Raw genomic sequence first — 571,211 nt, 5'->3', positions numbered from 1 at the left:
CCTTTGTACGAGCACAAAGAGTTTAAAATGAATTTTTAAATCAATTTTGAAAAATTAACCTCGCGGTCCTTCTTGACAGAAAAGCTCCTACTTGACAGCTCGTTCCAAGGGGACCATAGTTGATCCATCGAAAAAATGTTGTCTCGTCAAAAAAAAAATTTGCATTAAAATGAAAAAAAGTGATCAGAAATGGTTTTAAATCGTGTTTTTTACCGTTGTAGGGGAACTATGCCCTTTCTCAGCCTATTTCTATTATCGGCCTATCAGCACTTTGATCATGAATTACAGCTTTTATAAAGTGTTTTTGACAATTCTAAAGTAATAAATAGCTCAAATAAAAGTGAGCAAGCAACTCTCCATTGTTGATACATCTGAAAATGTTGATTTAATAGCGGAAAATGGCAAAAGTGATGAGAATGGGTCGAACGGCTTAGTGTGATTAAAATGGGTATATTTCCCCTACATAAAAATTGACATAGGACTTTAGTACCCATTTGAAACATTCACGAAATTTCCTGATCTGTTCAGAAAAACTATTTTAAACATTTCTGGAGTTTTTTTTGAAAAGGTCCAATAAACCATTATTTTTAATGCAAAATTTGCAATCGAAAAGTACTTTACAGATTTTTTGATAAAAGGCTCCGTTTTCAAGATATAGCCACCGAAAGTTTGATTTAGCAAAATATTTGCAGTTTTTCGATTTTTAAAAATAGTGACCATAAGTGACCATTTCTAAAAATATTTTTTTTAGGTTCAGAAAATTTGCTATAAAATTGTCTAAGAGACATTGAAGATTGGACCTCGGGTTGCTACGATAGAACCGCTCAAAGAAAAAGAAACACGAAAATTGAAGTTTTCTAAATCTCACCAAAACAACACACCATTTTCTAATGACGATATCTCAGCAACTAATGGTCCGATTCGAGATTTTGCCTTAATTTGTTAATTTTGACCGTTAATTAATTAAATTATTTAATTTCTTACTATTGTCCCGCCCCTCGGGAGGGGGTCTAAAAATCCGATTTTTTTTGCGTTACGTAATAAAAGAATGCTCTCTTAGGGTCAATTTTATGTGTTTACAAAAATAAAGTAAATCAATTGAAGTTTGTGAATGTTATTGGGAAAAGTCACCTTTGGGCCATTTTGATCTAATATGAAGTTTACAAAATAAGGTTTAGATCAGTTTACAAAATAAGGTTTACAAAACTTCGGGCTTACGAAATCTTTGAAACCATTTAATTAGTGTTCAGCCTAGCCAATTACCTAGCTAAAGCTTAAAGAATTTTTGAAATTCATCTTCTTATTTTTAATCATCATTTTTCCTAAAGAGCAATTCCAGCTCAAATCAGGAATTTTTCTGGTACTTTTGTACCCGACCCTCTCCGATTCCAATGAAACTTTGTAGACATGTTATCCTAGGCCTATATAAGCCATTTTTGTGTATATGGAGCCAGTTGTGCTCGAAAAACATAATTGAGAAGGGCGTAAGGTATTTAAATATTTTTGTATTTTGTATTTTAAAAATTACTGTATCTCGAAGCCGTTGCGTCGTATCAAAAAGTGGTCAAAGAAAAACTTGTAGGAAATTGGACGGGCTTTCTGAAAAAAAATACACTAACACAGATATACACTCCATATCTATGCTAAATAAGCCTAAAATATAACCAAAAGACTGACGAAAAATGCAGGATGGTATGTCTCTCCTAAAAAAATACAAAAATCATTTACTAAAACTGTTTTTTTTTTAAAGTGGTCTAAACGTCAAAATTTTTGAAAACCGGTAGTGGGAATCGATTCTCCAGACAATTTTACATAAAAGTCTCCATATTGACCATTGTCCTATGTCCAATCCTTGGGAAGATACAGCGGTTTTAAAAATTAAAATGTTGAAAAAACGAGTTTTTGATGGTTTTTGGCAATTTCTATAAGACAGACATAGTTTTTCTGTCTCGTAAATATTGTTACCGGAAAGCTCGTACAATTTCCCACAAGTTTGACATTTTGACATTTTTGACAAAAAACAGTCTTAGTAAATGATTTTTGTATTTTTTTAGGAGAGACATACCATCCTGCATTTTTCGTCAGTCTTTTGGTTATATTTTAGGCTATTTCCTCAAAAATTTTGAACGAAAAAAATCGTGACATCACCTTTAAATTTAAGTTTTAGAATTAAAAGTCAAAAAATCTCTTAGATGTGGGGTGTATATTTGTTTCAGTGTATTTTTTTTCAGAATGTCCGCCCAATTTCCTACAAGTTTGTCTTTGACCACTTTTTGATACGACGCAACGGCTTCGAGATACAGTAATTTTTAAATTACAAAAAAGTACAACTGTCACGAGGTTCATGTAGTCTTTTGTTTGACAGGTTGACAGGGCTATATAAACAGGGACTGCTGATGGCAGAGATTTTGTTTATGTTACTTTATTTAAAATCATGATTAAACAGACTTTACTGAAGTAACTTTTGCTCATTTTTGGTGGAGAGGTAGCTTATTAGGAGTACTTTCAGAATATGCAATAACTCAGAAAGTGTCAAAATGTACATGATGCCTTTTGAAATGTTACCGTCGAATTAAGCCTCGACTAAAACCCTATGTCATTTTTTATGTACAACGGTAAAAAAACACGATTAAAAACCATTTTTGATTACTTTTTTTCATTTTAATGCAAAATATTTTTTTGACAAGACAACATTTTATCGATGGATCAACTATGGTCCCCTTGGAACGAGCTGTCAAGTAGGAGCTTATCTGTCAAGAAGGACCGCGAGGTAAATTTTTAAAAATTTGTTTAAAAATCCATTTTAAACTCTTTGTGGTCGTATAAAGGGTCATTGTACTCAGACAAATAAGCTTTATCGCTGTAAACAATAATATCAGCAATCTAAGCTTCATTTTAGGATCCAATTCCAACAAAATTATTAGAAAAACGTAGAAAAATGATTTTTTGAGAGGTCATTTTTGGCCACAAACGTACCTCAACTTTAGACAGCTGTCAAAATAACAGGATTTGTTCTAGGAACGAAATTTTTTCAGCAAAGTCACATTTAAATGTCCCCTACACAAACCTTTTAAGAGCCAGTTTTTCACCAATGTGTAACAGGTCGTATCGAGGTGCTCCGATTTGGATGAAACTTTCAGCGTTTGTTTGTCTATACATGAGATGAACTCATGCCAAATATGAGCCCTCTACGACAAAGGGAAGTGGGGTAAAACGGGCTTTGAAGTTTGAGGTCGAAAAAACATTAAAAATCTTAAAATTGCTCGCATTTCCGTAAAACTTCATCAAACCCAACTCTCGTAGATGCATTCGAAAGGTCTTTTGAAGCACTTCAAAATGTGCCATAGACATCCAGGATTGGTTTGATTTTTTCTCATAGCTTTTGCAAATTACTGTTAAAAATGGTTTTTTTTAAAACCTTAATATCTTTTTCCAACAGCCTCAAACACCCATACTCCCTTAGGTCAAAAGATAGGTAATTTCATGGACTATAAGCCTTCGGAAATAACTTTTTGGCCAATCGCAGTTTTTCTCATAGTTTTTCGATTTTTCTATAACAAACATTTTACAACGTTAGTTTTTGCAGTGTAGGCCGTCATAGCGGCACATATTGGTCTCAATTTTGTCATATTCGGAATCCTCGGACAATTTCACGTAAGTTAAAAGTATTGGAGTTGTAAATTTGATTGGAAAAAATGCCATTTAAAATGAATTAAAATATTTTTTACCTTTTTTCGGATTAGGGGTAGAACAGATATTCGCCTACTTAGTGCATCTCCAGCGCTGGGTGCAAACATCGAAGCAAAGCTAATTTGCACCCGACGTCAACCCCATCGCGGTACCTGTCGCGGTAGCAAATTTGCTCTCAGTTCTTCGGGATTTCACTTTGCTACCCGGTATTCAGTCTGTTTGCTACCGCTTCAAATGGAATTATGCACGGAAAAATCGAATCAAGCACGGAAAAAATAAAAAATTTAAAAATCAAAAATTTCAAAATTTCAAAATTCAAAAATTCAAAAATTCAAAAATTTCTAAAATTTCTAAAATTTCAAAATTTCTAAAATTTCAAAAATTTCAAAATTTCAAAATTTCAAAATTTCAAAATTTCAAAAATTTCAAAATTTCAAAATTTCAAAATTTCAAAATTTCAAAATTTCAAAATTTCAAAATTTCAAAAATTTCAAAAAATTCAAAATTTCAAAATTTCAAAAATTTCAAAATTTCAAAATTTCAAAATTTCAAGAAATTTCAAGAAATTTCAAAAATTTCAAAAATTTCAAAATTTCAAAAATTTCAAAAATTCAAAATTCAAAAATTTCAAAAATTTCAAAATCTCAAAATTTCAAAAATTTCCAAAATTTCAAAAATTTCCAAAAATTTCAAAAATTCAAAATTCAAAATTCAAAAATTCTTAAATTCTTGGGTTCAAATTCAAAATTCAAAATTCAAAATTCAAAATTCAAAATTCAAAAGTTAAAATTCAAAGATTCAAGGTTAAGGATTCAAGGTTCAAGGAATTCAAAGGGTTCAAGGGTTCAGGGATTCAAGGGATTCAAGGGATTCAAGGGTTCAAGGGTTCAAAGGGTTCAAGGGATTCAAGTTCAAGGATTCAGGGATTCAAGGTTCAAAGGATTCAAAGGTTCAAGGGTTCAGGAGTTCAAGGGTTCAAGGATTCAAAGGGATTCAAAGGAGTTCAGGGTTCAGGGTTCAAGTTCAAGGATTAAAGGGATTCAAGGGTTCAAGGATTCAAGGAGTTCAAGGTTCAAAAATTCAAAGGATTCAAAGGGTTCAAGGATTCAGGTTCAAGGGTTAAAGGATTCAAAGGATTCAAGAGTTCAAAGGGTTCAAGGGTTCAAAGGATTCAGGGTTCAAGGAGTTCAAGGTTCAAGGAGTTCAAAGGGTTCAGGGATTCAAGGGATTCAAGGGTTCAAAGGGATTCAAGGTTCAAGGATTCAGGAGTTAAAGGTTCAAAGGTTCAGGGTTCAGTTCAAGGGATTCAAGGATTCAAGGGATTCAAAGTTCAAGGGTTCAAGGAGTTCAAGGGTTCAAGGTTCAAGGATTTAAAGGGATTAAGGATTCAAAAATTCAAGGGATTCAAGGATTCAAAATAAAAAATCAAAGGTTCAAAGTTAAAGGGTTTAAAGGAGTTCAAGGGATTCAAGGGTTCAGGTTCAGGTTCAAGGGTTCAAAGTTCAGGTTCAGGGATTCAGGAGTTCAAGGAGTTGAGTTCAAGGTTCAAAGGAGTTCAAGGGTTCAAAGGTTCAAGAGTTCAAGGGTTCAAAGTTCAAGGGTTCAAGGATTCAAAAGTTCAAGGATTCAAGTTCAAAGGTTCAAAGGGTTCAAAGGAGTTCAGGGATTCAAGGATTCAAGGTTCAAGGAGTTCAAGGTTCAAGGGTTCAAGGGATTCAAGGGTTCAAATCAAGGGGTTTAAGTTTAAAAGTTTAAGATTTAAGGGTTTAGGGATTTAAGGAGTTCAGGGATTCAAGGTTCAAAGCTTCAAGGGTTCAGGGATTCAGGGTTCAGGAGTTCAAAAGTTCAAAGGGTTCAAAGATCAAAAGTTCAGGGTTCAAGGATTCAAGGGTTCAGGGTTCAGGGATTCAAAGGGTTGAAGGTTCAAAGGATTCAAAGGAATTCAAGGGTTCAAAGGATTCAAGGATTCAAAATTCAAGGATTCAAGGATTCAAGGATTCAAAGATTCAAAAATTCAAAATTCAAAAATTTAAAAATTCAAAATTTCAAATTTCAATTTTTTTGGATTTTAATTACAATTTTGAATTTTTGAATTACAGAACCACAGAATTTTTTGAATTTTTAATTTTGAATTTTGATTTTGAAGGCCTGATTTTTACAAATTTTAATTTGAATTTTTATTTTATTACGAACCATATTTTTAATTTATGAATTTATGAATTTATGAATTTATGAATTTTAAATTTTAGGCACAGAATTTTTAATTTTTTGAATTTTAATTTTAATTTTGAATTTTGAATTTTGGTACGAATTTTAATTTTTGTTTTAATTTTGGACATTTTTGAATTGGACCACTGAATTTTTAATTTACTTTTGAATTTTTGAATTTTTTTAATTTTTAATTTTAATTTTTAATTTTTAATTTTAGATTGCACGAATACGAATTTTGAATTTCAATTTTAATTTTGAATTTTAATTTTGAACCACAATTTTTAATTTTTGAATTTTGAATTTTTGAATTTTTAATTTTTGAACACTTTGAATTTTTGAATTTGAAATTTTGAATTTTTGACTTTTTGAATTTTTGAATTTGAATTTTGGGCCACAGACACGGACACAGGTTTAGGCCTTTAAATTTTGGTGAATTTTTGAATTTTGAATTTTGAATTTTTGAATTTTGATTTTGAATTTTAATTTTGAACCACGAATTTTGAGGCCACTGAATTTTAAATTTTTGAATTGCAGAATTTTTGAATTGAATTTGAGCCACGATTCCAATTTTTGAATTTTGTTTTGAATTTTGAACACAGAACACAGATTTGAACCTTTGAATTTTTTTGAATTTTTGAATTTTTAATTTTTAATTTTTGAATTTGTATTTTTAATTTTTGAATTTTCCCTGGGCACGATTTTGAATTTTTGAATTTTTAATTTTTGAATTTTGATTTTGAAGAATTTTTAATTTTTAATTTTGCACGAATTTTAATTTTTTTAGTGCAAATTTTTGAATTTTTGAATTTTGAGGCCACAATTTTGAAAATTTTGGGCCACCACGGAATTTTTAATTTTAATTTTAATTTTTAATTTTTAAATTTTTAAATTTTAAATTTTTAAATTTTTTTAGAACTAATTTGATTTTTGAATTTTAGAATTTTTAATTTTTGAATTTTGAATTTTGAATTTTGAATGTTTGAATTTTAAATTTTTAATTTTGAATTTTGAATTTTTTTGAATTTTTGAATTTTTGAATTTTTGAATTTTTGAATTTTTGAATTTTTGAATTTTTGAATTTTTGAATTTTTGAATTTTTGAATTTTTGAATTTTTGAATTTTTGAATTTTTGAATTTTTGAATTTTTGAATTTTTAAATTTTGAATTTTAAATTTTTGAATTTTTGAATTTTTGAATTTTTAAATTTTTGAATTTTTGAATTTTTGAATTTTTGAATTTTTGAATTTTTGAATTTTTGAATTTTTGAATTTTTGAATTTCTGAATTTTTGAATTTTTGAATTTTTGAATTTTTGAATTTTTGAATTTTTGAATTTTTGAATTTTTGAATTTTTAAATTTTTGAATTTTTGAATTTTTGAATTTTTGAATTTTTGAATTTTTTGAATTTTGAATTTTTGAATTTTTGAATTTTTGAATTTTTGAATTTTTGAATTTTTGAATTTTTGAATTTTTGAATTTTTGAATTTTTGAATTTTTGAATTTTTGAATTTTTGAATTTTTGAATTTTTGAATTTTTGAATTTTTGAATTTTTGAATTTTTGAATTTTTGAATTTTTGAATTTTTGAATTTTTGAATTTTTGAATTTTTGAATTTTTAAATTTTTAAATTTTTGAATTTTTGAATTTTTGAATTTTTGAATTTTTGAATTTTTGAATTTTTGAATTTTTGAATTTTTGAATTTTTGAATTTTTGAATTTTGAATTTTTTGAATTTTTGAATTTTTGAATTTTTGAATTTTTGAATTTTTGAATTTTTGAATTTTTGAATTTTTGAATTTTTGAATTTTTGAATTTTTGAATTTTTGAATTTTTAAATTTTTGAATTTTTGAATTTTTGAATTTTTGAATTTTTGAATTTTTGAATTTTTGAATTTTTGAATTTTTGAATTTTTGAATTTTTGAATTTTTGAATTTTTGAATTTTTGAATTTTTGAATTTTTGAATTTTTGAATTTTTGAATTTTTGAATTTTTGAATTTTAAATTTTTGAATTTTTGAATTTTTGAATTTTTGAATTTTTGAATTTTTGAATTTTTGAATTTTTGAATTTTTGAATTTTTGAATTTTTGAATTTTTGAATTTTTGAATTTTTGAATTTTTGAATTTTTGAATTTTTGAATTTTTGAATTTTTGAATTTATGAATTTATGAATTTATGAATTTTTGAATTTTTGAATTTTTGAATTTTTGAATTTTTGAATTTTTGAATTTTTGAATTTTTGAATTTTTGAATTTTTGAATTTTTGAATTTTTGAATTTTTGAATTTTTGAATTTTTGAATTTTTGAATTTTTGAATTTTTGAATTTTTAAATTTTTGAATTTTTGAATTTTTGAATTTTTGAATTTTTGAATTTTTGAATTTTTGAATTTTTGAATTTTTGAATTTTTGAATTTTTGAATTTTTGAATTTTTGAATTTTTGAATTTTTGAATTTTTGAATTTTTGAATTTTTGAATTTTTGATTTTTTGAATTTTTGAATTTTTGAATTTTTGAATTTTTGAATTTTTGAATTTTTGAATTTTTGAATTTTTGAATTTTTGAATTTTTAAATTTTTGAATTTTTGAATTTTTGAATTTTTGAATTTTTGAATTTTTGAATTTTTGAATTTTTGAATTTTTGAATTTTTGAATTTTTGAATTTTTGAATTTTTGAATTTTTAAATTTTTAAATTTTTAAATTTTTGAATTTTTGAATTTTTGAATTTTTGAATTTTTAAATTTTTTAATTTTTGAATTTTTGAATTTTTGAATTTTTGAATGTTTGAATTTTAAATTTTTGAATTTTTGAATTTTTGAATTTTTGAATTTTTGAATTTTTAAATTTTTGAATTTTTGAATTTTTGAATTTTTGAATTTTTGAATTTTTGAATTTTTGAATTTTTGAATTTTTTAATTTTTGAATTTTTGAATTTTTGAATTTTTGAATTTTTGAATTTTTGAATTTTTGAATTTTAAATTTTTGAATTTTTGAATTTTTGAATTTTTAAATTTTTGAATTTTTGAATTTTTGAATTTTTGAATTTTTGAATTTTTGAATTTTTGAATTTTTGAATTTTTGAATTTTTGAATTTTTGAATTTTTGAATTTTTGAATTTTTGAATTTTTTGAATTTTGAATTTTTGAATTTTTGAATTTTTGAATTTTTGAATTTTTGAATTTTTGAATTTTTGAATTTTGAATTTTTGAATTTTGAATTTTGAATTTTGAATTTTTGAATTTTTGAATTTTTGAATTTTTGAATTTTTGAATTTTTGAATTTTTGAATTTTTGAATTTTTGAATTTTTGAATTTTTGAATTTTTGAATTTTTGAATTTTTGAATTTTTGAATTTTTGAATTTTTGAATTTTGGAATTTTGAAATTTTTGAATTTTTGAATTTTTGATTTGTTTTGAATTTTTGAATTTTTGATTTTTTTTGAATTTTTGAATTTTTTTGAATTTTTTCGAATTTTTTTGAATTTTTGAATTTTTGAATCATACATCATACATATCATAAAGAGAGCAGACATATAAAAAGCATTCAAAACTTTGCCCCCCGGCTTGCCGGTACTTGTCGGGTATCAGAAAATGAGTACCCGACAGGTACCGACACATATTTTTCTTCTACAGATGAACTTGAGATCAAATTTGATACCTGCTTTGCTACGCGCGGTGGGAGACTCGGGGGCAAACTCGAGAGCAAATTTGGTGGGAATCAAATCGGGTAGCAAATAGTTAAACTTTCGACATTTTCGAAAAATGAAATTCTTTGAAATTTTCAATAGGATTAAAAGTTTAATAAACTTTTAGCATTTCTAGGCATGAATCAACACATAATTATTGATTTTGAAGGTAAACGAAGCAAAAAATGATAAAAACCCATATTTGCCCCCCGCGGTGGGCTTGTTTCGGTGTCAAATTTGCTACCCTAGCTGTGGGGATGACGGAGTTTTTTCAAGGTGGCAAATTTGATCTCGGTATTCATGAGCCGGGTGCAAATTTGATTTGCACCCCAGCGCTGGAGATGCCCTTAATACGGCATTTGACGTTTTGATCACAAGGTAAATAAGATCCATTTCTTTTTTCTAAAATGTTTTATTTATTTATTTTTTAAATCAAATTAACAACTTCAATACTTCTAACTAACGTGAAATTTTCCGAGGATTTCGAATATGACAAAATTGAGACTAAAAAGTGCCACTATGGAGGCCTACAGGGCAAAAACTAACGTTGTAAAATGTTTGTTATAGAAAAATCGAAAAACTATGAGAAAAACTGCGATTGGCCAAAAAGTTATTTCCGAAGGATTATAGTCCATGAAATTACCTATCTTTTGACCTATGGGAGTATGGGTGTTGGAGGCTGTTGGAAAAAATATTAGGGTTTAAAAAAATCAATTTTTACAGTAATTTGCAAAAGCTATGAGAAAAGTCAAGCCGGTCCTGGATGTCTATGGCCCATTTTGAAGTGCTTCAAAAGATCTTTCAAATGCATCTACGAGTTGGGTTTGATGAAGTTTTACGGAAATGCGAGCAATTTTAAGATTTTTTAGGTTTTGGACCTCAAACTTCGACCCGTTTTACCCCACTTCCCTTTGTCGTAGAGGGCTCATATTTGGCATGAGTTCATCTCATGTATAGACAAACAAACGCTGAAAGTTTCATCCAAATCGGAGCACCTCGATACGACCTCTAGAACAAACCGAGCAGAATTTACAAATACTGCCTCTTAACACAATTTAGTTTTATTGAAAAGAACCTGAGAAATGGTAAAATGTTATTGTTATTTCAATGTTATTTAAATTGTTTTTGTTATCAAGAAACTACGAAAGGTGTATCGTTGTTTGACCCATAGTCACCCCCACTGATGGATTATCGAAGCTTCGGATAATCGAGTCTGGGCTGTATTCTTGACTGGGTTCATGTGAGCAGGCTAGTATGGAGATCGGAAGGAATGGGGTCAAGAAACAGCTTTACGAACAGCAGAGCAAAGAAGAGGGAGCGTTTTCTTAGGGCTTATCTTCACCCTCTCTGGCTGGCTTCCGCTGCCACTGCTGCCCTTTGAAATTTTTCTTGACCGATTCCTTCCGCTTACCCTATAACATATCTCGCTTACTTTTTCGAAAAATCCTACACAGAAAAAAAAACAATTCCCGTAATCGTGAATAAGGTTCACGAATGTGAGAACCACGAAGGAATTTATTCATGAGTATTATGCATTTCTGGAGTTTTTTTTGAAAAGGTCCTATAAACCAAATTTTAAATTTTTGCTTTTTGGGTGTTTTTAGAACCGCCTTGAGTCAGGGGTATTCAAAAACACCTTAAAAGCAAAAAATGAAAATTTGGTTTATAGGACCATTCCAAAAAAAAAAAAAAAAAAACTCCAGATTTGCACTATAAACGTGAATATATTCCTTTGTGGTTCTCGCATTTGTGAATTTAATTCACGTTTTTGAGAATTGATTTTTTTTCGTGTATTAGGAAACCCATGGAGTTATCTACGTGCGCATGTATTGCGTGTACGTACACGAAAAAAAGGTGCAGGTGGTTATGTTACACATGACCAGTATGACAAAGAACTTTGCAAGATGATTGTTGAAATTTTCGATTAGAATGTCCGGTCCAAATTCCGAAACTGCCGAAATGTCAAATTTCATATCCAGTATCAAAAACCATAAAGTTTGATACCCATATTGCCCCAACTCTTACGGTTCGGCAAATGTCCCCCCATCGGAACATCCGCGGGGCCTCCGGCCACTCCGGATTGTGGCCACTACTGCCAAAATGTCAAATTTCATGTCCGGTATCAAAAACCATAAAGTTTGATACCCATATTTCCCCAACTCTTTCGGTCCGGCAAATGTCCCCTTATCGGAACATCCCCGGGGCCTCCGGCCACTCCAGGTGGTGGCCACTACTGCCAAAATGTCAAATTTCATGTCCAGTATCAAAAACCATAAAGTTTGATACCCATATTGCCCCAACTCTTACGGTTCGGCAAATGTCTCCCCATCGGAACATCCCCGGGGCCTCCGGCCACTCCGGATTGTGGTCACTACTGCCGAAACGTCAAATTTCATGTCCAGTATCAAAATCCCTAAAGTTTGATACCCATATTCCCCCAACTCTTATGGTTCCGCCAAATGTCCCCTTATCGGAAAATCCCCGGGGCCTCCGGCCACTTCAGGTGGTGGTGGCCACTACTGCCAAAATGTCAAATTTCATGTCCAGTATCAAAAACCATAAAGTTTGATACCCATATTGCCCCAACTCTTACGGTCCAGCAAGTGTCCCCCCATCGGAACATCCGCGGGGCCTCCAGCCGCTCCGGATTTTGGCCACTACTGCCGAAATGTCAAATTTCATATCAGTATCAAAAACCATAAAGTTTGATACCTATATTGCTAACTCTTACGGTTCCGCCAAATGTCCCTTATCGGAACATCCCCGGCCTCCGGCCACTCCAGGTGGTGGCCACTACTGCCAAAATGTCAAATTTCATGTCCAGTATCAAAATCCTAAAGTTTGATACCCATATTCCCCAACTCTTATGGTTCCGCCAAATGTCCCCTTATCGGAACATCCCGGGGCCTCGGCCACTCCATTGGTGGTGGCCACTACTGCCAAAATGTCAAATTTCATGTCCAGTATCAAAAACCATAAAGTTTGATACCCATATTGCCCCAACTCTTACGGTCCAGCAAGTGTCCCCCCATCGGAACATCCGCGGGGCCTCCGGCCGCTCCGGATTTTGGCCACTACTGCCGAAATGTCAAATTTCATATCCAGTATCAAAAACCATAAAGTTTGATACCTATATTGCCCCAACTCTTATGGTTCCGCCAAATGTCCCCTTATCGGAACATCCCCGGGGCCTCCGGCCACTCCAGGTGGTGGCCACTACTGCCAAAATGTCAAATTTCATGTCCAGTATCAAAATCCTAAAGTTTGATACCCATATTCCCCAACTCTTATGGTTCCGCAAATGTCCCCTTATCGGAACATCGGGGCCTCCGGCCACTCCAGGTGTGGTGGCCACTACTGCCAAAATGTCAAATTTCATGTCCAGTATCAAAAACCATAAAGTTTGATACCCATATTGCCCCAACTCTTACGGTCCAGCAAGTGTCCCCCCATCGGAACATCCGCGGGGCCTCCGGCCGCTCCGGATTTTGGCCACTACTGCCGAAATGTCAAATTTCATATCAGTATCAAAAACCATAAAGTTTGATACCTATATTGCCCCAACTCTTACGGTTCCGCCAAATGTCCCCTTATCGGAACATCCCGGGGCCTCCGGCCACTCCAGGTGGTGGCCACTACTGCCAAAATGTCAAATTTCATGTCCAGTATCAAAAACCATAAAGTTTGATACCCATATTGCCCCAACTCTTACGGTCCAGCAAGTGTCCCCCCATCGGAACATCCGCGGGGCCTCCGGCCGCTCCGGTTTGGCCACTACTGCCAAATGTCAAATTTCATGTCCAGTATCAAAAACCAAAGTTTGATACCCATATTGCCCCAACTCTTACGGTCAGCAAGTGTCCCCTTATCGGAACATCCGGGGCCTCCGGCCACTCAGGTGGTGGCCACTACTGCCGAAATGTCAAATTTCATATCCAGTATCAAAATCCCTAAAGTTTGATACCCATATTCCCCAACTCTTATGGTTCCGCCAAATGTCCCCTTATCGGAACATCCGCGGGGCCTCCGGCCACTCCAGGTGGTGGCCACTACTGCCAAAATGTCAAATTTCATGTCCAGTATCAAAATCCCTAAAGTTTGATACCCATATTGCCCCAACTCTTACGGTCCAGCAAATGTCCCCCCATCGGAACATCCGCGGGGCCTCCGGCCGCTCCGGATTGTGGCCACTACTGCCGAAATGTCAAATTTCATATCCAGTATCAAAAACCATAAAGTTTGATACCTATATTGCCCCAACTCTTACGGTTCCGCCAAATGTCCCCTTATCGGAACATCCCCGGGGCCTCCGGCCACTCCAGGTGGTGGTGGCCACTACTGCCAAAATGTCAAATTTCATGTCCAGTATCAAAAACCATAAAGTTTGATACCCATATTGCCCCAACTCTTACGGTCCAGCAAGTGTCCCCCCATCGGAACATCCGCGGGGCCTCCGGCCGCTCCGGATTTTGGCCACTACTGCCGAAATGTCAAATTTCATATCCAGTATCAAAAACCATAAAGTTTGATACCCATATTCCCCCAACTCTTATGGTTCCGCCAAATGTCCCCTTATCGGAACATCCCCGGGGCCTCCGGCCACTCCAGGTGGTGGTGGCCACTACTGCCAAAATGTCAAATTTCATGTCCAGTATCAAAAACCATAAAGTTTGATACCCATATTGCCCCAACTCTTACGGTCCAGCAAGTGTCCCCCCATCGGAACATCCGCGGGGCCTCCGGCCGCTCCGGATTTTGGCCACTACTGCCGAAATGTCAAATTTCATATCCAGTATCAAAAACCATAAAGTTTGATACCTATATTGCCCCAACTCTTACGGTTCCGCCAAATGTCCCCTTATCGGAACATCCCCGGGGCCTCCGGCCACTCAGGTGGTGGCCACTACTGCCAAAATGTCAAATTTCATGTCCAGTATCAAAAACCATAAAGTTTGATACCCATATTGCCCCAACTCTTACGGTCCAGCAAGTGTCCCCCCATCGGAACATCCGCGGGGCCTCCGGCCGCTCCGGATTTTGGCCACTACTGCCAAAATGTCAAATTTCATGTCCAGTATCAAAAACCATAAAGTTTGATACCCATATTGCCCCAACTCTTACGGTCCAGCAAGTGTCCCCTTATCGGAACATCCCCGGGGCCTCCGGCCACTCCAGGTGGTGGCCACTACTGCCGAAATGTCAAATTTCATATCCAGTATCAAAATCCCTAAAGTTTGATACCCATATTCCCCCAACTCTTATGGTTCCGCCAAATGTCCCCTTATCGGAACATCCGCGGGGCCTCCGGCCACTCCAGGTGGTGGCCACTACTGCCAAAATGTCAAATTTCATGTCCAGTATCAAAATCCCTAAAGTTTGATACCCATATTGCCCCAACTCTTACGGTTCGGCAAATGTCTCCCCATCGGAACATCCCCGGGGCCTCCGGCCACTCCAGGTGGTGGCCACTACTGCCAAAATGTCAAATTTCATGTCCAGTATCAAAATCCCTAAAGTTTGATACCCATATTCCCCCAACTCTTATGGTTCCGCCAAATGTCCCCTTATCGGAACATCCGCGGGGCCTCCGGCCACTCCAGGTGGTGGCCACTACTGCCAAAATGTCAAATTTCATGTCCAGTATCAAAATCCCTAAAGTTTGATACTCATATTGCCCCAACTCTTACGGTCCAGCAAATGTCCCCCCATCGGAACATCCGCGGGGCCTCCGGCCGCTCCGGATTGTGGCCACTACTGCCGAAATGTCAAATTTCATATCCAGTATCAAAAACCATAAAGTTTGATACCTATATTGCCCCAACTCTTACGGTTCCGCCAAATGTCCCCTTATCGGAACATCCCCGGGGCCTCCGGCCACTCCAGGTGGTGGCCACTACTGCCAAAATGTCAAATTTCATGTCCAGTATCAAAAACCATAAAGTTTGATACCCATATTGCCCCAACTCTTACGGTCCAGCAAGTGTCCCCCCATCGGAACATCCGCGGGGCCTCCGGCCGCTCCGGATTTTGGCCACTACTGCCAAAATGTCAAATTTCATGTCCAGTATCAAAAACCATAAAGTTTGATACCCATATTGCCCCAACTCTTACGGTCCAGCAAGTGTCCCCTTATCGGAACATCCCCGGGGCCTCCGCCACTCAGGTGGTGGCCACTACTGCCGAAATGTCAAATTTCATATCCAGTATCAAAATCCCTAAAGTTTGATACCCATATTCCCCCAACTCTTATGGTTCCGCCAAATGTCCCCTTATCGGAACATCCGCGGGGCCTCCGGCCACTCCAGGTGGTGGCCACTACTGCCAAAATGTCAAATTTCATGTCCAGTATCAAAATCCCTAAAGTTTGATACCCATATTGCCCCAACTCTTACGGTCCAGCAAATGTCCCCCCATCGGAACATCCGCGGGGCCTCCGGCCGCTCCGGATTGTGGCCACTACTGCCGAAATGTCAAATTTCATATCCAGTATCAAAAACCATAAAGTTTGATACCTATATTGCCCCAACTCTTACGGTTCCGCCAAATGTCCCCTTATCGGAACATCCCCGGGGCCTCCGGCCACTCCAGGTGGTGGCCACTACTGCCAAAATGTCAAATTTCATGTCCAGTATCAAAATCCCTAAAGTTTGATACCCATATTCCCCCAACTCTTATGGTTCCGCCAAATGTCCCCTTATCGGAACATCCCCGGGGCCTCCGGCCACTCCAGGTGGTGGTGGCCACTACTGCCAAAATGTCAAATTTCATGTCCAGTATCAAAAACCATAAAGTTTGATACCCATATTGCCCCAACTCTTACGGTCCAGCAAGTGTCCCCCCATCGGAACATCCGCGGGGCCTCCGGCCGCTCCGGATTTTGGCCACTACTGCCGAAATGTCAAATTTCATATCCAGTATCAAAAACCATAAAGTTTGATACCTATATTGCCCCAACTCTTACGGTTCCGCCAAATGTCCCCTTATCGGAACATCCCCGGGGCCTCCGGCCACTCCAGGTGGTGGCCACTACTGTCAAAATGTCAAATTTCATGTCCAGTATCAAAATCCCTAAAGTTTGATACCCATATTCCCCCAACTCTTATGGTTCCGCCAAATGTCCCCTTATCGGAACATCCGCGGGGCCTCCGGCCACTCCAGGTGGTGGCCACTACTGCCAAAATGTCAAATTTCATGTCCAGTATCAAAACCATAAAGTTTGATACCCATATTGCCACAACTCTTACGGTCCGGAAAATGTTCCCCCATCGGAACATCCGCGGGGCCTCCGGCCACTCCAGGTGGTGGCCAGTTCCAATGATCGACTCCCGCGACTGGCATGTCTTAGCTGGTCCTTGCCTCCAAGCCATCTGCTCCCGGACCTCCAGGCCGTCTGCTACCGGGCCACCAGGCCATCTGCTTCTGATGTGTTCTCGTCGACGTCCAGCAATAGAATGAATTTTCGGGACCGACCGAGCCGAGTTTTGTTGGCTCGTCGACGATCCGAAAATTATGAGGTCGAGTGGGGGAGATTTTAGATACATCAATCTCACGTCTCTCGATCGACTGATTGGGAAACGTTCGTTCATCCAACCAGCGTGCACCAAAAAGAGGGGAAATTTGCCGAGAGGGGAATTCGTCACGTAACGTTTTCGCTTCGCGAAAATTTTGGATTGACACCACGTATAGAAACCTTAGGACAAAGTTCTTTGTCAAAAATGTCTCAACCCACCCGTTGATTTCTTTGTAGCATACGGACATTTCTCCGTGAATCGGCTAAAACAATTTTGAAACTAATGTACAAGAGCTAATCGTTCTTAAACATAAAGGATAACTCTTTTTCCCTCCTTCGGAAGCAACCGTTTACAACCCGTTTGTGTGATCCGACATTCCTATCGGGAATCGTCTGCCGAGGTTAGTCGCTGCGCGGAGTGTGGGCTCACGTCCGATTGGTCCAACTGTCAGCCGAAGAAGGAGGAAGAGTCTGCCCGGAACTCTTGCCTGTGTGAGTGGCTCTCACCGATCAGGTTTGATCTGTCATTGCAGGGCTGGACAAAGGGGAACTCAGTGGAGTGCGCTCAATTACATCACAATAGGGTGATCTACACCACACATCTCTCCTCTTCTCCATTAAAAAAAAAACAGCTCTATTTTTCCTATAAAATGAGTTTGACAAGAATTAAGCAAGCTGTCTTTCGTCATTCAATTCAACAACATCTTTTAGTTCAACAACTGTTCACTTGCGTCTTTACTGAACAGCTCCGGCTAAATCCGTCACTAGCGTTTGGCTGGACTTGATCACAGAAATTATTTTTAATAGGACTGAAGATCTTCAAACAACGTCTTGTCGCACACCATGTGTTTTGTTGCATCAGGGTAGTGAAACTTCTCGATTTTTCCTCTTCCGTTATCTATAGAAATGACACGCGCTGTGTCACTATTATTGCTTTCAACAGCATCATCCACCCAACGATGGAAAGACTTTGTGGTTTTTTCCTGGTTCTTTCCGGTTCCGTTGCTCTGGCCGTCTCTTTTTCGACAATTGAAGAAAGACCAGAGTCGTCTATTAAACTCGGTTGTCTTTTTCCCTCCTCGTCAAGCAGGCGTTTTTTAACGTTCTCCAAAAGGGCTCGATCGGTAACGAATGCGTTGAACGATCCAGGATGCGCCAGCAGACGTTCTCCGTCAATTCTCCGTTCCATCTTAACGTCGGCCACACTTTACTCCCGTAGAACCTTCTAACTGGAGGAGGAGCGCATAAATGTTTCCCAAATATCTTTTACTATCCGCATCCGCTTGTCCTTTACGTGCTCCAGCTGGTCCTCTGCAATCCGGTCTATTAGTAGGTTCTTGCACCTACGGTTTCTGACGAGCCGTTCTACTAGAAACCGCAGTCTCGCGCACATCTCCATAATTTCCGTTCTCAGCGAATTCGGACATTCCCAGGGCAATCCAGCGGGCCCTTTTTCTCCATCAAGATGAGACTTTCAGTTGGAGATTTAGCACCATCGGACAGGCACCTCATACTCACACATCTTGAACAAGTTGAATGACATGTTCGTATGTTTCTGCTATCAAAAATAAATCGTAACTTTTCTATATATTCTATGTATTATTATCCGACGAGCTGCTCTCCTTTAACAGGAATTAATCAACTCAAAGCTTTTATATTCACCATTATGATCAATCGCGACCTTCCAGGCTATTTACCACGGCGGGTCCATTTGACCCACCGTGCCCAACGCGACTCTTTCCTTTTTTTGCAACTGATCGCGGCCTTCCAGGCTATTTACCACGGCGGGCCCATTAGACCCACGGTCCCCACCCGACTCCTTTCTTTTTTGCAACTGATCGCGGCCTTCCAGGCTATTTACCACGGCGGGTCCATTTGACCCACCGTGCCCAACGCGACTCTTTTCTTTTTTGTAACTGATCGCGGCTTTCCAGGCTATTTACCACGGCAGGTCCATTTGACCCACCGTGCCCAACGCGACTCTTTCCTTTTTGCAACTAATCGCGGCCTTCCAGGCTATTTACCACGGCGGGCCCATTTGACCCACCGTGCCCAACGTGACTCTTTTCTTTTTTGCAACTAATCGCGGCCTTCCAGGCTATTTACCACGGCGGGTCCATTTGACCCACCGTGCCCAACGCGACTCTTTTCTTTTTTGCAACTGATCGTGGCCTTCCAGGCTATTTACCACGGCGGGCCCATTTGACCCACCGTGCCCAACGCGACTCTTTTCTTTTTTGCAACTAATCGCGGCCTTCCAGGCTATTTACCACGGCGGGCCCATTTGACCCACCGTGCCCAACGCGACTCCTTTCTTTTTTGCAACTGATCGCGGCCTTCCAGGCTATTTACCACGGCGGGTCCATTTGACCCACCGTGCCCAACGCGACTCTTTTCTTTTTTGTAACTGATCGCAGCCTTCCAGGCTATTTACCACGGCGGGTCCATTTGACCCACCGTGCCCAACGCGACTCTTTCCTTTTTTTGCAACTGATCGCGGCCTTCCAGGCTATTTACCACGGCGGGCCCATTAGACCCACCGTGCCCAACGCGACTCCTTTCTTTTTTGCAACTGATCGCGGCCTTCCAGGCTATTTACCACGGCGGGTCCATTTGACCCACCGTGCCCAACGCGACTCTTTCCTTTTTTTGCAACTGATCGCGGCCTTCCAGGCTATTTACCACGGCGGGCCCATTAGACCCACCGTGCCCAACGCGACTCCTTTCTTTTTTGCAACTGATCGCGGCCTTCCAGGCTATTTACCACGGCAGGTCCATTTGACCCACCGTGCCCAACGCGACTCTTTCCTTTTTGCAACTAATCGCGGCCTTCCAGGCTATTTACCACGGCGGGCCCATTTGACCCACCGTGCCCAACGCGACTCTTTTCTTTTTTGCAACAAATCGCGGCCTTCCAGGCTATTTACCACGGCGGGTCCATTTGACCCACCGTGCCCAACGCGACTCTTTTCTTTTTTGCAACTGATCGCGGCCTTCCAGGCTATTTACCACGGCGGGCCCATTTGACCCACCGTGCCCAACGCGACTCTTTTCTTTTTTGCAACTAATCGCGGCCTTCCAGGCTATTTACCACGGCGGGCCCATTTGACCCACCGTGCCCAACGCGACTCTTTTCTTTTTTGCAACTAATCGCGGCCTTCCAGGCTATTTACCACGGCGGGCCCATTTGACCCACCGTGCCCAACGCGACTTTTTTTCTTTTTTGCAACTAATCGCGGCCTTCCAGGCTATTTACCACGGCGGGCCCATTTGACCCACCGTGCCCAACGCGACTCTTTTCTTTTTGCAACTAATCGCGGCCTTCCAGGCTATTTACCACGGCGGGCCCATTTGACCCACCGTGCCCAACGCGACTTTTTTCTTTTTTGCAACTAATCGCGGCCTTCCAGGCTATTTACCACGGCGGGCCCATTTGACCCACCGTGCCCAACGCGACTCTTTTCTTTTTGCAACTAATCGCGGCCTTCCAGGCTATTTACTACGGCGGGCCCATTTGACCCACCGTGCCCAACGCGACTTTTTTCTTTTTTGCAACTAATCGCGGCCTTCCAGGCTATTTACCACGGCGGGTCCATTTGACCCACCGTGCCCAACGCGACTCTTTTCTTTTTTTTGTAACTGATCGCGGCCTTCCAGGCTATTTACCACGGCGGGCCCTTTTGACCCACCGTGCCCCACGCGATTGTGTTGTCAAGGCTCGCAAACTCCACCGCACTTTGCAAACATTTTGACTGTCTGCCAAATCCACCTTCAAGCAACCACACACTCTCACTTGCTTCACACAAAAAAAACTCTCGCCACTCTCCGACAACTTCAACAGTTATCTCACTTTGCTTACCCATGAAAACCAAAATCGATGAAAATCCTCCTCAGCAGACGATTCCCCACAGGTTCTTGAAGTTGTAAATAAAATTACAACTCCGTCACGGTCGCCAATGTGTGATCCGACATTCCTATCGGGAATCGTCTGCCGAGGTTAGTCGCTGCGCGGAGTGTGGGCTCACGTCCGATTGGTCCAACTGTCAGCCGAAGAAGGAGGAAGAGTCTGCCCGGAACTCTTGCCTGTGTGAGTGGCTCTCACCGATCAGGTTTGATCTGTCATTGCAGGGCTGGACAAAGGGGAACTCAGTGGAGTGCGCTCAATTACATCACAATAGGGTGATCTACACCACACACCGTTGCGAAACAAACCACTTCATTCTGCACCCGATTCCCGTTCATTGAATTCGCTCAATCGACCATCATCGTAACCGCAGACGGAACTTGCCACACAATCGACCACGGGTTTGCAGAAGATAAAAAGCTTCCGCCTCTGCGGGGTGGTGGCACAGTCACAAAAGCTTCGTCGCATTCTCTTCTGCTTTTTTCTTGCGAGCTTTTGTTTGAAAGAACAAACGAAACGAAATGGAACCAGTATAGTTGCAACCTTCCGTGGGGGAAGGGGGGCTCTTCTGTCAGCATAATCACTCCACGGGCTAGCGAGCACATTCTGCATACATACATCACTTATGCTTTAAGAATGTGAAATTGTTTTTCCTGAAAGGAAAAGCGTCTACGGATTACACGAACAGACAAGTGGATATGAATTCTGTATTGTACCTTGTGGAAACTAAACTTTTTTTTTCAAATAGGTACAAACAAAAAAAAATAAATAAATTATCGAAAAAGTTAAGCTGTATAGAACTTGTTTTTTTCGTTTATAAAAAATTTTGAGACAAAAAAATAATAAACAAAAACGATATTTTTAACAATAAAAAATACTAATTGCAATTGTCTGTGACGAATGATATCGCCGGAAGGACAAACGCTGCGCGGGTGGCAGGGGCAGGACTAATACTCCTCCAAAGAGAATGATTGTGGCCTGGCCGGATGTCGAGCGTCCTCTCTTTCTCTTTTGATTTTTCCGTCTGCTGGTGTGGGAACGGGAGCGCAAAACAAATAAACAATCAACGAAGTCGTTAGCTCGGGTAAGATTTCGAAAGGTTGTAATCGCTATTGGGAAGCAAATATTTTCTATTGTTACTCATTTCATTCCATTTTATTTCATTTCACTTTTGTGTCTAGCATTATTTCGGATGGGATTAAGATTTAGAATAAATTGCAAGAAAGGTTCCTCAAAAAACTGCTACAATAAATAATATCTGAATTATCCCGCAAATTTTGTCATTAGCCAAAAAGCGTTAATTTTTTTTAAATTATGATGAGTATGACCCGTTGAAAGCTCACCCAACTTATGAATCACAGTGTTCTTGAAGCGCGCATGCAAGCAAAAATCTCTGAATGAAAAGCGTTTCCTGTCTGCGCTTTCCAGTCCCATTTCTTCCTCCCAGCTACCCCACCAGTCCAGCCACACGTTTGTGTTTGTGTATGGTAAGAGCGCGTGAGAGAGAAAGCTTCAACGGAGAAAGAGAGAAAGAGCTTTTGGTTTGCTTTGAAGGGGTAGTTTGTTTGCGTGTTTGTGTGTGGTTTTGGAAGATTGCGGTGAGAGTTTGCTGTTTCTCATTCTCAGAGCTTTCTCTCTCTCTAGTGGGTGGGATGTTTTTGAATGATAGAAAATTGCATCTCAAGGGGAATAGACGGACTAGACAGGTTTCTCAAAGGTTTTGCCTTCCTCACCTCACTGAGGCAAGGCTATAAAATCACTCAAAAATTGAACTTTTTAAATAAGCCTCCCAGATATACCTTTACGTATACATATCGACTCAGAATCAAATTCTGAGCAAATGTCTGTGCGTGTGGATGGACGTAGAATTTTTTTTCTCACTCACTTTTCTCGGAACTGGCTCGACCGATTTTGTCCGGATCTATGTTTTTGGATTTGCCTTCAGGTTCTTTAAGTCTTTTTTAAATTTCATCCGGCTTGGTGCAGTACTTTAAAAGATATGTTCGAAAAACTGTTTTGGTTGATACTAAAAAGGGTCATTATTTACATAATTTGAAAGCTCCGGCGGATAGCTGTCGGAACTTTACGCTCAGTGCACGCACACAAACACTGCAGTGCTTTCAAATGGTTCATTAAATTTATCATACCTAGATGGCAGCACTCAGATGTATAGTGTCTTTACTAAGTAAGCGTTAGCCAAAGCTTTCGTAGTGTGTGGTTGCAAGGCTTTTAGGAGGAAGGCAGCAACCACCTTCCGGTGGATTAAGTAACGTTTTTTTTTATTCAGCAGGTTTTTTTTTATTAGATTTTTATTGTCAGAATTGTCATATGGAGCAACATGGAAAAATGACTCACAAGTTAGAGAATACTGGTTTCTTAATGAATTAGGTGTTTATTTAGGTTTGAAACGTTATCTTATCAGATATCAAAAATGTTATTTAAGTATAAAGCTTTATAAAAAAAAGCATGAGATACCTAATACAACCTATTTTTTTTATTTTAGGTAATATTTAAATTTTCCTGATTATGCAAAGAAAAAATAAAATAAAATATGTTTTCCCCTAATTTGTTTGCTGTTTTTGCTGGCTAGGTTGGGATTTTTTTCTAATTTCAAGCACTGAGTTGCATTATTAAATTTACAATTTTGGTGAATTTTCTCTAAATATTTCATCGCACAAATTTAATGACAATTGCCGGGCTGACGTTTGGCGATGAAGTGTCAATCCTCGCCAAACTTTTTTTTTTACCGATATGGCATGAGAGACTTTACCGATGAAATGTTAAAAAAATCCACCAACATTGTAGGTTTCTGTTCTCAATTCTCATGTCTGTTTGAAATCTGAGATCCTAAATTTGAAAAATAATAATAATATTTGTTAGAGTCGTTTTTGCACAATTCAAATTTAATTTGCACAAATAGTCAAGATCAAAAATTTATTTCATTCAAAAAAACCTTGCTTCAAACTATTTTTAATATTTCATCAAATTAAGTGTTTTTTTTCAAATCAAGGTTAAAAATGATTTTATTAAATTTTTGTACTAGAAGAATTGTAGCCTCAAAAAGTCAGAAAAAAAAATATTTCTCGCCCTTGCGAAATTTTTAATTTTTAAGCGGACCGTTTTTTTGCCACACCAACCAATGAGCCCAATTGTACCAAAATCAAATTGAGTTAAAAACGCAGTTTTGTGCAGCTCTCAATGCCCTACCTTTACAGATTCTCAAAATTCAATTCTAAGATATTCTACAAAAACTGGGAAAACTTCAATCTGATCGTGCTATCTTGACGCACTCTGAACATTGTTGTAAGTGCGACAATTGACCAAAGGGAATTCAGTCAGTTCGCGTTTGACACACGTACATGCCCGACTACTGTAAACATTTTTTTGCAATTCCGTCGTGAAACTACTTACTTTTCCTGTCATTCTGGAACGACGAAATAGCCTACTTTTCTGTACCAAACATAACAGAATCGAATAGCAACACTTTTCAAAATAAATGCTGAAAAGTTCTACTTTTCAGTACTGAAATGGGTGCTGAAAAGTTGAACTTTTCAGCACTTGTTTCGAAAAGTAACTTTTTTAAACATTTTTTTGATTTAAACGATTTATTGACAAAATACATGAAGATTTGACCTAAAATTTCACTCAATGAGTGTTTTTTCGGAATTGCAAAAAATGTTGTATGGAACTCGTTGCAAAACTTGATTTTTTCAGCACTCTTCGTATTTATCCAACTCGGTAAACCTCGTTGGATAAATGTACGACTCGTTCTGAAAAAAATCCTCTTTTTGCAACTTGTTGCATAAACTACTATTATATTAACGTCATCAGGAGTTGGATTCTGGGGGGTGAGTTTGGGTCATACAATATGCCGAAATTTGTATGACCCAATGTCACCCCTGAAGACGTTTTACAGTGGACTCTCTCGTTGTCGATATTGAAGGGACCATCGAGAGCAAATTATAGAACGAAAAATCAAAGCAATCTATTTGAGGGGACTGAAAAATTTATTGACAGCTGGAGCAATATTGATATCGAGAAAATCGACAGACAGAGAGTCCACTGTATAAAACAAATTATAACTCGGGTTTCTGGCAACCAAATTCAACCAAAATTCGGGACAATGCTCAGAACGGTCAACAACACAAAACGTGTTTGTTATTGTATAATTTGCGTGCTCTAGTTTTTTGTTTATTCATGGTTAAACATACGTTTTTTCGGAATTCTGAGTACGAGCACTAGGTACAAAGGATGGCTTTGACACCAAATTTTCATATTTTCACCATTTCAGGCTGCAAATTATTGAAAAACGAGTCTTTTTCGCGTTGTATCGATTCGTGATCACGTAAAGGAGCTTTTACACTACGGCAAACAAACAAACAAACTCGCACTTTGTCGTGTTTGACAGTTTGCCAAACTTGCAAACTTGTTTACGGTAAACTGTCAAATGGGGCGAGTTTGTTTGTTTGTTTGTTTGACATGGTGTAATAGCTCCTTAAATCGAATAGGGGTCGGGACAACTGCTGAGTGAATTAGCAGAATTTGCAGAACAATAATTTGTTTGCCACCAGATTATTCGGAGTTTTTACCATTTCGTTTGAAATTTGTTTTTTTTTTGATAATAGAAAATAATAGAAATGGAGCCTAACATTTCAAAAGGGCACAAAACTTTTGTAAACAATATTGTATCCCTTTCATTCAAAAGACAGTTTGCATAAGTTTTGTGCCATAATGAAATGGAAAGCACGAAAAAATAACAATAAATTATATTTCTTCATGAAATATTGGTTTAATTTTTTTAAATCATTATCGATCATTAATTCAAATAATTTAATCAGTGATGTACATGTACGTAACTTTCGAACATAAAACATTTTCACACATTATGCCCCTTTTACATATTGGTCCCGAAAGAGAGAAAGCAATCAACAATCGCGTAAATTAGCGTTTTTTTTCTATTCAAAATTCCTACACAAACACCTTTCTCTCAATAGGAGAGTCGTAGAGAGCGCCACGATGACTGTCTAATTCGATCGAACCCTGTCGAACACACCACCATTCATCCGCTGTAGTCTCAACAGACAAACCCCGCTTGCGGGGGAGTCAAAAGCTCCTTTTCTCTCTTGCAGTTTTAACCTGCAAGTGTGTGTGTGTGCGTGCGTGAGCAATTGGGGAGCGGCCTCCCAAGGACTCTGAGCAGGGGCTTACGACGGCGAGCTCGTTGCGGGTGCAAAGAAAGAAACGGTTTTCTCGTCGCTTTCAGTCTGTCGTTGTGATTCCTGGCCCCAAGTTGGGTTTCCTGCGCGTTCCGCTCCGTACCGTGACGGTTTTTGGCCCAAGTGTCCGACCTTTTTTTTTTGTTGGTCTATGTAAACTTTAAGGATCAAGAAGAAGAACTTTGCGGAAGAACTGGGCAGTTCTGGGAAAAGATCTCGGAGTGTTTCGGGTTCGGGTGTAAACGGTGTCGCGAAGGACACGAAAAAGAAGAACCTCTGAAACTTTCAAGGATCGTGGGTTTTTCCTGCTCGGCGAAACGGACGGAAAGTGGTGTTCTCCACTTTGACGTGATTTGTTTAAGGTGAGGTTTCGTAAGCCAAGCACGGGACTTGTTAGAGCTGGTTGGATAATTGAGATTAAGAGACCTCTGGTGGTGGAGGGGGAGGACGGTGGTTGCTGTCTGCGCTCGGCTTACAAGCGGGGTAGCATACTTGCAGGCGAAATAAAATTGAATTTTGCCATTCTGGTGATGTATGATTGCAGACTTGCTGGCTGTGTGTCGTTTTTTCATCTTTTTGGGGGAAAACCCCAACGTGTGTGTGTGTGTGTGTGTGCGTGTTTGTATGTGCGAATGTAATTGGATTCCAGGAGTGTTCTGAGGTGAAGATCGGAAATCGAATTTAAGGAAGAGTTTGTGCGTTTGTGGGGTGTGTATGTGTGTGTTGAAGACGACAAGGTGACGATTTCGGTGGGGTCCTTCTTCTTTCCAAACACGACCAGAGGTGACAGCAATGGCTCCCCCAAGGGAACTCGCCTATGATTTGGGATACCGACCGGAAGGATGAATGGGTGGGTGGCGTTGGGTGGGATGTTGGGTCGTCCCAAGAGCGAAAAAGAGATGATTGTGTGTGTGGAGGAAAAAGAGCGAGAGCGAACGATTCAAGGGTGGTGAAAGGCTCGCCTTCGAATTTTCTCCAGACGAACGAGGAGGAGTGCTTTATGTTACACAATCATTTTTCCTCTGAATCAAACCCTGAGCCACTCTGTAGCTAAACTAAACCCAATCCTGGTTGTTACTCGTACCGGTTAAAACCACGAGAAATTAAATGTTTGGCCCACCACAAAAAAAAGCCTCGGTTTTGGCGTTTTTGCGGTTTACAGAACAGCCCAAGGTTGATGTATTTCAAACTCAAAATCCCAAGGATAAACCTGCAAGGACACCAGAGGCGACGCGCGGTGACCCCTCGTGAGGAGATTGATTGATGTTTTCCCACCGTCGAAAGCCTCCACCATTCAGGCCATCATTGATTGCCGTCGCCAGCAATCTAGCAGCAGCAGCAGCAGCGAATGTTTATCATGTCATCACGGGGCTATGTACTTGTGGGAGCGCGTACTCTCTACATATAGAGGGCTGCTTTTCCACCCCTGACGACATCGCGAAGTTTGACGCGGCTCGCGGTTCGCTGCTGATGCTTATTAGAGAGCCTATATGGAGAGGCGAAATGTCACTCTCAGGGTTCCAATCGAACTGTCAAATCGGGGTTCCAATCGAGCAACAAGATCATGCAAGAACAAGGTTGGAAACAATTTAAAATAATTTTGGCAGAAAAACGAGACTTATAACTATCACAAGTATTGTAAAACTGTAGTTGATAATAATCTGATAGTTTTTGTTATAATTGTGCTTGTTCGGTACAAGAAAAGTGCCAGCACCAAAGAAAAACTACAAGTTTTTCAACCTTAAATTTTAATGACTTTGGGTGTTTGAAATTTCTCCCACAACATTTCATTTCCCTATGTAGGTCCCTAATGCTTATGGCGTGATTTGGTACATGAACCAGTGCCAAATTTTTGTTGGGTTTTACCACCTTTGCGCGAGCAAGCTGACCTCATGCTATTTCTGGTCGTTTTTTTTTTGGGAAATTCGGGCCATTCGGCCACCGAACTGGTGTGTAATTCGCACGTGGGAGCAAGTCCGGAAAATCTATATTTTGAAGATGGATCTTTCGTTTGTAAAACATTTCGATTCTAATCCTAATTCAAGCAATTTGATGAAATAGGGGAAATATACCCATTTTAATCACCCTAAGCCGTTCTACCAATTCTAATCACTTTTGCCGTTTTCCACCTTTAATGAACATTTTCAAAGGTATCAACAATGGAGAGTTGCTTGCTCACTTTTATTTGAGCCATTTATTACTTTGGAACAGCCAAAATCACTTTATGAAAGCTGTAATTCATGATCAAAGTGCTGATAGGCTGATAATAGAAATAGGCTGAGAAAGGGTATAGTTCCCCTATGAGCCGTACTGTTAAACCGCTTTCGGTAGATCGTGATAGATTTTCATGAAATATTCGAACTGTCAAAAATCTACCATCTACCACATTGATCACACAAAAAACTGTGGTAGAGAAGTATTCATTGTGATCTACTGCGACCAATTTTTGACAGTTCGACGCCAATGAATTATTTCAAGAAATTCCACCGCCGTTAACCAAAATCAAACTAACAATCCAACTAGGTATTCTGTAATTTGCGTTTCTTTATGCAATTCCTAAGCTTCTCCACTGAAATATTGGTTTAAGTCAGGCCTGCCCAACGTCCGGCCCGCGGGCCGGATCCAGCCCGTGAGGCCATTTCATCCGGCCCGCGATGGCATTTTGAAAATAATTCTATGACTGGTCCTATTTATTTTATGTATTTTTGCTTTTTACATAAAATTTGGCTTATTCATCATTTTTTTTGTATTTTGGTTAATATTTTATTTCACATTTAAAAATTCATTATGTTTGAATTTATTTCTTATCATTTTGTTAAAATGTTAAAAAATGTGCAAAAAGACTGAAAGACACTTAATTAAAATTTCCTAAAGTTTTGGTTGTTTTTTTCATTCATTTTTTTTATTTTTCTTAAGCAAAAATAACGTTTTATTCACAACAACTTTTCAATGATAATGTTTTGCTGGAAAAAAGCTTTAAAAAATCAAATTAATCTTGTCGAAAATAAAGATCGCTAAAAAAATCAAAATACGTCATGAAATCCGATATTTTAAGAAAGACGAATAAAAACCTACCAGCAAAATATTTTTCTACACTGTTTTAAATTTCGTGTCATAAAAATCATTTTAAAATGTTTTGTAAAATATTTGAATAAAGATGCACAACAACGCAGCAATTGTTTTTTTTCGTAAAGAAGATTTGAATATTTTATCTTTTTTTTTGGCAAAAAATAAAAATATAAATAACATGCCATGGTCTCAACATTTGAATGAAAAAAGTATTTTAAAGTGCATTTTACACCTGCCCAGTTGTTTTGCAATCATTAGTTTTCAAAATATCCAAGTATTGAAGAGATTTTTATTTTCGCCGAAAAAAAAACTTACTGCGGTGAAGTACATTGGACTTCCACAAAAATTTAAAATATTGTTGATCAATCCCAAACATGCTAAATATGATTTTAAACGCTGGAAATTGTATTTCTAATTGTTTTCAGCTGGTTAGACTTCTATTCCCTTTGAAATTTTTAAGTTTTTTGAGAACAATTTTTTTTGCCCCCTGATTTTTCGAACCGATTTTGAAGGGGGGGAAGGGGGGCGACATAAACTTTTAAAAATATTTGCAACGGCCTTACTTGAAACAACCTAACAAAATAAACTTAATAAAAAAAAATGTTTACTTTTACCGACATTAGTTCCGGCCCGCCACTGCATCAGAAAAATCAGATCTGGCCCACAGGGTCAAAAGGTTGGGCACCCCTGGTTTAAGTTCAATTTGATGGAGGCACATGGTAATTAAACAGCTGATTTTCCACTTCGAAGGCAAACATAACTATAACATTAAAGGTTGTACTTATGCTGAAACCGTTTAATAAACTAAGAAAAATGTCAGTGATGACGTTAATTTTAGAGTCATACAAAAATTACATTTTTTCCAGAATGGTTATTTCGTCCTTCCAGATTTGTGACCTTTTTAATGTAATTTGTACCTATTTCTAAACCAAATATTCTCAAATAGATTAAATCTGTCATTAGGGGAGAGTGGGAAGTAGCGTGGTACACGGTTATATGAGAAATACAAAAGTGTTTAAGGCTCTAGAAGTCTAGAAGGTATCATTCCCGATCGGCCATTTGATGGCCATGTTTGTTTTAGAAAAAAACATTCAAATCTTGATTCGGAATATTTCAATCAAAAAAAGTTTTTTTTTGTTGTTTGTAGAAGCATTTTACATTTAGTGATTATTTTATTTTTTCATTTCAATTTACTATTTCTGTATCTCCATCGAAATGAGTACATTTTACTGGAGACGCGTGGTGGTGTTGAAAAATCCTGTTGATTCAAAATAGTTGCAGCTTTTATACCGAATTTCAAGCTCTCAAAACATTGTGTTAAAGCTGCTGCTGAAGCGATACAATTTATTACAAAAAAGGCTGCAGGTTTTAAATCCAAAAAATAAAGAACCATCATTGACAGTCATTGCCCTAAAAGTGAAAGACACCATCTACCACCTTAATTTCGAACGCAATCTAAAATTTGAGCTCATTTGGTTAAGGTTTATTGGTTCCACCGCTCCATTTTCCATAAAATGGAATTTTAATCAATTTACTACAAGGAATTTCTGGGAACCGGGTGATAATGAAAGGATTAGAATTTATTTATTTTCCAACTGGTAAGGTTTTTCTCATGATCATTATTTTATAACATGTGCTTGGGCGAGGCCACACAATGTCAATGAACTATTTTTGAAAAAAGTTTTCAATTGTGTTAAACTAAGTTGTTGCGTTGGAAATTCTTGTTTTGAATTCCTAGGTTGAGGTAAAATTGTTAAAAAGTCATATTTTTTCTTGAAATTCGTTAAAAATAGTTTGGTTCATAAAACCATCGATTCATATTGCATTTTGAACTGAATTTGAAGCACGAATCAAAAGTGATTCCGTATCATTCCGCACGCATTTTTACGAATTAAAATTTGTACTCTTCATTTTGCGGAAAAACTTCAAACCTATCAAAGTCGGCGTTTTTTGACGATTTTCACACAGACCTCATTTTTCAAAAAACGTATCTTCGGATCGGCTGAACCAATTTGAAGAAAGGTGCTTTGAATTTGAAGAAATTAAAAAAAAACACTGCTAAATACACATACAATTCAAATGAAAATATTGATTGCTGATTGGTGTTGCTTTTGCTCACAGCTGAAAATATGTTTCTATGCATTTTCAGAATCCACATATCCAAACACTGACATGATTTTTTGTAAAAATAAAATTTGGGTGTCAGTGTATCAATCAAAGTAATAGTATTGCTTATTGCGAGATAAAATCACGTTTCTCCATCGCTGTGAGTGACAGGAGATTATTGCCGCCTAACCACCGCAGTGTAAAAATCAGCAAGTTGAACTGAAATTCTGCGTTGATTTGGCTGTCAACTTGGTTTGTTTTGAATATTTTCCAAAAAGTCAGCTGAAAACTCAAGGCAGCCTTTGACAACAGCCAAAAATTTGTTCTGCGGCTGTCATGCGGCCATTATCCTGCGGTCGTATCACCGCGCGTGAACTCTAATTATTAACGCCCGCGATAATACCACGTATCTCCATCGAAATGAGTACATTTTACTGGAGACGCGTGGTGGTGTTGAAAAATCCTGTTGATTCAAAATAGTTGCAGCTTTTATACCGAATTTCAAGCTCTCAAAACATTGTGTTAAAGCTGCTGCTGAAGCGATACAATTTATTACCAAAAAAGGCTGCAGGTTTTAAATCCAAAAAAAAGTTTTTTAAAGTAAAATATGCTGACAAGACGATTGGTGATGGTCTGATCCGGCTCCGTAATTAATTTGATGGGATTAACAGCGGGTCAAGGGGCTGGAAACTCTAATATTACTTAGGAATACTGAGTATACTAATGATATTCCAGTATACTTGTTAGTATACTAACCGAAAAGCAATAAACTGTTAGCATATTAAGATACTCTCAGTATATTGGTAAGTATACTGGCAGTATGTAAAGGAAATAATTAGTATACTAACATATATTTTGATATACTGGTTAACATAATAAGTATAGCTCTAAGAGTTTCCAACCCCTTGCAGCGGGTTGGATTCCACTGTGCATTGCTGAATTAAGTATTTCTATTTCAAGAATAATAACTTTTTTCCAATCGTCAAAGTAAAAGAAACAAGAAACAGTGCTCTCCCTTCATCCTGGATATGAGCCAATTAGGTCATTTCATTGATGAGATGTCTTGGCTCATGGCTTTTAACCTGCCATCTTAAAATGTTCTTATCTCAGTCAGGTTTTTAAATATCTTTAATTTAAAATTTTAGACTAGGAAAAGTAATGTTTCGGTAACAAATTTTCTAGAGCTAAGCTCTTAAGATTTTTTGTGCAAATTTTGAAAGATAGGGAGGCATCCAGATTTGCTCCAAATGGCCAAGATCATGAAAAGACCAATTTCCCGTCCCCGTAAAAAAAATCTCGGGAAAATATTTTCCGTTTCCCGTGAAATTTGTAAATTTCCCGGGAATTCTCGAAATACAAGTGAAAGTATACATTTACCTACTTTTTTATCACCAAAGTTTGAAATTATACAAAAAAAATAATAATAATTAGATAACCTAATTTGATTTTATTTATTTCAATCTACTGTTCATATTGAACTAATCAACTTGCCCGTAAACATCATGTCAAGGTTTAATTCGATAATATGTATTTCTGAATCATTCTCAACTAGGAATATTGTTTGCTAATACATAACAAAAATTACGCTATTATGGAATGAATATTAACTCTTTTATTTTCGAGAACCTATTTTAACGGAATATTTTGTTATATCATTTGAAAATAAGATATTCACCTCTTCCGGCCAAGATCAAAATTGAGATTTGTTTAACATTTTTGTTTACCAAATTGGACGAAAATTAAATTGAAATAATTTAATTTGAAAAAAAGGTTGTTCGATAAGAATTTGATTAAAAGTATTTGAAATTACTGAAGTTATAATTTTTTTAAGGTCGTGAGCTACCAAGAGTGTAAGAGGGTTGTATATGAAAAAATATCGATTAATTTCAACCACTTTTACACTATGAAAATAATTTTAATCTAATTAAGGTATTAGGCCATATAACCATATAACTAAAATTTAATCATAAATGGAACCATGAAAAATCATTAAAAAATAACTTCGTATTATATGAAATTTACCTAACGGATGCAACCATATTTTAAAAACTCGCTTTAAATATTTTTAAACTTTGAGTTGTGATTTCATGAAATAGTGTTTCAAGATAAATAGTGCTAGAAATTAGATTTTTGAGACAAATTCTATTTATTTACAAGTTGAAATTACTTGTTCTGGAATAAGTTATTTGCCATGTAAAACATTATTTCTGCATGATTTTCTTCCATTTCACTTTCATGGTCACTAAGACAAATTTAAAACAATTTTACTGTTGAGGAGCATAGATTTTCGCTGTCCAATTTGATTAAATAAAATACTTCTCAACACAAAGTACTTATATATTTTTTTAATTGATACGATTTGAAATTAGATATTTTATAAATTTTCTCAAAGTTGCATGATCTTTACAAGCAGTCAAGCCATTAATTGATCCTTAAACTCATTTTGACCATTAAAGTTGCTGTTCTAAACAATTCTGTTGCAAGATATTAATCAGAAATAGGATCAAAAAATGTTTTATTACATTTGAAATTTCCTGGGAATTCCCGGGGTTTCCTGAGAAATTTGTTGAAAATTTTCCGTTTCCCGGGAATTTTGTAACCCCGGGAAATTGGACGCTCTAGTGCCTATGATTGTTGATTGTTTTAATATAAAATGTCTAAACTAATCAACAAAGCTTGAAGCATCCAATGAAATGTACTACATTACAAACTGCTTACGCCATCTTGAGGCTGCAGCAAGGATTCTTTAAGCTACGTTTTTGCTTGTTTTACTCCGTCATCTTTGCATCCTGGCCGTCGTCATCACTGTTGTCGTTGCCGTTGCACAGTTGTCAGGGATGAACACGCCCGATGCACCAGCACCGTTTCTAGGGCGAATGCGTGGGCGTATACTAAGGGTGCCTAAGTTGGAGGTCGTTACTGTTTGTAACTTTTGTTTAGTTTTTAGGAAAAAATACCGACATGGATTTTTGAAAACATTTCAAGGAAATCGTAATCCCACCAAGTTGTTTGCAGAAAAAGTGCATTTCATGGCAGTGCATGGTGTACCGCATTCGTTAGCGTGATTTATCCTTGCTGGCAGCTTGATTGTTGTATTTTTCTGCACATTATTTCGCTGTTCTGCACTTTGGGTGAGGAAAATAAAACCGTCCAACAACACTAGCAACAAACCGAACCATTGACGGGACCGACCGGGGGTGAGCATAACAGCCCGGCAACATAGCCATTATATTCTCGTTTCTCGCTTCATCCTCTCCGACATCGACATTAAAATCGATGGTTGCAGTCAAGAAACAGACTGCTGCTGCTGACCCGTTTCGCTGCTATCCCCACCCCATCCTTTGCGAATAACCAACCTCCACCTTGGTTGGTCACGTGGGCAGCGGCTGATGAGATATGGGTGCGGTATTAAGTTGGACATTCGGTGCAGCTGCAGCGATGGGGGAATACAGTCCAGGCTCGATTATCCGAAGGTTTGTATGGGACTTTGGATAATCGAACCACGAACAAATAAAATATTTTTCGTATTTTAATCATTTTATTGGTTTTAACATAAAATTTGAGTTCTGCAATCATTCCAGGTCAACTGAGTACACTTTTGGACTCGACCTTCACCGATTTGGACCAAACTTGGAGGAAATGTTCATATATCGATAGTTAGCAGAAATTCCAAGTTTGGTGCTGATTGAACCATCCCTCTATTTTTGGCACCGCCCTATTTTTTGACGATTTTCTTAAAAACTTTTTTTCTTGTAATCATAACTTTGCAACTATTTGAGCAAAAGACTTTCTACAGGTTACATTTTAGAGAAAATTGTCCAAGGAATTCGATAAAAATAAAATTTCAACCCTTAAATGCCCACTTATATTATATTTTAACGTTTTTAGTATTGAAATTCAGTTTTGACCAATTTTTTATATTTTTATTTATTTTATTTTACCACCATTGTGTTCCCCGAAAAATTTTACATAATAATCAATGCAGACCTCAAACTAAAATGAACTGTTGGCGAGATACAGCGATTTTAATAAGAAATAAGTTTCTCACATATAAAAACCGAACTATGCAAATCAAACTTTTTTCAGTAAAATTTCTGTATCTTGCCCATAGTTCATTTTAGTTTGATGTCTACATTGATAAATAGGGTAGAGGACCCAGTTTTCGCCCTGCTCCAGTTTTCGCCCACCTACTGGATTTAAGGCGTCATCCATAAAGTATGTCACGCTCTAGGGGGAGGGGGTCTGAGCAAGTGTGACATTGCATGTTATAAGTATAGGAAAAGCGTGACAAAGGGGGAGGGGGGTTAAATTTTGGCCGATTTTAGCGTGACGTACTTTATGGATGAAGCCTAATCTGTATTTAGCAAACTCATACCGTTTTTTGGTTGAATTTATAATGCAGGTTTACATATTCATTCATTTCTAGTACTAATTGAAACTTTCCTTATGAATATCTTTTGTTTATTAAGTTTTTATAAGCTTTTCAAAAAAGCCTTACTGCAGCCGCCATATTTTTGTCAATTTAGACTACAGCGGGTAATAATGTTAATGAGGGAAAACAATGTCTGCCTGTGTGGATCAATCGGACCGCGCACTGGACTCACAATCCAGAGGTCGCTGGTTCGAATCCCGAGGCGGACGCAAAAAATTCTAAGTGTAAAATATAGGTATTCGGTGCCCTCTCCCCGTGCCATACCTTCACACTTAGGAGACCCGGGAGGCGGAGTCTTGTCGCAAAAAGAACGATACACACCTGTGGATCCGTTGACGAAACCGCAAGGTTTAAGAGGGCCACATTATAAGGTGTTACGTCGATTCCGTTCCGAGGGAAAACAATGTAAATGAATAATTCATTAGTTCACTGTATGTCTGAATTTCATGAAAATCTAGTGATTTACCTGTTTTAAACGTTTACCAAAGGTTATTTCAATAAAATAAAGAGGGCGATTTCTGGGGTCTAATCTAATCTAATCTAATCAGACCCTAGCGCAGCCAATCTTTCGAAGGGATCCTGGAGAGTGCCTTAGGTTAGATGACGCCTAGCACTCTTCTTGTCATTTATTAACATTTGTAGTGCGCCATTGCATTTAAATGCATTGAGACATCACAAGCGTTAAAACACCCAAAAGGCCATGCTCTCTTAGAAACAACATTTTAAAATGTAAAAAATCATATCTCCGGTTGGTTTCAACCAATTTTGATGAAACTTTCCGAGCAGGTCCAGTTTTTAGTCTAGTTTCAAATGAACTTTGAGTTGGGTCAGAATTCCGGATTGTTCCGGATTTATCGCAGATTCCCTTGGGGTACCTTTGTTTTGGCCAGTGGGGTCACTTTATGTTTACTTAATATTTTTCTTCAACAGTATAAAGTTTTAGTGGAAAAAACTGAAGTATTATCAAAAACAAATACTCCTATGCGTATATGGCATATGATGAACCCTCCACATAGCCCTGGGACCACCGGAACCGGTTCCGTAGTACAACCATGGGGGACAAAATCTAGAAGTCACAGAAATATGTCATGCGACATGTCAAAAAATATCTACTGGCTCTGAAAAGATGATTGCTATCACTCAAAAGACTTTCTGAGACCATCCGGACAATTTGGCCACCTGGATCCGGTGAATCCGGAACATGGTTCATGGTAGAAAAATGTTATCTGTAATTCCCATAGTGCGACATGTCAAAAAACATCTACTGGCTCTGAAAAGTTGATTTCTACCCCTCAAAAGAGTGTCCAAGACCATCCGGACACTTTGGCCACCTGGAACCGGTGAACCCGGAACATGGCTCATGGTAGAAAAATGTGATCTGTAATTCCCATAGTGTGACATGTCAAAAAACATCTACTGGCTCTGAAAATTTGATTGCTACCCCTCAAATGAGTGTCCGAGGCCATCCGGACACTTTGGCCACCTGGAACCGGTGAATCTGGAACATGGTTCATGGTAGAAAAATGTGATCTGTAATTCCCATAGTGCGACATGTCAAAAAACATCTACTGGCTCTGAAAAGTTGATTGCTACCCCTCAAAAGAGTGTCCGAGGCCATCCGGACACTTTGGCCACCTGGAACCGGTGAATCCGGAACATGGTTCATGGTAGAAAAATGTGATCTGTAATTCCCATAGTGCGACATGTCAAAAAACATCTACTGGCTCTGAAAAGTTGATTTCTACCCCTCAAAAGAGTATCCGAGGCCATTCGGACACTTTGGCCACCTGGAACCGGTGAATCCGGAACATGGTTCATGGTAGAAAAATGTGATCTGTAATTCCCATAGTGCGACATGTCAAAAAACATCTACTGGCTCTGAAAAGTTGATTGCTACCCCTCAAAAGAGTGTCCGAGACCATCCGGACACTTTGGCCACCTGGAACCGGTAAACCCGGAACATGGTTCATGGTAGAAAAATGTTATCTGTAATTCCCATAGTTCGACATGTCAAAAAACATCTACGGGCTTTGAAAAGTTTATTGGTATCACTTAAAAAACTTTCCGAGACCATCCGGATACTTTGGCCACCTGGAACCGGTGAATTCGGAACATGGTCCATGGTAGAAAAGTGTTATCTGCAATTCCCATAGTTTGACATGTCAAAAAACATCTACTGGCTCTGAAAAGTTTATTGGTATCACTCCAGTAGATGTTTTTTGACATGTCGCACTATGGGAATTACAGATAACATTTTTATACCATGGACCATGTTCCGGGTTCACCTGTTCCAGGTAGTCATAGTGTCCGGATGGTCTCGGAAAGTTTTTTAAGTGATACCAATCAACTTTTCAGAGCCAGTAGATGTTTTTTGACAAGTCGAACTATGGGAATTACAGATAACATTTTTCTACCATGAACCATGTTCCGGATTCACCGGTTCCAGGTGGCCAAATTGTCCGGATGGTCTCGGACACTGTTTTGAGTGATAGCAATCAACTTTTTAGAGCCAGAAGATGTTTTTTGACATGTCGAACTATGGGAATTACAGATAACATTTTTCTACCATGAACCATGTTCCGGAGTCACCGGTTCCAGGTGGCCAAAGTGTCCGGATGACCTCGGACAATCTTTTGAGGGGTAGAAATCAACTTTTCAGAGCCAGTAGATGTTTTTTGACATGTCGCACTATGGGAATTACAGATAACATTTTTCTACCATGGACCATGTTCCGGGTTCACCGGTTCCAGGTGGCCAAAGTGTCCGGATGGCCTCGGACACTCTTTTGAGGGGTAGCAATCAACTTTTCAGAGCCAGTAGATGTTTTTTGACATGTCGCACTATGGGAATTACAGATCACATTTTTCTACCATGAACCATGTTCCGGGTTCATCGGTTCCAGGTGGCCAAATTGTCCGGATGGTCTTGGAAAGTTTTTTAAGTGATACCAATCAACTTTTCAGAGCCAGTAGATGTTTTTTGACATGTCGAACTATGGGAATTACAGATAACAATTTTCTACTATGAACCATGTTCCGGGTTCACCGGTTCCAGGTGGCCAAATTGTCCGGATGGTCTCGGACACTCTTTTGAGGGGTAGCAATCAAATTTTCAGAGCCAGTAGATGTTTTTTGACATGTCGCACTATGGGAATTACAGATAACATTTTTCTACCATGGACCATGTTCCGGGTTCACCGGTTCCAGGTGGCCAAAGTGTCCGGATGGCCTCGGACACTCTTTTGAGAGGTAGCAATCAAATTTTCAGAGCCAGTAGATGTTTTTTGACATGTCGCACTATGGGAATTACAGATAACATTTTTCTACCATGGACCATGTTCCGGGTTCACCGGTTCCAGGTGGCCAAAGTGTCCGGATGGCCTCGGACACTCTTTTGAGGGGTAGCAATCAACTTTTCAGAGCCAGTAGATGTTTTTTGACATGTCGCACTATGGGAATTACAGATCACATTTTTCTACCATGAACCATGTTCCGGGTTCATCGGTTCCAGGTGGCCAAATTGTCCGGATGGTCTTGGAAAGTTTTTTAAGTGATACCAATCAACTTTTCAGAGCCAGTAGATGTTTTTTGACATGTCGAACTATGGGAATTACAGATAACAATTTTCTACTATGAACCATGTTCCGGGTTCACCGGTTCCAGGTGGCCAAATTGTCCGGATGGTCTCGGACACTCTTTTGAGGGGTAGCAATCAAATTTTCAGAGCCAGTAGATGTTTTTTGACATGTCGCACTATGGGAATTACAGATCACATTTTTCTACCATGAGCCATGTTCCGGGTTCACCGGTTCCAGGTGGCCAAAGTGTCCGGATGGTCTTGGACACTCTTTTGAGGGGTAGAAATCAACTTTTCAGAGCCAGTAGATGTTTTTTGACATGTCGCACTATAGGAATTACAGATAACATTTTTCTACCATGAACCATGTTCCGGATTCACCGGTTCCAGGTGGCCAAATTGTCCGGATGGTCTCAGAAAGTCTTTTGAGTGATAGCAATCATCTTTTCAGAGCCAGTAGATATTTTTTGACATGTCGCATGACATATTTCTGTGACTTCTAGATTTTGTCCCCCATGGTTGTACTACGGAACCGGTTCCGGTGGTCCCAGGGCTATGTGGAGGGGTCATCATATGCCAGATACGCATAGGAGTATTTTTTTTTTTGATAATACTTCAGTTTTTTCCACTAAAACTTTATACTGTTGAAGAAAAATATTAAGTAAACATAAAGTGACCCCACTGGCCAAAACAAAGGTACCCCAAGGGAATCTGCAATAAATCCGGAACAATCCGGAATTCTGACCCAACTCAAAGTTCATTTGAAACTAGACTAAAAACTGGACCTGCTCGGAAAGTTTCATCAAAATTGGTTGAAACCAACCGGAGATATGATTTTTTACATTTTAAAATGTTGTTTCTAAGAGAGCATGGCCTTTTGGGTGTTAAAGCGGCCAGGCCTACTGCGTAAAGCCGTATCGCAGAGATTACTCGTAATTGGGTTGAGTTTGAGCACTGCGTGTTCGAACAACAACACAATTCTGAATCGTCAGGGGAGGAAGAAGCGTGGGGACACACCACCATACGCTCCGAGATTTGGTTGTATTCGTTGGGAGCACCATGCTAAGAAGGTTTGGTACTCCGGGACCCTCTGGGATGGGACATTGTATTTCCACGAATGCCCTGGACACTATTGTCGTGGTTATAGTGCCACAACTCGCTCTAAAGAGGGCGATTTCTGGGGTCATGAAAAAACATGAGTTCCAATTTTCGCGAAATCTAGTATGGTGTTTTCTGATTTTATCTAGAACCAGTTTTCGTTTACCATAAAAACGAATCTAATCGCAGTGAAATGTGCTTGAAAATATATTTGGAACATTCTAGATTATTTTTAAAGGTTAAATAATCATTTTAATTACTTTCATTCATAAGGGGTTTTGGTTCAAATGTTGTAAAAGTTTACTGGTACATAGGAGAACAAATTAAGCAGAGGATGGAGAAGTAGTTACACATGTGCTTTAATATTTTTATTAAGAGGTACTCGATGTTTTATATTGAGTCAATTCGAGAGCAAATGACCCATAAGGTTAAAGCTCCCCTAACAAAATCAATAACAACATGGAGCTAATTTTAACTGTGTGCCCTTATCTTGGGTGAACAGGGACATTTTCTATTTTCTAATTAATTTGAGCCACCCTAATCAGATATCATATCCTCAGGTGCTTTACTATTTAAAACAAGTTATGTGTTTGAATTTTGTTTAAATGTTTTTTTTTTCTTTCTATGCGAATTAAAAAAAAATCATATCTTATAAGAGTGAACGAATATGAACCACCCTAGGTCATCTAAGACCACCCTAGTTGCCATAAAAACCAGGTTCGACCACGTTTGTCCACAAACCAATTTTACCTGCATTTTAGCTCACTAAGAGCAGTTTTGATACTGATTAATGCGATATTCATGTAAATTTTCTCATAGAGCATGGTACAAAATCTCATAAAATGACCATTTTTAAATCGCTGTAACTTGGGTTTAAGAAAAACCCTTTTGAGATGTTATATTCATATTAAAGAAGAAGTTTTGAGCTTTCAGATGCACCGCGGAGCGTATTTTTTTGTGTCCCCCTCGAAAAGATACAAACATTTGAAAAAGGCCTATTAAAAACTTTAAAAACGCTGTAACTTTTTGCCAAAATGACCTAGCGACTTCGTTGACATTTCAAATGACGCGTATTTTAATGCTCTAAATATGTCCCGAAGACACCAAAATTGCCAAAAATAATACAAAAAAGATACGCAATAAAAACACTTTTTTGATGGGCCACCCTACTGCTTTTCATAAAAAATGCTGTAGAATGATCAGATTAAGAGATACAGATTTGGTGTCTTCGACAAAGTTGTTTGAAATGGCTAGTACTACAATACTGTCGAAGAAAGTATACCTCTATCTCATCTAGAAGCGAAGATAGTTTTTGAAAATATTAGAAATTGTTGGGCCACCCTAATATCGTTTTGACCAAAAGATGTAGAATTTCATTTTTAACAAATGCTTCTTAGACACCGAAGCTCGAAAATGCATCCCTGAAGCGGAAATAAATTATTCCTGCTAAATTTGCGTTTCCGACCACTGTGGGGCGAAAATAGGCTCTTCAGAGCACTTTATTAAAACGCAAAATTTTATAAAAAATGAACATGTAAGTGATAAAAACCTTGTGGAAACTTAAAATCAAATAGTTTATCAACGTTCTACAACAAATAGAACCAAAAACCATAAATTCATCAAATTCTCATCAAATTTCCTAGATTGCCACTATAAAGTGGGCAATTTCTGGGTCCTCTACCCTATGTAAAATTGACCGGGATGGTGATAAAATAAAACAAATGAAATAGGGGAACAGCATCTAATTCCAGCGTGCCTCTAATGTTGGCAGGTAAGAACTTTGACATTCAATTAAAGCTAATTAAAAGCGTTTTCAACTGAAATCGAGTGATAAATAGCTCAATAAGAAGTGAGCAAGCAAGTTTCTATCAAAAGTTTTGCAAATTTAGTTGTTTAAATAGTGAAAATCAGCAAATTGGATGGAATTAGGTGCGAGTGATTAACCTGCCAAAGATACGAGAATTTCCCCTATATGGAATTGGTCAAAACTTAATTTTAATACTTTTTAACGTTAAAATATAAAATAAGTGGGCATTTAAGCGTTGAAATTTTATTTTTATCGAATTCCTTGGACAATTTTCTATAAAATGCAATCTGTAGAAAGTATTTTGCTTAAGTATTTGCAATGTTATAATTAAAAGAAAAAAAAAGTTTTTTAGAAAATCGCCAAAAAAGAGAGCGGTGCCAAAAATAGCGGGATGGTCCAATCAGCACCAAACTTGGGATTTCTGTTAACTATCGATAGATGAACGTTCCCTCCAAGTTTGCTCCAAATCGGTGAAGGTCGATTCCAAAAGTGTACTCAGTTGACCCAGTTGTTGATTGCATATTAAAAAACAAAATGCATTTTTTCAATATTACATCACCGCCATCTTGGATTTAAAATTTCTTAATTATTATAGCGTAGTTTAGGGGTCATATATAAGCTCGACAATCCAAAATTAGACAAAGAAAAAAAATGTCGTGATTCGATTATCCGAAGTAAATTTTTTTCGGAGATGTGGTCCTAAAAAATCATTTTTTCGAAATGTTGAAAAAAATCAAAATAACGTATTTGTGGGAGCAAATTTGGGGGCTGTCCATCCATACAAAAAAGCTATTAAAATATTTGAGGAAGGAATTTCAGACTGTCGGTACAAATTGCGTTTTTTCCGAAAATATTTGTATTTTCATACCAGGCATCTCGCCTGGTACTAAATAAAAACATAAAATTTGATTGTGGTTTGGTTGAGCGTTTAAGCAGAATGCATTACTATGAATACAAAGAGACGAAAAAAAAGGAACAACTCGTCTTCTTGTATTCATGAAAATTTGAATTAAAAAATATTTTTAAAACGTTATACTGATTAAATGTAAAATAAATGCAAATCATTTTAAAATATTTGATATAATTAGATTTATTAACAAATTATACAAAATTACTTAAGCCACCATGCGATTCCTCCCATGGAACTGCCATACCGTGATTATGAACTAATTAGCGTAATTTGATGACTGACTTTATGTGAGACTTGAAATTTAAGGGACGTCGAACAAAAACGTTAAATAAAATTTGTATAAGCCTGAATTTCATCTGGAAAACAAGAATATTTGTGGGTTTAAGTGTGTTTACATTTATATTTTATAAATCAATACATCTAAAATTTTAAACATCCAACAGGATCACAATAAATATCTAGAGGCGGATTTTTTTTATGAAGATGTCTTATTTTATTTCTTACAGACAACAAAATTGTGTCCCTCTACTATATTTATAATATTATGAAAAGAACATAATTTTGGTTTAACAAGTTTTTAAGCAAATTTACCCTAGAAAATATTTAATTGCTATAAAAGAAATCATTTTGGTCTTAAGTTTCATTATTTTTGGGGAGCACACTGATTTACATGTAAAAAGTTTTGAAACCAGTAAAAAAAACTTTTTTAACACAGCGAAAGAAAAAAAAAACAATTTGCTATGTGATTAATTTTACGTTTTCTTAAAACGCAAATTTTCTTCGTTACCGTTCGTTTATGCCATTGCAAACTTTCTACTTTTACACTCTCATTAGAAAGTAGCAATTTCTTCACAATTTAATGCACAACATAGTCTCACGAGACTGTTGCAGCAGAACGAATGCCTCGCCATTCGAATGGTGACGTTTCGTGGGTATTAATGGCAGCTGGGGAATAAATCCTTTTTGATTGATTTTCTCCCACTTTATCTCGTACCTTTCAAGACCACCCACCGGCATCACTATCGCGTCTTTTATCCCATATCTCCCATCCCTTGGGGCATTCCTTTTTGCAATCGTAAGATATGGGGGAGGGTAATACAGGCAAGACCGCATGTCCTCAGGTGGCGAAGGCTCCGTGGGTTTGGACAAATTTTTAAAGACGAAAATGTGTAAAACGTCGCCATTGGCACGACGGTGTGTGCGGTTCCCGGAGACAAATGAGCACATCCCTGAAACGACAGGACAGAATGTGTGTGATTGCGTGTGTGTGTGTGTTAGTCGCCGGAGGGAGTCCTTTTTTCCCCTTTCGAATCTCGATTTCTTCGGTCCCGAAGCTCGTTTTTATTACGTAAATCCTCTTTGGAATGTTTTTGATTTTCTTTTTCGCCTTCCGCTCGTTCGGCGTCGTCCTTATCATTCAGCGTGTAACGACTTCGGGAAAGGTATCCTTTTCCTTGCCATGTGGTGTGGGTGCTGCTGTGCTGACAGAACTTCACCCCCCCATCTTCCGTTGGCCAAACAAGCATCGGATCATGGCACAGAAGCATATGGAGCTTTTCCTCATAATTACTCACCGGGCGCAAACGAAGCTGCTGCTGCCAGACAGAACCTTTGAACGAAATAGGTACCTAGGAGGCAAAATATTTTAGATTTGAATAATTTCGTTCCCCGACAGCAGGGTGGTGTCAGTTTCGATCGTATGACTTTCACATACGGTATAATCATTCAATTAGGTATATCATTTCACGAGTAGAGTTGTACAGTGCAAAGCTATTGCTGGTGGTGCTTTATTTTTGAGCAGACTCATACTTTTGCATAACAAACGTTTTGGAAATTTCTAATGCCGTTTATGGGAACGAAAATGTCTTTAGAGGTATCGGATGATTTATTTAGCTGATATTTATTTCGTTCTTTGTTTGTCCTTTTAACATAATTCTCTTAAAAATAGTACAAGCAAAAGAAATATTGCAGGTTGTCCAAATCCTGGACTACCCCCTAAAAGTTTGTATGAGAAGTATCATCAAAATGTATGAAGAATAGCAAATGTTTAAGTTTTTTTATTTGTGGAGAGCGCAATAGTTATACAATGCTTACCATTTCTAAGATGTAGAACCTTAATTAAGTTTGGATAAACTTTCCCGAAGACACCATATTTAAAAAAAAAAAAAAAGAAAAAAAGCGAGTATTTAATTCCACCGGAAGATCACAAAAAAGCTGGAATTCAACGTCAGACCGCCAAACTGTTTTTATTTGAAATTTCAAGAGAAACAAAATTCGGAATTAATTCGGAAAATTACATTTGATTTCTAATTATAAACTACCTGAGTAAAGAAGTTTAATTTCGGGAACTACTTGAAATTTGAAGTATTTGTTGACTTAGGAACCAAATATTGAAACATTCAAAATTCCGCAAATTCCGTGCAAGGATATAAACAAAATTGCAAAAAATAGCATGTTGTTTTGAATTAAAATTGGTTAATTCTACCATTTTATCCCTAGATTTTGACCTCCTTTATTATTATCGCTTGCTTAACCTTTTCAATGTGTCTTTTTTTCGGGTTTTTAAAATAACTCGTTTTTTGATGATTTAAGCTAATTTACTATCCAGCTTACTATACTACACTGAAAAAATATTATGTGTTCAGTTATGAGCAATATAATTAGCTTATATCTGTAAGCCCATACATCCAACTGAAATGTGGTCAAAGACAAAGTTATGGGAAATTAGACGAGCTTTCCGGTAAAAATATTTTCGAGACTCAAAAATCAAGTCTGTCATAAAGAAATTGCCAAAAATAATTAAAAAAAACTATTTTTTAGACATTTTTATTTTTAAAACCGCTGTAACTTCACAAGGATTGGACCTAGGACAATGCACAGTGGTCCGAAACCGAAATCTAGCGTGACAAAATTGATAGCGGCCACACGTTAAGATTTAGAGCTTTGGTGTTTTCGGGACAAATGATCAGGGTCAAAAGGGACATCTTTTGGTATGGTGGGCATTAGGGTGGTCCAAATTTTAGGGTGGTTCAGATTTTTTCTTTTGGCGGGATGACGAGATAGCGCTTTGGTGTCTTCAAAAAAGTTGTAGAGAACACCATTCTGAGCAACTTTGCTCAAGAGCACAAAGCTCTATCTTCAAACGGGAAGTTTCTAGAGCCATTTTTGTAGTTTAGGTTGAAGTGTTTATGAAAAAATTAGTTTTTTGAACTTATCAACTCAGGCTTGTGTCGTTGCGAGTTGGTGTCTTTTAGACATTTGTAGAGCTTATCAAAACACACATTTATCTTCCAAGAGAGCAAAAATCGGACCTTTAAAACGAAAGTTATAGCCAAAATACGACGAAAAAGACGTCATTTTGAAATGTGAATAACTCGAAAAGGTGGTGGAGTTTGACCTCACTCTTAGCAGCATCTGAAAGTACACATTTTAGAGTACATTTGCTGAAAATATCTCGGAGGTCTTTTTTGTTTAACTTATTTAATCTCAATTTGAAAATGAGCATTTTTTAATCGTTTTTTGCCCATAACTTTAGATTAAATTGACCAAAATTCATTTTTCAAGAATAAAAATGTTCATTTTGACAAGCTCTACAATTGTCTAGAAGGGCTCAAAAATGTACAAAATGAACTAGTGGTTGTAAAAGAAGAAACAAGTTTTGGCTGAAATATTTCAGGAATCAACTAAATAATTAAATTTATTCCTTTTTTTTTTAAATGTTATACAGTTACGTAACAAAAGTTTGTACACGCATTAGGCATTGAACACATTATTTACTTAAAAAATGCGAAAATGGAAACTTTAATAAACTCTTTTTTTTCTCACAAAAAAAACTAATGAAAAAAAATATTTCTTTAAAAGTGACGTAAAATACGTAGAAAAATGCTTAAAACGTGTGTGTGTGTGTGGTCCAATCCAATACCCGCTAACCGGTAGCGAAATTATGGGAAAGTATAATTTGTATCAGACTGTGTACATGCCGAATGCTGATACAGCTTATCTCAGTCCCGGGTATTAGGTGGTGATAGCCCTCGCGCTGCTTCCAACGACCCGTTTCAGAATGACAGAGCTCCTTGCGGTCCAATTCCGAGGTCGCTGGGCGTTGTTCGGCCCCGCCTAAACATAGAAGCAAGCATCTGAAGGAAACTCGATCTATATTTAGACTTCCAATCCCGTCAGGCAAATCAGGGATCAGCGCGTATTTAATAATATGAGAAGAAGAGATAACATATTTCAACACTACACGGAGAGACCGGCCAGGGCAAATCTAAGAAAATCTTGGTTAATTTAACTAAAAGTATGGGTTAATTTTTTACACAGCTTTTTTTCAACAATCGATTGTTGATTTTGTTAACCCAAAATTGCTGACCACCAGTAACTAAAATTAACTAAAAAAATAGTTGGAATTGCCATTTTCGTTGGTTAAATGGCCGAAAAATTCTAGCAGTCGACTGCTAGAATATTTTTTCAGAAAATTAACTATTTTTTTGTTTTAAGCTGAAATATTGTGGAATATTCTGTAAAAACAGGCTGGGCCATACTTTTCAACTATTTTTCAACAATTTTTTCGTTTTATTAACTGAAATATTTTTGCATGCTGCAAATTATTAGTGAATTATAACAAAACATTTCTTAATTAAACATAATTTATGTTAGTGTCGATATATATTTTCTTTAATTATCTAACGATACAGGCCGGGCTGAATTTCTAGCTATAATTTTAACTAATGTCTTACTTAAATACAGAAAAACATTCGTGCATGTAGTCAATAATTAGCTATTGTTAGCAATATTTTTATTGAATTTGCAGTAAATTAATGCTGGGTGTTTTTATATTCGCATTTATTCTGCCTAAAATTTTAACTTTTTGTACTAATTTGTTTTTTTTTGCATGAAGTTATTAAATTACTGTTAAAAAGCATCAAAACAAAACTTTTTATTATCTGTTATTGTAAAACATGTAAAGTTTGATTAAAGTTTGAAAAAAATACGTTGCATAAATCTAAAAAATAATAATAAAACATATTACAAATTTTGTTAAACATATTTATAAAAGATGTTTAATTTCTCGTGAATTCCTTGAAGATATTTCACCAAGTAAGTTATTATGTTGTATAAAATTAAGTGTTGTATTCACTTACCATCACTGTGCAATCATCCGATAAGTCATCATCATCTACAACGGTCTCAGGTTTAGTTATTTTTCACACAGAATTTACACCAAAACGAACCATTTGCTGCAAATAGACATATAAAATTTATTAGTAATTTGATACAAAATCCTTAATTTTGTCTATAAACTGAAAAAAGGATCGTAAATAAATGTAATTATAATGAGGAAAGAAGAAATATCAATAATGCTCCGTTTCCTGAAAACAATATTTTGAGTTTTACTTATCAGTTTATTTAGCAGTCTTCTATTAACAGCATTTTTAAAATATTTCTATCTTCTTTTGTATATCTTTTATAAATTTTATTTTTTAGACATTTCCCATCATCTCATTTTTATTTTGATATTATGTGTACTCATTTCCATATATTTTATGGTTGATGATTCTGAAAAAAAATGGTTCATTAAAATTGTATCCATCGTAAGCACGAAGGTTTTTGATTATTCAGTTTTCTAATTAAAATCACAACAGATAAATTGTTATGTAAAAATAAATCCATACTTACTTAGATTAACCAACCTTTTGTTAAATTTGCCCGTGCAAGTATTGTCGTGCAAGAGTTCGCCCGCCTCTTCCTTTCACTGCCCTTCCCTTTCCTTAAAACATTGTCATGAAGTCCCCTCGCATCAGAGGTCCTCATTGCGAATGTCCTCGTCTTGTTCTTCATAGTTTATCACCTGCAAAGAAATCATCAACAAACTTACTCACCAATTGCACCTCCACAGTTGCAACAGTGTTCACTTCGATTTGCACTTCAACATTAGCCAAATAGTGTGATTTTCACCTTTCACATTCTCTCACTTCACAATTAACAACACAAACTCAACAAATCGACCGCTCTTGTTCGAATCCTGACTTCAAATGACAAACGTAAACAAACCCAAGTTCATCTTTTAAATAATCAACCAATTGATATTTACATTTAACCAAAAAAAATCTTGATTTTTCTAAAACCAAAGCTAACAGTCGAGCACGTTCATTCGAGTTCGGGAAATCTGTTAGCTTTTTGCCTTTAGCATTTTCAACAAACAGGTTATTAAATTATTACTGAATTTTGGTTGATTCAACTGAAAATTGGCCGTAACAAGTACGTTTTTGTGAAATTTACGAAAGTAAAATCAACAATTTTAATTGTTAAAATTTCTGGGCACAGTCTCTCCGTGTACGGATCAATTCACTGCTAGAGTGCAAACCTTCTGATAGCCGACTGCTTAGCGTCCCATACCACCAATCCAAAGGTGTGAGTTCGAATCCCACCTGATCTCACTTTAGTTTTATTCATATTCAAATTCCTGATTCCAAATTTCTAAGGTACCGACCGGGATTTGATCCCTGAACCTTCTGCTTGGGAGACAGAAGCCGTAACCATTAAGCCACAGAGCCGGTTAGTAGAAAAATGCTTAAAACGTGCAATAAAAGTGATACATCATTCAAAATATCAAAATAAGTGAAGTTGAACTAATATTACCTATATGTAATGTTTGTTTTGTTGAAATTTTGTACCAACCGCGAGTTATGCTGTCTGAAAATCCACCGGCATCGAAACCAGTTCATAGTCGAAGAGCACAAAATACAAAAGAATTAAGGTTTTATTTAATATCAAGATCTAAAAATATGCTACGTCATTTAGGGACATCCCCTTGACAAATTTTTGATTTTTTTGGCTATAGAATCGGATAAAGACGCAACACGAGAAAACAAGAGAATTAATCGATGTGTACAGTGTATAAAGCATATTGTGATAAGTGGTTTTTGCGAAAATTTACCACCCTAGCATGATGTAGGTCACCCTAACGGACAAACAAAAAATATAGATCTGATTATTTTGGCCAAGGAACCCCCAGAAAAAAATAGCCCGATCGGAGAACTATTTTTCGGTTTATGCTTTTTTTCAAATGTAATTGCTGGATATTTGTTGAATCAAAATGTTGAAAAATAGCATTAAGTTTTGTTTTTGTTTTTTTTACAAGGTCCAATAAACAAAATTTCCAGTTTTTGCTTTTTGGGTGGTTTTGAAACCGCCTTGAGTCAGGGGCATTCAAAACACCCAAAAAGCAAAAACTAAAAATTTGGTTTATTGGAACTTTTTTTTTTAAAAAAAAAAAAGAACGGTTAATGTTTAGACAGTTTTCAATAAATTGAGAATATTTTTATCGCAAACCAGCCGCGTAAGTACGATTTTGGGTCCGGTTTCGCCCACTGTACATTGCCTAAAAATCAAAACCTCATCGTGTCACCTCCAAAGACAAAATCCTACGGCCATGAGTCCCCCCCCCTGCAGGGTTAATTAATAATCACTTGACCCAGTTTCGGACCCCGGCGGCGGTGTCCGCGCAAGTGGCGCAGCAAACGGATGATGGTTCCAAGTTGGAACTTCCTACCGACGACCTGTCCGTCCGGCCCAGTGTCCAGTCCAGGGTTCCTCCTAGTTGGAAGTGAAACTTTTTCTCACCCTCCCTCCTCCCGCTGACTTTGCTTGAACGCGCCAAGAATCAAGGAATTGAGCTTTATGATAATCGTATTTTGTGATTTTGCATAATCCAATTTTCGAATGCTGGCGGAGTGGTGGTCTCCTCGGGCTGCAGGAAGGAGTTTGGGGAAGGGTTCGGTGGTGGCAGAATAATAAACAGTTGGGTTTACCAATTTTAATTTGACTTCTCGTGGGGGGGCTCAATTTGGGTTGCGGCTGATGAGCCACCGAAACCAGAGCCAACGAAGCAGAAGCAGTTTATAAATCAATTATACTATGAAAATTGCCATATGTCAAGCCAATCATGGGGGGAAAAGGCAGGGGCGCTGGAGGTGGGGTCAAATTGATGTAGTTTTAATTGCCAACCAATCTGGTGTCACACTGACCATGGCTGGCAGCCCGCAGCAGAAAAAAAACTGCATTCTTGAAGCTGCTGCCACTCAATTTTCACTCGCTTTCCCAAATTGGGTCCGAGTGGAACACTTTTTTCATAATTCATTTCTCAATTAGCATATGACTTTGCTCTTGGCCGCGTCCGGGGGCTTTTGCCTTGGTCCCGCATGGGCAGCAGCATGCCGCACGAACGTTTTGGCCGTATTGACGTCGGAAAAAAATGTACGCTTCTAATTGATTATTTATAGGGCTTGCTGGTGAAGCCCATCAAATCACGATTTTTTCTTAGGCCTGTCCGATCTTTACCTTCAAATCATTTTTTTTTTAATCGAGATGATTTATTTTGCTGATAAAATTAAATTGAATCATGTATAATTTTGTGATAAAGCTTAGGATTAAAAACTTCACGAACACAATTGAAGCCGAAAAACAATAATATTTCACATAACATATCAAAAAATGGTGAACTTGTTTTAACGGGATTCATAGATACGATTTTTTGAAAATGAAAAACTGGGGTTTCTTGGCCAAAATATCCGATTTGGGTGGTCCAACAAATTGCGGTTTTCGTCGATTTTTGCTACATTTTTCAAAAAATCATATCACCGGAATGGCTGAACCAATTTGAGAGCGCCACATTTCAATAGAAAGGTTATTAGTTGGTTTGCTGATTCGAAGGTTTCGGGACCATAGAGCTAATATCTGAAATTATGTTACCCTTATTCCTTGTAGTATTTTATACAACCAACTCAAAATTGCGTATATTTATTAACAGGATTCGGAGATATGATTTTTTGCACATATAAACTAGGTTTTTCGACGCGTCGTGCGCAAAAACGGGTAAATAAAGAAAACGAGAAAAAAATCTACTTTTGAGCAATTCTCTACCAAAACCTGAAATGGATTTTATTTGTATTTTTTGATTTGGCTCAAACTTTGTGGGGGCCTTCCCTATGACCAAAGAAGCCATACAAGTCTTTATACAAGTTTGGCTGCTGTCCATACAAAAATGGTACGTAAATATTCAAACAGCTGTAACTTTTGAGTGAATTTTTTGATCAATTTGGCAAAGTTGTAGGTATTGTTGAGGATTATTGAGAAAAAATAGATACACGGAAAAAATTGCCGATTTTTTAATTAATTTTTTTTTCACTAGAACTCAATTTTCCAAAATACGTATTTTTTGATTTTTGAGATTTTTTCATATGTTTTAGGGGACAAATACCCGCAACTTTTGAGCCATAGAGAAGTATGGTCAAAAAAATCTGCCGCCAAATTGTTTTTTGAAAGAATAGTGATTTTTTGAAAAAATCGAAATTTTACACCAAAAAAAATTTGACCCTAATTTTTTATGTAAAATTGAATTTGCAATCGAAAAGTACTTAATAGATTTTTTGATAAAAGGATCCCGTTTTCAAAATATAGCCACCGAACGTTTGATTTTAAAAAAATATTTCCAGTTGTTGATTTTTAAAAAAAGTGACCATGAGTAACCATTTCCAAAAAAAAAAATTTTTTTGAAAGGTTCAGAAAATTTGCTATGCCCTGCAAAAAGATTTGAAAAAAGTTTAAATGAGTGCTCATACCACCTTCTGACATTTTTGACGATTTACATGTATGTAACCCCTTAAGTAGATCGGGGTTCAAATCCCGGCTCGGACCAACACAACTGGTGATCTTTTCCCTTCTGGAATCGATTGCTTAGTAAAGGGAAGGTAGTTTATCGTCACAAACTGGACCTTATCACGACACCTTAGGGAGGCGACCTATGGAATGTTAACATTAACCCTAACATGTTAACATTAAGTTGAGAATGAAACTGCCACTGAATCAGCTTAGTAAATGCCGGCCCCGATACTCTTCAAGGGTGTTCCCCTCAGGAACTGGGAAAGATTTACTTACTTATAACGAGTATTTCCTTAGCTTGTTACACTTGCCCCACTTTCCCCTAATCAACGCCGAAAGTAGCTTTGACGTTTAGAGTTGATTCAACAAAAATCTTGATTTTCGAATCAACAAAACGTTTTGTTGATTCAAATAAGCCTTATTTTTCTGCGTGTTTCTGGCAGCTTTAACCTTCTCGATTATTCGCTGCTCTTATTTTTAAGGTGGTCTTACTAAAAAGTAACGTAAATGTTTAAGGCTCTGGAAGGCATCATTCCAGATCGGCTATTTGGCGGCCATGTTTGTTTTAGAAAAAAACTATCACATCTTGATTCAGAATGTTTCTATCAAAAATGGTTTCTTTGTGTTGTTTGTAGAAGCATTTTGCATATAGCGATTATCTTTTCATAGCAATTTACTATTTCTGGACCTTGAATTCAGAACCATCATTGACAGTCATTGTCCCAAAAGTGAAGGACACCTTCTACGACCTTAATGATTTGTAGTTTTATAAATGATCAAATGACAAGTAGAGGAAAGACATCTTTTTCATCTAATATTTGCTTATGAGCTCTTTAGGGCTTTAGGACTAATAAAAATCAGAATTTTCATGCCATACATACATGTATTTCCCCTGCCTTCACGTTAATAAACACATAAACACGAACTTATACAGTGCAGTGTAGTGAAGCACAAATAACTTCCCGTTTCACACGATCGATCCATTCAACTGATGGTCAGTCAAATGTCCCTCGAGAGGGGGCGGGTTTGGTTTTATTGTTTTTCATAATTGATTCATTCATAATCAATTTAACCCACTGTGTGAGATGGACCAATCACTACGTGTGACAGCCGCGTTGAAATATTGGTGCCATGAAGTTGGAAATCCCCCGCGGGAGTGAATATTTTTCTTCACGTGTCATTTAGATAATTAAATCGTGTGGCTGTGTGCACACATTGTGTTTCTGAAAAAAATGGGGACTGTGCGTAGCCGTCGTCGATATTAATCAGCTTGATAGGGACTTTGAAAAGTAGCAAAATGAGGAAAGGTTGTTCTTATGGTCAAGGCTGGGATGTCAAGTCTTTTTGGAGAGCTGAAGTCGCAGTTGAAGTCGGTCAAACTCTGTGTTCTCACTCTAATATTTGTTCCATATTGCAACATTGCGTCACAAGTCCTGGCACACACACCCCCTCGAACACACGCGCCCTTCTCTAGCACCGTTCCTAATGAGAGCAAATCTTGTTATTTATTTACAGGATCGTTCATTTCCCTACCGTCGTCGGTGGGAGGCTGTGGTTACAACACCAAAGAAGCGCCACTGAGGAAAATTCTGTGCGTTGCACGGCGAAGACGACGTCAACACTCGTAGATCCGATTAGCAGGGTCCTGGTAGCAGCAATATGTGTGCCACGGTCAGCCCAGCAGAGGCTGGTTCGGTCCCACGGTGGTCTTGGCCACGGCAAGGTTCCACGGTGAAGAAGGCGCCACCTTGCGAATACTAGGAAGAGGGAAAACAGGAAGACGAAGAAACGCGGACGCACACACACACCCACAGAGCAATCTTGTTTTCCGAGCATCAAAAGTGTAGCTTTAAAGCAGCCCTAGAAGGGGATAAGAAGCGGAATAAAGGCTAGAGGAGGGAGCCTTTCAGTGTTTGTGATACGCGTTTGCTCTAGCGGAAGAAGCGCGCCGAAGAAAATCGTGAAAAACAACATTGTGCGGCTTCTCGACTTCCACTCATCTCTGTGAGTGTGGGCACGAGTGTGTGTGTGTTTGTGTGAATTAGTGTGTCAGCTGTAGTGGTGGCGAGAAAGTGTGCTAGAGGTTAGCCAGCGCGCCAAGAGAATATCATAAAATCAATAAAACAATCATAAAAGTGAGGCTACACATGGCGGTGTAGGTGGCGCTCCAAGGAACACTAGAAGGATTTCATGTTTTTTCGCCGTTCTCGCCGAGGTGACCGCAGAGCCCGACTACGACACAGCTCAGCCCAGCAACATTAGGGCCCTTAAGCAGACTAGAGAGGGTGGCTTTTGTTTTGATTGGCCACCTCCCCCCACTGCCCCCCCAAAATGAGGTGATTTGGTGGAGAAAGGCAAAAACAAATACGCACACACAGTCAGAAATACCCACACATCCCCATTAACCTATTGGGGCAAGTAATGGCCCGAGGGTGGTAGAATCGTGACGCCCTCCACCGGAAGTCAATCATACACTGCCGGGAGGAAACAAGGACTAACGCAATCACTCAATAAAAAAAAAAACAACAGCAACAATAACGAGTTCGATTAAGTTAGTCATCGCCTTCGAGGAGGGATCCCAACCCCCCCAGTTCGAACGTTTCACAATCGAATTAAAACACGGCTTGCCTGCTGCAAGGAATCGCGCTCTAAACCCCCGCTAAACGTTCAGGATGTAGACGAATCGAACGGCGGTTGAAGCGCTCAAGTGGCCCCCACAGCTTGCAGCTCACAAGAGGGGACCAGATAGTCGACCAGCCCAGCCCAGTCCCGCGTGGTGTGTTTTGTAATAAAATCAAACGTTAATTGCACACTAATTAGGTGAGAAAAAGGTAGAATTCAAGGCTTGTATGTCTGGGCGAACGAACGGACGGGGTTTTCCGTGTGACTGACGCGGAAGCTTTTGCCATGCAGATTCCTTTGAGCGCAAAGCATGTTTTTCACCCCATTAGATGGAAGCGGGTAACAAGGGTTAAGGCGTTGTAATTGAAGTTGGGTGGAATGAAGTTATGCCATTTCAAGTGGGGATAGTTAAACACTCTTTCAAAGTGGAAGATTTGAGAATTTGGCAGAGCTTTGTCTTATTTATAAGCTAATTTAGCTATGTTCTGTTTAATATTTTGATTTTAATCATTAGTTAGGCTTGGTTTGAACATAATGAAAACTAGCTGTGCCCACATTACAGTTTCTTTAAAACAATGAGAGAAAGCACAATATTTTTGATCCAACCTCTGAAGTTTTATCCAAAAAAGAATTTACAACAGTATTAGACGTTTCTTTAAATCCAAATGTTTGAGTATGGAACATTTTGTTTTTTGAAAAAAGAAGACAGCAACTTCCTCGGAAAATTTGTACTAGGGTTTCCAGTCCAGGAAGTTTTGTTCAAAATCTTGCTCCACAGCCTGAATATTGTTTTCTTGGCTATTTCAAGCTTCTAAGCAAACATTTGGAGCTTTTGCAACTTTTGCCCTTTTAGAGCTCGTTAACACAAAAAATTTCGTTAATTAAAAATAATGTTGGATTTTAGGGGTTACATACATGAAGAAAATCCCAAAATTTCGTATTAAAGAAATCTTATTTAATCCAATAAAAATGTGATATCCATTAAAAATGTAACTTATAATTTGAAAGAAATTATAAAGTTATTTTTTTTGTTCAAATGAAATGGCCTACAGCCCAGACTCGATTATCCGAAGGCTTCAGAAAAATTTCACATCCGATAATCGAATCACTTTTTTTTTCTTTGGCTTATTTTTTATTGATTGAGCTTAAATATTAACCCGTAACTACGCCACAGTGATTCAAATGTTAAATTCAAGATGGCGGCTAAAATTGCGTCGATGAAATATTGAAAAAAATACATTTTGCTATTTAATAGGCAATCAACTATTAAAATTTGACTAAAATGGGGTCACAGAACTCTAATTTAATCTAATTCTAATCTAATCTAATGGGGTCATAGAACTCGAATTTAATGTTGAAAACAAAAAAGAAATGCGATTTTTTCGTGATTCGATTATCCCAAGTTCTATACAAACCTTCAGATAATCGGAACTTCGGATAATAAAGGCTTCGGGAAATCGAGTCTGGACTGTATCTGGGTTGTTGCAGTTTTGAGAAATTTTGTAATTTTAATGGAAACATAAGTCTAATCAATTTAAAACATCTTGAAATGCATTTTTGGCAAGTTTGAGCTCCTTTAAAAATATTTTGATTTTGTGTAATTCCACTGTACAGTATCACAGAATGCTATATTTTGGCGAATTTGTTTTTGTCAATATTCACGGTGTCTTTTGTAGATCAAACTCAAGATAAAACACAAGTCTGATATTTTGCACTATGAAATAATGGCTCTTTCTCGTCATTTTGCGGGGTTATTTTTTTGTTCTGGTTTGATAGAAATTTTGTTGAAAAGCTGTGGCTTCATTTGCATATCTATAAAATTTCTTTTTAATATGTCTTGGAAGACTCTATCTTACATATTTGACAAATAATTTACCTACAATTAAATCATTTCTAGTTTTTTTTAGAAATTACCTCAAAATCAAACTCAGACTTGCCGATTTTTTGCCTTCCTCACCTTACTGAGGAAAGGCTATAAAATCACTCGAAAAATGAACTTTTTAATTAGACCTCCTAGACCTACCATCATTTGTACATAACGACTCAGAATCACCAGCTGAGCAAATGTCTTTTCGTTTGGCTGTATGTAGACATGTTTACCAAATCAATGTCACTGGAATATCTCGTCACTGACTGAGCCGATTTTGACCGTATTGGCGATTCGTAAAGCACATCAAAAGTTATGCTTAAAAAACTGCTGAATACAAATTTCACAATTTGCAACAAAGTATGGTTTTTGCATGGAAACCTGCCATCTTATATATTTTACCAAAAGTACTGAATTGACCTTTCTTGTGGATTTTCAAGATCTGACTTACCTATCAAAAATTACAAGCAGTTTTAAAAAAGGTCTGAATTTACATAACCTCAAATGGTCGGGTCTGATCGTCACGACAAAGCCGTGTAGAGGGATGCCATTTTCCTCAAAGGCGGTGTCTGTATAATCTTGACAAAATGTCTGTAGGTAGTCTGTTTTTTTTTCTCATCACTTATTTTTATTAGGACTTCTAAGGTGATGCGATCACGTTAGGGGCGATCCATAAATCATGTGGACTCTTTAGGGGGATTGGAATTACTCTATAAATGAGAGGAAGGCATAAACCACGTGTAGGTGGATTAAGTAACGTTTTTATCTTAATTTTCTCGGAAAAATACACCGTGGCATTTGAAACCACTTTTCATTCCAGTGTTTAAACCATTGTTTGTAATTTCCTTTTTATTTTGTTTTTTTTTTTCATTACTCCATGATTACTTTAAACAAGTACTTCAAAGTAAATCTCGTTTAAAATGACCGTTCACCCCCATTGGTACAAACTTTTGACTGATATTCGATGGAGACGCATGGTATGTTAAATTAAGAGGGGGTTTGATCAACCAGATTCAGTTTTTTCTTGTTTAATCTGTTTCTTATTTGTTGTAAACAAAGTAAAATAACACCAAAATAATCATAGAAACTGGTTTTTAGATTCTGCCCAAAGAAGAAAAATCCGCCAGTCCTTAATTTCCTTCGATAGATTCATCTCAAACGTGTCCCGTTTGCTCCATCTTTCTTGAACACCCAGTCATCTTTTCGCTTTGCAAGGACGCTGTCAGTCACGAACGGAAAACACCTTCTTCATTCGCGCTGGTCTCTCTCTCTCCTTCTCTCTCTCTCTACCCTATCGCTCTTTCCGCTTCCCGCCGTTCCACTTCCTTTTTCCCGTTTTCCAATCCGTTTGTCGGTCGAACGCAAACACACCCCCACAAACAACATTCTCTCTCTCTCTCTCTTGTTTTGGTGAGCTTTTCCGACGCGACGGCGAAAGCTTTCGATGACAACAACAATAGAGAGCGAGCGCGCATTGTGTGAGAGCGAGAGAATGATTTAACGCTCAATTTCATTCTCATTCTCTTCTACTTTCATTGTGTAGGTTTGCCGGAGGCAGTGTTACCACATGCTCGTCTGTATCAGAGGGTCCAAAAATCTGTCTTATCTGCACCAAGCATGGCGAATATCTGTACCATTATCTGTACGGTATATTTTTTGTAAATAACATTTTTTATTATGCATTTTGAACAATCTTATGACAACATTATGCAGCTCGGAAGGAACGCAAAACTGCATATAAAAAACACACAAGAAACGACCAAGGAAAGACGTTTCTTCGCGTGACGTTCCTTCGCGCGATGTTTGTTTGCAAAAGTTCTAGTGAAAAAACTTAAATATTCAGAATTTGTTTATTTTATTGCAACTGAAAGTCATAAATGTATCAATAATTTTGTAATCGATATTATAATATTGAAAATTCCGAATTGCCTTTTGATGCCGAATCTCAAAAGCAGAATCTTGAAATTAAAAGGAAGGATTTTGTATTTTGCTTGAAAAGAAGTTAACCAACACAGCAAAAATCCGATGGTAAAATCGCATGCAAAAGCATGCACATCACCTTCGTCAAAATAAACACTTAATATTACACACTGCATGTACAATTTTTCTACTCACAAAAAAAAAGTTGCAGCCAACGGGATTCAAACCCAGCACCAACAGTAAGGGCTGGCGCCTTAGCCCGCTCGGCCATCAGACCGATGAAGAATTGAAAGGATAAACGCATATATGAGCTTGACATTTCGGTCAAGTAGGTTTTCCATACTGATGGGCTACATATTTCAGGGTGTAATATTACATAGAATTTCATAAAATAATTCAACATTTATTTTACACCCAGGCCTTTTACACGCAGCTAGATTACTACTTTATTTGCTGTGAATCTAATCTAATCTAATCTAATCTAATCTAATCTAATCTAACACAAACGCAGCCAGTCCGATGAAAGCATGCTGGAAAGTCTTGCGATTAGATTACGCCCCAAGCACTCATTATTAATAATTGCAGTACATCCGAGAACACCCGAAAATGAATTGCAAAAATTAAAGCGGCCAGCCCTACTGCGTTGTGTTTACCGCAGAGAAGATTCTGTGAACGGATCACATTTCACAGAATCTACAGGGGAGGAAGGATGCGTGGACATACCGTACCAAACGCTCCGAATCAGTTGTGGTTGGGTGTGTAAGTGTAAATTTGGCAAATAATGGGGTTCGTGGAAATGGAGAAATGGGGATTGGGAAAATGGAAGATGGAGAAGGGGTAGGAAAGATATTTCATTTAATCAATAGAATATAATTTATATTGGTATGGCATGGAAAAAAAACATTGCAAAAAATTATGGAAAGATCTCACCAAAACCTGGATATCTTCAATAAGCAGCTTCAATCTTCATTTTCCTGCAACCGGAATTGGACATAGCCTGACGTCACCTTCTCTGGGTTCTTGATAGTTTTCAGTCGACGAACCGAATCAAATAGAATCTGCTTCCATTTAGGGGCTGTATAAGTGAAGGAACAGGCTCCGCAGGTTGCAAATAGCTTCTGGCTTTGCCGGAAAGGCTGGAACCATCAGGAAATCTTCACCGTTCCGCCATACTAAAAGGTTCACGGAGAGCTTCACTTTTGCCTTCAGCCACAGAAAGATTCTCTTACAGAATAAAGTCAACCGAAGAACAAATCCGAAACCGTCGTGGAATTTTCTAAAAATTGGCCAAAAGATGCCAACGAGAAATAACTTGAAAAAAACCCCGAAGAAAACATCAAATTTACGGCAGCGAAAAAAATACGTCCAAACACGCCCATGGCTACTTCGATCCTCTCTTTGCTTCAAAAGAAGTTAACCAAAGAGAAAATCTATAAACACAAATACAAATATTAAAACTAAAAAAAATCTAAGATTTAAAAAATAAAAAGAAATATATATACAAAACAAAATTTAAAAATAAAAAATTCAAAGCTTTAAAATTCTAATAATTAAAAATTAATAAAATTAAAATAATATAATTTAATAAATCATATATTCAAAATCCTTCAAATTCAAAATAATAATCCAAAAATTTCAAATTCTAAATAAAATCTAGAATTTCAAATCATACCCAGATTTAAAATTTAAAAATATCAAAGAATTTAAGAATTTAAGAATTTAAGAATTTAAGAATTTAAGAATTTAAGAATTTAAGAATTTAAGAATTTAAGAATTTAAGAATTTAAGAATTTAAGAATTTAAGAATTTAAGAATTTAAGAATTTAAGAATTTAAGAATTTAAGAATTTAAGAATTTAAGAATTTAAGAATTTAAGAATTTAAGAATTTAAGAATTTAAGAATTTAAGAATTTAAGAATTTAAGAATTTAAGAATTTAAGAATTTAAGAATTTAAGAATTTAAGAATTTAAGAATTTAAGAATTTAAGAATTTAAGAATTTAAGAATTTAAGAATTTAAGAATTTAAGAATTTAAGAATTTAAGAATTTAAGAATTTAAGAATTTAAGAATTTAAGAATTTAAGAATTTAAGAATTTAAGAATTTAAGAATTTAAGAATTTAAGAATTTAAGAATTTAAGAATTTAAGAATTTAAGAATTTAAGAATTTAAGAATTTAAGAATTTAAGAATTTAAGAATTTAAGAATTTAAGAATTTAAGAATTTAAGAATTTAAGAATTTAAGAATTTAAGAATTTAAGAATTTAAGAATTTAAGAATTTAAGAATTTAAGAATTTAAGAATTTAAGAATTTAAGAATTTAAGAATTTAAGAATTTAAGAATTTAAGAATTTAAGAATTTAAGAATTTAAGAATTTAAGAATTTAAGAATTTAAGAATTTAAGAATTTAAGAATTTAAGAATTTAAGAATTTAAGAATTTAAGAATTAAAGAATTAAAGAATTAAAGAATTTAAGAATTTAAGAATTTAAGAATTTAAGAATTTAAGAATTTAAGAATTTAAGAATTTAAGAATTTAAGAATTTAAGAATTTAAGAATTTAAGAATTTAAGAATTTAAGAATTTAAGAATTTAAGAATTTAAGAATTTAAGAATTTAAGAATTTAAGAATTTAAGAATTTAAGAATTTAAGAATTTAAGAATTTAAGAATTTAAGAATTTAAGAATTTAAGAATTTAAGAATTTAAGAATTTAAGAATTTAAGAATTTAAGAATTTAAGAATTTAAGAATTTAAGAATTTAAGAATTTAAGAATTTAAGAATTTAAGAATTTAAGAATTTAAGAATTTAAGAATTTAAGAATTTAAGAATTTAAGAATTTAAGAATTTAAGAATTTAAGAATTAAAGAATTAAAGAATTAAAGAATTTAAGAATTTAAGAATTTAAGAATTTTAGAATTTAAGAATTTAAGAATTTAAGAATTTAAGAATTTAAGAATTTAAGAATTTAAGAATTTAAGAATTTAAGAATTTAAGAATTTAAGAATTTAAGAATTTAAGAATTTAAGAATTTAAGAATTTAAGAATTTAAGAATTTAAGAATTTAAGAATTTAAGAATTTAAGAATTTAAGAATTTAAGAATTTAAGAATTTAAGAATTTAAGAATTTAAGAATTTAAGAATTTAAGAATTTAGGAATTCAGGAATTCAGGAATTTAAGAATTCAGGAATTCAAGAATTAAATAATTTAAGTTAGACTGTAATCCATATTCATACAGACTGCAGTCCTGATTGACCCAGTTGACGGTACAAAACATGATTTATCGAAAACTTTCAATAAAATATACTTTGACCAGATTCCACTTATTAAAAAGTTTAATGTGACATAATGGCGTTACCTTTCAAGAAAAAAATAAAAATATTTTGAAAAACGAGGAATAATTTTTTTAATATTCAGGCAACTACAAGGTGGTTGTAAATATTTTTTATATTTAGGGCATGTAATGTATGGAATGCTAAAAAGATATTTTTTATTATCAAACTTTTTTTTGCAAAAAATGCTTTAAATGCAATAAGCAAGATTATGAACATAAAAATCATGTTGTTTTCATATAATTTAAAAATATACTCAAATTAATAAAAAAATACAATAAACTTTATGACTCATTATTTTCTGTATGATTCAGTACAACTTTTATTAAATTTTTGAAGTAGGGAACAGCATCTAATTCCAGCGTGCCTCTAATGTTGGCAGGTCAGAACTTTGACATTCAATTAAAGCTAATTAAAAGCGTTTTCAACTGAAATCGAGTGATAGATAGCTCAATAAGAAGTGAGCAAGCAAGTTTCTATCAAAAGTTTTGCAAAATTAGTTGTTTAAATAGTGAAAATCAGTAAATTGGATGGAGTTAGGAGCGAGTGCTTAACCTGCCAAACATACGAGAATTTCCCTATTTAAGATTTTATTTTACCTGTGTTCTCCTTAATTTCAAAATCATTTTGGGAAATGCTGGAAATTATGTTATAACTTTATTAGAACGAAATGCTATAAATTATTTTTATTAGGTCCTTGTCGGTACTGAAACCTGGTTAGCAATGAGTCTGCTATTGTAAATGCAGTTTTCTTAAACCTAAGAAAACCTAAAACTACAGAGGATCTTGTGTGTAAATGTTAGTGGGAGGGAGCCAATTACCCGCGGCGTACTGGGGGTTAGTATTAAGAGAGACTCCTAGTTCAAAATATTCTAGCATAAATGGATCTAAGATCGTTCAAAAATATAAGCTTGATCCTAGGCTTGATCCATTTCTAAATGTTTCAAAAGTTAAACTAGATTTAATCAATGAAAAGTTCTTAAATGTTGAGATAATTGCAATAACTTAACTATTCAATAATATCATTTTGAGTAAGAATCTGTTTTATCTGAAAATCTGTACAAATCAGTACGGTGACCCAAATATCTGTCATCTGTACGTACAGATTCTGTACTCAGATCTTTGCTGAAAATCTGTACCATGACAGATAAATCTGTACATGTGGCAACGCTGGCCGGAGGGAGTATAGCGTTGGTTTGTGTATACAATATCACCCGCGGCGTTCTCTCTCGCTCTCTCGAGGGGTGGTTGTTTTGGAGCAACATAGAGAGCGTTGTGTGTGAAAATGTGGGTGGAAGAGTCCACCCAACCTAAAACAACAACAGTAAAAATAACAACAACAATAAAAGCAACTACAATAACAACAAGCCGCCGCCGCCGTCGTCGGTCGTCTCTGCTTTGCTGAACTGAACGAGTGGAAGAACACAAAGTCAAGTGCAAGAAGATAGAAAGGAAAAAGGAGTGAATACGCTAAAAAAAGTGCAGAATAAAGGAAAAGTACACACCGCTTTTTGGGGTTTTACATAAATACTTACGAAAAAGGAAAAGGCCCTGGAGGTGAGGGAAGAAGAAGTTGAAAAAGAAGAAAAGTGTGTCCCCTAGTGCTACGTAAATATTTCAGAACTTGAAGGGGTTTTGCTGGCCGTTTGTATTTTGGGGATTACGACGAGATCGAAATTATTCCTGCATAAAAGAAAGGGGTTGAGAGTTTTACATTTTTTAAATAGTGACACAACGAGAAAGGGCCGAAGGCCAAAGAGAGATGTGCTAAAGCGGGGTAGGGGTGAAACGCGGCTCGTTGGTGTTCCGAGGGTGGGGATGTGGTGGTCCACCGTACTGGCCGCCGTTGTCGTTGTTGCCTTTGACTGCGCTGCTGCTGTTGTCGTTCCTCGGCGCAACCCGCTGAGAGGTGGCCACCATGAGGAGTGATAGCTCGGAGCTTCTGCTCGAGCAACAAGAAGAACTTGCTCGCAAAAAGAAGCTACTAGAGCTTGCCGCGGCCAAAAAGGCGAAGAGTGGTCCCGCACCGAAGCGGACACTGCGCGAAAATGCCAGCTTCTACACAACGTCCAGCCTGGCGTTCCTCTCGGTGACCGCCGGGGCGTCGATACTGTTTCTCGTTCCTCTCTATGTCGACCCGGCGATCTCGACGCTGGTCGGCGACTTTGTCGAGCGACCGACGATGTGCGTCACGACGCGGCGCGAAGACATGACCGGCCTGTTCAACTGCTCGTGGAGCTCGTGCCGCGAGGGCTGCACCTCGGATGTGTTCAAGTGTACTCATATCTATGTGACGTTTATCGACGATCTGAACTTTACGTTCCCTTTCAACGCGACGCCCTCGGAGCTGTTCAATCTGACCGACATCGAGCGGTCCGACGAAGCGATCCTGTTGGTGAACATCAAGGGCTGCGGCTACCCGCCGACGGTCACGTGCAAAAACTTCACCGACATGTACGGCTTCGAGGGCGCGGTCTTTCCCTGCTACTACTCCAAGCTGAACAAGACGGTCGTGATGACGGCCTACAACCGGGAGGACCAGGTGCAGACGATCGTGCACTTTTTCGTCATCCCGTTCATCGTCACGGTGATATCGTCGGTGTTGCTCTGCATAATGCACTGTGATTGTAGGTGTAAGAAGGAACGGCGGAGGCGACACCGGCACCGCCGACCTAGGATAGAGAATCTCAGGTGAGTGGAGTTGAAACTATTTCTTCCTGTCAATTGTTTTCGAAACCATATTAGCTTAACTTGAATTCGAGTACATGGAGCTAATTGACATTAACTGATTCCCACCAATTATTTAGCTAATTTAGCCGAAAGTTCTGTTGAATTATCAATGTCAGACCACTTAAAATCTGATGCTCTGGTGTTTTTTTTTTTTTGCAGACTGAGGAATAGGTAGTATTTTAGAGTTTTAGCAGGATCTATTAAAATCTGGGAAAAAAATCCAATGATCAAATTAGCACCGTGCTCATATTTTTAACTGAATTGTTGTTTACTTAACTATTTCTCATAAACCTACCTACAATACCGTTATACGCATAATTGTCTAATTTCAGTTTCAAATGATTTTGACTTTAGTTATCCACCAAAGTTGTAACGATGAACTCTCGCTTAATTTTTCATATGGTCCTAAGATAATTTAGAAGCCCATGGCTCATTGGTTGTTTTGAAAAAGTAATCTAGAAATTATCGAAAGATAACTCATCTTTAATATACAGTCCAGACTCGATTATCCGAAGGTGTGTATGGGACTCGAACATTTTTTTCGTTTTTTCCCACATTTTCTTGTTTTTAACATGTTCTGGGACCCCATTTTAGTCTTACTTGAATAGTTGATTGCCTATAAAAATAAAATGAATTTCTTTAATTTTTTCATCACTGCCGTATTGGCCTTCATTTTGGATATAAAAATCCTAAATCTCTTTTAAAATATGGGTAGGGTAGAGTCATCAATGAGACACAGGGAACAATGATAAAATGGCTCTCACAAGTCGTACTTTCAACCAATCAGGCTCATATTTGGGAGAAAGGTGTATCTACTGGATACACGTCTGCTATAATAGTGGCTTTGGAGCAACTCTCTACGAAATCGGCCGATTTCGACCATTTTTATTTTTTGTATTTTTTTATTTGACTCAAACTTTGTGGGGGCCTTCCCTATGATCAAATAAGCTATTTTGCGTCATTGGTTCACCCATACAAGTCTCCATACAATTTTGGCAGCTTTCCATACAAAAATGGTTTGTAAATATTCAAACAGCTGTAACTTTTGAGTGAATTTTCTGATCAATTTGGTGTCTTCGGCAAAGTTGTAGGTATTGTTGAGGACTTTTGAGAAAAAAATAGGTACACGGAAAAAAAGATTTGCAGATTTTTTATCAACTTTTTTTTTCACTAAAACTCAATATCCCAAAATACGTATTTTTTGATTTTTTGATATGTTTTAGGGGACAAAAATCCGCAACTTTTGAGCCATAGAGAAACATGGTCAAAAAATCTTCCGCCGAGTTATGAATTTTTGACAAAATAGTGATTTTTGGAAAAAATTTAAGTTTCATGCAAAAACAAGTTTGACATTACTTTTTAATGCAAAATTGAATTTGCAATCGAAAAGTACTTTGCAGATTTTTTGATAAAGAGCTCCGTTTTCAAGATATAGCCACCGAAAGTTTGATTTTAGCGAAATATTTGCAGTTTTTCAATTTTTAAAAATAGTGCCCATGAGTGACCATTTCTAAAATTTTTTTTTTGAAAAGTTCAGAAAATTTGCTATAAAATTGTCTAAGAGACATTGAAGATTGGACCTCGGGTTGCTGAGATAGAGCCGCTTTATGAAAAAGAAACACGAAAATTGAAGTTTTCAAAATCTCACCAAAAAAACCCACCATTTTCTAATGACGATATCTCAGCAAATAATGGTCCGATTTTCAATGTTAATGCATGAAACATTCGTGAAATTTTCCGATCTTTTCGAAAAAAATATTTTGAATTTTTTTAAATCAAGACTAACATTTAAAAATGGCCAAATATTGAATATTACGCCCAGGGGTGAGACTTAGAAAACTTCAATTTTCGTGTTTCTTTTTCTATAAGCCGTTGTATTTCAGCAACCAGAGGTCCAATCTTCAATGTCTCTTAGACAATTTTATAGCAAATTTTCTGAACCTTAAAAAAAATATTTTCAAAAGTCCTCAACAATACCTACAACTTTGCCGAAGACACCAAATTGATCAGAAAATTCACTCAAAAGTTGCAGCTGTTTGAATATTTACAAACCATTTTTGTATGGAAAGCTGCCAAAATTGTATGTAGACTTGTATGGGTGAACCAATGACACAAAATAGCATATTTGGTCATAGGGAAGGCCCCCACAAAGTTTGAGCCAAATAAAAAAATACAAATAAAATCCATTTCCGGTTTTGGTAGAGAATTGCTCTTTGGTCATGGAGTTATTCATAAATATTTGATTCTGGGGTGTAAAAGTAAATTATGGACAAAAATACTTTTGTGCTCGTAGGCTGCCATTTACACCAAAACTAATATTTCTTCTTTCGACGTTCCATAGGGATTGAGTTGGGCTATAATGTCCTTTCATTAGGTTTGACCAAAATTTAGAATATACAATATACAAATCAAAGTTTCATGTTGGCAAAATTGCTCTAAAATATTCAAGGCAAGTCACCTGTAATGGAACAATACACAAACATGGTGTTTTACTAGAAAAGAATTGATTTTCGTAGAGTGTCTCATTGTTCCTGCCAAGTGCGTCTACAATGATACAGTTGAATAACTCTGGCTGTAGATGTCGGATCGATCTCATATTTTGGACAATGTTAGACCACACTAAACGAAAGAAAATACAGCAAAAAGCTCATTAAAACATGCTGAAGAAAAATTAGAAGGGGTTCGTATTGTTTTTGGGTTATTTTAAGAAACTGTGCAAATTTTGAGCGAAAATGGTTGAGATTAACCCATTGATACCCGAGCCTGAAGTTGGTGAAAAAAATGTTTTTCATACAAAAAAGACATTTTTAAATCGTGAATAACTTTTCAGGATCGAGTTTTACAGCTTAGGTGTGTTCTACAAAGTTGTAAAGCATTAAATTTTCAATAAGAATCTCTCGTTTAAGAATATTTGGATGGAAGTAGCGCCCCGTGCAGACCAAACTGTAAGAAAATTGAGTTTTCCATACATTTTTTCGATTTTTCCCATACAAACTTCACCTTCGAGTATCAATGGGTAAATTTTGACCAATTTTGCTTATATTTGGCCCATAGTCCTATAATAGCCTAAGGAACAATATTCAGCTTGTGGAGCGAGGTTTTGAGGAAAAGTCCCATATTCTGGACACCCTAATGACTACCCTACCCTAGTAAAGAAAGCAAAGTTTTGTATGAATTTTCACATTATTAGTTTTTTTTTGGTCCGGGACCGTAAAGTAGGGGTAAGCGTGGTTGCCTCTCACACAGTCGGCTTGGGTTCGATCCCTGACGGTCCCGGTGGCATTTTTCTAGACGAGATTTGTCTGACCACGCCTTCCGTTTGACGGGGAAGTCGCTGGAAGGCAGTTGGACTAACAATCCAAAGGTCGTCAGTTCGAATCACGGTGTGGATGCGAATAATTGGATTTGAGTTTTTATACTTTTTTCCCGTTTTTTTTTTAATTTACGAAATTTTTGAGAAAAAAAAAATGCGATTTACAGCCAAGACTTGATTATTTAACCTTTAATTTGTGAAATGTATTTTTTTATCAATTAATTACCGCCATTTTTTCTGCCATCTTGAATTTATGAATATAAATCACGTTACTGTAGTTCAGGGGTCATACCTAAGCTCGACAACCAGAAATAACACAACGAAAAATATTTTTTATTCGATTAGGCCGATGCAAATATTTAAAAGTTTTTGTCCCTCGGCCCTGGTCGAGGTCAAGGGGGAATTTTGAAGTTTATTGCAAAATTTTTTTGCCCCCTGATTTTTCGGGCCAATTTTGAAGGGGGGGGGGGGTGACAAAAACTTTTAAAAATATTTGTACCAGCCTTATCAGAAGTGAAATTTTTTCCAAGGCCTTCGAATTATCAATTTAAAACTGAATTTTGAAAATTGTAATAAAAGTGTAAAAGTGGAAAAGCACACTAAATTTTTTTTCAGTTGAAACTCATTTTACAATTTATTAAAATTAAAGTAATTTCAAAATATACTGCATTTTGTGAAAAATTTGAAGCAAAAAAAAACGAAATTTTGGTTTTCGAACGTTTTTTTTAAATGATCATAATTTTACGGAAAAGTATCCGTTTATGATACTTCAGAAAACATTTGAAAGTGATATATTTTGTATATTTCACGTTGTTTTAACAACCTTTCACTTATTTAGAAAAATGAATCATTTTTAGTAATACAAACCAAATTTCAACATAGCAAAAACACTCGCCAATGTCAACGTCAACGTTTTCACCAACAAATTTAACGTTTGTTAAGGTCAAATGAAACATCAACTCATTTTCATAGTTTATATTCATTTAATGTTTTGAATGTTTTTTCCATTTTGGATTAATATTTAAAAACATTCAAAATATAAAATGAATATAAACTAAGAAAATTAGTTGATGTTTCTCTTGATCTCGTTTAATTTCGGTGTGCATTAGTGCAATGAATGCATTTTTTTCTCGACATTCAAAACGTGCAGGGTTGGAAAATCGAACTTTAATGGGCTGAGTCTGCTCTATAAGGTCGCTCGCTTAGCAATACCAACCCTCACAGCCAGTGGGACAGAACAAGAAAAATAAACGAGGGGATAAAGCAACGTGGGTGGGTAGACAACCGCCCCATCTCCCGGTGAAAAGTGTAGGTGGAATATGTGTGTGGTGAATGGATGGCAAATGGCATACAATCGTATAAATTGTAGTGACCTGACCTACATCAACCTTCCAGCGCTGGAACAGGGCATACATGGCTAACATGTTTAGTTTTTTTTCTAATAATGAAACAATTTAAATCTTTTAATTTAATTGAAAAAAATCTTGGAAAACTTCGAGCTAGTAAATAGTTTGTAAGGTGAAAACCTATTATTTAAGTTTAGTTTAATAATTTCAATAAACTTGAATGACTTTTTTTCATTACTCAATTCATGTATAGTTTGAATGATCTCTTGCACTCTTCGTGTCCCGACGTGTAAATCAAGTGTCACTAATTGAGTTTACTTGCGTGAGCCGGCATGTGCACCCAACATCAATTAGGGTGGAAAACCTGGCAAACAGGGCCCTCTGCCTCTCTCTCTTTCACCAGGTTCGAGGTATATGTTGTTTAGTGCACCGAACGAACACTTGAGCACGGATCATCTCTTCACCATTTCCCTTTCAGCAGTCGAAGAAGGAAAACTCCTTTTCGTGGCTCCATCAACAGCGTCACTGACAACGCATAATTTCCATTCCACTTATTTATGGAAAGAGCAGCTCCAAAAAGGGAACATTTTCGGGATGTAGAAAAAAAACTTATGAAAATATTGGACATGAAAAAAACCAAACATTCGATTATATTGTCAATCAATTCACTTAGGTACTTAAAAAAATGCAAAATTTTTATGGCACCTAATCCATTTCACAATGTTAAACCCCAAGAGGAGCTAGTTAAAATAAAGTAGAATTATGCACTGCCACGCTATGGGGGCCACTTTCTTTGGGTCTTTTTTACAACAAGAGCTTGGAAGTCGAAAGGTCGTCTGTATTGGCAAAGGTGGTTGCGAGTCGGGTGAAACATACAGGCAACTGCTTTGGGAATAGCTGTCTGCACGCGAAATGCACTAACAAAATGATGATTCCTCGGAGGTAGTCTTGACCTGGAAACGATAAAGCAATTGAAAGCTGAAATGGGAATTAGTTATTTCATGTTTTTTTCGAGGATATATCAGTTAGAAAGCCCTAAGATAATTGATAAAAATATTCAAACTTGATTTCTTTTTTCATTTTTTCCCACTGAAAATAAGGATTTTTTTTAAACTGCATAAAAAGTCATCGTTTTAAAAACATAACTTAAAAATTCATTTTCCAGCAAATAATCATTTTAAGCTTGATTGTTCCAGTTTACAAATATTTTCAATTATAAAAAAAATTCTCGCGATTTTTTTTAAATGGTTGTAAAACTTTTTGTATCCATTTGCACAGCGGTCCGAAACCGAAATCTAGCGTGACAAAATTAATGGCGGCCACACGTTTAGATTTAGAGTTTTGGCGTCTTGGGGACAAATGATCAGGGTCAATCGGGTCATCTTTTGGTATGGTGGACATTAGAGTGGTCCAAAATTTAGGGTGGTTCAGAATTTTTATTTTGGCGGGATGACGAGATAGCGCTTTGGTGTCTTCAAAAAAGTTGTAGGGAACACTATTATGAGCAACTTTGCTGGAGAGCACAAAGCTTTACCTTCAAACGGGAAGGTTTTAGAGCCATTTTTGTGATTAAAGTTAAGGTGTTTATGAAAAAACAGGCTTATGTTGTAGCAAGTTTGTGTCTTCTAGACATTTGTAGAACTTATCAAAACACACTTTTATCTTCCTAGAGAACTACAATCGATCCTTTTAAACGAAGGTTATAGCAAAAATACGACGAAAAAGACGCCATTTTTTATCTCAAACTTGTTCTACGAAACACACCGTGCATTGTTTGTTATTGACATACATTAAATTTCCCATAAAATGACATGTTCCAAAATTTTTTACAGTCGAGTAACGGAAAATGGGAGAATTTTTAAAACTTTTTTAGTGTTTTTTTTTCGATGAAAAATACGTTTTTTCGGAATTCTGAGTACGCCATCAAATCGGGCGTCTAATTTTACATAAAAGTCTTTTGACACCAAATTTCTATCTCATCACCGTTTCAGGCTGCAAATTATTGAAAAACACCTCTTTTTTCGCATGTTCAAAAATGGAACGGGTCGTACCGCCCCTCTGTCACGAGATATCATAAAACGGACCTCGGATTCGTGATCAGGGACAAAAGTTACCCCTTAGGACAAAGTTTCACGCAAATCGAAGAGGGGTCGGGGCAACTGCTATGTGAGTTGGCGGAGAATTACCCAGCTGTAACTTTTGAGTGAATTTTCTGATCAATTTGGTGTCTTCGGCAAAGTTGCAGGTATTGATGAGGAATATTGAGAAAAAATGGGTACACGGAAAAAAATTGCAGTTTTTTAATCAACTTTTTTTTTCACAAAAACTCAATTTCCCAAAAAAAAATTTTTTATTCTTGAGATTTTTTGATATTTTTTTAGGGAACAAAAACCCGCAACTTTTGAGCCATAGAGAAACATGGTCAAAAATATGCCGCTGAAGATTGGACCTCTGGTTGCTGATATACAGCGGCAGAAAAAGAAACAGGAAAATTGAAGTTTTCTAAGTCTCACCCAAACAACCTATTATTTTCTAATGTCAATATCTCCGCAACTAATAGTCCGATTTCAATGTTAAAACATGAAAAATGTTTCAATCTTTTCGAAAAAAATATTTTCAAAGAAAAAATTTAAACCCGTTATTGAAAAGACTTTTCTAACGAGTCCAAAACATTGAAAATCTGACACACCTATCAAAGGTTATACGCACTTAAGTAGAGTATGACAATTCTCAAGATTTTCAATTTCCCGGGAATCGAGAGTTGAATTTGGCCATTTTCCGGGAATTCCCGGGACCTGGGAGTTTTTTTGACTATGCCAAAAGTGCTAAAATTTAATGAAATGAAAAGTAGGGGAACAGCATCTAATTCCAGCGTACCTCTAATGTTGGCAGGTCAGATCTTTGACATTCAATTAAAGCTAATTAAAAGCGTTTTCAACTCAACTCGAGTGATAAATAGCTCAATAAGAAGTGAGCAAGCAAGTTTCTATCAAAAGTTTAGCAAAATTAGCTGTTTAAATAGTGAAAATCAGCAAATTGGATGGAGTTAGGAGCGAGTGCTTAACCTGCCAAACATACGAGAGTTTCCCCTAATAAATTTGTTTCTGTTTTTTTTTAAAATAAATTCAGGTTCAATGGATTCATACTAATTCTATGAAACGTTAATTTAAGCAGCCTTATAATTTTAAGGTTACAATGGATAAGCTGCCTCGTGCAGCGCTGCTCTTCGGCGTCAACAGACAAAATCATTCTGTGATTTAGCTTTAAGTTTTCCTCTAACTATCTCCTTTCTATAGAAATTTTGAAGGTTTTTTTCTTGAACTTTTTCCTATTTTTATTAGCCTTAAGAATAACCAATTGTGTCGAAAGACAAATTTATTAACACATAGCTGAAAGGACCTCCAAATCTCTATTTGGTTTAATTGCTAAGCAAATTGTGAATTGATTATTTACTTAATCAAAACTGAATTTAATTGAATTGAATAATTTTAAGGAACTATATAAAACCTTTTGATTTTTTTCTGAATCTGCTAATACAAAATCGTTTCCCGAATTGTAGTTTAAAATATTTACGAATCTTAATTCGCGCTGAGTGATTTTTCAAAAGTTGCACAAAGTTGTTATCAGATTTTAAAAATAAATAACTAATATAACTAATATATAATTTTCCATAATCGGGAATTTTGCAATATGATAAACATCGACTCAAAACAACAAATTGAACTGTTTTTTTTGTAATTTTTAAGGTCAACTGTAAAAGATTGGAAGAAATAATTAGAGTTATCAAGAAAATTCATATGTTCACAAAAAAACTAGATTATGAGGATTGTCCGGGGTGTAATTACTAAATATTTTTAAAGGTAAAATTTGGGGTCCAAATTTTTCTCAATTCTAGTTTTTGGAATTTTTGACAAGTTAGAATTTAAACTTTCTGAATAAGAAGATTAGAGAAGCATTGGTTTATTCGAACTTGAACATCGAACATTGAACATGAAATGTTCAAAACAATTTTGAATTTTTCAAATGTTTTTCTCTTTTTAGTTTATCTCAGTTTGCTTCGATATTTATAAGTTAAAAATTTCCCGGAAGTCTCGACCGAATTTCTCGGGAATCGAGAGGTCCAAAAATTATCGATTTCCCGGGAATTCCAGCTCATCACCCTCTACACTTAAGTGTTATTTATACACTTTTCAGAGGCCGAATCTTAGGTATTCTGATGATAACGTTTTCCGGATCAGTCATGTGACTCATCGTTGGATGGGTAATCAAAAAAGACCTTTCTAATAGGTTGAAAATCTGACAACCCTATCAAGAGTATATAAACATGAGGAAGGCACCAACCACCTTGAGGTGGATTAAGCAAGGTTTTTCAATCAAACGTTATTACAATGGTTTGAAATTTCAATTGTTATATTATTTTAAACTTCACGTAGGTTTCTAGAAAAACCACACACATATGGAAAATTGCAAAAAATCAAATTATTCGCTCTACAGCATTGCCTAAACGTTCCCGAGCGCAAGATTCCTACTCGAAACTAGGTGTCCGAATACATGATTGTTGAGGCAATTTCAAACCTCTTTTTAAACCTATGCTTCCGTCCTCCCTGGGATCCAAACTGTCGACCTTTGGATTGTGAGTCCAACTGTCACCAGCGACTCCATCGAGGCAGGACTCAGGGAGACGACTCCTACCCCTGTATTGTGCTAACAACCTAACCCTCTAGGTAAGAGCGGGGCCAAAATTTACTTCCCCGTCCGACGGATCAGAAATATCTCGTCTCGAAAAATAGCACTGAGAACTTCTGGGATCCAACCCAGGCCGACTGGGTGAGAGGCAACCACGCTTCCTACTCCACGGGTCCCACGGCTGTGCCCACACCATAAAAATCTTGGAGCATGGACAATTTCGTGGAATCGCTGCATAGTGATGCAATATAAAATTATATGAAAACAATTGTTTCTCCAATTTGAGCATCCCTAATGTTCACAATAAATAGAATACATCAACTGACTGCACAATCTGTACATTATATTATGTTAGTTACATTACAGCGAGCATGTGTTGTGCGGTCAACCCAGATTTCTTTCGACCCTCTTCCAAGAATTATTAGATTGTAACAAGTTTCAAGCGCCTTTGCTGCAGACTATTCAGAAACCTTGCAAAAAAAAAAAATCTGTTTTGTTCTGTGTTTATGATGTCACACATTAGGCAATCTCAATTGCTGCAAAAAAAACAGCAAACTGCCATATACGTCCCCAAAGGTGTTCTTCCCAAACATAGATGCCGTCCCCCGTAATAACATAACCTCAAAAGCACACCGAATAAAGAGGCTCAAAATTGATTTTATTTAGTAACATGAACGCCGCCGCCCATACACGCCCAGTCAGGGTGAAAGATTTTACGTCACCTAGCCAAGGCAAGGCGAAAAAAAAAACGTTACGGAAATGTAGTCTACCAAGAAGTGGGGATTTTTTGTTGTTGTGTGTGCTGCCCCTAACCATCGACAAGTCCTTGTCATGAGGGAGGAGTTGGGGAACTCGTATGTGCGATGGCGCGCGCGGCACACATGGGTAATGTACCTTGAAAACGCGAAACGGGACCGGGCCAAACCGACACCATCACGTGGGCCAAAATACATCACAATCACAACATTAATCGTAATGAAATAACAAATATTCCGCCATTGTTCATTTGGGGTTGGCTTATTGGGGGAAGTCACGCGAAAGTACGACGCGTGACGGCGTGAGGAGGTTCGGAACCACCCCAGCACTCACCCTCCGGTCCGGCGAGCCTGATCGAATCGAATCTCGGGTGAAAGGTAAAACATACAAAGCTTTGCAGGACAGGACACCAGACGAGAGAGACAGAGAAAAAGACACACACGTGTTATGTCGAGGGGGTGGAAGTGTTGGTGATGGTGATGATGGTTTTACTAAATCAGAATTGAGTCGTTTCTCAGTATGGTCCCCCTAGATTTGTTTCGTTTCGAGTGGTGTGTCCTCTAAGCTACATGGATCGACTCTGTTTAGATTCTCATTTCTTTAAGAGACATAATTTGTGTTGGAGTTCTCAATATTAACTTCTGCATACCTGACCTAGCATTGTGGCATTTTCTGCATGAAATCTATCCTTAAAATTTGACTTTTCACACTCCATTACTGGATTAAATTGTATGAGTATACGTTAATTAAATTCCAGATATGAGCTCGGTTGGACAAAAACTCGAGCATCACATGTCAAATAGATTTTCCAAACAACATACACGAGCAATTCTCTGAGATTTCGGCAATTCATTTTATTTTTTGTATTTTTTAATCCGGCTGAAACTTTTTTGGTGCCTTCGGTATGCTCAAAGAAGCTATTTTGCATCATTAGTTTGTCCATATAATTTTCCATACAATTTTGACAGCTGTCCATACAAAAATGATTTATGAAAATTCAAAAATCTGTATCGTTTGAAGGAATTTGTTGATCGATTCGGAGTCTTCGGCAAAGTTGTAGGTATGGATGAGAACTACACTGAAAAAAATTATATAAGATAAAAATTGTGATTTTTAATTTAACTTTTTGTCACTAAAACTTGATTTGCGCAATATTTGATGTTTGGCCCTTTTGTAATGTTAGCCTTGATTTAAAACTTTTGAAAAGATCGGAAAATTTCACGAATGTTTCATATATTAACATTGTAAATCAGACCATTAGTTGCTGAGATATCGACATTACACAGTGGTCCGAAACCGAAATCTAGCGTGACAAAATTGATAGCGGCCACACGTTAAGATTTAGAGCTTTGGTGTCTTCGGGACAAATGATCAGGGTCAATAGGAGCATCTTTTGGTGTGGTGGGCATTAGGGTGGTCCAAATTTTAGGGTGGTTCAGAATTTTTATTTTGGCGGGATGACGAGATAGCGCTTTGGTGTCTTCAGAAAAGTTGTAGAGAACACCATTCTGAGCAACTTTGCTGAAGAGCACAAAGCTCTATCTTCAAACGGGAAGTTTCTAGAGCAATTTTTGTAATTTAGGTTGAAATGTTTATGAAAAAATGAGTTTTTTTAATTTATCAACTCAAGCTTGTGTCGTAGCGAGTTGGTGTCTTCTAGACATTTGTAGAGCTTATCAAAACACACATTTATCTTCCAAGAGAGCAAAAATCGGACCTTTAAAACGAAAGTTATAGCCAAAATACGACGAAAAAGACGCCATTTTGCAATGTGAATAACTCGAAAAGGTGGTAGAGTTTTACCTCGCTCTTAGAAGCATCTGAAAGTACACATTCTAGAGTACATTTGCTGAAAATATCTCGGGGGTCTTTTTTGTTTAACTTATTTAATCTCAATTTGAAAATGAGCATTTTTTAATCGTTTTTTGCCCATAACTTTTGATAGAATTGACCAAAGTCCATTTTTCAAGAATAAAAATGTTCATTTTGACAAGCTCTACAATTGTCTAGAAGGGCTCAAAAATGTACAAAATGATCTAGTGGTTGTAAAAGAAGAAACAAGTTTTGGCTGAAATATTTCAGGAATCAACAAAATAATTAAATTTATTCCTGAAATATTTCAGCCAAAACTTGTTTCTTCTTTTACGGGCAAAAAACGATTAAAAAATGCTCATTTTCAAATTGAGATTAAATAAGTTAAACAAAAAAGACCCCCGAGATATTTTCAGCAAATGTACTCTAGAATGTGTACTTTCAGATGCTTCTAAGAGCGAGGTAAAACTCTACCACCTTTTCGAGTTATTCACATTGCAAAATGGCGTCTTTTTCGTCGTATTTTGGCTATAACTTTCGTTTTAAAGGTCCGATTTTTGCTTTCTTGGAAGATAAATGTGTGTTTTGATAAGCTCTACAAATGTCTAGAAGACACCAACTCGCTACGACACAAGCCTGAGTTGATAAATTAAAAAAACTCATTTTTTCATAAACACTTCAACCTAAATTACAAAAATGGCTCTAGAAACTTCCCGTTTGAAGATAGAGCTTTGTGCTCTTCAGCAAAGTAGCTCAGAATGGTGTTCTCTACAACTTTTCTGAAGACACCAAAGCGCTATCTCGTCATCCCGCCAAAATAAAAATTCTGAACCACCCTAAAATTTGGACCACCCTAATGCCCACCATACCAAAAGATGCTCCTATTGACCCTGATCATTTGTCCCGAAGACACCAAAGCTCTAAATCTTAACGTGTGGCCGCTATCAATTTTGTCACGCTAGATTTCGGTTTCGGACCACTGTGCATTAGGAAATGGTGGGTTGTTTGGGTGAGACTTAGAAAACATAAATTTTCCTGATTTTAAACTTTTTTATGGCAATATCTCAGCAACTAAGGGTCGTATCAACAAAGTTCAAAAAAGCAATGTTTAGAGAATTATTTCAGCTTTTCAAAAATATGTTTTATTTTCAAAAGTGGCCGAATATATGCACTAATTTAAAAAAAAATGCTTAACTGCGAGTATTTTCTAAAAAGTTTCCTAAAAATGGCTTTAACTTAAAAACGGTGCACTTTATCAAAATTTCACTAAAGTACTTTTTGATTGAAAATTCGACTTTACATCGAAAAATGAAATTGAAAAGTTTTTGGCCACCAATATTTCGATTTAAAAAAAATCAGTATTGATTCAAAAATTCAAAACTTGGTTGAAGATTTTTTGCATGACCTTCTAATTTATGAAAAGTTGGCATTTGGGGACTTCAACATATCAAAAAATAAAAAATAAATAGTGTTTTTTTTTTCAAAACAAGTTTTGTCGACAAAAAGTTAAATTTAAAATCACCAATTTCTTTACCGTGTGTCTTTTTTTTTCAGTGTAGTCCTTATCAACATTTCCGAAGACACCAAATCGATCAAAACATTCCAAAAGAACCAAAAAGTTTCAGCCGGATTAAAAAATACAAAAATTAAAATTAAAAAAATACCGATTTAGTAGAGAATTGCTCACATACAAACTATTGGGGATATCACTTTTTACTGTTGTGGCCATTTTACAGCATTTGCGCAATTTTGGAGATTGATCTTCGCATGGAGCAAGTTTTATGACACAAAACCATGATTTTTTTTAAATGTGATAGGGGAAAGGGGATGGGTTTCGACTAGCGGCGTGCATTCCAGAGGTTGTGAGTTCGATTCTCGTACCGGGATGAAGAAGCTCTTTTTTTTCTCCCCTTTCTTAAAATTTTGATCTCAGTGTGTTCTCTCGTACTTGCTGCGATTCCTATCTAGTTAGTACAAGAGAGCACACGGGATTTCTTTTGAAATGTTGTTCGAAGTATATTTTTAGTATTTTTTTCTTAAATGTTAAGTTTGACAAACTTATCTTAAGAGATGCAAACTTTATTTCAGGTTTTTGTCCATGCCTTCTTAAAATAGGGGCGAACAAAATAATTATTGACGAAAACTGAATTTTTATTGAGAAAAAAAATCTATTTTGATTTTTTTAGAATATGTTGTGTACCCGAGCAGACGGTAATACTTTGGAATAACATTTTTTCATATTTGAAAAAAAAAAAACTAGGCCAATAACATTTTATGTTGTTTATAACATTCGCCGTTTTGATTTTTTTTATTATTGAATTGTTATTGTAATAACAGACTAATAACATTTTAAGTTATTCTTCGAACAAATCTTTGTTATTTTTTTTAACAACTAAGGCTGGTACAAATATTTTTAAAAGTTTTTGTCACCCCCCCCCCCCTTTCAAAATTGGTCCGAAAAATCAGGGGGTAAAAAAATATTTTTACAATAAACTTCAAAATTTCAATGAAAATTCAAGTGCAACCAACTGAAATCAAATTAAAATACATTCTCCTGCGTTTAAAATCATTTTTAGCATGTTTGGGTTTTTTTTTTAAAATCTTAAGATTTTTTGAAAAATTTTGATGCAAAATCTTTTTTTTCGATACAATTTTTGTTCTTGTCAGATCTAAGATTTTTTTTTTAAACTAATGATTGCAAAACAACTGAACTAGTGTAAAATGCATTTTTAAACACTTTTTTCATTTAAATGTGAAGACTATGGTTTGTTATTTAAATTTTTATATTTTTTTTATTTTTTTGCCCTCCCCCCCTTGACCTCGGCCTAATCCGGTCATCCCAATAACATTTGGAGTTATTTTTCCATAACAAAAAATGTTATTTCCAAGTTGTTGTGGCTTTCCACCAATATCAGACCAATAACAAATTGTGTTATGATAACACAAACTGTTATTAAAATCTTTTGCAAAAATAGATTTTTCTATGAGATTTCATAACATTTTCTGTTATTTTAACAGTATTTGTTATTGAAATAGTATGAATTTTGTTATACCGTCTGCCCGGGTAACGCTTATTTATATTAGATATATATTTTTACGCTAATCATACACATATAAACTGTTCAATCTTTTTAAAGATTTTGAATTTTGGGACCACAGATCGGTGCCAAAAGTAAAAGTAAGGGTAGTTTTTAAATCTCAAAAACATGCAACTATTTTTTTTACAAAATAGATCGTTTAGATTTATTTATTTCAAAATCCCTAAAAAAAAAAATCAAATCAAATCATATTATGCGCTCTACACAGCATTGCCTTGGCGTTCTCGATTGCGAGATTCCTACTCGAAACTAGGTGTGTCCAAAGACTTGATTGTTGAAGCAATTATTGCAAACCTCTTTTTACACCTTAGCTTCAATCCACCCCGGGATTCGAACTGACGACCTTTGGATTGTTAGTCCAACTGCCTACCAGCGACTCCACCGAGGCAGGGCCCCGGAAGACGACTCCTACACTTGGACTGAGCTATTGACCTAACCCTTTAGGTTAGACCGGGGCTAACATTTACTTCCCCGTCCGACGGAAGGCGTGGTCAGACAAATCTCGTCTCGAAAAATGCCACCGGGACCGTCTGAGATTGAACCCAAACCAACCGGGTGAGAGGCAACCACGCTTACCCCTACACCACGGTTCCCGGAAAATCCTGCAAAACGCATGGGCTTGTTTGGAGTGTCAATAAAATTTCATTCAAATCGTCACAGATACTAAATTGGACCTTGTGGTAGAATAAGTATCGATAGACTTTGCAATGTACTGCAATGTAGTAGAACATTTCACGTCAATCGTGTATGCTTTTTGGAACACCATGGCTCACAAAATGCAAAAAATTAATGAAGCATCAAAATACAATAAATGTTTCAGCAAGCCACTACGCCATCGCCATGAATGAATTGCATCATATTGAATAGACTAAAGAGAGAGAAAGGGAAATGGTCGGTGGAAGGTCGGAGCAGGTTGGGTTCTGACAAGGCTCGTCCCGAACAGGACGCCAGTAGATAACAATACAGCTCATCAAAATCCATGCACAAACATAGGCAGCTTGGAGCAGGCCTGCTGCCATCCGGTGGCACAAAAGTCCCCTCTCTTTCTTTCTCCCCGGTCGTCGTCTGCCGTCGTTCAATATATCTGTGGCATGGCCACGAGGGGGCGCCGTCGTGTTGCGAGAAGCCCGGAACAGACAGCAACAACAAGGACGTCGACGTCGATGCGATGATGGCGCTTGTCCTGCTTTTTGTGCAGTTGCAGTCTGGCTGAAACTGAAATTGCCTACGGCGCGGGGGCCTCAACCGACGGACGGCCTTTTGTTGGAAATTACACTGCAGTTTGCTGCAAAATGGGGAGCCACCATGGCCGGTTACTGTGCGGGGGCCGTAATTTGATGCAGTTTTCGAGAGAGGGCCTTAGGCGATGCTGGAATTTAATTCAAAAGTGTGTTGTGTTCGTGTAGGCGCTTTCGTCGTTCCCAGCACTGATACCGAAGCGTCGAAGGAATAAACAACCCTCAATGGTCTTTCGGTAGCTGGCCGGTACAAGTGGGTCAAGAGCTGTGGGTTAAACCTTCCAACATGAAGCGTTATTTTCCAATGTTAGTACTGATTTTAAATTTAGCATATTATAAAAATAGAGAATTTTGTGCTTGCGCAATACTTTGAAAATTTGAAAATATCTTAACATTTTTTTTATTAGGTCCTATAAACATATGACACACAATAGCTTTAAGGATCTTTTAAAAAACTGTAGATATATATTTTCTAACAAATAACTTTTTGTGTGGTGCCAAAAATTGCCATTTTGTCGATTTTCACAAAATAATATGGCCTATTCTACCACGTAATATAATTACATTTTGCCTATCTATTTTTTACGTTTTACAGTCACTTTTACAATTTTTTGCTTGTTTTTCACATTTTCTGCTATAGAATGGCACCATCATCATTTAAATTGTAAATTAAATTGAATGGCACCATCATCATTTAAAACTGGTTGAAAAATGGATTTTTGGCGATTTTTCAGATCGAAGTCCGTCTAAAGGCGGGGTATGTAGATATGTAAGGTAAGGCGGATTTTCAAGCTGTCAAAATAGTTAGTTAGCCCGAAACCCGGATTTTATATGGAGATTTTCAGAAAAGTGAAAATTTTACCATTTTCCGGGCAATTTTCACCGATTTTTTTTCTGTGGGATTGTTAAGCATGCCAAACTGAACCGAAACACACTTTTAAAACACGCATATTTGAAAAAAATAAATAAATTCAACTAAACACGTTTTTCGGGCAGCTGCCAAATTTGTATGGAAAATAATATAGACAATAGGATGTAACAAAAATGACTTTTTGGCGGGCATTGAGGGGTTGTTCCAAATCCCAAGTATGAGCTTGATTGGACGTAACAGGAGCTGGTGCTCCAACCTTCAATTTTAGATGGGATTTAACCCGTAAAAAGGTCGCAAATCACAACACATTCATTCAATTAATTCACTCTCGCTTTCATTCATAAAACAACATAGAACGTGCTCACCCGAGTTCAGAACAAAGAAGCTCATTGTTGTCCGGTGTCACCAAGCGCAGCATTGGTGTCGTCGAACCAAACTGAGTTCGACAGGTAAGCATCGACCAGTTCTCCTTCTTTCATGTTGGGGGAATCTAATGGCCTATCTACAATCACTTTACTTAGAATAGTTAAGTTGCGTAGAACAGATAAATTGCTTAGAAATAGTACGTAACTTACTGTCGTCATCTACAATCAACTTAGCAAACTTGCTGGGCTGTTATACGTTGCTATGCAGTTGTTTGTTTACCTTTGATATAGAAACGTCAACTTGCCGTAGGTTTTGAAATTTTCCAAACCATACGTCAAGTCACCAATTTGCTTACTTTATCATTGTGGAAGATCAGATTCCTTTGCATGGATTCAAATTCCTACGCTAAGTACAATTTTCTAAGTAAAGTGATTGTAGATAGGCCATAAGGCCGATTTTCTTCCGTACACACAAGCACCCGCGAAAAACTTTTTGCCATCGAAGTAGGCCGCAAGAATCGACGCGAAACTAATTCTTCAAAACTAAGCTCCTTGAACTGTCATAATCTTCTTGTTTCACCATTTCCAACAACCACGACACAGTGTTTAAATTTTACGTTAAAAATCCAATAAACTGGTCACACTGTCAATTTGAGCGAGATGTTCGCGATGCATCTCTCTTCCACACAAATTCTGACAAGCCCGTTTTAATGTTTTACCTAGAATAAACAAAAACGAAAGCACGCAATGTAAACAATAGCAAACACGTTTTGTTTGGCTGACCATCCTGTGCATTGTCCCGAAGTTTGGTTAAAGTTGATTGCTGGAGTCACGAGTTATAATTACAGATGTTTACGGTATTTTCGATTTCACTGAGTTCTTTTCAAACACGTTTCCAAGCAAAATGATCATCGTTCGGTCAAAACGTTCATCGTTTGTGCAAAACAAGAGAGAATTGAGACAAAAATTTCCATTTCCGGTGTCTTTTCGCTCAATTCTCTCCCGTTAGCGTCGAATTCCTTCATTTTCTTGACATTCGCGTCCCATTTTTTGCTCCCTTATTCCTGTTTGTGACTTTTTACATGCATTGGAGTTCATCGCTCATGAAAGTGAGTTCATTGTAAGTGCTCGTTTGAAACATGGGGGAAGGTGGGGCAAGACGACCATATGGGGCAAGAGGAACAATCGCTCGTACGGCCGTAATTTTTACAATTTTGATTATTTCCAGTATGAGGAATTGTTGCTAACAATGCAATTAGCTTATTCTACTACCACATAACCGCCAATACGACGTAAACGCCACGGAGCATAAGATTTAATGAAGTTTTTTTCAAACCCTTTGTTTTCTTATAATATTTGGAAAGTACAAAATAATGCTTAGGGTTCGTTTTAAGGCTCATTTTATCAAAATGCATTTTTTCCTAGATCAGTAGTGTCCCTACCAATGACTTGCACCTATTTTAAAGTATGATTTAACTTTTGGTTATTTTTGTTGAGAGTTTAAAAAAAATCTTGTTCAGGTGGGGCAAGTGTACCATATGAATTTTTAGTAGGGAAAAAAATACGAATTGCTGCAACAACATATTTTATTGGAAAATAAATACATAAACGTTCTTAAAAACTGGTAAACAATTGTTAAAAAATTGTCCATGCAAAATATAGTGATATTATGAAAATTTCCCTTTTTTCATCAAAGTAATATTTTTTTTCGTAAAAGCGATCAAATTTTTAGTAACATACTATTATTTAATCTAAAAATGAAAGAAATGTTTCAAATACATCCTAATCTGATGTACCTAAGTGATAACAGTTCAATTGTTAGCAAATTAACATGTTTTTTCATGCATTGTTCCTCTTGCCCCAACGGGTTGTTCGTCTTGCCCCACTTGTTGAGTAGAACGTACGGAAAATCATTTTTTTTTAATCATTTTTTTGCATTAAAAACAGGATTTTTTTAAAACTTGTTCTATCAAAGTCTTAGTCAAGACCTGAAATAAGATGATAATTAAAAAATCCGACAGATTTTTAACGTTTTTGATGGGTTACAACGATCATTTCCTTAGCTTGTTACACTTGCCCCACTTTCCCCTACCAATGAAATCGAGAATAGTCTAACTTGTACGTGCGTCAAACGCGTTCTGCCCTGAAATCCCTTTGTCCAGTTGTTGCACTTACATCAATTTTCAGGAAGTGACAAGATAGCACGACAAGATTTAAACTTCTTTCATATGAAGAGCGACAACATTGCACGGAGTTTTTTTTTGGATTTTATTGAATATCTCAGGATTGAAATCGAATTCTAGGGATCTGTGAAGGTCAAAAGGTGAGGCATTGTTAGCTGCACAAAATGGCGTTCTTAACTCAATTTGGCCCAAAATGCACGTGTGACAAGTTAGCACGACGTTGATGATATGAGAAGATGACATGTTTTATCTCTACGGATTAATTTACTCTTTGAGTGTTAATCTTAAGATGGCCGACTGCTTAGCGTTCCAGACCACCAATCCATTGGTTTGAGTTCAAAACCCACCTGATTTCCTTTCGTTTTTATTTGTATTCAAAATTCAAATAAATTATTCCAGATTTCTTAAGGCACCAACCGGGATTTGATTTGATGGGAAAATAAAAATTCTGGTTTTTGAGTAATTCTAGGGAATATACTATGTTTTATAAGTTGAAAACTCCTTGTACCCTTTAAAAAGTGTTTTTTAAATGAAAAAGCCAAATTGTATTAAAAAAAAACAACTGCAAATGCGTTTCATGTACCTATTTTCATTACATTTGAATACACAACCAACACGAGATAAGCGACATTGTTGCAATAGCATTGGAGCATTAATTCGCCGGATATCGCCAGAGCTGGAAAATGTTCCAATGAGTCCCATTTATCAGGCACCGATAACAGATGGGGAAACGAATTTAACTGGGAAATGCTGTTGGCATTGTTGTCACATTAGGTGCATCGGCATAAAAGTGTCACATTCACTGGAACCAGGTCAGCTGTGTTAAGTGCACAAAGGAGATTACGATAAAATCTACTTAATGTTCCATTTATTTCAAATTTCATGCCATTAAATTTGGTCCAGGGTGTGTTGTGTAATTTAATCAACTGTACCGAACAATAACTGAATGAATCGTTTGAATTTTAAATGTGCGAAACATGTTGGCAATATTTTCCACATTAAATTCGAAATCAATGCGGAATCGTTTTTCGATAAAGAAGCAGATGTGTCATACGGTCGCCATTACCGGTTTAATCGACGTTATAAATTCCCATCATTTAATCTTCATTAGGGACTCTTAAATTTTCCCAACCCCAGGTTCGTCTCAGAAATCGTGCCCCAAATGCAGATGTTTCCCTCGTTCCTCCCACCCCGTTGAGATCCCTTCTTATCGTGAGGGGGAGGGGATGTTTTTTGGGCGATTCACCCCTCAATACTCCCCTCCCCATCTGCCCCCTTAAACGACCGATCGCGTGTCGTCCCCGTTGCCACGTGCCGTTATCATATTTCTTGTGTCGGTCGTGCCACCAGCCAGCCAGCAGTCGCTTCTTCCTGGTTGCTTATCGGGTGGCAGCTTCTTTCCGCCGGACAACCACCCGACCGACCCACCCTGGAGGAGCGCGGCTCTAATCGGGACGCGAGGGTAAATGTTTTTCCCGCGCTTTTCCATAACTCTTCATCGTAAAATTGATGAGAAAACATTTGCCACTCTTCACAGCGCGCCCCAGCAGTGATGCCAGGATAATTATCGGATGGGTCGGGGGAAAAGTAATGAATTCATATTGAAGTGTAAAAAAACCTTCTTTTTAGTATAATTTTTGCTAAATTTATGTGTAAAAAGTGTAACTACTCATGAAGTGATGTAAATTTACTTTTTTTGTGTACATTGTCTAATAAAATCTTCAACAACATCATACTACAATGTCACATTCCGTATAACAGCCCGTAGTGTCAATATAAAAGCGATACATCTTCTTTTAGCAATTTGTGCGTCCTTCTGCTGGTCTGGCCTTCTTCACATTCAACACTTTTCCGAGCAATTCTCGGAAGCATACGTTCTTGATGCTCTCCAAAAGTGTCGTTCATCGTTGGACACCGTCAGCATATTGAAAAGTAACCAGCAGACGTGCACGACGCTCTCCCATAGAGCCCCTTTTCCCGTTATTTTCCACGAAAAGAAAACTGCTGCTGCCTCTGGTGGGGTGCTTGCAAACAATTTGGTGTTTATGGATGCGAATATTACACCATCCACACACCACCGCGCACCACCACCGGAATCACTAATGAACTTTGGCCCTTTCGAATTGAGCCATGGAAAGAGAGAAAAAAATAAAACAAAACAAACGGATGCTGGGATCCCACCGGAACCGGCATCCGAAGTAATTTGGTGGAGACCAGCTGGAGAACACTTGTCGCTGCTGACTTTAAATTATTCCAAACGCTTACACGAACGTTCTGTACGCGGAACTGTGAATTTCATGCCGAACCAAACGAAATCATTCGCTCTACAACCCTCAAGTCTGGGTTGTCTCTATTGCAAGATTTCTTTGAAAATCGAACGAAGTTGACTTTATAGCTGTCGGCCACCATTGCTAGTACCAACCACTAGTGTCTTCCTTTTTATCTACAAGGACTTCGCCGCCCTGGGCTCCTAAGTGTATGGAAGTATGGCACGGAGCGACGGCGTCGAATACCCATATTTACATAAAGAATTGATTCACACGGTCGAGACTAGATTTCTTGCAAGATTTCTACTCGAACCTATAGGCTTCCGAAGGTTTTGGAGAGGAGCATCCAAACCTCTTTTTACACCAAGTTCCCTTCCAGTCCGGGATTCGAACTGACAACCTTTGGATTGCGAGTCCAAATGCTGACCAGCGACTCCACCGAAACAAGTTTGGTCTAGTACTTTTTTTCTGCACCTTGGATGAAACTTAGAAAATGATGGTGTAGAAACTTACAATTTTTGTTTGTTTTTATTGCTAGTGGCTGCTCCAAATCTGTCACAATCAAGTTAATGGTTTTAATTACACGAAATAAGTTGGGCAAAGTTCATTGTTATTGAATCTTTAAAGCCATGCTTATCCCCTAAATCAGGCCTGCCCAACCTTTTTGGCTCAATTTTCACATTTTTTTTTCATTTTTGACCGTCAAAATTGCAAATGTCAAAAAAAAAATCATAGTTTATTTGATGGAATCGGTTCTCAGATGACCAGTGACATAATTTTCGTAAAAGTTTGAAAAAATATTGTTACAGGTCGTTTTTACCTACATTTTTCGTCAAAAATCAATACGGCCCCCGGGCCGGACCAGTTTTACACTTAAATCTTACATAAAAATGAATCACAAAAATATTTTTCCAAACTTTGGGCAAAATTATGTTCACTGGTCATCTGAAAACCCATTCAATCAAATAAACCGTGAGAAAAATGAGTCATTGTTTTTTTGACAATCAAAAATGTCTTTTTGTTATTTTCAAGCAAAAAAATAATTTACAAGACATTTTTTTTTCGATGGATCAACTATGGTCCCCTTGGAACAAGCTGTCAAGTAGGACCTTTTCTGTCAAGAAGGGCCGTGAAGTTAATTTTTAAAAATTGAATTAAAATCCATTTAAAACTCTTTGTGTTCATACAAAGGGTCATTGTACTCAGAAAAATAAGCTTTGTCACTGTAAACAATAATATCAGCAATCTAAGCTTCATTTCAGGACCCATTTGAGCCAAAAAGGTTGGGCAGGCCGTCCCTAAATGTTTGAGCTTTATGTTATATATTTTGCATTTCTCACTGAGGTAAGGCTATAGTCCTGCTCTAAAAATGTACTTTTCACATTAAGCTCGTAGAGCCACCTTTACGTATATCTATCGACTCAGAATCTAAAACTGAACTAATGTGTGTCACTCAGTTTACTCAGCACTGGCAGAATAGATTAAGGTCAAACTGATCGCATTTGACTCGGTTTAGGGTCCCATGGATCCAGTTATATCAAAATTTAAGTTTCGATGAGTAGTTTAAAAGTTATGTATTCGCATATATTATATTAGGTAAATGACCTGAAATCGTACTTAATAACATCATGTTATATATCGTTGGATAGGTAATTGAAACCTTCCAAACGAATCCAAAAAATCGGAAATCTGGCAACCCTGACTCAAGTTATGACCACTCATATACTTTTCCAAAGCCGGATCTTACTCATCCGTACGACAACTATGTCCAGATTCATGATCCGACCTATCGTTGGATATGTTATTAAAAGGTCTTCCAAACAAGTCCAAAATATCGAAGATCTGGCAACGCTTTATCAATTTATGACCACTTAAGTGTTATTTGTGTACTTTTCTGAAGTCACTTATCTGTGTACAAATTATGTCTGGATCCATAAACCGATCTATCTTTTGATAGGTAATCAAAAACCTTTCAAATGAGTCCAAAAGATCGAAAATCTGGCCACCCTGTTTCAAGTTATTAAAACTCAAGTGATAATAAGATACTATTCTGAAGCCGGATCTCAAATATCTGGACGAAAACTGTGCCCAGATCCATGATCCGAACTAGGGTTCGTGTCTGAAACACGTGGCCCTTAAATTTTTAGTTTTCACCCCCGCGTGGCTTTTTCTCTGATGATATTTCAAAAAAGCGTCCACATAGTATATGGATGGTCCTTTTCCCTGGTAGCCCATAAAAGCAATGGAAAAGGGCAACATTTTTCGTCAAACAAGCTCTGTACCTAGAAAAGGGATTTTATGATCGATTTGGAGTCTTCGACAAAGTTGTAGGTCATGCCTAGAACTTTTCGGGAAATGTTAGTACACGGACAAAAATATTTTTTTGTATAACTTTTATTTACTACCAATTAATACGTATTTTATAATTTAAAAAAATATATATGTTTTATGGGACCAAAGAGAGGAGATATTTATTTTTTGAGAAGGAAAACGTGGCTTTTGAAAAATATCGAAAATGGGGACAAAAAAATCAATTTAAAATAATTTTTGAAAGCAAAATTGAATTGGCAGTCGAAACACTTTGCATGTTTTTTTTATTAAAATTAACCGTTTTCAAATCCCCCTGAAAAAAAAATAATTTCAAAAACCTGAGGAAGTGTCCTACAATTTTCTCTCTGGCACTTTGAAAATCGGGCAATTAGTTTTTGAGATACAGCCTCACAAAAAATTGAATCGATGAAATTGATGTTTTCTAATTGTTTTAATTGAGCAGTTCACTCAGACCTTCGTTTTTTTGTATTTTTTAATCCGACTGAAACTTTTTTGGTGCCTTCGGTATGCCCAAAGAAGCCATTTTGCATCATTAGTTTGTCCATATAATTTTCCATACAAATTTGGCAGCTGTCCATACAAAAATTATGTATGGAAATTCAAAAATCTGTATCTTTTGAAAAAATTTTTTGATCGATTTGGTGTCTTCGGCAAAGTTGTAGGTATGGATAAGGAATACACGGAAAAAAATGATAAACGGTAAATAATTTTGGTGATTTTTTATTTATCTTTTTGTCACTAAAACTTGATTTGCAAAAAAAAAACACTGTTTTTTTCATTTTTTGATATGTTTAAGAGGACATCAAATGCCAACTTTTCAGAAATTTCTAGGTTGTGCAAAAAATCTTTGACCGAGTTATGAATTTTTGAATCAATACAGATTTTTTCAAAAAATCGAAATATCGGTCGCAAACATGATTCAACTTCATTTCTCGATGTAATATCGAATTTGCAATCAAAAATTACTGTAGTGAAATCATGATAATGTGCACCGTTTTCAAGTTAAAGCCATTTTTAGGTAACTTTTTTGATAATAGTCAAAGCTTTCATTTTTTAAATTAGTGCACGTGTTTGACCACTTTTGAAAAAAAAAATATTTTTGAAGAGCTGAGAAAATTCTCTATATTCTGCTTTTTTGAACTTTGTTGATACGACCCTAAGTTGCTGAGATATTGTCATGCAAAGGTTTATAAAAGGAAAATTGATGTTTTCCAAGTCTCACCGAAAAAACCCAGCGTTTTCTAATGTCGATATCTCAGCAATTAATGGTCCGTAAAATTTTTCGATCTTTTCGAAAAAATATTTTGAAATTTTTTAAACCAAGACTTACATTTTAAAAGGGCGTAGTATTGAATATTTGGCACTTTTGAAATGTCAGTCAAGATTTTTTTTCAGTGTAGTCCTTAACGTGAAGACTTTCATCATTGTCATGATTTTTCCTTCAAATTTATAAATTTTGCGTCGCTTTCAATATTTTGACAAAATATCTTCAACAAGTTGTTCAGAATAGTGCCCTACACATGCTGATTCCTTTTGGTAACGATTATCCCACTGCCCATATTTGAAAATTCGGCTATTATGCCAAATCAAGTATTCCGAGAAAAACGCGTTTTAGTGTTTGTCACAAAATCTCCGTCAAGGCAATTTCCCATAAGAGTGGCATATTAGCCGTTTGGTTTTTCGCATCGGCAGCTTAGTCTAAACATTATTTTAGTGAAATTCAAGATTCAGAAGATGCGTTGGAACATCCTCTACCACCCTGTACTAATATCTCGTTTTTGCCAAAAGTGGATATTAGCCGTTTTTTCAATGGTGGGCAGCCCATTCCTCGTTATGTTATTGAAATCGTCATTAATCAATGATTGCCAACTAGGATGTCAATGACTGTGCCACAAAAGTATATACATTTTGAAGCACCGTTGATTTAGATCAAAAATTCCTTCAGTCACTTCAAGAAGGCAACAACCGGCACATGCTGATTCCTTTTGGTGCTGAAATTCGTAAAATTGAATTTAATACACAATTTTTTATAGTGATGATTAATTTTCTTTAAAAATGATCACCTTAACCATACCTACAACTTTTCCGAAGACACCAAATCGATCAAAAAATTCCTTCAAAAGATACAGATTTTTGAGTTTTCATACATCGTTTTTGTATGGACAGCTGCCAAATTTGTATGGAAAACTATATGGACAAACTAATGATGCAAAAGGGCTTTTTTGGGCATACCGAAGGTACCAAAAAAGTTTCAGCCGGATAAAAAAATAAAAAAATTAAAATTCTAAAAAAAGACCGATTTTGTAGAGCTCAATTGTAACTGTCCACTGGTGATATCTCGGAAACGATTGGTCTGATTTGAAATTCTTGCGAGGTAATGTAGGAATGTAGGAAAATACGTATTTTGGGAATTTAACATTTGATGAATAATAGTTAAAAAAAATAACCTACAACTTTGCCGAAGACACCAAATTGATTAGAAAATCTTCTTTTGACATGGGGAATGCATAGTTTCATCCAAATTCAAAATTGTTTTTTTTTTGTAAATACTGCGAAATTGTAGAGAACTACAATTACTACTCCACAACTTTGTGCAAGATCGGAAATTTTGTTCTCAAGGCACAGAGTTTAAATTTAAGGTCGAAAGAAGTAGACAAATGGTCGAAAGTTAGAAAATGAGAAAAAATCTTCGTTCGAACATATTCAATTATAATATCAAAATATATTTCTACTCGGAATTTTCTACAAAAACAAAAATATTTTCCAACGGTGGAAAACACTCAAAAAAAAAAAGGTTAAATCAATCTTGAAGTCCATTTTAATTTGATCTCTTTCTTCTCCCCTCATTCCCAGCGATTCGTCGATATCGACCCGGGTGGACATGCTGACGCCCGCGATCGAAGTGTACAAGCCACCCCTCTGACACAAGGTAGGTCGTAAATCGATAAATTCTGACTAATGCCAAAGAACCAAAAGAAAATGTCAAAATTTCTTGCTTCTCCCCCCTCTGACCCAAGGACGACACCCTGGAGAGCAACCTCGGCAATCCGTCGACCAGTAGCGATCTATGACGAGGTGGCGGTTGCATTGCGCTGTTGCTACTGCTGCTGCGGAAGCTGGCGAGGGTGGCAGCTTGCACGTAAGTCTGTTTTTTTTTTCTAACGACGACGCCAAGGCCAGTGTCCATCGCAGGACGATGAAGCTGGACGGTCACGACGACGATGACGGATGAGTCTCGTGGTGGCGTTACAGAACGATAAAGTCCCGGTTTAATGTGACTAGCGTGGAACAGCTTTTTTTGCTGTTGTCGACGACGAGACGAAAAAAAAACCGTGCAAACAACTGCACCATCTAGACCACCCTCCAATAGTGCACATACCAAACGGTGGTGCAAATCAAAACACGCCGGAAGCAGTCGTTAAAACCGGAAGAGCGTCGTCATCGTCGTGTTGTGCAAGGCTGAACTGATAGCAAAGAGAGAAAGCAACAGTCGCGAACAACAGCCATAAAACAAACTGAAGAAACTGTCTCTTTTGGGTGTCAAATTAAGCAGCAAATCGATCTAATAGGATTAAAACCAATTACGTAGAGAAGAATAGAGGAAACAAAAAAGTACTATTAAAAAATCAAGAAAATTCTATATACACCGACAGAGCGGGTTGAGCGCGGACGAAGAACGTGGAGAAATAAATCCGTAGCAAATAACGGTAACACTAAGATAAAGAGGAAGAAGAAGAAAAAAACTGTAGCTTAAGTAGGATTAAACAAGGTAAACTTTTAGTGTGTAGCCAACGACGAGAGACAGAATCTGCGCTGACTACCAAATCTGTCACTAAATGGAATAACACAGCAAATGTATAAACCCCAGCGTTTTTTTTTTCTTTGCCTCGCTAAAAGATACAGGTAAAGAGGAAAAAAGTACCATTTTACACCAAAGCAAAAAAAAAGAAGAAAAGAAAAAAGTGTGTGCGTGTGTATCCTTAGGAAGGAGCAATCGAATTTTTCCAAAACGGTGTCCCCAAACGGACGTTGAAATTCAAGACAGCAATAATTACTCGAAATTCGAACCCCTCCCCGGACACGAGGGAACGGGGGGGTGCCACCCTAGTGTAATTTGGAGTGCATGTTTTTGGTTTTCTCGAAATTTTAGGTTCGTACCTTTTTTTTTGTTTTGCTGAACGTGAAGTTCCAACTATTCTTAGTTTGAAAAAAATAAAGCGAGGACGATGCAATTAAAAGCCTTTAACTAGTAAAACTGCCAAAAACCATCAACAAAAACGCGAAACGAAACACTCTTTCTCTCTCTAATACCATCAAACACACACACACGTAGGCACACCCCTCACCCATACTAACACACACACACAAGCAGAGCGAACAAACAAAAAACCCGTCAAACAATTTCCCACGTGTACGCGCGCGGCAGGACTAGGAATATCGGTAGCGGGCGGTGCCAAAGCAAGGTCACGTGTACAGCAGCAGGAATAGGAAGGGAGTATGGTTTTAGTGTTGTTATACCAATCAATACGTTTAATTTTGTTAGGTGTGCAGGGCTAGGAGTCATTCGTAGCGAGTTCTCAAAAGTTTAATTGTTACCTTTGTTACGGTCATTACCAATAGTTTATAGAAAAGAATGGGGAGTGGGCGCCACCACCAGAAAACCACATTGTTTCTTTTTTTTTTCGAAAGTTTTTTTTTTCAAAAATCATTGACCAATCTAACAATTTTGGACTCTGACTTTACTAACAGAACTGTTAAAATGATTACAATTTATTGAAACTATGAATTAATTTTCCAAATCTAAGCTACAATTTACACCTAGACTTCCAAGTTTGAGAAAAAGAGGGACTTTAAACTTGAGCTCTTTAAAAACATTGCATTTTTCTAGCAAAACTTAATTCTGCTGATCGTTATTTTCAATATCATCCCTGGTTTTGAACCTTGGGTAAATTAACGACTTTGGTTTCCATGAAATCTGACCATCAGCTAAAAACATTTCAACTCAATTGTATTTATACAAAAATAATTCATAATAGATTTTTATTTTTTACCGAATTCAAACTTGTTGGGGATATTGTAGAAGTTGTAGAATGTCATTTCAAGACTTACCCTTTCAGACCTGAATTTTGAAAAAAAAATTGTGTAACGACGGGTAAATTATTGTTAGGACCATATGAAAATTACAGGCTAGATTTGAAAATTTTGATTTTTATTGTCAATATGACCCATCAGGCCTTAAAGGGTTGAAGAATATTTAACGTTAAGTTAAATGACGCAATCTATTTTTTTACTTCGCACATTTTTTTTGCGGTTATCTAAACATATGCCAATTTTCTTCAAATTAAGCCTTGATTGTCCTAATACGATAGTCGCCGCTCATTTTCGTTCGCTATTTTTGAAAATTTAGATGAAAAGGGTTTTTTTCTAAAGAATCGTGTAAATTATTTAATAAAAAAAAAACCAAACGAGAAGATGCCCTTGAAAACCGTTGGTCTTGGTGGTTTCTATGTCAAGATTTTTACTCAAACCTAAACATTCGAGTAATTGAATGGCATCCAAACTTAATTCTAGGACGCTGTAAAAATTGCTATTAATTTTAAAATTGCGTTTATTTCTGCAAGAATTGAACTAATGCTGATATTTTTTTTGGAGAAAATATTCTGTAAAACTCTTATCTACATTCAGATTTAATCGATAAAGTCTATAAACGCTAAAGTTTAATCGGACAAAAGGATTTATTATTTCCAAAATCTCAAAACTATTCAAAAGTTTTTTTTTTATATTTTACAAATTATGCAATTTGAAATGCTCAAATTCGTATTTCGGTAATAATTTAATGTACAATCAGTTGTACAATTAAAGGTTTTTTCATTTTGTTTAGAAAATCATTTAGTTTTGGGATTATTTTTTATAAGCATTGAAATATTTTAAATTGCATGTTAAATTCTCAAAAACAAATGTAATACTACATTTTTTTTTTGAAATTCAATAAATTAAATTTATAACAAAAATCATGCCATCTTGAAACGGACCGGAATAAAAGAACCGCGGTTCTTTTTTTGTGAGCCACGGTTCGTTCGCTCTTTTCAGTGAACTGGCTCTTTGAGCGGCTCGCTCATTATTTGCCCACCTCTATTTCCAATTCTAACAGACCACAAAAAACAGCAGTTTTTGGCGTTGAAAAAGAGATTGATTTAATTGTTTTTTGATATTTCTTTTTTTGAAAAACCTTTGCACACATTTAAAAAAGTTTTTTTTGCAATCAACAGTTAAAATCAAGGGTCCTGATTTTCGGGTCAAAGATTTGCCAACAGAAGCTCGCCACCGTTCGCGAGCGAACACTACTCTCAGGCTGCCAGCGACTTGCTCAATCGCTTCACCCAGCGACACAAATGCTTTGTGAATTTCTTTGCCTACTCCGTCCGTCGACCCGAGTCACACACGAATACGTCTAGAGAGGAGAGAATCTAACAAAATACCAGCTCGGCGCTCTCTTGGCCTGGTATCGTGGAAAATGCTGTAAAATGTGTCTTTGATGTTTTGTTATCAATAAAAAAAATGCATTTTTTTGGAAAAGTGTGATGTTAAACCGTTTTTATTGAGCAAAACAAAGTCAACCGCAAACTATGCCGACTCAACAACCCGATTGGAGTGAGAGCGAGAGCAAAGAGAGAGTGTTCAGTAGCGATTGGTGTGGTAGTGACAAACGGAAAAAAAACATCAGAGCAGTTATACATGGCGCTCGATTTGTGCTCGCGATGATTGTCACATTTCTCAATTCTCTTATGTTTGGCAGGTTAAAGATTCGGTCCTAATTCCATCAAATTCGTTGATTTTCTATGCTCACTTCCAATTGAGGGCTTTATTACACGCCATCCGTCGAAAACGCATTTTAAGCAGTTATTTAAAGTCATTGTGCTGATGTGCCAACATAAGGTGCTCGGTGGAATTACGTGTTGTTCCAATGTTTGCGCTAAGTTTCATTCACATCAGTGAAAATTCAATAGGCTTCAAATAAAAAATAGCTCCTGGAGCTTCTGAAGATATATTTGATAACAGATTTAGAAAAAAACTAATCAGAATTTGTTAAATCATAAATGAATAATTTGCTAAAGTAATTTTTCTACATAATCATTTCCCTTAAAAAAATTCCACTTAGCTAGTAAACACTAACCGTAGTTGTATGTTTATCCTTCAAATGTCTTTTAAATTGATAACAGTTGAAAGGTTCTTCCAAATCGCTGAATTGTAGAACTGTTGAATTCTAATAAAACTTTAATTAAATGTCATAAACCGATTCGTTTTGGACGAAATTTGACCATAAAATGTCCTTATAATTTTGTGGCGAATCAATTGGGTATTTTATGTTGAGATATTTACGAAATATTATGCTTAAAAAAATAAAATTTATTTGATTTTTGGTTACGTGTACAAATTAATAAGAATCAATTTTCGAATTTTGTTGATTTTTAATTTTGTGTGCAGATAACTGACCTAATTTTATAGCAGGACAATTTTGTAAAAAAAAATCAATGCAGGCTTTTAATTTTTAAACCACGTTTTTAAATTTTGAAAGACAGATTTGGCAGTGATAAGTTTTATCTCTAAGGCTGTATGTAGATAGTATGAATTTCAAATTCATCATCAAAGGCCATGTTGAAGACTAAAGTCATCTACAAGTTTATTATAATTTGAACAGAATAAGTTATTAAAACCATTTATTTGATATCAATTGAGCAGTTCTCTACGGAATCGGTATTTTTCTTTAATTTTAATTTTTGTATTTTTTAATCCAGCTGAAACTTTTTTGGTGCCTTCGGTATGCCCAAAGAAGCCATTTTGCATCATTAGTTTGTCCATATAATTTTTCATACAAATTTGGCAGCTGTCCATACAAAAATGATATGTGAAAATTCAAAAATCTGTATCTTTTGAAGGAATTTTTTGATCGATATGGTGTCTTCGGCAAAGTTGTAGGTATGGATATGGACTACTCTGAAAAAATAGATACACGGTAAAATTTTTTTTAGTGATTTTTTATTTAATTTTTTGTCACTAAAACTTGATTTGCAAAAAAGACACCATTTTTTTTTTATTTTTGATATATGTTAGAGGACATCAAATGCCAACTTTTCAGAAATTTCCAGAATGGGCAAAAAATCTTTGACCAAGTTATGATTTTTTGAATCAATACAAAAAATGAAATATTGGTCACAAAAATTTTTCAGTTTCATTTTTCGATATAAAATTGAATTTGCAATAAAATAGTACTCTAGTGAAATTTTGATAAAGTGCACCGTTCTCAAGTTATTGCTATTTTTTGGTAACTTTTTTCAAAATAGTTGCAGTTATTGATTTTTTGCCCACTTTTGAAAAAAAATTTTTGAGAAGCTGAGAAAGTTCTCTATATTTTGCTTATTCGGACTTTGTTGATACAACCCTTAGTTGCTGAGATATTGCCATGCAAAGAGTTAAAAACAAGAAAATTGATGTTTTCTAAGTCTCACCCAAACAACCCACCATTTTCTAATGTCGATATCTCAGCAACTAATGGTCCGATTTACAATGTTAAAATATGAAACATTCGTGAAATCTTTTCGAAAAAAAATATTTTTATAAATTTTAAATCAAGACTAACATTTCAAAAAATCCAAATATTCAATGTAACGCCCTTTTGATATGTTAGTCTTGATTTAAAATTTTTGAAAATATTATTTGTTTCAATAATAATTTAACATTGCATTGTAAAAAAACAAACATCTGAGTCATCAAATGTCAAGTTTTAAATTTTTAGCGATAAACGACGAAATGCTGAGCCACAATTTAAAACCTTGGCTTAAAATCACAGCGGAGACTTTGCCTTTTTTACCACCTACAAAATCAGTTGTTCTGAATTCGGCAATATTCTTCTGAACTCAAAGTTCAAAATAAAGTGGGAATATTTTTTGAGAGTATTTTGGATACAATTTTAATCAAAATGATGAAACCAATTTCATAAGCTAACTCATACCATAGAACCCAAGTAACAAATGTAAGTCGCAATAAAAAAGCCCTTTCATCACAATTGTTTATGGTTCACTCCCGCGCTCGTTTTGTGCAAAGAACGAGATTTTTACAGGAGCACTCGCAGTGTAAAGTAGCGCGGAAATCCCCTCCAGGGAAATAAAAACAATTATTATACAACACACACCCAATTCTGACACTGGCAAAAGCCACCTCCCAACCGTCGTCGTGGTGGCAGAGCAGACTTTTGAGCTGCTGTGTGTCGGGTGATTTTTCGGTTATTACTTCAGGGACTGTGGTCTCACGCGAGGTTAGAGTCTACTCTGTGTACTAACATGCACATTGAAGGGTAATTCTAAGATACTGAGTTGAGGCACCAAGCGTCTCCATTGAAATGTTTAGTTTTTGATGAATTTATGGAGGTGCATGGTTCTTTTAGATTTGTTGAGCTTTTTTGACACATAAACGTTGTTTTAACTTGAAGAAATGTTATTTTTTATTGCAATTTGAAATAATTTTGATAGACTTCACCAAAAATTAAAAAAAAGCCTGCTCAAATTGTAAAGTGTTTCGTATGAACCGATTGTCTACAGCGAATACCGAAATCCCACTGAGCACCAATCAGGCCACATTTTCCGCGTCCAATTATTCACGTGGCCGCGAATGATTAGCTTGGTTGCGCCGCGTTCGCACCGAGCCTACCACAGCCGGAACCGGTGTGCCGAAATGATCCGTGATCGAATCAGGAAGCACCTGTCGACACGCTTTCCAAAATTCAACCCTACTCCAAGTGCCCACGCAACACCCTGGTGGAAACTGATATCAGAAAAGGGGTTTATTTAGTGGGTTGTATTAGCGCACTCGGCAAACATCACTCAATGGTGCATATGTTTGGCGGTACTTATGTGTGTTGTTTTTGAAAATGACGTAAACGAAATTTTTTTACCAAATATTTTAGTTGAAACTTATAACTCTTAAAAATTTATTTTCTGGCATTAAAATTCGTTCTGTTTTTTTAATATACAAGGATACACGAAACACAGACAAATAGAACAGGGCATGACTAGTGCAATACAATGGTGCGTTAGTGGTGGTGGTGGTGCACACTTTCCCGCGCGCGCGAATGAATTACGATTATCGGTTTTACGAGTGTGTAGTCGAAGAATACATAATTTGTGCATGACAATATCGAAATCAAATACTAACTGTAGGGTATATAAGTGTAAGTGTGAGCGAGCGTGCGACGAATGCAAACCAAACCAAACATGTAGAAAAACAAACTAAACTGTAAACAATTAAATAGTCATAAAGTGATTTATTGGAGCGCCAGCCGCGTGGTTGTAGTAGTTGAGCGAGATGGTGTGAGTTTCGTGCGACAGTGTGAGTGAAAGAGAAGCAGCGAAGAAGTGCCGGAAGTGCGAGGAACTATTAGTAAAAAGCTGTGGTTTCTGCGGTGGCAACGGCCACTATTTGGCCCGAAAGGGAAGATGTACGCACCGGAAACGAGATTGTATGAATTCACTGCATTTGGACGCAACATTTTTAGCGAAAAAAAAAACATTTTTTTAGCTCTACTTCAATGTTTAAAAATTCGAATTTTCTCCAAAACGCTACTCTTCACAAAAACAAAGTCATGTCAAAACGTCGTTTTTACCCTACCCAAAAAAAAAAAATCGACAAAAAGCCGCGGGACGTACATCCCTGGGGTTGCAAAAACCAAAACCAATTAAAATAGTTAAAAACAACGTTTGTGGTGGAGCCGTTTCAGCACACTAGTGCCGGATAGCTGGTTGGTTACGGACAGACAAACACATAAAACAAAAGCCTAACGACGCAGAACTTTCAACAGTAGGAGGTAGATACAGAGTGCCGGGCATGGCAGTTTGTTGCAAATGACGGGATCAGACAGTAGTTGAACAACATCAAACGAACACGGCTCGAATTAGTGGTTGTGGGAATGGTTCTGGCTCTGATTTGGGTGAATGGGGTTTGGTGTTTAGGTTTTTGGGGGTTAGGCACAAATGACGTTTTTTTTTCAAGAAATAGAGTACCATGATAGAGTTTTATTTGAAAAGATCCTATAAACATAGGAAATCCCATAGCATATAGGAAATTTGTTCTAATCTTCAGGAAATGTATTTTTCTTTTTCCTATATTCGAATTTTGAACTCAATCTAAAATTTGAAGTTATTTAGTATTTTTTTAACTCTCGCTCCGCATTGAATTAAAAAAAAAAAACGACGGGAAAAACCTTAATTAACGTTTGTAAATCGATTTGAATTAATTGTGTACTGCATTTTTTTTTCATTTTCAGTTAAATTCGACCATTTTTTGACAACCGTTAACTATAGGGTAACTTTGATTGGTTTAAGTTTCTTTTGTGAAAAATATACTAAACTTTGTCTGGAAAATGTTGACTTAGAAACGATGGAATGGGTTTATTAACCCTCTACCACCCAAATTTTTTTGCCAAATATTTGCGCGACATTAAGAGCAACTTTTGATTTGTGAAAAATATTATTTCGCTTGTTTAATTTTTATTTAAGGTTGTTATATTGTTTGTGCTCAAACTTGGTGGGGGCCTTCCCTATGACCAAAGAAGCTATTTTGTGTCATTGGTTCACCCATACAAGTCTCCATACAATTTTGGCAGCTGTCCGTACAAAAATGGTACGTAAATATTCAAACAGCTGAAACTTTTGAGTAAATTTTCTGATCAATTTGGTGTCTTCAGAAAAGTTGTTGGTATTGTTGAGGACTATTAATAAAAAATAGGTACACAGAAAAAAAATTGCCGATTTTTTTTAATTAAAATTTTTTTCACTAAAACTCAATTTCCCATAGTACGTATTTTTTTATTTTCGAAAAAAAATTATATGTTTTAGGGGACCAGGGATGGAATAATCGCGAAAAAATCAATTTCGCTTGCGAACCTTTTTCACCCGCGAAAGAGAGAGGAGGCAAATCACGCAAAAGAAAATCTCTCCCGAAATTCTTAAAGAAAATCAATCTGCTGATGATTTTTTGTGAATTTCCTTATCAGCACCACTCAAAAATATTTATTTCACTTTGTTTACACACATTGCCCATCTACAAAATGTGACAGGTCATTTTTCGACGTGTGACGTTACACTTGCAAGTGCAGTAGTGAAAAAGATGTTCTGCCGAATAATCAAGATGATGTTTTTTTAGATTCTTCTTACCGATCTTTCGTGCGCGAGAGAGGAGAGCCATGCTCCATTCTGATTTTTTCTCTTGATGGACATCCAAAGATTTTCTTTTGATGATGATTATTCCATCGCTGTAGGGGACCAAAACCCGCAACTTTTAAGCCATAGAGAAGTATGGTCAAAAAATCTGCCACCAAGTTAATGATTTTTTGAAAAAAATAGTGATTTTTGGAAAAAATGAAGTTTCGTACAAATACAAATTTTGACCAATTTTTCATGCAAAATTGAATTTGCAATCGAAAACTACTTTAACAGATTATTTAATAAAGTACTTCGTTTTCAAGATATAGCCACCGAAAATTTGATTTTAGCGAAATATTTGAAGTTTTTCGATTTTTTTAAATAGTGACCTTGAGTGACCATTCCTGTTTTTTTTTGAAAAGTTCTAAGTTTGAAATTTGCTATAAAATTGTCTAAGAGACTTTGAAGATTGGACCTCTGGTTGCTGAGACACAGCGGCTTAAGAAAAAGAAACAGGAAGATTGAAGTTTTCTAAGTCTAACGCAAACAAACCACCATTTTCTAATGTCGATATCTCAGCAACTAATGGTTCGATTTTTAATGTTAAAACATGAAACATTCGTGAAATTTTCCGATCTTTTCGAAAACAATATTTTTACAATTTTTGATTTAAGACAAACATTTCAAAAGGACCTAATATTGAATGTTTGGCCTTTTTTAAATGTTAGTCTTGATTCAATTTGGTATTAACGACATCAACTTTGAAAAACATTTGAAACGGCCTTATTAAACTTTTGAAAATTAGTGTGATTTTTTCAAAGATACATGAAAAATTGCATTAGGGAAGGTCCACTTTATATTACTTAACTAATTAGCAAGCTTCTAATGCACAATTTGCAACCATCAAAGTAACACCTGATTTGATTTTTCGAGGAAACTACATATATTTTTAAAGCACTTTTCAATAAAACTTTTTGCGAAAATATGTAATTTTTTGAAAATTTATAAGGCAAAGTTTTTGTCCCTCGGCTCTGGCCGGGGTCGAGGGGGCAAAAAAAATATAAATATTGACATAACAAGCCATTGTTTCAACATTTGCATGGATTTTTTTAATGCATTTTACACTAGTTCAGTTGTTTTGCAATCATTAGATTTCAAAAAATATAAAATTTGACGAAAACTAAAATTTTAGCAAAACAAAACTTTTTGCGATACTAAACATCGAAAACTTTCAAGAATTCAAAAGATTTTTAAATCAACCCAAACATGCTAAAAATGACTCTAAACTTAAGGGAATGCATTTTAAATTGATTTCAGCAAATTGCACTTAAATTTCCACTAAAATTTTTAAATATTTTGATAAAAAAAAATTGCCTCTCGACTTTTCGGTCCAATTTTGAAAAATATTTTTGAAACTAATTGAAATCCTATCAATATCACCTCAGTTGGCTTAAACCAAAAAAAAATTAGATCACGGTTTAGAAACAATAAACCCGTTGCAATAATGTTCTTGCCTTCTTGCCTTCTTGCCCTAATAAAAAAAAATCAAAATTTTGCGTTAATTTAACTTTAAAATAGCAGGAAAGGCAAAAAGAAACGGGCATTATTAGGCTTTAAATCTTGTGTATTGATTATCCGTAACATTAATCTGGAACTTGTTTATCTAATACATTTTGAATGATTGTATCACTCCCATATTTGTTTGGATTTCCTGAGAAATAGTTAGTTTAGTGAAAAACAGCCAAAGCTTTAAAAATAAGTCACTTAATTCAAGAATTTAATCAGATATATTTTCACAAAAGAAAAAAATATGATGAACATTCTGGAAGCTACAAAGCATTTCGAAAGGAGTAAATATTAAATTTCTGGCAACACTGACAAATGTTATGAGCATTTAAATGAAATTTTAAACTCATCAATGCTGAAAGTTCAACATATCCCATACTGGGAAAACAACGAACTTCAGTTACATCAAAGGACATTTTTAAAAAATATATTTTGAAAACCATTGGCAAGCATGTGAAATTCAAAAAAAAAATAATTCTCAAAATTAAACAGTCTTGTCATGGTTTCAAACAAAGCATGTTTTGCACTCTGAATTTGATTTTGTTTTTAAATTGGCAAAAACTAGTGAACACTACTTGTTACAAATTTTGACAAAATTATTGACGCTCATTAAACTTTTGAACTGCACAAACCCCCTCCCACCTCTTTGGTTTCTCACACGAACCCAGTTCGAACATTTGATCCGTTTCTGCTTGTTCACCCAAGGAACAAAAAAAGAAAGAGAGAATTGAAAGCTTTCCCAAGTTGACCCGATTTGACCGGTGAATAATTGATTGACGAATCGGTGTACTTGTTACCAGTAACAGGAGGGAGGGTTGAAGTGTGGAGGGGACGGGACGAAAACTTTCCTCAACACTTTGGCAGGTCGTTATGGGTAAACTTTCACCTCCCTGGATCGTTTTCACTTGAAGGGAGAAGGCACAAGAAAAAAAAAACAGTTGAAGGATAATTTAGTAGCCGAGTGATTGAGGGATAACGGGGAGGGGAGGGTGGTTGCCCTTGAAGTTCTTGTTTTAGATTTTTTCAAGCACGTGATGTAAAATCGAGTACTTGAAATGTATCAGTTGTTTACGATGATTAGATGGAGGATTTTTTTTATGGATGTAGTAGATATTACATGATGCAACGATGTTAATCAGACTAATTGGCTGAAGGTATTTTAAATTTATAAACAGATTATGGCAACAATTTATTTTAATATCAATTGGCATATTTTCCAATTCTTATATGGATTAGTTTATTTTAACTAAAATTTTCTCCACGGGGATCAATTACTTCAACAGTAGCATAGACGTTGCGTGATGTCTGCTACCAAAACAGCAGCTAGAGTAACCTTAAGTGCACCAAAGAAGTTCCTATTCCCTAAAGGAGGGAGGAGGTTGCTTCGCAATCATCGATCGATTGACGGTGGTCAGGATTTTTCCCCCCAACCATCGCATCGCCTGGGAAGTTGCCAGCAAAGTGCCGAGAACATCATAAATCGGGCCCCGCTAAAAATAGTCCCCACAACCGATCAAATTGAATGCGCCGTTATTTTTGGAACCATTTATGGCCACCGACTTAAATTAGCACCGCGGGAGTTATGACCGCGCGCTTGTGGGGCAGGAGAAATGCCAGCGGTGTAAGTAATTGTGGAGTTATATCGAAAATAGAAAGGCTTGCTGAATGAGTTTTGTTGTTGGTGTGCAGGTTAATGGAAATCTAACAAAAATAGAAGAATCGGTTTTACGTTTAAAATTATCAACAAATATTTGAAGAATATTAACAAATCGAGCAAGCAAGCAACAATTTCGTGCCATAAAATGAAACACCACTTTCACGCTCATTTTACTGTTTGTTCGGCAAATCGAAAAGCTCTGGAAAGCTCGTACTTGTTGATACTATCATCATCGTTTGTTTCCATCCCCCTCTCTCCCCCTGAAAGTCATTCAATCGAAAGTTCAATTAGAATTGGCTCTGGCAGGCAGGGCCCATGCGTTTTCCACCCAGAGCCAGCCTATTAACTGGTTACGTGTTCAAACAGATGTTAAATATAACCAAATAATTGGGAGCTTGCTATAGAGGGGTGAATCAATTGAACGACGGTAACTTTACTTGTGTTACGGCTAGAACAACGCAATTTTGACTAATTGCTAGCAAATACTTTACCTTGGTGGATAATGGAGAATACTGGTTAAAATAATTGGATCAAATAACAATAGAGGTAGCCACCAATTATTTTTTAGTACAAAAAGCAATCTGCTTTCTTCATAGGTGAACTTTTATTATATTGTCTTAGCAAGACGATGATAAGGATCTTGGTGAAATTAATGAACGAGAGTAGTGAATCGTGATTTTAAATTCTCAAAATATTTATTCCAAAATGATAACAAAATTGAATAACAGTGTTATTTTTGACAAAAGAGAGAGGAGGCGAAACACGCAAAAGAAAGTCGTTTTACCTTGTTGAAGGTGTATTCACATTATACCGCATCCGCAACCGCAGCCGCATCCGTATAAAATTTGACAGTACGGACGCACAGTGCGGAAGCGATTCCTCCAATGTATTTCAAATGTTCCCTTTCACACTGTTCCGCATCCGTATACGAATCCGTACTGCGGATACGGATGCGGAACAGTGTGAATGGCTGCATATGAAATGCATTGGAGAAATCGGGTCCGCACTGTGCGTCCGTACTGTCAAATTTTATACGGATGCGGCTGCGGCTGCGGATGCGGTATAATGTGAATACACCTTAACACCACTTAAACTTATTTATTTCGTTTTGTTTACAATCATTGTCCATTTACAAAAAGTGACAGGTAATTTTTCGACGTATGACGTTACATCTGCAAGTTTAGAAAACGATGTTTCGCCTCGTAATCAAGATTATGCTTTTTGAGATCCCTTTAACGGATCCTTGGTGCGCGAGAGAGGAGAGCCACGTTCCCTTCCGATTTTTTCTCTTGAGGAGCGTCAAAAGATTTTCTTTTTATGATGGTTCTTCCAGCGCTGATGAGGGCTAACTTGTATAACTGGAAACTTCAAAATTCATTTTTTCAAAAGGCTTTATTTCAGCAATCAATGGTCAGACCAACAATTAGAAAAATGAAGGAAATCTCCTCAGCAATTTGGAAAGGTTTATTTCAGAGATGGAAGAGGATGATTTTTTTTTATCGTGAAAAGACATTTATTTTTCCGAAAATCTGACTTAAACGGTACTTTTTGATTGCAAATTTAATGTTAGTTTTAAAAATATTTATTTGTTTTTTTTTCGAATTTTTAAAAATCACAATTTTTTACTTGTCCGAAATAAAAACTAAAATGTATTTTAAAAAAGTTAGTAAAGTTTGTCAATGTAGAGTTTTGCAATAAAAAAAAAATCAATAATGAAATGGGGATTTTTTGCCGTGTACTCATTATTTTCTGAAAAGTCTGGAACCTACAACTTATCTGAAGATAGATACCAAATGGATCAGAAAATCCTTACTCAAGATAAGGGTTTTCGAACATTTTGGTCTCAAGTTTATATTGAGACTTGCAAGAGGAACCTGAGATGCAAATTGCTTTTTTTGAACAAAAGAAATTGATAAAAAATAGTGCCATAAAAACTAAAAAAAACTAAATTATTTATTAATTTCGAAAAAATGCAGAAGGTGTTTACAGTTCAGTTTACAAATCGACCAATATTTAAAAAAAAAAAACATAGAAAATCGATAATTGAACATAACGATTCGCTTTTACCTTCATTTGAAAGCTTTTTTGTGATTTTGAACTTTTTTTCATGTTTTGAAAAAAAAAAACATTGACCCTTGAAAACCACAAATTCGGAACACTTTTCTTACAGATATAAACAATCTTTGAATCTGTCGAGAAGTGCATTTTTTTACTTTAAACTTGCTTTAATCGTTCGAGATTTGTAAAGCTTTTATGAATTGTATGAAAACATTTGTCATCTAAACTGAAGTGAAGTTTTTCTTGTCGCGTTTCCGTTTCTTGTAAAAAAGCTTTCAAATTTTCGTTATTGAAATCAAATCTTATTCCATTCTTCCATTTGTTTTTTTTTTTTTTTTTTAATAGAAAAATGAGTTACAACTTCCGTTGAGTTAGAATCTCTGCGGAATTTTTACTCTAAAAATTTCGGCAAAACTAGGTTCATTCTTACGTTTTTTAAAAGGTCCAAAAAACTTTTTTTTTTGCTTTTTGAGTGATTTCAATTTCCTCTAATTGAAATCGGATTCTAAAACATCAAAAAAACAAAAAAAAAATACTGGACTTTTCAAAAATCTTCTGAATTGAACCTTTTTTCGCTTTTTTAAGGCAAAAATTCCCTAAAAAATCAAAGTCAAAAGAAGTTATAACTTTTTTTTCAAATAAAAAAAAATAAAGCTTATTTACACGAAACGGATATGCGGCAATTTTTTTTTTTCAAAGTTATTTTTGAAGTAAAAATTATTGTTTGTTGATCAAAGGTTTTTATGAAACGATTTTTGTGTTTGTAATTCAATCTTAGAATTTGAAACATTACTTTATAACTGTGTCACAAGTATTCAAACTTGTGCAATGGAACGTTACCACTCACAATATGATTTTCATTGCTTGATTTTCTGTTCCACTTCAAACTTTCTGAAAAATTGGAAGATTTGTTTCTTAAATTGGAAACAGATATGAACATTTGCATAGATATTTTTCATACTTTTTTGAAATATTTCAAAAATAAGCTTCAAAAAAATTTAGAGAAATTTGTTTATATTTTTTCACAAAAAAAAACTAAATATTCTGATGAAACCAATTTTTTTTAATTTTTTTTTCTAGTTCCAAGGAATATATTTGCGTGAAAATTTAAATGCTTAAAAATACTCAGACTCAGACAAAACCAAGATTCACAAGTCGCGTGGATTTTCATGTCAAGAAAAATCTTTTCATAAACTCATAAATAAAATATATCACGATGCATTAAAGATTCAAGTTGAAATATGGGTCATTCCATCTGAAGCGGAACAGCATTTGAAAATTACCCTCTCCGATCCTGCTCAAATTTGGCAGAGCTGTTGATACTATCAAAACATGCAAGAATCCCGAATTTCATCCAAATCGGACCACCCCCTCCATTTTTGTACCTCCCCAAAAAATCGACTTTTTGGCGATTTTTGGCCAAACCTCCTAGTTTCAAACGGCGATAGCTCAGGAACCACAAATCTCAGAAGGTCGGTCTTGGACTCAATTTTGAAGGAAATTGGACGTAGAATCCATTTCCGTGATCAAAATGTTGATTAATTTATTTTTCTACCTGTATTGCGCAATTGAAAACTTTAAACGGCCGTATCTCAAAACACCCCAACTTATTTTTTTATTTGACCTCACCATCGTGTTCCCGGCCAATTTTACATAAGAATCACCTATCGACAGAAATGAATATGTTTCGTTCCAGAGATATCGAATTTTAAAGTTTTGTGTTTTCGAGATTACCTGCATCAGCTTCATTCGCCGCATCTGCTAGAAGCACACAGGCGGGCTGATCAATAACTGCTACCTGGCCATTTATTGAAATAATATTTCATCATAAATAATCTTCATCAAATTGAGCAAAAATTAACTGTATAATACTGTAGGAAACTGAAGTTTAATCGCAAATGTTTATCTGCTCAAAAAAATTAATGAAGTGAATTTCTGTGTTAACCCACTGGACAGAGTAATGACGACACACAGTAAAGGGCAGAATTGGATTCCGACGGAGCGAGAGGAAAATGCAATTCTCGGATTAGTTTTCAAAAAGCCGTAAGAGCCATTGTTAAACAAAGTCCTTTTTGCATCGGTATTCGACCTACTTACGAAAAACCAATATCAAAATGCTCGAGATTGTTCATCTACACGTCCTTCAAGTGCCCCAAACTTAAAATAAATGAAATTTTGTTTAATTTTCTAGAAAAACGAAAATTAGTGTCAGAGGTCACAATGGCTCTTACGGCTTTTTAAAAACTCACCCGAGAATTAATCTTGTTAGTAACACTGAAAAATAAGTGCACGATACATTATTGAGTAAAAATATGAATTAAAATGAATAAAATTTGTTGATACGTTGTACTCTAGTGAAGGACGATCACAAAGAGTAGGAAAAGGATTTCTGGAATATATAAAACTGAAAAATGTAAGAAAATCACAAAGTTTGATCTGCTACAAAGCGGCTAATTCCCCAAATTTAGTTGCGATGATTTCGACACCGTCCGAACAACAGTGTTTTTTTCATCTATCATTCTTGGATTCTTGGAACACAATACGGCTGCTGTCCTCACGTATAAGGATTTTTTAAATTAAATGTACCTTGACCAAAATCATATTTTAATGAAATGGAGCTGGCTCACTATATAAAAATTGATTTAATATGATCAATCTAAACCATAAATCAGAATTATGATAAAGTGTCAATAATAAACTATAATAATAATAATAAAAAAGCAGGTTTTGGGGTTTTTGCTGAATGGCACTATTTTGCTCTACTTCATTAATTTTTTTGAGCAGATAAACATTTGCGATTAAACTTCAGTTTCCTACAGTATTATACAGTTAATTTTTGCTCAATTTGATGAAGATTATTTATGATGAAATATTATTTCAATAAATGGCCAGGTAGCAGTTATTGATCAGCCCGCCTGTGTGCTTCTAGCAGATGCGGCGAATGAAGCTGATGCAGGTAATCTCGAAAACACAAAACTTTAAAATTCGATATCTCTGGAACGAAACATATTCATTTCTGTCGATAGGTGATTCTTATGTAAAATTGGCCGGAGAACACGATGGTGAGGTCAAATAAAAAAAATAAGTTGGGGTGTTTTGAGATACGGCCGTTTAAAGTTTTCAATTGCGCAATACAGGTAGAAAAAATAAATTAATCAACATTATGATCACGGAAATGGATTCTACGTCCGATTTCCTTCAAAATTGAGTCCAAGAACGACCTTCTGAGATTTGTGGTTCCTGAGCTATCGCCGTTTGAAACTAGGAGGTTTGGCCAAAAATCGCCAAAAAGTCAATTTTTTGGGGAGGTACAAAAATAGAGGGGGTGGTCCGATTTGGATGAAATTCGGGATTCTTGCATGTTTTGATAGTATCAACAGCTCAGCCAAATTTGAGCAGGATCGGAGAGGGTAATTTTCAAATTTGCACTTTTTCGTGCACAGTTGAGATGGAATGACCCATATACATTATTTAGATGTTAGATACTGTTTCTCTAATAATAACTCCGTAATATTGTGTTGTTCTATCAGAAATGTTGAAAATTAACACTGGTGGTGTTGTGATGATAAATTTTCAGCATATTTTGTAGAAACATTGTAAATTTAAAGTAGGTATCAACATGAAATTATGTTTGTCTTGTTGTTTTAAATCTTGACAAAATTTGCTAAATTAAAAACAAACTATGTTGTTTGAAACTCAAAAAAAAATTACATTATGGTACGCACGGCAAACATCACTTGATGGATCGCGTGGCGTCAGCTGCCTTCTTATAGGAGCTTCAGTGGACCAGAGCAGTGGAGTGTTCCATCTTGCTCCCGAACGAACCTGCCACATGCAGCTCAACGCGCTTCTTCGCCAAACGAGGATTAGTACGTCAAAAAATATTTATTTAAATTTCAAACCCCTCGGAGAGCACACACACAGAGTACTCACTCACACATCCGTGGCCTGGGCACGGGAACGAAACGGCGGCGTGGCCATCATCCTGTTCCGGAACATATTTAGTCTTCAAATTCAAATTATGCCGGGCCGAATGATGGAGCTCATGCGAGAGTCATGTTGGAAAGTAGGTATATTTGCGCTGCTAATGCACGACGGCGGCCCAAGAAGTTGCCGGTAAGATTTTGCATGGCAGCATGGAGTTCATCAAGTGCCTCCAAAAACTACACGGAAAACATTGGAATACGAAAATTTTGCACATCAACTAATAAAATCGATTTTTGTTTTTATTAGCAAAGTAGTGTTACCATTTTGAAAATTGTTGTAATTTTGCTGAAATTCTTTCCGTGTTCAAAGAAACGGGGGTGGATATTCATGGAAAAACATGAAAATGTACAACGTTCGCCGCACTTGAGTCATGGTGTATACTTTAGTTGGTCCCTCTCTGAAAAGCCACGACAAGTCCCTGAGATCTACAACATGGTCGCTTCCTGGGCCGTACATTACCATATAAATGTTGCAGGGTTGTTTAAAAGGCAATTTGCCTTCCGCCTTTGTCCACCAAACTAAACCGGCCGTGCTGTCCCGAAACCGCTTGCCTCTATGAATTTATATGAGTGGTGCTAAATTGTTGTTCCATGCGTCCCTCGAAGGTTTTGAAGCTTCGCTTCTCAGAAGTCAGTTGGTGGAGCAAAAGTCATGCTAGAATAATTTGTTTGTGCGAAATTGGACCGATCCAGAACCAATCGTGAAGGAGGACTACGACGACGACGACGACGACGGCGAAAAATTACTCCAATTAATTAATGTGATTATTTGCTGTCTAGTGAGCAATTACACAAAACGAGCACCAGGCACTAGTCGGGCCACCCACTCGAACAGTAATTTTTCCGAGCAAAAACATGCCCTTTACGGTGAACAAAAAAAAACTGTTTTTTCTCGTTGGCAAAAACAACCCTTTATATGTGGGTATTAGCGGTTTGCTACATTGAACTTTGTATTGAGTATTGTTTAACTAACTGAAAAAAGAGTAGAATCGCGATCGCGTTAATGTATTTGAGAACTACTGAATGATTGATTAAAGATTATGTTGCTATTAAATGTAAAAGTGCCCAAGATGGTGCAAAATAAATTACTTTATGGTTCTAAAATTCATGACCACTATTCACGATTATGGAGGTCGACTTTTTTCCGTGTATGAGCAGGGTTCGAAAAATTTGAAACCCTTTAAATGAACTTACATTTCAGCAATATGTAGGAAAAATTGATTAGAGACATGGTCATTTTTGATTTTCTCTTTCAATAGCAGTAAATACAATTTTTTTTAGTTGAAAAATTGGTAAAGATTAGATTGGTAAACCATCCGTCAAAATGAACAAAATTTTACCGAATTTCAGTTGTACGTAAAACAATAATGAACTACATTTCAAAATTTCAATAACTTTTTATTGAATTCATTGAATTCGGTAATTTTTAGTTCACCGATCTGTTCAGCAGTTGAAAATTCGGAAATTTTACCGAATTCGGTAAAAAAATCTAAGTGTGTATCATCTGCTTAAGAGCGAGTTTTTCGCCAATGTGAAACAGGTCGTATCGTTTGTTTGTGTATCCATGCGATGAACTCATTTCAATAATAATGAGAAAAAGTCATACATCAATATTTTTTAAAAGTTAAAAATGGGTTTGCTTCTGAAGAGTCATCAACCACTCATGTCGGGAAAGTCGGGAAAAACGTCTGGAATTCACCTAAATCCGCAAAAGATTGAGAAAAAGTCGGGAATTCGGAATATTTTGTTAAAAAATCTGAAGCTGGGAAAACTCCGGAATCCCAAGCATACTCGTTTGACCATCATTTTCTATTTTTTGAATAATTTTGTTTTATTTTGTTCAACAAATTAATTTGTTTTGAGCACTCAACAGCAAATTTGAGGTTCCTTTCAATATTGTTATTCTCCTAATTTGGCTTTTGTTGAATTCAAATTCTCGGGTGCGTTTTCAAAAAGCCGTAAGAGCCACCGTGACCTCCGGCACTAACTTTCGGCTTTCTCCAAATTGAAACAATATTTCATAAACACTTGATGGAGGTGTAGCAATTGTTTTTTCGTAAGTAGGTCGAACACCGATGCAAATAGAGCTTTTTTTTACCAATGACTCTTACGTCCTTTTGAAAACTAATCCAAGAATTTTAATGTTGATTGGAAGATTTATCAAACAAAACTGTTGGGAAAATATCATTATCTGTGCTTTAATATTTAAAGTGACGAAAATGTCCTAAAACCACCCGCTATTTAAAAAAATAGATATTTTATTTTGGTTAAGAGATTGAAAAAAACGTAACCTTGTTTTTTTCAATGTGCCATTTTTAATGTGAGCTTCACATTTGGCCAGCCATGCCAGCCAGATAAAGGTTGATTTTCATAGGGTTGATCGGTCGGGTGATATTAATTCATCGAAAAAAAAAACAATGCCAAGATGAATCCAAACCATTCAACAATTGATAAACTTTGCTGCTTTTTGAAAATATAAAAAAAATATTAATATTGTAAAAACGGAACTGGATATGAAATAAAACTGGAAACATTAAAATAATGACCAATTTAAAACTAAAAAATATATTTTTTATGTTTTTGCCTCTTTTCCTATTGAAACCAAGGCTGTACAGGGGAAATATACCCATTGTAAGCCTAATAAGCGGTCGTGGTTGAATGATGCTGGATAATCTGGAGTGTTCCTTGAAATTTACTAAAACCAAGTACACCAACGAGTAGAGCTACTTTTTGTGAACATTTCTGTTTATTTTCACATTTATTAAAAATTATGCTGTTTCTGTTCCAAGCATTTAAAAATAATATTTCCCAAATGCATTCTAATCAGTCGAGTGCATTGGGCCACGCCCATTTTCCTATTTTCAGCTTCTTAGTTCTTATTTTCTTCCAGCGCTCTTTTGGGTCTACTAAGTGCTGCTAAAATTGATGATATTTCAAGCGAACGCTCACGAATTGTAGCATTTATAAAGAAAATTTCCTGGCATCACTGGCTCACTCCAACAGGCGCTGCTGGTGGTGTTGGTGGCCACTCTTTGTTCTTTATTTGCCTTCGCTTCTCGCTCGGTTTTCTTCAGCCTTCGATTGGAATGAGTCAGTAAATTCAAACGTCAAAAGACTTGGCACGTTTGTTTTTTTTTATGGCGCTTGCTAATTATTTACATGTTTCGGGATTATTTTTCAATTGAGTGACTAACTAATGTGCAAAAGATCATGTTGCCGGTAGTTGGAAGCAATTTTATACCTTAAGCGCTTTGAAATCGTTAGCGCGAGTGAAAAGATATTGAAAGCGACTTTCGTTAAACAGTCTCATCTTGCGTGTGGATGTGTGTGCCACCAAAATGATAAGAAATGGTCTCGCAAAATAGAAATTATGATCAAAAATGCATTAAATTTGATCTTTTTGGCCAGCAAATGGCATAAATTTGCGTGCTTACATGAGGCGGTACTGTTGCTGGTAAGTTTATAGCCTAAAAAGTATTTTTGGAGCTTTAATCGAGCATCAAACTCTTCATATGACGAAGATAGTTTTTTGATTAGAAAGGGTATCTTTCCCCTACTTTAACTAAAAATGTTTTGTTTTCTTGAGTTTTTTTTTTAAATTTTGGATTGTTTTAGTTTTTTTTTCTTTTGTAGAAATTATGAGTGTTTCCATGCCTTTCTCCTTTGTATAAAGTTATTGACAAGTTTTGACAAGTTTCCTTTTTTTACTAAAGTTGTTAACAATGTTTTTAAATTTATTTAGAAATTATGTTCGGTGGCAGCTGTTCACCTTTTCATAAACAGTTTTAGCATTTTTGTTGTGAAAATTCCTGTTATTTGAGGTTCTGAAAAGTCGAGAAAAGTTTTTTTTCTCGATAATTTGAAAATGAAATTATGAAATGGCTTTATCTCCGACACATCGTAACCTTTTGTCGAAATTTGCTTATTTGGAATTAATACAAAATTATTTCATTAAAAATCAAAGGTAATCTGGATCCTAATATGTGAAACTTAAAACAATGTGCAGGGAAAAACGGTGGAGCTGCTTGTCAAACTGCTTGTTGCGACATGTGTAAACGGCTTTTTTTCGCCCCCCAAGTAATCAAACAAGTGGATCGTGTAATTACCCCAGGAGCATTAAATAGTGCAGCCAGCAATGCCCTTAATTTTGCAACCTGACGAAAGCGTCAACTTTTTGTGGCGTTTACGTCGCTTTTTCTCAAAGTTTCAACCGATGGTCAAAGCAGTCGTACACGTGGCACCACGTGATGATGGCGTGGAGGGGAGAGAACGAAGAGGGGGTGCGTTTCAGAGAATTGTTCTTTGACGGACGATGGCGACAGTGTAGTGGATGTGGCACTACTATCAACAATTGATGAGTTTTCTGGTCAGAGGTGTGCTGCAGTGAACTTGCTGACCTTTGGGAGAACGTGTTGAACTTGGTATGAAGGTGGTTTTATTGACGGTTTTATTGTTTTTATTTTCTGTGTGGATTAGACCCTAGGAATTCTGATTTTTTTTTCATCTGAAAGATACATTGCATGAAATTTCATTAGGTTTTCTGTAACTTCTCGGAAATTAATTTTAGCCATTGGGAAAGTTGTTCAAACTCATCCGAAACTTTAACACAACCCTGTCTATTTCTAATTATCAAAGTTGATCAAAGTTGCATCATGTAGCAATATGTATGTTTTCACTGTTGGAATCTTCTTGTCCAGCCTTCGAACTCAGAATAAAAGAAAACAGAACACCAGAATGATGTCTTTGGCCAACTTTTCACCAAAGAATCATCAGACATTTTGCGTGCAACTTCAAACACCCGAAAAGATAGATTGAGAAAAAAAAACCTCTCACCCGAAAGGTGGCGTGATGGCAATTTGGGGGGTAATTTTTATCAGAATCTCTAATAGGCCTAGGTGCGGGCGCCGCTAAATTAGAAAAATATCAACCTGCAACACCCGAAGCTCCCCAAGCCAAATTAGTGAACGTGATATTGTGGTGGCTATTTTTTTTTCTTCACCATAATCACGCTACTGCCGCTGTCTTGTGGTCCTAATTGATGTCGCCGCCACTTTTGGGGTTCGTGACGCGTATCATGAGGCGCCTTTTTGAAATAAGTTCGCTTATTGCAGGCGCTGCGTCAAATGATCACTACGCGGGTTGTAAATAAGAGTTTTGAAACAAAAATAATGTGTTCAATGCTTTTTTTGAAATTCAATAATTTTCAATTCAATAAAATGAGAACCAGGTTTATTTTTCAAAATCTTGTTATCAGAACATATTGAAAAATCTTGCAAACTTGATCCAAAAAAAAAAGTTTTTTTATTGATGATTGGTTTTCTACGCTTTACCAGTTTATTTTTCAAAATATATTTGAGTCATAAAAACTAGAAATGACAGAGTCATGTTTGTGTCTGTTTATCTGGAACAACAACGGGAGACAACGGGTGATTATTTAACAAAATCCGCAGTGATAGAAGTTAGCTGGGAAGGCCAGCAATGTTAACACTACGAGTTTTGTGATAAAGTTTCCTACTGTCGCAGAATTTGCGAAATAGTTTTAGCTGTTTTAGCCTTCGCGCTCTTTTCTCGTGTTGCTTCAGATTTGAGGACTGCTATAATTAATAATTGAAAAAAAATAATTGTTTTTATCTGTTATTTTCAATTTAAGTCATTCTCACTGAAAGTACACGGAAAAAAGACAAATTTCGTAATCGTGAATAGTGTTCATGAATTTGAGAACCACAACGGAATATATTCAAACTGATGAGAAACAATTCACGATAACGGAAATTGATTTTCAGGGATTGGCAGGGTTTATACTTTCTATAATTATATAATTTCATATTTTAACATTGAAAGTCGGGCCATTAGTTGCTGAGATATCGACATTAGATAATGATGGGTTAGAAAACATAAATTTTCCTGTTTTTAAATCTTTGCATGGCATTATCCAAGGGTTTCCAGTCTGCCAATTAATTACTCAAATTACTGGTCCAAATTAATTAATTACATTAATTACTTTATTTCTTTTCACTATGATGAATAAATATATAATTTAATATTAAGTATTTATTTCTACGGTTCTAATCTTGAATATTTATTAATAACTCATTCGATAGCTCTTTCAAAAATAAATTCAATGAAATAAAATAAAAACACTCAATATCAAGCAAAGTACAAACAGCATTGTTTTGTTCAAAGTCTTAAATTATGTTTTTTAATTAATTTTTTTGTACCAATCTGAATATTTTGTTTTTTAATGATATTTATTGAAAATAGCAGAATATTTCACAATAGTTTCATGTTTACACATTGAAAATTTTCTCCTACTAGAGGGTGCTGAAACTTGGCAAGTCGAATGCCATTGAAATATTGTTGTTTAAAGTAGTTTTAAAAAAGGCCCCTAGATTTTCGAGTCAAACATAAACTTTGAAAAATATTTGCAGCGGCTCTTTATGAAAACGTTATGAATGTTATGTTTTAAAATGTTTTTCGAACATTGGTTTGACATTATTTCGTTTGTTTTTTTTTTCTCAAGTTTATTAAAAAAATCTGTTACCTACGGATTAAGTGTTATTTGTCATTTACATTGGATTTAATTTCGCCATCTGATTGGTCAATTCTGATTTCACTGAGTTTGATTTTTAACAATGAAACATTTGCCTCAGAAATATTTGGAAATGTTTCAAGAAAATAGTTCAGCTCTTAAAAAAGAGGTATTACAGGACTGTCAACTCCTGCAGTTGACTGAAAAATATATAAAAAAAAGAACTTATTTTTATTTTAATTGATTTTTAAATGGCTTTCACTTGAAAACATTGCTTTTATCAATGATAATTAAGTAAATTTTTGTTTTAAATATTTGATCCACATAAACTTCAAATAATTTTGACTGTATTAGAAGGAAAAACATAGAAAAAAATAACCAACTCTAATGTAGCTCTTGCAAAAAAAAAATCATATTTTTCGACTTTTTTTATTGAGCCCTATAAACATATGAAAGACAATAACTTATAGGCCCTTCAAAGAAAAAACTCTGGATTTTTACAATTATTTATTAAAAATAAATAGATTTTGGAGCCGGTACCGTGGTGTAGGGGTAAGCGTGATTGCCTCTCACCCAGTCGGCCTGGGTTCGATCCCAGAAGGTCCCGGTGGCAAATTTTGAGACGAGATTCGTCTGATCACGCCTTCCGTCGGATGGGGAAGTAAATGTTGGCCCCGGTCTAACCTAGAGGTTAGGTCGATAGCTCAGTCCAGGTGTAGGAGTCGTCTCCCTGGGTCCTGTCCCGGTGGAGTCGCTGGTAGGCAGTTGGACTCTCAATCCAAAGGTCGTCAGTTCGAATCCCGGGGTGGATGGAAGCTTAGGTGTAAAAAGAGGTTTGCAATTGCCTCAACAATCAAGCCTTCGGACACCTAGTTTCGAGTAGGAATCCCGTAATCGGGAACGCCAAGGCAATGCTGTAGAGCGAATAATTTGATTTGATTTTTAGATTTTGGATTCATGAAACATTTTTCACTGGGTAATATATCATGGCGTTGCCTTTTGTTGTTAATCAGCTTCGCTAAACAACATGTTTAAAACGAATTTTAGGAGAGAACTATGGTGAATAAGGCCTTCTACAGACAGAACCAGTCTTTTTTCAATATTTGTGTGACACTCTGATTTGAAATGAAAAAGAAATACTGTTCTAATAGATTATATCAAACAAATCAAAAAGTTTCGTTGAAGAAGTACAATATAAAAAAGATTACTTTAATAACTCAAAATTACTTTAAATACCAAAAAATTACTTTAAATTACTCTTATAACCATGAAATACTAAGTAATAAATGAATTACCTAATTACCAGCTTAAAATCAAAGTAATTATTAATTACTTGCCAGTCTGAGGACTTGATGGAAACCTTTGGCATTATCTCAGCAACTAAAGGTCCTATCAACAAAGTTCAATAAAGTAAAATATAAAGAATTTTCTCAGCTTTTCAAAAATATTTTTTTCAGAACTGGGCAAACATCGGCACTTATTTAAAAAAAAAATAAATAACTGTGCCTATTTTCAAAATAATAACCTGAAAATGACAATAACTTGGAAACGGTTCAATTTATCAAAATTTCACTAGAGTACTTTTTGATTGCACATTCGAAAAATAATGTTGAACATTTTTTTGCTACCGATATTTCGATTTTTTTTTACAATCAGTGTTGATTCAAAAATTCATAATTCGGTCAAAGATTTTTGCCCGCTCTGGAGCATATATCATTTTTTTCAGTGTAGTCCTTATTCGTACCTACAACTTTGCCGAAGACACCAAATCGATCAAAAAATTCCTTCAAAAGATACAGATTTTTGAATTTTCATGTATCACTTTTGTCTGGACAGCTGGCAAATTTGTATGGAAAATTATATGGACAAACTAATGATGCAAAATAGCTTTTTTGGGCATATCGAAGTCACCAAAAAAGTTTCAGCCAGATTGAAAAATACAAAAAAAATACCGAAATCTCAGAGAATTGCTCTTTTGCTAGGTTTTCGACAGTAGGTAACTCTACCAACCAACTCACACAGCAGTTGCCCCGACCCCTCTTCGATTTGCGTGAAACTTTGTCCTAAGGGGTAACTTTTGTCCATGATCACGAATCCGAGGTCCGTTTTTTGATATCTCGCGACGGAGAGGCGGTACGACCCCTTCCATTTTTGAACATGCGAAAAAAGAGGTGTTTTTCAATAATTTGCAGCCTGAAACGGTGATGAGATAGAAATTTGGTGTCAAAGGGACTTTTATGTAAAATTAGACGCCCAATTTAATGGCATACTCAAAATTTCGAAAAAAAAAACTTTTTTTCATCGAAAAAATCACTAAAAAAGTTTTAAAAACTGTGCCATTTTCCGTTACTCCACTGTAAAAAAATTGGAACATGTCATTGTACATTGACCCAAAAGGACCATTTTTTTATTTAGAACAAAATTTTTCATTTTAAAATTTCGTATTTTTTTCTAACTTAACAGGGTTATTTTTTAGAGTGTAACAATGTTCTACAAAGTTGTAGAGCAGACAATTACAAAAAATTTGATATCTAAACATAAGGAGTTTGCTTATGAACATCATGAGTTATCGCGATTTTACGAAAAAAAAAGTTTTGAAAAAGTTGGTCGTCGTTGGTCATGGCCGTTGATGGTCACCCGTGGCAGACACGGACGACAAAACAAAGAGAAACGCAAAAAGTAACTTTTTAAAAACTTTTTTTCGCAAACCCCTTACATTTATATACCCCTTATATTTATATATCAACATTTTTGTAATTGTCTGCTCTACAACTTTGTAGAACATTTTCACACTCCAAAAAAACCCTTTGCAATGTTAGAAAAAACACAAAATTTGAAGAATACGTTTTTTTCGGAATTCTGAGTACCGTAAAACGGGGTGACTTTGATAGCCGGGGTGACTTTGATAGGTTTGCGATTTTTCCGCAAAATGAAGAGTACAATTAAAAAACGTAAGGAATGGTTCAGAAACATACTGACTGTGGTAGAGAAGTGTTCAAAGTACCTCAAGGAGAACTTTTCATAAAATTTTGAAGAGTTTAAAAAGTTAGTTAACTATAGTTAAGAAAATGTTAATGAAAGTCATTATTTTAAACTTCTCAAAGTGTCATGATTTTCTCAATGAACATGATTTTGAATCGGAAAACGGAATGCATTTTCGGATTCTTTGGACAATTTTCCACTAAGAGAAGATTAAATAGGTTTGTAAATAATAAATAATGTATGTTTTTGAAACACAGTTAAAAAAATCTTCAAATTTATAGGCATTTTCAGTTGAACAAATTTAATGTAAAATGTTTAAACTTGTGATTCGTGCATCGAATTCAGTATAAAGCGCAATATAAATCAATAATTTATAAACAAAACTAGTTTTAACAAATTTCAGGCAAAATTCCGACTTTTTAACAATTTTATCTAAAATTTATATGTATTTTGTTAAAAAGCTTATAAACTTAGTTAATTTAAAATAAACATTGATTTTTTTTCTTACAAACTATATCAGCTACTTAAGTGATGGTACATTTAACTTAAAAATAAAGTTGGAACATCTTAAATATGATTTTAGCAAGAAAAACTATGACTATCAAAGTCACCCCGGAATTAAAACTAAGAATTTTTAACGTAACTATTTTTCTAAACACTACTGAAAAAACTTTTTTTCCAAAATAGTGCATGGACTTTGTGTGGCCTACCCCAGTACATGTTTTAAAAATAATAATCATGAGAAAACCCTTACCTGTTGGAAAATATTCTATAAACAATTTGAAATCCTATCAAAGTCACCCCGGTTTACGGTACGCAATTAAATCGGGTGTCTAAATTTACATAAAAGTCCCTTTGACACCAAATTTCTATCTCATCACCGTTTCAGGCTGCAAATTATTGAAAAACACCTCTTTTGTCGCAAGTTCAAAAATGGAAGGGGTTGTAAAGCCCCTCCGACACGAGATATCAAAAAACGGTCCTCAGATTTGCGATCAGGGACAAAAGTTATCCCTTAGGGCAAAGTTTCACGCAAATCGAAGAGGGTTCGGGGCAACTTTTCCCGATTTCATGTGAATTACGTGTTACAATGATTTTTTTTTTGTGGCGGATAGCTAAAAAAACGCAAACTTTATTTAATTTTAACGTTGATTTTTACGTTAAATAGTTGTAACAGCTCACGATGACTTATAAAAAAGAACTTTTTATGTAGTTCAAACTTTGTAATTTGTTAAAGCTGGTCACAACACGCCAAAACGAGTGACAAAGTCTGCGTGCTCAAAAGCCAAAAAACGACCAACTAAAAAATAAACGCTTCACCCTGGCCCAGATGCACAGTTTACAGTCGGCGGCAGTGGCTACGGGGATGGCATGCAGCAATTTAATTAAATTCTAGCAAAATTATGTTGACATCGTGAAAAATGCACACAAAACGCGGACCTGCCTCTTTCAACGAGGATTGTGCATTTGCTGGCTGCAGCTCAAACACACACAAACACTCACTCAAGAAGTGCTGCAATCGGAAACAGTGAGGACGTACACATACAAACACACATGCCAACATTCGTGTGTGTGTGTGTGCCGCCCCGGTGCTTAAATGAAAAATATATTCTATTATGAAACGACTTCCGCTGCTGCGCTGGCTGCCATTTGAAGGCGGTTATTTCCAACGCTTTCACTCTGTCGAGAGGTTCGGGAAAAGTGCACCACACAGCTGAAAACGCTGCCATTGTTTGACGCGGGAAAATGGTAGAGGTTTGTTCGTTCTCGGGTCGTCTATAGGAATATGTGCATGTGTGACGGTGAAGGACACGATTTGTTGCATTTTAAGTCGGGGTTCGTTCGTTCTTGGGCCTGCCTGCACCCGGAAGTTGAAGTTTGTCTCAAAAGTTCAGACGTATGTAGATGGAGGTATTGGTAGTGAAGAGGTGGCCCAAATTCGTTTTCAAAGGGAAAGTAACACAATGGAAAGGTTAAGTTATGGTAGAGTGAATATCAGAACTTGGGGCATTGAATTTTATTTCTTGGATTATAAGCCTATTACTTGATTTTTTTAATCGTCGATCCAGAAAATATACTAAAACTTAATTAAAGATTAAATCAAGAACAATCCAAGGAAGGTTTCTCTTCTCAATTCGATTTTCTTTAACCTTATCTGGACCTCTTCAAATGACGACCTATGGAATGTTAAGCCATATGAAGTGATATGAAGTCATTCAATCCGCAATCAAGTATGATTTTTTTCACTTTTTTTAAAATAATTTAGAAAAATAAATACATTAAAAATACTGCTGATTGCCTGATTGGCTGCTAATTGCCTGATTGATTGACTGAAAAGGGAGTTTGAAATGGTTTTTCAATGTCACGCAGATTTAAACCAACTTGTTTTTCTTTAAAAAAAAAAATCATAGTTTCGTTTTGTCTAAATTTCTGGTGGCTGTCGGTTTTCAAAAAAAGCTATTATTTCAATAATGATAATACTTTCTTTGAAAAAAAGCCTTTGAGTGAATGAGGATAGCAATCGAGATAACGAGGATTACGAAAATATTAAAAGGTTCTCAAATGTACATGTATAACTTTAAATGTATAACTTTAAAAATAATTCAGAGTCAGTCATAACGTTTTTCATAATTCTTCATTCTTTTGAAAAATATTTGGAAGATTCTTATATATTCAGCAATTCCCCACGAAAACAGCATGAACTTTTTTCATGGAAGCTGCGTCTTTTAAATACGAAAATTTTGGTACCCAACCATGTATAGGTCATCGCTGAAATTTTAAAGTTATCGTAGTTTTAGTGGAAAAAGTTTATTTTTTGTCTCTTTTCGAAAAACATGAATTTTATTTTCAAAAAATCATATCTCGGTATCCTGTTGATAAAATCCTCCCATTTTTTAGTATGTTACGTAAAAATGTCCGGGGAATCCGATAAAAATATTTACAGAAATAGGCTCTTTGGTCCAGACACCGTCAAAACGGCATTTGAATGTTTCATATGCCCTTTTCATGTGTTAGGCTAGATTTTTGAAACTTTTTATTATTTTTCTTTGAAAGGCCAACTTATCACCTTTCATTTGCGTATAAGACAGTTGAAATCGGTTGGAATGGCGAGGAGTTATGATTTTTCGAAAAAAGTGTTTTTTTTTTGCGAAAATTGACGAAAATGGCAATTTTTCAGACCACCCTAACACGGCGTAGGTCACCCTAATGGCCAAACAAAAAATACTGGTCTAATTATATCGGCCAGGGAACCTCCAGAAAAATTTTGACCCCGATCCGAGCACTTATGTTTTTTTCCATGCTGTTTTCGTGGGGAATTGCTGAATTACTAAAGCATTATAACAAACAAGAATTTTGTTTTGTGATGTGAAGAGTCAGTTTTCAACAATTATGCGTTTGAAAATTCTCAGAGTATTCACCTCAATGAGAAAAACTGTGCTTTGAACTCTTTGAAAAAAATAATAACCGTGACAAACAAATTATGAACTGTTATCAAAATTATATTTAAGGGTGCACAGCAACGAAGGAAGTTGTTGTCTTATTATTCTAAAATTGTCAAACTTACGGACCCAATCCTGCAACAACAGGATTGTAAAATTAGTCAAACTTTGTTGTGAATTACTTTGTGGACAGCACTTTAGGGGATGAATAAAAAATATTTGCCTGGAGAATCGATTCCCACTGTCGGTTTTTGAAAATTTTGACGTTTAGACCACTTTTCAAATAAACAGTTTTCGTAAATGATTTGTGAATTTTTTTAGAGACAAAAATTATACATCAAAAAATCAAAAATTATACATATCAAAATCATTAGGGCTAGTGATTTTTCACGGCGAAAAAATTTAAATTACGCGGCATGCCAATTTCAAAACATTGGAATTTCACGGCAATTTCGCGGTACTCAAATATCTGCTTAAAATTCACATAAAATTATGCTATTCAAGAATAGTTGTGTACAGGAAAGTTACTGAAAAAGTAAGCAGTTGTTTAAGATACAAATATTATTCCCTGACAATTTTAGACAGTAAAAAAATTGTGAGCTCAATTTCGTGAAATTTTGCAAACTTTTTATTACAGGAATTTACGATTCAACCATCCCAATATTACTGATATTTTTCAAATTTAATTTGCTAAAATATCTTTAAAACAAAGTACATCCTTCAACATAAATAAAAAAAATCATAACTATAAATCCACCAAGTAGAATTAGTAGAATAAGAAATATTACATTTTGTTTTCAGGAATAGTGAAATTTGAGAATTTAGCCAAAATTTCATTTACAATAGGTTTGTTTTCCATTTCGTCGCTTGTGTTCTATATTGTGACGCGGCTGCCGTAAAAAGATAGGACGTGTCACAAGATAGCACACAAGCGACGATTTGTTATTGATAAGTCGAGATAATAAGAAAATGTTGCAAAGTGCTTAAAATAATTTCTAAAAACATAAACAACTTAATTTTTGTACAAAATTTTCTTTTTACAGAGATTTGCAGTTTTGAAAATCGCCCGTTCACATTTGTTTTATGAAATGTTAAACAAATCTAGAGTTTAAAAAAAAAGTTCCTATAAGAGGAGAAAATCGTGACGTCAGGAATGAACTCAAGTCACTCAATGTTCATTTTGTGAGTGACTTTTACAATTTGGCCTAGTTTGACAGCTACATTGTCCGCAGTTTTCTGTGGGAGAGAAAAAGAGGCGAATACTTTATGAAAATCATACCTGTCAAAATTCCTAGCCTCAAAATTTTGTCGCGAGTTGCTTTTCTCCTCTATAAAGTATTGTCTTTCATATGTTTATAGGACCTTCAAAAAAAACTGTATTTACCATGCTTTGAACGTCAAATTGTATTATCTAAGGCATGTTAAAACCAAAGCTTATTTCGCTGGAACTTTTCGTAAAACATTGTTATAAACAATATGATTGAAAATGAGATTCAAAATGCCTGTTAAATTTTTTTGTGGATTGCTTGAATAAAAAAAAACTCGCTGTTCAAATACACTTAGGGACAATTGGTTAATAATTAATAAGAATTTCGCAGCATTTCACGGTATTTACGAAGTTTCACGGATTACGCGGCTTCCGCGAAATCGCGAAAAATCACTAGCCTTAAAAATCATATTTACAGAAAATTTTATTTGGGTAAATAATCAAAATAATTTTGCACTACCATTTTTAAAAATAAGTGTTTTATTGTAAAATAAGATAGAAATACTTTTTTTAATTTTTTAATTTTCCAGTTTTATTTGTATTGAGCAAAGCAGCGAGAGATTAAAATTATGTTTATATTTGAAAGATTATTAGGAAAAAACTATGTGCGTTGAATTTTTGAGCAACAAAAATATTGTTATTTTTCATCTGACAACTAAATGAATCACAAATCAATCCGATTTTGATTTGTTTTGAAGCCAGTAATATATTTTAATATTTGTAATCAACGGGTATTCACGAACAGCACTGAGTTTAAATTGAATAATTTTTTTTTTCAATTGGCTTGTAAATGAATTTGAATTTACTGTATTGTTATTTTAATTTTAATTTGATTGAATCTAGTTCGAAGGTTATTTTGTAACTTTTTTCTTTCAATAGTTTTACTCGATTATTTAAGCATCCGCAAACTCTGTTCACATCTTTAAACAAATCAACTGTTGGAATGTTGAAAGGTAAGGTTTAAATGAAATGGAAATTGCTATTGAATTATAATTTTTTGTGGAATTTGAATTATTCATAATTGTCAATCAAATAACACCTGTTATACACATGTATAGATTTTTATTCAGTCCGTTTCTGAGACAAAATTAGTTATTTTGTTACGATTCTGCTCAATATTTGTGTAATTTATATTTCCTGTCTGATAGATAGTATTGATACCAGATAATGTTCTTTTTCACAGTACCAATAGGAAAAAATTTCAAAATCTCTTATTCTTCGGTTTATTTTTAGCTCGTATCATTTTTTATTTGTATTGAGATCCAGATTTGTAATGTTGTTTTTATTAAGATAGTTTTTCAGAATGAAGTACGTTAGTGATTTTCAAGAAGCTATGGAGCTGAAATTTGGCTTATATTTGATAAATTAATTGAAATTTGAATTTGAAATTTTGCAGGAGGAGGTTGTCCACAGAAACTAATTTGATGTTTAAAAGTGTTGGATACTTTGCTGGAATTAACGGCATGATTTTCACTAGCGTGCTCAGATCCTCAAGAAAGATGGGGCAACAATATGAGCGTTTTGAAAATTTCGTCGTTTATGGACACCCCCTTGGCAATTTTAGAACAAATTTCTGAGGATGGTGGGGCAACTGCACCATGTTGCCCCACCCTGTGCACGCTAGTGATGATTTTTATAACAAAGTGATTTCCAAAATAATAAAAAGTAATTTTTAAAAACACAACTATATTAAAAATCTAAGTTATTAACAAACGAAATGAAAATGTTTGTTATTTTTCAATTATTCATTCATTTATTTCCCATTGTGGATCAAAACATTTTTTTATTATTCAAATTTTAATTGATATTTTTTGGTTTTGATTTTAGTTTAAATTTGTTTTAATTATTTTCAACATTTGTATTGAGAAAATTTAAATAACAATATTTATAAATGTGTGGAACGCCTAATGGACACAAAAATTAGAAATGTCAAATAAGTATTCAGGGCTTTTTTCCGCATAGTTGCCAAACAAAGAAGAAATTCAACCGAATTTCTAGATTTGTTTGGCTTAAAAAAATAAAAAAATAAAATCACAGCAGTTTCCACTATAACATTTCAATGAAAACATGGGACACAATTTAGCGATTTGTATTCAATATTCAAACAACATATTACTGTGATTTCCTTCCAAAACCACAATGAAATTAAAATTCCGTCCAAATTTAAAATTCCGGCAATTCACGACAGCACGATACCGGTTTCATTATCAAATGACCTTCCCAGGGGGGAAGTTTTCCCCTACTCGCGTGAGCCACCTTAGAATTCCAACCTGCTGACGTTCATGATGACGGTTTACTATACCTATACCTATACCTTGACGGACTACGGTGTAAAGGTTAAACGGGGTTTGGTTACAGACGGGGGAGGGCGCCCCCTTGTGTGGTCAATCGTCGTGCCACACGGCACCCAGGGGTCCGACCACGTTGCGTGCAGACTGAACCACGCCACGCCAGCCCAGATCCCCGGAGTTTTGAGCGGCAAATTGATACCTAGTTTCAAGACAAAACATCGGCGTGTTTTTGATAATTTTGCAGTGGTTGTTGAAAGGGAGGTTAATTAATGAGGGGTTCAAGTATGGTGCGTATCCGCCGAATGTTGCGTCAAATGCTGTGAATTTTACTGTTTCGGTTTTTTTCTTCATCGAATTGATTCGAATATCCCACTCGATCCCACTGATTCATTCTTAGAAAACGAAAAGTTCCCTTTCCATCGAGCGACCCCATCACTAGTGTTTAGATCACCGCTGATTATAGGGTAAAACACTCCGTTGCACAACAATACGCACGAAAAAAGTAACACAATGTCCCACTGATTCCAAAGTAATACCTTTTAAAGACAACTGTTTGTACATTGGTTTGAAAATCTCATCCCCACAAAAGAAACCAACTCCATAATTAGTTTGCTGCTTTTGAGTGGATTCTTTAATGGAAATAAACTAATAAAAAACATACAAAATTGGCCTTAGATAATTGAATAAAACCAAATTTAACAATTGGAAACCAAAACGTGTATATTATTAGTACTTTAGAACAACAATTAACAAGTAAAAAAAAACATCCATTTGGCCGCCAAATTGCGTAGGCACGTCGTTTTTAGGGAGCATTGTTTTTCGTTCGTTTGGACATTTGTTGAATCTGATCGCGCATTTAGTTCGTCGAACGATGATAATAACGGTTAAAATATTAAATTCTAGTTCTTACCAAGCGAATACGGGGTGCAAAAGTGAGAATAATACGAGAAAACATGAGAAAAACAATTTGTATACACAAAAAAAAACACACAGTTTAGGGTTAGCGAGCATTGTTAGATGAAACTAAAGTAAAACACAAGCACAGCGAATTGAATTTGTATTAAACACATTTGGAAAGGATACTACAAAAAGAAAACTTCCCCCTCGACACTCTAATACACACAGGCACACAACCCCAATTCATGAACCTTTTTCTCAAACCAAACCAAAAGCGAACGGGTTGCGTAGGAGGTGCAAACGAAATTTTCCAAAAAAAAGTAAGAAAAATAAGGGGAAACAGCAAACGCCAATACTGCTGGCACAGACAAACAGACGTTAATTTTTGAACTCTTTATCAAAAAAACCCATCAATCACGCCCCACGAAATGTTTGGTAGTGTGCGAGCATTTCAAGTAACTGTCAAACGCGTGTAAATTTGATGTGGTGAGTTTCCGATAGTTCAAATTGACAGTTAAATTTCACATCTGTTTGTCTGTGCAGCTGTGTTGGAACACATTGACGCACAAAACTGGTCTGTGTTCATTTCGAAACACTCACAGAGAACCACAAGAGAGAAAACAGTCAGCCTAATTGATGAAATCCCAATTGTTACAACACACACAAAACAAAAACACACACAACTGTAAACGATGGCATTTTGAATTGAACGTTAAAGTTTTGACGAGCAAAATTTGCGCGCGGTTTTAGATGAATTGTGGTCCAAAAAAAGCGAGAAAGGGGCAGCGGCATTGTTGAAAGTAATAAATCAACAACAGAGAAAAAAAAAACACAATTTTATGTGTAGTTAAACTGAAAAGCGAACAAAAACACGCTTGAAGTGGTTGCAACTGCGTGTGTTAGTAATAATTTTGTTATCGAATGGTGATGGTTTGTTGACGAGAAAAAAAACACTCAAAACGGTACTCATTAAAACTAGGAAATTCCAACCGAAGCAAACAATTGTATAACACTAGTAGAAAGAAACAAAAAAAAGGGCGTCAAAAGAACAATACTCAGAAAACTGTTACGAATCTGTGTTACTCCTGGGAGAGTTAAAATCAAACACCGTTTGTAAATTTATCCACACACAAACAAAAAAAAACAGTAAAATCCAACCACTAGCTAACGACAAACAGAATACACACAAAAAAAAAACTACCAACCGAAAATCGAGCAAACTACCATAATGAAGTTAATGGCAGTTATGAACTCCCTCCTCCCAAAAAAAAACGCAAGTATGAATACCAAACGTTAATCCTCCCCACACGCAAACACACATACACACACCCACAAACAGAGAGGAAAACCATAATACCCCCCGCAGAAATATATATATAGAGAGAGAAATACAGCAAGAAGAAGAAACTTAGGGCATAAAAGTGGGGCAGAAGCAGTCGTTATTTTTCATAAGTTTATTTTTTGTAAAGGTAATAAAACAAAACAAAAAAGTATATATTAAATTGTAACTAATGCGAAAAAAAAAGAAAACAGAGAAACAAACAGTCAAACAGGCGAGAAAGAAAAAATAGAAAATAAATTAAATATGAAAATTTACACTTCTGCTGTGTTGGTTGAGGTTATAATTTTGCTGAAAGAAAGCCCCCATATTTTTAATCGATTTTGAAATAGCAGGTGAGTAGCCAATATTGTTGTTAAACTAGTAAGCATGAAATTTTAAAGTCCTCATTATATATTTGAACAGAAATGAGTAGCAAACATCAAGGGTTTTGATACTGTACATGAAAATTGACAATTTGACAGAGTTGGTCAATATTCTGATTTTGTAGATTTTTGTGAAGCGAATATATTTTTTTTACCTAATAATGTTCTTTATCATACTGGTCATGTCTGTAACATAACCACCTTGACGTGATATGTTGAAAGGTTTGGAAATTTCATCAAAGTTTCATTTTTAAGACACAAGAAATTGTACCGAAAGTTGCCCCATTCGGGTGTAATATAAAAATCAATTTTCCATCACAGCAATTTTCCAGTTTCTTTTAGAATCCTAAAAAACTCCCCAAAGTTTGAGAACGTTTGGTTTAGTCCCCACTTTGCGTGAAGTGATTCTTTTTTTATATTGAAATTTGAATGGGCAAACCCATTTTTGCATTTTGATTTTTTATAATTCACGTTTCACGCTGTATCAAATCCGGATTCATAATTGGTTTCTCTGAACGGTGCTTTACAATCTTTACGCTTGTGCTAGCTTGCTTCTTAAAAAAGATACAGCGTGTTAAAAACTTGTCTAAAACATGATTTTCGAGCAAAAAAACACCACCATTTGGATATTTTTGACTGCTTTCGGATAGAACAGATACAGATTAACAGGGATAGTGCATCGATTTCCATATTTCAAGCTTTTAGGTGTTCTAAAACCTGCTGTCCCTATTCAGACTGTAGTGCCGGTTGGCACCAGATGACGGTAGTAAAGTTTTCTGTAGAACTGAAAATGCTGAATATTGCTAAAAAAGACCTCCCAAAATCGAGAAAAATAAAAAAAAAATGAAGTAATTTGGGCAGTAAAGGATTAAAACAATCCCTGAGAAGACAGTTAAAAAACTAAAATCTTTTTTGTCTATTTTGGGGATATTGCTCCTAAGATACGGCCTTCTTTGTACCTATTTTCGACCTACCTCCTGATTGGTTGAAATCTTGAAGCACGTGGCGAACTTTTTTGACGTACGGTTCAACCCCAAGCTCGTACAGTAGTTGGTAGTATGTGTGAATTCCGTGAAAAAGAGGTGTCAAACTAAAAAGTGACCCCGTTCGTTTGACAACATTTGATGTCAAACCATCGCACAGTGGTTCAAAAGGCTGTTTTGACGAACTTATTTTCGTGCTTCGACATGTTCTACAACTTTGTTCAGCGTTGTCATGGCCTACTTTTGGAAAAATTTGTTTTTCAAAATACTCATCACAGGAGGCTATGGAATTTCTAACTATTGACAGTTAAGAGATAGAGCTTTAGTGTCTTCGGCATAGTTGTAGGGCTAAAAATTTCCACAAACTTTGTCGAAGACGCCAAAGCTCTATCTTTGCGTTGAATACCAGTTTTGGAACCATTTTCATAAATCCCTGCCAAAAAAAAACTGTTTTTTGACTAAAACTATGGTGAACTTTGATTTTAGACGATTACAATGTCCAGAAGAGTTGTCAGTAATATCAAAACAAACAACTTTGTCGAAGACGCCAAATTGATAGGAGCTATATGTGATGACATAAGCCATTTTTGCGATTTATTCGGACACACGAGGCGTGTAGGCCAGACTCTTGTGAAAATTTTGATGTATTGGAAGTCTATTTTTGAGACTATCCATTGTATTTTTGGAAATATCTTTGAAAAAAAAAATCCCTTCCAAAAGAGCTAATCGGCGAATCTAGACATTTAGTCAACGTCATAACTAGGCTTGGTGATTTTTCACGCTCGAAAATAGCAAATTTCACGGGGACCTCAATTTCAAATCACCAAATTTCACGCAAATTTCGCGAAACGTGAAAAATGTTAAAATTACTCTCAAAATCACAGAAATCACTTTTTTGCTTCATTATAAATTATTCTTCAATAAACAAAAAAAAAACAATCCTCACTAAATTTGAACGTGACCCAAAAACAAATCTTCTAATTATCAAAAAAGTTTCCACCTGGTTTATGGATGGGCTCTATTTATATTTTGAAATAAAATGTAGGGCATGCGTATTATCATTTAATGAACTGCTATTTTATATTCGACTAATAAAGCTAAAAAGTTTACATTTTATTAAATTTCAAATCAAAGCAAGATTCTACATCTTGTTCAGCCAAAATTAGTAAAATAATTTGAATTTTCTGCGACAATTAGCTATTCAAAATATTTTTGAAGGCTTCATCTATCATTTCGTAAACTAAATTTAAAATCAATGGGCAAAAATTATCAAACTTGCTATGCAATCGAAATTTGTATACCGTCAGTGGGGGTAACATTGGGTCTGGGGGGTGAGATTGAGTCAAAGTGATTTTTTACGGATTTTACCATTTCTCATGTTCTTCTCAATGAAAATGAATTCTGTTGAAAGGATTGTGTAGGGGACATCTTAAGATGGCTTCGCTGAAAAAATCTCGTTCCTAGAACAAATCCTGTTATTTTGACAGCTGTCTAAAGTTTGGGTACGTTTTTGGCCAAAAATGACCTCTCGAAAAATCATTTTTCTTATATTATTGTTAGAATTGCTCGAAAACTACCCAAATGTTTGAAAATCTCCACTTCAAACATTGTAGCGTGTCGATACGATTCCCTCGAACAAGAAACACTGTTGGATGACTTGTTTTTACCATGTCGTTATATTTGAGCATCATTTTAGTTTCATTTGACCCAATGTCACCCCCTCTAAGGGGTGAGATTGGGTCAATTTTCAAACAATAGGCATTTAAGGTAGTGTTCATCAAAATCCACCATATTTTGGGAAAATGTTAGTAAACTATCTAAGAACAAATCTACGTTGAAAGATTTTTGATGTTATTTAAATTGTTTTTGTTATTCAGAAAATACGAGAGGTGTATCGTTTTTTGACCCATAGTCACCCCCACTGACGGTACAAAAAAAGAACAGACTTAACCTTCACGGAAATCATCCATCCAAATAATCAAATATCGTTAAAATTAAACAGGACTAACAAAAAATATGAAATGTTTTTAAAAGGCGATTTCAAAGTTAAAAAATACTCTTTATTGTATTGTGAATAAAACAAAGCTGAATTCTTTCAATTTCCTTTCAAATAAAATAGTAGTAAATTTTTTACTACAGCCAATCAAAATATTACTAAATAAAGTTAGTTTCTCAAAAAAACTGAAAAATCCGAACAATTCTTCAAACTAATAAAAATTACCCAAATAGTCTTTATGATTGTAATATTTATTATGATGTTATTTAAAAAAAATGATAAATGTCAAGAATTTTAAACCGTCCACGAAATCGTAAAAATTCACTAACCCTATATTAGTAATTATTATATATAAGGGTATTCATTCACTTAATTCTACAGTAGTTCTTAAGATTATTTTTATTCTTATTTGAGTTTGATCAAATATTTTGAGAAAAATCGTTACAGTTACACAAACATAACATTTCACGGGATTTCGCGGAAAAAGACAAATTTCGCGTCACGCTGTCCGCGAAATCGTGAAATTTCACTAACCCTAGTCATAACGTTGGTGTTGCAAAGATGGTAAATTATTTCAAACATTCATATTATTGATTAGCCAATAGGTTCAAAAAACAGATATAGCCACCGAAAGTTTGATTTTAGTGAAATATTTGCAGTTTTTCGATTTTTAAAAATAGTTGCCATGAGTGACCATTTCAAAAAAATTTTTTTTTTGAAAAGTTCAGAAAATTTGTTATAAAATGGTCTAAGAGATATTGAAGATTGTTAAAACATGAAACACTCGTGAAATTTTACGATTTTTTCGAAAAAAATATTTTGAAATTTTTTAAATCAAGACTACCATTTAAAATGGGCGTAATATTCAATGTTAAAATGTTAGTCTTGATTTAAAAATCTTCAAAATATTTTTTTTGAAGAGATCGGAAAATTTCAAAATCGGACCATTAGTTGCTGAGATATCGTCATTAGAAAATGGTGAGTTGTTTTGGTGAGATTTAGAAAACTTCAATTTTTGTGTTTCTTTTTCTTAAAAAAAAAATCAAACTTTCGGTGGCTATATCTTGAAAACGGAGCACTTTATAAAAAAAATCTGTAAAGTACTTTTCGATTGCAAATTCAATTTTGCATTTAAAAATAATTTCAAACTTGTTTTTGCATAAAACTTCGACTTTTTCCAAAAAAAAAAAATCACTATTTTTTCAAAAAATCATAAGTCGGCGGCAGATTTTTTGACCATGTTTCTCTATGGCTCAAAAGTTGCGGATTTTTGTCCCCTAAAACATATCAAAAAATCTCGAAAATCAAAAAAATACGTATTTAGGGAAATTGAGTTTTAGTGAAAAAAAAGCTGAATAAAAAATCTGCAATTTTTTTCCGTGTACCTAATTTTTCTCAATAGTCCTTAACAAAACTTACAACTTTGCCGAAGACACCAAATTGATCAGAAAATTCACTCAAAAGTTTGAGCTGTTTGAATATTTACATACCATTTTTGTATGGACAGCTGCCAAAATTGTATGGAGACTTGTATGGGTGAACCAATGACGCAAAATAGCTTATTTGGTCATAGGGAAGGCCCCCCAAGTTTGAGTCAAATCAAAAAATACAAAAAAAAAATGGTCCGGAGTGTCACTAAATGGATTGAATATTCACGCTGACCCCATACCTAAAACATCACGCAATGGGACTTTGTTCCATCACATCTACTAATTAAATGAAAATTAAACTGCACTTTTCCAAGTTTCAACCCAAAATACCATCTGTCACCGTGAATTAAATTATCGTGTCTGAAAGCACAAAACCCCCGAAAAAAATCTGCTTCATAATAACTCAACAACCAAAAAGCTCTCCCAGCTACTGCCGCCGCTTCTAGCTTCTTGGTTCTGGCCGTGACACTCCGCGGCCGAAAAGTTACGTGCAACCGTTTACTTAATCCAAACACCCATTAAACCGAGTAACTTCCTACCTCTCACGCCACTGCTGCCTAGCACTATACAGGACTCCGCAGTTAATTAATGAGGCTAAAAGTTATTTGCCGTTGCCGTTCTTATGGCTCGTGACGTGACGTTCGTCCCCCAGGAGGTCAAGTTCTGCCGGCCACGAAACCATCAACCATCATACGGAACGCCAAACCACCCGCCGCCGGTGCTGGTCATTCTGGGTCGATGCAAGCCAAGCGCTGACTCACGACACGGTTTTCGACCACGTGTGGTGCGAAAGTCCGCAAGTCACTGCATCGCGGAAGCTTCCTGGGGCCGCTTTCAAAGCTCGCGCCGTGGGGACAGTCTGTGACGTGTGTCGGGGAAAACTCCAACCCGCATGGGATTACCACTTTGGCGTGGTTTTTCCCAACCATTCGTTTTGACTGCGATCTGGCTTGTTGTGTTTTTTTAAATACATGTTAATTTTCGAAAACTGTATTCAACCATTTGTCCAGTTAAAAAAAATGCATTGAAATAAAAAAAAGTTGCACATAAAAATTTACATAAAGCAAATTGGCGTGGCTTCTTTATGAGAATTGAATAAATAATTTTATCAAGCCTTTTTCTTCTATATTCAAGTACGCGTTTTTCTACACCGTCTTCAAAACAATTTTAATTGCAATTTGTGTCGACATGATTTTCGCAAATAATTGAAATAAAGCAATAATTGCCGCCAGCAAACCGCAACCAATTTGTAACTCATTATGAAATGTTCTTCATCGTAACAGGAGCAGCACACAGCGACTTCGAAGCCGGTATGCCGTGCTGAAGATTGGAAAATTTGTTGCGCTGAGCTGGGTATGGCTGGGTGCACGTCAAGAACTTAAAGCATGCATGTAAATTTACACATCCTCTTCCGTCTAAAGCTCCTGAACCGTGGTTACGTTATACGTGGCCTGTGCCTTCATTGAGTATGTACCAAACTTTTTAATTACATTTTAACTCGCGCAGCTCTCCGTCGACGAGTAATTTGCTTCATTTCTCTTGAAATATGTATAACTGGATGCTTTCGATTTCTAGGTTGTATAAACTTATTATAAGGATTTTGGAATTTAACAATTCATTAACTGTAAACTGTAACCAACTTACGCCACTGGATAAAATGCATCACAAAAAGGGATATGATTTGCATCATCTTCTCATGAGAGGCAATTCTCAAACCGAATTCTACCTTCTCATAAGTGTTTCCATAATCAAACAACCCTGTAAAACAGCACGACTTTCGGCGCCTTTATAAAAACATTACTTATTCAGATTTTTCGTGCCTCGTGTACTGCATCCCGAAAAAAAAAAACTGGCGGGAAGTCTGTCGCATGTTCGCATTTGCAAGAAACTACTTCCCGGCACGGAAGATTATAAATTATCCACTCGTGACTTAAAGAGCCTACTGTGTTGGTACGGATTTGAGGAGCTGTGAAGGAGGAGAGCAATGTGATGACCAAATTTGAATGAATCACTCATGACATTGACAGTGATGACGTCATCATTCAAAATTTGAAATTCTGGCTTAGTATTTTTTTTTGTTTCATTTTTAATCATAAATTCAGTTCCTTAATTAAGGTATATCACATCACTTACTGTTTAATAAAATTGGTCTTTTAAGGCTTAGCCCTCACCTTTTCGGAGAGTCGGAGATTTTTATTTAATAAAGTTCACCGTTTTCAAAATAAACCAACTTAAATTTTTATTATAGGTGAAAAAATTCAGTTTTCGATATTTGAAAATATCCTGAAGATATTTGTTTCGAAAAGTTGAGAAAATTTCCAATGAAGTTGGTTAAGAGACATTGCTTCAACATAAAAATAAAAGGCTATTTGGATGAACAAACTTCAATTTTATTGCTTTTTTCATTTTTTTTCAGCATTATCATCATAGACACTATATTTAAAAAAAAAACTGAAATTTTTCGTTGAGAATTAAACTTTAAGTAACTCTTGAAATCGATGCACTTTATCAAGAAATCTCGAAAATGTACTTCTCGATTACAATTTTGATTTTACACTAATCTAATCTAATCTAATCAAACACAAGCGCAGCCAGTCCGAAGAAAGCATCCTGGAAGTACTTGGGGTGAGATTACGCCCCAAGTTCTTTCTTGTCAATATTAATTATTGCAGTACACTTGAGTCCCGCCCGTGTGGATCAATCGGACCGCGCACTGGACTCACAATCCAAAGGTCGCCGGTTCGAATCCCGCGGCGGGCGCTCTAAAATTCTTTGTGTAAATATGGGTATTCGGCGCCGTCGCTCCGTGCCATACTTTCATACACTTAGGAGCCCAGGGCGGCGAAGTCCTTGTAGATAAAAGGAAGACACTAGTGGTTGGTACTAGCAATGGTGGCCGACAGCTATAAAGTCAACTTCGTTAGTACACTTGAGTAACCCCGAAGATGTATTGCATAAATTAAAGCGGCCAGGCCTACTGCGTTGCATTAACCGCAGAGACAGATTCTGTGAACGGAGCACATTTCACAGAATCTACAGGGGAGGAAGGATGCGTGGACATACCGTACCAAACGCTCCTGTTTACAGTTTCATATGTGTTTTGTATAATGTGTTAAGTGTAAAATATAGTGTGGTTATATTATCAATTAAATATAATAATGCAATATAATGATCATTTAATAAAATCCCTTCACCTATATATAATAACCACGCACCCAAGCACACAAACAGCGACACAAAAGAAATGAAAATGAGCATGCAAAAACAAGACAGCGCGTCCCCGCGGTCAGCGCACTAATCAATTACAATTTTGATTTTACACTAAAAACTAAAGTCAAACAATTTTTTCGAGTAGAATTTCAGCAACAAAATTCTAAAAATCCCCTAAAAAGTTTCATCCATTAAAAAAAATCCAATCTATTTCCGGTTTTAGTGGAGAATTGCTCACCCAAAAAAATATTTTTTTGGTAATTTGAATTCTTTGCTAAACTTTGATCATCAATATCCTAAAAAGAAAATATTAGAGATGTGAAAAAGAAAAAACACTATGATGAACTCTACTCGAAAAAAAAAATTATATAAATATTTATAATATATTTTTCTGATAATTTTAACTCAAAATGGCATTAAAAACTTAAAAAAAACACAAAAGTAATTTTGATTTAAAATTTTATTTTCATTCAAAACTCATGTTTGGATTTTTTCGGGGGAATTTTTTATACATTGCAAAAAGTAACTATTTTTGCCTTTTTTACAAAAAAAGGTTTAAGGTTTGCTTTTGAGCAATTCTCTGAGATTTCGTTCATTCGATTTTTTTTGTATTTTTTTATCCGACTGAAACTTTTTTGGTGCTTTCGGTATGCCCAAAAAAGCCATTTTGCATCATTAGTTCGTTCATATAATTTTCCATACAAATTTGGCATCTGTCCATACAAAAATGATGTGTGAAAATTTAAAAATCTGTATCTTTTGAAGGAATTTTTTGATCGATTTGGTGTCTTCGGAAAAGTTGTAGATATGGATACGGACTACACTGGAAAAAAAAATATGCACGGTAAAAAAATTGGTGATTTTTAATTTAACTTTTTGTCACTAAAACTTGATTTGCAAAAAAAAAAACAATTTTTAATTTTTTTATTTTTTGATATGTTTTAGAGGACATCAAATGCCAACTTTTCAGAAATTTCCAGGTTGTGTAAAAAATCTTTGACAGAGTTATGAATTTTTGAATCAATACTGTTTTTTTCAAAAAATCGAAATATTGGCCGCAAAAATTTTTCAACTGCATTTTTCGATGTAAAATCGAATTTGCAATCAAAAAGTACTTCAGTGAAATTTTGATAAAGTGCACCGATTTCAAGTTAAATCCATTTTCAAGTGATTTTTTTGAAAATATCGCAGTTTTTCTATTTTTTTTAATTAGTGCACATGTTTGCCCACCTTTGAAAAAAATATTTTTGAAAAGCTGAGAAAATTCTCTATATTTTGTTTTGAACTTTGTTGATACGACCCTTAGTTGCTGAGATATTGCCATGCAAAGGTTTAAAAACAGGAAAATTCATGTTTTCTAAGCCCCACCCAAACAACACACCATTTTCTAATGTCGATATCTCAGCAACTAATGGTCCGATTTTCAATGTTAAAATATGAAACATTCGTGAAATTTTCGCGATCTTTTCGAAAAAAATATTTTCAAAATTTTTAAACCAAGGCTAACAATTTAAAAGGGTGTAATATTGAATGTTTGGCAGCCGGATTTAGAAAATACGAAAAAAATCGAATGAACGAAATTTGAGATAATTGCTCACATCTTAAATAAAAAAAATACATTCGAGATTTAGCCTCAAAAGTTTCGTAGCTTTAGGTCAAATTATCACTGGGTGGTACACTGAAAACCCAACTATGGTAGTTGCTACCATGTTGTAGGGTTAATTTGAGAACACGCACCGACGTATTTTTGCTAAAAACATTCCGTGCTTGGATTGACTGATTAACGCAGTCAGTTTTATATGTCGAGAGCGGTATGGTAATTTTAACCCTCGATTATGGAGAGAATGATAATGATTTCGTATTTGCTACCATGCAATTTTCTGGAAGCATGGCACATTTTACCATATTTGCGTTTACTTTCACCAAAAAGCCACAGTTAATTTAATAAGCAGCATTTTTAGCAAATTTTCTTAAAACTACCATGGTCGGGCTTTCAGTGTATCATTGTGTTTGTGGAAAATAATTGGGTTCTAAAGCCCTATGTAAATTTTTATGTACAAAGATAAAAAACATGACTTTTTTTTCATTTTAATGCAAATTTTTTTTTGACAAGGCAACATTTTTTCGATGGATCAACTATGGCCCCCTTGGAACGAACTGCCAAGAAGGACCGCGAGGTTAATTTTTCAAAATTGATTTAAAGATCCATTTCAAACTCTTTGTGGTCGTACAAAGGGTCATTGTACCCAGAAAAATAAGCTTTATCGCTGTATCAGCAATCTAAGTTTCATTTTAGGACCCAATTGCACCAATATATTTGTCGGAGTTTCATCATGTTGTAAGAAATGCACTATTTCACCTCTGGTGATATTAAATCTTTTTTTTATATAAATCATAACTTGGCACTTTTGTCAAAGGGATAAAGTTTGTCAAGGTCGAGAGTTGAGGTTTTGTAAAAAACGAAACTATTGGCACTACGCCCCCCGGGGCATGGCCTTCCGCTAACGTGGGATTTCTGCTCCAGCGCCTCTGACGAGACAGGAGAAACCGGGACCGACGTTTTACTTCACCATACGATAGAAGCTCAGTGGATAAGGCGGGAATCGAACCCGCATCTCATAGCATCATCGGGATCGGCAGCCGAAGCCGCTAACCCTGCGCCACGAGACCCACCGAGGTTTTGTAATAAAACGTTATTTGAAAACGGCTTAAATTTTCTTCCCATGAGTCTATTCTTTTCGAATAGTCCTAATAATTAACTACAACTTTGCGTCAAAAAGGTTGTTTGGTTGTGCGCTTGGTTGAGACTTTGTTTGTATGCTTGGGTCTGCCTGTGTGGATCAATCGGACCGCGCACTGGACTCACAATCCAGAGGTCGCCGGTTCGAATCCCGAGGCGGACGCAAAAAATTCTAAGTGTAAATATAGGTATTCGGTGCCCTCTCTCCGTGCCATTACCTTCACACTTAGGAGACCCGGGAGGCGGAGTCTTGTCGCAAAAAGAACGATACACGCCTGTGGATCCGTTGACGAAACCGCAAGGTTTTAAGAGGGCCACATTATATTAAGGTGTTACATGTTTGTCGTAGTCTAATACATCCTTCAGGTGTTTGAGGATTTTGTGGGGACCGAAATATGCATTTTTCAGTCATAGAGAAAATATATATGAATAATTTGACCGTTAATTTTATTGCAGTATTTAAGTGTTTTTTTTTTTATTCAAATCGAATTTGCAATCGAAAATTACTTCAGAGTTTATTTGAAATAAGTTCCTGTTAGTGGCCGTTTCTAAAAATGTGATGTCTAAAAAAATAAGAAGCTGAGAAAATATCCAATAAATTTTGCTGAAAACATTATGCGTTAGGTATTTTTATTCCGGGACCGTGGTGTAGGGGTAAGCGTGATTGCCTCTCACCCAGTCGGCTTGGGTTCGATCCCAGACGGTCCCGGTGGCATTTTTCGAGACGAGATTTGTCTGATCACGCCTTCCGTCGGAAGGGAAGTAAATGTTGGTCCCGGACTAACCTACAAAGGTTAGGTCGTTAGCTCAGTCCAGGTGTAGGAGTCGTCTCCCTGGGTCCTGTCTCGGTGGAGTCGCTGGTAGGCAGTTGGACTAACAATCCAAAGGTCGTCAGTTCGAATCCCGGGGCAGATGGAAGCTAAGGTGTAAAAAGAGGTTTGCAATTGCCTCAACAATCAAGCCTTCGGACACCTAGTTTCGAGTAGGAATCTCGCAATCGAGAACGCCAAGGCAATGCTGTAGAGCGAATAATTTGATTTGATTTTGTATTTTTATTCCTGAGACACATCCACCCCATCCGCCCAATTATAAAGCATCAATGAAATAATATCTCAAAAACTAATGGTCTGATATTCAGGGTTAAAATAGAGGTGGGTAAAAAAAGAGCGATCCGCTCAAAGAGCCGGATCCCTAAAAAGAGCGATAGAACCATGGCTCACAAAAAAAGAGCCGCGGTTCTTTTTGAAACTCCAATCTTTTGAAAGAACCGTTCCAAGATGGAATGATTTTTAAACTTGTGTCTTTATTGATGTATATAAATATAATTCATTAAATTTTCAACAAATTGTAGTACATATAAACTATATTTTGAGAACTGAAAATGTTATTTGAACTAATGCCAAATTTATCAATTTTTTTCTATGTTGTATATCAGGATAAAAAAATGGAATACAAATTTGAGCATTTCATATTGCTTAACTTAAAAAAAATAATCAAAAATCTAAACTTCGCAGAGTATTTTTTTCGAAATAATTTTAGTTAAAAAATATTTTAGCAGAAATAAGCGCTATTTAGTAATATTACGATCAATTTTCTTCATAATCCTACATTTAAGTTTGAGTGCCATAAAATTATTCAAACGTTTAGGTTCAAATAAAAATCTTGACATAGGATCTTTAAAAAAAAATTCTTGAAATAAATCATAAAAGTCCAATAAAAAACATTTAAAATCACACAAATCTTAGAAAAAGCCTTTTCATAAAAAAAATTGGAAAAGAGCGAATGAGCCGTTCAAAAGAGCCGATCTTTTTAATGAGCGAGCGAAAATGAGCGGCTCCTAAAAAAGAGCGGTTTTGCCCACCTCTAGTTGAAAAAGAAACATTCGTAGAATTTTATGTTCTTTTTGAAAAGAATATTTCTCGATTACGTTTTCAAAAGATCCTTTCTACACAGAAAAAAAAATCATGGTAATATTACATCTGGGAAGGGGTACATCTTTTATGTCAGAAAAAGGTGTAATTTTACCTCTGGAAATGTGTAATTTTACCACTTTTCTGGTGTAATGTCACTTTTTCAGTCTACATTGAGGTAAAATTACATCATAAAAGAACTAATATTCAACCTTCCAAAATTACAGCTTCCAAATTTACATTATTTGTTTCTGTGTACATATGAAACCCATGGCGCATTGGATGTTTTGAGAAGGTACTGTAGATTTAAAATATCTATTTTTTTAAATGTCCAAAAAATCACTACTACGCAATTCTATTATTTATTGTTTCATGTTCCAAATAAGGTTGCTCATTGCTCTGCATTGGAACGGAGTTGATTTTTAAACAATTCAGTTTTTATTGCTTTCCAGGGACTGATCTGGTGCGTCGTCGCCGTCATCGTCCTTTGGCCAGATGGCATTTGTTCTACATTCCGACAGACCGTATGTCGTCTTTGTTGTAGAATCCAAAAACGGTTGTGGGGTGATGGGGGAATGAGGTGGAACTAATTGGAAACATATGATGCTTGTTCGAACGTTTTTCACTCACGTGTATCTTTCCTGACCCCAAGGTTCATCCCCACCATTCCTCTCGGAACTCCAATTCGGAGTCGCTGTGTGTTTAGTAATGCATGCCAAATGGTCATTATCAGATTCTGTGTGTGCATGTTTGTGTTCGATTTCGTTCGTAGACGACTCCCTGGAGCGATGGAGAACCGGCCAAGCTGGATCGACTAGCCGGACCGTGGCAAATTGACACAGGTAATGTATAGTGTCAGATTTGTGGTCAAAACACAAGAATAAAAATTATGCACAGCAATTTTGGTGGTAGCTCTGAACTAATTTTACTACGTTATACTAAAAATAAAAAAAGGTTAAAATAATAATTTGAAAAATTCCTAATTCCCACTGTTCAACCACTTCCAATCGTCCAACAAACGAGAAAACGATGACTTTGTCCGCCGCATAACAAACGGGTCGAGAGATGTACACCATCATTAGAGAAGTGGCTCCGTTCTCCCAAGTGAGGGGTCCCGACAACGTGCTTGAACAGATGTAGAACATTTTAATTGTCGAAATTATGATGGCTTTATTGGAGCCCCTCGGAGGACCGCCGGTTAAGGGTCGACTTGATGCGGTGATGACCCTCACAGCCCCGAATTACAATGTGACAGTCAGTCAGTGTGGTAGTGGACCTGATTCGCAATCCCCTCCCCTCCCCCCATTAATGACGGTCCCTTTGGGACTCAACTTTTGGCCTCGACCTGGAATTGTTTGGCAGCGTACCTGAAGGGCGAAAATGGACATGTGTTGCTCACTTCAATAATTGAGACGATCTCGTTATTGTCCGTTGGGAATGAAAAGGAATGTCCTTGGAACGAGTTTTTTTGTTGGTCAACTTCTAAAGAAGGGATTTGTACGAGCAATTGAGTCGCTGTTGTCACGATCATTAGTGTTGATTGAGAAATTTTGAAAATTTAGGCTTGGATGGTTTGTACGAGTTTCACAATTGGACTTGAAATAATTTTTATTTTTTTTTGTTGATAAGTTTTAAATATTATTTTTCCCAAAGACTTCTATTTTTTGAGGAATTTCAAGTTCAATTGCATTCAAAAGGACTTTTGAAGCCCTTCAAACTAACGTGGAATTTCCCGAGGATTTCATATATGTCTAAAATGAGACCAAAAGTGCCGTCTGGTTGGCAAAATTATGAAGAATAAATTTTCTAAATTGTAAAAATGTAAAATAAAAATATAAAAACCATAGAACAACCATTCACTACTAAAACAGCTAGACAGGAGCGAATATAAAAAAATACCAGACCATTGTTGGGCCCGATTGAACAACTTCTTCCCGAATTGAGCTGTTACACGGTGTATTTTGTAACATAAAAAAAATCGATATGTCTGATATTTAGCACCGTGATAGAAGGGCTCTTCCCGAGCAGACGGTAATAACTTTGGAATAACATTTTTTGATATTTGAAAATACTAGACCATTAACATTTTATGTTATTTTTAACAAGATTTGTTATTCGTCGTTATAATTTTTTTGTTATTCGATTGTTATTGTGATAACAGATTAATAACATTTATAGTTATTCTTCGAACAAATCTTTGTTATTATTTTTTGTTATTTTAACAACTACAGTGAGTCAAATATTTGTCCGTACCCCCCCGTACGGAAAATGTTTGTGATATAAAAGTACATAAAATTCGACTAAAGTGCCATGTTTTGTACATCAATCGACGCGGCAGAATGTCCTCTTTAAGACACTGTCATTGGATTTACAAAAACTTTTCTTAAAAATACAAAAATAGTTTACTGAAAAAGTCAAAAAAAGAGGTCAAATAATTGTCCGTACCCCTTGTAAAAGTACAAAATCTGATCGATTTAAGTGAATTTATCTATGAAATGTTGTTTCTGTGTCAAATACTAGTACCTTTAGCCAGTTTGTGACAACTTTGAACTTCTGATAACTTTGTTTAGTTAGTTTATATTAAGAATTGGTTTAAATTTAGTTTTTTAAAGTAAAACTTATCAAAACATAAGTTTATAAACAACTATTTTTATAAAATTGCTATTTTATGTTGTAAGAGTCTCTATTTAACAAGTTTTAACAATATTTGTTCGAAATATACATTGTTTTCATCTTTTTTATTGACATTTTTCGACCAAAAATACTGTTTCGGAACAATATGTTAGGATGGGATGTTTTGCTTGAGGAATTTGAAAATTTCAAATTTCAGACTAGGGACTCGTAATCGGGCTGTAGTGGACGAAATTGGATGCTTTAAATTGCAAGAGGTGGGTTTTTTTGTCCTCTATCTGACCACCACAAAATTTCCCTCCGAGGGGTTAAACCGGTTCCGGGACAATCCGGATTGTTTAACGGTATTGTTCCGAAACAGTATTTTTGGTCGAAAATGTCAATAAAAAGATGAAAACAATGTATATTTCGAACAAATATTGTTAAAACTTGTTAAATAGAGACTCTTACAACATAAAATAGCAATTTTATAAAAATAGTTGTTTATAAACTTATGTTTTGATAAGTTTTACTTTAAAAAACTAAATTTAAACCAATTCTTAATATAAACTAACTAAACAAAGTTATCAGAAGTTCAAAGTTGTCACAAACTGGCTAAAGGTACTAGTATTTGACACAGAAACAACATTTCATAGATAAATTCACTTAAATCGATCAGATTTTGTACTTTTACAAGGGGTACGGACAATTATTTGACCTCTTTTTTTGACTTTTTTCAGTAAACTATTTTTGTATTTTTTAAGAAAAAGTTTTTTGCAAATCCAATGACAGTGTCTTAAAGAGGACATTCTGCCGCGTCGATTGATGTATAAAACATGGCACTTTAGTCGAATTTTATGTACTTTTATATCACAAACATTTTCCGTACGGGGGGGTACGGACAAATATTTGACTCACTGTAATCCGATCATGCCAGTAACAGTTGGTGTTATTATTCCATAACAAAAAATGTTTTTCTCAAGTTGTTTTGGCTTTCAATCGAAATCATGAGCATGAGCATGAGCATGAGAGATCACCCATGGTTGCCCCTCCGTTGCTGAACAGAACCGTAATATCCTTTCAGCACTACTGATTATATGCTTCGACGATCTAGTGGTGTTTCCCTTATCAACAGCATGTATGAATGCGCTGAAAAGATAAAACACCATGATTGCTAAAGCTAGATCAGTTGCGAATAGGTAACAGTCATTGGCCACCAACGGCGCCCGCCATGTCAGTTTGTAGATCTCGATTTTAAGGGACGGGAATGTTAGTTAGCGCAGGTTGCTACTAGGGCAGCTGATTTACTCTGTGCTTACACCCCACAAGCGCCAGGAACCTGAAAATTTGTTAGTAGGATAGGGTGTTTGGTCAGGATTCATCATAGAAGATGATGATGCGACCCAAAATCATAGTGTTTGTTGAAAGGTATTATGTTTTATTCTCAAGGCAAGCAATCGGATGTTGCGGATGAGACATTTCCCGTTTATCGGCTGTTAACTTTTAATTGAAATGGATTAATCTTAGACAGCCGGCTGTGGAAAGATAGAACCAAAATTATTTGTAATTAAATGATGAAGAATTTAACAGTGTACTTTTTGATTGAGCTGTTTTTATGAGTTTTACATGATTGATATTTAGTGGAGTACTGATTAACGAAGCGAACGACGAGTTACGATGTTTATCGAGCTGAAATTGTATGATAAGGTTTTGTTGTTGTTGCACACCGACGACGAACGCGAAAAAAAAAAAAAAAAAAAGACTTGCGACCCGACGGAAGGGCATCGCAAATCAGACTGGCTCAATTGTCATCGATGACAACCAGAGCCAGCCGCACCTTAACACACATACACGCACGCGAAAAAAAACCGAAAAACACACCGACGACGGACAAGAAAAAACACTGCGAACCGACGAAAAGGCATCGCAAATCAGACTGCGGAAATGAAGAGAAAGAAAACGACATAAAAAAATAAATAAAACCTAATCACATCAAACCAATCACCCCATGCACACAAAGAGCGACACAAAAGAGACGAAAATTATCACGAAGAAACAGGACTGCGCGTCCCCAGAAGCACTGCACTTCTGATGGCATTATTCAATTATTATGCCCAATCACCTCATGCACACAAAGAGCGACACAAAAGAGACGAAAATTATCCCGAAAAAAACAGGACTGCGCGTCCACCGAAGCACTGCACTTCTGATGGCATTATTCAATTATTATGCCCAATCACCTCATGCACACAAAGAGCGACACAAAAGAGACGAAAATTATCCCGAAAAAACAGGACTGCGCGTCCACCGAAGCACTGCACTTCTGATGGCATTATTCAATTATTATGCCCAATCACCTCATGCACACAAAGAGCGACACAAAAGAGACGAAAATTATCCCGAAAAAACAGGACTGCACGTCCCCAGAAGCACTGCACTTCTGATGGCATTATTCAATTATTATGCCCAATCACCTCATGCACACAAAGAGCGACACAAAAAAGACAAAAATTATCACGAAGAAACAGGACTGCGCGTCCACCGAAGCACCGCACTTCTGATGGCATTATTCAATTATTATGCCCAATCACCTCATGCACACAAAGAGCGACACAAAAGAGACGAAAATTATCCCGAAAAAACAGGACTGCGCGTCCACCGAAGCACCGCACTTCTGATGGCATTATTCAATTATTATGCCCAATCACCTCATGCACACAAAGAGCGACACAAAAAAGACGAAAATTATCCCGAAGAAACAGGACTGCGCGTCCCCAGAAGCACTGCACTTCTGATGGCATTATTCAATTATTATGCCCAATCACCTCATGCACACAAAGAGCGACACAAAAAAGACAAAAATTATCACGAAGAAACAGGACTGCGCGTCCACCGAAGCACCGCACTTCTGATGGCATTATTCAATTATTATGCCCAATCACCTCATGCACACAAAGAGCGACACAAAAGAGACGAAAATTATCCCGAAAAAACAGGACTGCGCGTCCCCAGAAGCACTGCACTTCTGATGGCATTATTCAATTATTATGCCCAATCACCTCATGCACACAAAGAGCGACACAAAAAAGACAAAAATTATCCCGAAAAAACAGGACTGCGCGTCCCCAGAAGCACTGCACTTCTGATGGCATTATTCAATTATTATGCCCAATCACCTCATGCACACAAAGAGCGACACAAAAGAGACGAAAATTATCACGAAGAAACAGGACTGCGCGTCCACCGAAGCACCGCACTTCTGATGGCATTATTCAATTATTATGCCCAATCACCTCATGCACACAAAGAGCGACACAAAAAAGACGAAAATTATCCCGAAGAAACAGGACTGCGCGTCCCCAGAAGCACTGCACTTCTGATGGCATTATTCAATTATTATGCCCAATCACCTCATGCACACAAAGAGCGACACAAAAAAGACAAAAATTATCACGAAGAAACAGGACTGCGCGTCCACCGAAGCACCGCACTTCTGATGGCATTATTCAATTATTATGCCCAATCACCTCATGCACACAAAGAGCGACACAAAAGAGACGAAAATTATCCCGAAAAAACAGGACTGCGCGTCCCCAGAAGCACTGCACTTCTGATGGCATTATTCAATTATTATGCCCAATCACCTCATGCACACAAAGAGCGACACAAAAGAGACGAAAATTATCACGAAGAAACAGGACTGCGCGTCCCCAGAAGCACTGCACTTCTGATGGCATTATTCAATTATTATGCCCAATCACCTCATGCACACAAAGAGCGACACAAAAGAGACGAAAATTATCACGAAGAAACAGGACTGCGCGTCCCCAGAAGCACTGCACTTCTGATGGCATTATTCAATTATTATGCCCAATCACCTCATGCACACAAAGAGCGACACAAAAGAGACGAAAATTATCACGAAGAAACAGGACTGCGCGTCCACCGAAGCACCGCACTTCTGATGGCATTATTCAATTATTATGCCCAATCACCTCATGCACACAAAGAGCGACACAAAAGAGACGAAAATTATCCCGAAAAAACAGGACTGCGCGTCCACCGAAGCACTGCACTTCTGATGGCATTATTCAATTATTATGCCCAATCACCTCATGCACACAAAGAGCGACACAAAAGAGACGAAAATTATCCCGAAAAAACAGGACTGCGCGTCCCCAGAAGCACTGCACTTCTCTGTTTTGGCTTTCAATCGAAATCAGACCAATAACAAATTTTGTTATGGTAACATAAACCGTTATTCAACTCTTATGCAAAAATGGATTTTTCAAGAAGAATCCATAACACTTTTTGTTATTTTAACAGTATTTGTTATTGAAATAGCATGAATTTTGTTATTACCGTCTGCCCAGGTTTTCCGACATTTTGCGGGGTCTACCGAAATATTTCGTCGGGGGTCTAGAGCAACTTTTTTTTTTTATTTAATGGGTAATTGTGTAAAAAAAACACAGAAAATCGGTACAGTCATGTTGATATCACTCATATTTCTTATGAATATGTTTTGAGAACTCTAACCAATATTTGACCTCCACTTTAAAAAATCGAGCCAAATTTACCAAATTTCTAGCTTTCTCTGAAATTACTCTTAAATCCAAGCTGGAAACCCCGATACGACCGAAAGTAAATCTTTTCTTTTTCCATATACGAATTTGAGCATTAAACAATGCAAATCATGGATTATTTAATATATAAGCTGTTTATTACCCAACAGGTTCCGAAATAGTAGTTTTTCATCGAGTTGGATAAATACGAAGAGTGCTGAAAAAATCAAGTTTTGCAACGAGTTCCATACAACATTTTTTGCAATTCCAAAAAACACACTGAGTGAAATTTTAAAACAAATTTTCATGTATTTTGTCAATAAATCGTTTAAATCAAAAAAAATGTTGAAAAGTGTTACTTTTCAGCATTTATTTTGAAAAGTGTTGCTATTCGATTCTGTTATTTTTGGTACAGAAAAGTAGGCTATTTCGTCGTTCAAGAATGACAGGAAAAGTATGTAGTTTCACGACGGAATTGCAAAATATTTTTTTTTGCAATTCCGTTGTTTGAATAAATGTACGACTCGTGCTGAAAAAATCCTCTTTTTGCAACTTGTTGCATAAACTACTATTTCAATCCTCTGTCATATTACAATGTTGCATTTTAAAACATTTTAGAATCAATCACATTGTAGAGAACAGTTTGCTGAACAAGTTCCATAAAAAAAGTATCAGTTTTGGTTCAATATAAGCAGAGATATGCCAAATTTCCTGAAATAAATAGTGCCTTTCTCCAGAATTTCTTGATTTAATTACCTTTCACATGATGGGCACTAGTGGAATAGTGGTTCGCAAAGAGTCCTCAATGTCAAAGCGGAACCAATTTACTGTTCGCCAAAAGCTAGCAAAAGATAGCAAATATTGTAATCGACCAATTCTTTTTGGTCAACAATAAAAAGTCGGTGAATTGAGCTCGTGAGGAATTCAAAGTCAACAAATGTTAAGAAAAGGGTTGAAATCGAGATTGATTTTACATAAGAAGAAATTGTTTGAATAACAAAAAATTGAAGCCGTGAAGTGGAAGAATCTCAAGCGAATAAGAAACGATTCGAGATGGAGCTCACTCCGGAGGAAACCAGTTCAACGGTTCAACGGTGACGGAGGCAGTCGTGACTGCGGTGACCACATCCGGCAGTGCATGAGATGCCAAGGAAGCGGGGGTTTACATCGGAGTTTACGGAACAGGTTGGATGATCCCAGAATTTGGTGAGAGCGTTCTTGTTTTATCCTTATTAATGTACTGTATTTCAATTTTAATATTATTTGACAACCAATGCCCACAACTTCATTCGTCGGTGAAGTATCCCATCAACCCTTTTCCCCTTCCAAATCCGGATATCTTGGAGGTCGTCTAAGTTCTTAGGCATCTCTATAGGGTATCCAATCATCACATCCCTCCCCACTTCCCCAGTTGATCGTGAGGAGTCGACCAAAAGGACAAATGAGTGGTAATGTGTCATTCGGCACATTCCTGACGCATTTATTTTCCTTATCGGCGCCAACCTAGCTATTGCGAGCTTTATGCTCGGATAGAGTACGGTCAACTAAGCTAAGCTAAGCTAAAAGAGTTGAAATCGAGATTGACATGATTATCAACAAAATTGAATGAAAATTGTGGGCAAAAAAATAAAAAAGTAAGTTTAAAAATTGTCGCTAACCCATGGTTTCAACATTTGAATTAAAAAAGTGTTTAGAAATGCGTTATACGCCTGCCCAGATGTTTTGTAATCATTAGTTTCCAAAATATCTAAGTATTGACGATAATTTAATCTTGTACGAAAAAAAAGTTTTTGCGGTGCTGCGCATTGAAATTTCATAAAGATTCTAAACATTTTTAACATGTTAAATATGATTATCAATGCAGAAAAATGCATTTTAGATTGTTTTCAGTTGATTTAACTTCTAATTTCGTTAAAATTTTGAAGCTTAAAAAAATTGTTTTTGTCCCCTGATTGTTTATGTTTACAACCTGGATGTTGAATAGTGCTTTGTAAAACGGCCTCAATTTTGAACTGTCAAAGTGGAACCAATTTACTGTTCGCCAAAAGTAGAGAGTATTGTTATCGATCATTAATGTTTTTGAAAGAATGAATAATTTATGGTTTTGAAAATCTGAAGTTGAAGTCAAGAAAACTTAGGAAAGTTGAAGGTGAGATCGTCATTTTTTATAACTATGAATGGAAGTTGTGTATGGAGTCGATGCGGTTGTATCCATCCAGAAGCCACACAATTTCCAGTTAAAACTAGACAAAATAAAACACATACCGCTAATTATAAAACAGCTCAGTGTGAAAAATGTCATGCTTGTGCTTGAACTGCCTCCTCCTAAACAAAGTGGGATCATTCAAAAATCACGTTACGCATTCTCTCTATTTATCACCCAGTTTACAATTGTAGTGCAGCAATAGAGCGTTATGACGTTTCGCGTACACACACTAGCGCACCATTTGATTTTTCTGGCCGGACAAAATTTAACCTCATTTTTTTCGTGTACGTACACGCAATACATGCGCACTAGCGTGGTTCACGTTTCTATGAAAAAGACAAAAGTTGTTATTTTGTCTTGCATCAACCGGAATTTCGTTCTTTTATGTCCCCAGAAGCACTCCTGAAAATTTGAGCCCATTTGGTAAGGTCTAGGAGCTCCAGTTTTAATTTGAAATTTATATGGGATTTTGATTTCTTTTCCATGGAAACTATCTTTTTACATTGTATTAGGATTTTTTTATAAATCGATGAAATGACTTGATTCTTATAGTAGGAGATAGGTTTTGAACTGGGAACAACTTTGTAGAACAGACCAACATGCTAGGAAGTGACCCTTTAAAGATACAGATACTTTTAGATGGTGGCTTTTGAAGGACCAGCCACCATCTAAAAGTATCTGTAAAGGGTCACTTCCTAGCATGTTGGTATGTTCTACAAAGTTGTTCCCAGTTCAAAACCTATCTCCTACTATAAGAATCAAGTCATTTCATCGATTTATATAAAATCCTAATACAATGTAAAAGATAGTTTCCATGGAAAATAAATCAAAATCCCACATAAATTTCAAATTAAAACTGGAGCTCCTAGACCTTACCAAATGGGCTCAAATTTTCAGGAGTGCTTCTGGGGACATAAAAGAACGAAATTCCGGTTGATGCAAGACAAAATAACAACTTTTGTCTTTTTCATAGAAACGTGAACCACGCTAATGCGCACGTAGATAACTCTATAGTAGTGGGGAGCATTCGATAATCGAGCTACGCATTCTGTTTTTTTCAATCCCCAGGTTATAATGCTTATTTATAAAAACAGTGTCTTATTTCAACATATTAACATCACTTTTAATAATAATTGTTTTGTTAAGGACTATTTTTTAAAAGGTGATCAAACTACACGAAAACTATATTAGAATGGTCCCTTAATTCATTTCTAATCACCCTTCAAAATTATATCAGACAAAAAGGTGGGCCATTCTTCCCCGCACCCTGGAAAAGTAGTCGAAAATATACTGTTTACAAAATTGCATCAAACATAATAGTTTTAAGATATATTTTTCATCAAGCAAGCATACAACATTGAAGGGAACATCCCGTATCATAAGCCTACTACACTAAATTCATAATTTTTTATGCTATTTTTGGTGCATTGTGCATAGGGACCATCCATAAACCACGTGGACACTTTTTTGGTAATCTCTTTTGCTCAAATATCCTAAATAAGACCATGGAAAAAAATTAAGTCGATTACCCGAAGTAAAAATTTTGTTAGGACTTCGAATAATCGAGCCTGGATGGCAATTGAAAATATTAAAAAAACATTCTGATACTTCACAGCAGAACGTTAGATAAATTTGAGATTTTGTATGACACATTTCGAATATTGTAAAAAAGACAGTAAGGCATTCGCATTATCAGCCATCTTGTATTTATTTCATAAGGTACCTATTCCTACATTAGTTTCCATAATCATAATTAGTCGAATAACATAGCTCCGCGCCACTATCAATGCTACGTACGATCAAACGCGTCATAACTTTCGAGTATTGTCCTAATTGTTCCGGCAAACGCTTCAAATATTATTGTTTAATTGGATTTTACTAAACGTATCACTTTGCTTTGGAGCGAAACTCCACTCGAAACGAAAGAACCCCCGGCGCCAGCGCCCCCTTGTATCTCCCGGAACAACCTGTGCAGCGTACGTAAAAGTTTGACATTTGCGTTACCAATTAAAATCGTCTCCAACCTCCGCCTCCATCGGATGCTAACTGGGTGGTGGCAACCACATGTTGTGTGCGACCCACCGAATCGACAAGATAACAAAACCCATTTCGGATGCTAATCTTTTCCAGCTCAAGTACTTATTTCGTTTGCTGCCAAAAATGTATGTAATGTAAACCGGAGGCACGAGTACAGAGGACGCGCGCGCGAGAGGGCGTTCGCTACTAATTAATGCTATACTTCTTCATCCTGCTGCGTAAATGATGCGTGACGACGACGACGACGGAATACCTATTTGCATAACTCTACACGTTCGTCGGAGGCTAAATGGGCAATGTTGAAATTGAGAAGTCACTGATGAAGAGCTTAAAAGTTTGTGGGAAATTGAAAACAACTAGATTTCGGGAAACAGTCTTCCAGGAAGGTAAGAAGACCGTCCGAAAACTAGTCGCACCCAACTTACACGATGTTCAGCCTATATCTCTTCTGGATATAGTCCTCCAAACCCTAGGAAGATCCTTTCCGCCTATCGGCCTTGCGCTGCTCGTAAATCTGCCGCCTCAAAGCGTCAATCTGGGAGCGCTTTAACGTGCCCGGCACCTTAAACACACTCTCCACGAACCGGTGGCAGTCCATCAGGGTGGGGTTCTTCTCCAGCGCCCGGAACAGGCCAATCAGCTCCGATATGTCGTCGGTGGCGAGGATTTCCTGCCGCAGCCCCACCACGATGCTTATGCCGACCCGCAGCAAAATTTTGTTTCCCTCGAGAAAAACGCAGTCCCATATCCGGAGCGCCGTCTCGATCGGGACCACTTCCGCGTACAGACAGATGAGCCACTTGGTGGCTATCACAGGCCAGGGCAGTCCTATAGAGAAGATAATTAATAAAATAATGATTAGAAAAAAATAATAATCAAATAACACAGTTATCAGTTTGTGGAACTTTCACAAAATTAGATGCCAGAAAAAAATGTAATTCTACATCTAAAATGTTTCTAAATTTACGTCTTTTTTTGTTTGTTTAATTTTACTTATTATGAGTTAATTCATACGTTTTTGCAAATCGACTTAACTGTATTACTTTAAGACCGTTGGTTTTTCAAAGTTGGCCTGAATATTCGAGGAGCAAAAAAAAATATTTTTTCGAAAAACTTCAAAATTTTAATGCAAATTAAAGTTTGATCAAATGAAAACCAGTTATAATGCATTTTCCGGCGTTTATAATCATATTCAGCATGTTTGAACTCCTTTGGAAAATGCATTTTAAAACACTTTTTTCATCCAAATTGTGAAACCTATGCTTGCTATTTCAATTTTTATATTTTTTTTATTTTTATTTTTTTTTTTGTTAATGGGGGTTCAAAAATTATTATTTTGTGCGTTACGTAATAAAAGAACGCTCCCTTTGCGCTAGAGTTTAGGATGGTTCAAAATCTGGTACCGGGGAAATCTGGAGTTTAAAAAAAAAAGATGCTGTAAACCAAATTATCATTTTTTGCTTTTTGGGTGTTTTTAGAACCGCCTTGAGACAGGTGTATTCAAAAACACCCAAAAAGCAAAAAATAAAAAATTTGTTTATAGAACCTTTTAGCATAGCATTGGTGTCTACCCGTAGTTGCAACTCTGTTATTGACCAGGACCTCCATGAATTGCTCCATGGACTGATGAAGAGTAGGAACCAATCATCGCCACTTCGCAACTTTCAAATGTCCCCATCATGCTAGTCAATCACAGCGCCGGCCACGACCAGTTATAAGATCACGGGGAAGTGGATGGGAATATTAGTCCGATACTTGAGTGATGAAGACCGCTAAATCGGCTGCATCTTCGACAAAGTATTACGTGAGGTTTGAGGGGGGTTAGTAAGATGGGTGTGAAGCCAGGATTCGCCGTGGTAAGTGATGTGACCGGTTATAGTTATTTATAGTCCCTGATTCTTCGTATGTTCTTGGATTCATTCTGCTAGCTTTCCAATTCGGTTCAGCAAGCTTTTCGTGGTGAATTCTGGTCAGGGATGGTATTTTCTCGTTTCCTCGCCGAGGGCGAGGGCTTTTAGATATCGTCCCTCGCTCAAATCATCAAATTTTCGGCGTTCTCCCAAACTGCATCAAGAGAGCGAAGCGAAAACGACGCCGATAAAATAGCGAGCAACGAACAAACCGATGCGTAAGACGGAAAAAAATCTCTCACACGGCCAGTCCCCTCGCTCAAAAAGCAAGAGAAAGAGCAATCGTGAAATTCTCTCGCCCGTAAGCCCTGTAGAAATGAGTTTATTTGTGTGCGTGAGCTCCAGTGTATGTATACAGCAATTTCGTGTGCGTGTCTCTCCGGTTGGAGCCAGCGATACGGTATTTCTCGTCGATTCGTTGGGCTTTCGATATTCGCGATAGCAAGCCGACCATCACTCGGCTGCGAAAGAGAAGAGAAATTTTAAAAGACGAGGAACGCACCGAAATATGCATCAATGATAGTGCGATGGTGATGGTTTACCTACCCTGATTCTGGTCGTGTTGAAAGTTCAATATACGCCTAACGAGTATGCAACCGAGTAAGTTCTTGAATTCGACTTTGCATTCAATATTGCATAGTCTGCTCTTAGGTTCTCAGATTCCAATCAAATGTTTCTTGGAGTCTTATAGCATGTAGCAGTACCATCAGTACAACCCTCTGCCGTAAGAACGGCAGACAGAAAAGATGAATTCGCCAATATTTTATCGTGCCATAATTATGGTTGGCTTATCTTCGCGCGCTACGCCTCGACCTAATTATGTCATGGGTTGAGCGCCACCCCTTATGGGAGACTTTCAAAATACTTTGCCTTGACCTGTTATGAGATCCGCACAAGAAGGAAGAATCTTCAGATGCTAAAGTTTGCGACAAGAGCACTTTTTTGACTCAAACGGGAGGTCGATGCACTCCAGTTCGGCAGTCAGAGATTGCAAATTCTTAAGAGATGCTTCGGCTAAACTCGCGCAATGATTGCAATTGTAATGTTGCTCGAGTTCTAGAGAACCGAAGTTGTTCTAAGTGCACCTCTACTGAGGGTTCTAGGACTTCGACTCGGTCACTTTTACCCTGATCGTGGAGGAAGCAGGAGTGGTCGAAGGACCGTTTTGGAATCGTTTTTAGGAAGTTAGTTTAAAGTCGTGGAAGTGTTTCAGTGGCAGAGGTTAATTCTGCGATTTTATTTCTAGAGCTCGCGGCTAGGTAGAGTTAGGAGTAGGGTAGTGGCGGAACCGTTTGAAACCCTGATACTCCAGGTAACGTGGTTAAATTGTGGTTACCTAGTGCGTTGGCTCATTTGTGGGGAATTGGTGGGCGATCTTCTCGGCACAGGTGGCGACCGGCATCATCCGTAGCAGAGCGACCACTCCAACCGACAACCCAGCGCTTCTGGACTCCACCAAGGGGTCGAAGTTCCGGGGTGAACCCCCAAGCAGCTCGTCCGTCAACACACGAGCTGGGCGGCGTCCATCAACACACGCCGCGGTCGAACCCTCGACAACCAACCGACCGGAACGAGACGGCCTCGTGGAGGCCTAGGTACACCACCAAGTTCCCGCGCGCATCCGCGCCGTCGTCGCAACCGACGCTATCATCGCAGCATCCTAGCTGCACACCTGTGCGCCCCCGCATACCGGAAGTGATGCTGAACACCCGCCGATAGTGCCAACCCGTCTGCTGTTAGCCGCCGGCCGAACCATCTCGCCGTGGCCGAAGCGGTAAGCGCGCCACCACCTGATCGCCGGATCGCCAACCAACACACGTAAATCCATGGTCGTGTAAGTACAAACCCTTTTTCGACATGCGCATGATCGATCGTTTGCCAACACTCTTTCCGCCAACCCAGTGGGCAACATAAGCCACCCCCATGTTATGTTGCGTGATCGCAAGCCCCAGTGAGTTATAGCGATCCCCGAATGAATTTCGCCCCCCAAGCCAACGCACACTACTAGCCAGCCAGTGCACTGCCGTCAGGTAGAGAGACAGAAATTCTCTTGTGGTACCGAGGTACCGTGGTAGACTAGCATGCAGAAGATCTCTGGATCGAATCTCGTAGGGCCCGAAGTATTTTTTTGTAATTAAATAAAATTGTAGCTACGAAAATGCGAACCTGAATATACGTTTTTTTGAGTTTCTAGAGTAATTTTGTAGTTTTTTCTGATGTTTTCTGGGATATCTTTCCACGACTTTCGCGGTAGTTTTTATGTTTGGTTCCGCCATTCTGGCTTCTGAAGCGTTCTGGGGAAAGTTGATTGGGGAGATTTTCTACCTGTGATGATAAGAACGGGGCAAGTACAATCTTTTGTTTTCTAGATCTGAGGTATTTTTTTTCGAGTTTGCGATCTTTTTCTTCCGTTTGTAGCGCCTCGGCTAACCGCCGAGTTCTCGGATGAGTCGGATCGTTCTCAATCGCAAATTTTGGCATCAAGGATACACCCGCCCTGTGGCAGGGTCTCATAGCTGGGCAAAGCAGCACATGATGAATGGTCTCCCTTTGGGAGTGGCGCTTAAGCCATTCGTTTAATTACGCCAATGCGATCCGACCGACCGCCTCCGGTTACAAGCATTCTAGCCAACTAAGCCTCGATAGTCTGGTGGTTAACATTTGTGTATGCTGACCCAAAGGACGGGGATCAAACCCCGCCGCGAGCCAATGAATTTTTCGTTCATATTCAAGTTTTCGAACCCAGAACCTTCCGCTTACAAAGCGAACAGCGTAACCATTCAGCCACGCCTACCCCTTTAAAATTTTGTTTATGGGAGCGTTCTATTATTACGTAGTAAGGGGGAGGGGGTCTATAAATCCGATATTTGCGTTACGTAATAAAAACTATTTTCAGATGTCAAATCAAATTTTCAATCTAAAATGACTTAACAAAATTTTCCAAAAAAAAGTTAAGTTTTTTACAATTTAAAAATCTTTTAGGCCGTTGGAAATATTTTTCAAAGTTGATGTATGTGTTTATGTTTATGAATTTTCTAAAAATTAAAATAGGGTATGGAAAATAAGCCATGTTGTGAGGGGGGGGGGGTGCTTTTTAACTGGGCGCTCGATATCTGGACTGTAGCCCAGTTAAGGGGTTTCATACATGTAAATCGTCAAAAATGTCAGCGGTTGGTATGAGCACGCATTCAAACTTTTTTTTAAATCTTTTTGCTGGGCATTAAAAATACATTTTCATCTATTAAAAAAATAAATATGAAGACATTTGGATGTACCATTGCCGAGATATAGCTATTTTAAATTAGCAGTTTCAAAAAACGGGTGCCACGATATCTCAACACTGCTTTTACCAAATCGGCTCAAAATTTTGGTGAAGACTCGTTAAACCGGTCCTGTGTGCATGACGAAGGCCGATTTTCAAAAACTTAATTTAAAAAAAAGATAAAAATATTTTTATGTTTTTCATAAAAAAAATCGACAGTTTTTGATTTTTGTATTTTTTAAAAAAGTAAAATTTCAAAATCAGGCTTCGACATGCACACGGGATATGTCTTGGGAGTTTTCACCTCAAATTTCAGCCAATTCGGTCAATCCCATCTCGAGATATCGTGGCACCCGTAAATCAACTCGGTTTTTAGAGAAAAACGTTTACAAAGTTTGACAGTTCGCTTTACGCATTGCAAATTTGCGAACTTAAATCGTCTCTTACTCAGTTCAGTCACGAAGTATCATCATGAAACTTTTAGGATTGATTGAAAATCGTCTTTTTATTGAATCTAGTGAATTTTCTGTGAAATTTTGTGATTTTCTACATGTATGTAACCCATTAAAAACCATTCAAACGTCAAAAATCAATAACAAAGCAAGATGACCGGGGGGTCAACGGATGCATAAAAAAAGATATTCCTTTTAATGTTAAAATTAAATTTCATATCATATTCAAAGGAAATTTGTAGAGGAAGGTTTAGAAATTGTTGAGTTATTTTTTTCTATTTTTATTAAAATATATTTTGCATTGACGTTCTCCTCGCCATTTTTCGATCAGCAAGGTAACTGGACCATGCTCAGTCACAGAACAAGTTGTTTTTTTGGCAAAAAATAAAATTATCCAACGTACAAATTTGGAGTTTTTAATAAGACCCATGGGCCCAATAACAAAAATATTTTGATTACGCATTCAGGGATGGGTCGCATGATTGATTCGGACATTTTTTTGTCCAAATATCCGAAATCCGACTCAAAAAAAGTGTATAATTAAAACTTAAGTGATTATAAATTTTGAAAGGATTGTCAGATCGTCAATCTTCTGGGAAAGGTCTTTTTAATACCTTTCTAAAATTGTACAATAAGACGGGGTTTCTTACAAAAAAAACATTCTTTTTACAATCTTCCGGAACTCAGTCAAAATCGTTTTTAGCATAACGTTTGAAGTACTCAACTAAACTTTGTGATTTTGAATAGAGTTAGAGAATTATGCGAACCCAAGACGGATCGAATGAAACCAAAACGGTCATAATCTGTTCAGGCAGGCCAGAGATAATCGAGTGACAATTTCTGGAGTGTTTTTTTTTTTTTTTTTGAAAAGGTCCAATAAACCAAATTTCCAGTTTTTGCTTTTTGGGTGTTTTTGAAACCGCCTTGAGTCAGGGGTATTCAAAAACACCCAAAAAGCAAAAACTGAAAATTTGGTTTATTGGACCTTTTCAAAAAAAAACTCTGGATATGTATACGTGAGGGTGGGTCAAGGAGATCAAATCATGAAGTTCTTTTTTTGAGTGCTTTTTTAGCCTTTCCTCAGTAAGTAGAGTAGGAATAAATGTTTCAGACTATTTTTAAAAATTGCTCTGTTCAGTGACCACCTTGTCCAAAAACCATTGCAAACTCACCTAAATCGGAAATGTGTTTATGCACATCAGGTACGCGTATTCTAATGAGCTCGCTAAGCACATCGATATCCGTAATCAGATTATCCATCTTCTTGGTGTGGTACAGCGGAACGATGTCCTCCACGAGCACTTTGAGCAGCCAAAATGTGGACTCTTCATTCTTGGTCACCAACAGTATTAGGCCTGTGCACGGGGGAAAGCAGAAGCCAAGAAATCAAACAATCAATATCATTATAAACTTTTTGAACCGCGTGGTCAGTTTCCTCCCCCTTACCGGCAATGTAATTCAATCCCTGGCAGTAACCAACCGCCGTGTTGTGATGTGCATACGTTATGAGCACGTTGTACAGCCCGAGCTGGTACTGCTCAAAGTGGATGTTGTCCGGGAATGTTCGCGGCAGGTCGATTTTTATTTGATCCGCTGAAAAATAAAAAGCTTAAATTAATCAATTTCACCTTTTGTTTCAACTCTCTGCCTTACAAATCTCCTGATCGTACTCGTACCGCAGCAGCGTCTGGTACAGGGTGGGTTCTTTCTGTTGCATCGCGTAAGCTCCGGAAGATTTCATCCAGACTTCCTCCCGCAGCGGCCCTGGGACGCCTTTCCGAACAAAGCGTTTCAGCTTGCGTGGGTTGCCCAGGATGTCGGCGTTGTTTTTGGAGAACTTTTGCCACTTGATGCTGCGAGTCGTGAGGACCGTGTAGTAGCTGGACATGATGTTCTCGTACGACTGGTAGTCAAAGTCCGGTTCCCGTTTGAAGCCATACTCGTCGACGTCGCTGAAATGGGAGAGGAAGTAGATATATGAGGTTTGGATCATTCAAAAAAAAAATCTGCTGCAAAAAGATATTTTGTTGTGATTTCTAAAACATTCTTTTCTACAGTAATTCTCAAAAGCAATTACAAAAAGTGGAACTTTCTTTATGGCAAATTTTAAAGTTTTTCAAAAGACCATTAAAATGCAACAAAGAGATTTGAATTTTATTTATAAGTTTTACGAAAATGCGATTAATTTTAATATTTTTAATATTTTTCAGACCTCATATTTCAGTGTGTGTTTTACCCCTCTTCCTTTTGTCGTAGAAGGCTCAAAATTCATGACTATTTTTCTTCATTTTGAAACAAAAAGTATCACAAGATGCTACTATCAAAAGTTTACCAAATATCAATGAAATATTTTGTAAATAGTTTTTGTCCTAAGCTTTACGTTTTGTACCGATCTGTGGTTCCGAAATTTCAAATTTGAAAAAAAAAGATAAAAAAGTTTTTTTTTTATTGAAAAAAACTGCATATATGAACGTTATCCATTGTGTTCTGAAGAATAACAATCTATTTTAGAAGTTTTTTCAATGAAAATTTAAATTTGAGTCTATGATTTTTATCCTTTTAGATTTTTTGAGCAATTTTTGAGGGGTTGGTGGCATTTGACGTAAAATTTGCATTGGCCTATTTTAAAAAAAAGCATAAAATTAAAATTTCATGCATAAAATATGTTAATACTTATTAAAAAGAAAGGGAGGGATAGAATAATTAAAAATATAAATGCTTTGATAATAATGATTTTATGAAAATATCTTGTTTCCTAAAGTTTTACGTCTTTTTCCTATGGTCTCAAAACACATTTTTAAAAGATACTAAAAGTATTCTAAATAGCAATCAACTCTACCATTTCTCATTTTTTTCGCTATTTTTGTATTTTCATTTATTGATTTGAATAAAACTTTGACTTTTTTTGGTTCAAAATCGCGTAATCTCTCAGAAAAGCCCAAATAGGGGAAATACACCCTTTCTAATCAAACACCAATCTTCGTCATATGGAGAGTTTGATGCTCAATTTAAGCTCCAAAAATACTATTTTGGCTATAAACTTACCAGCAATAGCACCGCCTCGAGTAAGCACGCAAATTTATGCCATTTACTGGCCAAAAAGATCAAATTTAATGCACTTTTGATCATAATTTCTATTTTGCGAGACCATTTCTTATCATTTTGGTGGCACAGACATCCACACGCAAGATGAGACTGTTTAACGAAAGTCGCCATCAATATCTTTTCACTTGCGCTAACGATTTCAAAGCGCTTAAGATATAAAATTGCTTCCAACTACCGGCAACATGTTCTTTTGCACATTAGTTAGTCACTCTCTTGAAAAATAATCCCGAAACATGTAAATAATTAGCAAGCACCATCAAAAAAACAAACGCGCCTAGTCGTTTGACGTTTCAATTTTGAATACACATTCCAATCGAAGGCTGAAGAAAACCGAGCGAGGAGCGAAGGCAAATAAAGAACAAAGGGTGGCCATGGCCACCGACACCACCAACATGCTGGTACAGCGCCTGTTAGAGTGAGCAAGTGCTGCCAGGAAACTTTCGCTATGAATGCTACTTTTCGTGAGTGTTCGCTTAAAATTTCATCAATTTTGGCAGCATTAAGCAGACCCAAAAGAGCGCTGGAAGAAAAAAAGAACTAAGCTGAAAATAGAAAAATGAGCGTGGCCCAATGCACTCGACTGATTAGAATGCATTTTTGAAATATTTTTTTAAATGCTTGTAAAAGGTATAAGCATTAGGGTGTAATATGGTTGTATGGAAAAAAATAAAGTTGTCCAAATTTAGTGAGCACAGCACTTTTTAGTTCCTTCTGGGGTCCTAAACAACTCCTCAAAGTTTGGGACCGATTGGTTTAGTCCTCATTTTGCGCAAAGCGAATAAATTTTCCATATAAATTTGTATGGGAAAAACCATTTTTTTGGATTTTGATATTTATCAAATTCACGTTTCATGTTGTATCAAAACCGGACTCATATTCGGATGCTCTGGAATGTCCTCTACAATTTTCCCGAAGAGTATGGAAAATCGATTTTGATATTACACCCTAGTATAGCATAACTTTTAATAAAAGTGAAAATAAACAGAAATGTTCACAAAAAATTGCTCTACTCGTTGGTGTACTTGGTTTTAGTGAATTTCAAGGAACAATCCAGTAGAGGTGAGCAAAACCGCTCTTTTTTAGGAGCCGCTCATTTTCGTTCGCTCTTTAAAAAGAGCCGCTCTTTTGAACGGCTCTTTCGCTCTTTTTTCAAAATTTTAATGAATAGGGTTTTTTCAAGAATCATGTGATTTTATAAGTTATTCCACATTGGACTTTTATAAATATGGCCATACCAAATATTTTTTGAAGTTTATGTCCCTCAACTCTGGCCAAAGTCGGAAAAAAATAATAGCAAGACATTTCAATGAAAAAAGAGTTTTCAAATGCATTTTACACATCCCCAGTTGTTTTGCAATCATTTTTTTTTTTCAAAATATCGAAGTATCGATGAACTTTTTTTTAAATGGAAAAAAAAATTCACGTTAGGTAGGGGAAATTCTCGTATGTTTGGCAGGTTAAGCTCTCGCTCCTAACTCCACACAGAAAAAAAATGATGGTAATATTCATCAGGAAATGGTGATAGATTTTGTGGCAAAAAAATGATTAATTTTACCCCAGAAAATGATGAATTTTAATCAGTTTTTGATGAATATTCATAAGGTTCACATTTTTACACAATTTTTATGTAATATTACTCAAAAAAAGAGGTAATATTCAACCTACCAAATTTTCAACGTTACAAAACTCAACTTTTTTTCTGTGCATCCAATTAGCTGATTTTCACTATTTAAACAACATATTTTGCATAACTTTTGATAGAAATTTACTTGCTCACTTCTTATTAAACTATTTATCACCCGATTTCAGTTGAAAACGCTTTTAATTAGTTTTAATTGAATGTCAAAATTCTGACCTGCCAACTTTAGAGGCACGCTGGAATTAGATGCTGTTCCCCTACTGTACAACGGAATTTCACCAAAAATCCAAATATTTTTGATCGCCCCCAAATACTTTTTAATTTGTTTTTTTTTTTGTTCATTTCATTTTGTTTAGAAAATCATTTACTTTTGGGATTCATTTTAATAAGCATTGAAATTCTTGAAATTGCATTTTCATTTCTCAAAAACAAATTACCTAAATACCATATTTTTTTGAAAATTCAATAAATTATATTTATAACAAAAATCATGCCATATCGAAACGTTTCTTTCAAAAGATCGAAGTTTAAAAAAGAACCGCGGTTCTTTTTTTGTGAGCCACGGTTCGGTCGCTCTTTCCAGTGAATCGGCTCTTTGAGCGGTTCGCTCTTTTTTTGCCCACCTCTAATCCAGATTATCCAGCATCATTCAAACACGACCGCTTATTAGGCTAAAAATGGGCATATTTCCCCTATCCAGTACTTTGTTCTAGAAATCAGGAGAAAATCCAGTTTTTATCACGTAGCCTTATGTGTGAGACCAACTTCACTTGCGTTTCTCTGCATGCTGTTTTTGCATATATGGGACATTTATGCAAACATGGGTGTGCGTGATCATTTTTAAAAATTAAAAGTTATTCAAAAATCATTTTTTAAAGCAAACTAGAATTTTCAATCGAAAAGTACTTTACTTTTTTTTTAATTACCGATTTAAAGTTAGGCTGGCTCAAGGCGGTTTCAAAAACACCCAAAAAGCAAAAACTGAAAATTTGGTTTATAGGACCTTTCCAGAAAAAACTTCAGATATGTTCATTAAAAAACATCTAATTTCGTGTCTGAATTTTAAAGAAAAACAATGAAATAATGATGTTTTAAAACCATTATTTTATTTGCTCTTTGATTCATTTAAACATTAAAAAAAAACATAAAAAAAATTATAACGTTATTAACTTATACCCCAGGATACACCCCATGCAGTGTAGATAACACATTAATTTACCATTCAAACAAATAAAATTGCACCTGGTGAAGTCACCAGCAAATCAACAAAACTACATAAAAAAAAGTTTTACCTTCTCCACCTTGATTTCCACCCTATCTCAGAAAAAAAACATTCCTCTCCCGATGATGACTCTATGTCACACCATGCGCTCAGCCATGCGCAACGCGGAAACCTTTATTCTAATCACTTAAACCGCGCGCACAAACAAGGGTTTAAAGCCAACATTTTGCAATCCCCTTAATCCACAACTCACAGTGCGGTGCGCCAGCCTTCAATAACGATGGATGACTCACCTGAATTTCGAAACTGCCATCTCTGCTCCAACTCTACTCCGCGGTGCCGGGCGCCTCAACCGCCTGGGCCACCAGTTCCACCACTTGTTTGTTTCGCCAATGACGACGCCCTAGAGATGTGATTCTGCGGCGTCGCGACGCGGCACGTTTTACCCACGGTAATTCACTCAAGTGGTGATGATTTTCACACTGATGCAACTCTCGGTGATCTCCGCGCGGTGTGTCACCGTTTGTTTGTTCTTGTAACTTTGCCGTGACACACTTGGGTTTAATTTTAAATATCTGGAAAAAGGGCGATCGTTCGGGCGTGACACGATGCGAGGTAGACTAGACTAACTGTACCGTACTGTAGCTGCAGTGTGTGGTGCGTTGGTTCTGCCAACTTTTACTCTCACGTACAACACCTCTCCACACTCCCCTGCCGTGCAGTAGCTAATCGATCCACGTTCCATATGCCTATCTCTCCTCACACTCCTTCGCTCTATAGCTGAGCTGCCTATCTGCACTTCATTATAATTGTTATTGTTGCCGAGAGATTAGAATAGCTGTATCACAGATGGTTTCGTGCTGTTTCGCCGTCCGTCTTCACCTCGCCGAGTTCTTCAGGTATACCTACTGACCGACGAAACGTTTAGCTTTCTGCGGAAATTGAACTTCCTTCTTCAGCAGCTATCCATAATTGTAGGCACACCACACTCACCGATTTCTTTTTGCAACTTTTGCAAAACTCCACGATCAGCTTGGTGAAGCGTTGTGGGCGTTCTGTTCTTACGCTCTTACGCGAAACCCCTCTGTAGACGGACGGTCGTGCAGCTCAGCTCAGGTTGTAAACACATGATCGCTGAATGGTGGTTCGATGCAGAGAAAATGAGCAAGATAGCTGGTAAAGGGGACTTGGGCTTGTGCGAGAGTGGGACGCCGATTTGTTTTGGCTGCAGTTGGCTGTCAGTTGTGGTTCGTCGATACGCGCTAGAAATGGTCATGCGCGTGAAGTGGTTGTATACATTTCTGAAGGGTAACAAGTGGTATGAAGCTTTTGGTAGACAACGGGAATCTTATCTTTTAGCTGGTTAGATTTCTGTCGCGTCATGCCTTATTGAATCATTCAGTTTTGGAAATCCTCGCGAACAACTCTTGTCCCTTCGATACACGATATCAGCCCTTGGTTGAACTTCCTTCTTCAATAATTATTGTCATCAGCTTCTTGTTGCGCCAACAGCACTGATTGCTTGGCTGAAGCTTCTCTAACATGAACCTCTTAGTATTCCTTGCAAGTGGACGCACGAGTATGCTTGGCGTTTGCCGCATTTCGATGTTTCGAAACAAAAAACGGTGCCCGAGTTGAACATGAAGTTAAACCAGGGTGGCCACCAGATTCCACCAGATTCACCCGAAACCAAAAGAAAATTTTCCCGAATGCTTCTACGTCAAATAACAATGTTCTTATGTCTGACCTGAGTGTTGGAGTAAAATGCATGTCTACATTTATTACAGGTGTTTTCTATTATTCTAAATTCTCAGGATAGCTGAGCAGTTCTCTACGGAATCGGTCTTTTTTTCTTTAATTTTAATTTTGTATTTTTGAATCCAGCTGAAACATTTTTGGTACCTTCGGTATGCCCAAAGAAGCCATTTTGTATCGTTAGTTTGTCCATATAATTTTCCATACAAATTTGGCAGCTGGCCGTACAAAAATGATGCATGAAAATTCTAAAATCTGTATCTTTTGAAGGATTTTTTTGATCGATTTGGTGTCTTCGGCAAAGTTGTAGGCATGGATATGGACTACACTGGAAAAAAATGATACACGGTAAAAAAATTTTGGTGATTTTTTTTAAAACTTTTTGTCACTAAAACTTGATTTGCAAAAAAAACACTATTTTTTTATATGTTTTAGAGGACATCAAATGCCAAATTTTCAGAAATTTCCAGGTTGTGCAAAAATCTTTGAGCGAGTAATGAATTTTTGAATCAATACTGATTTTTTCAAAAAATCGAAAAATTGGTCGCAAAAATTTTTCAACTTCATTTTTCGATGTAAAATCAAATTTGCAACCAAAAAGTCCAAAGGTGAAATTTTGATAAAGTGCACCGTTTTCAAGTTAAATCCATTTTTAGGTGACTTTTTTGAAAATAGTCGCAGTTTTTCATTTTTTTAAATTAGTGCACATGTTTGCCCACCTTTGAAAAATATATTTTTGAAAAGCTTCTATATTTTGCATTTTTAAACTTTGTTGATACCACCCTTAGTTGCTGAGATATTGCCATACAAAGGTTTAAAAACAGGAAAATTGATGTTTTCTAAGTCCCACCCAAACAACACACCATTTTCTAATGTCGATATCTCAGCAACTAATGGTCCGATTTTCAATGTTAAAATATGAAACATTCGTGAAATTTTCCGATCTCTTCGAAAAAAATGTTTTCAAATTTTTTAAACCAAGACAAACATTTTAAAAGGGCGTAATATTGAATGTTTGGCCCTTTTGAACTGTTAGTCCTGGTTTAAAAAAAATGAAAATATTTTTTTCGAATGGATCGGAAAATTTCACAAATGTTTCATATTTGAACATTGTAAATCGGACCATTAGTTGCTGAGATATCGACATTGAAAAATGGTGGGCTGTTTGGGTGAGACTTAGAAAACATCAACTTTCCTGTTTTTAACCTTTGCATTGCAATATCTCAGCAACTAAGGGTCGTATCAACAAAGTTCAAAAGTGCAAAATATAGAGAATTTTCTCAGCTTTTCAAAAATATTTTTTTCAGAAGTGGGCAAACATGTGCACCAATTTAAAGCATAGCATAGCATAGCATTGGTGTCTACCCGTAGCTGCTACTTCGTTATTGACCAGGACCCCCAAACATTGCTCCGTGGACCACAGATGAAAAGTAGGAACCAATCATCACCCCTTCGCAATTTTCAAAGGTCCCTATCGTGCTGATCAATACCGACGCCGGCCACGACCAGTGGTAAGACACGGGAAGTGGATGGGAATGTTAGCCGATACTTGAGTGATGGGACCGCCAAATCGACTGCGTCTCCGACAAAGTATCACATGAGTTTTGAGGGTTAGTAAGATGGGTATGAGGTCAGGATTCACTGTGGTAGGTGATGCGACCATGAGCAATTTGTTTATCGGTTGAAATTTTAAAAATCTTAGGCAGCCGACTGCGGAAAGATACCTATCTAGGGATTTAAAAATAGTATTAATTCGACCGCGATTCTCCAGAAATTCTCCGTCGGCGTGCCTTCCGATCAACGTTGATGTAGGAAGGGCTTCATTCATTAAAATTATTTTATATCATAAGCCTTAAGACATATCCGTCGACGTGCCTTCCGATCCTCGATGATATGGAAAGGACTTAATCCAGCAATACGACTTGCTTGTCTCAAAAAACAAAAATCGGATCGTTTCTATCGAAGACTATATAAAGAGAAAAAAAATAAAATTCATCGGCCAACGAACGCGCGAACAAAAAATAAATGAAAAAAAAGAAGAAGAAGAAATCCAATCACCCCATGTACCCAAATAGCGACCCAAAAGAGACGGAAAATAGCACGAAAAAAAAAACAGGACTGCGCGTCCACACAGGCACCGCACTACTGATGCCATTATTTAATTATACTGACCAATCACCCCATGCACTCGAACAGCGACACAAAAGAGACGGAAAATAACACGAAAAACAGGACTGAGCGTCCACACAGGCACCGCACTACTGATGCAATTATTTAATTATAATGACCAATCGCCCCATGCACTCGAACAGCGACACAAAAGAGACGGAAAATAACACGAAAAACAGGACTGAGCGTCCACACAGGCACCGCACTACTGATGCAATTATTTAATTATAATGACCAATCGCCCCATGCACTCGAACAGCGACACAAAAGAGACGGAAAATAACACGAAAAACAGGACTGAGCGTCCACACATGCACCGCACTACTGATGCCATTATTTAATTATAATGACCAATCACCCCACGCACTCGAACAGCGACACAAAAAATACGGAAAATAACACGAAAAACAGGACTGAGCGTCCACACAGGCACCGCACTACTGATGCCATTATTTAATTATAATGACCAATCACCCCATGCACTCGAACAGCGACACAAAAGAGACGGAAAATAACACGAAAAACAGGACTGAGCGTCCACACAGGCACCGCACTACTGATGCCATTATTTAATTATAATGACCAATCACCCCACGCACTCGAACAGCGACACAAAAAATACGGAAAATAACACGAAAAAACAGGACTGAGCGTCCACACAGGCACCGCACTACTCACTGCGAGGTCCCGCTACTAACAATCGAAAAAAAAAAATCAAAAGCGAGCGCTAATGGTCTATCCTAAATGTTAGCGTATCTTTCGATAAACGATTTTCATCTACTTAATCGTGAAAATTTTTGCCTAGGAAGTAACAAGTTTGTGGTTTACTGCATTCACCCAATTACACACTCACACCCACACTCACACAAACACACACACACACAATACACATACATACTACACACACAACATAAAACGAGCTCACCAAATTCACAGGATCCTATGGCGTCGATGGTTGTTGGCTTTGATCACTAAAGCGATTAATTTGAAGAGTCTTCAGCCAGCATTCTGATCAGATTCTCAGGAGCGACAATTTTAAGTTTTTGCACTTTTCAATTTCACTCCCCTTTCGCCAAGAATTTCCTTTGATTCACTGTGATTGTCATTTTTTAAAGTTGATAAATATTATTTCCACTTGTCTGTGACAATCACTGCCACACACACTGTCACCCCTTGACCCAATCTAATTCTTATCATGAAAAGGTTTATAAACACGAAATTGACAACATACGAATCAAATTATGGTAATATGAACGCGATTCAAAATATCTTGATTGTGTTATCATGAACTCGGAAAATTGATTAAAGTAAGAAAAGATAAAAACAAATGTATTTATATAAATAGAACGCTCTCACCCAGATCCAGCATCCACCTTGGCATATAGCAGTTGATAAGCGCCTCCACAGCGCCTATTGGATGGTCGCTTAAAGCGATCGAAGATTACAGGTAGCTGCCATGTTCCCCCGGGATGGCACCACCCACTTTACGGCGACATACTTTTAGCATTCATATTTTTAGTTAACAAATCCGGACTGATTTTTCTAATTCCTTCTCACTTCACTCTAATTAAGTCTGCACCTTTCTTCTAAACTCTGTATAACCCGATTTCGCCCTTACGGAAAATTCCACTCTTTCTTAGTTGTCAAACATTCACCGCAGAATCCATCTCTTGTGATTCATCAACCACTACCAATACACTCACACTTCAGGTAAAGCCTGCTTCGACTGCTTTGATTCAGCCAAAAGCGACGCGTTCACACACTTACACATGCATTCAGACTTCCTAGCCCCTTGCTCCGTCCGTCGTTGATGCTCCCCTCTACCGCGACTACAAAGCCCCGGCCTAGACTGGGGGAACCTGGACTCCTTGTAAAGGGGACAGGATAATCACGTGGCAACCTCCCTGGAAACACTCCCTCAGCTCGTCGAGCCGTGTCGGGTTCTCGCAAAACTTTCTGCACGGAACACCACAACGCATCACCAATGTATTGGTGTGATATTCTTGCTGCGGTCTCCGCGTGGAGAAAATGGACGCAAATGGTTCACAAAAACAACACTTAAAAATACGTTATTTCCCTATAAAAACCGTAAATTCTAGAAAACCGCCACTGTCCGCTTCAACACCACAACTTTGGGCACCACGACAGACATTTTCCGGACAAAAAAAACTTCAAAAAACACATAAAAATCAAACTAAAAACAAGCGCGTCAAAAAGCCGAACCGTACCGGCAAACGTCACGTTGAACCAAACATGTGCACCAATTTAAAAAAAAAATGAAAAACTGCGATTATTTTCAAAAAAGTCACCTAAAATGGATTTAACTTGAAAACGGTGCACTTTATCAAAATTTCCCTAAAGTACTTTTTGATTGCAAATTTGATTTTACATCAAAAAATTGAAGTTAAAAAATTTTTGCGACCAATTTTTCGATTTTTTGAAAAAATCAGTATTGATTCAAAAGTTCATAACTCGCTCAAAGATTTTTTGCACAACCTAGAAATTTCTGAAAAGTTGGCATTTGATGTTAGAACACAGACAATTATTACTGAGATCCAAGAATTTTAATTTGCTAAAATATCTTTAAAACCAAGATCTTCCATGAATATCTTTTGAACAAATCGAGCCAAACATTTCATAAGGGCACAAAACCAATACGTAAACATTTGGGATTATTCCACTATTCCATTCATTAGTACACTCCCTACATGCCCTCCAAGAATCAGATTGATAACAAACAATTTCCTATTGAAAAAATCAAAAACACAAAAGCCATGTTCACTGCAAACCAAAAAAAAAAAACAAAGTTCAAATGTGCCGTTTTATTTTTCTTTAGGTTCTCGTACTTGAGGAACTTTGTGTGTTATAAAATGAACTTTTCATACATTCTAAAGGTGAAGCCGTTGATCATTTTCGAAAAAATTTGATCATCACTATAAAATATTCTGTATTAAATTCAATTTAACGAATTTCAGCACCAAAAGGAATCAGCATGTGCCGGTTGTTGCCATCTTGAAGCCACTGAAGGAATTTTTGATCTAAATCAATTGTGCTTCAAAATTTATATAATGTTATGGCACAGTCATTGACGTCCTAGTTGGCAATCATTGATTAATGACGATTTCCATAACTTTACAAGGAATGGTATAATCCAAAAGGAATCAGCATGTGTAGGGCACTATTATAAACAACTTGTTGAAGAAATTTTGTCAAAATATTGAAAGCGACGCAAAATTTATATCTTTGAACGAAAAATCATGACAATGATGGAAGTCTTCACGTTAAGAGGCAGTATTTGTAAATATTGCTCGGTGTGACCGGCTCCGTGGCTTAATGGTTACGGCTTCTGTCTCACAAGCAGAAGGTTCAGGGATCAAATCCCGGTCGGTACCTTTGAAATTTGGAATCATGAATTTGAACTTTGAATATGAACAAAAACGAAATTGAACCAGGTGGGATTCGAACTCACACCTTTGGATTGGTGGTCTGGGACGCTAAGCAGTCGGCCATCAAAGGTTTACACTCTAGCAGTGAATTGATCCGTAGTGTTGAAACATGCTATCTTCTCATATTAAATACGCGCTGATCCCTGATTTGCCTGAGGGGATTGGAAGTCTAAATATAGATCGAGTTTCCTTCAGATGCTTGCATCTATGTTTAGGCGGGGCCGAACAATGCCCAGCGACCTCGGAATTGGACCGCAAGGAGCTCTGTCATTCTGAAACGGGTCGTTGGAAGCAGCGCGAGGGCTATCACCACCTAATACCCGAGACTGAGATAAGTTGTATCAGCATTCGGCATATACAAAGTCTGATACAAACTATACATTCCCATAATTTCGCTACCGGTTAGCGGGTATTGGATTGGACCACACACACACACACACAGTATTTGTAAATATTGCTCGGTTTGTTCTAGAGGTCGTAGCGAGGTGCTCCGATTTGGATGAAACTTTCAGCGTTTGTTTGTCTATGTATGAGATGAACTCATGTCAAATATGAGCCCTCTATGACAAAGGGAAGTGGAGTAAAACGGGCTTCGAAGTTTGAGGTCCAAAAAACCTAAAAAATCTTAAAATTGCTCGCATTTCCGTAAAACTTCATCAATTCCAACTCTCTTAGATGCATTCGAAAGGTCTTTTGAAGCACTTCAAAATGTGCCATAGACATCCAGGATTGGTTTGACTTTTTCTCTTAGCTTTTGCAAATTACTGTCAAAAATGGATTTTTTTTAAAACCTTAATATCTTTTTCCAACAGCCTCCAACACCCATACTCCTATAGGTCAAAAGATAGGCAATTTCATGGACTATAAGCCTATGGTATTAACTTTTTGGCCAATCGCAGTTTTTCTCATAGTTTTTCGATTTTTCTATAACAAACATTTTACAACGTTAGTTTTTGCCCTGCTGGCCTCCATAGCGGCACTTTTTGGTTTCAATTTTGTCATATTCGGAATCCTCGGACAATTTCACGTAAGTTAGAAGTACTGCAGTACACTGCAGAGAAAAACTTCGTCAAAAAACAATATGTAATACGGTCCCGCGGCTGCTGTTCAGTACACTTTTGAAGAATTTTTATGTTTCACATACCTTATCTACACTATTCAATCACAAAACTTCACCAATAATAAAATATTCTACTGAATTCCTCATTATTTCTAACTAAACAAAAGGGCCCGTAAACATCATTCAAAACAACAATCCGGTGACAGCGCTTTAGTGCCCTTTCAGCTCTCTTCGAAAATGCATTTAGAAAGGGCCCATTATGAACAACAGTTGGAAAGTTAAAAGGGCCCAATAACGATTTTTTTTTAAATTATGTGTTTTATTGCGAAAATCAACAAAAATTAGGAAGCATTTAAGCAGAGTTGAGGATAATGATGTGTTTTATCATATCATCAGTTAAAATACCATCATCAGTTTTGAATAGGAATTGAAACAAGTTGTCCATTTTTTGCAAGCGATTTTCACGAATCGCGGTTTTTGGTTTTGTGCCCTAATGAAATGTTTGGCTCGATTTTATTTAAAGTTTTTGTCTCAAAATTGGTCCGAAAAATCAGGAGGCAAAAACAATTTCAAAAAACTTCAAAATTTCAATAAAAATTTAAGTGGAATCAGCTAAAATCAATTTTAAACGCAATCCCCTGCGTTGTGAACCATTTGTAGCATGTTTGGGTGGATTTAAAAATCATTTGATTTTTTGAAAAATTTCGATGTTTATTATGGAAGTTTTCTTTTTCGCAAACATTTTTGTTTTCGTCAAATCTTACATTTTTGAAAACTAATGGTTGCAAAACAACTCAACTAGTGTAAAATGCAATTTAAAACTATTTTTCCATGCAAATGTTGAAACTATGGCTTTTTATTTCAATATTATTTTTTTTTTGACAAGCCGGGAAATTTTAGTTAAAAATTGAAAACATAAGAAAAATGGAAATTGATAAATATTTAAAATTATGGGACTCCAAGATGGATCGAATGAGAGCAAAACGGTCTAAATCGGTTCAGCCAGTGCCGAGATAACCGAGTAATTTTTTTTTTTTTGATCAGCAAATCACCACACACACACACAGACATTTGAAAAGATGTTGGTCTTGAGGGGATGTCAAATTAAAAAGTTCATTTTTCAAATTGATTTTATAGCCTTTCGTCAGTAAGGTGCCTCACGTGAGGAAAGCAAAAAAGGTGTAAAATCAGAAAAAAAAATCCATCAAAAAAAAATCGTGCCATGGTTGTAAAATTATTTGTTTTGATTAAGGTGAAGCCGTTGATCTTTTTTGAAGAAAATTGATCATCACTCTGAAAACTTCTGCACCAAAATGAATCAGCATGTGCCGGTTGTTGCCTTCTTGAAGCCACTGAAGGAAATCAATTGTGTTTCAAAATTTATATAATTTTGTGGTACAATCATTGACGTCCTTGTTGGCAATCATTGATTAATGACGATTTCCATAACTTAACAAGGAATGGGTTAATCGTTACCAACAAGTATCAGCATGTGTAGTATTCTAAGCAACTTGTTGAAGAAATGTTGTCATAATATTGATAGCGACGCAAAATTTATACCATGAAAAATTATGGCAATGGTGGAAGTCTATTACCACTTCGGAAGAAACCGGTCAAGAAAAATGTCGAATGGGAAGCAGCGGTAGCGAAACCAAGCCAGAGAGGGTGAAGAAAAGCCTCAAGAAAACGTTCCCTCTCTTTTGTTCTGCCGTTCGTAAAACTGTTTCTTGACCCCTTTCTTTTGAAGAGCATACCGGCCCTAACACATTAAGAGCTATTTTTTCAATGAACTCTTATTTACAGAGATAAGATAGCATACCAGTTTTTGACGTAATCGGCAAGTTATTCTGTCGTCGAACTCTACCGTTGCCCTCCGTTGGGATGTCATCCATGACCGCCGTGTGAAGAAGTCCTGCAAAATATTGAATAGAATTGATTTATTAGATTGATGATTTCATGCCTAAGTTCAACAGTGCTTAATTCTACGTTGCTTGAACGGTGTGCCTAAATGCATTTGAAAACAGTTGGTAAATTTAACGGAATTTTCTGTTAAAACTTAATACTATTGATTAACCAAGTTTAAAACCTAAACAAAAATGCTAAGCTAACGTTTAAAAAAAGTCGTTCTTACTCGGATTGCTTGAGCGTCTCAGTAAATGCTTGATTTTCCCTACAGCTAGTAATGGTTAAAAAAGAAATAGTCCAATTTGAGCACATACACTTTGTGAATTCTATATAGTGAACAGTTTATTCGTAAGGCACGCGCATGCAAGGCGCTAAACACTTTCAACGTCATTATTCTTCCGATAACGATAAAACTTGAGCTAAAAAATAAAACGCATATCGCGAATACTACTCCTTCCGATACTTCTCCACGTTGAGCCGCAACGTCGGCACCGAAAGCCGATTCTCCCCACCTGAGGACGAGCTCTGATGGACGGACGAAATGCGCGATTCACCGGAAAACAAGCCTGCCGTCAGGTTAGCTAGACTGCCTTCGGCAGTTCCGTTATTTATTTCCCGTGGAGTCCCCGACGAGGATTTGCTCGCCGCGACGGGTGTCGACGTCCGCTGGACGTTCTTGTCGGTTGTCGTTTGCGTGAGCAGTTCCGGCGTCGAGGTGTTGATGTGGCTAATGTCGAGAAGGGATTTGAGCAGCAGACTGCACGGGCTGGACGAGTCCGAGAGCGAGTTGAGATCGGAGTGGGTGCGGATCATCAGTTCGCGCGCGATGAACTCTTTCAGGTTGAGGGGTTTTCCGGAGGCTGCTTCGTTTGAGGAGGGTTTCTTCCGGAGGAGATCTTCCGCTAGGGATAACGAGGAACTGCTCGAGTGATCGTTGAGCACTTCTTGGTTCTTTCGGAGCATCGACGAAGCCCACTTCATACCGAGCTGGTTGAGATCACGCCCAAGCGATTCGGTGGCTTCGTCTTGCTTTTTGGAATGCTTACGCTTCGACGGAGATTTCTCAACTTGTGGCACCGTTTGGACAATTTCCACAGCTTCAGAGTCATCCGAAGTCGATCGGTTTGAATCGTCCAGCGAATTGTTGAACGACTTATCGATGATGTTGCGTAGCTTCAGCTCCGCGACCACGTCCGGAAGGGACGCACTCGAGCTGGAGTTGCTTCCCCCAGGATCCGTCCCGGACTGCTTCTCACCACTCTTCAGCGTGTCTTCGGTGACGTTCATCTCGGGCGCCGACAAAGGGTACTTCTGATAGCGCAGCTGATCACTCTTCCCCGTAACCTCAAGCAGTTCGTTCAACCGCGACAAGCTGGTCCTTTCCGGATCGAACCGGGTTCCGTCCAAATTTTCCCGCCGCAGGTACTCCTCGTAATTCGGGAATCCTTCATAGCCGAGAGCGCGCGCATGTTCCAGTAGTTTGTCGCGAGCTTCCACGAGCAGCTGCTCGGCCGGATCCAGCCGGAGTTCGCTGGCCGGAATGGAAATGTTTGTCTTGGAGGCGAGTGGCGTCTCCACCTCCAGAATGGTGGACAACTCGTGGGCGGCGTTTGCCTCCTCCAGCTGGGGGCTGAAACGGCGGATGGCCACCGGAGGTTTGGCACGCTGCGTAGACTCACTGGTTGTCGGCTGAGGTTCGTTAGCCTCGGAGAGAACACGTGCAGCGACCTGTTAAAGCAGAGAAGAGAAAAATCAGCGTTTGAGTAATGGAATCCTCGGGTGGCACGCCGGCGTGATTTTAAGCTAGCAAGGCTCTAACAATAGCAACTGACTCTAGAAAAAAGTAAACTGACCTTTAAACTTCCTTGCTAAAGAGCAATTCCAACTCAAATCAGGATTTTTTCTGGTACTTTTGTACCCGACCCTCTCCGATTTTAATAAAACATTGTAGACATGTAATCCTAGGCTTATATCTAGAGTGTTTTTTTTTAAATAACCTATAGGACCTATTGAAGAAAAAAACTCTAGATATAAGCCATTTTTGTACATATGGAGCCAATTGCACTCGAAAATTACATTTGAAAAGGGCATAAGTTATTTTAGTATTTTTGTGTTTTGTAATTTACAAATAACTGTATTTATCTCGTAGCCGATACATCCTATCAAAAAGTGATCAAAGACAAACTTGTAGGAAATTGGACGGACTATCTGAAAACATACACTGAAAGAAAAATACACATCCCTTCTATGAGATTGAGATTGAGATGAGAAACGATTGAGAGATTCGATTTTTCAGACAATTTTATATAAAAGTCTCCATATTGACCAATGTCCTACGTCCAATCCTTGTAAAAATACAGCGGTTTTTAAATTTTTTGGTGATTTTTTACCATTTGTAAATGACCGACTTAATTTTTCAGTCTCGTAAATATTTTTACCGGGAAGCTCGTCCAATTTCCCATATGTTTATCTTTGACCACTTTTCAGTTTGACTCATTTTATTATTTTTGTAAGCTTATTTATTGTCCAGGCTGCTATTAGGTTTTACAGCGTGACGTCACGAGCGCACACGCACACACATTTTTACTGAGACACACGTGCAAAAAATGTAAACAGTGCAGCCAAGCTGTCAAATTTCTAACCTAAAAACCGAATCGGCGTAAAACCTAATTGTGAAAGCTGACAAAAATCAAAATTTGAGCGCAACCTGTACACGCTAACGACAAACCACTACCTTTTTTGTTCGGCCTGACAGATTTTTTCGTGCAATAAAAGTGATGCGCACTTCGGGTTGGTGCTCTGCCGTTTTACGCGTAATTGTCCCATGTCATTTTTTATCGATTCTGACTTTTTATCATTTTTAAGCATAGTTTTACGTATACTTTCAGACACATAAAAACTAGTACTTTGTTCAGAAAATCATTGAAAACAACACCAAGTCTGTTTGTCCCATCGTTGAACTTCTACGCATAATTGTCCCACCAAGTATTTTCTTACACGAAATCATGAGTTTTACAAAGCATTTTATCTTGTTTACCTGCAAGAGGATTACAAATAAGAGTGATAAAATGTTAATCGGGGTGATTCTGGACTTATAGGGTGAATAGGAACCCACGGGACAATTATGCGTAGAAACACAGATATCGATCGAAAAATTTCAATCGCGTTTTTCTCAGTTGCCATTTTTTTAACATGGGACAATTATGCGTAGAACGGCAGTGCTGTGCGGATAATACCATCCACTTGACTACACTGAAAAAATATCATATTTTCAGTTATGAGCTTTTAAGCTTATATCTGTGAGCCCATACATCCAATTGAAATTCCATCGGTTTGAAAAAAAATTGACGTTTAGATCACTATTCAAAAAAAACTGTTCAAGTGAATGATTTTTGTATATTTTTAGAAGAGACGTGCCATCCTGCATTTTTCGTGAGTCTTTTTGGAACATTTTAGGCTATTTCCTGAAGAAATTGAAGGAAAAAATCGTGACATCACCTTAAAATTTTACTTTTCAACCTAAAAAAATATCATACATGCGGCGTGTACTTTTGTTTCAGTGTATTTTTTTCGGAAAGCCCGTCCAATTTCCTTGTCTTTGACCGCTTTTTGTATTTTAAATTTTCAATGAGATTAAAAAAAAACGATTTTTGTTAAAAGGATTGATCTATTTTTTTATAATACAGTCTAGCCTGGATTATCCATCAGTTTTTGGTTAAAAATTGTCAGATAAAATTGAAATAATTACGAATTTGGTCTTCATTACACAAAATTTTAAAAAAAATCGTTTTTTCAACACTGAAAATTTTGTAATATGCTGCGACGCACAATTTTGAAAGATATTTTTCACTACAGGAAACTATATAAGAAAATTATTGTCAGCTGTATTTATTATTATTAAGGCTTTATTTTTATTTAAAATTTTATTTTAGTTGAAAATGTTATTTCTACTATACAGTACTTGTTTGTTAACTGGACTGAGAACGTGGCCCAGTCACCGAATGGTGCTAGCTAACGGGGCTGAAAAAATACGAGGGAATTATGGATTCAAAATAAATATTTTCGTGATCAAATATAAAAATAAAAGTTACTCTACTTTGCTTGCAATGTTTACTTTTCATGTTTCTTCAATTGAGACTTGAATTTTAATAAAATCTAGAAAAAGTTTGGCCAAGTTACCGAAAAAGTACTGTCATTAAAATATAAAATATAGTTTTATTTTTTTCTGAATTTTTACTTTCGTCTAAAATTTTCTAAAAAAAATCAGGGGTAATCAAAGCATTTTTCATCTCGAAATTTGAATAAAGTTATTTATTAAATTTTTCCACAAGAAACCGTTTATTTTATATTGAAATAAATGTTATTTGCAATGTGGATATTAAATGACCCAAGATTTTACATGGATTTTCAAAATAAAAGAGATTTTGGAATACAAAATTATTTTACTAAATAGATTTTTTTGGAAATACATTTTTATATATTTTGCAATATTTGAGATTTTAATGTTACATGCGATTTCCGCATTTTTTTAGAAAAACTTAAATATTTACAAAATATCATATAATTTTTCAAAAATATTAAATTTTATATTCAGCAATCATACGACGCTCTATTTTTTATAGGTTTTTTCGAAACATTAGAGAATTTCGTAAAAAAGATGGATTTTTTTGAAAATACCGTTTTTTTCTGAAAATGCTCAAATTGTTATATTTTTTAAAACGGATGTCAAACCAAGCCAAATTTTGAATTGATTTGCACAACATTAGAGTTAAAGCTCAAATTTCAAAAACTACAATAACTTTCTAGACAATCGTCGTTTATCGTCAACAAACTTGGCAAACGAAAATTTGGAGAGCAATCTCAAACTCACCTTCGGAATGTCCTTCAACAGCGGTTCAAATTGCTGCTGTTGCTGTTGCTGCTGCGGTGGCACCGCTGCCTCCCGCGAGCTCAAATCCTCCGACGACTCAAACTGGGGCGCACCGGCGTTCGGCGGTCGCACCACCTCCGGACTGTCCCGATAATCGGACGACGTCACCGGCCGTGACATCGCAATGCCGCTGTCCTTGCTGAGGCCAATGTGGCGCGTGGCGGCCGCTGCCGTCGCCGACGCCGACAGGATTCGGTTGATTTCCTCGCTGACGGGGTCGTCCTTGGAGCGGGTCGACTGGGGACTGGTTTCGACGCTGCTCTTTGAGGGGAGTTTCGGAGGGAGTGGGGGGAGGTCCATGTACTTGGTGGACGATTCCTGGTGCTCGGTTGAGGATAAACTGTTTTCGATGAGTTTCTTTTTTTCTTCTCGGACCTTTTGGATCATCTCGGACAGTTCGGAGATGCGCTTGCTGCAGCTTTCCGTTAGTTGGGAGTACTTTTGCAGGACTTCCTGTTCGTCGCGATCGCTCAGGTTGATCACCTCGACGTGGCCTTGTGGGGTGATTATTTTGGCCACCTTGGACGGTAGCTTCTTGGGTGATTTAAGAATCGACTTCAGCGGGCTCTCCTTAACCGGAGGCGATTGTCCAATTGGTGGAGCGACCTGTTTTGGCGCGTCCGGGGTTTTCGGCTTTTCGCGACGAATCTCCCGCTCCTTGCGGTTCAACGTCCGCATCCAGATGTCCTCGACGCGACTAATGTTCTCGTTAGCCGATCCCGTCAGGTCCTGCTCCTTCAGCGTTTCGTCAATTTCACTCAAAAAGTTGTAATTTTCGTCGATAAAGTGCCGAAGACGGTTCATTCTGGACGGATCTTCCTCGAGGACGACCGACTGGTTGCCGCTCACGTTTACGACCGATTCGTGCGGCGTGGACACGCTCGTGGAGGAACTGACGCCGAGTTGTTCGATCGACTGGCGGGACATGCCGAGCAGACGGACGATGTACTGCATGAGGTTTGGGTTGAGTTGGTTGGGGCCGTTGATTGCAGGCGGAGGATTCGGGATTGGGGCTGGTGGAGCTTTTTGAAGTTGATGTTTCGGCGGTAGAGGCTTTTTGGACTTTTGAGGTTGAATCGGTTCCGTGGTCGGGTTTTGGACGAGCTGTTTAACCAACTGACCAACGCGATTGTCTATCTTGGGCGGCAGTTGACGATAAATCGTTGACGTAGTAGAACTTATCGGAGACTGCTCGTGTTCTATAATTGGTGGTTCAGGAGCAACTTCCTTCACCGGTTTTGGTTTGGGAGTTTCCGGTTGAACAACGGCATCAACTACCTCCGTTGCCTTCTTCCGCTTTCGAACTTCCGAAGCGACTTTCTTGGGAGTCTTTTTAATCTTCTTCTGACTTTTATCGTTCAAAGTTATTACAATCTTAACCGGAATGTCCGACCCGGATTTCACACTGTCATTAGAGGAAGTCTCCTGCTCAACCCTGGCATTTCCAGGCGCCTCAATGGTAATCGGCACCTTCGGTGCTACCGGCCGCACTTTCTCCCTCTCAAACCGGTTCATCTTCTCCTTCAACTGCTTCTCCAACTCGCGAACCGCACGCTCTTTCTCGTGCAACTTTCGCTGCTGCTCCTCCAGCTCTTCCTGCCTTCTCTCCAACTTTTGAACTCCATTCTCCGTCTGAACCTTGGTAGACTTCATCTTCACCGGAGCCTTTGGCTCCTCAGGTTCCTCCTCCTTTTCCAACTCCTCCGTCAGCAGCTTCCTCTGCTCGTTAATCTGCTCCAGCAGTTCCTTCAACTTGACAATCTTATCACCCTCCCTGGGCAACGGAATCCCCGCACGACCACCACCTCCACTAGGATCCAACCCCAACAGAATCGTACTGCAACTGTCCGAACTGTCCATCATCGACTGTCCAACATCACACAGGGGCATCTTCCCTCGGGACGCCGTCGCTGCCGCCACATTGATCTGCGAAGGCCGCTGACGTGGGTCATCTTCCGGTGGTGCTTCCCGTACCCTCGGGCACGTAATCAGCACGCGCTGCTGGATCAAATCCTCGACGGCGTCGTTGGCGCGCTTTTGGCGCGTTGCCGAGCGCTGCCGCTGGCGGTGTTCCGAAGGGACGATTGGTTTGGTGGGCTAGAAAAGGATTTAATTTTGAGTTGCGGCTGGAGTTGACAAATATGTTTAGTTTTAAACTCACCGGATTCTGGCTTTTGACGACGCTCTCTGCCTTGACCAGTTTGTCCAGCTCGGCCTTAAGGTTTTCGTAATCTTTGCGCGTTTGCAGCTTCTCCAGCGCGAGCTTGGAGCGGTCTTCCTGGTTTTGGGGTTGTCTGTTGGAAAAATTCAATAAATATTTAGTATCCTTATCCTGATTTTTAAACTGCGAGTGTTGTTGAGATTTTTTTGTATTTGAGTTTTAGGTGAAACTTTGTGAGTATTTTCTCTTTTACCAAATAAAACATTTTTAATCATTGGTTGCATGTATGTTCGCAATTCGCAATTCGCAATTTTCAGTGTAAGAACGGGCCTTGACCGATCTTATGCACTAGGTTCCCGACGAACACGCACTGCCCTTACACCTACATCTCACCCTTGCTCTGAGTCAGTACGAGCAGCACGCTAGAACACGCTTTGAGTGTTCGTGCCAGGCATGCACACCTTCTTTTCCGGTTACGCATTTTAACTCGGCCGGGGGTGGTACATTACGTAGGGTTTGATGTAAGTATAAGCGCCTAACCATTTAAAGTGTGCCTATAAACTTTCATTAAAGCAAACACTGTTTTATATTTAGGTTGAATTCAAAAACTAGTTGTTATTTTACTGTGAATTGTTTTCTCCTGAAATCATTCCTAGTGTTGAGTCGTGTTTATATGTTGCTATTTCTTTTGTCGCGGTGTTTTGTTACAATTTTTGGTCCTAAGCATTTTATAAAAGTTTTTCAAAAGTACAATAGTAATATTTCTGTTGATTCTTTGATCATTCCAAAAATTGAGTAAGGGCTCAAACCTCACTTGTTTTCAAGAAAAGGGTGAAGATTGAAAACAATGGACAGTGAAAGAAATATATTATTGAAGAATCAATAGTAAAAGAAAGATAGTAATTAATGAAGTAGATAAAGAAATAAACAATAGTTAATAAATAGAGGCAACAACCAAGCTTAGATTGTATAAGGGCAATTTATAGGGCAGATGAAAAATTATTCAAATAGATAAATAAAGATAAACAAAATTCACATCGCTACCAAATTAAGGGAAAACAGACAGTTTGTTACAGCAGCATCAATTAGTAAATAGAGTGGAAAAGCGTTGAGAAATAAGAGAATCAAGAAAATAAAATCGAAAACAAATGGACGATAATAAACAGAAGGCGTGTTAGAGAATCAGTGAAACAAAATAAACAGAATATAGATGGTAGATAGAGAGCCTGGAGCCTATTAGAGGACGGACATCTCAAACTAAAAGCACCAATCGAAGCACGAGAACTTTCAAACGGAGGTACCAATCGAGCAAAGGATTTTGCTCGATAGGCACCTCCGCTTGACAGCCTCCGCGCCTCGATTGGCACTTCAGGCCTGAGATGTCCGTTCTCTAACAAGCTCCAGGCTCTCTAATGGTAGATAAAAACGGAAAGAAGAGAAACCCCGTTGTGCGATGTTTCAGGTACATCCACAGCAGTTGACTCAACATACTGCGAATCAAAACAATACCGTCTACAATCACAAATTACTTCCCTTTCCTACATTGTTGCGCCCCTTTCTTTTAGCCGTCTCGACTCTGACCCGCGGTGGTCAAAGGTTTACGATCCGTTTCCACAGGCCACCAGCTAGGTCATCATGAAAACCAAGCCAACGTGGAGGTAAGAAAATAGGACACTCGCAAGGAACCAGAGCTATACTGTTCTGATCAAGATAATTCGGATGATCTAACAGAACTACGGATGTAGTTAGTTACGCTCCTTCCAGGATGTTCCTTACGTGGACGTCAACCGAAGAGCATGCAACAAGGTCAGTACCATTGCATGCTCTTAGGTATCAATCCTTGGCCTGCTCATTGGTTGCATGTATGTTGAAGAAAAAATAAATATATTCTAAAACTGCTAGCTATTTCTTTTTTTTTCAATTCCATAAGAAATACGCATTATAAATAACATTTTTTTAAATATATAGAATTTCCAGAGTTATATAAACTTTTATACTAAGTAGTTAGTAAAATTAAATTCAATCCAAATAATTTTTTTCATCAGTCAGGGATGCCTATTTGGAGTTGGGAGACTGGATTTATGGTGATTTGTCAACAAATAACTTTAACTTTATTGTACTTTTTTGCACCTTTATTGATTTCTGTAATAGTATTTGTTGTATAACTTTTTATAAAAATCATCTTTTCATGAGCTTTTTATAGCAAAATGTTCGGCATGAGTTTCTGAACAAAACGTAGTACCAGGTTTCTGCCAAACTTTAAATTGTTTACATGTTTTATCACAAATTGTGCATAGTGCCCAGGGGTGTTAATACTTATTTTACATACTTTATGTTAAAAATAATAATTAAAAAATGTATTAATTATGTTGTTGCCACCTACATTTTTCAATATAGTTCCGGAGAAGATAAATAACAAATATTTAAAAAAAAAAAGTTTAAGGTAATTTTTTTTGGGGTGGTCCAGCCGCACATCGTTGATGTTGAAACCTCTAAACTGGGTCCTCGTCCTGTCACGTCCGTCAGTAGTCTTGTCGTACATTACAACTAGAATCAGATCTGCCAATGAATTAGTACACTTCGACCAAATAAACACTGACGCTGTATGGATCTGACTCTAGAATAAATGCACAGTTGTGTGTTATTCATAAGTCCAAAATGTTCAATTATTCATATAAGTCCAAATATTCATTTGCTAACTAACTTGAATTGAAAATCTATACTTTAATCTAAAATCCTCAAAATTTAATGCTCAAGCTAAACATTCCTTTAACTACTTCTATCAAAAACAATACAAATTTATGAACAGTAACTGATATACAAATTTAATAAACATCGCGATTTGAAAAAGAAATGACCATTTACGCCAAAAAAATCCGTAGTTCCTCGATTCGCAACAATGGTCGAAACAAAACTAATCCAAAAACTTGATGACTTTACAAGGCCCAGGAAAAAAAATCTTTCAGGTAAATTTCAACCATTTATAGATAAGTACAGTAGCTGTTCGGTAACTGGGCTGAGAACGTAACCCAGTCACCGAATGTTGCTCGTTAACTGGGCTGAACAAAAAATAACGAGGGGACCACCGATGCATAATATTTTCCAGATGAAATATAAAAATAAAAGTTACTCAAATTTATTTACAGTGCTAATATGAAAAGTATATTTCTGGAGTTTTTTTTTGAAAAGGACCAATAAACCAAATTTTCAGTTTTTGCTTATTGGGTGTTTTTTAATACCCCTGACTCAAGGCGGTTTCAAAAACACCCAAAAAGCAAAAATTGGAAATTTGGTTTATTGGACCTTTTCAAAAAAAACTCCAGATTTCTTTAAGAGCGAGTCCACGAACAGGGCATACCCCTTTGTATGGGACGTCGTTTGGACCTCACCAATCTGCCTGAAATTTTCAGGGGTTGTTTGTACATATAAAACTAGCATCTGGCCAAAATATGAGCACTCTAGGTCAACGGGAAGTGGGGCAAATCGGGACACAAAGTTTGGTGGTTCAAAAATGCAACAAAATGCAGGAAAAAGCATCCCAATTGGTTGAATCTAAAGGGAGTTATTGGTATTTTAGTGAAAAATAACATAATTTTCTAACTCAAATAAAAAAACTCGGTGAACCTCGTTGGATAAATGTACGACTCGTGCTGAAAAATCCTCTTTTTGCAACATGTTGCATAAACTACTAAATATTTTAAAATTTTTGAAATCAACTCATTTTAAAAAGGGCATAATATTGAAATTTTAAGAACAAAGAGAGAAAGCAAAGAAAAAGACAAAAAAATAAATTTTATTTGTTGTCTAGATAATTTTAAGATTTGGTGGATAGTTTAAAATGAGAGATTTGACAACCCTGCAATAAAAAATAAAACCTTAAGAAATCGATGCTCTCTTGCACCATCGAAATATTAAATTAAATTAAAAAAAAAGATAATTCGAGAGGAATATTCTTTATAAAAAGTTGTACAAATGACAGATTAACAAGAAAAGATCGAAAAATTTCACGAATGTTTCATGTATTAACATTGAAAATCGGACCATTAATTGCTGAGATATCGTCATTAGAAAATGGTGGGCTGTTTGGGTGAGACTTAGAAAACTTCAATTTTCGTGTTTCTTTTTCTTTAAGCCGCTGTATCTCAGCAACCCGAGGTCCAATCTTCAATGTCTCTTAGACAATTTTATAGCAAATTTTCTGAACTTTTCAAAAAAAATATTCTTAGAAATGGTCACTCATGGTCACTATTTTTAAAAAATGAAAAACTGCAAATATTTCGCTAAAATCAAACTTTCGGTGGCTATATCTTGAAAACGGAGCCCTTTATCAAAAAATCTGTAAAGTACTTTTCGATTGCAAATTCAATTTTGCATTAAACAATATTGTCAAACTTGTTTTTGCATGAAACTTCGATTTTTTCCAAAAATCACTATTTTTTCAAAAATTCATAACTCGGCGGCAGATTTTTTGACCATGTTTCTCTATGGCTCAAAAGTTGCGGATTTTTGTCCCCTAAAACTCGAAAATCAAAAAATACGTATTTTGGGAAATTGAGTTTTAGTGCTAAAAAAGTTGAGAAAAAAATCTGCAATTTTTTTTCCGTGTACCTATTTTTTTCTCAAAAGTCCTCAACAATACCTACAACTTTGCCGAAGACACCAAATTGATCAGAAAATTCACTCAAAAGTTACAGCTGTTTGAATATTTACATTTTTACATACCATTTTTGTATGGACAGCTGCCAAAAATTGTATGGAGACTTGTATGGGTGAACCAATGACACAAAATAGCTTATTTGGTCATAGGGAAGGCCCCCACAAAGTTTGAGTCAAATCCAAAAATACAAAAAATAAAAATGGTCGAAATCGGCCGATTTCGTAGAGAGTTGCTCAGATATTAAAACAAATAAAAAATAAAAAAAATAATGAATTTTAAAACAACAAAAAGATAAAATGTCAAATATCTTTCTAAAAATTGTATGTCCTTTACCAAAAAAAATGCATTATTTAAATCAGGGCTGTGGAGTCGGAGTCGGAGTCGGAGCCGGAGTCGGTGGAGTCGGGTCTTTTTGGAGACCTGGAGTCGGAGTCGTCAAAACTCGAACAGCTGGAGTCGGAGTCGGAGCCGGAGTCGGCTAAATTTTAAGAGCTGGAGTCGGAGTCAGAGTCGGAGTCGAAGATTTCTGATAACCTGGAGTCGGAGTCGGAGCCGGGGTTATCTTAAATTTAACAAAAAATATGTTTATTTTATTTTATTATAGAACAGCTTAATTTACAAAACATCTAATATTTTTTAATGATTTATCAGATGACATTATGTTTTTGAAACTTTTTATTGTGATTGAAAAGCTCTAATTGTGTTATTACACTATAATCACTAAATTATAACCTCTTACCCAAGTATGTAGTATCATAATTTAAAAAATAATAAAAAATATTGGTCTAATTGATTCTTGAATGCTTCCTTTTGCCTATATTTATGTGCCTTTTCAATTCAAATTTGACCAAATTTCATCCAGTTTCTGAAAAAAGTACACACACAGTCATCTTTTACCCGATAGCATATGTCTTGGAAGTTTTAAGTTAAATCATTTTCTAGGAAAAAATTACGAGATACATAAAAAGATTAAAAATAGTAATCACTGTTTTTGCAAATCGAAAAAAGTCACTGACAGTTTAACTTTTGTAACAAATAATCAACGACAATAACAATCTCTTACTTGGAACTCAACATGCGCATTTTGTTTATAACTGAGTACATGAAAATCAAAGTGTTGCATTTAAAATAATTGAAACTAACAAAAAATATCAAAACAAGTTGCTACAAATTTTTAAATAATCATTGATTGTTGATGTTGATGTTTTTTTTAGGTAAACTATTTTGATATCGTTGCAAATTATCGTTGAACAAATCTCAAGAATTCAGTACAAAAATGAACTAATAAAAAAATGTGTAGAACAAAATATAGGATTTGAATTTATTTTTCAAATATTATAAAAAAAAACGTTACTTAATCCACCCTTAGGTGGTTGGCGCCTTCCTCACATTTAAAGGGTGCTATCCAAAATGCAAAAAGTGCGCAAATAACACTTAAGTACTTATAACTTTTGATGGGGTTGTCAGATCTTCAATGTCTTGGACGCGTTGGAAAGGTCTTTTAAATACCTTTCTGAAAATGTATAGCATGACGGGTTTTCTTACAAAAAACACCCTTTTTACAATCTTCCGGACTTTTGTTAAAATCGTTTTTTTAGCATAACTTTTGAAGTACTTAACTAAACTGCATAATTTTTAATAGCGACTTATGGGACCCCAAGACGGATCGAATGACGCCAAAACGGACAAAATCGGTTCAGCCAATGTCGAGATAATCGAGTGACAATTTTTTGATCAACATCCCACCACACACACAGACATTTGCTCAGAATTTGATTCTGAGTCGACAGGTATACATGAAGGTGGGTCTAGGAGGTCTAATTGAGAAGTTCATTTTTCGAGTGATTTTATAGCCTTTCCTCAGTAAGGTGAGGAAGGCAAAACAAAATCAAAACATTATCAACTGGTACGAATTTTCTCATACTGTTTGTCCCACGCCAATATGACGGAAGGTGATAATCATTGGGGGATGGCGTCGCTATTTTTAGACCACATTTTCCACTTTTTCTCATCGAAACCGACTACTTTATCGACTTCATTTTGCTGGGCGAGATAGGACGCCGTCTATTTTTAGACGATGACTCAGCACTTTTTCTCTCCTTCGTTTCATTTGTAACGCCACGTCCCTATTGCAAATCAATGTACCTTAAAAAAATGAAATATTTGTGACCTAGAAAATATTTTACTTGTGGATACATATTTGTATTGCCTTCCTCACCTTACTGAGGAAAGGCTATAGAATCACTTGAAACTGAACTTTTCAATTAGACCTCCTAGACCCACCTTCATGTATACCTATCGACTCAGAATCAAATTCTGAGCAAATGTCTGTGTGTGTGGTGGGATGTTGATCAAAAAAAATTGCACTGGATTATCTCGGCACTGGCTGAACCGATTTGGGCCGTTTTGGTCTCACTCGATCCGTCTTGGGGTCCCATAAGTCACTATAAAAAATTATAAAGTTTAGTTAAGTACTTCAAAAGTTATGCTAAAAAAACGATTTTACACAAAAGTCCGGAAGATTGTAAAAAGGGTGGTTTTTGTAAGAAAACCTGGCATGTTCTACATTTTTAGGAAGGTATTTAAAAGACCTTTCTAACGCGACCAATACATTGAGGATCTGAACCTTATCAAAAGTTATTAGCACTTAAGTGTTATTTATGTACTTTTTGGAAGCCGGATCTCAGATATCATGATGAAAACGTTGTCCGGATCTATCATGCAACCTGTCGTTGAATGGGTAATCAAAAGACCTTTCCAACGCGTTGAAAACAATGAAAATCTGACAACCCTACCAAAAGTTATGAGCACTTAAAAAGTGTTATTTATACACTTTTTTAGGACAGATCTCAGATATTTTGATGAAAACGTTGTCCAAATATATCATGCAACCTATCTTTGGATAGGTAATTTAATGACCTTTCCAACGAATGTGAGGAAGGCACCAACCACCTAAGGGTGGATTAAGTAACGTTTTTTAATATATTTTAAGTATTTTCATATATTTTGATGGAGGCGCAAGATCATTCATAAAGCTTCGTTTTAGGTGAAGATTCACGAAGTATCGTGCGCCTCCTTTTTAAAGTATATAAAATTTTAAAATTAAAATAAATTAAAAATTTCCAGGGTAAAATATTTTCCATGTCACTTGAATTTTAATGTTCAATAGATCATTAAGGCCAGGTTTCTTTTAAGTTATTCTTTCAAAAATAACAATTCAATATTTAAATTTATTAGCTTTGAAAAAAATATTTTCAAACTTGAGGTTAAGCAAATAAATCCAAATTTACTTACAAAACTGTTCTTCTCAAAATGCCTCTAAAATTGAAGATATTTTTTGATTTCTGTTTCTATAACGTATAAAACTTGTAACCTAGAAAAAAAATTTTCGTTTATTTACTTTACTTTTACTTAACTTGTTTTTCTTGAGAAAAACATGACGCTTAGAGAGTATTTAAATAATCATTTTTATCAATGTTTTAAAACTAATTAACTAATAATAATTAACTAACTTTTGAAACATTTAAAAATATGTGGAGTCGGAGTCGGCTAGAGTTGGTAGGCCGGAGTCGGAGTCGGAGTCGGAGCCAACCATTTGTTGAAAGCCGGAGCCGGAGTCGGAGTCGGAGTCGGCTAATCTGAGAAAGCCGGAGTCGGAGTCGGAGTCGTTTGATATATGACCCGACTCCGCAGCCCTGATTTAAATTACAGGGTGGTTAAAAATCTTCGCGGATTTCGCGATTTTCGCGGCGCGGATTTCGCGGATTTCTGTTGAATGTTCCTGTGGGTCTATCTTCAAGAATACAACGTAGATTTCGATGGCTAGTGAAAATGTTTGTCTAAATCTAGTATTTCCAGAAGAAAGAACGCAAATTTATCTAAATCCTGCTCGGTGAGAGCAATTTAGATTTCCGCGAAATCCGCGAAAATCGCGAAGATTTAACCACCCTGAAATTATAAAGTTGTCTTGACTTTTTAACAGTTAATCAGTAATCAGTGGAGAGAGATGTTTAGATAAAGGTCTAAAATTTATTCTAAACTCACCTCCTCGCCTTCAGCATCTCCTCCTGCAATCGCTCGTGCCGCTCCGCTTCCTGCATCGCATTCATCTCACCCTCTTTCACACCCTTCGCGTTCCGATGGACCATTCCCACCGGCTGCTCGTACTCCTTCCGATACTTGGTTAGGTGGTCGTAGTACTGCACCTTGGTGGAAGCCCCCTCTCCGGTAGCAGATTGCTTCGACGAACTCACCGTCGTCGGTGGTGCCCTCGGCCGTTCCAGTAGCTTCCGGGCGGGTTTCCGCGGCGACTCCAGAATCGAGTGGTCCTGGTCCAGCGCTGTGCTCGTCGGAAAGGAGAGAGTGTTTTCGCTCAGGTCAGCGTCGAATTGGACCGCCTTTTGGGAGGAGTAGGTTGTGGTTTGGTACGGTGTTGGTTTGTGCGTGTTCCGGCGTCGCTTGATAAAGTCCGACACTTGGGTGAACGGTTTCAGCGGGGGAATCGACGCCGCCGGACGAGTGGCGATTTTTTGGGGTGGTTGACTGTGGTTGTAGTGCAGAGTGTCCGGTGAGGTAAACGAGTTGGCGTTGTAATACAGTGTGTCTGGACCGGTGCGGGCGGAGTTGTGCGACGGAATGTTTTCCTTGTTTTTACCTGAGCTGGGCAGGAGCAGTTCTTCGTCGGAGGAGGAAACGAACTCGGGCGAGAGACTTCGCAAATCTGGGACCGACTTCGTCTTGGGACCTTTGCGGAACTGCTCGAACGCACTGGGGGTGTTCACGGAGGAGGAACTATCATCCTGGGCGCGTCGGATCGGGGCAGCCGGCTGATCGACCAACGGTTTCTGTGGCGGAGAGTTGACCTGAATTCCAACGGACTTGCTAGGTTTGTACTCTTTTCGCTTGCGTGGCCGTTGGCTCTCCCTCTGCTGGATCTGTTCGGCCAGTTTGGTCTCGGCTTGCTTGCCCCGAACCAAGGCCGCAGCTTGCTGGGCTGCCTTCTTCTCTTGGAACCAAATTTCACACTGCTCGGCGGCTTCCGCCGCCTTGTGCGCCTCACCCACATCTTCCAGACAGAACTGATACTCGGACTGCAACTGGGAAATGTTCTTCTGCTTCCAGCGCTTCAACTCCTCCTGCTTGATCTTTTCCACATTGGCCAGTTCTTTCTGTTTTGCCGTTTTAAAGTTTCGGCGAACTTTCGCGGCCAACTCCTTGGATTGCTGGCGAACCTACAAACAAAAATTCCCTTTAAACTAACTGACTCCTTCAATTACATGATTCTACGAACCTGCTCCAACCGAGCCCGTCGCCGTTTGTCACTGTCCGCCTTGCGGACGCTTTCCAAGCTGGCGAACGGATCCGGATGCGCCTCCGGCGCAGCGGCGTGCACCGTAATGTTAACGGACATTCTTCACTTTACTGCATCATCGAATAGTTTAACAAAATATAATTCACTCCAACCGCCACTAATTTAAACGCGTAAATTTCTGAAATGCCCAAAAGATCCAGCTCAAAAATTCAACGCAATTTGAAGATCTTGACAGTTTCGTAACAACATCTCGCGGCTGCAGGCGTTTTTTTGGTTGTTCTCTTTTTGACCTTCGTTCGTCAGCAGCGGTGTGTTCCACTTTTTTTTGTGTTTGCAACGGCACCGTCGTCATGGCAAACTGTTGAATGAAAGAAGCGGGGTCCGAAGATGTGGTAAGAAGATGTCAGAAAGAGGAAGAGATCAGAATCGGTAAATTCGCCACAAGGGTTGATAATTAATCAACCCACATTTCCGCCAGAGTTCGCTGTGAAAATTTTACACGTTGATTTGGAGATTTCTAAATTTTACTTGAAATTTTAAAAGCTTTTCAAATTTAATAAAAAGTGAAAGTACGCAAAAATGGGTTATATTTATCCAGCAATCTAATTAGGCTAAAGAGAGATGCACTCAAGGATGCACTCAAATTCCAAGACGTTCCAGCAGGATTCTAGCATTATCACAGTGCACCAACATTAGAAAAAAATGTGGCGGTCATGCCATGTTACACTTTTTTTGGAATGTTGGTACCACTGCGAGATTTTGACATTTCGGGCGTTCACCATTCGAACGCCATTTTCGCTTAAAAATATGGATAGTTATTTTTTCTATGAAACCTTGTTTTACACTGGATTTAACACACTGAAAACCCAACCATGGTAATTGATACCATATGGTAGGGTTAAATTGAGAACACGCACCGACGTATTTTTGCTAAAAACAATCCGTGTTTAGATTGACTGATTAACGCAGTCAGTTTTACTATGTCGAGAGCGGAATGGTAATTTTAACCCTCCAATATCGAGAGAATGATAATGATTTTGTAATTGCTACCATGCAACTTTGTGGAAGTATGGTACATTTGACCATATTTGCGTATACTTTTACCAAAAAGCATAGACTAATAAAAGACTACACAGTGGACTCTGAACCATGACTCAACCTTTTTATGACCCCTCGGCAGGACCGGTTCACTGTCAAAAATGACGGATCGATATGTCATCAACTGGCAGCTCTGACTTTGACATGACATTTCGCGCAATGTTATTGTTTATGTTTTTGTTTTGATTCAAACGGAACAAGTTCCGGATGAGGACGATGATTACTAGAGTGAACCATCGCCCGGGGGGAATCTCGAGGGTGGTCGAATTTCTAGCGATTCACATTCCGCGTGTCTGCTGAAAGATGGACGCGCCTCGCTAGAAGGTCATTCCGGGATTTTGCAACAAGCAGCTCCCGATCGATTTCGGACTTTCAGTCGTATCCTCCCAGAAAACGATCACGTGAACACCGTCGGGTTTGCCAAGCAGGCCGCCTCCGGTTAATACCGCTGGGGCAAAACCGACTTCCTCCAACCCGGAATCTTCGCCCTGAGAGGCTAGAAAGTTCTTGGAGACGCTATCTAGACCTCGACGTACTGCACCTACTTTAAAAACCTCAACACGGCCAAGATCTTTGCCCCTAGCTTTTCCCTTAACTGCCAACTTGGCATTCCCAATCCCAGCGATAACGTCATCAAATAAAAATTTGTCCCCGAACCAATTTTACCGATAAAGAGTACGACCTCCCCTGGCACCGATATGGGCGAGCTGTACGCGGGGGCAACAACTGGAACTGGCAACGAGGAAGACGATCAACCTTCCGCTCAGATTGTCAGCAAGCAGGGACAGGGCATGCGCATCCTTGAAGTTACCAGCGGAGTTCAGCACAGTTTGTTCCATGTGTAGAAGGACTCTCACAAAAGAGGGCCCGGAACCAAAACCCGCCGAAACAAAAACGCGGATACTTTGTATCATGTACTTAAGGGTTTATTTATGAAAGTTATTAAAATAATTCACATAGTTCTTCTTGACAACTCCTCGTCCTTCTGGATGGTTTTCTTCAGCTCCAGAATGGCCTTTTTCAGCAGCTCCTTCTCGTAGGCGTTCACCTTGGGTTGACCAATTTTCTTCTCGAGATTGTGTTACCCAGCAGCAGCGGCATGGAGAAGTAAATGTCCTTGAAAATATCCGAGCGTACGTACGCACACTCGATCACGTTCTTTTCGTCATTCATGGCACGGTCCAGGGCGAGGGCAAAACGGGCCTGGCGTAGGCCATCGAGAACGTGGCCGAACCGGCATCGGCCTCCTGAATGTGTTCCGTCAGGGCGGCAATCTTATCCTGGGGAAGCTCTGGGATGCACTGGCATGATAGTGTCGCCGGAGTGACCACTAGTAAATCCCGCTCTTTCACCAAACAAATATTGCTGCACAGCTGATTGATTTCTTCGGAGGCTGCTACCTTGATTGCAAAGCAAAACAAAAATAAACAAGATGCGCGCGTAAATCAGCACAAAACGAAATCGAAAAAGTCAGCGCTGCCAGGTCGATCTGTCATACGAGGGGCTAGCCGATGCGGTTCACCGTGGTACCCGCGGTTCACAGCTTATGAGTCATACTTTTTTGAAAATTTTGTTCGGAGTGTTTAGTCTTTAATTAGTCTATGCCAAAAAGCCTCAGTTAATTTGATAAGCAGCATTTTTAGCAAATGTTCTTAAAATTACCATGGTCGGGCTTTCAGTGCAGGATTAACAACACAACACAATAATGTAGATTTCAGTAAATTTACAACTTAATTCTTAAAAAAAATTAAATCCTAAGTTGTAATAAATATTAAAACGAAAACTCTGAGAATCTTAAAATCCTGAAATACTGAACTCCAAAAATAAAAAAATATCAAAAAAATAAATATTTTTAAATCTTTAATCTAAAGATCAAATAATGTAACGATCTAAAAAATTTAATAACTAAAAATTTACAAACCTTAAACAAATCTTAAAATCCATCAAATCAAAATAAAAAAAATCATAAAATCCTAAATATGAAAATCAAAAATCTGAAAATACCCAAAATTTAAAAATTCTGAACACCACAAGGAACACCAGCAATTAAAAAAATATTAAAATTGAAATATCTAAGTATCTATAAACCTTCATATCAAAAGATCAAAAACCAAGTCAAAAACTCTAAAAAATATTTATATCTTGGAATCTAAAAGGTGAAAAACCTATACAAATCCATACATTTAAAATTCGCAAAATCCATAAATTCAAAATTTAAAAAATCTAAAATTTTCCAAATCCTTGTAAAACTTCTATCGAAAAATTAGAAAGAGAGATGTGAGCCGGTAACAGAGAGCGAAACTATCGCAAATTTCTTTTAAAAAAACTTAACAGCTGTTTGACAGAAAGTCTAACCCTATTTTGTACTTTAAATTGCATGATGAATCTCAAAATCTGCGAATCTTAAAATATAACAATCTTAAATAACGAAATTCTTAAAATATAAATATTTAACGATCTAAATATCAGAAACATATCAAAATCGAAAAATATAAATATCTAAAAATAAGAATATTAAAAATCTTGACAGTTTTTATCTAAAAATGTATCGAGAAATTAAAAGTGAGAGTGTGTGCGTGCAACATGGAGTTAAACTTTTTGAAATGCCATGGGAACCTTCACAGCAACTGCACAGAAAGTTTAACTCCATGTTGCACACACTCTCACTTTTAATTTCTCGATACATTTCTGGAGTTTTATTTGAAAAAGGTCCAACTAACTTTTTTTTGCTTTTTGTTTTTTGGATACCCTTGACTCAAAGCGGTTTTAAAAACACTCAAAAAGCAAAAAAAAGTTTATTGGACACTGAAAAAAAGAGGATCTAGATTTATAAATCAAAAAATCCATAATGGGTTCCCAAAAATCTAAATTTCATAACTAACCTATAATTTTCGTAAGATCATAAAGTCATTTTCCCTTCATTAACTCAAAAAATATATTAAAAAATCAGAGCTTAAAAATGAGAAAAAAACAAAAAATCACAAAAAATATAAATTTTAAAATCATAAAATCTAGGATCTTAAAATCCAAAAATCTCAATACAGTAGACTCGCTCTGTGTCGATGTTAAAGGAACCGTCGAGAGTGGGATGCAAGGTGAGAGGTTTAAAATTATTGAACGAAAAATCACAGCAAAAAAATCAAACTGCATGGAGGACTGAAAAAGTAATTGACAGATGGAGCAATATTGTTATCGAGAAGATCGACAGCCGAAGAGTTGAGTGTATCCAATATTATTATTTTTAAGCTCAAAATGCTCTGTAATTACTCTTAGCTTTTAAAAAATGTAATTACACAAGCCGACTCGATCCCAAACAGGTCCCAGCATCTCCGACCTAATAAAAATAATTGTAAGAAATTCATAGATCTTAAAATCTAAATATTCAATAATCCTAAAACAAAAATAAATAAATAAACAAATAATAACTTAAAAAAAAAACAATAATCTGAAAATTTAAAATTCCCTAAAAACCAACAATAAACAAATCTTAAATTAATCAATACAAAAATTATAAATCTTAAAACCGACTCAAAACTGTGAAATTCGCGAGTATTGTAAAAACTCACTGTTTAAATTTTAAAAAATCTAATTTCTTAAATTCTAAATTTTGAAATCTTAGTATCTTAAAAACTTAAAATCCGAAAAATTTTAAAGCTTAAAGTCTTAGACCTTAAAATCTGGAGCAACATTTGAAAGGGGCGGTACGACATTGCTCTTACGGCCTTTAGCGGTGTATGCACATCGGAAGGAACCGGTCAAGAAAAATTTCAAATGGGCAGCAGCGGCAGCGAAAACAAGCCAGAGAGGGTGAAGAAAGGCCCCAAGAAAACGTTCCCTCTCCTTTCTTCTGCTGTTCGTAAAGCTGTTTCTTGACCCCTTTCCTTGCGATTTCCATACTAGCCTTTTCATTACACGCATTTAAATGGGGCTAAAGGCCGTAAGAGCAATGTTGTAGGCAGACATGCATCGGCACTAAGAGCTCTTCTTAACGGCACTCAACTTGTTCTGGTTGGCATTTAAGTTTAAAGTAATGTTATGCTTGTTGCCAGTTAAAAACGTCTTGTTTTTAGCATGAATAATGTGTAGAAAACATTGGCTCATTGGGAAAACCGACTTCAGGTATATTTTCATGTGACTGTTTTCATAAGCTCTTAAGAAGAACGTCTTAATAGCTCTTTGAGTGCTTTTAACGGTTCTTAACCTATATCTCACTTGTTTTATTATATAGACTCTCAGGGTCTTCAGGAGCCTTAAAGATTAGCGTAATAAGTGTGCTCTAAACACTGGCACAACATGCTGGGAATCATCTACGCCAAATGCCAAACAAGTTCTTCTAAAAGAGGAGTTAGAGCGGATGCACGTCTGGTTGTAGGTACTACCCCTTTCGAATGTTGCTCCAGAAATGATAAAAACGAAATAAATTTTGACAACATGCGACATGTCGTTAAAAAACACCAAATAAATTTTGACAAATTTCGTTATAAAAAAACTTGTATTCCCTAGAACATGGCTCAATAAATAAAACAAAATTGGATACTAGATTGGATATATATAAGGATATCAGTTTTCAAAATACAATTTTTCGCTACATTTTTGTATGGACAACTCACAATTTTAAATGGATCAGGATGTGAACAAACTAATTAAAGAGCTGAATTCAAAATGGTATCTCTGATTATAAGGCTTTTCAAGGTTAAGCCTTATCCTCGGCTTTACGCAAAAATCAAAAATACCCTTGCTATCATTTCCGGTCGGCCATTTGGCGTTTGAATGTTTGATTTAGAAAATCATTTAAATCTCGATTCAGTTGGCATCAATTAAAAAATGGTTTTCTTTGTCAAATCGTGTTTAATTTTTCTAGAGAGAGAGCGAGGGAAAACACGACTGGTTGTGGGGAAAGTTAAATGTGGAATGAAGTTTTATTGAACGGAAAACTTAAAGTTAATGATCACCGATTGTCATTGATTACTTCGATCTTCATTACTCCTCCTCAATCAGTGATCTTGAAGTCCCATAGCAGCGCGATGTAACTCCAGTTTCTGCTTCTGTAAAGGCTTGGTCAATCCATCGGCTACCTGCACTTCGGTGTTGATATAGGTAATCTCGACATCGCCACGATCTAGTGTGTCCCGTATAAAGTGGTGACGAATGTCAATGTGTTTCGTTCTGGAGTGGAAACCACCGTTCTTCGAAACGGCTATGGCGCTCTGGTTGTCGCAGTAGATGACGATCTCCTCATTCTTCTCGATCCGGGCGCGTAGACGTTTCCACCACAAAGCTTCTTGTACTGTGGCAGACAAGGCCATGTACTCCGCCTCGCAGGTTGACAACGCCACGGTTTGTTGTCGTTTGCTGCACCACGAAATAGCTCCACCTTGCGCGATGAAAACGTATCCCGTTACAGACTTCCGGCCCTCGCAGTCTGCGGCCCAATCAGCATCCGTGTACCCCTTGATGTCTGCGTTACCGTCCTTCCGATACGTCAACTTGAACTTCGATGTCCCTCGCAGGTACCGCATCAGGTGTTTGACGGCGTTCCAGTGCTTGTCTCCGGGGTTGTCGTTGAAGCGGCACAGAACGTTCACGGCGTGGCATATATCTGGACGGGTGCACTGTCCCAGATACATCAGGCAGCCCACTGCCTCCTTGTAGGGTACGTTCGCCATCCGCTTGGCTTCTTCAGGATCGGTTGGTTCCATCGACTTGGTCAGATTTTCGGCGGCGTTCATCGGTGTGGCAACCGGCTTGCAGTTGGACATCTGGAAACGAGCCAACACAGACTCAACGTACGCCTCTTGGTCCAGTGAAACGGAGTCCTTGGTCCTTGAAACACGAATGCCCAAGACGTGCTTAGCTGGGCCAATATCCTTCATCCGAAATTCACCACAAAGCTGATCCTTGACCTCCTTCCTCCAGCGCTTGCAGTTGCTGAAGATCAGCAAGTCATCCACGTACAGCGCCAGAAACAGAACCTTCTCTCCGACGACCTTGTAGTATACGCACGGGTCGTAGTCGGCACAAGTGAGACCAAACTTCTTCAACGCAGCATCCAGCTTGAGGTTCCACACGCGGCTGGACTGCTTCAAGCCATAGAGTGCCTTCTTGAGTCGGCAAACCTTCGTCTTGTCTTGGTCGTCAAAACAGGGCGGCTGTTCCATATAGATTTCCTCGGTCAGCTCACCTTGGAGGAACGCGGTGATGGCATCCATCTGGTCGATCTGGAGATTCATCCTGGCAGCGAGCGCAAAGAGGTACCGCAGGGAACTATGACGAACCACAGGGGAATACGTTTCTTCATAATCCACCCCCTTTCGCTGAGAGTACCCTTTGATCACCAGCCTTGCCTTGTATCGATCCACCTTGCCGTCAGCGTCCACCTTCGTCTTGTAGACCCATTTGCATCGAATCGCCTTCCGATCAGCTGGTAGTTCAGTCATCTCCCAGGTCCCGTTGCTGATGAGAGCATCGTACTCCTCCTGCATCGCACGTCTCCAGCGGTCGGAATCGTCACGTGTCAACGCTTCTTGGTGCGTACACGGGTCATCGAGATTGCGCTGTGAACAATTGGAACCAGTATCGCCATCGTGGACATCAACATGGGAATACTTGCCGAGGGGTGGGCACCCCCTATCGTTGAGCATCAACCCATGTTGGAAAACGTCGTCAACTGGTCTTTGATTTGATGACGACGAGGGTGCAGTGCTGGCAGCATTCTCTCGTCGGGCAGCTGAAGTGGACGGTCCGTCCATCATCGGGGCATCTGAAACACGCGAAGAGCGCTTACCATTGCACTGGACATCGAAATCTTTATACTTGCCAGGGATTGCGCGCTCCCTACCGCTGCGCCTCAACGCCTGTGACTGGGGCGGATGTGAAGATTGTCGCGGCGGGAGCGCAGGAAGTGTCACGGAGTCATCAGCATCCTCGAACTCGTCCGAACTTGTATCGGATGCCTCTTCTTCCACTTGCTCGGGTTCTTGAGCAGGTTCCGGCTCTCGAACAGGTTCTGGTTCTTGAACAAGTTCTTCAAAATCCAACCTCACGTACGTCGACTGTGGCCCGTTGGTAGCTTTGAGAGTTGTCCTTCCGTCGCGATCCGCCAATCCTTCATCGAGGAAAGTCACGTCCCGGCTCATGAAGATCTGCTTCGATTTCACGTTGTAGAGACGATAGCCCTTCGTCTCCTCGTCGTACCCGATCAGGATACATTCAACCGCCTTCGGATCCCATTTGCGCCGCTTCTGTTTCGGTACATGGGCCATCGTTGTCGTCCCAAACACTCGCAAATTGGACAGATCCGGTTTACGACCAGTCCAGGCTTCTTCTGGTGTCGTCTGAATCCCCGTGCACGGAGATCGGTTGATCAAATACACGGCAACAGCCGAGGGGGACGTCACTTCCGCGCTAACCGAGCGATAAAGCTTCCTTTTCAAACCTTTGCAGCGTTCACTTTCTCCTTTCCGCTTTAACTTGCTTTAACGCGCGTTAACCGCGATAACTTGCTTTTTGGCTTACCTTTTCTTGCGTTCTCGCATCACACTGCTCGATTTTTTTGACAGCGAGAACTGTCAAGAGCAAATGACAGTTCTCGTTGTCAAATCAGTCGAGCAGTTTGTTTTGCTGAATTTTTCTCCGTCACCCGGACGGAAAAAAACGAAACGAAACTATTGGCACTACGCCCCCCGGGGCATGGCCTTCCTCTAACGTGGGATTTCTGCTCCAGCGCCTCTGACGAGACAGGAGAAACCGGACGGATGGGGGGTAAAAAACGGTTGCGCCCGGAGTGGAGGAAGCATTCTTGCCGCGTTGTGCTGGTCAAAAGGGGCACTAGTGGCCAGCTCTAGCGAGTTGGTAGCTTTCGGATGGACACTCATGAAAACGGGAGTGTTCCGGGTTGCACGATGAGACCGGCGTTGGGTGCAAAGGGTCTGCCAACGATGCTGTACGATTATGAATCTGCTCAGGGGAAAACTGGGGGGCGGCAAGGTCACACGAAAGGTGTTGAGGCCACTGATGGTGTGGGTTCTGGTCGATTCACACGGTGCCAAAAAATCCGTCTGAGCTGTATTAGTAGTAGCAATATCCGAGCACGGATCGGATGTCCTGTCAAAGCACCAACACAACCAAGCAGATACACCAGAAGATCTACGGTAGAGGAAGCGTCTGCATCGAGCTGCCGGAAGTGGTTTAACGTACGCTGGGATTGTCTTTACAGAGAAGAAAATTGTAACAAGCCGCGGCTTGGTTTTCGTTATCATTTTTTATTATTTCAAAATGGCTTTACATTCAATAAAGTATTCAAAACTATTCTAGTAGTCGTCCTCTTTGCCCCCCCAGCGGCGGGCAGAAGCGGCGGCTTTTAACCGCAGCATTTAGACCTGCAAAGCTAATAAGCGTTGAAATAAAAAGTCCTCCGAAACTTCACCTAGAACTTTATTACTCTTCTTCTCGCCAAATGTGTCATTCCATTTTCCTGAATTGACCTGTCCACTTCAACGGCACCGGTTTCCCTTATAGGTTACAGCAGAACTCGCCTATGTTGTGGTCCAGACAAGCCACACGCTAAGCCGCTCGTCGGTGTCATTTTTTGGGAGCTAGTTTGCTTAAACACCCGGAAAAAACACCAAACGGCACCGTCCACTGTGCCGTCGGTTTCGTTGGACACTTCTCCCTACAGCCGCCGCCTTAAACTCACGGTTCTTCTCTCGCAGCTCATTGTTGGAATTACACTTCCCGGGGAGTCGCACCAAAAAGCCCAGATGTGGTGCTTTCCATCGATTGATTGCTAAGATCTGAAAAAAAACATCAAATTAAAACTCAAACTCACCCGCTGAAAAGAAAACTTACACTTGAACTTTTTCTTCCCCAAGTTGCAGCTTGCGGGTCACTTTCGGGTCCAGTTGCTGCTTGTCTCGTTGAAGCAAAACCGGCGCCGGTCATCCCATCGGAGTTTAGTTTTCCGACCTTTGACCAAAAATCGTGACCTGCTTTGTTTTTGTTTTCTTTCTGCGGAAACTGCTTGAAAACTTATCAAAACAAATACCGAGTTGCCAAACTTGATCGAAAAACTGCTCGAGCTATGACAGCAGGGATGCAAGATCGTTTTCGCTTTGTTCAAAAGTCGAGCAGACGCTGACCGCTTTAACTCGCTTTAACGCGCGTTAACTTGCGATAACTTGCTTTTAGGTGGCGTTATGTGAAAACTCGGCACGATGAGTAGCGTTGATGCTTTTCGAGCTCGTTTTTGTGCGTTTTAGTGTGTTATCGCAGAGTGACGTCCCCCTCGGCAACAGCAGCTGCTTCCGCCCAAAACGTCTTCGGCAAGTTGGCCTCGAATAGCAAGCAACGTGCCTTCTCGACGATCGTCCGGTTGGCCCTCTCCGCTAGACCGTTTTGCTCTGGTGTGTACTCAACGGTGGTCTGGTGGCGAATCCCCAGCTGACTCAGGAGCTTCTCGAATCCCTTGTTCTTGTACTCCGTCCCGTTGTCCGTACGCAAAACCTTCAGCTTGTGTCCTGTCTGCCTCTCTGCCATGCTGTGAAAGTCCTTGAAGCAGCGAGTCACCTCTTCTTCGGATTTGTGACGCAGGAAGTAGATGAACATCTTCCTCGTCCGATCGTCGATGAAAGTGATGTAATATCGACTTCCACCGATGGATACCTGCTCCATTGGTCCGCAGATATCGGAATGCACCAACTCAAGCACCTCGGTCGCTCTGGTTCCACTCTTGTTGAACGGCAGCCTGGTCTGTCGCCCCATGGGACAGATTTTGCAGCCAGCAGCACTATCAGCCTCCAGGAATTGGACTCCAGTCACCATGCCGTTGCGCAATCTGGTCAAGTTCTTGATTGACAAATGACCGGTACGCTTGTGCCACAGCTCAACGGTTGTCGGCTGACACACCAGCACCTTGGGTACGTCCTGTTCCAGCTTGAATAGTCCGTTCGAGCGACTTCCGGTCGCGATGCATGTGCCCTCGAGATCGAGCACTTCACAGCCCTTCTGGTCGAAAACAACGGTGTGGCCACTATCGACAATTTTACCTACCGACAGTAGATTGACTACCAGTTCCGGAATCAGCTGCACTCCGTTGACGTCAATCTCTTCTCCACAGGTCGGATGTAGCACGGCAGTGCCCTCCGCGACGACCTGCATTTCGCCTTTGTTTGCGGCGAACATCTTCCCATCTGTTTGATGAGCGTCACGCAGCAACGACTTCGTCCGGGTGAGATGACAAGTGGCTCCGGAATCGAAGAACCAGTCCTCAGTCTTCATCTCGTCCATCGTCGTCAGCACGGCACCAAATGCACGACCTGGCTTGCTACCACCTTTTCTCTCCGGCGGTTTCGACGACGACTTGGCGGGACAATCCCGCGCGATGTGTCCAAACTTGTGACAGGAATGGCACTTTGGACCCTTGGACTGCGGCTTACCAATATTCTCCTGCTTGTAGCTCGGCTTGCCCTTCACCGCAAACGCTGGTTCGATGGTCTCCGTCGGCTCGTGATCCTCCTGCAGCAACTTTGTCTTGATCAGGTCGCCCGTAATCTTCGAGCCAGAGTTTTGTAGCGCCATCACCATCGGCTTGTAGCTTTGAGGCAGGCCAGCAAGCAGCAGCATTCCAACCCATTCTTCCGAAATCGGGAATCCGACACCACCGAGTTGGTTTGCGGTAGCAACCATTCTCGTCACGTACGCCTCCATGGATACGGAGTTGGCCAAGTTCGTTGTCATCAGCTTGTGCAGGAGACCCCAGCGACGCGTCAATCCGTTGTCTTCGTAGGTCTGCTCCAGCTTGTCCCAAGCGCCTTTGGCCGTTGTTGTCCCCTGGACATGGACGTACAACGAAGGGTCGAGGCCAAGAATAATCTTTCCTCGAGCTTTACGGTCCTTCGCCTTCGGAATTGCTTCAGGCGTACCGTCATCCTTCAGGTTCGGTTCCACAGCTTCCCACAGCTCCTCCGTTTCCAAGTAGGTCTGCATACCAAATTTCCACGTGCACCAATTCTCCCTGCCGAGCAATCGTTCGACGACCGGAGATGGTCCCGTAGCGTGCGCCATTCTTGAGGAAAACGGTTCTTGAGGGAAACTGCTTGCGTGAACTTCTTGTTTCAAATTCTTGCGGAAACTTCTTGCGAAAATTTGTAATCTTCTAGAAGCTTAGACACTTTCCACCCACACCTGGGCCCATAACCTCTAGAGAGAGAGCGAGGGAAAACACGACTGGTTGTGGGGAAAGTTAAATGTGGAATGAAGTTTTATTGAACGGAAAACTTAAAGTTAATGATCACCGATTGTCATTGATTACTTCGATCTTCATTAATTTTTCTTGACAATTCACTTTTTCTGGACCCTGAATTCAAAATCATCAAAGACAGTCATTGCTGCAAGAGTTAATGACACCATCGTGGACCTTTATCGTGGAATTTCAATTTAGCTTCAAGGCCGAGTAAAAGGTTGACATTTTGTAAACTTAACCTCGAAATTTTTCAGAAAGTTTACAAAAGTTACAGATTGAAATATCCTACAAAAATACTCATTCTCTAACAAGTTTTATTGCATTAAAAAATGTCAGAAATTAAATATTGTTATGCTTTCAGTAATCTCAATAAAAAAAAATCTCCTAATCCTTCCCTCAACGTGTACTTCCCACTGACGTTTCTCTCTCTTTTTGTTTACTCTCTCTCTCTCCTCGCGCTCTCTTGTTTTGCTTTTGCTAGTCTAGTTCCGCACGCAATCCGTCAGTCAGCAGATTAGCGCAAGAGGCAAAATTTAGTTCCTCAGTTCCGCGCTCCGGTGAGACGACCCGTGGCCAACAGCCTTGTGGACGGCAAGTAGGTTCCGGAAGAACTCGCGACGTCGCGTAAAAGGTGTTCAATTTGTGCTGACTGTTGATCGCAACACGCCTTGTGGAATCGAATCGCTCAGAGCTCGACGGGCACGGTTGTCCATTCATGACCTAACGGGAGTTTTTCGGGTTGTTCTTCGTCTTGGTCGTGCTGGTGCTGTTATTCACGAATCCCGTTTGACGTTCCGTTCCGCGAGTTTGGGGGGGCTGGTGCTGTGCTCGTTCCTGGAAGGTTTCGTGTGTGCAGTGATACTTCCGGCCTCACGCCTGGTTTGGGGGCCACATTTGCCACTGCAAAAAGGGTTGTGCAGTTTTCGCGTGCACCACGGCGAAGCAAAACGCGGAAGAGTTTTGCTTCCACCTTACCTCTTTTTTTTTTTTTTTTTTTTTTTGTTCAGAGAAAAAGTGTTGGTTGAAGGCGTAAGGCCTGCGAAGAATTCCAAGTGGCCGCGCGGCCGTGTCTCGATCGAACGCGTCCGAACGCAACCCGTGCTGCAGTGACATGACCCTGAAAAGGTGGTCCTGCTAAGAAAGTGTCTCGTGCAAAAATTGAGGTCAATCGACCGGAGCGAATCGTCCCAACAACGGCGGGTGGCGTGGAGAATCGGTCCGGAACCACCGGAACCCCGCCGGAGCCAAGCTGGATAACTCAATCGTGAACCGGTTCCTGAGCGCGGCCGATGACGAGTTCGTCTGGGCGGTAGACCAGGACATACGGGCGTTCCTCGAGAAGGCGAACCAAAAAAGGTATGCATCGCTTGCGAGAAATTATGGTCAAGGTGAACTCGCGGGAGAAAGGTTGTTGTGGGTGGGGGGAAGGGAAAGGAAGTCGGCAGGTCGATTCCGCTATGTGCGATGAATAACACGTTTCTGTCGGGATTTATGTGAGGGGGGGAGTGAACGATTGGGAGGGAGAGAAGGTTGTTAATTGCCGTTGCTGGATCTCGTCTTCGTCGTCGTCGCAACATGACTTGGATAGTGGTTTTCGACGATCTCAGCGGTGGCAGGTCTCGCGCAGTGGTCACGGGAGCATGGTGTGGAAAAAAAGAGGCTTGCTGGGGCAGTAGGGCATGCTGGAGAGAAAACTATGTAATATTGGTCTCATTTATAGAGCTGTGAAAATATATGTCGATCGCATTTTAATTTTAAATGAATTATGTTTTTGCCTTATTTCTAATTTTCTAAATAATAATTAAACTCGTGGTTTCTCAAAACTCCACTTATCAAGTTATGACGATTCCGGAAAATTTTACCACGTGAATCAGAGCTTGTAAAAGATCTTGACAAAAACAAATGAAAAGCTTATTAAAAAGGTTTTTTTTTCTTTAAATTTATATATTCCTTTAGAACGCGTCTTACTACACTGCCCATAATTGAAAAGTCGGCTATTATGCCAAATCAAGTATTCCGAGAAAAACGCGTTTTAGTGTTTGTCACAAAATCTCCGTCAAGGCTATTTCCCATAAGAGTGGCATATTAGCCGTTTGGTTTTTCGCATCGGCAGCCAAGTCTGAACACTATTTCAGTAAAATTCAAGTTCCAGAAGATGCGTTGGAACATCCTCTACCACCTGGTGCTAATATCTCGTTTTTGTCAAAAGTGGATATTAGCCGTTTTTTCAATGGTGGGCAGTACAGTATACCTCGACTATAAACTTTTTAGGATATATTCAATAACCGTTGATTTTGTTTTAACCAAATATTGCACTCTTATCATTATTTCGATTATGCTTTATTCTATCGGCGATAATCTTATCGACGATAACGAACGATAACTCATTTTTTATATATTTCTAATAATTTGACTTAATCCAACCCAATCATAAAAAAAATTGAAGCATTCACTAAGAATATATTTTTTGATACCTAATTTATTAAATTTTTAAATATTTTTAAGAGTATTACACAAAATAGGTTTTTTTTATTCTTCAATTTTCAAAATTTGCAAGATTGATAAATATTTCATAACATTTTTTTGTGCCTTCCTCACCTTACTGAGGAAAGTCTATAAAATCACTCGAAAAATGAACTTTCTAGTTAGGCCTCCTAGATCTACCTTCATTTCCCAAATAACATTTTAGACGTTATCAAAGCTGTCACAACCGCTATAAAACCTATCAGCCAAAACCAACATTAAAACCACTAAGTCGAAACAGCCTCCCCAGAACCCCGATAAAACTCTGTTAAAACCCAAAAGGACCTCCGCAAAAGGTTGTCACTGCCTTTTTATAAAACCTACATAGGAGTTCAAGGCTTTACAACTGAATCCTAACAACATCCTCAAAGCCTTGATAAAACCTTTGTTAAAACCTAGTCAGGAGTTGAGGAAAAATGACATTTCATACGTCTTCAAACGTCTTATGCCAAATAGGTTTCATTTTGGCCAAAAATAAAGTCTTTGTCTTGTCAAATGATAAAATGGAGATGGTTTGCAAAAATGGCGATGATAAATAATAGATATTGGAGGTAATTAAAATAATTTAAAAGCTTATTTCTCACAATTGGTGGCTCAAATTCAGCTGCGGTTGAAATTTTATTCATAAATGTAGGGGAGATAAAGCCAAAAAAATTAGCTTCTTAAAAAATCATTACTTTGTAAACATAGTTTTTAATGTTTAAAAATATTTTGTTGCAATTTTTTGAAAAAAAAAAATTATTTTTAAACGTCTATCGCAATATTAATTACATCAGAAATTCAGCATAAATTAGTGTTTTCGTCAAATTTTAATCAAATTTCTCATTTCTCTATTTTTTCCACAAAGACGGCGGTCAATCACATTCAATTATAACACGCATTTAGCGCCATATTTATGCACTGCAATAGGCCGCGTTAAAAGCTTTTTCATGAGCTTGTGGTTTCAAGTAAGCTTTTCGCATGCCTAATGGCACTTGACAGCTAAACCACCCTTGGTTTTAAAGAAGCATGCGATAAAACCATTTGGCATGACATTGCCATTGGGTTTTCAAGACTGTCTTGAATCTTTCATAAAACCTAATTGAAAGCCATTTAGCTTTTATTGTCACAAGGTTTTATGTCCGAGACATAAAACACTGTTAAAACCTATTAATTAGCTCTTGCTTATAGGTTGCAGTGAATGCCCAAATAAAACTATTAAGCAATCAAGATGCTACCATAAAACCTTAATAAAACTATGTAGTACTAGTTGGTTTAAAAATGTTACTTGGGCAGCCACCTAAATGTGTTTTAAGTAACTTTTTTTTTGTAATATTGAGTAGGTATTTCGTATTATCGATTTTTTTTGTTGAGAACATTCATATTTTCATAATTCACAATGTTGGTTTCAAACGAAGCAAAGTGTTGTATCCATTTTCACTTTATTAGAAGTTTTTTTTTGTTTGATAATTTCATATTTTTTCGAAAATACTCCAATTTTTATAATTTGAAATAACGTAGCAAAATTTTACTTTATTAGAGTTTTATTTGTAAAATTTAAAAAAAAATCACAAAATATCGCATTTTTTTCCGAAAACACATACGGGTCATTCCAGGTCAACTGGGTACACTTTTGGACTCGACCTTCACCGATTTGGACCAAACTTGGAGGGAACGTTCACCTAACGATAAATCCCAAGTTTGGTCCTAATTGGACCATCCCTCTATTTTTGACACCTTACTCTTTTTTGACGATTTTCTAAAAAAACTTTTTTATCTTTTAACGATAACTTTGCCACTATTTGAGCAAAAAACTTTCTACAGGTTGTATTTTATTGAAAATTGTCCAAGGAATTCGATAAAAATAAAATTTTAACCCTTAAATGCACCCTTATATTATATTTTAACGGTTTAAGTATTTAATTTCTCATATTTTTTAAATTTTGTCACCATCGTGTTCCCTGGACAATTTTACATAAAAATCAATGTAAACCACAAACTTAAATGAACTATTGGCGAGATACCGCGATTGTACTGAAAAGTTCTATTTGGCGCCAATTTCCCAACAAAAAAGGTAAAAAACTAGACAAAATGAAACACATACTACTGATTATAAAGCACCTCATTTATCAGTAAGAAAAAAGTCATGCTTGTGCTTGAACATCCTCCTACTTTTTAGATGTAAACGAAGTGGGTTGATTCGAAAATCACGTTACGCATTCTCTCTATTCATCACCCAGCTTAAAACGTTAAAATATAATATTAGGGGGTATTTAAGGGTTAAAATTTTATTTTTATCGAATTCCTTGGACAATTTTCTATAAAATGCAACCTGTAATTTTTTTTTTGCTCAAATAGTTGCAAAGTTATTATTTAAAAGAAAAAAAAAAGTTTTTAGAAATTCGGCAAAAATAAGAGGGATGGTCCAATCAGCACCTTGGGATTTCTGTATCGATAGATGAACGTTTTCTCCAAGTTTGGTCCAAATCGGTGAAGATCGAGTCCAAAGTCCCAGTTGACCTGGAATGACCCATACTCGAAATTTCATAATCTGCAATGCAATGCACATCAACCAAATGAAATTTAGTAGGAATTTTCACTTTATTAGAGCTTTGTTTGTTAAATACTAAAATTTCCGCAAAATATCGTTTTTTGAATGCACAAATTTTCATGAAAAATGTTGTGTTGTTGTTGTGTTTTCAAATTTGATATTTTGAGAACATTTGGGTATTTCACAAAAACATTTGAGCAAATTAGAAATGCATTAAAAAGAATCCCTTCGTTTGATACCTGTGTTGCAAAATTGAAATTGGGAATATTTGTGTATTTTCACAAAAATACGGTATTTTATGCAAATTTTAGAATGTTGTAAAAACATATTTACTATAGCGACAAAGCACACCAAATTTTGCTTCTTTTGATACCCATATTGCGAATTATGATAATTTAGTATTTTATGAATATTTGAGTATTTTAAATACATAAAAACGTTTTTTTTGTAATTTCAAAATAAACAGTATTTTGCGAAATTGTTTGAAAAAAAAGTTCAGAGAAATTTGCATTATTTGGGCTTTAACGAAGTATTTTGGATTGATTTTTGCCTTTCTGACTAAATAAAAGTATAGGCTTTGCTTTTGGATCTGGCTCAAATCAATCTTCGTTATTCTTATATTTACCGAGAATAATTTATTTAAAAAAATATATATATCACGGACGATTTTTTTGGATGCAGGATGGTCACTCAAGTCGGGAAATCGGAAAAATCGGGAAAAAGTCGGTAATTCGCTAAAATCCGCAAAAATTGGGAAAAAGTCGGGAATTTGTGATTTTTTGTCGGAAAGAAGGAAAAAGTCAGGAATTCCTTGAAAAAAAATCTAATTTTTGAATGATTTTGTAAAACGTTGTACAATTTTCAAATTAAATTCACTCAATTATTCTTTAGTATCTTAATTTAAATTAAGAGTTCCTTCCCTATTTGAGAAAGAAAATGTTTTTTGAAACATTAAAATTCCTAATAATCACTGGATGTATTTGACACAGATTTTTATAATATTTTTTTATGAATAAAAAGTTTTTTTTTATATTTTTTTGTTTATCGAACATTACCTTTATTCTTGCTCTAACTTAAAACAACCACAAAGTTAATGAGAAAGTGATATAAAAATTGAGCCTAATTTTAACGATTATGGCTAGCATAGAAATAGCATACACGTAGGATTCTGTTTCATTTTATCACATTGATTAAATACTTGAAAAAAAAATCCAACTTGAGTTTGGTAATGTTTTTTGTTGTAAATATTTGTAATTGTTGAACTAAATTCATTAAGTAATTTATGTCATTTTTTTAATATAAGCAGTTAAATAGGTACTAACAACTAGAAAAATCAACATTTGTACAAAAATTCAATAACAAAATTTAAAAGGAAACTTAGTAAAACCATGTTTTATGCGAATTCCTAGATATTTTCTAAATTCATTGAAAGAATAATAACAGCAATCATGTTTTAAAATAAAGTAGAAATTTTTAAATTCAGTCATCATTATCTTTAGAATTTGTTGTTTAATTTCATTTTACAAAAATTGTCAATATTTTTATTTTTAAAATTAATTTTGATTTTTTGATAGTTGGTGTTGACTTTTTACAAAGAGTTTTTTTGTTTCAAATATTTTTTTAGATAAGAAATGCTTATTATTTGAAGTCGCGAAAAAGTCGGGAATTTCATAACGGGATTTGAGTGGTCACCCTGTGTATGATTTCATTTATGGTATGTTGTCATATTATACACAAAACCCTAACAAAGCCCGATTCTTCTCTGGGCAAATGATGTAACACCAATGATTCTTTGAAATACTCATAAAAAATGTAATAGTTTTTTTCCATATATTTTCAAAATAAAAAAGGAAGGTTCAATATTACCTCTTTTATGATGTGATATTACCTAAATTTCGACTGAAAATGTGGCATCACAACAAAAATAGTAATTTTTCGTTAAGTTTAAATCCTTGAACTGGAGCACAGTTTATACTAACAGGCTATCGTAACTAATAAAACAACAAATTATAAATTAAATTACAAAAAGTGGAAAATTTTACCATATTTTTTTTTTACTTCTAGAGTTTTGTTTGAAAATGTCCTATTAGCTATTGTTTTTCATATTTTTATTGGATCTTTAAAAAAACTCTAGACTTTGTAAGGTATATGGCATATTTTTTGTCCTTCCTATTTGACATGGAATTGCTCATGTGATATGTATGTATGTACATTCTAAATCTAAAATGTCATTGTATTCAAATAATTCGCATTACATTTATTTTAGAGTATTTTGAATCTTCCTTATCTAAACTTAAATAAGCAATTAAGTAAGTACAGTGGACTCTCTCGATGTCGATATTTATGGGACCGTCAAGAGCGGGAGTTATCAAATTATCGAATAAAAAACAAAGCAATCTTTTTGGATGGACTGACAAATTTATTGACAGCTGGAGCAATACTAATATCGAGAAGATCGACAGCCAAAGAGTCCACTGTATTTAGATCAGCAATCCATATAACGGCTGCAATACTACGATCGATATCAACAATTAGGGTGAATGTTTGACTTCCACTTTGCATTGGTTTAACTCTGTAATTTTTTTTTTTTTCAAACTTTACTCTAAACATAATAAATCATCTTCTCACAATCCAATAACAATTTATGCAACCCCTCTTGCCATAAGCACTCTCCAACCTGTACTCCTCATAAAGTGATTGACCAGTCACGAAACTTTTCGGGTTGACCCAAACAACCCAGCCGCTCTCGTTGCGAGTAATGAAAATGTTTGTTTTATATTATACCCCATCAGCCAAATGTTGAACCCAAATGACGATTGCGGCATTTCATATGTTTTTGTTTATTTGGCCTTTAAAAGGGGATATCTGCAAAATCGATTTAGTCTCTCACTGTGGAAGTTGAAATCATTTTCAGATGTGAAATGAATAAAACGCATTATTTTGGTATGATTAAACCAGATTTTTATTCAAAAAAGGAAAATGTTCAATTTTCAACACAATTTCACCCCCGTTCGTAAAAAGTCTCTGACCGTCGGAGCAATTTCGACAGGTGTTGGGAAAGTTTTTTTTTTTTCATTTTCAACGTCTTCACTTTCAAAATCCGAACTGAACTGACTTGGTGGTTCGCGATGGCAGACGAGGGGCATAGGTATTTGGAGTTTAATTATAGCCCGATCTCGCACGCCGTGCTGCTTAATGACGAATGTGCAAGGAATTTGGGCGCGTGTCGAAAAAGTTGGTGCGTTTAATTTTGGCGATTGCGATTAGCAATTTCGTGCAGAGTGGCACTCAAAGTGCGGTGGCGATTTCGACCAGTCATTACATGCAATTAGAGGATTGGTGAATTCCATTAGATGTTTTTCAACAAAAGCAAGACTAACTAGCTGACTGAAAATAAATAATCTCAGTCCATTTATAGAGCTTATCAACAAATCAAGAGTGTTCCATAATCTTACAAGTGTAAACAGCTGCACCTGGGAAAGTCGTGTTTGACGGAACTGTTAACTTGATGGACTTTAGAGCCAAGAATGTACTACAGCTTTTTTTTTACAAAAAATCAAATCAACGGTTTACTATATAAAACAATTGTTAAGTCATTTTTACGAAAATCATTTTTTTTTCAAAAATTCTTCGGTACAAGATATAGCGACATCCTAAATTCTGATGCAAAAGATACCTTTTTAAGTACCCTGAAACATATTAAAAATCTCGAAAATCTTAAAATATATATATAGGAATTCAACTTTTAGTAATAAGACGACAAACAAAAAAAAAAACTCAGGCATTTTTTTCCGTGCAGAATCATCAGAAAACCTAATTACAGATTTTCTAATATTAATTTTTATATTATCAACCCGCAAAATTGTATGAAGCATTGCTTGGAAAAAAAAAACTAATGATTGCGTTGACAAAGTTTCTCCAAAATAAAAAAAAAACAAAAATAGAAGTCATGAAAAAATTTGCGAAGTTTCAGAGAATTACTCACTTGAGCAATTATCTGAAATTCCGGCCAATCGATTTTTTTTCATTTTTTTAATCTGGCAAAAACTTTTTGGGTGTCTTCCGTATGCCCAAAGAAGCTAGTTTTCATCATCAGTTTGTCCATGTAATTTTCCATACAAATTCGGCAGCTGTCTTTACAAAAAACTATGTGATAATTCAAAAACCTGCATCTTTTAGATGAAAAAACTACACAAAAAAAAAATATACGGAAAATATGCTCATTTTTTAAATAACTTTTTGTCACTTCAAATTAATTTTCAAAAAAACACTATGAGCAATTCCAGCTCAAATCAGGATTTTTTCTGGTACTTTTGTACCCGACCCTCTCCGATTTCAATGAAAGTTTTTAGACATGTTATCCTAGGCCTATATAAGCCATTTTTGTGTATATGGAGCCAATAGTACTCGAAAATAACATTTGAGAAGGGCGTAAGGTATTTAAATATTTTTGTATTTTGCAATTTAAAAATTACTGTGTCTCGAAGCCATTGCGTCGTATCAAAAAGTGGTCCAAGACAAACTTGTAGGAAATTGGATGAGCTTTCTGAAAAAAATACACTGAAACAAAAATACACGCCACTTCTATGAGATTTTTTGATTTTTAAGTCTAAAACTTAAATTTAAAGGTGTTGTCACGATTTTTTTTCGTTCAAAATTTTTGAGGAAATAGCCTAAGATGTTACCAAAAGACTGACGAAAAATGCAGGATGGTATGTCTCTCCTAAAAAAATACAAAAATCATTTACTAAAACTGTTTTTTTGAAAGTGGTCTAAACGTCAAAATTTAAAAAAACCCACAGTGAGAATCGATTCTCCAGACAATTTTACATAAAAGTCTCCATATTGACCATTGTCCTATGTCCAATCCTTGGGAAGATACAGCGGTTTTAAAAATAAAAATGATGAAAAAATGGGTTTTTTGGTGGTTTTTGGCAATTTCTATATGACAGACTTGGTTTTTCAGTCTCGTAAATATTTTTACCGGAAAGCTCGTCCAATTTCCCATAAGTTTGCCTTTGATAGCATTTCAATTGGATGTAAGGGCTTACAGTTATAAGCTTAATTACATTGTTAATAACTGAAAAGAGAATATTTTTTTTAGTGTGGTAGAAACCTGGATAATAAATTAGCTTACGTAAATATCAAAACGAGTCAAATCAAAAAGCTGTCAAAGGCAAACTTATGGGAAATTGGACGAGCTTTCAGGTAAAAATATTTAAGAGACTGAAAAACCAAGTCTGTCGTATAGAAATTGCCAAAAACCACAAAAAAACCCATTTTTTCATCATTTTTATTTTTAAAACCGCTGTATCTTCCCAAGGATTGGACATAGGACAATGGTCAATATGGAGACTTTTATGTAAAATTGTCTGGAGAATCGATTCTCACTGTGGGTTTTTTAAAATTTTGACGTTTAGACCACTTTTCAAAAAACAGTTTTAGTAAATGATTTTTGTATTTTTTTAGGAGAGACATACCATCCTGCATTTTTCGTCAGTCTTTTGGTAACATCTTAGGCTATTTCCTCAAAAATTTTGAACGAAAAAAAATCGTGACAACACCTTTAAATTTAAGTTTTAGACTTAAAAATCAAAAAATCTCATAGAAGTGGCGTGTATTTTTGTTTCAGTGTATTTTTTTCAGAAAGCTCATCCAATTTCCTACAAGTTTGTCTTGGACCACTTTTGATACGACGCAATGGCTTCGAGACACAGTAATTTTAAATTGCAAAATACAAAAATATTTAAATACCTTACGCCCTTCTCAAATGTTATTTTCGAGTACTATTGGCTCCATATACACAAAAATGGCTTATATAGGCCTAGGATAACATGTCTAAAAACTTTCATTGAAATCGGAGAGGGTCGGGTACAAAAGTACCAGAAAAATTCCTGATTTGAGCTGGAATTGCTCTATTATAACTTAAAAAAAAAACTTGAATACTAATGACATAAAATGCCATCTTTACTAAAAATTTGAGCAAGAAGAAATTTTTTACAAAAATATATATTGTTGTTAAAAAAATAATTGATTTTTTAAAAAATAAACTGAAAATGGCCAACGAACTTTTTGATTTAATTTTTTGATGATAAACAAACAGAAAAAACAGATTTTCTCAGTGTTGTAGTGTTAATTTTTATTTGTGTCTCTAGCTCAATATTTAAAAATTACAAAAATAATTGTGTTTTCTACACTAAAAACGTTACTTAATCCACCATTAGGTGGTTGGTGCCTTCCTCACATTTTGAGTGTAATGCTAGGTAATATCTGAGATCCGGCCTCCACAAAGTTCATAAATAACACTTAAGTGCTTATAACTTTTGATAGGGTCGTCAGATCTTCAATCTACTGAATTCGTTGGATAGTTTTTTGATTACCTAACCAACGATAAGTCGCATGATAGATCCGGACAACGTTTTCATCGAAATATATGAGATCCGGCCTCTAAAAAGTTCAAAAATAACACTTAAGCGCTTATAACTTTTGATAGGGTTGTCAGATCTTCAATCTTTTGAACTCGTTGAAAAGGTCTTTTAAATACCTTTCTAAAAATGTATAACATGACGAGGTTTCTTACAAAAACGTTACTTAATCCACCTTAAGGTGGTTGGTGCCTTCCTCGCATTCATGTTGTATTTTAGGTGGTATTTACAAATTAATTTAAGAGTTTGTTTAGTTTGTTTTAATTTTTTTATCATTTGTTTTTTTTTAATTATTGATTTTACTTGAACAGCAATTTTCAATTCTTTTGTTTACCAACTCTTCAAAATAAAGGTGAAAAGTCTCATGAGTTATATATTTCAGTAAAAAGTTCGTGTAAATTTTTGTCGAGACAAAATGATGCAGCAACATAATTATTACAGATTTTTTCCAGAAGAGGCGCAGACACTGCTTAAGCGATGTGGCAACCGGGCGATACGCATGCAAGGGGGTGTGGCTGCCAATCCCCCGCGTGGTCAAAAAGCCAAAAAAGCAAACAGACCCGGCTTTTGAGGTTATGCAAAAATCACCCTTTTTTGTAGCTACAAAAAAACTTTTTCTTGGCATAACTTTAAAAGTACTTCACTAAACAGAATAAAATTTAATAGGGTCTTAGGGGACCCCAAAACGAACAGAATAAGGCGGATCCGGCCAAAATCGGTACGGCCAGTTCTGAGATGATCGTGTGGAAAAAAAAAATCATGTCTACACACATCCCCACAGACATTTGTTCAGAATTTGATTCTGAGTCGATAAGTATACGTGAAGGTATATCTAGGAGTCGTATTGAAGAAGTTCATTTTTCGAGTGATTTTATAGCCTTGCCTCAGTGAGGTGAGGAAGGCAAAACCACCCTTTTTACAATCTTCCGGACTTTTGTTAAATTCGTTTTTTTAGCATAATTGTTGAAGTACTTAACTATACTTTATCATTTTCAATAGCGACTTATGGGACCCCAAGACGGATCAAATGAGACCAAAACGGTCCAAATCGGGTCAGCCAGTGCCGAGATAACTCAGTGCAATTTTTTTTGGATCAACATCCCACCACACACACAGACATTTGCTCAAAATTTGATTCTGAGTCGATATGTATACATGAAGGTGGGTCTAAGAGGTCAAATTAAGAATTTCGTTTTTCGAGTGATTTTATAGCCTTTCCTCAGTAAGGTGAGGAAGGCAAAAAAAACGCTGTTTTCAACAAATTTTTACGTGGTCAATGCTTTTTTGCCCTTTCTGGAATTTTCTGAATAGATGGCATTGTGTGCCATTGTAAGTGACAATTGTTTATAAAATCATTTAATCATTTAAATATTTTCGATTTATTATATTGTTTTATGTACTCCTTAGATATAACTACAGTTTTGTCAAAAAAAAATCCTTCAAAAGATATTTTTTTTTTTAATTATCACATATAATTTTTGCATGGACAACTGTCAAATTTCAAAAAAAGTTCCCGAGTTTTAGCCAGATTATAAAGTATAAAAATCAAAATTAACCCTCTACAACCTAACCCCGCTTCTAAACCGGGGTGACATTGATAGGATTTTAATTTGCTTTTGAAATATTTTCCAACAGGTAAGGATTTTCTCAAGATTATTCTTTTTAAAACATGTTCTGGGGAAGGCTACCCAAAGTCCATTCACTGTTTTGGAAAAAAAAGTTTTTTCAATAGTGTTTAGAAAAATAGTCACATTAAAAATTCATAGTTTAAATTCCGGGGTGACTATCAACAGAGTTTTTCTTGTTAAAATCATATTTAAGATGTTCAATCTTTATTTGTACGTTAAATGTACCATCACTAGAGTAGCTGATATAGTTTTTAAAGAAATAAATCAATTTTAATATTTAGTTAACTAAGTTTATAAGCTTTTTAACAAAATACATATAAGTTTTAGGTAAAATTAATAAAAAGTCGAAATTTTGCTTCAAATTTGTTAAAACTTGTTTTATTTATAAAATTATCGATTTATATTGCATTTTATTCTAAATTTGAAGCACGAATCACAAGTTTTTACATTTTGCATGAAATTTGTTCCTCGGAAAATGCCTATAAATTTGGAGTTTTTTTTATTGTGTTTCGAAAACACATATTATTGATTATTTACAAACTTATCCTTCGGGAAGTCGCGTGTTTTGGCATTTCTTACAAGTGTCGTTACAAAGTGTGTGCAAAGTACACGTACGCGACTGCCGGTGGGTTATTTAACCTTTTCCTAGTGGAAAATTGTCCAAAGAATCCGAAAATGCTTTCCGTTTTCCGATTCAAAATCATGTTCATTGAGAAAATCATGACACTTTGAGAAGTTTAAAATAATTACTTTCATCAACATTTTCTAAACTATAGTCAACTTACATTTTAAACTTTTCAAAATTTTATGAAAAGTTCATTTTTACTTTGAACACTTCTCTATCACGGTCAGTATAATATTAAACAATTCCGTACGACTTTTAATTGTACTCTTCATTTTGCGGAAAAATCGCAAACCTATCAAAGTCACCCCGTTTTACGGTACTACAATTTCGTATGTCTTAAGAAAAATGAAGTGTGCATTAATTTTTGTAGTGTCCCAAACTATGCCTCTACGCATTTTTTTACAATTTATATGATAAGGGCACCATTTTATAGCACGAAATATGAAAAACAAGCAAAAAATTGAAAAAGTTACTGTAAAAACAACAAAAAATTAGATAGGCAAATTGTAATGATAGGGGGTGGTAGAATAGACCAAATACTACCAAAAACAAGCATGAACTAAACAAGATAAATGCAAATTAAAATACTAAAAATAAAACAAGAAAAACATAAAACAAGAGAAGTAAAGTTTTTCGTAGAACAAAAGTTGCTCAATATGACCTTCTAAACACGGGAAAAAATCGAAAAAATGGGGATGTAGAGAACATATAATGTGATTGAAATAGGCATTGTTCCCCTAAATCTTTAACGGTACACTTATTTGGGACCTCACGTTGACATAAAGTCTTGTACGCAAGGGGTTTGAAATGAATGTGGCGATGATTTAAACAGATTGTGTCACGTTCCCCAGAAAACCGTTCCCCAGAAAACCATTCCCCAGAATGTACCATTTCCCAGAAAACCATTCCCCAGGAAAGTTTCTTTCTCGAAAAATCAAAGTAGTTTCAAATATTAGTTTGTTTGAAATTTCTTTGAAAATTTAAAAATTAGACAAGGTTATTTTATCCGTGCCAAGAAATTTTCCTTTTTTTGACAACAATTCTTGAGAAAATAACAGAAAATGTTAATTCGGCTTATGACTCGTTCTATTATTCTAAGAAATTTTCCCTTCTTTTTCAGTCATGTTAAATTTGTTATACAAATGCCGAATAAATTGCAGTTTCTTTTTATTTCTTGTTTTCCGTGAATGCTATTTTTATTTTGCAAAGAAGAAAAATGTTTGTTAAAATTAAAATATGATTATGGGTGTCATTGGTATAATTCCATTTGACATATTGGACCTTTGGCATATTGCTCATTTTGCATGATGATTTAAATTTTCTAAATTTGATTTAAGGTGACAAAATTTAATTTATCATTTTTGGAAAAAAAAACTCTCTTGATTTACAATAACTGACTAATTTTTACTTCTTTTAAGGTCTCCTGACACAAGTTGAATTTCACCTTCTTTAAAGAAGGGAAAACTGCCTTGACTTGTGATATGTGCTAACAGAAGTTGAATTTTCGCTTTAAAGTTTTTTTTTCTTGTATTCTTTCTTGTTTCCATAAGGAAAAACTCTCTTGACTAGTGATAACAAATTTAAAAAGTTGTGTAAGTGGTCAATTTTTTTCCCTTACTTAAAGAAGGGAAAATTAAACCCGTGTTAGCAGTTATAATAACAAGGCTATAAATTTTTCCCTTCCTTAAAGAAGGGAAAACTCTCCTCCTCCCTTTTAAAGGTAAAATTCAACTTGTATCAGTCAGTAAAGTTTTCCTTTCTTTAAAGAAGGGAAAACTTTCTAGCCTTGTAATAACTGCTGACACAAGTTAACGTGGTGATTATTGCACTCGAGCGTAATATTTCAATCTTTATTTCTCGCATCATGTTCGAGATTTTTCGATCTAAATATTATGATCATAATTTGTCAATGGTAAGTCAAAAAGTCAAATTAAAAACATTTTCAAAATTCTAAAAAAAAAAATCAAAAAGTTTGGAATTCAAAAATCAAATTTAAAGAGAAAAGAAATTTTAAAATTTAAAAAAATCAAAGATTACGAATTTTATTATTTTTTGTTTTTTGAAAATTTGAAACTATGGAATTTTTGGAAATTTTGGAAAAAAAGAAAATTTTGGAAATTTTGGAAATTTTGGATTTTTTTTTTAATTTTGGAAATAATTATAATCACCACGATAAATATTTCTGGGGAACGGTACATTCTGGGGAATGGTTTTCTGGGGAATAATACATTCTGGGGAATGGTTTTCTGGGAACGGTTCATTCTGGGGAATGGTATTCGGGGGAATGGTTTTCTGGGGACACAATCATTTAAACAGGAAATAATTTGGCAAGATATTCAGAACTTTTTCATTATTACATCATCCTTCACAATCAGTTCTGGTTAAAATAGACTCCATTTCAACACCAGATTTAGTCGCGTTTGTGTATATATAAGTCTCACCTGAGGACTTGGTCTTTACACAGTTGAAAAGATACATTTTAAAATTATTTTCTCTTTAAAAATCTCATTAAAAACTCACAAAACTCTTAATAAATATTTGAATATAATTTCAAAATATCAATATAATTGAAAAAAAAAAACATTAACTGTGCAAATCAATTTATATGTTAGTACAAACCTCGCGAGGCAATTGCAGACCGCTTTCTGGTGGGTGGTCACATAAGACAAAAGCGCAGTTGCAGTTGCAGTTCGTCAGCTGGTTTGCCACACCTCCCAAACCCCCTCTTGTGCGGGACCGACGACGATCCAGATTATGTGCATGTAAATACGTTGTTGCTGTACCTCTTTTCAGCAGTCAGCAGTACAGCTCGCTTTTAATTACCATTTCAATAAAAGCTCTGTGTGTGTGATTATTGCATCGTTAGATATGCTTCGCTGGATCTTCCTAGGTTTTGTGTCTTGAAAAGTGATGGTTTGTTCGTTCTAATGGAATTTTGAAAACGTTGACGCGAACAACGGGCTTGAATTTTATTAAGGAATGAACATAAATAATTGCTTCAAATCAAAGTGTACAACAAAAAACGTTTAATTTAGAGTGTTCCTACATTGCATAATTTCTGCAACATCAACATCTCTCTAATCTCTAACGGTGACACTCTGCAGCGATAACAATCATGCAAAACAACTTTATTGCGTAGGCTCTCGGAGGATAGCTGCAGCACAGGAAAGTCTCAATTTTACGAACAAATATCGCTTAATCACAGTGGCACAAAACGTTAAATATCTATCACAAGCCTGCATATTGATCACGCGTGGCAAATGCACATTAAGGCTCTGTGCGTTCCAAGCATTTCCTCAAAGTTACGTTACCACATACCGGCCGGCTGCCAGGTCGCTTAAGTTGATTAAAGCAGGGGTGCTCAAAGTTTCTGGAAGCCGGGCCAAATTTTAAGCTCAAAAGAGCTTGCGGGCCGTACAACGTACAACGTACAAAGAGATTATTTAAAAAATTAAATTACATTATTTTTATTTAAAATATACTAAAAAAGTATTAAGTATTTGGAAATTTCTGTTATTTTTTGAACATTTTCATTATTTAAAAAAATGTCAATCAAAAATTTACATTTTTCCATCAGATTTGTTGATTTTATTGTTTATGTGTATTTAAAAAAAATGTATTGAGTTGAAATTCATAGAAATTTTGAAGTTTGTTTTAAATTTCAAATTGGTGACATGAAATATGAACAATTTATGTAACGGCGTAATTTTATCTTTAGTGTAACTAATGAAAAATCGTTGCAAAAATATTTTCCCACAATTAGGCCGATGCTAATATTTAAAAAAGTTTTTGTCTCTCCACTCTAGCCATGATTGAGTGAAGGCAGAAAAATAAAAATATGAAATTACAAGCCAGAATATCCACATGTCAATAAAAAAATTGAAAATGTATTATACACCCAGCACAGTTGATTACCAATAATTATTTTCCAAAAATGAGGATTCGACAAAAAAAGCATTTCAATGTAAAAACACTTCATCGAAAATTCTATAATTCAAATTAGTTTTGAATATATTCAAACATGCTCAAAATTGTTCTTAAATTTTCATTGAAATTTTGAAGTTTTTTTTTTTAATATTATTTGTCTCTTATTTTTCGAGCCGATTTTGAAGGGTGAGGGAGGGTTGGACAGAAAAAGCTTTGTAAAATTTTAGAACGGCCTTATTTCTCCAATTTCAACATTTTGTCTGCCTGAATCAGATGGTAATCAATCAGATTCGTTATCAAACCGTAATGAATTTGAATCCCGAATGAAAAGATTTTTGAACAAAATATTTGTGTCGTAAAATGGGGATCAAAATATGGATAAATCATTTGATTTATACCAGCAAAAAATAGAATAAAAAAGTTTTGAATAAAATTTCAATTATAACTCACTACAAATGGTCAACGGGCCATTTTACATGATCATTCAAAATGGGTCCGCGGGCCACAAAAAATCACCTCGCGGGCCACGTTTGGCCCGCGGGCCATACTTTGGTCACCCCTGGATTAAAGTAATGCAAAAAAGTAAAACCTGTCCCATAGCATCGAACGTTTATGTGTTTCTGCCGAGGCATTGGCTTTTAAAAATAGACCACTCTGCATACACAGTGTTAAGTCGATCGGATTTGTGTAAACAACGCTAATCTGCCTCAAATTGGCTTAGCGCGGAAATCCGTCCCCTTCCGACGCCGTACCTCCTCTTCTTACGCTGATGATCGTTCACGATTTGTGATGCAAATTCCACTTTTTTACCTTTGTTTTTTTCCCACTTTCAGCGTCCTCATCTTTCCGCCGGTCAACAACTACCGCCGCTTTCTGATCCACAAGGTTTCGGAGAGCCTCGTCGGCGAGCTTGGCCACCGGCATGAGCTGGTGACGTTCTCGATCGGAACTGGGAGCGAGCGGCGAACCGTGGTCTGCCACCGTCACCAGCTGCTGCGAGACGTCAAGGCGACGTCCAGCAAGAGGTAAGTCGAGAGTTTTATGCATCTTAAGGGTCCACTCCACGCAAACAGTTAGAGTTCCACTTTTTGTATTAGGTCCTGTAGAAATGTTATGCAATGTTAACAAGACCTAACCTGATCTGCTTGTTTCAATAGTTTCTTCAAAAAGCCAAAAAAAAACTTGAAAAAAGATCTGGCAACCCTGTCACAAGTTATGATCAGTTAAATGATATGTATGTACTTTTTAAAAGATTGATCTCACTTATTTTTATATTACTATTTCCGGATCCGTCATCCGACCAATCGTTGGTTAGGTAATCGAAAGTCTTTTCCAACGAGTCCATAATATTGAAGATCTGGCAACCCTGTCTCGAATTAGGACCACTTAAGTGATATTAATGGACTTTTTGAAGACGGATCTCACTTCAATTTATGTACCTAAACAATGACTGGATTTTGATAGGAGTATCAGGTGAGCAACACTGCCCGGAAGATGGATATTTGTGGAGTTCTTTTTGTGCTGTATTCGTGATCGTGTTCATATCGAGTTCTGTGGAAGGTGCGAAGCCGCGTGGTTGGATACTTGTGTCTCTGTTGTTTTATTTGTTCCATCTGGAGTATTAGTTTTTAAATTGTTGTTATTTTTTACAGCTTCCTGGAATTATTTTAATTTAACTGTCTACATGTAATTTTATCTACTCACTATATAATTTATTTAAATGTTCATATTATTCCTTATCCTATTCCTTTCTTGAAACATACCATCTTCTCATACAATATATGATCAAATTGCTTAAATTAACGAAACTTTCTAAAACAGCACGGGAACCATCTGGAGTATTTATATTTTATATTACTGCTATTTTTTTACAGCTTCCTGGAATCATCTTGATTATATTTATAATATTTATTATATTTATTCTTTTAACTATATTTATTATACTTATTATCTATTATTACTACAAAACTATATGCTTATTAGATAATACACTACAGACTCACATTTACACTTACAAACATCCAAATCATTTAATACATTACGCAATCAACCATTTTCATCGGCCCGATGAAATTCCCCTAACCCCATTCCAAACCTCCCAAAATATTCCGTTCACTTTTAAAAGTCGCATGGGTTCCCTGCACTTTTGCCACTAGTGAACAACAAAACATCCCTCCCAAATCCCCACGGGACTGTATGGGCGTAGCCTTGGAGCACAGTGTGGAAATTTACGTTCTCAGATATTTTTGGTTGTACCGGGCAGCAATCAAATTGTCTAAGAATATTGAATTGACCATTGTGGCACCCCCTACAGCGTGGTGCAGACCCGTAATGCTATGCTATGCTATGCTATGCTAAACAATGACTGGATCCATAATCCGACACATCGTAATCGAAAGACCTTTCCAACGAGTTCAAAACATTGAAGATTTGGCAACCCTGTCTCGAGTTATGTCCACTGAAGATCAATTTTCTACGAAATCGGTCTTTTTTTAGAATTTTAATTATTGTATTTTTTAATCCGACAGAAACTTTTTGGTGCCTTCGGTATGCCCAAAGAAGCCATTTTGCATCATTAGTTTGTCCATATAATTTTCCATACAAATTTGGTAGCTGTCCATATCATATCGTTTTTATATATGAAAATTCAAAATTCTGTATCTTTGAAGGAATTTTCTGATCGATTTGGTGTCTTCGGCAAAGTTGTAGTTATGGATATGGACTACACTGAAAAAAAATGATACACGGTAAAGGTGGGCAAAATCGCTCTTTTTTAGGAGCCGCTCATTTTCGTTCGCTCTTTAAAAAGAGCCGCTCTTTTGAACGGCTCTTTCGCTCTTTTTCAAAATTTGGATGACAAGGGTTTTTTTTCAAGAATCGTGTGATTTTATTAGTTCACATTGGACTTTTATAAATTAGGCCGTACCAAATATTTTTGGAAGTTTATGTCCCTCAACTTTGGCCAAAGTTGCAAAAAACAGGCCATGGTTTAAACATTTTAATGAAAAAAGAGTTTTAAAATGCTTTTTACACATCCCCAGTTGTATTGCAATCATTAGTTTTCAAAATATCGAAGTATTAATAAACTTTTTTTTAATCCGAAAAAAATGGTATTGGAAAATTTGCTATTAATTTTAAAATTGCGTTTATTTCTGCAAGAATTGAACTTTTTAATACTACATTTTTTGGAAATTCAATAAATTATATTTATAACATAAATCATGCCATATTGAAACGGTTCTTTCAAAAGACCGAAGTTTGAAAAGGACCGCGATTATTTTTTCGTGAGCCACGGTTCGTTCGCTCATAACAGTGAACCGGCTCTTTGAGCGGTTCGCTTTTTTGCCCAATACTTTTTTTTTCTAATACACGGTAAAATTTTTTTTGGTGATTTTTTATTTAACTTTTTGTCACTAAAACTTGATCTGCAAAAAAAATACTATTTTTTTCATTTTTTGATATGTTTTAGAGGACAGCAAATGCCAACTTTTCAGAAATTTCCAGGTTGTGCAAAAAATCTTTGACCGAGTTATGAATTTTTTAATCAATACTGTTTTTTTTTAAATCGAAATATTGGTCGCAAAAAATTTTCTTCATTTTTTGATGTAAAATCAAATTTGCAATCAAAAAGTAGTTTAGTGAAATTTTGATAAAGTGCACCGTTTTCAAGTTAAGGCCATTTTTAGGTAACTTTTTTTTAAATAGTCGCAGTTTATCATTTTTTAAAATAAGTGCACATGTTTGCCCACTTTTGAAAAAATATTTTTGAAAAGCTGAGAAAATTCTCTATATTTAGCTGTTTTATTTTGTTCATACGACCCTTAGTTGCTGAAATATTGCCATGCAAAGGTTTAAAAACATGAAATTTGATGTTTTCCAAGTCGTACCAAACAACCCACCATTTTCTATCGTCGATATCTCAGAAACTAATGGTTCTAAATAAGTATACCGCAATAGACATGGTCGCAGTGGTCTCAAGCCAAAAAAATGGTTCGATTTACAATGTTACAATGTCGTGAAATTTTCCGATCTTTTCGAAAATAATATTTAAAGGTATAAAGGTTTTTTTGCAATTCCGTCGTGAAACTACTCACTTTTCCTGTCATTCTTGAACGACGAAATAGCCTACTTTTCTGTACCAAAAATAACAGAATCGAATAGCAACACTTTTCAAAATAAATGCTGAAAAGTTCTACTTTTCAGCACTCAAATGGGTGCTGAAAAGTTGAACTTTTTAGCACTTGTTTTGAAAAGTAACACTTTTCAACATTTTTTGATTAAAACGATTTATTGACAAAATACATGAAAATTTTACTTAAAATTTCACTCAGTGTGTGTTTTTTGGAATTTCAAAAAATGTTGTATGGAACTCGTTGCAAAACTTGATTTTTTTAGCACTCTTCATATTTATCCAACTCGGTGAACCTCGTTGGATAAATGTACGACTCGTGCTGAAAAAATCCTCTTTTTGCAACTTGTTGCATAAACTACTATTAAACCTTTGCATGGCAATATCTCAGCAACTATGGGTCGTATCAACAAAGTTCAAAACAGAAAAATATAGAGAATTTTCTCAGCTTTTCAAAAATATTTTTTTCAAAAGTGGGCAAACATGTAAACTTATTTAAAAAAAAAATGAATCACTGCGACTATTTAAAAAAAAGTTACCTAAAAATGGCCTTAACTTAAAAACGGTGCACTTTATCAAAATTTCACTATAGTAGTTTATGCAACAAGTTGCAAAAAGAGGATTTTTTCAGCACGAGTCGTACATTTATCCAACGAGGTTCACCGATTTGGATAAATACGAAGAGTGCTGAAAAAATCAAGTTTTGCAACGAGTTCCATACAACATTTTTTGCAATTCCAAAAAAACACACACTGAGTGAAATTTTATGTAAAATTTTCATGTATTTTGTCAATAAATCGTTTAAATCAAAAAAATGTTGAAAAGTGTTTCTTTTCGAAACAAGTGCTGAAAAGTTCAACTTTTCAGCACCCATTTGAGTGCTGAAAAGTAGAACTTTTCAGCATTTATTTTGAAAAGTGTGGCTATTCGATTCTGTTATTTTTGGTACAGAAAAGTAGGCTATTTCGTCGTTCAAGAATGACAGGAAAAGTAAATAGTTTCACGACGGAATTGCAAAAAAGTACTTTTTGATTGCAAATTTGATTTTACATTGAAAAATGAAGTTGAAAAGTTTTTGCGACCAATTTTTCGATTTTTTGAAAAAAAAAACAGTACTGATTCAAAAATTCATAACTCGCTCAATGATTATTTGCACAACCTAGAAATTTCTGAAAAGTTGGCATTTGCTGTCCTCTAGAACACATAAAAAATTTAAAAAAAATTAAAATAAAAATAGTGTTTTTTTTTGCAAATCAAGTTTTAGTGACAAAAAGTTATGTAAAAACTCACCAAAATTTGTAGCATTTTTTACAGTGTAGTCCGAATTCATCCTACTACTTTGTCCAAGACACCAAGTCGATCAAAAAATTCCTTCAAAAGATACAGATTTTTGAATTTTCGTGCATCATTTTTGTATGCACAGCTGCCAAATTTGTATGGAAAATTATATGGACAAACTAATGATGCAGAATGGCCCTACTTATGATTGTTTTACAACTATTCCAATGTATAATGCGTATTGCTTCACCTTTTCATTAAATTATTCAATTGTAAATTTACACATTTTATATGTAGAACAAAATACACGTTTTCGATTCTCCCTGGGCTTTGTCATAATGAGTGTCATAGGTTTGATGCTTGTTTGGCAAAGAGTATGATTTGATTCGATGTGGAATTAAAATCGAAGTGTTCAGTATATTGCTGAAGCTTCCATTTTTACACATGGACACCACTTCATGCTGCGAGAACCCACTTTGGCGTAGTCTCAGGGCTTAATCGATGGCCGGTAAGCTGTCATCGAGACAAGGAGGTTCTCTGATAGTGGAAATATCACATTTGTACAATGAACCGCTACATATGTGATTTTTCCCTATCTTAATGTGGGTGTCAGGTTAGGATGCGGGTTTAAAAAAATAGTGATTGTAGAATTTAGGATTTTAACTATAAATATCAACTTTTTATACTTTGCCTTTAGTTATTTAGGGACAAAATTAGTAACAGGGAATTTAGTAATTCTATCAGAATCGGTGATTTTCATTCAAGTAGCATAAAAACCATTCTGATTTGTCAAAATTTCCATAGAGTCTCGATCAATCAATAGTGAAATGATATCGGACTAAATTCGTTGATCTGTTGAACTAACGGTTGTCGGATTATGATTGTATCGACCATTGTTGCGAATCGAGGATCTACTGGAATTCTGACGAACAAATGGTCGTCTCTTTTTCATTTCACGACTTGTAAAATATCAACTGTTATTTTTTTTTAAGAAGCCAGACAGGTTTTAAAAGAAACGTTTTTTGGTTAATAATTAAAATGTCGGGGATTTGAGATAAGAGTAGCTTTCGGATAGGTTGCTTTAAATCTTGTATTCAATTCAAGTTAGGTAGTTATCCGCAAATGAATATTTGGACTTATATGAATAATTGAACATTTTGGACTTATGAATAACACACAACTGTGCATTTATTCTAGAGTCAGTTCCATACAGCGTCAGTGTTTATTTGGTCGAAGTGTACTAATTCATTGGCAGATCTGATTCTAGTTGTAATGTACGACAAGACTACTGACGGACGTGACAGGACGAGGGCCCAGTTTAGAGGTTTCGACATCAACGATGTGCGGCTGGATCACCCTCCCAAAAAAAAAAAAAAAAAAAAACACGTTTTCGATTCTGTTTATAGTTTTTAATTGAATATAATTTGCAGTTGATTTTTTTAAAATAACAATTTATGGGTTTAAGGTTGGAAAAAGTTTAAATAAATATATGCAATGATTTTATTGAATTAATTTTACTTTAAATCATAACTAAGAAACCCCACCGTGCTTCTTTTTATCCTCGCGAAATGTCAATAGAGCGGTGGCAGCCTTCTGAAGGACGCAAGTAAATTGCGTGAATCAACCGACTGACGTTCGCTCTTTCGCTTGCCAAAAAAAGAGTGATGAATGTGTACAGTGACCGCGTGACGTGACCGGTTTGAACGGCATTTAACCTCCACCTCACGAGCGAAAGGTAATTTTTGAAACCTTGAAAAGTTCCAAAAGTGGACAGGTAAATCAATAGTTTTAAAACAAAAGTTTAACCAATTTGTTGCAGGGTTAAACAACTGTTGAGCACAGAACACGAACTTGAAGAAGAAAAAAATCGGCAACACTTTGGTCAAACCGAAGCGAATCAAAATTAGACAGAGCGGCTAGAGCCGGCTAGCGAGTCGCAAAATGAACCCAAACCAACAACAACAAAAAAATCTAAACTGACCTACATTGTGTGTGTTCGGTGGCGTTCAGAAATTTCCACTTGAGTTCAGTTCGAGCTCAAAGTTTCAGCAGCAGCCACGGAAAAAGGCCATCGTCGTGGGAGTCCAAGTCGGAGCAGCGCACAGATGTGGATCAAAGTTATGAAATACGCTGATAGCGCACCCAAAAGATCATAAAAAACGCTCTGGCGAAATCCGATAAAGTTTAGACAGCACAAAAAGTGATCCTTCTTGGATCAGCGTGCAGCGAAAACGTGTTCAGAGCGGGTGACGATGGACAGACGCGATCTCGTGGTTTGGCCGACACCTTTAAAAATAAATTGTTGGGAGTTATTTTTAACATGAAATTCTTGAATGGCACAAAGGACAACCTGCGGCTAGATTGGGCGTGGCGGTGATAATTTTAAGCACCGAAATGACTCTAATATATCGTGAAGTATGGAACAAAAATGCGTGGGAAATGGCAGAAATGAGAGTAAACTAATTCTTCAATGATTTCAATAGTCACCCCGGAACTTAAAATAAACAATTTCAAGGCAACATTTTTTTCAAACACCATTGTAAAAAACTTTTTTTTCCAAATAAAGTGCACGAACTTGTGAGGGTTACCTAAGTGCATGTTGGAAAATATTCCAGAAATAAATTGAAACTCTATCAATGTCACCCCGGTTTACGGCACCCGAGAAGTTTTATTTTAATGAAAAGGTCGAATAAAATCTGTACAGTCATCCCACATATTCGGAACAGTTTCCAGATCGGCCAATGTTCAAAAAATCATAGCAAATCGATAATTGAACTTAATGATTAGCTTTTACCTTCATTTGAAAGCTTTTCTTGCGATCTTTCGAATGCTGTATCGAACATCTGCAAATTTTAACTTTTATATGAAGTTTTTGAATAATTACTTTGACCCTTGAATCCACAAATTCGGAACACTTTTTTCTTAAGAATGTAAACAAACTTTGGATCTCTCCAGGAGTACATATTTATTATCAAATAATGACTTCACACACTGAAACCAATGAAACTCAAGCTTAGTGATGTTTTATACGTGGTTTGATAACTTTTTTTTGTGAAAATATCAGTTAAATTCAGGTGTTCCACAATTGTGGGAGGCACAATAACATCCCACAATTATGAAACAGGCCATTTGGAGGCAGTGTTTTGCTGCTCTGGACAAAATAGTCTTGGAATGAAGTTTTTTGTTCAAAAAGTACTACTTTTACTAGTGAAATAGCAAGATAATGTCCAAATGAAAGTTCTAAAAATAGTAGGGTCGACAAAAAAGCTACTATTGGCATGCTATTGACAACTTATCATAAAAGTGTTCCGAATTTGTGGGTGTTCCGAATATGTGGGATGACTATATCATCAAGTTTGATTTTCTGATCGATTTGAAAAAAAAAAAAAACAAAATGTTACGATCTAAAAAACGATATCAAAGTTTTTTGATGCATTACAATATTTTAAAGATTTTTTTTTTTTGTTTCCACAAACGGAAGAGGCAAATTGAGTAGTTTTCTGGAATTTCGCAATTTTTAATGATTTTTCATGTTGCATTTACTATTTGGGTGGGACTTGAACCAAACATCCCTCATGTGCAACGGGCTATAATTCATTATTGAGTAATTCTCTACGAAATCGGCTGATTTCGACCATTTTTATTTTTTGTATTTTTTGATTTGGCTCAAACGGCCTTCTTTATGACCAAAAAAGTTATTTTGTGTCGTTGGTTCATATAGCTGTAACTTTTGAGTGAATTTTTTGATCCATTTGATGTCTTCGGCAAAGTTGTAGGTATTGTTGAGGACTTTTGAGAAAAAAATACGTACACGGAAAAAAAAATTGCAGATTTTTTTTATCTACTTTTTTTCACTAAAACTCAATTTCCCAAAATACGTATTTTTTGATTTTCGAGATTTTTTTATATGTGTTAAGGGACAAACATCCGCAACTTTTGAGCCATAGAGAAACATGGCCAAAACATCTGCCGCCGAGTTATGAATTTAAAAAAAAAAACAGTGATTTTTGGTAAAAATCGAAATTTTATGCAAAAACGAGTTTGACATTATTTTTTAATGCAAAATTTAATTTGCAATCGAAAAGTACTTTACAGATTTTTTGATAAAGGGCTCCGTTTTCAAGATATAGCCACCGAAAGTTTGATTTTAGCGAAATATTTGCAGTTTTTCAATTTTTAAAAACAGTGACCATTTCTGAAAATATTTTTTTTTGAAAAGTTCAGAAAATTTGCTATAAAATTGTCTTAGAGACATTGAAGATTGGATCTCGGGTTGCTGAGATAGAGCCGCTTTAAGAAAAAGAAACACGAAAATTGAAGTTTTCTTAATCTCACCAAAATAACCCAACATATTCTAATGACGATATCTCAGCAACTAATGGTCCGATTATCAGTGTTAAAACATGAAACATTCGTGAAATTTTCCGATCTTTTCGAAAAAAATATATTAATTTTTTTAAATCAAGACTAACATTTAAAAAAGGGCCAAACATTAAATATTACGCCTATTTAAAATGCTAGTCTTGATTTAAAAAATTTCAAAATATTTTTTTCGAAGAGATCGGAAAATTTCACGAATTTTTTATGTGTTAACATTGAAAATCGGACCATTATTTGCTGAGATATGGCACGGGATTGAAACTCGTCTGAAAAACCTGTATCATTTTCTCATTCGAAACAGTGGCGCCACGTGGTGGTAGCCGTCCTGTTTATTACACTGTGAAATTATCCATGGCCAATCCAAGGAACCAGAAGGTGACAACAGAAATGTCCGTCCAAAAGGGGTGCTGCAAAAAAACTTATTATTTTTAACAAATTTTCGAACAAATCAGCAACGAATTACAAGTTTGACAGTTGAACTACACTTAAATGTTGGTTTTGTTATTTGTTTTTGCAAAACCGCATATTTTTAACGAAAGTGCCAAAAATATTCGTAACTACCTTTTGCCTCTTGGTGGCGCTTTGTGTTAGTATGTGTGTGGTCGATGTTTGCAGACGTGCACGCAGAACACAAAACAGTGAGAAATAGCGAAAATGCCTCACTTCCTTCTGCTACAAGTCGCCATATTGAAATAGCTTGAAGATTCATACCCGTGGATATGGTCATTAGAAAATGTTGAGTTGTTTTGGTGAGATTAAGAAAACTTCAATTTTCGTGTTTCTTTTTCTTAAAGCGGCTCTATCTCAGCAACCCGAGGTTCAATCTTCAATGTCTTTTAGACAATTTTATAGCAAATTTTCTGAACTTTAAAAAAAAAATTAGAAATGGTCACTATTTTTAAAAATCGAAAAACTGCAAATATTTCGCTAAAATCAAACTTTCGGTGGCTATATCTTAAAAACAGAGCCTTTAATCAAAATTTTTAAAGTAGTTTTCGATTTCAAATTCAATTTTGCATTAAAAATAACGTCAAATTTGTTTTTGCATGAAACTTAATTTTTTTTCAAAAATCACTATTTTTTCAAAAAATCATAACTTGGCGGCAGATTTTTTGACCATGTTTCTCTATGGCTCAAAAGTTGCGGATTTTTGTCCCCTAAAACATATAAAAAAATCTCGAAAATCAAAAAATACGTATTTTGGGAAATTAAGTTTCAGTGAAAAAAAAGTTGATGAAAAAATCTGCAATTTTTTTTCCGTGTACCTATTTGTTTCTCAAAAGTCCTCAACAATACCTACAACTTTGCTGAAGACACCAAATTGATCAGAAATTTCACTCAAAAATTACAGTTGTTTGAATATTTACATACCATTTTTATATGGACAGCAGCCAAAATTGTATGGAGACTTGTATGGATGAACCAATCACACAAAATAGCTTATTTGGTCATAGGGAAGGCCCCCACAAAGTTTGAGCCAAATAAAAAAATACAAATAAAATCCATTTCCGGTTTTGGTAGAGCATTGCTCAACTAGAATTAATATAGCAAATATAAGATTTGATTCAAACAACATAGATAACATTCGTGCAGGCCAAGGCAAGGATTGATACCTAAGAGCATGCAATGGCACTTATCTTGTTGCGTGCTCTTCGGTTGACGTCCAGGTAAGGAACATCCTGGAAAACGCGCAACTAACTACATCCGTAGTGTTCTAGCGTGTTGCTCGTACTGACTCAGAGCAAGGGCGAGATGTAGGTGTCAGGGCAGTGCGTGTTCGTCGGGAACCTGGTGCATAAGATCGGTCAAGGCCCGTTCTTACACTGAAAATTGCGAATTGCGAACAAGATAGATAACATACGTGATTACTAATCCAGTGTTGACATCTCTTCTTCTTCCTTATCATTCCAGTTTCGAAGATTCGACCGACAGTGCGTCTTCCCAGCCTCAACCCCAACTCAGCTGGCGCAGCTCGATCGCTGGTCCATCGAGCGGAGGGGCATCCGCGACAACAGGCTCAACGACCTCCGCCAGTGCTGCCAGCCACACCAACTGTAGTGCTGTAGCCTCAAACAACAACAACAACAACTGTGCTAGCGGTGGTGCTAGTGCTTCTACCAGTGGCTCCAAGAGCAAGAAACGCACGAAACGTGATCCCACAGGGTTAGTGGCCAGTGGAGGCGGTGGCACCAGTGTTGCCAGTGATAACAGCAAAATGGGTGTCGAAACTCAACACCAGCACGAGCACTTCTTTTCGGCGAGCAGTGACTGCGGTTCGTTTAGAGGTGAGTGAGAGTTGTTAAAATCCTCAACCAAATTTGCAAGGCTCGTCCACAAATTACGTCATGACGAGATGCCACACGCTATGGCTATATCGTCGAATTAAAAGGGGCTGCACTGCAACTGCACACATGGTGCAACAACAGCCGGCCAGTTGCAACGAATAAACAACGCCACGCCACCTAAACATTCAACTTTGGGGGGGATCGATTCGAGCCAGACTGGGTCTGGTCTGGTGTTTCTGTCTTGAATATCCAAGGCACTGTGTCACGATGATCACGAGAGCCCGCAAGAAGGTACGGTGGGCAATACCAGGACCAGACCAGACCGGCTTCAACTATCGGGCCGTAGTTGTAGTAGTAGTAGCAGCACCACTTAAAGAACCGGCTCCTCCGGCAAGTTTCGCTCTTTCTGTGGCTGCGTTTTTAGGGTTTGGAAACCCGCTCGCACTGGTCGACTGCCTCGAACTAGCCAGCAACAGCAACTCGTGAAGTAAGTGTTACTGCAGTAATAAATGATGCAATTGCGAAAGATCTGCAGGCAAATTTTTCTTTCGCTGGACAACGGGGACTATTTGGATAAGCGAAGGCAAAGTTCTGTTATGAATATTTATATAAATATCAAAATAATCCTAATTCAAACGAATTGATGACAAAAGGTCAAAAACGTGTTTTTTTTTTTTCAAATTAAGCATAACGGTTTTTTTCACAAGTTTCAAATGAACAGCAAGCTACAAAAGCTAGCTGCTGAAACAAGAACAAATTATGTAAAAAGAATTATAATATCCAGAGAAAGATTGCAGAAATAATCTTTGAAGAATGTACGAATTAAGACTTGTTCTCATAAAACTTTTTAAAGATCTGCTCATTATTGGAAGACTGGATCACTCCACAAAAAAACTGAGACTCAACTAATTTGTTTCGATTGAATATAAAAATATGTTTGAAACCAAAAAGTCTTTTAAACTATTTAAAGATCTGTTCTCGGATTAGCTTTCAAAAAGACGGAAGAGCCAATGGTAAACAATGCTTTTTTTGCATCGGTATTCGGACTACTTACGAAAAACCAATTTCAAAAATGCTTAAGATTGTTTCTCTACACGTTTTTCAAGTACCCTAAACTAAAAATAAATAAAGAATGGGAAAACTAGCAAAAATATTAATCAAACAGGAATTCTAACTTACTTTCCAAAAGGTCATATATACATAGGACCCATGGTGCATTTGTTGTTTTGAAAAAGAACTGCTCATTTTTTTAAATTCTTCAATTATAATATTTTAATATGTTTGAACTAGGATGTTTTCTCACTTTCTCGCTTTCTACCTTCTCTCCACTTTTTACTTTTCAATCTTTAGTCCAGGGTGGCCACTCAAGTCGGGAAAAGTCGGGAATTTGCCAAAATCCGCAAAAAATTGGGAAAAATACGGAAATTTCTAGTTTTTTGTCAAAAAGTCGAGAAATGTCGGGAATTCCATATTCTTTTGAAAATTATTTTCTAAATTTTGAAAAATATTTTAATTTTTTGTATAATTATGAATTTAAATTCACTCTATTTTTTCATTAAATTTAAGGTTCTTTAATATTTCAATCTATTTGAGGATGAAGCGGTTATTTAAGACATTCAAATACCTACACAGCAAAAAAATCCGATGGTAAAATCGCATGCAAAAGCATGCACATTACCTTCGTCAAAAAAGACACTTAATATTACACACTGCATGTACAATTTTTGTGAGCACGAAAAAAAAGCTGCACCCGACGGGAATTAAACCCAGCACCAACAGTAAGGACTGGTGCTTTAGCCCGCTCGTCCAACAGACCGATGAAGAATGGAAAGGATAAACGCATACATCAGCTTGACATTTCGGTCAAGTATGTTTCCCATACTGGTGAGCTACACATTTCAGGATGTAAAATTACATAGAATTTCATAAAATAATGCATCCCTAATTTTACACCAGGACATCTTACATGCAGCTGAATTACTAAATTCTTTGCTGTGTTATAAATATTGGGTGCAAAATAAAAGGGAAAAAAACAAAAGATTTTTATTATTATTGTTAATCAAACATGAGGTAACATCTATTCTAAAACAACAACAAAGTTAATGAAAAACTCATGTAAAAATAAAGCCTAATTTTAACAGCTTAAATTTATGATTCTGCTTCATTTTATCACATTGATTGAATGTTTGAAAGAATAGGGGAAATCTACCCATTTTAATCCTAATAAGCGGTCGTGTTTGAATGATGCTGGATAATCTAGAGTCTCCCTTGAATTTTACTAAAACCAAGTACACCAACGAGTAGAGCAAGTTTTTGTGAACATTTCTGTTTATTTTCACTTTCACTAAAAGTTATTCTATTTCTTTACCAAGCATTTAACAAAAAAATCCCAAGGGTATTCTAATCGAGGCGAATGCATTGGGCCACGCCCATTTTTCTAATATCGGCTTAGTTCGTTTTTCTTCCAACACTCTGTCGAGTGTTGCCATTTGCGCTGACAGTTCAAACGAACACTCACGAAAAGTGGCATTTATAGGGAAAGTTTCCTGGCATCGCTGGCTGTGCTGCTGGTGGTGTTGACGGCCAGCCTTTGTTCTTTTTTGCCTTCGTCTCTCGCTCGGTTTTCTTCAGCCTTCGATTGGAATGCAAAGTGAAAATTGAAACGTCAAACGACTTGGCGCGTTTGTTTTTGATGGCGCTTGCTAATTTATTACATTTTTCGGGATTATTCTTCAAGTGAGTGCCTTACTAATGATCAAAAGAACATGTTGCCGGTAGTTGGAAGCAATTTCATATCTTAAGCGCCGTGAAAAAGTAAGCGAAAGTGAAAAGTTAATTTTGGCGATATTCATTAAGCGTTTGAGGGATTCTCGTGTGTGTCACTGTGTGTGCCATAAAAAAAAAAGAGAAGTGGTCTCGCAAAATACAAATTATGATCAAAAGTGCATTAAATGTGATCTTTTTGGCCAGTAAGTGGCATACATTTGCGTGCTTACCCGAGGCGGTGCTGTTGCTGGTAAGTTTATAGCCCAAATAGTATTTTTGGAGCTTTAATCGAGCATCAAACTCTCCATATGACGAAGATAGGTGTTTGATTGGAAAAGGTAGATTTCCCCTACTTTAACTTGAGTTTGGAATTTGGTTTTTTTGTGGGTAAATGTTTTTTTTTTATTAATTAACTAAATTCATTCAGTCATTTCCAATATTTTTTTTTTATTTATTAATTCTGTGAGTATGGGTAAATTACTATAAATAAAGCTGGATTCTAGTTATCGGAAAACTTAAATATCGAATAAAATCCAATCGTTGTTCGTTCTGAATGAAAAAAATGGAGTTATTTTCGTTTTGAAAACAAGAAAAAAACATTGAAATTGCAAAGAAAATATTCAAGTAATTTTGATTTAAGTTGTTGCAAATATAAGTGGTGAAACATGGAAACTTATCAAACTGAATTTTTCATTGAAAAAAAAACTGTCTAATACGGACAACAATTTTTAATCAACATTGATTAAAAAATTCAATATAAAAATTTATAAAATTAGAAACTTTGAATAAAATCGTTGCTAACCAACTGAACAAAAATAATTAAGTTTCTGATTTTTCGAAAATAGTCAATAGTTTGATTTGTTATAATTCATTCAAATATTTTTTCGATGGTTGATATTGCCTTTCTTAAAAGAGGTTTTTGATTCAAATCATTTTTTAGATAAGACAGACCTATTAGGGGAAATATACCTATTTTAATCACTCTAGGCCGTTCGACCAATTCTCATCACTTTTGCAGTTTTTCGCTACTAAATCAACATTTTAGATACATCAACAATGGAGAGTTGCTTGCTCACTTCTATTTGAGCTATTCGTTACTTTGGAACAGTCAAAAACACTTTATGAAAGCTGTATTTGAGTTTCTGCAAAAGTCGGGAATTTGAAAATGGGATTTGAGTGGTCACCCTGCCTCGTGTCTTACATGTTTATCATCTAAAACATGGATGTGAGACACGAGGCAGGGTGACCACTCAAATCCCATTTTCAAATTCCCGACTTTTTCAGAAACTCAAATAGGGGAAATATACCTTTTCTCAGCATTTTGATCATGAATTACAGCTATGCCATATAATAAATCATTGAATGTGATACCTTTGTAGTTCAGTTTTTTTTCGAAATTTATCGAAACCCAACCCCACCTCTAGACGGCCTTCGATCTAGAAATTCGCCAAAAAATAATTTTTCAACCATTTTTTGATCTTGAAAAAATGCTAACATTTCCTATATTTTAAGTAAAATGAAGTATGCAGTAATATTTGTAGTGTCCCAGACTAAGCCTCTACGCATTTGTTTTTTTTTTGCAATTTAGCTATTCTAGAGCAAAAATGTGAAAACAAGCAAAAGAATATTGAGAAAGTGACTGTAAAAACATGAAATAATTAGAAAGGCAAAATGTAATGAAAGGAGGTAGTAGAATAGGCCAAGTACTATCAAAAACAGAGATAAACTAAACAAGATAAATGCGAATTTCATAACCTGAGTCATCCAAGGTCAAATAGAAAACATTCATCATCATTTACTGAGACTTGTTTCTTCTTCAAAAGCAAGCAAATTTCAAAGGTGGCTGGCGCTTATAAATATTGATACATCAAACGCCAAGAACTGATGAAATATATGCTGGCCAATTTGCAGTTCTTCACCACGATGGAACGCTGCCGTGTGAAAGCGGTGGCATTTGATTGATCGCCATGAATTGCATGTTGCCAACGGTAAAAATTTTAAGAACTGGGTCATCTTGAAAGGTTTTTTTTTTGTAAGTGAATATCGAGTCAGTGCTTAGTTTGCAGCAATTTCGTTTGTTTGACACATTGTTGTTACCTTTTTCAAAATATTTTGTAAAACTGTCAAACTTACGGTACTCGAATTATGAATGGTACTGCTGTTAAGAATATCTTAGTTTCAATGTACTTTCCAACTACCAGCATTGCTCGCTGTCGCTATTTTCAAACAAAGTTGCATCGCTAATCGCCTTCTAACTCAACTCAGTGCATTTTGATTTGTTACGCCACTGCGGCGAAGCAGATCCACACATTAGGCTACCTACCTACGGTGTGGGAACCTGGCCGGGTGCCCATCTGGCTAAGTGAATTGGCCATTTAAGATATGGATCCAGGTGCGTGTTTTTGCGGGCGCCTACGAGCTGAAAGTGAGTGGATTTCTTTCCCATGATTAAGCTGTCAAGAGAGCATAATTTCGCCATATGCAATTACGTTGTCAAAGGGGGGCTAAACGGGTACAGAGTTACTCTCTACAGTATTTACCCCCCGAGGGGTGTCGGTAAACGACACTTGAGTCTTTGGTGACATCTAATACCTTTCGAAGTTGCATTTGAAAAAGGGGCAAAAAAGGTTGATTTGCTTATTCTTCACCCTCAAGATCTGCATTGTGACATGGCGGGCGCCGTTAATAACCAGGATTATGGTTCTAATCCGTAAAAATCTGTATTACTCCTTTTAACTAAATTCAATTGAGTTCTGATCTTGCATGTTTACCATGAGTTTAACAAAATTCAAAGAAATACGTTTGGATGCATCATTGCAACAATGATCTTGCAACAATTCAAATAACCACTCCCAATGCACTCATTGCAGACATATGTGTGGTGTAACTCAATCAGGGTTCCAAACCTATCGTCGTCGTCATGGGGTGGTCGTTTGGCCGTTATTTTTTATTCGATTACTTCGCGTAAAAAAAATCGCCCATTTCGCTTTCCTTCAAGTTCTGGACCGTCCGGCTTCGGTCGCCTTTAACAAATATCTATTACTGTTTCGGGCACCAATTGCCCAATTATGAACCAATAACCGAACCTCGTTTGCCCGCACATAATCCATATTGATGGTGGTGGTCGTGTGTTTCTAAGCTTTTTCGCCGAAAGAACAAACACAAACAATGCCAAAGAAAAAAAAACCCCAAAACACTAGAGCCTAACAGTCTGATGGGCAAAAAAAAAACGACTGCGTTTCTGCTAATAAATGATATAATGAATGCCGCAAAACGGCCTCTGGCGGCGGCAGCGATTGGGCCGAGGCCACTGAACCGAACGCGACCGAAAGGCCTTGCCACACCGCCGACTGACGGAGAGCAAACGATGTGAATCGGGGCCAGTAGTACCAAGACCCAGATGAATAAGATGTGATCGTGTAGGAACGGCGCAAAACACTGGGCGCGATTGGAGTTTGAGATACTGTGAGGCCTAAACTAATGCGTTTTGTTTTAAGTCTTGATTAAGATAAGGAGGGGGAGGTGGAAGGTTGATTAAGATTGGTTTTGGTTTTGCATTAGACCAGTTCTCTCAGATTTCGGTCATTCGATTGTTTTATTTTGTATTTTTTAATCCGACTGAAACTTTTTTGGTGCCTTCGGTATGCTCAAAGAAGCCATTTTGCATCATTAGTTTGTCCTAGAGCGTCCAATTTCCCGTCCCGGGAAAAAAATTCCCGGGATTTCCCGGAAAAAAATATTTCCCGTTTCCCGGGAAATTTGTAAATTTCCCGGGAATTTCCGAAATACAAGCGGAAGTATACATTTTCCTACGTTTTTGGCACAAATGTTTTGAAATCATACAAAAAATAATAATTAGAGAACCTTGTTTGAGTTTATTCATTTCAATCTATTGTTCATATTGAAATAATCAGCTTGACTATAAATTTCATGTCAAGGTTTATTTCAGATTATATTTTTTTTTTTTGAAGCATTCACAACTAGGAATATTGTTTGCTTATATGTTGGACAACAAACATTACGCTATTATGGAATGAAGATTGCCGATTTTATTTTTGACAACCTATTCAAACTATTTTTTTTGTTATAACATTTGAAAATAAGATATTCAAAATTTTTGTTTCTATTAAAAAAATGGATGAAACATTGAATTGATATAATTATATTAAAAAAAGGGTTGTTCGAGAAGAATTTGTTTAAAAGTATTCGAGAAATAACTGTTTGAAGTTATAAATTCTAAATATGAAAAAATATCGTTTAATTTCAACCACTTTTACACCATGAATATTATTTTTATCTAATTAATTAAAATATTAGGTCATCTAACCATATAACTATAATCATACCATAAAAGGAACCATGAAAAATTATTAAAAACAACTTCGTATCATATGAAATTCACCCAAAGAATGCGACCATTTTTCAAAAACTCACTTCAAATATTGTAAAACTTTGAGTTGTGAATAGTGTTTCAAGTTAAATAACGCTAGAAATAAGATTTTTAACGCAAATTCAACGATTATTAATTTATTCACATGTTGAAAATACTAATTTGCCATGAAAAACATAATTTGTGCATGATATTTTTTTTTCATTTCAACTTTATGGTCACTAAGACAAATTTAAAAGCAATTTCATTGTTGTGGAGCATAGATTTTCACTGTCCAAATTGATGTAGGTATGGATATGGACTACACTGAAAAAAAAATTATACACGGTAAAAAAAAATGATGATTTTTATTTGACTTTTTGTCACTAAAACATGATTTGCAAAAAAACACTATTTTTATTTTTTTTTCTATTTTTTGATATGTTTTAGAGGACATCAAATGCCAACTTTTCTGAAATTTCCAGGTTGTGAAAAAATCTTTGAGCGAGTTATGAATTTTTGAACCAATACTGATTTTTCAAAAAATCGAAAAATTGGTCGCAAAAATTTTTCAACTTCATTTTTCGATGTAAAATCAAATTTGCAATCAAAAAGTACTTAAGTGAAATTTTGATATAGTACACCGTTTTCAAGTTGAATCCATTTTTAGGTGACTTTTTTGAAAATAGTCACAGTTTTTAATTTTTTAAAATTAGTGCACATGTTTGCTCACTTTTGAAAAAAATATTCTTGGAAAGCTGAGAAAATTCTCTATATTTTGCACTTTTGAACTTTGTTGATACGACCCTTAGTTGCTGAGATATTGCCATGCAAAGGTTTAAAAATAGGAAAATTGATGTTTTCCAAGTCCCACCCAAACAACACACCATTTTTTAATGTCGATATCGCAGCAACTAATGATTCGATTTACAATATTAAAAAATATTTTCAAAAAATCTAAATCAAGACTATCATTTCAAAAGGGCGTAATATTGAATGTTTAACTCTTTTGAAATGTTAGTAATGTGCACTTATTTAAAAAAATTTAAAACTGCTACTATTTTCAAAAAAGTTACCTAAAAATGGCTTTAACTTCAACATGGTCAACTTGATCAAAATTTCACTAAAGTACTTTTTGATTGCAAATTCGATATTACGTCAAAAAATGAATTGAAATTTTTTTGAGACCCCAATATTTCGATTTTTTGAAAAAAATCAGTATTGATTCAAAAATTCATAACTCGGTCAAAGATTTTTTGCACAACCTGGAAATTTCTGAAAAGTTGGCATTTTATGCCCACTAAAACATATCAAAAAATAAAAAAATAAAAATAGTGTTATTTTGCAAGGCAATTTTAGTGACATAAAGTTGATTAAAAAATCACCATTTTTTTACCGCGTATCATTTTTTATTCAGTGTATTCCTTGTCCATACCTACAACTTTGCCGAAGACACCAAATCGACCAAAAAATCCTTAAAGAGATACAGATTTTCGAATTTTCATACCTCATTTTTGCAGCTGCCAAATTTGTATGGAAAATTATATGGACAAACTAATAATGTAAAATCGCTTCTTTGGCCACCCGAACGCACCAAAAAAGTTTATACCAGATTAAAAAATACAAAAATTAAAATTAAAAAAGACCGATTTCGTCGAGAAATGCCCTTATGATTTCGAGCGACAATGGAGTAAAAAATAAAACTATTTTCAGATTATTGACAATAGATATAACATTTGAAAATGTTTTACATTTAAAAAAAAAGAAAATCTCTAGGAAGAAAATGTTTTCATGAACTCTTAAATGTTTTGCTAATTTTAAGCAGCAGAATAACTGTAACGTTGCCTTTTGATACTTTCGGCTTCCAACCTGTTAAAGTATTTATTTTGTTTTATTAATTTACTCTCCTCGTGCCTTGTAATTGCCTCAAAACAATATTACGTCAATGTTACTGTGAAGGGTTAGCAGATAACCAAATAAAAAATGTGTTTTTATTAAGTCTATTGAAAATTGTTAATCGTGAGCATACTTTCCTGTTAAAAGCAAAAACCATGATTTTTTCGACCATCGATTTTGTGTCTTCATTGAAGTTGAAAGTTTTGGTAATGACAACTCATGGAAAAATAGTTCCACGGATTTTTTTTTTACACATCGCCGATGAATTTTTTTACTTGATTTTAAATAAATATAATTGATTTTTTATATACTTTCACATTAGGCACAATGTTTACACTAGTGGCACTGAGAAAACCAAAATTTTCACAAATTCTAACTTTTAGAGGCTATATTTCAGCAACAAGCAGTCTAAGATCCAAATTCCAGGGGAGCAACTCTCTACTTTTCAACGCTTCAAAAAAAAATATTTTCAGAAATGGTCACTAATGGTCACTATTTTCAAAAATCGAAAAACTGCAAATATTTCGCTAAAATCAAACTTTCGGTGGCTATATCTTGAAAACGGAGCCCTTTATCAATAAATCTGTAAAATACTTTTCGATTGCGAATTCAATTTTGCATTAAAAAATAATGTCAAACTCGTTTTTGCATGAAATCGGTATTTTTTCTTCAATTTTAATTTTTGTATTTTTTTAATCCGACTGAAACTTTTTTGGTGCCTTCGGTCTGCCCAAAGAAGCCATTTTGCATCATTAGTTTGTCCATATAATTTTCCATACAAATTGCAGGCCAAGGATTGATACCTAAGAGCATGCAATGGCACTGACCTTGTTGCGTGCTCTTCGGTTGACGTCCACGTAAGGAACATCCTGGAAGGAGCGTAACTAACTACATCCGTAGTTCTGTTAGATCATCCGAATTATCTTGATCAGAACAGTATAGCTCTGGTTCCTTGCGAATGTCCTATTTTCTTACCTCCACGTTGGCTTGGTTTTCATGATGACCTAGCTGGTGGCCTGTGGAAACGGATCGTAAACCTTTGACCTCCGCGGGTCAAAGTCGAGACGGCTAAAAGAAAGGGGCGCGACAATGTGGGAAAGGGAAGTAATTTGTGATTGTAGACGGTATTGTTTTGATTCGCAGTATGTTGAGTCAACTGCTGTGGATGTACCTGAAACATCGCACAACGGGGTTTCTCTTCTTTCCGTTTTTATCTACCATTAGAGAGCCTGGAGCTTGTTAGAGAATGGACATCTCAGGCCTGAAGTGCCAATCGAGGCGCGGAGGCTGTCAAGCGGAGGTGCCTATCGAGCAAAATCCTTTGTCTTTTGCTCGATTGGTACCTCCGTTTGAAAGTTCTCGTGCTTCGATTGGTGCTTTAGTTTGAGATGTCCGTCCTCTAATAGGCTCCAGGCTCTCTATCTACCATCTATATTCTGTTTATTTTGTTTCACTGATTCTCTAACACGCCTTCTGTTTATTATCGTCCATTTGTTTTCGATTTTATTTTCTTGATTCTCTTATTTCTCAACGCTTTTCCACTCTATTTACTAATTGATGCTGCTGTAACAAACTGTCTGTTTTCCCTTAATTTGGTAGCGATGTGAATTTTGTTTATCTTTATTTATCTATTTGAATAATTTTTCATCTGCCCTATAAATTGCCCTTATACAATCTAAGCTTGTTTGTTGCCTCTATTTATTAACTATTGTTTATTTCTTTATCTACTTCATTAATTACTATCTTTCTTTTACTATTGATTCTTCAATAATATATTTCTTTCACTGTCCATTGTTTTCAATCTTCACCCATTTCTTTAAAACAAGTGAGGTTTGAGCCCTTACTCAATTTTTGGAATGATCAAAGAATCAACAGAAATATTACTATTGTACTTTTGAAAAACTTTTATAAAATGCTTAGGACCAAAAATTGTAACAAAACACCGCGACAAAAGAAATAGCAACATATAAACACGACTCAACACTACGAATGATTTCAGGAGAAAACAATACACAGTAAAATAACAACTAGTTTTTGAATTCAAACTAAATATAAAACAGTGTTTGCTTTAATGAAAGTTGATAGGCACACTTTAAATGGTTAGGCGCTTATACTTACATCAAACCCTACGTAATGTACCACCCCCGGCCGAGTTAAAATGCGTAACCGGAAAAGAAGGTGTGCATGCCTGGCACGAACACTCAAAGCGTGTTCTAGCGTGCTGCTCGTACTGACTCAGAGCAAGGGTGAGATGTAGGTGTAAGGGCAGTGCGTGTTCGTCGGGAACCTAGTGCATAAGATCGGTCAAGGCCCGTTCTTACACTGAAAATTGCGAATTGCGAATTGCGAATAATTTTCCATACAAATTTGGCAGCTGTCCACACAAAAATGATGTATGAAAATTCAAAAATCTGTATCTTTTGAAGGAATTTTTTGATCGATTTCGTGTCTTCGGCAAAGTTGTAGGTATGGATACGGACTACACTGGAAAAAAAATGATACACGGTAAAAAAAATTGGTGATTTTTTATTTAACTTTTTATCACTAAAATTTGATTTGCAAAAAAACACTATTTTTATTTATTTTTTATTTTTTGATATGTTTTAGAGGACATAAAATGCCAACTTTTCAGAAATTTCCAGGTTGTGCAAAAAATCATTGACCGAGTTATGAATTTTTTAATCAATACTGATTTTTTTTCAAAAAATCGAAATTTTGGTCGCAAAATTTTTTCAACTTCATTTTTCGATGTAAAATCAAATTTGCAATCAAAAAGTAATTGAGTAAAATTTTGATAAAGTGCACCGTTTTCAAGTTAAATCCATATTTAGGTGACTTTTTTGTAAATAGTCGCAGTTTTTTATTTTTTAAAATTAGTGCACATGTTTGCACACTTTTGGAAAAAATATTTTTGAAAAGCTGAGAAAATCCTCTATATTTTGCTTCTTCGGACTTTGTTGATACGACCTTTAGTTGCTGAGATATTGCAATGCAAAGGTTTAAAAACAGGAAAATTGTTGTTTTCTAAGTCTCACCCAAACAGCCCACCATTTTTTAATGTCGATATCTCAGCAACTAATGGTCCGATTTTCAATGTTAATGTATGAAATATTTGTAAAATTTTCCGATCTTTTCGAAAACATTATTTTCAAAATTTTCAAATCAAGACTAACATTTTAAAAGGGCGTAATATTGAATGTTTCACTTCTGATAATCAAATCTTCAGATACTCGAATCACGATTTTTTTTCTTTATCTTATTTTCGATTGTCGCGCTTAATGATGACCCTTCAACTACAGTCCAGACTCGATTATCCGAAGTTTCGATTATCCGAAGTTTTTTATGGGACTTCGGATAATCGAATCACGAGCAAAAAAAATGCTTCGTATTTTTTTAAATTCTTACTTTAAACATCAAAGTCGAGTTGTGCGACCCCAATTTAATCAAATTTGAATGGTTTGCCTGTAAAATAAAAAACGCATTTTTTAATATTTCATCATCGTCATTTTGGCCGCCATATTTGATTTAAAAACTCTAAATCACTTTAGAGTAGTAGCTCAACAATCAAAAATAAGACAACGAAAATTTGGCTAAAGCCTTCGGATAATCGAGTCAGGACTGTACTCTAAAGTGATTTAGAATTTTTAAGTCCAAGATGGCGACCAAAATGGCGGTCATAAATAATAAAAATCCACTGAAATTTGACTGAAATTAGGTCGCAGAACTCGTATTTGATGTAAAAAGAAAGAAAATAAAAAAAAAAGATTATTTTGTTCTTGATTCGTTATTTGAAGTCTCATACAAACATTCGGTAAATCGAACTTTGGATTATCGAGTCTGGACTGTATAAGAAAAGGGCTAGATTGTTTTGTAAGTTGAAATATATTTAGTGCACAAGCATTATTTATACATTTTAACCATACTAACCAAAAGTAATTTTAAAATACTTCATTTAATTAAATTAAACAGCAGCATACTAGCCTCGCACAGCTAATCCCGCTCATTAGTCGACATTCTACTATTCTGACTCCATCGAACCAACACACAAATCCCGCCGGCGTCCGCGCTCGTGTTGCATTTGTTGCAATATTCCACACCGCGAAATAAATGTCGAAATCGAAAAACAACACAACAACCTTTCATTAAATTAACCAGCCAACGGTTCGGCTGTATTGGTGGTGGCTCGTTCCATTCATGTTCGTTCGGTCGCTTCGTGCTCAACCTTGGCGTCACCGTCGTCGTCGTCGTCGAGATCAAAACATTCGTTCACTGGTTTTGTCAGTTGTATTGGTATTTTTAATGATTCTTTTTTTTCATTTGTTAAGGATGTTTAAAACATTTTTTAACATTTTTTTTTATTTTTATATATGTTTTTACAAAAACTTAAAGATATTTTGCAACAGTGCAAAGCGCACACATTCAAATACCGTTTATTCCCTCTCTCTGTTGGTGTTGGTGAGCAGATTCGTAAGAACGATGTTTACCTTGCCGAAGCACGACCGAACAGCTGCGGCTGCTGCTGGTGCTGTTGCTGTCTGGGTGGGTGCTGCTGCTGCTGCTGGGTTGCACAAACCACGTGAGGGGTGAAGTAAAGAGGAGAAGAAGGGGGAGGACGGTGACGACTTTGCTGGGTTCGATTTGAGTGTGCTGCCTGTTTTTTGTGTGTGGCTCTTGTGTGGGGTCGTTAGTTAGCAAGTGTTTGTCGGTCGGTTCGGTTCCAATCCAACTTCGCGAGTCTCGTGTTCTTAGTGCTGTTTTAAGGCATACCGCTTGGTGTCGTGTCCTGTGGGTCGTGTTTTGCGTGCAACGTGAGGCCTAGAAGCACTCGGGCTAGGCTGCCGTCTGGCATTTACGATTTGTCGTTCAAAGTGTTCTGAAGTCTGTTGCTTTTTAAAGTGTCGGTCTTTATTGTTCTAGATTTGACACCAAGTGTGCCTTACAGTGTTATATAGTGCTAAATTTCCAGCTTTTTCGTCACGGAGCGTAGTAGAAAAATGTGATTTATTTCTTTTTCAGATTAAACAAGTCTGCCAAAGTATTAGTGTTCTTTCTCTGGTGTGTGGCAAACATCCGCTCGTGCACACAGAAAGGTTAGAATAAAAGTGTGTTCGGTTGGGTGGAAAAATCCTGCATTGTATTGGTGCACAGAATGTTCGCTTTTGCGCGTTACTTTTGTGTACAACTCACTACGATGTGGCGTATTTTTAGCCTTTTCATGTCTGAGTTCGTTAACCATTTTTGTTCTGTGTATTTTCCTACCCTGTATTATTTTAGTCTGGAAAAAACCAAAAATAAAATAAAAATATTACAAAATAGTGCACCGCTTCAAAAATTGCGGAAAAGCTGTGAAAAGTGCCGCGAAAAAGGGAGAAGGAAAAAGGAAAATCATAAAAACAACAAAACACCGGTAGCCATCATCATTGTTGTTGTTGTTGCATTTGTTATTGTTGTGGGTTGGTGGGTTGCCATCAGTGTGCCACTTAGTTACGCCCGTTCAACGAAACCGGCAAAGAGGAAGAAGGCTGTGCGTTGCGTTTGGCACACACTTGTTTCTGCGACAGCACCGGCTACGAACGGATTCACTTTCCTTGGTGTGGCGTGGCCCAGCTTGGACAGCTGACCAAGGCAGCGAAGCTTTGCAGAAGGAAGAACTAACGTGGAGCTAATTTGCTGCAGGTATAATTTTGTTGTTATTTTTAGGCAGTACTTACTGTATGTTTAATTGCTGGTATAAAAAATAACCACTTTGTAATTCCGTTTTGAAAATACTAACTTTTCCTGTCATCCAAGAGTGATGAAATAGGTAATACTTTTTGACACTGTTTTGGGTTTTGGATGCCGAATTTCTTTTCAATAGCGTATTTTAACTTTTTTTTTAGTTTTTGTCCCTTAGCTGTGAGCGAGATGGCAAGAAAAAAACACAATTTCATTTTTTAAGATTTAATTGAAAATTCCATAAACTACACATTAAACTTTATTTTGAAAATTTTAGACCCATTCTCCTCCAATGTGCACAATTGTTGTAATTTATGGAGGCTCCTAAGCAAAAGGTATCCCAAATGTCTTTTAAAGTTATGTCATTTCAAAAAAAAAAAATGCAAAATATCAATGATCCTTTGAAAAAAAAATCTCTTCCGGACAGTTTATTTGATTCATATGCATAATTAAACGTTAGTTTTATCAATTAAAGTTTTTTTAACGTTTCACCGAAAAGTCCAGTCAAATGTGTAAACTACTAATATCGATTTCCAATATTACAATATTTTTCTAATTATTTTTAATGATTTGTTCAGGAAAACCACGTTTGACATTGTTTATCAGTCTCAAGCCTTTAACTCTGGATTTTTTTTGAGTATCCTATAAGGTCGATAACTCGTGATGGTTGAAAACAAACCCCCTTTGTAATGTCTACTCTACAACTTTGTAGAACATTGTTACAATATAAAAAAATAACCTTTCAAAATAAAAAATTAGAAATGAAACACGAAATTTTAGAATAAAAAAAAATATTCTCGATGAAAAAATAACCTTCTGGGTTATTTCAGAAAAGTACATTAAATTTCCCATAAAATAACATGTCCCAATATTACGTTTTGGAATTCTGAATACGCCATCAAATCGGGCCCCCAATTTTACATAAAAGCAAAAAAAAGTAGTAATCCAGCTGCCTGTAAAAGCCTGGATGTAAAATAAATTTTGCATTATTTTGTACAATTCTATGTAATATTACACCCTGAAATATGTAGCCCATCAGGATGGGAAACCTACTTGACCAAATGTCAAGCTCATATCGCATCGGTCTGATGGCCGAGCGGGCTAAGGCACCTGTCCGTACTGTTGATGCTGGGTTTGAATTCCGTCGATTGCAACTTTTTTTTTGTGTTTACAAAAATTGGACATGCAGTGTGTAATATTATGTGTCTTTTTAGACAAAGGTAATGTGCATGCGATTTTTCCATAGGATTTTTTGCTGTGCATTTCAGGTTGAAAATTATTGAAAAACACGTCTTTTTTCGAATGTTCAGAATGGAAGGGGTCGTACCGCCCTCCGTCACGAGATATTGAAAAATTGAGCAGGGACAAAAGTTGCCTCTAAGGTAAAAGTTTAATGCAAATCGAAGGGGGCTCGGGCAACTTTTTCCGATTTCGTGTTAGTTGGCGGAGAATTACCCACCTATCAAAAAATTTCAGCATTTCAAAGTCAAAAAAATTACGCATTGGTAAAAATTTCTTATCTTTCGCGTTAAATGTATTCTTAAAATTTGTATTTTAAATTTTAAGTACACATGTATATAAAACAAAAATTGCAAGTCTTCATAGATTTAAATTAGATTATTCATCTGAAAATTAAATTCCAAAAAAGGTTTGATCTCTTTCAAACTCAATATTATATTTATTAGATAAGATAAAATATTGTTTTTGCCTTCCTCACCTCAATGAGGAAAGGCTATAAAATCACTCGAAAAATGAACTTCTTTATTCGACCTCGTAGACCCACCTTCACGTATTCCTATCGACTCAGAATGGGACCATCCACAAACCACGTGGACACTTTTTTGGAAATCTCAACCCCCTCGTGGACAATTGTCCATACAAAAAAACTTTTTGTATGGAGCGTGGACAATCGCCATACCCCCCCCCCCCTTGAGTGTCCACGTGGTTTATGGATGGTCCCGAATCAAATTCTGAACAAATGTCTGTGCGTGTGTCTGGATGTTAGTCCGTGCACCGAAAAATATGCACACGATTATCTCCGGACTGGCTGAACCGATTTGGACCGTTTTAGTCTCATTCGATCCGTCTTGGGGTCCCACAAGACCCTAGTTAATATTATGAAGTTTAGAAAAGTACTTCAAAAGTTATGCTAAAAAAACGATTTGACTAGAGTTTGAAATATTATAAAAAGGGTGGTTTTTGTAAGAATCCCGGGAATTCCCGGAATCCCGGGAAATTTTTGAATCAGTAATAAAATCTATGTTTCATTATATTTGTTATGTTTTCAAGCTTAAAATCATTGAATTAGCTTAATAATATCAAATAGTTATAATCCTCACTTCAATCTAAACAAAGACGACAGTTTTAAAATATCCTAAAAGAATTTTTTTGTCTTTGTGGTGTTTAGAATTTTATATCAACTACTATTTTTGATTCCAGTATGATTAATCATTTTTTTATTTGCGAATCAAATTACATAATTCTTGAGTTTTTTTTTTTTTTTGAAAAGGTCCAATAAGCTTTTGTTTTCCATATGTTTATAGGACCTATTCAAAAAAAACTTTGGAATTCTTTCATATTTTTTTTCTTTTATATATATTTTATATGACATGACTAAAACAGCTGAGCAATTCTCTACGAAATCGGTCTTTTTTCTTCAATTTTAATTTTTGTATTTTTTAATCCGGCTGAAACTTTTTTGGTGCCTTCGGTATGCCCAAAGAAGCCATTTTGCATCATTAGTTTGTCCATATAATTTTCCATACAAATTCGGCAGCTGTCCATACAAAAATGATGTATGAAAATTCAAAAATCTGTATCTTTTGAAGGAATTTTTGATCGATTTGGTGTCTTCGGCAAAGTTGTAGGTATGGATACGGACTACACTGGAAAAATAATACACGGTAAAAAAATTTGGTGATTTTTTATTTAACTTTTATCACTAAAACTTGATTTACAAAAAACACTATTTTTAATTTTTTTTTTTTTGATATGTTTTAGAAGACATAAAATGCCAACTTTTCAGAAATTTCCAGGTTGTGCAAAAATCACTGACCGAGTTATGAATTTTTAATCAATACTGATTTTTCAAAAATCGAAATTTTGGTCGTAAAATTTTCAACTTCATTTTTCGATGTAAAATCAAATTTGCAATCAAAAGTACTTTACTAAAATTTTGATAAAGTGCACCGTTTTCAAGTTATAGCCATATTTAAGTGACTTTTTGAAAATAGTCGCAGTTTTTCATTTTTAAATTAGTGCACATGTTTGCCCAGTTTTGAAAAAATATTTTGAAAAGCTGAGAAAATTCTCTATATTTTGCTTATTCGGACTATGTTGATACGACCTTTAGTTGCTGAGATATTGCAATGCAAAGGTTTAAAAACAGGAAAATTGATGTTTTCTAAGTTTCACCCAAACAACCCACCATTTTCTATCGTCAATATCTCAGCAACTAATGGTCCGATTTTCAATGTTAATATATGAAACAATTGTGAAATTTTCCGATCTTTTCGAAAAAATATTTTTGGAATTTTCAAATCAAGACAAACATTTTAAAAGGGCGTAATATTGAATGTTTGGCCTTTGTGAAATGTTAGTCTTGATTTGAAAATTCCAAAAATATTTTTTTCGAAGAGATCGGAAAATTTCACAAATGTTTCATATATTAACATTGAAAATCGGACCATTAGTTGCTGAGATATTGACGATAGAAAATGGTGGGTTGTTTGGGTGAAACTTAGAAAACATCAATTTTCCTGTTTTTAAACCTTTGCATTGCAATATCTCAGCAACTAAAGGTCGTATCAACAAAGTCCAAATAAGCAAAATATAGAGAATTTTCTCAGCTTTTCAAAAATATTTTTTCAAAACTGGGCAAACATGTGCACTAATTTAAAAATGAAAACTGCGACTATTTTCAAAAAGTCACTTAAATATGGCTATAACTTGAAAACGGTGCACTTTATCAAAATTTCAGTAAAGTACTTTTGATTGCAAATTTGATTTTACATCGAAAAATGAAGTTGAAAAATTTTACGACCAAAATTTCGATTTTTGAAAAATCAGTATTGATTAAAAATTCATAACTCGGTCAGTGATTTTTGCACAACCTGAAATTTCTGAAAAGTTGGCATTTTATGCCTTCTAAAACATATCAAAAATAAAAAAATAAAAATAGTGTTTTTTTGTAAATCAAGTTTTAGTGATAAAAAAATAAAAATCACCAAATTTTTTTACCGTGTATTATTTTTTCCAGTGTTTTTCCATATCCATACCTACAACTTTGCCGAAGACACCAAATCGATGAAAAAATTCCTTCAAAAGATACAGATTTTTTCATACATCATTTTTGTATGGACAGCTGCCAAATTTGTATGGAAAATTATATGGACAAACTAATGATGCAAAATGGCTTCTTTGGGCATACCGAAGGCACCAAAAAAGTTTCAGTCGGATTAAAAAATACAAAAAAAAATCGAATGACCGAAATCCTAGAGAACTGCTCAGCTAGAAAACAAACAACGACAATAAATAAAATGATACCAGTCAATGTAAAATTTTAGATAAGTTTTGAATTCATTGTTTTATATAAAACATATTTTACAAATTATCTTCAAGTTACTACCGCCAACCGAGGGAAAATCAGAATTACAGTCTAAATAGGTACAGGAGATTTTAGAGCAATACATTTGGAAGTACAAATTGTTTTGTTCTGTTACTGTTTCAACCGAAGTAGTCCAAAACGTCATGCAAATATTTTTTGCTTTAATAGCTGTATTTATTCGTTACATTTGTACGTATTTGCCCTTGATGCCGGTGTTTGATTATAAATAATTTGATATGAGATTTATTTTTTTTATTTAAAATCGAAAATATACGTAAATATATCCAGTTTTTCAAAAAAATAAAATAATAGAGAAAAAATGTAAAGCACTAGGCATTTTGCGGACCTGGTAATTCAAATTATAATATTTTTTCCTTAAATGCCAATTTAATGCTGAGATTTGCTGAATACAAATTTTAATTCATTTTATTGTTCTACTATTTTCACAACCAAAAATGAATATCCAGACCAAAATATGATTTTTTTTTCAATTTCACACTAATTGTTTATAAAAAGGCCGTTGCAAATATTTTTCAAAGTCAATAATTTTCAGTTTTTTTTACGAAATACGCTAGTTTTTTACCCCATTTTTTTACTTTCAGCTTGCGTATCTCCGTAATGAACAAACTTAGAGCTTTGAAAATTTGGATTTTTCTCAGTTAGAATGATTACTTTCGAGAAAAAAAAATACCAAAAAAATATTTGGAAAAGGTCTAGGCCACCCAATGTACCATAGTGTGGAGGTGAAAAATCCCAAGCTTTATGGAAATTGGGGGTTTTGGACTGAACAACTATTAACGTGAAGACTTCCATCATTGTCATGATTTTTCGTTCAAAGATATAAATTTTGCGTCGCTTTCAATATTTTGACAAAATTCCTTCTACAATTTGTTTAGAATAGTGCCCTACATATGCTGATTCCTTTTGGTAATGGCCTATCTACAATCACTTTACTTAGAAAATTGTACTTAGCGTAGGAATTTGAATCCATGCAAAGGAATCTGATCTTCCACAATGATAAAGCAAGCAAATTGGTGACTTGACGTATGGTTTGGAAAATTTCAAAACCTACGGCAAGTTGACGTTTCTATATCAAAGGTAAACAAACAACTGCATAGCAACGTATAACAGCCCAGCAAGTTTGCTAAGTTGATTGTAGATGACGACAGTAAGTTACGTACTATTTCTAAGCAATTTATCTGTTCTACGCAGCTTAACTATTCTAAGTAAAGTGATTGTAGATAGGCCATAACAATTATCCCATTCCTTGTAAAGTTATGGAAATCGTCATTAATCAATGATTGCCAAAAAAAATACAGATTTGATCAAAGTAAGTTCTGCAAGTTTCTAGAATCATCTAGACATCCTAACAAATCACTGGAAAGAAGAATCATCTTGTTTGGTTGAGTTATACCCGAGGACCAGCGAGTTGAAGTTACCGTTCCAACATTTTTGGAGCCTTGGGCGTTGGAATGTTTACATGGAAAGTGATCAATTTTAAAACTCATTTTCACATAACAAAGAAATTACATTTATTCCACAACAAATTTACCACCGCTTCGGATACAGCGTCGAGCGGAACAGATAGAAGCTCAGGAACCGGTTGATACTCTCCAGCGCCGCGTTCACCTTGTTGACCTTCTTGATGTCCTTTTCCTTGCCCGACGACGACGGTTCCGACTCGCTGCCTGGCTTGTCCTGAATCTTGATCGCCGCCGCCGGTCCGGCATCGTTCCGCGAGAGAACCTCCTGCAGTCGCTCCTCCAGCTCTTGGAAGATGTCGTACCCGACGATGCTGCCCCGGCCGTCGTTTCCGATGCTCTTCTCGACGTCGGTGTAGGCACTGCTGGTGGAGGCCGTTACGTCCAGCGGAACTCCCAGGCCGAAGAGATGGGACTCCTGGAGGGGCGGTTGCTGAGTGTTCGTGGGTTGTTCTGGAACGGCTGGTAGTGGTTCCAAGGAGATGGTTCTCACGTTCAGCCCAGGATCGTTTGCGGTCACGTTGGTTGCCGGAATTGATGTCCCATTTTGAGGGATTATTGGATTTTCTAATTTGAGGTTGATTGGAGTTTGTGACGGAGAACTGGAAAATGGCCGGAACGAATTGGCCCAAAATATTTTCGTAATAACCGATTTTCCGGCTGGGACTGCCATTTGACTGCTCTTCTTGTTCAAATGAAAATTGTGTACAAAATGGGTTACTTCGATGTAGAACGATTTTAGCTACTACCGTGTTAAAATATTTTCTCTAAATGAGCTCTTCAAAACATTAAATTACTTTCCATTTCAAAACAATTCCCAACTCCAACACTTCCAACTTCCTGCCAAACTCGCATGCATTTAATGCTACACTTTTCCACAGCATGTGGTTCCGTTGCATTATGTTTTTGTTGTGATTGCCGACTCTGCCACGAATGACTCATTTCACGGGGTCTGACCGCGCAGGAAAACAGTGCACAATGTTGCTCATTATTTCAAATTCAGACTGGTCGCGGCCAGGTAGGTGGTGCTGGCGTGCAGATGATCGCCGCCGACCACCCACCCAGGTCAGAGCGCACGGTAATGACTCACGAAATGATGCAACCGGGGGGTTGAACCGTGTACGTTGACCTTGAACTTGGTGGTTTTTTGGGTGAGAAAGCCTTGAACAGAAAAAATCTTTTGAAGAACCGATTCAGTATGATTTTATCGAGCAATTCTCTAAGTTTTTGCAAATCAACTTTTCTTTTTTTTTTTTTAATTTTGATGAAACTTTGTCCATCGATTCCTTATTTCCAAAAAAGCCATTTTGTAACACTGGTTTCTCTATATAAGACTCCAAATTTGGGGGCTTTGGAAATATTTGAAAATTCATACAGTCCAGACTCGATTATCCGAAAGCCTCGGAAAAATTTCACTTCGGATAATCAAAACTTCAAATAATCGAATCACGACAAAATTTTTTTTTCGTTGCCTAATTTTTTATTGTCGAGTTTAAACTAGGTTAAAGTGATTTGAAACTTTTAAATCCAAGATGGCGGCCAATATGGCGATGTTGAAATATTGAAAAAAAAAATGCAATTTATTATCATCAACTATTCAAATTTGACTAAAATGGGGTTGCAGAACTCGAATTTGATGTTTAAAACAAGAAAAAGAAAATAACATTTTTTTTTGTTCGTGATTCGATTTTCCGAAGTTCGGATAAACGAACTTCGGATAATCGAAACTTCGGATAATCGAGGCTTCGGATAGTCGAGTCTGGATTGTATAGTGAAAACGGATTATCTAATCGATTTAGTGTCTTCGGTTAAGTTATAGATATTGCTTTCAGCAAAAAAAAATGGATTCATGGAAACATATCCCGAATTTTTTATTGAACTTTTCATGATTTTCTTTAATAATTATGTTTTTTTAAAAAGCTTATAGACTCCACTAAAAAAACGAAATAATTTTCAGACGATAAAGTTAATTTGCAATCGAAAAGAAACCGAATGAAATTTTGTTGAAGGGCACTGTTTTGCTTTCAAGTTAAATTAAAAAATCTTTTTTCCTATATTTTCAAAATACTGTTCATCTTTGCTTATCTTTGAAAAACCTTTATGTAAAGCAGAGAAAATTCTTTGCAGTTTTGTTTAAATTTTTCATATGGCTTTTCAAAGAACTACAGTTAGAAAAGATATTTTTTTCATAGTTCTTATTTTTTAATTAACGATATCTTGGAATATATTGTTCCGATTTTCAACGTCAAGAAGTTAATCCATTGTGGAATTTGTTCGTCCTCTTGGGAAAAAATATTTTCGGAATTTCGAAATTAAAAACAAACCATAAATTTATGTCTTTCAGATTGCAATTTAAGTTTTACTTACATTGTAGGATTGCTTTTCTAGGCTTGCCAACGATTTTATTTTCATAATTTCGTAGCTTGGAAAGTCGGAATAAAAACGTCGTGCACGGAAAATAATTTTTAATTTTTTAATCAACTTTTTTCACTTAAACCCAATTTCCCAAAATCCGTATTTTTTATTTTTGATTTTTTTAATATATTTTAGAGGGCATTTTTTGAAAAAAGAAAAAAAAAGTTTCAAATATCCAATATGCCTTTTTCAAATGGTACCAAAATTCTAAGAGATCAGAAAATTTCTCAAAGTTCTCTAATCTTATCGGAATAGTTCAATGTAAATTTATTGGAAATGGACAATCATGGACACTGTTTTTAAAAATTGATAGATAGGATTTTTTCAGTTAAAATTGAACTTCAAGTGGTTATATCTTGAAAAAAATTCACTTTGTTAAACAAAACCACTTTTTTTAATCTGTCGAGTACTTTTCAACTGAAAACTGGATTTTACATTAAAATCTAAAGGCTAAATTCTTTTCGAGTGAAATTTCTGTTTTTTTTTTCTCCATACTTTTCTATGGCTCAAAAGTCGCAAGTAAAAAAATCAAAAATTAAATAATGATAAATTAAAGAAATTGATTTAAACAAATGTTGATCAGCAAAAACGTCCTCATCAATACCAATACCAATAACTTTGCCGAAGACACCAAACCGATCAGAAAGTTCAAAAGATACAGATTTGCGAATATTTACAGACCATTTTTGTACGGAAAGCTGCTAAAATTGTATGTAAACTTGTATGGGTGAACAGATTACACAAAAAGGCTTCTTTGGTCACAGGGAAGGCCCCTAAAAGTTCTGTTTTAAATGAAGATGAATTTTGCAGTGATTTTTTTTGAAGTAGTGCCGAGTTTATAAAAATTCAAAAATTTAAAAAAAACTAGGCTCTTTACATAATTATCTGCAACATAAATAAAAAAAACAAGATGCAGAAACCATTGAAATTATTTTTCCAGAAAATAGTCTCTTGGGAAACATGCACAGCAAAAAATCCGATAGTATAATCGCACGCAAAAGCGTGATGTGCATGTCGTCAGAATAAACACTTAATATTACACACTGCATGTACAATTTTTGCAAACACAAAAAAAAGTTGCAACCGACGGGTTTCATACCCAGCACCTACAGTAAGGACTGGCGCCTTAGCCCACTCGGCCATCAGATCGATGAAGAAAGAAAAAGATAAACGCATATATCAGCTTGACATTTCGGTCAAGTAGGTTACCCATACTGATGGGCTACATATTTCAGGACGTAAAATTACATAAAATTATTTTATGCAATTAAAAAATTACAACACCCAGAATTTTTACACGCAGCTAAATTAGGGGAAGGTAGGTCGCTCGTACGGTCGTATTTTTTACAATTTTGATTATTTCCAGAATGAGGAATTGTTGCTAGCAATGCAATTAGTTGATTCTACTACCACATAACCGCCAAAGCGACTTAAACACCACGAGGCATAAGATTTAAGTAAGTTTTATTCAAAACCTTTGTTTTCATATTATATTTGGAAAGTACAAAATAAGGCTTGGGATTCGTCTTATGGCTGCAACAACATAATTTATTGAGAAATAAATATATAAACGTACAAAAAAAACTGATATACAATTGTAAAAAAGTTGTCCTTAAAAATATAGAAAATTAACTGTTTATCATTTAAGCAATAATTTATTTTTTCGTGAAAACGATATTTTTTTAGTAAAATATTATTTTTTTAATCTAAAAAGGAAAGAAACGTTTCAAATACTAAATGTGTGTGCGTGTGTGTGTGTGTGTGTGTGTGTGTGTGTGTGTGTGTGTGTGTGTGTGTGTGTGTGTGTGTGTGTGTGTGTGTGTGTGTGTGTGTGTGTAATTGAAAGACCTTTCCAACGAGTCCAAAACATTGATAATCTGGCAACCCTGTCTCGAGTTATAATCACTTAAGTGATATTTATGTACATTTTTGTAGCCGGATCTCACTTAAATGTATGTAAACAATGTCCGGATCCATCATCCGACCCATCGTTGGTTAGGTAATCGAAAAATCTTTCCAACGAGTTCACAACATTGAAGATCTGGCAACCTGCTGAAATATGTGTCCAAACCACTCATATTACCCATTGTTGGTAAGAAGTGAGGAAGGCATCAACCACATAGTTGGATTAAGTTAGTTTTTTATTCAAATGTAATTCAATTCAGTCAATAATTTTCACCCCTTTGATCTTTGGTTAGAGTCGAGGGACGTAAACTTCAAACAATATTGCAACGACCTTACATGCAACAAAAATACTTGTCAATGAGTTGCAATGGCGTTTTAAGGTGTTTCCACACCATTTCGGGTTAAATCGAATTATCATCGTTTACCACGCTTCGCGAGCTGTGACGCGCGTTTTCTGCGGCAAACAAACTAAATCAACACTCCCCCGGCAGACGATCTGCCTAATTTACGATTAGTGTTGATGATTGTTTGCGGAGGGTGTTTTGACGTTTGTTTTTTTTTCTGTATGCCTTTGTTGCATGAGTCTGAAGATATGAAGCAACAATAAAAAAAAACCACAATGCCGTGTAAATTGCACCTAATGTATCTGAAAATAGTTTGCTTCTTTTCCGTGTGATGTAAAGTTATTTATTGTCATCTTGCGTGAAGAGTTTGAATTACGTCGGTTCGTAATAAAAATGGCATGTCTCGGTGTAGAGCTTGACTTTTGACTTTATATTTCAATTGGGGTAAGTTAAAGATTAAGTACAGTGTTAAATGTCTAAATTTGGTCCAAATGTTCAGTCACTTGCAATTACTCACCTTAATTATTCAATTAACAACTACTTAGTGGAGGAAAAACCCCGACTTCCAAAAGTCAACACAGTCCAATGAACGCAATCTGGGTCAAGCTTACACCAATATCACTCTGACTGAAGTTGTTTTGTTGTTGTTTGCTTCATCTACATCTTCTTCTTAACCAAATCATTGAGTATCTCGTCACGTCGTTTTCGGCATCTCACGTCGTCGTCGCGAAGGCTCCTTCTCCAAGCGCGCACCTGTCCTTGACAGTTTCGGCGATTATCGCTGCTTCGGGTTTGATTGTGTGTGCTTTTTGCCGGTATTTTGATCCACACACTGACTGGTGGAACAATCACTTTTGCTTTCGATGCATGTGGTTATGCTAGTTTTTTTTAAGGAATTTGCCTCTTAATATTTTTTAACCTGCAATTTTTTTTTTCTATTTAAACATGTTGTCGGATTTTGTCTTTTTGCTGAACTTGAGGAAAATTTCTAGTTAACTGGCTCCGTGGCTTAATGGTTACGGCTTCTGCCTCACAAGCAGAAGGTTCAGGGATCAAATCCCGGCCGGTACCTTTGAAATTTGGAATCAGGAATTTAAACTTTGAATATGAACAAAAACGAAAATGAATCAGGTGGGATTCGAACTCACACCCCCAGATTGGTGGTCTGGGACGCTAAGCAGTCGGCCATTAGAAGGTTAACACTCTAGCAGTGAATTGATCCGTAGTGTTGAAACATGTTATCTCTTTCTCATATTAATTACGCGCTGATCCCTGATTTGCCTGAGGGGATTGGAAGTCTAAATATAGATCGAGTTTCCTTCAGATGCTTGCTTCTATGTTTAGGCGGGGCCGAACAATGCCCAGCGACCTCGGAATTGGACCGCAAGGAGCTCTGTCATTCTGAAACGGGTCGTTGGAAGCAGCGCGAGGGCTATCACCACCTAATACCCGGGACTGAGATAAGTTGTATCAGCATACGGCATATACAAAGTCTGATACAAACTATACTTTCCCATAATATCGCTACCGGTTAGCGGGTATTGGATTGGACCACACCACACACACCCACACTTGAGGAAAATTTCTAGTTGATAATTGGTCATCCATAAACCACGAAAAAAGCAAAATATAACTTCAAAAAGGAACTTTTTTAAATTTAGTTTCAAAAGAAATTGTATTCCGAATAACCCTAAAATTACAAAATTTCTCATTTCACATGGGACAACGATGCACTTAAGGGCAGTTAATTAAAACTGCAAACATGCATACTTTTTTTTGGCACACAAACACCAAACACAAAAAGTTAGTACTTTGATAAACACGATAAAACTCCACAAAAGTGTTTTGTTGTTGTGTAGAACTTTTTGTTAGATTTGATTCAACAAAAATCTAGTTTTTTAGTTTACAAAACGTTTTGTTGATTTAATTACATATTTGACATTTTGACATTTTTACATTTTGACATTTTGACATTTTGACATTTCGACATTTCGACATTTTGACATTTTGACATTTTGACATTTTCACATTTTCACATTTAAACAATAAATAATTGCTTAGAGTCAAGTTAATTCAGCGCCTACCTGTTAGATAAATTTATCCTGGTTGACTGAAATAAGCAAGCACGCATACATGTTCACATCACCGACTTGTTTGGTGTTTGGTATGGTGTTTATGAAATAAAACTGAAATAATTTAAGCTTTTCTTGCAATAGTATGCGTGAATTACAAAGTTCGCTTTGAACGTGAGGGATTTCCGTACGATTTGACTGGGACAATGCACAATTTGATTTGGGAGGGCCTCTTTCGCGGATTTCTCGTTTGCGTGTATCACGGTGTATTTTTCCGAGAACGTTAAGATAAAAAATTCGACAAGTCTGATATTTGGCACCATGAAAGACGATGCTGATTTCTAGCTTTTTTTGAAATAACCCCAACATTCAAGCTGGAAACCTCAAAGCGATCAAATAAAAATCTTTTTTTTGTACAATTTATCATGAAAATACAGCAACAGATTGCCCGGAAACAAATTCGAGCTTAAACCATCGCTTAACTTAGAGTATTTCATTTAAAAACTATTTATTACCCAAAAGGTTCCCAATTTTTTTTCAATCATTAAAATATTTTAAAATAATTTCGAATCGATCACATTGTAGAGAACAGTTTTCTGAACAATTTTCATAAAATATATCAATTTTGGTTCAATATAAGCAGAGGTATACCCAATTTCGTATAATAAAAAGTGACTTTCTCCAAAATTTGTGAATTTAATTCCCATTCAAACATAGAAAACTGCCTACTGTTTTATTTTTAAGGATGAAAACATTTAGCTGAAACATAAAACTTACATAAAATTTTGATGAAATTTATTGAAATTATTTTATCATTATCATAAAAAAAAACTCAGTAGGCGGGGTTCATCTTAAATTTGTTCCAGGAAACGCACCGTGCATATGCATTATTTTTCTGTTAGTGTAATAAAAAAAATCTGAAGCCTATTATTTTAATATCCATTTTATGAGGAAAGACAAAAAATTTAGATAAAGTTTAACCCTTTCAGGCCTGATTTTTTCTGAGCTGTGTTATTCTAAAATTTTGATATCAGTAGTTATATTTTTTACATGATTAAGCAGAAACAGGCAAAAAAATTACATTTCATTATTAGACGTTCTGAGTCCTCCAAAGTGTTCTGTAATACAGATCTTGGAGTTTACCGCCATAACAACAAGATTCTACCAAGTTTCCGATTATGGTTCATATTCAGTGATGTCCCTGGGACCCTTTGGAAACACTATGAGCTATGTGGACCACTTTAGGGATGTTCTAGGTCCTCCAAAGTGTCCAAGGATACAGATCCTGGAGTCTACCGGCATAACAACAAGATTCTACCAAGTTTACGATTATGATTCATATTCAGTGAGGGTCCCATGGACATCACATCACTGAATATGAACCATAATCGGAAACTTGATAGAATCGTGTTGTTACGGTGGTAGACTCTAAGATCTGTATTCCAGGAGACTTTGGAGGACCTAGATCATCCCAAAGGAGATCCAAAGGAATCGAAGTGGTGCCAAATGTTGCATGTTTTTAGCACTGTGTGATTTTATACAACCGAATTTCGGTATGGGTCATATATGACCCATCAGGCCTGAAAGGGTTAAATCTGTAAATCGGAAAACTTAACTTTCAAATCCAATTCAAACGGTTTTGTGTTCAAAGGAATAGTTTAACAACTTTCTAACTGATTAAAAAAATGAAATAATGTTCAATTAATCTTCAATTGAAAAAAAGACAATGATAAAAGAGAATGAAATGGAAACATGAAACAAATCTACACGGAGAAAAAAAGAGTTCCCAAAATCGTGAACAAGCGTTAATGAAAATGGGAACCTCGAACAAAGTGTTCAAATCCCATGGTACGTTTTTGGAAATCGTACCATGGGATTTGAACACTTTGTTCATGGTTCCCATTTTCATGAACGCTTGTTCACGATTTTGGGAACTCTTTTTTCTCCGTGTAGAGTTTAATTTGAAAAAGTCCAATAAACATATGAAACACAATAGCTTATTGGACCTTTACAAAAACTCTAAAAATAGTTTCTACGAGATTTAATAACTGAGCAGTTCTCTCAGATTTCGGTCATTCGATTTTTTTTTTGTATTTTTTAATCCGACTGAAACTTTTTTGGTGCCTTCGGTATGCCCAAAGAAGCCATTTTGCATCATTAGTTTGTCCATATAATTTTCCATACAAATTTGGCAGCTTACCATACAAAAATGATGTATGAAAATTCAAAAATCTGTACCTTTTGAAGGAATTTTTTGATCGATTTGGTGTCTTTGGCAAAGTTGTAGGTATGGATATGGACTACACTGAAAAAAATGATAAACGGTAAAATTTTTTTGGTGATTTTTTATTTAACTTTTTATCACTTAAACTTGATTTGCAAAAAAAACACTATTTTTAATTTATTTTATTTTTTGATATGTTTTAGAGGACATCAAATGCCAACTTTTCAGAAATTTTCAGGTTGTGCAAAAAATCTTTGAGCGATTTATGAATCTTTGAATCAATACTAATTTTTTTCAAAAAATCGAAAAATTGGTCGCAAAAATTTTTTAACTTCATTTTTCGATGTAAAATCTAATTTGCAATCAAAAAGTACTTTAGTGAAATTTTGATAAAGTGCTCCGTTTTCAAGTTAAATCCATTTTTAGGTGACTTTTTTGAAAATAGTCACAGTTTTTAATTTTTTAAAATTAGTGCACATGTTTGAAAAATATTTTTGAAAAGCTGAGAAAATTCTCTATATTTTGCACTTTTGAACTTTGTTGATACGACCCTTAGTTGCTGAGATATTGCCATGCACAAGGTTTAAAAACAGGAAAATTGAAATTGGGGTTACCCTGCATCCGTAAAAGAACTTTTTGTTCGTTTCTAAATTTAAAAAAAGGTACAGTCGACTCTTTGGCTGTCGATCTTCTCGATATCAATAATTCTCCATCTATCGATGAATTCTTTAGTCCCTTCAATCTCCATACTTCAATAATCTTCATTCCTCGATATTTTCCCTTGCTTGAAGGATCTCTTCCTCGACGGTCCCTTGGATTCTGTTTGCTTTAAAAATCTCTTCCGGTTGTCAATAATTTCACTTTCTCATGGCTTGCATAGACATTTTTCTTGGCGAAACGAAGCTTTGAAGGGTGTTTGACATTAGTTTGTTTTTGTTTGATGGACGTTGCCATGATTCTCTCCCATAGCTGGGTATCAAGAAAAAAAAATCAATCGAGTCTTCATTTTGCATCGTTCTGTAAACTGATGATTCTCTTCCTCGACGGTCCCTTGGATATTGACAACCAGAGACTGTATAATGTTTAAAGCATTTTATAATACTTTTTGCTTCCAAATTTTAAAGTTGAGCTTGAAATTTGATTTTTTTGGTTTGCCCCTGGTGCAAAAACTTTATACCAACCTTATTTTTGATATTTTCAAAAAATCAACTTTTTCAGAGAATTTAAGCAGATTTTCTCCTCCCTTAACTCAAGCGCATAAGATGTTTTTTTTTTGGTTCCCAAAAAACAAAATAAGAAAACATAAATTTTTTGAATTCAATTTTTTGCGTAGAAAAAAATTTCATTGTTAATTGCAAGTTTTAATTCAAGTTTTTGGCTGAAATCAAAGGTCGAAAATAAATTTTCGCTTTTTTTTTAATTTCATTTTTAAATTTTCAAATTTGGAGGCTCCACTTAAAAAAGGCACACAATTTCAAAAACCAATATTTTGAAAAATGTATTAATATTTTTTTATATTTTAGCATGACTGTTGCAGTGTATTAAACATTTTGTGATACTTTAAATTCAAAATAATAATAAAATATGATTTATCCCCAAAACTACTGACTAAAAAATACTTTACTACAAAATTTGAATGTGTTAAAATCAGATTGTAGCAGAAATGGGTCCGTAAGTTTGACAATTTTGGAATGAGAAGACAACAACTTCATTGGTTGCTCTGCACCCTTAAAATACGATTATGACAAAAAAAACACTGATTTATGGCCGTACTAATTTGTCCCACTACTCAAATTACACGATCGCGTCCAAAAGCTCCCACGACTGCTGCAAGAAGCTGCTGCAGATCGGGTGCCGCAACTTGAACACTTCATTCTACTGTGACGAATTGCCTCAGCGCGCTCAGAAGGTCGTCCGGCCAAACAATACCAGCCAACCGGCCAACGCAAAACCGGTGAGAGGCGAATGGCCGGTGACTGCAACGGCCGGCGATGTGACCACATCGTCGTCGCATTGTTGCACTTTCGTCGTCGTCCGAAGAGGCCAAAGAAGAAACGCAAAAGTGTTTTAAGGTCAACATTTAAATAACCGCGAGGGCACACACACACTAGCAGCAAGAAGAAGAAAATCGCGCGATCTTTGTCGAAACCAACACCATCGAACTTTTCGAGTCGTATTTTGGAGTTTTATTTTTAATGTTGTTTTGGTTTTCGATTCACGTTGTTGGAACCTGCCAAGTTCAGCCGAGAGTGTCGACGCATGTTAATTTGCATTCGGATCAGCGAGTTAAGAGATCGCTCAATTTTATGATTTGTATTTTTTGAAGCCCAAACACGTTCGCAAGGCGTGCGCGAAGTAAATGTAGATCAAGTTCAGCTGATCCATTATGTGTGTTTTTTTGATGTTTGGTGAATGTAAGCCATTGTCAAGAAATTACAAGAATGCATTGAATGATGACCGATCCTGTCACGTTCGGAGCTTATTAACAGCAAATTTGTGCAAAATACACTCAACCCCCGGTGGTTGGTCACTTTTTCGTTTGACACTTTTTAGTTTGAACCCCGTTGATTTCACAATGTTAAACTAAAAAGTGACGAACTGTCACTTTTTACACGGCGTTCACGCACACTATTAAAACAAACGTTTGGTAGTGTGTGTGAACACCGTGTAAAAGGGGTGTCAAACTATAAAGTGACCCCGTTCGTTTGACAACAGTTAGTGTCAAACCATCGAGGTTTGAGTGTAGTTGAATTTAACATCTAAACATTTGTTAACTATTTTTTCAAAATCATTTTTTTATAATTTGACTCTTAAATTTTTACAAAATTTTCATACAATTTTGGCAGCTGTCCATACAAAAAGGCTTTTAAAATACCTCAAAATTATGTATGTTGAGAACGGATTATCTCATTGATTTGGTTTTCTTAGAAAGGATAGTTCTACCTTCTAAAAAATACCCTTTTTTTAATTTGACTTTTCAGACACAAAAATTGATCGCGCAAAATAACCATTTTAGAATATTCTTGTTTTTGGATTTGTTTTTGATGTTAAAAATGCCACATGTTGAGTCATGGCACAAGTTGGTCAAAATTCATTTGGCAATGTTGCCAATTTTTCTAAACAAACATATGACTCAACAACTAAGCTTCCGGTTTTCGGTGACAAAACATGAAACTATCGTGAAATTCCGTTCAACTCCCTAAAAAATCTATTTTTAAATTATCCCTAATACATTTCAGACCTTAAGGTGGTAGGTGGTGTCCTTCACTGTTCGGGCAATGACTGTCAATGATGGTTCTGAATTCAGGGTCCAAAAATAGTAAATTGGAATGAAAGAATACACCGAAAAAAAAATGATGGTAATATTCATCAGGAAATTTTGACAGATTTTGTGTCAAAAAAATGATAAATTTTCCCCCAGAAAATGATGAATTTTCATCAGTTTTTGATGAATATTCATCAGGTTCACATTTTTACACATTTTTCATGTAATATTACTCAAAAAAAGAGGTAATATTCAACCTACCAAATTTTCAACATTCCAAAATTCAACTTTTTTTTTCTGTGTAACTTTTTTTTTCTATGTAAATTGCTTCTACAAATAACATAAATAAAACCTTTTTTTGATTGAAACATTCTGAATCAAGATTTGAATGATTTTTTAAAACAAACATGGCCGCCAAATGGCCGATTGTGGATGATGCCTTCCAAAGCCTTAATATCCGAAGCCTCGATTATCCGAAGGTTTAAATACGACTTCGGATAATCAAATAATTAATAAAAAAAAAAAACATTTTTTTATTTTCTTGCTTCTAAATGGTTGTGATGTTTAAATTTCCGCCATTTTGGTCGCCATCCTGATTTTAAGAATTCTAAATAAAAAGTGATCTTGACAATCAAAAATAAGAGAGGAATCGGTCTTTTTTCTTTAATTTTAATTTTTGTATTTTTTAATCCGAATGAAACTTTTTTGGTGCTTTCGGTATGCCCAAAGAAGCAATTTTGCATCATTAGTTTGTTCATATAATTTTCCATAAAAATTTGGCAGCTGTCCATACAAAAATAATAGACGAAAATTCAAAAATCTGTACCTTTTGAAGGAATTTTTTGATCGATTTGGTGTCTTCGGTAAAGTTGTACGTATGGCTAAGGACTACACTAAAAAAAATGATACACGGTAAAACAAATTTTGGTGATTTTTTATTGAACTTTTAATCACTACAACTTGATTTGCAAAAAAAACACTATTTTTATTTTTTTAAATATTTTTATATTTTTTAGGGGACATTAAATGCCAACTTTTCAGAAATTTTTGAATCAATACTGATTTTGTCAAAAAAATCGAAATATTTGTCGCAAAATTTTTCAACTTCATTTTTCGATGTAAAATCAAATTTGAACCGGTTTCAAGCTAAATACATTTTTAGGTGACATTTTTTTTTTTTGAAAATAGTCGCAGTTTTTCATTTTGTGAAAAGGTACACATGTGGGCCCACTTTCGAAAAAAATATTTTTGAAATGCTAAGAAAATTCTAAATATTTTGCTTTTTTGAACTTTGTTGATACAACCCTTAGTTGCTGAGATATTGCCATGCAAAGATTTAAAAACAGGAAAATTGAAGTTTTTTAAGTCTCACCCGAACAACCCACTATTTTGTAATGTCGATATTTTAGCAACTAATGGTCCGATTCACAATGTTAAAATATAAAACATTCGTAAAATTTTCCGATTTTTTCGAAAACAATATTTTCAATTTTTTTTATCAAGACTAACATTTTGAAAGGGCATAATATTAAATATTTAGCCCTTTTGAAAAATTAGCCTTGATTTAATTTTTTTAAATATTGTTTTCGAAAAGATCGGAAAATTTCACAAATGTTTCATATTTTAATTTTGAAAATCGGACCATTAGTTGGTGAGATATCGACATTAGAAAATTGTGGGTTGTTTGGGTGAGACTTAGGCAACATCAATTTTCCTGTTTTTTTAACCTTTGCATGGCAATATCTCAGCAACTAAGGGTTGTATCAACAAAGTTCAATAAAGCAAAATATAGAGAATTTTCTCAGCTTTTCAAAAATATTTTTTTCAAAGGTGGGCAAACATGAACACTAATTTAAAAAAATGAAAAACTGCGACTATTTTCAAAAAAGTTACCTAAAAATGGCTATAACTTGAAAACGGTGCACTTTATCAAAATTTCACTGAAGTACTTTTTGATTGCAAATTCGATTTTACATCAAAAACTGAAGTTCAAAAATTGTTGCGACCAATATTTCATTTTTTTAATCTGTATTGATTCAATAAATCATAACTCGGTCGAAGACTTTTTGCCCATTCTGGAAATTTCTGAAAAGTTCTCTAAAACATATAAAAAAAATAAAAATAGTGTTTTTTTTTTTGCAAATCAAGTTTTAGTGACAAATAGTGAAATTAAAAATCACCAATTTTTTTACCGTCTATCATTTTTTTTTCAGTGTAGTCCTTATCCATACCTACAACTTTGCCGAAGACACCACATCGATCAAAAAATTCCTTCAAAAGATACAGATTTTTGAATTTTCATACATTGTTTTTGTATGGGCAGCTGCAAAATTTGTATGAAAAATTATATGGACAAACTAATGATGCAAAATGCTTTGGGCATACCGAAGGCACCAAAAAAGTTTCAGTCGGATTAAAAAATACAAAAAAATCGAATGACCAATATCTGAGAGAACAAAGTTGTAGGTAAGGACTACACTGAAAAAAAATATATACGAAGGCACCAAATAGTTTCAGCCGGATTATAAAATACAAACAAAATCGAATGACCGAAATCTCTGAGAATTGCCCATATGGGACATTTATGCGAACAGAAGAAGTTTATAGGTCATAATTTATCTTGACAATCAAATATAAGACAACCATAAACTATTTTTTATGACTCGATTATCCGAAGTGATTTTCGGTCAGAATTTGGGTCTGGACTTTTGAGGTTTTCAAGACATGAACTGCCGTTCTACGCATAATTGTCCCATGTCATTTTTGGACGATTTTGACTTTTTAACATTTTTAAGTTTAGTTTGTCGTATACTTTGAGAAAAACACATAAAATCGGGTACTTTGTTCGGAAACTCATTGAAAACAACATCAAGTCTGTTTGTCCCATCGTTAAACTTCTACGCATAATTGTCCCACCAAGTATTTTCTTATACGGAATCATTAGTTTTATGTAGCATTATGTCGTGTTTACCTGTTGTTTAGCAAGAGGATCACAAATAAGAGTGATACCACAGAGTGGTGGTGATACACTGCTAACTGGGGCAATTAGGGACGCATAGGGCGAATAGGAACCAACGGGACAATCATGCGTAGAAACACAGAAATTTCAATCGCGTTTTTCTCAGTTGCACTTTTTCGAACATGGGACAATTATGCGTAGAACGGCAGTGAATGCCACAAAAGTGTGGTTTGGTTGAGCGTTTTAGCAGAATGCATTACTGTGAATACAAAGAGACGAGTTGTTCCTTTTAATTCCGCTATATATATATATAGCGGAATTAAAAGGAACAACTCGTCTCTTTGTATTCACCACAAAAGTGGTAAAATGTCTATAATAAAAAAAATGGAGTTTTTTTATCAAGCACTGCCTTAAATATGCACCAACATAAATAATCAGAAACTGTATCACCCACGGGTCAACGCGCCTGACCACAGCACCGTGGCCTTCATTAACCCAAATTCCAAAAGTGAACCAGCCAGCAACACCCGCTCATTTCGCAGCCAAAAACCGGCGGCGTTTCGCGTCCTTGAAAAAGGTGTCCAAAAAGAAATACAATAAATAAATCTACGCGCAGACTGCACGGTCCCCATCAGAGAGACCTCCACTAGCCTTGACTACTATCACCATGTCTCAGGGGGGGAATTATGCAACGACGTTTAGCGCCTTCATCGAACGCGCCATCGCGGTATTGCCTTGGACAGGGACAAGTGGGACAAGGTATAGCTGGGAAGCAAAGCAAAAAACGTGTTGTCCCCAATTTGGTGGAAACCGAAAGGTGGCTGCTGTCATTCAAGATGGTCAGTCACCGAGCTGCCGCCGGGGACCATTATCATCGGGGTGCAAAAAATTGCATGTATTTGCAGTGTAAACAATATTTAAAATTCAAAATACAGGCCAGACTCGATTATCCGGTTTCGAACTTCGGATAATCGAATTGCATCTTTAATTAAGTGCACTTTTTTAAAAAGCTGTCAAATGCAAACTGATGGAAAATTGGACGAGCTTTCCGGTAAAAATATTTAAGAGACTGAAAAATCATGTCTGTCATATAGAAATTACCAAAAACCTATTTTTTCGACATTTTAATTTTTTAAACCGCTGTAACTTCACAAGGATTGGACATAGGACAATGGTCAATATGGAGACTTTTATGTAAAATTGTCTGGCCAATCGATTCCCACTATCGGTTTTTAAAAATTTTGACGTTTAGACTACTTTAAAAAAAAAAACAGTTTTAGTAAATGATTTTTGTATTTTTTTTAGGAGAGACATACCATGCTGCATTTTTCGTCAGTCTTTATGTAACATCTTAGGCCATTTCCTCAAAAAATGTGAACGAAAAAAAATCGTGACATCACCTTAAAATTTGACTTTTAAACATATAAACAAAAAATCGAATAGAAGTGGTGTGTATTTTTATTTCAGTGTATTTTTTACAGAAAGCCTGTCCAGTTTCCTACAAGTTTGGGATTGACCACTTTTTGATACGATGCAACGGCTTCGAGATACAGTAATTTTTAAATTGCAAAATACAAAAATATCTAAATAACTTACGCCCTTGTCAAATGTAATTTTCGAATACAATTGGCTCCATATACACATATAAGCCAATGGCTTATATAGGCCTAGGATAACATGTCTACAAAGTTTCATTGAAATCGGAAAGGGCCGGGTACAAAAATACCAGAAAAATTTCTGATTTGAGCTGGAATTGCTCTTTTTCAGTCTAAACTGAGGTAATAAATGATGAATTATTAATCCTTCGAAATATTTTTTTTTATCTTTTTTTTTCATTGATAATCATGATAAAGTATGTTTTAGCTCGTTTAAAATAAATATTTTGTTTTTTTCTAAAACTCGACGCATAGTACCGCAAAAAGCAAAAAGCCCCTTTCAAATGTTGCTCCAGATAGTATAAAAAATTGCAGAAGATGTTTTTTTAAAGCTTTTTAAATAAATAAAAGGAAATTAACGAATGCAGGGTGGCCACTCAGGTTGGGAAATCGGGAATTTCGAGAATTCGCCAAAATCCGCAAAAAATCGAGATAAAGTCGGGAATTTGTGATTTTTTTTTTGTAAAAAAGTCGAAAAAGTCGGTAATCCTTAGCATACTCTTTTGAAAATTATTTTCTAAATCTTAAAAATTATTGTAATATTTTACACAATTTTTAATTTAAATTCGCGAAATTCTTCCTTAAAATCTTACATTAATAACATTAATTTAAGGCTCATTTCCCTATTTTATCTACATGAGAATGTAGCGGTTATCTAAACATTAAAATTCCTAATAAATATTAGATGCATTTTTCACAGATATAATGAATATTTTTTTATGAAACAAAATATTTTTATTATTTTTGTATATCAATCAAGAGGTAATATCTGTCTTAAAGCAAAGTTAATGAAAAACTTATATAAAAATAGAGCCTAATTTTAACGCTTACGACCATGACCATGATCTCGGTTATGATTCTGTTTCATATTGTCAAATTGATTTAAAGTTTGAAAAAAGATTTTGACTTGACTTTGGAGTTTGGTTTTTTGTGGTAAATATTTAATTGTTTAACTGAATTCATTAAGTCACTTCAAATATTTTTTTTTTACAAATGTTTCCCTTGAACTTGCTGTGCGTATGAGTAAATTACTATAGATATAGCTTGATTTTAGTTATCGAAAAAAAATATCGATTAAAATCCAATCGTTGTTCGTTCTGAAAGAAAAAATGGAAAAAAAGTAATTTTCGTTTCAAAAAATCATGAAAAAATATTGAAATTGCAAAAAAAAAATCAAGAAATTTTTATTTAAGTTATTGCAAATATGTTAATAGTAGTTTATGCAACAAGTTGCAACAAGAAGATTTTTTCAGCACGAGTCGGTGAACCTCGTTGGATAAATACGACGAGTGCTGAAAAAATCAAGTTTTGCAACGAGTTCCATACTACATTTTTTGCAATTCCGAAAAACACCCTTCGAGTGAAATTATAAGTCAAATGTCTACGTATTGAGTCAATCCACCGTTAAAATAAAAAAAAAATGTTGAAAAGTATTACTTTTCAAAACAAGTGCTGAAAAGTTCAACTTTTCAGCATCCATTTCAGTGCTGAAAAGTAGAACTCTTCAGGATTTGTTTTGAAAAGTGTTACTATTCGATTTTGTTATTTTTGGCTGTTTAGTCGTTCAAGAATGACAGGGAAAATAAGTAGTTTAAAGACGGAATTGCAAAAAAGAATTTAAACATTTCACATAAAATGAGTGATGAAACATGGAAACTTACCAAACTGAATTTTTAATTAACAAAATAAATAAAACCGTTTAATACTGACAACTATTTAAATCAACATTATCAAAAAATCCAATCTAAAAAATTACAAAATTTAAAACGGAACTTTGTAAAATCATTTTTAAACAACTGAAAAAAATAATAATAAAGTTTCTGATTTTACGAAAATTGTCAATGGTTTGATTTGTTATAATTCATTAGGATATTTTTTGATGGTTGATATTGACTTTTTTATAAAGAGTTTTTTGTTTCAAATATTTTTTTTGTTAAGAAATGCCTATTATTTGAGTTTCTGGAAAAGTCGGGAATTTGAAAATTGGATTCGAGTGGTCACCCTGCAATTTTTTTCAGGCACTCTTTGGTTGAAACAACTTATTTTATACTAAATCTTACTGAACTCAACACTCAAATATCAAATATCATTTTTATCTTTTCCAGCCTCATCTGCCTCGGCCCTGCTCGCCTCATCCCCGCCAACTTCCGGCTGCAAGCTCCCCTCGCCCGGCATCTACCGACCGCCGGCCGCACGGAAGGCACTCAAATTTGTTTCCGCCGACAGCTCGCAGCTCTCTCCTGCGGCAGCCGGTGAGGGTCATCCGTTTCTACCCCCTCCACCAGCACCTCCTTCCGCCCAGAATGTGACCACCCCTCCGGCCGAGGGAAGCAGTGCATTTAAGGTCCAGCCCGATAGCAACAACAACAACACCAGTACTACCAACGAGGACGGCGATCTTGGCGCTGAAGCTCAACAGCAGGCCAAGTGAGTAATTTTTGGGGTTATTCTGACGGGTTGTTGGAATTGAAACGATCTTTTGTTCTTATTTGTAGACCCGCCCGTGCCCACCGCGAACGACGACCGGACCGTGCCGTGTACATTCCGCGAGCTCGTCGCAGCCAAACGACACCTCCGGTGACCAGCGCGCCCACGACCACCACTTCGTCTACGACAGTTCCTCCAGCTGCTGCGGTTGTGCCCTGCTCGGAACCCCCGGAACCGTCGGTTCCCGTTCCACTGGTTAGCAACTGTCCCCTCAGGGCCAGCAAAAAGGAACGCTCTTCGCGGCGATCCAAGCCAAAGGACAAGTCAACGACGGTTTCAACGGTGACTGCCTCTGTGATAACTCGGTCGGAAGATTCCGCGACGAAACCAGCCAAAAGCGAAGCCGTTGCCAGCTTCAAAAACCGCAGTCACAGCGTTGAAGAGTCGTGCCCAGCGATCACCGCCACGAACAAAGAGATCGTCAAGCTTAAAAAGCAGAAATCCGAAGAAGTCCCACGCGAAAACAACGCGGAGCTCGTGACGAAGGAACGCCGTAGTAACGGCAGCATTTTAACCGAACTCAACGGAAGCTCGAAAGACGCCAGCGCCATGAACAAGCCAAGCCGGCAGCGGGCCAGCTCCAAGCAGCAGCTCATCACGAACGGTGGTCCGGCGACGGAAAAGATCGACAGGGACGAAAGGGAATTGCGCAAGGCGTCGCAGGAGATCAACCGAAGCAACAGGCGCATCATCAAGCAGACGTTCGCGTCCAATGTGCTGGAAATTGCCGAACAGCAGCAGGACGTCAGCAGCGGCGGCAAGGAGAATGGACATGTGGCGCCGGCGACGGATTCCAGAGAGGTGAATCCCGAGGAGGATGACTGGGAGACGATGTACGACGACAACGGGGACTGTTTGAACCCGAAGCTGATGGAGGAGCTGACGTCGGCGGTGGGGAAGGTTTCGATCGAGGTGCCACAGTCGGATTACAAGGTAGGATTCGATCCAGAAACCACGTGGTCTATATTGATTTTAGGGAGTTGGCGAATATAATCAAAACCAAAAAACCCTTAATTTGATCAAAAATGCATATTCTAAATAGTTTACAGTTGCTATTAGATTGCCCTTAGTTTTTTTTAATTGCGATTTCTGAAGTTTTGGAAAAACACACAAAAACATTGTTGCCATTCCTATTTGAAACTTTTTCTTTTACTTTTTCTAAGAGTTCTACTTTCCAATACTTCTTAAAGATCAAAAATTGGTTGAACAATTGATTTTTGGCATTTTTTTTAACTCAACAACCCAAAATAAGATAAAAATAAAATTCTTGATTCGATTATCCGAAGTGAATATCGAGTCCCGACTGTATAAATAATAAATAATAGTTATAGTGGCTAGCCCTACTGTGTTGTTTTTACCGCAGAGAAGACTCTGTGAAAGATTTCTAGAGTTTGAGTTTCATGAAATTTTGCAGGCTGGGCATGTGAATTTAAAAAAGAAAATCTTGAATTCTAGACCGATTTGGTGTTTTTGAAAAAGTATTGACTTTCTGTATCGACTTTTAGGAAAAATAGCTACACGGAAAACATATTTCCCGATTTGAATTTGAATTTTCAAAATACGTATTTTTTAATTTTTGATTTTTTTTAAAATGTTTTAAGGGACTCTGGCATAATCTGGTACCGGAGCCATATTTTTTTAAATTGTGATTTTTGGATAAAAAATTGTCAAACTAAATTTCAAAACCATTTTTCATTACAAACCAAATTTACAATAGTTTTCATGTCATAGAGCATTTTGAGGGATTTTTTTTGAAAATTGTGAAGTTTTTTCCATTTTAAAATATTTTATGAAAACATAGCAATCCTAAAAAAATTCAAATGCCTCAAACTTAAAAACGATACACTCTATCAAAAATAATGTAAAGTAATTTTTCATTGAAAATTAGACTTCGCATGTAAAATGATTTTAAAATTTTTGTTTGGCAATCTTTTCTCCGAAAATCTTTTTTTTACACAAAAAAAATGAATAATCAGATTTTGCAATATCTTAAACTCAAGCGCAAACATGCATTTTTATGGTCATTGAAATTTCGTATGATTTTCAATTTATTAGTGTTTTTTTTTTTATAAAATACTAAATTTTCACAAATTACCGTATTTTTTCGAAAATACTCAATTTTTCATATTATGGGTTATGCTTCGTTTGATACTACATATATTGCATATTTTGAAAATTTGAGTATTTTAGAAAAAATACGGTAATTTGTGAAAAATTTGAAAATTTCAAAAAAATACTGCAATAAGTTTAAAAAGCATACATAATATCAAATCGTTTGATACCCATATTGCAAAGTTTTAAAATTTAAATATTTTCTGAAAAAATACGGTATTTTGTGAAAAAAAAAATAATATTTTACAATAAACTCAATAAATCAATTTTAAAAAGCATAGAAAATTTTGAAAATTTGAGTACTTCGGAACATATACTTGATTTTTTTTTACATTTTCCATAAAAAAAAACTCTATTAATGTGAAAAAGCAAATCAAATTTTGCTTCGTTTGATACCCATATTGTGAGAATTTGAGCATTTTAGAAAAAATACGGTAAATTGTATTTTTTTTTACTCTAATGAAATGAAAAAGCTTAACAAATCTCGATACCTATATAAGAAATTATGAAAATTTGAGTATTTTCGAAAAAAATACGATATTTTGTGAACAATTTTGAGTACATATTAATACTTTGAAACTTACTACATATTTTCTTAGTGAAAGCATTGGAAATTTAAAATGATATTGTTGAATTAATCGATTTTAGAAAGATTTAAAAAATGAGTTATCGTCCATTATCGGCGAAAAGATGATCGCAGATAGAAACACGAAATAACGATAACGATAGATTATCGTTATCGTCACCACGATAACGATAACCATTATTGTTATCGTCAGGCGATAATATTATCGTCGATATTCTATCGATTAACTACCTTGATATGAACGAACGTTCAAATCAACAATAAAACAAAAAAAAGAAAAACTGCCGCTAGAGGACAATCGCACATGGACAACGCGAACCTAGCGGCAAAAATGAGAAACATGCCGTCCGGTAATCCATAGACACTGTTTTTTTTCATAAATTCATTTTTTCGGGTTTTTTCCAATCTTGAAACTACTTTTTTTGCAATTCCGTCGTGAAACTATTTACTTTTCCTGTCATTCTTGAACGACGAAATAGCCTACTTTTCTGTACCAAAAATAACAGAATCGAATAGCAACACTTTTCAAAATAAATGCTGAAAAGTTCTACTTTTCAAGCCCTAAAATGGATGCTGAAAAGTTGAACTTTTCAGCATTTGTTTCGAAAAGTAACACTTTTCAACATTTTTTTTTATTTAAACGATTTATTGACAAAATACATGAAAATTTGACATAAAATTTCACTCAGTGTGTGTTTTTTTGAATTGCAAAAAATGTTGTATGGAACTCGTTGCAAAACTTGATTTTTCCAGCACTCTTCGTATTTATCCAACTCGGTGAACCTCGTTGGATAAATGTACGACTCGTGCTGAAAAAATCCTCTTTTTGCAACTTGTTGCATAAACTACTATTTCAAAAAAAAAATAGCTTAAATTATGGCCTACTGGTACTTTAAAGCACTTTTTATTAATCTAATGTGGTAAGGTTTGTCAAAACCGTTTCCTGTGAGAAAAAATTAAATTTAAAAAAATATGAATACATACTTTGATACACTGAACGCCCGACCATGGTAATTTTAAGAACATTTGCTAAAAATGCTGCGGAATGTTTTCAGAAAAAATACGTCGGTGCGTGTTCTCAATTTAACCCTACAATATGGTAGCAATTACCATGGTTGGGTTTTCAGTGTATGCACGACAGCTCCTAAATTTTAGATGAAGAGATTTATGAAGAAAAAAAAAACAATTTCGCTAAATGGATTCATTCGCAATTCGCAATTTTCAGTGTAAGAACGGGCCTTGACCGATCTTATGCACTAGGTTCCCGACGAACACGCACTGCCCTTACACCTACATCTCACCCTTGCTCTGAGTCAGTACGAGCAGCACGCTAGAACACGCTTTGAGTGTTCGTGCCAGGCATGCACACCTTCTTTTCCGGTTACGCATTTTAACTCGGCCGGGGGTGGTACATTACGTAGGGTTTGATGTAAGTATAAGCGCCTAACCATTTAAAGTGTGCCTATAACAACTTTCATTAAAGCAAAAACTGTTATATTTTTAGTTTGAATTAAAAAACTAATTGTTATTTACTGTGTATTTATTGTTTTCTCCTGAAATCTTCCCTATTGTTGAGTCGTGTTTATCTGTTGCTATTTCTTCTGTCGCGGTGTTTTGTTACAATATTTTGGTCCTAAGCATTTTATAAAAGTTTTTCAAAAGTACAATAGTAATATTTGTGTTGATTCTTTGATCATTCCAAAAATTGAGTAAGGGCTCGAACCTCATTTGTTTGAAGAAAAGGGTGAAGATTCAAAACAATGGACAGTGAAAAAAAATATACTATTTGAAGAATCAATAGTAAAAGAAAGATAGTAATTGATGAAGTAGATAAAGAAATTAACAACAAAATAAATCGCTGCCAAATTAAGGGAAAACAGACAGTTTGTTACAGCAGCATCAATTAGTAAATAGAGTGGAAAAACGTTGAGAAATAAGAGAATCAAGAAAATAACAGAATATAGATGGTAGATAGAGGCTGGATCCTATTAGAGAACGGACATCTCAAACCAAAGCACCAATCGAAGCACGAGAACTGTCAAACGGAGGTACCAATCGAGCAAAAGACAAAGGATTTTGCTCGATAGGCACCTCCGTTTGACAGCTCCGTGCCTCGATCGGCACTTCAGGCTTGAGATGTCCGTTCTCCAATAAGCTCCAGGCTCTCTAATGGTAGATAAAAACGGAAAGAAGAGAAACCCCGTTGTGCGATGTTTCAGGTACATCCACAGCAGTTGACTCAACATACTGCGAATCAAAACAATACCGTCTACAATCACAAATTACTTCCCTTTCCCACATTGTCGCGCCCCTTTCTTTTAGCCGTCTCGACTCTGACCCGCGGTGGTCAAAGGTTTACGATCCGTTTCCACAGGCCACCAGCTAGGTCATCATGAAAACCAAGCCAACGTGGAGGTAAGAAAATAGGACACTCGCAAGGAACCAGAGCTATACTGTTCTGATCAAGATAATTCGGATGATCTAACAGAACTACGGATGTAGTTAGTTACGCTCCTTCCAGGATGTTCCTTACGTGGACGTCAACCGAAGAGCACGCAACAAGGTCAGTGCCATTGCATGCTCTTAGGTATCAATCCTTCCCGCATAAAGATTTCTGATGAACTTACAGTAAATTTTAACGTTACAAAACGATAAAATATATTGTCATTTTGACAGTGTTTTAACAGTAGACAGCATCGTTTTTTAAGATAATTTGCGTCGTATTTTGGGATTTTACCATAAAAAAGGGGGGTTGTTATGCACCGGTACCATAAAAATTTCGAAATTTTTCCATACATTTTTTTACCAAATACGACGCATTTTACTGTTAATCTAATGTTGCATTTTCATCCAAAAACTCGTCCTGACTATAGAAATCATCATACATTAATAATAAAAACAGCAAGCATTACAATGCATTGCACAGTCAATTTACAGTTCTTCATGGTTTTTATCTAGTAAATGATGCGGTAAAAACTATATGCGGACAATAAAACTAATAAGCATTACAATGAATTACACAGTAAAATTATAATTCTTTATGGTTTATTCCCCACTAAATACTACTGTGAAAACTATTTTCGGACATTAAAATAAATATTAAATAAAGTAAATTTTACAGTAGTTTTATTGTTATTCATAGTATGTTATTTATATTCAACATTGAACCACTTTGTTTATTTGTTCATGAATTGTTAACGCCTTCTTCAGCTTTTTGCAAATCGCCAAAAGGAATCCTTCCACGACGTTTTCTTTCGCTTTCGATTCCGTTTGAAACCCTCGATCGAGACCGGTTCCTGTTCCCCCTCGGGTGGGTGATGCCGTGGTGTGTTCAGTCTGTCCGCCGGTACCTTTTGTCGACTGGAGACTCCGGATTGATTTGCTGGTATTAATAAATGAGAAGACAATTAAGTTAAGAAAAATCTTTATTTAAATAATCAAAATCTGGGGGGATGAGACGAGAGAATGCGTAACGTGATTTTCGAATGAGCACAAGCGTGACTTTTTCTTTGCACTTGAATAATTTGTTTTGAAATCTTCTGTGCGCATTTTTTTTTCCAAGTTTTCGGAAGACAAATAACTGCGTCAGAAGTGGGTGAAGTTTTGCGAAGTCGGTTTGGAACAAAATGTAAGCAAGAGCTCTAAGAAGTACAGTGCCCATTTTGAGACAAAGTACAAGTCTTAATAAATAACGTTTTGTACTAGAAAAAGCGAATCGTGCCCACAATTCGGGCGGAATCAATTGTTGGAGACGACCTCCGGATGAGCACTGAAAAGGGAGAAATAGCCAGTAGGAAGTGGGTTCATTGGAGAAAGAATGGCTCTACGACGACTTTACTGGTAATGGTTATGGTGATACGGAGAATAATTACAAAAGGTTCGCTATATCAAAAGAAAAAGAAAATCAACAAACCATATTTGGTTTTTACAATAATTTCCCTAATGAATGATTACAATACTTGCTGCTTCTGGCGAACAGTAAAATGGCTCCGCTTTACAGTTCAAAACGGTTCCGCTTTTGAACCGCTCTATTCACCCCCCCCAGATCAAAATTCTCAGATTTTATTCTGAGATTCTTAAATGCTTTTATTCAAGATATTTAAAAAAAAACTTTGGTTATTAAATTTAAAATTTATTTAAGCCCTTTATTTTAAATTTCTCAAATTATCAAATCGAATGCAGACTGTATTTGAATTTTTGAAACCCACAGTTTCTAATTTAATTTTTTATACCGTCGTTTTTTAATTTTATATTTTCAGGATTTGGGAGTTTTGAAATTGTAGAATTTCAATTTGCTTTAAATTTTTAAATTTTCTTTTTTCAAGTTTTGAAAAAAAATATTTAAATGTATAATTTTCAAATGTTTAAATTGCTAAATTTCAAAATCTAAGATATCTTAACTTTTGAATTCTTCATTTCGTTGATCAAGCTTCCGTGTCCCGTAATCAAATAGCTCCGCACCGTTGCAAATGCCTCCTGTAAAAGAAAAAAAAACACAAAATAAACTTAAGAAAGTTACCCAAGCAGACCATTGTTTTTTTGCAAGCAGTTGACTTAGTCAAACTTTTCGACACCCTCAGCAAACGTCAAATCAGTACAAACTGGTGCCGAATCTCTTCCAGAAAAGATCCGGCAATAATTTTTATGGTTTGACGTTTGCGGAAAGAATCTTGAAAATTTAAACAAATCACTTAATGCATCAGACCATGACAAACATCTGCTGCTGCTGCAGGAGGGGTTCCGCCATCTCCAAATTTCATGAAACGCCTGATATTTACATCCCGGAGCTCTTCTGATTCGTTGACGATTGAGGATCCTGTAAAATAGAAAAAAAAGGTATTTCCTAAGAGGGCTATAAAAATGGGGCTGGATACACTTCAAACGACGACGACGGAACGTGTGAGCGGCATAAACAATCGGACGCGACTGGCAACTTCTTTCAAACCGTTTCGGAAGAAATTCCAAAACATAACCACACACAAACACTACAAACGTCGGCGATGACGATGCACAAATCTTGGACGCGATTGCCAACTTCTTTGGAACCGGAAGAAGTTCAAAACACACGCACCCACACATGACCGACGACGGAATCTGGCACACATCCTGGACGTATCTGGCAACTTTTATCCAAACCGGTCCGGAAGGACGACGACAACAGAATCTGGCACAAATCCCGGACGCATCTGGTAACTTCTTCCAAACCGGTCCGGAAGAAGTACCAAAACACACGTACCTACTTCAAACGACGACGATGGCGACGGAATCTGCCCCAAATTGCGGACGCATTAATGTTCTTCACCGGTCCAAATACTCACCAAAAGTTGCTGACACTAATCCTCTTCTCCTCCCGGATCAGTCACCCGGCAGATTTGACGCCGGGAGTTTGGTTTTCACAAGCACACGCGATTTCATTTCGATTAAAACTTTTGAAACTGCGGCCAAACAAAACAGGATCGAACACGCATCGCGAGTGAAAAAATTTGACAGCTTGCTCAACCCGCTCAACCATGGTGCGTTCGTTTGGGAGCGTCGTACGGTTCAGGCGACGACGTCAGGTGTCATGGTGTGTTCGTTTTGGGATCCTTATTATTTTATGCCTTTTCTATTTTTGAGTAAAAATGTTAAAATATTAAAATGTTAAAATATTAAAATGTTAAAATGTTAAAATGTTAAAATGTTAAAATGTTAAAATGTTAAAATGTTAAAATGTTAAAATGTTAAAATGTTAAAATGTTAAAATGTTAAAATGTTAAAATGTTAAAATGTTAAAATGTTAAAATGTTAAAATGTTAAAATGTTAAAATGTTAAAATGTTAAAATGTTAAAATGTTAAAATGTTAAAATGTTAAAATGTTAAAATGTTAAAATGTTAAAATGTTAAAATGTTAAAATGTTAAAATGTTAAAATGTTAAAATGTTAAAATGTTAAAATGTTAAAATGTTAAAATGTTAAAATGTTAAAATGTTAAAATGTTAAAATGTTAAAATGTTAAAATGTTAAAATGTTAAAATGTTAAAATGTTAAAATGTTAAAATGTTAAAATGTTAAAATGTTAAAATGCTAAAATGTTAAAATGTTAAAATGTTAAAATGTTAAAATGTTAAAATGTTAAAATGTTAAAATGTTAAAATGTTAAAATGTTAAAATGTTAAAATGTTAAAATGTTAAAATGTTAAAATGTTAAAATGTTAAAATGTTAAAATGTTAAAATGTTAAAATGTTAAAATGTTAAAATGTTAAAATGTTAAAATGTTCAAATGTTAAAATGGTAAAATGTTAAAATGTTAAAATGTTAAAATGTTAAAATGTTAAAATGTTAAAATGTTAAAATGTTAAAATGTTAAATTGTTAAAATGTTAAAATGTTAAAATGTTAAAATGTTAAAATGTTAAAATGTTAAAATGTTAAAATGTTAAAATGTTAAAATGTTAAAATGTTAAAATGTTAAAATGTTAAAATGTTAAAATGTTAAAATGTTAAAATGTTAAAATGTTAAAATGTTAAAATGTTAAAATGTTAAAATGTTAAAATGTTCAAATGTTAAAATGGTAAAATGTTAAAATGTTAAAATGTTAAAATGTTAAAATGTTAAAATGTTAAAATGTTAAAATGTTAAAATGTTAAAATGTTAAAATGTTAAATTGTTAAAATGTTAAAATGTTAAAATGTTGAAATGTTAAAATGTTAAAATGTTAAAATGATAAAATGTTAAAATGTTAAAATGTTAAAATGTTAAAATGTTAAAATGTTAAAATGTTAAAATGTTAAAATGTTAAAATGTTAAAATGTTAAAATGTTAAAATGTTAAAATGTTAAAATGTTAAAATGTTAAAATGTTTAAATGTTTAAATGTTTAAATGTTTAAATGTTTAAATGTTTAAATGTTTAAATGTTTAAATGTTCAAATGTTTAAATGTTTAAATGTTTAAATGTTTAAATGTTTAAATGTTTAAATGTATTAATATTTTAATATTTTAATATATTAATAAATTATAGATTAATATATCAATATATTAATAAATTAATATTTTAATAATTCAATATTTTATTATTTGAATATTTTAATATATTAATATATCAATATATTAATAAATTAATATTTTAATATTTTTTTGTGAGGAACAGTAAAATAATTAATGTTTTAATGCTTAAGTTTTTAAAATTGTTTGATTTGATTTGAGCTTTTCACAAAATCGTTTGTGATGTTTTGTTTTTAAAATATAACTCGTTTTTAATACTTTTATTACATGATTCAAATTATTTTAAAAAAATCGTTAAAAAAAAGTTCACACTACGCAACTATAACATTACAATGAAAGTAATGTAACAAAAAAATTGGAAAAAATGCATTATGAGATTTCCAATACAAAAACCATAAGATTTGCTATATTCATGCATTTTACGATAGTTTTATTGTTTCCATTTATAACATTTCCAATAACAAAACCTTACAATTAGCTGTAACCATGAATTGTATAGTAGCTTCATCGCCATTCCAGTAAAGTTCGAAAAAGTCAACAATAAACTTACCATAAATATTGTAATATGTATTGTAATTGGATGGTTTTAACAGTGCAAATCATCATACATTTTTATGCGGGTTGGCCTGCAATTTCGCTAAATGGATTCATTAGAAAAAAATCTAAATTGAAAAAATACAGTGAAAAGTCGATTTGGGTAAAAAAAGAATTGTGTTACAAGGGATTGGCGTTACCTGAAAGGAACGTCACCTTATTGCTTCCAAATTTGATTTTGTTTCTAGAAAAAAATAACTTAAGTTTATTAGATGTTTTTTTTTTTTACAGTATATGGCAACCCAAAGTTATGAGAACTAAGTTAGGGCATCTCCAGCGCTGGGGTGAAAATCAAATTTGCACCCGGCTCATGAATACCGAGATCAAATTTGCCACCTTGAAAAAATTCCGTCATCCCCACCGCTAGGGTAGCAAATTTGCCACCGAAACAAGCCCACCGCGGGGGGCAAATATGGGTTTTTATCATTTTTTGCTCTCGTTTACCTTCAAAATCAATAATTATGTGTTGATTCATGCCTAGAAATGCTAAAAGTTCATTAAACTTTTTAATCCTGTTGAAAATTTCAAAGAATTTCATTTTTCGAAAATGTCGAAAGTTTTTTTTTTTGTTTGATGCCACTATCCACTGCGACCAGGAATTAGATCTATTGCGGACTTGCAATTCTATTTATAGAATCACAAAGGCTTCTTCTGTTATTAGGCAGATGGGACACGCACACACGCTATTGTTGAGCGACTGTGTCGAGCGATCCACTGCCGTAACTTCGCCGCCGAAGAGGTTTGAATGTTTTTTCAATCCCCTTTGGCTCTGCCTTTTCCACTCTGTACTGTCCAAATGTATCGCTAGAACCGAAGTGCACATTTACGTTTACTTATACCCAGCTAGCCCTTAAGTTCTGGTTTCTGGAAAACTCGTCCCTTCAAAGCACTTTTTGCGATCGGGCCGTGGAGCTCTGTAGGGCAATTATACAGAGAACAGTTGGTCCTTATACATGTGAAGAGTACAGGGGAAAGGATGTGCCAAGCCATGTGGGTTTGAAACCACGATCTTCCGCTCGTACAGCGAAACCTGTAACCATTAGACCACAGGAGCTCGGCTAATGTCGAAAGTTAAACCATTTGCTACCCGATTTGATTCCCACCTAATTTGCTCTCGAGTTTGCCCCCGAGTCTCCCACCGCGCGTAGCAAAGCAGGTATCAAATTTGATCTCAAGTTCATCTGTAGAAGAAAAATATGTGTCGGTACCTGTCGGGTACTCATTTTCTGATACCCGACAAGTACCGGCAAGCCGGGGGCAAAGTTTTGAATGCGTGTTTCGGAGATTTTCTATGTCTGCTCTTGTGGGTGATTCAAAAATTCAAAAAATTCAAAAATTTAAAAATTCAAAAATTCAAAAATTCAAAAATTTAAAAATTCAATAATTCAAAATTCAAAAATTCAAATATTTTAAAATTCAAAAATTTAAAAATTCAAAAATTCAAAAATTCAAAAATTCAAAAATTCAACAATTCAAAAATTTAAAAATTCAAAAATTCAAAAATTCAAAAATTCAAAAATTCAAAAATTCAAAATTCAAAAATTTTAAAATAAAAAAATTCCAAAATTTTATTTTTTTTTACTTTTACAAAATTTTAATTTAAAAAAAATTTCAATTATTTTAGGCTGTTGCATATATTTTTCAAAGTTTATGTTGCCCCCGGTTCAAAAAACCAGGCGGCAAAAAAAATATGTTTTTCAAAAAAGTTCCAAATTTTAAAGGAAATATAAGTCCATCCAACTGAAAACAATTAGAAATGCATTTTCCTGCGTTTAAAATCATATTTAGCATGCTGGGTTCGGTCAAAAATATTTTCAATTTTTGTGGAATTCCAATGTACAGCACCGCAAAAAGTTTTTTTTCGGCGAAAAAAAAATCTCTTCCCCCTTCCCCCTCCCCCCCTCGACCAGGACCAGAGTCGAGGGACATAAACTTCAAAAAATATTTGCAACGGCCTACATTTTTTTTATTTTTCCTCTTATTTTTAAAATTTTTAAATTTTTTAAAAATTTTAAAATCTTTAAAATTTTTAAAAATTTTAAAATTTTTAAAATTTTTAAAAAAATTTAATTTTTTTAGATTTTTTAAATTTTTTAAATTTTCTAAATTTTTTAAATTTTTTAAATTTTTTAAATTTTTTAAATTTTTTAAATTTTTAAATTTTTAAATTTTTAAATTTTTAAATTTTTAAATTTTTAAATTTTTAAATTTTTAAATTTTTAAATTTTTTAAATTTTTTAAATTTTTTAAATTTTTTAATTTTTTTTAAATTTTTAAAATTTTTTAATTTTTTTAAGTTTTTAATTTTTTTAAATTATTTGAATTTTTTAAATTTTTTAAATTTTTTAAATTTTTCAAATTTTTTAAATTTTTCAAATTTTTCAAATTTTTTAAATTTTTTAATTTTTTTTAAATTTTTTAAATTTTTAATTTTTTTTTAATTTTTTAATTTTTTTCAATTTTTTTATTTTTTTTATTTTTTTAATTTTTTAAATTTTTAAATTTTTTAAATTTTTAAAATTTTTTAAATTTTTTAAATTTTTTAAATTTTTAAATTTTTAAATTTTTTAAATTTTTAAATTTTTAAATTTTTAAATTTTTAAATTTTTAAATTTTAAATTTTTAAATTTTTAAATTTTTAAATTTTTAAATTTTTAAATTTTTAAATTTTTAAATTTTTAAATTTTTAAATTTTTAAATTTTTAAATTTTTAAATTTTTAAATTTTTAAATTTTTAAATTTTTAAATTTTTAAATTTTTAAATTTTTAAATTTTTAAATTTTTAAATTTTTAAATTTTTAAATTTTTAAATTTTTAAATTTTTAAATTTTTAAATTTTTAAATTTTTAAATTTTTAAATTTTTAAATTTTTAAATTTTTTAAATTTTTAAATTTTTAAAATTTTTAAATTTTAAAATTTTTAAATTTTTAAATTTTTAAATTTTTAAATTTTTAAATTTTTAAATTTTTAAATTTTTAAATTTTTAAATTTTTAAATTTTTAAATTTTTAAAATTTTTAAATTTTAAATTTTTAAATTTTTAAATTTTTAAAATTTTTAAAATTTTTAAATTTTAAATTTTTAATTTTTAAAATTTTTAAATTTTTAAATTTTTAAATTTTTAAATTTTTAAATTTTTAAATCTTTTAATTTTTAAATTTTTAAATTTTTAAATTTTTAAATTTTTAAATTTTTAAATTTTTAAATTTTTAAATTTTTAAATTTTTAAATTTTTAAATTTTTAAATTTTTAAATTTTTAAATTTTTAAATTTTTAAATTTTTAAATTTTTAAATTTTTAAATTTTTAAATTTTTAAATTTTTAAATTTTTAAATTTTTAAATTTTTAAATTTTTAAATTTTTAAATTTTTAAATTTTTAAATTTTTTAAATTTTTAAATTTTTAAATTTTTAAATTTTTAAATTTTTAAATTTTTTAAATTTTTTAAATTTTTTAAATTTTTTAAATTTTTTAAATTTTTTAAATTTTTTAAATTTTTTAAATTTTTTAAATTTTTTAATTTTTTTTAATTTTTTAAATTTTTTAAATTTTTTTAATTTTTTAATTTTTTATTTTTTTTGTAATTTTTTTAAATTTTTTGAATTTGTTAAATTTTTTAATTTTTTTATTTAATTTTTTTTTAATTTAAAAAAAATTCCGTGCTTGATTCGATTTTCCGTGCATAATTCCATTTGATGCGGTAGCAAACAGGCAGAATACCGGGTAGCAAAGTGAATTCCCGAAGAACTGAGAGCAAATTTGCTACCGCGACAGGTACCGCTTTGCTTCGATGTTTGCACCCAGCGCTGGAGATGCACTTATAACTTTTAATTGATTTTTCAAAGCCAAATTCTATACAATTAGTTAAATGTTAAAATTTTAAGATTGAGTGTGAAATTTGCATAAAAATAACTATCAAAGTTTGTTTTTTATATATTCAAAGATTTTTAAAAGATTTTGGGAACATAACTTTGAAATATGTTTGAATAAAACCTTGTAAGAGTTAGAAACATATCAAGAATGGTATCTTTGGCACTCATGTTTGTAACTATTTTTTCCCCTATCCAGGTCTACCAATCGAAACAGGCCGTCCTCAACGAGGAGGAGTTCCCGCACGTGCTGGAAGTGTCCAACTTCCCGGTGGAATTCAAAACCCAAGATCTCATGATGCTCTTTTCGCAGTACAAAGAGTCGGGCTTCGACATCAAGTGGGTGGACGACACGCATGCCCTCGCCGTGTTTAGCAGTTCCAAAATTGGTAAGAAAAAATCTTCCCTTTAGCTTCCAAATTTTAATAAATTTGACCCTCCCCTTTCCAGCGGCCGAGGTGCTCGCCAACGGACACACCTTCGTCAAGCTGAAACCGCTGGCCGAGGCGACCGTCGAGTCGCGCACCAAGGCCCGCAAGTGTTCCTCCTCGCTGCAGCCGTACCGACCGCGGCCGGAAACGTGTGCGGCCCTGGCGCGACGGCTCGTCACGACGGCGCTGGGCGTCCGGCTAAAGACGGCCCCCGAGGAGCGCGAAAACGAACGGCGCGTCCTGCGGGAAGCCAAGGGTTAGTTCATTTCGCCAAGTTTCCTAAATCTAGATTAAAATTATATTTTCCCATCCTTTTCTGTAGAACGAAAACTTCTTGCGGCCAAACAGCGGGAGGAAATCTGGGAGAGCTAAAGAACTGCTGCACCTTCTGGGCCAACATTCTCTGTGTTCGCGCTGCCATAATCTTTTCTTCTTACCATTTATTGTACATTTTAAAGCGAAATCGAATCCGCCTGTCGATGTGATTGTTGGGCGCGCGAGTTGCTGTTTTGTATGAATGTAGCTCGTTTTTTTTCTGTTAGTTTCTGGAAGCAAATATCGCGAAACGAACGAAAGAATTCAGGAAGATTTGGATTGAGAGCAGAAACCACGAGGAAGCTATATATTTAAGGAACCGATGAGAATGAGCCTAGCTGTAATAAAAAGAGCGAGAGAGAGAAAGGTATGGAAAGAATGCTTATTTACAGGATTTTATCGTAAGAGCGATTCGATAGGTGTGCTAGGGAAGCAAGCATAGAATTTTATTTGTAACGATATTTAAGAACAATAAACCAGAACATTTAGTGGAAAATAATGGTTTCCACACAGTTGAAACGATTGTGGTTATTAAATTTATAGAACAAAAAAGAATTTCACATTTTCACCACACGAACAAAATACTAGAGACATATGTCTTTTGATATATTTTAAAAACTTTTTTTCGTAAAATCGCGATAACTCGTGATGTTCATAAGCAAACCCCTTATATCTATATATCAATTTTTTTGTAATTGTCTGCTCTACAACTTTGTAGAACATTGCTACATTCTAAAAAATAACCCTGCAAAGTTAGAAAAAACACGAAATTTTAAAATGAAAAATTTTGTTCTAAATGAAAAAATGTAGATTCAAAAAGTACATTAAATTTCCCATAAAATGACATGTTCCAAAAATTTTTACAGCCTAATAACGGAAAATGGGAGAATTTTTTAAACTTTTTTAGTGTTTTTTTCGATGAAAAATATGTTTTTTCGGAATTCTGAGTACGCTATCAAATCGGGCGTCTAATTTTACATAAAAGTCCCTTTGACACCAAATTTCTATCTCATCACCGTTTCAGGCTGCAAATTATTGAAAAACACCTATTTTTTCGCATGTTCAAAAATGGAAGGGGTCGAACCGCCCCTCCGTCACGAGATATCAAAAACGGACCTCGGATTCGTGATCAGGGACAAAAGTTACCCCTTAGGACAAAGTTTCACGCGAATCGAAGAGGGGTCGGGGCAACTTTTCCCGATTTCGTGTGAGTTGGTAGAGAATAACCCTAATATAAAATTCATTAAGAAAAGCTGAAAGAAAGAAAAAGATTTTTAGAATCTTTCTGAAGCGTTAGATTTTTTTTTAATTTTCAAACTTTTCATCAGTTTTAATATTAATAGAATAGACTTAATATTAAAATATTTTGAAAAGAAATAAGGATTTTGAATAGACAACATATTCAAAATCCTTTTTTCTTTCATTTTTAATGATTTTATAATTATGAAAACATGAAAACATTAAATTGAAAAAAAAAATATGTAGTGCCCTTTATTGTTTACTTTAAGATTTTTTTTTAGTAATTCAAATGATTACTTTAACATTATTCTTTTTTTTTTAATATTCCAAAGGTCTCCAATCAAAGAAAATTTATTTTTTTATTTTCATTTATTTTAATCCTGAGCAATTCCATGTCAAATAGGGTATCGGTTGTACCCGACCCTCTCCGATTTCAATGAAACTTTGTAGACATGTTATCCTAGGCCTATAAAAGCCATTTTTGTGTATATGGAGCCAGTTACACTCGATAATGATATTTGAGAAGAGCGTAAGTGTTTTAAATATTTTTGTATTTCGTAATTTAAATATTGCTGTATCTCGAAGCCGTTGCATCGTATAAAAAAGTGGTCAAACACAAACTTGTAGGAAATTTGACGGGCTTTCCGAAAAAAAAAAAACTCTAAAAGAAAAAAGCACTCCTTTTTATGAGATTTTTTGATTTTTAAGTTTAAAAGTTAAATTTGAAGGTGAGCCCACGATTTTTTTTTCGTTCAATTTTTTTATGAAAATAGCCTAAGATGTTACAAAAAGACTCACGAAAAATGCAGGATGGAGCAGCTCACCTAACAAAATTCAGCTTATATCTGCAAGCCCATGCATCCAATTGAAATGTGGTCAAAGACAAACTTATAGGAAATTGGACGAGCTTTTCGGTAAAAATATTATCAAGACTGAAAAATCAAGTCTGTCATATAGAAATCGCCAAAAACCATCAAAAACCCAATTTTTTCCACATTTTTATTTTTAAAACCGCTGTAACTTCACAAGGGTTGAACTTAGGACGGTGGTCAATATGGAGACTTTGATGTAAAATTGTCTGGAGAATCGACTCTCGTGTTCGGTTTTTGAAAATTTTGACGTTTAGAGCACTTTTGAAAAAAAAAAAACAGTTTCAGTAAATGATTTTTGTATTTTGTTAGGTGAGCTGCTCCATCCTGCATTTTTCTTGAGGCTTTTTGTAACATCTTAGGCTATTTTCATAAAAATATTGAACGAAAAAAAATCGTGGACTCACCTTCAAATTTGACTTTTAAACATAAAAATCAAAAAATCTCATAAAAGTGGAGTGCTTTTTTCTTTCAGTGTATTTTTTTTTCGGAAAGCCCGTAAAATTTCCTACAAGTTTGTCTTTGACCACTTTGTGATACGACGCAACGGCTTCGAGATACAGCAATATTGAAATTACAAAATACAAAAATATTTAAAACACTTACGCCCTTCTCAAATGTCATTATCGAGTGTAACTGGCTCCATATACACAAAAATGGCTTTTATAGGCCTAGGATAACATGTCTACAAAGTTTCATTGAAATCGGAGAGGGTCGTGAAAAAAGTACCTAAAAAATTCCTGTTTTGGGCTGGAATGATGAATGTTGAAATGTTGAAATCACAAATTTGAAAAAGATATCAAAATTTTAGGAAAAAAATATTTTCGTGAATTTATTAATTTGAATGCTTAAACAGTAATTTGTGTTATTATTTGTTAAAAAATTTTAAATCCGGCTTGAAATTTGAAATTTTCAAATGTTTTGGAAACTAGAAAAATGCGATGGTTTCATTCCTCGATTAATTTTTCAAGAGGTCCTATCTGCATAGTAAATCCATAACTCAAAGGTAGGTTGTTTTGCAAATTTACTCTGGAATTCATATTACCGGCTCAAATCTAAAATAAATTTGTTCGCCCTTAAGCATGACTTTGGCGGCCCCTATTGTAAGATTCCTTTTCGAAAATTCTTAATTCTCAAAATTATAAAATTATAAACTTTTAATCAAAGAAATTGAAAAAAATAAGATTTTTATAAATTTGTAGATGTTATCATCTAAGATTACAGAAAATCAGAAAATTCAAAGCATTTTTGGAGTTATATTTTAGGTTAGAGACCCAAATTTCGAGAAAAATGAAAATTTCGTGGTTCGATTATCCGGAGAGGAAATTTTGGTCGAGTACGATTTAATTTAATAGTTTCAAATCCCTAGATTTCTGAATTTCCCGTTTTGAAATAATACATTTCAAAACTTTAAATCCTGAAAAAAATGTTTTTGAATTTTAAATATTTTGAATTTAAATTTTAGAACTTTAATTTTTATTTTAGTTTTTTTTATTTCTGAATTTATATTTTTTTGAATTTATTTTTTGATTTTAAAGTACTGAATTTAAAAAAAATATTTGAATGAATTTTAAAATTGGTGGAGAATTTCCACCAAATTCGGAAATGGATTTTACTTATATTCTTTGAATTGGCTCAAACTTTGTGGGGGCCTTCCCTATATCCTAAGAAGTCATTTAGTGCCATTGCCATTGCCCATACAATTTTGCCAGATGTTCCTACAAAAATGGTACATCAAATTTGAAATTCTGCAACCTGTGCTGCAACTTGTCAAGGAATTTTTCGATTGATTTGATGACTTGGGCAAAGTTGTAGGACTAATCAGAAAAAATGGTACACAAAAAATTTGGTGTATTAATTCACTTTTTTCACAAACAAAAACAATTTCCCAAAGTTCATGGTAAAAAAGCGGAATTTATCGGAAAAAATTAAGTTTGAATGGCTGTATTTTGAATACGGTGTATTTAATCAAAAAAAAATTAAAGTACTTATATCGATTGCCAATTCTATTTTACATTTTAAAAAAATAGGGCAAAAAATTATAAGTACAAGATTTATTTTTTTTTTACAAACATCACTATTTATGAAAAAATATAACTCGTCGGCAAAATTTTGGTCCATACTTCTGAATGGCTTAAAAGATGTGGAGTTTTGTCTCCTGAAACAAATTAAAAAAAATGTCAATATTTAAAAAATAAGGATTTTGGGAAATTGAGTTTTTGTGAAAAAAGTAAATAAAAAAATCACCCATTTTTTTCGTGTATCTATTTTTTTCTAAACAGCCCTCATCCATACCTACAACTTTGCCCATGACACCAAATCAATAAAAAAAAATCCTTGAAAAGTTACAGATTTTCGATTATTTCCATACCATTTTTGTATGAACAGCTGTCAAAATTTTATGGGTGAACCTATGACACAAATCAGAAAACACGATTAAAAACCATTTCAGATCACTTTTTTTATAAATTGACAATACAACATTTTTTCGATGGATCAACTATGGTCTCCTTGGAACGAGCTGTCAAGTAGGACCATTTCTGTCAAGAAGGGCAAGAAGCAAAGTTTTTTTTTTTAAATTGATTTTAAAATTCATTTTAAATCCTTTGTCAGTGGCAAGAGTGTCTCAGTAAAATAAGCTTTATCGTTGTGAATAATAAGATCACAAATTTAAGCCTAATTTTAGGACCCAATTGCTCAATTCTGGAGTTTTTTTTTTTTGAAAAGGTCCAATAAACCAAATTTCCAGTTTTTGCTTTTTGGGTGTTTTTGAAACCGTCTTGAGTCAGGGGTAATAAAAAACACCCAAAAAGCAAAAACTGAAAATTTGGTTGTTTGGACCCCAGGTTTGGACCTTTTCAAAAAAAAAAAAAACTGCAGAATTATACAATTTTTGATAATATGTATTTTTGAATTTCTAAATTGTTTAATTTTTATTTTTGCTAAAGAATTCAACGATTTTTATGAAGGCTCCTCCCACTGTTAAAACTGTGGATACTTACTAAAGCTGAGTACAATGACCCTTTGTACGACCGCAAAGGTTTTAATAAGGATTTTGAAATCAATTTAAAAAAAAAAACAATAACTTCGCGGCCCTTCTTAACAGAAAAGGTCCTACCTGTAAAGCTCGTTCCAAGAGGATCATAGTTAATCCAAAATGCTGCCCTGTAATTTATTATTTTTTTGTAAACGAAACGAAACTATTGGCACTACGCCCCCGGGGCATGGCCTTCCTCTAACGTGGGATTTCTGCTCCAGCGCCTCTGACGAGACAGGAGAAACCGGGACCGACGTTTTACTTCACCATCCGATAGAAGCTCAGTGGATAAGGCGGGAATCGAACCCGCGTCTCATAGCATCATCGGGATCGGCAGCCGAAGCCGCTACCCCTGCGCCACGAGACCCACTTTTTTTGTATCAAAATGAAAAAAAAATTATCAGAAATGGTTTTAATGGTGTTTTTTACCGTTCTACATAAAAATTGACATTGAGCTTTATTAGGGTCCTAATTGTTTGGTGGCAACCGCTAAGGGAGCGTTCTTTTATTACGTAACGCGAAAAATCGGACTTTTAGACCCCCTCCCCCCCCCTCGTAACAAAATTTCCATACAAATTTTAAAAATTTTGTATGGAGCGTAACACGGCCTCCGACCCCCCCCCTCCCCCCCCCTACTGCGTTACGTAATAAAAGAACGCTCCCTAACATCTGCATAACAACGATCGTAGGCCACCGGCAAAGTGTCACCTGAAATAATTTTCATTCCAATCTCAAACCTCGTTCAATAAAAATTGTTTTATTATTGATCCTTGCACTGTAACTTGGATTTGGCCCGCACTTTTCTCTCGCACTTTTGACAACAAAATTTCCAAAAACTAGGCAACCAGCAGTTGTTTATTTACATTTCCAGTCGCAGTTTCCACCAAACTGGACATTCGCACTTTAAAATTGCGATTGACAGGTGAGCAACATCGGCTCGCTTTGATCATTTTTTGAGAGAGAGAAAATTAAAATTTCCCAAGCCAGTTTGACCAATCGCAATAGTGCGATCGATAGCAATACACTCAGCCAAAACATCTTTTAATATTCATAAGGCACACCATATAACACCCTCAGAAGTCACCTGTTTTTGAATTCATAAGATTGCCTTATAAACATGCTTGCATAAGAGTTGAATTCATAAGGTTAAGTTATGATTATCATTGACTTTGTTTATGTGAAAAAGTCATAAGAAAACCATATAACATTCAAAATGGCTATGGCGAAGAATGTAGCAAGCAGAGCAGAAGGACAATGTTCGACAGTAAATGAAAAAATGTGAGTATATTAGGAAAACATGATTTTTTGCCGAGTATTTCGTTGTCTAACAATTATTTCTTTACAGATTATTTTATCGCACCCCTCAGACTTTATTGTTTATTTTTCCGGAGGTCTCGAATGGAATTGGCAAGGGAAGAAGTATAAACCATTTGAAAATTGAAAACCTTTTCCGGTTAAATCTGTCCTGCTACCAACTGTCCATCTGATGGTCTTGCAATAGCAATTTTTCAAACTTGCTGACGACGGGTACGACGGGTACCGCGGAGTTTTGGCATCGTTCGTCATCTGGAGCGGAGTGGAGCGCGACAACAGGAATGTATTTGAACAACAAGCTCCAGAAGCGGTAGAAGTTGCGATCCGGAAAAGCCACGGTTTGTAACCTGATCACCAGATCACCGTTGGACGTACTGTGGGAAATGAAGCTCACGCAGTTGCAACATCACCATCTTCTGTACCTTTAGGCCTCTTCAGAGACATCTGCTAGAATCTCCCGGAGAAAGATCTCGGCATGAAGTTCTATAGAGTGGATCCGGTGTGACCACCAAGAACGGTTAAAGGAAACGTTGATTTGTAAGGTTTTTGTCTAATTTTGCTATATTTGATATTAATTAACTTTTTCAATATACAGGAAACCGAACATCGATTAGACCAACAAAAGCAGGCGGCCAACTCAAGTCCACATTAGTACAGTAGTAATTTAAAGACAGAGAAAATCCTTTTCATAAGATTTCCATATAAGAACAAAAAATTTCTAGCTTCACAAAATTTTAATTTTATAAGGTTTTCTTATGAACGTAACACAAATTATACATTAAATTCATAAGGTCTGCTTATGGAAAAATTATCCATTCAGTACTCCTATGTAATCTATATGGTTGCTGTATGGAAAATTTTTATATGGTATCCTTATGGCTGGTAAAGAAAATTTTGGCTGAGTGTAATTTAGTGCGAAGTCCAAGTTAGTGAGAATTGCGCAATAAAGCTCCGCATTATTTACTCACTTCTGAGTAAGTTTGGTTTCACGCTAAGAGGGTTTCACGAAAACTGAATGATTTTCAGAAGGCGTGTAGAAAGCTGACAACACTGATCAAAATAAAAATATTTCGTTTCCTACCCTTCATGTAAACAATCATTTGCAGCGCGCGTAGAAAAGTTAAAATTTAAATAATTCGAAGAATTTGAATTGTTTTTTTTTTAAATCGTGAAAAATTTAGTTTAATTTTCCGCATCTTTAATGTTCTTTTCATTCTCAAAATGCCCCAAGTGCTTCGCGTCGTTTGCTGCTTCCAATGTCGTCAGTTTCAGGTATTTTGCGTAAACTTATCAAAACATTTTTTTTAAACACAAATCTCTCAATCGGACTCAGTCGGACATCGTGAAGAAATCCAACAAGTGGACCTGCAACCGGTGCAACACGAAGCAAACCTTGCGCAAGGAGTACGGCCGCGGTTCGGGCCTCGAGTGCCGCCTGCTGGCCCAACAACTCAGCGCCAAGAGCTGCGAAACGGAGTGCCTGCTGGATCGAACGCTGGTCGAGCGGTTGCTGCAAGAGGACGACTTCGAGATCCCACCGGATGAGGGGTCGGAACGACTCGTTGAACAAACGGAGAGTCGTGGAGAGACGACAAGTAAGTGGGGATCGTTTCTAGCGAAGGAGGAGGAACCGGAAGAGGTTTTGGGACTGTTGAGTGAGAGTTGCGTGCCACAGTCGAGGACGTTTCAGAGGGCACATTTGGAACCGGCTAGGGAAGATTCTCGGGAGGGTAAGAACGTTTGGGAACCTTTAAAAAGCAGTCCAAGTTGGCAACCAAAACGAAACGATCTCGTTGAACCTCCCACAAAAATGCAATCGATTCCGTTGATGAACTTTCATCAGATGGGGAAGCAAGATAAGAAAGAGTACAAATGGGAGTCGCGCAAGAGTTTGACCAGCTCAGCCAAGGTTTCTCCGAAACCAGCGGACGAAGAGCGCATCGCAGATGAGAAACCGCAAACTCAAAGATTCTTCAGCTTCAAGCCGAAGGTTCCGACGAGTTTGAAGCGATCTCCGGAACGGGCCGAAGAAGCACGTGTTACGAAGAGTGGATCGGTTGGATCCAGCGAGGCAGAGTGTAATAAAAAGGTCAAACTCGATAAAGATAAGGATTATGAGGATAAAATCTCCTCCAACGAACGATACACAGGGAATAAAATAAGTCATCCAATAAGCAGTGTTGGTTCTGCTTCGAAGTGGAACAAATTCGTTGTGAAACATGAAGAAGACGATGGAATAATGTAACTTTGTTGTGTTAATTTTTCAATCCGAAATTCTTTCAATTCCGATTGTCTGTGAAAGTGAAATACATAAATTCAAAATATTTCCGCGAGAGATCTCTCTGTTTGAATCTCTCTTGTGATCCGCCACGTGGGTTCATCAAGAAGCTCTAACCTCGTTTTAGTGTGCAACACGCAAAACGGACATTAGGTATAAATTCCTAATTTTTAGGTATAATCGAACCTGACTGCAATAAGTTATTTTATTACTAATCGGCTATTAGTAATAAAATTACTAATATCGTTTTAGTACGGGAATTCCTATATTTTAGGTATAATTGTAGAACCAAAATACCTTAATTTTAGGTATTTTCTGGAAAAGTGAGGGGACCAAAATTACTTATATTTAGGTATAATCCAAGATGGCGGACCATGATTATTCCTTATTTCTAGGTATAAATACCTAAATTTGTGGTATTTTCTGGAAAAGTGAGGGATCCAAAATTACTGATATTCAGATATAATCCAAGATGGCGGACCATTATTATTCCTAATTTTTAGGAATAAATACCTAAATTTGAGGTATTTTCAGAAAAAGTGAGGGATCCAAAATTACTAATATTTAGGTATAATCCAAGATGGCGGACCATGATTATTCCTAATTTCTAGGTATAAATATCTAAATTTGAGGTATTTTCTGGAAAAGTGAGGGATCCAAAATTACTGATATTTAGGTATAATCCAAGATGGCGGACCATGATTATTCCTTATTTCTAGGTATAAATACCTAAATTTGAGGTATTTTCTGGAAAAGTGAGGGATCCAAAATTACTGATATTCAGGTATAATCCAAGATGGCGGACCATTATTATTCCTAATTTTTAGGAATAAATACCTAAATTTGAGGTATTTTCAGAAAAAGTGAGAGATCCAAAATTACTAATATTTAGGTATAATCCAAGATGGCGGACCATGATTATTCCTTATTTCTAAGTATATATACCTAAATTTGAGTTATTTTCTGGAAAAGTGAGGGATCCAAAATTACTGATATTTAGGTATAATCCAAGATAGCGGATCATTATTATTCCTAATTTCTAGGTATAAATACCTAAATTTGAGGTATTTTCTGGAAAAGTGAGGGATCCAAAATTACTGATATTCAGGTATAATCCAAGATGGCGGACCATTATTATTCCTAATTTTTAGGAATAAATACCTAAATTTGAGGTATTTTCAGAAAAAATGAGGGATCCAAAATTACTGATATTCAGGTATAATCAAAGATGGCGGACCATGATTATTCCAAATTTTTAGGTATAAAAACCTAAATTTGAGGTATTTTCTGGAAAAGTGAGGGATCCAAAATTACTGATAATCAGGTATAATCAAAAATGGCGGACCATTTATTCCTCATTTCTAGGCATAAATACCTAAATTTGAGGTATTTTCTATAAACGTGAGGGATCGAAAATTACTTATACTTAAGAATAATCAAAGATCAATATAGGTATTATCCAAGAGATATGCAGGCAGAAGAAAACAATGGTTTATATGATATTAATATTTTTATTTATATCAAACACAACTATTTCATAAATGTTCTCACCTAAAAATGAATATTAAAATTTAAATTATATTTTATTTTTTCAATGCATCTATATTTTTAATATTAAATTTATCTTTTTTATAAATATTTTGGTTTTTTAATGTTGTTTTAAATTTTTAATAGTTAAATATTTTAGTATTTTAATATTTCAATAATTAAATATTTAAATATTTTAATATTTTAATATTTTATTATTTTAATATTTTAATATTTTACTATTTTAATATTTTAATATTTTAATATTTTAATATTTTAATATTTTAATATTTTAATATTTTAATATTTTAATATTTTAATATTTTAATATTTTAATATTTTAATATTTTAATATTTTAATATTTTAATATTTTAATATTTTAATATTTAAATATTTTAATATTTTAATATTTTAATATTTTAATATTTTAATATATTAATATTTTAATATTTTAATATTTTTAAATTTTAATATTTTAATATTTTAATATTTTAATATTTTAATATTTTAATATTTTAATATTTTAATATTTTAATATTTTAATATTTTAATATTTTAATATTTTAATATTTTAATATTTTAGTATTTTAATATTTTAATATTTAAATATTTTAATATTTTAATATTTTCATATTTTAATATTTTAATATTTAAATATTTGGAATTTTGGAATATAAGATATTTTGGAGTAAAAGAATATTTGGAAACTAAGAAAAAAAAATTCTCTCTCTCTCTCTCTCTCTGCTCCTCTTCCCTCTAACTCTCCCACATTTTCTCCCCTCTCTCTTTACCACTCTCTCTCTCCTACTCCTACTCTCACTCTCTTTCATCTCTCTCTCTTTCTTCCTCTTGATTTGCCCCTCTCACTCCCACTTTGTCTCTCCCTCTCTCTCTCTTTTCTCCTACTTTCTCTCTCTCTCTCCCACTTTATCTCTGCCCTCTATATCACTACATTTTCTCTCTCTCTCTCTCCCCCACTCTTCCTTGTCTCTTCCCACTTTCTCTCTTCCTCTCCTCCTCCTCTCTCTCCATATATCTATCTCTCTTTCCCTTTCTCTCTCTCCATCTTTTTCACTTTCTCTCTCCTTCTCCCCCTCTCTCTCTATAACTTTATCTCTCCTTTAACTCTTCCTCTCCCTCTTCATATCCCTCTCTCTCCCGTAAATAGTTTTTTTAATTTTTATTTTTTGTATGGTTTTTGTATTTTATAATTTTTCACACATACACACACACACACATACACACACACACACACACACACACACACACACGCACACACCAACTTTAACTGCAAATTAGCACCCGTTTTGCTTCACCAACTCCCGGCGGAACAATCAACTCCTTTACGGCATTTCCGTTTTTGCCGCTGTCTTCCGTCCGATTCTCATGTTTAACCGGTGCCGCGTTTATCCGTCCACAAGGGATGGAGGAGGAAGCGTAGGTGAACTTAACGAAATGCCGCATGTTGACGGAACAGTAAACGTCCCGCCAGAAATTTCCCGGCCCGACCGGCACCTCTTTTCAGCGAAACATTCAACTTCCAGCGGATTGTTTAATCAACATCCACCTCCTCCTCGCAACATCCCTGCCAACGCCAACCAACCAACTCTGCCACGCAAACCGATTCCTTTCAATACTGCCGTTGAAGCCGACTTGAAGAACAGCCACCGGGAGCCGCATCGCCGTCGCCAGGAGTTGAATGTTCCGTCTTCTTCCTTCTACACCCGGCGTCCGTCCTCTTCCTACAACACCCGGCGTTGCATTTTCCTCTGGCGGACAATCCGAACCGCAAAATCCGCATTCCTGATTACAACCCACAACGGGCTTCGACGCAAACCGGTTCCATCCGGCAGAAAATACAACTTACCTATAATAGCAGCTGGCCAAAAACCTTCCAAAGTGCTACACAACCGGCACCGAACTGACATGTCAGATCGTGAAATTAACGCAAGTTCGAAAAAATACTTAAATTTAGTATTTTTTAAGAAGTATTCCAGTGTTCTAAAAAAATACTAAATTTCAGGAAGAAAAAAATACTAAATTTTAGGTATAATTTGACAAGCTAGAACATAAGTTCAAAAAATGCTAAAAATAAGTAATTTATACCTAACTCCGGTTTTGCGTGAACATCTGTTGACAACACAACAAGAAATCAAATTTAGAGAACTGTCAAAGCAGTAGTGATGTGTCAGGATTTCGAGAACCATCAGCCAGCAGGACTAAATTTCGTTAATTTCCCAATGATAGCGCGAAAGTTCTAGCCGTAGGCTTCAGAAAAGTGAAGTTATGAGTTTGTGTTGAGCTACCAGTGACCCACAAAGGTAGAAGAACCATGGAGGCGCTCTACTTCCAGACCAACGGTCTGATCCAGGAAACGCAGCAATGTTTCCAGCAGCTCAGCCTAGTTCGAACGGATTCCGGCGCCGTAGAAACCGACATCCAGACCAAGTTGGCCACAATTAATGCGTAAGTTAGTTTGGAATCAGATCGTGAGATACCAAATTAACCAACCATGCCATTCCAGCAACTGCGACCGGCTGGACGTTCTGCTGTACAAGGTTCCGGCGGCGCAACGGCAAAACGCCAAAATGCGCGTCGACCAGCTCAAGTACGACTTGCGGCACCTGCAGGCCGCCCTCAAGCAGTACCAGGACAAAAAGAGTCGCCGCGAGCTGGAGCAAGCGGAGCGGGAGAACCTCCTCAACAAGCGCTTCACCGCCAACTCGGAAACGTCCATCGAAATCGACTACTCGCTGCAGCACAACAATTCGATGCAGAACGCGCACCGCGGAGTGGACGAAATGCTTTGGACCGGGTCGAGCGTGCTGGACGGGCTGCGAAGTCAGCGCGAGACGTTGAAGGGTGCGCGCAAGCGGATACTGGACGTGGGAAATACGCTCGGGTTGTCCAATCAGACGATGAAGATGATAGAGCGGAGGCTGGTCGAGGACAAGTACGTGATGGTGGGCGGGATGGTCGTGACGCTGCTGATTATCGTGCTGGTCGTGTGGTATTTTGTGTTTTAGGATGAAAGTTTAAGCGATTGCTGCTAGAAAAATATTTTATCTGACCGAGCTAGCAACTATTTATCCTGTACGAGTAACTTTATCGATTGTAACTAGTGTGGCTTTGATATTTACTAAGGAACTAAGGAATGTATTGTTAAAAAGATTAAAATAAAACACTGCATAGTTAACTCAAACATGCCAAACATTCGTAATTTTCCAAAATGACATTTCCTTTGGTTTTCATTGGGTTTTAAACTCATTAACTACCTAAATGTCACAATTTAGGTTCGATTAAATCTCTGAAAATATTTTTTTTCGGGTTTCTTACAAAAGTTCTCAGATTCTTGTGCTAGGTATGTTTATTTATTTAATAAAAAATTGCAAAGAATTGAAATTACAATAATTTAAATTTCCTATTTTTTTCCCAGTCAGCTTCAACATAGGATTCAACCCTCAACTGGTAAAAAAAAAATTCCAAAATTTTCGTTTTGCCCCTGTTTTTTGTTAGTTTTCCTACAATAATTTTTAAGCATTTATTCCGAGTGAATAATGTGTGGAATTTTCGACAAAGGATGTATATGGAGGGTGGGTTGTGTGTTGGTGTGGTGACGAGCGTTTTGAAGCACATCACCTGTCGAACGTGTTAGGGTGTGCGTGCTGAGAAGAGCTTTTTGGGAGAGCGAGGCTTCAAAAGCTTCCGTTGCCTACGGCTGGCCGATGTGCTTGGCGAGTGGGGAGGGGGATTGTGGGTTGAGTGTGGTGGCGAGCGGTGGAAGTCGTAGCTGCTCTCAACTGCTGTGTTTGTGTTCGGGAGAGCCGGCGTCGGTGCAGTGATGTGTGTCGGATGCGTTACTTGATGTTGGTGCACATCTTCGTGTGTACCCGTCGGCCTTTCCACACACGGACGGGGCTGAGGCTGTATGTTGGTATACTTCCATCGTTCTGGCGGTTTTCGGCTCTGTACGTGTACACAGAGAGCCTGCTCTCAATCTAGCTTGCTTTTGCTGTGGTTAGGCTTTGCGATGGAAAACATCGGGCTAGTGTGACATAAGTATTTTAAGGTAGGCTCGTTCGTTTTTCACCATGTTTGTGTACGTAGCATAAGGTAAGTCTATTTTATCCTTCGAGGATAGAGTTTTAAATTTGTGTTATACTTTTTGCTTTACAGTTTTTAGTTTGATAACTTAAATTACTAACACCACTAACACCAAACGTTGGTTTATTAGGCGAAAAAGCATACCTTGGTGATTTAAAAGTATCTTATAACTAGAGAGGAAGCCAGCGTGTTTTATGCAACACTGGGAACCCTGGGTGAGTCTGCTCTATGTTGACATGTATATGTGAGTTGAGTGATGCGGGTGCATGATAAGTTGCGAAGAGTCATTTGTGAGTTTCCACAATTTAGTGAACTCTATCATTTGGCTCATGTATGGATGGAAGCATGAATGGATTTAATTTTATAAATTTTTTATTGACCAAATTATTGTAATGTATCTATTTTAACTTATTTATTTATTTAAATCTATCTATTTACTTAAATTTATCTTTGGATGTATCTTATATTTTACATATTTTCCCTCACTTTCCCTCTTCTTTTTTTCTTTCCTTCTTTCAAGTCGCGTAAATAATAATATACCGGTCGTTAAACGAGAATGTCTAACTCGAGTTCATGCGTCGTTTTTACGGATTCGTTCTCCTCTTACTCTGATCTTATTTTTCCGATAATTATAAATATAACGTAAAAGATAAAACTACCTATAACGACTTTGGCTTAAAAATGTACCATTCGTGATAGTGTCACTTTATTATTAACTGCTCGAAACGAAATTTTCAGTTACTATTGTTCGTAATTTTGTCGGTCTCGTAGATCACTATTTTCGGAACATTTTATCATAAAATCCTGCAACACGATGAAATCATTGTAAACCTCACTTTAAAATTTTAATATAATTTAGTCGGAAACCACAAAAAAAATACAATTTAATACATTGCTTAAATAGTAAAAGGAGGGAAAAGCCCTTCTCACAGCGTCGTTGCTCGGAAGGCACGCCGACGGGGGAATGAATGATAATTTGGCACCGCGTTCGAATTAAAACTATTTCTAAATCATTGATTGTGTGTCTTACAGCAGCCGGCTGCCTAAGACCTATAAATTTACAACTGATAAACAAATTACTTATGGTCGCATCACCTACCACGGTGAATCCTGACCTCATACCCATCTTACTAACCCCTCAAAACTCATGTGATACTTTGTCGGAGACGCAGTCGATTTGGCGGTCCCATCACTCAAGTATCGGACTAACATTCCCATCCACTTCCCCGTGTCTTACCACTGGTCGTGGCCGGCGTCGGTATTGATCAGCACGATAGGGGCCTTTGAAAATTGCGAAGGGGTGATGATTGGTTCCTACTTTTCATCTGTGGTCCACGGAGCAATGATTGGGGGTCCTGGTCAATAACGAAGTAGCAGCTACGGGTAGACACCAATGCTATGCTATGCTAATAATTTTTAAGCATTTATTCATGCAAAGATTTGCAAGGTCACATAAAAAAAGTAAATTGACCCAAGCATTAAAAAAATCAAATTAAAAAATCAACGAATAGTTAATTCTAAAAAATAAAAAATAAAAAAATTGAAATTCCAAAATTATTTAAAACCAACAAAGAAATTATAACAAGAGTCAATTCAAAAGTCAAGAATTTTTAAAAATTTAATTCTGCAGAATTTAGAATTCAAAAATACAACAATAACAAATTGAAAAATGTTTAAAAAAAAAAAACATGAAATAAAATTGGCAATGTTCATATTCCAAAATTTAAAAAAAAATCAAGAGTTCCAACATTCTTAAATTCTTAAATTCATAAATTCTTAAATTCTTAAATTCTTAAATTCTTAAATTCTTAAATTATTAAATTCTTAAATTCTTAAATTCTTAAATTATTTAATATTTGTTAAAGTTGTTAAATTTGTTAAATTTATTAAATTTGTAAAATTTGTTAAATTTGCTAAATTTTTAAATTTGCTTGAAAAAAAAACATTTATTAAAATTTGTACCAGCCCTATACAATTTGTTAAATTTAAAAAAATGTAAAATTTGTAACATTTGTAAAAATTGTAAAACTTGTAAATTTGTAAAATTTGATTTTTATTTTTTTTTTCAAATTTGTAGAATTTTTTATTTTTTTTAAACCTGTATGATTTGTTAAATTTGCTAAATTTGTTTGTAAAACTCATTTGTATTTTTTTTTTTGTAAATTTTCCTTAAAATTTGCAAAATATTATAAAATTTGTAAAGTTGTAAAATATGCTTGAAAATATGTAAATAGATTTGGTAATCTATATATATATATATATATATATATATATATATATATATATATATATATATATATATATATATATATATATATATATATATATATATATATATATATATATATATATATATCGAGAAATTAAAAGTGCAACATGGAGTTAAACTTTCTGTCAAGCTGCTGTGAAGGATTCCATGACAGCTGAGAAAGTTTCACTCCATGTTACCGGCTCACATCTCTCTTTTTAATTTCTCGATAGAAAATTTCGACGGTTTTGTTCGAACGCGAATCAGTTCAATACGGAACGTCGGATCGAGGTGCTCTTTGTTGCGTTGGGTTCCTGTAAGTCCAAGGAAGGGGTTTTTTTTTTGTTCATAACTTATTTTTATTAGGTCCTTTTAGGTGCTGTGACCAGGTTAGGACCGAGGATCAAAAGTACAAAAAATAATAAAAGAAAAAAAAACCGGAACTGATCTAGATTATCATTTTCTCGTGCCATGTGTCAGCAAGTGTGCGATCACGTCAATCTGTTCCTCGGGTGTCTTGCACTGCCTCAAGCGACCTCTGTATTCTCTGTAAATGGACCACAGCTCCGACTCGCTGTACAGCTTCGGTTCGCCTTGATCCGCCTTCGGGGTTGCACCGGCGCCGGCGCCAGTATTATCTGGACTTCTTCCTGCGGGACGAGGATGTTTTTCTTCCGTCCCGACGGACGGCACCGCTCCAGGTAGCGGAGGAAAATCCGCCGCGGTCAACGTGGCTCCTGCCGGAGTCTGTTTGTCCATCTTCCATGCTGGCGGCTTTGGCTTGGACGCCTGCTGCCTCGACTGGATGAACTGCGCACGTTTGGGACAGCTGCGGTCCAGACCCTCATGAGATCCAGAGCAGTTGACACACCTCTTGGCTTCCGTTTCTTCTGCTTTGCACTTTTCCGTGCTGTGGGCACCCCCACAGCTGCTGCACCTGGGCTTGAGATGGCAGTTACTGGTTCCGTGACCAAACTGCAAGCAGTTCTTGCACTGGGTCACGTGCGGTTCTTTGTTCCGGTAGGCCACCCACCGGACGACGACTGGTCCCACTTTCTTTACCTTGCTACTCAACTCCTTCAGACTGGTATGCCCCTTGGGGAAGAGCACGATGAAAGGCGTCTCATCGATGGCGGGAAGCTGCTGCTTCCGCCTGATGGCGTGTACTGCCAAGACGTCCAGCTGATGTTCCGTCTTGAGTAGCTCCTTGACGTAATCCGGTTCCGCGTTCGGGAGACCTCGCATTACTACCCGGTGCGGTCTCGCGCTGCGCTTTCCGTGCGTATAGAACTGCACCTTGTTCTTCTTCAGGTGAGCTTGCACCGTGTCGATGTCGTCGCTCGAGAAGCACGTAATTTTGGTGCCGAACCGCGTCAGTTTGTGTTCCGGCTGGACATCACATGTCGACATCACCTTCGCAAGGCGGGCGAAACTCGTTCCTTTCACCACCAGCGGCGGCTGCTTCTTCTCCCCGGCCGACTTGCCGGTTGCTGGTACCACGGGGGTGGTTTTTTCGAATCTATGACATTTCCCCGAAACCCATATTACCGAAGGGACATTTCCCCGAATGCCACTTCCCCGAAAAGACACTTCCCCTAATAGTCATTTCCCCGAATTCCATTTACCTGAATTTTCCATTTCCCCTAATCGTCCACATCCCCGAATGCCATTTTCCCGAATGGGCCACAATCCCGAATGCCACTTACCCGATTAGTCGTATCCCTGAATAGTCATTTCCCTGAATGCCATTTCCCCGAACGCGGTCAAGCGGAAATGCCCGGTGCCCCGGAGCGCGCGCGCTCCTGGGCACCGGGCATTTCCGCTTGACCGCGTTCGGGGAAATAGCATTTTAAGAAAAAAATTGATGGCAATTTTTAACACATCAAACTACTTATAATATTTTTGAAAGGTTCGTATTGGCCTTGAATGATCAACTTTCTTTTGGCTTCATTCAGAACAGACGTAGCATTTTAGGGGGAAGGGGTGTTGAAAGGTTTGATAATATTCATTCAAATACAATGAATATTGTTACAGACTTTTTTATATATTCTCAAAACAAATACTTTTTTCTTATAGATATGATAATAACAATGCAATAGAAGTTTTGTTTTCTTTTATGATTCAAAAAACATACCGTGCGATTTTCGTAGTACAGAACCCCGTTCACACTGATCATTTAATTCACATTGCTGGTTTAGGATTTGGCGAAGAGTATAATCATCATAAACTCTAAATAAAATTTGTACCAGCCTTATGTACCTATTTGTTCGATTTTTGGGTTCTTGAACAAAATTCGAAAAAAGACAAATTTCTCAAAAACAACATCTAGGTAATTATGCGGTTGAATACAAATGTTAATTGAACAAAAAAAAAATCTAGTACAGTCCAGACTCGATTATCCGAAGGCCTCGGAAAAAATTCACTTAGGATAATCGAAACTTCGGATTAAAACTTTTAAATCCAAGATGGCGGCCAATATGGCGGTGTTGAAATATTGAAAAAATGCATTGTATTATTTAATAGGCAATCAACTATTCAAATTTGACTAAAATGGGGTTGCAGAACTCAAATTTTATGTTTAAAACAAGAAAAAGAAAAAACAAAAAAAATTTTGTTCGTAATTCGATTATCCGAAGTCCCATACAAACCTTCGGATAATCGAAACTTCGGATAATCGAATCTGGACTGTAATTGGGTCCTAAAATGAAAATTAAATTTGTGATATTATTGTTCACAACGATAAAGCTTTTTTTCTAAGTACAATGACCCTTTGAACGACCGCAAAGGATTTAAAATGGATTTTTAATTCAATTTAAAAAAAAATTACTTCACGGCCCTTCTTGGTAGAAAAGCTCCTACTTGACAGCTCGTTCCAAGGGGACCATAGTTGATCCATCGAAAAAATGTTGTCTTGTCAATAACTTTTTTTTCATAAAAATAAAAAAAAACGTTATCAGAAATGGTTTTTAATCGTGTTTACCGTTGTTCATAAAAAAATACAAAGGGCTTTACTACCCAATTTACAACATTTAATCAACAGCATACCCGAAAAAGCTGTTTGTTCGGTAAAATCGAGAAAGAAAATAACTGTTAGTCATGGAAAAAGGCTTGAGCGAAAATGATGATTAGGATTAGGATGATATGAAAAATCGGCAAAATTTAAATTTAAATAAACAGCAACTGGCGTAAGTGTCACTTCGGGGAAACGGCATTCGGGGAAATGGCCGATTAGGGGAAATGGCATTCGGGGATATAGCCGATTAGGGGAAATGATATTCGGGGAAATGGCATTCGGGGATGTGGCTGATTAGGGGAAGTGGTATTCGGGAATGTGGTCAATTAGGGGATATGATTTTCGGGGAAATGGCATTCGGGGAAATGTCATTCGGGGAAATGAGCTAGACCCGTTTTTTCTGCTGCTGGGTTCGCATTGTTGTTGTTGTTGCTCTCCTCCGCTAGCGGGCTGAACTTGTTGTTGCTGAGCAGTTTCTCCACATCGCCGTCGTTGCCGCCATCGCAGACGTTGATTTCCTCCTTAGCCTTCCTGCGGCGAACCTTGACCACGGGACGAAATTCGCCCCCGTCCTCTCCTCCTCCTTCGGAGTCTTCCACCTCCATGCCCGTCGCCGCCTGCGTCTTGGGTTGAAACCCGTCCGGTTTCTCCCACACACTTTTCCTCAAGGCCGCGTTCCAGTAGAACGTCCTTCCATTCTCAGCCCTGTGCTCCGTCCACTCACTCTCCACCGTCGCGGCCGCCGCCATGGCCGTCGGCGAAAGTTAACAAAACACCGTCAAAAACGCGCTAAGCTAGCTCGAAAGACGACCAAACCCAACGAAAGTTGAACAGGGAGTGTCCAAGGAAGGGTTATATGCTGAAAAATTGCCACTTTGGCAACTCTGAGACCGATTCCGGAGCATCTGCAGATTGTATGGGAAAAATTGCGTTAAATCAATTTTGATTACAGAAGGCTGAATAAGCAAACACGCTATCGAGAAATTAAAAAGAGAGATGTGAGCCGGTAACATGTAGTGAAATTTTCGCAGCTGTCATGGAAAACTTCACAGCAGCTTGACAGAAAGTTTAACTCCATGTTGCACTTTTAACCCACCGGAGGTCGCGTACGTGTACTTTGTACACAGTTTGTAAGGGCACTTGTAAGAATGGCGAAAACACGCGACTTCCCGAAGGTCTCGATACAAGCAATTTTACACATTGTATTCAACAGGTGTCCTTTCGATTCCCTACGCGCCATGCGCGTCAGATTACCATAGCAACGGATTTCCTCAAACAAATCGACAGTAATCATTAGTGTCGGCTTAAAAAATTCTCCAATCGAAAAATTTGCCACGGCCACGCAAATGAACCTGGACCGCTTCACGCTAATCTCCAACGGAGTTGTGGAGTTTAAGTCCACGTGGCGAACGGCAGGCGAAAAGCCTGACCTTGTGGACAGTTGCACTGGCACCGAAGCGCCGGCACCGCAGATCGACGCCTCGACGGATGCCGCCGAGCGGAAGGACGCCGGGGTTAAAGTTTTGCTGTGCAAAGTTTTGGGTACTTTTAGCTGATCTAGTTTTTCGTTTGTAGACTCAAACGGGAGGATCTCCGCGCCATTCCAACGCCACGTGCGACGATGCCAAGCTGTCCGCCTGGTTGCGTAAGGTTTGTCCACTGGTCGAGGAAGAGTTGTCGTACGGAATTACGGATCTACCGGACGCAAACGATAACTTTAGCGATTCGTCGGGTAGACTGTTGATCCGGAAGCATCAGGAACTCACTATGAGGAAATTGAACCCAGAACTGGAGAACGGTCAAAAGTTGAACATGGGAGCGGCGGCTTGGCTGTCGATTCGTACTAGGGATGCTCCGTTGCTGGTTTTGTCCTGCGGATCGCATCACGAGGCATGGTGCGAGCATACGTTTGCTTCAATAACAGCTTTTACGCCGAAACGTGACGCTTACGGATCGGTCCAGTGGGTTGAGCTTAGCAGCAGTCCCGTGAAGGCCTGCATCGAGACGCTCGAGACGAATCCTTTCAACAAGGACATATTTGCTGGGGGAACCGTTTCCGGCGATGTCTACATCTGGCAGTACGAACTTAACTTCAGGCATGAGCAGAATTCTTTTACGGAAATTTTCTCCGAGACCACCGACTTTGGAAAGGTCGTCGACATGGCCTGGATCAGGTCGAACCCAATGACCAAAGATTTTGGACTGTTGTCTTGCCACAGCGATGCAACCGTGATTCTATGGAAGATTGGCAAGCACGTCGGAAAGGATAAAACGTAAAATACGAAGAATAAGCCAATCTATCAATTTCAAAGACAACTTTCTTTCACAGATTCCGCATTTCGACCTCAACATCATCCCGTAAAGCGTTGATTCTAACGCAGATTTTAGCCATTTCCAACTCGGAATTCGTGGTAGGTTCCGTCGATGGCAGCATGCTGCTCTGCTCCATGACCCAGTTGATACCCATCGGATCTGCAAACAACGGCTCCTCTTCTAAGAAAAGCTACTTTGCACCGTCAATCACCGAGCTCAAGCCGCACTCCTTCGCGGTGACCACGTTGCTCAAGCTGGAGAACGACCGCCAGCAGTTCCTGATCAGCTGCGATCTCACCGGCGAGGTGTACTTCCACGATGTCACCGATGCGATCGTAATGTTACAGCAAACTTACGCAGCTTTTTCGTTACTTAAATTTTCAAAAAACCCAATTGCAGAACACAACACCCACGCTGGTCATCAAGATGCCACTGCCGTTTAAGAATCGGATAATCTGCACCGACGACATGCGGTTCATTCTGAGTCCGAACACGGACGGTGTGCTGGAGATTTACAATATCGATAGCGGATCGCAGGATGTGGTTGAATGTGGCGGCATGAAGGGACGGCCCGGCTTAATACGGGCTAGCGCGAATGGGTAAGATATTAGTTTTGAAAAGTTCAAGATGACAATTTAATAAAAACTTTAATTTTATCAACAGGAAATGGCTAATTACAGGACCATATAATGGAAGTTTCATATTGTATTCCGTGGAAAAAGATTGTTAATTTTTTTTTGCAGCTCTGCCTTTGCAATTTATTTTATTTTATCATTGAATAGAGGAAATAAACCCATTTTAAGCCTAATAAGCGGTCGTGTTTGAATGATGCTGGATAATCTGGAGAGTTCCTTGAAATTTACTAAAACCAAATATACCAACGAGTAGAGCAACTTTTTGTGAACATTTCTGTTTATTTTCACTTTTACTAAAAGTTATTCTATTCCTTTTACAAGCATTTAAAAAAATATTTCCAAAATGTATTCTTATCATACGAATGCATTGGACCACGTCCATTTTCCTATTTTCAGCTTAGTTTTTGTTTACTTCCAGCGCTCTTTTGGGTCTGCTTAGTGCTTTCAAAATTGATGATATTTTAAGCGAACACTCACGAAATGTAGCATTTATAGAGAAAATTTTCTGGCATCACACTGGCTCACTCCAACAGGCGCTGCTGGTGGTGTTGGTGACCACCCTTTGTTCTTTATTTGCCTTCGCTTTTCGCTCGGGTTTCTTCAGCCTTCGATTGGAATGTGTATTCAAAATTGAAACGTCAAACGACTAGGCGCGTTTGTTTTTTTGATGGTGCTTGCTAATTATTTACATGTTTCGGGATTATTTTTCAAGTGAGTGACTAACTAATGTCATAGAATAGAGAAAGATAGAATTGCCACTCATTTACCGACCGGGGGACAAAACTGTGCTGCCTAACTGATGCCAGCGGCGAAACGGGGAACTACAACACCCTGCGCATAATACTGTCAAGAATGTGGAGAACTGGTTGGCACATATATATTATTCATTAAAAATGTAAAATGATTTAAAAAACATGGAAAACAAATCAAAACAATTATGAAAATTCAAGATAAGTGCATCCCTTAACTAGGATATTTTGCTTTAAATAAGATTAAATGATTTTTATTTCGCATCAGCATTTTTTTTTTCTAAATTTCAAGATTATGCCAAATAAGTTGACACCCGTTTTCACTTCTCCAAGACATCTGTTTTGTCATGTTGACATTTCGCTGTCGCTGTCAAACCAAGTAAAGAATCGGAAGAGGAAATGACTATTTTGCCGTTCGGAGTGAAGAAAAGTGGTCGTGGTGTTCCAGCAAAGACTTAAACCGCAATTTGCGCCTAATCCTAACGTTCTACCACCTTCACTAGTCTCGTCTTTTCATCCGGCTTCCAAGCACCATTTCACATTTTTGATTGCCAACTGAACGTCAACAAGCCTTTTTCCATCTGTCACTGTCAAACAAAACGCACCCTCCAGAATGCACAGGGCAGTTCCATCAAAGTGCACAGTGCGCATTTCGACTGAAGTTCCCCGTTTCGAGCAGTGGTGGCGCTGTCGGCAGTGTCGCTTGACGTTTACAAGGGGGAATCGGCAAGTGGCAATTCTACCTATCTCTATTCTATGACTCAATGCATTTGGTTTTTCCCTTACCTCATAATTTCGTCGCCTTGCTTCTTCAATTATGGGTACATTTCACTCCAAACAAGAGTAATCAATTAACCCAAACTTGTAGCAAGTTGCCACAAACGTGCACGAACCCAGATGATTTTTGTGAACTGCCAAGTTTTTCAGCACTTTTGCTTCTTTCATTCATTCGTTTGATCGCTCTGCCATCGGTCGGTCGCGAGTTTCTTTTCCTCGTCGTCGTCGTCGTCCTTCGTGCGTGCGCGCGTACGGGTGTGTGCACACCTGTGAGTGCGTGTGCGTTTGGCACAATCTCTTATTCCTGATTTTAATTTTGGATTCCTTTTTTTTGCGTTCTGGATTATTTTGCTGCTGCACTGGTAGTGAGGGGGGAATTTGTGAATGATTAAAAGATTCCCGTTTGAAAAGTGCTGCAAATTTTCACACATTCACGCAAAAGAAAAATATTGCGTGACGTTTCTCGTGGCGATCCAAGCAGCCGCAGCAGTGTGTGTGTGCACGCGCGAGTGTTGTCAAAAATTTTGATAGTGAATCGTGTGGCGTGAGGGGGACGGAAGAGGGGGGCCTTATTTTGCTTACCCGTGAAGAAGTTGCTCTCGGAAATCTGTGCTTTCTGGCCCAAGTGAGTTGGCCTTGGCGGATCATTACACCGTTTGTCGGGTGGATAACCGTAATGAGCGCGGACCCGTGAATGGGTTCCGATGGATTAGTGTTTAAAGTGCATGCATGGTAGTCGAAAAACAACTCCCCAAAAAAAAGGTGATCCGAGAGAAGAAAAAGTGGACCACTCTCCCAAAGGGGGTCTGAGGAGGACAAAGCAAAGAAGAGGTTTCTTTCTGGGTGAAACAAAATGTAGACGAAAAATTTCGAGTTGCACAAAAAGAAGTTGATCGAATCGAGAGTCGAAAAGTGAGTGCCTGCAAGGTGAAAGTGCCCCGAAATGTCCACACCGAACCCGTTCCAGCCGTGGAAGCAGCAAAACCGGCCTCCCGGAATACCCCCCAACCTGTCCACGAATAACAGCTATGGAAAATTACCCGCAGTCGCCCATCAAAATCAAATGCAATCGATTCAACAGCAGCAGCAGCATCTGCTGCTAAGCCACCCAGCGCCGGTGATCCAGTCGGCCCCATCGCCGTCCTCGTCGGCCATTTCGTCGAGCACGGGAGGATCGGCCATGGGGACGGCCGGGATGAGTGAATTTCTGTCTCAGCTGGGGGCCAACAAGCTGATGCTGAGCAAACTCAGTGCCAGCTACGGGTTGGCGGTGGCACCATCCGCCGGCGATCAGCACCAGCAGAACCATCACCCGCAGCAGCAGCTGATGCAACAACAGCAGCAGCATCTCTCCCCGCCGGACGATTGTGCCAGCGACAAGGAGCGCGAGCAGCGAATTCAGCAGATTTTTGAAAGTGCGATTGGGTAAGTGGTTTAAGGAATATGAGTTCTGATATTTTAGGGATAAATTTTGAGCAATACTCTGCAATTCTCTGAGATTTCAGCCATTCGATTTTTTTTTTGTATTTTTTAATCCGGCTGAAACTTTGTTGGTGCCTTCGGTATGCCCAAAGAAGCAATTTTGCATCATTAGTTCGTTCATATAATTTTCCATACAAATTTGGCAGCTGTCCATACATACATCATATGTGAAAATTCAAAAATCTGTATCTTTTGAAGGAATTTTTTGATCGATTTGGTGTCTTCGGCAAAGTTGTAGGTATGGATAAGGACTACACTGAAAAAAATAATACACGGTAAAAAAATTGTGATTCTTAATTTAACTTTTTGTCATTAAACTTGATTTGCAAAAAAAATACTATTTTTATTTTTTTTTCTGATATGTTTTAGGGGTCAAAGATTTTTTGCACAACCTGGAAATTTCTGAAAAGTAGGCATTTGATGTCTTCTTAAACATATCCAAAATTGAAAAAATATGAAAAATAGGGGAACAGTATCTAATTCCAGCGTGCCTCTAATGTTGGCAGGTCAGAACTTTGACATTCAATTAAAGCTAATTAAAAGCGTTTTCAATTGAAATCGAGTGATAAATAGCTCAATGAGAAGTTAGCAAGCAAGTTTCTACCAAAAGTTTTGCAAAATTAGTTGTTAAAATAATGAAAATCAGCAAATTGGATGGAGTTAGGAGTGAGCGCTTAACCTGCCAAATATACGAGAATTTCCCCAAGTGTTTTTTTTGCAGATCAACTTTTTAGTGACAAAAAGTTAAATTAAAAATCACCAAATTCTTTTTTTACCGTGTATAATTTTTTTCAGTGTGGTCCTTATCCATACCAACAACTTTGCCGTAGACACTAAATCAATCAAAAATTCTTTGAAAAGGTGCATTTTTAACACTAATATATTGTATAAATGTAAAAATCTAATTTATTTTTTGTTATTTTTTCTTGAAAACCTTCTTTTTTTTATAACTTATTGAGTGTGGGATTTGTTCTTTATACAGTAGTTGTTCGGTAACTGGGCTGAGAACGTAGCCCAGTCACCGAATGTTGCTCGTTAACTGGGCTGAACAAAAAATAACGAGGGGACCACCGATGCAGAACATTTTCCAGATGAAATATAAAAATAAAAGTTACTTAAATGTATTTACAATGCTTACTTTTCATATTTCTTTAATTGTAACTTGAAATTAAACAAAAGTTTGAAAAAAGTTTTTTTTATTTATTGAATACGATTTTTGCATCCATTAACCCCTCGGTCATTTTGGTTTGTTTTGGTTTTTGACGTTTGTCTGCTTTTTAAGTGGGCTACGGCCCAGTTATCGAGCGTCCAGTTAAAAAGCAGCCCAGTTAAACAACGCCCAGTTACCGAACAACTACTGTATTGCCAGATTTTTTTGTATCTCGAATCCGTTGCATCGTATCAAAAAGTGGTCAAAGACAAACTTGTAGGAAATTGCACGGAAAAAAACTGTAAAAAAACACGCCTCTTAGAAAAAAATCCAAAAATCATTTATTCACAAATCAAAGCTTAGAACTTCCCCTTTCCGAAACCGACCTGGAAACCCGGATTTGGTCACTGTGGCCACCGGGAATCGGCTACACCCGAAAAAAGGCCTTTTTGAGATCTCATCTTTGACGACCTGTACTGCCCCTGATCGCATAAATGTCCCAGATGCATTTTCATCGATTTCGAGTTATTGATGCAGTTTGGTTCAAAATTGTGTGCTCTTTCAAAAGAGCTTATAACATCCAGTACTTTGTTCCAGGAATCAGGAGAAAATCCAGTTTTTTCGCGAAAATTTAACACGTAGGCTACGTAGTGTTGCAAATGAGTGATAAAAAAGCTATCAATAGATTATCTCTGCACCAAAAATATCCGAGAGTATAGCGGCCGTCACGATAGCTTGTGAGATCTCTTCTTGTGTCTCATGATTCCCAGCGATGTCATTCTCTCTCTATCACTCTTCCCCTTTTCCTCGACTATGCGCTCTCACCGCTGAGTCTCTCAATCTCTCCGAAAACTGCAATGAGAGAACGCGAGATGGCGATTAGAAGCCGACCACGCATGACGTCCCGTTAAACTGCGTTTGCGAAATTGGTTTTGTGGCGGCTTTTGTGGTTAAACGCTGTTGCGGTAGGATGATCGTGGAAGCGGGAATGAGAGAGAAAAGGAAAATGTCAATCGCGAGTGTGTAAACACGAAAACGTGTTCGGCCATGTTCGGCGCTTAGAGTTTCAATGAAGAGAGAAGAGCAGTTATATTTGAGGCATGAATATTCAGGCGGGATAATTGTAGTTGCTGAGAGCTGATATTTTGATATTTTAACAACCCTGCACGTAGCCTTATGTATGGGACAAACTTTAAATGTGTTTTTCTCAGCTTGCTGTTTTTTTGCATATGGGACATTTATGCGAACATGGGCAGTGTATCTCCGGCAAATTTTAACCAATCAGGATGCTCCAGGTTGCATTCGACAGGTAGATACCTGTACTTTGACCACAAATATTAATATCAGGACCAGGTGGCCTACCGGTTCCGGAAATCCGGAATATCCGAATATAAGTTCATATTTTGCTGTTTTCTACAAATATGTGATACCAATACTCTCATGATACGTTGAAATTGATCCATAAAACTTACTAAAAACACAATACACGATTGCTAGAACCACTCTGGAGTGTTAGTGGCCACTTTCGGGTAACCTGGAACCGGTTTCCGGGTACCCGATGAACGGCCAATTTGTTTTTTTGTTTTGAAACCCATCATGTTGCATATCAAACTTCATGAAATTGAAAGATATGTCCATCTTTGATGATGCCGTTAATCGCCGAGCCATCCTGGCCAATCTGGAACCGGTTACCGGTGGCCCCTTGGGGACACTTCCGGAATATGAGAGAAACCTTATCATCCGACATATCAAACTTCATGAAATTGAAATATATGTCAATCTACGGTCATGCCGTTGTTCGCTGATCCTTTCTGGCAATTCTGGAACTGGTTCCCGGTGGCCCCTTGAGGGACATTCCAGGAATATGAGAGAAACCCTATCACCCGACGCATCAAACTTCATGAAATTGAAAGATATGTCAACCGACTGTCAGCGAGCAACGGCATGACCGTAGATTGAAATATATTTCAATTTCATGAAGTTTGATATGTCGGATGATAGGGTTTCTCTCATATTCCGGAAGTGTCCCCAAAGGGCCACAGGGAACCAGTTCCAGAATGGATCAGCGAACAACGGCATGACCGTAGATTGACATATCTTTCAATTTCATGAAGTTTGATATGTCGGATGATAGGGTTTCTCTCATATTCCGGAAGTGTCTCCAAGGGGCCATCGGTAATTGGTTCCAGATTGACCAGGATGGGTCAGCGAACATTGGCATGACCGTAGATTGACATATCTTTCAATTTCATAACGTTTGATAAGTCGGAAGAAGGGGTTCTCTCATATTCTGGAAGTGCCCCAAGGGGCCACCGGTAACCGGTTCCAGATTAGCCAGGATGGCTCGGCGATTAACGGCATTATCAAAGATGGACATATCTTTCAATTTCATGAAGTTTGATATGCAACATGATGGGTTTTCATCGGGTACCGGGAACCGGTTCCAGGTTACCCTGAAGTGGCCACTAACACTCCACAGTGGTTTTGGCAATCGTGTATTGTGTTTTTAGTAAGTTTTATGGATCAATTTCAACTATCATGAGAGTATTGGTATCACATATTCGTGAAAAACAGTAAAATATGAACTTTTCGGATATTCCGGAATTCCGGAACCGGTAGGCCACCTGGCCCTGATATTAATATTTGTGGTCAAAGTACAACCTGGAGCATCCTGATTGGTGAAAATTTGCCGGAGATACAAGTCGTCAAAGATGGGGTCTCAAAAAGGCCTTTTTTCGGTTGTGGCCGATTGCCGGTGGCCACAGTGACCAAATCCGGGTTTTCAGGTCGGTTTCGGAAAGGGGACGTTCTAGGCTTTGATTTGTGACCAAAAGAACCGGAATCGGTCAAAAACTGGATTTTTACGATTTTTTAAAGTTTGGGGTCGAAAAGGACCCCAATACCTTTAAAGTAACTTTTGTTATGGACGCTGCCCTAGGGGTGGTCCAAAGTTTATTTGTTTTGTGAAATGTGTATTTATACTATAAATTGTATATAGCAACCGTTATGGCAAATTTAATTTTCAAAAAGGCCGAAAAGGACCCCAATACCGTAGGAAGGTTAAGTGGTCAAAATTTTCAAAAACCGATTCGCGATAAAAAGCTCAAAAATTCCGACAGATGGCGCAAAGCATCGAAGAATGACGATTCAAATTTTCGCTGTTCGGTTACATAGGAATGCAAACTTAAAATTGAATTTACAGCCCTTAGAACAACTTTTGAGAAAAATCGAAGTAGTCTACAATCGGAGAAAGACGTCAAATTTTTTCGCTGCTGCTTTTTCTATGAATATTCGTTCCAAAAAATTAAAAGTGGTTCCGGAACTAATCAGTGCAGTGGTCAATGGTGTTGTTCGTGATGGAATTGCTCAAGTAGTGGTTCCAGTCAACCGGACGAAGCAGTTCACGCCGCAAACGGCCAAGCTGTACCGATCGGCGTTCATGCTGCGACAAAAGATGCTGATTGCCATCCAGAACTTTGAAAACGCATGATCGAGCTGATCGGACCCAACTGGCAAGTCTTCTACAAGAAGTGCTAAAGTATCGTCAGGACTTCCTGGACCAGTTTATCAAAAATTGCATGCTGACCGATCCGGACCTGCTCAAGAACATCATCAACCTGTGCAACAGTTGGTGCTCCTTCCGGTTATCCCCACGGTCAGCTTTCCCCAGCAGCAGCAGGAGAAGCAAAACGTCGTTGGAAGCGATTCAAATCCTAAAACTGAGAATCTTTACATTGGAAGCCGGAAGTGAAGTTCGTGTTTCAAAATTTCTTGAAAAATAAAATGGACCAGGATCCGATTCCAAATTTGGTGAGCCCGTTCTTTTTTTTCAACCCAAACACTTTATCACTTATTCTATCATACTCTCATAACAATCAAGACAAATACGCCAACCTTATTATATACGCGGTAGGGTGTTCCCTTGGTCGTTCGCTGTGAGTTGTGGATTGCCTGCTTCTCTAATGAAGGTTCGACTGGGGGGGCATGCTTATTAATTTCTCGTCGCTCCATACCCTCAGTGACGTGATGGGAGCAAGGGCGTCTATGCGAAGTGTCCCTACACCCGCTACAAATTTCCGGCGCTTGGGGAGGGAAACTGGAAACTATTTTGATTTATGCGCCGGTATTTGTAGCATTAAAATTCGTGCAAAAAAACTTATGCACGTGGGTGTACAGATTATGGAGTAAAAGATGATCGAATTGTTCACCTAGCGCTCACATGTGTTCCAGGACCAAGTTGCCTGCGGGTATGGGGATCATACATACATACATACTTAGAACAACTTTTGAGAAAAAATTCAAGTAGTACGAGTGTAAACTTTTTGCACTCTATAAATTAACGAATTAAAACAAAAAATGGAAAAAAAATAATTTTGAAAAAAATATATTGTTTAAAATGATAGAGCATCAAAAGTTAACAAAGTATCAGCTCGAATTTTTGCTCAAAAGTTGTTTTGAACGCTGGAATTTAACAAAACAGAATTCGCATACATAACCTCAAAGGGCGGAAATTTCAATCGACATTCTTCGCTCTGTTCTATTACTCAACACTAGGTGTCGCATGTCGTTTGGCTCTTGAACGGCAATAGTGGGAATCGATTCTCCAGACAATTTTACTTAAAGTATCAACATAGGCCATTGACCTAAGTCTAATCTATGTTTAGGTTAAGGGGGCGGGGGCGACATCTATATCTCACTATCGGCATCTCGACCGCAGCCATCACCTGCTGTCAATTACGACACCTGGACAAAAGGGAACTGTCATTTACGGCACCAAAACAAAGCCAGAACAAAAGAACAGCTGTTTATTACGGAACCACAACAAATCAACTGCGCACTGAAAAAGGACAAACACTTCTGGCATAAAATGGAAAGAAACTGAATATTTTTTTCATGTAAAATTATGCCGCAAATCCTGTTTAAAAGGTAGTGAATGTTTTTGAGGTGATTTTTTCTCAATTTATGTGCAAAATAAACTACTAAAGTTGGGATAGGGTAGAGTAGTCATCAATGAGACACGGGGAACAATGATAAAATGGCTCTCACAAGTCGTAGTTTCAACCAATCGGGCTAATATTTGGGGGAAAGGTGTATCTACTGGATACACGTCTGCTATAATAGTGGCTTTGGTTAAGGACGCTCCCTTGAAAAGTTATTCATAAATGTTTGATTCTGGGGTGTAAAAGTAAATTATGGACAAAAAATACGTTTTCGCTCGTAGGCTGCCATTTACACCAAAACTAATATTTCTTCAAATTTCTTTCGACGTTCCATAGGGATTGAGTTGGGCTACAATATCCTTTCATTAGGTTTGACCAAAATTTAGTATATACCCAGAATCAGTGGCTGTCTCATTGTTCCCCACTCATTTCTGCCCATGGGTAACAATGAGACACTTTGATTTTTCTTCATTAAACTTTTCAAAATCCATGTAAATCTTTCAAAACATGAATTGGAAGTGATTTTTGGCATATTTACAGAGTTTTAACTTCATTTAACCAAACATACAAAGTTATTTGGTAAAAATATATGAATTTTACAAAATTTAAATACTTTTTAGTATAACTTTTGTTAATTAAAGTTTCATGTTGGCAAAATTGCTTAAAAATGTTCAAGGCAAGTCACCTGCAAAGGAACAATACAAAAACATGATGTTTTACTAGAAAAAAAAAATGATTTTCGTAGAGTGTCTCATTGTTCCCCAGCTGTCTCATTGTTCCTGCCAAGTGCGTCTACAATGAGACAGTTGAATAACTCTGGCTGTAGATGTCGGATCGATCTCAAATTTTGTTCAATGTTAGAACACACTAAAAGAAAGAAAATGAAACAAAAAGCTCATTAAAACATGCTGATGAAAAAAATAGAAAAATCGTTGAAAATTGAAAACCAAAAGTGTCTCATTGATGACTACCCTACCCTACTTAAGAACACATCTGTCCGATAACTTCATTTAAAGATGTACTTTTATCACATGAAACATTTCGAAAATAAAAAAAAATACGGATTATGGGAAATTAAGTTTTTGTAAAAAAGTCATTAATTTTATTTAAAATCGGCTTTTTTTTCTCGTAAGCCATTTTTTTGTGAATAGTCCTCATCAATACCTACAACTTTGCCGAAGACATCAAACTGATCCGAAAATTCCTACAAAACTTACAGATTTTCGATCATTACGTATCATTTTTGTTCGAGACTTGTATGGGAAGGCCCCCACAAAGTTTGAGCCAAATCAAATAATAATAAAAAAAAAAATGGTTGAAATATGCCGATTTCGGAGATAATTACTCATTTCACTTGTCACCCTTATGTGCAGTCTCTCTACTGAATTTTTGTATAGCCTGGAGTTATTTTATCTTCAAATGTAAGTTCTAAGTTCCTCACGAAAATATTATTTTTATTAATTTAGTTTTAAAGTCATTGTAAGCCACAGAGAAGGGAGACTTTCGAATTTATATTCCAGTAAATGTTTTATGAAACTTCTTTGATGAAAAAGGTTTTATCGCTGCAACATCTGAATGCTAAAACCATAGTTGTTCTATCTTGCAAAGAAAAAGTTCATATTATCGCCTAAAAACAACCATCAACAACAAAACCAACAAGCAGCAATCATCCAACCTCCAACAATCAAAATCGAACGATAACACCCGTTCCATCCGACACGAGATAAGCTCTCGCGGACCAACTCAAAGAGACGTGAAAGGAGAACCGAAAAACTAGAAGCATACTCAACAAATACATCTACGTATACCCATACACAATTAACAAAACAGCTGGAGTGAAGGACACCACCGGCCGAAAATCTTGCCCACAAACAGGTATACGTGTGGTGTACAACACCTTATACGAGGAGTCCGGGCCCGAATTTGCACTCGGCGTTGAGCTTCAAAACGTTCGTGAGTTCAACGATCGCTCCGAAGGGTTTTACGGCACATACACTGTAATCAGGCCACTAAATTTGGGGATACACTCTGGCGTAGAGATGTGTGAGGCAAGTTTGGAGATGATGCTCTATAACGTCATGATTCGAAATCCGGACACTTAGTAGCATATCATTTTTGTTATAGCTGGCAAAAAATCATGTAATAAGTTGGAAATGTAGAAATATCATCAGGATGTAGTATAAACAGTCAGTTTCAAGAAAATGCATGCAAAATATGCCTTTTCTAACAATTTTTCATCACAATTTGAAAATTAAAATGACTTGTTGTGCTTCGAATCCCGGACACTGATAAAAACTGATTCGAAATCCGGACACTTTTGCTTCGAATTCCGGACACTCCTTTTTGCTAATGAATAGCACAAATTTGGACTGAAATGTAAGTGAATGGCATTCTTTAGGTCTCAAATAAGCTGTTAACATCAAAACAATCGATAGTTTATATAAAAATATGCTAGAATTCAAGGAAATCGAAACCATTAATTTCTGCTTTGCCTTCCCGGTGCTTCGAACGCCTATGAAATATTTCAAGTGAAATGTTTCGCATATTTGGTAAACTTATAATTTTATTGTATTTAATTGTTTTGGCATTAACTACAGCGTTCAAACAAACTTTAAATGAAAGTTGATGCTGGAATTCATCAAATAACACAGTTTTGACATTCATAATCCGAACTTATATCCAAATAATTGATAAAACAAGATGAAGTGTCCGGGTTTCGAAGCGTCCGGGAATTCGAATCATGACGTTAGAAGCCTATCCTGCGAAATTTGAATTTCATGTTGAGATTCTTGTGTTAAACTTCGACGCTGGGAGAACGATTGAATGGACTCAATGCTCTGTGGAATATCTCCTGAACGTAAACAGCAAACAACGCCACGAGACAGCTACCATCTTCGATCAGGAGTAGACCAAGTGAAGTTGTGATAAGGGTGAGCTCATAATTGTTTTGATGTTTGCACTGAACTCAGTTTTGGTCTCAATTAAAGCCAATAATAATGGTTACTTCAAAAATAAAAATAGTCTTAAACATAACTAGGGCTGACATTTAAAAAGGGCCAAACATTGAAAATTACGCCCATTTAAAATGTTAGTCTTGATTTAATTTTTTTAAACATTTTTTTCGGAAAGTTCGGAAAATTTCACGAATGTTTAATGTTTCAACATTGAAAATCGGACCATTAGTTGCTGAGATATCGACATTAGTAAATGGTTGCCTGTTTGGGTGAAACTTAGAAAACTTCAATTTTCGTGTTTCTTAGACAATTTTATAGAAAAAAATTTCTGAACTTTTCAAAAAAAAAATTAGAAATGGTCACTCTTGGTCACTATTTTGAAAAATCGAAAAACTGCAAATATTTCGCTAAAATCAAACTTTCGGTGGCTATATCTTGAAGTCTTTTATCAAAAAATTTGTAAAGTACTTTTCGATTGGAAATTCAATTTTACATTAAAAAATTACGTCAGATTTTTTTTTTGCATGAAATTTAAATTTTGTCCAAAAATCACAATTTAAAAAAAAAATCATAACTCGGCGGCAGATTTTTTGACCATGTTTCTCTATGGCTCAAAAGTTGCGGGTTTTTGTCCCCTAAAACATATCAAAAAATCTCGAAAATCAAAAAATACGTATTTTGGGAAATTGAGTTATTGTGAAAAAATGTTGATTAAAAAATCGGCATTTTTTTCCGTGTTCCTTTTTTTTCTCAATAGTCCTCAACAATACCTACAACTTTGCCAAATACACCAAATTGATCAGAAAATTCACTCAAAAGTTACAGCTGTTTGAATATTTACGTATCATTTTTGTATGGACAGCTGCCAAAATTGTATGGAGACTTTTATGGGTGAACCAATGACACAAAATAGCTTCTTTGGTCATAGGGAAGGCCCCCACAAAGTTTGAGCCAAATCAAAAAATACAAATAAAATCCATTTCCGGTTTTGGTAGAGAATTGCTCAAGTGTGAACCGAGTGAAAAATTCAATGGAAAAAGGTATATTAACGAAGGCATTTTTTAAGCAAACATGTTTGCTGATTGCACCATTTTCACGGTTAAGTTTCAAACAGAAGCTTTTAGCAAAATTTTGAAAAAAAAATGCGATTTTGATGTACTAATTGCGTGTAATTAAAATATTTTTCTTCTTCAAGGCGCTTATTTTGCATGTCAATTGCTGTTATTAATCAATGCAAAAGGTTTGGGACACTAACATAGTAATGTAAGAGATAAAACTGCGTTTTCATAAGGAATTTGGAAAACTCGTCACTTTTATTTAATTAAAATGATTGTATCTTGACACTGAAGTGACAAAAACTAATAATTTAAAAAGCAACATTGTTCAAAAAGAAGTTCTGTTCCTATTTTAAAAAACCTATCGAAATCCGAGCGAGCCTTTTTCGGGGCACACTAGCATGTACCCTTACGGTCAAACTGGACGTCGGCCTTTAAAAAAACTTCTATGCGACTTAAAGGGCTAGAAAATCACAAAATTTCATATCACAGAAAATTTATCGAATCCACTACAAAGATGATTTTCAATCACTCCTGAAAGTTTCATAAAAATATTACATAACTAAACTGAGTTGGAGACGATTTAAGCTCAACATTTTTCCATGCGCAAAGCGGACTGTCAAACTTTCTGAGCGATTTTTTCGAAACACCTAGTTGATTTACGGGTGCCACGATATCTCGAGATGGGACGGACCAAATTGGCTGAAATTCGGTTTTCGAGATATTTCAATTTGAAGTGAAAAATTAGTGGTGCTTTGTTGCAACCATGGGCTTTGGAGGGTTAACCCTTTCAGGCCTTAATTAAAAAAAAAAAATAGTTGATGGTAAAATGATCCTTATGACCAAACGAAAATTATAGGCTAGTTTTGGAAATTTTGATTTTTAGGTCCTTTATGACCCATCAGGCCTGAATGGAATCAATCAATTTTTAAACTCCACAGATTGTTTGTTTGTTTGTCTGCAACAAACAGATCGCTTTTACGTTACCGCATTTTCTTTAAAACTGCTTTTGAAGTCTCGAGTTGTGGAATCAATATGGTGGACCTTTGGCATTGACATCTTTTACTTTTTTATCAAAAAGAAAGAATGCACACAATTTCGGCATTTAAAAAAAAAAAAATCAAAATTTCAGTTATTTGCTTTTTGGGTGTTTTTTAATAACCCTGCTGGCAGTTTCAAAAACGCCCAAAAAGAAAAAACTAGAAATTTGGTTTACTGGACCTTTTTTTTAAAAAAAAACTCCTGAATTGCTCTTTACTTTTGAGTCGAATAAAAAGCTGAAAACTTAACATTCCAACGCCCAAGGCTCCAAAAAAGTTGGAACGGCAACTTCAACTCAATGGTTCTCGGACACAACTCAACCAATCAAGATAATTCTTCTTTCCAGTGATTTGTTAGAATGTCTAGATGATTCTAGAATTTTGCAGAACTTAATTTGATCAAATCTGTAATTTTTGCGATCAAAAACATCGTTCCAACTTTTTTTTTCCGTGTAAAAAAAAATTCGCCAAAAATTCCGCGGAGGCAGTCTTTTTAAAAAAGGTGGAACGATGTTTTCGGTCGTAGAAATTACAGATTTGTTCAAATCAAGTTCTGCAAAATTTTAGGATCATCTAGACATTCTTACAAATCACTGGAAACAAGAATCGTCCCGATTGGTTGAGTAATGCCCGAGAACCAGCGAGTTCAAGTTACCGTTCCACCTTTTTTGGGAGGCTTGGGCGTCCGTGTAAGTTGGACATGCGTTGGGCGTTCCAGTGTTAAGATAAGATAATTTATTTCGATCAAATTTGACCTTAACGGTACATATCAACCAGAGGTATTTGCACCAAAATTTTGTAACAGATATTTCCAAAACTATGGCAACTATCCATAATTTTTTTATTCATTTAAAGTACTGTTTACGAAATAATTCACAGCAAAAATTTACAATTTTTACAACAAATTTTGTGTAGAAATGAGTCCGTAACCTTGACAATTTTGAAAATAAAATACAACTTCCTTGGTGGCTGTGTTTTAGAGTGCCCAGGAAAAATGACCCCCTGCTCCACAAGCGAAAAACGGTTTTTTTTAGTTACTATAAGCATCGGTGCCAATTTTGAGCGAAATTGGTTGAGATTTACCCATCAGCCTGAAGTTGATGAAAAAATGATTTTCATAAAAAATGACATTTTTACATCACTTATAACTTTTGAGGATCGAGTTTTACAGCGTTGGTATGTTGTACAAAGTTGTAGAGCATTAAATTTCCAATGACAGTGTCACTTTTGGGGATATTTACAGGTCGTAAAGACCAAACCGTAAGAATATTGGGGTTTTTATACATTTTCCGATTTTTCCCATGCAAACTTCACCTTTGAGTATCAATGGGTAAATGTTAACCAATTTTGCCATATTTGGCCTAGAATCCTAGAATAAGTCAAGAAACAATATTCAGCTCGTGGAGCGAGTTTTTTAAAAAGTGCCGTATTCTGGGCACCCTACTGTGCACTGTTAACCCTCTACTGCCCAATTTTTTTTCGAGAATTTTTATTTGTCCCGTGTTTAGGAGGTAATTTTGAGCAACTTTTGTTCTAAGAAAAACTTTACTTCTCTTGTTTTATGTTTTTCTTGTTTCATTTTCAGAGTTTTTTTTTTTTTATTTTCATTTATCTTGTTTAGTTTATATTTGTTTTTGGTAGTATTTGGTAGTAGTTTATGTTTGTTTTTGGTAATATTTGGCCTATTCTACCACCTCCTATTATTACATTTTGCCAATCTATTTTTTCATGTTTTTAAGTCACTTTTTCTATTTTTAGTCTGTTTTTCACATTTTCTGTTATAAAATGGGACCATTATCATTTAAATTGTAAAAAATGCGTAGAGTCATAGCCTGGGACACAACAAAAAATACTGCATACTTCTTTTTACTTAAAATATGGCTCATTCCATGTCAACTGAGTACACTTTTGGACTCGACCTCCACCGATTTGGACCAAACTTGGAGGGAACGTTCATCTATCGATAGTTAACAGAAATCCCAAGTTTGGTGCTGATTGGATCATGCCTCTATTTTTGGCACCGCCCTCTTTTTTGACGATTCTCTTAAAAACTTTTTTTTCTTTTAATCACAGCTTTGCAACTATTTGAGCAAAAGACTTTCTAGAGGTTTAATGTTTTAGAAAATTGTCCAAGGAACTCGATAAAAATAATATTTTAACCCTTAAGTGCCCCGTGTATTATATTTCAAAGTTTCAAGTATTAAAATTTAGTTTTGACCAATTTTTTATATTTTTTTTTAATTTTATTTTATCACCATCGTGTTCCCCGGAAAATTTTACATAAAAATCAATGTGTACCTCAAACTAAAATGAACTGTTGGCGAGATACAGCGATTTTACTAAAAAAGTTTGATTTTGCGCAGCACTCTGCCCTATGAATTCAAATCACAAGTTGTTTTTTTTAGAAAATCGACAAAAAAATAGGGCGGTGCCAAAAATAGAGGGATGGTCCAATCAGCACCAAACTTGGAATTTCTGTTAACTATCGATAGATGAATGTTCCCTCCAACTTTTGTCCAAATCGGTGAAGATCGAGTCCAAAAGTGCACCCAGTTGACCTGGAATGACCCATATTGAAAATTTTAGTAATAACACAGCCAAAGTTGACCCCTGAGAAAATAACATTTTTAAAAACATTGGCAAAGTCACATAACGCAAGTAAAACTTTCAACTCTTAAATTTTCAAAAATATAAAATATTAAGAGTTCTTCTTTCCAGTATTTCTGAAAGGTGGATTAAAAAATGGATTTTGGCGATTTTTTAAATTGAAGCCCTTCTAGGGATCGATTTGGTGTCATCACACAGCAAAAAATTTGATGGTAAAATCGCATGCAAAAGCATTTGTCAAAAAAGACACTTAATATTACACTCAGCTGGTAAAATTTCTTCGTAAACACAAAAAAAGTTGCACCCAAAGTGTTCAAACCCTGCACCATCGCTAAGGGCTGTCGCGTTAGTCCGCTCGGCCATCGAACCGATGAAAAGTGATAAGGATAAACGCATATATGAGTTTGACATTTCTATCAAGTAGGTTTCCCATACAGATGGCCCAGTGACGGGTTACATGTTTCAGGGTGTAATAAATATTTTTTTTTCCATAAACTTTTTTTTATAAGTGTTTTTTTTTGTGCTGATTGTAGGTTATAATTAGAACTGCTATGAAAATTACGGGTTTAAATTTTTTTTTGTCAGTAGAGTTAAGATTCCACACAATTAATTTCTTTTGAAATTTGTTCATGAAGTTTATTGATTTATTTTTTACATCTTTTTTCAACAGAGACAACTCTAAAAAGCAAATTGTGGACATTTTGGAGAAGATTTCGTCGCTCAGGCCACCCGAGCGATTACTGTTGTACCTGCGAATGCCTGGCGGCTATCCTGAAACTGGTACGAACATGCCGAAAATCGCTTCCGGTGAAAGTTATACCTAATTTGTTTTCCTTTTTTGACCAGATCCCCTGCGACAGTCCCAGAACCCGCTCGGTACCCGTTCCGAGATTAACCACACCATCAACTGGGTCCGGTCGCACCTGGAGCACGACCCGAACGTGTCCATTCCGAAGCAGGAGGTGTACGAAGATTACATGTAGGTTTTTGATTTTCAGACTGAGTTTCGCGTTGTTTGAAGTTTTGCTTTTTTTTTTGCAGTGCCTTCTGCGAACGGATCGACATCAAGCCGCTGTCGACGGCAGACTTCGGCAAGGTGATGAAGCAGGTCTTTCCGGGCATTCGACCCCGGCGGCTGGGTACGCGTGGCCACTCGCGCTACTGCTACGCCGCAATGCGCAAAGCCACCAAACTGGCAGCTCCCAAGTTGCCCGATCTCAGCACGCCCAGCGCCGCGGGCAGCAGCACTGGCCACAGTGGCGGCGAGGTAAGTGTGATGGGACTGTTTGGGGACTTGGTCAGAAACTGAGTCTGTTTTTCTCTCTCTCGATTTCCACAGAAGAACCCGGACGACCCGGAGGAGCACGTGCCAACGGACGAGGAAGCGTGGAAGGTGATCAAGGTGTGGGCGGAGGCGATGCTGCCGAGTTCGTTCGGCACGATCAACGAGCTGGCCGGGTTCATCAACAAGAACAATCTCAACTCGCCGACCAGCATCGCCAGCCGGCAGCTGCTGCAGAAGAAGCTGATGCAGCGCGAGCTCAAGGAGCGGAAGAAGCTAACCGTAAGTGTGCGCTTGTTTTCTCTCCCAGGTTGGCCCAATTTTGTGCCGCAGTCAGCAGCAGCAACGGGGTGTCGGACGACCTAGCGCGAACGCAAGCACACGTCGTCTCGCGTTACGCTTAGTCGCAACAAACAAATAAGAAAATGAACACAATGAAGCAGGGCAGAAGAGGCACGGTCGTGGATTTTTATTTTGCGATTAGATCGGACAGAGTGTGCACTCTCTCTCCCTTTTTGTTGTCTGATAAGAGGTGCACCACAGTGGAACACAAACAAAATGCAACAAATTTCACTTTCCGTTCTAGCGCGCTTGGATAATGAATTGCATTGGTCCGCGACACCCTCCTAGGATAAGGGTAGCTTTTTCGATGTCAATATTTAACAATACTTTGCATAAAAATTGCTACTTAACTCCACCCGGCAATTAGTGGAATGTGTTAAAAAATATCCAAACGGAGACGCGAGGCACCACTCAAATTGATGAAAACAAATTTGAGTTGATGCTTTGGGCAATCAATTAAGACCTTCGCTCAAAAATTCCCTTTTCCTAGAAACGCTGTATGTTTCATAAAAGGTGAAATCTGAGTCTTGGGGCTGTTTCTAGGAAGGAGTGAAACGAGTTAAAAAAATAGCTCTTTTAATTTTTTTTTGCGACAAAAATATGCTATAGCAACAGGCTCAACAAGTGCATCAGCGGTCATGTAATTTAACTAAAAGACTCATTGTTTGAAGAGTCTTAAAAAATTGCTAACCCTTTAATGCCCAAATTTACCCTCCCAGTAACATTTACACACCGGATCATCTGTAGTTGCGTTAAGAAAACTGTAATTACAAAAGCCAGTACAGTTTTATACAAAAAATGGCCAAATTTTTTTCCGAGAATTATTAGTTTTCCCATGGGTAATTTTCTCCGCCAACTCACACAGCAGTTGCCCCGACCCCTCTTCGATTTGCGTGAAATTTTGGCCTAAGGGGTAACTTTTGTCCCTGATCACGAATCCGAGGTCGGTTTTTTGATATCTCGTGACGGGCGACCTCTACCCTTTTTGAACATGCGAAAAAAGAGGTGTTTTTCAATAATTTGCAGCCTGAAACGGTGCTGAGATTGAAATTTGGTGTCAAAGAAACTTTTATGTAAAATTAGACACCCGATTTGATGGCGTACTCAGAATTCCGAAAAAAACGTATTTTTCATCGAAAAAAAACACTAAAAAAGTTTTAAAAATTCTCCCATTTTCCGTTACTCGGCTGTAAAAATTTTTGGAACATATCATTTTATGGGAAATTTAATGTACTTTTCGAATCTACATTAACCCAGAAGGGTCTATTTTTCATTTAGAACAAAATTTTTCATTTTAAAATTTCGTGTTTTTTCTAACTTTGCATGGTTATTTTTTAGAGTGTAATAATGTTCCACAAAGTTGTAGAACAGACAATTACAAAAATTTTGATATATAGACATAAGGGGTTTGCTTATAAACATCACGAGTTATCGTGATTTTACGAAAAAAAGTTTTGAAAAAGTTGGTCGTCATCGATCATGGCCGTTCATGGTCACCCGCGACAGACACGGACGACGAAACAAAGAGAAACGCAAAAAGTAACTTTTTCAAAACTTTTTACAATCTTCTGGACTTTATTCGAAATCGTTATTTTAGCATAACTTTTGAAGTACTTTACTAAACTTCATAATATTAACTAGGGTCTTGTGGGACCCCAAGGCGGATCAAATGATACCAAAACGGTTGAAATCGGTTTAGCCAATCCGGAGATAATCGTGTGCATATTTTTCGGTGCACGGACTCACATCCAGACACACGCACAGACATTTGTTCAGATTTTGATTCTGAGTCGATAAGTATACGTGAAGGTGGGTCTACGAGGTCTAATAAAGAAGTTCATTTTTCGAGTGATTGTATAGCCTTTCCTCATTGAGGTGAGGAAGGCAAAAACAAAATGTTTTTTTTAAATTATGTTCGGAGCTTTAAATTCAATATTACGTCCTTTTAAAATTTTAGTCTTGATTTTACAAATTTCATATTTTTTTCCGAAGATACACGTGATTCATCTTTCGACATTGAAAATCGGATCTTTCATTTCTTTTGCATTGAAGTTTCAAAAATGATTTAAAAACAAACTTTATTTGTTTTGTTTCGTTCTATATTTTTAATCTCTGGAACGAACGAAGCGATGAACTCCAATGCATGTAAAAAGTCACAAACAGGAATAAGGGAGCAAAAAATGGGATGCGAAAGTCAAGAAAATGAAGGAATTCGACGCTAACGGGAGAGAATTGAGCGAAAAGAGACCGGAAATGGACATTTTTGTCTCAATTCTCTCTTGTTTTGCACAAACGATGAACGTTTTGACCGAACGATGATCATTTTGCTTCGTGCGTGTTTGAAAAGATCTCAGTAAAATCGAGAATATTTTTCTCAGAATCAGCGATGGAATAATCATCATCAAAAGAAAATCTTTGGATGTTCATCAAGAGAAAAAATCCTAAGGGAGCATGGCTCTCCTCTATCGCGCACGAAAGATCGGTAAAAAGAATCTAAAAAAATCATCATCTTGATCAGAGCTGATAATGTCAGGGGTCCTGACGCGAAAATCGGCGACGCATACACGATTTTTTCAGATCCATTCACTGAACCGCAAAACCGTGACATAAACAAACCCGACTCAGTCGTGAGTGCCCTAGCTCACTGAGCAGCTGCAATGCGAGGCAGTAGTCGACCAACGCTCATTCGACGTTGCACGCACACACATAAAGAAACAAGTTTTTACACAAAAGTTGGTATTTATGCGTGGAAATGTAATTTTGAATATAAGTTATGGTTGTTTTAAGTGTTTTGCACAGTCTAGAACCATTCAATTGTTTAAAAATGGTCAAAATAGTGTTTAGAGAGGATTTTACGAGTCAGTCATACGACACGAATTGAGTGAGTGTAGCTCATTTTTTCACGTCTCTCATTCTCCAGCAGCCGACCGGCACGAGTCAGGCGGCAGTGGTTGAACGGACAAAGTAGGCTTACAGTCACATGCTAGCAGTGAACTGACATTTTGGTTTGCTTCATGTGTACGCTGGGTTGGAAACATTTTGCAGGCCTGATCTTGATTATTCGGCGGAACATCTTTTTCACTACTACACATGCAAATGTTACGTTACACGTTGAAAAATGACCTGTCACATTTTGTAGATGGGCAATGTGTGTAATCAAAATGAAATTAATATTTTTGAGTGGTGCTTACAAGGAAATTCACAAAAAATCATCAGCAGATTGGATTTCTTGAAGAATTCCGGGAGCGATTTTCTTTTGCGTGATTTGTCTCCTCTCTCTTTTGTGGGTGAAGAAAGTTTGCAAGCGAAATTGATTTTTTCGCGATTATTCCATCCCTGATCAGAATCGAAGTTAAATTAGCTATATAAAAAATGTTTTTTTTTTACGAATTTAAATAAAAAACCTTACTTAATCATCCACCTTAAAGTGGTTGGTGCCTTCCTCACACTAATATAATTTTGATAGGGTTGTTTGATTCGGATTGAATACGTGAGGGCGGGTCTTGGATGTTTTTCATTTCATTTTATTTCATTTATTGGATTGATTTGGCAAAAACATCAGTGCAGTAATTAAGGGAGCGTTCTTTTATTACGTAACACAGTTGTAGGAGGGGGGTTGAAGCCCGTGTTACGCTCCATACATTTTTTTTTAATTTTGCATGGAAATTTTGTTTTAAACAGTAAGGTGAGGAAGGCAAAAAAAGCCGTAATATTGAATGTTTGGCCCTGTTGAAATGTTAGTCTTGATTTTAAAAATTTTAAAAATATTTTTTTTCGAAAAGATCGAAAAAATTTACGAATGTTTCCTATTTTAACATTGTATATCGACATTAGAAAATGGTGGGTTGTTTGGGTATGACTTGGAAAACAGCAATTTTCATGTTTTTAAATCTTTTCATGACAATATCTCAGCAACTAAGGGTCGTATCAAAAAAGTTCAAAAAAGCAAAATATAGAGAATTTTCTCTGCTTTCAAACATTTTTTTTCAAAAGTGGGCAAACATGTGCACTTTAAAAAAAAGGAAAACTGCGACTATTTTCAAAAAAGTTACCTAAAAATAGCCTTAACCTGAAAACGGCGCACTTTATCAAAATTTCACTAGAGTACTTTTTGATTGCAAATTCGATTTTTCATCGAAAAATGAAGTTGAAAAATGTTGGCGAACGATATTTCAATTTTTTGAAAAAATCTGTATTGATTCAAAAATTTATAACTCGGTCAAAGATTTTTTGCACATTCTGGAAATTTCTGGAAAGTTGGCATTTGATGTCCCCTAAAATAAAAATCGTTTTTTTGCAAATCATGTTTTAGTGACAAAAAGTAAAATTAAAAATAGACAATTTTTTTTACTGTGTATCATTTTTTTTAGTGCAGTCCTTATTCATACGTACAACTTTGCCCAAGACACAAAATCGATCAAAAAATTCTTTCAAAATATACAGATTCTTGAATTTTTTTTACATCATTTCTGTATGGACAGCTGCCAAATTTGTATGGAAAATTATCTGCACTAGCGTGCACAGGGTGGGGCAACATGGGGCAACTGCCCCACCATCATCAGAAATTTGTTCTACATTTGGTCAGGGGTGTCCACAAATTACGTATTTTTTCAAAACGTCCATATTATTGCCCTACCTTCCTCAAAGAGCTGGGCACGCTAGTGATTATCTGGACAAACTAATGATGCAAAATTGCTTCTTTGGGCATACCAAAAGCACCATACAAGATACAGCCGGTTTCAAAAATGCAAAAAAAAAACAAATGACCGAAATCTTAGAGAATTGCTCAGCCGGTTCTGCTTCACTTGCATGGTCTGGGATGTCAAATCAAGAACATCATTTTTCGAGTGATTTTATAGCCTTTCTTCGTTGAGATGAGTTAGGCAAATAAGAAATTTTTGAGTGTAACAAATTTTTTTTCGTACATAGTCCTAAACTGTCCTAAACAATACCTACAACTTTGTCATAGGCACCAAAGCTATCGGAAAATTCTTTCGCAAGAAACAGATTTTCCAATGTTTACAAGGTGTCAAGATTTCATGGCCACTTGTATGGGCCTAACATTGCAATGATGGTTTTAGAGAAGCGCCCTAGAAAATTTTAGTCCAGCAAAATAAAAATGCAAATGAAATCTATTTCTGGCTTTCGTGGAAAATAACTCTAAATTTAAAATAAAATTGAAGCATCATTTTGGAATTTTTAAGGCACAATTATACCGTACTAAAATTGGCAATATATCTAAGGATAAAAAGAATGATTCAAGGTTACGTTTTTTTGATCTCTGACTCTTTTTGCCTTCCTCGCTGTAACAAGGCTATATAATCCTACTCTTAAAATGAGGTTTTTACAGAAAGCTCGTAGACTCACCTTCATGTATACAAATATCAAAATTAAATATCATGTACTCAAATATCAAGCCATTACTCAACTTTTCTTTCACGTTCCGTTTCAGGCGGCCGCCATGAAAAAGCGACGAAAGAAGCGCCGGAAAACCCTCTCCACCAGCGTCGATTCCGAGCAGCAGCAGCAGGACCCTTCCGAAGCGACCCCCGGCGCACACTGCAACTCGTCGCTCACCTCAGCCTCCACCACCGAGGCCGCCGAAAATCTGCTCCAGCAAATGATCAAACACGAACCGGAGGTTGATTTCACCGACGAGGACAACAACAACACAACCGTCGCCGGGGCGGCAGGAGTGGGTGCCACAAGTGTCATTACACTCAAGCAGCAGCAGCAAAGTACAAATGTCGTCTGTGATACCGGTGGTGGTGTCGTCGTGGGTCATCAGACTCCGGCCGGTGGCCGGGAGATGCGAAGCCCGGCCGAGGAGTACACGATATTCTGCAAGAAGGTGCGCCAGGCGCAGCAGCTGAAGGCGGCGGCTCAGTTGCAGCAGCAAATGCCACAGCCGGCGGCGCCTCCGCCGCCGCAGCAGCATCAGCAGGTTGTGCCGAGTCCGTTGCGGATTCCGAGTGCCGCGGCGAAGCGGGCCGCCTCGATAGCGCACATGACGCGCCAGAAGCGGTTGAGGTTGTTGCAGCAGCAGCAGCAGCGCTCGCTGGAAGCGCAGAACAACAGTGCGCCGCGGTACGACGAGTTGGGGAATTTGATTTTGATCGAGAGTCAGGACTTGGTGACGAGTAGCAGCAAGGAGGACTTTATCATACCGAGGGAGCGGGTTATTAGCATTTGTAACATGGACAAGAACGCGCTGGATGATTACTTGAACTGTGACGAGGAGAACTCGCAGGATCAGGACCAGGAGCTGCTGCAGTACTTTCCGGAGGAGAATCAGGGTGCGGGACAGCAGCAGCAGCAGCATCAACAGCAACAGGGTAGTGTTGAATCGGGGAGTGCCGGGTACGGTGGGATGTTTGAGGATAGTGAGCAGAACTTGAAGTTGTCGCAGCTTCGAAGCATGTTGGAGCTGAACATGGCGCAGAGCAGTGTTGCGATGGACAAACCGCAGCATCAGCAGCTTCAGATTGGAGGTCAGTTGGACGGGTTTGACGGCGCAGGGGTGAGTCAACAGCAGATGAGTTTGCAGCCGGGTTCGGCCGCGGCTTCGTTGGCGATGCTGTCCCAGCGTCACCATGGTGGGGCTTCTGAAGGGAAGAAAGCAAACGTTGAAGGGTTCAATAGTTTGGGAAACTGCAGTGGGCAAGCAGGTCCATCGCAGAGTCCCAATGGGCGACGCAAAAATTGTAGCTTTGTGCCCATTTCTGCGGGTCCTCAATCTCCGCGAGTTCAACCGGCAAGCAAACCGCAAAACAACAACAGCACGCCGAACGCTAGTCCATTCGTGAGTCCACGGAACACTCCGATTCATCGAAAAAGCAAGACCATCAACAATGGTCTCACTTTGAGCATTTTGCAACACAACCAGTCCGGCTTTCATCAGCCGCAGCGAGCTCCATTCATGAAGAACGAGCTGTCCGCTTCGGCACCGCCAAGCCCATCGCTCGTACAGAGTTATAGATTCTCCATGAACTCGGGCATGCACGGCAACCAGAACGCTCCTCTGCCCTCGTTCCAGCCGATTTGTGGCCCATCCTCTCAAATGCAAAACATGTCCGGTGGCGGCTCGCTCGAGTCGCGATCCAGCAGTGTGCCGTTGATCCCCAACTATGACGGGTACAGCCATTCCAACTTTACCTCCATCTCGCAAACCCCGGTTCCGTCCGAGTGTGACGACTTCTCCGACCCGAACAACATCCTGGACATGCTGAACGAACCGCCGTCCTCGTCGTCGTCCAACGTCGTCCGCCCGGCCATCAAACTCGAAGACCAGGAGCCATCCATCGCGGACATTCTCGACCAACACGAGGAAATGTTCAACAAGTCGTCCATCCCGTACAGCAGCCTGTCCCGGTCCGTCCCGTCGACGCCACTTCCACACCACATGCCATCGAACCAGCACTGCGGCGGACCGACACTCAACTCCAACGGGTTCTCCTCCAAGTCCCTGTTCGAGCTGCCCAAGTCGGTGCCCTCCACTCCCATCGGCAACGGGCGCACCACCGAGTCCCTGTTCCAGTACAGCCCGGAAACGTCGCGCGATTACCTCATCAACGGTAACTCGGTCGAGCGCGCCACAGGTAAGTTAACCTCCTTCTATCAAAACCAGTCGGTCGGCAACAATGGCACCGTTGGAATCACCAACAATCCCGTCAACCAACCAGGAACGACGAACGGCATCGTGGGTACCCCCCAAGCCACCACGATTCCCAGTGGACCCTCGTCCGCGTCCGGTCCGGAAATGTCCATGCTGAGCGATGGAATCGATAGCTTCACCGACGCCCTGATTGGTTCCGACCCGCTGCGGTTCCTGTAGACGGCTGCGCTGCGCGTGTTACAGTTTCACACTCACGCTCGATTCACGTCGTCCCGACAAAAAGGGCCGGCGCGCATGGTTTACAATGTAGTTACAATGTGTGTACACAGCGCGCGAGTTTATTAGTAATTTATTCTCCACGTGCCGTTTACTAGACGATAGCTCTTAGACTGACTCTCTCGTTCGTTCTCTTTCACTCGTCGTTGCAATCGTTGCACACTTATAGTCTTGGACAGTGTGCCCGTGGTAAACACGGGGTTAGAACTGTAACTTTGGATCTGACCAATTCCAAACCTTTTCCTTTTTTTTCGTGGACAAATAGATATTGTGACTCTAGAATAAAATGTTCTCTGGCGGCCTGCACTGCCGATGCGCGCTCTGACATTGACCTTGAAAGTGCTTGCAACACTTGGCTCCTCAGCTTCCCGCCAGCGTGCAAGCGTGGGGACAACACAAATCCCCGGTACGGGACAACACGAGTTGCAGTGTAGGAGAGGGTGGGGTGCGCATCAGTCGGTGATTGTTTAATCACCGTAATGTTGGAGAAAAAATGGTTTAGTACTAAAATGATTGTGATCAAATTGCAGCGCTTTCAAACCGTTTGGTGTAACTTTTGACCAACAAGTCCACATAATGTTTATCAAAAACGAAAATGTTTGTTTTTCGGATTTCATTTAACTTCGATTTTCTGTAAAGCGCGTTTGGTAAATTCGTCCGATGAGGCGTAGAATTGTAGATAAAAATTTTCTGTCTTCGACAAAACTGCTTAATTTGGCCAACAAATTTCTAAAATTAAAAAAAGAAATCCAAAATTATTAAACATCGTTCAACCAAATTCTCTGTAACACCCTAGCCAGGAACAAACCTGATTTTCAACCAAGCCAGTGTTGCAAATGAATGATAGAAAAACCTATCATTTGATGATTTCTTCACCAAAATATCCCAAAGTATAGCGACTGTCACTGTAGCTTGTGAGTTCTCCACTTATCTCGTGGTGGTGAGCAAGATCATTCTCTTTCTATCACTCCTTCTCCTTTCCTCGTACACGCGCACTTGCCGAAGATTCTTTTGTTTTCTCAGAAAACGGGCAATTAAAGATCGCGAGAGGAGGATTGGGAATCGACCACGCATTACGTCACGTTAAACTGCGTTGGGAAATTGTGGAGGCGAGAATCTCGCGACTGAATGTTGGGGAGTAAAAGTTGGGAGATGAGATTTCGGACATGATGATTGTAGTTGCTGAGAACTGCAAGTTTTGAGTTGTCATTAGGGTGAGCGAGTGAGGTTTAGGGGTCTTTGATGGGCATTGAAGTTTGCAAGAGAAAATAGGATAAAAATTCAGTTGGAAAAGTATCGTTTCAGAACTTTTCGGGCAGGTGGTGCTGTCAACGTCAAAACAACTTCCAATGTGGTATTTTTGAATGTTTTACCAAAGGTCGAAAGACATAGAGTCGAACGGACAAAATGTCGCATAACATTTTGTCGCAACACAAAATGTCAAATGGTCTAAAAGGTCGAAAATGCGTTTTTTGATTAAGCATAATTTCGGCTAGTTTAAAAATAACAATTGCAAAAATAAAATGAAAATCAAACACAAATTTTACAAAAACAATTATTAATTACTTAGAGTCTTTAAAATTCATAAAAATCTACATTTTATGTCAATTTTTTGTCATAAAGCTGAAACAATAACTGAAACAAGAAAAAAAAACTGAGAGAGCGAAATAAAAACTCAGAAATATTGGGAAAACACGTGAAAATGTTTATTGAAAGAAATAGAAATACTTTGAAACAAGTTCTAATTCAGACTTTTTCTAAAAAGAATTTCTTTAACAACTGCTCTTTTATTAAAGAATGGTTATATTACAGAAACAAGAATAAACAATCGACCTTTTGTCCGTTCGACCCTTTTTACCACGTTCGATCTAGCGTCTTTCGACGTTTTTTCGTATATCCGGTATTCATGTAGGAAATTGAATAGATTAAAACTTATTCAAACAATCCGAGTTGACCCCGGTTTTCAGCGATTTCTTTAGAGCGTATTCTCTAGTTTTATTTGATAAAGAAAAAAAATTCTCCTAACATTGGCAGGTTGATGATTTTTTTTTCAACTAGGGACAGAAAGTTTCTTGTTCACTACGCTTCGCTAGGAGACGGTGATTTTAGCGGCTTGCCGACTGGATGGGACAGACAGTTTCTTGTTCACTTGCTATTAAACTATATAATACAATATTATAAGCTTTTCAGAAAATGTTTGCGATTTTTAAAACGATAGAAAATTTTAACTTTTAGTATGGTCCAAGTTTTTGCCCAAATGCACGTGCGGCAATATAGCATGATCGTCGGCATTTGAACAATTCAAATTCTTCGCTACACAGAAAAAAATGTTGAATTTTGGAATGTTGAAAATTTGGTAGGTTGAATATTACCTCTTTTTTGAGTAATATTACATAAAAAATGAGTAAAAATGTGAACCTGATGGATATTCATCAAAAACTGATGAAAATTCATCATTTTCTGGGGTAAAATTAATCATTTTTTTGGCACAAAATCTGTCACCATTTCCTGATGAATATTACCATAATTTTTTTTCTGTGTACCCGGGCAGACGGTAATAGCAAAATTCATGCCATTTCAATAACAAAAACTATTAAAATAACAGAAATTGTTATGGAATCTTCTTGGAAAAATTCATGTTTGCATAAGGGTTTAATAACAGTTTATGTTATCATAACAAAATTTGTTATTGGTTTGATATCTAGAGTTTTTTTTTTGAAATGGTCATATAAACCAAATTTTGAATTTTTTGATTTTTGGGTGTTTAAGAACCGCCTTGAGTCAATTCAAAAACACCCAAAAAGCAAAAAAATGAAAATTTGGCAAAAAAAACGCTGGATATTTGTTGAAAGCCAAAACAACTTTGGAATAACATTTTTTGTTATGGAAGAATACCTCCATCGGTTATTGGGACGTTAATTGAGTTGTTAAAATAACCAAAAATAATAACAAAGATTTTTTCGAAGAATATCTAAAAATGTTATAAGTCTGTTATTACAATAAGATGAATAACAAATCTTGTTAAAAATAACATAAAATGTTATTGGCCTAGTATTTTCAAATATCAAAAAATGTTACTCCCATGTTATTTCCATCTGCTCGGGTAAGCAGATATTCGACACTTTGTGGCAAAACTATAATATCAAAATGTTGTACAATTTTTTTCTATTTGGATGCGTAAAATGTCAATCAATTCATTTCTATTGTCTTTATAATTAATTTTGTTTATTTTTGTGTGACAAAACTTTGTTATTTCCTTCTTTTCATTTAAGTGTTTTAATTTAGGTAATTTTTGTCTATGAAAATTCCAATAAATCCTTTGTAAATAACTTTTAAAGTTCAAAACACAAAATATTCATTTTTATAAACATCACAATTTGTTTTCATATAAGCCTTAATGTTATGGAACAAAAGCTATTTCAAATTGAACGAAAAATTAAGTGCAAATTTTCGCAGAATTCCACTCATCCCGCCCTTTACACTAAACTTTGATAGTATTAGGTAAATAGAGCACATGTGAAATGGGGCGCATTCGTCTGTGATTGCAGGTCGGAAAACAAAAAAAAAAGAAACAAGCCACATGCCGCGTCTTCTTCGGTGGCACCAGCGAGATAGAGAGGGAAATGGTGCTACAACTTTGTAGTAAATTTGCGTCATTCCTTTGGCGCTCGACTCAACTGTATCGATTAGTGTTTATTTAGCGATAGTGTTCGAGAATGGAATTTAAACAACTGATCCACTTGAATGAACACGAAACATGGGTTTTTGATATAAAAATAGTGGCAAATCTTCATGAAGCATACTTATGGTAGAGATAATCTTGTTTGCCGTTTAAATTTACAAAGTGCGGTGTCCATCTTACTGAGGAGTTGAATGTTAGCACCTTGGTGTCAATGAATGCAGTTGTGTGTGCACAAGCTTGCAGCTACTAGTGTCCATTTTTAAATAGAGCTATGGCAATCGTTTGCCGGCATTATTTAAATAGGGCAGATGGTGCAATATTAATCTGTTTGGTAATTTTTTTTTATAAAACGAAATTAATAACTAACCTTTTTCTGGAATGCAGTGTAATCCTCGAGTGTTCAATTATAGCACAAATCAAGTGCCCCAGACGGCGGCCCGTGGAAATCCGCTCCGCGGTCAAGTGCATTCACGTGTTTGGCATAGTTTTTTTTTCCTGCATCATGCTCTCTAGATTAGGCGGTTTTACCAAACTTAGACTAATCACTTGAATCCCCCCAAGTTTGGCCCTGGTGACGCTTGCCGCAACGACGAGGTTGTGTGCGTTCATTTATTATTAATAGTTTGCAAACATAGTTGCAACTTGCACTATAGTGTAATTTTATGGCTTGCGCGTGCAGCGAACACATTAGTGTGGTCCAAATTTTTATTTTATTTTTTTTTTGCAAATCGATCGGAATTTCAGAATTTTTATGAGCAAGGAAGTTTGTTTCGTCCAAGCGTAAATAAGGTTGTCACAAAATGAGTCAATGTTGTGGGTATTTACTGCCGTTTTACGGCAAAATGACTTAAACGTCATTTTCAAGATTTTTTATTTTGTGGCATATTTTGATAGAGCGAAAATAGGGCTGCTTTTCAGAAAAAAATATCTGTCTCAAAAGAGGTCAATTGCGGACGGGCAACAAAAGGTCGAAAGACATAAGGTCGAATGCCAAAAGGTCGAAAGACATAAGGTCGAATGGACAAAAGGTCGAAAGTGGACAAAAGGTCGAATGGACAAAACGTCGAAAGGGAAAAAGGCCGAATGTGAAAAAATGAAACAAATAATTGTCCAAGTAATTAATCCTTGGTTTATTCATCCTTTTAGTAATATTCTTTTTTTTTTAAAAATAAGCAGAATAATTTCCAAACCAGTTTTTGAGAAGATTTCCATTCTTCCAAACATCAAGATCTGCTCATCTTTGAAAAAAAGAGTTCGGCTTCTTAAAAATATTTGAAGTTTATTTTTATTCTTAAAAATAACCTATTCTTGATCGTCGTAATATTTTTGTGAAATTTTCCCTTCTTTCAAACATGAGCAGTTCTTTAAAACAAAAAATCGTCTTATAAAATATTTTGGAAGTTTATTTTTAATTTTAAAAATAACATTTTCTTGATTGTCAAAACATTTTTGTGAGTTTTTCCATTCTTTCAAACATGAGCAGTTCCTTGAAAAAAAAAGTTCAACTTCTGAAATTTGTTGGAAGTTTATTTTGATTTTCAAAAACAACCAATTCTTGACTGTCAACATATTTTTGTGAGTTTTTCCATTCTTTCAAACATGAGCAGTTCTTCCAAAAAAATTAGACTCCTGAAATATTTTTTAAAGTTTTTATTGAATTTTCAAACAATCAATTCTTGATTGTCAAAATATTTTTGTAAGTTTCCATTCTTTCAAACATAAACTGTTCTTCCAAAACAAGGTTGACTTCCAAAATATTTTTTTAGCATTTATTTTATTTAAAAAAAACAAGATTTTCTTGAATGTCGTAATATTTTTGTGAGTTTTTGCATTCTTTATATTTTGAATTTTTTTATTTTTTTTTATTTTTAAAAACAATTTACTCTTGACTGCCATAATGTTTTAGTGAGTTTTTTCCATTCTTTTATTTATGAGCAGCTCTTCAAAAAAAAGTTCGACTTCTAAAATATTTCTTAAGCTTTTATTTTATTTTTAAAAACCTATTTTAGACTGTTTGAATGATTTTGTGAATTTTTCAATTCTTTCAAATATATTCGGTTCTTTTTTAAAAATTCTACTTTTTTTTAAAGATATTTTGAAAGTTTTTATTTTGTATATAAAAATCGTTGGAATATTTCAGAGACTTTTTTTCAAATTAAAATTTAAATGGTTTCGAAAAATGAAAAAGTCTTGCTTTTTTTTAAATATTGTTGCAAGTTTTCTATCCTGTAACAATCTATCTTTCATGGTCACAATAGGTCACAATAGATCCTAAGAAAAATGTGACTTCTAAAACATAGCTGTATAAATAAAAAACAATCGTATTTATTTATATTTTTGAAGAAAAGCCCCCTCTATCCCCCCCCCCTTTTTCAATAAGCCTCCGGGGGCAAGTTTTTATTCAGAAGACCTCTAAATTTTTAAAAATATAGAGGCGAAATTAAAGAAAAAATTTAAATCACCTTATCATTATTTGTGTATTTAGGCTCAAATCAAAAGTTTGGTTTGGTAAAATGATTTTTTTTTTTTTAGTTCGACCTTTTGTCCTTTCGACGTTTTGTCCATTCGACCTTTTGTCCACTTTCGACCTTTTGTCCATTCGACCATTTGTCCATTCGACCTTTTGGCATTCGACCTTTTGTCCAGCCGACCTTATGTCTTCGACCTTTTGTCATACATTCGTTTTTCAATCTAAAAATTAACAAAAACCTAACGAAAAATTTAAAAAACTAGAAAAAAATCTTTTTATACAATTAAAAACTGATTTTTTTTTGAAGAGGTACAATAAACCAAATTTTTAGTTTTTGCTTTTTGGGTGTTTTTAATACCCGTGACTCGAGGCGGTTTCAAAAACACCCAAAAAGCAAAAACTGGAAATTTGGTTTATTGGACATTCATTACCAGCTTGCATAAGCGCAAGTGACGCCGAAAAAATTAAAATATATTTCTTCAGACTGGACTAATCGCTTCTCACTCTTCGGCAAAGATCCGTCCTTTATCATCGTCCTTTATCTATGACTAGAGGGTGACGATTCTCGAGATTTTGAATTTCCCGAGAATCGAGAGTTGAATTTGGCCATTTCCCGGGAATTCCCGGGACCCGGGAGTTTTTTTTACTATGACAATAGTGCCAATAATTTTAAAAGGAAAGGTCATACATTAGGTTATTTCCATTTTTCGTAATTGGTAATACGTTGGCAATGCGTATAATACGCAACTTTTGATACCCAAACATGTAGGTCATCGCCAAAATTTTAAATTTATCGCAGTTTTAGTGAAAAAAGTTATTTTTTTCTCGTTTTCGTAATTTTTCTGTTTTTGCAGGTGGCGCGTCTTAAAACTCAGTTTTTATTTTCAAAATATCATATCTCGGAAACGTACGGTTCGACATCGCCAATTTTTTACAAGAAATGTAAAATTTTCTGAGGAATCCGATAATCATATTTTCAAACATAGGCTCTTTGGTCCAGACACGGTCAAAAAGTAATTTTTAGTTTTTATACGACTTTTTGAAATGTTAAGTTAGATTTTTGAAACTTCTTGCTATTTTCCCCAAATAGCCAAACTAATCATCTTTCTTTTGCGTCTAAAACAGCTAAAAGCAGATGAAATCACGCGGAAGTATGATTATTTTTTTTGAAAAAAGTGGTTTTTGCGAAAAATGACGAAAATTGCAATATTTCGAACCTACTTTGAATGATGTAGGTAACCCTAATGGCAAACAAAAATACGGGTCTTATAATTTTGGCCGAGGAACCCCCAGACAAATTTTGAGCCCGATCGGAGAATTTTTTTTTTCGGTTCAGGTTCTTTTCAAATGGAATTGCTAAATAATTTCCCACTATCGGGATTTTTGCAACAATTTGCTTTTTTTAAGGTCAGCTGAAAATATTCATTGAAGATATATTAACACTGGAACGCCCAACGCATGTCCAACTTACACTCACGCCCAAGCCTCCCAAAAAAGTTGGAACGGTAACTTCAGCACGCCCGTTCTCGGACATAACTCAACCAATCGGGACGATTCTTGTTCCCAGTGATTTGTAAGAATGTCTAGATGATCCTAAAATTTTACAGAACTTGATTTGAACAAATCTGTAATTTCTGCGACCGAAAACATCGTTCCAACTTTTTTTAAACGACTGCCTCCGCGGAATTTTCGGCGATTTTTTTTTTACACGCGAAAAAAAAGTTGGAACGATGTTTTTGATCGCAAAAATTACAGATTTGATCAAATTAAGTTCTGCAAAGGTCTAGAATCATCTAGACATTCTTACAAATCACTGGAAAGAAGAATCATCTTGATTGGTTGAGTTATGCCCGAGAACCATTGAGTTGAAGTTACCGTTCCAACTTTTTTTTTAGCCTTGGGCGTTGGAATGTTAACATTTATCAGGAAAACCCGAATGTTCACAAGTAGCGGACCTTAACAAAGATTAAGGCAATCTTTACAGATTGCCAACCAAATTTCTTCCAAGATATATCCAAATATTGAGATTGAGGCGAAACACAAAATGACTTATTGACATCAAAAATAAAATTGCTATGCTCGAGAGAGGGTATGGAAATTTATTTTTTTGAAAAGAGGTTTCCCTATAAGAAAAGATAAAAAAAAAACTAAAAAAAAAATATATTTTATTTCTGGGATGTAACTGCTAAGTATGCTATAAAGAAAATGATGGGTTCCACATTATTTAAGCTTCTCTCAATTATAATTATTGGAATTTTCGACAAGTTAACATCCAATGTTCTAAACCATTTCAAGTTTTTCAAATGTTTTTTTTCTGATTATTTTATAAAATTTTGCTTCGATATTTATAAGTATAAAATTTCCCGGGACTCTCGACCAAATTTCCCGGGAATCGAGAGGTCCAAAAATGTTCGATTCCCGGGATTTTTTCCCGGGAATTCCCGCTCGTCACCCTCTATCTATGACTCTTTGTTACGTAAAATTTCATAACTTTGCGTCAGTTTTCGTCGATTTGTAATAGTTCAAAAAAAAAATTAAGAAAAAATTTTTTTTTTCAAAGATTTAAAAATATAAAAAAGTTATAAGGCCGTTGCAAATATTTTTCAAAGTTAAATTAAAGAACTTTTCTGGAGTTTTTTTTTAAATTGTCCAATAAACCAAATTTCCAGTTTTTGCTTTTTGGGTGTTTTTGAAACCGCCTCGAGTCGCGGGTATTAAAAACACCCAAAAAGCAAAAACTAAAAATTTGGTTTATTGTACCTTTAAAAAAAAAAACAGTTTTGAATTGTATTAAAAGATTTTTGTCCAGTTTTTTAATTTTTCGTTAAGTTTTTGTTATTTTTTAGATTGAAAAACATATCTAGAGCATTTTTTTAAAGGTTCTTTAAACATTTGAAACACAAGAGATAGGACCTTTTCGAAAAAAAAAACTACAGATGAAAGGGGCGGTACGAAATTGCTCTTACACGCGTTTAAACCATTTAAATGATAAGAACAAGGGACTTTGATCTTAACATAACTTTTGACCTCGACCTTAACTTTAAACCATAACAAAAATTACTCAAATTCTCAGGCAAGTTTCCAGAGTCATAAAACAATGAAATTCTGGCCATTGTGCAGAAATATATCAACTTTTATCTTTCCCATATAACCGTGGACCACCCTACTAGTAGTGCACATCTCCGCCGCTTGTAGTGTGTGGCCTGTCCCTCTAGAACGTGGCCTTGAATGGTGCCAGTGGGTCATCGACTCGCGCACACGCCGCTCCAGCCGGCTTAGGGGATGGCAGGCCAAACTGGGTTATCGCGCAAAAGTGCAGTGCATTGCAAATTTTTCATAAACCGTTTAAAATCGAAAAACACTTTCGAGAGTAGATCTTTCCGTTGCGATAATGGCTGCTGATTAATTTCGCTCCCCGCTGATAAGAGCTGGCGTCGCACCGCACGTTGATTACCGTGAGCCTATCATCATGAGTTGCGCGACTAAACAAATGAGTTGCGCGCGTACAAAGAGGAAGTGCGCTGATGCACGAGATGCAGCGGGTGGGAATCGGTTACTAGGGTGGAAGGGATCGTCTTTTAATTGTGATGCAACCGACTGTGCACAAACGAGAGTAAAAGTAATAAAAGTCAAATAAAAAGACTTCGTCGCAGTAACGAAACTGTGGAGAAATAAAAAAAAACAGCTGAATGAGTATCATTCTCCTGATATCGTACGGAAAATATAGAAGAGTTTCAAAGTTAAAACAATATTCTTAGCCGCGGCTATAAAACGAATTAAAAACCAAAACAAACATTGGACCAAAATTTTATATTTAGACAACTAGGAGCGCTGATAGAAACGACAGCATCGAAATTAAACCCTTTTGGACGTGAAATTGAATAGTTAAAAACGCTAAAGAATGCGCACAATACACGGTACGCACTTCACAAACTCACATTCACAGCGTGAGTATGTGTTAAAAAAACAAAGGTAACATTAAACAAATTTTACACCCGCAAGATGAACTCAGCCTCATCGAGTACTTTATACAACCTTATAGCATTATCAATTAACCACAACAAATAAAAAAAACAAGCTTAGAACTAGGATCCAGAACAAATTATTCTAGACATTAAAAAAATTATGACTGTGCATGTTGAGATACGCGATAAGAACCGAAATGTCTAAAACAAAAAGTTTGTGGCGAATCCCCCAGAATGCGATGTTGAGTTAACCCCTACTTTTTCTAATAAGTTAGTTGTTGTTTTCAATAAAAATAAAATGGAAGGAAAAAAAATAAACATTTATTGTGTGTGGTCACGAACTCTACGAAAGTTAGAAAGGAGAAGAAGAAGAAAAAAAAACTAAAAGTGCAAATTAATTCGTAAGTGTTGATTTTATATAACCCTGATAGGCGTTGAAATAGTAGAGTTTAAAGATGTACCTTTTTGTTTGTTTTGAACAAATAATGTTTTAAAAATCGTTTTCGTTTATCCCCTATTGCCAACCCCCTCCTTTTTCCGTGGAAGATTTAACGTTCGGCCGTACTAAACAGTTGAAATTGTTTATATTCTACATAATACTTTATGTTTTTACTTCCTGTGTTTGTTCTTTAGACTAAGATTTATTTTTTCTGGATATCATAAACTAACGTAACAACAGCGAAAAAAAGAATATAAAAAATTACGAAGATGATTGTTGTAAATTCGCTGAAAAAAGAACATAGAAACAAAACTCTTGAAAATTACACAAAAATATATATATAACGAATATTCATATAATGGATGTGCCTAATATCAAATAATACAAACAATTGGAAATCTGGTGTTTCCATTCATCTGAACATATTCGAAATTTGTCCATTGATTTTTTTTACAGGAAACCCCAAACTAAGTTAGTCACTAACGATGCATTTATTTATTTTTTATCGGGATAAAACTTTGCATATTCGTTTTCAATGCCTGATTGAGCATTTTAATCCATTTATACATAGAATTCAATAAAAATGTTAATGTTCAATCAAAAAAATTACAATCATAAGTTTTCGAAAAAATGTATCTTGAGTATCTGTATCTAAAGAAAAGATTTTCTGATCAATTTGATGGCTTCGGCAAAGTTGTATTTTACGATTAGAATTTTTTTACTAGAAAAAATAGGCATACGTCAAAAATCTCATTTTTTTACTTCTCATGACTAAAAGTTGAATTCCTGAAAACGTATTTTTAAATTTTCTTATGTAGAAAACCAGCGATGAAAAAATCTTCTATAAATTTTTTTTTTTGACACTTAGTACAAATTTTATAAAAAGTTTTTTTCACTCAATGTTGGCCCGAAAAATCAGGGGACAAAAAATTATTTTTTTTCAAAAAACTTTAAAATTTTAATGGAAATTCAAGTGCAATCAGCTGAAGCATGGCCTATCAAAAGGCAACAAGTCTCTTCTCTCTCGCACGAAAAAGCGGTAAAAGAAAACTGAAAAAATCATTTTGCTTGTTTCGCTAGTGAAAAAAGTTCGCAATCCAGTCCTGTAGGAGACAAAAAACATGTTAGGCATATAATTCATGAAAAATTGTATTCTTGGAAAATATCGAATATCTGGACAGTATAATTATTAAAAATATTTTTATTGTACCGTACCGTATTGTACCGAAATGTACCGTTTTAAATTATAGCTGCTTTATGGTTTAGATTTTTCAGATTTTTAAGTTTAAAAAATAAATCTTGAAAGAAAATCAACCGATAATATTCTCTCTAGAACTTTGAAATCCAGACAATTAGTATCTGAGATACAGCCTTACAAATAATTTTTATTGATGAAAATGGAAACTATTGATACAATTTTCTATGTTAAACAAATTTTCAATGCAAATAATTTATATTTCGACCTTTATTTTTGAAGAAAAACAGATTTTTTGCTCACTAACTTGCCCACATTTTTTGTAACAACTTTAATTGATATCTAAGAAGATTTAACCACATTAAACTATGTGGATTCCATCTGCTTATTTGAATCAAATTTGGTATCAAATACAGTTGACTCTCTGGCTGTCGATCTTCTCGATATCAATAATTCTCCATCTATCGATGAATTCTTCAGTCCCTTCAATCTGCATGCTTCAATTATCTTCATTCCTCGATATTTTCCCTTGCTTGCAGGATCTCTTCCTCGACGGTCCCTTGGATTTTGTTTGCTTTAAAAATCTCTTCCGGTTGTCAATAATTTCACTTTCTCATGGCTTGCATAGACATTTTTCTTGGGGAAACGAAGCTTTGAAGGGTGTTTGACATTTTTTTTTTGTTTGATGCACGTTGCCATGATTCTCTCCCATAGCTGGGTATCAAGAAAAAAAAATCAATCGAGTCTTCATTTTGCATCGTTCTGTAAACTGATGATTCTCCTCCTCGACGGTCCCTTGGATATTGACATCCCGTGTGTCGACCTTGCAAAACAATGTAATTGGGCAAATTTGAAGTATTTCTTTACACTTTACAGAGTTTATCCTGCTCTTTCCTAATGTAAACATCACTTGACGTGAGCTGGACAGACTCTTTGATTACACTTCGACATTGGCCCATTTAAATTATATTGCTAACAACTTTAAGCTAATAAATTACTTTTGCGATCAGAATCAAATCAGAATAAATTTTGTATGTAGAAACCAAATTTTTTTGGCAAGACTCAAATTTTCCAATCTAGTTACCATTGCGTTTCTAACAATCCCCTTTAAAACGTCACTCCCAGTTCATCCGCCAACCCAACACGATGTCACTTCCGGCAAAGATGGCTCTGGTCCGCACCCTCGTCAACCCAAAGGCTCCGTGTCTGCTGGCCATTCAGCGTAGAACCTTTTTCGCTAAAAAGTGCCCCCAAAAGGTGGATCCCTGCCAAGGAGGGGGAGGAGGAGCGGAAGGTGGAGCAGCGGCGGGCTCGGCAAACGAAATTCCCGTCGGATACAAGCTGCTGAAGGAGACTCAGGCCAAGTTCCAGCTTAAGGACGGACTTCCGATTTGGCTCAAGGGTGGCCCGAACGATCGGATGATGTACCTGTCGACGGTGGGCTTGGCGCTGGTAGGACTCGGCGGATCGGTGCTGTTCATCGCAAACATGATTCTCACGACTTGAAGAAAACATTTTTTTCCTGCTTTTATTCGGGACGAATTTTCGTGTGTCGCTTATAAATAAATAAACTCTCAATAAATAATTCTTATCACAATCTGGAAATTCGTTTGTCTAATCTAGTTCGAGCTGTTTCGCGATGCGAGATATTTCGTTGTCCAGACCTTTGTTCTTCAGCTCGCAGATGTAGTTGAAACGCGCGGAGCAGTCCTGTCCGGAGTATCCGTACGTGTACAGAGCTCCGTTGTAGGACAATTTCAAGCACCGACCCGTCCCTGTAATTTCCAGGGTAGGTTCCGTTTGCTTTTGAGGCTTGCCGCTTTGCGGTTTGTTCACAATCTTGGTCGCATCCGGTTTGGACGTGGTCGTAGTCGTTGAGGAAGAGTTGCCTCCCGTCTTTGTGATCGAAGTTAGGTTCGTATTCGGATTGACCGGTTTGGCCGACTGCGTCCAGATCCAAAGAAGACCCGGGTTGAGTCCTCCCAGCCAGAACTCCTTTCCTCGATTGAGTTGATTGTTCAAAATGTACGCCACCACGTCCTGGAACTCGGTGCTACTCTCGAACTCTGCCAGGTGTCCTCCGTAGGATTTGCACAACGTGCTTGCGGACTTCCAATTCAAGCCTCGGTCCACCCCGAAGTGGTAACAGATGTCGTGAACTCGGGTGAAGTTATCGGGACACGTGTCTAAAATATCAAACTAAATCAGTATTCATATAGCTGAAATTAACCCCACATCCTTACCAATCTTCTGGTTGTTCCCCGCCATCAAATAGTAGATAATTTGTTCAGCCCTCCGCAGCCGGTTCTCCATGTAGTCCACTCGGTACACCAGCTTCTCAATCGCCCCCAGCAGATACAAATCCGTCTCGGAAACTTCCCGCGGAGATGCCAGCAACTCGGTCGGACTGGCCCCGCCGAAGGTTTGCCGCATCGGCGTGAAGGTGCCCTGGCCGGTGGGGCTGTTCAGCTGGTTCTCGCCGTACCCGGACGGGCCGATGACCTTCCCGGTGGGAGTGCCCATCTCGACGGCTTCGCCGATGCGTTTGTTGATGTAGAAGCTGGACGTCGGGATGTACTGGTGCGTTTGGCCAACGGCAACGGCGGCGGCCGCCTGCATGACGCGCGATTGGCGCGAGGAGGAGTTGAGGCTAGGGAAAATAAAAAAAAAGGCGTTACAATAACTTGTCTACAGTAATTTGATGTCATTTTCATCGACTGTTTTACATAACTTATTATGAAATCAAATTACAAAGGGATTCAATGTTTTCGAAATTTTTCGAATTATTCGAAAAAACTTATAATTTTAATTTGTGTCGGAAAACATTGAAAAATTAATCATTTTTCATTAAAAAAATCGATGTTTTATGTACAATGTTATGCTTGAAACTGCAAAAGTGAGCAGTTCTCTAGATTTTGAATAAATTCTAATTTGAAATTTTTATATTTTGTATTTGAATCATAACTTGCACATCCATTCCTTAGGTCAAGATTAATTCAGATTCGAGAGATGTTTCTACAAAAGAGCTATTAAAATACAGTCCAGACTCGATTATCCGAAGGCTCTGTACAATTTCAATTTGATATCGGATAATCGAATAACCTTAGTTTTGAATGCCGTGCAACTATAATGCAACAAATCTGGAGTTTTTTTTTAAAGGTCCAATAAATCAAATTTCCAGTTTGAAACCGCCTTGAGTCAGGGGTATTAAAAAACACCCAAAATGCAAAAACTGAAATTTTGGTTTATTGGACCTTTTCAAAAAAAACTCCAGAAATGGATATTTTCAATTTCAATAAATTTTTAATAACAGATTTAATAAGTATGGAATACCCATGTTTTTGCTATTTTTACAGTTTTCTACTTTAATCAAGTTTGAACGTTTTACAACTCATTTTCCGAAATGTTTGATGAAAATTTTGACAAAATTACAAGTGTCATTCACAGTTAAACTTTCAATAAGATAGATTTTTCTGCAAAAAAAATATCTGTGTCGACTTTTAGCCAAGCAACCGTGGCCGAAAGGTTACGGGTTTTGCCTTGTAAGCGGAAGGGATGGGTTCGATTCCTGTATCCCTTCAAAGAGTAAATTTGCTCACTGGGAATTCTGACCGGTAGGGGATGCGTTTTGACTAGCGGTGAACTGGATTTCCAATCCAGAGGTCGTGAGTGGCAGTGCGTGGCCGAATAGGGACGTGGCGTTACATCGTGCTGCCACCTGGTTTTTTTAAGCGCAAGAGTGTAAAAGTGCTGAGTCATCCTCTAAAAATAGACGGCGTCCTATCTCGCCCAGCAAAATGAAGTCGATAAAGTAGTCGGTTTCGATGAGAAAAAGTGGAAAATGTGGTCTAAAAATAGCGACGCCATCCCCCTATGGTTACGCTGTCCGCTTTGTAAGCGGATGATTCTGGGTTCGATTCTCATCTGCTGCAACCTTCCATCGGATGAGGAAGAAAAATGTCGGTCCCGGCCTTGGTTGTTAGGCCGTTAAGTCATTCCAGGTGTAGGAGTCGTCTCCATGCCATAAGTACAAACAACACACCAAACCAAGCCTACTCCGGTGGAATCGCTGGCGGCGGTTGGACTCGCAATCCAAAGGTCGTCAGTTCAAACACTGGGGTGGAAGGTTCCTTGGAGTAGAAAGAGGTTTGGGTGCTCTCCCCATTCAAGCCTTCGGACTCCTAGGTTCGAGCAGAAACTTGCAATAGAGACCACAAAAGACCCGGGGGTCGTTAATGTGGATGGTTTGAGGTCGTGAGTTCGATTCTCGTACCGGGATGATGATTTTAAAAATATTACCCATATCAGGGATGACATTGGGTCTGTGGGGTGAGATAGGGTCACACCTAAAAATGGCATTTGTATGACCCAATCTCACCCCAGACCCAATGTCATCTATGATGACGATACCAAAAATATAAAGCTAATGAAATATAAAGCAAAAACGAATCCTTAACTTAAAAAAATAAATAAAATCATTTTACAGATGGGTCAAAAGGCCATTTTACATGATCTTTTAAAATGGGCCCGCGAACCATACACCCCTGTTTTAATGGATAAATAGTTTTTTAAAGGACCGATTACCAAAATTTTCATTTTTTAGTTAGTGATATTCAGAATCACCCAAAAAGCAATTTATGACAATTTTGTTTATTGGACATTTCAAAAGGACCGAACAGTCAATATACGCCCTTTCTTGGTTTACAAAATTTGAAAATCTTTTTTTTTGAAAGATCGAAAAATTTCACCAATGTCTCATGTATTAACATTGAAAATCGGAACATTAGTTGCTGAGATATCGACATTAGAAAAACGTGGGTTGTTTGGGTGAGACTTGAGCAATTCTCTACTCTCTCGGTCTTTTGCCTTCCTCACTGAGGTAAGGCTATAATCCTGCTCTAAAAATGAACTTTCTAATAAAAGCTCCTAGACCCACCTTCATGTATACATATCTACTCAGAATCGAAAACTGAACAAATGTCTGTGTGTGTGTATGTGTGTGTGTATGTGTGTGTGTATGTATGTATGTGACCAAAATTCTCACTGAGTTTTCTCAGCACTGGCTGAACCGATTTTGATCGAACCAGTTGCATTCGACTTGGTTTAGGGTCCCATACATCGCTATTGAATTGTTTGAAGTTTCGATAAGTAGTTCAAAAGTTATGCATAAAAATGTGTTTTCACAAATACCCGGATCTCACTTAAATGTATGTAAACTATGTCTGGATCCATCATCCGACCCATCATTGGTTAGGTAATTGAAAGGCCTTTCCAATGAGTCCAAAACATTAAAGATCTGGCAACCCTGTCTCGAGTTATGACCACTTAAGTGATATTTATGTACTTTTTTGAAGCCGGATCTCACTTAAATGTATGTAAACTATGTCTGGATCCATCATCCGACCCATCGTTGGTTAGGTAATTGAAAGGCCTTTCCAATGAGTCCAAGATATTGAAAATCTGGGAACCCTGTCTCGAGTTAGGACCACTTAAGTGATATTTATGTACTTTTTTGAAGCCGGATCTCACTTAAATGTATGTAAACTATGTCCGAATCCACCATCCAACCCATCGTTGGTTAAGTTATTAAAAGACCTTTTCAACGAGTCCAAAACATTGAAGATCTGGCAACCCTGTCTCGAGATATGCCCACTTAAGTGATATTGATGTACTTTTTGGAAGCCGGATCTCACTTAAATGTATGTAAACTATGTCCGGATCCACCATCCAACCCATCGTTGGTTAGGTTATCAAAAGACCTTTCCAACGAGTTCAAAATATTGAAGATCTGGCAACCCTGTCTCGAGCTATGGTCACTTAAGTGACATTTATGTACTTTTTTATTCCGGAACTAAAAAATAGTGTACAATTCCATCATATCAGCCATTGTTGGAAATAAGTGAGGAAGGCTCCAACCACGTAGGTGGATTAAGTTAGCTTTTTCTTAAATTTTAATTTTTGTGAATTTTTTATATTTGGCAGCTGGCCATACAAAAATGATGAATGAGTTATGAATTTTTGAATCAATACTGATTTTTTCAAAAAATGGAAAAATTGGTCGCAAATTTTTTTCAATTTAATTTTTTTATGTAAAATCAAAGTTTCAATCAAAAAGTACTTTAGTAAAATTTTGATAAAGTGCACCGTTTTCAAGTTAAATCCATTTTTAGGTGACTTTTTTGAAAATAGTCGCAGTTTTTAATTTTTTTTTTAAATTAGTGCACATGTTTGCCCACATTTGAAAAAAATATTTTTGAAAAGCTGAGAAAATTCTCTATATTTTGCTTTTTTGAACTTTGTTGATACGACCCTAAGTTGCTGAAATATTGCCATGCAAAGGTTTAAAAACAAGAAAATTGATATTTTCCAAGTCTCACCCAAACAACCCAACATTTTCTAATGTCGATATCTCAGCAACTAATGGTCCGATTTACAATGTTAAAAAATGAATCAGTCATGAAATTTTCCGATATTTTCGAAAAAAAAATTTCGAAATTTTTAAAACAATACAAACATTTAAAAAGGGCGTAATATTGAATGTTTGGCCCTTTTAAAATGTTAGTCTTGGTTTAAAAAAATTGAAAATATTTTTTTCAAAAAGATCGGAAAATTTCACGAATGTTTCATTTTTTAACATTGTAAATCGGACCATTAGTTGCTGAGATATCGACATTAGAAAATGGTGGGTTGTTTGGGTGAGACTTAGAAAACATCAATTTTCCTGTTTTTAAACCTTTGCATGGCAATATCTCAGCAACTAAGGGTCGTATCAACAAAGTTCAGAAGTGCAAAATATAGAGAATTTTCTCAGCTTTTCAAAAATATTTTTTTCAAAAGTGGGCAAACATGTGCACTTATTTAAAAAAAATGAAAAATTTCGACTATTTTCAAAAAAGTCACCTAAAGATGGATTTAACTTGAAAACGGTGCACTTTATCAAAATTTTACTAAAGTACTTTTTGATTGAAACTTTGATTTTACATCAAAAAATTAAATTAAAAAAATTTTGCGACCAATTTTTCGATTTTTTCAAAAAATCAGTATTGATTCAAAAATTCATAACTCGCTCAAAGAATTTTTGCACAACCTAAAAATTTCTGAAAAGTTGGCATTTGATGTCCTCTAAAACATATCAATAAATAAAAATAGTGTTTTTTGCAGATCAAGTTTTAGTGACAAAAAGTTAAATAAAAAATCACCAAATTTTTTACCGTGTTTATTTTTTTTTGCAGTGTAGTCCGTATCCATACCTACAATTTTGCCAAAGACACTAAATCGATAAAAAAATTCCTTCAAAAGATACAGATTTGTGAATTTTCATACATCATTTTTGTATGGACAGCTGCCAAATTTGTATGGAAAATTATATGGACAAACTAACGATACAAAATGGCTTCTTTGGGCATACCGAAGGCACATTAAAGTTTCAGCCGGATTAAAAAATACAAAAATTAAAATTAAAGAAAAAAGACCGTTTTCGTAGAGAATTGCTCTATTGTCACCGTACCGTACACAAATCCGGCCTATTAAAAATCCGCGAAGAGGGTCGAAAATCCGTACGGTAAGGACAAAAATAGTACAGTAGGTAGCCTTAGGAATGGGTCACATTTTTCTAAATGTCGCAACTAATCCTCTTTGCTTTTGCAACAGGAAGCATTCAAATCGGTAGAAATCTAACGGCTGTACGTCGATTTTACGTGTACGTACATGCAATACATTAGCACGAGGATTACTCAATTATGCCAAACCAATTATTCCGAGAAATATGCGTTTTTGTGTTCGTCACCAAATATTCGCCACGGCAATATCAAAGGGGAATAGGATATAAGCCGCTTGGTTTTCCGATTCGGCTGCAGAAACTAAACAATATTTTAGTTAAATTAAAGTTCAGAAAATGCGTTGGAATATCGTCTACCACCTGGAGCAAAAATCTTAATTTTACCAAAAGTGGATGATGGGCAGCACAATACAAGGTGGTACTATTCTTCCTACAAATCATCATACAGCGATCTCACCTACCCCAATGTATACTCCTCAATCAGCGACGACCACAGTCCGTCCTCTTCCGGTTCGGTCCACTGGGCGGGACTCATTTTGACAAAGGACTTTCGACCGCCCTTCTCAACCACGTAGATCCCGTCGACGGTCAACAGCTGCAGCACGGTGACCACCACCACCACCACCAGCCGTCCGTTTAACCCCATTTTTCGCACCACTCCACCACTGCCACTACTCATATTTCCGCGTACCGCGTGCAGCAGAGTTCACGCCACTTTAAAATTTCTCCTCGATCACGACACGATTGGCTCTTCGTCACCTCTGCTGTCTGCTGCAGCACCATTCGATTTCAACACAACACACTCACTTTCTGCGAAAGCTTGGTTGGCGAAGGTAAAACAAGCCCCTATGACGTCGCGCCCGTCCAGGTCTTCAAACCAGGTTCCAGTGCTTTGACGCCAGACTTCGACGTTATCTCATCGACATGTGTTCACTTTCGTTTTAACCGCGATTTATGCTGAACTGAAGGGGTCTTGGCGCCACGGTCAGGTCTTCTGCTCTCCTACGCGTACGCACGTGGTACGCACCAAGGCGGTTATTACCCACCACGCGTATTACCTCACTCGACTGACTTAACCGGAACTTCTGGGTCGGACAACCCGTTCGAGGACCTTGCGGGGACCGCTTTTTGCACAACTCCCTGACGAACGAGCGCTGATTCAGACCAGTGATGACAGTTGGAATTAGCACTTGGTGAATGCCAACTGTTGGTCCGGTAAGAGGGAAACACGTGCACGCGGTCGGCCAGATGATGGTGAACTGAACAGAGTCCAAGCTCGATCAACCCGTAGTTTTTGCGATGGACCTGCTCTTTTGTTGGGTCGCTCTTTCTCTCGGTGGAGGTCCAACCGCACATCTGCGAGAGTCTATAGCTTCGCTGCGAAAGGTAAAGAGGTAAAATTTGCATCGTGGTTGTTTTGGTGGAATAAATAACACTTTCTTTTGGGCGACGGCAGATATTCATATATGATCCGTAACTGGGACGGGTTTTAAACGCGTTGCGTTGTATTCGCGGCAATACCTCTGAAAACAAAACTGTTGGTATGACTTTTCTACGGGCTTGGGTATTTCCATCAAATTGTCCATGGAATATTGATGTCATGCAAGCAGATGGATGATCGTGAAGGTTTTTTGCATATACTGCTGAAATCTTTCGTGTTGGGAACTTGGAAAATATAAGACATATTTGTAAATAAAAAATAAATATACGAGATATACTGCCGCTCTAATCGTGTCCGTCCCATATGTAAAAACAGCAAGCCGAGAAAAACGTGTGTCAAAGTTGTCCCGCCCATAAGGCTACGTGTTAGAATTTCACGAAAAAGTGGATTTTCTCCGGATTTCTAGAACAAAGTACTACATTTTATTGGTTTTTCTGATAGTTTGCATGATTTTGAACCAAACTGGATTATTACCTCAAAATTGACGAAATTACATATGGGACGGACTAGCTTCGAGCGGCAGTATATTACTGTTCAATATTTCAAAGCTTGTTCGTCTTCATTGCGAAGTGGTTTTCTGATCGTTTTTTTTATATCTTCAGCAAAGTGGAAGGCAACGATGAGGGCTCAAAAATCTCTATTTTTAGGACCTTTTTGATTAAAAATATCACGGAATTTTCATATTTTTCACATAGAAGATAGGACCGACATTTGCCGACATCATCAGTTAAAAATCAAGTATAAGTCTAATAGAAAACACTCAGAAAAAACTCATATTCTTCATTTGCAATTTTGCTGAAGACTGATAATCGTTCAGGAAATCTTTTTCCTACTTGAGGATACCTTGGAGAATTTCCCTTATCATCTTTAATAAGTGTAGTATCAACCCTTTCCGTGTTCCTAATCCCCAATTTCTGCCCATAGGTTCGTGGTGAAGATGGGAGCGGCCGGCAATGGCAATAGAATTTGGTTCAGGTGAAATTATCAATTCCAATGATCAATTCCTAGGCAACATTGGCATGGATAATTTCGTATTAACTTTTCAAAAGGCGTAACATCTAAGCGCTGCTTATTTTATTATATTATTTTGATATTATTTACAAGAACGTCAAAATTGATTCATTTAAATTCTTTTTCGCAATATTTCATATCACCATATCGTATTACTAATTTCCAGACCACTTTAGAGCATTTTACGGTTCATATTTGAGTAATTGACTCAAACTGATTCAAAAAACCTATACAATAATTCGATTCGCTTACCCGAACTCGATATTGATTTCTTATTAATAGCTACTTTTAAAAATCGAGTCGATACCCATCTGCTCCCAACGAGAAAGTTCTGGACTCATTGAATTTGGAATTAATGAAAAAAAAAAACTTTAAGCTCACGGCGGGGTTCGATTCCCTGTCCTTAGGATTGGTAAGCAAAATGCTTTCCACTTAACCGTGGAGCATTGGTAGCTTGAGGAGGAATCAGACTGGTATAGTTGAATCCAAGAATCGGACTTAGAATCGCATTGAATGCAAGTTGAACATCAGAACTCAAACAAGATTGCATGCAAGATTTGCAAGCGCAGTTGAAATTGAATCTAAAAATACCTCGCTATGAATAGCCTGGGCGACTGATAGAATTCATCCAATAAGAGATGAGAAGAATTGAAAGCATTCCCATTAGAAATGAGAACACACGAAGAATTCGAACAACAATGCCAAAGGTTGTTACCACTCGCCTAGGGTGGCTCCTCAGACCATTCACCTTCCCAAAAACCGTCCAACTCCAAGCGAAACTTACTTGAGGATACCGTGGAGATTTTCCCTTAATACTCTTAAAAAAGTGGAGCATCAACACTTCCCGTCTTCCAATTCCCTTTCCTTGTCCCTGGTGCGCGGTGGAGATGGGAGCGGCCGGCAATGGACGGCTGCCATGGTGGTGAGAATCTGGTTCAGGTGGAATTGGTTCTATTCCCAATTATCGATTCCTAGGCAACTTGGGCTTAGACAATCATCACATCACATGGCGAAAATCCAGTCTGCAATCCGCTAAAATCACCGTCTCCTAGCGAAGCGAAGCGAATAGCTACTTTTAAAAATCGAGTCTGGAATGCATTGGCAAATTATAATTTCGTCTGTGGAAACATCCACAATATAGCACAAAACAATGATCAAATAAATGAGGCATAAACAAATCTGATCGATTTTGTTTCTTCGGCAAAAATGTAGGATAGGACATTGAAACATTTACTCGAGGAAGTGGAAATAACTGGAAAAGATAAAATTCTGTTATTGTCAAGAGGTCAGAACTTGTTATTAAACACTCAGATTAGCTATTATAATTACACAATATAGTAACAAAGATTTGTTCGAAAAATAACTAATCCTGTCATCCAAAATTATTTCAAGAAAAATCGATAACATAGAATAAAAAATGAGCCCAATAATTTAATTTGGTTTTGGTGTAATGTGTTAAGCCGGGACCGTGGTGTAGGGGTAAGCGTGATTGCCTCTCACCCAGTCGGCCTGGATTCGATACCAGAAGGTCCCGGTGGCAAATTTTGAGACGAGATTTGTCTGATCACGCCTTCCGTCGGATGGGGAAGTAAATGTTGACCCCGGTCTAACCTAGAGGTTAGGTCGATAGCTCAGTCCAGGAGCTCAGCTCAGTGTAGGAGTCGTCTCCCTGGGTCCTGTCCTGGTGGAGTCGCTGGTAGGCAGTTGGACTCACAATCCAAAGGTCGTCAGTTCGAATCCCGGGGTGGATGGAAGCTTAGGTGTAAAAAGAGGTTTGCAATTGCCTCAACAATCAAGCCTTCGGACACCTAGTTTCGAGTAGGAATCCCTTAATCGGGAACGCCAAGGCAATGCTGTAGAGCGAATAATTTGATTTGATTTTTTTTGTAATGTGTTAATAATATGTAATGTGTTAATAATATGTTTTTGTGCTGGTAAATAACTGATTTTGATATTGATTATGACTGCTTATAAACTGTGTTAAACATTTGAAAACAATTAAAACTTAGCAGAGAGCAGGCAAGATATCCCAGTGAAAAAAAATATAAAAATGTTTGGAAGTTCTACCGTAAAAATAAAATATTTCGTTATTCACAACATTTTCGGTCAAACTGTTGGATTCTGTTTATTATTGATATACTTATAATCAAAAGAATATTCCAATATCAATAATAAAAAGAATCAACTTTCAAAATTTTTCAATTTTTAAAATAATTTTTGGTACACAGACCACATTTCATGACCAAAATAATGCCCTTAATAAAATTCGACAAAATATTCCCATAGTTCTGTGCCATACTTTGCAAAATAGAAAATAATAACAAATTGGGTTATGGACACTTACAATTTTTTTTAACAAATTCCCACTGAGAATTTTGGCTCGAGTCTCGACTCGATTCAGGCTCGATCTCAAGTCAGAGTGACTCGAGGCTCGAGCCCAAATTCTCAGTGAGTTGTTGATTTCCTTAAGGGGATATATCAATAATTTGAAAAATCAACTTTCAAATTCACCACTTAAAAAAAAACGTTTTGGTATAAAGACCATATTCCATGACCAAAATAATATCATTGACAAAATTGGTTAAAGTTTTCCCATGGTTAGAGTAAAATTCAAAAAAAAAAAATAATAACAAATTAGGTTTTGACTGATGATTGTTTTTGCCTTCCTCACCTCAATGAGGAAAGGCTATAAAATCACTCGAAAAATGAACTTCTTTATTCGACCTCGTAGACCCACCTTCCGTATACCTATCGAGTCAGAATCAAATTCTGAACAAATGTCTGTGCGTGTGTCTGGATGTGAGTCCGTGGACCGAAAAATATGCACACGATAATCTCCAGAATGGCTGAACCGATTTGGACCGTGTTGGTCTCATTCGATCCATCTAGTTAATATCATGAAGTTTAGAAAAGTACTTCAAAAGTTATGCTAAAAAAACGATTTCAACAAAAGTCCGGAAGATTGTAAAAAGGGTGGTTTGGTAAGAAAACCTGTCATGTTATACATGTTTAGAAATGAACCTAAAACATAGAAGATCTGATAACCGTATCAAAAGTTATTAGCACTTAAATGATATTTATAGACTTTTCAGAGGCCAGATCTTAGATATTTCGATTAAAATGATGTTCGGGTCCATCCCGCCGTCAGTTAGATAATTAAAAGATCTTTCAAATCAGCCTAAACATCAAAGTTCTGATAACCATTTCAGAAGTTATATGCACTTAATAGTAGTTTATGCATCAAGTTACAAAAAGAGAATTTTTTCAGCACGAGTCGTACATTTATCCAACGAGGTTCACCGAGTGCTGAAAAAATCAAGTTTTGCAACGAGTTCCATACAACATTTTTTGAAATTCCAAATAACACACACTGAGTGAAATTTTATGTCAAATTTTCATGTATTTTGTCAATAAATCGTTTAAATCAATTTTTTTTGAAAAGTGTTATTTTTCGAAACAAGTGCTGAAAAGTTCAACTTTTCAGCACCCATTTGAGTGCTGAAAAGAAGAACTTTTCAGCCTTTATTTTGAAAAGTGTTGCTATTCGATTCTGTTATTTTTGGAACAGAAAAGTAGGCTATTTCGTCGTTCAAGAATGACAGGAAAAGTAAATAGTTTCACGACGAAATTGCAAAATAGTAGTTTATGCAAGAAGTTGCAAAAAGAGGATTTTTTCAGCACGAGTCGTACATTTATCCAACGAGGTTCACCGAGTTGGATAAATACGAAGAGTGCTGAAAAAATCAAGTTTTGCAACGAGTTCCATACAACATTTTTTGCAATTGCAAAAAACACACACTGAGTGAAATTTTAAGTCAAATTTTCATGTATTTTGTCAATAAATCGTTTAAATCAAAAAAATGTTGAAAAGTGTTACTTTTCGAAACAAGTGCTGAAAAGTTCAACTTTTCAGCACCCATTTGAGTGCTGAAAAGTAGAACTTTTCAGCATTTATTTTAAAAAGTGTTGCTATTCGATTCTGTTATTTTTGGAACAGAAAAGTAGGCTATTCCGAAGTTCAAGAATGACAGGAAAAGTGAGTAGTTTCACGACGGAATTTCAAAAAGTAAGTTTTGGTACACAGATTACGTTTCATGACACAAATAATGCCCTTTATAAAATGCGACAAAATTTTCCCATAGTTCTGTGCCATATTTTGCAAAATAGAAAATAATAACAAATTGGGTTATGGACACTTACAATTTTTTTGAACAAATTCCCACTGGGAATTTTGGCTCGAGTCTCGACTCGATTCAGGCTCGATCTCGAGCCAGAGTGACTCGAGGCTAAAATCAAAATTCTCATCGGGTTTTTTTTAAATTTATATTTATTCAGTTTTCTTTTGCATGTACATTCATTCAGTTAAAATATTATTGAGTGTCCAATCACAATCGATGACTTTTCACCTCAATTTTAAATACTAGAAACATTTATTTATTCATGAAATATTGTAGCTTTCGCTATTCAGTGATTTCAAAGTAGGAGGTCCTACATGTACAAAAGGGAAAAGGGATACCTTAAAACTAACTTATAAACTATATAATGAGCGGATCAATGCAGCTGAAGACTGCAATGATTTTTGTCGAAATGCATCAATTATTTTATTGGACATAACATCCAACGTGTCAACTTCGGCTAATTGATGAAGTTCACTGGTGCTGAACCAGGGAGGAAGTTTCAGAATCATTTTCAGAATTTTGTTCTGAATCCTCTGAAGTTTTTTCTTCCTGGTTAAGCAACAGCTTGTCCAGATCGGCACAGCATAAAGCATGGCAGGTCTGAAAATTTGTTTATAAACTAACAGTTTATTCTTGAGACAAAGTCTAGAATTCCTGTTTATAAGTGGATACAAACATTTAATATATTTGTTACATTTGATCTGGATACTTTCAATGTGATCCTTGTAAGTAAGGTTTTTGTCAAAAGCAAGTCCAAGATATTTCACTTGATCCTCCCACTTTAAATTTACCTCATTCATCTTTATAATGTGATGACTTTTTGGTTTAAGAAAATCAGCCCTTGGTTTGTGAGGGAAAATAATAAGTTGAGTTTTTGCAGCATTTGGAGTAATTTTCCATTCTTTCACATAAGAATTGAAAATATCCAAGCTTTTTGTAATCTTCTTGTGATGACACGAAGGTTTCTACCTTTAGCGGAGATGCTTGTATCATCAGCAAAAAGTGATTTCTGACATCCTGGGGGCAATAAATATCAAATTCGAGTTTTAGTTAAAAATGTATATTCAATAATCCGTTACCGCCATATTGGCAGCCATCTTGGATTTAATTTTTTTTATCGCTTTAGCGTCGTTTAGGGGTGACGTTCTGATAACTAAATAAGCTATTTTAACAGGACTTGTTATTTAAATGACCTCTGTTTTGTTATTCTAACATGCCCGGGTAATAACATGAAGAAAAAATACTTAACTCATATATTTAAGCATTTTAAAACAAAGACTATACCAAAATGGTAAATTTATAATAATTTTGCTGTGAAACATTTGCATTTTGTTGCCAAGCAAGTTACAGCTCAAACGGGCAGTTCATAAAGAAAGTCACTCCTCCTTTCCTAACTAATCTGCATACTGCTTCTCCCTTTCGTACTGCCTCTTTAGTCAAGGTCAGTTGGTGGTTATTTTCGGCACGAAGAGAAAGTCCGCGGAGTTTTGATTTGATTGTTTCGCATTTTAGCTTCGCGTTTTATTTTTATTTTTGATCAACACACGCGTTCACAGATTGGCACACTTTTTCCAGATCTGCAATCTATTTTTTAACCGTACTCTACATATATTGTATATCTTCTGTATATAAACATTTTTGTATACGTTATCTCCAATGTAAAAAAGGTGTTCCCTACTAAATGGGCCACCCCTAGCTGAGTTTATATTTCTCTCTTTTTCGATTTAGTGCTCACTAATAATAAGACTTAAAATAGACATCACCGTAAAACCTAATATCACCGCAAACAACTGCAGAAGGCCAATTTGTTTGAACCGCATCGTGGCGCGTTTTCCGCGCTCTCGGGGCAAAACTTCGCTGACGGTCACGTACAGCAGTGTGCCCCCGGCGACACCCTGAAGGATCGGTATCACCAGCTGGTTGAAGGTTTCACCCAAATCATCCAGCGCCATACCGACGCCGATTCCGGCCACCGAACCGATCGCGAACGTGAGGATCTGCAGGACGTGCGAGCACTTGTGGCGACTGCCGTGGCTGCAGATCTCGACGCCCAGACAGAATCCGACCACGTACTTGTGGGCACTGACCGCTCCTAGCAGGAGCAGGACGGCTGGAGCGGTGCTTTGTACGCCGATGGCAAGACCTTCGAGCAGAGAGTGGACAACGAGGGCGAGCAGCAAGCTGAACACTCCGGTGACCTGCTCCGGGGATTCTGCGCCGCCACGGGCCACCATCACTCGTGGGATGCTCTCGCTTGATCCCATGCCCAGGGTTTGGCTGCTTCCGGCTCCGGTCTCGCACTCTGACGCCCGTCGGTGGATCTGGATGCCGCTTTCACTGCAAGAGGGGGATGATTGTTAGTTTTTAAACTTACTAGAGAAGTGTTGATCTTGAATACCTCTTGGTGAGCAGCTTGGTTTCCTCGCTCGTTCCGTAGCTCCGACTGTCGGCGTCTCCTCCGGTGGAATCCCGGCTGGTCCTCCTACCCACAACATATATCCGATCGGAACCATGCCCGTGGCCGCCGCCACCGTGGCTGTGACCTACACCGCAAAGGTGGCTCAGCTCGTCCACGGTGTAGATCAGGAAGAACCCAACGCAAAACACAATCTCCGCGTACTGCTTCAGAGCATCGCGAACCTCCGGAAGCATGTGAACCAGCGCCGTGGCCAGCAGCACTCCGGCTCCAAAGCACAGCAGGAACGAGATCAGCGACGGGAAGCGCTCCCGATTGCGCTGAGCGCAAAACAGTGGCAAAATACCAGCGACGAAACTGCCCAGTCCGAGCGCCAGAATGGCCAACAGTTTGGCTTCGTTCTTGCTCATGCTGGTGTCGGGCTCGAGCAGAAGGCTCGTAACGTTGGCCAACGGGCCATGCTGCGGCTCGGTCAGATCCATCGTTCGGTTCGGTTCGAGATCGCGATATTCGAGATGGTTGCTGGACGACTGATTTCTTGCTGCGACGAGCCGGACACAGTCAGGGCCTTATCATTTGTTTGTGCTGTTTTTGCGGGTTGGTTTTCTGTTACGTGGCCACTGATTAGAACTGCCAACTGGAAGCTGCAAAAGATATGAGAGAAATGATAACGGGATTTTTTTTAAGCTGCCCGGATAAATCTTTTTATTGTAGGTCAATGTCGCGTACGCTTGATCTAATTGTTGAGACTGTACTAAAAATCTACGCGAGTTCGGGCCGTCTGCGCGTGAATTCAAAAGATTGTCTGGGAAGATTTTTCTCATGTGCGAAGTGCATGTGGAGTCTGTGTAGTCGATCGATCGGAGATTACCGGCTCAGATAAGGAGTGTTAGTGTAGCGACTTTAGTGCAGGACAATGTACCCTAACTAATGCCGCTGGATTGTTTACAAACACGTGGCAAGTCATGTTTAAAATAAATTTCGCGATTTGATTCAGTGTGGAATGACTAAACGTTGCTCGATAACCAGCTGCGTTATTCGTTTTGAGGTTGTACTGATATCACGTCGGTATCTTAAGCCTTGACTTAGTCCTTTCTATGAATCACATTCGTTCAAAACAATATGTATTATGCGTCTCCATTTGATCATTCGATGGAGGTGCACGATGCTTTCTCTTTCTTGGATTTTTGAGTAGAGTGAGATTCAGCCCATTTGTTTACAACAAATTTATTTGTCCATTGAAGATCAGCCTGTATCATCGGTGTCAAATTTATGTTGATATGTGTATTGAACTTGTACACAACTCAATCAAATAAAGAGATAAGTTTTTATTTTGAGAAATTGTTGATATTTCTCCTTATCACCACCCTAGACCCAGTCGTACACGCCGGTAAACACAAACAACGTTGCTCGCGATGAACACGAAATTAACCGTTTTACCAACCGTTGCCACTAATACCTTTCCGATGTATTTTCTTTGTAGGTTTCGTTCACTACTCCATGGTCACGTTTGTCAGAACGATTTCGCTACATACGTCAAACCATCAAAATATAGAAGAATACACGATATTCTTAGGGATTATGCCAATGTTCGACCTATGCTGCTAATCGAAACCAGTTTTTAAGCACATTAGCGAAGATTCCCATCTGGAAATCGACCCCATTTGTGTCACTTGCAGAGAGGTCACAACGGTTGTTGAGTAACAACACTTTGTTATGGCAAAACATTACCCCACCACCAACCTTTCACATCGCGGGCTGATTAATATTCCGAAAATACTCCAATTGGACACGTCTCACACGTTCAAAGCTGCATCTCACTGTTACACCAAAATTACACCACGTTACACAACCAGCAGAATGCTGCTGCACAAACGATGATTTTCGTTTTCTCGTGACTCACCAGCCAAAAGTGAGAAGAGGGCTATAGAATGCGACGGGGTCGGACGAACATGGACTGAAAGCAGCGCTAGCGGACCGTCATGACTGACTGGCTGGCTGACTTTGTGGGGTACAGACACAACTCTGCTATATTGCGATGTGCGATGCTAATAACAAAACTAAACTGAAGCTCTTCAAGTGGTTGTTGTTGCTTCGCCAAAATGAACCCGTATGGTGTTGAGGTGTGTGTGAGTTTGGGAAGAAATGCGGTGTTTTGTATGAAGGATTTTGTTATAAAATTCGTCATATTACGTGGAATCATTCATTTACAAATTGTTTATATTTATACACATCCACCGCGCACCACTGACAAGGAAGGGGATTTGAAGGAAAGGAACTGTTGATGCTCCATTTTTTTAAGGGGATAAGGGAAAATCTCCACGGTATCCCCAAATAAGTTTTGCTTGCAGTTGAACGGTTTTTCAGAAGGTATTAGTTCTAGGATACGCTCTAAGCAAGCGTTGCGACCTATGGCATAACTTGTTTTGGGGCAATAGTTTTATCACTGAGTAACACAGAATTACCACTGCCTCTCGATTTATGGTTCAACTTTGTGGTACATCGCACGCCTGCTACCAAAAAATGGGTTTTCTTCGGACTGATCACTCTGGGTTACTCTGTGGTTTTGTTCTCAGGGCAAGTTATCTGATTTTGTTGCAGAGACAATTCTCGTTTCGTTTTAAATTTCTAACTTTAGCGAACGTAGAAAAAACGCGATTACAACTAGAACTAAAGAAAACACAAAAATTAATTTAAACTAAAAATCAACGTTTTTTAATATTTAGTAAGTTAACTGTGGCTGCCATTTTCGTTTTATTTCGGAAAAAATACAAATTTCGTTCAGAAGACCACCTATCAAAGTTGAAGGGCAAAAATTTAATTTTATCTTGTTTAAATATTTTAAATTTTGGTCTCACCTCCTTATAAAGATTTTTCAATATATTGGGATGCGAATAATAATTTATTGCACAAAACAAAATATTTTCTAAGAATACCGTTGTACTGCAAGCTAATAAAAATTTTTTTTTCGAAAATTCAATTCCGCCTTTAGACGGGATTCGCTCTTAAAATTCGCCAAAAATTGAATCCTTACCCAATTTTGAATCTTTAAAAAGCATATCAAAACAGAACTCTTAATTTATAGAAAACAGTGGATTTGATGATTTTACTTGTTTCATATGACTTAGCCAATGCACAGTTGTCCAGATCGCAAAATTAAGTAGCAAATTGATTTTCCGAAAAATTTTGACGGTTTGTCAGAAGAGTTGTTGCAAATGGAAAAGGGCAACTTTTGGTTTGGTTCAAAACTAGAGTGTTTCACGATTAGGGTGATTTTGAAAATCTAACTTTTCAGGAATATTTTTGGGATTTTTTGCCTTCTAGAATGTTGTTGGGCTTGTTAATCTAAGCAACTTTGTCGAAGACACCAACATTCTATCTTTCAATCTCGGGTGAGTTTTCAAAAAGCCGTAAGAGCCACCGTGACTTTTTGAAAACTAATCCGAGCAATCTACGCCTTGAACGACCACATTTAGAGAAAACATCTTAACAAACCTTCGGAAATATATTTTTGAACGTAGAAATTCAGGGCTTAGTGCAAAGCGATGTTCGAGGCACTTTAAGAGCTCTGATAATTTTACTTAGAACCCCAATTTATGACCAAAAACCGATTTTTCGACACTTTGGCACAATTCTGAGGGATTTTGAATATGAAAAACATGAAAAACATATAGTTGGACAATTTTCTAATTTCGTTAGGGTGGTCCCATACAATTTTCCCTTGAATTAGACATTGTCAAATGAAAATATCTCGAGCTTAACGGAATTTTTCAACGTTTGTAGTGCTAATTTTTCGGCGTTTTTCAGCGTTTATAGTGCTAGATCTCCTTTTTTGAATGCATCATGGTGCTTAAAATTTGGCCTGCTTTTTTTAGATGTTTTAGTTTTGAATTTGCATTTTTTTCAGTTTGAAATGGCCGTAACTTTTGACCTTTAAGTCCAAATCAACGTGTCATAAAACAAAAAAGTTCGTTTTTCAGAGCTCTAAAAGTGCCTCTAACATTACTTTTCTCTAAAATAAAATTGAACCCTTAATTACAACGTTGAAAAAACTGATTTTCGAAGGTTTGCTCAGATTGAGGTTTTGCAGCACGACTGTGTTTCAAATGTAGGTGGCGCCAAAATGAGGCTATTTGCCCAAAAATCGTATGCCTTTCTGCCGGATTGAAGAACAAAATCGGTTATTTCTCATGATTCCCTGCATCAATTTCAATGAAACTGGTTGCAAAAGACGAGATTTTTTTTTTGCTTTGAAATAAGGCTGGTACAAATATTTTTAAAAGTTTTTGTACCCCCCCCCCCCCCCTTCAAAATTGGCCCCAAAAATCAGGGGGCAAAAAAATATTTTTACAATAAACTTCAAAATTTCAATGAAAATTCAAGTGCAACCAGCTGAAATCAAATTAAAATACATTCTTCTGCGTTTAAAATCATTTTTAGCATGTTTGGGTTTATTTCGATGCAATTTTTTTTCGATACAATTTTTGTTTTTGTCAGATCTTAGATTTTTTGAAAACTAATGATTGCAAAACAACTGAACTAGTGTAAAATGCATTTTAAAACACTTTTTTCATTTAAACGTGAAGACTATGGCTTGTTATTTAAATTTTTATATTTTTTATTTTTTTGCCCCCCCCCTTGACCTTGGCCAGGGCCGAGGGACAAAAACTTTTTTAAATATTTGCATCGGTCATGAGCATCAACTTTTGGGCGCGCAAAATTTGTAAACTTTTTCATTAAAAAACATGTTTTGGAACACGAAAAAATGAGTTTTCCGGTATATATCAATGAAATAAACAGTTATATAGTTGATAACAGATGTGTTAACGTACATTCAATTATTTTTATTGATGTTTGACAGACTTTCTTGTCAAATAGTCCAAATTACTATCTTTTTCTAAATTTACAGTTTTCTCATATAAAAATCAAACAAATATTGGAAAGTTGTACACCAATTTGTTGGAAATATTTTTTCTTATCTGAATCCGGCAAAAGTGTTACAAAAATGTTGATTATGAAGGAAAAAGACACATTTTTTTTTTTCAAAAAATCATAGGTTTACGCTATTTGTTTATAGGTGGCGACACGTGTCTTTAAGCTTTGCTGCAAATCCTCTATGCTTTCCTTAAATTTTGTCGTAGAAGGCGTAGATTGCAAGATAAAATTTTGGTGTCTTCGACAAAGTTTCTTGGATTGACAAGTCCAACAACTTTCTAGAAGAAGAAAAAAAAAACAAAAAATAATCCTGAAAAGTTAGATTTTCAAAATAACCCTAATCGTGACCACCCTAATTTTGAACTAAACTAAAAGTTTCCCTTTTCTATTTGCATCAACTCTGCTGGAGACACCAAAGCTTCAAAACTTCACCATTATACGGAAAATCAATTTTCCTCTTAATTTTGCGATCTGAATCACTGTGCAATGTTTAAAAAAATATTTTTTTTTTCAGAAGTTCAACTTTGGTTGTATTTTTATATCGGTATGCAGCAAAAGTTACTGAAAAAAGGTTATTTCTCAGATTATGTTTAAACACACTTTGTTGAGACAACAGATAGTTCTTGGAGTTAGGATTGGACTAAAACTAGTAGAAAAGGACTAAAACAATGTATAAAAAAAACAAGTTAAATGCATATAAAAATATTAAAAAATTATGTAAAAAAATAAAACCGTAAAACAAGAACAGTAAAGTTTTTCGTAAAGCATGTTTCAAGTTCTCAAATGATCTCCCGAACAGAGGAAAAAAATCGAACAAAATCGCGCAATTGAGGTATCAAAATTTAAAACAAAAAGTATATTACAATATTTTCAATAAAAAAAGATTTCTGACGGTAGCTTAATTCGAACTGACGTACTTTGGATTGTGAGTCCATCTGCCAACCAGCGAATCTACCGAGGCAGGTAGCTTAACTGTAATTTTAAGTCAAGCATTTTGCGATTTGACCAAATTAAGTTTGTAAAAAATGTAGAATATTGTTGATGTTTGTTGTTTGAAAACGATTCTGAAAAAAAGTTGTTTTCAAAATTGAAACAAAAATATGAATAAATTATTCGGGGGATTTACTTTAAGCCTTTACTTCAAAGTAGATTGACATTATCCACGTCCTTGAAATTCTTGTAATACTTTTTTATGCTCAGCCAAATCTTTTTTTTTAATTTAAGATTTAAACTCGAACCACCGCTGCCTGCTTATCGTGTTGTTTTGGTTGCACCAAACTGGTGTTTTCTTCCCTGAACAGTTTGTGTGCTTTGCATTCCGTGCCTGGAAAGCAATAACAAAATGCTATACCTAGCTACAAACCAGGCAAGAGTGGTGAGGGAACTTCTTGGGGAGGTGCGGCTAGTAAAGAGTCCAAATTCAACCGATAAATTCAAGTCACAGCGTCTTTCTCTGGGGAATCCCGTAATCTTCGACCCGTTTATGTGTTGGTATTGTGTCGCAAAAAGCCGGGTTTAAAAAAAAATGCTGGTTCTGACCATTTGCTGCTGTGGGGATTTTCGACCAAACCCATAAAGATTCATTAGGTTGTTTTAAACTTGTTTTTTTCCCCAGTTTGCGACACACGCTCTGCTTAAAAGACGCGAAGATGATGCTAATGGTGTTTGCGAAAGAAGTTTTCTCAAAATGTTAGCAAGTCAATGTCAAATTGCGTGTTTTATTTGAATAATGTTTTTTTTTTTAATTGTAACAAAAAAATCATATTTTCAAGACCAAGTTTTGTTTAAATAAATTGCCTAATTATGTCCAGAAACCCATCACTTACCTGGATCTAACCGGTCTGCACCAAATATCACACCTCAGACTGTACGAAATTTCACGTTCTGTTCGATAGAAAACTGACCTATCGGTTGGGCACGACCCTCAGCCGAGCCCGTATCGCTAGCAACTGGCAACAGCAGCCGCTACAGTTGGTTGCTTCCACATGTTCAGTTTGCTAGCATGAACCACCTTCAGCAGCTGAAGTGAGATTTGAATGAATTCCTGCCTGCTTGCTGGTGATTTACTGGGTCTAGTTTGGGGAAACACTCGCTCAGAAGCTTTCATCTACCTATTTGTAGTCGGTGAATTGTTCTAGTGTGAAAACCAGGGATTTTGGTGCATATCGCCCTGTATTTCATTCACTACCTGGTTTTTAGAACCTTGTTTAGCACTTGTAGCACCAACGGGGTCAAAACTTACGCGAAGCACCAAGGGGGCCAGAAAAGTTGGAAATGCAACATTAACCGGCTGTATCTCGGCGAACACTCAACCGATTTGGATGATTCTTGTTGTATCGATCCGAAAGAATGTCAAGAATCACCTCCGACAAGGTAGATCCAAAACAGATGGGTCTACCTTAAGTTATAATAAAAAAGGCATTTCCAACTTTTTTTTCCAAGGGTTGTATGCGCCGGTGTAGTTGCATTTCCAACTTTTTTTACCCCATTGGGGCTAAAAGTGTTCGTTTGTAACGGACATGGAGAACAACGAAACATCAGTGGGTGAAACACCAAAACTACGCTCCACCACGAGCCCTAACCAAAATTATTAAATACTTGTTAAATTTTGTCAGAAAATCGATGGCGAATCATTTGAACATGAATTTGAATATGACTAAGTGTGTATGGTCCATTCCAGTACCCGCTGGCCGGCGGTGAAATTATGGGAAATTATACCTAGTTTTATCAGACTTGAACTCGACTCGAATATCCGAAGGCCTTGGAAAAATTTCACTTCTGATAATCGAATTTTAGAATACAGCAGCTGAGAACGTAGCCCAGTCACCGAATGTTGCTCGTTAACTGGGATGAACAAAAAATAACGCGGGGACCACTTATGCATAATATTTTCCAGATGAAATATAAAAATAAAAGTTACTCAAATTTATTAACAATGCTTACTTTTCATATTTCTTCAATTGTTACTTGAAATTAAACAAAAGTTTGAAAAAAGTTTTTTTTATTTATTGAATATGATTTTTGCATCCATTAACCAGACTGGTGGCAAGCTTGTCAAAAAGTGAACCTCACTTTTGACAGTCCATATAGGGTGAATGCTCCATAAACTGGTTGCACAAAATAGGGTATACAGTCCATTTTTAAGTAAATTTGAAAATAAGTTTATTTAATATTTAGGTTTGTAATTTGAAATTGTTATTTATTGTCTAGTTATTTTTTGTTAAGACCGAGCCATGCGGTAAGGCTTCCGCCTCGCAAATGGGAGTTCAGAACCCGGTATAGCTGGTGATCGTTTTCCTTCTGGATACGATTTCTAAGTAAAGGAAAGGTAGTTTATCCACGGTCCAACCAATGTGAGTATCGCGGCCCATACATACAATTTGATAATCTTGCCATCAGGCTGCCATTAACCCCTCGGTCATTTTGGTTTGTTTTGGTTTTTTGACGTTTGTCTGCTTTTTAACTGGGTACGGCCCAGTTATCGAGCGCCCAGGTAAAAAGCAGCCCAGTTAGACAACGCCCAGTTACCGAACAACTACTGTAATCGAATCAAGAAAAAAAAAAACATTTTTGCTGTCTTATTTTGGGTTCTCTAGTTCTAATATGACCCCAACACAACTCCAAAGTGGTTAATAGTTTTAAAATCAAAGATGACACTTGGTAGGCGTACCTGCAATGAATGTATGACAAAAGGTCGAATGGACAAAAGGTCGAATGGACAAAAGGTCGAATGGACAAAAGGTCGAATGGACAAATGGTCGAATGGACAAAAGGTCGAAATTGGACGAAAAGGTCGAATGGATAAAACGCCGAATGCAAAAAAGGTCGAATTAAAAAAAAACTTTTGATTCGAGTCTAAATGCATAAATATTGAAAACCAACTCTAGAATGGTATTTTGAACGGTTTTCATAAATTTCACTCCTATATTCTTGGAAATTCAGATGTCTTCTGAATAAAAACTAGCCCCGGATTGTTGGAAAAGTATAGGGAGGGGGTTATCTTATAAAATATAAATAAATACGATCGATTAAATACAGTTATATTTTTGAAATCAGTTTTTTTTTCTAATAATCTAATTTGACCGAGACCGAGACCGAGTTGCTCGTTAACTGGGATGAACAAAAAATAACGCGGGGACCACTTATGCATAATATTTTCCAGATGAAATATAAAAATAAAAGTTACTCAAATTTATTAACAATGCTTACTTTTCATATTTCTTTAATTGTTACTTGAAATTAAACAAAAGTTTGAAAAAAGTTTTTTTTATTTATTGAATATGATTTTTGCATCCATTAACCAGACTGGTGGCAAGCTTGTCAAAAAGTGAACCTCACTTTTGACAGTCCATATAGGGTGAATGCTCCATAAACTGGTTGCACAAAATAGGGTATACAGTCCATTTTTAAGTAAATTTGAAAATAAGTTTATTTAATATTTAGGTTTGTAATTTGAAATTGTTATTTATTGTCTAGTTATTTTTTGTTAAGACCGAGCCATGCGGTAAGGCTTCCGCCTCGCAAATGGGAGTTCAGAACCCGGTGCGGACCAACATAGCTGGTGATCGTTTTCCTTCTGGATACGATTTCTAAGTAAAGGAAAGGTAGTTTATCGTCACAAGCTGTAAATTATCTTCTTGGAATAATGACATTTAACCTCATTTAACACTAAAATATGTTAATAAAGTTAACATTAAAAAATGTGAACGATTGATTTCGTCCTCAAAAGGCTGGATAATAATTTTTTTTTCTAGTTTTTTTTTTTCGACAAAACATATTCAAAATTATTCATCAAAAACACAATTTGAAATATTTTTTCACAAAAAAAAAACTTTATTTCAATTGCACATTTGCTGGCTCTTTTACCCTATATTTAGCGTCAGAGGGGTAAAGCGACCAAATAGCGGGGTCCACGGTCCAACCAATGTGAGTATCGCGGCCCATACATACAATTTGATAATCTTGCCATCAGGCTGCCATTAACCCCTCGGTCATTTTGGTTTGTTTTGGTTTTTTGACGTTTGTCTGCTTTTTAACTGGGTACGGCCCAGTTATCGAGCGCCCAGGTAAAAAGCAGCCCAGTTAGACAACGCCCAGTTACCGAACAACTACTGTAATCGAATCAAGAAAAAAAACATTTTTGCTGTCTTATTTTGGGTTCTCTAGTTCTAATATGACCCCAACACAACTCCAAAGTGGTTAATAGTTTTAAAATCAAAGATGACACTTGGTAGGCGTACCTGCAATGAATGTATGACAAAAGGTCGAATGGACAAAAGGTCGAATGGACAAATGGTCGAATGGACAAAAGGTCGAAATTGGACGAAAAGGTCGAATGGATAAAACGCCGAATGCAAAAAAGGTCGAATTAAAAAAAAACTTTTGATTCGAGTCTAAATGCATAAATATTGAAAACCAACTCTAGAATGGTATTTTGAACGGTTTTCATAAATTTCACTCCTATATTCTTGGAAATTCAGATGTCTTCTGAATAAAAACTAGCCCCGGATTGTTGGAAAAGTATAGGGAGGGGGTTATCTTATAAAATATAAATAAATACGATCGATTAAATACAGTTATATTTTTGAAATCAGTTTTTTTTTCTAATAATCTAATTTGACCGAGAAGGAATAGATTGAATAAGGACAGAAGACCTGCAACAATATTAAACAAACAAGACTTTTTCATGTTTCGAAACTGTTTACATTTGAAAGAATTGAAAAAATACTAAAATATTTCTATATTTTTTTTATCAATAAAATAAAAACTCATAAAATATTTTACAAATAGTATAAAAAAACAGCTGAAAAATCAAAATTCAAAAAAATATTACAACAAACAAGAATGAGTTGTTTTTAAAAAGAAAATAAAAACTTAAAAAAATATTAAAGATGTTGAACTTTTTTTGAAGAAGAACTGTTCATATTTGAAAGAATGGAAAAACTCACAAAAACATTACGACAGTTATGAAAAGGTTGCTTAGTTAAAATAATTTTATAGAGGTCGACCTAGTTTTAAGAGAACTGCTTATGTTTGAAAGAATGGAAAAACTCACAAAAATATTACGTCAATCAAGAATAGGTTATGCATGCATGCATGAGAGATCACCCATGGTTGCCCCTCCGTTGCTGAACAGAACCGTAATATCCTTTCAGCACTACTGATCATAGGCTTCGACGATCTAGTGGTGTTTCCCTTATCAACAGCATGTATGAATGCGCTGAAAAGATAAAACACCATGATTGCTAAAGCAAGATCAGTTGCGAATAGGTAACAGTCATTGGCCACCAACGGCGCCCGCCATGTCAGTTTGTAGATCTCGATTTTAAGGGACGGGAATGTTAGTTAGCGCAGGTTGCTACTAGGGCAGCTGATTTACTCTGTGCTTACACCCCACAAGCGCCAGGAACCTGAAAATTGGTTAGTAGGATAGGGTGTTTGGTCAGGATTCATCATAGAAGATGATGATGCGACCCAAAATCATAGTGTTTGTTGAAAGGTATTATATTTTATTCTCAAGGCAAGCAATCGGATGCTGCGGATGAGACATTTCCCGTTTAACTGTTGTTAAATTTTTAATGAAATGGTTTAATCTTAGACAGCCGGCTGTGGAAAGATAAAACCAAATAATATTTGTTTATAGTATGAGGTGTTAAACGCAATGCTGCAATGATAGCGTAGTCTGATTTTTAATTATATAATCATTTAGTTCATGAATTTGTTACGGAATAGACGCGACGAACTCAATCATCAAGTGCCTTCCTATCTTCTTTCTATTAGCTAGATTAGGTATTGATTTTCGTTGCCTCCCGAGCTACGATGCTATGGAGAGGGCTTAACACACAAACAAACGACGTCGAGCCCTCCGAGCTACGGAGCTATGGGAAGGTCTTTTCAACACAAAAAAGACTAGCGCACCACACGACGTTCTTGATGAATCAAAATAATTTTGTTACGCGATAAACCTAACGAACTCGGATCGTTTTTATCGAAAACTATATCACAATTCACGACAAAAATGCGAAACAAAAGGCACACACAAAAAAAATCACTTTTCACTCCGAATATTTTTTTACGACCACGCGCTCCCTTTGCACTGATGACGCTGCATTTTCAGAGGGTAATCTTCTCTTCGCAGCGCACAATTCACGACAAAAATGCGAAACAAAAGGAACAAACAAAAAAAAAATCACTTTTCACTCCGAATATTTTTTTACGACCACGCGCTCCCTTTGCCAATTATGCACTCTATTACGTCAATCAAGAATAGGTTATTTTTTAAAATAAAAATAAACTTACAAAATATTTTAGAAATCGAACTTTTTCTTTCAAAGAACTACACATGTTTGAAAGAATGAAAAAAAAAATCAAAATATTGCGCAATTCTCACTAACTTGGACTTCACACTAAATTATTGCTATCGATCGCACTATTGCGACTTGTCAAACTGGCTTGGGAAATTTTAATTTTCTCAAAAAATGATCAAAGCGAGCCGATGTTGTTCACCTGTCAATCGCAATTTTAAAGTGCGAATGTCCAGTTTGGTGGAAACTGCGACTGAAAATGTAAATAAACAACTGCTGGTTGCCTAGTTTTTGGAAATGTTGTTGTCAAAAGTGCGAGAGAAAAGTGCGGGCCAAATCCAAGTTACAGTGCAAGGATCAATAATATTATGACAAACAAAAATCGGTTGTTTTTTTAAATAAAAATAAGCTTCTAAAATATTTTAGAAGTTGAACTTTTTTTTTCAAAGTACTGCACTGCCCATGTTCGCATAAATGTCCCATATGCAAAAACAGCAAGCTGAGAAAAACGCATTTGAAGTTTGTCGCACGTGTTAAGTTTTCGCGAAAAAACTGGATTTCCTCCTGAATTCTAGAACAAATTATTGGATGTTATATGCTTTTCTGAAAGATCTAACAATTTTGAACAAAACTGCATCAATAACTCAAAAACGATGATAATGCATATGGGACATTTATGCGATCAGGGGCAGTGCATATGTTTGAAAGAATGGAAAAACTCACAAAACTATTACGACAATCAAGAATAGGTTGTTTTTGGAATATTTTTCTATTATATTTAGTTTAATTTTTTCACATTCGACCTTTTGTCCTTTCGACGTTTTGTCCATTTGACCTTATGTCATGCGACCTTTTGGAATTCGACCTTTTGTCCATTCGACCTAATGTCTTTCGACCTTTTGTCGCACATCCTGGGCATTCTACTGACTCACTGAAACAAGGAATTCGTCGTTGTCATGCTAGCTTGTCGCAAGTGCGTTTTAGGCCAAATTTAGTTAAAAACGCCATTTTGGGCAGCTCACAATGCTTCACATTTTGACCTTCTCAGAATCCCGATTTAAATCCTGAGATGTTCAATAAAAATCATAAAAACTCCGTGCACTGTTGTCACTCTTTACTCACCCTGAAAATTGCTGTAAGTGCTAAAACTGGCCAAAGGGATTTCAGGTCAGAACGCGTTTGACACACGTACTTGTCCGACTACCGTGAATTTTTGTTACTAGAACTCGGGACTCCGGCAACCAAAATCAACCAAACTTCGGGACAGTGCTCAAAATGATCAACAAAACCAAACGTGTCTGCTATTGTTTACATTGTGTGCGTTGTTTTGTTTATTCAAAGTCAAACATTAAAATGCGTTTTTCTCGGAACGTCAAAAAGCGACGTGCGACAAGATAGCAAGAAAAGGCGAATTGACAGATGCCATTTTGCACGAAACCTGTGAAAATATCGCGATTTCACGGGGGACTACACTGCTTGTATGACCAGTAAAATTGTTTAATTGCCTAAAAACGATTCTTTTTTTTGTGTTGCATCCGGGTTCAACTGATAGTCCAAATTAACTGCACTAGAACAATAAAAATAAACAAAACTCTCAACACAAACTGCCACAGCCGTTTCAAAGTTGGTACATTATAAAAACAAACATTACCAACTCGAAACCAACCACCGACCGAAGTTCGAAGTTAGTTTTATTCAGTAAATCCGAGCCTCACGTGTCACGGAACCATCCCGCACAGTCTAATTATGGAATGTCGTAAATCAAACTTTTCTTTTTCCTCAGAAATATCAAAGGATAGTTTTTTTTATAGCCAAACCTAAATATAGCGTTTCCTGGTAAACTTGTGGCAAATTTGCTGATTTGCATTTTGGGGGGAAAAAAATGTGTCAACCTAAAATTAAATTGACAACTTTGGAAAACTAGAACATTACTCCACTTCCTCGAAGTTTGGACGCCGCGATGGATCATAAAGATAGCCCTGAAGGATTGGAGTGGCAGGTGGTGGCAAACGACCATCATTTGCTGTGTGATTGTGCTATTGAACCATCACGTCACGACCCGTTGTGTGATATGTTGAGGGTATTTATGTGGCAAAGGTCGTGTTTCAAGTTGTTATCAACCGCGAATCGCCAAGGCCCACACGGGGAGAACAACGCCCGCCAACAATAACCTTTCGTTCAGTTTTTTTCTTCTGTGAGCTAGCGCGAGTGCATGCAACGTTCCGAAGGCACCATGAACTCCATGATGCTCCAGAAAATGGGGGTATGCAACTTGGGTAGAGTTTGTGTTTTATTAAATGTTTGATAAAATTGCGCGAACGACCTTTCCAAAGCACGAAAGCCGTGGCCAATCTCGCACAAAAATGAAGGATGTTTTAAAATATATAATTTAACGAAAAGGGTGAGGTTATCAGTACATAATATATTTTTTTGGGGAGTCAGGAGTCTAGACAAAGGGGAAGTGTTTTATGTACTCGACCCGAAGAAAATACCTTAAAAACGGTGCACGTTGTCAATTAAACGCTTTTATGCTGCACGCGAAATAACTTTATCGATTATTAAAGTTCTGCATACTCCACATGTAGTATAAAAGGGGAAGCAATCGTAAAATTCGCGTACTGTGCCATGCAAATTCTGGCAGTTTAATTACTGAGCAAAGGGCGCGCAAAGTTGTTATAGTAACATGGTTTCGTTAAATTTTATCGATGTTCTGTTCGTTTTTTTTGCAACGGAATTGGAGTTATATGAAACATGCCGGTTAGGTGCCTTGCCATGATTTTTGGCTTGAAATTAGTTTCCTGACTTGGTATTTGATGTACTACCTCTATTTTAAATCGAATGAAAAGCTTTACACTAATCTCATAGGTTCACTTATTGTATTGGATGGGTTAAATTGAATGTTTTGAGATTTGTGGCGAACCTCCATCTAACGCATTTTCTATCTTTGGAAATATTTAGGAATGCAATCATGCCATGACCTTTGAAGTAAATTTTTGTGTGTTTCCTTTTAAATAAATCTATACTAAGATGATTTATTTAAAAGGAATTTACTATTACTATTACAGAAAGTGTTTCACAATTTTTATTTCGCTTTTTTAACAAGAATTTTACCTCCCCAAAGCTGTATTTGTTTGGTTTGCCTTCCTTATTGAAAAGAGGCTTTGAATACACGCGTAAAATCACCTTCTTTACTAAGCCTAAGCTAATATGTGCACTAGGGTGCCCAGAAAAAATGACCCCCCGCTCCACAAGCAAAAAACGGTTTTTGGGTTATTTTAAGCATCTGTGTAAATTTTGAGCGAAATTGGTTGAGATTAACCCATTAATACCCGAGCCTAAAGTTGGTAAAAAAAATGTTTATCATAAGAAAATGTCTTTTTTAAATCGCTGATAACTTTTCAGGGTCGAATTTTGCAGGTATGTTCTACAAAGTTGTAGATCATTAAATTTCGAATGAGAATCTCACTTTTGGGAATATTTGAATGGACGTAGCGCACCCTACAGACCAAACCATAAGAAAATTTTCAAATTTCCCCATACAATCTTCGCCTCCGAGTATCAATGGGTTGACCGATTTTGCTCATATTTGGCTCAGAGTCCTAAAATAGGTCAAGGAACAATATTCAGCTTGTGGAGTGAGGTTTTGAGAAAAAGTCCCATATTCTGGGCACCCTAATGTGCACCAAATTATTGTCTCGCAAACTTCTCTCTGTGAAGGTTTCGCCCTTATGGTCATCCCTAACTTGTGGATAGGTTTACAAATGATAACATTAGCCCTTTTAAGAGTAAGACATCAAGATATAAAACCAAACAACCAATGCTGGAACCAAAATCGGATGTATAATTGCTTTGATACTGTCATAGAAAAAAGTCCAAAACAAGTATTCATTTTTTTTTTAATTTTAATAGGCTGGTAAAAACAAAAATAAAAACATAAAAATTAAATAAAAATGAATTTAAATTTTCAAGCCCGATTTCCTAAATTTCAAAACAAAATTATTAATACCGTAAACCGGTTGACTTTGATAGGTTCGCGAATTTTCCGCAAAATGAAGAGCACAATTAAAATACTTATGAAATGGTTTAGAATCATACTGACTGTGGTAGAGAAGTGTTCAAAGTACCTCAAGAAGAACTTTTCACAAAATTTTGAAAAGTTTAAAACGTTAGTTAACTATAGCTAAGAAAATGTTGATAAAAAAAGTAAATCTTTCCCAGTTCCTGAGGGGAACACCCTTGAAGAGTATCGGGGCCGGCATTTACAAAGCGGATTCAGTGGCAGTTTCATTCTCAACTTAATGTTAACATGTTAAGGTTAATGTTAACATTCCATAGGTCGCCTCCCTAAGGTGTCGTGATAAGGTCCAGTTTGTGACGATACACTACCTTCCCTTTACTAAGCAATCGATTCCAGGAGGGAAAAGATCACCAGTTGTGTTGGTCCGAGCCGGGATTTGAACCCCGATCTACCGCTTACGAGGCGGAAGCGTTACCACTGGGCTACGTGGCTCGGTCTAGAAAATGTTGATGCAAGTCATTATTTTAAACTTCTCAAAGTGTCATGATTTTCTCAATGAACTTGGTTGAATCGGAAAACGGAATGCATTTTTGGATTCCTTGGACAATTTTCCACTAGGACAAGTTTTATCTAGTTTGTAAATAATAAATAATATGTGTTTTTGAAACATAATTAAATACATCTCCAAATTTATAAGCAATTTCAGTTGAACAAATTTCATGTAAATGTGGAAACTTGTGATTCGTGCTTCAAATGCACTATAAAATGCAATATAAATTAATTTTTAGTTTTGTAAACAAAACTGAATTTCGACTTTTTAACAACTTAAGCTTTTAGCTTAAGCTATATGTATTTTCTTAAAAAGCTTATTAAGGTTCCACACAAGCCGGAAATTTCGCAAAGTTTTTTTTTGCAAAAAACGCTAGAACTCTTCATTAGTTTTGTCAAACTCTTATATTTGTACGTCTACGGGTAGAGAATTGTCTGACGAACAAATCAACACCAACACGGAGAAAATCTGTCCAGTACTTTCTTCACGACGCTGGAATCAATAAGATTCAATCGGTGAAAAAAATAAAAACGTATGGGAAAGTAGTCAACAAGGTAGTCAACCATACCCACTAAAGCTATTCGCATATGTTCCGGAATCGAAATCTACCGACCTCTTGCTTGTTACGGCGGCCTCAACTCTAGGCAGTTCTGGATGACCTAAGATATCCCAATATATCTACAAAGTAGTCTATCATACTGACTGAAGTTATTCGCATATGATCCGGAATCGAAATCTATCGACCTCTTTCTTGTTACGGTGGTAGACCCACAGGCATCAACTTCAGGAAGTTCTGGATGACCTAGGATATCCCAACATATCAACAAAGTAGTCTACCATACCCACTGAAGCTATTCGCATATGATTCTGGGTCGAAATCTATCAACCTCTTGCTTGTTACGGCGGTAGACCCACAAGGCTTCAACTTCAGGGAGTTCTGGATGACCTAGGATATCTCAACAAATCTACAACAACCAGTTCGAGCACAGAACCGGTTGCTGCGTTTGAAATGGAATTCATATACGACTCTAGTTAGATTCCGTTTCAGAAATCTAAAAGTATTGACTGGGTACCTTGCAACATCAATTTTTGTTGCGCGACATTTTTTGGAAGTGTTGGCAAAATTTAAGAAAATTTACCAGATTTCGGCTTTAGTGGTACCTTAATTAGTTAACTAAATATAAACATTGATTTTTTTTCTTGAAAACTATATCATTTACTTTAGTAATGGTACATTTAACGTACAAATAAATCCTTTCAAGTCACCCTGGTTTACGGTATCGATTTTACAAGTTTGTACCAATTTGCATTTTTAGTTTTTATTTTTGTCCCTTTTTTTGCTTTTCCTTGAAAAAATATTGCTTGAAATCGGCGCAGTTTATTAAAATGTGTGTATAGTCCTTTTTTATTCGATATTAATTTTGAAAAATAATCACAGATGTGATATTTACCAAAATAGTTTTTTGGCTACAGGTTGTAAAATAATGCATTTCCGTTTAAAAAAGATTTACCTTTCCTGCCAATTTATAGTGACCTATCACCACCAAAAATAACAATCCTAATTTTTTTAAGCAAATCCTTTGTGAAACTACGGTTTTTCTTAAAAGATAACAGAATCACCAAAATAGTAGTTTATGCAACAAGTTGCAAAAACAAGATTTTTTCAGCACGAGTCGTACATTTATCCAACAAGGTTTACCGAGTTAGATAAATACGACGGGAATGAAAATATCAAGTTTTGCAACATGTTGCTTACACCATTTTTTGCAATCCCGAAAAACGCTATTCGAATGAAATTTTATATCAAACATTCATGTGTTGTGCAGAATCACCGTTCAAATCAAACAAATATTGAAAAACGTTAGTTTCGAAACTATTACTGAAAAGTTATATTTTTCAGCACCCATTTAAGTGCTGAGAAGTAGCACTTTTTAGCACTGGTATTGAAAGGTATTAATTTTCCATTCTGTTATTTTTTTAGAGCAAAGTAGGCCATTTCGTCGTTCAAGAATGGCAGGAAAAGTTAGTTGTTTCACGACGGAATTGCAAAAATAACTTTTCGATACACGGGCTGAAAAGTTCTTATTTACAGCACTCAAATGAGTGCTACGAAACTAAACTTTTCAGTATTTGCATTGAAAAGTAATAACACATTCTCCATGTTGTGTTTGGATTCTGCATAGTTTAATGCTTCTTAAACCAACTTTTACAAACTTTCGGTGGTCAGGAACCATTTTTCCAAAAATGATTATATCCTGAAAATAGGATTAATTTCGCGTCGAATGCAACGGATTATTCATCTGTCCAGTTGTTTTGCAATCATTAATTTCCAATATTTCTAAGTATTGACGTAAATTTTATTTTTGCGAGCAAAAAAAAATTAATATGATTATCAATGCAGAAAAAGGCATTTTGATTGTTCTTAGTTGATTAGACTTCTATTTCTATTGAAATTTTGATGTTTTTTGAAAAAATATTTCCCCCCCAACCCCTTCTGATATTTCGGATCAATTTTGAATGGGGGGAGGGCAACATAAACTTTGAAAAATATTTGCAACGGCCTATTAGTGAATTAAATTAACTATTATAATTAAATATTTTGTAAAAATGTCCATTTTTTTGTTGTAAAATGTGTGATTTGCTTTTTATATTTTTATTGCAGGTTCCTTCGTGTGATAGAAAATTGCACGAATTAAATTTAGCTCACCTGTAAGCGAACGTGCCCGTTCGTCCGTGCCAGAAAACCATTAATAAGCTCTAATTTGCAAGCGCCGTTGTTGCGAAAGTTTGACTACTTTTTGATGCTAACTTCCGACAGAAACAATTTTACCTTCCATCGAACAACACCGGTAGTGATGGGTGGCGGCGGCGGGAGCAGTGAACAAAGTTGACAAACAATTACCGCATACAATTTCTCCTCCGCCCATCAAATCAAGACGCGGCAGCAGCAGAGTGATGTTCTATTCTTAGGCCTCTTAGGTTGTTGCTATTTTGGCGCTTGTGACCCGCAATCAGCTTTGCCGGCACGAATAGAACTGCGGAACCAAATTTATAACATAAAAGTACATTATTTCATAATTCGCCATCGTTGCTGCCGCCGTCCCCTTTTTTTCGGCGATACCCTTCGATAGAAGCCCCGTTGCTAAAACAAGTTTTTTTTTGTTGTCCCTGATTGGCTTCATGAGCCCAAATTGCGATATGCTGGTATGCTTAGGGAAAGCCCGGAAAATATTTGGAGGGAAATTGCTGAAAATAGCATGACTACAGCAGACAGAATATTTATGGGAAATTTCACTGGGTGGGCATTACTTTGCCTTAGGGACAGTGAAAAATCATTCACTGCCCCGACCTCTAATTGATTTGCGCGAAACTTTGTCTAAAACGGAAAATTTCGATCCCTGATAACGATTCCTAGGTCCGTTTTTCGATATCTCGTGACAGTGGGGAGGCCAGACCCCTTTAATTTTTCTGGATTTTAGAAACGTTTTTCAGTGATTTGTGGCTCGAAACCGCGTAGAGGAGAAAGGAGCCATTACACTACCGCAAACAAACCAACTCGCATTTTTTCGTGTTTGACAAACTCGCAAACAAGGCCAAATTTATGCAGCCTGATGTTTGTACAAACAAATCCAGGCAAACAAACAATGCAGGCAAAATTTCAAAAAGTTTGAATTTGTTTTTGGTTGCCGTAGGTCGCCAAAAATTTTCATTTTGAATTTACGTGTTTCAGTAACTTTGCAGGATTCCTTTTAAAGAGTACTTTATGCTCTACAACAACCTTTTCTTGGCTAGTTAAACCCTTTCGTTTTGCTTTAGCTGCTGGTACCCCATCTTTTAGTACATATTCAAGTATTAAGGCTAGTATGGAGATCGGAAGGAAAGGGGTCAAGAAACAGCTTTACGAACAGCAGAACAAAGGAGAGGGAGAGTTTTCTTGGGGCTTTTCTTCACCCTCTCTGGCTTGCTTTCGCTGCCGCTGCTGCCCATTTGAAATTTTTCTTGACCGATTCCTTCCGAAGTGCATACACCGCTTTACATGCAAAGGTCCTGATCGCTCCAAAAAGACTCAGTCACTCGCGAGCTGCTCTGATGTATTTCTACCCTTTGTCACTTCCAAACCAATCGCTACCGAACACTCTCTCTTTGCTCTCCCTCTCATTCAAAACGGGTAGTACAGCGAATGGTTCGGAGAGACCGATTTCGTCAAATCGCTCAATGCTGACTGAGAATACTTTGCGATCGGCTTAGTTTTGGTCATTTAAGAAATTGCTTAAAATCAATGATATCAATAATATTTTGCAATTTTGTAGTTTACACAACATCAAAGACACATTTAGCAGCAATTTCCACCATACCAAATTCTAATTGACGGCAAACTGTGGTAGTGCAGGGTAAATGAGCACAGCGCTAGTATTTTTTTTTTGGCTCTCTCCTCTCTGAGCGCATTCGTGTTTGACTCGGGTCGACGGACGGAGTAGAAAAAGAATTTCACGAAGTATTTGTTTCGCTGAGTGAAGCGATTGAGCAAGCCGCTGGCAGAGAGCGGGTAGTGTTCGCTCGCGAATGGTTGTCTGCTCCAGTCGGCAAAGATTCATTCGGTGATGAGTGAGTGATTTCTGATCTTTGATCTGAAAATCAGGACCCTTGATTACATGAAATTTGTAGTTATTATGAGTTTTTTCACGTTCCAATCTCGGAATATTTTTTTTAAGTTTTGTAACTCTCGTGACATTGATAGGATTGAAATGTAATTTTTAACAAAAGTTAAGGTTTTTTTCAGAGTTGGTTGAACACATGTACTGTGCGTTTCTTGATTGAATTAAATTAAACTTTGAAAAAAATAAATCGTTGAAAAATGATTTTTCGAAAAATTGCCATTAAAACATGTTTTGAACCATGATTTTAAAATAGTTTTCAATAAAAATCTAAAGAACCCAAAATCCATAAAAAACGAAGTTGACTTTATAGCTGTCGGCCACCATTGCTAGTACCAACCACTAGTGTCTTCCTTTTTATCTACAAGCATTCATAAATCTGGAAAAATATTTTTCCCTTTTTTAAATTTGAATTTTCTTTGCACAGATTTTTATATTTCAGAAACATTTCTAACATCATTTTTTTTATATATATGGGTAATTCTCCGCCAACTCACACAGCAGTTGTCCCGACCCCTCTTCGATTTGCGTGAAACTTTGTCCTAAGGGGTAATTTTTGTCCCTGATCACGAATCCGAGGTCCGTTTTTTGATATCTCGTGACGGAGGGGCGGTACGACCCCTTCCATTTTTGAACATGCGAAAAAAGAGATGTTTTTCAATAAATTTCAGCCTGAAACGGTGATGAGATAGAAATTTGGTGTCAAAGGGACTTTTATGTAAAATTAGACGTCCGATTTGATGGCGTACTCAAAATTCCGAAAAAAATGTATTTTTCATCGAAAAAAACACTAAAAAAGTTTTAAAAATTCTACCATTTTCCGTTACACGACTGTAAAAATTTTTGGAGCATGTCATTTTATGGGAAATTTAATGTACTTTTCGAATCTACATTGACCCAGAAAGGTAATTTTTTTATTTAGAACAAAATTTTTCATTTTGAAATTTCGTGTTTTTTCTAACTTTGCAGGGTTATTTTTTAGAGTGTAACATTGTTGTACAAAGTTGTAGAGCAGACAATTACAAAAAATTTAATATATAGACATAAGGGGTTTGCTTATAAAAATCACGAGTTATCGCGATTTTACGAAAAAAAAGTTTTGAAAAAGTTGGTCGTCATCGATCATGGCCGTTCATGGTCACCCGCGACAGACACGGACGACGAAACAAAGAGAAACGCAAAAAGTAACATAGGAAACATTTTTTTCGGTATGTTTTTTCATAAATATGAAAAAACCTTTGAACGTTTGTTGTAGCTCTTGCACTGCTCGAATGTGGGTTTTTTTTTCTCAAATAAAGAAACAGACCAGATTCTGCCGTTCATCACAAAAATATTGATGATAAAAATATTGGTGATCTTTACATTTTAGACCAGTTTTTACACTCTGTCTTTGGAGGTTGGCGGGACGCTGGCGTTTTTTTACATTTTCCACGCGGCACAGCCACGAAAATTCGCCGCGTGGTTTCCACCACAGTTCGCGCGTTTGACGCGCGTTTTCTGCTGCAAGACGTTTCCCCCACCAATTCTCGTACAAAATTGAAATGCTTTGCCAAAAAAAAACGGGTCTTCTCTGGTTGCTCGCAAATTTTTAAGGTTGTGATGCCTGATTGTGACCAAAAAAGGGCTGGTTTGCACATCGAGGCACCTATTGCACACTTTTTATCCAAATTTCTATTTTTGATAAACGTTTCGTAAAAGCAGGAGTTCAAAAGCATATTTCTGCACTTTTCCTAAAGTGGGTGTGTGTGCCACGAGTTCGTCAGGTTGTGTATATACCTACTAGGGTGTTTCAGCCAAACAAAAAAGTTCTCAGAATCAGGCAAACCGAGGTTCCCCTAGTAGAGGATACCCATAGGGACTCTCATGCCAAATATCAGCCCATTTGGTTGAGAATTGGCCTGTCCCCAGCGGTTTAAAGTTTACATGGAAATTACTATGGGATTTGTGTGCTTTTCGTTCAATCGTTCCTACAGGTCTGGGGACAACATGGATTCACTCGGAATAAAGACAGGTGTGTAGGGGATGGTCCAATAAACACATTCCAGAAGGAATTAGGCTTGTCCATTCTGTCCCCAAGGTGCGCATTGGATCGACGTCCGGTGTCTCCAGAATCATCGATTCACCCTTCAAATGTACGTATTGACCTTAGTATGCTATGACGGCTAGGAGAAAATTACGACGCCCCATGTCAGACGGTGAACACGTGGCAGAGCATCTACTCGAGTTTTGGCTCAGAAACATCCTTTAAATTACTTAAATTATAATTATTGTTGTTCCTGGAGGAATTTCAACTATTCTAAATAACGTAAAATGATGATTTTGTGTTAGTAATGCAATCGATGCCTCTCCACGTGTTCACCGTCTCATATGGGGCGTCGTGTTTTTCACCTAGCCGTCATAGCATACTAAGGAAATGCGATGCTTTTGAAGGATGAATCGTTGGTTTTGGAGACACCGGACGTCGATCCAATGCGCACCTTGGGGACAGAATGGACAAGCCTAATTCCTTCTGGAATGTGTTCATTGGACCATCCCCTACACACCTGTCTTTATTCCGAGTGAATCCATGTTGTCCCCAGACCTGTAGGAACGATTGAACGAAAAGCACACAAATCCCATAGTAATTTCCATGTAAACTTTAAACCGCTGGGGACAAGCCAATTCTCAACCAAATGGGCTGATATTCGACATGAGAGTCCCTATGGGTATCCTCTACTAGGGGAACCTCGGTTTGCCTGATTCTGAGAACTTTTGGTTTTGGATGAAACACCCTAATACCTACCAATAAACTATCAATGGAACCGTTGATGGTACGCGGTTGTTATATACATCATTCGACCAGCCCTCCACCCGTTACCAAGCCAGAATTGTGTGGGGAAAAGGTTCATGACGATATCCTGCCATGCCGACGCTGCCGTCGTGGCATAGGGACATGAACAAATTACGGAACTCGGTAAGACGGTGAAACGCGGGCTAGAAGACGATATGGGGGAGAAAATATCACTATTTTCAATGTTCATTAATTGCAGCGCACTGTTGGACTTTTTGATCGCAGAAATGTGAAAAATTAGGCAACTGGAATTATTTTATTTTTATCAAACTATTTGTGTTGAACTTCATGAAGTCTGCGGTTCAACGTAGACCAAAACTAGCTTTCCATCAGCACGGGTCTTTATGATCATGCTCGAACCTGGTATTTATAACTTTAAATCGCTTATTTTGGCTCGAAAAAAAATAAATACCTGAAACACCGTACAATGAGTGAAAGAAAAAACAACTCCGTGTATGCACCGCGAATGCCACGTGACTTGCTGATATCGTCCTCGTCGGTGGTGGGGTACACGATCCGAACGTTGTTTTATAATAAATAAATAACCCATCCCCACGGAACTTGCACGGGGTGGAAGTTTTCCGCGAAACCGTGAGGCGCGCTTTATGTCCTGTTCCGGCTGCGAGCGGACGAAGTTCAGTCACTTTCAGGCGGCCGTTCGGAACGGTTCATAGTCCTAGCTCGGTAACAGTTCGTAGATCCAGGCGCATACCCAGTACATACCTGAGGCATGGAGTTGTAGTTCCTCAGGGTTTCCGTTCCCTTACCAACCAGCCGCCGCTAGCCAGCCACATCCGGCGTCCGTTGCCTGCTGCTCCGTCGCTGGCTCGTCCATGCCACCAGGCACAATCGATCTAGTACGCGAGGTAGTTGTGGGCTGGGCGGGTGCGATTGGCAGTGCAAATTCAATGTCAAACGTAACGATCCATCATCATCGCGGCAACCCCCGTTGTCAACGTCTTTCACTCGGAAATATCTAGGTCATTCCGCGTTCGGAGGTTCAGTGGCCTCAGGGTTCGTTTCCAGCACGGAACTGTTGGTGGCAAATTTTTGGTGCAGTGTGTTAAATTTGTGGAACAACGAGTTCAGTTCAGGAATGATGCCCCGGCGTGAAAATGCGGCCAAATCTGGCCGGGTGGTTGCCAAACGGAAATCGTCCAGCGAGGAGGAATCCAGCGAGCAGGGATCGGCCACCACTTCGAACTCCGGCTCCGAATCCGGCACGACCGATGGCTCGTCCGGGTCGAGCTCCGGGTCCGACTCGGAGATGGACACCACCGAAACGTCCTTCTCGTCCAAGAGTGCCGTCGAGTGCGTTGGAACCAGTAGCAAGCAGCAGGGATTACTTAAGGTGAACCACCGGTCGTACGCGGTGTTCTGTGAATCGGGCCGGAACTGTAAAAGTTTCTGCAACAGCAACGGCCCCAACGGCGTGGAACCACTGCTCGAAGAGGCCCGGAAGGAGCCCAAGTGAGTGTTTCCGAGAGGGTGGAATATATTTTTTTCCGTGTGCTTTGCAGTGTTTGTGTGTGTGTATCGTACTCCGGTTTAAGCCTTGGGATGAATAGAAACGTCGTGAATGGTGTGAAGTGAAAAATAAAGTTACGTTGCAATTTGCTGAAACTCCAAAGTTAATACTTCAGTATCAATTAAATAAGGAATTGAGAATTATCTTTCAAAATCGATTGATTTCATGACATTTTAATTTTAAATTTAATTGAAGAAATAATTTTCAATAAAACTACTGTTAATACTGTTTGGGCAGCTGTTCATGTAAATGGTATGTAAATATTTGAAGAATAACAAATCTGGTTAAGGTCAAAACGCAGATGAGACTATTTATTGCAATTGTGCCAACTTTGTCTTTTTGCAAAACTAGTTTTTGTTTTCATATAAAGCTCCATACAATTTTGCGGGTTGGTCATAGTAAAAAAGACATGTGATAAATCTAAAAACTGTATCTTGTGCCGATTTGGTATCTTCGGCAAAGTTGAAAAAAAACTTTTCCGATTTAATATTTAGTTCGAAAATAACTCTACAACTTATTTGATAAAGTGCAACATTTTCAAGTGATGGCATTTTAAGGCATCTTTTTAGAAAAAAACACATTTTTTGCGATTTAAAATAAATAAAACTCATGTGAAATTTCTCGCTCTTTTCAATAAAAATATTTTTGAAATTTAAGAATCAGTATAATTTTTTGAAAGAGCTGGACTAAGTTCAGAAAAAAAGCACAAAATTTCAAAACTGTAATTACAGGCTACGGTATCAACACTTAATCAAAAAAAAAATTGATACAATGAATTTTGCGCCAACTCAGTTATTTTGAAATCACTATTTTTCAAATTATCTAAGAAAATATTGACGATTTTTTTCTCGAGAAGTGTATAAGCTTTTAATTTTGATTAAAATTTTGAAGTCTTTTGATCATATTTTTTTCGGGGCGATTTTGAAGGAGAGGGTTGCATAAAATTTGAAAAATATTTGCAACGGACTCAATAGTAAACTTAAGCATAATATTTGAAACAATCAAGTAAGAAAAGTTCTCAGAATTAATGTTTTGTTAGTTTTTTTTTTATTTGGATGTAACTTTTTTTTCATGTATTTTCCATGCCAAAAAAGCAATTTCCCGTCATCATTTGTTCCATTCAAGTCTCCATACAGTTTGTGGGAAGTATATTTAAAAACTTTGTAGTAAAATGATTTTCACATTTTAAATTTGATGTTTTTTTTAGAGGATGAAATCAGTTGCTGAGATATCGTCAGTTAAAAAATGAGGACTATTTATGACAATAATTATATGAGGGACATGGCTCGTGGCAGTGCGTGGCCGAATGGTTACGCTGTCCGCTTTGTAAGCGGATGATTCTGGGTTCGATTCCCATCTGCTGCAACCTTCCATCGGATGAGGAAGTAAAATGTCGGTCCCGGCCTTGGTTGTTAGGCCGTTAAGTCATTCCAGGTGTAGGAGTCGTCTCCATGCCATAAGTACAAACAACACACCAAACCAAGCCTACTCCGGTGGAATCGCTGGCGGCGGTTGGACTCGCGATCCAAAGGTCGTCAGTTCAAACACTGGGGAAAAAGGTTCCTTGACGTAAAAAGAGGTTAGGGTGCTCTCCCCATTCAAGCCTTCGGACTCCTTGGTTCGAGCAGAAACTTGCAATAGAGACCACAAAAGACCCGGGGGTCTTTAATGTGGATGGTTTGATTTTTTGGCTTTTAATATTAATTCTTTAATAAGTTGTAGCACAGCAGCAGACCAATTAAGTTGATTTTTTTTAATTCCGGCGTTTTGAGAATATTTTTCATGTGTGCTTTCCATAGTGAAAAAAAAAATCAAAAAAATCAAACCATCCACATTTACGACCCCCGGGTCTTTTGTGGTCGCTATTGCAAGTTTCTGCTCGAACCTAGGAGTCCGAAGGCTTGAATGGGGAGAGCACCCTAACCTCTTTTTACGTCAAGGAACCTTTTTCCCCAGTGTTTGAACTGACGACCTTTGGATCGCGAGTCCAACCGCCGCCAGCGATTCCACCGGAGTAGGCTTGGTTTGGTGTGTTGTTTGTACTTATGGCATTGAGACGACTCCTACACCTGGAATGACTTAACGGCCTAACAACCAAGGCCGGGACCGACATTTTACTTCCACATCCGATGGAAGGTGCTTTCCATAGTGAAATATGTTTTAATAAAAGTTTGTAAAACTTTTTCATTATTACTTTTGTGCAATAGATTTCTCATGAAAAAGTATGCTAGAATTAGGGTTGTGGATGGTGGAAATAATCAATTATTTCATTGTCGAATGTATCGACATTTTGCGTTACATTTTATGACTTTGTAAGACACATCAAAATGCAAGGATTACTTTTTCAGAGTACAGGATAGTTTGAAACTTAACAGTACAAATGGAACACTATAACGAACAACAACAAATCACAGAAAATATAAATAGGGTTAGTGAATTTTCACGATTTTGGTTATGAGTGAAGCGGGAACCGTGGTGTAAGGGTAAGCGTGGTTGCCTCTCACCCAGTCGGCTTGGGTTCGATCCCAGACAGTCCCGGTGGCATTTTTCGAGACGAGATTTGTCTTACCACGCCTTCCGTCGGATGGGGAAGTAAATGTTGGCCCCGGTCTAATCTAAAGGGTTAGGTCGTTAGCTCAGTCCAAGTGTAGGAGTCGTCTTCCGGGGTCCTGCCTCGGTGGAGTCGCTGGTAGGCAGTTGGACTAACAATCCAAAGGTCGTCAGTTTGAATCCCGGGGTGGATTGAAGCTTAGGTTTAAAAAGAGGTTTGCAATAATTGCTTCAACAATCAAGTCTTCGGACACCTTGTTTCGAGTAGGAATCTCGCAATCGAGAACGCCAAGGTAATCCTGTAGAGCGAATAATTTGATTTGATTTTTTTTGGTTATGAGTAAAATCCGTGAAATTAGGTTCTCTTCGTAAAATTTGGTATTTCCCGTTAAACCACGTGAAATTTTATATTTTTCTCTATCTACTATATTGTCAAATTCCGAGTAAAATTAACCTTGAAATAAATATTAAAATTATGTACTTGAAAAACAATCATAAACAAATCTAAATCGGTTTGTTGCATCGCAAACATTTTTACAGTTTTTTTTTTTGCTTCTTGATTTTTTTTAGAAATATTTGAAAGGGTGGGGAGGCAAATTTCAGCAATTGTTGGATGTAATTGGTTATTCTGTATTATTTGTTTTAACAATACCCGACAAAATTTACAAAAAGGTTCAAAATATTTTAACTCATTTATTATTTAAATTTATTTTATACACATTTTTTTCTTACGTTCCCTGACATTTTCGTGTTTGAAGTTATTGTCTCCGTGATATTTGCATTTTTTATGTAAAAAATTATCAGCCCATGAAAAAAATAGCAACGCACGTAATTCTTAATTAAAAATATAGTTTCTTGTTCATCCCAAACGCTTCTGGCTCACAAATTCTCACACAGTATGTCGTTAGAAGTAGTGTAAATTTGTTGAATATTAATAACCTTTTTTACCTTTAAGAGTTGTTCCACCAGTATATTGTAAGTTTATTTTCTTTCGCAGTCAAAATAGAAAAACTCGCGCCAGAAACGAGAAAGTTGCACATAAAATCAAGAAATCCAAAAGAATGTAAGATTTATTCAAATTTTAGCCACAGTCGGTATCATAAGCTGGAATATTGACGAATGATGAAATTGTAAAAAATGTTGCTGTGACTAGCTTACGATAACGGCTGTTTGCACACTGAACTATTCATAAACTCATTTGGCACTGTTTTTAACAAGCTCTATCAACAGCAGATCGATCAGTTGCAAACTAGACGGCAATGACTCACTTTAAGACTGAGTTGATTTTTGGAGAACCGATCGACCGAAGTTGACGCATAGTTCATCTCACCACAGTTATTTTTCGTCGTGGCAAGCCCACCGTGTCCTTGTTCGGTACTTACTCCCATGCTTTTGCTCGTTCCAGACCGCCAATCAGTATTTGCATCCTCAATAGCCGTTATGACATTATACCTCGCATCTGCCGAAGACTCGGGTACAAGCTGGTCAGTGAGCACGAGCACTGGAACGTGTGCTGGACGGATTCGCTGGTTGGAGTAGACTTTTGCCGGGACATGCGCCGCTTCCAAAAGATCAATCATTTCCCGGGCATGTTCGAGATTTGTCGGAAGGATCTGCTGGCGCGCAACCTGAACCGAATGCTGAAGATGTTCCCAGCGGAGTACCACATTTTCCCGAAGACCTGGGTCTTTCCGGCTGAGTTTGTTGCTAAGATCTTACTTGGACGCTGGGGGATGGTTTGAATTAACTGTTGTCTTTTTTTTTGGTTTGTCCCCCTTTCAGTCTTGGTGAAGCGATCGCTTACAGCAGGACGCATCGTAGCAAAACGTTTATCCTAAAACCTGACCAGGGTTCCCAGGGGAGAGGAATATTTCTAACAAAAAATCTTAAGGAAATCAATCCGAGGGATCGTATGATCTGTCAGGTGTATGTTCACAGGGTAACTAAATGCTTCGTTGTAATATGATGGGATTGCTGTATTGAAAACGGCTTTTATTACAGCCTCTGCTGATCGATGGGTACAAGTTCGATCTACGAGTTTACACACTTGTGACCTCGACTGATCCGCTCAGGATATTCGTGTATAAGGAAGGGCTGGCGCGGTTTGCTACCAACAAGTACCGAGAACCATGCATCACAAATACCTCCAACAACTTTATGCACCTCACCAACTACTCGGTGAACAAGTACAGTCGGTTGTTTTCAAACGACGACGAAGCCGGTAGCAAGAGGCGTTTCGCGACGTTGAACCGGATACTAACTTCCGAGGGGTACGACATTGCCGAGCTGTGGTCCAACATCGATGACGTGATTGTCAAGACGATACTTAGCGCTTGGCAAGTGCTGCGACACACGTACGCTGCCAGCTTCCCAACCCACGACATAATTCAGGCTTGTTTCGAAATTTTGGGCTTTGATATCCTTATTGACCACAAACTGAAACCGTACATCCTCGAGGTCAACCACTCGCCTTCGTTCCACACGGATGAGGCCATCGATAAGGAGATCAAAGAAGCGCTGATACATGACACGTTTGTGATGCTGAATCTTAACGCGGAAGTGAAAAAGCGTGTGCTCGAGGAAGACAAACGGCGCATCCAGAACAGGTTACTGCAGCGGTTACGGGAATACTCTAAAAATAAAGAAGGTAGCAAAGAAAGCAGTAGCGATAGCAAAACCGGCGACGATGACGATCCAAACTCGGAGGAACGACCTGGTCCTTGGGCGGAGCAGATCAACTGGGAAGAAACGCATCTAGGAAACTTTCGTCGAATACTGCCAGCTCCAGGCGATCCTGACCGGTACGCCCAATTCTTTCTGGCGCAAAATCAGGCCTCGGTTTACAACGAAACGGCCGCTAGCAAAAAGAGGGAAGAGTGTGCCAAACAGCAAAGGATCGAGCTGGAGGAACGTTACAAACACAATCAAGCAATGCTGCACAAAACCAATCCCAAGGGACAGCTGGGTGGTGCCGGGAAGGCACTCTGTACCGGCGAGGACGGAACCTTGACATCGATGAAGAAGAAAATGAAAAAACGCAAACCAAAAGTGATCAAGGAAAAGGACTTTTACAGTCCGGACGTGATATTGGATTACGAGGAACGCGAACGGATCGCGCTTTTGGCTCAACGAGACTTTCTCATCCGAACGTGTGGGTTGGTTCAAAATGTACGGTTACAATTGACAAAGGTTACATTCTTCTAATTAATCTTGTTTTTTTTTTAAGATTTATTTAAACTTCAACCGCCAAAAGCTGCTCACCATGTCCGACCAGCGGAAGTACCGGGAGGCATTCGCGAAGCTGGTGGCCAACGATCTCCTGCAGCAGGAATCAAACAGCCTGCAGTCCAACCATTCCAGTTCCAGCACATGTCTTCCGGTGCTGTCGAATCACCACCTCGGAGCCAGCGGCGGACCCAACTCGACTGCCTTTGGCCAAAAGTTACACCTCAAGAGTCTTGTCACAATCAACGATACCGCCACCTGGATGCAGTGTACCGAGGTGCAAACGCCCAGCCGGCCTCCACTGCCGTATCTGTTGGCCTCGCAGCCCACCAACTATCGGAGCACCAAGTCGACGATGGCCCGCCAGGTGTCGAACGTGGTCAAACGGCACAGCATCGACACCAGGCAGCTGTACTCGGCCTCCGACAAGGTCATATAGTATTGAGCCGCGGCGGAACATCCGGCAATGGTGACGGTCTTCCGCCAAGTGGCGGCAACTTCCGAAGAGTGGCATGCTGTGGCTGTGTGTATGTGAAACCCCGATCAACTTAATCAAATTTTCTGCCCATGTTTTAAACTAGGTGTAATAAAATTTTATTGTGAGCTTTTGAGTTACGTGTTTTAATTCTACGGTTTGCTCAATTATTACGGCCAGAGATTCACCCTTCCCCCTAATTATGGACGTAATTTTTGAACAAACCCCTACGCGAAACATTTTCTGACTTTTCAGTACAGTCAGTAGGGTTTACATTAAGTCTGGGGTGAGATTAGGTCAAAGTATTTTTTACGGAATTTTGCAATTTCTCAAGGGTATTCTCAATAAAACTTAATTCTATTGAAAAGATTGTGTAGAGTGTAGAGGATATCTAAGGAATGCTTTGCTGAAAAAATCACGTTCCTAGTACAAATCCTGACAACAGGTGCCAGGTTGAGGTAGGTTTTGGGCAAAAATTATCTCTCAAAAACAAATTTTTAATATATTTTTATAAATTGCTCGAAAAGTATCATACTTTACACAATTTCGTAACAAATAACATTGAGCAAGCAACTCTCTATTGATGATGCATCTGAAAATGCTGTTTAAATAGCGGAAAACTGCAAAAGTGACCAGAATAGGTCTGAAAGTGTGACCAAATGTGTATATTTCCCATATTTGGACACTTTTCTGTACCAAAAATAACAGAATCGAAAAGCACTTTTCAGCACTTGTTTTGAAAAGTTATACTTTTCAAAAAAAAAATATTTAAACGATTTGTTCACAAAATACATGAACATTTGTCTTATAATTTCACTCAATGGGTTTTTTTCAGAAACGCAAAAAAAAAAATTTTTGCAATTCCGTCGTGAAACTACTTACTTTTCCTGTCATTCTTGAACGACGAAACAGCCTACTTTTCTGTACCAAAAATAACAGAATCGAATAGCAACGCTTTTCAAAATAAATGCTGAAAAGTTCTACTTTTCAGCACTCAAATGGGTGCTGAAAAGTTGAACTTTTCAGCACTTGTTTCGAAAAGTAACACTTAACAACTTTTTTTTATGTAAACGATTTATTGACAAAATACATGAATATATGACATAAAATTTCACTCAGTGTGTGTTTTTTGGAATTGCAAAAAATGTTGTATGGAACTCGTTGCAAAACTTGATTTTTTCAGCACTCTTCGTATTTATCCAACTCGGTGAACCTCGTTGGATAAATGTACGACTCGTGCTGAAAAAATCATCTTTTTGCAACTTGTTGCATAAACTACTAGTATTGAACGTGCTGAAAAATCTTCTTTTTGCAGCTTGTTGCATAAACTACTATTTTGAAAGACTGCTCAGATGTTTGCTCTAAATTTGGTCGTAGAAAGCGCAGATTGCGATACAAGTGCGAGATAGTGCGACCCATCTTTTCTAAGGAATTTGCAAGGCATCAACCATGAGGGTGCCCGAGCAGGGTAAAATGAGCATGAGCATGAGCATGAGCATGGTTGACTGCCAATGAGCTGCTACTCCGTTATTGACAGATCAGCTGAAATTAAACCATGAATCAAAAATGATCAGTGGGAGCCAACCATCCGTTCACTGTTTAACCTCTGAAGATCCCTACTTTATTAGTCAATACCGACGCCCTCCCAAGAAGCCTGCAGTTCAACGAAAGGGAGGAATGTTAGTCCGATAGTTGAAGTTGCAGACTCATCAAGCACATAGTTTTTCGCTATATACTTGTTGATACCGCCTGAGACCGTTGAATCCACAGCATCTCCTTCAAGCATCACGTGATTAATTTTTTTTTGGGTTAGTAGGATAAGGTATTGGCTTTTCGATGCCTCCCAAGCTACGACGCTATGGGGAGGACTTTCATAACAGACCCGTCGGCGAGCCTTCCGAGCAACGATGCTATGGGAAGGTCTTTCTGGTTAACACACAAACTCACTCACACACAGTTATTTTGCTCCACTATTAACTCGACGATCCAAATTGTCAGTGCGCCTTTCGATCATTATATAGAAATTGCTTTTTTACCGCAAAACAAATAAAACCTTATTCGAAAAATTTAAACACAATCCACCCGACCCCTCAGGGTGCCCGAGCAGGGTAAAATAACAAGAAACCATCAAAATGTGCCCTTGCTTGCTCACTAGGGTGATAAAAAAATAAAATTTTGGTGAATCTGGCTCGATTCTTTAAGTTAAAAAAGAAACTGTGCCAATTTTGAGTGAAATCGGTTTAAGGGTCGCTATTTGTCGTTGGAGTTTGCTGCCGTTCTACGCATAATTGTCTCATGTTCAAAAAAGTGCAACTGAGAAAAACGCGATTGAAAATTTTCGACCGTTTTTTGTGTTTCTACGCATAATTGTCCCGTGGGTTCACCCCATATGTCCCTGATCGCTCCAGTTAGCAGTTTAGCACTCTAATTTATTATTCTCTTGCTATACAAAAGGTAAACAAGACACAATGCTTTGTAAAACTAATGATTCCGCGAAGGAATATACTTGGTGGGACAATTATGCATAGAAGTACAACGATGGGACAAACAGGCTTGGTGTTGTTTTTGATGAGTTTCCTAACAAAGTACAAAATTTTATGTATTTTTCGAAAAGTAAACGTCAAACTAAACCTAAAAATGACAAAACGTCAGAATCGACCAAAAATGGCATGGGACAATTATGCGTAGAACGGCAGATTTGTATGGAAAAAATTGCAAAAATGTATGGGGAAAAGCAAACAATTCAAAATTCCACCAAAAGGTGGCGTTAAATGTGTCGGATAATTGTCATGTGAAAGATTCTTAAGTCAAATTTTATGACAAGCAACTGTGTCTAAGACCGCAAATCGACCCGATTTAATCCTGTTAAGTTATTAACGAATCCAAGAAGGTGTTCTCTCTAAAAAAAGACCCTTAAACCTTCACCTATTTCGCAAATAACTTTCACTAGAAAACACTCCATGTTTTCTAATTTTTGAAACATTACTTGCCCTAGTTTGGTATTTTCGTACCGATTTTCTCATACTAGCACAGGGTTTGCCATGTTGGCGACTAGTTTTGTAGCATTTGGCTCAGTTTTTGGTTTTGGTTTTGGTGAAAAACATGACATTTGCTGATGATTTTGATTAACATCAGACGAAATAATCTGCTTTCCAGTTGGATGTACGTCAGTTAACTTTAGTGATACGCAAATTAAAAAAAGTAAAACTTCGATTGTAGATTGATTAAAATTTATTGGTTATAGTAAAAAATAACAGATAATGCTCACTAAAAATCTATATTTACAGGTAAATCAAACACATTACGTTCATATAATTAACTAAAAAAAAGGAGGTCTTCTTACAACGCATAATTCGTTAATTTTTACTTGAATCTTCCATTCTCCTCATTCGTTTCGATTTCATACGACAACACACAAGATGTGATTCGTCCTACTGCTTGTGATAGCAAAACATTAAACGGTTCAGTCATCATGTTTTGCCTGCTATCCTGATTGACTGATTAAAGATTTTTTCTTTCGAGATGCTTTGAACGCTGGCAAAGAAAAAAAAACAAAATAAACAAAATCTAACTAAATAAAGGAGACGTACCGTGTATATCAGTGTAAAAAAAAATAAATGAGCGCTGGAGGCCATAAGCGTGTCGCTTGTTATTAGTGAATAATCTCTCTTGTTTGCTTCATTGTTGGTTGTTAGGTTGTTTTATTTTTCATCTTCAAACAACTTCGGGTTTGTTACACTATTCGACTCTGCTCTCTCATGAACCTTAAGGGGGAAACCGAACATTGATGCTCTCTAAAACTAAGTTCAATCTGGCTGGTTAAAGAACGTAATTTTACTTAACTAAATTTCGCATAAAGGCATCGAAACGAAAGATGACGTTTGGAATCGACCTGCAGGCGGGATGAACAGCGAAACAGCAGAGGAGAAATGTTTCAGTGGGCGTCGTGAGAAACTAAACATGGTAAACGTTATTTGTCCGTGCTGTTTTACTGAACCAAAAGAAAATGTCTGAAGCTGTACAGTCTATATTGCATTCGTTTATGGATTTTTCAGTGTGTTTTTGTTCTTTTCACGGGGGTTTCCTTACTTCCGGACAACAACAATTTGCAGGCTCCAAATTCCTGCCGATAACTGTCATATATTTAGTGAACAAAAACACACTTCAAAAGAGTTGTGTTTTCTCTTCCTAACTTATTTCTTTCACGCTCATCGAGAGAAGCGTTTAAATAATTTAAATATTTTACTTACTTATCAGTTATTTTTCTGCATTTTTTTTAATATAATGATTAAACCATACGTTATTATGTATATATTTGAGAAGGCCATTTTTGATTTCATTTTCTTATCGCGCTAAAACCTTAAACTATTTTTCTCTTGCAGACACTCAATCTTTTCGCCAATCACACAGTTTACATGCACATTTAACATTTCTCGCACGCAACATCATACCAACTTTTTACAGGGATTCTCTCAACCTCGGGCTGCGTTGCTTCCATTTTCGCAACGTTAGAAGAAACAACTCAACTATGGCGCTGTGCTTCCATTTGTGATCTAACGATTCGCGTTTTGTTTTGCTTTTGTATTGTTTTATCTAACTACGGCATTTGCTTTCTTTTCCTTCAGTATCCTTTAAGAACACTAGAATGTCGCTGTTTGTTCTTCATTTCAGTAGTCACCTCTCTCTTATCAAGACTTTTGCTATTTTCCAAACGTTTCCGTAGTAATCACTTTTGCTAAACTCCATCCAACAGAAAAGTAAACTCAGTCGCACTCGTGCACTTGTTTCACCTTTCACAACCTCTAACGTTCACACACTATGTACAGGACTCGGTGCAGGAACTTTTTGACAGGTAGACGTTTGTTCAAATCTTCGATGAGAAAAAACTACATAAGCGTTGATTCAAAGATTAAAGTCGTAGTAAGTAGGGGAAGATAGTTTGACTTTTGGTGTGGCGTTTCTTAGAAAAACTTTTACGTTAAGCTTGAGTCATTGAACCGTAAGAGTATGATGCTTTGAACTATGTCAAGGTTTTATGCACCGAACAAAATGAGCTTTGACCAAACGCCTGCCTGCAAATCCTTCCGGCACCTCATAACAACATCATTCAAACCTATTTCGACCAACGTTTGTCTTCAGCGCTGGTTTCGCACACAGCGACAAGCCGAGAGGAACTAGCATCGTTCGAGTGGCGACGAGGGCATCAACCGGCCTTGCGTCTTTTTCCGCCGATGGCCGTGGCTAAGACTGCGAACCGGTTGGACTACGGCTTAAACTTGACCAGTGGTATGTTCTTGGAAGACAGACACTTGTCGCAACACCACTCGGCGTACACCTCCGTGTGGATAAAGTTGAACGCCGCGTCCGACAGTCCACTACACGTCCTGCAATTGAAAAGTGTAACATTTAGTTGGTAGAATATCTTGCAAACACTCACGGGGTCATTCTTACCTGTGAAACCAAAAGTTGCAGCCAGATTCGCACAATATTCCTTGATCGTTGTCGTGCACCTCTTTGTGGCATCCGCCGCAGGGATAGATGGGAGGTGCGTTGGGGTTCTGCGGGTTGAATACTTTCGACTGGTCTGGTGGGTACAGCTTGCCGGACGTTACCGGCATCGGTTTAGGTCCGAACATGCCCACGTGGTGGTGATGATTTGGTAGCGGTGGTCCATTGCCTGGGGGTCCTCCGAGCGAACCCATAGGGCCCATACCGGAGTTCATATGCATGGGATGTCCCATCGGGTTGCCCATTCCCATCGGAGGTCCGCCCATTCCCATTCCACCGGGGCCACCAGGTCCCATGGGTCCTCCGGGTCCCATTCCGGGCCTCAATCCGGCATGGCCAGGTGGCATATTGCCGTGCGGAGGCATTCCCATGTGATGGTGCATACTGTTTGGTCCTCCCGGGCCACCACCCATCGATGGAGGCATGTGAGGGTTTTGTTGATGATTTCCGGGGTGGTTTCCGGGATGGTTTCCAGGATGATTGCCGGGATGGTGCGGCGGATGATGATTCATACCACCCATCGAGTTTGGTGGCATGCCGGACATTCCTCCGGGACCCATACCAGCTGGGTTCATGCCACCTAAGCTATTGTTACCAGGACCCATTCCGGCAGGATTCATCTGCTGCTGGGGCATTCCAGGACCGCCAAGGGGGCCACCTGGGCCTCCTCCACCGGAACCTGGACCGCTACCTACAGGCCCACTGTTAGCACCAGGACCTTGAGGGTGTTGAGCGTGCGGCGACTGTTGGGGAAGGGGAGATGCGTGCGGTTGCTGCTGCTGCTGTTGCTGCTGAGGATGTGGCGGATGAGGCGGAAGTGGCTGGGACTGGGTATTAGGAGACTGATTCGGGGGCTGCTGTTGATTCGATACCATCGATGGTGACGGGTTCGGCTGACTCACTTGAAGTTGTTGCTGGGGATTTGACTGTTGCTGCTGCTGCTGTTGCTGACCCTGCTGACTATTACTTTGTCCCATCTGATGAGGTAATTGATTGAGGTTCCCTGATTGCTGATTTGTCATTGCACCATTGGGTAGGTTCATTCTATTATTACTATTAACACCAGCCACGTTTGGAGACGTCTGGCCACCGACGGTCGCGCCCGCCGAGGATACCGGTTGACTATGGCCTGCCGAATTGGGACCAAGCGGCACATGGTTTGGAGGACCATTTCCAAGGGGACTATTCATTGGAGGGCCCATTGGACCGTTGTTTATGTGGCCACCACTCGTGTTCATTGGACTGCCCAACATACCGCCTTGGCCACCATGGGGTGAGCCCATACCGGGCATTGAGTTCATCGGACTGCCAATGTTTCCTCCACTCATGGGACTTCCAACAGGTTTGTTGTTCATCTGCTGCTGGCTCATTGGTGACATGCCGCCCATTGGACCCATCGGAGACAGGTTCTGGTTCATGCCACCCATAGGACTCAGACCTCCCATTTGCGCTCCCGGCATCGTTCCCATAGGGCTCATTCCACCTCGTTGTATCGGGTGAGGACCCATTCCACCCATCTGACCCATTCCGGAGTTCATATGCATGGGATGGCCCATCGGACTTCCCATCCCCATTGGACTCATTCCTCGCATCGGTGGACCTTGGGGTCCTCCTGGGCCAATCGGTCCATGAGGGCCCATACCGTGGTGTGGAGAACCATGACCGGGACCATGTCCCATTCCGTGCGGTGGCATTCCATGCATCGGTCCACCATGCGGAGGTCCATGCGGAGGTCCGTGGTGACCCATAGGACCCATATGGTGAGGGTGCATTCCCATGTGGTTCATACCCATCGGACCTCCATGGCCCATTCCGCCACCACCCATGTGACCCATCATTCCGGGTCCACCGTGATGCATATGACCCATATGCGGCGACGGGGTGTGGGTGGGCGTATCATCAAACGGGTTTGACGCCACGATCGTATCGCCGTACCCGGTTGGTGGAGGAGGTAGCAGGTCCTGCGGTGTCGGTGTCGGCACCGCTTGTTGAGCCGCCGAGTTCGCATTGTTTGCGTTCGAAGTTTTCCTTCGCTTCTTCGGTTGACTTGGAGCCGATATTGGCAGCTGGGGCGACTCCGAGGGAGATTTAAAATCCGGCGGACATCCAAGTCCCGGACCTGGTAAACGGTATGATGCCATTCCAAGGTTATGGGTCATACCGCGTAATCTTCGTGTGCTCTACGAAGAAAGCCTTTCAAGTTGTGTTTCTTGCTCACTGTTTAGAGAACAATCCGCTTAAGTACTAGTAGAACATTCACTTATTTACATTCAGAAAACACTTGACGCGGCAGCACACTGTCACTACTTTTTTTTTTTCCTATATTCTACGTGCGTTGTTGGTTTACAAAGTGTTATTGCTCTTCTAATTATTACTTTCACTGTCGGTTTCGGTTTCACACATTCGCTCTGCGTAGGTTTTGATAGTTTGTTTTGGCCAGAGGAGTCGTCGATTCGCCAGCTAGATACCACATAATATTAGCATATCACTGGACCAATAGGAACGTCCTTTGCTGGGAATTTCTTCACTGGAATCACTGGACTGTTATCAGGTGCGTGTCGATCGCAGCCATACTGAACCGATGTTGAACTGTTGGAAGAAAACGCAGATATTAGTACTCTATTGATTCAAACCTAATGTAAATTCAAAGATTTTTTCCCCGTTTGTTTACCTGCGACAAAACCAGCTCAAATTCCTAGCAACAACAAGCATTTCCCTGTGGTTCTATTGCCATTTTTGCACTTTTCCCAAATTAATTTTGAACTGCGATGCGATGAGTGTTCGACCATAAAAATGTCCGGAAGAAGAACACGGACATGGTACGGCATTCGAAAAATACAAGAAAAAAAGAATCACCAGCCAGTTCTGTGTGTACGTACGTACAACACCTAGTGATATGTGTTGTGTGTAGCGAAGAAACCAGAAGAGAGATGTGAGTGAATGATTGACCTCAGCCAACCAGACAGGCCGAAAGGCAGCAACATCAGAAACGCTTACACTGACTGGCGGCTGGCCCGATGCATGGGATTCAATGAAAACGTGCGAATAAAAATATTTTATTTTCGAACAAGAGAGGGTGATGAGAGCGAGGAAAAATAAAAATGGATGCTGCTTCCCGAATAACAAAAAGCAAAAAAAGTTTCGAATATGAAACAAAACGTTGAAGAAAAAGAGGACGAGGAGAAGATTTGTCAAAAGCAGTGCTGCCGGAAACTTTGCGGTTCATGCCTCAACATTACGTTCTGTGGTGTTGTTACTTATAACTCGCTAACACAAAAACCGTACTGATTTTTCAAGGATATATGTTTGCAATTGTTATCACCAGACGAATAGATAATATCATCAAACAGGAAGCATATGAACTTGTTTGAAGTTCAACCAAACCCAACATACCTGGCAACCAGGCCACAAAGCTAACCTCACAATTTTGAGACAATGTTCGAAATGTTCGAGGAAAGCATAATTTTGTCGCAAGAACAATCTTACTGAATTCTTACAATCTCTATCCAATACTCACCACTGCATGTTCACTGATTCCAGCTAATCCAAAGATATTTCATGTCGGCATCCACGTCCTGGTTACATTCCCGGAAGCAATCCGTACTTGTCGGGAGTCCTTTTGCTTGTTGGGTGTCGTGCCGTCTCTTTTTCACTACCACACTTTCGAACGTACGATCAATCTTCGAAAAAGCATAATCCAAATGGACAGCCAAAGCTTGCCGTCCGTCGAAAGGGCAACCTGGCTTCCCTAATCGTGACCGATGGCGGCGATTCCGTGATCAAAACATCTCCGATGACTTGCCGCTGTACTGATTTGGTCAGCTGGTGTACCCGGCTCGGGTTCGGAACATTCGCCGCCAACTCTCTTCCTAGTTTAGAGTTCAGGTTGCGGGACACTTTTTTTTCGGATGTTAGTTTGGGTTTGGATATTTATATTTGTATTGATGTTCCCCCTCGCAACGCACACACTGACGGATCCTGCAGGAGGGAACCGATTCCTGTCTGTCACACAAGAACACACGCACACACACACACCCAAACACACCGCGCAAGAACGTCGCGAGAAAATGAAGAAGGAGCGAGGTGTTTTTGGCCGCACGAATATCTGGCCCGGTTTCGGTCGATTCCGGCCAGAACCACCGGTAAATCCTGCTGCCGGGCTTCGGGCAGCTGTTGACGCACAATTTGGCCCCCGGGGCGCACTATTTCGGCCAGCAAAACAACTTCTTTTCGCGGAACACTCGCTGCGGACAGGCAACAGCACAAAATAATCGTAAACTCTCGAGAGTTTTTCCTTCTTCTTTCCTTTAGTTTTTTTTCGAACTACCTATCCGCATAGCGTTTTTCGCCAGCCGCGGCCGACCCGGGACACGACTTTTTCCGAGCTATAGCAGCTTCCGAGTGTGCGGCAGGTAAGCTGCCATAATTATAGCATTTTTGTTGGTATAAACCTTGTACCAGCTATCTTGCTGGTAAGCGTCATTTTCGGACAAATACCTTGTGTTTTGTTCATTATCAAAAATATGTATAATATCTCAAACGGCGACGGTCGTACCGCTTGCTGAGGGCGAATCCTGAACCTGTGCAAAATTTTGCCCAAGTTTAAAACAAAGCTTGACCGTTTATCCACATTACATTAAACGTCGTGTTGAACAAAATTACTAGGGCTAGTGATTTTTCGCGATGTCGCGGAAGCCGCGTAATACGTGAAATTTGCCCCTTGCCGTGAAATTTGATAAATACCGTAAAATGCCGCGAAATACTCAACTGACAATCGGGTCCTAAAATAAAGCTTAGATTGCTGATATTATTGTTTACAGCGATAAAGCTTATTTTTCTGAATACAATGACCTTTTGTACGACCACAAAAAGTTTAAAATGGATTTTTAAATCAATTTTGAAAAATAAACCTCGCGGTCCTTCTTGACAGAAAAGTTCCTACTTGACAGCTCGTTCCAAGGGAATCATAGTTGACTAATCGACAAAATGTTGTCTTGTCATCATTTTTTTTGCATTAAAATGAAAAAAAGTGATCCGAAATGGTTGTTGATCGTGGTTTTCACCGTTGTACATAAAAATTGACATAGGGCTTTAGTACCAATTGGGTACTAAAGCCCTATGCCAATTTTTATGTACAACGGTAAAAAACACGCTTTCTGATCACTTTTTTTCATTTTAATGCAAATTTTTTTTTTTGACAAAACAACATTTTTTCGATGGATCAACTATGGTCCCCAAGATGGTCCCCTTGGAACGACCTGTAAAGTAGGAGCTTTTCTGTCAAGAAGGACCGCGAGGTTAATTTTTCAAAATTGATTTAAAAATCCATTTTAAGCTCTTTATGGTCGTACAAAGGGTCATTGTACTCAGAAAAATAAGCTTTATCGCTGTGAACAATAATATCAGCAATCTAAGCTTCATTTTAAGACCCAATTAGGATGCAGTTTAAAAATAAAAGAAATGCATGTCAAATTTAGATTATTGTTTAATCATATTGTTCATAAGAATATTCTACAAAATGCAGATGAGTTATTCATTTTTCTGGTTAATTTGCAATACGTCGTAACAGCCATCGCGACCTCCGACACAAATTGGATTTTTTCTCTAAAACAAATCAATTGTTTATAACTTTTCAAAAAAGAGCTTCTAAAGGACGTGCAGATGAAAAAATCATATCTTTTTTGAGTTTGATAATAACTTGGGTGAGTTTTCAAAAAGCCGTAAGAGCCATTGGTAAACAAAGCCCTTTTTGCATCGGTATTCGACCTAATTACAATGAACTGATTTCAAAAATGCTTGAGATTGTCCATCTACACGTCCTTCAAGTGCCCTAAACTAAAAACAAATGAAATATTGTTTCAATTTGAAAAGAACGAGAATAAGTGTCGGAGATCACGGTGGCTCTTACGGCTTTTTAAAAACTCCTCCGAGATAAGTAAATTGATCGAAAACGGCTTTGTTTACAAGTGGCGTTTACGACCTTATGATAACTAAACCCAGATTTCCAGCAAAATTAAACTATTCCATAAAATCCCAAAAAGATTGCCTAATAACATAATTCAACACCACAATAACAATAAATGCAAAATATTTTGACCTTTTTTTAAATCTTAGTGAAATTTATTAAAATAACGATGAACAAGTAAAATTTGAGAAAAAAATACATATACATTGATTTGAAAAAGGCAACTGCTATTTATGAAGTTTTTCCCAAACTTGATTAAAATATTCAAATTTTCCTGTTGCTGAAATTCAGGAAAACAAATCACATTTTCTTAGACCTATTTTACTGCTTCTACTCTTTAAGATTATGGCAATTATGATGTGCTTCGTTATAAAGCTTCAGCAAATTAAATTCCTAAAAGCTCAATAAAACTGAAATCATAAATTTAACTGACGGAAATACTACAAAATGTGCTAAAATTAATCCATTACAACTGTTTTTTTTTTCAAATTTTGTCAGTTGATTCATTTTGCATTTTGAACTACTGCTAACTTTTAAGACACTTTTCTGTTCAGTTTTTAGAGTACCGCGAAATTGCCGTGAAATTCCAATGTTTCGTTATTAGCAGGCCGCGAAATTTCTTTTTTTTTTGCCGTGAAAAATCACTAGCCCTAAAAATTACCCAAAATGACACCAGGTTTTGTAAATTTTCAAATAAAAAATAGATGAAAACTGATAATTTTTTTTAAACAATTTAATGCCGTTTAAAGATTTTTCTTTATATAGAATTGAACTTGTAAAATTTTAAACTAAAATAAAATGTTGTTTTTCAACGACGACACACAAATTTTAACATAAAAAGTTTGCTTAAATTTTAGATTTGTTTGTTTTTTTGCCAAAATTTTTAATAAGGCCAACCAAAAGTATTGTCTCAATCATGAGGCAAAAAAATATTGAAATAAAACTGTACAACTAGAAATAAAGTCAAAATTCCCATCAAAATATTTGGAAAAAAAAACGATATATAAATTGAGGGTACACTACGAAAATGATTTTTTATTTAGAATTCTACTTAAGAGCGAGTCCACGAACAGGGCATACCCCTTTGTATAGGACGTCGTTTGGACCTCACCAATCTGCCGGAAATTTTCAGGGGTTGGTTGTACATATAAAACTAGCATCTGGCCAAAATATGAGCACTCTAGGCCAACGGGAAGTGGGGCAAATCGGGACACAAAGTTTAAAGGTTCAAAAACGTCAAAAATCTTAAAAAAGCTATAACTTAGGCAAAATTCAATTTAATTTCAAAATTCAAAATGCATCTTAAAGGGCTTTAAAAATGCAACAAAATACAGGGTAGATCATCCCAATTGGTTAAATCTAAACTTTTATTTTTTTATTGGTTGAAATGGATCAAAATAAACATTTTTATGCATGTTTCTATTGTGAAAATGTCTCAGGAACACGAATATGATAAAATTATCACCAGAAAATGGGATCTAAGGGATCCTCCGAGCAAAAATTTACAACCAAAAAATTCACTAAAAGTAAAAGTGTCTATTCAATATGTTAAACTGCCTTACCCAAAGCGCTCTCAGTCTCAGATGGTAGTCTCAGATGTCCCCTACAAGCTGCAGGTCGAACCGAGTTGATATCTGGATGGAACACTTTTTTATTTGAGCTTGAAAATTATGCTATTTTTTCACTAAACTGCCAATAACTCCCTTTAGATTTAACCAATTGGGATGCTCTATCCTGCATTTTGTTGCATTTTTTAAGCCTTTTCAGATGCATTTTGAATTTTTAAATAAAATTGAATTTTGCTTAAGTTATAGCTTTTTTAAGATTTTTGACGTTTTTGAACCTTTAAACTTTGTGTCCCGATTTGCCCCACTTCCCGTTGACCTAGAGTGCTCATATTTTGGCCAGATGCTAGTTTTATATGTACAACCAACCCCTGAAAATTTCCGGCAGATTGGTGAGGTCAATGCGAGATGGGTATGCTTTGCTCGTGGACTCGCTCTTAAAAGTAAAGGGAATTTATAAAGAAATAAAATGAAATATTTCAAATCAAAAGTAGTCTGGCCTCACATACCTATTATAAACAAAACAAATTAAAAACAAATCTTCCAAACTTCGTATATTTTGAATTTATATTTTATTTGGAAAATAACACGATAACTTAATACTAGATGCTTACAAACTATAGTTGGACGATTCACGAGCCAATTTGAACCAATCACAAAGTATGCTCGTTGACGGTGTGTAGGTCTTGCAGTTTGTAATCCTCAACTGGCGTGTAAATCCATTCCTTTATTTGGTCAGGTTTGCTAAAAATAGACACAATTGATAAGTTTCGAACCAGATGGATTCTTAGACTTTTTTAACATACTCTTCTTCCGGCTTAACACTCAGCTCGCCTCTTCTGACGGTCTCCGGCAGCAGCCAGTGAACCACCGGTGAGAACAACTTTGCTTGCACTTTGTTCAAGTCTTGCGACCCCGTCAAGTAGCTCACGGGTATTCCAACGAGGAATACGAGGAAAGTACCCACCGTCGAGTACCAAACGAACGAGATGTTGTAAATGGAGAATCCGTCGGATTCTTCCTCCGGGGTGAAGAACGACGAGTGCTGGGGCTGCGTCACGTTGAATCCGTACTCGGAGCATCCTTCCACACTGGTGGGTTTCGGTGGGTAGCTCAGCTGTCCGCTTTTGATGGCAAATTGGGCGCCGGCGATGATCCAGGACATTCCAATGACACTGACGGCCGAACCCCATAGGGCTCCGTGCTTGTTTGCCCATGGCCACAGCATTCCGAGACAGAAGATGCCCATTACGGCTCCCTGCGTAACGCTCGCGATCGTAACGACCATTTGGAGGATGTGTCCAAACTGTTCCACTACGAGGCCCATCACGATGCAGTACATACCGGAAACTAGAATTAGGCCCTTCATGGTATTGTTAGCCGTTGCGTCTGAGTGCTTGAACAGATTGAACGGCCGGATGTAGTCCTCGTAGATGATGCCGGCCAGTGAGTTCAGGTTTGCTGACATTGTGCTGAAAGTGAGAATTTATTTAATAAAACTAATCTTTTTGAAATGCTATACTGAGTAACCTCAATCCTGCGCTGAACACACACGAGATGAACACACCGGGCATGCCCTTCAAGTTGCCGACCACATCTTGCACGAAAAACGGTAGCAGCTTGTCGGCTTTCCCTACTAATCCCACTTTGATGGGGTCACAATCAAAGTACTTGGCGTAGATGACGATCCCCGTGAAGCAGTTCAAACTGGTGATTACGATGAATCCGACGCAGAAAATCCAAAGTGCCGAACGGGCATGACGTACGCTGGGCACGGCCACCATGCGTTGCACGCAGCTTTGATTAAGTCCCAAGTAGCCGGTCCACAAAAACACGTTGCCAATGCTGGCGGTCCAGAATGTCTGTCTAGTGCTGGCATCGAAGGTCATGCTGATAACGGAAGAGACAAATTATGAATGAGTTCTAATCAGACAAATTATTGTGCGCGACCTACTCAAAAATCTCCAACCGATTTCCGGCGGCGGCACGGGCAAAGACTTCCGCGAAACCACCGATCTTGTAGACCCCGACGGCCACCACCAGGAAACAGGACGCGAACATAATCAGCCCCTGCACGACGTCGGTCCACACGACCGCCTTGATTCCGCCGAGCATCGTGTAGAACACGCACACGCAGCACACGATCCCGTTGATCACGTGCACGTTCGTCCCCGTTACCTGGGCAAAGGCCAGCGAAGGGATAAAGATGAAGATCGGCAGGATCAGGTAGATGTTGAGCACGTACGTAAACGTGACGAACTTCTTCACCGCCGGGCTGAAGCGGTCCTCCAGGTACTGTCGACGGAAGCGAAACAATTATAATTTTTGAAAATCAAATTTTACACCTCTACCCTTACCTGATAGCAGTTCGTAATCTGGTTGTTGTAAAATACTGGTACGAAAATGTAATTGATGATTAAAACGATGGCGAACATTGTGGGCGCGATTATCCAGTACTGGGCACCGTACGAGTACATTTCGGCCGGCACGGACATTATGGACACGCCGGACAGCTGACTGTAATGTAAATGAATATTATAATATTTATTTTTACTAATTCACATTTTTTTTTCTCGCGTTTTGTGATACTTTGGTAAAGATTGAAACAAATCAAAATGTTCTTTTCCTTTTACGAAGTAATGCTGACTTAATATTAGATATTAATTTTTGTATTTTCTTTATGAAAATGGTTCATAATTTATTGAAAATTTTGTTTTTGATGTCTTGGGCATAGTTGTAGGAGCAATTCCAGCTCCAAACAGGACATTCTAAAGTATTTTTTTGCTCGTATTTTCTCAAAAGTAGTTAAATATTTTCTCAAGAATAACATTGAGAACAGCGTAGGCTTTTTTTGTCGGAATTTCTGAAAAAAAACACTGAAGGAAATATTTTAACTTCAAATTCAAGTTGCAGAATTTTTATGAGATTTTGTCAATTTGAGAAATTCTCTACGAAATTGGTATTTTTTTTTTAGTTTTTGTTTTATTTTATTTTATTTTATTTTATTTTATTTTTTTTTTCTTCAATTTTATTTTTTGTAATTTTTAATCCAGTGCCAGGTGCCTTCAGTTTGCCCAAAAAAGCCAATTTGCATCATTAGTTTGTCCATATAATTTTCCATACAAATTTGGCAGCTGTCCATACAAAAATGATATATGAAAATTAAAAAATCTGTATGTTTTGAAGGAATTTTTTGATAAGGACTACACTGGAAGAAAATTATACACGGGAAAAAAATGGAGATTTTTTATTTAACGTAATATTGAATGTTTGGCCCTTTTGAAATGTTAGTCTTGATTAAAAAAAATAAAATATTGTTTTCGAAAAGATCGGAAAATTTCACGAATGTTTCATATTTCAACATTGTAAATCGAGATATCGACGTTAGAAAATGGTGGGTTGTTTGTGTGAGACTTGAAAAACATCAATTTTCCTGTTTTTAAACCTTTGCATGGTAATATCTCAGCAACTAAGAGTCGTATCAACAAAGTTCAAAAAAGCAAAATATAGAGAATTTTCTCAGCTTTTCAGAAATATTTTTTTCAAGAGTGGGCAAACATGTGCACTAATTTAAAAAAATGAAAAACTTCGACTATTTTCAAAAAAGTCACCTAAAAATTGATTTTACTTGAAAACGATGCACTTTATCAAAATTTCACTAAAGTACTTTTTGATTGCAAATTTGATTTCACATCGAAAAATGAAGTTGAAAATTTTTTGCGACCAACATTTCGATTTTTTGAAAAAATCTGTATTGATTAAAAATATAACTCGGGCAAAGATTTTTTGCACAACCTGGAAATTTCTGGAAAGTTGGCATGGCATTTGATGTCCTCTAAAACATATCAGAAAACAAAAAAAAAATAAAAAACAGTGTTATTTTTGCAAATTAAGTTTTAGTGACAAAAAGTTAAATAAAAAATCACCAACAAAAAATTTACCTTGTATCATTTTTTTCAGTGTAGTCCATATCCATACCTACAACTTTGCCGAAGACACCAAATCGATCAAAAAATTCCTTCAAAAGCAGGCGAGCAGTCTTGTCGAAAAAGAAAAACAGAATTTGTCTTCTTCACCGACGTTTCGGCCTTTATTTGTGGCTTTCTTTTGGGGTTTTAACTTTTCAGCACTCAAATGAGGGATATCATGAACTTTTCGAGCATGTTATAAATCATCAATTTTAAGATTAAGAAAAACAAGTACTCAATTAAAAAAAACTCTGATTGCTGACATAAGTTTCTATTAGTTCAAACATTTAAGGCTATTTCTGGAGTTTGTTTTGAAAAGGTCCAATAAACCAAATTTTCAGTTTTTGCTTTTTGGGGTTTTTTTTTAATACACCTGAATCAAGGCGGTTTTGAAAACACCCAAAAAGCATAAACTGGAAATTTGGTTTATAGGACATTTTCGAAATAACTCCAGATTTTATTTTAATATCTGAAATACAGCCACTCGAAAATAAAGAAAAAAAAATATTTTTTTCGAATTATCCAACAAAATATTTTTTAGTTTTTAATTCGAGACTAACTTTCTGAAAAGGTTACATATTATGTTTGTTGGCCAACAAAATAAAAATTGAGAAAATGAGATTTGTGAAAAAATTGTGTAATTTTGTTATCTGTTCGAGAAAAATATTTTGAAAATTTTAAATAAAGACTCACATTTCAAAAGGACCAACTATTTAATACTTTAGAAAAAAATCGCAGAGACTGATTTTTTCAAATGTTTAATTTGTTAACATTGTAAATAGTTGAATAAAAGCTGAGATATTGGCATTAGAAAATAAGGGGATGTTCGAGTGAGACTAGGAAAACATAAATTTTCCTGTTTTATTTCTTTTATCTGCAGTATCTCAGCAACCAGAGGTCCAATCTTCAATGTTTCTTAGACAACTTTATAGGAATTTTCTGAACTATTCGTTTTACATAAATATTTCACTCACTCATATTTTTCAAAATCGAAATACTTTGTTTTTTAGATTAAATAAGTGGTTGAACCTAAAAAACGGCTCACTTTGTACTTTTCACTTTTCATATTTGTGGATCACTTTTCAATTGCAAATTCGACTTTTTTTGTGATAAAATTCCATTTCCCAACAGTAAACATAAGTAAGTTTGCTTCTTACTCTCACCTGGCGATCAGCGACACTGCGATCGGGAAGATCTTCATCTTCCTGCCCCCAAGCAGATAGTCCTCGGTGGTTTGATTTTTCTTCCCCTGGAAGAACCCAAAGTATATTCCAATCCCAGCCGAGATACTCAGCATCACCACAAACACCGAATAGTCCTCGGTGGAGAACGCCCCGTACGGGTTCTCCGTGATTGATTTAACCATTGTTTTGGTTGACTTTACGAATTCACTGCACTTTGCACAATTTAAAACCTTCCACCGTTGATCATGTCGTGTCAGCAGTTATGAATCACTTTGCTTTAAAACATCAAACGAGCAAATTTCATGTTCTTGGACGAGTGCTTCACTTCATAGCAGCAAACTCAGACTGAAGGATGATCTGCCGTGTCCTGCTGAATGGCTTCGAGAGTACTCCAAATTCTCCACTGATATGACTAGGCTTGGAGATAAGCCGGTGAAGGTTCTTCTTCTTTTTTTGGCTGGATGAGTTCATCTACTGCTACTTTTTATTGTCTTCCGGACCACACCGCCTGGAAGATGCGACACATACAACTGCCAACAGCTATAGTGAACCCCGTATAGGGATTGTAACCGGCTCGTTTTGTTCACTTTTTTTTTGTGCAGATATTGGGACAAACTGTGTTATCAGCACTTGCCGTTGAAAATTTTCTAAATTTCTGATCGTCAGAAGTGTACTTGCTTGACGCATCAGTCGATAACTGAGCTCAATAACGACTTGAACATTTTATTGCCCTCCTTGGAAGAAGCACTATACACGCATTTGTCGGGAAGGAACGTTGAATTGTCACTAGTATGGATTCCTTCTAGGAACCCCCAAAGTACTGTAACCGATTAATGCAATGAGGGTCGTCTTGTGGTCTACCGACAGCTGGGGACGGCATTTTTGAATTATAATATGTAGCTGCGATCGATTGTGGGTCTCGTGGCGCAGGGGTAGCGGCTTCGGCTGCCGATCCCGATGATGCTATGAGACGCGGGTTCGATTCCCGCCTTATCCACTGAGCTTCTATCGGATGGTGAAGTAAAACGTCGGTCCCGGTTTCTCCTGTCTCGTCAGAGGCGCTGGAGCAGAAATCCCACGTTAGAGGAAGGCCATGCCCCGGGGGGCGTAGTGCCAATAGTTTCGTTTCGTTTTTAGCTGCGATCGGACTGTGCAAGGTATGCACAATTTTGTTTGTGTTCAATTTATTTTATTTTAAATAACTGCAAACTGCTGGTGCATGCAAGTTCATTCGCGGAGTCGATCGTCATAACCGGTTTTGCTAGTCTATTATTTGATAAAAAAAAAACAAAATCTTAGAGCTTCAGCGAAAAAAAGCAATCCAAAAACTGCTAAAACTAACAAGATATTCACCATGGAGTTGACCCCAGGTCATTTGAGGTCCTAACGCTTGATCTCTCGTTAACCACCACCCCAAACAGGTGCGCCTCTATGCTCAGCTATAGTTTACAGCTCGCCAGTAGCCGCAAGCTGGCCGGTAGAGACCCGTCAAAAAATCAATATAAAATCCAGCTTAAATTTACAACCAGCGATATTCACTCACTGTTCCAACCCCTTTGGCGTTTACGAACTCCGCGATGTGCCATTTGGCGACTTTGGGCGAAAGGCCGCGCGGCGTGAGCGATTCCACGGGATCTTGATCCGTAGGTCGGTCCGGCGGGCAGCGACTCCACAGAGAAGCCACCAAAGATAATCGCTCTTGGGAGGGAACCCGGTGAGAGGAGTTCAGTTATATCATCGCCATGCGCCACCGTCGTCAGCGCTGTAAAACTAATCAGATTCGGTTAGCAGTGCAACGGGTTTTGGTGTTCTTTGTGGAGGGAGAGCACGGGGAAGTGTCGATGAGACAAGAAATGTGATAGTCTCAAAAGAAAATCTTTGGTTGAAATTTGGTGCATTGGTCAATAATATAGGGCGCTTTCCCAAAAACAAAATCGTCAATCATATTACTGATTTTTGAATTTTGTTTCAGGAAATATATTTAAAATGGGCCGTTTCCCGGGAAATTTGTAAATTTCCTGGAAATTCCCGGAATTCAAGCGGAAGCGGACATTTTCCTTACTTCTCGGCACATTTTTTTTGTTTACAAAAAAATGTAATGAAAAAACTCAATTTTATTCCATTCAATTTACTGTTCTCATAACTTATCAGATCGTCTGAAAATTTCATATCAAGGTATATTTCAGATAATATAAGTTTCTGAAGCTTTCACAACTGGGATGTTGTTTATTCGTAAAGCAACAAAAATGTCGTTTAGTTTCATTATTCAGGTTAGTTTTTTAAACAAAAATTGTTGTTATATCATCTGAAAATAAGGTACAGTCCAACCTCAATTATCCGAAGCCTCGATTATCTAAAGTTTCGACTATCCGAAGTTCGATAATTCGAAGGTTTGTATGGGACTTCGGATAATCAAATCATGAACCAAAAAAAAAAATTTTCCTAATTTTTCATTCTCTTGTTTTTAACAGAAAATTTCACTTCTACGACCCCATTTTAGTCAAATTTGAGTTGTTGATTGCCTATTGACAAATAAAATATTTTTTTTCGATATTGCATCACCGCCATTTTGGCCGCCATCTTGGATTCAAATTTTTTAAAATAATTTTAGCGTAGTCTAGGGGTCACACCTAAGCTCAATCTCAATCAGCTCAATCAAAATTTAGACATCGAAAAAAATGTTTTTTTCATGATTCGATTATCCGAATTTTTTTCGAGGCCTTCGGATAATCGAGTCTGGACTGTACCTCTTTTTGCCAAAATCAAAATTAAGTTTTTTTTCACGATTATGTTTACCTTGGCCAAATTGGATGAAATTTGAAAAAAAAAATGTCATTTGATGTCTCAAAGAGGGTTGTGCAAGAAGAATTTGGTTAATTTGTTCTAAAGTGTTAACAGTTTAATGTAAAGAATTTAAACTTGAGCTAACAGAGCGTAAGCGGTTTTAATATGAAATAGCGTTCAAACTACTTTTATTGCTTTGAAAATTCTTTTGGCCGAAGTCATTTATTAAGCTGAATCATTAAAAAACTACTTCGTATTATATAGAAGGTGTCCAAAAAATGCAAAAATATTTCAAAATCTAGCTCTTTGACTTTGAGTTGTGATACTGCACAAAAAATACAAATGATTTTTTTTGTAGTGTGTTGTACGAATATTTATATATTTTCTAGAAAATGTTATTTCTGCAAGCGGTCATGGGCAGACATGCATCCGCTCTAACTCCTCTTTTAGAAGAACTTGTTTGGCATTTCGCGTAGATGATGCCCAGCATGTTGTGCCAGTGATTAGAGTACACTAATTACGCTAGTCTTGAAGGCTCCCGAAGACCCTGAGAATCAATTTTGAAAACCAAGTGAGATATAGCGTAAGAACCTTTAAGCGCACTCAGAGAGCTTTTAAGAAGTTCTTTTAAAGAGCTTAAGAGAACATTACCATGAAAATATCGCTAAATCGTTTTTTCCGAATGAACCAATGTTTTCTACACATTATTCATGCCAAAAACAAGAAGTTTTTGCCTTGTCAACAAGCAAAGCATTACCAATGCCATGTGGAACAAGCTGAGTGCCGTTAAGAAGAGCTCTTAGTGCCGATGCATGTCTGGTCATGGCATTAATTGACCCTCGCACTAATTTTGATCATTTAGGTTGTATTTTATACAATTTTTTAAAGAATATTAATCAGGACCAAGATCAGAACAATTTTCGGTAAAATTAAAATTTCTCGGGAAATTTGATGAAAAATTCCCGTTTCCCGGGAATTTTGTAACCCCGGGAAATTGGATGGTCTATAGTTCAACCGTTTAACAAAAGTCGCCATTTACATCTTTTCACCTGCGCAAACATTTATACACATGGTTTAGCCACTCATTTGAAAATTAATCAAAAAGCATGTAATTAATAGGCAAGCGCTATAAAAAAACAAACGCTCTGAGTCACTTGACATTTTACCTATTCTTGTCGAAAACTGAAGAAAACCGAACGAGAAGCGAAGGCAAATAATCGACAAAGGTCGGCCACAAACACCACTAGCAGCGCGTGTAAAAGAAAGAACAGTGATGCCAGGAGAATTTCTAAGCATAAGCATAAGCATAGGTGAACAGTGATGCCAGAAGAATTTCTCTGGAAATACTACTTTTATGAACTGGCAGCCACACATGTGCGCTGGAAGAAAAAAGAACTCGACCGATAATAGAAATTACGTGGGTTCCAGTTCATTCTCGTCAGACAAGAATAGACTTTGGAAATATTTTTGTGAAATGCTTGTAAAGCGAATAAGAATAACTTTTGGTAAAAGTCAAATTATACAATAATGTTTACAAAAAGCTGCGCTACTGGTTGGTGTCCTTGGTTTTTGTAAATGTCAAGGAACACTCCGGATTATCGAGCATCATTCAGACACCACCGCTTAAAGTGATGGAAATAGGCAAATTTAGCAACCTAATTGCAAAACCAAACCAGCAGAACTGAGTACCTTGTTTAGATTTTGCGCAGCTGCTGTCTTTGCTGGTTTATCATTTTTTTTTGGCTAAAATCAGCAAGACAAAATCAGAAAAAAAATCTTTGCTGATTTGTAGATGAATATATTTTAGTTTCTAATAGCATGTCGTCAGCTGATAATTTTGCCAAAATTGTGGAAAAAATAATTTTCAAACTGCGATATCTCTAGAACCACAAATTGTTGAAGTTTGATCCAGGACTCCAGGAATTCGGATGAAAACCGAGATTGTTGCTGGTTTTGATGGTATCAACAGACTCTGCAAATTAGAGCTTGATGTTCAGAAAATGTTGATTTCAATTTGCCCTTTTTGTGTACTTTTGAGGTAAAATGACCCAAGCCCCAAAAAAGACAAAGAGAAGAGTATTTTTTAAAATACTTTTAATCTGTATTCGATTCAATTACTATTTTATGATGACCATTGGATCCAAAGTGGACAAAAAGTATCAATTGACCACCTCAAACCAGTCCCACCCACATTCGCGAGGACCGACTTTCTTCTCACGTGATTACAGCCTGTTAGTGCATCGTGATGTCCATAAATTGTAGCTACTAAGCCACCGTACTGCTCTACCTCTCTTCCACAAAAAAAATATATTCAAGTGGCCGCCACACAGGGCAGCCACTCGAAAGACTTCGTTTTGTAGACCGTGGGACAAAATTGCATTGTAGCAGCAGCACATCACGAGGGCTGGTAACTCCTCTCTTTAGTGCTTCTGAAATGGGGGAGCTCCGTCCGTAAGTACCCAGTTTAGTCACCCCAAGACGCCGGTGAAGACCGAGTTTCCAGCCTTGATGTGCGGTATGCGGCGCGCGGTCGTCGTTCGTGAAATGTAGGGCGGAAAGGTACTTCGCTCGGCCGACGAAAAACGAAACAAATGTAATTACAGGTTGAACGCGAGGTTATGCAAGCGATCCATCCGCAACCTGCGGCGACTTAATGTGGGCGAAATGTGGTGACAACCCTTTTTTTTTTGCATGCCTATTAGGCTTAAGTAGTTGACAAGAGTGCGTTAACGACGTTTTCTGTTTTAAATGATATTATAAAGTGTGATAATTGCAAGGTATCTGCCAGTTAGACAATCTGGGAGTAGTTCCTTAACACCTTAACTATTCATACGTCTTCGTGTCAAAGCCTATTTTTTTCCTATTAACATTCCAACGCCCAAGGCTTCAAAAAAGTTGGAACGGTAACTTCAACTCGCTGGTTCTCGGGCATAACTCAACCAATTAAGATGATTCTTCTTTCCAGTGATTTGTTAGGATGTCTAGACTATTCTAGATTTTTGCAGAACTTAATTTGATCAAATCTCTAATTTTTATGATCAAAAACCAACTTTTTTTTTCGCGTGTAAAAAAAAATTCGCCGAAAATTCCGCGGAGGCAGTCGTTTTAAAAAAGGTGGAACGATGTTTTCGATCGCAGAAATTACAGATTTGTTCAAATCAAGTTCTGCAAAATTTTAGGATCATCTAGACATTCTTACAAATCACTGGAAACAAGAATCGTCCCGATTGGTTGAGTTATGCCCGAGAACCAGCGAGTTGAAGTTACCGTTCCACATATTTTTAGAGGCTTGGGCGTCCGTGTAAGTTGGACATGCGTTGGGCGTTCCAGTGTTAAGAAAACTGCCCAAATTTTACTTTGCGGTTTTAATAAGGATTTTTACTGATAGCCGGGTCCGGTGGTGCAGTGGTTAGCGTAGTAGCCTCTCACCCCAGTAAGGCCTGGGTTCAATCCCAGACGGACCCGGGGGATTTTTTTGAGATTAGCCTGTTAACGCCTTCTATCGGATGGGGAAGGAAAACGTCGGCCCATTTGCGAAAAAGAGATTTTAGGTGACTCACCACACATAACCACCGGACGCCTAGAAATGAGCAGAAACTTGCAACAGAGACCACAAAAGACCCGGGGGTCGTTAAAGTGGATTGCTTTGCTTTTTTGCCTTCCTCACCTCACTGAGGCAAGGCTATAAAATCACTCGAAAAGTGAACTTCTTAAATACACCTCTCAGATATACCTTCACATATACCTATCGACTCAGAATTCTGAACAAATGTCTGTGGGGATGTGTGTAGACATGATTTTTTTTCCACACGATTATCTCAGAACTGTTTAGTGAAGTACTTTTAAAGTAATGCCATGAAAAAGTTTTTTTGTAGCTATCAAAAAGGGTGATTTTTGCCTAACCTCAAAGGCAGGGTCTTTTTGCTTACGCGCGAGAGTCGCGCAGCATGCATATCGCCCGGTTGCCACATTGCTCTGCGTCTCTTCTGGAAAAGTCTGTATTAATTATGTTGCTGAATACATCATTTTGTCTCGAAAAAGATTTACACGAACTTTTTTACTGAAATATACAACTCATAAGACATTGTTTACAAAGACTAGGGGGACAGCATGCAATTCCATCGTGCACCTAATATTGGTATATCAGCACTTTTAAAATCAATTACAGCTCCCCCTTTCTCCTTTATTTTGAGGATTTGGTTAAAAAAGAATTGAAAATTATTGTTCTGGTAAAAACAATAATTATAAAAAAATGAATGATTTTTTTTAAATTAAATAAAAAAATAAGAAAAAAATAAAAAAAAATCTTAAATTAATTTGAAAATACAACCCGAGCAGACGGAAATAACTTGGGAAGGTCAGTTTTTGATATTGTGAGAAGATCGAAATATGTTATTGAGATGATCGGATTAGTTGTTAAAATAACAAAGATTTGTTCGAAAAATAACTTTAACTGTTATTATGTTGTTATTGCAATAACAAAAACCAATAACACAGAAGGAATCATGAAGGAATAACAAGATTTGTTATTTTGTGCAGAGAGGTGGAGCAGCATAATAACATAAAATGTTATTGAACATGTATGTCTCCATAACAAAAAAAAGTTATTGTTTTGGTTTATTTGTAATTTGCAAATAAACCTGCAGTTGCCATAACTCCTCTATACTAGTCAGGGCTGCAGAGTCGGGTACCTCCAAGCGACTTTGAATCCATACTTTGAAGACAACTCTGACTCTGGATGCAGGATATGACGTCAACGACGACATCAGCTCTCCAATAAAAACCCGACTTCACAGATTCCAGCTCCAAGTAAAAGTTGCTGAAAATTTGCCAAATCCGATGCAGTCTCCGAGGTCTCACTCCAGCTCGAACTTCAACGTCAGCTCCGACTTCCTGGCTCTGTGAAAATAATAACAGTTTTTGTTATTCACACTTCAAAAATTCTCAATAAATAAATCAATTCCGTTAGGGAATAAAACAAAATTAAAAAAAAATGAATTCTCAAAAGTTAATTTTATCGGATTAATTTTAGCTTGAAACCCCATTTCATGGTGAAATAAATGACCCCGATGAAATTGGTCAAAGTCATTTCATAGTTCTAGCCAATTTAAGTAAATTCCATCAGGGGGTTTATCAGATAAAAAAAAAACAATTTTCAAAATTTCAACTTTTTAGAATAATTTTAGCTTAAGGACCCCATTTCATGGCCAAAATAATGAACCTGACGATATTGGTCAAAATTATCCCATAGTTCTAACCATTTTAAACAAAGTTTTTTAGGGGGTATATCAAATAATTAAAAAAATCAACTTCCAAAATTTCAACTTTTTAGAATAATTTTAACTTAAGGACCCCATTTTATGGCCGAAATAATGACCCTGACGAAATTGGTCAAAATTATCCCATAGTTCTAACCATTTTAAACAAAGTCCCGTAGGGGGTATATCAAATAATAAAAAAAAATCAACTTCCAAAATTTCAACTTTTTAGAATAATTTTAACTTAAGGACCCCATTTTATGGCCAAAATAATGACCCTGACGAAATTGGTCAAAATTATCCCATACTTCTAACCATTTTAAACAAAGTCCCTTAGGGGGTATATCAAATAATTAAAAAAATCAACTTCCAAAATTTCAACTTTTTAGAATAATTTCAGCTTAAGGACCCCATTTTATGGCCAAAATAATGACCTTGACGAAATTGGACAAAATTATCCCATAGTTCTAACCATTTTAAACAAAGTCCCGTAGGGGGTATATCAAATAATAACAAAAATCAACTTCCAAAATTTCAACTTTTAAGAATAATTTTAGCTTAAGAACCCCATTTTATGACCAAAATAATGACCCTGACGAAATTGGTCAAAATTATCCCATAGTTCTAACCATTTTAAACAAAGTCCTTTGGGGGGTATATCAAGTAATTAAAAAAATCAACTTTAAAATTTCAACTTTTCAGAATAATTTCAGCTTAAGGACCCCATTTCAAGACCAAAATAATGATCCCGACGAAATTGGTCAAAATTATCCCATAGTTCTAGCCAATTTTAGCAAAGTCCCTTAGGGGGTATATCAAATAATAAAAAAAATCAACTTTCAAAATTTCAACTTTTTAGAATAATTTTAGCTTAAGGACCCCATTTCATGGCCAAAATAATGTCCTCGACGAAATTAGACAAAATTATCCCAAAGATCTAAACATATTTAACAAAAGAAAAAATAATAACAGATTGTGTTATGGACACTTAGAAACTTTTCCATTTGTGCGATTTATGCTCATTTTATTTCTAAGTCAGTATACCGAACGAATAACAAATTTTGTTATTAGGAGAGTTTTTGAAATGTATAACATTTCCTCTTATTAGCGTGTTATTAAACATTTTCAATATAATATCACTTCAATACCAAATTTTGTTATTTTATCAGAAACTGTTATTATTTTTTCTTCTTGAAGTTGAACTTCAGGATAAAATAATAACACTCTTTGTTATTTTAACTGGATTTGTTATTGAAATATTATTAATTTTGTTATTACCGTCTGCCCGGGAACATGAATGTGAGGAAGGCACCAACCACCGTAAGGTAGATTAAGTAACGTTTTTTAATAATAGCCGACTCCGATTCCAAAAAGACCCAACTCCAGAGGCCTGCCAGAAGCAATTTCAATCGACATAATTAAATTTTAGTTCATAGTCTGGGCACCGCATTACGCAGTTCTGTGTGACCACTTGGAGAAAATGCAGAAAAGCTTTACACTATACGCTCTATGTCGCCTGCCCTGGAGGAACCCTGCGTACCTAACAAGTTACGATGACCGCCGAAGATTACTACAATTAGAATCTCTAGAACATCGCCGTATTTTCCTGCAACGTCTGTTTGTGTTTGACGTTCTTACAAACCGAGTAGACTGTCCGGAGATCCGTCAGAAAATGAGCCTTCACGAGCCCCAACGTGCGCTGAGAACCTACCTGCCGTTTAGGATCGCTAGGCACACTACCGTTTACGGACAAAACCACCTGATTGATCGCTGCTGCCGTTATTTCAACCCAGTTTGGTGCTTTTTTAATTTCGACATGACAAAAGAACTATTTAAAACTAAAATTAGAAACGTGTTGTGATGTACCTTTATGTTTTTAATGTTTTATATCTGTTTATACGTTTAGTTTATAAGTATATACAGTCTGTGCGGCATAATGCCGAAGACGGTGACAAATAAATAAATAATTTCCGACTGACAAACTTCAGCTTAAATTTTGGGTATAAATGATTCATCCCAATTACACACATTTTAACTACTGATCCATTTTTTAATGTCAAAGAGTAAAGTTTATGATTTTTGTTTATAAATTTATTACAACGAAAACCACAACTTTTAAATGAGTAAAAATAATTTCATTTTGAGATGAAGTTAACATGAAATGGTTTGTCTGTCTAATCAAGAAAATATCGAGAGCCACTGATGTACTAATGTATTGACGGTAGAAGATTCTCAGCTGCAACGATCACAGCGGACGCACAGAGACAAATTGCATTACCAATCGCTAACGGCGGTTGCATTATGCGCGGAAAATGTGAAATAATGAAATGATAAATATTGAAGTAACGATGCCTAACCAGATAGTGTATAGCGAAGATGCAACCCCACCACCACCCAACAGTACAATCTCTGAAGAAACGCTGGGGTGCCTCTTGGTAACTAACTTGCCAGGTGGGGGGTGGGTTGTTCGTGAGAATCATCAAATCATCCACAGCCCACCGCCGTTCAAAATTATGATGCACTAAGCTGCGGCCCCGTGGGAGGATTGGCCAAAGCAGTCGGCAAAAAAAACAAGAAGTGAAAAGTTGAATCATTCCACCGATGCTGCTCGGCATCTCTTGAGACCGTTGGTAATAACTGTTTTAGCAGAACTGCACATATTTTTCATTTCGGATAGGTCGCATAATTTGGTGAATGTGCATCTGCTGCAGCGTTGACCGCGCGGGAAAGTGTGGGACGCGAACAAAAAAAAAAAGATGCGCCATCGAAATTTTGCCATGCTGAAATGATTTTTTGGAGAATGTTGAAAAATGTCATAAGTAATGGGGAAAATTGAGCTAGTTGACCAATTGTATGAATGCCACTTCTTAAGTTCCATTTAAAAAATCATAAAAAAATTTAATAATTGACACTATTTTCTACATAAAAAAATCAAATAAGAAAAAAAAAAACATTAATCAAACCACCCTAGCCCTGCTTAGGCGACATTCAATAGTACTCACGTGCAAATCTCAAAACTGAACTCCAAGTTTCCAGTCTCTCGTTAAAACGGAAGAGGAATACATCGATACGTATAGAAAAGTACAACAACAACAGCAAAAGAGCATTTCTCTAGCATTTTGCAACAGAAATGTTTTATATTTTTCCGATTTTTGTTGTTTTTATGCTTTTGCTTTTTTTGTTTATCTATTCAGGTTTTTTTTTAAAGATTTTCATTTGGACTAAATGCAAAAAAAATGGTATGTTAGCATTTCCCTTTTATTTACTTATCTCTTTATAATTTACAAGAAAAAGAAAAAACATATAAAAATACTGGTTTTTGTATGCTTTATAAAAAAAAAGTTTTATATACTCAAACCCCGATGGTTTGACACCAACTGTTGTCAAACGAACGGGTCACTTTTTAGTTCGACACCCCTTTTACACGGAGTTCACACACACTATCAAACGTTTGTTCTGATAGTGTGCGTAAGTGCCGTGTAAAAAGTGACAGTTCGTCACTAGACCCACCTTCACGTATACATCCCCGGACCAAAAAATGATCAAAGTTATCACCAGTGTTGCAAATGAGAGATAAAAAGCTATCAATTGATTATCTCTGCACCAAAAACATCCGAAAGTATAGCGACCATCACTATAGCTTGTGAAATCTCTTCTTGTGTCTCGTGATTCCCAGCGATGGCATTCTCTCTCTATCACTCCTTCCCGTTTCCTCGACTATGCGCTCTCACCGCTGAGTCTCTCAATCTATCTGAAAACTGCAATGAAAGCACGCGGAATGGCGATTAGGAGTCGACCACGCATGACGTCCCGTTAAACTGTGTTTGCGAAATTGGTTTTGTGGCGACTTTTATGGATGATCGTGAAAGCGGGAATGAGAGAGAAAAGGAATAAGTCAATCGCGAGTGTGTAAACACGAAAACGTGTTCGGCTATGTTCGGCGCTGAGAGTTTCAATAGGGAGAGAAGAGCAGTTGTATTAGAGACATGAATATTCAGGCGGGATAATTGTAGTTGCTGAGAGCTGATATTTTGATATTTTAACAACCCTGTATCACACTCGATTATCTCAGGACTGACTTAACCGATTTCGTCCGTATTGGACTCATTCGATCCGTCTTGGGGTCCCATAAATCGCAATTGAAATTGTTTAATTATACAGTAGTTGTTCGGTAACTGGACGTTGTTTGGGCTGCTTTTTAACTGGGCGTTCGATAACTGGGATGTAAAAAGCAAAGCAATCCACTTTAACGACCCCCGGGTCTTTTGTGGTCTCTATTGCAAGTTTCTGCTCATTTCTAGGCGTCCGAAGGTTATGTGTGGTGAGTCACCCAAAACCTCTTTTACGCAAATGGACCGACGTTTTACTTCCCCATCCGATAGAAGGCCAGGAGGATAAGGCGGGAATCGAACCCGCGTCCCACAGCAACTTAGGGATCGGCAGCCGAAGCCGCCAACCACCACGCCTCGAGGCCCTGTAGCCCAGTTAAAAAGCAGACAAACGTCAAAATATCAAAACAAACCAAAATGACCGAGGGGTTAATGGATTAAAAATCATGGTCAATAAATAAAAAAACTTTTTTTAAACTTTAGTTAAATTTCATGCCTAAATTAAAGAAACACTAAAGCATCGATGGTCCCTTTGTTATTCGATGATTGGGCTACGTTCTCAGCCCAGTTACCGAACAAGTACTGTAGTTAAATCCATCAAAAGTTATGCTGAATTTTTTTTAAATAAAGTCTGGAAAATAGGGAGTGTTTTTAAAAAGAAAATTCGTCATGTTATATATTTGAAAAATATTAAAAAGACCTAGTAAAATGTCAAATCGACGTCGTCGTGTTATCTTGTCGTACCCGCCATTTCGACGTTCCGAGAAAAACGCGTTTTAAGGTGTAACGGGCCATCATTAAATATGGCGATAAAATATGGAGGAAAAACATCCCGTTCCCCGTTAACGATGATACTTTCCCGTTCCACCTTATTCGTTGAAAATTTGAAACTTTTTCTAAAAAAATATATTTCTTAACACTTCTATTACCGTTAAAATTATAGAAAAATAATCACTGTGTTCGAAACTTCCACTAGAACACAGGGAAACTTGCAGTATCCTCGAAAAAGCTTTATTTTCTTTAAATTTAGCCTGTTTTTGAAAAGTATATTTTTACCATACAAAAACAGGTGCACTTTTAAACACTTCAAAACTACCGTTTCAATTACCTTACCTCCATAAATTGCTAATCCCTCGACGTGCTGCAGCCAGGAGAACCAGCCGAAAACGCCCAAACACAGCAAAACTCGCGATTTTCGCTAAAACTAGCATCGAAAAATGCGAAGTGGAAATTTTCCGCGAGATTTTTTTTTGTATACAAACACCCTTCAACACAACCATTCGTTACACAAGTGTTGGTAGTCATCACGAAAGTGGTTGCCAAAAATTTCAGTCAGGTACATTGTATGAAATTCATAAAATTCCTTTTCTAATTTGATTATTTGCCACGTACTGATGTAAAATATTGAAACAATTAACGAATATATTTTCTTAATTATAAATTATAATTATCATAAGCATTAAAGCTAAAAAACAACGACATTTAATTAGGGCAATAAACAACAATTTATAAAACTCTGCCCTGCTTGGCAACACTTTTCACTGGAGCTCAATGTTGTGACAGCTGTGATTTTTGCTGTCGATCTGTCAGTTTCTTTCAACGTCAAAATTATTTCGAGCCATGGCTTTCTACCTAAGGTACTCGCGATTGAGTGTGTAGTAGTGCGGTTGTCAAAATCGCTATCTCTGACTCTCTCACTCCACTGACACTGACATTGTTTATGTTTTGGTTTTCCTGGCACGGTCCATTGTTCTTTTGTTATTGTTTTGGTTTTAGTGGCACAGAGTCATGCACTCACACTAATGTAAAGCAAGATGACGAGTACCTTTGATATACAGCCTTGATTTCGAGCCAAGATTTCCAATTTGGCCGGCTGATTGCCAGTTCAGGCCGTCCGGATATTCTGGATTTGACCAACGAACAGGCAGCCCAGACAGACTACAAGAACTTTCTCGGATGCGGCCATCAAGGTATGGTAATCCGCCAACCAACAGCAGCTGAAGATCAACTCACGGCAAATGAAAAGCTTGCACTGGGTCGATGCCGGATCAAGACGGATGTGACCAGTGAGGAATACATCCAGTCCAGCACCAGTCCGTAGATCTTGAGCTGCTTCTCGGTGGATCGTTCTCCTTGCTGGCCACATCCGGGTCGGCCTGATCTGGCTGCCATCTGATGCAAACTTTTCGGTTGTTATGAGTTGAGGAGGAAGAGGAGGGAGATGTTCAAGCCTTGGATTTTGAGCTGCTGCTCGGGGAATTGTCCTCCTTGCTGACCACATCTGATCTCACAAGTCGTGGTTGAGTGGGGCTTGATCTGGCTGCCATCCGGCGCAAGCTTCTCATTTACCGTAAGTTTAAAGGGCCAGACAGTAGGTCGGCAGATTGCTCGTCCTTGATGGTCGGATCCGAGAAAGGCTTGATGTGGCTCCCACCCGGCGGAAGGATTTCACTTAGCGTTAGTTCGTTCCTCTTGTGATCTGTCGGGGCTGCTTGTCCTCTTCGTCGGTCAAATCTGGAAAATCCGGACGGCTTGAACTGGCATTCAGCCGGCTTAATAGTGAATCTTGGCTCGGAGGAATTTCACAAAGTCACGGCAAGTGAAAACATTCCGCCGGGTGGGAGCCACATCAAGCCTTTCTCGGATGCGACCATCAAGGACGGACAATCTGCCGACCTACGGTCTGGCCCCCTCAACTCACGGCAAATGAAAACCTTGCTCTGGATGGCAGCCAGATCAAGCCCCACTCAACCACGACTTGTGCGATCAGGCCGTCCCAGATGTGGTCAGCAAGGAGGATAACTCCCCAAGCAGCATCTCCATAGAGTCATCTACGTGCGCATGTATTGCGTGTACGTACACGAAAAAAAGTGAGGTTAAATTTTGTACCAGCCAGCAAAACAAATGGTGTGCTAGTGTGTGTGAGATCGGGCTTAGATAGCTCTATATCCACGGCTTGAACAAATCCCCCCCCCCCCCTCTTCCTTCTCTGCGCACAACAACCAAAAATTTTCGGTGGATGGCAGCCAGATCAGGCCGACCCGGATGTGGCCAGCAAGGAGAATGATCCACTGAGAAGCAGCTCAACATCTACGGACTGAGCAGCCACCTAATCCCTCCACTTGCCGCTGCAGAACGGCAGTACATCTCGTGGAAACTGAAGAGGAGCAGACTGAAATTTCTAACATAATATCGAACAATGTAAACATGTTCATAACATAAACAGCATAACAGAAAACATAAATAAACAATATCTAGATTACTTTTTTAAAACAACCAAAACGCCATGGGTTCCCTTAGTACATAGGACCTTTTGAAAAAGTAAGCAAAATATAACATCACTACTACATTTATACTCGATTGACGTGATGACTAATACATGTAAATTTCAATGATCATCATCGTACCAATACATTCACACCGCACTAATACATCAGCATTGACGATGATGAGGCGTTTCACCTTAATGTTTGACCTTGAATAAACAAAAACGAAAACAAGCAATGTAAACAATAACAAACACGTTTTGTTTGGCTTACCATTCTGTGCATTGTCCCGAAGTTTGGTTGAAGTTGGTTGCTGGAGTCCCGAGTTATAATTACAAATGTTTACGGTAGTCTAACATGTACGGCGTCATATGCGTTGTGACCTGGCCAGTTGTCGCACTTACTTCAATTTTCAGGGTGTGAAAAGATAGCACTTTCATATCCAGAGTTTTTTTTGAAATGGTCCAATAAACCAAATTTTCAATTTTTGCTTTTTGGGTGTTTTTGAATACCCCAAAGCAAAGATTTCGTGAGCTGCACAAAATGGCGTTCTTAACTCAATTTTGCCCAAAGTGCACGTACGACAAGTTAGCACGACGGCGACGAAATGTGAAACTCAGCGTTTATCCTTTCCATTCCTCATCGGTCTGATGGCTGGGCGGGCTAAGGCGCCAGTCCTAATTGTTGGTGTTTAGTTTGAATCCCGTTAGTTGCAACTTTTTTTTGTTTACAAAAAATGTACGTGCAGTGTGTAATATGAAGAGTCTTTTTCACAAAGGAGACGTGCATGCTTTTTTGCTTTTGCATGCGATTTTACCATCGGATTTTTTGCTGTGTAAGGGTCCCACCAACAAGTAGCAAAAAAGACGCTATAAACAAAATAGACAAAGCCGAAATCAAAACTATGTCGATTTATACCAATATCACATATGTGGAACTTAATTTCAAAAAGAGAGAATCGTACGGTCCTGCCTCTAGCGGTGGAGAGCTGCAACAATTAGACAAGATTTTCTGCCAGATGGGATCGAGGGGTTTCAAAACTGTGTAAAACATAAAGATTTCAAAATCTATACCCCTCGTATATTGCTGCCTGGTGAAACTCTGGTATAAACCTGTCAAAACACAATCAAAGTAATCCATGGATGAAACTGGGACAGTCAATCAAAACGATTGACAAAATAAATAAAAAATGGTTGGATATGGAATAATCTTTAAATTTCTTTAGATATAATGCCGTTCAAATCATTTAAGTTTATTAAACCTACTTATAAGTTTTCCATATTGGTTTCACGCAAGTATAAATCTAACAAAATTTGTGGAGTTGCTGCTAATGTTTTTTGTGATTGGTCATTGGACATGTACTATAGACAGTCGTGTTTCTTCAAGCAGCTTGACGGGGTCAGCAACTTTTCCTATGTGACTTAAAGGAAGCTTCTACAGTAAGATTTCAGTAATATTACTTGCTGAAATGTTTTAGTTGAAAATACCTCTCAGCTGCGATTAAACAATACAATTTTTCGCATCCGTATGCAGAGCTTGATTGTTTACGTTTGGTTTCTGTCTATCTGGTATAGTGAAATTTCTTTGGTTAAAGGATGCCATGACAATGTCGTGGACAAAATCTTTATTATACCACTAGACAAATCTTTCCGGGCCCACTTTTTGAGAGAGAATTTGTACGGAGTTCAACGTATGTGCCAATATATTTGAGATCCTGCATCTAAAAAGTAGGTCATAAGATTTTCAATCTTTAAATATTCAATCTAAAAATATGTAACATGACGGGGTTTCTTACAAAAACAATTCTTTTTGCAATCTTCCAGATTTTTGCCAAAAAGTTTTATAAGCATTTATTTTGAAGTAGGAACCTAACTTGACTTGTAGGACTGATCCGTCTTGAGTCTTGAGTCTTGAATGACATTGATTTCGAGAAAATCAAGTGACTAAAACGAAAGAAATTTACGTCCACCTACACACAAACAGACATGTGCTCAGAGTTTGATTCTGAGTCGATAAGTATTAATGAAGGTGGGTCTACGAAGTTCATATTTCGAGTGATTTTATATCCTTTCCTCGATGATTCTGAGTATTGAGGAATCGATGACGCAACCTGATTTATTTGATTTATTAGTTTTTTCAAAAATACAGTGAGTCAAATATTTGTCCGTACCCCCCATACGGAAAATGTTTGTGATATAAAAGTTCATAAAATACGACCAAAGTACCATGTTTTATACATCAATCGACGCGGCAGAATATCCTCTTTAAGACACTGTCATTGGATTTGCAAAAAACTTTTTCTAAAAAAATACAAAAATATTTTACTGAAAATAGTCAAAAAAAGAGGTCAAATAATTGTCCGTACCCCTAATAAAAGTACAAAATCTGATCGATTTAAGTGAATTCATTTATGAAATGTTGTTTCTGTGTCAAATACTAGTACCTCTAGCCAGTTTGTGACAACTTTGAACTTCTGATAACTTTGTTAAGTTAGTTTATATTGAAAATTGGTTTAAATTTAGTTTTTTATGTAAAACTTATCAAAGCATTAGTTTATAAACAACTATTTTTATAAAATTGCTATTTTATGTTGTAAGAGTCTCTATTGAACAAGTTTTAACAATATTTGTTCGAAATATACATTGTTTTCATCTTTTTTATTGACATTTTTCGACCAAAAATACTGTTTCGGAACAATACCGTTAAACAATCCGGATTGTCCCGGAACCGGTTTAACCCCTCGGAGGGAAATTTTGTGGTGGTCAGATAGAGGACAAAAAAACCCACCTCTTGCAATTTGAAGCATCCAATTTCGTCCACTACAGCCCGATTACGAGTCCCTAGTCTGAAATTTGAAATTGGTCGTATTTTATGAACTTTTATATTACAAACATTTTCCGTACGGGGGGGTACGGACAAATATTTGATTCACTGTAAATATTTCAAAGAAATATCATTTGGCGAAAATGCAGAGAATTGTTCAGATGTCAAGTGTCAAGCAGCTGCACAACGAACATCGCTTTCTTCTTCCAACTACACGGCTGGTATCGTCGCGTGAGAGTAATCTCCAAATGGAAGGAAGGAAGTTGGTTCCACGTTAGATAACCAGCTCTGGGTAATTGGCAACAACAAAAAAAGACCGGTCTCGCAATGGTTAACCTGGGAAATTATTTGCAGTTTGTTTTTTTTAAATTCAATTAAGGGTTAGGGGAAAGTGTCAAACGAGGTTCGAGGGCATTTGCATGGATGATGTAACTTAATCGTGTCGTATAAAGGTTAAAGTTTATTGCAGAAAATGAGGTTTTCAAGAAAAGCAATTCAACCTTAAACCTTTTTATTATGCATTCATTTTTGTTTTTTTTTAACTTTATTTGAACATGAATTAAGCTTGATAGTTAGCGAGCAAGCATGTTTTTGTCAACATTTTTGCAAAATATTTGATTTATAAATAAGAATCTGCGAATGGTATAAAAAGTGGTACGAAATTTCCAAAATATTTGTTTAACCGCGAAAGCGTTTCCATAGCTTTTTAGGGATGTCATCATTTTATGTTTTGTTAATTGGAAAGTCATTGCTTAACGGTGACAAATTTTTCGATTTTTTTTATTATTTTTTTGTTTTTTTGTTTTCTCGGTTTCACTTCCTCGGTTACAAAAACAACTATAACAAGTAAACTAGATAAAAGAGAGATTAAAAACGTTTCAGGTATGTACAATGATGTAAACAAGTTTAACAAACAAAATTTAAAAAAATAAAGTTGTTCTCGTAAAGTCTCTCTCATGTCGGGCGGCACAGAATCGATGCTGCTGCTGCTGCACGGTGGCCGATTTGGTGTGGGGGCGCGCAAGCTATCAGGTCATTTGTGGATCGGTGCACCCGATATGGTTCATTTTTATATGGGATGCACCGATTGGATGGTAAGATTGCTAGACTTGGTCCTGATAGTGGTGACCGCACACGACCGGCCTTTTTGGGGTTTGGAAAGGTGGGGACAATTAGCGCAAACCATCAGTCCCCTGTGCATTGCTGTGAATTTGCACCAACTGTCCGTTACGCCAAATGGTTTCGTGGCTTCGCAGCAGCACCGATTTGTCCGCCGGTCCAAAGCACACATCCGCGTTGGCTGTCCAACTGCCGCGCACCCAGGCCAGGAGTAGATGGGTGGCCCTTATATAACGGGACAGGCCGAGTATATGCGGGGCGTGGAAGAAGGACATCCGCGGCACCGGGCTTGGCTCGCTCAGACCCGTGTTTTCGTTTTTTTTTTTTTTTTTTTGAAAGTATAGTGATAGTTGGATGTGTGTTGCGTGTTTTTGTTCTTTGTAATGGTGGTGGTATGTTCTAAGTCTTCTGGTTCTGACAATTTTTTGATCGCTAAGTTCGTTGAACGGTACGTTGCATAATCCGTGGTTCGATGGCCGGGGTTCTGTTGTCCAGATGGTTCAGGGAAGCTGCCGCAATAGGTTTGGTATTTTGGTAGTTCGCTGATGTACGCCTGCGTGTTCTAGAAGTACCCGCAGGAGCACTTGTTTTGGTACACTACGCTTTTTGGAGGGCTAACCCGGTGGCACTCTTAGTAGGACGGGGCGCCGTACGATCCCGAAGGACGCGACGGAGCGCCGTACGATCCGGATGGGGCCGATGGGGCACCGTACGAGCCCGATGGCGCAGACGGAGCTCCGTAAGAGCCCGATGGTCCGGAGGCCGAGGACGAGGTCTGCAGGTACTGGGCAACCTGGATGGCCTGTCGGACTCCCTCCAGATCAATTCCTACAACGCGGGACGATCCACCGCTTGGGGCGCCGTAGACCGGGGCGGGAGCTCCGTACGAACCACTTGGAGCACCATACGAACCGCTTGGAATACCACCGCCGAATCCTCCCGAGGACGATCCCTGGCTTTCCTCACGCAGCAAAATCTGACGAATTTCGTTCAACAGCTGCTGGTCCACCTGGAGACCTTCGCTGGTCTGTCCACCGACTGGAACATTTTGCAGACTACCACCACTACCGAATCCACCGCTGGAGAAGCTTCCGGCGCTGCTGAAGCTGCTCACGTAGCCGGACGCTCCTCCGCGGGGGTATCCACCGCCGCCGCCACCACCGCTGTGACCACCACCACCACCACGTGGTTGGTTGTAGTTGTAGCCGGACGGGGGTTCAGCCACGGCGACCGCGGCCAGCGCAAAGGCCAAAAACTGAAAGTAGACAGACATCCGTTACACTAAGCACTTGCAAACAATCACTATTCTTCTGCTCCCAAGTCCATGATCTTCAGTTTCAAAGTCCTTCAATAACACTGACTTGATATCTTCAAACACACCACACAAAATGCCCCCCTGCGAGATGTCCTGACTCGAACTTACCACGGCAAAGCTGTTCATTATACTTAAGGAGAAAAACGGGATAAGAGAATTTAGATGTTTACTGAGACGAGTGTTGTGACCGAGTGTGCCTTTCGTCGGCCAAATTGCCGTCTTTATACCACGCGGCTACGAAATGATAGTTTACCCTTTTTTTCTTGCCCGCGCGCGTACACGCGAACCCTCGCGCCGTTAACACACTCTCCCAGCAGAAGAGCAGTTAGTAGTGTAGTGTGCCTTCTTTCTCCGCCTCTGCACACATAACCACAACAAACTTGGGGATTCATCTTGGAGTCACCCCCCGAAAAAAAAAACATAGCCCCTGTGTACTAGCACCTCTCTTTCTTGCGCGTCGTCGACTTGCGCGCAGCTCTGAGAGTTCAGAGTTAAGTTGCGGTGTTGACGGGGGATTCCCGTACCCACCAACGGCAGCAACAGCGCAGATCATGGTGAAGGTACGCCGAAGATGCCTGTAGGGTTCTTCATCTCAAGAGACGCCGAAGCGTGAGCGATCGATGGCCGGGGCTCGATCATTTCGGCAAGATCGTCGCCGTTGACGGGACGGGATTTTCAACGGAGAGCCTCCCAAAAGTGCCATCTTCTGCGTCGTCGTCGTCCGTCCGAAGGAGAAGGAATTTATCGGCAGGCCGACTTTGGTAACGTCGAAGGCAATCAATGCTAATAAATCGCACGCGCGCATCGCATAGGAGTAAGGTACAATCACCCACGCGAGGGAGATTTGGAGAGGAGGTCATTGTGGTGACGAAAATTACGCATTTTTGGAAAGGATGTGGAAAAGGAAAAAAATGCAAGGTGAGCATCGTTCAAGTGGTGTTACTCAAGTTTGTTGCTGATGAAGTGGAAAATAATTACTTTTATGATAGTGTGCAAATTTTTATGTGCTTTAAGGGCAGTTGAAAAATAAAGTTAAAAGACCGTGTTTAAAGGAAAATCAAGTCGCTATCTTGTTATCAGTACTTGAATTTTTAATGCTATGTGTCAAATAGTAACTGAATCACTAAGCACATGTATAGCGAAACAGTTTTTTTAGTGTTAAAAAGTAATAAATTTAGAAGAGAGCAATTCTCTAAAATAATTTACATTGCATATTTTAATTTGTATGAAACTTTTTCCATATCTTATGTTTAAATAAGCCATTTTGCATCATTAGTTTCTTCATATAAGTATCCATAAAAAAAATGGGGGCTTTCACAAATCAAAAAAGACATAAAACATTAGGAAAACAACATATTTTTAAAAATTCATCAAAATTTTGCATATTTTCGGTTGCATAGTTGTGTTCAAGATTGAAAAAAAAATCGTATCCAACGAATAACGATTGCCTGAAGAAAAGTCATTTAAGTTCAAAGCATTTTGTTATACTAAATGCATCACTAAAGTTTAAAAAAACGGTCCTAATCGGTTGTTTTTGTTGGCTGTAAAAACAAATTCCCTGTTATCACTGACATTTATTAATCATGATCATTTTAACTGCGTTTGGTGGTGTTCCGAGCAGGTGAAAATAACTGAATAAGTTCAAGTTCTGTTATTGTCAGGAAGTCAGAACTCCTGTTATCAAAAATTATTACAAGAAAATCCAATAAAAGAACATGTTACTGATAACTCTATTTGTTTTTTTTTTTTTGTGCTAGTATTTAATTGATTTTGATATGGATTTCTTATCATAAGCTAATTATTAAGTTTTAATATTATTGTTTGGTTCCATTTAAATAATATATATTTTCAAATGCTGAATAAAATCAACATTGGTTGACAACTTACAAATTGTGTTCAACATATGAAAAAATGTAAATTTAACAGAGAACAGAAAAAATATCTAAATGAGCAAATGAACAAAATATTCAAAAGTTCTGAAAATAAAAAAAATGATAGAATACTAATATTATTTTTTTTTGTCAAACTGTATTCTTTTAGTTTTATTATTCTATTATTGAATATTCCAATTATCAAAAGAGTCAAATTTACAAAAAAAATCACTTAAAAAAAGTTTTTGTACAAAGACCACATTTCATGGCCAAAATAATGTCCATGTCAAAATTGGTTATAATTTTCCCATACCCGAGCAAACGGATATAACTTAGGAATAATTTTTTTTGCTATTTGAAAATACTTGGCAAATAACATTTTATGTTATTTATAACAAGATTTTTTATTCGTCGTTGTGATTTTTTTTGTAATTGGATTGTTATTTTAATAACAAACTAATCACATTTTTAGTTATTCGTCGAACAAATCATTGTTATTATGTTTTGTTATTTTAACAACTAATCCGATCATCTCAAAAATTGTTACTACAAAGTTGTTTTGGCTTTCAACCAATATCAAACCAATAAAAAATTTTGTTTCGATAACATATACTGTTATTAACCCGTTTTGCAAAAATTGATTTTTCAAGAAAATTCAATAACACTTTCTGTTATTTAACAGTATTGGTTATTGAAATGGCATGCATTTTGTTATTACCGTCTGTCCGGATAGTTCTGTTCATATTTAGCAAAATAAAAAATTAATACCAAATTGGGTTATGGATACTTAGAAAATTTTCGTACAAATTGTTGATTGTTGTTTCAATAATTAAAAACACTATCTTTAAATTTTTCACTTTTCAAAAAAGGTTTGGTATAAAGAACACATTTCATTTCATTGTGGAGTTACTTTCCTAAGCTGAGATGTGAACTACCTTTCAACAGCTGATTAATTCAAAGTTGGGAACAAACAAAGTTCTGAAGGAAAAAAAGTAACAACATAACCTTCGAAATAGCTAAGGGAACAGATTTCGTGTCAAAATTTTGATTTGAAATGTAAATAATTATTTCAAATTAATGATAATAATTGGTTCTGAAAATCATATATTTTGCTCTGTGACTTTAACCAAAATGGGGTCGTTCGTCGCCAAAGCTTTACTTACTTTTTCACACCACGAATCAAATGGTACCTGAGCAGACGGAAATAACTTGGGAAGGTCAGTTTTTGATATTGTGAGAAGATCGAAATATGTTATTGGGATGATCGGATTAGTTGTTAAAATAACAAAAATCAATAACAAAGATTTGTTCGAAGAATAACTTAAACTGTTAATATGTTATTATTGCAATTACAAACTAATAACACAGAAGGAATCATTAAGGAATAACAAGATTTGTTATTTTGTGCGGAGAGGTGGAGCAGCATAATAACAAAAATTGTTATTGAACTGGTATGTCTCCTTAACAAAAAAAGTTATTGTTTTGGTTTATTTGCAATTTGCAAATAAACCTGCAGTTGTCCTCTTTACTAGTCAGGGCTGCAGAATCGGGTACCTTCAAGCGACTTTGAAGACAACTCCGACTCTGGATGCTGGATATGACGTCAACGCCGACTTCAGCTCTCCAAAATTACCCGACTTCACAGATTCCTACTCCAAGTAAAAGTTGCTCAAAATCAACTGAATCCAATGCCCTCTCCGAGGTCTCACTTCAGCTCGAACTTCAACGTCACCTCCGACTTCCTGGCTCTGTGAAAATAATAACAGTTTTTGTTATTCACATTTCAAAATTTCTCAATAAATCAATTCCCTAAATCTACTTTCAAATGTTAATTTTATCGAATTAATTTTAGCTTAAGGACCCCATTTAATAAATGACCACGATGAAATTGGTCAAAATTATTCCATAGTTCTAGCCAATTTTAGTAAAGTCCCTTTGGGGGTATATCAAATAATTAAAAAAAAATCAGCTTTCAAAATTTCAACTTTTTAGAATAATTTAAGCTTAAGGTCCCCATTCCATGGCCAAAATAATGACCCCGACAAAAAAGGTCAAAATTATCCCATAGTTCTAGCAATTTTAAACAAAGTCCCTTAGGGGGTATATCAAATAATAAAAAACAACTCTCAAAATCTCAAGTTTTTAGAATAATTTTAGCTTAAGGACCCCATTTCATGACCAAAATAATGACCCCGCAGAAATTAGACAGAATTATCTCAAAGATCCAAACATATTTAACAAAAGAAAAAATAATAACAGATTGTGTTATGGACACTTAAAAACATATCCATTTGTGCGATTTATGGTAATTTTATTTCTAAGTCAGAATACCAAACGAATAACAAATCTTGTTATAAGGAGAGTTTTTGAAATGTATAACATTTCCTCTTATTAACGTGTTTTCAATATAACATCACTTCAATACCAAATCTTGTTATTTTATCAGAAACTGTTATTATTTTTTCTTCTTGAAGTTGAAGTTCAGGATAAAATAATAACACTTTTTGTTATTTTAACAGGATTTGTTATTGAAATATTATTAATTTTGTTATTACCGTCTGTCCGGGTAGTTTTAAACTACTTTTTTTATATTCCTGTAAATAGTACGCAGGCAATTTTCAGTTGTCTACATTCAAGCCAGCTTTCGCAACACATTTTCGATTTAAAGATCAAAAGTTTATCTACATTATTCAACCTAATTGAAATGCATGTACATGCGGCAATTAACCAATCGTGTTTGTAAGGATACTAAAATATTCTTTTTGAAAGTACACCATCGGATTGCTCCTATAATTACATGGTTAGTAAGCGGAAAGCAAACAGTAAAAATCCATCCTTTGACTGGCTAATTACAACATTTGCACAGCATAATGGAGAAGAACATCCGCCTGGAAACTCAGAAGGAATTTGAAAAGATCACTGGCTGGCAGCTTTGGGTCTTGAGACTCATGGGTTGCGGTGCATACGAACCAAACTTTCGAATTTCTTTCGCAACGCTTGTGATACTCTTCTTGGCCGGTGCTTTTGTCGTGATAACTATTTTTGATTTGTTCTTGTTTCAAAATGATGTGTTTAATTTCACGTTTGCCCTGGTCACACTGTCTTACGCTGTTATCGGATGTACCCGGCTTGGGTTCATCATATTTCATCCTAACCCATACAGTGCGGCATTTCAAGAAGCTAAGCAGACTTATTTGCTAGCCTCATCGGACGAACGGGATCAGCAGGTGCTCCAACATTACACCAAGCTACTGAAGCAGTGCATTTCCATGTACAGCATCGCGTTTTTGGGTGGAAGCGTTGGAACAGCATTCTTACCACTGATTGTGTATCTCTGGAATGGGGAAAAGATTCTACCCTTTGGAGTTGTGATACCGTTTACTGATTTGGAAACATCTTTGGGCTACCAGCTGAACTACATGTACCAAGTAAGCTGCATTTTGTGGACGCCACCAGGATTAACGGCCTCGCAGAACATCTACATCACATTGGTGTTTAACATTTGCATACAGTACGACCTCATTTTCATAAAACTTGATGAGTTAGATCAGTTGGCGGTTCGTAACATCGATGGTACGCTGGACAAGGAGGTTGAACAAAAATTCATCGAAATTATCAAATATCAGCAGCGATTGAACCAATTTGTAGCGGAAGTTGAAAACCGATTCACGGTTCAGATATTTGTGGAAATTAGTTGCAATGCGCTTCAAATTGTTGTTACATTATTTGTTATGGAAATTGTGAGTTACGTTTGTTCCATTTAGAGCAAACTTCATGCCATTTTCTTTTCAGGATACCTGGATTCCAGGATATCTGGTTATAACTGTAGCAACATTTCAATCATTTTTGTACTGCATCCTGGGAACCTTAATCGACATGAAAACTGAACTTTTCACGGAGAAAATTTACAACGTTGCTTGGCATAGAATGCGTACATCAGAGCAGAACAACATCAAGTACATGCTATCGAAATCGCAACAATCTGTTTTGCTAACAAACGGAGGCATGTTGCCGATGAACATGAACCTGTTTTTGGCGGTAGGTATAAAATGTCATGGGAGACAGTTACGGATATTGATGGCAGCTTTTTTTAGGTGTACAAAAAATCTATTCCATCTTCATGATGCTCAAGAATGTGTAAAATGAAATTAAAGGACCACATAAATCAAGAATCATTCGGTTCCGGAAAAAATAATTTTGAATAAATAATTCTAAAACAAGTAAAAGGTAATGTATTACAATTGTTATAAAAATATATAACTGGTAAAAAGTTATCAATTTAGAAATAAATTCTTAAAATTTCCGTAATTATTTTTCATTATAAATGTTATTGCGGGTTAACCAGCGAATCATCAAACTGGAAAAGCAAATACACACTCTTTCTAGTTGATCGATACCTAATTACCTAATTGAGTATATTAACACACACTAGTATAACTTCTCTTTTTCAACCACCTTTAGTTTTGCAAGAAGCTATGGCAAGCAGAATGACTGAATTCTCATTTTTTTAACCTGTCAAATGTTTGTTTTTTTGAAAATGTTTTTTATTAGAATGACCATATTTTGAGAAAATCATGATGCTCGTCGCAATCTCGATTTTTTTTTGATTTTTTTTTTCGATATTTTCAAACAAATCAACTATTTTTTCCAATCTAAAACCACTATTTTTATACAAAAAGGACCATTTTGTTTTACCAAATCGCCAAATCTGTAACGGTTTCGCAGATTTTTTACCAAGGTCATGTTTTGACCCCTTAATCTTACTTTGATTGAAAATTGAAAACTCGAAAGAAATATTTTTAAGCAAGGCAAAAACTGAAAACCCCCAAGGCCCACGGATTACCCTCCATAAATTTGACACACGTTTTGACCATCTGGACTAGGGTGGGTACGTTTTTCAAAAAGTTCTCGGATCAAGTTTTAGTATGGTTCCCCTTGTAGGGCATGCCCATAAGGACTTTCATGCCAAATATCAGCTCATTTGGTTGTAAACTGGCTGCGCCCATCAGGGTTAAAGTTTACATGGGAATTACTATGGGAAATTGGAACTTTTTGTTCAAACGCTCCTACAGGAAAATCACGCGCCAACTTCTGGTATGGTCAGGCCTATGGGGAATGGTCTGGAGAACACTTTTCCCGAAGAGAGCATATGGTTTCGTTGTCCCTAGACCTGGCGCATCGGCAAACAATCCGATGTCTCCGGAATCAACGGTTTTCCCTCAAAAAGCATCAAATTTTCCTTAGCATGCTATGAAAGCTTGATGAATTCCGCGACGCCATACGTCAGGCAGCTACCACGTGGGTGAGAAACGGCTGGAATATTTAATTGCAAACCTTCTTTTAATTAGAAAATGATCATTTCGAGTAATCCTGACATTATTTAGTCGAATTCAAAATCTTTGCATAGCAAACTTGTATTTTTTTTTTTTGCAAATATTTCAACCACGTGTCAGCTGTCTGACGTATGGCGTCGCGGTGTTCATCAAGCTTTCTTAGCATGCTAAGGAACATTTGATGCTTTTTGAGGGAAACCCGTTGATTCCGGAGACATCGGATTATTATTTTCCCAGACCTGTAGGAGCGTTTGAACAAAAAGTTCCAATTTCCCATAGTAATTCCCATGTAAACTTTAACCCTGATGCGCGCAGCCAGTTTACAACCAAATGAGCTGATATTTAGCATGAAAGTCCCTATGGGCATGTCCTACAAGGAGAACCATACTAAAACTTGATCCGAGAACTTTTTGAAAAACGTACCCACCCTAATCTGGACCCTTCAGCCTACTACAGCCATAGACATCCCACTGTGTTATTAGTACACCGAAACCCCGATGGTTTGACACCAATTGTTGTCACTTTTTAGTTGGACGCAATGGACGCAATTCACAGTCGAATCAACAATAATACTGACCTACAAAAATTGACTAAAACTAATGAGCAGTTCTCTGCGGAATCGGTCTTTTTTCTTTAATTTTAATTTTTTTATTTTTTTATCCGGCTGAAACTTTTTCGGTGCCTTCGGTATGCCCAAAGAAGCCATTTTGCATCATTAGTTTGTCCATATAATTTTCCATACAAATTTGGCAGCTGTCCATACAAAAATGATATGTGAAAATTCAAATAATTGTATCTTTCGATGGAATTTTTTGATCGATTTGGTGTCTTCGGCAAAGTTGTAGGTATGGATATGGACTACACTGAAAAAAAATGATACACGGTAAAAAAAATTTGGTGATTTTTTATTTAAAAGTCACCAGTCAAAAAGTCACTAAAACTTGATTTGCAAAAAAACACTATTTTTATTTTTTTAAATTTTTGATATGTTTTAAAGGACATCAAATGCCAACTTTTCAGAAATTTCCAGAATGGGCAAAAAATATTTGACCGATTTATGATTTTTTGAATCCATGCATTTTTTTTCAAAAAATCGAAATATTGGTCGCAAAAAATTTTCAATTTCATTTTTTGATGTAAAATTGTATTTGCAATCAAAAAGTACTTTAGTGAAATTTTGATAAAGTGCACCGTTTTCAAGTTATAGCCATTTTTACGTAACTTTTTTTTTTTCAAAATAGTCGCAGTAATTGATTTTTTTTTAAAATAGTGCCCATGCTTTGAAAAAAAATATTTTTGAAAAGCTGAGAAAATTCTCTATATTTTGCTTTTTCGGACTTTGTTGATACGACCCTTATTTGCTGAGATGTTGCCATGCAAATGTTTAAAAACAAGAAAATTGATGTTTTCTAAGTCTCACCCAAACAAACCACCATTTTCTAATGTCGATATCTCAGCAACTAGTGGCTCGATTTACAATGATAAAATATGAAACATTCGTGAATTTTTCTTATCTTTTCGAAAAAAATATTTTCAAAAATTTTAAATCAAGACTAACATATCAAAAGAGCGTAATATTGAATGTTTCATATTTTAACATTGTAAATCGAGCCATTAGTTGCTGAGATATCGACATTAGAAAATGGTGGTTTGTTTGGGTGAGACTTAGAAAACATCAATTTTCTTGTTTTTAAACATTTGCATGGCAATATCTCAGCAACTAAGGGTCGTATCAACAAAGTCCGAAAAGGCAAAATATAGAGAATTTTCTCAGCTTTTCAAAAATATTTTTTTTCAAAACATGGGCACTATTTAAAAAAAATCAATTACTGCGACTATTTTGAAAAAAAAGTTATATAAAAATGACTATAACTTGAAAACGGTGCACATTATCAAAATTTCACTTAAGTACTTTTTGATTGCAAATTCAATTTTACATCAAAAAATGAAATTGAAAAATTTTTGCGAGCAATATTTCGATTTTATGGAAAAAAAAATGTATGGATTCAAAAAATCATAAATCGGTCAAAGATTTTTTGCCCATTCTGGAAATTTCTGAAAAGTTGGCATTTGACGTCCTTTACATATCAAAAATTTAAAAAAAAATAGTGTTTTTTTGCAAATCAAGTTTTAGTGATAAAAAGTTAAATAAGAAAATCACCAATTTTTTTTTACCGTGTATCCTTTTTTTCCAGTGTAGTCCGTATCCATACTTACAACTTTGCCGAAGACACCAAATCGATCAAAAGATTCCTTCAAAAGATATAGATTTTTGAATTTTCTTTTTTGAAATTTCATTTTTGTATGGACAGCTGCCAAATTTGTATGGAAAATTATATGGCTTCTTTGGGCATACCGAGGCACCAAAAAAGTTTCAGTCGGATTGAAAAATACAGAAAAAAATCGAATGAACGAAATCTCAGAGAATTGCTCTAATGCACATGCTCAACTCCAGGGGAACCATAAAGTTTGGGGTACCCAGAAACACGTGCACTTTGAGTTTTTCAAAAATATTTTGGCAGGGCCAAATGAGTTTTCTACAAAGTAAGAGTGGAGAATTATGGTGGTTCGTCGCTGTTGTATACAAACAAAAAATTGCATGCAATATGTGGGAGTAGCGAACCGCCCTGTCTAAATATTTTTGAAAAATTCAAAGTGCGCTTGTTTCTTGGAATCCCGAGGCAGACGCAAAAATTCTAAGTGTTAATATATGTATTCGGTGCCCTCTCCCCGTGCCATACCCTCACACTTAGGAGACCCGGGAGGCGGAGTCTTGTCGCAAAACAGAACGATACACGCCTGTGGATCCGTTGACGAAACCGCAAGGTTTAAGAGGGCCACATTATAAGGTGTTACGTCGATTCCGTTTTTTTCCGCTTGTTTCTGGGCACCCCAAACTTCATGCTTCTCCTCGAGTTGAGCCTGCGCAGAAATTTTGTTGGTCAGTGTTATCAATGACAAACCTCATCGAGCACATCGGGGACACTTGTTTGGCCATCGTCTCCCAATCAAGATAAATTCGACGGTGCCGCTGCTGTACCGCCAAATGACCTACAAGGCCGCGAAAGGACCCAGCAAAGTGCGCGCGAAATAATCACCACACGAGTTTGCACACATTCTTCTGGCCTGGCCTGGCCTGATGGATGTTGCAACCTCTATGCAACATAATGACGCAATTAGAGATAAAGGTGATGGAGATGCGCGCGCGTGCAACCATTCACCAATCGCTGGTTTCATTCATGTCTGCTGGTAAGAAATCGAACAGGTCGTCGCGGTTGTGCCATCTTGTCGCATTTTGTGGAACTTTGAAGACAATTTAGCAATTGGTTACTGGTCTAAGGGAGATTCAAAACTCAGCTGCTTTACGGTGACAAATTTATTTTTTTTATGAATTATCTGTTCTAGCGTTAAGTTAAAATAATTTAAATAATTTATTTCCTACCTAGGGGAGCTCCGTACGAATCGCTGGGCGCACCGTACGATCCGCTGGGTTGCGAAGCTCCCGGAGCGCCATAGGAACCACTTGGGGCGCCCTGTTCGGGGCCACCCTGCCAGAATTCGGCCACCTGCATGCTCTGCTTGGGATCTTCCAGCTCGATTCCGGTCACCTTACCGGCCTGAGCACCGCCACCACCGGCCGGAGGGCCGTACGAACCGTAACCGCCTGCGCCTCCGTTTCCGTTGCCACCGCCGTTGCCGTTTCCGTTGGACGACTCACTCTCGTGCTGCAGCAGCAACATCTTCACCATATCGAGCAGCTGGGCGTCCACCTGCTGTCCCTCGGACGTTTGCTGACCGCTGGCGACCTGCTGGTAGCCGCCGCCGGCACCACCTGCACCACCGCCGTTTCCGTTACCATTCCGGCGATCCGGATAGGGACCACCCGGCGCCGGAGGTTCCGCCAGTGACACTCCTACGAGCACCAGCACTACACACTGCGAATCACACAGAAATGAAACAAAAATCAGTAACCAGACTGCACTCGGCTGTTCAAGCCACTATAGTTCCGTCCCCAACTCACCGCAGCACTTAGCCTGAGCATTTTCCTATTTCCTCTTCACGCTCAGAACGCTTAGCAAACCCTCACTGCACAAACACTTTTGTTCTTCTCTGTTCTTGCTCGATGCTGTTGCGCTTACCAAAGAACACTACCGAATGCTTAAGTCTAGCACTTGACCAACGAACTTTATATCAAATCACCGCGAAATGTGGTTCCTCTAAGGTGAGGCGCGTACCGGAGCGTCTTCGGGTTGTCGCCGCGCGCGCGCGCACCTTCGGCCATAGAACGTACGAGTTTTAATTGTCCAATTAATTGTTCGGCTGCGTAGACCGCCGCCGTGTTCGTGCTTTTCGGGGGTCTTCTTTTTTCGCCGCGAACACCTCGGTTGGACCTCCGGTCGTCGTGGGTCAAACCGCGAAAATTGGACGGTAATTCCTTCCAATTTTTCTTTCCGTTCGCGAATCACCATTGAGAAGACACCCCTCGCACCCCACTTGACCCCACCTGACCACATCACGGTGCGTTCTCTTTCTGCACCAATTGTGAATTATATACCTATTTTAAGACCGCAGAGCGACGGCGGCGGCGGTCCATCGAATTAGCGCGCAAGCCACGAGGACAATGCTATCAAAATTGTTTTAATAGCGTGATTGTTTTCAAGCACCACAATTCCGCACTAAGTACGGCACGGCGATCATCTTCGATTCGCGTCCATATTTGGACACAAAGTTTGCGACGACCCCCAGATGTGTTGCGGACCTTCTCGACAGGTGCAGCAAGAGCAGGTTCTTGGGTTAGGAAAAGGGAAGAGGTATTGCTATTGCGTGGCATATTGATTAGGCAGCAATGTTGCATACTGAGATGTCCTCAATTTTCCTCTCAAAGTACATCACGACATCGATTAATTAAAATTTCATGGATTTTTCATCATTGCAAATCACTTTTGGGGGTTTCTTACTGTTATTGCAGAAAAATGTAAAATTAAGAATTAAATACAAACAGAATGGTATGACACTTTTTTGGAAATCTCACACCCCCCATCGTGGACAATTTCCATACCAAGATAACTTTTTTTGTATGGAGCGTGGACCTTCACCTTGATAGTGCTCAAAGAACCTGAAGAAGTAGTCTTCAACTAATTTTAAAGAATTTCAAAAGTTAGTTATTTATATAATTATGAGAACATTGAGAACATTGGACATTTTTTCACTAAACAGCTAAAATTAGGTTCTGGGTTACATGTTTTAAGTGTTGGTGAAACAGTAACCTCGAAATTTATTTTGTAACTTTTTTCATTCAATAGATTTACTCGATTCATTAAGCACCCGTAAACTGTTTTCCTAACTTTAAATTAATCAGCTGTTTAAACGTGATCCACATTTCAGCTTAAGGCAGTAACTTTATACAAGTTGTTGCTTGAACAACGAAATAAATTAAATGAAATGAAATTATAACAGAAATCATAACTATCTTCAGATTTAATGGCATTTCCAGTAGAACATTTTTCTAACTAAATTTGGTATATTTGAATTATTCATAAAACATGCTACATAATTTGTTTTGTTGCAACTCAAAAAGGTACTTTTATAAAAAAAAAGACGATTTCTAATGGATTTGGATTAAACTTGGAACCAAGGGTCCTGATTGCTCCAAAAAGACTCAGTCACTCGCGAGCACAAATCTAGAGCGACGAAAAACTGCTGTGATGTATTTCTACCGTTTGTCACTTCCAAACCAATCGCTACCAAACACTCTCTCTTTGCTCTCCCTCTCATTCAAATCGGGTAGTACAGCGAATGGTTCGGAGAGACCGATTTCGTTAAGTCGCTCAATGCTGACTGAGAATGCTTTGCGATCGGCTTAGCTTTGATCATTTAAGAAATTGCTTAAAATCAATGATATCAATAATATTTTGCAATTTTGTAGTTTACACAACATCAAAGGCACATTTGGCAGCAATTTCCAACATACCAAATTCTAATTGACGGCAAACAGTGGTAGTGCAGGCCAAATGAGAACCGAGCTAGCATTTTTTTGGCTCTCTCCTCTCTGAGCACATTCGTGTATGACTCGGGTCGACGGACGGAGTAGAAAAAGAATTTCACGAAGTACCTATTTATTTCGCTGAGAGAAGCGACTGAGCAAGCCGCTGGCAGAGAGCGGGTAGTGTTCGCTCGCGAATGGTTGCCTGCTCCAGTCGCCAAAGATTCATTCCGTGATGAGTGAGTGATTTCTGATCTTTGAACTCAAAATCAGGACCCTTGCTTGGAACTTGTCTTACCCGTTGAAAAATATTTTAAAAATAAATTTAAATTCTATGAATGTCATCCCGCTTTATGATACCAAATATTATCTTAATTCGTGAAAAGGTGTCAGGTAAAATTGTAAAATTTCCCTAATTTTAATTATCTGGAATTATTAGAATTGCAAACTTTCAAGAATTTTTGTAAGCAACGGGTTTTTTGTAAGATTGATATAATTAAAATATATATAAAAAACTGAAATTTCTCAAAGTATCGTATTTTTCCAATACTCAGATTTTCATAATTTGCATTATGGGCGAAAAGTTTTGTTCGAAATTTACTTTACTTAAGTTTTTTTGTGTGGAATACGCAAATCTCACAAAGTAGCGCTGGGGTGCAGCCCCGAGTCTCCCACCGCGCGTAGCAAAGCAGGTGAGCAATTCTCTACCAAAACCGGAAATGGATTTTATTTGTATTTTTTGATTTGGCTCAAACTTTGTGGGGGCCTTCCCTATGACCAAAGAAGCCATTTTGCATCATTAGTTTGTCCATATAAATTTCCATACAAATTTGGCAGCTGTTCATACAAAAATGGTGCGTAAATATTCGAAAATCTGTAACTTTTGAAGGAATTTTTTGATCAATTTGGTGTCTTTGGCAAAGTTGTAGGTATTGTTAAGGACTATTTAGAAAAAAAATAGGTACACGGAAAAAAAAATTTCCCGATTTTTTTATTAACTTTTTTTTCACAAAAACTCAAATTCCCAAAAATCCGCAACTTTTGAGCTATAGAGAAACATGGTCAAAAAATCTGTCGCCGAGTTATGATTTTTTGAAAAACTGGTGATTTTTGGAAAAAATCGAAATTTAATACATAAAATTTTTTTGACCTCATTTTTTTATGCAAAATTAAATTCGCAATCGAAAAATACTTTAAAGATTTTTTGATAAAGGGCCCCGTTTTCAAGATATAGCCACCGAAAGTTTGATTTCAGCGAAATATTTGCAGTTTTTCGATTTTTAAAAATAGTGACCATGAGTGACCATCTCTAAAAATATTTTTTTTTGAAAGTTCAGAAAATTTGCTATAAAATTGTCTAAGAGACATCGAAGATTGGACTTCTGGTTGTTGAGATACAGCGGTTTAAAGAAAAGAAACACGAAGTTTTAACTCACAGCACACGATTTTCTAATGACGATATCTCAGCAATTAATGGTTCAATTTTCAATGTTAATACATGAAACATTCGTGAAATTTTCCGATCTCTTCGAAAAAAATATTTTGAAAATTTTTAAATCAAGACTAACATTTCAAATGGGCATAATATTCAATGTTTGGCCCTTTTAAAATGTTAGTCTTGATTTAATTTTTTTCAAAATATTTTTTTCGAAAAGATCGGAAAATTTCACGAATGTTTCATGCATTAACATTGAAAATTGAACCATTAGTTGCTGAGATATCGTCATTAGAAAATCGTGGGCTGTTTGGGTGAGACTTAGAAAACTTCAATTTTCGTGTTTTCTTTTAGCCGCTGTATCTCAACAACCAGAGGTCCAATCTTCGATGTCTCTTAGACAATTTTATAGCAAATTTTCTGAACTTTTCAAAAAAAATATTTTTAGAAATGGTCACTCATGGTCACTATTTTTAAAAATCGAAAAACTGCAAATATTTCGCTGAAATCAAACTTTCGGTGGCTATATCTTGAAAACGGGGCCCTTTATCAAAAAATCTGTAAAGTAATTTTCGATTGCAAATTCAATTTTGCATAAAAAATTAGGTCAAAAAAATTTTATGTATGAAATTTCGATTTTTTCCAAAAATCACCAGTTTTTCAAAAAATCATAACTCGGCGGCAAATTTTTTGACCATGTTTCTCTATAGCTCAAAAGTTGCGGATTTTTGTCCCCTAAAACATATCAAAAAATCTCGAAAATCAAAAAATACGTATTTTGGGAATTTGAGTTTTTGTGAAAAAAAAGTTAATAAAAAAATCGGGAAATTTTTTCCGTGTACCTATTTTTTTCTAAATAGTCCTTAACAATACCTACAACTTTGCCGAAGACACCAAATTGATCAAAAAATTTCTTCAAAAGTTACAGATTTTCGAATATTTACGTACCATTTTTGTATGAACAGCTGCCAAATTTGTATGGAAATTTATATGGACAAACTAATGATGCAAAATGGCTTCTTTGGTCATAGGGAAGGCCCCCACAAAGTTTGAGCCAAATCAAAAAATACAAAAAATAAAAATGGTCGAAATCGGCCGGTTTTGTAGAGAATTGCTCAGGTACCAAATTTGATCTCAAGTTCATTTGTAGAAGAAAAATATGTGTCGGGTACTCATTTTCTGATACCCGACAAGTACCGGCAAGCCGGGAGCATAGTTTTGAATGCGTGTTTTGGAGATTATTGGATATCTGCTCTGATTGGTGAGAGTAAACAGGAACAGAAAATCAAAAAATCTGAAATTCAACAATTTCTAAATTCAAAAAATCAAAAAGTATCAATAATTATGTCAATCAAATTGATAGATTTTTTATCTGTTTTAATTTGTTGAAGATTTAGAAGACTATTTTTGAATTAAGTTATTTTTCGTTTTAATTAATTTATTTTTTTATTAATTGATTTTAAGCCTTTTTCGATTAGGTTTCTGAGACAAATGCAAACATTGAGTATGTCCCTCTTACACCTCCATCGGATTAAGCGGGATACACTAAATGTATAAATTTTATTATAGAATGTTAAAAAAACTGGATTATGGTTTTTAAATTTATATTTTCGTTAATTTTATGAAAAGCTCTTATTTTTTACGAGTTTTTTTTTCATGCTTTTATTTTTAACTTTTTCATTATTAAATTTTTTTAGTTTTAAATATTTTTTTCTAGATTTTATTTTTGAATTTATATTTTTTATAAATTTTTGAATTTGTAAAGTTTTAAACCTTCAACTTAAAAAAAAATATTTTTTTTATTTTTTTTTAATAAATTTTTATATATTTTCAAATTTTATAAAACTTTTAATTTTTTTTAAGTTTTATTTTTTTTATTCTTTAAATTATATAATTTTCTTAATTTTTTAAAATTTTATAATTTTTTTAAACTTAACTGAGAGCAAATTTGCCACCGCCAAAGGTACCGCGGTGGGGTTGACGCCGGGTGCAAATTTTATTTGCTTCGATGTTTTCCACCGGCGCTGGAGATGCACTAAGCAATATTTAACACCAAAAATTGATACAAAATTTATTGTTTTTACTTCCCATATTGAAAATAAAAAAAATCATTATTTTCAAAATGAATATTTTGTGAAATTTTTAGTATCAAACTCTAATGTTCTTGAATAGTGAATATCCATACATTATGTTTGGTTTGAGACCCTCATTGCAAATGATTAAAATTCGATCATTTTCAAAATTGGTTTCTTGTGAAGAATTTTGATATTTTCTGCAGTGAATTCAATTATGAAAATATTAAAATTTTCAAAATTAGGTTCTGTTGTGAATCTATTAAATTCATACGAATTTAATTTTGTTTCAAATTCTAATTCAAAAAATGAAAGAGGTTATTTTTGGAAAATGTTATAGTGATATAGTGAAAAGTCAAGTTTGCCGATACCTATATTTTAAATAATTAAAAATAAAGTATTTTTGAAATTACGTAATTTTGTGAAACTTTTAATATTTGCAAAAAATATACTCTTGTATTGTGGAAATCCATCATATTTTTGCATCGTTTGCTACCCATATTGAAAATTATGCAATTTTGAATAGAATCCAAAATATAGAATTTTGTGAAAATGGATGTGAACAATCCTTACCAACAATTGAGAATTTTTAGTTTTGTAAATTTGCCTCATTTAAGGTCGTTAACTCTCTACAACCCAGCCCAGCTGGGCTTCGACCTGAAAATTTGCCATGATTTTTTTGATATTCAAATAATTTTAAAAGAACTTATAACTTAAAAACCAAGAGTTTAGTGATTTGACATGTTCTATGTTATTTTACCAATGTTTTTTAAGAGTCAAGTTGTATGCTGCAATTTTTATTAAACCTCAGTTTTTATTATTATATCTACCTACTGCGTCTAAAAAGCTTAAGATTTTATGTTGTATGAAAAATGTGAAAACATACATAAATTTACTGAAATATATGAAAAACGCAAATGACAAACGATTATGATTGAAGATTGTTGGATAAGCCTGATAGGGAAAATTCTCGAAACAAACTCCTTCCAATTTGCGAATTCGCACTATTAAAACAAGTTGATTTGCAAGTTGTTTTTTTTTTCATTTCCCATCGAGCTAGTTTTGCTTGATATAAGTTAAAATTGCTTTTTAGATACTGTAATCAAACGCCAAAGTGCTGAGATTCCAACATTATGTGCCCGATGAAAATACATGCCGTTCTCCAACCATAAAAAACTGAATATGGCAATAGAAAAAAATGCTGAATATTAAAAAATAAACAAGAAACCAAAGAGGTTAAGTTTCTCGTAGAACAAAAGCTTCTCAAAATGGCCTCCTGAACATGATAAAAAAAGTCGAGGCTAAATTTGGGCAGTGGAGGTTTAAGTATATTAATGATGTAATTATTTCTAAATATCAAGAGATTTTTTTAAAGGGTCCTATAAGCTATTGTGTTTCATATTTTTATAGGACATTTTCAAAAAAAAAACCTAAGATAATTACTACAACATATCGACTCTATTACCGAGAAAGGGAAGAACCGTTTATAGCAAGAAATAATCAAAGTATGCCATTTGAAGAGACGGAAGGATCCATTTAATTTTTTTTTTTTTCGCTCAACTCTGCTAGCAGAATCGATCCCAGAACAATCGTGCCCCTAAAATTCAAACGAGAAATCGATACTCATCCAAACCGACTGAGACTGTTTTTAATTGCTATTCTCATTAAACAACCTGACATGAAGAGCGCGTATTGAATCACGCTTTAGAGAAGAAAAAAAACCAACTGTACCAGATAAACATCTCCAGCTTGATTGACACCATGGCCAATGGTCAGCTTTGCTCAGGGACACTTTTAAGCGGCCGGCGATTCCGCGTACGGGCCCGGAACCACTATAGATAAGAGCAACCGGATGCTGTCCCATCTGCACAGACACTTTGCCGGTGAGCATCTTCTTCAGAGACGTCTCGTGAAAGTACCTCTATATACACGAAATGGTCACATGTTGTGCATAATTCACCGGCGCGCAAGGTGGAGGTGGTCAAAACGACGACTTTAACCTTCCACCTCCCCGCGTTTAAAACAGACATTGAACCGCAAAGCACTCTATAACCGGACCCCTTGTCCTCGCCAGGGATCCACCATTTCAATTGGATGCAACTACTTTGCAAGCAAAAAAGACGTTGGTCACAGACAATCAGATTTAGCCGTAAAATTTGAGTGATAATAAAGGTTTTTATAGCATCTTTTGAAGCGATTTTAACCTACACCCACAGGAAAGAAAAGCTGCAAAAAGTGTCATCCTGTTCATGCAACATCAAATGATAGATTTGCTGTCAAAAAATGCATGTATCACGCTCATCCATTTTGCTCAATTTTAGCGTTCAATATCTGCAAAATAAACGTTTATTATAAACGTTTGTATTGCTTATTTTCATTTCTGATCATCATAATACCATTTTATTAGTCACTTAAACTGCATTCTCCATTTCCATGTCTTTGGGGGTGTCCAAGAGATGATCTTCAAACGTCTCGTTGTTTTTTTTTTTGCGATCCCGCCATCAAATCGCGGTCGACCGAGATCGGCAAACAGATGAATGAACAAAAAAAAACCGTCAAGAGAACAGCAAAAAAAACGTTTAAATCCGAAATGGCACCCATCTTGGCGCAGATTTGCACAGACCAAAAGAAAAAAAAAACGTAAGCAAAACGTTCGGTTATTGTGTGCAGCAGGTCGTATACTTTCGCTTTCGATTCGGCGCTGGATCTGCGGACTCTGATGAAATGCCACCATTTCGGCCACCGATAGTCGGAACGGAGACGCCAACAGCAACGGACGACACGCGGACTCGGCGCCGTTATCGATTACGAGCAGAGGGCAATTTTATTACGTTTCCAATTATTTTCGATTGGTTAAATGGCAGCGAGCTTACGGATTCAAATGTTGCCTCTAACTTTTCTGTACACATTTTTGTACAGTTTTCATCGAGTTTTCTATTACAAAGTGTCAACTTTCATAGGTTTTTTTTTCTGAAATTTTGAATGTTTTAGAATCAGACTATGGGAATTGCACGTATATTTGGCAGGTTTGTCGAACATCTCACACATTTGTTCAATTAAAAAGCATATTCTTTAAGATTGACGATAAAAAATAACATCAGCATACAGATTGACTCATTTTTTACATTTCTGCATTATTGGACGTTAAGGAAAATTCTATTTTAATGGTTAAAAAATCATTTCAAAATATTGATTTTTTGCGTCTAATTCCATGCTATCAGTTCTATCTCTGGCGCTCGCTGGTCCTAAACATTAGGTTTTATGCCGACTCGGTTTTTAGGTTAGAAATTTGACAGCTTGGCTGCACTGTTTACATTTTTTTGCACGTGTGTCTCAGTAAAAATGTGTGTGCGTGTGCGCTCGTGACGTCACGCTGTAAAACCTAATAGCAGGTCACAAATCGCTCACGAGCACACGCACGGCTGTTGTTTTGTTTAGTTCAGTGTTGCCACTTTAGCCTGCTTTCTTTGTGTTTTCATGCTAAATGTACGCCGTTCAGCTAGCAACAGTTGTGCCAGCTCTCTCGCGCTCAGTCATTATTTTGTTTGACGGCATCTTATTTGGCCTGCTGGAGTTTGAACCGTCAAAAAATGTTTTTATTCTAAATGCTGCGCTTGCAAAACTGAACGTGACGCTGAACTTTATGGTCTAGTGAATAGTTGCAGGATTACTTAAAAAGTATTTTGCTGAAAACAGAACTTAATTTAGTGAATTTTTAGGCACAGGACATCGAGGCAAAACTGATAAGAAAATTGACGTTTCTGTTAGTGCAACTCAGCCGCCACGTGAGTGTCGTTAATTTTCGACCCAAAAGAGCAAAAATCCTGCCCCGAAATTTTGTTTTTGAGTGTAATTGGTTTAATTTTCATATAATCGCTTAGAAAATGTGTCAATTCAGTGTGCTTACTTAAGATCTTCCATTTACGGGTAAATTTGCTGTCTTAAAAACAATTTTGCAGCTATAATTTAGTGTCAAACTTTCCATATGACAAAGACATGTGCGCGATGGAATTAGGGGAAATATGTCCATTTTAATCACTCTAAGCCGTTCGACCAATTCTCATCACTTTTGCTGTTTTCCGCTATGAAATCAACATTTTCAGATGTATCAACAATTGAGAGTTGCTTGCCCACTTTTGTTTGAGCTATTTATAACTTTGAAACAGTCAAAAACACTCTATGAAAGCTGTTATTCATGATCAAAGTGCTGATAGGCCGATAACACTACTCGACAAAACAAAACTTGTGTCAAGGGATTGACGATATCTCATCCGTTCCTGAGAGAAAAGGCATTCCCGAATCCGATGCATTCGACAGAATTTGATTTTATGTCCACGCGGACTGATGCAAATCTGGTAAATTTTTTAACATAAAAAATCGAACAATTTAAAAAAAACCATGCGTCTCCTCCCAATTATATGAGCCATCTACAAGAATATGGAAGCGCCTGGTGCATAACCATTTCCTTTAAGCACAACGGAAACAACCAATACAAATGTATAAAAAAGTTGTCAAGTTCTCGGGGGGTCCACAGCTAGCATTTTTGTACGATTATAAAAATAAATATTAAAAGTTTAAAATTAATTTATTTAAAAACATATTTTTGATTTATTTGTTTACTAAAATTTTATGTATCTCAAAGGTCTATGGGTACTTCGGGATGTCCATGGTCATCCAAGGACTCCTGGAGTTAAGATCTACGAGTCTACCGCCGTAACAAGCAAAAGGTCGTGAGATTTTGACCCCGGATCATGTGCGTATAGCATCAATGGATATGGTAGACTACTATATGAATGTGTTGGGATGTTCATGGTCATCCAAGGACTCCCTGGAGTTAAGATCTACGAGTCTACCGCCGTAACAAGCAATAGGTCGTCTTATTTTGACCCCGGATCTTGTGCGTATAGCATCAGTGGATATGGTAGACTACTGTATGAATGTGTTGGGATGTTCATGGTCATCCAAGGACTCCCTGGTGTTAAGATCTACGAGTCTACCGCCGTAGCAAGCAAGAGGTCGTCTTATTTTGACCCCGGATCTTGTGTGTATAGCATCAGTGCATATGGTAGACTACTGTATGAATGTGTTGGGATGTTCATGGTCATCCAAGGACTCCCTGGAGTTAAGATCTACGAGTCTACCGCCGTAACAAGCAAGAGGTCGTCGGATTTTGACCCCGGATCATGTGCGTATATCATCAGTGGATATGGTAGACTACTATATGAATGTGTTTGGATGTTCATGGTCATCCAAGGACTCCCTGGAGTTAAGATCTACGAGTCTACCGCCGTAACAAGCAAGAGGTCGTCGGATTTTGACCCCGGATCATGTGCGTATAGCATCAGTGGATATGGTAGACTACTATATGAATGTGTTGGGATGTTCATGGTCATCCAAGGACTCCCTGGAGTTAAGATCTACGAGTCTACCGTCGTAACAAGCAAGAGGTCGTCGGATTTTGACCCCGGATCATGTGCGTATAGCATCAGTGGATATGGTAGACTACTATATGAATGTGTTGGGATGTTCATGGTCATCCAAGGACTCCCTGGAGTTAAGATCTACGAGTCTACCACCGTAACAAGCAATAGGTCGTCTTATTTTGACCCCGGATCTTGTGCGTATAGCATCAGTGGATATGGTAGACTACTGTATGAATGTGTTGGGATGTCCATGGTCATCCGAGGACTCCCTGGTGTTAAGATCTACGAGTCTACCGCCGTAACAAGCAAGAGGTCGTCGGATTTTGACCCCGGATCATGTGCGTATAGCATCAGTGGATATGGTAGACTACTATATGAATGTGTTGGGATGTTCATGGTCATCCAAGGACTCCCTGGAGTTAAGATCTACGAGTCTACCGCCGTAACAAGCAAGAGGTCGTCGGATTTTGACCCCGGATCATGTGCGTATAGCATCAGTGGATATGGTAGACTACTGTATGAATGTGTTGGGATGTTCATGGTCATCCGAGGACTCCCTGGAGTTAAGATCTACGAGCTACCGCCGTAACAAGCAAGATTTTGACCCCGGATCATGTGCGTATAGCATCAGTGGATATGGTAGACTACTGTATGAATGTGTTGGGATGTTCATGGTCATCCAAGGACTCCCTGGAGTTAAGATCTACGAGTCTACCGCCGTAACAAGCAAGAGGTCGTCGGATTTTGACCCCGGATCATGTGCGTATAGCATCAGTGGATATGGTAGACTACTATATGAATGTGTTGGATGATGGTTCCAAGGACTCCCTGGAGTTAAGATCTACGAGTCTACCGCCGTAACAAGCAAGAGGTCGTCTTATTATGACCCCGGATCTTGTGTGTATAGCATCAGTGCATATGGTAGACTACTGTATGAATGTGTTGGGTTGTTCATGGTCATCCAAGGACTCCCTGGAGTTAAGATCTACGAGTCTACCGCCGTAACAAGCAAGAGGTCGTCGGATTTTGACCCCGGATCATGTGCGTATAGCATCAGTGCATATGGTAGACTACTATATGAATGTGTTAGGATGTCCATGGTTATCCGAGGACTCCCTGGAGTTAAGATCTACGAGTCTACCGCCGTATCAAGCAAGAGGTCGTCTTATTTTGACCCCGGATCTTGTGCGTATATCCTTGCTTACCACTTAAGCCAAACGGCGACCTATTGTTTGTTACGGCGGTAGACTCGTAGACTCATGGGAGTCCTTGGATGACCATGAACATCCCAACACATTCATACAGTAGTCTACCATATGCACTGATGCTACACACAAGATCGGGGTCAAAATAAGACGACCTTTGCTTGCTACGGCGGTAGACTCGTAGATCTTAACACCAGGAGTCCTCGGATGACCATGGACATCCCAACACATTCATACAGTAGTCTACCATATCCACTGATGCTATACGCACATGATCCGGGGTCAAAATCCGACGACCTCTTGCTTGTTACGGCGGTAGACTCGTAGATCTTAACTCCAGGGAGTCCTTGGATGACCATGGACATCCCAACACATTCATATAGTAGTCTACCATATGCACTGATGCTATACGCATAAGATCCGGGGTCAAAATCTGACGACCTCTTGCTTGTTACGGCGGTAGACTCGTAGATCTTAACTCCAGGGAGTCCTTGGATGACCATGAACATCCCAACACATTCATATAGTAGTCTACCATATCCACTGATGCTATACGCACATGATCCGGGGTCAAAATCCGACGACCTCTTGCTTGTTACGGCGGTAGACTCGTAGATCTTAACTCCAGGGAGTCCTCGGATGACCATGAACATCCCAACACATTCATACAGTAGTCTACCATATCCACTGATGCTATACGCACATGATCCGGGGTCAAATCCGACGACCTCTTGCTTGTTACGGCGGTAGACTCGTAGATCTTAACTCCAGGGAGTCCTTGGATGACCATGAACATCCCAACACATTCATATAGTAGTCTACCATATCCACTGATGCTATACGCACATGATCCGGGGTCAAAATCCGACGACCTCTTGCTTGTTACGGCGGTAGACTCGTAGATCTTAACTCCAGGGAGTCCTGGATGACCATGAACATCCCAACACATTCATACAGTAGTCTACCATATGCACTGATGCTATACACACAAGATCCGGGGTCAAAATAAGACGACCTCTTGCTTGTTACGGCGGTAGACTCGTAGATCTTAACACCAGGGAGTCCTCGGATGACCATGGACATCCCAACACATTCATACAGTAGTCTACCATATCCACTGATGCTATACGCACATGATCCGGGGTCAAAATCCGACGACCTCTTGCTTGTTACGGCGGTAGACTCGTAGATCTTAACTCCAGGGAGTCCTTGGATGACCATGAACATCCCAACACATTCATATAGTAGTCTACCATATCCACTGATGCTATACGCACATGATCCGGGGTCAAAATCCGACGACCTCTTGCTTGTTACGGCGGTAGACTCGTAGATCTTAACTCCAGGGAGTCCTCGGATGACCATGAACATCCCAACACATTCATACAGTAGTCTACCATATCCACTGATGCTATACGCACATGATCCGGGGTCAAAATCCGACGACCTCTTGCTTGTTACGGCGGTAGACTCGTAGATCTTAACTCCAGGGAGTCCTTGGATGACCATGAACATCCCAACACATTCATATAGTAGTCTACCATATCCACTGATGCTATACGCACATGATCCGGGGTCAAAATCCGACGACCTCTTGCTTGTTACGGCGGTAGACTCGTAGATCTTAACTCCAGGGAGTCCTTGGATGACCATGAACATCCCAACACATTCATACAGTAGTCTACCATATGCACTGATGCTATACACACAAGATCCGGGGTCAAAATAAGACGACCTCTTGCTTGCTACGGCGGTAGACTCGTAGATCTTAACACCAGGGAGTCCTCGGATGACCATGGACATCCCAACACATTCATACAGTAGTCTACCATATCCACTGATGCTATACGCACATGATCCGGGGTCAAAATCCGACAACCTCTTGCTTGTTACGGCGGTAGACTCGTAGATCTTAACTCCAGGGAGTCCTTGGATGACCATGAACATCCCAACACATTCATATAGTAGTCTACCATATCCATTGATGCTATACGCACATGATCCGGGGTCAAAATCTCACGACCTTTTGCTTGTTACGGCGGTAGACTCGTAGATCTTAACTCCAGGAGTCCTTGGATGACCTTTAAGACCTTTAAGATACATAAAATTTTAGTAAACAAATAAATCAAAAAATATGTTTTTAAATAAATTAATTTTAAACTTTTAATATTTATTTTTATAATCGTACAAAAATGCTAGCTGTGGACCCCCGAGAACTTGACAACTTTTTATACATTTGTATTGGTTGTTTCCGTTGTGCTTAAAGGAAATGGCTATGCACCAGGCGCTTCCATATTCTTGTAGATGGCTCATATAATTGGGAGGAGACGCATGGTTTTTTTAAATTGTTCGATTTTTATGTTAAAAATTTACCAGATTTGCATCAGTCCGCGTGGACATAAAATCAAATTCTGTCGAATGCATCGGATTCGGGGATGCCTTTTCTCTCAGGAACGGATGAGATATCGTCAATCCCTTGACACAAGTTTTGTTTTGTCGAGTAGTGTAATAGAAATAGGCTGAGAAAGGGTATAGTTCCCCTATGTGCCGTTCCCCTACATCATTAGCTCAAATGTGATAAAGAAAAAAAAACTTACTTAATCAACCTATGTGGTTAGTGCCTTCTTCATCGTTGATCAAAAATGGTTAAACTAAATGAATTAACTGAATTACTCGCTACAATTAAATCCATAAAAACCAAGTGCCCAGATAGTTTTGTTTTTTTAAAAGCTTTAGATTTTCTAAACCCGAGCATGGGTAAATCAAAGGGAAATGTGTTATAATACCTTTCTCTGGTATCTATACCAAAATTTGGTATTCCTGGACTCTTTAAAATTTGTCTTAAGGATTATGCAAATGAAGTCTCAAAGCGAATGCTTTCATTGAAAATTTTAATCTTGATTTTAACCATTTTTGATATACCTCCTAAAGAAATGATTTGAAAGAGTGGAACATTTTCTAGGTCAGGATACCACATTTTGGTATTATTTCTGTATTAAAGTGTTTTATCAAATTCCTCTGAAACTATGGGTTTTAAACATGATTTAAAACATTTTTGATACACCCCCTAAAGAAATGACTTGAAATTGTGGAAATTCAGGATTCCATATTTTGAAATTGAAGTGTTTTTTTCCAAATTCCTCGAAAAGTATGGGAAATTTTTACCAATTTTGACAAGATAATAAATTTTGCGCCAAAATGACTTGAAACCCAAAAATGATAAAGCTGATTTTCAATTTTTTTTATGTACCCACTAAGATTTTTTTTTAAATCGTTGAAATTTCTCTAAGTCAGGATAAACAATTACTTTGAAAAACGAGTCAATCGACAGATTATTGAATTTTGGTGAATTTCAATTCAGTTTCATATTAATAACAATTATTTTTCAATCTTGTTTTTTTTTCCAGAATCTTCAAGAACTTCAAGCACAAGCCGTTCATCAATGACTAGTGTATTCGATAAGACAGAGTTGCAGCTCATAAATCGGATGAATGATCCGGAACTAGTTTTGATAGAAATAGAAATCTTTAAAAAAAATCTCGAGCTATGTACAGGGACCATCCATAAACCACGTGGACACTTTAGAAAGGGGGGGGATGACTTGTCCACGATCTATACAAAAAGTTTTTAGTATGTACAATTGTCCACGGGGGGGGGGGGGGTTAGGGGGGGGGTAACAGATTACCAAAAAAAAGTGTCCACGTGGTTTATGGATGGTCCCACAAATTAAGAAGTTCTTTTTGAGTGATTTTATAGCCTTTGCTCAGTATATGGGTCTCGTGGCGCAGGGGTAGCGGCTTCGGCTGCCGATCCCGATGATGCTATGAGACGCGGGTTCGATTCCCGCCTTATCCACTGAGCTTCTATCGGATGGTGAAGTAAAACGTCGGTCCCGGTTTCTCCTGTCTCGTCAGAGGCGCTGGAGCAGAAATCCCACGTTAGAGGAAGGCCATGCCCCGGGGGGCGTAGTGCCAATAGTTTCGTTTTTCAGTATATATATAGAATACCTCTGAAGTTGTAAGGAACGCGATGGCAAGGTCAAAACTTAAATTAAAATCCATAAAAACTCAATTGAAAATAGTTATTGATTAGTTTAATAAGAAAACCATTATACTATGAAAACGTTAATTAATCCACTTTTAGGTGGTTGGTGCCTTCCTCACAATCAGTGTTGCAAAAGAGTGATAGAAAAGCTATCAATAGATTATCTCTGCACCAAAAATATCCGAGAGTATAGTGGCCGTCACTATAGCTTGTGAGATCTCTTCTTGTGTCTCGTGATTCCCAGCGATGTCATTCTCTCTCTATCACTCCTTCCCTTTTCCTCGACTGTGCGCTCTCACCGCTGAGTCTCTCAATCTCTCCGAAAACTGCAATGAGAGAACGCGAGATGGCGATTAGGAGCCGACCACGCATGACGTCCTGTTAAACTGCGTTTGCGAAATTGGTTTTGTGGCGGCTTTTGTGGTTAAACGCTGTTGCGGTAGCATGATCGTGGAAGCGGGAATGAGAGAGAAAAGGAAAATGTCAATCGCGAGTGGGTAAACACAAAAACGTGTTCGACTATGTTCGGTGCTGAGAGTTTCAATGAAGAGAGAAGAGCAGTTGTATTTGAGGCATGAATATTCAGGCGAGATAATTGTCATAAAGTCAATACATTCAGTAAAAATAGAAACATTCCCCCTTAACATGTTTAACAAATCAACTTTATTACTCATTTCTTTTGATAGGGTTCGCAGAACTTCAATATTTCTGGCTCATCGGCAAGGTCTGATAAAAAATCTATTCAACAATAGTTCGCATGGAAGATTCAGACAATATTTGTATCACAATATCTGAATCCGGCCTCCAAAAAGTGTATAAATGACACTTAAGTGCTAATAACTTTTGATAGGGTTGTCAGATCTTCAATGTTTTGGGCTCATTGAAAAGGTCTTTTTAATACCTTTCTGAAAATGTATAACATGACAGGTTTTCTTGCAAAAACCATCCTTTTTACAATCTTCCGGACATATGCCAAAATCGTTTTTTTAGCATAACTTTTGAAGTACTTAACTAAACTTGCTGATTTTGAATAGAGACCTATGGGACCCCAAGACGGATCGAATGAGACTAATACGGTCAAAATCCGTTCATCCAGTCCGGAGATAATCGAGTGACAATTTTTTTTTGTCCACCCATCAACACACATCCACACATACATTTGCTCAGAACATGCTTCTGAGTCGATATGTATACGTGACGTTGGGTCTACGAGGTCAAATTAATAAGTTCATTTTTCGAGTGATTTTATAGCCTTTCCTCAGTAAGGTGAGGAAGGCAAAACGGTTAAAAAATTTAAATACAAAATGGAAAATACTTGAGATGATAACTTTTTGCAGTTGTTGTTCTTTTATTTTCTATCACGCGCGTCATACCAATCGAGCAGTGCCAAATTTGCATATTTTTATTGCGGCGCTGCATTAGGGAAAACCGTCGTCATCGCCGCCGCCGTTGTTTATTGCCACGGGGCCGCTCATTAGTGAGGAGCATGAGTTGCGCTCTATTGTGATAATTGACGAGACGAAACGTGATTTGTTTTTAGCTCGTGTCGCATCCATATTTTGTCATCGTTGAATCGAAAGATGTTGTCTCAAGCAGCGGTGAGATTCACCGGTGTAGATCTGAGATTTTTGCATGGATGTGCATTTTATTTTTTTATTTTGCGGCATTACATTATCGGTTGCATTGTGGTCCCTTTTTAACGTATATTTGCTAAAATGATTCACTGTGATATTTCACACGTTGATGATAATGAGGTAGGCTTTGTTTCCGAGACATTTTTAGATTACCACTCTTTTTTAATACACATTTTTCGGTTAAATTCAATGCTTGAAAAGCTTTAAATACAATGTTCAAGAATCATGCACCTCCTCATAAACTCTGAGTACATGTAATTTCATGCTTAAGCATTTTAAGCATGGTACTTAACCTTGATTCAAATGACCCATTAGTGTAAACACTTCAAAATTTGTGTGACACGCTCATGAGGCTTGATTATATTAAATTTACCATAATTACCCACTGCCAATACGCATCGTTTTGCCTTTCAAAGACGCCTACCGAGCGACGAGTTGTTATCGACCAATACCATCTGGACCATTATTATATTTGGCCAAAGCTTCCACACCAGGCCAGCCGATGTGGTCTCTCCCCGAGGGGAAGGTGCGCGCCAACACGGCCTTGACCGCGATGAGTGTACATAATATCGAGTGTGTCTTCGGGGCGCCCGTCAAATCGTTCAATATCTGCGCGGCGAGACTCCAAGCCAATCTCTCGAGATGAGCCCACGGGTCGTCAACAGGCTGTTGTGGTCAGCTAATCGCCGGCTGGTTGAGCGCTCCTGGCAAGTAGCTTAGCGCACAAACAATTGTCGTGTACGCAAACATAAGTTTAAAAAATCGGATGAGATATGTGTTGGTTGATCAAGACCCGTGTCTTTGCGCGGTGTTTGGGCATTGAAGATTAGTATGCTTATTTGGGGCGATTGGATTTCGAGCAGCTTCAATATAATGGTCACCTTTTGTGGGAAGATCTCTGCTGGTTTGAAGTGTCCTAAGCCAAACTGGTGAACCGCCAATGACAATACATTATTTTACACAATTGACACTTATTTTGAGATTGATTTAAGAGGTGATACCGTTGCAAAACTCGATTGTTTCAGCACTCGTACAAATGTACGACTTGTGCTGAAAAAAGAAAACATAATTTTGCAACTTCATCAACTAAAAATTCAGTATACGATTCAGCAATTTAGATTTGAAAGAATTCTCATTTAGTTGACATTTGTAATTTTGACAGATGTTTGACTGAAATTTCATAACAATTGAAATTTTTGCAAAAAAAAATGTCATTTTGTTTTGCTGAACATTCAGTAACATTCTCTTGTTAGTTTGACCTATCATTTCGACGCGGTCGTGCTACCTTGTTGTTTGTCGCTTTTTGACGTTTTGAGAAAAACGCGTTTCAATGTTTGACCTTAAATAAACAAAAACAAGAGCACGCAATGTAAACAATAACAAACAGTTTTACAGTTTTACATCAATTTTCAGGGTGTGTAAAGTTAGCACGACAAGGTTGAAACTTTTTTTATATGAGAAGTGACAAAAATGTATGGAGTTTTTTCGGTTTTTATTGAATATCTCGGGATTTAAATCGATTTTTTGGGTTCTGTGAAGGTCAAAAGGTGATTCATTGTGAGCTGCACAAAATAGCGTTCTTAACTCGATTTGGCCCAAAATGCACGTACGACAAGTTAGCACGACAGCGACGATATGCTGAAGATTCAGTAATCGTTGCTGGTTGTTCATTTATCATGATTTAATTTTTAATGATTTTTATAGCAAAGTGGTACAGTCATGCCCCGGTTTTGCACGCCTCGGTTTTGCACTGCCCCGGTTTTGATTCGTACAGCTGCCTCGGTTAAGGGGTTACATACATTCAGAAAATCACAAAATTTTATATTACAGAATATTTGATAAATCCACTCAGAAGATGATTATTAATCATTCCTGAAAGTTTTATGAAGATATTTCATGATTAAACTGAGTAATAGAAGCGGGCTGTCAAACTTTGTTGGCGTTTTTCTCTAAACCCCGAGTTGATTTACGGGTGCCACGATATCTCGAGATGGGATGGACCAAATTGGCTGAAATTTGAGGTGAAGACTCCCAAGATGTATCCCGTGTGCTTGACGAAGCTCAATTTTTAAAATTAGCTTTTAAAAAAAAAATCAAAAACTAACGGTTTTTCATACGATGAACACAAAAATATTTTTATCTTTTGTTTTAAATAAACTTTTTGGAAATCGGGCTTCGTCATGCACACGGAGTCGGTCTAACGAGTCTTCACTAAAATTTTGAGCCGATTTGGTCAAGACAATGTTGAGATAACGTGGCACCCGTTTTTTGAAACTGCTCACTTAAAATTGCTATATCTCGGCAACGATGCAACCAAATATCTTCAAATTTGTTTTGAAAGTAGGCGAAAATGTGTATTTTAATGCCATGAAAGAAGAATTAAAAATAAGTTGATGTGTGTGCTCATACTAACCTCTGACTTTTTTGCCGATATACATGTATATAACCCCTTAAGCACGGCCCAGTGCTTAACTGAAGCACAGAGCTTATGGGATTTTGTCTATATGGGACACATTGGCTTTAAACGTATGAAAAATCATGCAAACATCGAAAAATTATAGTGTTTTGGAATCGGGATGATGTCAGCTATCCATTAAAATTATAATTTCAAGAAAATTTTCACAAAAATACGTATTTTTCCTGTATTTTGAAAATGCTATGATTCTCGAAAAAATACTCAAAATTTCAGTTTTTACAATATGGGTATCAAACGATCAGGATTTTTTCACGTATTCGAATGTAATAACAACATTTTTTGAAAATAATCCAAATTTTCACAAAGCTGCGAATTTTCGAAAAAATACTCAAAATTTCTGTTTTTACAATATGGGTATCAAACGATCGAGATTTTTCATACATTTCGAATGTAATAACAACACATTTTCAAAACACTCAAAATTTTCACAAAACTACGTATTTTTGAAAAAGTACTCAAAATTTCAGTTTTTACAATATGGGTATCAAATGATCAGGATTTTATCATACATTTCGAATGTAATAACAACGTATTTTGAAAACACTCAAAATTTTCACAAAACTACGTATTTTCGAAAAAAAAATACCCAAAATTTCAGTTTTTACAATATGGGTATCAAACGATCCGGATTTTTTCATACATTTCGAATGTAAAAACAACGTATTTTGAAAACACTCAAAATTTTCACAAAAATACGTATTTTCGAAAAAAATACCCAAGATTTCAGTTTTTACAATATGAGTATCAAACGATCAGGATTTTTCTATATGGGTATCGAACGATCGGGATTTTTTCACACTTTTCGAATGTAATAAAAACTTTTTTTTGGGAAATACTCACTTTTAACAGAACTACGTATTTTCGAAAAAAAATGCTCAAAATTTAAGGTTTTACAATATGGGTATCAAACGATTAGGATTTTTTCATACATTTCGAATTTAATAGCAACATTTTTTTGAAAATACTCAATTTTTTTTACAAAACTACTTACAAATGTATGAAAGAATCCCAATCGTTTGATAAACATGTTGTAAAAACCTAAATTCTGAGTGTTTTTTTAATACGTTGTTTTATGAAAATTTTGAGTATTTTCAAAAAATGTTGTATTACATTCGAAATGTATGAAAAAATCCTGATCGTTTGGTACTCATACTGTAAAAACTGAAATTTTGACTATATTTTTCAAAAAATCGTATTTTTGTGAAAATTTTGAGTTTTTTTCAAAAAATGTTTTTATTACATTCGGAATGTATGAAAAAATCCCGATCGTTTGATATTCATATTGCAAAAACGGAAATTTTGATATTTTTTTCAAAAATTCGTAGTTTTGTGAAAATTTTGAGTATTTTTTGAAAAAGTGTTGTTATTACAATCAAAATGTATGAAAAAATCCATATCATTGATACCCACACAGCAACAACAATATATTTTTGGTTTCTTTAGAAAAAAAAATCATTTTCAAAATACGGGAAAATACGTATTTTTGTGAAATTTTTTATGAAATTATAATTTAAATGGATAGCTGACATTATCCCGATTCCAAAAAACTAAAAAAAAATATGTTTGCATGATTTTCCATACGATTATAGCCAATATAGCCAGATTCCCATAAGCTCTGTGCCTCGGTTATGCACGCCTCGGTTTTGCATCCCCCATATGCGGTGCTAAACCGAGGCATGCCTGTAAATATTATTTCTTTGATGTTTTTGCAAATTGGACAATTGCGCGAATATGGCAAGTGCTCGAATTTCTCAAATGTCATTCTCGAAAGCAACTGGCTTCATACAGTATGTAAAAAAAGTATTTACACCCCTTGGGCACTATACACATTTTGTGATGAAACATGTAACAACTTAAAGTTTGACAGAAACCTAGTACTACGTTTTGTTCAGAAACTCATGCCGAACATTGTGCATTAAAAAGCTCATGAAAAGATGATTTCTATAAAAAGTTATATAACAAATACTATTACGAAAATAAAAAAGGTGCAAAAAAAGTTTGTACACCTTTCGAAAAATTAACATAAATAATGTTATTTGTTGACAAATCACCATAAATCCAGTTTCCCAACTCCAAATAGGCATCCTTGACCGATTAAAAAAATAATTTGGATTGAATATAAAGTTTACTAACTACTTAGTATAAAAGTTTATATAACTCTGGAAATTCTATATAAAACTTATCTAAACTTAATTTTGCAAACTTTTAATTCAACTAAATGTCAATATATTACCATAGAATTGCTAAATAAACATTTTGGATTGGGTATAACACCGTTTTGGGGGTATTTGTATCGATAGAATAGATTTTTCGTTGGAATTTCGTACCAACCCGGAATTACGTCGTAGGAAAATCCGCCGGCATCCGAACCGGTCCACGATTCACAAGTCAACCTATGTGAAATCGTAAAGGGCATAAAATTTCCGATTTTTTGATACCCATACATCTAGGTTTTCTTTAAAACCTACGTTTTTAAATACCTGGGCAAAAAGTAAGTTTGATCCACGAGAACAAAAATTACGAAATTCCATACATTTTTGGCAGGTTGCCCAAACGAAACCATAACAACGTTTTTGCTTAGGTATTTAAAAACGTGGGTTTTATAGAAAACCTGGATGTATGGGTATCAAAAGATCGGAAATTTTATGCCCTTTCCGATTCCACATAGAATCGTGGACCGGTTCGGATGCCGGCGGGTTTTCCGACGACGTAATTCCGGGTTGGTACGAAATTCCAACGAAAAATCTATTCTATCGATACAAATACCCCCAAAACGGTGTTATACCCACTCCAAATTGTTTATTTAGCAATTCAATGGTAATATATTGACATTTATTTGAATTAAAAGTTTGCAAAATAAAGTTTAGATAAGTTTTATATAGAATTTCCAGAGTTATATAAACTTTTATACTAAGTAGTTAGTAAACTTTATATTCAATCCAAATTATTTTTTTAATTGGTCAAGGATGCCTATTTGGATTTGGGAGACTGGACTTATGGTGATTTGTCAACAAATAATATTATTTATGTTAATTTTTCCAAAGGTGTACAAACTTTTTTTGCACCTTTTTTATTTTCGTAATAGTATTTGTTATATAACTTTTAATAGAAATCATCTTTTCATGAGCTTTTTGTAGCAAAATGTTTGGCATGAGTTTCTGAACAAAACGTAGTACTAGGTTCCTGTCAAACTTTATTTTTTTACATGTTTCATCACAAAATGTGCATAGTGCCCAAGGGGTGTAAATACTTTTTTTACATACTGTATACACACACAAGGCTTGTATATTTTTTTAAATAAAAATCGGAGAGGGTCGAGTAAATAAGTACCTGAAAATGTTCTGTTTATGGCTGGAATGGCTATTTTGCTATTATTTTTCAACAACATGTGCTGCCCCTGATCGCATAAATGTCCGATATGCATTTTCATCGTTTTTGAGTTATTGATGCAGTTTTGTTCAAAATCGTGAGATCTTTCAGAAAAGCATATAACATCCAATACTTTGTTCTAGAAATCAGGAGGAAATGCAGTTTTTGCGCGAAAACTTAACACGTAGCTAGAGGGTGACAACTCTCGAGATTTTCAATTTCCCGGGAATCGAGAGTTGAGTTTTGCTATTTCCCGGGAATTCCCGGGACCCGGGATTTTTTTAACTAGCCAATAGTGTCAATAACTTAAAAAGAAAAGTAAAAAAAACGTTTCTTTTAATGAATTCAGATACAATTAATTCATACTAATCCAATGAAATGTAAATTAAAGTAACCATTGTTTTAAGGAACTTTTTTTTTCATTTAATTTTTTTACCTCAATCTACAAATACAAAATCGTTTCTTGAGCCTTTTTGGGACTCGAAATTGCAGTTTAAAATGTTTACAAATCTTCATTCGCACTGAGTGATTTTTCAAAAGTTGGACAAATTTATTATTAGATTTTTTGAAAGTAAAAATATAACTAATATATAATTTTCCATTTATGCAATATGGCATTTTTGCAATATGATAAATAACGACACAAAGTAAAAACTTTAAGTTGACTTTTTCCTTCTTAAGATCAACTGTAAATGTTCACAATTAGTGGACACTAACTTTACAAATTATGCCTGATTTTTATTCCCAACATAAATATAATTTAATATACAAAACACAAAATTACTTATTGACATCAAAAAAGGAAATTACCTCGATACAGCGAGAATTTAAAAAAACAAGATTATGAGTTTTTCTATGCTTGATAGAGGATATGGAAATCAAACTTATCTTGAAAAGGTTTTCCTTCTTAAAAATAATAAATATTTCATTCCTGGTGTGTTACTGCTTTCAAGGTAAATTTTGGGGTCCACATTTTTTGGTTACTCTCAATTATAGTTATTGGATTTTTTTTAAACGTTTAAATTTACACTTTTATAATTAGAAGATTAGAGAAGCATTGGTTCACGTAGCCTTATGTGTGGGACAAACTTCAAATGCGTTTTTCTCAGCTTGCTGTTTTTGCATATGGGACATTTATGCGAACATGGGCAGTGTGTCTGTCCCAAATTCAGTCCATTAAAGGCTACAAATTTAATCCTGTTGGACGAGCCTCCCAAATTCGATTGATTAAGTTTGCCATTCAATCACTGCAAAATGACGAAATGACACCTGGAGGGATATGACATAAAGTCGTCGTCTGACGTGCATTGAACACACGCGTGTGCCCCTTCGTACGCGACTTGGATGAGCCGCCACCATCGATCTTCTTGATGTTGCTTCACTAAACTCATACGACGGACAAGTTTTGCGGTTAGTTGCGCACTATTAGAGCCGACTTAATTCGTCTATGCGCTGCACAAAATGATGTTGTTATGTATATACGTTCGAAAGTCGTTGGACCACAGGTTTGAACTTTAGGGTTTACCAGTCACCTGAGCAGATAACTTCTCTTTGAGCTCCCTCTATAGTGTCTTGGATGATCGATCGGCGATGGTTCGCAAACGTGGAAGCTGAGTTTGTCATAAACTCAAGGAATCCGATGGAACCGTACCGCAAAGGCCACACGAAACATAAAATCGACCCGATCGTCCTCGCTGCGGCGACGTACAATAAAACCGCCAGGAAGCGATCGCCCCAAGATCGTCGACCATCATCGGACTCACCTTCTCGTGCGTAATTATGCTGTCGAATCGATCGACGAAATGTTTAATTTGATTTCATTTTATTTTCCGACAAAAAAAAATAACTTAACCTGCGGATCGTGACCAGTTCAAAGAGAGCAGCAGATGAGGTTCGTCGCTTGCTGGCTATGCATGGCAAGTGTCGTTTTCCTTGGACCGTTTCGACATTCAAACCGCGCCATGTAACCGATCGCCTTTTCACGTAATGACCTTTTCTCTCTGCTCCGAACGGAGCGGGGAGGGCAATTTTGCGCTTCACTTTGTTACTTCTCTTTTTCCGAATTATTATTACTGCTGCCATTGCCTGAAGTTCTGAGAGTACCTTCGCGAGGACGCGTCTTCATCGTCGTCAGATCTGGTTTGGAAAGTGGTTGGCTGGCGAAATCGAAACTCTCGTAACGAAAAAGACGGCAAACGCCAGCATGAGAGAAAGAGAGCTGAAAATGAAGAAGAAAAAAAAAAGTGTTGCAGGGACATTGGAAATTGCTCTGGACATGAATAATGATGACAGTCCAATGGCAAAAATAGCATCGTCGGCGCCCGCGAAAGTCGTGGAAAATGGTCAGCCTAATAGACAGCTTAAATTAAAGGCAGAGCAAGCACCTCTGTGAGTTCAGGGTTTAAAAATTAACATTGACCATGTAACGTGAAGAACTATGTAGAAGTTTTTTTTTCTTACTTTGCAGAAGACATCAAATCGATCGGTTGTTCGAAGGCCTAGGATAAAATTTACTTTCACTAAATTTCACGGATAATCGAATCATTAAAAAAAATGCTGTCTAATTTTGGATTGTCGAGCTTAAATATAACTCCAACACTCTAAGGAGATTAACATTTCTTAAGGGGTTTCAATCACTCCTTAAGTTTCATGAAGATATTTCGTGACTGAAATGAGTAAGAGACGATTTAAGTTCACAATTTTGCCATGCGCAAAGCGAACTGTAAAACGTTTTCTGAGCGTTTTCTCAAAACACTGGTGTCACGATATCTCGAGAAGGGATAGACCAAATTGGCTGAAATTTTGGGTGAAGACTCCAAGACATATCCCGCGTGCATGACGAAGCCCGATTTTGAATTTTGCTTTTTTTTTAAATACAAAAATTAAAAACTGACGATTTTTTTATATGAAAACCATTAAAATATTTTTATCTTTTTGCCTTCCTCACCTTACTGAGGAAAGGCTATAAAATCACTCGAAAAATGAACTTATTAATTTGACCTCGTAGACCCACCTTCACGTATACATATCGACTCAGAATCATGTTCTGAGCAAATGTCTGTGTGGATGTGTGTAGGTGGGTGGACCAAAAAATTGTCACTCGATTATCTTCGGACTGGATGAACGGATTTTGACCGTATTAGTCTCATTCGATCCGTCTTGGGGTCCCATAGGTCTCTATTTAAAATCATCAAGTTTAGTTAAGTACTTCAAAAGTTAAGCTAAAAAACGATTTTGACGTATGTCCGGAAGATTGTAAAAAGGGTGGTTTTTGCAAGAAAACCTATCATGTTATACATTTTCAGAAATGGATTAAAAAAGACCTTTCCAATGAGCCCAAAACATTGAAGATCTGACAACCATATCAAAAGTTATTAGCACTTAAGTGTCATTTATACGCTTTTTGGAGGCCGGATCTCAGATATTTCAATAAAAATAATGTCCGGGTTCATCATGCGACCTGTCGTTAGTTAGATAATCAAAAGACCTTCCAAATGAGCCTAAAACATCGAGGATCTGACAACCCTATCAAAAGTTATTAGCACTTAAGTGTTATTTATGCACTTTTTGGAGGCCGGATTTCAGATATTGTGATAGAAATATTGTCTGAATCTTCCATACGAACTATCGTTGTATAGGTTTTTTATCAGACCTTGCCGATGAGCCAGAAATATTGAAGGTCTGCGAACCCTATCAAAAGATATGAGTAATAAAGTTGAATTGTTAAACATGTTAAGGGGGAATGTTGCTATTTTTACTGAATGTATTGACTTTATGAACGTGAGGAAGGCACCAACCACCTAAAGGTGGATTAAGCAACGTTTTTTAACTAAGTTTTTGAAAATCAGCCTTCGTCATGCATACCCCAAGTAACATTTTTAACCCAACTAGCCACCACCTAGTTTTATTAAGGTTTAATGATAGCATCTTGATTGCTTAATAGTTTCATTTGGGCATACACCGCAACCAATAAGCAAGAGCTAATTAATAGGTTATAACAGGGTTTTATGCCTGTCAAGTGCCATTAGGCATGTGAAAAGCTTACTTGAAACCACAAGCTCCTGAAAAAGCTTTTAACGCGGCCAATTAGCAGTGCATAAATATGGCACTAAATGCGTGTTCTAATTGAATGTGATTGACCGCCATCTTTGTGAAAAAAAAGAACTGAGAAATTTGATTTAAATTTGACGAAAACACTCATTTATGCTGAATTTATGATATAAATGATATTGCGATAGGCGTTTAAAAAATTGTTTTTTTTTTCAAAAAAATTGCAACAAAATATTTTTTAACATTAAAAATTATGTTTACAAAATAATGATTTTTTTTGGCTCTATCTCCCTTCCATTAATCAATAAAATTTCAAACGCAGCTGAATTCGAGCCACCAATTGCGAGAAATAACCATTGAAATTATTTATCATCGCCATTTTTTATCATTTGGCAAGAAAAAGACTTAATTTTTGCCAAAATAAAACCTATTTGGCATAAGACGTTTGAAGACGTATGAACTGTCATTTTCCTTAACTCCTGACCAGGTTTTAACAATGGTTTTATCAAGGCTTTAAGGATGTGGTTAGGATTCAGTTGTAAATCCTTGAACTCCTATGTAGGTTTTATAAATAGGCCGTGACAACCTTTTGCGGAGGTCCTTTTGGGTTTTAACAGAGGTTTATCGGGGTTCTGGGGAAGCTGTTACGACTAAGTGGCTTTAATGTTGGTTTTGGCTGATAGGTTTTATAGCGGTTGTGACAGCTTTGATAAAGCCTAAAATGTTAAAGCTGTGTTGAGATATCGTGGCACCCGTTTTTTGAAACTGCTAAAGTGCTAACTTAAAAAAGCTGTATCTCGGCAATGGCAGGGTTGTTACGGGAGAGTCGAAAAAAATCCGCGCCGACCTAAAATCCGAAACCGCGCGCAATCCACGCCATATAAAAAAATATCGCGACCAACATATAACATTTTTTTTTTTTTTTTTTTTGAATGAAGAAAAACTTATTCAGAAAGTATTTGATTGAAAAACTCGTTTTATGTTTAAAGGCTCCAAAAGAATGAAAGCAATAAATCCTTTAAAAAAAATCCTCAGGAGACGGTCAAGGCAAGGGTCATGAAAAAAAATCTTCAAAATAGAAAATACAATATTTAAAAACCTTAAAAATTTAACATCAAAAATATAACCTCAAAATTAAATCAAAATCTAAAATTATAATATGATAGAATTTTAAATTTCGAAAGTCTAAATATTCAAAATCTAAGAATTTTTATACAGTTTGTAACCCAAAAACCTCGCTAAAATTTCACTCCGAAAGAAATTTAATTTCCGATATTTAAAATTATTTCAAAATCTCTTACATAAAATAGGACTTCAAAAATTGTGGAATTCAAGAATTTAAGAATTTAAGAACCAAGAATTTAAAAATAAAAACATTTAAGAATTAAAGAATTTAAGAATTAAGGATTTAAGAATTTAAGAATTTTAGAATTTATAAGCTTAAGAATACCAAAATTATTTTAGATTTGAATTTTTTTCTATATTGTTTTGAATTTGATATTTTTTAGTTTTGAAATTTTGACTTTTTAATTTTGATTTTTTTTAAACTTCAAATTTTCGATTACCCAATTTTTTGGTATTTTGAATTTCAGATTGCTTTAATTTTGAATTTCAAAATTTCAGATTTTTTAAATTACGATTTTAGAAATTTCAAAAAAAATTATATTATATGTATTATGTATCTTTTGTTTTTATAAAAACTATTAAAACTTTTTTTTTCGAATTTTTGAATTTCTGAAGCTTTGGATTTGGAATGTTCTGATCTTTTTATTTTCGCCAAGAATGTTTAAATTTAGAAAAAAAAATATTTCTACCAATTAAATTCCATTCCAAAATTCGAAAGTGAAGGCCAGCTTCTGTTACGTCCAGCTCATATTTGGCGCCCACCAGAACAAGCCCCAATAATAGTTTTTGTTACACATTCTAATGTCTATATATTCGGGAAATGTTTGTAATATTTCAGATACAAAATTAAAAATTGAATAAATCCAGTATAAAATTAAAAATAAATAAGGTTAAAAATCATTACTCAAAACTCAAAAGAAATTAAATATTCAGAGCCGGAGATGGTGAGAAATGACATGAAACATATAAAAAAAAATTCTACATAATCTTTATCTTCATTTTTCGACGTTTCGTCCAAAGAAAATACAAACAAACATTTTCAGAAGAAAATTCAATTAATAAAAATCTCAATTTATTTATCAAAATTGCCATCCGCGCGAAATCCGCGCCTGAGCAAAATTAGCCAGCAAATCCGCGCCAGATCCGCGCTATCCGCGCGAAACGCGCCATCCGCGCGATCCGCGCCGTCCGTAACAACCCTGCTTGAATGGTACATAAAAAAGTCTTCATATTTATTTTGTTAACATATGAAAATGTACATTTTAATGCCCAGCAAAAAGATTTAAAATAAAGTTTAAATGTGTGCTCATACTAAACTCTGATATTTTTGATGATTTACATGTATGGAACCCCTTAAATTTAGGATGGCGGCCGAAATTATGGTGATGAAATATAGAGAAAATGCACTAAACCACTCAAATTTTACCGAAAATGGGGTGGAAAGTTCCTTGGAGTAGAAAGAAATTTGGGTGCTCTCCCCCAAATCCTTTGGACTCCTAGGTTCGAGCAGAAACTTGCAATAGAGACCACAAAAGACCAAGGGTCGTTAATGTGGATGGTTTGATTTTTTTTTTTTTTTTTTTTTTTTGATAATCCGATAATAGATCTTCAGATAATCTTTGGATAATCGGAACATCGGATAATCAAGGCTATGGATAATCGAGTCTGGACTACACTTTAATAAAAATTTATCACATAAAAGGTAGAATTCCCAAAAAGCTTCTAGGGCTTGAGACCAATCGACATAATTCACGAATACACAGCGCTTCGTTTATCGTCACTATACGTCAAACTGACTTCGACATTCTGCAACGTAAAATCTTTTACCGTTTGAACGAAATTCCAATCACCTACTCCACGACTGCATTCAATTGAAATTTTGCTGTTGCCACTCAGCACCGGACGAACAAAAAAGAGAGAGGTTGAGAGAGAAGGAAAGAGCTGGCACGTGTCTTCAAGTCGAGCGGCTGTTTGAGTGGCGAGCTCAGTTTCATTCGTTTCAACTTCGTGTACGTTCACTGACGGTTGCTGCAGAATAGGTCTAAATTTTTTTTAAACGATTTTCACACAAAACAAAAATAAATCCACGCTTAACCGTTGTGTATTTGAAATGTTTGGAACTCGTTGAGAACTAATGATTTGGTCGATTTGGAAACCTTTTTTTTTCAAGTTTTTCAATTGTTGGAGTCGAATCAAGTTGACATTTCAAACGAAATCACCCATTTAAAAATGCCAGTACCGAATGTCTTTACCGAAATTTCAGCTAATTTGGTCCAGACAGTACTAAGAAATCGTAGAAGCAGTAAATAAATACAGCGCTTTATAACCTTAACTTAACCTCTTCGAACAACATTCACCGAGAGGCTTAGTAAACAAAAGACAACATCAATTTATTAGCATACGCCATTGTGCAAGCATTGGCGGTCATTTCTTTGACTATATTGTGTCCACGTGCGCTTCTTTATGAACCTAGCATATGCAAATCGCACTTGCTCCACAGCAAAGCAAATATCCGCAATTCTTCACGGGCTGTTTCTTTTTTTTTTTTTTGTTTTTTTTATTCGCGTTGATCGACATCACGCGCCGACCATAGTTATTCTTTCCACCACCCCCTCCACCTTAATTAAAGTGAGCAAACATTCATGTTAACATCGTGTACGTGTTTGTTTAACGGGTTTTTTTTTATTATGCCTCTCTGCGTCTCCCACGTGATGCTATCAGCGAGTTTCGTCTTTATCAATCGCAGTTTACACCCTGTCGTAAGGGCATTGTCTAGCAGCCTGTTTTATTCACTTGCGATGCAGCATTTGTCGCAATTGTAAGTTTAGTAATTTGCGTAAATTTGGCATGAAACCGCGATGAGATCGTCGTTTCTTTTTTTTTTTTGTTGGTGAACGTAGGTATTACCGTCGCGCATCGGAACGACCGGCGGTTTAACGCTTTTCGTCAGCTTTTTAAATGGTGAAACGATTTGCTGGAAGAGCGGTGAAGAAAAAAAAGAGGGGTATAAACAATGGACGTTGTTTTAACGATTTTTTGATGAGTAATTCGATAACCGAGCGATTAAGTTGTGCGCAGTTTAAAAACGATTGCCCTTCGTCGTTGGAATCCCACGTGAAGTACACTAAACACTTACACTCATTATACATTGCTCGTCTGAAGACACCCCAAATCATGTTAGGGGGGTTTTTTGCTGTGAATTAGCATTATTTCGTCCAGAGTAGCGCTACTATTTGTGTGTCAGAGCAGCGCACAGTTGCATAATAACGGCAATAAGTTATTTGAACAAACCACGTTCGAATTATTTTCAACCCTTTGAAGATGTCAGTCATTTGCTCTGATGAGATGCTATTAGAGCCGTCATTTGTTTTATTGCATTCAATGTTGTTAGGTAAAACAAATCTAAATTAGTAGACAAAAAAATACCGATGATCTATAGACGTAATCTATGGACAACCCCTAGTTTTCAAAAGTAAATGTAAGGAACTGGCGTTTGACCTCAAATATTGGTTCAAGAAATCAAAGGACAAACAAATTTAAAAAAACATCAAGTTTCAATTAGAATAGCAACAAACTGAAATTGATGTGCAAAGCATTTTCCTGCTTTGAAAATCATTTAAAAAAAATTCTTCCTTGCATTTTTTGCATTTTTCTTAGGCTGGTACAAAATGTATTCAAAGTTTTTGTCCCTCGGCTCAAGGGGCAAAAAAACTTCAAAATTCAAGTCTGATTCTCGAAATTAGGAAACAAAATGAATCACAACATGTTTTATACAGTTATACAATTATCAAAATTATCAAAATATCGATGAATTTAAGAAAAAATGGCAAACTTTTACAATGTTCACTAATCTCCTAATTTTCAAAAATCGTTAAAAGAAAAAAATCCTAATTTGATAGAAAAAGCATGTGTATGCGTTGTACAATGCATTCTTAATAGTTAACAATCGATTTTAAAAGATTTTGCTATGACAAAATAAATTTAAGCAGGGTGACCACTCAAATCCCATTTTCAAATTCTCGGCTTTTTCCCGACTTCCCGAAAAAAAAATTCTTGGATTTTGTTTTGCAATTTCTATTGTTTTTAAAACGTATTTTTTCCATTTTTTTCATTAAGAACAAACAACGATTGGATTTTAACCGATATTTAAGTTTTCTGTTAAATGAAAATCATGCTTTATCTATACTCCATACTCACTGGAAAATACATATTTAAAATGATTTTATGAATTTAGTTAAACTATATTTACTACAAAAAAAATTGCCGGACTCAAGTTTTTATTTCAAATATTCAATTTATGTGAAAAAAAAAACAGAATCATAAGGGAGCGGTCTTTTATTACGTAACGCAGTAGGGAGAAGGGGGGGGGGTGTTGAAGACCGTGTTACGCTCTATACATTTTTTTTTTAATTTGTATGGAAATTTTGTTAAGAGAGAGGGGGGGGACCGTGGTTTAGGGGTAAGCGTGGTTGCCTCTCACCCAGTCGGCCTGGATTTGATCCCAGAAGGTCCCGGTGTCAAATTTTGAGACGAGATTTGTCTGATCACGCCTTCAGTCGGACAGGGAAGTAAATGTTGACCCCGGTCTAACCTAGAGGTTAGGTCGTTAGCTCAGTCCAGGTGTAGGAGTCATCTCCCTGGGTCCTGCCTCGGTGGAGTCGCTGGTAGACAGTTGGACTAACAATCCAAAGGTCGTCAGTTTGAATCCCGGGGTGGATTGAAGCTTAGGTGTAAAAAGAGGTTTGCAATAATTGCTTCAACAATCAAGTCTTCGGACACCTAGTTTCGAGTAGGAATCTCGTAATCGAGAACGCCAAGGCAATGCTGTAGAGCGAATAATTTGAATTTAAATTCGATTTTTTTCGTTACGTAATAAAAGAACGCTCCCTAACTTTACGCTGACGTTTACGATATGATCAATTCTCTGAGATGTCGGTCATTCGATTTTTATTGTATTTTTTAATCCGGCTGAAACTTTTTTGGTGCCTTCGGTATGCCCAAAGAAGCCATTTTGCATCATTAGTTCGTTCATATAATTTTCCATACAAATTTGGCAGCTGTCCATACAAAAATATTACGTGAAAATTCAAAAATCTGTATCTTTTGAAGGAATTTTTTGATCGATTTGGTGTCTTCGGTAAAATTGTAAGTATGGATACGGACTACACTGAAAAAAAATATACACAGTTAAAAAAATGCAGTGATTTTTAATTTCAGTTTTTGTCACTAAAAATTGATTTGCAAAAAAACACTATTTTTTCATATGTTTTAGAGGACATCATATGCCAACTTTTCAGAAATTTCCAGAATGAGCAAAAAATCTTTGACCGAGTTATGATTTTTTGAATCAATACAGATTTTTTTCAAAAAATCGAAATATTGGTCGCAAAAATTTTTCAACTCGAGTTTTCGATGAATCGAATTTGCAATCAAAAAGTTCATTAGTGAATTTTTGATAAAGTGCACCGTTTTCAAGTTAAATCCATTTTAAGGTAACTTTTTTGAAAATAACCGCAATTTTTCATTTTTAAAATTAGTGCCCTTGTTTGCCCACCTTTGATTTTTTTTTTTTTTTTTTTGAAAAGCTGAGAAAATTTTCTAAATTGTGCTTTATTGAACTTTGTTGATACGACCCTTAGTTGCTAAGATATTGCCATGCAACTTTGCCTACAACTTTGCCGAAGACACCAAATCGATCAAAAAAATCCTTCAAAAGATACAGATTTTTGAATTTTCACACATCATTTTTGTATGGACAGCTGCCAAATTTGTATGGAAAATTACATGAACGAACTAATGATGCAAAATGGCTTCTTTGGGCAAACCGAAGGGACCAAAAAAGTTTCAGCCGTATTAAAAAATACAAAAATTAAAATTTAAGAAAAAAACACCGATTCCGCAGAGAAATGCTCATATAGGATATATTTTTAAATTGGTTTTTCATAAACTTTCTTCTTATTTTAAGTGAGATGTTGCCTCTTGTTGGATAAATAAAAATTAGTAAAAATCTAGTAAAAATCCATTGAAAAAAATATTATGAATAGATTTAGCATTCTCAAAAAGATTGAAACAGTGATAGGAAACTTAAATTTAAAGCAAGTAACTAAAGTATAATTGAGTGAATTTATAATTGTGTACTTGAGTGTTTGTGAATTTTATTTGGAAATCGTACAAAATATTTCAAAATAATTCATGAGTTTTTAAAATAATTCATAATTTTTTAAAACAAGTTGCTTTTTGACCAAAATCGCAAATTCCCAACTTTTTCCCAATTTTTGTCGGATTTTGGCGAATCCCCAACTTTCCCGATTTCCCGACTTAAGTTTCGTTTTTCTTATAATCTAATAGAGTTCTGGAGTTCCTTTCAACTATGATTTGAACTATAATTCATTTTGATGTAATTGGATATTCTAAGAATGGATTTGGCAAGAGAAGGAAACATTTAAAAAAAACCTTCTAGATTTGCTAAGGAAAAAGATAGAAATAGAAAAGCTTAAAACTAAATCACAGTATGTTTTGTCTATTGACGTCGAAAAACTTCGCTGCACAAGGCAGCTTATCCGTTGTAGATGTACTTCATCATCAGCTCACTGAGAGCTTGGAATTGTTCTGCCTTGTTTCGGCAGGCACGAAAGCGCGTGAGCATTTCTCCAGCAAGGACGAAAAACTCAGGAATCGTGAAGAGATCATCACCGGTAGCATCATCTTGTCCCGGGGGAGAACCGCCCCCAGAAGCGGCTACTCTAGCGTACGAACCTCCCCAACCGGGAGGGAACGCTGGGTTGGTCGATGGAACCGCTCCTCCGCCAGCTGTTGCAGCGGTCGAGCTCGAAGTCTTCGGAGGTTGGCGGGACGCTGGCGCTTTCTTCTTCTTGTCCTGCTCCTCGATGTACTTTTTCCGCGCGGCACAGCCAGGGAAATTCGCCGTGTGGTTTCCACCACAGTTCGCGCACTTGACGCGCGCTTTGTGCTGCTGGGCGTTTTCCCCCAGCTGGTCTTTCCGCGGAAGATTGCACCTTTCGGTGAAGTGGGTCTCACCGCACTTTACGCACCGGGGCGGAAGATTGCAGTTTCTTGAGCCGTGTCCGAATTTTTGACAGCGGTGGCATTGGGCTGCGTCGGCCGGATTCTTCGTGTATAATCGCCACGTCACAAAGAAGCCGTCCAATGCTTTGATCCGCCGTAGGTCCTGGATTTTGACGGACCCACGATCGAAGTACAGGAGGTACAAGGTATACGTACCTGTCACCGTAGTCGATTTTGAGAGCACCTTTATCTCTCGAGGCTTTACCTTGACGCTCGTCAGGTGTTCTTCCAGGTCGGAGATCGGGCGGTCCGGATATCCCTGAAGGACGATCTTCACTGGGACCTTCTCTGCAGGGTCAAATGTAAAGAATTTGAAGTTTCGCAACTTCAACTTCTTCACCACCAAGTCGAAATTCAGCTTCTTGTGTGTAATCACTTGCACAGAAGTTTTGCTAATTTTGAGACAATATTGGAGTCCCTCAAGCAACTCGTCAACGTCGTCAGCCAACGTATCCAAAACAAAAATTGGAGGTGGTCGTCGTTCCTTCGGAGAGTTACCGTTTTTCTGCTTTCCTTGCTTGCGCGCAAGTTCATCATCGTCATCGTCGTCGCCAGCACTGCTGCTGTCACTGTCGGTGTTGTTTTCATCTCCACTCAGCATCTCAAATTCGTTGCTGGTGGGAACATTGGAAGTGGTTGTTGTCGTAGTGCTGGTGGACTGCTGCTGCTGCTGCTGCTGGCCGGAAGTGCTTCCGGATGCCCGGGTCGATTGTCTCGTCCGTACCGGGGACTCACGTGGACGGTATGACACGTGTAAAAATGAAGGATCGGTGACGTCACCGGGCACGCTCCCGTGCGCGATGGCGGTCGATGCGGCATTGGTGTGTTTACCTTTCTGCACTCTGCCGGTAGATGGGGTTTTTTCGAGGCCGCACTCGAACTGCCTCGGCCACGGTTGACCCTTGGCATGCTGGAGGAGCAAACTCGCGGGTAATCACGGTAAATTACGGCGAAAAAATCGAAAAGTCTGAAGAGCTCCGAACACTTGACTGTTGCTGGCTGGTGTTGCCAGTCCCGATGAAATCTTGAAATTTAAAACAAGTTTTTTTAAGTTCTTTCAACGTGAAACGGGAGGCCTGTCTCAACTCGAGTTTTTTTTAAGCACCTTGAAGGAAAATATCGTAAATGAAAAAAGTTATTTGTGTTGCAGACGAAATATAAGACGCAAGCAAGCAACCTGTCGAGTTAAGAAATGGATTTTAGTGAACAGGGAGTTTGGTAGAAATGAAAGTCCTCAAAATGTCCTTTCATGTTATTTTTATTCTTAAAAATACCTTGTCTTCATTGTCTTCAACACAAATAACTTTTGTTATTCACGCTATTTCCCTTAAAAATACTGCCAAAAACTCGAGTCGAGGCAGCCTTCCCGTTTCAACTTAATAAATCTGAACAAAACCGATGAAGACTTTCGAGTTTAGCTAGCTCAGATAAAAAGATCGTTAACCTACTGCGTAAGCAACTTCAAACTTTTTTGAATAATTTGTTGCAGAAACGCAAAAAACATCCAGTCGTCAAAAGTCGGACAAGTTTCCACCCAGAAACAAAAAGAAACAACCACCCATCCCATCCCATCGGCCACCATCATCTCAGAGCAGCGAAATCCCGACTCGAAACCTTCATTCAGAAGATTGTCAGCCAGAAAAGGCCAACCCATATCTCAATCCCGCCGCGGCGCAATTGCAATGTCGTGAGAAATTGCCCCAGCTCCAGCCATCAGCCACGAGTTTTGCTTTCTTTTCGGGGAAAGGGGGTGGGGGGGGGGGGCGTTTGCAGTTTGCTCTTTTGATACCATCAGCCAGTCGCGACTCTTTTCTTTGCTGCTTTTTTGACTGAATTTAGTTTTAACTGTTTAATTTATTTCATCGTCTATTTAGTCACGAAGACACTTTTTTTTTATTTTCAGCTCATCTCACTGCTGCGAGCGAGAGATACATAACATTGCGACCAAAGAGGCTGCTGCCGGGCTCTCTTAATGTGTTTCTTTTGCAGTTTTTTTTTTCTGTTCATCCGTTACCTTTGGCACGATTATGCAACAGTTTTCATGAAACGAGCAGAGCCCCCCTGCTAGACAGAAGGTGCCCCCCAAATTGCACTCCCGCGGCCATCTCATCCCGGCCTGAAGCGAGCAACGATGACAGGGTGGAGTAAAATGTATACCAAAGGGTTCCCTGGGCGGGTTTATAGGGAATGATGGTGTTGTCGATCGGTTTGAGCTAGAAACTATTGTTTTAAATAAAAAATCTAATCTCAGGATGGTAACTATATTCGACAATTCTTAAGCACTGATTTCAATCAAACTTGAATACTTTTCGAATGAACCATTGAAAGATGATACTTTATTATAATGAATGAAAAATAAGAGAGTTCTTTTGATTTTACATGAGCCTTCCGCAAAAAAAAAAATCCGCGTTTATGGAAATTTTGTCATAATGTTGTGCAGAATGGGCTTTTCTCAGTATCACCTAACTAGCCCTCATTTTTTAACTGTTGATATCTCGAAAACTATTAGTTCGAATTCAATGTGAAAAATGTGTTACTTTTGTAAAATTTTCTGCACTTTTCAATGATTTTTTATTCACAATATTAAAATGGAGCTAAACATTTATTTTGGACAGGTTAGGCTTGACAAAATAGATGACAATAAATGTGTTGTAATTAGTAGTAAAACTCAGTGCAGTTTAATTGTTTGACCCAGAAAATCGAATCAACAGTTGCCAAGATATCATCAGTAAAAAATATATCTAGCTCTGGATGAACCCTGAGAAAGGCTTTTGACAAAGAACTTTGTCCTAAGGGCACTGTCTACGGGTGTCAATCCAAAATTTCGCGAAGCGAAAGTGTAACGATTTTTGTAATTGTTTAAACGCTTATATCTTCCACCCCATTCAAGCAATCTGTATGCTTTATCCACCAAACGAAAGGGGAAGTCTTAAATTCCAAGTAGACTACCTCACATAATTGATAAGACTTTGTTAAAGTATTCAAAAATTAAGATGAAAACAAAAAAAATGAATGCAGGAAAAATCCCGGCTGCTGATTGGCTGAGAGCTCTCAGCTATTTTTGCCTTGGGGACCATCCATAAACCACGTGGACACTTTAGGGGGTATGGCGATTGTCCACGCACCATACAAAAAGATTTTTTTTGTATGGACAATTGTCCACGAGGGGGGGGGGGGTTGAGATTTCCAAAAATGTGTCCACGTGGTTTGTGAATGGTCCCTTGTCTCCTGCTTTCGTGGAACTGTCACGCGAGAATGTTGCACCATGGTTGCCACATTTCATGCGAACTATTTAAGCTAACAGATAGCCTCAGAAAATTTCAGTACCTAACGAGGTTTCGTCAAAGACGGATCCACGGTGGTAATTTTGCACACATTGATAGACACAGGTTGTGCACCAACTTGGGAGGAATTCTGTTCTAATGAAGATTGTTAGGACGGTCACCGGAAAACCAGAATGATTTGAGGCAATGGGGTTGGGACCAAACTGGTAGGATATTGGCCACGCCCGGAGTGGCCATGGCCCTGGGGAAGGTTCTACCGGTGACATTTATCGAACCATATATATTGGGGCAATATGGGTATCAAAATTCGTGGTAATGAAAATGGCCATTTTGACAGGATTGGCCACACCCGGAGTAAACATGGCTCTGGGGGAAGGTTTTCCCGGGAGGACATTTATGGAACCATACAAATTTGGGCAATATGGGTATCAAAATTCATGGTTTTTGATACTGGTGATGAAAATGGCCATTTTGACAGGATTGGCCACACCCGGAGTAAACATGGCTCTGGGGGAAGGTTTTCCCGGGGGGACATTAACCTAACCGTACGATTTTGGGCAATATGGTTTTTTAGACTGGACATGAAAATTGCCATTTCGATAGTGGTTGTAAGGTACATGATTTTCCGGATGCAGCCCTATCGCTGCCGTTTTTTTTGTGGGGGGTGGGGTCATTTTCCGAACCATACTTGTTTTGGCAATATTTTCGTGTGTTGGCATTTATTTCTACAGAGGTGCCAATAATTGAAAACATTTAATTAGAATTAATTATTCAGAATTAAATAAATTTGCAAAGAATTTAAAAATATAAATAAAAATAGAATAATTTTTCAGAGTTTTGTACAAAGTTCTTTGTTTTATTGGTCATGTAGAGACATAACCATCTGCACCTTTTTTCACAATATTTAAAACGTTTAGAGGCCATTTTTTATATTTTTTTTTGTTTGTCAAAATTTGGTTAGTATAATTTCTTTTTGTCCTTTAACCTCGGTCAAGGGCAGTAAGGGATGGTCAAACAATAAAAAAAGACTAAATTTTAAATTTCAAGTCAAACTGTCAACATTTTAAGGCAAAAAGTATCACAAAATGCTTAACATAAATATCAACAAATTCATACGAATATTTTTATTTTATTAAGGTTTTCGTTAAGTCTAAAAGTGCCCTATTTGACAAAAAAAAAACACATAAAACGTTATATTATGTATTTTGAATATGTAATTTACAACCAATTGTGCATGTTTTTGCCTTGCTTGATAAAGTAAGATATATGACTTGCTTTTCTATTTGACTTCGTAATCCAAATATTTACGGAAAGATCATCAAAAATTTAAGAGTGATCAATTTCGACGCCCGATCGATTGAAGATGACTGAACTGTTTTTCACCAAAGCCATAATTTTTTGCAATAATTTGTTTTTTTTTTTACAAATTAATTATTGTTTTCAAATACTGCAAACAAAACTAGAAAAAGAATAAATAAAAAAACAAAAGGCACAGGTACAACTGTATTCTAGTTTCTTGAACTCTATCACTAATTGAAATTTTCAGCAGCGATGGAAGAATTTTCATCAAAAGAGTTTTTGTTATACTCGCTAGAGAAGAAGCTATAAATAGATCTTTTCTTTCTTATTTCATGAAATATGCAACATTCGTGAGCGATTGCCTTAGCTTTACCGTGTTTCACCTTCACTCACTTTCGTGGATGAAACAAGTTCACTAGCGAAAAATAAAATTTTGAGATCCATAATGTCATCTCTGGTAATCAGACAACCCGAAACCTTGCATCCCCTGGTGGTCTCGCTGACAGTTGAGCCAGTCCGATTTGCGATGCTGGATTGGATTTTTCGCGGCATCCGATTGCTTGCCTTGAGAATAATACATAATACCGTTCAACAAACACGATTTTGGGTCGCATCATCATCTTCTATGATGAATCCTGACCATACTAACCTACTAACAAGTTTTCAGGTTCCTGGCGCTCGTGGGGTGCAAGCACAGAGTAAATCAGCTGCCCTAGTAGCAACCTGCGCTAACTAACATTCCCGTCCCGATCTACAAACTGACATGGCGGGCGCCGTTGGTGGCCAATGGCTGTTACCTATTCGCAACTGATCTTGTTTTGGCAATCATGGTGTTTTATCTTTTCGGCGCATTTATACATGCTGTTGATAAGGGAAACACCACTAGATCGTCGAAGCCTATTTTCAGTAGTGCTGAAAGGATATTACGGTTCTTTTCAGCAACGGATCTCGAGGGGCAAGCATGGGTGGTCTCTCATGCTCATGCTCATGCTTAACCCGAAACCTTGCATCCCCTATAAACATGCTGCAGGCTCTGGGTGATCATGGCAAAAACAAACATGAGTACAATGCGATCGCGTGCAAAGGTCGCCGATTTGATTCGGTTAATGGGCTCTTTGGACCTACTCTTGTTACAAATCCAAACCCATCCTTCCACCTACATGTACTCGGACTCCACGACGGAGCATCATTACTCATTTGCCGCGCGGTTTGGCTCATGCTAAAAGATGATCAGAGCACGCATATTTGTGTTAATTTTCCGGCGCCCTCACGCAAATGAGACAACTGTTGTTCAAGTGGGTGGATGACCTGGACGCTGCACGCTATCGTATCTTAATGGCGGTTCTCTGGACGTCGTAATCTCCAGCGTGTCATTAAGCGGGGTAGTCCACCGGCGGTGGTCAAAACAGTGTTTGGTTGATGATGTGGGAAAATAAGACCCGCTGAGCAGCGATCTTACCGCTGCGATGTCCCTTCTCTTGGCCGTCGTACACGATGACGACGATGTTCGTTGAACACAGAGTAATCTCGAACAGTCGTCGATTGAAAATCCCTCAAAAATCAGCATCGGCAGCGGCTGCAATCATCCGCGCGCGCCCGAAATAGTTGTGAAAGGGAAATACAAGAAGCCATCATCATCAGCTGTTGGATGAGATGTTGGAACTGAGAGGAGAGACTCCAACAAGCCGCAGCATCGCGCATATATGATGCAATAAAGTGGTGATCAACGGCTCATGTGCTCACGCTTCTTTTTTTTTGTCGTTGTACAAGGTAAGACGTTTAAGACCTGTCCAAAACCTACACACTCGTACGTCGTCCCCAAACATTGGTCGTCTTCCCTGCACACGTTGTCTTCGGCTCGGTCGAATGGTTGAGGATCCTGCGGGGAGATGCGCGATTGCATCACAAGCTAGTTTTCCAAGTTGGCGGTAGAAGGGTACTACAATGAGCAAGTGGTCAGCCGGCCTGGTGGATCGGGTACCCTCAGGGGATATGGCAAGACTTATCTATGACTGAGTGAACAGTATCATAGGACACATAACAATATTTTTCGACAAACTTCTAAGAGAAATGTTGGATTCTCTTTCTTCGCAAAACGAATTCTTCTTATAGCTACCAATTCAAAAAAAAAGTCGTCGTAATTGATTTTTTACAGAAAAAGCAGCTATCAAAATTCGGAAGTTCGTTTTCAGTTAACATTTATTCATGGAAGCTGCTAAATAATGCTTTTTTTACATTTAGGTACTAATTAACCCCCCCCCCCCCCCCCCTTTATTTTTTCAAAAAACATCAAAATTTTAATGAAATTTAAAGTTTAATCAACTGAAAACCAGTTAAAATGCATTTTCCCGCGTTTATCATCATATTTAGCATGTTTGAACTACTTTGAAAATCATTTTTAATTTTCATGAAATACCAATGTACAGTCCCACGAAAACTTTTTTTTTGCGAAAAAAAAAATCCGTCAATGCCTCGATATTTTCAAAACTAATGATTGGAAAGCAACTGTACGCCTGTAAAATGCATTGTAAAACACTTTTTTCATCCAAATGTTGAAACCTAGGATTATAATTTAAATTTCAATTTTTATATTTATTTCACGTTAGTTAGAAGTATTCTGCCCATGTTCGCATAAATGTCCCATATGCAAAAACAGCAATCTGAGAAAAACGCAAGGAAAGTTTGTCCCACACATAAGGCTACGTGTTAAGTTTTCACGTAAAAACAGGATTTCCTCCTGATTTATGGAACAAAGTACCGTAAACCGGGGTGACTTTGATAGGATTTCAATTTGTTTTTAGAATATTTTCCAACAGGTAAGGTTTTTCTTAAGATTATTATTTTTAAAACATGTACTGGGGTAGGCCACACAAAGTCCATGCACTATTTCGGAAAAAAAAGTTTTTTCAATAGTGTTTAGAAAAATAGTTACGTTAAAAATTCTTAGTTTGAATTCCGGGGTGACTTTGATAGTCATAGTTTTTCTTGTTAAAATCATATTTAAGATGTTCAAACTTCAAACTTGTACGTTAAATGTACCATCACTAAAGTAGCTGATATAGTATTTAAGAAAAAAATCAATGTTTATATTTAGTTAACTAAGTGTATAAGCTTTTAAGCAAAATACATATAAATTTTAGATAAAATTGTTAAAAAGTCGGAATTTTGCCAGAAATTTGTTAAAATTAGTTTTGTTTATAAAATTATCGTTTTATATTGCATTTTATACTGAATTCGAAACACGAATCACAAGTTTTCACATTTTACATGAAATTTGTTCAACTGAAATTGCCTATAAATTTAGGGAGTTTTTATAATTGTGTTTCAAAAACACATATTATTTATTTTTTACAAACTTTTTTAACCTTCTCCTAGTGGAAAATTGTCCAAAGAATCCGAAAATTCAATCCGTTTTCCGATTAAAAATCATGTTCATTGAGAAAATCATGACACTTTGAGAAGTTTAAAATAATGACATTCATCAACATTTTCTTAACTATAGTTAACTAACTTTTTGAACTTGTCAAAATTTAATGCAAATTTTTTTTTGAGGTACTTTGAACACTTCTATACCACGGTCAGTATGTTTCTAAACCATTCCTTACGTATTTTAATTGTACTCTTCATTTTGCGGAAAAACCGCAAACCTATCAAAGTCACCTCGGCTATCAAAGTCACCCCGTTAACGGTGCCGGATGTTATAGGCTTTTTTGAAAGAGCACACGATTTTGAACCAAACTGCATCAATAACTCAAAAGTGATGAAAATGCATATGAGTAATTCTCTACGAAATCGGTCTTTTTTCTTCAATTTTAATTTTTGTATTTTTTAATCCGACTGAAACTTTTTTGGTGCCTTCGGTATGCCCAAAGAAGCCATTTTCCATCATTAGTTTGTCCATATAATTTTCCATACAAATTTGGCAGCTGGCCATACAAAAATGATGTATGAAAATTCAAAAATCTGTATCTTTTGAAGGAATTTTTTGATCGATTTGGTGTCTTCGGCAAAGTTGTAGGTATGGATACGGACTACACTGGAAAAAAAATGATACACAGTAAAAAAAAAATTGGTGATTTTTTATTTAACTTTTTATCACTAAAACTTGATTTGCAAAAAAACACTATTTTTAACTTTTTTTATTTTTTTATATGTTTTAGAGGACATAAAATGCCAACTTTTCAGAAATTTCCAGGTTGTGCAAAAAATCATTCAGCGAGTTATAAATTGTTGAATCAATACTGATTTTTTCAAAAAATCGAAATATTGGTCGCAAAAATTTTTCAACTTCTTTTTTCGATGTAAAATCAAATTTGCAATCAAAAAGTACTTTAGTGAAATTTTGATAAAGTGCACCGTTTTCAAGTTAAATCCATTTTTAGGTGACTTTTATGAAATTAGTCGCAGTTTTTCATTTTTTTTAATTAGTGCACATGTTTGCCCACCTTTGAAAAATTTGAAAAACTGAGAAAATTCTCTATATTTTACTTCTTCAGACTTTGTTGATAAGACCTTTAGTTGCTGAGATATTGCAATGTAAAGGTTTAAAAACAGCAAAATTGATGTTTTCTAAGTCTCACCCAAACAACCCACCATTTTTCAATTTCGATATCTTAGCAACTAATGGTCCGATTTTCAATGTTGAAATATGAAACATTTGTGAAATTTTCCGATCTTTTCGAAAACAATATTTTCAAAATTTTAAAATCAAGACTGACATTTCAAATGGGCCAAACATTCAATAATACGCCCTATTTTTTTCAAAAATATTTTTTATGAAAGTGTGCAAACATGTGCAATAATTTAAAAAAATGAAAAACTGCGACTATTTTCAAAAAAGTCACCTAAATATGGATTTAACTTGAAAACGGTGCACTTTATCAAAATTTCACTAGAGTACTTTTTGATTGCAAATTTGATTTAACATCGAAAAAAGAAGTTGAAAAATTTTTGCGACCAATATTTCGATTTTTTGAAAAAATCAGTATTGATTCAAAAATTCATAACTCGCTCAATGATTTTTTGCACAACCTGGAAATTTCTGAAAAGTTGGCATTTTATGTCCTCTAAAACATATCAAAAAATTAAAAAAGTTAAAAATAGTGTTTTTTTGCAAATCAAGTTTTAGTGATAAAAAGTTAAATAAAAAAATCACCAATTTTTTTTTACTGTGTATCATTTTTTTCCAGTGTAGTCCGTATCCATACCTACAACTTTGCCGAAGACACCAAATCGATCAAAAAATTCCTTCAAAAGATACAGATATTTGAATTTTCATACATCATTTTTGTATGGACAGCTGCCAAATTTGTATGGAAGATTATATGGACAAACTAATGATGCGAAATGGCTTCTTTGGGCATACCGAAGGCACCAAAAAAGTTTCAGTCGGATTAAAAAATACAAAAATTAAAATTGAAGAAAAAATACCGATTTCGTAGAGAATTACTCATATGTGAAAAAATTTACAATTTTGGGAACTCAAAAGTTTATCCTTTTTTCTGAAAAGTTCAGTTCAACTTGGCCGAAGACACCAAATCGATCAGAATTCCCTTTCTCAAGATAGGTACAGAATTTCAAACATTTACTCATCCATTTTGTATGCCTAGCCTCCAAAATTGTAAAAACCATCGATGCAAAATTACTTCCTCTGACATACAGTTTCATTTCCAACAATTTTCCAAAGAGAACCACTCAGATTGGCCTTATTCCACATGTTGTTATTTGTGTAACATAGTTTGTTTATTTGAAATCATCTGACCCGGTGGTCTCAATGAAGTTTGGTTGCTTAAAACTAATAAGAACTTTACAAACATACATATAGTCAAGTTATCAAAACATAAATTTAAACAAAACATGATTTAACGGCTAGATCTTCTTGTTCTTGATGCACGTTGTTGCGGGTTTTCAGCAGGACGAGATGAACGAGAACGATCTCGGAGTTCAGTTCGAAGTCTTTCCAAAATCGGCTCACAGGTTCGTGGAAGTCGAACAGATGGTAAAACTCGTTGAAAGCTGTGGCCAGCGCACGAATAGGGGAGTTTTCCGCATAAACCGTACGGACCAACGGGCGTGAGAGGAATCCAGGGGTTGGGCGTAGATTCCTTGGCTGCACTCTGGCATTTAACTGGAAAAGAAGATTAGGGGAGTCGATTTCAGAGGTAATAACTTTCGCAGCGAATACAGCCCTTGAGATTGTTCGCCGGTTTTGGAGCGTCTCTATTCCAAGCAGGTTGCACCGAGTTTCGTAGCTTGGTAACTGAGCAGGATTATTCCACGGGAGGCGTCTCAGAGCAAACCAGACGAATTTCCTTTGTACACGTTCAATGCGATCGATCCAATTCTGGTGATAGGGTGCCCAGACAACTGCTGACGTCTCAAGGTGCGATCTCACAAGAGCACAGTACAATGTCCTAAGACATAACGGATCGTCAAATTCTTGAGCAGCCTTGAACATAAAACCAAGTTTCCGGTTGGCTTTGTCAATTACGGAAGATAGTTGCAGGTGAAAATCCAATTTCAGGTCAAGAAGTACACCCAAATCTTTGACAACTTCTAGGCGTTCCAGCACGTGAGAACCGAGATGGTAATCGAATGTGAACAATTCTCGACTTTGTTTCCGGTTGAATGATATGACGTAGCATTTTGCGGAGCTGAGTTCCAGGCGGTTGTGCCCGCACCACTCCGAGAATTTGTCCAGCCTTGATTGTAGCACGTAACAGTCGGCCAACGTGTCGATAGGGATGAACAGCTTGAAGTCGTCAGCGTAGGATAGCTTACAGTTTCCGCTAAACAGGAAATTGGCGTCGTTGAAGAACCCGGAAAAAACTATTGGGCCGAGGTTGCTCCCCTGAGCCACGCCGGAGCCGTTGGTAAATTCCAGTGAAACGGATGCGCCGATCTTCACCTGGATGATTCTACCCTTGAGATAAGATTCAAGCCAACGGCATAGCATCGGCGAGAAACCCAGTTTGGAGAACTTTTGTAGTGCAATATCGTGGTCAATCCGATCAAAAGCAGCTTTCAGGTCCGTGTAGATTGCATCGACTTGGCGTCCCTCGGCAATGTTATCAATGCAGAACGATGTAAACTCGAGCAGGTTAGTGTTCACCGATCTCTTCGGCATAAACCCATGTTGTTCCGGTGCAACGTAACTTCGACAGTTAAACAGGATCACATCGCTGACGATAATTTCTAGAAGCTTAGAACCGGAACACAAAGACGTGATCCCTCGATAGTTTTCAATGGAACGCTTTGAACCTTTCTTGAAAATTGGAAACATGAAAGATTTCTTCCATGCTGTTGGAAATGTGGCTTGACGCAAGGAAAGGTTAAATATAACCAAAAGTGGCTCAATCAGTTGATTTGCACAGCGCTTGAGAACAGCAGAAGGGATTCCGTCGGGTCCTGGTGAGAATGATGACTTCAACTTCTTCGTCGCCTTCTCTATCATGTCACGTGAAATGACAAACGTGTTGATGTCGACCAAATCACGGGGAACAGCGTCAAGATGATGAGTGGAAGAAATGATTTCGGGCTCCCGGAATACGGACGAAAAGTGTCTGGCAAATAGTTCGCATTTCTCGTCGTTTGTAGTTGCAGTCGAATCGCCCAACGCCATCGTTGCAGGAAGGCCACGTTCCTTGTACTTCGATTTTACAAAAGTCCAGAATTTCTTGGGATTTCGCCGCAGCTGCGATTGGGTCTTACGGATGTAGACGTTGTACCTGTAACGATTGTATCGGCGGTAACGGGAACTAGCGGCGTTGAAGGCCAGTTTCGTCATACGGCAGCGGCGCAGGGTGAACGTTTTCAGTGCAGCGGCACGTTCTTTTTTCAGGCGTTTAAGACGAGCGTTCGACCATTCGGGTTTAGGCGGAGTTCTGAATTGAGGAGTGTGTTGGGCAAGATGAAAATTCAATAGGTTTGAAAATTCCCGAACAGCTGTGTCTACGTCCATAGCAGAGGTAACAGGTGTCCAGTCAATATCCGCCAGAGTCCTTTGCATTTCGTCGAAGTTAGTTCGTTTGTAGTTCAATACCCGGTCGTTGTTGTCTACCTGTACAAACACGGTCCTAGATGCGTCAATGTCAAACACCAGCGCTGGATGGGGGGCGTCCAGAGGCACGAGTGGCTCGTCAGCAGCAGCAACTACGGTGCAGTCGTCGTCACTGACAAATATCAGATCTAGGATGCGGTTACGATCGTTTTTCACCAGATTGCATTGATGCATGTTGCAGTTAGCCATTCCATCTAACATTACTCCGTGCGTGAGTCGTTCTTTCTCGGTTCTAGTACGCGTGAGCTGCGGATCGACGTAGGATCGGTTACCAGAAAGGTGCTTCCAGACTAGGCTTCCTTGGTTGTAGTCACCTGCAACAACAATGACGTCATAACATAGTGAAATGGATTTTAAAATCTGATTTTTTTCCGAGGCCGGATAATTTAGTTTGTGCTGTATTTTAAATGAATTTTCTTTTTTTCTTAGTTGGTATTGATGAATATTTATTTTAAAAGATTGATGAATATTTACTTTAAAAGAAGTTGATGATGATAATGGTTGTTTTATAATTAACAAACGGATATGCATAACTAGAGTTTCATCTGAACAAATGAAAACAAATAAACCATAGTTTACCGGTTTCCTCGAAAATTGAGTTTTGTGTATAGACTTGTTTGGCTAATTTTTCGAAAGATTTTTTTGCTTTTTTTATAGAGCTGTGAATGACCAAGAAGATTAAATTGAATTAATAAGAAAATTGTTGCTTTTCTGAAGTAAGAAAGGTAAAACATGTTTCGTTTATTTATTTTTTCATTTCATGTAAATTTGCTGAATCATATTCATGACAAATATTGAATGAAAAATATAATTAAAACATTAGACCCATATGGTTAATATTTTGAAATTTCATCACGCTGTTCGCGTGTCTTCTCTTCATCATAGTCACAGTATATTAAACGTCGTGAGCATCATCAATTACTGCTAAGCAAGCGCCCCCTCCAACTAAGCACTGCTGAGCATTCGTTTTATACCCTTTTGCACCTTACCTTAGTTCTACTAACTAACCCAAAGAGCTACCGAACAGCATAAAGTAGTAGTGTTATGGTGGTGGCAATAAACTTTTGAAAGCATGAACGATTCGTCCAGAAGCTCTATGCCGGTCCGAAAGGTTGATTTATCTGTTCGGGTCGATCTTCCCTTACACCTCGGTAGAAGGGGTGCTGAAGATCGGTGTATATCATAATTAGCAGCAGCGGCGCGCGAAGCGCTTAGTACTTATTGTGATCACAACCGTCCTGGGGTGAACCTAAATGAGATTTTGATTTGCGACACAGCACAAGCACGTTTGCGACACGTTTGACGCTCTTTTTGTGATATATTTTTCTGTGTCCATATTGAGCGAAACGGTCGTCGGATTGGGTTGATATTGCAAGGCGTGACAAATTACAATACGACAGTTGGAGACTGATTAATTATTACTCAATTGATCTTGTGGTAACATTTTGGTAGCTTCGTAGCTTTAATTTATCAAAATGCGTTAAAAATATATGAGAAACAACTACAAAAAAAACTGAATTTAAAATTTTAAACGAAATTGTTGCACTCAACTTGCACTAAAAATTGCATACAAGAATACCCAGCTTGTGCAAAATTATTCGATGTGAGGTTAAGCGTGTTGCAAGAATGCAAAATGCTGAGACTGTTATTTCAAATACAAAATTGGGAAATATATCTGGAGTTTTTTTTAAAAAGGTCCAACAAACCAAATTTTCAGTTTTTGCTTTTTGGGTGTTTTTCAATACCCCTGACTTAAGGCGGTTTCAAAAACACCCAAAAAGCAAAAACTGGAAATTTGGTTTATTGGACCTTTTCAAAAAAAAAAAAAACTCCAGATATGTACCCAGTTTCGTCACACTAAGCCATTCGACCTATTCTCGTCACTTTTGCAGTTTTCCGCTATTCATTCATCATCATTCATCATCATCATTCATTGCTTGCTCATATTACTTCGGAATAGTCAAAAACACTGTATGTACGCTGTAATTGGGTCCTAAAATTAAGCGCTAAAAATAACTTCGCGGCCTTCTTCACCGAAAGCATTCTACTTGACAGCGCGTTCCAAGGGGACCATAGTTGGTCCATCGTAAATTGTTGTCTACACAGAAAAAAATATTTCTGTAAATTTACATTATTTATCATGTACCAAAAAGTATCATGATAAATGATGTATATTTACATTAGGTTCATTGGAAATTTACATTAGTTTTGAAAATTTACATTAGTTTTGGAATTTACATTAGTTCAAATCAACTAATTCTGATTGGCCAATGGGAATGAGAAGCTCGACTTGGATTGCAGTAGGAAAAGGGTGTGGCCTATGTTCTATTTTAAAATGAGTGAAACGGGCAGCAAAAGGAAATTATGATTTTAAAAAGTTGTTTCACAGGTAGGGGACGCTTTCTCGTCAACGGCCAAGTGGAATAACGCTGGACTGGAATCGAACGGACGACGGGTAGAATGTTCGGTGTTACTGCTGCTACCCGCTGCCGACTGAGCCATCTTCGCATTTAATAAACGAGCGGCTAAAGCATCAACTTGTTCAGGGCGAGGCACAGGCAGTGGGCCAGCGAAGTATGAGAGCGATAGAAAGAGAACCAGATATAACTATTTTTAGTTCGGGTAGTTTTGAAGTCAACGTTTGGCAGAAATACATTGGATATGGGTCATTCCATCTTAACTGTGCACGAAAAAGTGCAAATTTGAAAATTACCCTCTCCGATCCTGCTCAAATTTGGCAGGGCTGTTGATACTATCAAAACATGCAAGAATCCCGAATTTCATCCAAATCGGATCACCCCCTCTATTGTTGTACCTCCCCAAAAAATCGACTTTTTGGCGATTTTTGACCAAACCTCCTAGTTTCAAATGACGATAACTCAGGAACCACAAATCTTAGAGGGTCGGTCTTAGACTCAATTTTGAAGGAAATTGGACGTAAAATCCATTTCCGTGATCAAAATGTCGATTAATTTATTTATTCTACCTGTATTGCGCAATTGAAAACTTTAAATGGCCGTATCTCAAAACACCCCAACTTATTTTTTTTATTTGACCTCACCATCGTGTTCCCCGGCCAATTTTACATAAGAATCACTTATCGACAGAAATGAATATGTTTCGTTCCAGAGATATCGAATTTTAAAGTTCTGTGTTTTCGAGATTACCTACATCAGCTTCATCCGCCGCATCTGCTAGAAGCACACAGGCGGGCCAATCAATAACTGCTACCTGGTGTTCTGGAAGATGAATAATTTAATTTAAATTTAAAAAAAAAATACGCAAATATTTATTCAAATGGCTGATACCTACCTTGATCAATCTATTTTTGTGAAAGGAGTATTTATTGGGTTATTTTGAATGCACCGTTTTTTACGTGTTGCTAACCGTTTCAGAGTACCTCCGAGGCCATGACTAGGGCCTTTATCATGGGCGGTAGCAAAATAGTGCCATTCAGCAAAAACCCCAAACCTGCTTTATTATTATTATTTTCATTATTATAGTTTACTATTGACACTTTACCATAATTTGGCAAATCTGATTTATGGTTTAAAAGATTGATCATATTAATTCAATTTTTATATTGTTAGCCAGCTCCATTTGATTGAAAGATGATTTTGGTCAAGGTACATTTAATTTGAAAAAATCTTCATACGTGAGGACAGCAGCCGTGATAGAAGAAAAAAAAACACTGTTGTTCGGACGGTGTCGAAATCATCGCAACTAAATTTGGGGAATTAGCCGCTTTGAAGCAGATCAAACTTTGTGATTTGCTTACATTTTTCAATTTTATAATTTCCAGAAATCCTTTTCCAACTCCTTGTGATCGTCCTTCACTAGAGTACAATGTGTCAACAAATTTTATTCATTTTAATTCATATTTTTCACTCAATAATGTATCGTGCACTTATTGTTCAGTGTTACTAACAAGATTAATTGCATTTTCCTGCTCGCTTCGTCGGAATCCAACTCTACCCTTTACTGTGTGTCGTTATTGCTCTGTCCTGTGGGTTAGCACAGAAATTTATTTCATTAATTTTTTTGAGCAGATATTTCGCGATTATTCGCGATTAAACTTCAGTTTCCTACAGTGTTATACAGTTAATTTTTGCCCAATTTGGTAAATATTATTTATGATGAAATATTATTTCAAGAAATGACCAGGTAGCAGTTATTGATCGGCCCGCCTGTGTGCTTCTAGCAGATGCGGCGGATGAAGCTGATGTAGGTAATCTCGAAAACACAGAACTTTAAAATCCGATATCTCTGGAACGAAACATATTCATTTCTGTCAATAAGTGATTCTTATGTAAAATTGGCCGGGGAACACGATGGTGAGGTCAAATAAAAAAAATAAGTTGGGGTGTTTTGAGATACGGCCATTTAAAGTTTTCAATTGCGCAATACAGGTAGAATAAATAAATTAATCGACATTTTGACCACGGAAATGGATTTTACGTCCAATTTCCTTCAAAATTGAGTCTAAGACCGACCCTCTAAGATTTGTGGTTCCTGAGTTATCGTCATTTGAAACTAGGAGGTTTGGTCAAAAATCGCCAAAAAGTCGATTTTTTGGGGAGGTACAACAATAGAGGGGGTGGTCCGATTTGGATGAAATTCGGGATTCTTGCATGTTTTGATAGTATCAACAGCCCTGCCAAATTTGAGCAGGATCGGAGAGGGTAATTTTCAAATGCTGTTCCGCTTCAGATGGAATGACCCATATATGATTTACATTAAATAGGAATTTACAGGAAGCCAAACACGGGTAGAAATTCATCAGATTTGAGTTTCCATGCTCAACGTTTCCATTAGATTCATGATTTACATTAGATTTAGATTTACATTGGAGTAATTTCCATGACTTTTTACTCTTTACATCATATTTCAACATTACATTGAGTGAGTTTACATAAGAAACAGTAATTACGTGTTGTGTAAATTTACATATTTTTTTCTGTGTAGTATTTTTTTTTTTACATTAAAATCTAGAGTTTTTTTTCTAAAAGATTTAAAAAACAATAGCTTTTTGAAAAAAAACTCTAGAAATGAAAAAAAGTGATAAGAAATGATTTTTTATTGTGTGTTTTACCGTTGTACATAAACAACCCCTATTAATCAAAGGGGATAATGGAAATGTAACGAGAAAGGTCATATTTCCCCTATCGCTTTTCAAATGTATCTTCTGTTTTCCGTCAACTGTTTTCAATCATGAGTGTAGAGTCCGCTTCGAATTTAGATGGTAAACAAATTTTGTAATTAGGTAGTTTTAGAAAATAGAACCATAGAATCATCTTTTTTTTTTTTTTTGAAAAATTCTAAATTAAACTGAATGGTGCCAACTCACACTGACAACAGGCTTTTTGCCTTATAGGATTCACAATTTTATCAGCAATTTTCTGTTAAACTTTTTTTACTAAATTTTTTTATTTAGTTTAAGTATTGAAAAAATGCAAAGCTTTGAAACTTTTTCAAATTCTTGAAATCCAATGTAAAATCTAGCAAAACATTGTAATAGGGCCAAAGCCGAATTGTAAACCAATAGAGGAGAAAATCAACTCGCGACAAAATTTTGAGGCTAGGAATTTTGACTGGTATGATTTTCATAAAGTATTCGCCTCCTTTTCTCTCACACAGAAAACCTGGGAACGAGGTAGCTGTCAAACTAGGCCAAAATGTTAAAGTCACTCACAAAATGAACTTTGAGTGATTTGAGTTCATTTCTGACGTCACGATTTTCTGCTCTATAGAGGAGAAAAGCAACTTGCGAAAAAAAATTTGAGGCTAGGAATTTTGACTGGTATCATTTTCATAAAGTATTCGCCTCCTATTCTCTGCCACAGAAAACTGCGGACAAAGTAGCTAGGCCGAATTGTTAAAGTCACTCACAAAATGAACTTTGAGTGACTTGAGTTCATTCCTGACGTCACGATTTTCTCCTCTATAGTCTATTCTGCTCGTTCCTAACGTAAACATCAAAAGAGGAGAAAATCGTGACGTCAGAAATGAACTCAAATCACTCAAAGTTCATTTTGTGAGTGACTTTAACAGTTTGGCCTAGTTTGACAGCAACATTGCCCTAACTTTTCAGTGGGAGAGAAAAGGAGGCGAATACTTTATGAAAATCATACCTGTCAAAATTCCTAGCCTCAAAATTTTGTTGCGAGTTGCTTTTCTCCTCTATTGAAGTGAGCAGGATAGACTTTGTTTACACTTCGGCTTCGGCCCTTTTACATTGTTTTGCTTGAAATAAGCGCTTCCCTAAAATCGACGTCAACTTCAAGTACCTAGAATGCATCTAATTGGCCACCAAAAAACGGAATGACACACGGACGATGACTTCAAGTACCGTAAAACGGGGTGACTTTGATAGCCGGGGTGACTTTGATAGGTTTGCGATTTTTCCGCAAAATGAAGAGTACAATTAAAATACGTAAGGAATGGTTTAGAAACATACTGACCGTGGTAGAGTTGTGTTCAAAGTACCTCAAGAAGAACATTTCATAAAATTTTGACAAGTTTAAAAAGTTAGTTAACTATAGTCAAGAAAATGTTGATGAAAGTCATTATGTTAGATCCTAAAGTGTCATGATTCTCTCAATGAACCTGATTTTTTATCGGAAAACGGAATGCATTTTCGGATTCTTTGGACAATTTTCCACTAAGAGAAGGTTAAAAAAATTGTAAATAATAAATAATATGTGTTTTTGAAACACAATTAAAAAAAATCTCCCAATTTATAGGCAATTTCAGTTGGACAAATTTCATGTAAAATTTGAAAACTTGTGATTCGTGCTTCGAATTCAGTATAAAATGCAATATAAATCAATAATTTTACAAACAAAACGTTACTTAATCCACCCTTAGGTGGTTGGTGCCTTCCTCTCATTCAAAGGGTAATGCTATCCAAAATAGACACGCTCGTGGGAAGGTCTTTGAATTACCTATCCAAAGATAGGTCGCATGATATATTTGGAATACGTTTTCATCTAAATATCTGAGAACTAGCCTCCAAAAAGTGTATAAATAACTCTTAAGTGCTTATAACTTTTGATAGGGTTGTCAGATCTGCAATGTATTGGTCGCGTTGGAAAGGTCTTTTAAATACCTTTCTAAAAATGTGTAACATGCTTCTTACAAAAACCACCCTTTTTACAATCTTCCGGACTTTAGTCAAAATCGTTTTTTTAGCATAACTTTTGAAGTACTTTACTAAACTTCATAATTTTCAATAGGGACTTATGAGACCCCAAGACGAATCGAATGAGATCAAAACGGTCCAAATTGGTTAAGCCAGTGCTGAGATAATCGAGTGCATATTTTTTGGTGCACAGACCCACATCCCTACACACACACACACACACACACACACAGACATTTGCTCAGAATTCGATTCTGAGTCGATAGGTATACATGAAGGTGGGTCTAGGAGGTCTAATTGAGAAGTTCAGTTTTCGAGTGATTTTATAGCCTTTCCTCAGTAAGGTGAGGAAGACAAAACTAGTTTTAACAAATTTCAGGCAAAATTCCGACTTTTTAACAATTTTACCTAAAATTTATATGTATTTTGCTAAAAAGCTTATACACTTATTTAACTAAATATAACAATGATTTTTTTTTTCTTAAAAACTATATCAGCTACTTTAGTGATGGTACATTTGGCGTACAAATAAAGTTTGAACACTTTAAATATGATTTTAACAAGAAAAACTATGCCTATCAAAGTCACCCCGGAATTAAAACTAAGAATTTTTAACGTAACTATTTTTCTAAACATTATTGAAAAAACTTTTTTTCCGAAATAGTGCATGGACTTTGTGTGGTCTTCCCCAGTACATGTTTTAAAATCTTGAGAAAAACCTTACCTGTTGGAAACTATTCTAAAAACAAATTGAAATCTTATCAAAGTCACCCCGGATTACGGTACCTAACATGCATATTGTCGTGATCGGGGACTTGCTTTTATAATTTATAAAAACTCAGTTATTTTGCAATTAACAAACAACACGTCTTATTCCACACAAATCAACCACAAAACTGATTTGACAATCTTCATTCTCTCTTTCGCCGGCCGCGCGCGTCTCGCTCGTCGTTCTCTCTTGCAGCTCGCACTCAATGCGCAATCTGTCATCTAACAAGGCAATATTTATGAAGGTGCGCACTTTTTGTTTCGCTCCAAACTCTTATTTATGAATTATTTCAATGTTATAATAAATGCTCATTTAATAATTTATTACATATTCAATCCTGCTACTCATAATCCGTACACATATTTTCACTGAAACTGCTCTCACCGAGCAGGATTTACATTAAACTTCGTAGGTACTTTCTTCTGGAAATACTAGATTTACACATACATTTCCACTTGCCATCAAAATCTGCGTTGTATTATTGAGGATAGACTCACAGGAACGTTCAGCGAAAATCGCGAAGATTTTTAACCGCCTTGCACTTCCCAAACACAGCTGTGAACTTCAAGTACCAAGATTGCATTAAGTTTTGGAACAATTCTTAAAAGATTTTGACGCAGAGTGAACATCTGAGCCGATCAGATGGTCATTGCAATGCTTATTTCGGTTATTTCAAACTCTACGGAAGTCATCATCGTCAAATAAACAAAGCCGGTCCCCTCCTTTGTGTTTGTCCATATTTCTATATTTTATCATCTCTTTCTGTCTCATTCACGACACAATAATAAAATAACCTATACATTAGTTAAAAAGATGTATTTTTGTAGTTTTTTTTTTATTTTATTTTTTGTTTTCATTTTCTTCTCTTTACCTTAGTATTGAAATTTCAGCGTTCCAGCGCGCGCACTGGCTCGCGCTCGCATTACCTGTTTGTTTTTACTTTTTTGTAAGTTTTTTTTTTGTTTGCTTGCTTTTAAATGTGTGTTCTCTGCCACGGATTGAAAGGGGTTTGTATGGAAAGTAAGTTTAGATTTTGTTAAGATGTTTTGTCCATGTGTATATTTTGTAAATTTTGTGTGCTCATCGCGCGTTTCAACGTGTACAAATGATATCCCTAAGATGGCAAAACGTTTTTTTTTTTACGGTGAAATTCTTACAGATCATGATGGGTTCGCCGAAGAAATCAGAGTTACAGAAAGGGTGGCGCGCTCGTGGGAGAGAAAAAAAAAGTTTGTTAGTTTTTTACACTTGTCGGTCGCAACCAGGGGGCGCGACTACCTTCCTTCTACTCTACTAGTGTGTGTGTGTGTTTGTTATTTTAGAGTGTGTTTCTTACTATTTCTTATTACAACGACAAATTCAGGTATGTTTTACGCGATAAATTGAAAAATTAAGGAAAAGCTAACAAATTATGGTATCGTGGTTAAAGAGAGTAGGAAAGGGTGTTTAAAAAAAGAGGGGATTTTGTTGCTACATTCAAACGGTTGCTGCTGTTCCGGGTTGCTCTTAAACGTGCCTATCGAATTGGTTCGTATATTTCAGTTGCAGAAAACGGAAATAAAGAACATCCACATTGCCTAATTCTATCGATCTGTTTGTTTACTTACTATTGAATAAATCTGTTTCAGGTGTATATATTTTACATCTTCCTCCAAATAACCTCTCGTTTTATTTTTGTTTTTTTTTTCATTCTTGAGGGGTGGGGTTGAGTTAGCAATTTGTCCAAATGTGTAAAACAAAATGAAATGGGTAAAACCATTCGAAGAAAGAGCTTGCAAGCAATGCTCAACATGTGCCAAGAAGAAGAGGAGGGGGGGGCGTACTTGACGCACTGCAAGTACCAACGCCGATCGCCAACCAATCGCGCGCAAAATTTTCGCGCGAAATGTTGTTGTCAATGAAGAAGAGTACAGAAAAAATGCAGGTCTGCCGGAAGGGAAGGTGGCGGTCGGGACAAAAATCAGGTTTGCGTGAAGGAAATGTGTGTGTTGATGATCAACGGTGTGTCGATACTCTCTTTCTCTTTCAAACGCCTCGTTTACTGTGCCGCCGTCGGTTCAACGGTTGCCGTCTCCGCCGGGACAATCTTGGGTTCTGCTGAAAGGTAGAGAGAGAGCAAAGTTAGTTTGGGAAGAGACGCGTTGACCTCGTCGCACTTACCGGTAGTCTCGATCTTGGTCTCCGCCACGTTGTTCTCCACGGGAGCGGCGGCGACGTCGTTCGTCTTGGGTGCTTCCTCCGCCTTGGTGCTACTGACGTCGTTCGTCTTCTTCTCCTCCACGACGGGTTCCGGTTCTGCAGGCTTGGCCGGTGCTTCCTCCGCAGCAGGTTTCGCAGCAGGTTCCTCTTCTGTGGGTTTGGCTGCGGGCGTTTCTTCAGCGGCGACTTCGGCAGCAGGCTCGCCTTCCGTCGTCGTCGACGCCGGTTCTTCCGCTTTGTCTTCGGTCTTGTCTTCTGCGGGTTTGGCGGCGGCTTCCTCGGCAGCAGGTTTTTCCGACTCGTCGACGTCCATCTTTTCCGGGGCCGCTTCCTCCGCCTTCTCGACTTCCGGTTTGGTTTCTTCCTTGGGGGTGCTGTTCACAAGCCCATCCACAGCGTCGCCCTCTTTCTTGTCCTCCTTCTTGTCGTCATGCACTTCATTCTTGTCGTCGGCCTTCGCTTCCTCGTCCTTTTTGGCGTCCTCGGCAGCCTCTTCGGCGTCCGCTCCGTTGTCCTTCTCCTCCTCTTCAACTACCTTGTCCTTGCCGGGCCGGCCACGCTTCTTCGGAGTTTTGGTCTCCACCTCCGGGGACTTTTCATCCTCGTCGTCCTCGTGGTCTCGCTTCCCTCGGCCACGCCGCGACGGAGTGGCCGCCGCACGACCCTTCTTGGCCGGCGGTGTGGCCGGTGTCGACGGCGTCGAAACGCCACGTGTGCTGGCACGGGTGCGCCGGCGACCGCCCTCCTCCGCCGGGTCGATGCCCATGTTCTTCAGCAGCTCTTCGCTTTCCTTCTGGAATGCATCCTTGCGCTTCGACGGCGTACGCTTGGTCTGGAAACAGAAAAATAAAATAGCTATTAGGTACTTTGCGCGCCAAAACAATACCGAATGGGCGAAAATAAGCTTCGTTCTCCTTTTGCTGCTGCTGCGACTGCACACACGCGTATTAAGGCGGATCGCTTTATTTTTGTTATTATGAAACACACCGAGACCAGCGAGCACACCAATACACGTGTGCACACGAAGAACCGTGATAGCACACGTTGTGTGCGGACACACACGAGAGACATGTTACCATGCGAATTTGAGCGCGAATTTGCGAGGTGTGTATCAGGGCATGAGCTAGTCTTTTTCACATAATTTTCAAAAAGTTTGAAAATTACATTGAGAATTACTGCAACCTACAACCTCACTATTGTGAAAATTTGCACTAGCCTTGAATAAAAGAGTTATGCAAGGTCGAAATTACATGAGGTAATCTAGTCATAACAAGTCCCAAAGTGGCCGCCACTTGGTTTTACGCCCAGTGCTTGGAGGAACTCTTCAGCTCCGGCAAGTGAAAGTCACGTCTTGTTTGACTAGCTCATATACGGATGTAACGAGGTATGGTACACACCGCTCAACCAAACTGCTTGCACAGCTTGCGTTCGATACAGTTCCAGTTTCTTTGCGAGTGCATGCAGTGTAGTGTACGAACACACTTGCAGCGTTCGTACTATGGTATAAGGTCAGTAGTCGGCAATTTTTTAACATCGGTAGCGGTGCTTGCTCTATATGTGCTTTTCTCTTGCATGGTGTCGATCCAAATCCCAAAATAAAATTCCCTGACTTTTCCCTGACCTTTCCAGACAACCATTTTTTTATTTTCTATTTTTTACTAACATATTGTTTGGAGCGTTTTTATGGTTTCATGCATTTTCCTTTTTGAATATTGCAAATTTAAGATATTGAAAAAAATCAATGACTTTTTTATTTTATTTTTTAACGATGGATTCTGCAAAAACTTAATTTTTTTTTTATTTTGTCAATCATTTTTTTCTAATCGAACATCCAAAATGAGCAACCATAAAATTGTCCTATGTTTTTTTTATCTTATGATGCCATTTTAAACGATGCCCTTTACCAAAAAATCTAGAGTTTTTTTTTTAATGGGTCCTATAAACATATGAAACACAATAGCTTACAGGACCTTTAAAAAAACTCTATAAATAGTTAATAATTACAATTGTTTCAAATTTCAAATTGCGATTAGTTAGTTTCACTTCATTTCCTAAAGAAAATTTATAGTTAAAAGTTTTCAAAAAAAAGCAATTGGAAATTTTAATTAAAGTAAGAAGTTATGTTTAATTTTAAAATTGTTGTCTTTTGCGGAATTTTCAAACGAATTAGGCCGATGCCATTTTTGATTGTGTTTTAATAAAAAAAACTAAATGTTTTGGAGACAACAACTTGAAAAAATATGTAATTTTGTAGAACCTTAAGAAAGATTACAACAAAACTGAAAAACTAAGAAAAATATACAATTAAATGTAAATTTTTCAAGTACATGTTTACGGTTTTAAAAAAAGATCTAGGTCTTTTTTAACAATGATTGTATTTAAAGTAAACGGTTTTCTGGATATTTGAAGAAAACGTCTTCTTAAATAACTTTGTAACAAAAAATATATGCAAAAAAATGGTTTCGGTTTCTACCTTGACCAGAGCCTACAAACGATCATTCACACGATCAATACATTTTATAAAAATAAAAACAAAATACAACCTACTCGAGCTTTTCAAAAAGTCATTGTTTATCAAACTTAGATATTTGGGTGTTTTGGAATAGATTCCAAATTTAAGCTCGATCTGACCACGGGAACTCCTTCTTGTAACCCCTTGAATGTTGTTTGGGGAAAATATGTGAAATGTGTAGTTGTACAATCCCTATGAAATTAAGGATGTTGGAAACAACTTTTCCGAAGAGACCATATTTTATAAATTCTTGAACTCTCAAATTCCTTTATTCAGAATTGTTACGGAGAAATCGAAAAAAAATCCACCAATCCAAATGAAACGCTGAAAATGTATTTTTGCTAGAATTAGGTAAGCTAGAGGAAAAAGCCAAAACAAACATTTTGACAAAAAAAAAAATCAAAACATTTAGAAATTTAGATTAAAAACTCAATGAAATCATTATAAAAAATAATAAAATTTAAAAATTGTAATAAATTTTAAATTTAAGATACAGTTCATACTCGATGGTCTTACCAAAGCATCACTTAGAAAAATCGAAGCAAATTTTCCTACATCTTCTTCTCAAAATTTCTCTAACGGAAAAAAAACTCCAAAAACACTTCAAATTTTATCAGGTTTTCAGGAATTTAAGAATTTAAGAATTCAAGAATTTAGGAATTTAAGAATTAAGGAATTTAAGAATTTAAAAATATTTTTTTTGTTCTCTTGATTGTTTTTATTTTATTTTTTATTTTTTAATATTGATATCTTTGATTTTTGTTTTCTGATTTTTTGAATTTTTGATTTAAAAATTTCGGATCTTTTAATTTCTTTTTTAATATGAATTTAATTTTTTGGGGTTTTTTAATACTAAAATCAAATTCAAATTATTCGCTCTACAGCATTGCCTTGGCGTTCTCGATTGCGAGATTCCTACTCGAAACTAGGTGTCCGAAGGCTTGATTGTTGAGGCAATTGCAAACCTCTTTTTACACCTTAGCTTCCATCCACCCCGGGATTCGAACTGACGACCTTTGGATTGTTAGTCCAACTGCCTACCAGCGACTCCTCCACCGAGACAGGACCCAGGGAGACGACTCCTACACCTGGACTGAGCTAACGACCTAACCTTTGTAGGTTAGTCCGGGACCAACATTTACTTCCCTTCCGACGGAAGGCGTGATCAGACAAATCTCGTCTCGAAAAATGCCACCGGGACCGTCTGGGATCGAACCCAAGCTGACTGGGTGAGAGGCAATCACGCTTACCCCTACACCACGGTCCCGATTAATACTATTTTTCCTAATTTTATTTTTTTAATTTCTGAATAATCCAATTTTGAATGTTGAAGCTGTTTTTTTTTTTGAATGTTTTGATTTTTTTTTCTTCAAGAATGTTCAAATAAAAAAAAATATTTCTACTGGTTAAATCCCATCTGAAATTCAAAGGCGGAGAAGCTTCTGTTACGTCCAATCAAACTCATATTTGGGATAGAAGCACAGTACACCCACTGGAACATGCCCAATAATAATGTTAAATGTTAGTTAGTTAAATGTAGTCCGTAACAACCCTGTTTTTCCATAAATTTTAGTTTTATTTCTTTAGTTCTTGAATTTAATTCTTTGATTTTTAATTCGATTTTATCACCACTATTTTGCTTAAATTTTAGATTACACAAAATTAGACTACCTTGAATCATTTTTAAATCATAGTTCAGTTTAATTTTGAGAAAAATAAAAATTTAGATATCGGAAACTAAAGTGAAATTTTGGAAAATTTTCTAGCCTTACAATTTTTTTAGAATTTTAGAATAAGAATTTTAAAAAATTAACAAATTTGTAATTTTCAGTTGAACGGAAATCCAAATTATTTGATTTTTAAACCTAAACATATTGCAAACAAGCTACGCGCTTTTCATCGTGACCCTTTTCTTAAGCATTTTTTATATGGAGTTCTGCGTTCCTTCCGGACTGACCATTATAAAAAATTTAATATTATAAATGTTGCAAAGTTTGGCCTAGAAGACATTCAAATACATCATCAAGGGCGTATTTTCAAAAAGAAATGCAATTTTGTAGTTATATTTTTAAGATCATCGAAATTCCCTGACCCAGCTTTAAATTCCCTGACTTTCCCTGACTTATCCAGGTCAAATAAAATTCCCTGACAATTCCAGGTTTTCCCTGACTTTTCCAGAAATCGACACCATGTCTTGAAAGTTCTTTGAAGGATGCACAATACTCAGCTTATGCTATACTTCTTTCGTATGAGTAGACACATTGCTAACTGTGGAAGCAGCGCTGTTAACTTCTAAAAGGTTTTGTTTCTCCGAGTTGAAACTCCTTTCTTGGGGCAGAAATAGCTAGTCTAGTAGTTCGCACCATTCCAATTGCTGCTCGTTATCGTCTCGTGTTTCTAGTGTTGGCTGTAAATATCAGCGTAGTCCTGGGTTCATCCGAGGGATTCCACTCTTCGAGTAACTTGTTGTTAGTCGGTCCATGATGTACTATTCTATTGTGGTTACACTTGTTTACTACAACAGCACTCGATTCCAAAAGTCTCTCGACAGCCCTTTTTAAAAATTGCTTCCGTTGTAGTTTGCTGTTTTTAACTCGAGCTGGTTCCCCAAATCTCGTATACAAAACCATAACTTCATTTCTTTTTCAGAATTATAGTTTTTCAATCACGCAAGGAATTTCACATTACGATGCCTCCGTGCTCTCTTGCACGAAGATTGCTGGGATTTCCATCTAGTTAGCACATATGTGTTTGCAAATGCAGTGGAAATTCTATGCATTCTAGGTGCTTGAAGTTAGCATCTGTGTTAGGGAAGCTCTTTTTCAGTGGCCAATTTTAAGTGCTTGAAGTCGGCATTTGGGAAGCATTACCCTTTGTTCGAAAGTTCTGAGCATTTGAAAATATTTTACATTTTGTTAAAGGGTCATTGGGGGCAATTGGTGCACTGTTAAAAGTTTGATAGAAATTCTAGAAATAAGCTGTTATTCCGGATTAAGTTATTCAAAATTGCTCGCTTGAACCATCGAATAAGACGTTTTCAACATCAAAAACCTGACATTCAGGCCGGAGGATCCCATCTTCGTTGAGACAAATCGAAATAAAAGAAAAAGCACGATTAATGGGCAAATCTGATATATTTGGCAAGTTAGCGTGCGTTCCTAATTCAATCCAATTTTCAATTTTTCAGTTCCTTTTGGGGTCCTAAAAAACTCCCCAAAGTTTAACAGTTTCCCAAAAAAGTGTCCACGTGGTTTATGGATGGTCCCATGACGGTTTTTTTTTACAAAAACCACCCTTTTTACAATCTTCCGAAGTTTAGCTAGAACCGTTTTTTAGCATAACATTCGAAGTACTTTTCTAAACTTCATAATCTTAACTAAGGGCAGCGAATGACCAAGAAGGTTCAAGCTGCCAGAAATAAATAAATTAACAACAACAACAACAATCTTAACTAGGGTCTTATGGGACCCGAAGACGAATCGAATGAGACCAAAACGGTCCAAATCGGTTCAGCCAGTCCGGAGATAATCGTGTGTATATTTTTCGGTGCACGGACTCACATCCAGTCACACGCACAGACATTTGTTCAGAACTTGATTCTGAATCGATAGGTATACGTGAAGGTGGGTCTACGAGGTCTAATAAAGAAGTTCGTTTTTCGAGTGATTTTATAGCCTTTCCTCATTGAGGTTTAGGTCTTTGAGTTTTAGCCAGTGATCCCCGTGCACCGCGTTCTCTGTTTTCTGTACTCGATCAAACACCAGCACCGCGTGTGCACGCGTACAAGCAAACCTAAACTCTGCCGTGTACAGTCTGTACGCGCACACGAACCTCGAGTTTAAAACCGAACCTTGCACCGCGGGTACAAACCCCGTGCAAGCCGACGACGCAGAAAAGAGACAAAAATATTTCCCTCACGCTCCCTCAGCTGTAAAGTGGTGTTTCATTCTCCGCTGCAGTCACACTACAGTGTTTGCCACAGAGAGAGTGAGAAGCAGTCATTTTTTCGTCTCTTTACACGTTCTTCGCTCGCACGGCGTTGTACCCGAGGTGTGCACCCCGTGTTTACACCGCGTGTAAACTTGAGTGCGCCGTCTGGGGGAACTCGAACATGGCAGCCTGGTGTGTTTGAGCACAGACAAACAGACGTAAATCTCTTTTTAATTCCATCAATCAGGAATATAACGGCTGATTTGAACTTAAACTTAGTTCTCGGATTATCCACCAGAATAGGATGGCGCTGCAATCAAGGCACACTTTCAAATGACGTTTAAGCTAGCGCGCCAAAAGTTTTGTTTTTTTTTTCTGCTGCTACTTGAGTGTGAGGATGGACCAGTTTGGAGAAGATTGGTCGGTGGAATTTTTGGATCCGGACCCGCCTCCGAGTGTGAATTCCGCTGAATGGTCTGTTAAGCATTTAGATAATCCTCAATCCTTCCCGGCCGAACCGTTAGAAGAAGAGACGCCGGATTGGTTTGAAAGTTTTATCACAAAACACGAGCTACAGGATGAAGATATGCCGGATGCGAACAGCGGAAGTCTACTGCTAGACCGACACGAGCCACTGGACGAAGAAATGCCGGAAGCTACGAGTAACGATTCCGGTGTTCTGAACATCGGAAGATTCTTAGGCAATTCCAACAACGAGACGCCGTCCCATTCAGCTGATTTTGTTATTTCATCCGTCGGCGTTGGTAAATTTCAACTAGATTTTGAATGAATGCAATTAGAAACTGAATTTGGTCTACGTTATAGATGGTGTACCCCAACTTGACCAGGTGAATGGGTTAGGCAATGCAGTGTCCACCGGAATCGCCTCGCCAACCTCGAGCACGCAAGAGACCGCGAGAATCTTGACTCCGTGTCGTGGTTCTCAAATCCGGCCTTCGTGAATGACGCGGTGTCCAGCGATGGCAGTTGCGCGACCCGGCCGACTTCGAGGACGCAAGAGACCGTGATAATCTTAACTCCGTCGTGGTCCTCAAATCCGGCCGTCATGAATGACGCTGTGTCCAGCGATGGCGATTGCGCTTACCACGATTTCAGCAACTCGGTATTGACAACCCGGCCGACCTCGAGAATGTTGACTCCGTCGTGGCCCTCAAATCCGTCCCTCATGGATGAACCGGTGTCCAGCAATGGCAATTGCGCGACCCGGCCGGCTACGAGCACGAGTCTACCAAACCGATGTTGGTCTCCAGGAAAGCTGGATGTCAGAAACTGGCCACTGGTAAGGTTGAAGATGTAGGTATAGACCGTCGACAACAAGGTCAACCTGGTCTCATACGATTATTTGGTTGCTTGCAAGTGGACTAAATTGCTTGCCGAGAAGGTAGCTTAACCTCACGCAAAGCAATTTATTATTTAAACTCATGGCCAATTTGTGGGCATTGTTCACAAACAGCGCAGTAATACCCAAACCACCCTCAAACTGGTGCATCTTTCCATCAACCTCTGCAGCCTACACGAATGTTTCCTCGGCAAGATTTACCTAGTGCATGGCCGCAATCGGACGCGGACGTGGACCGTCTGCGTGAGTTAAGAATTTGAACTTCTTGCATTCTTCTCACATGTTGTAAATGTAAATGTTAGTAAACAAGTCTCCCTCCTCTCACTACAACAAGAGTGACTGCGTTCACTCACACACTAACCAATTCTCATATCCAGTGATGCTTAATGCTAGCATTGGCCACCAGATCGAGCTACTAGCTAACCTTTTTCCATTTTTTTTGTGATTGATGGATTTTCGTTAAATTTGTTCAATGATTTACGTCTGTTTGTCTGTGATTTGAGGTTCATCTGCACTGAAAACTTGTACGGCGTGTACAGCGTGCGCGCGTTTCGGGAAGACTGGTGTTAGCAGTTCAAATTTAAATTTTTAATTTATTTTTTGAATATGTGAATTTTAGTGGATTTCATCGTGTTGTGATAATTGGAAGTACAGTCCAGACTCGATTATCCGAAGGCCCTGGCAAAATTTCACTTCGGATAATCGAACCACAAAAAAAAATTTCGTTGTCTTATTTTTGATTTTTGAGCTATGAGTGTGACACTTAAACTACTCTAAAGTGATTTAGAATTTCTAAATCCAAGATGGCGGCCAAAATGGCGATAATGAAATACTGAAAAATGCATTTTTCTAATTTACAGGCTATCAACCATTCAAATTTGACTAAAATCGTGTCACAGAAATCGAATTTGATGTAAGAAGTAAAAAATAAAAAATACGACAATTTTGTTAATACGTGATTGGATTATCAAACCTTCGGATAATCGAGTCTGAACTGTATAACCAATTCTACCTGAATCTCTCAACCGAATTTTTAATTTTTTTTTTTTCAATAACAATTTTTTTTATTAAGGCCGTTGCGAATATTTTTAAAGTTTATTAAAAGAATTTATGTAATTCCTTATATTTTCTTTAAAAACATGAAACAACGCGCCTGAAGAAAATAAGTCAGAAAAACCGCCCGATACTGTTAAACTTTCAGTATACTTTAGTTAGCTTGACCAGGGTTGTTACGGGAGAGTCGAAAAAAAATCCGCGCCAAATCCGCGCCGACCTAAAATCCGAAACCGCGAGAAATCCACGCCATATAAAACAAATTCGCGACCAACATTTAAGAAATTTTATTTTTAAATGAAGAAAAACTAATTCAGAAAGTATTTGATAAAAAAACTCGTTTAATGTTTAAAGGCTCCAAAAGAATGAAAGCAATAAATCCATTTAAAAAAATCCTCAAAAGACGTTTAAGGCAAGGGTCATGAAAAAAAATCTTCAAAATAGAAAATACAATATTTAAAAACCTAAAAATTTAACTTCCAAAATATAACCTCAAAATTAAACAAAATCTAAAATTATCTATATATATAAAAAAATTCGACGGTTTTGTTCGAACGCGAATCAGTTCAATACGGAGCGTCGGATTGAGGTGCTTTTTGTTGCGTTGGGTTCGTATAAGCCCAAGGAAGGTTCTTACGCTAACTAATTGACACTTTGACCACTCTGTAACCGATTCCGGATCATCGGCAAATTGTGTGGAGAAAGTTACGTAAAATCATATTTTGATCACAGGAGGCTGAATAAGCAAAAAATCAAAAACGTCAACAAACGAAAAAAAGGCAGAACGAAGTTTGTCGGGTAAGGCTTGTAATATGATAAAATTTTTAATTTCGAAAGTCTAAATATTCAAAATCTAAGAATTTTTTTACAGTTTGTAATCCAAAATCCTCGCTAAAATTTCACTCCGAAAGAAATTTAATTTCCGATATTTAAAATTATGTCTTCTCATAATTTCAAAATCTCTTACATAAAATAAACTTCAAAAATAGTGGAATTCAAGAATTTAAGAACTAAGAATTTAAAAATAAAAATATTTAAGAATTTATGAATTTACGAATTTAAGAATTTTAGATTTTAGATTTGAGAATTTTTTTCTATATTGTTTTGAGTTTGATATTTTTTAGTTTTTAAATTTTTACTTTTTAATTTTGATTTGTTTTGATCTTCAAATTTTCGATTACCCAAATTTTTGGTATTTTGAATTTCAGATTGCTAAAATTTTTAATTTACAAGTTTCAGATTTTTTCAAATAACGATTTAAGAAATTTCGATAAAAAAAATAATATGTATTTTGATTTTGTTTTGTTAAAAAAAACTACTGAAACAATCTTTTTACGAATTTTTGAATTTCTGAAGCTTTGAATTTGAAATGTTCTGATCTTTTTATTTTCGCCAAGAATGTTTAAATTTAGAAAAAAAAATATTTCTACCGATTAAATTCCATTCCAAAATTCGAAAGTGGAGGCCAGCTTCTGTTACTCATATTTGGCGCCCACCAGAACAAGCCCAAATAATAGTTTTTGTTACACATTCTAATGTCTATATCTTAGGGAAAAGTTTGTAATATTTTATTTACAAAATTAAAAATTGAATAAATCCAGTATAAAATTAAAAATAAATAAGGTTAAAATCATTACTCAAAACTCAAAAGAAATTAAATATTCAGAGCCGGAAATGTTAAGAAATGATAAGAAACATATAAAAAATAATTTCTACATAATCTTCATCTTCATTTTTGACGTTTCGTACTAAGAAAATACAAACAAACATTTTCAGAAGAAAATTCAATTAATAAAAAATATGAAATTCTTGCACTCAAAGGAAAAAACAAATTATTGTAATTCCTGATAATATTTTTCTTAATAACTTGAAAGTAATTCTATCTCTCTCAATTAATGTTTTTATCAAAATTGCCATCCGCGCGAAATCCGCGCCTGAGCAAAATTAGCCAGCAAATCCGCCCCAGATCCGCGCGATCCGCGCCGTCCGTAACAACCCTGATTGACTATTGGAACAATGCAAAGTCGTATTTTTTTTTTTTTTTTAGCTTGCAAGTAAAAATGCGCTTCCCTAACGCCAACGTTAACTTCAAATACATAGAATGCATCAAAAAGGCCACCGAAAAAGCGCTTCCCTAACACGGACGTCAACTTCAAGTACCTAGAATAAAGATTGCTCTCGAGTACCTCTCGATGAACTGAACTAACATGAACTACGCTATTCAACGCCATTCCGGTCAAGTCACGGCATAACTTCTTTGACTGTTTCAAGAAGATGCAACTCCACCGCATCCTCCACCAAGCGAACAAAAACAAACAAAACCACGCGCTGGTCAGTCAACCCTATTCTTCTACAAGCACGACTCGCTTCACACCCGCACGCACACACCTAGCCGCCTGCTGCGATCCGTCCGTTACGTGAGTTTCAAATCACTCGTTCGGCGCGCAACCACACACACACACACACACGCACAACCCCTAACGCACCACCGTTTTCAATTTTTCTACATCATCATCATGATCGTCGTCACCACCACCACCACAATCACACGACTGGCAATGATAAGAAAACACTGCCAAACAATAGAAATGCGTCGATTCGGGGGTGCCAAATTCGCGTGATTTGCACCGGAAGTGGGCATTAAATTTGATTTCCTCCGAATCGAGCCCGATTTCCGATCGCAGAAGGCTTCGCCTTGGCATCGATTGCGGTGGCTTTCGCGCGTCACTCGAAATTTTTCCTCATTTTTACACACATCGTCCCCGCACGCACGCACACCGTTGCAGCTTGGTGGGTAGGTCGGCACCAATACAAGCTCAGCCAACGGAACCCGGACTGCTGCGATTCTGCGAGGGAAAAGATGGAAGCTAGCGCTACTGCCTCGGCGAGTCTCAACTTTTGGAACTTTCTGGGAAGCGCGCGCGCGTTTATCGCTGCTAGCGCAGCAGGCCGCGCGGAAACGAACCTGTCCCGACGTGTTTGATGCTGAATTCCGCGTTCAAAATGAACCAAAGTAGGCATTTTCGAACCCGGAATGCCAAGCCACGGCGAGCGTGTGTGTGTGTGTGTGCGTCCTCGCAAGATGCCTTCCCCTTAATCCACTTGCTGCTTCCTTCCCGCAACGGGTTACTTACCGGCGTTTTGGCTTCAACTTCCGCCGGAGCGTCTTCTTTGACTTCTTCCATCTTCTCAGCGGCCGCTGGGGTCGCTTCCGCCTCCGGCGCTACGACGGCGGCGGCCGCTTCCGTGGCTACCGCGGCGTTATCCGTGTCCGACATGGCCCTCGAGATTGTTCTTCCGAATGATGCTCCTGATTGCTGGCCCTTACCAACAACCCTCACGCGCAACAACACAGGTTCCGTTCCGTCCCACGCACCGCACCGAATAGTTACCGAGAGGGAGATTCCGCGCTTTCTTTGCGGGTCAAAATACAATCATGGAGCGCCGAAAGCAAACCGAGCAAAAAAGAAAAAACGTTTTTTTTTTTCGTCTCCCTTGGCCTTCTGGTCTGGTCGACTTCGCGGAACGCACTCTCTCTCACTTTTGTTGGCAGGCAGGCCGCATAACACCAACGAAGAGCGAGAGTTTGATGCTTGGGACGGGACTTGACGAAAGAACGCGGACAGGCGGGAGCGATTTCTGAACGAACAAAATGGCCGCCCGCCGCCGCGAGACTTCAAACCGCGGTGAACGCGAAGCGACGCGGCGAAGAGGTTTTTGAAGCGACGCGTTCGATGAGGAGCGTTCTGTTAATACGTAACACAAACATTTGGATGTTTCACCCGTTTTATTATCCGCGCACCACCAAACCGAAGTGCGCATCTCTTCTGTTCCGCAAAAAATCTGTTGCGCCATACAAAAACTGAGTGGTTTGTCGTAAGCGTGTACATCAGCCCGTGGCGCAACAGGCTTTGACAGGTTGCGCTCGTATTTTGATTTTTGTCAGCCTTCACAATACCCCTTCCCACCACATAACAAAATTAACATCACTAATAATTATTGATTACTATTGTTGTAAGGCGGGTAACACAGCCTGCGATCCCCTCTCGCCCCCCCCCCCCAACTGCGTTACGTAATGGTTGAACGCTCCCTTGAATAATGCGCCGCATCGTGAGAAATTCAATTTTGATTTTAAAACGACGGTTTGTGCCGGGCTGAAATTTAGCATCTGTGAAGTTGCTGTGAAGATTACCATAGAGTTATCTACGTGCGCATGTATTGCGTGTACGTACATGAAAAAAAGTGAGGTTAAATTTTGTACCAGCCAGCAAAACAAATGGTGTGCTAGTGTGTGTGAGATCGGGCTTAGATAGCTCTATGGGACTTTGAAAAGTTTAACTCCATGTTGCACACACACACTCTCACTTTTACCCAATCAAACGGTTTTCCGCATGACGGGTTCATTCCGCTTCGAATTCCGCTTCGAAAATTGTTTCGAAATTTTCTAAACGGAATCTCCGGTTGGACTCCGTTTCGATTCCGTTTAACCATTTTTGCACTAGGGCGACACCTACTGGTGTGCGGTGGAAGCTCGATGACATTTCGCCGCGATTCGCCGAAGCGGTTTTGGGATGGTTGTGTGAGTGCAAAGTGTCAAAATCTCGTCACAACTCAGGACCTCTCAGGACGGTGAAGGATCCGGGCATTCCAAGTTATCTTTGGTCCGTTTCTTGCGTAAAAATGGTAAGATTTGTATTTTTTTCATGTTTACAAGAAGACTTAGTCACCATATCGGAGCAATGTTCACGTTCACGACAATCGTGTAATTGTTTTTTTTTTGTTTCATGTTCCTTTTTCAGTGGTCCTTCACCCAAAATCCTCTTCCCGAGCCGTAGCAGATTCTTCAAGGCAAGCTCCCCCACTGGAGGCAGCAGAAGCAGCCGCTGCTGTTAAACTAACCGTACCTCGACACGTACAATTTTCTTGAAGTGGTTGCACTTTTTCTTTTCTCCAGCTGGAGGGGGAAGGCGACGCGGACTTTTCTTTGGGCAAAATTTTTCCTGCTGCTTCTTATGAGGTAAGTAACCCGTTCAGATTTTATTGTTAGATGTTCCAAATGCCATGATCGAGCCTAAAACAAATGCTCTCTGGATTATTCCAACCTAACCTAACTTAACCTAACCTAACAACAACTTATTCTTCCAGAGAGCTGCCCCCAGTATGACGAAAAGGAAACTACCTCCAGTTGATTTGGAATCGGCAAGTGTCCGGTAGCTGGTGGCGGCCGCTACCTATCAGAAATAAGGCCACGCTCCAGCACCACGATGACCAGCACCGCAGTTGGTTGATGGCAACGTCGCGATGACCAGGCCGTTGCTGGGAAACCTGCTGCAGAACGAGAGCGTCAGTTCACTTAAGTCCGGCAGCTGAAGAACCAAAACCCCAGGAACCAGGATCCGGAAAAGGACCAGCTGCCTGATGCAAACTACCTGGAGAAACTCCGCGAAACGACTAGATTCTGCCAGCCAAAAAAGATGGAGTGTCGAAACTGAAGGTCATGGAGCTGCGGGAGAAGGCCGATCTGTCAACTCGCGGTTGCCCCAATGAGCGAGGTCGAGTGGAAGTCGTGCAGATGACGAAGATTGGAGCCGACGGTTCTACGAGCAGATTCCGGGTGGTGACTCCAGAATGTTCCCGAGACGGTAGCGCATCATTTTGGTCACTTCTTTCATTGTAAAATCTTTTTATGACATTAAAACTAACTATGGGGTTTATGTGGTTTGGGGCTTTGTTTTCATTGTTTGCATTTTAAATAAAATGTTTTAAACCTTAAAAACACTCAGGCAATTTTTTTCCGGTAGAATAATTTTTCAACCAAAGCAAAACAGCAAACCAGGAACAACAAATAAGAAGAAGAAGCAGCTGTCAAAACTAATCCGTCCATTCCGTTTCGATTCCGTTTGAATTCCGCTTGAACCGATTTGCGGCGAAAACTCAAACGGAACCGGTTGTTGCGTTTGAAACGGAATACGTTTTAGAATCTAAAACGAACACTGTTTAGAATTCGAATCGAACTTTTTTCGCTCAAGCGGAATTCTAAACGGAATTCAAACGGAACGCGCTGAGTGGGTAACTTCTCGATAGTAAATATTCTCCGGAAAAAGAATAAATTGTTATCGGGAGATCTTAGAGAGCCTGGAGCTTATTAGAGAACGGACATCTCAAACCAAAAGTACCAATCGAAGCACGAGAACTGTCAAAAGGAGGTACCAATCGAGCAAAATCCTTTGTCTTATACTCGATTGGTACCTCCGTTTGACAGTTGTCGTGCTTCGATTGGTACTTTTGGTTTGAGATGTCCGTTCTCTAATAAGCTCCAGGCTCTCTAGGAGATCTATGTTGGGAAACGGCATGTAAGGGCATCTCCACCGCAGAGATCTAATTGCGTGGCAAACCTATCGGTTGGATCCCCAGTTTTAGCTTTGCTCCGTAGCTAATACACGTTTTCGCACCGCTGGGAGCTAATTTGGCTACCGAATCAAGCCCACCGCGGGGATCTAATTTATTCATTTTCAAATTCTAGCCGTTTTGTTGATCGAAATCAATAAAAATACATTCTATCATGATAGAACATGCTTCCAATTGCATTATATGTCCAAATTGTTTGCCTACATCAATAAAATATCATTTCCAAAATTTTGAAAGAGTTCATCCGATTTGCTCCCGACATGTTTGCACCCCAACTTTCGCACCGTGGGTAGCAAAGCTAAAGCTAAATTAGCCTTCGAGTTCATTCAGCGACGAAAAAGTTCATCGGGGATCCGTCGAGTAGCCAAGATAGGTGCTCGAGAAGTCCCGGAGCTGCGGGTGGCTAATTTTTTCAGCGATTTTTAGAATGATTTGTATTTGTTTTGGTTGAAGATGCATTTATTTTGATTATCAAATTTGAATGAATATTAAAGAAATCAGTGATTTGGTTCAAACGACTTAATTAAATTTAAAAAATGTGGAATAGATCATTATTAGTTTTTTTTTTTAATAAATAATAATCAAACAGCCATATTTTATTTAATTTGAACATAAATGTTCAAAATTTGAATAAAACTTAACTGAATTGAACATTTTTAAATTATGTCAAGTTTAAAATTCAAATAGATATATCAAGCGAAACAATTTTATTGAGCCAATGTGAGTTTGAAAACAATGGGTGTATCTTGTTCACGTCAGTGGGGAGTAAGGAAAAATTGCGAATCTGTGTTTATCCTCGCCAAATCTCAAAATGCAGAATTTAGAAATTTAAAGGACATATCTCGGATTAGTTTTCAAAAAGCCGTAAGAGCCATTGGTAAACAAAGTCCTTTTTGCATCGTTATTCGATCTACTTACGAAAAACCAATATCAAAAATGCTTGAGATTGTTCATCTACACGTCCTTCAAGTGCCCCAAACTAAAAATAAATGAAATTTTGTTTAATTTAGGAGAAAAGCGAAAATTAGTGTCAGAGGTCACGGTGGCTCTTACGGCTTTTTGAAAATTCACCCGAAATATATAGTTTTCTGGTCAAAATAAAGCAAAAAAAAATAAGTTGTCTTAATAGCTGTCAGCCCACATGTCGGCCACTACTGCTAAAACCAATCAGCCACGGTGAAGAATTAAGAATTTAAGAATTTAAGAATTTAAGAATTCAAGAATTCAAGAATTTAAGAATTTAAGAATTTAAGAATTTAAGAATTTAAGAATTGAAGAATTGAAGAATTTAAGAATTTAAGAATTTAAGAATTTAAGAATTTAAGAATTTAAGAATTTAAGAATTTAAGAATTTAAGAATTTAAGAATTTAAGAATTTAAGAATTTAAGAATTTAAGAATTTAAGAATTTAAGAATTTAAGAATTTAAGAATTTAAGAATTTAAGAATTTAAGAATTTAAGAATTTAAGAATTTAAGAATTTAAGAATTTAAGAATTTAAGAATTTAAGAATTTAAGAATTTAAGAATTTAAGAATTTAAGAATTTAAGAATTTAAGAATTAAGGAATTTAAGAATTTAAGAATTTAAGAATTTAAGAATTTAAGAATTTAAGAATTTAAGAATTTAAGAATTTAAGAATTTAAGAATTTAAGAATTTAAGAATTTAAGAATTTAAGAATTTAAGAATTTAAGAATTTAAGAATTTAAGAATTTAAGAATTTAAGAATTTAAGAATTTAAGAATTTAAGAATTTAAGAATTTAAGAATTTAAGAATTTAAGAATTTAAGAATTTAAGAATTTAAGAATTTAAGAATTTAAGAATTTAAGAATTTAAGAATTTTAAGAATTTAAGAATTTAAGAATTTAAGAATTTAAGAATTTAAGAATTTAAGAATTTAAGAATTTAAGAATTTAAGAATTTAAGAATTTAAGAATTTAAGAATTTAAGAATTTAAGAATTTAAGAATTTAAGAATTTAAAAATTTAAGAATTTAAGAATTTAAGAATTTAAGAATTTAAGAATTTAAGAATTTAAGAATTTAAGAATTTAAGAATTTAAGAATTTAAAAATTTAAGAATTTTAGAATTTAAGAATTTAAGAATTTAGGAATTTAAGAATTTAGAATTTAAGAATTTAAGAATTTAAGAATTTAAGAATTTAAGAATTTAAGAATTTAAGAATTTAAGAATTTAAGAATTTAAGAATTTAAGAATTTAAGAATTTAAGAATTTCAGAATTTAAGAATTTAAGAATTTAAGAATTTAAGAATTTAAGAATTTAAGAATTTAAGAATTTAAGAATTTAAGAATTTAAGAATTTAAGAATTTAAGAATTTAAGAATTTAAGAATTTAAGAATTTAAGAATTTAAGAATTTAAGAATTTAAGAATTTAAGAATTTAAGAATTTAAGAATTTAAGAATTTAAGAATTTAAGAATTTAAGAATTTAAGAATTTAAGAATTTAAGAATTTAAGAATTTAAGAATTTAAGAATTTAAGAATTTAAGAATTTAAGAATTTAAGAATTTAAGAATTTAAGAATTTAAGAATTTAAGAATTTAAGAATTTAAGAATTTAAGAATTTAAGAATTTAAGAATTTAAGAATTTAAGAATTGAAGAATTTAAGAATTTAAGAATTTAAGAATTTAAGAATTTAAGAATTTAAGAATTTAAGAATTTAAGAATTTAAGAATTAAAGATTTTTTTTTTTGTTTTCGATTAGATTAGATTAGATTAAGAATTTAAGAATTTTAGATCATGATTGCTTGTTTGTGGGTCTCGTGGCGCAGGGGTAGCGGCTTCGGCTGCCGACCCCGATGATGCTATGAGACGCGGGTTCGATTCCCGCCTTATCCACTGAGCTTCTATCGGATGGTGAAGTAAAACGTCGGTCCCGGTTTCTCCTGTCTCGTCAGAGGCGCTGGAGCAGAAATCCCACGTTAGAGGAAGGCCATGCCCCGGGGGGCGTAGTGCCAATAGTTTCGTTTTTGCTTGTTTTTAAATCCACATTGGCTAATTTAAAATGTTTTGCTTGACTTTTGCCTTTACTCAATACAAATGACTTGTCTCTTGCATGTCCGGCAGTAGATCGACAATGCGATGACCAAAATTAATCAAACATAGCCCCAATCTGACCTAAAAAACTAAACTGCATCACCCCAGAATGCCAAAAGTAATTTTTCATTTGTAAACTTGCAGCGCAGGAGGGAAATTATTTCGAGGAATTGAAATCGAAATATCAAGCTTCACTGCTAACGTAAACATCTACTGACGTGAGCAGGATAAACTCTTTGTTTACAAACTCACATTGGCCCAATTTCATTGTTTTGCTTAAAAATTTCATTGTTTTGCTTGAAAAAACCATCCGTCAGATGATTTGCTCCCGTTAGATCCCGGAGCTAACCTGAGTTTTGTTTAGATTCGGATGAACACGGATGAACTCGAACCTAAATTAGCTCTCGCACAAGTACCGCGGTGGCTTGACGCGGGTGCCAAATTAGCTTTGCAACGCAATCAGGTCCCTGCGGTGGAGATGCCCTAATTCTGTTGGCCTACACTCAAACTCCGGTAGTTGGTCACTTTTTCGTTTTTTTAAACGGCGCTCACTAACACTATCAAAACAAACCTTTGGTAGTGTGTGTCAAACTAAAAAGTTTTTTTTTTTGCTTTTTGGGTGTTTTTTTTAATACCCCTGACTCAAGGCGGTTTAAAAAAAATCTAAAATTCTAAACTACCAAAATTCTTAAATTCTTAAATTCTTAAATTCTTAAATTCTTAAATTCTTAAATTCTTAAATTCTTAAATTCTTAAATTCTTAAATTCTTAAATTCTTAAATTCTTAAATTCTTAAATTCTAAAATTCTTAAATTCTTAAATTCTTAAATTCTTAAATTCTTAAATTCTTAAATTCTTAAATTTAAATTCTTAAATTCTTAAATTCTTAAATTCTTAAATTTTAAATTCTTAAATTCTTAAATTTTAAATTCTTAAATTTTAAATTCTTAAATTCTTAAATTCTTAAATTCTTAAATTCTTAAATTCTTAAATTCTTAAATTCTTAAATTCTTAAATTTTAAATTCTTAAATTCTTAAATTCTTAAATTTTAAATTCTTAAATTCTTAAATTCTTAAATTCTTAAATTTAAATTCTTAAATTCTTAAATTCTTAAATTCTTAAATTCTTAAATTCTTAAATTCTTAAATTCTTAAATTCTTAAATTCTTAAATTCTTAAATTCTTAAATTTTAAATTCTTAAATTCTTAAATTCTTAAATTCTTAAATTCTTAAATTTAAATTCTTAAATTCTTAAATTCTTAAATTCTTAAATTCTTAAATTCTTAAATTCTTAAATTCTTAAATTCTTAAATTCTTAAATTCTTAAATTCTTAAATTCTTAAATTCTTAAATTCTTAAATTCTTAAATTTAAATTCTTAAATTCTTAAATTCTTAAATTCTTAAATTCTTAAATTCTTAAATTCTTAAATTCTTAAATTCTTAAATTCTTAAATTTAAATTCTTAAATTCTTAAATTCTTAAATTCTTAAATTTAAATTCTTAAATTCTTAAATTCTTAAATTCTTAAATTCTTAAATTCTTAAATTCTTAAATTCTTAAATTCTTAAATCTTAAATTCTTAAATTCTTAAATTTTAAATTCTTAAATTCTTAAATTTTAAATTCTTAAATTCTTAAATTTAAATTCTTAAATTCTTAAATTCTTAAATTCTTAAATTCTTAAATTCTTAAATTCTTAAATTCTTAAATTTAAATTCTTAAATTCTTAAATTCTTAAATTCTTAAATTCTTAAATTCTTAAATTCTTAAATTCTTAAATTCTTAAATTGTTAAATTCTTAAATTCTTAAATTCTTAAATTCTTAAATTCTTAAATTCTTAAATTCTTAAATTCTTAAATTCTTAAATTCTTAAATTCTTAAATTCTTAAATTCTTAAATTCTTAAATTCTTAAATTCTTAAATTCTTAAATTCTTAAATTCTTAAATTCTTAAATTCTTAAATTCTTAAGTTCTTAAATTCTTAAATTTAAATGTCATAACATTAAAAGAAATCATGAAATACGATAATTCTAAAATTTCCACCATCTTAAATTACTTAAACCTTGATTTCATTTTTCAGAGTAAAATTTTATCGACTACTAATTTTATTTAATTTTTACAGGTTTACTTATTTTTGTTTTTTTCGTTTTTTTTTTATTTTTAACTTTGTGTAATTGAAATTTCGGATATATTTGATTTGATTTTTTAATTCTTGTTTTGAAATTAATGTAATTTTTTTTAATTGACTTCATAAATTTTTGTTTTGGAATTTATATTTTTTATTTTTTTTTTGGAATGCATGAATATATATATTTTTTTAAATATCGGATTTAAATTTCTTAATTTATATACGATTTTAATTTTATACTCTGTTCATATTCAGCGATTGTCAGCCAGAGAAATTTCACATAACCTAATCAGTAGGGGAAATTTTCGTATGTTTTGCAGGTTAAGCACTCGCTCCTAACTCCATTCAATTAGCTGATTTTCACTATATAAACAATTAATTTTGCAAAACTTTTGATAGAAACTTGCTTGCTCACTTCTTATTGAGCTATTGATCACTCGATTTCGGTTGAAAACGCTTTTTACTAGCTGTAATTCAACGTCAAAGGGCTGATTTGCCAACGTTAGAGGCACGATGGAATTCGATGCTGTTCTCCTGCAACCTGTTTGGAAAACGCAGTAATCAAAAAAGTGTCGAAAAGTGTTACTTTTTAAGTTTATTTGCGCTGAAAACTAGTCCAGTAAAGGCAGAAAAAAAAATTGCAAAATGTTTTATTTTTTATTTTTCTTGTTCCTCAGAATAGTCACGTTTCAGTGGGCTTTCTATTCCTTTTAAGCATTTTTGTAGTCACATTTGAGTTCAACATTCCAAACAGGACAAGTACCTAATGGTTTTTTCGTGATTTATCCGAAATGCAATTTGTGCAGGGACTTCAGACGTGAACAAGTTCACGTCAGTCAACGACATTTTTATTAAAAATTATGATGTGAGATGTGATATCTATCCATTTGGCTAAAGTTCAAATTTTCTATTTTACAAACTCGACGTGGACTAAGCTGGAGAAAAGCCGTGCGTGACCAAGGTCATGCGTATCGCGTTTCAAAAACTTCATGCTTGACGTTATTCGGGATATGTTTGCAAATCGTAATCTTAATTGGGGTTGGGTTGTCTGCTTTATTTGTACAACAGTCTTCTTAAAACAGTCAAGTTAAAATAAAGTTTTCTTCATATTTGTTTTTGCTTTTACAATAGAGTTTAGATTTAGTCAATTTGATAATTCAAGAATTAATAAATGAATTGTTATTTGAACGTTTTCAATTACTTAATTGATCTTACACATAATTCAAGCTAGAAACATCAATGCAATACCAAATTTCTAATTCAAATCAAACAATTCTCTTTTAACTAGCTTTGATCTGGGCTTGCTTCATTGGTAAGTGAAGAGGATATTATATTTAAATAGGGAAAGTAGTCAGTTTAAGATTACCTGTTGCAATTCACCAAGCCCGTAACGATAACTTCGCAGCAACATGACAAACGCGACCCGCACTGGCACTGTCACTGGGAGAAACTGCAACACTTCTGGACAACTTTCGCGAGGGCTTCTTCAAAACGCATCCAGCCGTCCAAAAGCGGAGCAAAACAAAAAAAATAACGCGTACGATCGGGTTTCCAAGATTTGGCTATCGTTTTACATTTTACACACACTCACACTAATCTGTGGGTTAGATTTATTTCAGCTTCACCTACATCAAAAAAAGGTAAAATAAAAAGAATGAAATGTGATATTAAGCATGCAATTTCGGGGCCGTCTCTAGTGTGAGTTGGATCTTCTCACCCAGAATCGCGCCCGGTAATCGTCGGAGCAGGTCAGGAAGGCCGGATGGTTCGGCGAGTGGACGATGAAGCGTACGGCTCCGTTGTGTCCGAGCGACATCAGGTGGCAGCGGGACGCGTTCCGCGAGTTCCACGAGCACAGCGACGTGGTGACCTCGTCCGGGAAGAGCACGTAGTCTTCGGTGTGGTTGAACACGGCTTGGGTTTGGTGTTCCTGCTTGCCGGTTGTTCCGGCACCGGTGTACGCGATCAGGCAGCGACTGGTGCTGAGTTCCCAGAGTTTGACGAGCGAGTCTTGTCCGGAGGAGAGCAGGTACTTTCCGTTGCGGGTGAACGCGATGGAGCAGATCTCCGATCCGTCGTGGGCTTGGGAGAAGGTGTTGATGCAGCGGCCGCTGACGCCGTCCCAGAGCTTGATGGCGCCGTCCATGCTGCCGGTGGCGTAGACTTTGGCGTTTACGGAATATCGCACGCAGGTGATCGAGTCGGTGTGCTGCTGGGAGGGAATGGCACTGACGAAACACTGGCCGGTGTGGACGTCGTAGACGCGCAGCACGTGGTGATCGGTTCCGACGGCCATGTAGTCACCGGTCGGGTGGAACGCAAGGCTGCGAACGGGGACACAATCGCTGAGCACTTTGTGGGCCTTCTTGACGGATGCCTTGGAAATGTCAAACAGCTTTACGGTGTGGTCACGCGAGCCGGACGCCAAGATCTGGTCCTTCGGGTGAAACTCCAGGTAGGCCACCTCGTCCGTGTGATCATACAGCGTTCGAATGACCGGGTGACCCTGCTGCTCGCGCCCCGGCTCCTGCTCGTCCGGTGCCGACTTTGCCAGCATCCGGTCCACGTCCAGAATCTTGATACTGGCGTCCACACTCCCGGTGGCAACCAGCTGACCATCGTAGCTGAAGCAACCCGCCCGGCAGGCCGCCTTGTGCGACGTAACGTACGCCGTCTCGTACGACGCCGGTTCCGGTGCCAGCGCCGAGCTTTCGATCTCAAACTCCAGATCCAAGCCGGAAGTGATCTCGTCAAAGACGTTCGTTGGCTTGTTCGAGTCGATCTGACTCGCCTGACGGAAAATGTTCAGCAGCCGATCGCTGGGCGGACACGGCGGATCGGCACGCACCAAACCCGTCAGCTCGACCGCCAACTGGTGATGGCCGTCGTAGAAGAGTTGGCTGAAAAATTGTCGGTTTTGATTTTATTCAATTAATCTCAAAAATTACCCAACTAACCTGATCATCAAGCGGTACAGCAACTCCCGGCACTTGACCACATTCTTCGGGTCCACAAAGTCCGAATCTTTCATCATTTTCAGGCGAAATTCCAACGATTCTGATCAAACTTGATGCCGCACCAACCAACCAACCTGCACGAACAACGTAAACAAAACGCCGGCGTCGTCGAAGCGCTGTCAAAGAAAAGGTTCGTGCGATGTTCTATTCGAACTGTCAAACCGGTGTCGGCACAATCGTCACGCGCTGCCTGTTTTGGTCTGGGGTTCTGTCATAACACGCGAGTTCTTATACAATTCCGTCGAGGAGATCAACCCGGATTTCAAAAATCTAATAAAATGTCCAAATACAAGGAGCTGGTGCAACTCTCGACGACATACGCCCGCCGGATGAACCACCTGTCGAATCGGATATTTGGCGAGGTGACCCGGCCCACGAACGCCCAGTCGATGAAGGTGGTCAAGATGTTCAGCGAGGAGCCGATCCAGTGCCGGGACTATGTGGCCAACTGGTACCCCCGGCACGTCGAGACGCACCTGCTCGCGATGAAGCTGCGCGAGTACGGGCTGTTCCGGGACGAGCACCAGGACTTTAAGGAGGAAATGAAGCGGTTGCGGGCGCTGCGGGGTAAGGCGCCGCCCAAGAAGGGCGAAGGAAAGCGAGCCAAGAAGTGAGGGGTTGAATAAAAGCTAGCAGGAGATTGTGGTTTAAGTTAGAACTAATAGTACAGACTTTATTGGATTTCGCTTGATGTAGTGAATATTACAATTCCATGCAGCTTCGCCGTTCACAACGCTTCGTAATACTAAATTCATCTCATAACCGATCAACACTGGCTTAAAAACGAAGGCTTTACTTAAGTAGTTAGTAAATCAACACTTTTCAAAAGAATATCTGGTTGTTCTGATTGCTTCCGGTGCTGTTGGAGCTGTTGGTCGTCGTCGTAAACGATCGGCTGTCCTTCCGTCGCGGGGGCAACTCAAAGTGCCACTCGTCGTTTTCAAGCGGAGAACCGTCCGACGACGTGGACAAGGTCCGATTGCTGCTGCCGTTGGGCGGGGCTTGGTCCGTTGGCAGCCCTGGAAGATGCAACGATGAGCCGCCGCTGCCGGATGAAATACTTCGCTTCAGCGGTGGGCGAGCCTTGATGCCGAAGGTCGTGGGTCGCTTGCCGGGCTGGTCCGCGAGCATCAGCTGCAGGAGTTGGTGCTGGAATGAGAAGGGAGGTTAGATTGATCGGAGTCTAAAAGAGCAGTTACCAAAGCGCTGAGGCAGACCAACGCGATCTTCAACCTGATAGTACATGCCACTGACCACACCAGAATTACAAAAAAACATCCTCAACTACGATCGATTTGACCGGAGAGATTGGAAATCTTCGAGGCAGGCAACAAACGTATACTCAACAAGGATTCAGGTAACGGATCTACCTTGGGCATTTTTTTTTAATCTGCAAAAAAAATGCGTTTTGGGCGCAGCGCAAATCGGCAACATGGCAAATCTGCAAAATGCAAAGTTTCTCTTGGGACGACTTAAATATTTTTTAAGAACTTGTTAGTCGACGACTATTCTCGACTGAGCTACAGCTCAGCCCTCTACACACCAGCGATTAATCTTCAGTTGATAACAGTACACGGATGAAGTCTACAAGTAGGACGTCCAAGGTCTTCCGTCCCACTAGCAACCTTCCTACGATCTCCAAATATCAACACGATGGGTGAAGATCAACTGTTTTCATTCAAACCCAAAGAAGACGCAAGCAAAAATATCCAGTCGAGCAGGAATACAGGATACTTAAAACGCGAACAAAGAATTATCGAGAGATATCTACACATAAGTCTTCCATTAAAAAGGCTGGTACGGAACTCGGAAGGAATTGTAAAACTCCACATAAAAAATGTCAAAAAAAAAAAAATTGTTCCCACTGTAAAAATACCCATCTAAGTTATTGCAGATTCGAAAAGTATATTAAATTTCCTATAAAATGCCATGTTTTATTTGTTTTCCAGTTGTGTAACGAAAAATGGCAGAGGTTTTAAAACTATTTTTTTATTTTTAATAAGCCAATAATTTAGGCGCCCAATTGTATATTTTTTTTACTGTTTCTTCAATGAAATAGGAAAAGTCATAGGGAAATCGTTATGTTTTTTTGATCCCGGATATATTTTATCCAAAGTTTTAAAATTTAAATTTTAGAAATTGAAGGATTTTTAATATGTTTTGTAATTGGGTACTAAAGCCCTATATAAATTTTATGTACAACGGTAAAAAACACCATTAAAAACCATTTCTGATCACTTTTTTTCATTTTAATGCAAAAATAAATTTTGACAAGACAACATTTTTTCGATGAATCAACTATGGTCCCCTTGGAACGAGCTGTCAAGTAGGAGCTTTTCTGTCAAGAAGGACCGCGAGGTTAATTTTTCAAAATTGATTTAAAAATCAATTTTAAACTCTTTGTGGTCGTACGAAGGGTCATTGTACTCAGAATAATAAGCTTTATAGCTGTAAACTATAATATCAGCAATCTAAGCTTCATTTTAGGACCCAATTGTGGATTTTTTTTTTTATTTTTAAGAATGCTTAAATTGGAAATACAAATTAAAAAAATGAAATATAATAAATTCTGATATGCTTAACTATACATAAAACACTAAAATATAAACATTAAAAAATCAAAATACAAAAAAAAAAATTTGCAAATACTAAAATTTAAAAAGAATCTTAAACTAAATTCTAGAAAAAATATTAAAGTTCAAATAAACGATAATTTCCCTATTTTAAAACATCCCAAATGCAAAAAATTAACATTTTGTTCATTGGAACTTAAAAAATCCTGAGTTTTTAGAACTCAAAAATTCAGAAATTTTGAATAAAAAAAAAACAAATTTATATTTTTAAAAATGTCAAAATTAAAAATTAAAATTTCCAAAATTCTAGGATGATAATTTTCTTGCATTTTTATTTTAGATTTTTGGAATCTTTTTTTAATTTTAAATTTAAAATATTCTGGATTTTTTAATGTTAAAATAAAAAAATACAAATTAAAGAAATAAAAAAAAAAATTCAGATATTCTATACTACTAAAAACCAAAATTAAAAAGCCAAAAATATATTTTTTTATTCTAAAAATAATAAAAGAGGAATTCGAAAATTTGAAATTAGATTGAACAAATTAAATACAGTTCGTACTTGATTTTTCAAAGCCAAAATTTCAACTCAACTTCAAAAATGCTTCAAAGTTATCTGACTTTCTGTAATCTAATATGGCGGTAAAATTAGCAGCATTTAAGAATTTAATAATTTAATAATCTTATAATTTAATAATTTAAAGATTTAATAATTTAAGAATTTGAGAATTTGAGAATTTGAGAATTTGAGAATTTGAGAATTTAAAAATTTATGAATTGAAAAATTTAAGAATTTAAAAATGTAAGAATTTAAGAATTTAAGAATTTAAGAATTTAAGAATTTAAGAATTTAAGAATTTAAGAATTTAAGAATTTAAGAATTTAAGAATTTAAGAATTTAAGAATTTATGAATTTATGAATTTAAGAATTTAAGAATTTAAGAATTTAAGAATTTAAGAATTTAAGAATTTAAGAATTTAAGAATTTAAATTTAAGAATTTAAGAATTTAAGAATTTAAAATTTAAGAATTTAAGAATTTAAGAATTTAAGAATTTAAGAATTTAAGAATTTAAGAATTTAAGAATTTAAGAATTTAAGAATTTAAGAATTTAAGAATTTAAGAATTTAAGAATTTAAGAATTTAAGAATTTAAGAATTTAAGAATTTAAGAATTTAAGAATTTAAGAATTTAAGAATTTAAGAATTTAAGAATTTCAGAATTTCAGAATTTAAGAATTTAAAAATTTAAGAATTTGAGAATTTGAGAATTTGAGAATTTGAGAATTTGAGAATTTAAAAATTTATGAATTGAAAAATTTAAGAATTTAAAAATGTAAGAATTTAAGAATTTAAGAATTTAAGAATTTAAGAATTTAAGAATTTAAGAATTTAAGAATTTAAGAATTTAAGAATTTAAGAATTTAAGAATTTAAGAATTTAAGAATTTAAGAATTTAAGAATTTATGAATTTATGAATTTAAGAATTTAAGAATTTAAGAATTTAAGAATTTAAGAATTTAAGAATTTAAGAATTTAAGAATTTAAGAATTTAAGAATTTAAGAATTTAAGAATTTAAGAATTTAAGAATTTAAAATTTAAGAATTTAAGAATTTAAGAATTTAAGAATTTAAGAATTTAAGAATTTAAGAATTTAAGAATTTAAGAATTTAAGAATTTAAGAATTTAAGAATTTAAGAATTTAAGAATTTAAGAATTTAAGAATTTAAGAATTTAAATTTATGAATTTAAGAATTTAAGAATTTAAGAATTTAAGAATTTAAGAATTTAAGAATTTAAGAATTTAAGAATTTAAGAATTTAAGAATTTAAGAATTTAAGAATTTAAGAATTTAAGAATTTAAGAATTTAAGAATTTAAGAATTTAAGAATTTAAGAATTTAAGAATTTAAGAATTTAAGAATTTAAGAATTTAAGAATTTAAGAATTTCAGAATTTAAGAATTTAAGAATTTAAGAATTTAAGAATTTGAGAATTTGAGAATTTAAAAATTTATGAATTGAAAAATTTAAGAATTTAAAAATGTAAGAATTTTAAGAAGTTCGCAATTCGCAATTTTCAGTGTAAGAACGGGCCTTGACCGATCTTATGCACTAGGTTCCCGACGAACACGCACTGCCCTTACACCTACATCTCACCCTTGCTCTGAGTCAGTACGAGCGACACGCTAGAACACGCTTTGATTGTTCGTGCCAGGCATGCACACCTTCTTTTCCGGTTACGCATTTTAACTCGGCCGGGGGTGGTACATTACGTAGGGTTTGATGTAAGTATAAGCGCCTAACCATTTAAAGTGTGCCTAACAACTTTCATTAAAGCAAAAACTGTTTTATTTTTAGTTCTAATTCAAAAACTAATTGTTATTTACTGTGTTTTGTTTTCTCCTGAAATCTTTCCTAGTGTTGAGTCGTGTTTATCTGTTGCTATTTCTTTTGTCGCGGTGTTTTGTTACAATTTTTGGTCCTAAGCATTTTATAAAAGTTTTTCAAAAGTACAATAGTAATATTTGTGTTAATTCTTTGGTCATTCCAAAAATTGAGTAAGGGCTCGACCCTCATTTGTTTGAAGGAGAGGGTTAAGATTGAAAACAATGGACAGTGAAAGAAATATACTATTTGAAGAATCAATAGTAAAAGAAAGATAGTAATTTATGAAGTAGATAAAGAAATTAACAATAATTAATAAATAAAGGTAACAAACAAGCTTAGATTGTAAAAAACGAAACTATTGGCACTACGCCCCCCGGGGCATGGCCTTCCTCTAACGTGGGATTTCTGCTCCAGCGCCTCTGACGAGACAGGAGAAACCGGGACCGACGTTTTACTTCACCATCCGATAGAAGCTCAGTGGATAAGGCGGGAATCGAACCCGCGTCTCATAGCATCATCGGGATCGGCAGCCGAAGCCGCTACCCCTGCGCCACGAGACCCAGCTTAGATTGTATTGAGGGCAATTTACAGGGAAGATGAGAAATTATTCAAATAGATAAATAAAGAAAAGACACATGATAAACACAATTTGACATCGCTGCCAAATTAAGGGAAAGCAGACAGTTTGTTACAGCAGCATCAATTGGTAAAATAGAGTGGAAAAGCATTGAGAAATAAGAGAATCAAATGAGTAAAATCGAAATCAAATAGAGGATAGTAAACAGAAGCCGCGGTAGAAAATCAGTGAAACAAAATAAACAGAAGATAGGTGGTAGCTGAAATGGAAAGAAGAGAAACCCCGTTGTGGGATGTTTCAGGTACATCCACAGCAGTTGACTCAACATACTGCGAATCAAAACAATACCGTCTACAATCACAAATTACTTCCCTTTCCCACATTGTTGCGCCCCTTTCTTTTAGCCGTCTCGACTCTGACCCGCGGTGGTCAAAGGTTTACGATCCGTTTCCACAGGCCACCAGCTAGGTCATCATGAAAACCAAGCCAACGTGGAGGTAAGAAAATAGGACACTCGCAAGGAACCAGAGCTATACTGTTCTGATCAAGATAATTCGGATGATCTAACAGAACTACGGATGTAGTTAGTTACGCTCCTTCCAGGATGTTCCTTACGTGGACGTCAACCGAAGAGCACGCAACAAGGTCAGTGCCATTGCATGCTCTTAGGTATCAATCCTTGGCCTGCAAGAATTTTAAGAAGTTGAGAATTTAAGAATTTAAGAATTAAAGAATTAAAGAATTTAAGAATTTAAGAATTTAAGAATTTAAGAATTTAAGAATTTAAGAATTTAAGAATTTAAGAATTTAAGAATTTAAGAATTTAAGAATTTAAGAATTTAAGAATATAAGAATTTAAGAATTTAAGTATTTAAGAATTTAAAAATTTAACAATTTGAGATTTTAAAGAATTTAAAATTTTAAGAATTTTGGGGATTTAAGATTTTTTTTTAGAATTTACAAATTAATGACAAATCAATAAATTGACTGCGTCCCTTTCAATGTCCGTACTTAGCATAAAAAACTAAAAAAATAAATAAACTAAAACACTCACCTCATTTGCGAAACTCCCCGCAAACCCGTCCGGAAACCGCCCCTTCCGCACGTCCTTAATCGTACAAATGCGCTCCATTTCGGTGCCGAAGCACACCAACAACTCAAACAGGATCAACCCGAGCGAGTAAATGTCCACCTTGTAGTCGTACGGCGCACTGCGCAGCTGCTCCGGCGACATGTACAGCTGCGTCCCGACCTGGCGCGTGTGCCGCTCCTTGGCCGTCATCGCCGGCAGGTTGTGCTCGATGTCGTACTGCACATCGCCCGAATCGGTCACCAGCCCAAAGTCCCCGATCCGGATTCGGCCGTCCAGCGAGAAAAAAATGTTGCTCGGTTTCAGGTCGCGATGGATGAGGCCTTTCAGGTGGACGTACTCGACGGCGTCCACGATCTGCTCGAAGATCGGTACGATTTTGTCACGGCGCGCGGCCAGGTCGTTCAGGCAGAGCCACTCCTTGAGCGATTGCTTGCGACAGAGCTGCATCTGGATGTAGAGATAGATCTTGTTGCTTACGATGCCGGAGCTGGTCGCGATGGAGTCTCCTCCGCCGCCGGCTGCGCCGGCTTGCGTCGGGCGGATCACGTTTCCGGTGCTGTTGAGATCCAACGAAAGCTGACGCCGCTGGCGGTTCTTCCGGAAGTGGGGACCGTTGTCTGTTTTGCCGTTGGACGTGTCGTGAATCGAAACGATGTGGTGGGAAGGGTCTTGCGAAGGTTCTTTGAAAACAATGTCCTCCGACTCGTCCTGCGTGTCACGTTTGAACTCAATCTGGAATGAGGAATCGTCGTCGTCGTCGACGACTTCCTCATCGTCTTCCTCGCTCTCCTCCGGCGACGAGTTTTTCTGCGGATCCGCTCGAAATTCGATGAACGAGCAGCTGTTGGAGTCGGAGGCGTGATCCAGCGAGAAGCTCGGCTCCGGCAGCTTGGTCATCCACGGCGGGCTGGAATGTTTCACCGGTTCCGGCAGCGTGGCCCGCGAAAAGCCACCGGAACTGGCCGGAATGAGTTTGGAGTTGGGCGGCGAAGTCTCCGTCGGCGTCTCGATGTCGATCGACGTGGACAGGCAGTTGCGCTCGATCCAGATCTTGTCCTGGCCTTCCTGCCAACCCGGCGGGGGCGTCTCCGTCCAGGCGTGGAAGTAACGCACAATGTGCGGATGTTCGCAGTGGGCCAGCGTTTTAACTTCGCGCATGACGCGATCCTTCGATTCCTGCTTGTTTGGGAGTACGACCCGTTTGATGGCGTAGTGACAGTCGTCAAGCTTGTTCTTGACCTCAAAGACGACACCGAACCCGCCCTTTCCAAGACATTGAACAAGCTCAAAGTCTTCCTGGAAACGGGACACAAAGTTGTCCCCGTTGGATTCCGACAGGCTGCGGGAAGAATTTCGAATGGCGGCCAACGGAACAAACGCCTCTTCGGTGGCCTCAATGCCCATCGGAACCGGGACTTCAACCGGGCGCTCCACAAAGACAACGACCTTCTCCTTTTGCTGCTTGAAGCGCAACATTACGTTGAGCAGAAATGCCGTTGTCGCCGAGATCACCAGAATTTCCTTCCACCAGAACCAGATCGAAATTATGATGACCTTCACCGGGGCGTCCGGATCCATGGTGAAGTCAAAAATAGAACTCTCGTTCCGCGAACCGTCGGTGATGGCGGCGGTCGTTTTGTTCGAGCACAGTCCGTTATCCTTACGCTTCAAGTCTTCCGGTGTAAACAGGAAGAATCCGTTCCCGTTGACGTAGTTCGACTGGTACAAAACTGATCTTGCAATCGCCGTCGATTCCGCAAACTGCGAATCATCCTCCGGTTCGCTTCCATCCGTCAGCAAACCCGCTACCTGTCGACTGGCCGGAAACGGCTTCCACGGAATCGTCGGGAACTTGCTCTCGTCCATCAGCAGAATCTCCTGCACGTCACTCGTCTGGCGCACCATCAACGCCATCGACTCCTGGATGTACAGCTGCTTCTGGTGCATTCCCAAATAAAGCGACGGATTAATCAACCCGTTGCTGTCCTTCAACCAGTCCGACGAGCTCATCTGGCCATTGTTGTTCCACAACCACTCCGCGCCCCTAAACAAATCCACACTCATCAACCCGTTCCGATCCTTCGCCCGCCAAGCACTCACAATCGGATGGTCAAACTTGTGCCTCCACAGCACCACCCCAGGCGTCGACTTGCTAACCGCACAAACAACGCCCTCCGGAATAACAACCCGCAGTTCCAAATCCAAAATGGCCGCATCCAACGCCTCCTTCGATCCCTGCCGGCAGTCTTCATTCTTCAGCATCTCCAACTCGTGGTGCCCAATGCTAAAGTTCCACCGCTCATTCCCCGTCCGTGACTCCACCGCCCGCACCGTTTGCGTCTGCCGCCGGATCACAACCACGTCATCCAACAGCGGATCGTGCTCCAACACCCGGTCCATCCCCTCCCGCGGCGGTCCACTCTTCGAGTCTTCCTCCAAAATCTGCGTCGCGTTCCGGCACCCGTTCATCGTGCACTCGTAAATCAACTGCCCCGTCCGCGTCGAAATCCCGTACGAGCGGGTTTCCTTCCCGCCCGAAATGACCAAATCGTCGCTGAACTTAAACGACGACCGCAGCAAATCCTCCGCACTGAACGGAATCGGCTCCACCGTTTCCCCATCGAACTTGTACAGGCCACCGCTCAGCGACGGGATCATGCGCACCCACTTGCCGTTGTTGGTCAGTTCGAGGCGGTGGATACTCGAAGATAGCAGCGAGCCGGGACCGGTTTCTACGCTCCAACGCAGCGCGCCCCCGTTGGTCATGTCCAGCGCGGACATCCGACCGTCCAGCGTGGTGACGTACAGTAATCTGAGGGAGTTGGAGAAGAGAGTTGTTTAGTTGCAATCAAATTTATCAAAAAACGTGATATATTTATATTAAATAACATTAGTTGAATAGAAGTTTGAACCAACTGAATTCAATTCAACGAAACATCGCTGCAGTAAACTTAACGCAGTAGGGCTGGTTGCTTTAATTTGCGACGCATAGTATAATTTAGCTTCAGGAATTTTCCATGATTCTTTTATAAAAAATATGCCGCGCAAGGGTTAGATTAAATCAAATGAGATAAGTAGGGTTAGTGAAATTTCACGATTTCGCGGACAGCGTGAAATCCGCGAAATTTGGCTTTTTCCGCGAAATCCCGTGAAATTTTATGTTTGTGTGAAAATGTAACGATTTTTCTCAAAATAATTTATCAAACTCAAAAAGGAATAAAAATAATTTTATGAACTACTGTAGAATTAAGCGAGTGAATACCCTGGTTTAATTACTGATATAGGGTTAGTGATTTTTTACGATTTCGTAAACGGCGTAAAATTCGTGAAATTCATAATTTTTCTCAAATCATTTTTTTTAATAACAACATACTAAATATTTCATCCAAAAAGATCGTTTTTGTATCGACACTAACGACATGTCTCCGATTTTTACATTAGGGATCCACGAAGGCAGTACGTCTCAGTACTAATGAGGAGGTTGCGGGTTCAAGTCCCGCCTGGAGCCCGGTAATTTTTTTCGCTTCGTTGATCAGTTGGATACCAACAGTCGTCGTTTCTTTCGAATGTCGCCCTAAAGCAAAAAGGCTATTTAATTAAATTTTATAGGTTTTCAATTAAAAAGCTTGAATGTCAAGTTTATATGAACCATTTGAAGAAATGTTCAGAGTTTTGAATTTTATTAGAATCCAACTAAATTTAGCAATATTTTCATTCGCTGTATTAAAAATTTTACTGCTATTTCATTTGAAAGGTATAGTTTTGAAAGAAATTAAAAGAAATTAATTCAAAATAAGATGAAGAGTATTGTTTATCTTTAGAATCACATTTTAAAAACATATAAATTTTTTTGGGCCTGTGTAATTTCAACTAGGTATATTTGTTTATTTTGGTGGATGATTCCTGTGAAAGTAAAAAATACTACTTTTTTGTTTTCATTTCTCATTTAGAACAAAAATTTCGATTTTGTTAAAAATTATATAATTTTTGCAAATTGGTTTTGAATTAAGTTTTTGAAAAGTGAGCAAAAAATATGTTCAATGGGCTAAACGTCGCAGAAAATTCAATTTATTTTACTCATTCTGACTGGACAAGATTGTTAAATCTTACTTTGATATGAAATTCAATAAAATGTAAGAGCAGTTCAGTAAATGAGAATAAGCGTGCCCTACATTGTGTTTTAAAATATATAAATATATAGCCCATCCATAAACCAGGAGGATTTTTTTTTGTGTTGCATTCAAATTTAGTAAAGATATTTTTAGTTTATTGAAGAATAATATATAGTGAAGCATAAAACGTATTTTCTGTGATTTAAACAAAGGATTTTCAGAGTTATTTTGACAATTTTTAAGTTCCGCGAAATTTGCGTGAAATTTGGTGTTTTGAAATTGAGGTCCCCGTGAAATTTGCAATTTTCGAGCGTGAAAAATCACTAAGCCTAGAGATAAGATATGATATGAGATCAGGGTGGCCACCAGATTTCGATTTTCAATTTCCCGCTTTTTCCCGGTTTTCTCCCGGGACCAGAAGGAATTTCCCGGAATGTTTTTAAACCAAATTACAATGTTTTTTAGGCTAACGTTAATATCATCATACTTTTTGAACGCATACATTTGGTTCAAAGTTTGAATTCCTCAAGAAAGCTTTCAAATCTTGAGTAAAAAGTAAGTAAGTTGTAAACGAAGCCGTTTTTATCTGTTATCAATCAAACCTCTAATTTTCAAATTATTGGGATTTTTCATCAAAAGTCGTTTTTATTTTTTTAAATAAGATAAATTATAAAAAGAATTTATGAATTTTGTAAAATAGATTTACAAAAATACGTTGCTATCAACATTGATGTAAATGCTCGTTAATTTTCTTTGAAAAAAGGTTTTGTGAATTCAAAAAGAACAATTCTTCCAAGAATTATCAATTTCTGTGAATTTTTTTTGCTAAAATTATGTGAGTACTTTCTTTTTAACCAAAAAAGTCTTTTTGCATCATTAGTCTAAACAAAAATGTATACACTTTGGCAGCAGCGCAGGAAAAGTGCCATACAAATGTAAAAAAATCGATACCTTGAAACTTTCTTTTTAGAATAATTTTAATAAAAAATACTTTCTAAAAAACGCAAAACACATAATGGTAAAAACAATTAAAAAATTATCGTGCTGTGAGTTTTTCAACAACACATAAGGCGGGTACACATTTTATTTAAAGTTTTTGTTGCCCCGAAAAATCAGGGGACAAAAAATTATTTTTTTTCATAAAGCATCAAAATTTTAATGAAAATTTAAGTGCAATCAGCTGAAATCAATTTAAAATGCATTCCCTTGCGTCTAGAATAATTTTTAAGCATGTTTGGGTTGATTTAATAATCTATTGAATTTTTGAAAATTTTCGATCTTTATTTTTAATTCGTTCTTTTTTTTTGTTTTCGTCAAATCTTGCATTTTTTGAAGACTTCTGATTGCAAAACAACTGAACTAGCGTAAAATGCATTTTTAACACTTTTTGCATTCAAATGTTGAGACTATGGCTTGTTCTTTGAATTTTTATTTTTCTTTTTCTCAGATTTAAACATACTACACACACTTTTTTGAAGTTGTAGCTATTTTCAATTAAAAAATAATTCTATTTTATCTCTAAAAAATCAAATGGTTGAGAAAATTCTTTACAGCATTCTTTTTTGAACATTTTTGATCCATTCTTTTGTTGCTGAGATACAGGCCAAGAAAAATATTTTAAAAGAGTGTATTTTGTGTGACAATTTGAAGGAAAAGTCTTGATCTTTAAATTTAGAGAGATATTTACTGTAATGTTGTTTTCGTACCATGATATCCATATTTTCCACTAACAAAAAAAATCCTAATTTTAATTTTATGCAAAACTAATATTTTAGCAAAGATGGGGTAAATATCCGCCATTACGGGGTTTGTCTTCCGGACCCCCTGAGACCGCTCGTGATACCCCCAGGGGTACATGTACCCCAGGTTGAGAACCGCTGGTAGAGCAAACATTTTCTTTATTAAAAAAAAACAAATTCGTCTGGTAAAAGTATCATAGGATACAACAGAAAAAAAAAATCCATAGCCAAGAAGCATGAGTCTATCACATAAATTCAAACATAGATTTCGCGAATTCTTCATTTATAATAACAGGAATAATAGGGGAGCTGGGGGTAAGCTCAAAATAAACAAATATTTTTTTAACTTGAAACTGGATGTAATTTTCATGAATTACAACTTAGGCATTTTTGTTAAATAACAATATGTTTTTCTGTCTTCAAATATTTTTTCATGTTAAATTGAAGTGTTCCCTAGATTATGTCCCTCGAAAAAGTTCAAAAAATGCGATGAACTGTTTACAAAAATGTTTAAAAATAATTTATTTGGGGCAAGACGGCCACCTCCTCCGGGGGTAAGACGGCCACCCGTAATTTGTAGATTTTATTTGATATAGGTTATATTTTTGACGGTTTTTGACTATTAAGACATATTTGTAGATAAAGGAAAAACATTTTCAATAAAACTATCCATTTTTAATCAAAATGCTGTTAACTACCGTTCCGACAACATTCTTTACTGTGATATAGCAAAACTCGTTGAATAGTATGAAATCCTATCAAACTTTTCATTAAAATCGCTAATTTAATATTGTTTACATAATCTTATTCTAATCGAAATACACAAACTAATTTTTTTTGTATCAAATTGTGTTTGTTTTGTAGTAAAAATTCATAGTTTTTCATAAAATGTGGTCGCAATAATATGAAATTCACTGAACCAAAATATGAAATTTTTAAACAGCATTTTCTTCACATTTGAAACCTGATTTTTTCAACCAAAATAGTTATGATGTTCAGAGAAGTCTGTTGAACCAACCATGTAGGTGTTTGGGTGGATTTAGCAAAGTTATTAAGTTAATTTATAGCATTGGCCGTCTTACCCCACATGGGTGGCCGTCTTACCCCGCGTATTTCATAAATATACGATTTCAATTATTTTTTTAAAATTGCTGAAAAGTATTGAAAATTGGTTTTTAGACCAACTAATTTATGTCATTTCTATAATGGACTAGTAGTAGAACAATATGTACGTAATTTGAGATTAAAATAATCTGTTGTGTAAATTTTATTAGCCTTCTCCCTTAGGGTGGCCGTCTTACCCCCATCTCCCCTATTCTTATTGAGAAAAGAACATATTGAATACATTAAAGAGTCTTTTGTCAAATTTTAACGAAACTTAAAATATTTTCCCGGTTTGTCGGTCGAATTCCCGAGTTTTTCCCGGTTTTCTCCCGGTGGATAAAAATCCCGGTTTTTTCCCGGTTTTCCCGGTTTTTTCCCGAGGTGGCCACCCTGTATGAGATAAATCGGTTCAAAATCAATAAATTTGGATCGGATAAATCAACTTGTTCGAAAACGTGACCCAGCTAACGAAAAGTACCCTGATGTTCTGGCACTCAGTAAGTGGGCTGTTAAAAAGCAGACAAAAGTCAAAAAACAATAACAAAGCAAAATGATCGAGGGGTCAGTGGATGCAAAAAATAATTTCAACAAATAAAAAAGCATTTTTAAGTTTTCACAAAATTTCATGTCATATACCCCTGGAAATATTTCTGTGTGTTTTTTTTATTAAGACAATATAATGTACCGTTGTCCCCTCGTCATTTTTCCATCAGCGCAGTTAGCGAGCAGCATTCGTTAACTGGGTTTCGTTCTCAGCCCAGTTACCGAACAAGTATTGTACTGCGAATGCAGGGTTGTTAAGGGAGAGTCGAAAAAAAATCCGCGCCAAATCCGCGCCGACCTAAAATCCGAAACCGCGCAAAATCCACGCCATATAAAAAAAATATCGCGACCAACATTTAAGAAATTTTATTTTTAATGAAGAAAAACTAATTCAGAAAGTATTTGATTGAAAAAAACTCGTTTTATGTTTAAAGGCTCCAAAAGAATGAAAGCAATAAATCCATTCAAAAAAAAATCCTCAAGAGACGGTCAAGGCAAGGGTCATGAAAAAACAATCTTCAAAATAGAAAATACAATATTTAAAAACCTAAAAATTTAAGTTCAAAAATATAACCTCAAAATTAAATCAAAATCTTAAATTATATTATGATAAAATTTTAAATTTCGAAAGTCTAAATATTCAAAATCTAAGAATTTTTATACAGTTAGTAATCCAAAATCCTCGCTAAAATTTCACTCCGAAAGAAATTTAATTTCCGATATTTAAAATAATGTCTTCTCATAATTTCAAAATCACTCACACAAAATAGGACTTCAAAAATTGTAGAATTCAAGAATTTAAGAATTTTAGAACTTTTCGAATTTTAGAATTTAAGAATTATAGAATTATAGAATTACAGAATTATATAATTTTAGAATTTTAGAATCTTAGAATTTTAGAATTTTAGAATTTTAGAATTTAAGAATTTAAGAATTTAAGAATTTAAGAATTTAAGAATTTAAGAATTTAAGAATTTAAGAATTTAAGAATTTAAGAATTTAAGAATTTTAGAATTTTGGAATTTTAGAATTTTAGAATTTTAGAATTTTAGAATTTTAGAATTTTAGAATTTTAGAATTTTAGAATTTTAGAATTTTGGAATTTTAGAATTTTAGAATTTAAGAATTTTAGAATTTTTTTGAATTACGATTTTAGAAATCTCGAAAAAAAAATTAATATGTATTTTGATTTTTTTTGTTATTATAAAAACTATTAAAACATTTTTTTCGATTTTTTTTTATTTCTGAAGCTTTGAATTTACAGGGTTGTTACGGAAAAGACGAGAAAAAATCCGCGCCAGATCCGCGCCGACCCCAAACCCCAATCCGCGCGAAATCCGCGCCATATAAAAAAACCGCGACAAACATAGAAGAGAGTAACATAATGAATGCAATTTTAAACGAAAAAAGAATAATACAGAAGGCATTTGGATCAGTACCGTTGATCAGTTGTGGATTCATATCCCACCTGTACCAAATGGAACCTTTTTTGCCATTTCTGAAACAATATTAGCATTTTTGCAACACTTGAAATACGTTGCTTTAAAAACGAGTTCAGAAAAAAAATAAATTCGAAGATTTAAAAAAAACTAAAACCATAAAATAAATCACCAAATTATAAAATCAAGGGATTAAGTACTTGATAATTCTCGCCAAAACTTTACTCTGGAAAATCGAAACACGAAATTTCTATTATTTTCTTCTCTAAATTTTTCTAATCCAAAATATGACTCCGAAAATGATCCGAACTAAAAAAATGGCAAAAAAAATATATAATAATTTGAAAATTTTATGATTTAATAATTAAATAATTAAATAATTTAATAATTTAATAATTTAATAATTTAATGATTTAATAATTTAATAATTTAATTATTTAATAATAAAATAATTTAATAATAAAATAATTTAATAATTTAATAATTTAATAATTTAATAATTTAATAATTTAATAATTTAATAATTTAATAATTTAATAATTTAATAATTTAATAATTTAATAATTTAATAATTTAATAATTTAATAATTTAATAATTTAATAATTTAATAATTTAATAATTTAATAATTTAATAATTTAATAATTTAATAATTTAATAATTTAATAATTTAATAATTTAATAATTTAATAATTTAATAATTTAATAATTTAATAATTTAATAATTTAATAATTTAATAATTTAATAATTTAATAATTTAATAATTTAATAATTTAATAATTTAATAATTTAATAATTTAATAATTTAATAATTTAATAATTTAATAATTTAATAATTTAATAATTTAATAATTTAATAATTTAATAATTTAATAATTTAATAATTTAATAATTTAATAATTTAATAATTTAATAATTTAATAATTTAATAATTTAATAATTTAATAATTTAATAATTTAATAATTTAATAATTTAATAATTTAATAATTTAGTAATTTAATAATTTAATAATTTAATAATTTAATAATTTAATAATTTAATAATTTAATAATTTAATAATTTAATAATTTAATAATTTAATAATTTAATAATTTAATAATTTAATAATTTAATAATTTAATAATTTAATAATTTAATAATTTAATAATTTAATAATTTAATAATTTAATAATTTAATAATTTAATAATTTAATAATTTAATAATTTAATAATTTAATAATTTAATAATTTAATAATTTAATAATTTAATAATTTAATAATTTAATAATTTAATAATTTAATAATTTAATAATTTAATAATTTAATAATTTAATAATTTAATAATTCAATAATTCAATAATTTAATAATTTAATAATCTTATAATTTAATCATTTTATCATTTAATAATTTAATAATTTAATCATTTTATCATTTAATAATTTAATAATTTAATAATTTAATAATTTAATAATTTAATAATTTAATAATTTAATAATTTAATAATTTAATAATTTAATAATTTAATAATTTAATAATTTAATAATTTAATAATTTAATAATTTAATAATTTAATAATTTAATAATTTAATAATTTAATAATTTAATAATTTAATAATTTAATAATTTAATAATTTAATAATTTAATAATTTAATAATTTAATAATTTAATAATTTAATAATTTAATAATTTAATAATTTAATAATTTAATAATTTAATAATTTAATAATTAAATAATTTAATAATTTAATAATTTAATAATTTGATAATTTAATAATTTAATAATTACTAATTTAATAATTTAATAATTTAATAATTTAATAATCAAATAATTTAAAAATTTAATAATTTGATAACTTAAGAACTTTCTTAAAAAAATAAAATTAACAAAAAAAAATCAATGGTAATATTTTCGTAATTTTTCAATTTAATAATTTTTTTTACGTTTTTTTGAGTCTGTAATGTTTTGACAATTTCAAATTATGAATTCTATTTTTTTTATTATTTGAATATGTAAATTCTGAAATTTCAAATTGTTGAATTCCAGATTTCTTATTTTTTTAAATTTTAACATTACATTTCGCTTTTAGACGGGATTTTAGCAGATTTCTAAGTGGATTTCGTCATGTTGTAATAATTGGGAGAAGAATCAATTCTACCTGAATCAGAGTGGCAACAATTTTTTTGATTTTTTCAATAAATCAAAAATTTAAAAATTTAAATTTTTATATTTAAAAAAAAATGAAAAATCTACAAAGTTTCATAGCCTAAAATTTTTAAAATTCTGTAATTTTTTCGAATTTTGTTATTTTGATTTTAATAAAATTGGTATTTTTTTGAATTGTTAAGCAGATGTTTTAAAAATAATGAGTTGTAATGTTATGTTAAATTTATATAACAAATCTCAATACATTAAAAAAAATCGCTCCTTGAAGATTAATTCAAAGTTTCGTATTAAGAAAAAATAACAATCAATAATTTTTAGAAGAAAATTTTCTTCATTAACAACTTCTTAGAAATTGATGTTTTCGCACTCAACGAAAAAGATTGAATTTATTTTATTCGTAATAATATTTTCCTTTGTAATTTGAAAGAAATTTTATCGTTCTCAATTATTTTGTTTATCAGAATTGCTATCCGCGCGAAATCCGCGCCTGAGCAAAATTAGCCAGCAAATCCGCGCCAGATCCGCGCGATACGCGCCATCCGCGCCATCCGCGCGATCCGCGCCGTCCGTAACAACCCTGAATTTAGAATGTTTTGATCTTTTTATTTTCGCCAAGAATGTTTAAATTTAGAAAAAAAAATATTTCTGCCGATTAAATTCCATTCCAAAATTCTAGAGTGGAGGCCAGCTTCTGTTACGTCCAATTAAGCTCATATTTGGCGCCCACCAAGCGCCCACCAGAACAAGCCCCAATAATAGTTTTTGTTACACATTCTTAAGTCTATATCTTCGGGAAAAGTTTGTAATATTTGATTTACAAAATTAAAAATTGAATAAATCCAGTATAAAATTAAAAATAAATAAGGTTAAAAATCATTACTCAAAACTAAAAAGATTCAGAAATAATCAGAGCCGGAGATGTTAAGAAATGACAAGAAACATAAAAAAATAATTTCTACATGAACTTTATCTTCATTTTTCGACGTTTCGTACTAAGAAAATACAAACAAACATTTTCAAAATTGCCATCCGCGCGAAATCCGCGCCTTAGCAAAATTAGCCAGCAAATCCGCGCCAGGTCCGCGCCGTCCGTAACAACCCTGCGAATGATCAAGAAATGAGGAGAAGGGCATCGATTTATATTACCCTTTTATTGTGACAGATTTAAAATAGATAAGAGTTTTTACTAGAAAATACTAACATTTTAAATACTCAGTTATTTACAATTTAAAAATGGTATTCAAACTACGCTAAATTTCTTGCTAAATTCAGTTAAGATTTTTGATAGATTAGGGACCAGCCATAAATCACCTGGATACTTTTTTTAATACAGTAGTTGTTCGCTAACTGGGCGTTGTTTAACTGGGCTGCTTTTTAACTGGGCGCTCGATAACTGGGCTGTAGCCTAGTTAAAAAGCAGACAAACCGTTATTTAATTTCAAGTCACAATTGAAGAAACACGAAACGTAAGCATTGAAAACAAAATTGAGTATTTTTCATTTTGCCTTCCTCACTGAGGTAAGGCTATAATCCTGCTCTAAAAATGAACTTTGAATCAAAACGTCGTAGACCCACCTTCATGTATACATATCGACTCAGAATCGAAAACTGAACAAATGTCTGTGTGTATGTGTGTGTGTATGTATGTGTGTATGTGTGTGTGTATGTATGTATGTGACCAACAAACTAGCTCATGTTTCTTGGCACTGGCTGAACCGATTTGATCCGAATCTGTTGCATTCGACTTGGTTTAGGGTCCCATAGATCGAGTTTTATACAGATTGAAGTTTCGATAAGTAGTTCAAAAGTTATGTATAAAAATGTGTTTTCACATATATCCGGATCTCATTTAAATGTATGTAAACTATGCCCGGGTCCATCATCCGACCCATCGTTGATTAGGTTATCAAAAGACCTTTCCAACGAGCCTAAAACATTGAAGATCTGGCAACCCTGTCTCGAGATATGGCCACTTAAGTGATATTGATGTACTTTTTGGAAGCCGGATCTCACTTAAATGTATGTAAACTATGTCCGGATCCACCATCCGACCCATCGTTGGTTAGGTTATCAAAAGACCTTTCCAACGAGTCCAAAACATTGAAGATCTGGCAACCCTGTCTCGAGATATGCCCACTTAAGTGATATTGATGTACTTTTTGTAAGCCGGATCTCACTTAAATGTATGTAAACTATGTCCGGGTCCATCATCCGACCCATCGTTGGTTAGGTTATCAAAAGACCTTTCCAACGAGTCTAAAACATTAAAGATCTGGCAACCCTGTCTAAAGATATGGCCACTTAAGTGATATTGATGTACTTTTTTATTCCGGATCTGAAAAATAGATGAAATTTTTGTACAATTCCTTCATATCAGCCATTGTTGGTAATAAGTGAGGAAGGCTCCAACCACATAGGTGGATTAAGTTAGTTTTTATTTTTCATCAGGAAAAAATTATGCATCGGTGGTCCCCTCGTTATTTTTCGTTCAGCCCAGTTAGCGAGCAGCATTCGGTGACTGGGCTACGTTCTCAGCCCAGTTACCGAACAAGCACTGTATTTCAAAAATTAGGAATTCAGATATTCGAAAATTCCAAATATCTAAAATAAAAAAAATATATGCTTCAGAAATCCAAAAAGATAATTCTAAGAAATGAATAGAGCAGTTCTCTAGGATTTCGGTCATTCGATTTTTTTTGTATTTTTTAATCCGACTGAAACTTTTTTGGTGCCTTCGGTATGCCCAAAGAAGCCATTTTGCATCATTAGTTTGTCCATATAATTTTCCATACAAATTCGGCAGCTGTCCATACAAAAATGATGTATGAAAATTCAAAATCAGTATCTTTTGAAGGAATTTTTGATCGATTTGGTGTCTTCGGCAAAGTTGTAGGTATGGATACGGACTACACTGGAAAAAAATAATACACGGTAAAAAAATTTGGTGATTTTTTATTTAACTTTTATCACTAAAACTTGATTTACAAAAAACACTATTTTTAATTTTTTATTTTTGATATGTTTTAGAAGGCATAAAATGCCAACTTTTCAGAAATTTCCAGGTTGTGCAAAAATCACTGACCGAGTTATGAATTTTTAATCAATACTGATTTTTCAAAAATCGAAATTTTGGTCGTAAAATTTTCAACTTCATTTTTCGATGTAAAATCAAATTTGCAATCAAAAAGTACTTTACTAAAATTTTGATAAAGTGCACCGTTTTCAAGTTATAGCCATATTTAAGTGACTTTTTGAAAATAGTCGCAGTTTTCATTTTTAAATTAGTGCACATGTTTGCCCAGTTTTGAAAAAATATGTTTGAAAAGCTGAGAAAATTCTCTATATTTTGCTTATTTGGACTTTGTTGATACGACCTTTAGTTGCTGAGATATTGCAATGCAAAGGTTTAAAAACAGGAAAATTGATGTTTTCTAAGTTTCACCCAAACAACCCACCATTTTCTATCGTCAATATCTCAGCAACTAATGGTCCGATTTTCAATGTTAATATATGAAACATTTGTGAAATTTTCCGATCTCTTCGAAAAAATATTTTTGGAATTTTCAAATCAAGACTAACATTTCACAAAGGCCAAACATTCAATATTACGCCCTTTTAAAATGTTTGTCTTGATTTGAAAATTCAAAAATATTTTTTCGAAAAGATCGGAAAATTTCACAATTGTTTCATATATTAACATTGAAAATCGGACCATTAGTTGCTGAGATATTGACGATAGAAAATGGTGGGTTGTTTGGGTGAAACTTAGAAAACATCAATTTTCCTGTTTTTAAACCTTTGCATTGCAATATCTCAGCAACTAAAGGTCGTATCAACATAGTCCGAATAAGCAAAATATAGAGAATTTTCTCAGCTTTTCAAAAATTTTCAAAACTGGGCAAACATGTGCACTAATTTAAAAATGAAAACTGCGACTATTTTCAAAAAGTCACTTAAATATGGCTATAACTTGAAAACGGTGCACTTTATCAAAATTTTAGTAAAGTACTTTTGATTGCAAATTTGATTTTACATCGAAAAATGAAGTTGAAAATTTTACGACAAAATTTCGATTTTTGAAAAATCAGTATTGATTAAAAAATTCATAACTCGGTCAGTGATTTTTGCACAACCTGAAATTTCTGAAAAGTTGGCATTTTATGCCTTCTAAAACAAAAAATAAAAAAATTAAAAATAGTGTTTTTGTAAATCAAGTTTTAGTGATAAAAGTTAAAAAAAATCACCAAATTTTTTACCGTGTATTATTTTTTCCAGTGTAGTCCGTATCCATACCTACAACTTTGCCGAAGACACCAAATCGATCAAAAATTCCTTCAAAAGATACTGATTTTGAATTTTCATACATCATTTTTGTATGGACAGCTGCCGAATTTGTATGGAAAATTATATGGACAAACTAATGATGCAAAATGGCTTCTTTGGGCATACCGAAGGCACCAAAAAAGTTTCAGCCGGATTAAAAAATACAAAAATTAAAATTGAAGAAAAAAGACCGATTTCGTAGAGAATTGCTCAATATTCTTAAATTTAATAAAAAAGAAACTTCAAAACATACAATAATTTAAAATTAAACAGCCTTTAACAAAATGAAATTTAAAAAGTTTTAATTCCTAAATAAAAACAAATATTTAAAAATTCAAAAAGCCTAAAATGCAAAACATAAGAAAAACTTAAATTCAAAATTTATTCTCTAAAAATTATAAATAAAAAAAAATAGTTAAAAGTTCACAAATCCAACAATAAAATAAATTACAGAAATCAGAAATTAAAAAATCCATAATAAACAAAGTCTGTAATTATAGTTATTTAAAATTCAAAAGTCAAAAATTCTAAAATTTAAAACTATAAAAATTCGCATTTCGCAATTCGCAATTTTCAGTGTAAGAACGGGCCTTGACCGATCTTATGCACCAGGTTCCCGACGAACACGCACTGCCCTTACACCTACATCTCACCCTTGCTCTGAGTCAGTACGAGCAGCACGCTAGAACACGCTTTGAGTGTTCGTGCCAGGCATGCACACCTTCTTTTCCGGTTACGCATTTTAACTCGGCCGGGGGTGGTACATTACGTAGGGTTTGATGTAAGTATAAGCGCCTAACCATTTAAAGTGTGCCTAACAACTTTCATTAAAGCAAAAACTGTTATATTTTTAGTTTGAATTCAAAAACAAGTTGTTATTTTACTGTGTTTTGTTTTCTCCTGAAATCTTTCCTAGTGTTGAGTCGTGTTTTTATGTTGCTATTTCTTCTGTCGCGGTGTTTTGTTACAATTTTTGGTCCTAAGCATTTTATAAAAGTTTTTCAAAAGTACAATAGAGCTTTATGACGTTTCGCGTACGCACACTAGCGCACCATCTGATTTTGCTGGCCGGACAAAATTTAACCTCAATCTTTTTTGTGTACGTACACGCAATACATGCACACGTAGAAACCTCTATAGTAATATTTGTGTTAATTCTTTGATCACTCCAAAAATTGAGTAAGGGCTCGAACCTCGGCTCGAACCTCATTTGTTTGAAGAAAAGGGTGAAGATTGAAAACAATGGACAGTGAAAGAAATATACTATTTGAAGAATCAATAGTAAAAGAAAGATAGTAATTAATGAAGTAGATAAAGAAATTAACAATAATTAATAAATAGAAGTAACAAACAAGCTTAGATTGTATTGAGGGCAATTTATAGGGCAGATGAAAAATTATTCAAATAGATAAATAAAGAAAAGGCACATGATAAACAAAATTGACAAAATAGAGTGAAAAAGCGTTGAGAAATAAAATCGAATTCAAATGGAGGATAGTAAACAGAAGCCGCGTTAGAAAATCAGTGAAACAAAATAAACAGAAGATAGGTGGTAGCTGAGAATGAAGAGAAGAGAAACCCCGTTGTGTGATGTTTCAGGTACATCCACAGCAGTTGACTCAACATACTGCGAATCAAAACAATACCGTCTACAATCACAAATTACTTCCCTTTCCCACATTGTCGCGCCCCTTTCTTTTAGCCGTCTCGACTCTGACCCGCGGTGGTCAAAGGTTTACGATCCGTTTCCACAGGCCACCAGCTAGGTCATCATGAAAACCAAGCCAACGTGGAGGTAAGAAAATAGGACACTTGCAAGGAACCAGAGCTATACTGTCTTGATCAAGTATGATCTAACAGGACTACGGACGTAGATAGTGACGCTCCTTCCAGGATGTTCCTCGCCTGAGCGTCAACTGAAGAGGTATCATCAGCATCATTCGCACTTGGCCTGCAAAATTTAAAACTATAAAAATGAAAACAAAACCCAAAAAATTAAAGTTGGAAAAACTCACTAATATTTTCCTTTTTATAAAAAAAAGAAGAAAAGAATTTTTTTTTTGTTTAATTTTAGAATCTCCGCCCTCCCAAATCGTGGTCACTTGTCCATACTATAAAAAACGTGTTTGTCTGGACCGTGGATAAGCGCCAAAAATTATAAAATAAAAAATCAAAAAATTATAAAATAAAAAAAAAATAAAAAATTTCAAATTTTAAAGTAAAAAATTAAAACTTGAAAAATTAAAAAATCAAATTCATTTATTTTAAAATTAAAAATATCCAAAATAAAACAAAATAAAACAATTCGGAGAAAAAAAATTCTTCAGAGGTTTTTAATTTTTGTACTTCAAGCGTTTTTTTTTTTTTTTTTATAAAATATTGTTTTATTGGTTTTGATTGCTTAAAAACTACTTGACCAAATAGCTTAAACTTCAATATCTAAGTGAAATTCTAATTCATTTATGTCAATTACATTATTATCCTTGCTAACAAAGATGACAAACTGAATGAACGTTTTAAGCACTTTAACTTTAACTGATCTTCTCATTGCGAGAAGTGTTGGTTGCAATAGATGGGTGAGAGAGATGTTTCTGTTTTGGGCGATGCACCTCAGTCTTCTCTGCAGCATGGTCCACGCCGCTGCAACGCGCGGGCATGTTGAGATTTTGTGTGCGATGTCCTCTGGTTCGTTGTTGCAGTTGGGGCACATGTCAGAGTCGGCCCGTTGCATCCTGTGCAACAGCCGCTGGTTGGACAGCTTCCGGTTGACGAGCAGGTAGTAGTGACAGCGCTCGAACGATGTCAGGTGTTTGGCCGCAATGTTTCGCCAGATTCGATTCCAGTTTGCTGTTGGGTTCTCCAGCATCACTTTCGGCTTGTCGATCTTGTTCAGGTAGTGGGCGTGGAGGAGATTGGCCGAAGGATTCGCTTGGAGTGCTCTGGGGAGGTAAGGGAGCTCGCTGCAGACTGTTTTCAGACACGGACAGTTGGTTGGAACTATCCGCAAGTTTGGAGGATTCCGTGTAGCACTTACGAAAGAGTTGTAGAAGGGTAAGTTCTCGATCTCGCGTAGATGTCTGTTGACGAGGAGAGCTTGACATTTGAACGCAGGTAGATGCAGATTCAAACCCCCCAACTCGACTGGCAGCGCGAGCTGCTGCATCGGCACTCTAATGCTCTGGCCGGCCCACAGAAATGATCCCATCAGCCGTGTGAGTCTGGCAACATCTGCCTTCGTGATTGCTAACACCGATGCTACGTACCATAGTTTAGATGTGATGAACGTGTTCAGCAGTACGACCTTTTGTTGAAGTGTTAGTGTACGCATTCGGTGTAGCCAGAGCTGCCGAGTGAGCATCCCTACCAGCGGGACCCAGTTTAGTTTGCCCATCAGTCGCACTGAATTCACGAACACGATGCCGAGAACCTTGACCCTGTCAGCCGTCTGCAGCCAGGGCACAGCGAGTCGATTGTTGTTGTTGGTGTGGCCTACGTCGATGGAGATCGTCTTACGAACATTGAGCTTGGCACCAGCTGATCGCCCGAAGTTCTCGAACTGCTCCTTCACTCTCTCGATTCTCTCGGCACTCGTGGTGATGATCGATACGTCGTCGGCATAGATGAATCCAGTTTGAAATGGCCGCTAGGTGGCCAATGGTGTTAGAAATGACAGCTTCCATGTATTTGAATATGGGAGCTCAGGAAAACTCAATTTTAAGCAATAAAATGATTATTTATGATAAAAGTATTGATTGATTAGGTGCACAAAATGTGTCTAGAATATTATTAAAATGAAAACTGCTCAAAAATTTGCAATCGAGATAAGTACACCATTCGATTCAGCAGGAATTTTGGGCACCAAAAATATATAGTTTTCATATGTTAAGTATTTTATTTTAAAAGATAATTAACAAAAAGTATGAAAATCGAGACATTTAGTATGGGAGCTGTCAAATCTCTCACCATCAAAAAGCAGCGTTGAGCTTTCGCTGGATTTGTCTATAGGCAACCACCAAGTCGTTAGAGCCAACGCAGATTTGCTCGAGTCGCTTGATAAGGGGGTGGAGATAGATGACGAAGAGGTGCATCGAGAGAGGATCCCCTTGACGGACGGAGCGTCCGATCGGGAATGACGGTGACAGATGACCGTTTACTAGAACACGGGAAGTGGACAGCCGGCCGATTTTGTCCAGCAGTTCAACCAAGCGCGGGTTGATACCAAGCGCTCGCATAGTTCTCATCAGGAAACCTCTATCGACCCGATCAAAGGCATGATCGAGATCGAAAGAGACGAGCTTCCCGAACACTCTTCTCTCCTTCAGCTGCGCGACCTTGTCCTTGAGTGTGAGTGTAGCTTGGAAGATGTTTTTGTCGCCGTTGGAGCACTTTTGAGATGTGGTGAGGATCTGGTTGTCTCGCATCACACGATCCAGCCTGCACTTTAGTACTCGTGAGAGAAGCTTGTAATCCGTGTTAAGGAGCGAGATAGGGCGATAGGATTTGATGGTAGAACCGGCACCCTTCTTTTTCACGAGTACTATTGTACCATCGACAAACCCCGGCGGGATGTTGCCGTGCAGGGCCTCATTCAAGATGAGGTTCAAGTGCCTGTGGATGATATCGAAGGTTTTTGCATAGAACTCAAGGGGAATACCGTCACTTCCAGGAGACTTGTTCTTAGCGCTTGACTTGATAGCTTGGTATATCTCGTCAGTCGTGATATCATCCATACATGACGCATTTGAAGGGCAAACAGCTGATACAGCCCTGTCACATGCGAATTCGTCTGCGATCTCCGGCTGCTCTTCGGCATACAGCTGCCGAAAATAGCCGAACACGTGCTGCTCAATCTCTGCAGAGCTGTTGAGAGTGTTTTCTCTCGTCCAGCGCCTCGATCGTCGTACGTTTTCGTTGCCTCTCTCCCAGCTGGAACAGAGAGATCGGCTCTCCAGCTACACGTGTTTCATTGGTGCGGTAAAAGGTGTCCGAAAAGCGTCTCTGGAGAAGTAGCATTTCGCTCTTGATCCGGTTGATTGTGGGGAGCACAGTTCGATCTTGGTAGTATGCGTCGTAGGCTGTCCGGAGCTGCGCATAGAGTTCTTGATGTTGTTGATGAAACTCCATGTATTTCTCCCGAGACTTCCACCGGAAGAAGCTGCGAATCCTTGGCTTAACGTAGGAGACCCACCACTGGATCCAGGACGTGAAGTTCCGTCTGTGTCGCGTCCAGTAGGTCCACTTTTCCTGGAATTCTTCGATGTTGTCAGCAGACAAGATGTGGGGACGGATTGACCAGAACCCTCTCCCCGGCTCCCTTCCGAGATTCGGCAGGCAAATCCGGGTGGTTAGGGCTTTATGGTTGGTGAACGAGCAGACATGAACATCGGCATCTCTGAGCTGGGGTCGGAGGTTAGAGCTCAGATAGAAACGGTCAATTCTGGAGGCCGAGTTGTGCGTCACGTAGGTGAACTCAACCCGATTCGGCTTCAAAGTGTCCCAGGCGTCCAACAGCTGCAGCTGTTGTGTAGCATTTTTCAGCGCTAGGCTGAAATTGTTGTCACCAGTAGAGCAATTCTCTGAGATTTCGGTCATTCGATTTTTTTTGTATTTTTTAATCCGGCTGAAACTTTTTTGGTGCCTTCGGTATGCCCAAAGAAGCCATTTTGCATCATTAGTTTGTCCATATAATTTTCCATACAAATTTGGCAGCTGTCCATACAAAAATGATATGTGAAAATTCAAAAATCTGTATCTTTTGAAGGAATTTTTTGATCGATTTGGTGTCTTCGGCAAAGTTGTAGGTATGAATATGGACTACACTGAAAAAAATTGATACACGATAAAAAAAAATTTGGTGATTTTTAATTTAACTTTTTGTCACTAAAACTTGATTTGCAAAAAAACACTATTTTTAATTTTTTTCATTTTTGATATGTTTTAGAGGACATAAAATGCCAACTTTTCAGAAATTTCAGAATGGGCAAAATCTTTGACCGAGTTATGATTTTTGAATCAATACAGATTTTTCAAAAATCGAAATATTGGTCGCAAAAATTTTTCAACTTTATTTTCCGATGTAAAATCAATTTGCAATCAAAAGTACTTTAGTGAATTTTTGAAAAAGTGCACCATTTTCAAGTTATAACCTTTTTAGGTAACTTTTTGAAAATAGTCGCAGTTTTCATTTTTAAAATAGTGCCCATGTTTGCCCACTATTGAAAAAATATTTTTGAAAAGCTGAGAAAATTCTCTATATTTTGCTTCTTCGGACTTTGTTGATACGACCCTTAGTTGCTGAGATATTGCCATGCAAAGGTTAAAAACATGAAAATTGATGTTTTCTAAGTCTCACCCAAACAACCCACTATTTTCTAATGTCGATATCTCAGCAACTATAGGTCCGATTCACAATGTTAATATATGAAACATTTGTGAAATTTTCCGATCTTTTCGAAAAAATACTTTCAAAAATTCAAAATCAAGACTAACATTTCAAACAGGCCAAACATTCAATATTACGCCCATTTGAAATGTTAGACTTGATTTAAAATTTTGAAAGTATTTTTCGAAAAGATCGGAAAATTTCACGAATGTTTCATATATTAACATTGAAAATCGGACCTATAGTTGCTGAGATATCGACATTAGAAAATGGTGGGTTGTTTGGGTGAGACTTAGAAAACATCAATTTTCCTGTTTTTAACATTTGCATGGCAATATCTCAGCAACTAAGTCGTATCAACAAAGTCCGAAAAAGCAAAATATAGAGAATTTTCTCAACTTTCCAAAATATTTTTCCAAAAGTGGGCAAACATGGGCACTATTTTAAAAATGAAAAACTGCGACTATTTTCAAAAAGTTACTTAAAAATGGCTATAACTTAAAAACGGTACACTTTATCAAAATTTCACTAAAGTACTTTTGATTTTCGATTTTACATCGAAAAATGAAGTTGAAAATTTTGCGATTTCAAAATCTGTATTGATTCAAAAATCATAACTCGGTCAAAGATTTTGCCCATTCTGAAATTTCTGAAAAGTTGGCATTTTATGTCCTCTAAAACATATCAAAAATGAAAAAATTAAAAATAGTGTTTTTTTGCAAATCAAGTTTTAGTGACAAAAGTTAAATTAAAAATCACCAAATTTTTTTACCGTGTATCAATTTTTCAGTGTAGTCCATATCCATACCTACAACTTTGCCGAAGACACCAAATCGATCAAAAATTCCTTCAAAAGATACAGATTTTGAATTTTCACATATCATTTTGTATGGACAGCTGCCAAATTTGTATGGAAAATTATATGGACAAACTAATGATGCAAAATGGCTTCTTTGGGCATACCGAAGGCACCAAAAAAGTTTCAGCCGGATTAAAAAATACAAAAATTAAAATTAAAGAAAAAAGACCGATTCCGTAGAGAACTGCTCAGTAGCATCCTTTGTGTGTATTACGGAGTTGAAATCACCGCCAAGGATGACATATTCCGTTGCTTGCCGAAGGTGGTGAGCAAGGGTCCCATTGAAGAAATTCTCTCGGTATGCTCGATGCTGAGTGCCCGACGGAGCGTAAATGTTACAGAGAGTAGTAGTTTCATTGACTCGAAGACAGATTAACCGACCGTCTAGGCTTCTCTCCACGTGTGAGAATCTAATGTGCTGTTTCAGCGCTATCGCTGTTCCTCTCCTCTCTTGATCTACGTTGCACACCAGGTTAAATCCGGGAATAGCCAGCTGATCGTTCTCCACCTCTTGTAGAAACACAATGTCAAGGTTGAGGGTTCTGACGAAGTTGTTGAGTGCGTTGAGTTTGGTGTGGTTTGTGATTGTGTTGATGTTTATAGAAGCTATATTGTAGGTCAAAAAATCCATTTTTTAGGGTTGCATGGGCTCGTCAGCGCTGGGCGATGCTTGTGGTTGTGTATCAACGTCGGTTGGTTTGGTTTTCCGTGGACGACCCGGACCCCGCTTGCCATTGCTGGCCGTGGAAGCTGTAGAAGTATCAGTGTCGTTTCCATCGTTTCGTTTGTGTTTTCCTGGCAGTAGTAGTGGCGTTTTGAAAACCAATACTTCCTTGTCTGTCTCCTGTTCAACAACCGCATCGAGAGGTGTCCCACCGGGAGTAGCAATGGGATTGACCTTGATGGTTTCTTGCCGGGGTTTAGACTTTAACGGTTTAGGCAACTTTGGATTTTTGCCTTTCCCGTAACGAACCACAGTGTATTCGTCGTCGTCCTCGGACATCGCTGCTGAGTCGCGTTCTTCGTCATCGCTAGAAGATATGTTGTCATCCTGTCTGGTGTCGGTTGAACCAGATTTCAGCACGCTGGCGAAAGATTCCTTCGCACCTGGTTTTAGGCGCTCGTTCACGCTCACCCGTTGCATGAGGAGCTTTTTGTTTTGTACGCATGGAATGCCAATGTGCACGTACTCACCACAGTGGCGACACGTGGATTGTTGGCCCGCATATTTTACGTAGGCACATTGACCCTGGATTGTCACGTACGACTTAATCGGGCGTTTCAGGACCATTTTCACCGAGCGAATACCCGATGATATGCCGTGATAATCGAGATCATCACTCCACAGCAGCTCCGTGACCGACATCACATCCCCGTACTGGGACATGAAACGCTTGATTTGCTGGTCGGAGACATCCTCCGTCAAGTCGTGTAGCTTCACATTGGTACATCCATCTTCCATCGTGATGCGGATCGTGTACTTTTTCTTGTTCACTTCGCGCACATGTTTGCCGTCGTGGTCTTCAACAATTTGTTCAGCCGTTTCAAGGTCGGCAGTTTTCACAAACACACAGTTTTGCACATGGTTGATTTGCACTCTCTTTGTCTTCTCCCGAGGAAGGCCAAGGTCACGCGCGAGAAACTGGTGTACTTCCTTGACGCTGGGCTTCTTCGGAAGGTTCGAGAAATCGACTCGAAACGTGTTTTCGCGATTATTTTGTGAATTCATGGTGAATCACAAGAACCGCGGACCGAAACGCGACGGCCACCGAGTGGCGGATTCGTGAAAAAACGAAAGCTTGTAGGAAAATGCGAATTTCGATAGTCTCAAGTTCCACACAGTATGAAATGCGTCTGCATGCCACGGAGGTTGCACGCTAACTATGTTTAAAAATACTAAAATAATAAAATTGAAAACTAAATAACGTAAAACTTAGTTTTTTTTAATTTAAAATTTTGAAAAAATCCAAAATTCAACATTATACTAAATTTTTAAATCTAAATATGTATTCAAAAATAAAAAAAAATAAAAAAATATTTCTTTTTTTCATTTTAATATTGAAAAAAAAGATAAATAAAAAATAATCATAATTCTAAAATTATAATTTTAAAAATTTTATTGCTGAAGTTTTTTGTATTTTTTTTTTTTTGCTTTTAAATATATATTTTTTTTGTTTTTGGAGTTTTGGTTTTGTTTTAATATTCTACAACCTAACCCCGCCTCTAGACGGGCTTCGATCTAAAAAAATCTTCAAAAACCCATTTTTGGATCAATTTTTGATCTTTAGAAAGCATTGGAAAGAAGAATTTTAGAAAATTATAGGGTGGGAAGTTTATCTTGTTTTATGTGACTTTGCCAATGTTTTTGAAAATGATTTTTCTCAGGGGTCAATTTTGGCCTTGTTCCTTACTAATATTTTCTTCATATTACGTGAAAATAAGTATGCAGTAATTTTTCTAGTGTGCCAGACTATGCCTCTAAGCATTTTTTACAATTTAAATGATAATGGTATCGGTCTAAAAAAAAACAAGATAGACAAAATGTAATGATAGGAGGTGGTAGAATAGGCCAAATACTACCAAAAACAAACAAAAACTCAACAAGATAAACGCAAATTAAAATACTAAAAATAAAACAAGAAAAACATAAAACAAGCGAAGTAAAGTTTTTCGTAGAACAAAAGTTGCTCAAGAAATTGAAAGACATGACAATCTTGAGTAATATTACATTTATCAAGCCAAAAATACGAGAACGTGAAACTTTCGTCGTGAAATTTGCATTATTATTATTATTATTTACAATTATAACTCGATAACACCACAGCCAACGACGCAATCTGGAACAAAACATTATTCGTCTACAAAATATTGTGCTATTTATTCAATAAAACACCGGTAATTGCATGAGTCACGGGAAAGGTGTGTGTGAGCGCTCTGTTATCTCAGCATTTTAAAATGTGTTGTTTGTTATTTTTTTCCATGACTTATCAGGTGCGTTTTGAAAAAGCGTGTTGGTTCAGGTTGAAATGCTACTCCGATGAATCAATTCGCGTAATAAATAACTGATAAGGATATTTGGACGAAGGTAGATTAGATTCTCAGATTACTGTGAACATTATTCTAGTTACATATTTGTTAAGTTGATATACTTTCTATAAATGTAAGTTTTTTTTAAATTTTGGATAACATTCAATTTGAAAGCCTTTCCAGCCTATCGAACTGGTTCTGTGCATGATGCAATCATGTTAGAACATGTTAGCATAGCGTAAAAAATTGGAGGTCAAGCTGGGATCCATCTCTTTAAGTTTTTAAATTTGAAGTAACCCTCGAAACAAGTCCAATTCCAACGTGACCTTCACTCGAGATAATTACTCCGTTCACCAAAGTTTACAATCTTCTCATAATTACTGTAAATAACGCGCAACAAACTTAGCCACTGTTCACCACTTACCGATCGCTAACATCGCGCCCTCCCTTGGCGAGGTCGTCGTTGCAGTTGGGCAGCCCGGCCGTCTGCAGCCGGTCCGGATCCGAGGTGGCCGACTCACCGGTGGAACCAGCGGCTCCCAGCAGAATCGTTCCGGCCACCAGCAGTGGGCCAATCAGCGTCGAGAACGTAGGCATTACTGCTGTCGTGTGGCTGGTCCGTTTCGGATGTCGTTCGTCATTTGCGTGATTTTCCCCGTCCGAGGACCAGGAATGTTACACCATAACAAGAACTTATAAATACGCTGGAATGCACTGCGGTCACTTTTAGGTTTGTTTGTTGCACAAATTTAGAATTTTAAAGGGGTTCAAAGTCGTTTCTAAAAGTTCACTTCCAGCCAAATTTTAATGCTGCACCAGCGCAAGAGGAAAATAAATACTAATCTGATGATCAAGGTTCCACAACGAAAACATCCAACGGGGAGCTGTCAAAATCAAACGGGCTCTGGAATTTAAATTGTGCCGAAAATAAAAAAACATCGCAAAACAGCAAACGACGGTATCACAGACAAACGCAAGCGTGCTTATTCCAATATTTAACCATAAAAAATTCAAATTTTTAGCCGCACGGTTTCAAATTTTTAAATTTATTATGATTTGAATCCTCGTTTAGATCTAGAGTTGAAGTTTCTTATTTTTGCAAGACTTGAAAAATAAGAAATATGTTGTGTTGCGTCGGAGACTAAGGTTAAGTAGGCACCAACCAAATCGCCGCAAAACACCACCAACTTTCACGGACGTGGATTTTCCTGCTTTGGCGTCACCTGGAGCGGGATCTGTTCGAGTGGTTCCAAATCTGCAGCCATTGCCGTTGAATCAGCGGCAAAAAGTTGCAGAGAATACAACACCTCCTGGCTTCAGTCAGCAACCGAGGGAAAACCAACCAGCATCAACGGATGAAGGCTGCGTGGTTGCAAAACTCGTGCAGAACAAGTAAGAACGCTTGGAGGATTTATCTTAAAATACAGTTCGTAGTTTACTCGTTCTAATGATTTTGAATACACAGGTATAGGAAAAGTGCATGATAGGGGGACGTAATATTTGAACAAACTCTTGGTCAAAGTCAAACTAAAAAATCACAAACTATCACCACAGACAAACAGACGGGATACTCGAATGCCGAACCATCGTCCTTCTAAAACGGTTATTTCAAATGCAATTTTGTTTCGGCATCCACTCACCCGGCGCTGATGGCGCTGCTGTCATGACAGCTCGCCCGTCTTTTCTCAGTGTGTGTGATGTGTGTTTTTAAATTGAGCGTGAGCACGTGTGAGGCAGCAAATGAAAACAAAACAATTATGATGGAATTCAGGAATTCTAACGATGATCCACAATCCAGGCTTTGCTGGACAAGATTGGGGCAGTCTTGGTCAGGGTCATTTGAGCGGCTGACTAACGAGGACATACCTTTTGCCCCACTATTAACCCGGGAGGCCTCCTCAACAGCCCGCCGATAATGAGGCTGCTGCTGAGGCACCCGATACTGCGGAGGAAGCCGGATCCTATCGTGGAGTCATCTCCTTCGGAGCAACCTGATGATTTTACCTCGTGGACTGCTGCTCAGATTGCTGCTGCTGGTCGTCCTTTTGGCGATGTTGCGTCAATCGTGGGCGCCACTCAATCTTCTTCTACAGTTGAGTTTCTTTGATTCTGTGTCGATGTATGATTTGTGGTAGCGTTTTTTGGAATCTTTGCGACTTTTTGTTTTTGTTGTTTGGGGCAACTTAACTGCTCCGTGGACACGTTCCCCGCGGATGTTTCCAAACGATCATCATGGGGACCAATTCTGGTAGATTTGAATTGGATTTTTCCACTACTGGTGTTTTCGTGACCAGGGGTATCCAGGGGAGATTTCGGTGGAGGAGGAATCTTCGACAGAACTTGGAAGCAACGGGAGGACCAGTTTTTTAGTCTCTGTCGTTGCGGTTGTCGTGCGTCGTTGCTAATGCTGCCGCATGATTTGGCACATGAAGTTCTGCCATTGGAAACAGAACCAACCGTGGAACCGACCCACCGTCATCTTCGGCCATCGGTGTTGATTTTTATGTTTTTCATCGGGTACTGACTGGACGATCAGCAACAACCAAATTATTTCGAACAGCTGATTATGTTTACAATCGTTATGGCTTGATTGTCTCACGCACACATTGACATGACACATGACAGTGAAGGGTTTGTATTGGTATGTTTGGGCTGCGCTTCGGCATCAGCTCACCAGGCAGCGCTGGCGTCGCCGTGATTTGGTGGTTTGATGAAGGACGATGGATTTCAATAATAATTTGTATGGAGAGTCACGTCTGTTTGTCTGTGCTATCACCTTCTCGATCACCTTTTACACGGGACTCACACTTACTATCATACCAAACGTTTGGTAGTGTGTGTGAGCTCTGTGTATTTAAAAGGGGGATTCAAACTAAAAAAACTCAGTTCGTTTGACAACAATTGTTGCCAAACCATCGGGGTTTCAGCGTACACTCAAACCTCGATGGTTTGACACTAACTGTTGTCAAACGAACGGAGTCACTTTTAAGTTTGACACATTTAACACCGTGAACCGTGGTGTCGGGGTAAGCGTGGTTGCCTCCCACCCAGTCGGCTTGGGTTTGATTCCAGACGGTCCCGGTGGCATTTTTCGAGACGAGATTTGTCTGACCACGCCTCAACAACCAAACCTTCGGACACCTATACCCATTTAACTAATTTTTAAAATTTAACAAATTTTACAAATTTAACAAATTTAACAAATTTAACAAATTTAACAAATTTAACAAATTTAACAAATTTAACAAATTTAACAAATTTAACAAATTTAACAAATTTAACAAATTTAACAAGTTTAACAAATTTATCAAATTTAACAAATTTAACAAATTTAACAAATTTAACAAATTTAACAAATTTAACAAATTTAACAAATTTAACAAATTTAACAAATTTAACAAATTTAACAAATTTAACAAATTTAACAAATTTAACAAATTTAACAAATTTAACAAATTTAACAAATTTAACAAAATTAACAAATTTAACAAATTTAACAAATTTAACAAATTTAACAAATTTAACAAACTTAACAAACTTAACAAATTTAGCAAATTTAACAAATTTAGCAAATTTAACAAATTTAACAAATTTAGCAAATTTAGCAAATTTAGCAAATTTAGCAAATTCAATTAATTTAACAAATTCAACCCACTGGCAGTCGCGTATGTGTACTTTGTACACAGTTTGTAAGTACACTTGTAAGAAAAGTTAAAACACACGACTTCCCGAAGGTTAAAAAATTTAACAAATTTCGCATATTTCACAAATTTCGCATATTTCACAAATTTCACAAATTTAACAAATTTCAAAAATTTCACAAATTTCACAAATTTATCAAAATTTCACAAATTTAACAAATTTCACAAATTTAACAAATTTCACAAATTTAACAAATTTAACAAATTTGACAAATTTGACAAATTTAACAAATTTAACAAATTTAACAAATTTAACAAATTTAACAAATTTAACAAATTTAACAAATTTAACAAATTTAACAAATTTAACAAATTTAACAAATTTAACAAATTTAACAAATTTAACAAATTTAACAAATTTAACAAATTTAACAAATTTAACAAATTTAACAAATTTAACAAATTTAACAAATTTAACAAATTTAACAAATTTAACAAATTTAACAAATTTAACAAATTTAACAAATTTAACAAATTTAACAAATTTAACAAATTTAACAAATTTAACAAATTTAACAAATTTAACAAATTTAACAAATTTAACAAATTTAACAAATTTAACAAATTTAACAAATTTAACAAATTTAACAAATTTAACAAATTTAACAAATTTAACAAATTTAACAAATTTAACAAATTTAACAAATTTAACAAATTTAACAAATTTAACAAATTTAACAAATTTAACAAATTTAACAAATTTAACAAATTTAACAAATTTAACAAATTTAACAAATTTAACAAATTTAACAAATTTAACAAATTTAACAAATTTAACAAATTTAACAAATTTAACAAATTTAACAAATTTAACAAATTTAACAAATTTAACAAATTTAACAAATTTAACAAATTTAACAAATTTAACAAATTTAACAAATTTAACAAATTTAACAAATTTAACAAATTTAACAAATTTAACAAATTCAACAAATTTAACAAATTCAACAAATTCAACAAATTTTACAAATTTTACAAATTTTACAAATTTTACAAATTTTACAAATTTTACAAATTTTACAAATTTTACAAATTTTACAAATTTTACAAATTTTACAAATTTTACAAATTTTACAAATTTTACAAATTTTACAAATTAAAAAAAAAAACAAAATTCTGGAGTTTTTTTTTGAAAAGGTTCTATAAACCAAATTTTCAATTTTTGCTTTTTGGGTGTTTTTAGAACCGCCTTGAGTCAGGGGTATTCAAAAACACTTAAAAAAGCAAAAAATGAAAATTTGGTTTATAGGACCTTTTCAAAAAAAAAACTCCAAAATTTTACAAACTGAAGCAATTTAAGAATTTGTGTAAATTAGCATTTTTTTTACTGTGCAAAAATTCTATGTTTTCAGGTTTGTTTTGAGTCGGCACAACTGTCAAACCCCTCAACAGGTAAACAAACGTCACTTTCAGCTTTCACCGCGGTTCATTTCGTCGCGCCGCGCTCTCAGAAATTATTTTCGTCAGCAAAGTTCGGGTGCAGTTTTAGATCCTCCATTGCAATTTGAGAAATAAATTAAATTTTCATCCAATCCGGTTGAAAAAGACCGCAATTGTGTCGTTGTAAGTGGGTGTCGCTGAACTCAACACCATGAGCGGACCATCGGTAAGTGTTTGCGCTTTGTGGTTTGTTGGGATATTTCTGAGTTCAATTTTGCTTGCAGGGTCAACCGTCCGGTTCGGGGGGGCCGCCGGCTTCGGTGCAGGAGTTCACCATCCGGGTGCCGAAGCACCTGAAGAAAAAGCACCACGTAATGCGGTTCAACGCGACGCTGAACGTGGACTTTACCCAGTGGCGCACGGTCAAGATGGAGCGGGAGAACAATCTGAAGGAGTTCAAGGGGATGGACGAGGACATGCCCAAGTTTGGGGCCGGGTCGGAGTTTAATCGTGACCTGCGGGAGGAAGCGCGCCGCAAGCGATACGGGATAATCGCGAAGAAGTATCGGCCGGAAGCGCAACCGTGGATTTTGAAGGCTGGTGGGAAGAAGGACGGGAAGAAGTTCCGGGGGATTCGGGAGGGTGGCGTCGGGGAGAACGCGGCGTTTTACGTGTTTACGCACGCTCCGGACGGTGCGATTGAGGCGTATCCGCTGCACGAGTGGTACAACTTCCAGCCGATTCAGCGGTACAAGGCGCTGTCGGCGGAGGAAGCCGAGGCGGAGTTTGGCCGGCGGAAGAAGGTCATGAACTACTTCTCGCTGATGTTGAAAAAGCGTATGAAGGGTGACGAGGAGGCGGTGGAGGACCAGGAGGAGGCGAAGGCTAAAAAGAGTGCCGGTGGAGGTGGCAAGGCCAAGGATCTTAAGATTAGTGACATGGACGAGTGGATTGATTCGGACGAGCAGAGCTCTTCGGACGATGAGGACGGCGAGGGCAAGCCCAAGGAAAAGGACAGTGACGACGAGAAGGACAAGAAGGCTAAAAACAAAAAGAAGGCCCTGGCCGACAGCAAGAAGAAGAAACGGGACGTTGACGACGAAGCGTTTGAAGAGTCTGACGATGGCGATGAGGAAGGTCGCGAGCTGGACTACATTTCCGACTCTTCGGAGAGTGAGTCGGAACCGGAAACGAAGGCGAACAAGGAGCTCAAATCGGTCGCCGAGGAAGACGCGCTGCGGAAGCTGCTGACCTCGGACGAAGATTCCGAGGACGAAGAAAAGAAATCCGAAGACGAGGAAAACAAAAAAGACGAAGAAAAGAGCGGGAAGGCCAAGGAGAAGGAAAAGGTTTCCAAGGAAAAGGACTCCAAGGACTCCAAGAAGAAGAAGAAAGACAAAAAGAAGAAGAAGAAGGCCGACAACAACGACAAGAAGGAATCGTCCAGCTCCAGCTCGGACAGTTCCGACTCGGGCGGTGAAAACAGCAACTCGAAGCAGAAGAAGAAACACAAGAAGGACAAAAAAGGCGACGGGTCGAACCTGTCCAGCGCCAACAACTCCCGGTCGGCTTCGCCGAGCGTGTCCCAGTTCGATAGCAACAAGCGCAAAATGGGCTCCTCGAACAACATGCCGACGACAGATCTTACCGGGTCGGACAACAGCAACAGCCCGATGTCGACACCGGCCAAGAAGACCAAATTCGACGGGCCCTCGTTTCCCCCGACCTTCTCCGGACTTGTCAGCTCCAACAGCAAAGAGTGAGTAGTCAAAACTTGTTCCCTCTTCTATAAATCACTAACAATCCTCTGAAAAATTTCAGCGATTACGGCATCACGGAGGAGGCGGTCCGGCGGTATCTGATGCGCAAGCCGATGACCACGACCGAGCTGCTGACCAAGTTCAAGAACAAGAAGACGGGCGTGTCGAGCGAGAAGCTAGTGGAGACGATGACGGCGATCCTGAAGAAGATCAACCCGGTCAAGCAGACCATCCAGGGCAAGATGTATCTGAGCATCAAGGTGGCCAAGTAAGGCCGGCAGCGGGGGCAGGGTAAGTTTTACCCGCGAATTATTCGGACGTTCTTTTATTGATTTACGGGCGCGTTAGGTTAATAGCATTGACTGGAATATAACTTTGAACTAGTTTCGTTTGAAAAGGTGGATTTTTGCCTTGAGAAGAAAACATATTCGAACAATCCTTGGGTTACAAGTTTTAAAATTCAAATGCAACAAAAATATACGAAATTTAAGCTTATCAATCTAGTGTCAAAATTTTCTAAGGTTTCTATTTTTCGGCGTTTTTTTGAAAAACTTATACATATTCTAAAAAAACTGTGCTCCATTTTTTTGTATTTTAAATGCTGATATCGTTTAGTTTAGTTTTCGTTTCTATTTTCAC

The 571,211-nt window shown here is 36.7% G+C and overlaps 22 protein-coding genes and 5 long non-coding RNA genes across 39 annotated transcripts; 15 read left to right on the top strand and 12 right to left on the bottom strand.

Moving 5' to 3' along the window:
* Positions 1 to 26,278: 26,278 nt before the first annotated feature.
* Positions 26,279 to 59,258, top strand: LOC119770698. The gene is made up of 3 exons (XR_005278950.1): positions 26,279 to 26,576; positions 54,388 to 55,692; positions 58,905 to 59,258. It is a non-coding gene; the product is annotated as an uncharacterized LOC119770698 (long non-coding RNA).
* Positions 59,259 to 63,400: 4,142 nt separating this feature from the next.
* On the top strand, positions 63,401 to 93,344 carry LOC6038154 (protein tipE). The gene is made up of 3 exons (XM_038265633.1): positions 63,401 to 65,304; positions 92,463 to 92,538; positions 92,627 to 93,344. Exons 1-2 carry the CDS (start codon positions 64,532 to 64,534, stop codon positions 92,530 to 92,532), a joined length of 843 nt encoding a protein of 280 aa, XP_038121561.1. The 5' UTR covers positions 63,401 to 64,531; the 3' UTR covers positions 92,533 to 92,538; positions 92,627 to 93,344.
* A 60,166-nt stretch (positions 93,345 to 153,510) lies between these two features.
* Positions 153,511 to 167,256, bottom strand: LOC6038151 (growth hormone-regulated TBC protein 1-A). 4 transcript variants are annotated; one of them, XM_038262954.1, is made up of 6 exons: positions 166,090 to 167,256; positions 165,748 to 166,029; positions 161,142 to 161,440; positions 160,935 to 161,081; positions 160,661 to 160,843; positions 153,511 to 154,692 (listed from the first exon to the last, which is right to left on the bottom strand). In XM_038262954.1, the coding sequence occupies exons 2-6, from the start codon at positions 165,765 to 165,767 to the stop codon at positions 154,334 to 154,336; spliced, it is 1,008 nt and encodes a 335-aa protein (XP_038118882.1). In that variant the 5' UTR covers positions 165,768 to 166,029; positions 166,090 to 167,256; the 3' UTR covers positions 153,511 to 154,333. The 4 variants fall into 4 exon arrangements, with proteins under 4 accessions (XP_038118882.1, XP_038118883.1, XP_038118884.1 ...); XM_038262955.1 differs by having other exon boundaries at positions 165,748 to 166,386; positions 166,448 to 167,256; XM_038262956.1 differs by having other exon boundaries at positions 165,748 to 166,359; positions 166,448 to 167,256.
* On the top strand, positions 156,839 to 157,973 carry LOC119769665. The gene is made up of 3 exons (XR_005278476.1): positions 156,839 to 156,958; positions 157,021 to 157,086; positions 157,163 to 157,973. It is a non-coding gene; the product is annotated as an uncharacterized LOC119769665 (long non-coding RNA).
* An 8,849-nt stretch (positions 167,257 to 176,105) lies between the features above and the next one.
* Positions 176,106 to 193,218, bottom strand: LOC6038148. The gene is made up of 5 exons (XM_038262545.1): positions 192,828 to 193,218; positions 191,582 to 192,768; positions 182,881 to 183,013; positions 180,660 to 182,816; positions 176,106 to 177,517 (listed from the first exon to the last, which is right to left on the bottom strand). The coding sequence occupies exons 1-5, from the start codon at positions 192,945 to 192,947 to the stop codon at positions 176,237 to 176,239; spliced, it is 4,878 nt and encodes a 1,625-aa protein (XP_038118473.1). The 5' UTR covers positions 192,948 to 193,218; the 3' UTR covers positions 176,106 to 176,236.
* Positions 193,219 to 202,366: 9,148 nt separating this feature from the next.
* LOC119770669 lies at positions 202,367 to 203,201 on the bottom strand. The gene is made up of 2 exons (XR_005278938.1): positions 202,794 to 203,201; positions 202,367 to 202,738 (listed from the first exon to the last, which is right to left on the bottom strand). It is a non-coding gene; the product is annotated as an uncharacterized LOC119770669 (long non-coding RNA).
* Positions 203,202 to 205,229: 2,028 nt separating this feature from the next.
* Positions 205,230 to 290,484, top strand: LOC6038147 (R3H and coiled-coil domain-containing protein 1). Its single transcript, XM_038260711.1, has 9 exons — positions 205,230 to 205,242; positions 206,349 to 206,541; positions 223,677 to 223,868; positions 234,542 to 234,915; positions 274,693 to 275,014; positions 275,083 to 276,007; positions 289,419 to 289,608; positions 289,670 to 289,906; positions 289,973 to 290,484. Exons 1-9 carry the CDS (start codon positions 205,230 to 205,232, stop codon positions 290,020 to 290,022), a joined length of 2,496 nt encoding a protein of 831 aa, XP_038116639.1. The 3' UTR covers positions 290,023 to 290,484.
* Positions 248,584 to 249,226, top strand: LOC119768887. Its single transcript, XR_005278284.1, has 3 exons — positions 248,584 to 248,824; positions 248,963 to 249,036; positions 249,155 to 249,226. It is a non-coding gene; the product is annotated as an uncharacterized LOC119768887 (long non-coding RNA).
* A 7,009-nt stretch (positions 290,485 to 297,493) lies between the features above and the next one.
* LOC6038146 (MRN complex-interacting protein) lies at positions 297,494 to 298,670 on the top strand. The gene is made up of 2 exons (XM_001847928.2): positions 297,494 to 297,696; positions 297,758 to 298,670. Exons 1-2 carry the CDS (start codon positions 297,646 to 297,648, stop codon positions 298,667 to 298,669), a joined length of 963 nt encoding a protein of 320 aa, XP_001847980.2. The 5' UTR covers positions 297,494 to 297,645; the 3' UTR covers position 298,670.
* Positions 298,671 to 302,372: 3,702 nt separating this feature from the next.
* Positions 302,373 to 303,432, top strand: LOC6038145 (probable Golgi SNAP receptor complex member 2). The gene is made up of 2 exons (XM_001847927.2): positions 302,373 to 302,696; positions 302,755 to 303,432. The coding sequence occupies exons 1-2, from the start codon at positions 302,563 to 302,565 to the stop codon at positions 303,254 to 303,256; spliced, it is 636 nt and encodes a 211-aa protein (XP_001847979.2). The 5' UTR covers positions 302,373 to 302,562; the 3' UTR covers positions 303,257 to 303,432.
* A 577-nt stretch (positions 303,433 to 304,009) lies between these two features.
* On the top strand, positions 304,010 to 312,706 carry LOC6038144. Of its 3 annotated transcripts, none has more exons than XM_038265258.1 (7): positions 304,010 to 304,343; positions 304,465 to 304,549; positions 310,809 to 311,109; positions 311,171 to 311,868; positions 311,925 to 312,243; positions 312,308 to 312,507; positions 312,572 to 312,706. In XM_038265258.1, exons 3-7 carry the CDS (start codon positions 310,942 to 310,944, stop codon positions 312,636 to 312,638), a joined length of 1,452 nt encoding a protein of 483 aa, XP_038121186.1. In that variant the 5' UTR covers positions 304,010 to 304,343; positions 304,465 to 304,549; positions 310,809 to 310,941; the 3' UTR covers positions 312,639 to 312,706. The 3 variants fall into 3 exon arrangements, with proteins under 3 accessions (XP_038121186.1, XP_038121185.1, XP_038121184.1); XM_038265257.1 differs by having other exon boundaries at positions 304,407 to 304,549; XM_038265256.1 differs by having other exon boundaries at positions 304,010 to 304,549.
* Positions 312,707 to 314,231: 1,525 nt separating this feature from the next.
* LOC6038143 lies at positions 314,232 to 340,353 on the top strand. 2 transcript variants are annotated; one of them, XM_038262200.1, is made up of 7 exons: positions 314,232 to 315,494; positions 329,968 to 330,077; positions 330,144 to 330,276; positions 330,339 to 330,564; positions 330,637 to 330,861; positions 336,374 to 338,519; positions 338,604 to 340,353. In XM_038262200.1, exons 1-7 carry the CDS (start codon positions 315,013 to 315,015, stop codon positions 338,753 to 338,755), a joined length of 3,474 nt encoding a protein of 1,157 aa, XP_038118128.1. In that variant the 5' UTR covers positions 314,232 to 315,012; the 3' UTR covers positions 338,756 to 340,353. The 2 variants fall into 2 exon arrangements, with proteins under 2 accessions (XP_038118128.1, XP_038118127.1); XM_038262199.1 differs by having other exon boundaries at positions 336,374 to 340,353.
* An 11,356-nt stretch (positions 340,354 to 351,709) lies between these two features.
* On the top strand, positions 351,710 to 352,168 carry LOC6038141. Its single transcript, XM_001847924.2, has one exon. The coding sequence runs from the start codon at positions 351,710 to 351,712 to the stop codon at positions 352,067 to 352,069; it is 360 nt and encodes a 119-aa protein (XP_001847976.2). The 3' UTR covers positions 352,070 to 352,168.
* Positions 352,087 to 359,382, bottom strand: LOC6038140. The gene is made up of 3 exons (XM_038265477.1): positions 358,583 to 359,382; positions 352,807 to 353,213; positions 352,087 to 352,749 (listed from the first exon to the last, which is right to left on the bottom strand). Exons 1-3 carry the CDS (start codon positions 358,798 to 358,800, stop codon positions 352,178 to 352,180), a joined length of 1,197 nt encoding a protein of 398 aa, XP_038121405.1. The 5' UTR covers positions 358,801 to 359,382; the 3' UTR covers positions 352,087 to 352,177.
* Positions 359,383 to 366,236: 6,854 nt separating this feature from the next.
* LOC6038139 (zinc transporter ZIP3) lies at positions 366,237 to 374,056 on the bottom strand. Of its 3 annotated transcripts, none has more exons than XM_001847922.2 (3): positions 373,929 to 374,056; positions 367,150 to 367,811; positions 366,237 to 367,088 (listed from the first exon to the last, which is right to left on the bottom strand). In XM_001847922.2, exons 2-3 carry the CDS (start codon positions 367,647 to 367,649, stop codon positions 366,476 to 366,478), a joined length of 1,113 nt encoding a protein of 370 aa, XP_001847974.1. In that variant the 5' UTR covers positions 367,650 to 367,811; positions 373,929 to 374,056; the 3' UTR covers positions 366,237 to 366,475. The 3 variants fall into 3 exon arrangements, with proteins under 3 accessions (XP_001847974.1, XP_038119859.1, XP_038119860.1); XM_038263931.1 differs by lacking the exon at positions 373,929 to 374,056 and adding an exon at positions 368,911 to 369,228; XM_038263932.1 differs by lacking the exon at positions 373,929 to 374,056 and adding an exon at positions 369,071 to 369,227.
* Positions 374,057 to 391,941: 17,885 nt separating this feature from the next.
* On the top strand, positions 391,942 to 399,373 carry LOC6038138 (tubulin polyglutamylase TTLL13). Of its 2 annotated transcripts, XM_038265056.1 has the most exons (6): positions 391,942 to 392,929; positions 396,535 to 396,600; positions 396,943 to 397,236; positions 397,320 to 397,476; positions 397,539 to 398,705; positions 398,764 to 399,373. In XM_038265056.1, exons 1-6 carry the CDS (start codon positions 392,556 to 392,558, stop codon positions 399,199 to 399,201), a joined length of 2,496 nt encoding a protein of 831 aa, XP_038120984.1. In that variant the 5' UTR covers positions 391,942 to 392,555; the 3' UTR covers positions 399,202 to 399,373. The 2 variants fall into 2 exon arrangements, with proteins under 2 accessions (XP_038120984.1, XP_038120985.1); XM_038265057.1 differs by lacking the exon at positions 396,535 to 396,600.
* Positions 399,374 to 402,450: 3,077 nt separating this feature from the next.
* LOC6038132 (protein pygopus) lies at positions 402,451 to 409,045 on the bottom strand. Of its 2 annotated transcripts, none has more exons than XM_038262470.1 (3): positions 408,263 to 409,045; positions 404,689 to 407,334; positions 402,451 to 404,621 (listed from the first exon to the last, which is right to left on the bottom strand). In XM_038262470.1, the coding sequence occupies exons 2-3, from the start codon at positions 406,902 to 406,904 to the stop codon at positions 404,501 to 404,503; spliced, it is 2,337 nt and encodes a 778-aa protein (XP_038118398.1). In that variant the 5' UTR covers positions 406,905 to 407,334; positions 408,263 to 409,045; the 3' UTR covers positions 402,451 to 404,500. The 2 variants fall into 2 exon arrangements, with proteins under 2 accessions (XP_038118398.1, XP_038118399.1); XM_038262471.1 differs by lacking the exon at positions 408,263 to 409,045 and adding an exon at positions 407,417 to 407,773.
* Positions 409,046 to 412,828: 3,783 nt separating this feature from the next.
* LOC6038137 (sodium-coupled monocarboxylate transporter 2) lies at positions 412,829 to 417,966 on the bottom strand. Its single transcript, XM_001847918.2, has 6 exons — positions 417,407 to 417,966; positions 414,633 to 414,792; positions 414,230 to 414,570; positions 413,806 to 414,165; positions 413,082 to 413,747; positions 412,829 to 413,019 (listed from the first exon to the last, which is right to left on the bottom strand). Exons 1-6 carry the CDS (start codon positions 417,607 to 417,609, stop codon positions 412,929 to 412,931), a joined length of 1,821 nt encoding a protein of 606 aa, XP_001847970.2. The 5' UTR covers positions 417,610 to 417,966; the 3' UTR covers positions 412,829 to 412,928.
* Positions 417,967 to 436,759: 18,793 nt separating this feature from the next.
* LOC6052369 (pro-resilin) lies at positions 436,760 to 438,316 on the bottom strand. The gene is made up of 2 exons (XM_001868616.2): positions 438,210 to 438,316; positions 436,760 to 438,041 (listed from the first exon to the last, which is right to left on the bottom strand). Exons 1-2 carry the CDS (start codon positions 438,225 to 438,227, stop codon positions 437,418 to 437,420), a joined length of 642 nt encoding a protein of 213 aa, XP_001868651.1. The 5' UTR covers positions 438,228 to 438,316; the 3' UTR covers positions 436,760 to 437,417.
* A 4,490-nt stretch (positions 438,317 to 442,806) lies between these two features.
* LOC6038134 (putative odorant receptor 83c) lies at positions 442,807 to 444,193 on the top strand. Its single transcript, XM_001847915.2, has 3 exons — positions 442,807 to 443,712; positions 443,765 to 444,010; positions 444,067 to 444,193. Exons 1-3 carry the CDS (start codon positions 442,843 to 442,845, stop codon positions 444,094 to 444,096), a joined length of 1,146 nt encoding a protein of 381 aa, XP_001847967.2. The 5' UTR covers positions 442,807 to 442,842; the 3' UTR covers positions 444,097 to 444,193.
* A 4,473-nt stretch (positions 444,194 to 448,666) lies between these two features.
* LOC6038171 (pro-resilin) lies at positions 448,667 to 449,540 on the bottom strand. The gene is made up of 2 exons (XM_001847914.2): positions 449,327 to 449,540; positions 448,667 to 449,240 (listed from the first exon to the last, which is right to left on the bottom strand). The coding sequence occupies exons 1-2, from the start codon at positions 449,345 to 449,347 to the stop codon at positions 448,737 to 448,739; spliced, it is 525 nt and encodes a 174-aa protein (XP_001847966.2). The 5' UTR covers positions 449,348 to 449,540; the 3' UTR covers positions 448,667 to 448,736.
* Positions 449,541 to 506,481: 56,941 nt separating this feature from the next.
* On the bottom strand, positions 506,482 to 520,402 carry LOC6052364 (fibrous sheath CABYR-binding protein). 2 transcript variants are annotated; one of them, XM_038264760.1, is made up of 3 exons: positions 519,948 to 520,402; positions 507,920 to 508,790; positions 506,482 to 507,853 (listed from the first exon to the last, which is right to left on the bottom strand). In XM_038264760.1, exons 1-3 carry the CDS (start codon positions 520,089 to 520,091, stop codon positions 507,798 to 507,800), a joined length of 1,071 nt encoding a protein of 356 aa, XP_038120688.1. In that variant the 5' UTR covers positions 520,092 to 520,402; the 3' UTR covers positions 506,482 to 507,797. The 2 variants fall into 2 exon arrangements, with proteins under 2 accessions (XP_038120688.1, XP_001868653.2); XM_001868618.2 differs by having other exon boundaries at positions 506,482 to 507,856; positions 519,948 to 520,399.
* Positions 520,403 to 521,357: 955 nt separating this feature from the next.
* On the top strand, positions 521,358 to 522,589 carry LOC119770250. Its single transcript, XR_005278733.1, has 3 exons — positions 521,358 to 521,496; positions 521,613 to 521,830; positions 521,959 to 522,589. It is a non-coding gene; the product is annotated as an uncharacterized LOC119770250 (long non-coding RNA).
* A 7,362-nt stretch (positions 522,590 to 529,951) lies between these two features.
* Positions 529,952 to 531,543, bottom strand: LOC6052365 (cleavage stimulation factor subunit 1). Of its 2 annotated transcripts, XM_038264759.1 has the most exons (3): positions 531,366 to 531,543; positions 530,126 to 531,308; positions 529,952 to 530,033 (listed from the first exon to the last, which is right to left on the bottom strand). In XM_038264759.1, the coding sequence occupies exons 1-3, from the start codon at positions 531,440 to 531,442 to the stop codon at positions 530,019 to 530,021; spliced, it is 1,275 nt and encodes a 424-aa protein (XP_038120687.1). In that variant the 5' UTR covers positions 531,443 to 531,543; the 3' UTR covers positions 529,952 to 530,018. The 2 variants fall into 2 exon arrangements, with proteins under 2 accessions (XP_038120687.1, XP_001868654.2); XM_001868619.2 differs by having other exon boundaries at positions 529,952 to 531,308.
* Positions 531,544 to 531,601: 58 nt separating this feature from the next.
* Positions 531,602 to 532,096, top strand: LOC6052366 (28S ribosomal protein S33, mitochondrial). The gene has a single exon (XM_001868620.2). It carries the CDS (start codon positions 531,704 to 531,706, stop codon positions 532,037 to 532,039), a length of 336 nt encoding a protein of 111 aa, XP_001868655.1. The 5' UTR covers positions 531,602 to 531,703; the 3' UTR covers positions 532,040 to 532,096.
* On the bottom strand, positions 532,069 to 564,607 carry LOC6052367 (eukaryotic translation initiation factor 2-alpha kinase). Its single transcript, XM_038264758.1, has 3 exons — positions 564,156 to 564,607; positions 538,019 to 540,869; positions 532,069 to 532,574 (listed from the first exon to the last, which is right to left on the bottom strand). The coding sequence occupies exons 1-3, from the start codon at positions 564,326 to 564,328 to the stop codon at positions 532,248 to 532,250; spliced, it is 3,351 nt and encodes a 1,116-aa protein (XP_038120686.1). The 5' UTR covers positions 564,329 to 564,607; the 3' UTR covers positions 532,069 to 532,247.
* A 4,234-nt stretch (positions 564,608 to 568,841) lies between these two features.
* LOC6042227 (general transcription factor IIF subunit 1) lies at positions 568,842 to 570,969 on the top strand. The gene is made up of 3 exons (XM_038264519.1): positions 568,842 to 569,038; positions 569,097 to 570,571; positions 570,634 to 570,969. Exons 1-3 carry the CDS (start codon positions 569,024 to 569,026, stop codon positions 570,842 to 570,844), a joined length of 1,701 nt encoding a protein of 566 aa, XP_038120447.1. The 5' UTR covers positions 568,842 to 569,023; the 3' UTR covers positions 570,845 to 570,969.
* The last annotated feature ends 242 nt before the right edge of the window (positions 570,970 to 571,211 follow it).

The sequence above is a fragment of the Culex quinquefasciatus genome, chromosome 3 (genome assembly GCF_015732765.1).
Source record: "Culex quinquefasciatus strain JHB chromosome 3, VPISU_Cqui_1.0_pri_paternal, whole genome shotgun sequence".
Taxonomy (NCBI): domain Eukaryota; kingdom Metazoa; phylum Arthropoda; class Insecta; order Diptera; family Culicidae; genus Culex; species Culex quinquefasciatus.
This window is presented reverse-complemented; position numbering and strand designations above follow the sequence as displayed.

Coding starts and splice junctions, on each gene's coding strand:
- LOC6042227 (XM_038264519.1), top strand. Junction 570,572..570,633: donor GTCAGCTCCAACAGCAAAGA/GTGAGTAGTCAA, acceptor GAAAAATTTCAG/CGATTACGGCATCACGGAGG.
- LOC6038151 (XM_001847933.2), bottom strand. CDS start 165,767: ATGGCAGTTTCGAAATTCAG. Junction 160,844..160,934: donor GGGATTGAATTACATTGCCG/GTAAGGGGGAGG, acceptor CCCCGTGCACAG/GCCTAATACTGTTGGTGACC. Junction 154,693..160,660: donor TAAACACATTTCCGATTTAG/GTGAGTTTGCAA, acceptor TCTTCTCTATAG/GACTGCCCTGGCCTGTGATA.
- LOC6038171 (XM_001847914.2), bottom strand. CDS start 449,347: ATGCTCAGGCTAAGTGCTGCG. Junction 449,241..449,326: donor TGCTCAGGCTAAGTGCTGCG/GTGAGTTGGGGA, acceptor TGTGATTCGCAG/TGTGTAGTGCTGGTGCTCGT.
- LOC6038141 (XM_001847924.2), top strand. CDS start 351,710: ATGTCACTTCCGGCAAAGATGGCTCTGGTCCGCACCCTCGTCAACCCA.
- LOC6038137 (XM_001847918.2), bottom strand. CDS start 417,609: ATGGTTAAATCAATCACGGAGAACCCGTACGGGGCGTTCTCCACCGAG. Junction 414,166..414,229: donor AATCGGTTGGAGATTTTTGA/GTAGGTCGCGCA, acceptor TTCCGTTATCAG/CATGACCTTCGATGCCAGCA. Junction 413,748..413,805: donor GTGTTCAGCGCAGGATTGAG/GTTACTCAGTAT, acceptor TCTCACTTTCAG/CACAATGTCAGCAAACCTGA.
- LOC6052364 (XM_001868618.2), bottom strand. CDS start 520,091: ATGTCGGACACGGATAACGCCGCGGTAGCCACGGAAGCGGCCGCCGCC. Junction 508,791..519,947: donor AAGTTGAAGCCAAAACGCCG/GTAAGTAACCCG, acceptor TTCTGTTTCCAG/ACCAAGCGTACGCCGTCGAA. Junction 507,857..507,919: donor GACCAAGATCGAGACTACCG/GTAAGTGCGACG, acceptor TCTACCTTTCAG/CAGAACCCAAGATTGTCCCG.
- LOC6052365 (XM_001868619.2), bottom strand. CDS start 531,442: ATGATGAAAGATTCGGACTTTGTGGACCCGAAGAATGTGGTCAAGTGC. Junction 531,309..531,365: donor CTGTACCGCTTGATGATCAG/GTTAGTTGGGTA, acceptor ACAATTTTTCAG/CCAACTCTTCTACGACGGCC.
- LOC6052366 (XM_001868620.2), top strand. CDS start 531,704: ATGTCCAAATACAAGGAGCTGGTGCAACTCTCGACGACATACGCCCGC.
- LOC6038134 (XM_001847915.2), top strand. CDS start 442,843: ATGGAGAAGAACATCCGCCTGGAAACTCAGAAGGAATTTGAAAAGATC. Junction 443,713..443,764: donor CATTATTTGTTATGGAAATT/GTGAGTTACGTT, acceptor TTTTCTTTTCAG/GATACCTGGATTCCAGGATA. Junction 444,011..444,066: donor ACATGAACCTGTTTTTGGCG/GTAGGTATAAAA, acceptor AGCTTTTTTTAG/GTGTACAAAAAATCTATTCC.
- LOC6038138 (XM_038265056.1), top strand. CDS start 392,556: ATGATGCCCCGGCGTGAAAATGCGGCCAAATCTGGCCGGGTGGTTGCC. Junction 392,930..396,534: donor GAGGCCCGGAAGGAGCCCAA/GTGAGTGTTTCC, acceptor TTTCTTTCGCAG/TCAAAATAGAAAAACTCGCG. Junction 396,601..396,942: donor ATCAAGAAATCCAAAAGAAT/GTAAGATTTATT, acceptor TGCTCGTTCCAG/ACCGCCAATCAGTATTTGCA.
- LOC6038146 (XM_001847928.2), top strand. CDS start 297,646: ATGCCCCAAGTGCTTCGCGTCGTTTGCTGCTTCCAATGTCGTCAGTTT. Junction 297,697..297,757: donor TCCAATGTCGTCAGTTTCAG/GTATTTTGCGTA, acceptor AATCGGACTCAG/TCGGACATCGTGAAGAAATC.
- LOC6052367 (XM_038264758.1), bottom strand. CDS start 564,328: ATGCCTACGTTCTCGACGCTGATTGGCCCACTGCTGGTGGCCGGAACG. Junction 540,870..564,155: donor GGGCGCGATGTTAGCGATCG/GTAAGTGGTGAA, acceptor CAACTCCCTCAG/ATTACTGTACGTCACCACGC. Junction 532,575..538,018: donor CGGGGAGTTTCGCAAATGAG/GTGAGTGTTTTA, acceptor TTCTCATTCCAG/CACCAACTCCTGCAGCTGAT.
- LOC6038148 (XM_038262545.1), bottom strand. CDS start 192,947: ATGTCCGTTAACATTACGGTGCACGCCGCTGCGCCGGAGGCGCATCCG. Junction 183,014..191,581: donor GAGATGCTGAAGGCGAGGAG/GTGAGTTTAGAA, acceptor TTTTTCCAACAG/ACAACCCCAAAACCAGGAAG. Junction 182,817..182,880: donor TCGTCAAAAGCCAGAATCCG/GTGAGTTTAAAA, acceptor ATCCTTTTCTAG/CCCACCAAACCAATCGTCCC.
- LOC6038143 (XM_038262199.1), top strand. CDS start 315,013: ATGTCCACACCGAACCCGTTCCAGCCGTGGAAGCAGCAAAACCGGCCT. Junction 330,078..330,143: donor TGGCGGCTATCCTGAAACTG/GTACGAACATGC, acceptor TTTTTTGACCAG/ATCCCCTGCGACAGTCCCAG. Junction 330,862..336,373: donor AGGAGCGGAAGAAGCTAACC/GTAAGTGTGCGC, acceptor GTTCCGTTTCAG/GCGGCCGCCATGAAAAAGCG.
- LOC6038144 (XM_038265258.1), top strand. CDS start 310,942: ATGAACCTGGACCGCTTCACGCTAATCTCCAACGGAGTTGTGGAGTTT. Junction 311,110..311,170: donor CCGAGCGGAAGGACGCCGGG/GTTAAAGTTTTG, acceptor TTTCGTTTGTAG/ACTCAAACGGGAGGATCTCC. Junction 312,508..312,571: donor ATACGGGCTAGCGCGAATGG/GTAAGATATTAG, acceptor TTTTATCAACAG/GAAATGGCTAATTACAGGAC.
- LOC6038145 (XM_001847927.2), top strand. CDS start 302,563: ATGGAGGCGCTCTACTTCCAGACCAACGGTCTGATCCAGGAAACGCAG. Junction 302,697..302,754: donor AAGTTGGCCACAATTAATGC/GTAAGTTAGTTT, acceptor ATGCCATTCCAG/CAACTGCGACCGGCTGGACG.
- LOC6038154 (XM_038265633.1), top strand. CDS start 64,532: ATGAGGAGTGATAGCTCGGAGCTTCTGCTCGAGCAACAAGAAGAACTT. Junction 65,305..92,462: donor CCTAGGATAGAGAATCTCAG/GTGAGTGGAGTT, acceptor CCTCATTCCCAG/CGATTCGTCGATATCGACCC.
- LOC6038139 (XM_001847922.2), bottom strand. CDS start 367,649: ATGGATCTGACCGAGCCGCAGCATGGCCCGTTGGCCAACGTTACGAGC. Junction 367,089..367,149: donor ACCAAGCTGCTCACCAAGAG/GTATTCAAGATC, acceptor CCCCTCTTGCAG/TGAAAGCGGCATCCAGATCC.
- LOC6038147 (XM_038260711.1), top strand. Junction 206,542..223,676: donor GAGAAGGCGAACCAAAAAAG/GTATGCATCGCT, acceptor TCCCACTTTCAG/CGTCCTCATCTTTCCGCCGG. Junction 223,869..234,541: donor AAGGCGACGTCCAGCAAGAG/GTAAGTCGAGAG, acceptor TTATCATTCCAG/TTTCGAAGATTCGACCGACA.
- LOC6038132 (XM_038262470.1), bottom strand. CDS start 406,904: ATGACCCATAACCTTGGAATGGCATCATACCGTTTACCAGGTCCGGGA. Junction 404,622..404,688: donor TGCAACTTTTGGTTTCACAG/GTAAGAATGACC, acceptor TTTCAATTGCAG/GACGTGTAGTGGACTGTCGG.
- LOC6038140 (XM_038265477.1), bottom strand. CDS start 358,800: ATGAGTAGTGGCAGTGGTGGAGTGGTGCGAAAAATGGGGTTAAACGGA. Junction 353,214..358,582: donor ATTGAGGAGTATACATTGGG/GTAGGTGAGATC, acceptor TATTTTCCCTAG/CCTCAACTCCTCCTCGCGCC. Junction 352,750..352,806: donor GGGGAACAACCAGAAGATTG/GTAAGGATGTGG, acceptor TTGATATTTTAG/ACACGTGTCCCGATAACTTC.